Source organism: Salvelinus alpinus, chromosome 31 (assembly GCF_045679555.1).
Source record: "Salvelinus alpinus chromosome 31, SLU_Salpinus.1, whole genome shotgun sequence".
NCBI lineage: Eukaryota > Metazoa > Chordata > Actinopteri > Salmoniformes > Salmonidae > Salvelinus > Salvelinus alpinus.
Genome location: NC_092116.1, coordinates 11069601 through 11595811, shown reverse-complemented (window position 1 = coordinate 11595811; position 526211 = coordinate 11069601). Strand labels below are relative to the sequence as shown.

The 526211-nt window shown below is 42.4% G+C and overlaps 8 protein-coding genes across 15 annotated transcripts; 3 read left to right on the top strand and 5 right to left on the bottom strand.

Annotated features, from left to right (window-relative positions):
- Positions 1 to 4991: 4991 nt before the first annotated feature.
- LOC139561404 (myozenin-2-like) lies at positions 4992 to 17565 on the bottom strand. The gene is made up of 6 exons (XM_071378466.1): positions 17363 to 17565; positions 15558 to 15647; positions 13972 to 14138; positions 11423 to 11555; positions 5989 to 6175; positions 4992 to 5605 (listed from the first exon to the last, which is right to left on the bottom strand). The coding sequence occupies exons 2-6, from the start codon at positions 15637 to 15639 to the stop codon at positions 5365 to 5367; spliced, it is 810 nt and encodes a 269-aa protein (XP_071234567.1). The 5' UTR covers positions 15640 to 15647; positions 17363 to 17565; the 3' UTR covers positions 4992 to 5364.
- Positions 17566 to 36314: 18749 nt separating this feature from the next.
- LOC139561145 (synaptopodin-2-like) lies at positions 36315 to 37285 on the bottom strand. Its single transcript, XM_071378040.1, has one exon. The coding sequence runs from the start codon at positions 37145 to 37147 to the stop codon at positions 36455 to 36457; it is 693 nt and encodes a 230-aa protein (XP_071234141.1). The 5' UTR covers positions 37148 to 37285; the 3' UTR covers positions 36315 to 36454.
- A 9991-nt stretch (positions 37286 to 47276) lies between these two features.
- On the bottom strand, positions 47277 to 97352 carry LOC139561144 (synaptopodin-2-like). The gene is made up of 4 exons (XM_071378039.1): positions 97110 to 97352; positions 64400 to 64551; positions 53495 to 54261; positions 47277 to 51675 (listed from the first exon to the last, which is right to left on the bottom strand). Exons 1-4 carry the CDS (start codon positions 97215 to 97217, stop codon positions 47723 to 47725), a joined length of 4980 nt encoding a protein of 1659 aa, XP_071234140.1. The 5' UTR covers positions 97218 to 97352; the 3' UTR covers positions 47277 to 47722.
- A 1305-nt stretch (positions 97353 to 98657) lies between these two features.
- LOC139561774 (protein transport protein Sec24D-like) lies at positions 98658 to 129971 on the top strand. Its single transcript, XM_071379052.1, has 23 exons — positions 98658 to 99060; positions 100583 to 100782; positions 101156 to 101255; positions 101690 to 101808; positions 102109 to 102411; positions 102724 to 102854; positions 103362 to 103473; positions 104223 to 104350; positions 108412 to 108550; positions 108931 to 109046; positions 111512 to 111636; positions 114599 to 114790; positions 118937 to 119030; positions 121369 to 121485; positions 121651 to 121821; positions 122278 to 122374; positions 122621 to 122766; positions 123591 to 123729; positions 126141 to 126259; positions 126689 to 126868; positions 127804 to 127995; positions 128165 to 128254; positions 129225 to 129971. Exons 2-23 carry the CDS (start codon positions 100632 to 100634, stop codon positions 129363 to 129365), a joined length of 3102 nt encoding a protein of 1033 aa, XP_071235153.1. The 5' UTR covers positions 98658 to 99060; positions 100583 to 100631; the 3' UTR covers positions 129366 to 129971.
- An 11191-nt stretch (positions 129972 to 141162) lies between these two features.
- On the bottom strand, positions 141163 to 397856 carry LOC139561775 (Kv channel-interacting protein 4-like). Of its 6 annotated transcripts, none has more exons than XM_071379053.1 (8): positions 397640 to 397856; positions 159899 to 160023; positions 147002 to 147071; positions 145256 to 145326; positions 143069 to 143176; positions 142632 to 142736; positions 142310 to 142372; positions 141163 to 142174 (listed from the first exon to the last, which is right to left on the bottom strand). In XM_071379053.1, exons 1-8 carry the CDS (start codon positions 397710 to 397712, stop codon positions 142127 to 142129), a joined length of 663 nt encoding a protein of 220 aa, XP_071235154.1. In that variant the 5' UTR covers positions 397713 to 397856; the 3' UTR covers positions 141163 to 142126. The 6 variants fall into 6 exon arrangements, with proteins under 6 accessions (XP_071235154.1, XP_071235157.1, XP_071235158.1 ...); XM_071379056.1 differs by lacking the exon at positions 397640 to 397856 and adding an exon at positions 324337 to 324552; XM_071379057.1 differs by lacking the exon at positions 397640 to 397856 and adding an exon at positions 245715 to 245888.
- On the top strand, positions 372547 to 373310 carry LOC139561779 (ladderlectin-like). Its single transcript, XM_071379061.1, has one exon. It carries the CDS (start codon positions 372579 to 372581, stop codon positions 373308 to 373310), a length of 732 nt encoding a protein of 243 aa, XP_071235162.1. The 5' UTR covers positions 372547 to 372578.
- Positions 397857 to 411056: 13200 nt separating the features above from the next.
- LOC139561773 (adhesion G protein-coupled receptor A3-like) lies at positions 411057 to 465114 on the bottom strand. Its single transcript, XM_071379051.1, has 19 exons — positions 464759 to 465114; positions 446109 to 446180; positions 439441 to 439512; positions 434640 to 434711; positions 434138 to 434209; positions 433544 to 433704; positions 429225 to 429438; positions 428637 to 428801; positions 427493 to 427694; positions 427086 to 427235; positions 426236 to 426397; positions 425787 to 425990; positions 424842 to 425049; positions 424240 to 424448; positions 418699 to 418823; positions 416719 to 416842; positions 415788 to 415933; positions 414683 to 414778; positions 411057 to 412940 (listed from the first exon to the last, which is right to left on the bottom strand). Exons 1-19 carry the CDS (start codon positions 464980 to 464982, stop codon positions 411443 to 411445), a joined length of 4176 nt encoding a protein of 1391 aa, XP_071235152.1. The 5' UTR covers positions 464983 to 465114; the 3' UTR covers positions 411057 to 411442.
- Positions 465115 to 473823: 8709 nt separating this feature from the next.
- Positions 473824 to 481878, top strand: LOC139561295 (cytosolic beta-glucosidase). Of its 3 annotated transcripts, none has more exons than XM_071378286.1 (6): positions 473824 to 473966; positions 474209 to 474320; positions 476281 to 476508; positions 476802 to 477604; positions 480875 to 480998; positions 481409 to 481878. In XM_071378286.1, the coding sequence occupies exons 2-6, from the start codon at positions 474266 to 474268 to the stop codon at positions 481615 to 481617; spliced, it is 1419 nt and encodes a 472-aa protein (XP_071234387.1). In that variant the 5' UTR covers positions 473824 to 473966; positions 474209 to 474265; the 3' UTR covers positions 481618 to 481878. The 3 variants fall into 3 exon arrangements, with proteins under 3 accessions (XP_071234387.1, XP_071234385.1, XP_071234386.1); XM_071378284.1 differs by having other exon boundaries at positions 473837 to 473970; XM_071378285.1 differs by having other exon boundaries at positions 473940 to 474078.
- The last annotated feature ends 44333 nt before the right edge of the window (positions 481879 to 526211 follow it).

Here is a 526211-nt window from a genome sequence, read left to right as displayed (position 1 = left end):
GTCAGAACCGTCCAGAGTAGTGATGCTGGACGGGCGGGAAGGTGTGAGCAGCGATCGGTTGAATAGCAAGCATTTAGTTTTACTTGCATTGAAGAGCAATTGGAGGCCATTGAAGGAGAGTTGTATGACATTGAAGGTCATCTGGAGGTTAGTTAACACAGTGTCCAAAGAAGGGACAGAAGTATGCAGAATGGTGTCGTCTGCGTAGAGGTGCATCAGAGAATCACCAGCAACAAGAGCGACATCATTGATGTATACAGAGAAAAGAGTCGCCCCGAGAATTGAACCCTGTGGCACCCCCATAGAGATTGCCAGAGGTCCGGACAACAGGCCCTCCGATTTGACACACTGAACTCTATCAGAGTAGTTGGTGAAACAGGCGAGTCATTTGAGAAACCAAGGCTGTTGAGTCTGCCGATTAGAATGTGGTGATTGACAGAGTCGAAAGCCTTGGCCAGGTCGATGAATAAAGCTGCACAGTATTGTCTCTTATCGATGTCGGTTATGATATCGTTTAGGTCCTTGAGTGTGGCTGAGGTGCACCCTTGACCAGCTCGGAAACCAGATTGCATTGCGGAGAAGGTACGGTGGGATTCGAAATGGTCGGTGATCTGTTTGTTAACTTGGTTTTTGAAGAGATTAGAAAGGCAGGGTAGGATAGATATAGGTCTGTAGCAGATTGGGTCTAGAGTGTCTCCCCCTTTGAAGAGTGGGATGACCGCGGCAGCTTTCCAATCTTTGGGGATCTCAGATGATACGAAAGAGAGGTTCAACATGCTAGTAATAGGGGTTGCAACAATTTCAACGTATAATTTTAGAAAGAGAGGGTCCAGATTGTCTAGCCCGGCTGATTTGTAAGGGTCCAGATTTTTCAGCTCTTTCAGAACATCAGCTATCTGGATTTGGGTAAAGGAGAAATGGGGGAGGCTTGGGAAAGTTGCTGTGGGGATTGCAGGGCTGTTGACCGGGGTAACGGTAACCAGGTGGAAAGCATGGCCAGCCGTAGAAAAATGCTTATTGAAATTCTCAATTATTGTGGATTTATCGGTGGTGACAGTGTTTCCTAGCCTCAGTTCAGTGAGCAGCTGGGAGGAGGTGCTCTTATTCTCCATGGACTTTACAGTGTCCCAGAACTTTTTGGAGTTTGTGCTACAGGATGCAAATTTCTGTTTGAAAAAGCTAGCCTTTGCTTTCCTAACTGCCTGTGTATATTGGTTCCTAACTTCCCGGAAAAGTCGCATATCGCGGGGGCTATTTGATGCTAATGAAGTACGCCACATGATGTTTTTGTGCTGGTCAAGGGCAGTCATGTCTGGGCTATATCTGTTCCTGGTTCAAAAACATTTTTTATGGGGCATGCTTATTTAATATGGTGAGGAAAGCACTTTTAAAGAATAACCAGGCATCCTCTACTGATGGAATGAGGTCAATATCCTTCCAGGATACCCGGATCAGGTCGATTAGAAAGGCCTGCTCGCTGAAGTGTTTTAGGGAGCGTTTGACAGTGATGAGGGGTGGTCGTTTGACCGCAGACCCATTACGGACGCAGGCAAAGAGGCAGTGATTGCTGAGATCTTTGTTGAAGACAGCAGAGGTGTATTTGGAGGGCAGGTTGGTTAGGACGATATCTATGAGGGTGCCCGTATTTACGGATTTGGGGTTGTATCTGGTAGGTTCATTGATCATTTGTGTGAGATTGAGGGCATCAAGCTTAGATTGTAGGATGGCCGGGGTGTTAAGCATGTCCCAGTTTAGGTCACCTAACAGCACGAGCTCTGAAGATAGATGGGGGGCAATCAATTCACATATGGTGTCCAGGGCACAGCTGGAGGCAGAAGGTGGTCTATAGCAAGCGGCAACAGTGAGATACTTGTTTCTGGAAAGGTAGATTTTTAAAAGTAGAAGCTCAAATAGTTTGGGCACAGTCCTGGATAGTAAGACAGAGCTCTGCAGTCTATCTCTGCAGTAGTTTGCAACTCCGCTCCCTTTGGCAGTGCTCTCTTGTCGGAAAATGTTATAGTTAGGGATGGAAATTTCAGGGTTTTTGATTGCCTTCCTAAGCCAGGATTCAGACACGGCTAGGACATCCGGGTTGGCAGAGTGTGCTAAATCAGTGAATAAAACAAACTTAGGGAGGAGGCTTCTAATGTTAACATGCATGAAACCAAGGCTTTTATGGTTACAGAAGTCAACATACTAGGGTATGATAGGATGTGAATACAGTGGAGGTAAACCTGGGCATTGAGTGATGATGAGAGAGGTATTGTCTCTAGGTATTGTCTCTAGAGACACCATTTAAACCAGGTGAGGTCACCGCATGTGTAGGAGGTGGAACAAAAGGGTTAGCTAGGGCATATTGAGCAGGGCTGGAGGCTCTACAGTGAAATATGACAATAATCACTAACCAAAACAGCAATGAACATGGCATATTGACATTAGGGAGAGGCATGCGTAGCCGAGTGATCATAGGGTCCAGTGAGTAGCTAGGCGGGCTGGAGACACGGCGATTCAGACAGCTAGCGGGCCGGGGCTAGCAGGCTAGCAGAAGGGCCTTGGAGGGACGTCGCGATGGCAGAAGTTTGTTGTAGTCCACTCGTGAAGTTACGTCAGCAGACCAGTCGTGACGGATCACCAGGGCTCAGTGTAGTAAAAGGGTCCAGGCCAATTGACAAAATAGGTATAGTAGCCAAAGAAATTGGCTGATGGACCTCTTCAGCTAACAGTCCGATATGCTCTAGAGAGCTAGCGGGCCGCGGCTAGCAGATGGGCATTCAGGGCACGTCGCGACGGAGGAGCCTGTTGAAAAACCCCTCGGGCTGATTACATCGGTAGTCCAGTCGTGAAGAATCGGCGGGGCTCCATATCGGCAGTAAAAGGGGTTTAGGCCAATTGGCAAAATAGGTATTGTAGCCCAAGGAGTGGCTGATGGACCTCTTCAGCTAGAATAGGCTAGCTCTAGGCTAATTTGTGCTTGCTTTGGGACAGAGACTTTAGCCAGGAGTAGCCACTCAGATAGCAGATAGCTAACTGCGATGATCCAGGTGAAAAGGTTGGCAGGAGTTGTCCGGGCTAAATGTTAGCTGATGACCGCTAGCAGTGGCTAGCTGACTACTAGCTAGTAGCTCGTTAGCTGGCTAGCTTCTGTTGGGGGTTCCGGTTCTAAAGTAAAGAAAATAGCAGATCCATACCACATTGGGTGAGGCAGGTTGCCGTTGAGGTTAAGATTATTTATTTTTTTAATATATGCGTAGAAAAAGGATATAAAAAGATATATACATGGGACACGACAAGACGAAGACAAAGACGCCTTACTGCTACGCCATCTACGCCATCTTGGATTTATCACAATGTGTGCAGCCATTTGTCAGAACGGTGTCCTTCATCATCATGTCACTCTACGTCCTTACAATACTGCCCACATTATCACCTTCCTTGACACCCTGCATAATATCCTCATTCTCAATGACCAGAGGAATGGGCCAGAGCACTCGAGGTTAGTTGTTATCTGGGACAACGTAAGTTTCCACCTGGCTGCTCTGGTCCACCATTGGTTCATTGACCATCCGCAAGTTTTGATGCTCAACCTGCCAACATATTCCCTATTTCTAAACCCAATAGATGAGTTATTTTCGGCGTGGCGTTGGAAGGTATACGATTGCCAACCCCACCAATGCATACTCCTTCTCCAGGCGATAGAGGAGGCCTGTGTTGACATAGACGAGTGGGCATGCCAGGGCTGGATACGTCACTCCAGACGCTACTTACCCCGGTGTTTAGCCAGAGAAAACATTGCTTGTGATGTTGATGAGGTGCTGTGGCCAGACCCAAATAGGAGACCGGATGCACCCTAATTGTTTTTTTCTTTATAGTAACAAGCTTATTTGTTTATCTTCTGCTGCATTTTATTTTCCACCCTTGCATTTCTGTTTATAGTGTAAATATATATTGAATATGCATACATACTGTATATATTTGTGCATATACATGTACGTGTGAGTGCTATGACAAACTGCCGTAGACTCCACTGCACACTAAACATGCAAAAGACACAAGATAGTAGTGTTTTCCATTTGTCACATCTGTGTGTAGTTCGCGTGTATAAGAGCTAATCATGTGATGGTTTGTGTGTAGAGTTTTGATGCAAAAACACAATTTTGAAAAGAGTTAAAATAGTTTTGAATTATGTGTTTGGTTTTGCAAGAGATGTGTGACGTTTTGCATGTTGTGTGTGTGTGTGTTTTGGGGTTTTGTGTGTAGAGTCTAGAGAAAAGGAGCCCTAGTTTCAGAAATCCTGTGTAAGCAATTGTCAAAAACTGTAAATGAATAATACTTGTTTGTGCCGAAACAGGAAGAGCGCGAACGTACGGTGAGGGATTTTTATTTTTTATTTGCGCCAAGAAAGAAAAAGGGAATTAATGTTGTAAAAATAATGACTTGCTTATTTGAAGAAGTAATTAAGTAACTGATAACCTAAATTGAAAAACGAACCCGTTAAGTTTCTCGTTACCACAAAAAAAGTAATCTGAGTACTCCCAACATTGGTCACATCCTGTTCACGAATACCCTATATTATTTTGAGTGGGACAGCTGAAAGATGTAGCGACAGAGAGGAGTGGGTAGGAGACTGGCTGATATGATGCGAGTGGCCGCATTGTCGCCAAAAGGTGAGGGGCGCCATCTCGCTCGCCTCGGGGAAGCAGATTTGATTTATCAGCTCGGGCAGTGTAACCTTGAGGTGTGTTATAGAACTGTAACTTAGACTGACATAGGATGTGAGTGGTGATGGAAGACTACATAGAAGAGAACACAGGTGCAATGTCATGCGGCAATGGATCCTTCACTGTAGATCAAGTGCAGACACTTATTCAAGCGTTTCTCTGTGAATATGTTAAAGCAATTTGTGTCACTCAATCACAAGGAACGGGACAAATTCAGCAGGAAAAGCAGCAATGCAAGCATAAAATCATTAAAGGAAAACTGAAATAACAGCATTATGCTTTACATCATTTTATTTACCTCAAAAAACAACTAATACCAATAATCAAATGTCATCAGGCAAATACAATTTCACTCATACACATCAATGTATGTACAGCTCCTATACTGTATTTAGTAACTCTGGCAAGTGTGGTTGACTTATTTTAAGTGCAGTTTGAAGATGGGCAGAATACCTTGGGCATGGGCCAACCAGTTAATCAGAGAAACGTGTGTTTTCGCCACAAAGAAGTAGCTAACTTGCCCTAAGCGGAAAACCAAAATACCTCCTTCCCTCACTCTGACCCTATTCTGACTCTAACCCACCAAAAAGGACTTGTGGGTAGCAAACCAGGAAGCGTCTCGGGAGACACAGCAACAGCCAGAGTTTCAAAGGTCATCGGACTCCGGGATAAGCATGGGAACCAGCGGCACTGTGGGAAGGATAAGTGGGGCGCTGGTCCCCGCCCAGCCACAGGCCACCCTGTTGAATGTGGGCCTCTGCACTGCCGGCTCCGCCTGGAGCTCGGGGTACAGCTCCGGCATGGGGTTGTGTTCCACCTCGGGGGCCTTGAACATTGGGGCCGGTCTGGTGGACTTGCCTCCGAAGCCTCTGAACGGAGTAGCCACCCTGGAGATAGATAGAGGATTGACAATGTTAATGTTAACCTTGCACCACTAACAATGCAGAGGGAAGTGACAGATTTGCTCATCCCATCAAAGGTATGAGCCACTGTCTGGAGGACATGTTCTGTTGAAATGATAATGCATGGTATGTCTGTTGACTATGTTGTGACCCAGATAAAAGAAAGCATGTCAGTGGACTCCCTTCATCTACTACAAATGTGTAAAATCAAGTTGACATTTTAGTACATTTCGACATAGAAGACATTGAGTATGTTATGCTCATTACAAAATCACATGTTGACATATGTTTTCCGGAGTCAGGAGTGTTACACGCTGCGCAAGTACTATTTCAACCAAGGTGTGGTCCGGGTCCATCATCAGCTATACCTGTTGAAGCTCTTGTACCCTGGTCCTTCTGGCTTGGCCTCGGGCTCTTGCAGGCAGGTGACGAGGCTATCGGCCAGGGAGGGGTCGTGGTGGTAGATGGCCTGGTCCCAGGGGGAGTGGTAGGACTTCGGGAGGCATGTTCTGTTGAACTTCTCTGGTTCCATTTCTTTCAGAGGGCCACCATAACCTGGGCGAAAGAGAGGGAGAGAGAATCTGGTGAAAGGGCCCTGGGATTCCACATAACCTTTCTTTGGTACAGCTTGTGGTTCAAGAAGTAGAGTGAGTGAAAAAGAGGTGGGGAGGGAGAGAAAGACGGAGAGAGAGAATTAGTGAGAAACTGCATAACAGCAAAATGATGTAATAGACTATTAGAAATTATTCACAATGACCTTTGAGGCATCCATCAGGCCATATATATTATACTACCAACCTGATTTTTCCTAACACAAAGCTCAATATAAACCCCATGAAGCACCGCATGGGTCCTCCCTGTGTTGCCTCCAGGGGAAAATATGGTCAAGTTTCACAGTGAACCAACAAGAAGGACTTCTTACTGTGTGGTGTAAGGGTGACAGGGAAGGCCTATCCAAAGAACTATCCTTCAAAACGAGTGTTCTTCGCCAGGGGCAGCTTGCAAGCAGGTGTTACATAACGTGGGGTGTTGCGCTGTCACGTCCAACCCTCTTATAACAAACAATCCCTCTTCCTGAATTGATGGTTGCTCGAGAAGGAAATGGGAAAGACCAAACATTGGCCCCTCAGGGGAGTTCTGCTGTTTTTCACAAAACGCACACCACAAGAGATTTACACCGGCCACATAGAGTGCTCACGTGCATGGTTGCGCATTTAGTTGCTCCAATGTGTTGTGGGAAATGTACTGTGACTGCCGCACTTCAGGAAACACTGGGGGTTGGAGGAGATAAGAGGATGATTTGTGTATAAGTGACATGGTTGCCCCAAAGCTTGGTTAGTAACAGAATTGCGCTTTGACTAAGGTAATTTATTTATTTTTTTACTTTAAAATATATGCCAAACAGAAACCATTGATTTAAAAGTTTAACAAACCATACAACTCCATGCACAAGGACTACTTTTAAAAATGTCCACTGAAAAATGTACAAAAACAAATGTAGTGGAAGAACTGTACAGATGCAAACTTTGGTAATGGAATTACGGTAAAATCTCCCTCATGTTTTTATGCAACCAAAAAAAACGTAAGTATCTGCTCCGAATTAAGGTATAAAAAATATCTGCAAAAAGAATGGGGTGTCCGTTATGACATGGCACCTTGACTTTGAACTACAGTAAGTGAACTACAGTTTTGGTTATTGAACTACAGGAAATGAAGTGGATTTACACCCGGTAACGGAATTACATCATGGGTCCCTGATCTGTACTGCACAGACATGCATAATTATGGATATGAATATCATTCTCCTCATGTTTCACAATTTTTGACATCACAGCGCAACACAGCAGAACACAGTGAAGTACCGTGTAGTACAACACAGCAGAACACAGTGAAGTACCGTGTAGTACAATACAGCAGAGCATAGTAGAGTTCAGTACTGTATTGAGCTCCACTCACTGTACTGTGCTATCCAAACTCTATGATAGGTTCAAATTTGGTCCGGTCCGTCTTTGGACACCAAATTTCAACTACTTTTCAACATCCATGGACGGCCAGTGTCGGTCGGTGCTCAGTGGGTGAGGATGCTGGTTAAAGTAAATGGAAAGAGAGGGGGCATTAGGTGTCAGTAAGAGGTGTCAGTAAGAGCTGGGAGAGTTTCCATTCATTGGAAAGAGAGAGGAAGGGGTGTTCCAGACTGGTGATTAGACAACCAGATGAGAAAGAAAACACTTCTGATCTTAAGAAAACAGTTCTGATCTTATATGCTAAGACTTATATCCAGTCAAGAAACTAACCCTAGCCCCTTACTGCCTAGACAGGATTTTACTTGTATTAAGTAATATAGTCATAGCTCAACCTTGCCCTCTGATAGGCTAGGTAGGACTTTGTTACTAGGAACGCTTTCTCCTTTATTCACTCATGGTGCTGTATATGTATGGTCCAGCTGGATATAACAAACAATGAAATGCTTTGCTAAGGCTTCATAGGGGAAAGCATTTTATCCTTGTGTGGAATCTTCTGTCTCCTTCTCCTCCTCCTTGTTCTCCCTCTCCCTCTTTTTCTCTTTCAATGGATCCCCCCTAACTTTCTGTATCTATCCATCATTCTCCCTCTCTCTTTCCCCCCTTCCCCTCCCTCTCTTTTTACTGGAGACCATGGGCATAGTTTGATAACAGTCCAGATTCCCCACAGGAAATGTATAGAGTATTTCCTGTGTCCACTGCTCGCTGTCCCCTGATACCATCAGGGAGAGACTGGCTCTCAGATCATGCTCGCACTCCCGATCCAGCACCGTCAACATAATATGGACACCAGTTTAGCCGATGAGCACATGGAGACAGTACGTGTTGCTATTTCGGGAACTTACGACTACGCCACCACCTTGAGGGGGAGTCGGAGGAAAAGTCAGTGGATACAGCATGGAAAATTTTGGTTGGACCTTGTGTGCAATTGACCAATAACGTTGAAAAAAATGGGAAATCATAACAGTCACAAACCACAGTTGGGTCACCTGCTACTGTCCTCCGTTCCACTGGCATATTGTTACAGTGCCTTCGGAAATTATTCAGACCCCTTGACTTTTTCCACATTTTGTTACGTTACAGCCTTATTCTAAAATGTATTCAATATATTTATTTTGGTAATTTATAAAAAATAAAAAAACTGAAATATAACATTTACATAAGTATTCAGACCCTTTACTCAGTACTTTGTTGAAGCACCTTTGGCAGTGATTACAGCATTGCATCTTCTTGGGTATGACGCTACAAGCTTGGCACACCTGTATTGGGGAGCTTCACCCATTCTTCTCTGCAGATGCTCTCAAGCTCTCTCAGGTTGGATGGGGAGCGTTGCTGCACAGCTATTTTCAGGTCTCTCCAGAGATGTTCGATCAGGTTCAAGTCCGGGCTCTGGCTAGGCAACTTAAGGACATTTGGAGACTTGTCCCGATGCCACTCCTGCGTTGTCTTGATTGTGTGCTTAAGTTTGTTGTTCATGTTGGAAAGTGAACCTTTTCCCCAGTCTGAGGTCCTGAGCACTCTGGAGCAGGTTTTCATCAAGGATCTCTCTGTACTTTGCTCCGTTCATCTTTGCCTCGATCCTGACAAGTCTCCCAGTCCCTGCCGCTGAAAAACATCCCCACAGCATGATGCTTCCACCACCATGCTTCACCATAGGCATGGTTCCAAGGTTTCCTCTAGACGCGACGCTTGGTATTCATGCCAAAGAGTTCTTTAGGTGCCCTTAGGAAAAATGCAAGTGGGCTGTCATGCTTTTGACTGAGGAGTGGCTTCTGTCTGGCCACTCTACCATAAAAGCTTAATTGGTGGAGTGCTGCAGAGATGGTTGTCCTTCTAGAACAGGAGTGGGCAATTCCAGTCCTCGAGGGCCTGATTGGTGTCACAGTTTTTCCCCAGCCCCAGCTAACACCCCTGACTCCAATAATCACCTCATCTTGATCTTCAGTTTAGAATGCAATTTGATTAATCAGCTGTGTTTTCTAGGGTGTGACACCAATCAGGCCCCCGAGGACTGGAGTTGCCCACCCCTGTTCTAGAAGGTTCTCCCATCTCCACAGAAGAACTCTGGAGCTCTGTCAGAGTGACCATTCGGTTCTTGGTCACTTCCCTGACCAAGGCCTTCTCCCCCGATTGCTCAGTTTGTCTGGGCGGCCAGCTCTTTGAAGAGTCTTGGTGGTTCCAAACTTCTTCCATTTAAGAATGATGTGGGCCACTGTGTTATTGGGGACGCATGTTTTTATGGTACCCTTCCCCAGATCTGTGCCTCGACACAATCCTGTCTTGGAGCTTTACGGACAATTCCTTCGACCTCATGGATTGGTTTTTGCTCTGACATGCGCTGTCAACTTTGGGACCTTATATAGACAGGTGTGTGCCTTTCCAAATCATGTCCAATCAATGGAATTTACCACAGGTGGACTCCAATCAAGTTGTAGAAACATCTCAAGGATGATCAATGGAAACAGGACGCACCTGAGCTAAATTTAAAGTCTCAGAGCAAAAGATCTGAAAACTTATGTAAATAAGGTATTTGTTTTATTTGTTTATAGATTTTAAACATTTTCTAAAAAACAGTTTTTGCTTCAACATTATGGGGTATTGTGGGTAGATTGCTGAGAAAAAAAGTATATTTAATCAATTTTAGAATAAGTCTGTAACGTAACAGAATGTGGAAGAAGTCAAGGGGTCTGAATAATTTCCGAAGGCACTGAAACAATATGCCAGTGGAATGGAGGACAGTAGCAGGTGACCCAACTGTGGTTTGTGACTGTTATGATTTCCCATTTTAGCAAATCATTTTTTATTTGTTTTACTTTATTGGTCAATTGCACACAAGGTCCATCCAAAATTTTCCATGCTGTATCCACTGACTTTTCCTCCGACTCCCCCTCAAGGTGGTGGCGTAGTCGTAAGTTCCCAAAATAGCAACACGTACTGTCTCCATGTGCTCATCGGCTAAACTGGTGTCCATATTATGTTGACGGTGCTGGATCGGGAGTGCGAGCATGATCTGAGAGCCAGTCTCCCCCTGATGGTATCACGGGACAGCAAGCAGTGGACACAGGAAATACTCTATACATTTCCTGTGGGGAATCTGGACTGTTATCAAACTATGCCCATGGTCTCCAGTAAAAAGAGAGGGAGGGGAAGGGGGGAAAGAGAGAGGGAGAATGATGGATAGATACAGAAAGTTAGGGGGGATCCATTGAAAGAGAAAAAGAGGGAGAGGGAGAACAAGGAGGAGGAGAAGAAGAAAGATGGCTCATGGCCCTGAGCCAGAAGATTCCACACAAGGATAAAATGCTTTCCCCTATGAAGCCTTAGCAAAGCATTTCATTGTTTGTTATATCCAGCTGGACCATACATATACAGCACCATGAGTGAATAATGGAGAACGCGCTCCTAGTAACAAATTCCTACCTAGCCTATCAGAGGGCAAGGTTGAGCTATGACTGTATTACTTAATACAAGTAAAATCCTGTCTAGGCAGTAAGGGGCTAGGGTTAGTTCCTTGACTGGATATAAGTCTCAGTCTAAATTAGGCTTGCTATCAGGCCAGGCCAGGCTGCGCTACTTTTAATTTGGACCAAGGCTTTTTATTCTGTGTGCGATTCAGGTGATACAACACACATTTTCAACTGATCAAGGCTGACTCCAACTTCACTGGCTCACCCGGTTATAAATCATGCTAATGACTCCATTGACCTCCAGGCTACTGAGTCATAAGGGTCATGGGGTCATGAGTTTCGAGCAGAGGTTATTTCACAGTTGCAGCACCCACCTGGTGCGATGTTGTCTGGGTTAGGGGCTGTGCTCAGGTCAGACATGTTCTGGGGCGTTTTAGACAACTGCTGCTCCACACTTAAGCTGTTTTCTTTGGTTTCCTGACTCTCCGTTTGAAGAGTTACACCATTCTAAGGGGAGAGGGAGGGAAGGAGAGGGAGAAATACAGTTTAGAGCATGGGGTCAAAGAGATGGAGAGAAAGAGTGAGGGAGAGCGAGAGGGACAGAAAGAGGAGAGGGGGAGAGACATTGAGAGGTCAGTGAGTGTCTTATGCAGAGCCAGTAATATAAAGAGTATTGTTTTCTCATGCTTGAATATCCTGTGTTGTGGTCCACAGTGGGTAACTTTCATCTTCCCAGTGATATTTGGAATGATTTACGCCAGGACTTCCTCAGGAAATGTCGACAACTTGAAATAGCAGTTCCCCTTTGCCCCCAATGGTAAACAAACTGGGGGGAGATATTCTTTTTAAAGAATTTCATCATATTCAAATATATTGTAAATATATTCCAAACAACCTGTCATACTATGACGCCCTCTGGTGGCATTTTCTTAGCGACTTTCATTAGATACATTTAAAAACTATTTTAAAAATTAAAATGTCCTACAAACACATGCTTAGTACTGATAGAAACTTAATAACCGTGGCATTCTATTACAGGTGTACAGCAACAATGTGACTATTACAGAGCCAGAGAAACAGCAGGGGAAAAAATGCTATATAAAATAAATATTTTGTGGGGGGTTTTGGTTCCAAATTGTCCCCATGTTGGAGAATAAGAGAATTTAAAGTCTAGATTTGAAGTAAAATATGTCACCAATTACCATTCAGAAAAACATTGTCATATATCTTACCTGATGGTGGCGCTCTACACATTTGCAAATTCCCATAGGAACACAGCCATATTTTTTTAAACAGTTGAAACCAGATGCATCTGGTTTGATCTGGTTTGGGTAATACCTCACCTCAAGCCTGACATCCGATCACCCTAGTGATCGGGACTTTTGAGTTATTCTTTTTTGTTGTTGTAAATAACAGACAGACAGGCGAGGAAACCCTCAAACTTATTTTCCCATTCATATTTCTCATTGGAAACAAATGAGATGGATCAACAGATGCATTTGAGGCAATGTCATATTAAATGTGGATCAAAAAATAAATGCATTGCATTACGATGACTACCAGGGTCTACCCTTTCCACACATACAACATTTTTGCACTTTTGGTGACTTGACCTAAACTGCATACTCTATGAATATGACCATAGCTCATGGGGGCATTCTTATGACATCACCAGCAGTAAGATTTGAGCTCAATTTTCAAAAAGACAAGTGCTTTAGCTTTCAAATTATATGTCACTTTCTTAAGCTCCGGAGGCCCGGTACCGGGCCCAAAACAACACTCAGAGTTTAACAGGTATGACTGTGTGTGTACATTCCAAAGGCTCAAGCAACTATCAGAGGAAGTGTACTGCATGACATTACTGTTGTGTATGGTACGTCGTACTGTACGTTATGGTTTACAACAGTGTGCTGCTTTACGTATGAATGGGTTGTCAGAATGAGTGGCACATGTCATAAAACATCAGAGTGATGTACAATGTGAAACCGTGCAGATGTGCGTTCTTCTCCAGCTAAGCTAGATATAACAATTACTAAATGCAAAGTAACAGATTATTAGACCCTTGGCATTTGGACTTTCTGTTTTAAAAGCAATATGGGAAATGTCCCTATGTGGCCTAAGTAGTCTAGTAGCTTACTAGGGCCTAAAATAGACTATAGGGCCTATGTAGCCTATATTGCTGCGAAGACGATGACTTTGTACACTGCCCATCCAAACACAAAGCATGTAAACAGGACTTTGACGTATGCCCGTTGTAAGAATATCACACCTATTATGCAAGTCCAAGGCCTTGTCCAGAAACGACCCCTATGTCCTGCCCCCTATCCTCTATGACCTCATTATAAATCTTCATGTAGCAATATACGATAGCAAATCCACCTAGCCTATCAAAGGGCAGAGCTACTATAGATCTACTGTACTCTATACAAGTGCCTAGGAGGTAGGGTCAAGGGGTTGTTTCTGGAACGGGTCCAAGTCTTGAGCAGCAGTAGGGCTGCAGTCTGCAATGCATTTCAAGTGCCTATGCATTTTATTAGGAAATTAGATATTGTGTTCCTCAATTTCTTTTTTTTAGGACCATAGGCTGCTATAGGATTGGGGAGAATAAATCACTAGATGTACTAGCCGTGCAGAACAGTCTCCTACAGTTCAACAGCTGATAAGTTACTGATAATGTAGAAAATGCTTATTGATAATGGTCTGATTGAACCGTTTAATGGAAACTCTGAGCCTTATTTGCGTCTCTCATCACAATCACATAAAGTACCAAAACAACTGGTAACAGTCATCACCCTCATCGCTCAGTTCCCCTTAAATGTTCTTGTTGAAACAGCAACTTTGTTCCAGTGTTTTGATTGTCCTTGTAGTTAGTAGTTAGTGTTCACATTCAAGGGTGCACATGCAAGTGGTTTGTGTTGCTTACATTGATTTGTGTGTTGGTTACATTCTGGATGTTCTCGAAGGTGTATTTCTCGGAGCGCCTCTTGCGCTTTTCGAAGAGGAGGGAGCCCCTGTTGGAGGCCAGAGACAGCTCCTCCAGCATCACATCCTTAGGGACACTCATCTTCTTCCCCAGGTCCATCTCTGCATCTGGAAGAGACACAATAGCTCTGTGAAAGTGTGTGTGTGTGTGGGGGGGGGGGTTCTGGTGTGTGTGTATTGTGTCATACTGTACCTCACCTGTATATGCCCTTATTATGTGTAGTTGTCGGTTTATCTGTGTTTGGCTGAGCTAATGTCCCATACTCCATTACTTTTAAATGACCCTATTATGCAAATTCTGTCAAAATAGTTTCTCATTATACTGACAATATGCACATTTTGCTAATTACATTCTACTGATTACCTTTCAATGTAAAACACATTTTACACATTCCCAATACCCATCTCACTGACTTAATATACACTGAGTATACAAAACATTACATTGAGCAAGCTATGATCCCTTATTGATGACCCTTGTTAAATCCACTTCTATCAGTGTAGATGAAGGGGAGGAGACAGGTTAAAGAAGGATTTTTAAGTATTGAGACAATTGAGACATGGACTGTGTATGTGTGCCATTCAGAGGGTGAATGGGCAAGACAAAAGATTGAAGTGCTTTTGAACGGGATATGGTAGTACAGTAGGTACCAGGCACACCGGGTTGTGTCAAGAACTGCAACGCTGCTGGGTTTTTAACACTCAACAGTTTGCTGTGTGTATCAACTATGGTCCACCACCCAAAGGACATCCAGCCAACTTGACACAACTGTGGGAAGTATTGGAGTCAACATGGGCCAGCATCCCAGTGGAACACTTTCGAACACCTTGTAGTCTCTATAACCCGACAAATTGAGGTGTTCCTAATGTTTGATATACTTTGATATAGTGTATACTGTCAATATGAGTAATGATGAATCATTTTCTCGTGTCAGCCAGCCTCTCATGTTGGCCCCCTGGTTTGCGATTAATACCTAATGCATGCTGATCATGGAGGTGTCATAGGCCTATCAAATCAGCCAAAGCAATCTAGCCTGCCAGAATATGCTTCAGCTGTCAGTGACCCTCAGGCCCCCCCATCCCTCCCTCCCTACCGCGACAAGCCATGCAGTTGTCCACGCCCAGAAATAGCTTGTTCAAAGGACAACGACAAAGAGATTAGTTACTTTGAGCAAATAAAAATCTTATTTATATACAGGGCCTTAGATGGTGGCGAACTAGATGATACACCGCTACAAAGCGAGAGTGTTCAGTGTGTGTGTCAGAGGAGGCTGGTGGTGGGAGCTATGGAATTAATGGAATGGCAACAAACATGTGGTTTCCATATGATTGATACCGTTCTATTCATTCTATTCCAGCCATTACAATGAACCTTTCCTCCTATAGCGCCTCCCACCAGCCTCCTTTGGTGTGTGTGTGTACATACGCGTTTGTGTTTGTTCACAGGCACTCACGTGAGTGTATTTATGTCTGTGCAGTATGTACACTATGACTGCAGTTACATTTATTCAGAGAGTGAGAGAGTACCTTCAGGACCCTGTATCTCCCTACAGATGGCTGCTGCTTGCAGCTTCCTCTCATTGGTTGTCATGGTAGAGAACTGTGACATTGCTGCCGCTGGGGAAACACAATATCACAAGGGACAGCATGTTACGGCACACCTTGTTCAATGACAGCTAGCTTAACATCACCCCAAAGGAGGCAACACTGTGCAGCATGCTATTGATCGCTAACATTACACTCCCCCTGCAACACACAAACACGCGCCGGAGCCGGTTGCATTTATTGGAGGCGCTAAAAGGGCAAAGTTAGCACATCCCTTTAAATAACCTTGGCATCACTTTAAATAACCTTGGCATCCCTTTAAATAACCTTGGGCCATTAAACGCTGAGCACATACTCATCAGACATGGCAGGAGCGAACCACGGTAGAACAAGAATCAATATAATTGGAATTACCCATGTTGGTCGATAATGGACAGGGGTACAGGACAGGACACAACAAACAGATGTGACAGTTGAGAAGATGGGGCAGGCAACAGTCCACAGCAAAATACACATTTTGCCCAAGTCAAGCTTGCAATTTCCCAATTCTGGTCCTCGAGTACCCCAAACAGTACATGTTTTTGTTGTGGCCCCAGACAAGCAAACCTGATTCTACTTGTCAGCTAATTATCAACCCCTTGACAAGTTGAATCAGTAATTTTCTGTCCGGGGCTACAACAGAAATATGTGCTGTTGGGGGTACTCGAGGACCAGAGTTGGGAAACACTGTATGCACCATCTTGTTTTCATTCAAATCTGAATGAATATATATACTTGTATGTACAGTATTTTATGAATAGGTACTCATAAGTAAAGTAAAACAACTCAAAACTGATCTTGTCCACTAATTTGGCCTTAGAGCCAATCATAGCTATCTGACCAGTTGATTAAAGCATGCTCACATGTTCATTCATAGCTTTAGTGTCAACTCCAAGAAGTAAATCCACCTCCAAAGAACTTCTCAATGTTCATTCATACTCTGTTGTAAATTTAAAAATGTTAAGGGAATAGCACCAACAAAAGATGTATGGAGAATTAAGAAACAATGTGAAATTGCTCCACATTGTCATGCATAATTAAATTAATAAACATAGAGTAAGTAATTCCAGCCTGGTCTCATAGACTCAATGTCTAGCAACCCAAAGGTTGAGTTTTCAAATCTCATTACGGACAACTTTAATTAGCAACTTTGCAACTACTTACTACTTTTGAGCTACTTTGCAACTACAGTACTTAGCAGGTTAGCTAACCCTTTAACCTAACTCCTAACCTTAACCCTAAGTTAGCCACCTAGCTAATGTTAGAGTTGACCACCTAACTAACGTTAGCCACAACTAATTCGAAACATATCATACGCATTGCAAATTAGTAACATATTGTACAAATTGCAATTGGGAACATATCATACCAATTGTAATTCGTAACATATCATATGAAATGGATGATGGACATCCACAAATTAATACATATGTAACATATACTAAATGGTGGGAGACAGATTTACATATACTATGTTACGTCTACCCCTGAGTCCAGGTTGGTCATTCACATAATGCCAGGCTCTATTAAATCTTAGGGGGATCAGATGGACCTTACATATTAGCAAGACATTGGGATGCAAAGAACTTGTTAGATTGACAGTAGTGTGGAGGGCAGCTCTGTCGCAACGGTCTATTGAGTGTCCCCAACAAGCTTGACTTGAAACATCAATGTCACCCTGTACAATCACACAGCAAAACATATAGGCACAACACCTAAGAAGTGGCCCCATGGTTATGACACCTTACCTGTGTGTAGGTCCCTTTAGGGTGGTCTCAAGATATGTCTGTATCCTTACGGAAGCTAGGAAGGCGTGGGGCGAGGAGGTCAGACTGGGTAGTGCGGCCTAGACGGGTCCTTGCGCTCCCCAGCTCTGAAGATGTTGCGGGTGTGGGTGGGAAAGAGGGGGAGGGGATGGGGATCGGTGGCTGGCTGGGATGGGTGAGTGACTGGGTGGGTGTCAGTGTCTGTTGTCATTGGTATGTGGTTTGGCCAGCGTGGGAGGTGGCTAAATATAGCAGGCCTTGGCTACCACTTCACTTCCCGCTCTCTCGTGGACCGGTGTCTGTACAGTAGCTTAGATGGAGGTCACTACCAGACTAGCTCAGTCTTAGCCACTACTTCCCCCAACCCCTTTTTGATTCCATACCATCTCCCCCCTCCCCGTTTGACAAGCAAGGACCTGTGGGAATGTTGTAAATCTCCCTCCCCCCAGCTGAACCAAGTTTGCAAACCCTTATATTACTCCTCATATGTATTTATAGTGTAGATCTCAATGGTCTGCCCAGGGAGCAGAAACGATTGGATAAGTATGGACTCTACCTAAGCCGCTGATTGGAACTGTTTTGGTATTGGGCCCTAGGTGGCAGGAGAGGTCATTGAGAGGAGTTTTATATTTCCGGTGCACCAAATGCATCAATGACTATGGGACTACCAGTACGCTATGAAAATAATAAATTAATAAAAATATCCCTTATGAGCTTAGAACCTAAAATATAAGCTTGTTTTACTCGAATGTTTGTAGACATTTTAAATGTAACCAAATACTGTTTAGCCACATAACATGCTTAAAACTATTATTTAAATATATTGGATGGTCTGTCCATGCATCCATGGCTCGGTCTATGAATTTGAGAGTGGTTACATTTCTCCAGACCCATCGCTCAGAGCTTTACCAAAACCGAAGCGGGATTCCCGCTTTGTTATTGTGTCAATTGCAGATTGCACCTTTTAAATAACCAAGTTGTTACAACTGTTATGATATAATTGTTCAAACGTTTAGGAGACATGATCCGAAAATAAAACTGAAGGGGCGGTTACTTTCAAATACCCAAAGATTCAGGATGTTCAGGGTGTATTGAACAACATTCACAGTTCTTCAATACATCTATTCTAGTCTATCCAACTAAAAGGAAGCGATTCCCAAACCTTCCATAACAAAGCCATCACCTACAGGGAGATGAACCTGGAGAAGAGTCCCCTAAGCAAGCTGGTCCTGGAGCTCTGTTCACAAACACAAACAGACCCCACAGATCCCCAGGACAGCAACACAATTAGACCCAACCAAAAATATAATTTCTTGACACATTGGAAAGAATTAACAAAAAAACAGAGCAAAATACCTGACCACTGTGACTGACTCAAACTTAAGGAAAGCTGTAGGCAGACCTGACTCTCAAAAGAAGACAGGCTATGTGCACACTGCCCACAAAATGAGGTGGAAACTGAGAAGCACTTCCTAACCTCCCACCAAATCTATGACCAAATTAGAGACACATATTTCCCTCAGATTACACAGATCCACAAAGAATTTGAAAATAAACCCAATTTTGATAAACTCCCATATCTACCATGTGAAATACCACAGTGTGCCATCACAGCAGAAAGATTTGTGACCTGTTCCCAGAAGAAAAGGGCAACCAGTGATAAACAAACACCATTGTAAATACAACCCATATTTCTGTTTCTTTATTTTCCCTTTTGAACTTTAATTATTTGCACATCGTTACAACACTGTATAAAGACATAATATGACATTTGAAATGTCTTTATTCTTTTGGAACTTCTGTGAGTGTAAAGTTTATTGTTCATTTTTATTGTTTATTTCCCTTTTGTTTATTATCTACAGTTGAAGTCGAAGGTTTACATACACTTAGGTTGGAGTCATTAAAACTCGTTTTACAACCACTCCTCAAATTTCTTGTTAACAAACTATAGTTTTGACAAGTCGGTTAGGACATCTACTTTGTGCATGCCACAAGTAATTTTTCCAACAATTGTTTACAGACAGATTATTTCACTTATAATTCACTGTATTACAATTCCAGTGGGTCAGAAGTTTACATACACTAAGTTGACTGTGCCTTTAAACAGCTTGGAAAATTCCAGAAAATGATGTCATGGCTTTAGAAGCTTCTGATAGGCTAATTGACATAATTTGAGTCAATTGGAGGTGTACCTGTGGATGTATTTCAAGGCCTAAACTCAGTGCCGCTTTGCTTGACATCATGGGAAAACCAAAAGAAATCAGCCAAAACCAAATTGTAGACGTCCACAAGTCTGGTTCATCCTTGGGAGCAATTTCCAAACGCCTGAAGGTACCACGTTCATCTGTACAAACAATAGTATGCAAGCATAAACACCATGGGACCTCGCAGCTGTCATACCGCTCAGGAAGAAGACGCGTTCTGTCTCCCAGAGATGAACGTACTTTGGTGCGAAAAGTGCGAATCAATCCCAGAACAACAGCAAAGGATCTTGGGAAGTTGCTGGAGGAAACAGGCACAAAAGTATCTATATCCACGGTAAAACGAGTCCTATATCGACATAACCTGAAAGGCCGCACAGCAAGGAAGAAGCCACTGCTCCAAAACCGCCATAAAAAAAGCCAGACTACGGTTTGCAACTGCACATGGGGACAAAGATCGTACATTTAGGAGAATTGTTCTCTGGTCTGATGAAACAAAAATAGAACTGTTTGGCCATAATGACCATCGTTATGTTTGGAGGAAAAAGGGGGAGGCTTGCAAGCCGAAGAACACCATCCCAACCGTGAAGCACGGGGGTAGCAGCATCATGTTGTGGGGGTGCTTTGCTGCAGGAGGGTCTGGTGCACTTCACAAAATAGATGGCATCATGAGGGAGGAAAATTATGTGGATATATTGAAGCAACATCTCAAGACATCAGTCAGGAAGTTAAAGCTTGGTCGCAAATGGGTCTTCCAAATGGACAATGACCCCAAGCATACTTCCAAAGTTGTGGCAAAATGTCTTAAGGACAACAAAGTCAAGGTATTGGAGTGGTCATCACAAAGCTTTATCTTTATCATTTAGCTTTTGCTTTATCTCGGCCAGGTCGCAATGAGAACGTGTTCTCAATTTGCCTACCTGGTTAAATAAAGGTGAAATAAATAAAAAAATAAAAAAAGCCCTGACCTCAATCCTATATAACATTTTGTGGGCAGAACTGAAAACATGTGTGCGAGCAAGGAGGCCTACAAACCTGACTCAGTTACACCAGCTCTGTCAGGAGAAATGTGCCAAAATTCACCCAACTTATTGTGGGAAGCTTGTGGAAGGCTACCTGAAACGTTTGACCCAAGTTAAGCAATTTAAATGCAATGCTACCAAATACTAATTGATTGTATGTAAACGTCTGACCCACTGGGAATGTGATGAAAGAAATAAAAGCTGAAATAAATCATTCTTTCTCCTATTATTCTGACATTTCACATTCTTAAAATAAAGTGGTGATCCTAACTGACCTAAGACAGGGAATTTTTACTCTGATTAAATGTCAAGAATTGTGAAAAACTGAGTTTAAATGTATTTGGCTAAGGTGTATGTAAACTTACGACTTCAACTGTACTTCACTTGCTTTGGATATGTTCACATGTGTTTCCCATGCCAATAAAGCCCTTAAATTGAAATGGTTCCAATAATTTTTCCACCATAAATTTTTCCCATACAGGACTTTAGAAACACTTCAAATAAGGGCTGTGTTTCATGTAGGCTTACCCTGCCGTAACATTTTGATAACCGTGTAAATCTCTCTTGTAAATCTCTCCAAAAAAATGAAATGTTAATTAGCTGCTAATTTGGCCATCATACAGAACTAGAAATGCCTGTCTCAAGCTTCACGTCACTCGCCAAGGCCATGATTATCTGGACGAGACTGCCGAATCGAGGCAGTTATGAATCTCTCGATTAACTATCTAATGGTAGCTAAATTGAGTAAATAATAAATTGGCTAAATGTGTTTAAATTGACAATTATGTGAACTGTCTTGGGAAAGTTTAACATTTACACAACACCTGTTATCTAGCTAGCTAGCTCATGGTTAGCTATCTAGTTAGCAACATTAGCCTGGCTAGATGGCTACATGAGCTGTGTATTTGTCTATCCATTTAAATGCATGAAGAATTCATAACAACGAGTTTATCTTTCTTTGGCTTTTATAAACCAACTATCTAGCTTGCAAGTTAACTAGCTAGCTAACTTAGATGGTGAAGCTAGGCATCCCTTGATAATGTTTGTTTGTGTCTGTGGCTGAGGGGTGGGTAGCCTACTTCAAGTAGACTTCTCCAGTACTTGACTTGTAGCTAACCTAGCTAGCTGCATTATTTTGGTCTGGCTTTTTGAGATGTTTCAGAAATGGCCTGATTTAGTATCTCTTCAGTCAACAGTGTACTTACTTTACTGCAGGAAGACATTGATCTGCTTGCTGCTAGCCTCTGGACAGCAAATCATTAGTATGGCCACTAAGCAAGGTTTGTAACTGTATTTATTTCTATTTGCTATGGTGGGTTTTAATTGAATTGGTATTCACACATTTGTTTTTCCAGGTAGAATTACTGTCATGTTATTGATGCCTAATTGCAAACCTTATTTCTACCTTCTCTACTCCAGAAGCAATGGGTGTGCCTGAGTCTTATCACCTCTCAACTAGGTATGCTGTTTCAACCTTCACCAATACTCCTGCTTTGGTCTGTTTCAGTCATTGTAGGAAGTCCTGAAGAGCAGAAGTGTGTGAAGGGCTCCGCCCAGCTCTAACATCCAACTTAAATAATCAACATAACGAATCACGGCGATAGGCTATGATTTGTTATCAGGTAGGAGCTGGGCTGGAACAAAAGCTTATACACACTCCTGACATTCAGATCTGTAGATGTCCACCATTGTAAGGCATTATTCTGTACTATGGGTATAATTGGTGGGGGGGGGTTCATTTAGATGGTATTGATATATAACACATGCTTCACTCTTTCGTTGAAGTTTAATTTGTTGACTGATGCCAAGGCGGCGGCTGCTTAGAAGGGAGCAGCTGCAGACCAGAAGACTGCAGCCAAGGCAGCGCCGGTCCACGCCTGCCCTGTCTGTCGGGTGAGTAGTATTGGTTGGTACTGAATGTGTAGGCTATTGGACTGGCCTGTGTGATACAGTCTTTCATATGTGTAGTAGGTTGTTGCATCGTATTGCTTAGCTTATCATTTGTGTCAACTTTGAATTCAATATAAGCCACAGATGAACTTCCTCCAGTTTGTAATTGATCTTTACAGACGCAAACCCAAAAACATTCAAGCAGCACTTTGAAAGCAAGCATCCCAAGTCTCCAATGGTCCCAGTACTGGTTGATGTGCAGGCCTAAGTGACCAAACACACTCAAATGGACCTACAGCTGGGGTAAGACTATTCCATCATTCACACACAGTGGAAACCACCATGTTGTCAACAAAATACTGTTGTCATTGCTTACATTTTATTGTGTATGACTCAATTTATGGAAATGCTGTGATCACTCATCGTCTTTAAAGTTGTGATTCACAGACACACGATGACCACGATTTTAATGCTGCAACTGATAGGGAATGAATGTAGGAACACACGCTGAGACCCCGAGTATGACTGGACATGGAACGGATATTTGAGACAATAACCTAAAAGGGGTGCAGAAGCACACCAGCACCCCATGTTATGTTTAATCCATGACCAACCATCCCTCTAGCTACTCCTTATTCCACCCTAAATTTTATGTCCCGTGGTCCCTCAACTTTGGACACTTTGGAACCTACACTTATTTTCCCTATGCTGCTTCCTTCACTTTTGATCACTTCTAGACTGACTAACACATTTAAAAGTGTTGTGGTGTACTGTTTTTGCCACCTTCTTTTCACCTGTGTAATGATGTCCTCCTGCTGCATATTCTGGGGTTCAGACTGAATGCAGTGTTAAATGTGCTGCTCACAATTGACAGCAGCAACATGGGAGTTTTGAATTGACAAGAAGGATGTTGATATACAGTGCCTTGAGAAAGTAATTACACCCCTTGACCTTTTTCCACATATTGTGTTACAGCCTGAATTAAAATGGATTTTATTTAGATTTTTTTTGGTCACTGGCCTACACACAATACCCCATAACGTCAAAGTGGAATTATGTTTATCAAAATTGTATTCATTAAAAATAAAAAGCTGAAATGTCTTGAGTCAATAAGTATTCAACCCCTTTGTTAAGTCAAGCCTAAATCGATTCAGTTATAGATATTTGCTTAAGTCACATAAGAAGTTGAATGGACTTGAATGACTATCTCATCTCTGTACCCCACACATACAATTATCTGTAATGTCCCTCGGTCGAGCTTTGAGTTTCAACCACAGATTCAACCACAAAGACCAGGGACGTTTTCCAATGCCTCACAAAGAAGGGCACCTATTGGTAGATGGGTAAAAATAAAGAATAAAGCAGAATTTGAATATCCCTTTGAGCATGGTAAAGTTATTAGTTACACTTTGAATGGTGTATCAATACACCCAGTCACTATAAAGATACGAGCGTCCTTCCTAACTCATTTGCCGGAATTTAGTTTAGTTTATTAGGATCCACATTAGCTACTTGACATGCAGCAACTACTCTTCCTGGGGTCCACAAAAAGAGTACAAATACATGGCAAAGTACCCAACATCAATAGAAAATAACAACATAAGATATTACATGAAATTAATGAAATAAGTGTTATATATATGAAAGACACCAAGAGACATCAGAAATGCTATTTACACACTTCATATACAGTGCATTCGGAAAGTATTCAGAGACATTGACTTTTTCCGCATTTTGTTATGTTACAGCCTTATTATAAAATTGATGAGGATATATATTTTTTCATCCGTCTACAAACAATACCCCATAATGACGAAGCAAAAAATGGTTTTTAGAAATGATTGCAAATTGAAAAACTGAAATATTACATTTACATAAGTATTCAGACCCTTTCCTCTGTACTTTGTTGAAGCACCTTTGACAGCAATTACAGCCTCGAGTCTTCTTGGGTATGACACAACACGATTGGCACGCCTGTATTAGGGGAGCTTCTCCCATCTCTGCAGATCCTCTCAAGCTCTGTCAGGTTGGCTGGGGAGCATAGCTGCACAGCTATTTTCAGGTCACTACAGAGATGTTCAATCAGGTTCAAGTCCGTGCTCTGGCTGGGCCACCCAAGGACATTCAGAGACCTGACTAGTCTCCCAATCCCTGCCGCTGAAAACATCCCCACAGCATGATGCTGCCACCACCATGCTTCACCATAAAGATAGTGCCAGGTTTCCTCCGGACTTGACGCTTGGCATTCAGGCCAAAGAGTTCAATCTTGGTTTCATCAAGCCAGAGAATCTTGTTTCTCATAGTCTAAGCAGAGATGTTTGTCCTTCTGGAAATTTCTCCCATTTCCACAGAGGAACTCTGGACCTCTGTCAGAGTGACCATCGGATTCTTGGTCACCTCCCTGACCAAGGCCCATCTCCCGCGATTGCTCAGTTTGGTCAGGCGGCCAGCTCTAGGAAGAGTCTTGGTGGTTCTAAACTTCTTCCTTTTAAGAATGATGGAAGCCACTATATTCTTGGGGACCTTCAATGCTGCAGAAATGTTTTGGTACCCTTCCCCAGATCTGTGCCTCGACACAATCCTGTCTCAGAGCTCTATGGACAATTCCTTCAACCTCATGGCTTGGTTTTTTCTCTGACATGCGCTGTCAACTGTGGGACCTTATATAGACAGGTGTGTGCCTTTCCAAATCATGTCCAATCAATTGAATTTACCACAGGTAGAATCCAATCAAGTTGTAGAAACATTTTCAAGGATGGATCAATGGAAACAGTACGCACCTGAGCTCAAATTCGAGTCTCATGGCAAAGGGTCTGAATACTTATGTAAATTATGCATTTCTGCTAAAGCGGGCGGGTGTTAAGGAGCGCGGTTTGGCGGGTTATGTTTCGGAGGCCGTCTGATTCAATCTTCGCCTCTCCTGACCTCGTTGTGGAGTTGGATATGATGAAATTGGGGTAAAATACAATACAAAAAAAATATAAGAATACGGCTTTAACGTAACAAAATTTGGAAAAGGGAATGGTTCTGAATACTTTCTGAATGCACTGTATACATATATGAATATTGAGAGGAAGGAAACTGCTCAGTGATTTCACCATGAGGCCAATGGTGACATTAAAACAGTTAGAGTTTAATGACTGTGATAGGAGAAAACGGAGGATGGATCAACAACATATTAGTTACTCCACAATACTAACCTATACTGAACAATAATATAAACACAACATGTAAAGTTCTGGTTTCATGAGCTGAAATAAAAGATCCCAGATCTTTTCCATACAAACTAAAAGCTTATTTCTATCAAATATTAGAGAGAATTTCTCCTTTGCTAAGATTATCCAGCCACCTGACATGTGTGGCATATAAAGAAGCTGATTTAACAGCATGATCATTACACAGGTGCATCTAGTGCTGGGGACAATAAAAGGCCACTCAAAAATGTGCAGTTTTGTCACAACATAATGCCACAGATAAGTTTTGAGGGAGCGTGCAATTGGCATGCTGACTGCAGGAATGTCCACCAGATTGGTTTCCAGAGAGTTGAATGTTAATTTCTCTACCATACCATAAGCGTCCAACCATGTTTTTGAGAAATTGGCAGTACGTCCAACCGACCTCACAACCTGTGGGATCATCTGAGGAGGTGCTGAGTAGTATTTCTGTCTGTAATAAAGCCCTTTTGTGGGGAAAAACGCATTCTGATTGCCTGGCCCTGACTCCCCAGTGGGTGGGCCTGGCTCCCAAGTGGTGAACCTATGCCGCCTCAGGCCCACCTGCGTCCTTGCCCAGTCATGTGAAATCGATAGATTAGGACCTAATGAATTTATTTAAATTTACTGATTTCCTTTAATGAACAATAACTCAGTAAAATCTTTGAAATTGTTGCATGTTGCGTTTATATTTTTGTTCAGTATAATTGACAGCGTGAAAAGAAGGAAGCATGTACAGAATAAATATATTCCAAAACATGCATCCTGTTTGCAGCAAGGCACTAATGTAAAACTGCAAAATAAATGTGGCAAAGAAATTCACTTTTTGTACTGAATACAAGGTGTTATGTTTGGGGAAAGTACAATACAACACATTACTGAGTACCCCTCTCCATATGTTCAAGCATAGTGGTGATTGCATCATGTTATGGGTATGCTTGTAATTGGTAAGGACTGGGGAGTTTTTCAGGATAAAAAATACCTGATACCTTACTATAGCATTCTTTAAAAAAAAAATACTTTTACCCCTTTTTCTAGTTACAGTTTTGTCCCATCGCTGCAACTCCCCGAAGGACTCGGGCGAGGCGAAGGTCGAGAGCCATCCATCCTCCGAAACACGACCCTGCCAAGCCACACTGCTTCTTGACACACTGCTCGCTTAACCCGGAAGCCAGCCGCACCAATGTGTCGGAGGAAACACCGTCCAGCTGGCGACCGAAGCCAGCTTGCAGTCGCACGGCCCGCCACAAGGAGTCGCTAGAGCGCGATGGGACAAGAAAATCCCGACCGGCCAAACTCTCTCCTGACCCGGACGATGCTGGCCCAATTGTGCGCCACCTCATGGGTCTCCCGGGCACGGCCGGCTGTGACACAGCCTGGGATCGAACCCGGGTCTGAAGTGATACCTCAAGCATTGTAATGCATTGCCTTAGACCACTACACTGCTCGGGAGGCCGACTAGGTGCATTCTTGTCAAGTAAATATGCTTATTCATTCATGATTATGGATACATTCTGCAATTAGTTCATCTGGCTTTGAGTCTGCAACAGAACATGTCAACAATTTAGTTCTAAATTGCTTTAATACAGCAGTGCATTCGGATACCGTTAATTGAAATAGATTTAATCTCGTTCATATAGCTGGCAGAAGGGATTAAATATAGACCTACACCGGCTGAAGGAGAAGAGGAACTGGTACAATAAGGGTATGTTGCTAATATCATCTAGGTAGATAGCTAGCTTCTTTGCAAAAAACTTGCCTAGTATTCATGCCACTTTGTAAATAGCTAACTGCTACTAGGATATTATTTGGTAGAAGACCAAATGCATAAATAAGACAACAAATATTAGTTAAATAAAATATTGAACAGTAAACAAAAATGTTCAATATATATTTCATTTTGAGTCAAGGTAGCTAGCTAGCTGACAGCAAAGGTGTCAGCTAGAGATGACATGCCGGAGCTTGCACGGATGTGTAGTCGTGCATGTCTACTTTGATGCTAATTAGCATTTTCGAATCTGAGTAAATTTAACCAAATTTATTAAAAGTCATCTTGTCCGAGAGATTTACACGGTTATCAAAAAGTCACGCCAGGGAAAGCTTACATGAAACATAGTACTTGTTTGAAGTGGTTCTAAATTCCCCTATGGGAATAATGAAGGGTTTAAAAGTGATTGGAACCATTTCCGTGTTTGACCTCTAGGTTTTATGGGTATTATGACTTGTCCACTGTGGGGCTTTATGGATATATAGTGTATGACTTGAAGTGACTAAACATCAAGCACAGAGCTGCACACATACGTTAGCAACACATGGATTTATTCCATCTGACAAACAGAAGTCAAAGGGTTCGTTTGGGGGACACTCAGTCGGACTCTCTTTACTATAACATTGGGGTCCCACAAGGGTCAATATTAGGCCCCCTTCTGTTTGCAATCTATATAAATGATCTCCCACCTGCTTGCCCACAAGTTAACATGCAGACGATACAGTTCTGTATGTACACAAAAAAAATAGAAAACTAGTTGTTAACAAGTTAACTGAAGCTATGGTACATGTTTCTAAATGGATGCCTAATTCTTGCCTGCGTTTAAATATCGACAAGACAGTATGTACTTCCCTAAGAAATCCATTGATTCTTCCCAATGAGCTGTTCTTGTTAATGGAGAGGATCTGAAAGTTGTGTCTAACTTCATGTATCTCGGCATCATTTTGGACTCCAGCTTGACATTTAAGAAACATGTGAAGAAGGTGGTTAACACGGTCAAGTTTGGATTGTCCAACCTTAGGTTTGTAAGACCTTTCCTTCCTCTGGAGGCCACCAAACTATATATGCATGCTATGATTTTCTCACATCTGAGATATTGCCTCACATGCTGGTCACAAGCAGGAGCTACTATTCTGAAACCAATTGAATCACTCTACAAACAAACACTTAAGATTTTTGATAAATCAAACAGTTATCACCATTGTGATATCATTTACAAACATATTTTTAGTCTGAATAGCTTTAAGCAGTTTGTACAGTTGAAGTCGGAAGTTTACATACACCATAGCCAAATACATTTAAACTCTGTTTTCACAATTCCTGACATTTAACATTTAATTCCCTGTCTTTGGTCAGTTAGGATCACCACTTTATTTTAAGAATGTGAAATGTTAGAATAATAGTAGAGAGATTGATTTATTTCAGCTTTTATTTCTTTCATCACATTCCCAGCGGGTCAGAAGTTTACATACACTCAATTAGCATTTGGCAGCATTGCATTTAAATAGTTTAACTTAGGTCAAACGTTTCAGGTAGCCTTCCATAAGTTTCCCACAATAAGTTGGGTGAATTTTGGCCCATTCCTCCTGACAGAGCTGGTGTAACTGAGTCAGGTTTGTAGGCCTCCTTGCTCACACGCTTTTTCAGTTCTGCCCACAAATGTTCTATAGGATTGAGGGTTGGCCTTTGTGATGGCCACTCCAATACCTTAACTTTGTTGTCCTTAAGCCATTTTGCCACAACTTTGGAAGTATGCTTGGTGTCATTGTCCATTTTGAAGACCCATTTCCAACCAAGCTTTAACGTCCTGACTGATGTCTTGAGATGTTGCTTCAATATATTGTGGCAGACCAGGGGGTTTGGTCAAAACGTTTACACAGATCAGACACGGACAGAGTAGGATTAGCTCGGTTTCAAGGGTGTTTATTTGAATGACAAATCTTCCCCATGAGACCCTCTCTGGGATACCGTCTTCTGGCCTCCGGGTCTTGCTGTATCCTGTGGGGAACAAAAACTGAGCTTCCTCCTTTTATCTCTGGAACCGTACCCAACTATACAGGAGTTACCTTTCTTCATCCCTTCTCTGATGTGCTGCCCTTCTGGCAGCTTTATGGGACACGTACAGCTGGTGAGCAATCAGTCCTTGATTGACTCACCAACCACAATCAGCCCCAATTAGTCCTGGCCGGAGAGCCCATCGAGACATGGCACGTCCAGCAGAGGGAGCCATCACCTCGTGATGTAAACTCCATCTTTCACCAGGCCTCAACGAGTCTCCCCCTGGTGGCTGACCTACTGTATGCCACAATATCCACATTATTTTCCCTCCTCATGATGCCGTCTATTTTGTGAAGTGCACCAGTCCCTCCTGCAGCAAAGCACCCCCACAACATGATGCTGCCACTTTGTCCCTATGTGCAGTTGCAAACCGTAGTCTGGCTTTTTTATGGCGGTTTTGGAGCAGTGGCTTCTTCCTTGCTGAGCGGCCTTTCAGGTTATGTCAATATAGGAATCGTTTTACTGTGGATATATATACTTTTGTACCTGTTTCCTTCAGCATCTTCACAAGGTCCTTTGCTGTTGTTCTGGGATTGATTTGCACTTTTCACACCAAAGTACGTTCATCTCTAGGAGACAGAACGCGTCTCCTTCCTGAGCGGTATGATGGCTGCGTGGTCCCATGGTGTTTATACTTGTTTACTATTGTTTGTACAGATGAACGTGGTACCTTCAGGCGTTTGGAAATTGCTCCCAAGGATGAACCAGACTTGTGGGGGTCTACAATTTTTTTCTGACGTTTTGGCTGATTTCTTTTGGTTTTCCAATGATGTCAAGCAAAGAGGCACTGAGTTTGAAGGTAGACCTTGAAATACATCCACAGGTACACCTCAAATTGACTCAAATTATGTCAATTAGCCTATCAGAAGCCTCTAAAGCCATGACATAATTTTCTTGAATTTTCAAGCTGTTTAAAGGCACAGTCAACTTAGTGTATGTAAACTTCTGACCCACTGGAATTGTGATACAGTGAATTATAAGTGAAATAATCTATCTGTAAACAATTACTGGAAAAATGACTTGTGTCATGCACAAAGTAGATGTCCTAACCGACTTGCCAAAACTATAGTTTGTTAACAAGAAATTTGTGGAGTGGTTGAAAAACGGGTTTTAATGACTCCAACCTAAGTGTATGTAAACTTCCGACTTCAACTGTAGATGCAAGCCTTGTCTTTAAGATCCTACATGGTCTTGCCCCTCCACCCCTATGCCGGCACATCATGCTCAAGGAAAGCACCTCCAGGATAGCAAGGGCAGTAACTAGAGGGGATTGCGTTGTCCCTTTTCGACACAGTAAAATCGGTTAATCGGCCTTCTCTGTTAGAGCTACAATATACTGGAATGCAATGCCCATGGACTTCAGAAGCTGCACTGATTATTGTATTTTTACTTTTAAACTGAAAACATGGCTCAAATTTATCCAAACCTGTACACATGAGCTATCTGTGGTTCCTCATATGTAAGACGACAGTTGATGATAGTGTTGTTGTTGTTAGAATTATATTTTATTGGATGCAATGTTTTTGTATTTTGTATTGATTTAGTGAGTATTTGTATAGTGGTTGTGTAAAGGCCGTTACCTGCCCAGGGACACAGGGTGCGAATTAGCTTTTGGCTAACCCTGGCACATTGTCACGGATGTTGCATTTTTGTAATATTGATGTTGATTAATGTGCATTGTCCCCTATAAATATATAAATGGTCTACCAGTAGCACAAAAACAACGATGTAGTGACTACATTCAAATGTTTGATGATATCTAGATGACAACTGGAATTAATTGAAATAGAGTAACTTAGAAACCAATGTTGTCTCAGAACATTTTGTATTATTCTGTCTGTAAATCTGAGACACTCCATTTAGTATGATATGTAACATTTAATATGGTATGTATTAATTTGTGGATGTCCATCATCCATTTCATATGATATGTTATGGATTACAATTCGTAGAAAATATTTTCTGAATTTGCAACACGTACAATATGTTACGAATTTGCTAAACATATGATATGTTACGAATCCCAATTTGTTTTGGCTGATGTTAGCTAGGTGGCTAGTGCTAATGTTAGCTAGATCTAGGGGTTAGGGGAAGGGTTAGCTAACATACAAAGTAGCTAAAAGGTCATTTATTTTGAATAAATGTTTCTAAATGTTTTTATTCAACCTTTATTTAACTAGGCAAGTCAGTTAAGAACAAATTCTTATTTACAATGACGGCCTACACCGGCCAAACCCAGACGACGCTGGGCCAATTGTGCGCAGCCCTATGGGACTCCCAATCACAGCCGGTTGTGATACAGCTAATTAGTTGCTAATTAGATAAAATGCAAACGTTTTCTGTGATGATTCAAACACACAACCTTTGGGTTGCTAGATGTTATATGCCCACTGCGTTATACACCCACCCACCCATCCACCCCAACCAACCAGCCTCCTTTTGTTTTTGCCTTGTTAAGAAACCTCCTATCTCAGTTGCCACCAACCTTATCTGAGTCAAGATCACTTTAAGACAAAATGCAAGCAGAGATCTGCCGCTCAGATTTTTTTAAATATGACTTAGAAAACATAAGCCTATGCACTATTAACCAATTAAAAACAGTTCTGTAGCGATGAGGTTTGTGCAGTAGGCTATAGGCCCAATACATTATCACTGCATATTGTCTATGCTTGAATTGCCCTGCCAATTTTGTTCTTCTCATATCATTTTTTTATTATATATTTTTTTAAATGTAGGTATATGATCATAGATAATTTGTAGTATTACCTGTGAGGCACAGCTGAGTGAGCATAATAATTAGTTTAATTTGATGGCCTATATCTGATGGTTAGTCTGAGGGGAGGGAGGGGGCAGCAGTGAGGCTACCTCTCACCTGACTCATCGTCCCTCCGCTCTCCCTCCTCCCTGTACTGAGAAAAGAGGACACAGTCTTCCAGCTGATGTCAAAACTCAAAACTAAAATAGACACAATCCGTTAATAATAACGCAAGCTTATCGGCACACTTTGCTATAGTCATTCAGTGCAGCTGCAGTGTTGGTTGTAGCGTGAGTGGAAGGAGGGAGAACACACATTTTATGGCTTATAAAAGGGTTGAACAGTGTTGACAGTGCTGAATAAGAACTTAGTCATGAACTTACTCATAAAAACAGCAGCTCTTTGCTATATTCCTTGAGTATCTTTCTAGTCATGGTTTTGAAATCACACAGTATTAACTTTGCTGTGCGTTCTACCTTCAGACACATGAAATAGTCCTTCCCGGAGGTAGGGCTGCTGAATCAAGTGCACCTACCGCCAACAGTGCGAAACTAATATAATAAATAGGAACGCAAGGCTTTATCGTTGAGTTTTTTACAGAAATGTTTGGCGACCGGTTGGTGACCACTGTTCTATCTTATGTAAGCATATCAAAAGTAACATATCATACTAATTTGAGTGTCCCGGATTTGCGTTTAGTATGGTAAGTCTAGTCTATGAGACTAGTCTGCAGAAACATGTCAGTCCCACAACAACACAACAATACAAATAGTTAGTCAGTAGGCCAATGCTTTTTTATTATCCAAAATGCCTCATACAGCTCAGAATAGTAGCCTACTGAAATCAAATGAAGAAATCAAAATCAACGAAAAGTACACTTTGAACTTCAGGAATTATACAGTTCAAACAGACATTGGCTAATTGTTTGGACAGAAAGTGTTTGTGTAAAATAAACAAAAAAGAAAAACCACGAAAACTACACTCAAACATATCATTGCTGATGCCACAAATACAGTGGGCATCTAAAATCACATGATAGAGAGATATTAGTGTCCACTCTGTGAGACAAGAATTTCAAATCTTGCAATAATAAGAGATGATACATGAACATTCAGAATTTGATCCATCGAATTCACACATACAATTGGAAGGCCTGCTATGAACATGAATGAAAGAAATACGCAACACAGACAAACGCATGTGATGTATCTCACAATTTCAACTTCATACACATCCATGACCAAATAATTCAAATACAATCATTCATTTTCTACTCTATTCTACATGATCTATTTGCTTGAAGCCTATTTCTCACCAGCCACGGACAACAGCAAATATCAATGTCCAAGAACATCATTTCCATCCCTCACTCTATTCTCTCTAATGTACCTGGTGTTAACACTGTTACATACCTGGAGATTATTTTTCCAGGTACCCACAGTGTAATCACTTGGAAAAATATCTTGCAGGAGAAAGAATGTCCTGTTGGATAAAATGATGCTCTCCCCTTCATTCCCTATATCGTTCACTACTTTTGACCAGAGCCCCCGATCTACCCTGGTCAAATGTAGTGCACTAATAAGGGAATAGGGTGCCATTTGGGACACAACCCTTGTTCTCTGCCACATGTTCATGTAGTACATAAAAGGCAGCCAGTGAAAATAATGAATTAATCTCTCTAAGTGGAGAGCTTACTTAATAACCTGTCTTCCCAACTTGCTGAGTTATAGATGTATCAATTTCACAAGTTTTAAGCCTGGTTTAGACCCATAATGCATCAGCAGTTTTTCTTCTCACTATGCAGTAATTGTTGAAATCTTGGCCTTGATATATTTATGTAAAGTCTTCTAAAGGACTTACCTAAATATTTATGATTTATATGGATGTTTGAGATGTGATTAATATCCCAGATCAGTGTTCAGCCCTGTGTTCGTAGCTCCTTGCTCTGGATGTAAAACGGTTTACTTGGCTTTAATTGACTCCCTAAGCATTTCCCAGCATCATATTGACACATTTCGTTTGACAAGACATGCGAGTACACAAACACCACAAAAATCAGGATGCAAAGTAAATACATCCACAACTTCAACATCATAAAACCATCAAACCTGACCCTTTTGTATCTAACGCCACCAACCACTATCATAGCACCTGTGTTATGCTGTGTGTTTCTCACAGCTTTAGTGTCCTATCAACTAATGCTATCATACTAGGTTTTAGCTTGTCGACACACATTATTGTACTGCTCCGCAATTTCACACTGACCTTGTGTTGTGTTCATTGGTGAGAGTGGGTGATCTGTATGATGCACAGCAAACATAGCAGTTATACTTCCCACAGTATTCAAGGTCTTTGACACAAATATATACTTATCAAAAATACAAACGCAACATGCAACAACTTCAAAGATTTTACTGAGTAACAGTTCATATAAGGAATCAGTCAATTTAAATAAATTCATTAGGCCCTAATCTATGGATTTCACATGACTGGGAATACAAATATGAATCTGTTGGCCACTGACACAGTACCTTAAAAAAAGGTAGGGGCGTGGATCAGAAAACCACTCAGTATCTGGTGTGACCACCATTTGCCTTATGCAGCGCGACACATCTCCTTCGCATCAAGTTGATCAGTCTGTTGATTGTGGCCTGTGGAATATTGTACCACTCCACTTCAATGGCTGTGCAAAATTGCTGGATATTGGCAGGAATTGAAACACATCAATCCAGAGCATCCCAAACATGCTCAATGGGTGACATGTCTGGTGAGTATGCAGGCCATGGAAGAACTCAAATCTTCAGCATCTAGGAATTGTGTACCGATCCTTGTGACATGGGGCCGTGCATTATCATGCTGAAACATGAGGTGATGGCGGCGGATGAATGGCACAGCAATGGGCCTCAGGATCTCGTCACGGTATCTCTGTGCATTTACATTGCCATCGATAAAATGCAATTGTGTTCGTTGTCTGTAGCTTATGCCTGCCCATAACATAACCCCACCTCCACCATGGGGCACTCTGTTCACAATGTTGACATCAGCAAACCACTCGCCTACACAACGCCATACACGTGGTCTGCGGTTGTGAAGCCGGTTGGACATACTGACAAATTCTCTAAAACGATGTTGGAGGTGGCTTATGGTAGAGAGATTAAAATCAAATTATCTGGCAACAACTGTGATGGACATTCCTGCAGTCAGCATGCCAATTGCATGCTACATCAAAACTTGAGACATCTGTGGCATTGTGTTGTCTGACAAAACTGCACATTTTCGAGTGGCCTTTTATTGTCCCCAGCACAAGGTGCACCTGTGTAATAATCATGCTGTTTAATCAGCTTCTTGATATGCCACACCTGTCAGGTGGATGGATTATATTGGCAAAGGAGAAATGCTCACTAAAATTTGAGAGAAATAAGCTTTTTGTGCTTATGGAACATTTCTGGGATCTTTTATTTCAGCTCATTAAACATGGAACCAACACTTCACATGTTGCGTTTATATTTTTGTTCAGTGTACCTGTCCATTCATTACTCCTATCCGTTCATTTCTATACATGACAATTACACATTCTGCCTTACAACATACTTTATGCCCATTACGTCCTCTAAAGAAATACTATTGATTTCACTTACTTTGAATGCCACTATCGCCTCAGTGTTGGATGCAATGAAAGCCTCTGAAGCAAAAAGAAGGATGGAATTGCACTGTCAATCACTCATTGATTTCTGTCCAATGAAAACTTGATAAAGTTAAACTCAATAGTGGCCCATTTGCTAAAATAGAACCATCATTGACAGTGTCCCCAATACCAAAACATTAACTGGCTTAATCTGTCTGGCATTTATGCGTACTTGAATGCAGTGCAACAGTCTGCCTCTCTCAACTAAATTCTGGTGCGGTAATGTCATCATCTGTATACTCCTAGCAGTATTCTCAGTGAAACCGAATAAGCAGATCTAAAACAGACCTCCCTCTTAAACTCTCTCCTGTCCACATCCCAAACTTAATAACTAGCCCCTCACTCTCCTCAATCAATATGTTATCCCATTGTCCCAAGTTTTATTTAATGGTGATATATATGGCCACAATTACCAGCTTCATCTGAATATTCTGGAGTTACTTTTTGGTCTTGTTATGAAGTAACCATCATGTTTGTCTGCTTCTAGCGTCTCCAGCTCCAGTTAGTGTGGTACACAGATCTGTAGCTCGGCTGCTGCTGGCCCCCAGGGGGCCTTCCATACCCATGAATAGCCCCAGAGGGCCCGATGTTGGTCTCCGTCAGGGACCTCTGTGGCTGCCACTGTCTGGGCAGGGACCTGTAGCCAGTCGGACCGGCGGGGGCCGAGGCTATGCTCTTGGTCGGGGACAGGATCGGAGGAATAACTCTGCTGTAACTCCGACTCTGATCCTGGTTCTGACCCTGGCTCTGACTCTGGCTCTGACCCCAGCTCTGTCTCTTGTTCCATCTTTGGTTCGGGTTCCATACCTCAGTCTTCCTGGGAGGATCGTCAGACACCCTAGCCTTCCACTCGGCAGGGGGCTCAGGGAGTAGCTTGCGCTGGGCAGCCGAGCGCACGTTGAAGGCGATGGCCTGCTGGAGGTTCTGGAAGGCGAAGGCCTCGTCAACCAGGCCCATGGGGTGGTGGGCTGCGGCCTCCCAGGGGGAAGGAGGCTTGTGACTCCTGTCCAGCCATGACGTCTGCCTCCCCGGGGGGGCCTGAGCAGACGAGGCCTGTACCAGGGGTTTGTATGAGGGAAAGGGGGATCCAGACGATGACCGGAGGCCCAGCGATGGTGCTTTGGTGACGGGTGGGGACAGAGTGTAGCTCCGGCCAAACTCCTGGAAAAGGGACATTCAGACATGTTTACTTCAGACAGAGGCAGATTTTGAGATTCTTGTCTGACTACTAACAAATAGCAGAGTTTAACTTTGAAAATGGCTTTGACAAATTTTGAGAGCTTCCTTTGAGCATTTAAGACCCACATATAATCTCCAGTATGCTCTTCAGTCTCATGCAGCACAATCATGTTTAACTAAAAAACTTATGTTAGGTCATCTTTTAAGTAATATTTTTGATGTGGTATATTATTATTATTATTCGAGAATCTAACTAAAGCAATTAGATGTTTAGAACCCCCCCATCTCACATTTGTTATGTTATAAATCATTTGTTTGTGTTCTCTTGAGTAAATGGAAATAACACAGCATTAGTCCTACATCATGTGAGGAGTATTTTGGTAATCCGAATCTTTTAGGAGTTAACATTCATGCTGCAATGTTCTAAAGGAAGAAAACTACCACAATCATATGATGCAACTTGATAGAGGATGACTACTCAAGGAGGCTACTTTACCATTTTGTATTGTCACAATTCCAACACCTAGACGGTCTTTTGATTTCTCAGAACAATTGGCTCATGAGTATGTGTTTCCATTGAAAGTCACATTTAGCTTATTTAAATTGGATCTGACTGGCTTTGTGGATTACATGCTTCACTTTTAAGGTATCTCAATGAATCAGCAAATCTCCCCAAGGGCTGTTATCTTGTCCCTCTCGTTGTATCAAAGACCAGGGTCCTTTTAAGTCCCCATTAGAATGCCTGCACAGGCGGAGGTAATGTGTCGAGTGGGCAATGCTGGCAGCATCTCTTGTATGATCAAAACAGTCTTCCTGTAATTCAAACCGCTCAGAGGGGAGTGTGCTGCCATCTGGTGAATATGTGTAGAACAGCCAATAAGATCAGCTCCTATAGAAACTTGTGACTCATAGGACGGCAAGAGAGTGAAGTCAATTGCAGCAAAATTTGAGTAATTTTAGGGCAAAATTCAATGAATAACTTGTTTAGTCAAGATATCCTGTAAGCTGTAAGAGGAATCCAAGATCCAGCTGTCTTTGTGATCCAGCTGTCATTATTTGGACTGGGACACATATGAATGGGCTTAAATAGATTAGTAGACAATGTAAGCTCATATTTAATTATAAGAATTATGTTAAAGAGGATTTGTACGGCCTCCTGAGTGGCGCAGCGGTCTAAGGCACTGCAGTGCTTGAGGTGTCACTACAGAACCGGGTTCAATCCCAGGCTGTGACCGGGAGATCCATAAGACGGTGCACAATTGGCCCATTGTCGTCTGGGTTTGGCCGGCCGGAAGTTCCTTGTCCCATCGCATTCTAGCGACTCCTTGTGGAGGGCCAGGCACCTGCAAGCTGACTTCGGTCGCCAGCTGGAAGGTGTTTCCTCCAACACATTGGTGCGGCTGGCTTCTGGGTTGAGTGACCAGTGTGTCAATAAGCAGTGTGGCTTGGCAGGGTCGTGTTTCAGAGGATGCATGGCTCTTGACCTTTGCCTCTCCCGAGTCCGTAGGGGAGTTTCAGCGATGAGACAAGACTGTAACTATCAATTTGATATCACAAAATTGGGGAGGAAAAAAAGGTAAAAAAAAAATAAATAGGGGATTTGTACTTTTGTATTGATATTGCCTTTATTACATTTAGTATATTGTTGTTGGGTGTTGCACCTCAAAAAGCACAAGAAAGAAGATTGACAGCCACCATCTCAGATTGTTCTAATATCGTTTCTGTTGTTAGAAACAGATAAGATTAGCATTCCTGCAACATTCTTTTGTTGAAATATATTTTTATCTTTGAGAAATGAGGTTATCTGATGAATATAATATTCAATAAATATAGTACCTAACATTCGATTTGGACCAAACCTTTTTCTAATAATGAGTTAGACATGAGGAATCCAAAGAAATGGTAAAAAAAAAACACACGGACCTTCCACACCCCACACCAATCGCACCCCAACAACAATGATATACTATCAGTTCTCTATGTTTGACAAGTAGAATGGAGCTGCGGCTTTGAGGATTGTTTCTTCATCCTATGTAATGTATTCTCAATTAATTTTGTAATGATTTTTCCCACTGTTCAGAGAAATGAGTAATTGAAGTTGTTGGGTTTATGTTCATACTGATATTACCAGGTACTGACCACTAGATTGTGTTGATCCTGAAATTAGGTTATTCTTTTTTATAGTTCACCCAAATTACATATTGGTTTTCCTGTAAGCAGTCAATGTACCAGGTATGACAGCAACCCATGCTTTGGTTTTGTTTACATGGCCACTGTTTCAAATGCTAACTTTTTAGCATTTGTATCACAAATCCAATGCAACTCAATTGTACCTATATTTTCACACTTCCTGTATCAACAAATGTATTGTGTAACTCAATGAAGTTACTTATAGATGATTTGAAAATGAAGTGTGAAAATGCTAATATAGGTACTATTGACTTGAGTTGGATTTGTGCCACAAATGCTGAAAAGTTTGCTTTTGAAACAGTGGCCAGGTAAACAAAACCAAAGCATGGGTTGCTGTCATACTTTTTCCATCGACTGGTTAACGGGTAACCAATATGTGTTTTGTGATTTGAGTGAACTAACCCTTTAACAATAGGGGGGGTTCTTTAAAAATCACCTAATAGCAGGAACAGCACCATCTAGTGGTCAGAACCTGGCAATATCAGGATATAGGATAGGACATAAACCCAATAACTTCAATGACTAGTTTCTCTGAACAGGTAAAAAAACATCACCAAATTTACTGAGAATATATTGCTCAGAAGGAAGGAAGGCCCCAAAAAGACTCCAGTCACCCAAGTCATAGACAGTTCTCTCTGCTACCGCACGGCAAGCGGTACTGTAGCACCAAGTCTAGGTCCAAAAGGCTCCTTAACAGCTTCTAACCCCAAGCCATAAGACTGCTGAACTATTAATCAAATGGCCACCTGAACTATTTACATAGTTTATTTAGCTAATATTTTCTTAACTCTATTTCTTGAACTGCATTGTTGGTTAAGGGCTTTATAAGTAAGCATTTCACGGTTTGTATTTATTTATTCTATTTAACCTTTGTTTAACTAGGCAAGTCAGTTAAGAACAAATTCTTATTCACAATGACGGCCTACCAAAAGACAAAAGGCCTCCTGTGGGGACGGGGGCCTGGGATTAAAATAAACAAATAAAAACAATATAGACAAAACACACATCACAGCAGGAGAGACAAAACAACACTACAGAAAGAGAGACCTAAGACAACAACAAAGCAAGGCAGCAACACATGACTACACAGCATGGTAGCAACACAACATAACAACAACATGGTAGCAGCACAAAACATGGTGCAAACATTATTGGGCACAGTCAACAGCACAAAGGTCAAGAAGGTAGAGACAACAATGCATTACACAAAGCAGCCACAACTGTCAGTAAGTGTCCATGATTAAGAATGAATGAAGATGATTGAGATAAAACTGTCCAGTTTGAGTTTTATGTTGCAGCTCGTTCCAGTCGCTAGCTGCAGCGAACTGAAAATATGATCGACCCAGGGATGTGTGTGCTTTGGGGACACTTTCAATAAACAGGGCAAAATAGAAATAAGCCTATAACAGTTAGGATCAGCTTGATCTCCCCCTTTAAATAAAGGACGAACTGTGGCTGCCTTCCAAGCAATGAGAACCTCCCCAGAAAGGAGAGACAGATTAAAAAGGTTGGAGATAGGCTTGGCGATGATAGGGGCAGCAACCTTAAATAAGAAAGGATCTAAACCATCTGACCCAGATGTTTTTTTGGGGTCAAGTTTAAGGAGCTCCTTTAGCACCTCGGACTCAGTGACTGCCTGCAGGGAGAAACTTTGTAGCGGGACAGGGTAAAAAGAGGGATAACCTAAGGAATCCAAAGAAGTGGGCAAAAGCCATACACGGATCCCCACACCATTGTGAGAGCATTGGGCCAGTAACAGAAACAACCTGTTGTACTCGGCGCATGTCACAAATAAAATTTGATTTGATTTGATAGAAACAATACCCTAAGCCACGGCGCCATACTACCTTTCAAACTTAGAGAACTGATACTATATACTCGTTGTTTGGGTTGGATTGGTGTGGGGATCCGTGTATGGCTTTTGCCCACTTCTTTAGATTCCTCATGTCTTACTCAATAGCTAGGTTTCCATCCAATTGGCAACAGATTTTTATGTGAATATTCTAAAATCCGCATAAAGAAAATATGAGCATTTTCCCACCAGTGGTGTTTCCACCAAACGGACTCGTTGTGGATAAAAATCAGTGCCTGATGACATAGTGCACACAATATACTTTTTTGCTTAAGTTTTCATGTACTGAAAAAAAATCTAAAATTCAGTGCGCTTCCAAAGCATTTTCAACTCCACCGATAGTTTTTCCAGAAAAACTGTTGCATTAAATAGCAAATGTGCCTACTTTGGTCTTGGCATGTGTGCTCTAGCCAACAACTCGCAGATACAATGTGGGTAGGCTAGTCTACAGGATGAGATTATTATGGATTCTTATTTGTCAAACAGCAGTCAATCATCGATCATCATGTCACCAGAATCATACCCTCTATATTTATTGGAAAGGAGCATCAAGATCACTGTGCACTTCACCACCCTGTGAAGTTCATCATAAGTCATTTCATCTGTAGCCTAGTAAAGTGCATGGTTTCCTGGGTGATAGTGGGAGGACCACACACCATTTCATCGCATGACTCCAAGTTAACTTCGATATGATGGTTATTATACTGAACAAAAATGGGCCTCAGAATCTCGTCTCAGTGTTTTTGTGCCTTCAAATTGCCATTGATAAAATGCAATTGTGTTCATTGTCCGTAGCTTATGCCTGCCCATACTGCCAAATTCTCTAAAATGACATTGGAGGCGACTTATGGTAAAGAAATGAACATTTAATTCTCTGGCAACAGCTCAGCATGCCAATTGCACACTGCCTCAACGCTTGATACATCTGTGGCATTGTGTTGTGTGACAAAACTGCACATTAGGGGCAGCAGGTAGCCTAGTGGTTAGAGCATTGGGCCAGTAACCAAAACGTTGCTGGATTCAATCCCCGAGCTGACAAGGTAAAAATCTGTCATTCTGCCCCTGAACAAGCGTAACGTAGCGCGCTGAGAGTCAGGAAGCAAGTTCTGGGAGGGAGTGTTTTAATAAATAAATAAACACAACATAATACAAAATAAGAAACACGAACAACGCACAGACATAACACAGGAACAGAAACAATAGCGCCTGGGGAAGGAACCTGTGTAATGAGTGACAAATATAGGGAATGGAATCAGGGAGGTGATGGAATCCAGTTGGATGACGGGCAGGTGCGCATAACGATGGTGACAGGTGTGCGCCATAACTAGCAGCCTGGTGACCTAGAGCCCGGAGAGGGAGCACACGTGACAACAAGGCAGTTAAACCACTGTTCCTAGGCCGTCATTGTAAATATGAATTTGTTCTTAACTGACTTGCCTAGTTAAATAAAAAAATTCAAAAAATTCAAGAGTGGCCTTTTATTGTCACAGAAAAAGGTGCACCTGTGTAGTGATTATGCTGTTTAATCAGCTTCTTGATATGCCACACCGGTCAGGTAAATGGATTATCTTGGCAAAGGAGAAATGCTCACTAACAGGGATGTAAACAAATTTGTGCAAAATCTGAGATAAATACATTTTTTGTGCATATGGAACATTTCTGGGATTTTTTTTTTCAGCTCATGAAACATGGGACCAACACTTTACATGTTGCGTTTATATTTTGGTTCAGTGTATATCAATATTTGCGCATAAAGGCATTTCCACTGCTATTTCTCGCATGATTAATTATAACGACACAAAAAGATCCCACCATGTCAAATTAACAAATGATCTCCATCACAGCTGGTGATCTTTTTATACGGTATGACTTTACTCGCATAAAAACAGTGGTTAGAAACGTGGTTATTGTTACAATTTTTGTTGGGTCCAACTTGGATGTTAGGTACTATAGTTATTGAATATTACATGAATCCTATAAATTGAAATTGCCAATTTGGGCGCAATCAGTTAGCTTAATGTCTCAGAGATCAATTATATTTCAACAAAATATGGTTTCCGGAATGCCTATCTTATCCTATCTTAACGATTTCAGAACAATCCGAGATTATGGGTGTCATGGCGTGCTGAAATGACATGGAATGACCCAGTAGGAGATAGAGAGATTTTGAAAATGATTGGAAAAATGGAAAAATAAATAACTCACTGTTGTGGCGTGTTCCATTTTACTTTTCTATCTGTTTTCCATTGCTAACCCATAGCTTAAGTTTACTTATTCATAATGTATCGAACATTTAAGTCAACAGATAGACGGTTGTTAAATGTGGGTGGGATATGAATATATCAAATGAAATTGTATTTGTCACATTTGCCGAATGTGTGTGTGTGTGTGTGGGGGGGGGGGGGGTCGGCATGAACTAATCGCTGATTCCCAGCCACAGCCAGGGACGCTTGGGTGTCTGCCTGGGGTTGAAGGGGGTGACGGTAGGGGATGGAAGGTCAAACTTAGATGGGCACCATTGAGTCTGGCTCTACCACACCATTGGGGAGTCCAGTTAGCATTGTGTGTCACCGTTAGGAATTTGATGATGTCATGGCAGCTGGGGCCATTGAAGAGAGAATTTCCTGGTCTGTCGTGATAGTGCTACAAATGGATTTGATATTTTCTGTGTTTTCCACTCCTACGTCACTGGTTTATAAGCAAGCGCTGTCTGTTACTTACTACCTGTTGACTACCTCAGATGAAAAATACTGAGATGAGGGCATTTGTTGGCAAAGACATAATGTGTGAACAACATACACATTTTGGGGTCTTGTCTCATTTAATCTACCAGGAAACACGTTGTGCATCAATAAATGCATTTCTGTTCATTCTACAACTCTCCCATTCCTTAGCTATAAGCCAGCCAGTTTTAGTCTTGATTGCGATTTTCCTATAACTCATACAGAGGTTTATACATTAATTAAAATGGACAAGCATGTAGAACACATTTTACATGTCAAGTTTAGTCATTTAGCAGACAGTCTTATCCAGAGCGATTTACAGAAGCAATTGGGGTTAAGTGCCTTGCTCAAGGGCACAACGACAGATTGTTCACCTAGTCGTCACTGGGTTTCGAACCAGCGACTTTTCAACCAACACTCTTAACCACTAGACTACCTGCCATGCATCTAAATAAGTATTCCTTAGCATGCATAAAATACATACATCTACATGAGATTAAGAAGCAGGTGTAGCCAACAGGCCAGGACAGGACTCTTTTAGTCAGGTCATTCAAGTAGGGATCAAATTTCCACCCGATATAGCCTGTTCCTGCAGCCTGCTCTGGGCACCGATTGATATTAAGACTCCCTCTAAACAGATGACCTCCCCTTGACAACCCCTCTAACATGGATCCCAAAACGACGTGATGATGCAAGACTGACGGGTAAACATTTAGGTCAGAGCTTGCTCATCCTCCAATCTTATCCAATGAGGTCACTCCAAGCTCCAATTCGATGAGCTCGTCAAAGAACGAAATACCCTTGATGCAGAATCAGTGACCATGCGGTCAGGGATGATAATGTGCCTTTTGAGCACTTTCCTAGCATTCTAGAGAACTCTAGAGTTTGGGTGAGGAACATATCCGATTTCTAAGCAGGGGCAGCTGGCTGGTTACAAGGCTTTTATAGAAGGCGAGCAGTGAGCTATTATTGGAAAGTGGTTGGCTATCCATTGAATTTACAATAATAAAACACAGTGGTAACAGTCGTAGCTATATCCACTCTGACAGTACAAAATCATGTTGGCTATGCCAGTAAACATGTCAGTTGTTTAGAAGATGACATGGATTACCAGCACAAGTTTCTTCTCCTCTGTTCTAGTTAACTCTTCTCAAAGTCCCTTCGGCTGTGATTATTTCAAGTATGATTTGTATTTTGCTATGACTGAAAATAGTACAAGATGTGTTGCAGTTTTGTAAATCTAAACCTACAATCCATCCGTTGTCATATTTGAGTAAAGAAGTAACAAAACAATGAATGCATGTTTTAATTGTGTGGGTGTGGTCATTTTTTTTGTACAGAAAATATGGCGAAGTGGTGACAAAGTGGGAACAATGTTGTGCCAGGCAGAAAGAAGGTGTAGAGGAAAAGTAGAGAGTAACAAACGGAATGGGATCTAAAAAATGCAGAAGAGACCAACCAAGGAAACGCAAACAGAAGGATAAAATACATTTTAATTGCTCCGATGTGAATCTTACAGGAAGTGCACTATGAAGAAGAAACACACAAAAGACAATGAAAAAGAAACAACTTCAAGAACGAAAGGAAGCAACCCTATACGAAATTATACCTTAACATTACAGGGTGGTTCATCCTAACTCACCTTTTATTCTGTAACTGTGCTTATTTAAATATCCCTTTAATGATGTTTGTTTTTTGGCATTATGTAAAATCAAAGCAGGTGGACAGAAACATAGAAAAAGGATGCAAAGCTGAAATCAGAAAAGTGAGAAAGACAATCATTTGTAGGCCAAAGCTAGAGAGGTAGTGAGTGACTGCCATTCGTGTAGGTGAAATTCAAGCCTACTAACCCTCCCAAACCAACAGCTCTCACTACACACAAACATATAATCTGTGACATTGGACAGTTTAAATGTAGGAACCTAACATGACGCAACAGCTGGTAAAAAGTTTAAAATAAAACCAAACCATTCAAGTAGGGTCTTTGGAAGACGCTGAAGGAAATTGTACACGATCTACATCCTACATTCGTCCAAGTACATTCCACCTCTAAGAGATGGGGGCCTAAAAAACGCGCAATCGCACACGCACACGCACACGCAGACACACACACACACACACACACACACACCCTTTAAACCCCCTATGCTCCTTTGAGACCCCTCTTTCAAAGTCACTAAGATCTCTTCTAGCCATGGTAGCCAAAAGAATGGGCAACTGGACATTTTTTATACATGACCTTATGCATGATGAGATGAACATTTCTTAATTAACTTAGGAACCACACCTGTGTGGAAGCACCTGCTTTCAATATACTTTGTATCCCTCATTTACTCGTGTTTCCTTTATTTTGGCAGTTACCTATATACTTCCATAAAATACAATACATAAACTTTTTGCAATGTAATTTCTGAATATTTTTGTTAAAATTAAGTCGGCAGGTTTCCTATTCATTATAGCATATGAGCATTATATCCACCAAATCTAAACAATTTCACTATACATACAAAACATACATATCCTCCTAAGATCCAGGAATTCATTTTCGTCCTCTCTAATGGACATTGGTTTTTGGTCCGTATCTCTTAGGCCATACATGCCACTGTGGTAGATCCTGTTGTACCTTTGAGAGGACATTCTGGGCTTTTCAATGACAACATGTGTGGGGGTGTCACCTTGATCCTTTTTTTCTTTATGGTTCTTCAAAATGCCTACCATCACAATTAGCACATTTCATAGTAAGTGTGTGTAATTGTATAATTATAATTTTTGTGAGTTTGATGTTCAAATGGTTTCTAATAGGTAAATATCTCAGGAATAGTTTGGTGAGTTTTTGAACAATGTAATCATATGTGACATTAAATAAGAGCTAAACTATGTTCTTTACCTACTGCCCCCACTTACTGTAATTGTTCATATTTTTTCATATTTACTATCAACCCAGTCCCAATGGCCACTAACAGTGAACATCCTTTAACATGTTTTTTTCTTCACCCCAAAAACTTAATAAACGTAATAAAAAATGTATAAATTATCTAAAACTGGGTCTCAGGAGAATATGTCAAATAAAGCCAGACAGTTCTCAAACCTGTCTCTAAATATATTTCAACTGACCAGTCCTGGTCTCCCTTACCATGTTTTAAACGTCTTTAGTCGCTACTAATCAATTAGTCTTCTCTTTGTCATCAAGGTCAATTTTGACAAACAATTATTGCACATCTTAACAGCTAACAAATACACTGTTGATATTGCAGAAAAGATTCTCAAAATTAGCACTCGCTCACGCACCTCCTTAGTACTCATCACCAACATTTTCTTAAATCACCTTTCAATCTACTCTCATTTCCATTTTTTTCCCTCAGCAATAAACACTCACCTGTTCACATTCTGTCAATGCCTGCTCACAGACTCTGATGAATCAACACTGATTCACATCATAAGTCCATTGAATGCATTTCATGGCTTTCCTGAAAATCTACATTTTATAATTTTTTGTCTCAGGTAAGTAATAAGCTATACCAATATCATATATTTCATTTTCAATTTGTTTTGCATTGCATTAATGCTAAGAAACAAACTTTGAAAAGCTTTGCTTAGCTGGTGGAAAACTACACCCGAACCTTATGATATTTGACATTCTAAAATGTGTCATATTGTGACATCATTTAAAAAAAATATGTTGGCTGTAAAATATTGAGAAAAGGCATCTTAAAAGCCTTCTATGAATATATTGCATTTGTATGAATGTCTATTTTAACTAGATCTTATGTTGTTTCAAGCAAATATCACTTAGTCATCCTATCAAAATCACTCTTTCTCCACAGCTGCTGGCTTCCAGACCTGGGCTGAACTCTTTTTGGCCATGAACCTGGGCTTTGGAGCGGTGCTACCCCCAGAGATGGACTCAGGCTTTGCTGCTATCGGAAAGCTGGGGACCACATAGGTACTGGGAGGTAGTGGCTGGTAGGGAGCTTGGGGTGCTGCTTGGTAAGGGGGGCTATGGGCTGGCTGATATGGACCTTGGGGGGTCGGTTGGTAGGAAGGGTTTGGAGCTTGGGGCTGGGGATGGGGATGGTGCTGGGGTAGATAAGGGGCTGGAGGGGCTTGTTGGTAAAGGGGATTATATGGTTGTTGGTAAGGGCCAGCAGGAGCTTGCTGGTAGGGGTTGTTAGGTGGCTGGTAAGCATTAGGTGGGACTTGGTGGTAGGGACTATCGTGCATGTTTGGTTGAGGGGGCATCCCATAGGGCTGCTGAGGGTGCTGAGGCTGCTGTGGATAGGCAGCATTCATTGGTCCAGCCGGCTGGACAGGGGAAAGTTTCTCATATCTGATTGGTTGGTTTTGGTTTGGAGGGACTGGGGCAGGGGCTGGGGCAGGCTTTGGTGCAGCGGCCTTGGCAGCCTCGGCAGCCTCCACTGCTGGGCCATATGTGAAAAGGGAGGCATTGAGCTGATACGGCTGATGTTTCATGACATCTATAACAGCAAGGGGTTTGCAGGCAGGTTTGCCTTTCCCTTTCTTGGCTTTGGCCGCAGGGCTAGATGGAGGGGGTTGCTTAATGGCCCCTGGTGGGTAGGACGGGGACTGTATGGGGTTGTAATTTGATGTAGGGGGAGCTCTGCAATTGGGTGAATATTTCCACGAATGAGGTACGGAGGGAGAGGGCGATGTGGACCTTGCCTTGTTTTCCTGCACAGTGGCTGCTTGGGCTTGCTGGGCTGCCTGTGCAGTGGCTGCCAGCACAGTGTCCGAATCCACGACATACTTCTCCATACGAGACTGCCTCTTGGCGAACAAATCGGCTCCTTTCCCTGTAACAGCCGGCATCAACAAAGCTGAGCCCATGCCTCGCACTGGTACCAAGACGCTGGCCATTGGATTGATGAGGGGTGACGATGACCTTTCTCCAAGCGTGTAAGAATTCATTCGCTGTGGGCGAGGAGGAGGAATACAACGGGGAGCATTTTGTGGCGCATTCTCAGGTTTCGGAGAAGGTTGAGCCACTCTGTCCATCGGGGTCTGGGTATTTACTGGGGCTTGCTGTGGTTGTGGGGCCCAGGTACTTGTGTGTGTCTGAGGCTGTGCCTGAGCCGGGGCCCATGCATTCATAGGTGGCTGTGAGGGTGTCTGCTGTGGAGGTGGCTGTTGCCAGCTTTGCTGGGATGGGGATTGGGTTGGAGTTGTTTGGGCCCAATGTGACTGTGGCTGATCCTGATTCTGATCTGGGGTCCAGGCATTAATGGGTAGCTGTGCTTGAGCCTGAGCAGGTGCTTGGGCCCATGTATTCATATGGGGTTGGGGCTGAGCTGTAGGTTGGGGTTGGGCTGATTGGGCCCAAGGTGGCTGTGGTGGCTGGGCCTGGCTCTGTGGTGGTGTCCATGCATTCATTGGAGGCTGAGGTGATGACACCCAAGGTGGCTGAGGCTGGGCCTGGGCCTGGGGCCAAGCCTGTTGTGGAGGCTGAGGTTGTTGACCCCATGGTGGCTGGGGCTGTTGCTGTACATGTTCTTGAGGCTGAACCCAAGGTGGCTGGGGCTGTTGCTGAACTTGTTCTTGAGGCTGAGCCCATGGTGGCTGGGGCTGTTGCTGAACTTGTTCTTGAGGCTGAGCCCAAGGTGGCTGGGGCTGTTGCTGGACTTGTTCTTGAGGTTGAACCCATGGTGGCTGGGCCTGTGCTTGTTCTTGAGGCTGAGCCCATGGTGGCTGGGGCTGTTGCTGAACTTGTTCTTGAGGCTGAGCCCAAGGTGGCTGGGGCTGTTGCTGGACTTGTTCTTGAGGTTGAACCCATGGTGGCTGGGCCTGTGCTTGTTCTTGAGGCTGAGTCCATGGTGGCTGGGGCTGTTGCTGAACTTGTTCTTGAGGCTGAGCCCAAGGTGACTGGGGCTGTACTTGTTCTTGAGGCTGAACCCATGGTGGCTGGGCCTGTGCTTGCTCTTGAGGTTGAGCCCATTGGGGCTGGGCAGCCCAATAATTCATTGGTGGCTGAGGCTGAGCTTGAGGCTGAGGAGGAGGAGGTTGGGGAGTCACCCAAGGGAGCTGTGGTGGGGACTGACTTGGAGCTGGAGCCTGGGGCTTCATTTCAGCAGGTGTCCAAGTACTCACGTGTGGCTGCAGTTGTGGCTGCTGTTGTGCCTGTGTTTGTGGTGGAGCCTTAGAACTCACTTGAGGCTCGGGTTGTGAATGAGGCTGAGGTGGAGAAGGTCCATTTCTTCCCCAGGCTGGTGCTTGCTGGGGCTGCTGCTCTGCCTGGGACCCTGGGGGACTACATGTGTGTTTTTCTGGAGAAGGGGTGTTGGCAGGAACTTCCTGGGGTGCAAGAGGGGGGGAGGGTTCTGGGGTCGGTACAGGGGTTGGATCTAGTTCTGGAGCAGGGGCGGACTCAGGCTCAGAGGCTGTAGCAGGTGTGGGGACACTATTTTCAGCATGCAGTGGCAACTCCTGGTTGGCCAGCTCAGGCTGAGGGGACCAAGGCGGAGAGTTGGGATTAATGATGGGCTTGGGAGCGACTGGTGGAGGCGTCTTATGTTTGACCCTTGGTGACTGGAGAAAGTTGCAAGCCTCAGCCCCCAAGCTAAGGTAGTCCTCTTCCGTAGCTGACTCAAAATCCAACTTCTTGTCACTTCTGTTGAGGAGATTCATAAGCTCCGGGTTGGGTGGCACTTTGGGAGCCTGTTTGAAATTGAACATTGGCTTGCCCTTGAATCTGTTCCTTGTGTCCTGCAAGATCCCAGACTTAATAGCCGGCGTTGAAATGCGCTCGTCGCGCGAGGCAATCTGCTCCCCCTGAATCATCGCTTCTTGGTTGTTCCCACTCACTGGGGGAAGAATTGGGATGGGCACCTGGTTTTGTACCGAGAAGAGTTGGGGGTTTCGATTGCTCATGGAACTCTGCATTTCATTGCTTTGGTGGTTGGCGACGCCGTTCATGTTAGACGAGTACTGTTGAATTTGTTGCTGCTGGTGGTACTGCTGCTGTTGTTGATATTGTTGCTGCTGGTATTGCTGCTGCTGGTTGTATTTCTGCTGCTCGTACTGTTGTTGCTGCTGGTATTGCTGCTGCTGCTGGTATTGCTGCTGCTGCTGTTGCTGCTCGTAATACTGCTGCTCTTGGAACTGCTGATACTGTTGCTGCTGCTTCTGGTGCACGTTCACGTCCATGTAGGCCTGGCTCTCTGTGGTGGCCTGCATGTACGAGCGCTCCTCCATCTGCTGGTAGGCTGCATGCTTCTCCACCTCCTGCACTCCCTCCACAGGAATCCCCTGGCGCCTCATCTCCTCATGTTCGGCAGCGATCTCGTCCATGCGCTGGCGGCGCTGGGAAAACATTGTGGCCCCCTTGCCCGTAGTGTTGGGCAGTTGCTCCATCTCCTCTCCGGAATTGAGCTTGCGCTCGATCTTGAGTAGTCCCGTGTCCCAGTCGCAGGTTATCACTCTGCCTCCACCATGGGCATTAGTAATGAAGTCCTCGTCAAGCTCTGACTCGCTGGTTGTGGCTACGAGGGTAAATCTGATCGCTCGGGGGTCTTTTTCCTCGTAGTCTTCCTCCTCCTCGCTGTCGTCGTCGTACTCTGGTTCGCTCTCACCAGTGCCGTAGCTGACGAGTGTGTACTTCTTGGCCCTCTGTCGATGCCTCTTGAACATCAACACCCCCTTGTTGTTGGGGTTGGGAGCGTCAGCGTTCAGAAGAATAGCAATGCGCTTACATTTAGACTTGGCCTCCTTCACCTGCTTGTCTGACAGGCTCTCACTGCGCCTGAGCCCTGCAAAATAGAGCGAGGGAGAGAGATAGCGAGAGAGAGAGATAGGTGGAGGGAGGAAGAGAGAAAGGGTAGAGGGAGAGAGAAGAGGGATATTTCAAATGGTTGCTTCTTGTGGCCTATTTAATTGAACTGCATATAATGGTTATTAATAGCTTGGGTCTAATTGAGACGACCACAAATCATTCCATTTGGATGAACATGCATCGGAAAATGTTTGCCACACCAAGTTACACTGTTTTCAGATACCAGCAGGCCTGCAATGCAACCACATTTTCAAAAGTCTTTTGATAATCTTGAATACATCTTAACACTGCATGTCCACCCTAATGACATTGTGAAAACATATCTTAATACATGAAAGCAACCACTCACTAATTACTTTCACTGATATTTCACACATACAATCACTCTTTAAATGGCAGACATGAAAAATAGCAGAAATTCTGACAAACTGCTAACTTAAATCACACCATGCTATTAGATAGTAAATTAAAAGCAGCGTTAAATATCATAGCAAACAATTGTATTCACCCCATTATATTGAAAACCCGGGATCTTTTTTTCAAGCAAAAACACATTTGTAGAAATCCCTCAAATGACATAAATGCAAGCAATAACCTACACATTTCCATAAACATGCATAAGAGCTAAATCTAATCCATTCATTCACTCATTCATTCAATATGTCCCTGGTCCTGATCTTATACTTGGTTATCTATAGCCCAACAAAAAGTCCTTTAAAGCCCTTTACCTCAGTGCCGATACTTATCACAGATTTGATCATTCAATCTACAAAATCTCTATTAAATCAACACAAAAAGCAATTACCTAATTCTCTGACCAACTGTCTAATATCCTCCTAGTTTGTTCCCCGATAATACACGATATTAACAAAGCTGTGAAAGCCTATTCAAATGGGTGGTCCCCATAGTTTGAGCCAATGGCAGAGCATAGAAGAGATAAAATGAATTAAAAATAGTCTGTGGGACGGGAGTGCATTCACCAGCACCCAAGCACCTTTCCCACTCCTTATCTGTAAGTCCACTCTCGGATCTGTCACCTAAACCCGAGGCGACGACAGTCATGTCCACACACTCTTTAACAGCACCAACCCTACACACACATACACAAACATAAAAAGCTGTGATTTAAAAAAGTACCCATCCTTACATTTTTATTTCCCTCAGTACGACTAACCTCAAGGTGGAGGAAGACTGGGAGTAGTGGGCGAAGCTCGCTTTACGGCGCGGGCTAAGACATACGGTTTTAAAGGATCGGGTAACGGGCTAGTGCAGCACATGCTGGTGTCCGTCAAAGAGCACTTCTACAGGCATCATCAACGCGCTGGCATTCAATTAAATGTCATATTTATCGCCCTGAAAGACACATCCTCATCAAGCCCCTATTCTAAGCTAGAGGAAAACATTTATATATTTTTTAAAAACACAATCATTCTCTATCTCTACCCATTATATTGCCACAATCCTGCCCTCAGTGATCTTGGATACTACAAACTGGATACTATTCAGGCTTGAACTGGACCTCTCTGCTTCAATCCAAACAAAACCCCTCCCAAGTAAGAAAGAGCATCTACTATTTTTGGGGCCACATTTTTGTGTGCAACAGGGCACCGGGCTAAGGAATGCACACATGCCTCCCAGAGTTGAGTTGACAAATGCAGTTCACAGCAGTGCTACAGTATGTCAGTCTGCTATTAGGTCTGAGTCGGTGAACCCTATAAGACAACAGTAATTTGACCCTCATAAATACACACACAAAGCAGGACTAGTAACAGTGGAAACAGGCATAGAGTACTCACTGGCGTGCCTGGCCCGGTGCTTGTTGGGTTTCCCAAGGTCCTTCTCCGAATCCGAGTCTGGCTCCTCTGCCGGCTCGGCACCCTCTTTGGGAATTCCGAAGGAGACAGTGAAGGAGGCAGGAGCTCCCTGGCTTTGACCTGCTCCTTCCTCCCTGGGGGCTCCACCAACATTTCCACTGGCCCCACAGGCACCCTCCCCCTCTACCAGACATGGAGAACCCCTTCCGGCTGCGGGATGGTGCAGGGTGATCTCCACCACTCCATGCTGACTCAGGGGCTCCCTAGCTGGGCCACAGACGTAGAGCGAGTGGGTGGTGGTATGGAGGAGGGCCTTGTTCTGGAGGGCCTCTCTCGCCTGGATCTCCCCCTCTATTCCAAGAGCACTCCCCAGGGAGGTGCAGACAGGATCCTCCAGGGTGTGTTCAGAGAGGGACAACTGGAGCTCCACCATTGCCCCTCCCTGGGGTCCTGCTCGAACTCCGTCCCCTCCGAGTAACTGGGACTCTGGGCCGCTGCACTCCCCAGTAGCGGGCACGCAGAGCTGGGTACGGACCAGATGGGTCCCTCTGGCGGCCTCCGTGTCACTCTCTGTCTCCCCATAGTAGGCCTCATCCTGGGACTCAGCGATGTAGAGCGCTCTGGGTGGTTGGGACCTGCCAAGGGACAGGATGCGGAGGTTGGTGCTTTCCAAAGCCTCACCAGAGGACTCCCTTGTGCCAAAGTAGGTCTCCTCTGAATGAAATGCCTCAGGGGATAGTGCGCAGCATCTGTATGAGCAGGGGGGGGGGGGGGGGAGTAAGGAGCATAACACATCATACAATAGCTCAATGAAAATCACTTTGAATTTACAAGTGTTTAGACTGTGCATAATAAAAGTATGGTTTGGTATGGTCATTTGGTTTGAAATGGGATAGATAGATAGATAGATAGATAGATAGATAGATAGATAGATAGATAGATAGATAGATAGATAGATAGATAGATAGATAGATAGATAGATAGATAGATAGATAGATAGATAGATAGATAGATAGATAGATGATAGATAGATAGATAGATAGATAGATAGATAGATAATATGTCTCCGTTTCCTCTTCCCTTGAAGACGCAGGTAAAAGGTTATCTGGGGACTGGCATAAAACATATAATAAAAATAAAAAAACATGTCTTTTTGATCTCATGATTTGATTACCTGGATTTCCAATATGTAATATCGTTGAATATTGTGCTGCGCACCAGAGCACTTGACGTTTGTGTTAACTAAAGCCATCTCATCCACCACTGGCCCCTCAAGTGGTCACCATAATCAAGCAAACTCAATCTCCGTCCCTCATGTTAAATGACTGGAGTGAAGCACTGAAGTGGAAGGCAATCACATTTCAATTGGGCCCCACTTCATTTCCCCTTTCAGCGTCATAGAGAAATGCAGTATGTCGTTGTGTCACTACAATTATTGCATTGGAGTCAATTAGAACCTAGCAACCAAAAGGGAAGGGGGTGAGAGATGTGACCAAACATATTTAATTAAGTGATAATGCCCTCGAAGCCGGTGTTTGGAGGATATATTGGCATGTATTAATGACAAAATAATACACAAAACAGGCTCTGCCCCACCTGCCCTGAATATTTTAAATTTTAAATTTATTTCACCTTTATTTAACCAGGTAGGCTAGTTGAGAACAAGTTCTCATTTACAACTGCGACCTGGTCAAGATAAAGCAAAGCAGTGTGACACAAACAACAGCACAGAGTTACACATGGAATAAACAAACATACAGTCAATAATACAATAGAAAGAATCTATATACAGTGTGTGCAAATGAGGTAAGATAAGGGAGGTAAGGCAATAAATAGGCCATAGTGGCAAAATAATTACAATATAGCAATTAAACACTGGAGTGATAGATGTGCAGAAGATGAGTGTGCAAGTAGAGCTACTGGGGTGCAAAGGAGCAAAATAAATCAAATAAATAACAGTATGGGGATGAGGTAGTTGGATGGGCTATTTACAGATGGGCTTTGTACAGGTGCAGTGATCTGTGAGCTGCTCTGACAGCTGGTGCTTAAAATTAGTGAGGGAGATATGACCCTCCAGCTTCAGTGATTTTTGCAGTTCGTTCCAGTCATTGGCAGCAGAGAACTAGAAGAAAAAGTGCCAAAGGAGGAATTGGCTTTGGGGATGACCAGTGAAATATACCTGCTGGTGGGCGTGCTACAGGTGGGTGCTGCTGCTATGGTGACCAGTGAGCTGAGATAAGGCGGGGCTCTACCTAGCAAAGACTTATAGATGACCTGGAGCCAGTGGGTTTGTATATGGGTAGTATATGGGGTAGTATAAGGGACCTTGGTGACAAAACGGATGGCACTGTGATAGACTGCATCCAATTTGCTGAGTAGTGTTGGAGGCTATTTTGTAAATAACATCGCCGAAGTCAAGGATCGGCAGGATAGTCAGTTTTACGAGGTATGTTTGGCAGCATGAGTGAAGGATGCTTTGTTGCGAAATAGGAAGCTGATTCTAGATTTAATTTTGGATTGGAGATGCTTAATGTGTGTCTGGAAGGAGAGTTTACAGTCTAACCAGACACCTAGGTATTTGTAGTTGTCCACATATTCTAAGTCAGAACCGTCCAGAGTAGTGATGCTGGATGAGCGGGAAGGTGTTGGCAGCGATCGGTTGAATAGCATGCATTTAGTTTTACTTGTATTTAAGAGCAGTTGGAGGCCACGGAAGGAGAGTTGTATGACATTGAAGCTCGTCTGGAGGTTAGTTAAAACAGTGTCCAAAAAGGGGCCAGAAGTATGCAGAATGGTGTCGTCTGCGTAGAGGTGGATCAGAGAATCACCAGCAGCAAGAGCGACATCATTGATGTATACAGAGAAAATAGTCAGCTGAGAATTGAACCCTGTGGCACCCCCATAGAGACTGCCAGAGGTCCGAACAACAAGCCCTCCGATTTGACTCACTGAACTCTGTCTGAGAAGTAGTTGGTGAACCAGGCGAGGTAGTCATTTGAGAAACCAAGGCTGTTGAGTCTGCCGATAAGAATGTGGTGATTGACAGTCGAAAGACTTGGCCAGGTTGATGAATAAAGCTGCACAGTACTGTCTCTTATCGATGTCGGTTATGATATCGTTTAGGACCTTGAGCGTGGCTGAGGTGCACCCATGACCAGCTGGGAAACCAGATTGCATTGCGGAGAAGGTACGGTGGGATTCGAAATGGTCGGTGATCTGTTTGTTAACTTGGCTTTCGAAGACCTTAGAAAGGCAGGGTAGGATAGATATAGGTCTGTAGCAGTTTGGGTCTGGAGTGTCTCCCCCTTTGAAGAGGGGGATGACTGCGGCAGCTTTCCAATCTTTGGGGATCTCAGACGATACAAAAGAGAGGTTGAACAGGCTAGTAATAGGGGTCGCAACAATTTCGGCAGATCATTTTAGCAAGAGAGGGTCCAGATTGTTTAGGCTGGCAGATTTATAGGGGTCCAGATTTTGCAGCTCTTTCAGAACATCAGCTATCTGGATTTGGGTGAAGGAGAAATGGGGGAGGCTTGGGCAAGTTGCTGTGGGGGGTGCAGGGCTGTTGACCGGGGTAGGGGTAGCCAGCTGGAAAGCATGGCCAGCCGTAGAAAAATGCTTATTGAAATTCTCAATTATTGTGGATTCATCGGTGGTGACAGTGTTTCCTAGCCTCAGTGCAGTGGGCAGTTGGGATGAGGTGCTCTTATTCTTTATGGACTTTACAGTGTCCCAGAACTTTTTGGAGTGACGGGTCACCACTGGCTAGCAAGCAAAGGATAAGAACTTTGCCAGCCAGTATGGCAAAGGATATAGGATATGTGCCAATATATCCTCCAAACAGGGCATTATCACTTTTATGCAACGGGTTACCAACATGCTCAAATAATGATTGACATATTTGAATTCGTTATTTTTGATGAATTTATTCATACTGTTTCATCCTTCCACAAGATATAGTCCCGACACAAATCTACAGTTGCTACCCAAGCCGGCTGGTTGCTCGTTCTATCAGTTCGGTTGCCAGAGATGCGACCCAGTCGCTTAGTCTTTTTGTTCTGTATCTATGGACGCGAACCAGTCATTCGTTCTAAATAGTCCATTGCCATACTGGCTGGCAAAGTTCTTATCCCTTGAATGCTAGCCAATGGCGACCCGTCATTCAGAGCAGGTGGGGCAGAGCCTGTTTTGCATGTTATTTTGGCATTAATACGTGTCACAAATCACTTTGCAAACAATGTAAAAAATATATATAATGAATAAATCCGCATTCAAACATTTTTGTTTTCTTGAGTAAGGCAGCTCCAAAATGCAGGTATTTCAGCCTAGCTCAGTGCTTTCTGTGGTGGTGGGGCAAGCCAGCAGAAAATACGGAGTGTTGCGCCGTGATTGGCTCAGTGTTCTGTCACTCATGGGGACACTACGTCACCGCCAAGTCTAAGGGTAGAGCTAGAAAATTCTAGCCCCTTGGGTGCTGCCATAGATGTACATTAGAAGTGCCTATCCAAGAAGGCTCAAGGTCATTGGCCACAGATAAAATTACGTCAAATCACGTGATATGTACAGTAGCTTTGATTGGACTGATCATGTCAACATCCTACTTTCAAAATCTTAGCTAGCGGTCATCATCATGAATCTATTCGACAATCTACTGGCAAATCCTTTTTAATCCTTGTCATATGAAGAGAAATTATAGATAAAACATATCAGTGCTCATCGGCCATTGGACTTAACATTCCACAACAAGTTGGAAATCGCATTTACATTTAAGTCATTTAGCAGACGCTCTTATCCAGAGCGACTTACAAATTGGTGCATTCACCTTATGACATCCAGTGGAACGGCCACTTTACAATAGATATTCAACAATGAGTGGTTTGGAATGAATCAGTGACCGTGGCTAACTGCAAGTATTGCAAAGCAATCACTAGCCTACTATTCAGTAGAGTGGCTATGTGGTCCCAAATCTGGGATTAAGGGGCTCTTTTCCAAGTTTAAAATGATAAACATTCTTCATCGCCCATGCTGTCAATGAAGCCTGATTTGTGCCACACTCAAAACTGTTAACTCGGGAACTGCGAAAATTTGACTTCAGTGAGTTCAAGACAACTGGGAAGTCGGGAATAAACAAGCTCCGACTGGGAAAATACGTTTTGAACAGTCATCCAACTCGGAATTGTAAATCTGGCCTCTTTCTACAGCTACGACCTGAAGATCAATAACGTCATCATGATTCAATGTTGTTTTTTTCAGAGTTCCCAGTTGTTTTGAAAGCACCATAAATCCAGAGAATGCCAGACTTTGATGGCAACATTTGCCCATGAAGGACCGCCTCGCCACCTTCCTGTTCAAGTGAGCACAGCACAACAAGGTGAGTCCAAAAATGTATTGTATGCTGCTGCATACATGATGTAATATGCCAGGGAGATATGTATACTGTAGCTAATAAAATAATACTAGGTGTATGTTGTGTAGTAAGTAGCCCATGTGCCTCACCCTAATAATTTGGTCTTTTTACCCCTCTTAATTTATGCTACGGTTCTGACTTGGTGTACAGGGAGAACACTGTAAGAACGGCCCATGCTCTGAATTCTGTCGCTGTACATATCAAAAGTGCTAAACAAATAGTTATATTGACTACGTCCGTCCTAGCTCACTCATTAATTTAATCGAAATTACGGATAGCCTCTTATCCGCTTGTCGTCCCCTTATGCCATAGTTTGTACATCTCAATTGTCATTAGAAACCACATTTGTTTAAGCAAGTCAGCCATATCAGCTATGTTTTTTAAAAGGCAGTAAATGAGGTTGAATGAACTGTTTCGCTGCCAGACAAGGCTCCGCTGATAGCCAGGTGTAGCAGTCGTAAGATGTTGGGACAGCTTAATGTAGGCCAGTTTGTGGGCACCATTTGTCACCATTATAACGCAATTAATGTATTGTTTAGTGTTGTTTTTTTTACATGCTAAAATCACCACTGTTGCTAGTTAGCCAACTATGGCTAACTGACAGTCACGTCAAACAGTGCAGCCAGAATAACAAAAGTAGCTGCATTTGCATTTGTTTATGCTGTTTTCTAGTGACATTTATTTGGATACATACATAACAATGAGCTAATGAGGCACGATTTCACCTGGCATAGAAAATGTACTCTCTCTCGTCAGGACACTGTTGTTCAGAGGAGCTAGCCAACAAGACAGCTAACACAATCACTTCAAACTGAAGCTGGAAAGACTGCAAACAAGCTGCATTTCGTTTCATTTTGTTTTCTATTGATAGTTCTTTGTATAAATCCATAAAAATTATGCTAATTCATGATTTCGAATGGCTGAGAAACACTGCCTGGCTGTATGTCAACATGTTCATTACTATGGGACAGCTGGAGATTGAATTTGAATATTGAAACAATGTTGCAAATGTCGGTGAGACAGACAGCAAGATTTATACAAATGTCTGCTGTTGAAAACTAAATGTTAGTCTAAAAGAAAGGTGAGATAATGTCTAGATGCTTTTTATAGTGGAGATCAAGTTTATAAATTGCTTAGCTGGGCTGATGAGACAGTGGATTGTGCACTCAGATGGAACAGAGTAAATAGGCATTTTAACGTCATAGATTTATTTAGCTTTTGGTAACTTGTGGAATAGACACTGGTTGGAATGTGGTTAGAAAAAAATCTGCATTCTGGATTAGTACCACCCTTAAAGTGGCATAATTTTGGCACCCAGAACCAAATCTTGAATGTGAGCTGGTCTGTGTTTCATCTGTCACAAGAGACAATTGGCTAATTAGCTTTGCCACAATATTTATTTTCACCCATCTAGTCTGTTGACGTCAAAGAGTGCTTTGTAGATATGGGGATAAGAAATAAGAAAGCAGGCTACTATAGTGTAACAAAATCCACTTTCAAAGGGACTGTGTGCCTGCCGGCTGATTTACAGTGAGCTTCAAAAGTATTGCGAGAGTGACACATTTTTTGTTGTTGTTTCAGCTCTGTACTCCTTGAAATAATACTTTGACTATGAGGTTAAAGTGCAGACTATCCGCTTTAACTTGAGGGTATTTTCATCAATATCGAGTGAACCGTTTAGAAACTACAGCACTTTTTGTAAATAGTCTCCCCAATTTAGGGGACCAAACGTATTGGGACAAATTCACTTACAGTTGAAGTCTACATATACCTTAGCCAAATACATTTAAACTCGGTTTTTCACAATTCCTGACATTTAATCCTAGTAAATATTCCATATCTTAGGTCAGTTAGGATCACCACTTTATTTTAAGAATGTGAAATGTCAGAATAATAGTAGAGAGAATGATTTATTCAGCTTTTATTTCTTTCATCACATTCCCAGTGGGTCAGAAGTTTACATACAATCAATTAGTATTTGGTAGCATTGCCTTTAAACTGTTTAACTTGGGACAAATATTTCAGGTAGCCTTCCACAAGCTTCCCACAATACGTTGGGTGAATGTTGGCCCATTCCTCCTGACAGAGCTGGTGTAACTGAGTCAGGTTTGTAGGCCTCCTTGCTCGCACACACTTTTTCAGTTCTGCCAACAAATTTTCCATAGGATTTAGGTCAGGGCTTTGTGATGGCCACTCCAATACCTTAACTTTGTTGTCCTTAAGCCATTTTGCCACAACTTTGGAAGTATGCTTGGGGTCAATGTCCATTTGGAAGACCCATTTGCGACCAAGCTTTAACTTCCTGACTGATGTCATGAGATGTTGCTTCAATACATCCACATAATTTTCCCTTCCTCATGATGCCATCTATTTTGTGAAGTACACCAGTCCCTCCTGCAGCAAAGCATCCCCACGACATGATGCTGCCACCCCCGTGCTTTACGGTTGGGATGGTGTTCTTCGGCTTGCAAGCCTCTCCCTTTTTCCTCCAAACATAATGATGGTCATTATGGCCAAACAGTTCTATTTTTGTTTCATCAGATCAGAGGACATTTCTCCAAAAAGTACGATCTTTGTCCCCATGAGCATGAGTTGCTGAGCGGCCTTTCAGGTTATGTCGATATAGGACTCGTTTTACTGTGGATATATATATTTTTGTACCTGTTTCCTCCAGCATCTTCACAAGGTCCTTTGCTGTTGTTCTGGCATTGATTTGCACCAAAGTACGTTCATCTCTAGGTGAAAGAACACGTCTCCTTCCTGAGCGGTATAACGGCTGCGTGGTCCCATGGTGTTTATGCTTGCGTACAATTGTTTGTACAGATGAATGTGGTACCTTCAGGCGTTTGAAAATTGCTACAGGTCTACAATTTTTGGCTGATTTCTTTTGATTCTCCCATGATGTCAAGCAAAGAGGCACTGAGTTTGAAGGTAGGCCTTGAAATACATCCACAGGTACACCTCCAATTGACTCAAATTATGTCAATTAGCCTATCAAAAGCTTCTAAAGCCATGACATAATTTTCTGTAATTTTCCAAGCTGTTTAAAGGCACAGTCAACTTAGTGTATGTAAACTTCTGACCCACTGGAATTGTGATACAGTGAATTATAAGTGAAATAATCTATCTGTAAACAATTTATTGGAAAAATGACTTGTGTCATGCACAAAGTAGGTTATCCTAACCGACTTGCCAAAACTATAGTTTGTTAACAAGAAATTTGTGGAGTGGTTGAAAAACTAGTTTTAATGACTCCAACCTTAGTGAATGTAAACTTCCGACTTCAACTGTATGTGTATTAAAGTAGTAAAAGTTAAGTATTTGGTCCCATATTACTAGCACGCAATGACTACATTTAAGCTTGTGACTGTACAAACTTGTAGGATGCATTTGCTGTTTGCTTTGGTTGTGTTTCAGATTATATTGTGCCCAATATAAATAAATTAAGCAATAAGGCCTGAGGATGTGTGGTATATGACCAATATACCACGGCTAAGGGCTGTTCTTAAGCACGACGCAACAAGGAGTACTTCGACACAGCCCTTAGCCATGGTATATTGGCCATATATCACAAACCCCTTAGGTGCCTTATTGCTATTATAAATGGGTTCCAAACTTAATAATGGCGGTAAAAAATGTGATGTTTTGTCACACCAGTGGTATACGGTCTGATATACCACAGCTGTCAGCCAATCAGAATTCAGCGCTCGAACCACCCAGTTTATAATGGTAAAAAATGTATTGTGTCATTTTGGAGTCACTTGTATTGTAAATAAGAATAGACTATGTTTCTAAACACTTCTACATTAATGTGGATGCTAACATGATTACGGATATTCCTGAATGAATCGTGAAAAATTATGAGTGAGAAAGTTAGGGCAAAAAACTAAACGTGCACCCCTTGGGGTCCCGAGGACCGAGTAGTGGATTTAAAAAGGGATTATAGCTTTCACTTGGATTCACCTAATGTTTTGGACACTTGTGTAAGTGAATATGTCCCAATACTTTTGGTCCCCTAAAGTAAGGGGACTATGTACAAAAAGTGCTGTCATTTCTAAACGGTTCACCTGATATGAAAATACCCTCAAATGAAAGCTGACAGTTTGCACTTTGACTGCATTGTATCATTTCAAATCCAAAGTGCTGGAGTACAGAGCCAAAGCAACAACAAATGTGTCACTGTCCCAATACTTTTGGAGCTCACTGTATGTGTTCCCTTAAATATGGGCATCGGCACAAATATCCGATGGCACACCAGACGCGCAGGGTGTGTGACGCCAACTGAGTAACTGTTTAAAAGCTGCTTGTTGAGTGTGCACACAAATCTCCAACAGCTGGTTCGTCAGCAGCCAAGACACTCAAAGGTCAACGCACTTACCAATGAACCACTATCTGTCCGTCCGACCACCATGTTCCAGGCCACTCAACTGTGTACATGCAATTTTACAATGGTTGGGTCTAATCCTGAATGCTGATTGGTTAAAACTGCATTCCGGCCGGTGTCTATTCCACAAGTTGTCATTAAAATGCAATCCACTGTCTCATCATCCCAGCCAGGCAACTTATAAACTTGATCTCCACTATAAAAAGCATCTAGACATTAACTCACATTTCTTTTAGACTAACATCTAATTTTTCTTGTTGGCTAGCTCCTCTGAACAACAGTGGTCTGACGAGTGAGCACATTTTCTATGCCAGGCGAAATCATTGGCTCATTGTTATGGATGTGTCCAAATAAATGTCCCTAGAAAACAGCTTAAACAAATGCAAATGCAGCTACTTTGCTGTTATTCTGGCTGCACGTTTTGACGTGACTCTAAATTAGCCGTAGTTCTCTAGCTAGCAAGCAAGGTATAAGAACCTTGCCAGGCAATATGGCAATGGAACATTTAGAACGATCGACTGGATACAGAACTAGCAACCCTAGATTTGTGTCGGGACTATATCTTGTAGAAGGATGAAATAGTATAAATTAATTAATCAGAATAACGTTTTTAATGAAAATATGTCAATCGTTATTTTAATATGTTGGTAACCCATTATATAAAAGTGATAATGCTCTCGAAGCCGGTGTTTGGAGGATATATTGGCACGGTTTGCCGGCCCTCAAATTACTGTAGTCTCGGGCCTAACAACACCCGTGCCAATATATCCTCCAAATACCGGCTTCTCTGCCATTATCACTTAAATAGTTAACTAATTAACTAGTGCTTGTTGTGTTGTGTTGAACCATGCCTTGAAGTATATGGCCCAGTTTATCACACCAATGCAACAGTAAGTTATGAGAGCATTGACATAAACCTGGATAAACCTGTAGCACCCCAAGGTTGTGGTGTTAACTTGGCAGTCATTTTTTCCAAAAAAGAAAACTAATCAAAAGGCTAAGTACATTTTGGGGTATATAATTCTGGATATTATGTGCAGACCCTGGTTTGAGAAACCATGGTGTAGTTAATGAAAAATCCAGCCTTTGGGGTTACCTTTTGACCAGTAATTGCAGGCAGTCGACGCAGGCGTCAATGACAGCAATAGCTTCTGGGAGGGAAAGGTCACCGCAGGGTTCTCCATTCAGCGACACCACCTCATCCCCCTCACAAACCCCGGCCAGGGACGCACGACCCCCCTCTTCCACCTACGGAATGACAAGCAGTGGTGAGTCCCCAGGACATGCCTCACAATAAAAAAATCACCTACACCTATTATTCAGGTTAGTGTATTTACTGTATGTAACTGAGGTCGTTTTGGCCAACCACAGTTGTTTGATGAGTAACATTGCCTGAGATCTGAAGGCGTGTGTTAGCTCACCGAGTTAATGCCTAGGACTTTATCTCAGCAGGCTAACACAGCCGTTTGCCACGCAAGATACCCAGGTTCAAACTCCACATGACTGTAGGTAACATTTTCAATAGGACCTTTACATGGATAAAAGACAGAAAACATTCCCTATTGGACTATGAGGACAGTCATTCAAACAGTTTGAGTGTGTTTAACCAAGTGGATATCGGGTCATTGGCAAGACTTACGATGATGTTAGTGACGCATTAAGCCAACTATTTTGTGTCACTGGTCTACCCACTACCCCATAATGTCAAATAGGAATTATGTTGTTGGAAATGTTTACAAATTAATTTAAAATGAAAAGCTGAAATGTCTTAAGTCAATAAGTATTCAACCCCTTTGTTAAGGCAAGCCTAAATAAGTTCAGGAGTTTTTGAATGACTGCCTCATCTCTGTACCACACACATACAATTATCTTTAAGGTCCGTCAGTTGAGCAGTGAATTTTAACCACAGATTCAACCACAAAGAAGGGCACATTTTTTTGTTGTTGTTGAAAAAGCAGACATTGACTATCTCTTTGAGCAGAGTGAATTATTAATTACACTTTGGATGGTGTATCAATACCATCAGTCACAACAAAGATACAGGCGTCCTTCCTAACTCAGTTGCCGGAAAGGAAGAAAACCGCTCATGGATTTTACCATGAGGCCAATGGTGACTTTAAAACAGTTACCGAGTTTAATGGCTGTGATAGGAAAAAACTGAGGGCAGATCAATAACATTGTAGTTACTCCACAATACTAACATAAATGACAGAGTCAAAAGAAGGAAGCCTGTACATAACATGCATCCTGTTTGCAACAAGGCACTAACGTAATATTGCAAAAAATGTGGCAACGCAATTAACTTTTTGTCCTGAATATAAAGTGTTATGTTTTTGGCAAATCCAATACAACACATTACTGAGTACAACTCTCCATATTTTCAAGTATAGTGGTGGCTGCATCATGTCATGGGTATGCTTGTAATATTAAGGACTGGTTCAGTCTGCTTTCCACCAGACACTGGGAGATGAATTCCCCTTTCAGCAGGACAACCTAAAATACAAAGCCAAATCTACACTGGAGTTGCTTACCAAGAAGACAGTGAATGTTCCTTGAGTGGCCGAGTTAGGGTTTTGACATAAATCTGCTTGAAAATCTATGGCAAGACTTGAAAATGATTGCTAAGCAATGATCAACAACCAATTTCACAGAGCTTGAATAATATTTAAAAGAATAATTGGCAAATGTTGCACAATCCAGATGTGGAAAGCTCATGGACATGTCTATCCCCTCTCCTATGCGGAGACTGAGGGCATGGAGATCTACATACAGGAGAGCCTCCAGCAGGGTTTTATCTGCCCCTCTACATCACCAGCCTCCTCAAACTTATTTTTTGTTAAAAAGAAAGATGGGGGACTGCGCCCCTGCATTGATTATCAAACACTGAACAAAGCTACCATTAAGTTCAGCTATCCTTTACTCCTCATTTCAACCATCATCAAACAAATGCACGGGGTGCAGTACTTCACCAAACTGGACTTGAGGAGCGCTTACAATCTAGTATCTCATAATGCCCTGTGGCCTGTCTAATGCTCCTTCAGTCTTCCAGAATTTTATTACCAAAGTGTTTCGGGACATGCTTCGATGGGGCGTAGTTGTTTATATAGATTACATTTTGGTCTATTCTCCTGACCACGCCCAACATGTCCCGTTAGTCAGGTCTGTGCTGGGAAGACTGTTGAAGCATAATCTATATGTTATACAAGAGTGCTTAATCCAAGGTGGCTTAGCAGTTCAGACGTCTTTTTCTGTTCCGTATTGTTCGTGTCCTGTATATATATATATTTACACCTTTCTTCGCATATCTTTTATCTATTTTATTATCCAAGAACTCAACTACAAAAGCTTTCCTGCAAAAGCTTTCCTGCAACCCACTTCACCAATTACAAAAAGTATTACTTACCTCAATCTGAAAATCCATCGTGGAAGCTAGCCAGGGGCTAATTCAGAAGCTAGCCTGAAAGCTTAACCAGAAACTACTCCGATAGCTAGCCAGAAGCTAATCTGTAGCTGCCCCGAAATTAGCCGGTTTGCTGGCTAGCGTTGGTGTTTCAGCTGCCCACGTTTAGTGGTCATCAGCTATTCCTTTAGCTCGATAATCTACCGGCACTTTTGTGCAACGCGACTCGGACCGGAGCATTCCGGGACTCTTTTTTTTTTTTTTTTTCTCTCAGTTTCCCCGGATTCCAGCCGCAGGCTCTGGACACTTGTACCTTGATTTCGCAGCTAGCTAGCTGCAAACCGTGTGACTATTGGCTTACGTCGACCCCGGAGCAAACTCTAATCATTCTGGAGCTAGCCAGCTGAGGAGTTCCATCACCATCCGGACCCGTTTCTTTTGTTGCTGCTGCAGATACGGAACCCCACCGGGCCTTCACGACTGACTGCCGCGACTGACTGCCGACGTTATCTGCCCGAGGGATTTATCCAACTGGCACCTCGGTCCCGACGTTACCTGAACGCTCATCTGAGGCCCGCTAATCGTTAGCTGTCTTATCGGCTGCTATTTGAACAAGTATATTGGACAACTATTATTATTATTATTATTTATTTATTTTATTTTTTCCTAAATGTTTATTTTTCCACCGGTCCTTGTCCTTTTTGGGCTACCTCACATCCACGGAGGGAGTGGAGCAGCAACGTGTCAGCGCAGTCAGGTCATGGCCCATCCACAACTCCGTGAAAGCAGTCCAACGATTCCTGGGGTTTGCCACCTATTTCCAACGGTTCATCCGGGGCTTCAGCATGGTGGTCGCGCATCTTACCTCCCTGCTGAGAGGAGGTCCCCTGTGGCTTCGTTGGTCGGAGGCGGAGAGGGCATTCGAGACACTGAAGGCACGCTTCACCACTGCTCCCGTACTTACATCCCGAGCTCTCAATTCCCTTCATCGTCGAGGTGGATGCCGCCGAAGTAGGAGTCGGGGCAGCGCATAGAAAACCCCTCCCAAGCTGTGGCCCTGAGCCTTCTACTCCAAGCAGCTGAGCCCCGCCCAGAGGAACTACGACGTAGGGGACCTGGGAACTCTTGGTGGTCAAGAAGGCTCTGAAGGCAAGGAGGCACTGGTTGGAGGGGTCCAAACACCCTTTCCTGGTGTGGACGGACCACCGCAACCTGGAGTACATCAGGGCAACAAAGAGGCTAAACCCGAGACAGGCCAGGTGGGCTCTATTCTTCGCCAGGTTCCAATTCACGCTTTCCTATAGGCCAGGCTCGAAGAACGTGAAGGCGGACACCCTGTCTCACTTCTATGACACAGAGGAGAGGCAGGGAGAGGAGACCCCCATCATCCCTACGTCCCGTATCATCACGCCAGTGGTGTGGGACGTGGATAACGACATATGGCAGGACCTGCGCACGGAACCTGCGCACGGAACCCGCACCTGCACAGTGCCCGGAGAACCACGCCTACGTGCCCACGGGTGTGCGGGACCACCTCCTTATCTGGGCACACACGGTGCCTGTGTCGGTTCATCCTGTGATAAGCCGTACCATCGCCTGCCTGACTGAGAAGTACTGGTTGCCCACCTTGGCTAGGGATGCCCGAGTTTACGTAGCTCCTTTCCCTGCTAGTTCCACAATGACCCTGGTCTCACCTCTCGGTGGACTTTGTCACTGACCTTCCCCCCTCCCAGGGGAACACCACCGTTCTCGTCGTTGTGGACCGGTTTTCCAAAGCTTGTTGCCTCCTTCCTCTGCCTGAGCTCCCGACGGGCATGCAAACCGCGGAGGCTATTTTTACGCACGTCTTCCGGCACTATGGGATCCCGGAGGACATTGTGTCAGACCGTGGCCCTCAGTTCACCTCACGCGTATGGAAAGCGTTCATGGAACGCCTGGGGGTCACGGTCAGTCTCACCTCCGGGTACTGTCCTCAAGCTAATGGGCAGGTGGAGAGGGTCAAATCAGGAACTAGGCAGGTTCCTGTGTTACTGTCAGGACCGGCCGAGGGAGTGGGCCGAGTGGGCTGAGTACGCGCAGAATTCCCTCGAACACTCCTCCACTAACATAAATGGAACGCTGCCCACACTCGTCTCCAGCAGGCCATGCATCAGCACAAGGAACAGGCCGACCACCACCATAGTGAGGCGCCTGTCTTCTCTCCAGGCAACCAGGTCTGTCTCTCCACCCAGAACCTGCCCCTCCGCCTGCCCTGCCGGAAGCTGAGCCCGCGGTTTGTGGGGGTTATTGAGGGTTATTGAGGTAACGTACCGTTTGCAACTCCCTGCTGATTACCGCATTAACAGGACTTTTCATGTGTCTCTCCTCAGGCCAGTGGTGCCTGGTCTCCTCGCTGAGGCTGGACCCAATGATGCCCCGGCTCCTCCTCTGGACATCGAGGGAGGTCCGGCGTACTCGGTCCGTGAAGTCCTGGATTCGAGGCATCGGGCGGGGCGTCTCCAGTACCTCATCGACTGGGAGGGGTACGGCACAGAGGAGCGGTGCTGGGTTCCTGCGGTGGACATCCTGGACGCTTCTCTGACCAGGAATTTTCACAGTTGGTGCCCTGACCGAACCGCACCGTGTCCCTGTGGTCATACCCGAGGCCGGTGTCATCCCGCTGCTAGTGCAGCACGTCAGGGGAGGTACTGTCACGGATCCCCCCGGTACTGCTGCTCATTCCGTTCACCAGCTCCGGAGGTCTACGTCACCAGCCTTCTAGGCGTCACTGAACTGGATTCATTACCACCAACCCCGTACTGTCTTGTCTCATTATGTACGCCTGGTTCCCATTCCCCCTGATTAGTATGTGTATATAGATGCCCTCTGTTCCTCATTGTCCTTGTCAAATCAAACTTTATTTGTTACATGCGCCGAATACAACAAGAGTAGACCTTACCGTGAAATGCTTACTTACAAGCCCTTAACCAACAGTACAGTTCAAGAAGAGTTAAGAAATATTTACCAAATAAACTATTATAAAAAGAACACAATAACATAACAATAATGAGGCTATATACAGGGGGTACCGGTACCGAGTCAGTGTGTGGGGGTACAGGTTAGAGTTAATTTGTACATGTAGGTAGGGGTGAAGTGACTATGCATAGATAATTAACAGTTTTTACAAACATCCTCAAAAATTGAGGATCTGGGGAATCATGCCAAATCTTTTCAGTCTCCTGAGGGGCAAAAGGTTTTGTCGTGCCCTCTTCACGACTGTCTTGGTGTGTTTGGACCATGATAGATTGTTGGTGATGTGTACACCAAGGAACTTGAAACTCTTGACCCGCTCCACTACAGCCCTGTTGATGTTAATGGGGGCCTGTTTGCCACGCCTTTTCCTGTAGTCCACGATCAGCTCCTTTGTCTTGCTCACATTGAGGGAGAGGTTGTTATCCTGGCACCACACTGCCAGTTCTCTGACCTCCTCCCTATAGGCTGTCTCATCATTGTCGGTGATCAGGCCTACCACTGTTGTGTCATCAGCAAACTTAATGATTTTGTTGGAATCATGTTTTGCCACGCAGTCATGGGTGAACAGGAAGTACAGGAGGGGACTAAGTACACACCCCTGAGGGGCACTAGTGTTGAGGATCAGCGTGGCAGATGTGCTGTTGCCTACCCTTACCACCTGGGGGTGGCCTGTCAGGAAGTCCAGGATCCAGTTGCAGAGGGAGCTGTTTAGTCCCAGGGTCCTTAGCTTAGTGATGAGCTTCGTGGGCACTATGGTGTTGAACACTGAGCTGTAGTCAATGAACAGCATTCTCACATAGGTGTTGCTATTGTCCAGGTGGGAAAGGGCAGTGTGGTGTGCGATTGAGATTGCGTCATTTTGGATCCGTTGGGGCGGTATGCGGATTGGAGTGGGTCTAGGGTATCCGGGAGGATTCTGTTGATGTGAGCCATGACCAGCCTTTCAAAGGACGTCACGGCTATCGGCGGTAATCATTTAGGCAGGTTACCTTCGCTTCCTTGGGCACAGGGACTATGGTGGTCTGCTTGAAACATGTAGGTATTACAGACTTAGTCAGGGAGAGGTTGAAAACATCAGTGAAGACACCAGTTGGTCCGCACATGCTTTGAGTTCACGTCCTAGTAATCCATCTGGCCCCGCGGCTTTGTGAATGTTGACCTGTTTAAAGGTCTTGCTCACATCGGCTACCGAGAGCATTATCACACAGCCATCCAGAACAGCTGATGCTCTCGTGCATGCTTCAGTGTTGCTTGCCTCAAAGCGAGCATAAAAGGCCTTTAGCTTGTCTGGTAGGCTCACGTCACTGGCCAGCTCACGTCTGGGTTTCCCTTTGTAGTCCGTAATAGTTTTCAAGCCCTGCCACATCCGATGAGCGTCAGAGCCAGTGTAGTAGGATTTAATCTTAATCCTGTATTGACGCTTTGCTTGTTTGATTGTTCGTCTGAGGGCATAGCGAGATTTCTTATAGGCGTCCAGATTAGTGTCACGCCCCTTGAAAGCGGCAGCTCTAGCCGTTCGCTCGATGCAAATGTTGCTTGTAATCCATGGCTTCTGGTTGGGATATGTACGTACGGTCACTGTGAGGACTTCGTCGTTGATGCATTTATTGATGAAGCCGATGATTGAGGTTGTATACACCTCAATGCCATTGGATGAATCCAGGAACATATTTCAGTCTGTGCTATCAAAACAGTCCTGTGCGTAGCATCCGCGTCATCTGACCACTTCCGTATTGAGCGATTCACTGGTACTTCCTACTTTAATTTATGCTTGTAAGCAGGAATCTGGAGGATATAATTATGGTCAGATTTGCCAAATAGATGGCAGGGGAGAGCTTTGTATGCATCTCTGTGTGTGGAGTAAAGGTGGTCTAGAGTTTTTTTTCCCTCTGGTTGCACATGTAACATGCTGGTAAAAATTTGGTAAAACTGATTTAAGTTTGCCTGCATTAAAGTCCCCGGCCACTAGGAGCACCACTTCTGGGTGAGCATTTTCTTGTTTGCTTATGGCCTTATAGAGTTGGTTGAGTGCGGTCTTAGTGCCAGCATCCGCCTGTGGTGGTAAATAGACGGCTACAAATAATATAGATGAGAACTCTCTTGGTAGATAGAGTACCTTATGATAAGCTGTCGACCACACTACCTCAGGCGAGAAATACCTTGAGACTTCTTTAATATTAGACATCACTCACCAGCTGTTATTGACAAAATGACACACAGCCCCACCCCTCATCTTACCAGACGTAGCTTCTCTGTTCTGCCGGTGCATTGAAATCCCTCCAGCTCTATATTATCAGTGTCGTCGTTCAGCCACGACTCGGTGAAACAGAAGATATTACAGTTTTTAATGTCCCGTTGGTAGGATAATCGTAATCGTAGATCATCCATTTTATTTTCCAATGATTGCATGTTAGCAAGTAGAATTGATGGCAGTGGGAGTTTACTTGCTCGCTTACGGATTCTCAAAAGGTAGCCTGATCTGCGTCCTCTTTTCCTCCGTCATTTCTTCATGCAAATGACGGTGATCTGGGCCTGTTCCCGGGAGAGCAGTATATCTTTCTCATCGGACACGTTAAAGGAAAAAGCTTCTTCAAGTTCGCGGTGAGTAATCCCAGTTCTGATATCCAAAAGTTATTCTCTGTCATAAGAGATGATAGCAGCAACATTATGTACAAAATAAGTAAAGAAATAAGTAACAAACAACGCAAAAAAACAAACAGTATAGAACAATTGGTTTTGAGCATGTAAAATGTCATCCATCCTCTTCGACGCCATCTTGTCCCATGTCCATTGGTCCTGTGAGTACCTGTGCTATGTTGTATCGGCCTCCATGCTACGTGTTATTGTGCACTTGTTTTACTGGTCTCGTCCTGTGTATTATTTAGAGGGTTACACCTCGCTCTTTTGTTTGGGTGGAGAAATAAAAAAAACTATTACGTATTCCTGCGCTTGTCTCCTATCATTATACAGTGTGACACTTACACAGAAAGTGTCACCACCCCCCCCCCCCCCCGATGTCCAGAGGAGGTGGAGGAACCTCCTGCACATCAGACTCCTGAAGCGGGCCAGCCACCACCGGCCTGAGGAGAGACACATGGAACGAGGGGTTAATACGGTAATCGGGTGGAGATGGAGAGTGACCGCATTTCAACCGTGCGTTGGCCGACTCCCACCACGGTAAAGGAGGTGCAGCGGTTCTTAGGATTTGCCAACTGCTACCGGATAGGGATTTTCCTGGCCATGGACCAAAATAATCAATGTTTTGTTCCCCGAGCCACTTAGTTATCACTTTTGCCTTATGGCAAGGTGCTTCATCATGCTGGAAAAGGTACTGTTCGTCACCAAACTGTTCCTGGATGGTTGGGAGAAGTTGCTCTCGGAGGATGTGTTGGTACCATTCTTTATTCATGGCTGTGTTCTTAGGCAAAATTGTGAGTGAGCCCACTCCCTTGGCTGAGAAGCAACCCACACATGAATGGTCTCAGAATGCTTTACTGTTGGCATGACACAGGACTGATGGTAGCGCTCACCTTGTCTTCTCCGGACAAGCTTTTTTACGGATGCCCCAAACAATCGGAAAGGGGAATCATCAGAGAAAATGACTTTACCCCAGTCCTCAGCAGTCCAATCCCTGTACGTTTTGCAGAATATCAGTCTGTCCCTGATGTTTTTCCTGGAGAGAAGTGGCTTCTTTTCTGCCCTTCTTGACACCAGGCCATCCTCCAAAAGTCTTCGCCTCACTGTGCGTGCAGATGCACTCACACCTGCCTGCTGCCATTCCTGAGCAAGCTCTGGACTGGTGGTGCCCCGATCCCACAGCTGAATCAACTTTAGGAGATGGTACTGGCGCTTGCTGGACTTTCTTCGGCGCCCTGAAGCCTTCTCACAACAATTGAACCGCTCTCCTTGAAGTCCTTGATGATCCGATAAATGTTTGATTTAGGTGCAATCTTACTGGCAGCAATATCCTTGCCTGTGAAGCCCTTTTTGTGCAAAGCAATGATGATGGCACGTGTTTCCTTGCAGATAACCATGGTTGACAGAGGAAGAACAATGATTCCAAGCACCACCCTCCTTTGAAGCTTCCAGTCTGTTATTCGAACTCAATCAGCATGGCAGAGTGATCTCCAGCCTTCTCCTCGTCAACACTCACACCTGTGTTAACGAGAGAATCACTGACATGATGTCAGCTGGTCCTTTTGTGGCAGGGCTGAAATGCAGTGGAAACGTTCTTTTTGCGATTCAGTTCATTTGCATGGCAAATAGGGACTTGGCAATTATTTGCAATTCATCTGATCACTCTTCATAACATTCTGGAGTATATGCAAATTGCCATCATACAAACTGAGGCAGCAGACTTTGTGAAAATGTATTATTTGTGTCATTCTCAAAACCTTTGGCCACGACTGTAAACAAACCCGACAGGTCATTTCTCCACTGTCAGAGTTCTGTGACATCAGAGTGTACAGTGTCCACCAGTAAACATACCACAACAGGTGCTCGTCGTGTGACACAACAATGCATATTGCTGCTTCGTTCAGACCCGTAACCCAGGCATTAAGAATAGCCAAGGAGCTGGAGGGTGTTCAGGTGCAGGAGTTACCACTGACCTTCTCTGGCACTTTAGATATGGCAGTGATACTGTATCTACAGCAAGAATACAAGTCAGCTCCGTAATGCTGTCAGCTCCAAACCACGTCAACTCCATAACTCAATCATCAGGTGAGGTATAATATTAGATGCATGGACATACCTAAAGTAATAGGGACAACATAAGGTCTCAGCTGACACTGATACGTATTTTATTTAATATAACTGTGTCACTTGTGTATTGTTGGCACAGTAATATTAGGTTACTGTACTAATTGAAACTACATTCACCTCTAAAAATATTTGAGAAGTACAATGTGGTGGATACAATTACATCATGCACTGTAGATTAATATAACATACTACTGCAATAACTCTTCACATTATAAAGCTGTAGTGAATCAACTATAAATAGACTGCAGCTAGTTATGGAGTGATACAATTACCACTGTGCTGTGATAAAACAATATAGGGTAAAAGACACACAAACATGTGGTTATTAGTGGAGTTAGTAGGATTTGGAAAAAGTTATTCGTTAAAAGGCGCAATCTGTGATTGCTACATCAATTTTTTTTACTTTTAAAATAATGATATACGTATATCCATGAATTCTTGAAGAATATACCTTATAAATGCATCATGAGCTTCGTTCAACTGTCGTACCCCATTAGAACCCAAAGTACAAGACTGTTTTACTCCATTGTTTGTAAAGAATGTAATTATAAACAAACACTGTAAATATTTAAAACATGGTTAATTTTGCATACATAGCTGTGTCTATGAGAATGGTTACATTTCTCCAGCCTAATTCCTCAGCAGTTAATCGAAGAGTGGCAGAGTGGCGGCTTTGTTATTGTTTGAACTGCACTTTATTTGTTTCACAATAAAAAATATTTTGCATCTTCAAAGTGGTAGGCATGTTGTGGAAATCAAATGATACAAACCCCCCAAAAATCTATTTTAATTCCAGGTTGTAAGGCAACAAAATAGGAAAAATGCCAAGGGGGGTGAATACTTTCGCAAGCCACTGTAAGGTCCCACAGTTGACAGTGCATGTCAGAGCAAAAACCAAGCCATGAGGTCGAAGGAATTGTCCGTTGAGCTCCAGAGACAGGATTGTGTCGAGGCACAGCTCTGGGAAAGGTTACTAAAACATTTCTGCAGAACTGAAGGTCCCCAAGAACACAGTGGCCTCCATCATTTTTAAATGGAAGAAGTTTGGAACCACCAAGGCTCTTCCTACAGCTGGTCACCTGGCCAAACTGAGCAATCGGGGGAGAAGAGCCTCGGTCAGGGAGGTGACCAAGAACCCGATGGTCACGCTGACAGAGCTCTAGAGTTCCTCTTTGGAGAAGGGAGAACCTTCCAAAAGGACAACCATCTCTGCAACCATCTCTGCAGCACTCCACCAATTAGGCCTTTATGGTAGAGTGGCCAGACGGAAGACACTCCTCAGTAAAAGGCATATGACAGCCTGCTAGGAGACTCTCAGACCATGAGAAACAAGATTCTCTAGTCTGATGAAACCAAGATTGAACTCTTTGGCGTGAATGCCAAGCGCCACGTCTGGAGTAAACATTGCACCATCCCTACGGTGAAGCATGGCCCTACGGTGAAGCATGGCTCGCAAGGCTGCAGGCCCAGACGGCATTCCCAGCCGCGTCCTCAGAGCATGCGCAGACCAGCTGGCTGGTGTGTTTACGGACATATTCAATCAATCCTTATCCCAGTCTGCTGTTCCCACATGCTTCAAGAGGGCCACCATTGTTCCTGTTCCCAAGAAAGCTAAGGTAACTGAGCTAAACGACTACCGCCCCGTAGCACTCACTTCCGTCATCATGAAGTGCTTTGAGAGACTAGTCAAGGACCATATCACCTCCACCCTACCGGACACCCTAGACCCACTCCAATTTGCTTACCGACCCAATAGGTCCACAGACGACGCAATCGCAACCACACTGCACACTGCCCTAACCCATCTGGACAAGAGGAATACCCATGTGAGAATGCTGTTCATCGATTACAGCTCAGCATTTAACACCATAGTACCCTCCAAACTCGTCATCAAGCTCGAGACCCTGGGTCTCGACCCCGCCCTGTGCAACTGGGTCCTGGACTTCCTGACGGGCCGCCCCCAGGTGGTGAGGGTAGGTAACAACATCTCCACCCCGCTGATCCTCAACACTGGGGCCCCACAAGGGTGCGTTCTGAGCCCTCTCCTGTACTCCCTGTTCACCCACGACTGCGTGGCCATGCACGCCTCCAACTCAATCATCAAGTTTGCGGATGACACTACAGTGGTAGGCTTGATTACCAACAACGACGAGACGGCCTACAGGGAGGAGGTGAGGGCCCTCGGAGTGTGGTGTCAGGAAAATAACCTCACACTCAACGTCAACAAAACAAAGGAGATGATTGTGGACTTCAGGAAACAGCAGAGGGAGCACCCCCCTATCCACATCGACGGGTCAGTAGTGGAGAAGGTGGAAAGTTTTAAGTTCCTCGGTGTACACATCACGGACAAACTGAATTGGTCCACCCACACAGACAGCGTTGTGAAGAAGGCGCAGCAGCGCCTCTTCAACCTCAGGAGGCTGAAGAAATTCGGCTTGTCACCAAAAGCACTCACAAACTTCTACAGATGCACAATCGAGAGCATCCTGTCGGGCTGTATCACCGCCTGGTACGGCAACTGCTCCGCCCACAACCGTAAGGCTCTCCAGAGGGTAGTGAGGTCTGCAGAACGCATCACCGGGGGCAAACTACCTGCCCTCCAGGACACCTACACCACCCGATGTCACAGGAAGGCCATAAAGATCATCAAGGACAACAACCACCCAAGCCACTGCCTGTTCACCCCGCTATCATCCAGAAGGCGAGGTCAGTACAGGTGCATCAAAGCAGGGACCGAGAGACTGAAAAACAGCTTCTATCTCAAGGCCATCAGACTGTTAAACAGCCACCACTAACATTTAGCGGCCGCTGCCAACATACTGACTCAACTCCAGCCACTTTAAAAATGGGAATTGATGGAAATTATGTAAAAATGTACCACTAGCCACTTTAAACAATGCCACTTAATATAATGTTTACATACCCTACATTACCCATCTCATATGTATATACTGTACTCTATATCATCTACTGCATCTTGCCATCTTTATGTAATACATGTACCACTAGCCACTTTAAACTATGCCACTTTATGTTTACATACCCTACAGTACTCATCTCATATGTATATACCGTACTCTATACCATCTACTGCATCTTGCCATGCCGTTCTGTACCACCACTCATTCATATATCTTTATGTACATATTCTTTATCCCTTTACACTTGTGTGTGTGTATAAGGTAGTAGTTGTGGAATTGTTAGGTTAGATTACTTGTTGGTTATTACTGCATTGTCGGAACTAGAAGCACAAGCATTTCGCTACACTCGCATTAACATCTGCTAACCATGTGTATGTGACTAATAAAATTTGATTTGATTTGATTTGATTTGGTGGCATGGGATGATGGCAGCATCATGCTGTGGGGATATTTTTCAGTGGCAGGGACTGGGAGACTAGTCAGGATCGAGGAAAAGATGAACGGAGCAAAGTACAGAGAGATCCTTGGTGAAAACCTGCTCCAAAGCGCTAAGGACCTCAGACTGGGGCGAAGGTTCAGCTTCCAGCAGGACAACATCCCTAAGTACACAGCCAAGACAATGAACGAGTGGCTTCGGGACAAGTCTCTGAATGTCCTTGAGTGGCCCAGCCAGATCCCGGACTTGAACCCAATCGAACATCTCTGGAGAGACCTGAAAATAGCTGTGCAGCAACGCTCCCCATCCACCCTGACAGAGCTTGAGAGGATCTGCAGAGAAGAATGGAAGAAACTCCCCAAATATACACACACTACCGTTCAAAAGTTTAGGGTCACTTAGAAATGTCATTTTTTTCCATGAAAACATACATGAAATGAGTTTCAAAATGAATAGGAAATATAGTCAAGACGTTGACAAGGTTATAAATAATGATTTTCAATTGAAATAATAATTTTGTCATTCAAACTATGCTTTCGTCAAAGAATCCTCCATTTGCAGCAATTACAGCCTTGCAGACCTTTAGCATTCTGGTTGTCAATTTGATCAGTTAATCTGAAGAGATTTCACCCCATGCTTCCTGAAGCATCTCCCACAAGTTGGATTGGCTTGATGGACACTTCTTACGTACCATACGGTCAAACAGTTCAATAGGGTTGAGATCCAGTGACTGTGCCCGCCACTCCATTATAGACAGAATACCAGCTGAATGCTTCTTCTCTAAATAGTTCTTGCATATTTTGGAGCTGTGCTTCGGGTCATTTTCCTGTTGTAGGAGGAAATTGGCTCCAATTAAGCGCCGTCCACAGGGTATGGCATGGCGTTGCAAAATGGAGTGATAGCCTTCCTTCTTCAAGATCCCTTTTACCCTGTACAAATCTCCCACTTTACCACCACCAAAGCACCCCCAGACCCTCACATTGCCTCCACCATGCTTGACAGATGGCATCAAGCACTCCTCCAGCATCTTTTCATTTTTTCTGCGTCTCACGAATGTTCTTCTTTGTGATACGAACACCTCAAACTTCGACTGTCCATAACACTTTTTTCCAATCTTCCTCTGTCCAGTGTCTGTGTTCTTTTGCCCATCTTAATCTTTTCTTTTTATTGGCCAGTCTGAGATATGGCTTTTTCTTTGCAACTCTGCCTAGAAAGCCAGCATTCCGGAGTCGCCTCTTCACTGTTGACATTGAGACAGGTGTTATGCGGGTACTATTTAATGAAGCTGCCAGTTGAGGACTTGTGAGGCGTGTGTTTCTCAAACTAGACACTAATGTACTTGCTCTCTTACTCAGTTGTGCACCGGGTCCTCCCACTCCTCTTTCTATTCTGGTTAGAGACAGTTTGCTCTGTTCTGTGAAGGGAGTAATACACAGCGTTGTACGAGATCTTCAGTTTCTTGGCAATTTCTCACATTTCTCACAATTTCTCACGCCTTCATTTCCCAGAACAAGAATAGACTGACGAGTTTCAGTAGAAAGGTATTTGTTTCTGGCCATTTTGAGCCTGTCATCTAACCCACAAATGTGATTGCTCCAGATACTAAACTAGTCTAAAGAAGGCCAGTTTTATTGCTTCTTTAATCAGAACAACAGTTTTCAGCTATGCTAACATAATTGCAAAATGGTTTTCTAATGATCAATTAGATTTTTTAAATGATAAACTTGGATTAGCTAACACAACGTGCCATTGGAACACAGGAGTGATGGTTGCTGATAATGGGCATCTGTACACCTATGTAGATATTCCCCCAAAAATCTGCCGTTTCCAGCTACAATAGTTATTTACAACATTAACAATGTCTACACTGTATTTCTGATCAATTTGATATTATTTTAATGGACAAAAAATGTGTTTTTCTTTCAAAAACAAGGACATTTCTAAGTGACTCGAAACTTTTGAACAGTAGTGTAGGTGTGCCAAGCTTGTAGCGTCATACCCAAGAAGAGTCGATGCTGTAATCAGTGCCAAAGGTGCTTCAACAAAGTATTGACTAAAGGGTCTGAATACTTATGTAAATGTATTATTTCCATTATTTATTTATTTTATTAGCAAAAATATCAAAAAACCTGTTTTGACTTTGTCATTATGGGGTGTTGTGTATAGATTGATGAGAAAAAATAACAGTTTAATCAACTTTAGAATAAGGCTGTAACGTAACAAAATGTGGAAAAAGTCAAAGGGTCTGAATACTTTCAGAAGGCACTTTATGGCATCACTGACAGTTGTCTCTGAGTTCTGACAGTTCTCAGTTCTCTCTGACTACCATAGGTCATATCTTTAATGCCCCCTAGCTGCCATGATAGTAATCCATTCTGAGAGGTCCATTGGTAACCTAACACCATTTTCCAAAATAAGCTCTTCCATTTGCTATATTTATAGCCTAGTTACCCAGAGTGACCTCTGGCGACTGCTTTCCACAAAAATCATGTTCAGCTCTCCTTCCAAGCATAACATTTAGGCATTTATATACAGGCAATTACCAGGGACGATCCCCAAGGACTCTCTGACTATTTAAACAACACAGCTGTTTGGGGCTAACTGTAAATAACACTTTCCCATGCCTCGTAGGATTCTCACAACAGTCAGTCCAATGAATAAAAAAAGGAGAAATTAAAGTGTGACATTGGATTCATTGAATTGAGTGTGATGTTAAATGCTTATGGGACAAAACTGCTAAAGGTTCAACCTTTGTCAATTTTGCTTTGTTGCTCTGTCCCCAACTGCCCGAAAATGACACTCTCTTCACTTGTTATTGCTCTCAGATCACATTTTTTCCTTTGTACAATCAAATATAGTTTAAGGACACACAGCAATATTGTTACTTGTTATTTGCCATGGGATGTTAACCACTGACTAATCTCTCGTGGACAGCTCTGCAAGAGTTTTACTTCTGGGTAACCAAGATTAACCACTGACAACAAGCACACCAGTAAATCCTGTTTTAGATAATTGTTCACCTTTGGGTGGGTCACAACATCTCATCATTTACTAAGAGGTGAATAACAAAGTTGATGACAATGGAATTTAAAAAAAACGTTTTTTCAAGGGACACTAATTCGGACAAAAACATGTATTTCCCATATAGGAGTACTGCACATAGCCTTGTCTAGTCAGTCATAACCTCTTCCCCAGGCTATTGCACATTTGGGCGGAAACTGTCTGGGAATGAGATAAAGTCACTCACAACACTGATGTTTGTTCCTCTACTCTGGCACTAGAGGACAGTGTACAGCCAATGTAGGGGAGCACAGGTCATAAACAGCATGAATATAGATGTTTCTCCCAACAGTGACTAAAGCTGGGAAAAACCTAACGTACTAAAGTCCACAGTTCTGGGCCTGTATTCATAAAGTGTCTCAGAGTAAGAGCACTGATCTAGAATCAGTTTTGCCTTTTAGATAATAATGAATAAGATTACGTGGAGTGGAAAGGCCGTGATACGGGACCAGCACTCCTACTTTGAGACACTTTATGAATAAAGGCCCAGTTTTATTCCATGAAATTGTCTTTCTCTTACAGTGAAAATGCACAACTGCTTTCACAAATATAGTATGAACTGAATGAAATAGATGATTTTACATTGGCCCATTTGCTTCTTTCCCACTATGTTGTCTCTACTCCCTTTATAAAAAATAAATCATTGGCTATTGATTAAAGGTCCAATGCAGCTGTTTTTATTTCAATATCAAATAATTTATGGGTAACAATTAAGTACCTTACTGTGGTTGTTTAAATAAAATGCATTAAATTGTTTTAAAAAAAATAGCTATTTCCCAAGCAAGAATTTTCCTCAGACTGTCTAGAAGTGGTCTGAGTGGGGAGGGGGAAACTATCTGTTATTGGCAGAGAGGTTTGGAACTTTCTTGTTGGTCTATTAACTAATTTGCTACCTGGTGAGGCAGGCCAAAACTCCATCCCACCAAAATAGGATGAAATTGCAGTGTGTCTTTTCAAACAGCTCTTACACTAAAAGGGCATAATTCACAGAATTTTTCCAACCTAATAGTGTGGAATATATAACGTTTTGACTGCACTGGGCCTTTAAATGCCCACACAAGTAGAAATCCACTTTTTAGCTGGTCAGAGTTTACCCATGATGTTGCACAACGATGTAAGTCAATAAATCAAGTTTTAGTCAAAGTATGATATATTTTTGGCTTGAAGTGACAAATCCGAATGTGTGACTTTGGATGTTTCTGTGGGTCTTATGTGTCTTTTCCTATGATGTGACATGCAAATTCTTTTCAGCCTACGTTTCGTTTCAGAGCTGGGTTTTATTTAAATGTTACCACCCACCAGCATGGCAATGTTTATTAATCAGAAACACCTACAGCAAAGTTCTTCCTATTCGTGAGTCAGAGAGCCCAACAGCTTTTCTCTTTAGCCTACAGTTGGGTTTCCACTAGATAAAAAAGCCAACAAGTCCAAATGTGCTATATCATACAATTGAATTCAAACAAAAATTAGCGTTTTTTTGTCTAAATTTAAGGTTGGTAGCGTGGTACGGGTTAAGGTGGGGGTTAGGTTTAAAATCTGATTTTAAGAAGAACAATTTTAGAAATAGACGGGGTATATGACGTTTCGTCTGTGTTAAATAGTGACGACCCTACCCTTGAACGCCTTGCCATGGAGCAAATTCAAATAGCGGTTGCAAACTAACGTTTTTGCACCTCCCCTTTTTACCAGCTAATTATCTTTTTTAGCTAGTCTGCATTAAAAAAATATGACCATTTAATAAAGCTCCCCCCGTCGCCGCAAGATGAATGGTTTGGACCACTAACGTTTTATGCAAATTCGTTTAGCATGGCCTGAGGGTTTGCAGGGTTTGCTAATTTTCGAAAATTCCATTGATCCTAAAAAAAATCTCCATCCACCCGGGGCACAGGTCTATACAAAATGAACTCGCTCATTGATTTCATACAGGTTCCAAACCGTTCAATAGTTAGGCTATCCATATTACCGGAGTTTATATTCTTTATATTTCTATCGTGGATTTGCGGCCGCAATTTATACTGAACAAAAATATAAACGCAACATGTAACAATTTCAACGAGTTTACTGAGTTACAGGACATATAAGGATATCAGTCAATTGAAATAAATTCATTAGTCCCAAATATGGATTTCGCATGACTGGGCGAGGGGCAGCTGTGGGTGGGCCTGGGAGGGCATAGGCCCACCCACTTGGGAGCCAGGCCCAGCCAATCAGAATAAGTTTTCCCCCCAAAAAGGGCTTTATTACAGACAGAAATACTCCTCAGTTTCATCAGCTGTCTGGGTGGCTGGTCTCAAATGATCCCGCAGGTGAAGAAGCCGGATGTCGTGGTCTTGGGCTGGAAAGGTTACACGTGGTCTGCAGTTGTGAGGCCGGATGTGAGGCCAAATTCTCTAAAACGACGTTGGAGGCAGCTTATGGTAGAGAAATTAACAAAAAAATGATCTGGCAACAGCTCTGGTGGACATTCCTGTATTCAGTACGCCAATTGCACGCTCCCTCCCTCAAAACTTGACTTAACAGTCAGTATCTGGTGTGGCCACCAATTGCATTACATTTACATTTAAGTCATTTAGCAGACGCTCTTATCCAGAGCGACTTACAAATTGGAAAGTTCATACATATTCATCCTGGTCCCCCCGTGGGGAATGAACCCACAACCCTGGCGTTGCAAGCACCATGCTCTACCAACTGAGCCACACGAGCATTAAGTACTGCAGTGCATCTCCTCCTCATGGACTGCACCAGATTTGCCAGTTCTTGCTGTGAGATGTTACCCCACTCTTCCACCAAGGGACCTGCAAGTTCCCGGACATTTCTGGGGGGAATGCCCCTAGCCCTCACCCTCCAATCCAACAGGTCCCAGACGTGCTCAATGGGATTGAGATCCGGGCTCTTCACTGGCCATGGCAGAACACTGACATTCCTGTCTTGCAGGAAATCACGCACAGAACGAGCAGTATGGCTGGTGGCATTGTCATGCTGGAGGGACATGTCAGGATGAGCCTGCAGGAAGGGTATCACATGAGGGAGGAGGATGTCTTCCCTGTAATGCACAGCATTGAGATTGCCTCCAATGACAACAAGCTCAGTCCGATGAAGGTGTGACACACCGCCCCAGACCATGACGGACCCGCTCAAGAGTACAGGCCTCGGTGTAACGCTCATTCCTTCAACGATAAATGCAAATTCGACCATCACTCCTGGTGAGACAAAACCATGACTCGTCAGTGAAGAGCACTTTTTACCAGTCCTGTCTGGTCCAGCGACGGTGGGTTTGTGCCCATAAGCGATGTTGTTTCCGGTGATGTCTGGTGAGGACCTGCCTTACAACAGGCCTACAAGCCTTCAGTCCAGCCTCTCTCAGCCTATTGCAGACAGTCTGAGCACTGATGGAGGGATTGTGCGTTCGTGGTGTAACTCGTGCAGTTGTTGTTGCCATCCTGTACCTGTCCCGCAAGTGTGATGTTCGGATGTACCAATCCTGTGCAGGTGTTGTTACACGTGGTCTGCCACTGCGAAGACGATCAGCTGTCCATCCTGTCTCCCTGTAGCACTATCTTAGGTGTCTCACAGTACAGACATTGCAATTTATTGCCCTTGCCACATCTGCAGTCCTCATGCCTCCTTGCAGCATGCCTAAGGCACGTTCATGCAGATGAGCAGGGACTCTGGGCATCTTTCTTTTGGTGTTTTTCAGAGTCAGTAGAAAGGCCTCTTTAGTGTCCTAAGTTTTCATGACTGTGACCTTAATTGCCTACCGTCTGTAAGCTGTTAGTGTCTTAACGACCGTTCCACAGGTGCATGTTCATTAATTATTTACGGTTCATTGAACAAGCATGGGAAACAGTGTTTAAACCCTTTACAATGAAGATCTGTGAAGTCATTTGGATTTTTACGATATATCTTTGAAAGAGGGTCCTGAAAAAGGGAAGTTACTTTTTTTGCTGATTTTAGTTACATTTAATTTACATTTTGGTAATTCTGGGACGTTTTCCAACTGGTTTGACATTGGGAATGTTCTCAAATAGTTCAAAGAATGTTAAGAAACAACGTTCTTCTGTAGGAATGTCAGTACATCAGGATAACATTTCCTACAAGTTTCATCAAATCAAATTTTATTAGTCACATGTGCCGAATACAACAGGTATTGTTGTGAAATGAAATGCTTACTTACGAGCCCTTAACCAACAATGCAGTTTGAAAAAATACAGATAAGAAATAAAAGTAACACGTAATTAAAGAGCAGCAATAAAATAACAATAGCGAGACTATATACATGTATCATGGTTCTCTTTAAAGTAATGTTCTTAAATTGTTCCAAGAACATTAAGAAACAATGTTCTTTTGTGGGAATTTCAGTACTTCAGCATATTGTTTCCTACAGGTTTCCTCGTGGTTCTATTTAAAGTCATGTTCTCAAATTGTTCAGGGAATGTTAATAAAACTTTCCATAACAAAACATAAGAAACTTTTGTAACGTTCAGAGAATATACAAACGTATACATTCCATTCTCAGCATCAACAAACCTCTCTCTATCCTCTAAGTGTGTTCAGGTGTGTTTGCCGTGCCCACTAATTGGCCACACCTGACCTTAATGAGTGCTTGTTTCCTTTAAACTGGGGTCTGTTTGAATAGAATAAAATGAACAGCTTTGTATGTGTAAAAAACATGGCATGCTAGCTCCATCCTGGTGACGGAGGCAGGTGGCTAGTGCACTAATTCCGCGGATAGAGAACAGAAGATTATAGGTTTTAATTTCACTGATGCCGTGTCACAATAAAAAAAAAACGAATGTGTTTGCATGATTAATGCTTAAGGAAATACATTTCCATGTGTCTGATCTGTGCTTGGAGTTCAAAAAGGTTAACCCAAAATATGCTAGCTGTGTTATTAAGTCTTATTGAAACATTTAGTGAATGTTTTAAGGAAGTTATTCAAAAACCTCAAAATAACCTATCATTTCCGTTCTCAGAGAGTTAATAAAACCTCTCAGGTAAACTTCAAAAGAACCAGAGTAAAACATTCTCAGAACCTCCCTGCAACCTAAAAATAAATGTTCCCAGAATAGGCTAAATGTTCTCTTCTGTTCTCAGACTGTTTAAAAAAAACATCAGGAAACATATGGTTTTGTTCCCACAACCAATGTGAAACCAAAAACATACATTCCCACAACTTCCAAGGAACCAAATTTGCTAGCTAGGCTGTTTCTCCTAGCTGTCACTCATTCTGCTTACAACTGTAGCTCAGAATTTCATGTGCTGCCTTGCCTACATTATTTTCATCTCCATCCTAGCCACCTGCCTCTGCCAGAGTCAAACCAGAGTTACCACTCTGTCCAAAATAGTATCAACATGACACACATACGTATACCGTACCATAATAGTAATATACTTCTACTCCTACAAAAGTACAATTTACAGTAAGTACATCACACTATCAAACATTTCAGAGCATAAAGCTAAAAGGTGAAAAGGCCACTATGAAAAGGCCACTACCTGACAACCTGTGATAAAAACAAGACCTTGCTATATATATACAGATATGTTTTATGGGTTTCTTTTATGAGCTGGTAACCATCTGATAAAACAGTGTGACTCCAGCCTGGGTTTTAGGAGCAGTCTTTGTGCAAACAGGGCCGTATATGGAGGCCTCCTGTGAGCCTGTGTTTGGACTCTCTGTGGGAGGAAAGTCTGTCTGGACCACCACAGCACCACTCCTCCCTCCCTCCTCCAAAAAAGGAGGGGAAACCTTTCATTTCTTTCCCCTCCTGAGCCATAGAGATAGACACAGATGTCAGACAATGTTCTGGACTAGACTGCTTTGTCACTGTTAAATATCAGCCATAGATTGCTTATAAAATGTTCCTCAGAGTACTCTATATGTTCCGCTTAAATTGTTATTTCTTTTTTGCGCTTGGTATAGAAAGATCAACAAAGGAAACACTCAAAGGAAACACTCGCTTATTAGTGTTCATAAGAGTGTTCATAAGAGGTTTGAATCTGTCATTCAGATTACAAATCAAATCAAAGTTTATTTGTCACGTGCGCCGAATACAACAGGTGTAGGTAGACCTTACAGTGAAATGCTTACTTACATGATCTAACCAATAGTGCAAAAAGGGTATTAGGTGAACAATAGGTAAGTAAAGAACTAAAAACAACAGTAGAAAGACAGTGAAAAACAGTAGCGAGGCTATGTACAGACACCGGTTAGTCAGGCTGATTGAGGTAGTATGTACATGTAGATATGGTTAAAGTGACTATGCATATATGATGAACAGAGAGTAGCAGTAGCGTAAAGAGGGGTTGGCGGGTGGTGGGTGGCATGACACAATGCAGATAGCCCGGTTAGCCAATGTGCGGGAGCACTGGTTGGTCGGGCCAATTGAGGTAGTATGTACATATGTACATGAATGTATAGTTAAAGTGACTATGCATATATGATAAACAGAGAGTAGCAGCAGCGTAATAGAGGGCAGCTTTCAACACAATCTTGTGTGGTTACAATGTGGCATTTACCATACATAAAGATTTTAACGGTAAGACATTTTATATTGGCAGCTGTAGGGCTATAATTAGACGATTTATGCTCACGGCATGCTTGACTGCTCCTCTCCCAATTTTCCAACATAATTTTTAGTGTCTTAAACACAACACAAAACCACAGGAAATACAATACTGTGCATTGAACACAGAGCTTCAGGCAGTTCCTACTCCATGCAGCTTTAAGTAATTATGTTTTTAAATCTCAGGCAAACATTTTCCATCTGTCTTACAGGTAACTATGGAAGTGGGTTTTGCTGTATAGATGCATTTAATCAATAAGGCAATGAGTACAGTATAAAAAAAAACTCAACTTGACATCAAGCACCGATTGACCACCACAGTGAACTCCCGCAGTCACCACAAATTAATGGACAGAGCCATTTGTCTCTCTCTATAGCAACGCTACGACTGCAGGGAATGCTTGAGAAAAGAGTATTTGATAGTACAGCGTCTTTATCAAGCTCATGTGGTCTACCATTAGGACTAATGTACAAGTAACAAAAGGCCTCTATACTCTTAAGGCAGGTTTCCCAGACACAGATTAGGACTAGTCCTGGACTAATAGGATATTTCAAAGAGATTCTCTACTGAGCATGCTTTTTAGTCTAGAAAACCGGTCAAAAGAATGGGAAAACGGCTCTGATCCAGGAGCGATATTCCACAAAATATGGGGAATGACTTTACTGCCCTCTTCTGAAATTACTTCCGTGTGCCTCAAATTCAAAGACAGAGCTATGGATGCCAGGATTGGCCATCCATGATATCCAAAATAGAGTTTTAACCATGTTTTTAGGCTGTACAGTGTTTGTTTAGAAACATGGAGTAAAACAATTGTATATTTTCAGTTCTGATGGGGTACGACAGTTGAACTAATCTCACATACAAGTTATATTCTTCAAGAATCAATGAGTACATAGCATTAATTTATACATCCAATATGGATGTAGAAACTGCAGATTGCCCCTTTAACATTGACATGAAGGGAGTCAGAAGGTCTTTATATTAAGAAAACATTTACTCTGGTCTTTGGACGACGGGATTGACTTGATACGCAGTGACATACTGTATCTCAGTAATTGGACGGCCCAAATAACCCTATTCATTCACTTACTGCCATCTGTGTAGACTACATAGGACGGTAACTTGAGGGTGACTGTCAGGATTTCTGGATTCAGTATGGACACCGAGTCAGGTTAACTTACAGTTCTTATCTCATAGGATTTAATCATGTTGGAATAGCATCACTAGTGCTTTCAAAAGAGCTGTAGCGCCAATTGAATCCCAACTATATTATTTATATTGTCATAGCAATCCATACTAGCCAAGGCCAGAAAGTAGCCTTCATAGATGAATTGCCAGGGAGTTTTTCATCTCATGCATTTTCCCATGTCTGTCTGTCTGTCTGGAAACTGATACCATTTCAAGGGGCTGTAGAAATCAAAGGACTCCGTTTGCCACAACCCCCTGCACTGTGGCAGGAAATGCCACCTGACAGTAATTGATTAATCAACCATGTGTTTCAAGCACAGTGAATGTTACTCTTTAGGACTATGACCATGAGAGATAGGGAAAGGGAAACTGCAACATCCATGTGGAATGAAAGTGAGTTTGGTATTGTGCAAGTGTTGTAATGTTTCATTGTATGATTAATTCAGTAGCTACACTGAACCTGAAAGTATTAGTTTGGTCTCTTTATGCTTTTATCAGAGGTAGGCCTTTCCTTTGGAGTTACAGTCCCCTCCATATGTATTTGGACGGTGAAGCAAAATGTTAAATGTATCTCTATACTCCAGCATTTTGGATTTGATATCAAATGTTTCATATGAGGCGACAAGACAATGTCACCTTTCATTTGAGGGTATTTTCATACAAAGCTCCAGTGATGGACAAACAAACTGTGATAGCCACGCACAGACCTCTGTGTTTTAAGTCAGTAGGCCTAATAGATATTATTTTCCTGTAGGGGTTTTTGTCTATTTTTTCCAACGGCATAAGGACGAACACAGTGGTCAAATGGTAGAGTAAGTTCAAGTAACATTTATTCAACATGCTGACTTGTAAAGGGACTGTTCCGTCTTCATGAATCTATATGTTAGCAATGAGGGGAAAACTCATTGACTACGACGTCAAAAGTTGTCAGTCAGCATCGACGTAACATGTTTCACAAATCCAGTGTGGCAGGATGTGGAGACACCGAAGTGTTCAAGTATAATACAATTTCTTGATGCAAAATACTTATAAATTCAAAGTAATTCATGTGGGATTGTCTTTACAGTGAATCAGTTAAGGAAATTACATGAAAATAGACCATGAATAAAACCAACAAAGAAATATCCCCTACTTATTGAAATGTGGCTGCATTTCAGTCAGGCCAGAGTTTCTGCACTTTAAAAAAATGAAGTGGGTTGTGACTTCATCAAGTTTGTTCTCCCAAAATCTCAGATTAAAAAACAACTTCCCATATATGGACAACAGCTTCTTGAGTGTAAAGAGACCCCCTCGCACTGTGGGCCTACTGCATGTCAGTACATTCAACAGTCACTTTCTCTTTAGAGAGGGAGCCCTGCTCACACAATCCAACAGAAGCTTTGAATAACTCCAATTTATCAGATATGAAAGTGCCCTAACTCAGCCAGTGGAGTATTTCTCACAATCTTGGTATGTTAGCTTTTAAAACTTTTACTGACAGCTCTTCTCCCCACCCTCTGCTCCAACCCTCCTCAAAAAGTCTCAAGACAAGCTTAAAGTTATGTCTTCCAGATGACTTGCTGTTACCACGAGGTCACTCTTCAGATATCCTCGACTGAGGCATAGACTCGCAAGAGACGTCATCTATTGCCATTTCACACCGGTACAGGCAAATATTTGACAGTTAAGCCAAAGAAGACATTAACACAGGGCTTATATAACAATGTGCTCAAACTTTGGAAAGACCCTCTTTTGGAACTTAGCACCCTTGACCCTAAAATACTGCAGTTTAATCAAACTTTATTTGTTTGATAAATCCAAAAACGAGTTCAATGAGGATGTCATGTGCAAAACCCTTTTCTTGAGTGGTGGGTGTTTTCATTCCACTTCCCTACAAATTTTAATTCAACTTAATTCAACTTTAATTTAATTCCATTTGCCCCTATTCCTTATGCTACATTAGAAAGGCCTCATGCACAGCTGCCTTGCCTAAACAAGGCCTATTGTTGCTGTCTGATGTGAATTAAATAAGCCAAGTTTCTCTACATCAGTCTTTTTTGGAATGTCAACACACTCCCCAATTCTGCAAAGAGCAAGGTTTAAAACGAGACTATTTGTCTAAAAATGGAAATCCAGTCGTTTGACTTATTTATAGATGAACATTACTGGAGTGGCTGTGGCCGAGTGAGGCTTATCGTGGATGATATGATACAGCAGAATTGTAATACTGTCAATCAAAAAAATATAACTTGCTCTGCCCTTAAATAAATTAACTAAATCAATTGAATGTCAACATCAAGTAATAGATTCAAGGATGACTTTAGTTGAAATTGAATTACACAAAAAGCTAACGTTCTCTAAATAGCCACATGTCAGTGCAACGATGCAGGTCCAGAAATCTATGTATGTACTGTATTTATGTTCAGTTTTCAGTTCAAATAGAACAGGACCAAACTACAAAAACTCCCTCTGAAACACATATACCCAGAGGCTAGCATAGGTTTATAAAAGCAATGAAGTTACGGTAGCATAGTAACTGAGTGTTTGTCCAGAAAAACAAAGATATTCCCTTTGATCGTGCTCCATGACACTGAACAAGTGCCAGGCACTTAAAGCTCGGTGATAGGCGATTTCTCCCACTCTCTTTGAATACCAACCTGACTTCTATCAGATTCTTCTGACCTTTGTGTTAAACATTGCAATGCTGTTTTGTTGAAAGGCAACTGAGCATATGGGTAAATCAATAATTTAATAGTTTAGGATTGACCTCAATCAGTAGAACAAATTCAGAATGCCACTTAATATAATGTTTACATACACTACATTACTCATCTCATATGTATATACTGTACTCGATACCATCTACTGCATCGTGCCTATGCCGTTCTGTACCATCACTCATTCATATATCTTTATGTACAAATTCTTTATCCCTTTACACTTGTGTGTATAAGGTAGTTGTTGTGGAATTGTTAGGTTAGATTACTCGTTGGTTACTACTGCATTGTCGGAACTAGAAGCACAAGCATTTCGCTACACTCGCATTAACATCTGCTAACCATGTGTATGTGACAAATAAAATTTGATTTGATTTTTGACAAAGTCAAAAGGCTGAATTCAACTATTATAATATACAGTATATTATATATAGAGGTAACTGCCAAAATAAAGGAAACACTTGAGTAAATGAGGGTTCTGGTGGCTCTGTTATGGTGTGTGGTGCATTTTCCTGAGAGGTATCGTACAAAGCAGGTTTGAGGAGTTAGTGAGGTAACTTTGGTGGCTCACCTTCTAGCCAGGTAAATTTCTATGGCATCAAATCCTTCAGAACTAAGCTGCTCCAGGCCAGGCTAACTCACGGCTAACTCCACTCACCCAGAATGAAATGACTGAGGACCAATGAAATCCGATTCCCTCCCTCTTGCAAAGATTGCGTCATCCACAGGTGGCTGGTGTAATTGGGGAGGACGGGCTCATAGTAATGGCTGGAACTGAAAAATTGGAATGGTATCCCACACATCAAACAGCCATTATTAACTAGCGTCCTACCCTCAGCAGCCTCCTGTGGCATCATCATCACCTTCATTTGATGACGACTACTGATTAAATGTTTTATTAATCAAACTGTTTTTTTCTCTTAAATAACGCAAAAATTTAACACTTTTGTATGATAGGAGTGTTAAAATGTGCTTGTGCATTGATAAGCACACCAAAGACGGCATTAAAGATAAGTAATAAAATAAAGATGGCACTTCTAAAAGCCTATTTCACACCATAGCCTGATGAATTTGCAAAATAACATTTCATTTTTATTTCGGCACAAATTAAAACGTGGCACTGACTCGCCCATGGATTCATGTTTCAGCATTGTCTCAATTAAGAGTCTAGCGTTCGACTAGCCACGTGCAACATGCACAAGCAGTTATATGCCTGCTAGAGTTAGCGGCAGGAGGACAAGCAATATCCATCCTCGTAGTATGAATGAAGCCTGAGTTAGGAATGTGAAGCTAACTGAAGCTGGTTAGCTTTAGAAAACCCTGAGTAGATCTAGGTTGCTTCGTAGGATACCCCTGTGGTATGGTTTAGGTCCACTCAAGGTAAACACATAAATACACAGCCATTCTGAGTGAATCATCTCTATCCTGATAGGAAAATGCCCCCATTCACAGGGCTCGCGGTGGCCCAACGCCTTAAGACACTTTGTTGGTGTTTCCTTTATTTTGGCAGTTACATGCATATTATATGTTATAAAACATAAATGTCAGAGTTTGTAAAATATTAGATTTTCATCTATTGGGGGTATTTTTTGGCACACGTTTTTGATGTCACAGGAATGTATTTGTGTAAGAGGAATGGATTTACGCTCTCTCTATGGTTGAGAAGTTGTTGACAGATTTCCTTAAACAAGACCTGGGGAGTGTAACATTCCAACACCTGGAAGAGCAAATTTTGAATTGTTATATGAGCATTCTAGCTTCAAAGTCGGACAAAGTAATGGCAGTAGCCTTGTGGTTAGAGAGGCAGGTCAGTTACCACCCACTGGGCACAGATGTCAATTCAACACCTATTCCACGTTGGTTCAACGTAATTTAATAGAAATTACGTGAACAAAACATTGATTCAAACATTGTGTGCCCAGTGATCGGAGGGTTTTCAGTTCAAGTGAAGCAGTTTTGGCTATTTCGGTCAGGCTTGATGTAAATGCTTTTGTTGAGTTTATTTTATTTTTACAGGGACAGTGCACATTAATCAACGTTTCAGTAATTTTCAACCGCAGTCCCTGGGCATGTTATTAAAAACAATTACAATATAGACAATCATTGAGCAGTGAGCACACGCAGAGCAACATAGGACAAGCAAGACATAGCATACAGACAGAGCAACATAGAACAAATAGCAGCAAGACAAAATTCATAAAAGCAACAAAGTGTTTCCACACCTCACAAGCTACAACAGACAACATGGAAAGCGGCAATACACAGCTAGGGATTATGTTCACAAATCTGATTGACCTTTAGCCATGTCTTCATGCATTTTGTGAAAGTGTGATATGTGGTGCAATTATGTGTGTCTGATGGCAGTGTATTCCAGACATGGGAAGCTCTCACAGAGAAAGTGGATTTACTAAAGGTGCTTGTCCTTAAGGGAACTATACAGTCACCTCTCATGGCAGACCTTGTGGATCTGCTGCCATATGTTTGGGTTTTCTGTTTAACAGAAATACTGAGTGGAGGGGGAGCCAGGCCATTTAGGATCTTGAATACAAGACATGCGTCGGTGTATTGCACAAGATTTTCCCAACTCAGGAGCTCATGCTTTCTGAGGATGTAACCGTGATGATGGCTATTGGGCTTCCTATCAAGCACTTTGAGAGCCTGTTTGTAGACAGACTGAATAGGTTTTAATGTTGTACAGCAAGCTTGGGCCCAACTAGTCAAGCAGTATGTTAAGTGGGGGAGTATCATAGATTTGAAGTACAGTTTTGCTACCTCTGTAGTCAAACAATTTCGTCTAAATCGGAAATTAGCTAGGTTGAATTTGGCTATTTGAATTATCTATTTCACATGCTTTTTAAAAGAGAGGTTGGAATCAAGTATGATGCCAAGGTACTTAAAATCAGATACCACCTGGAGCTTCTCCCCTGACACATAGACATCTGGCTCAGTAGCATCTGTTGCCCTCTTTGTGAAGAACATGCAAACAGTTTTTTTCACATTGAGATGCAAACACGAGTCACTGAGCCACTTTGTAACCTGGACCATTACAGTAGTGAGTTCTTGTGCAGCTTGTTGTTTGCTCTTTGCATGCACATATATCACTGTATCATCTGCATACATTTGAACTTCAGACCCAGTACAGACAGAAGGCAGATCATTAATATACAGGCTGAACAGGAGGGGCCCCAGTATTGACCCTTGGGGCACGCACACATCATATCTAAGAGTGGGCGACAGCTCATTGCTCACTCTGACACACTGAGTTCTGCCTTCAAGGTATGATTTCATCCATCTCAAGGCATCAGGGGAAAAGTTGAACTTGGACAATTTTGTGATGAGAATCTCATGGTTAACAGTATCAAAAGCCTTCCTTAGGTCCAGAAACACAGCCCCAACAACGCCCCCTTTGTCCATCTTGGACTTCACATTTTCCAGAAGAAAGCAGTTGGCCGTTTCTGTGGAGTGTTTCGCTCTGAAGCCAAACTGCATGGAGTGTAATGTGAAGGGGCTGTTGTTGAGGTGGGCAATCAGTTGTTCTGTTACACACTTTTCAACAACCTTTGGCACCACAGTATCAGTGGTGATACAGTTTTCACATAGTATCATATGATTTACAAACAGTCTTTGTAAAAAAATTTTGGGGATAAGTAAATTACTAAATGTTTCACTTGAGGTTAAATAAATAATATTGGTGCTCAAAGGGAGCATTATGGATCTATGAAGTGGACAGCTCTCTTAATGTATTTACAACATTCTATAAGGAATTATGCCATCTATGAAATTATACTATCATGATGAGTACATTTCATGATGAGTACATTTGCCTGAGACCTGAACACTTGTGTTAGCTCCCTGAATAGTTCAGTGGGCTAACAGACTTGTGGCACACTTTGGGATGATTTCCAGGACACAGACTAAGCCTAGTCCTTGAATAAAAAGTAAGTTCAACAAAGCTTCTCCATTGAGCATTCTTTTCAGTCAGGGACTAGGTGAAATATGTGACTGGGAAACCACCCCTTAGTGCTTAGTACTTGGTGACATCATCAATCCTGTCAAAAAAGGACCTTTAAAATAGTTGAATTCTTCAAAAATGTAGTCCATATGTTTGGTCCATATGTTACCAAAGTCATTCCCTGGAGTTCCACAAAGCAAAACCAGGCTCTCCCTAAAACAAAGGATGTAATGACTAAAAGAGTCCTATAACCCAGTAAATGGCTACAAGTGAGGTTTGGGTCAGTGTTGTGGGTCCACTTAAAATTTCAATTAGGAGAGAGTACCCCCACAAAGCTTAGGAACCCTAAGTTATTTGGCCATTTGAGAGTTAGTATTTCATGATGAGGTATTAAAATATTTATTGGTTCAGCCTTTTTTATTGGGCTGCCTATTAGAACTTTTAGTGCAGGGGAAAGCATTGCTTGCGAGTTGTTCTCCTGGCCAGAACAAATCAATGCCTCAGAGTCCTAGACCCCCTCTAAGCTACACCTTGACCCCTTGCTGGGGGGCTGGATGTGGTTGATGGGGTACCAATCTACACCATCATTCACAAGCATAATCATTTTCACTTCCTTTACAATGCACTTGACATAGCCTAGTCACACTGATCCATCAACTGTCTTTGGCATTCCTACATAAAGCATCCCTGTGCTTTAAGGGTCCGTTTATCCTTATGTGATGCTTCTTAGGTAGCTCCATGTGTGGCCATCGAAGGAGCGGATTGCCTTTTGGTAAGTATCTCTGTCAAAATGGGCTTACTGTCCATTCTCTAATACAGTAGTGTACATACATAGTAATGTGTAGCCAAGTGGCCACTGTTCCTAAACATGAGGAGAATACAACTTGTTGGCCACAAATGCTCACCAAGAAAGTTATGCCATTGGGAAAGGCACCATTATTCCAGCTGGATACAATTACTAACATGTAGCAAGTAATAGGCTACAAATTAGGCCTGCATGGGATAGGTCTACTGTATGAATCAACATGTGGTTTGCTGCACAATTAGGCCTATAGGCTTCAATTAAACAAGATTTAACAAATCTACCATTTTCGATTGAGACTTATCTAAATAAAAGTTCCCATCCAGCAGCTTTCCATCTTCTCCTCTTTGTTTAGGTTTTTATCACTCCGTGACCCCTGAAGGCACGGTCTTCACAGCACGAGCATGTTTAGATTCTTGATGAAATCTTCACTTGTGATAACTGATAGATCGCTCTGCACAACACAGTCCTCGAGCCTTGACCATATAAGGGTCCCCAGGAATCATACCATAAAAAAAACCATCTCCGACACACCAGAAAAAAGGGGAATTCTGCCTGTCTCAAACACACGCTCTCTAAACTCTAAACTAAACTCTAAACTAAAAACATTTGCTCAAATAAAGTATTTTCAAAACAATTAATTCACCATATGAAATGTAGGCTACAACATCAACCCTAAAGATCAACATCATTAGGATACCTGTCTCATCTTCGCATCAAATAACCTACATGTCCAGCGTAGCTAATGGATTCATTTCCAAGTGGCCACTGTTCCTGAACATGAGGAGAAAAAAAAACTTGTTGGCCTAAAGCCGCATTGTATGACATGTAAATGCACGTTTTACATGGTTCAATAGAAACATAACACAAATAAACGCGAGACAAAACAAACTTGCAATGCGACAAATCATGATCTTGATGAAGGCTCCGTTGACCTATGTTATACAATGCAACGCCAAAAGCATAAACAATTAACAAAAAAATACTTCAAACTAATTATGTTTCTACCTGATAAACCTGCAAAGGTCGGTAGGCATCCCCCTCTCCTTGGCAGAGACTGAAGCCCCAGGGCGCGCCTCCGCGCACCGTTACACAGATATAATCCCCAGTGCCCATGCCACACGCAACAGGCTCCCACCAAAACCGCTATCATCAAATTGTCCGGAGTTGGACCAACAGGGCTCTAGGAAACCAAGAGCAGCACAGTGCAGTATAATTCCCATCATCTGCAAGTTATCCCGATTCCAGCCTTCTCGTCCAGCCCGCTCTGAAACGTCATTGCACATAGCCCCGCCTGCTCATCTAGTTGTGCGCTCTTGGGAATGTCTTGTAGCTGCATTTGTATGGGGCCACGGTCGGGGTTGAACTTCTCATACAGTGTAGCTACAATAATAATGAGCTTTGATATCTCAATTTAGTTTATGTATCGATTATGCCTGCTGTTTTCTAGTCAAATGTATGTGTTGGCCTATAGCCTATTGGTTGAAAGTGATTTAGGCCTAATTTTTATTGTGTATCCCTATAAATTAGTTGATTACTTGCATTGTAAATATAAAAAGAATATCTGATGACTAGACAAATAATGGACTATTGGAACCTAACTTTGCTCCTTATAGTCCAAGGACCTTACATGCTCTTTTAACCGGTGTGAAATGGCTAGCTAGTTAGCGGGGTGCACGCTAATAGCGTTTCATTCGGTGACGTCACTCGCTATGAGACCTTGAAGTAGTTGTTTCCCTTGCTCTAAAAGAGCCGGGGTTTTTGTAGAGCGATGGGTAAGGATGCTTCGAGGGAGGCAGTTGTCGTTGTGTGCAGTGGGTCCCTGGTTCGAGGCGAGAAGAGGGACAGTAGCAATACTGTTACACTCTTGTTAAGAGGCGAATTGGCTCTGGCAGCCAAATACTCCATCAATACACAGGTGTTTGGAGGTTCAGATATAGCTAATTAGCACAGGTGCTACCTCTGTCTTCAGTCTGTTTTCCATAAAGAAGCTCTGTAACATGGAAATGTGGCTTAATATGTGTAGTGTGTAGTAATTTAACCTTTTGTTTTTTGAAAATGATTTATCGCTGAGCGTTGGGGCTCTTAACAAAACTTCCCCAGGCAGAAGATAGGCCCATAGGCGCTAAATGTTGTTAACGTCTATGAATGGGTTGTCTAATGACGTTCTCAGTAAGTGGTGGCCCGCGGAAAATGTTCTTGAGTATGTGCATGTGAGGTACACAGGATATTGAGTGTACGGTTTTGCGTTTTGCAATAGGCCTACCTATACAATATAATAAAATACAATATAATATCCTATAGTAGAGAGACTAACTCGACATTGCTTTTATAGGGAACTTGTTTTGTGCATATGCGGGCCTACACAAACACAAGCAAGTGAATAAACACAATACAGTCACATGTAGTCTACAAATATGCAGAGATGCAAACCATTGAATTCAAGTGCTGATTGTATATTGAGACGCTTCATGTTTTCACATCAAATATAATCTGCACAACCTGGAGATGGTAGGACTACCCTGTTGGGACTTTAATTGTTATGATCTATTTGGCCTGGTCTCAATTACATAGACATTGTTGATAAGCCGTTTTAGATCACCTGATAGTGGATCTATTCGAATTGCTACTGCCTATTGAATGGAGAACGAAATCAAGTTTAGATAGGCCTACTGCCTAGTTTCATACTGCCTAGTTTGCATTATGAGCAGTTGATTGCCTGCTTGACAGATCAGAAATGCACAATTTTCTAGAGTTTTATGCTACGCAATCGGCGCAATAATATTTGTCTATGCTGACGTGTTGGGTTTCCCACAGGTTGGTGCATGCGCATTTACCACTGAGAATTACAGCGAGTTACGTACGGACCGGTGCTGTGTTGGAGTTTGACGTGGCACTCTACTTTGACTATCAGGAATTCGTAGAGAAGAGGACTCGGCAGGTACTCCCCAGAATACAGGTAAATAATTACATTTGACAGAGAAGCCGAATGCGTTTTATAAGAGGGTATTTCACTGTCTGTTGTAGGCCTATTAAAATACATTTTATACCAGAATGCTTTCATAGCTAGCTAACCCGTTAGCAATTTCCGTGTATGAACGACACATTTTGTTTATTTGTAACGTTAAATACACCGCGCACACACACTAAACACAATTGTGCTGCATAGATGGATATTGTTTCGGGTGGTGTAAACAACCGATATATTTTAATGCAGTTGATAAATATTGATGTCTGTCTGGTTGGAACTGAATGGTAGCTAGGCTACCTAGCCTAGGTCCTAGGTTGGTGAAGCTCAGCTTTTAAACCATCATAACGGTCTTTGACGTGGCAATTCTGGGTTGTGGCTGAGCTACTCGTCGTACATTAGCCTACGTTTGTTTTAGCCATGACTGTTTCTTTTGATAATTCTGTCTTTATTTATGGATTCCCCCCCTTTTTTATTTTAAGAACTTTGCATTTGATATATGTCGCAATGCAAGACAGCTGTTTGTGGCCTTAATTTAGCAATATTTGACAGCTGTTGTATAGACTTGTGGAAGTCCATCAGGTCAAGCTCAGGTTGTTCTAAAACTGGAAAAAAAATGCAACCTTACCGAGAGATTTAAGGACAGAATAGCTTACAAGGGAGACCAATAATTCGTTTTTTCCATTATTATTAATTGCCTATTTGGAGAAGGTGACTAACTTATTTAGGCCTACTGTATGTATTTATTTATAACCATTGGACTTACTGAGAGGCCTATTGCTCAATAATGATTTCACCAACACTGCACATGAGCTTGTGAAGTTAGGCCTGAATCAGTCATTTAATCATTTGAACCCCAATTAAGAGATACTGTATCTACCTACAATTTCTGCTTCAATATGTCATTAAGCAACCATTACACAGCCTTTCATCAACCAACAGTTGTAAGAAATTATATATATATAATAGTGTAATTACATTGTGTTATCGCATATATTCATCTTGAGAATATTATTATTATTTTAGGACCATTGTTGCAGGAAACTGACTGGCAACAGCAGTATAAATTAGTCACTTGTAGATTAGTCTATGTTATCAAAGATGGAACTCTCTTATCTCCCAATAGTCCAATGTTCTTGGGTCTTGTTACACGTGAGCCTTGACGTTGTTTTGAGGTCAAATATTGCTTGTTGGCTTTGCCTGGTGGAGAATACCACTTATTTACTTTGTACTGGAGGAAAGTACTGATGTTAGATATGAGGAAAATAGTGAAGACAACGAAGGATATTACATGTGCAGTCTATGAAAAATCTTCTCATGGGCAAGGTGACAGTTGCAGGTTGGTTTGTGAAATTCTGTGAATTAGAGCTTTTGTATTCTCATTATTAAACTCAAACTACTGTTTTGGCCCTTCAAGTCAAGACTACGAGAATGCTAGAACAATAGACATTTCCTTAAATGATCTGCCTCATCAGATAGCAAAATTCCTTACTCTGTGCTTCCATCTTTGCAGATTGTTGGATCTCTGCCATTTTGTAATGAGAAGACCTTAACAGCACAGGATGAGTCAGCAGGGTTATGTTGCCACACCTCCCTATTCCCAGGCCCAGCCTGGGATGGGAGGCTACCCAGCCGGGTTTGGGAGCGCGCCTGCCCAGCCCCTCTATAGACACTATGGGGGACCACCTCAATCATTCCCCGCCCCACCAACAGGTAAAGCCACGTGCCTTTGGTCTCCCATTCCTCCTGTGAAGTCTTCTGTTTAGCTTTTCATTTAACAGGTCTGATCTTGTCAGTTGGAAAGTGTCCAGTAGCAGTTGTTCATGAACAAGTTAAGCGATGCAGCTTCAATTAAAATGACAATATTTAAGACTACGGATATGTTTTTTTCTGCATGGCCATGCTATTTCCTAATCATTATTTTTTGCTCATGTGTATATTGTACTCTGTATGTAATGTGTGACCGTAATGTGTGATGCTTTGTGGATGGCCATACTATTGCCATAGCATTTTGATCAGATGTTTTGCTCAGGTGCATGATTTGTATATATCATGTGTAACCATAAGGGAATGCTTTACCCTCCAGGTATGATGAAGCCTGTGTCGTCCCCTTCCGGGATGCCTCCGCCACAGGTCCCCAGTCATTACGGCTCAAACGGCCAGCAGAACGGAGCTCACCCTCAAAGGTAACAGAGCTTCCTCCACCGAGCAGTCCATTTACTACAATAACATTGTTATGGTCAATTCTACCCTTCTCCCTGAAGTATGCACTTGATCTGTCCAACCTCATGGAATTTGATTTAAATTAAAATGAATGGACTGGTGCAATACATATGCTAGAAATGCCCTCTAGCCAATGTTAACACCAATTCATTGCTTTCAAACCCATGAGTGGAAGGGAGATAGTGCACACTTCAGGTAAAGAATTGTAAGGCAACCATCTGCATTCCAATACTCTTAGTACGTTCCTTCTTCCATTTTCTTCATGACAAATAGGTGAAAGGACTGAGTTGGTTTTCCTCTGTACTTTCAAATCATTAATGAAGGAAAATAAACAAGGAAGCTAATTGATACTATTGGAACAGACTAAATATTTAGCTCTTTGTTTACTTTCCTCCAGCTACCCTGCCCCTCCATATGGACAGCCACTTCAATCCCCCTACCACAGCATGGCCCACCAGGGCCCGCCCCCAGCACAGCAGCTCACCAATCAGATGGGTGCCATGAACCTCGGATATGGTAATTAACCACTGTTTGTAGAACTCAAGACTGTTGTTTTAAGGATGGTTAGGGCATCCACTTTAGCTGGTAAACAAGATGCAAACCAACTCCCAAACAAGTTAAAAAGTAAACTGCCTTGTTGCCCAAACAGTAAAATGGAAGCCTTTAGGTAGATCTACTTTTCTTACTAGTGTTAGTCTATATATATTCAACAGAGGCACCACAACTTAGGTACACTAGCATGCAGTATGTTATTGTTAAGGCTTCATTCATGCAGTGTGTTGAAAGTGGATCACCCTCCCCTTGCTTTTCCTGCAGGTCCAGGGCCCATGCAGAGCCCTCAGGCACCTCCCACCTCTCCCCTAACCCAGCAGCAATTCCAGACTGCCCCTCCCCCAGCTATGGGACACCCACCCCTGGGCCCCCACTCATCTCAGATGGCTCCCCCACAATCACCCCTAGCTGGTCCAACTATGGCAGGGCCCCAATCTATGGGTGGCCCCCCACCCATGGGAGGCATGGGTAGGCCCTTCCCTGGCCCACCCCCTCCAGGTGCTGGGGGCTTCCAGCAGCCTGGGCCTGGAGCTGCCGGACCACCAGGACATCCTCAGCAACTACAAGGTACCGATAGCACAGTAACCTGGAGCTCAACAGTGGCCATTTCAAAGCTTTATGGATTTGTAGGGCAATTTTCCTGGAGCCAGATTAAGCTTATTCCTGGAATAAATGTATGTTTTCAGTCCAGGGATAGGATTAATCTGGGTCCTTGGATATGGGAACTCACTGTGGAACGCAAGCTTATTGTATTGAATGTGGCGAGGAGTGTGCACAAATAGCTTTTGGACTGTACCGCTAAGTGTGTTCTTGCCAATAGGATTGCACCAAGTACAGGTCACCAGAGCCTTACACTGTGGAATTGTTTGTGTGTCACAGGTCAATTTGGGGGGCAGATGGCGGGACCCGGGATGGCGGGACCCGGGATGGCGGGACCCTTCCAAGGTGGGGCAGCCCAAATGGCCGGCCCACCTCAGAAAAAGCTGGATCCTGACTCCATCCCTAGCACAGTGAGTTCATATTTAATTCTCCTGTGACTTCACGTCTTTGCATACCAGAATGCCATTTCACATGTTTCCTAGCTACCTCCAGGCCAGTATTTCCTTTACAGACATTATAGCGTGGACCCACACTGTACTCTTTAGATTTGGCTACTTCACATACAGTATGCGCCCAGGATAGACATGTTAGCCTATCCCCCCCAATTACCCTGTTGATCATGTTGTTTTTGTCTTATTTGGGTGAAATACATGACTTACAAATGACGATATCAACCCTGTGTCCCGTAGTTAAAAACAAAATGTTTGATTGATTGTGGTTGGGTTGTTGCCAGGCAAACAGCAACAAAGCAACAGCAGCATGTGAATTTGTACAATACCAATCTGTGTCCTATACCACACGCAGCCAGCAAAAACAGAGCGGAACTGATTGAAATCTTTCACCCAGCCTGACTGTCAAGGAAATGGCTCACCACAGTAGAAGCTCTTTTACCTACAATGCAACCTCTTTTGGTTCAGACACAAGTCATCGAGGACGACCAAGCCAAACGAGGGGGACAGGTGTACACTACGAACCTCAGGGGCCAGGTGCCCCCGCTGGTCACCACTGACTATACAGTACAGGACCAAGGTAAGGCACAGGAATACCAGTGTACAGTACTACAAACCTGTCGGTGTCATTGAACAGAACTAAAGGACACAGCTTTACTTCAACACACTTCTGAAATCTGTTATTGCTTTATTTCCAGTCCATCACTAGCACACCTGACTCAACTAATCAAGGGCTTTGTGATTACTTGACTAGTTGAATCTGGTTTGTTTGTGCTGGAATGGAACAATAATGTGCTGTTGTGGGGTTCCCCAAGGAATGGATAAGTAAAACGTGACCGATGGCTTTGGAAAACACCGTAATAGCCTTAGTTCAATCATACACTTTTGAAAGATTTTTTTAATGGCAACATGGGGAACATGATAGGGGTGTATTCATTAGTGCACACCGTAGCAAACTAGCAAAACTTTTTCGCAAAGAAAATGAGTTTCTTATTGGACAAGTTCAGGTAGGTTCCTCCCCGTTTTGGACTGCTTGCTTCCGTTTAGGTCCAAGTGAATACACCCCTGCTCTACATCAAACAAATAACTCCGGAAGCTATTACTATTAACAGCTCTACTTCAGACACAAACAGTTATTTACAACCTGATGAATCTTTAAAGTTATGAGGGAAGAACTGAATGATATTGTGAAAATGCAAACCTGTTTTAAATTGTATTTATATTTTTTCTTGAAACAAACCAATATTATTACATTCTTTACCAACTTAATTAAAAAATATATATATTTGTTTTTTACTTGATCTGTTTCCATTTCTTCTTCCCCTTTAGGAAACGCCAGTCCAAGGTTCATGCGTTGCACCACCTACTCTTTCCCCTGCACGGCTGACCTGGCTAAGCAGTGCCAAGTTCCCCTGGCCACAATCATCAAACCCTTCGCCACAGTGCCAAAGAATGAGGTAGGCACTTGCCCTCTGTATGTTTGCAGAGATTATCCACATTGTTTTATGAAGTCGGACAACTAAGCCGCTTATGAATTCTGAAACCAACATGTTTAAACCCCAAACACTACATAAACCTCAGGTTCATAATTGTAGAAATGTTTGGGGAGGGAGACCATAGCACTTGTTTTCCTCAGAAGCTCAATGACTCAAACTTTTTCATTCCTTATAAAATTATACTTTGACCAAGTGCTGTAAAAGTTTGTGTCCCAAGGACAACCTCGATTTGGATCCTGTGTGGTCCCAGGAAACCTGCCTTAGATATTCTTCCCCTCGCCTTGTTATCGGCGCCAAAGGCCCTTTTTAGGTAATGTTAATGTAGCTATTTCTCTGTCTCATAGACGGCACTAATCAACTAATGTCAAGATCTGCAGGGACCACAGAAGATGAAAGCGGTTTAACAAAGCACTCATGTCAAGCGCATTGCCATCTCAGGTTAGCGCTCAGTGTCCAGACAGTGCTAGCACGATTCCCATAGTAGGAAGTTGACGTATGCTAAAGCCCTGCATGGATTCCAAATCAAACGGACTAGCATTTTATCAGCGTGTAGCATTATTGTTTGGTTGTTTGGAATTAATGACTTCACTGCACAAGCACTCGAGTGTTAACATTAAAATCTTGTATCGTACTTGTATTTATTATAAACAAATGTATAATAACTTCACGTCCTCTTTGGATGAACTGTTCTAATAATATAACTACTTGGCTGCATTGACGTCTGTCTGCAGTTTTATGGCCTTGGAGCCCATATGGAACACATACTGTTGTATGTAAAAGCCTCCCTTCAAGAAAGAGGAGAAACCAAGGTTTTTGGTTCTGTTCCCTGAACCGGTTCCTTCCTCTGGTTAAAAGTCTAATTGGAGTTTCTCCGGATAGATTTGGATTACATTTACGCCTAGTAGTGACCATCTTTTAGACAGTGTTTTGGTTGTTAGGCTACAATGTTTTGGATAGTATATCACTTCTGTGGTGCGAATAAATTGTCTGAACTCATTTGAATGAGGCTTGGCTCTAAGATTTTATGCCCTGAAATAAATATTCTAACTAAGGCTATATTTGAACTGTGTGTGTAACGTGCACAAAGTTGTTTGTTTTCGTTAGTAAATGTTTGTGAGTCTACAGACTGTGCATTTTTAGAGGCAATTTGTACCATATGTTCCCATGGGTTTGTTTGTGTGTGTTAGTGCTGAGCGATTAGTGCTTTTTGAGGTCGGTTTTCGATTATTGAAAAATACTCAGATTTCGATTATGTTTTTAGACATTAAATGCACTATACATTCCGTGGGTTGAATGCTGTAACACAGAATAAAACAATTAATAAACGTCCCATGATGGTAGTGACTACCCATTACTGCTTATCACTTATTAACCATAATTTATTCACATTACTTTAATAAATTATTTCAGGTTTAAATTACATTTGCTTAATTAGATGACTTTATTATTTATTTCCAAGTCATCTCTATAGAGCTGCTGCCTATGCTGTCAGAATATATATATTTTTCTTGTAGTTTTTCAAAGTAAATAAGACACTTTTATGACTGCTAAATACCAACGATCTATCACTTAGTTCATGTATTTTCAGGTAGAGATATCTCGCGAAGCAACTGCTCTCTATCCCTCTCGATTGTGTATTGTTCTGTCTCTTCTCTCTGTCTGCTCCACACTAACCTACCATAGCAGGTGTAAAAGAAACACACAGACTGGACAAGTAGGCGCGCAATGGACTATCGTCATTGTAGTTAATTACCACATTTTCTGCGCTAAACTATGTGGAATATTGGCCTGTTGGAAACTATAACTGCCTACTATATCGCACAGTTCGGGCTTGATCTGATTTATCTCCAGAGAAACTGCACATTAAACTCATAGAAAAAACCCAGAACTAAATGGAATTCAAATAATTGAACCAACGTTGGTCAATTAGTTGTTTAAAAACCAAGAAATAACCAACGTTTCAGTTAATCGCTCAGCACTACTGTGTGTGGGCTGGATAAGCTATAGGAGCACCTTTACCATCTTTATTCCTACACATCCCCACTCGGCAGGAGACATATTTCATCTTTACATTGAACAAAGCCTTATCTGGCAAGAAACATTCTGCAATAGACAAATGTAATGCGTTCAGTAGATGTACCATGCAGGTATTTACATGGCCCATGAGATTGAGACGTTTTCAAGGAGATAATCTGCTTTTTGTAGCATGTCGGCGTGTGTTGAGTTGCATGAGAATAACTGTTTTGAAGGTATAGATGAGATCACCGACATATTTAAGACTAAATGCTTTATGGCTGAGTGTGTGGGTCTACACAGGCAAATATATTGATAGAACTCACACTTGTTTAACATGGCAACAACTTCACACTTGAAGACTGTTGCACTGTGTTAAGTGTTTTTTTTCCCCACGAAGGCTCAGTTTAAAAAAATAAATAAAATGTAAGGTTTGAATGCAAAATTTAACAGTTAGAATAATTATCTAGTGTTGCAGAACCTAGGGATGAGGCATGAACTGAGGCCTGGGAAATTGGTCTGCCTTTTGTCCAAGGCAGTTACTACAGCCCAATTACTCAGGAGGACTGGCACACCTTTAAACATTCCTCCAATCTTTTGTAACACGCTGGCACAGGCACATGTCTTCATCACTGGAAAATATAAATGGTTGATATCATTTAAAAGTTTGACATCCCTGTTTGTAAGCTATCTTATTTCTGTAAAAATGTTTTTTTAATTATTATAATTTTTTCCCTTTTTAATGTAAATGATCGAAAAACAAGCTTATGCCCTATTTTACGTTATTTATTTATTTATTTATATCATTTAAGATGTATTATGTGTTGTGCCCACCATTGGTTGAGACAACATGCTCTTGAATACAGGGTAGCTGTCATGTTTTGGTTGATAAAAGTACTAAAATGAGAATAAAGTTGACATTTCAACTTCAAATGGTACCACAGAGATGGTTGGAGGTCCACACATCAGAGAATGTTGACTTGAATGGGAATTGTTTTTAAATTCTAATATCAATCCTCCATAAGAAACCTATTGAAAACATAAAAATATAGAAAATAAATGATCATTTTAAGTTGACATTTGTTGGTGGGTGGACCTGCGGTCATCTTTGTGATAGTAATTAGAAGTGAACATTAAAAATTTTGATGGTGTACCAGCTAAATTGCAGTGGTCTGAATGGATAGGTTCATTCTATTAATTATATTTCTATGATTGAAATGACTGTTTAAGAGCATGTTGTGTCTCAAACGATGGCAGGCAAAACACAAACGTCAGATAATGTGAAATGGGGTCTAAGCTACAACGTGAAGGGGAAATAATCAGAGTTAACACATTTTTATATAATTTACATTAAAGGTTTTAAAAAGGACAATTTGTATTAAAGAAGTTTGACAACACTTTTGTAAGCCTTTAAATGCTATCAAACTCAACCGTTTATCTTTTCCAGTGATGAAGACATGGATGTCTCATGATATGGTGGGGTATGCTAAATGGGTCAACTTTGAGCACCTTTTATCTCTTGAATGTTTTGGCATTCAAGTCCAAAAAGTTACTTTCTGAGCACTTCTACAATGGGAACATATGTATGGAAGGTTTTATTCAAATCAAAAGGGGTGCTGTCAAAGTGATTGAATTTAAATGGATTTACCCAGAGAGCACATGGGCACAGTGTTTTAAATCACTCTGTTTGACAAGGGTTAAGGGTTTTGACTGTAACCTTGCATCCTGGTCCTGTTTACTGATATATATTAATTTGGATGCTTCTGTTGGTGTATAGCCAGCTGGTGCTGCTCTATAAACTGGTGAAGATGAGGCCAATGAAATGCATTGTAATCATCATCACAACCTGAAGCCTGTCTATTTCACACAAACTACCAAATAAGGAATCATCTATCTGTACAGTTGACTATAGCCTACAGTTGACTCTAAAACAAACATGTGTGCGACTGCTGTCGTGTGTGTGTCCGCTGTCTTATGAGACTGCCTATCTCCTCTGTCGTCTGGCCCAGACTCCTATGTACGTCGTGAACCATGGTGAGACTGGCCCAATCCGCTGTAACCGCTGCAAGGCCTACATGTGTCCCTACATGCAGTTCATGGACGGCGGCCGCCGCTACCAGTGTGGCTTCTGCAACTGCGTCAACGAAGGTACGTCCACCCGTAATAAGGATGCCATGCAGGGCCTTACTGGGTCATAATGGTCTGTGGATAAAAATAAGCTAAGGATCTGACCAACCTTCTTTTCTTGAAGCTCAAAGCTAGAACAGGTTTCTTTAATTTGGGTAACCAATATCTGAATGATCGTTTTTTTTAGAGGGGTTATTCTTAATATTTCGGACTTAAGTTCCAACCAGTGCTGTGCTTTGGGTTAATTTTGAACCCCCTTTTCTGTAGAAACAAGTGCACTCTGTTAGGGGACACTGCCTGAGAAAGACAGTAAAGGGGGGTGGTTGCTAAGCGGAGACAATATTATGTTTGAGTTTGTTTTTGTCGCCACTGCTAAAAGACGTTATTTTGTTCTTTCATAGTGCCAGCATTTTATTTCCAACACCTGGACCACATGGGCAGAAGGGTGGACTTCTACGAGAGGCCAGAGCTGTCGCTGGGGTCCTACGAGTTCGCCGCCACCCTGGATTATTGCAAGGTACGCGAAGCCCTACTATTGCGTTTTATCTGTCTTTATAGTGAACCGTATGGATAATATTGCTATGTTTCATTTTATACAAATAGATAGGAATTGGTAGAATAACTAGTTTGAATGACTTTTGTATGGATGAAAGGTAAATTAAGTAGTGGTATATGTCACCAATAGACCTAATAGCCTACAATGTGAATTGACATGGGGGAAAGCTGTGACGATGCACGGATAAAACGTTCAAAGCTTGGCAAGAGTCTATCTCCTAAAAACTTATATGGACAGAAAGTGAAAGTTATTAGGATCTCCATTCCCAGTGGTCTTTCTGAGGGGGGGTCTATAAAGTGTTTGTGTGTGTGTAGGGAGGAAGTGCTCACCTCTTGGCAGACACTGCATTCATTCTTCATTTGGGACCAAATGATTAGAAGGAAGCACAGGCAAAAGCATGTTCAGTTCTGTTACATTGAGACCACTGCATTAAAGCCAAAAGAGATCAATATGTTCTCGATTTAGTTGCGCTCTGCGGGGTTGTCTTATCTTGTACATTATGGGTAGAGGTAGGTGGGGGCTAGCAACTTCATGTTTCGCTAATTAAGCCAACGTGTTACTTCAGTCTGTTTATTAATATTTAGAAATGTAGTCCTGGACAGCTTTTATCAAAAGCCTTGAAGGTAAGCTATGCCACAGACTGTTACCACGGAAACAAAACAATGGCGTGCTCATCCACATTCCTGACATGGAGGGCAGTTGGATGTTACATAGTCTTTCCTAACGGCTCCAAGATCCAAGCAAGCTGTAAGTTTAAACACAAAGAAAGTACTGAGTGTGGTGGAGGTATACACCGGGCAAAACGTGAGCAGAAGAGGGAGTATTTGCCCAAAATTCGAGTCCATTGACCAATGTAGTTTTGATAAGAGTAGCCTACAATTTCAAAGGTTAGGGGATAAGTGGCTTCAGTGTAAACACTTCTTATGGGAGAGTGAGAGTGAAAAAACATGAACGGAAAAGGAAAGGGTTTGACCTAAAATTGGGGTACATTAACGAATGAAAGGAGTACGATTTCAAAGGCTAGTGGGAAAGTGGCCTCCGATTCAACGTCTCTGGTGTGTTTGTTGTTATGTGTTTGACATTTACATTTTATCTTTAAGCAAAAAGGCCCAAGGGGGTGTGGTATATGGCCAATATACCACAGTTCTTATGTGCAACGCGGAGTGTCTAGATACAGCCTTTAGTGGTGGTTTATTCTCAATATACCACAAACCCCTGAGGTGCCTTATTGCTATTATAAACTGGTTACCAACATAATTAGAGCAGTAAATGTTTTGTCATACCCGTGGTATACGCTCTGACATACATTGGCTTTCAGCCAATCAGCATTCAGGGCTCGAACCACCCGGTTTATAATGACATTTTAGTCATTAAGCGACGCTCTTATCCAGAGCCAATTACAGTTAGTGCATTCATCTTAAGATAGCTAGATGAGACAACACATCACAATTGTATCAAGTACATTTTCACTCAAAGTATTTATCATCAGTCAATGCTAGTGGGAAAGGAAGTGCTGTTTTGGGGAGGGTGTCGGGGGCACCGTGACTTAAGACACTCTTCAAAGAGGTAGGGTTTCAGATGTTTTCAAAATATCCGCAGGGACTCCGCTGGCCTGACTTTAGGGGGTGCCGGGACAGAGAAGAGATTTGATTAGGCTGAGTGGGAGCTGCCCTCCTGTAGGGGTGGGAGGACCAAGAGACCAAAGGTGGCAGAATGGCGTGCTCGGGTTTGGGTGTAGGGTTTTAGCATAGCCTGTAAGGAGGGCCAGTTCCTCTTGCTGCTCTGTTTGGGAAGTACCAGGATCTTGAAGATGATGCAAGTTTAGACTGGAAGCCAGTAGCGTGTGCGGGTGACATGGGAGAACTTAAGAAGGTTAAACACCAGGTGGGCTGTCATTCTGGATAAGAGCCCAGGCAACAGAGAGTTGTAGCCTAGACGGGAACTGACAAGTGCCTGGATTAGGACCTGCGCCACTTCCTGTGTGAGGAAAGGTCATACTCTACGGATGTTGTAGAGCACGAACCTGCAGGAGTGAGTCACTGCTTTGACGTTTGCAGAGAATGACAGGGTGTTGTCCAGGGTCACGTTAAGGTTCTTTGCACTCTGGGAGGGGGACACCGTGGAGTTGTCAACCGTGATGGAGAGGTCTTGGAGCGGGCAGGCCTTCCCCAGGAGGAAGAGCCGACATCCGAGCTCTGATGTCTGCCAGGCACCTTTGGCTATTGGAGGCAAGGTCAATTGTGTTGATTTTATGGTATAATTGAACAATAGTTGTCTTTGTGTTTCAGGGTTTTAAAACTGTATTTAGACAGTCAAATACATTTGACATTTTAAATACCGCGAAATATGAGCAAATAAAATAAGGTGAAGTAACACTAGTTGAATTGAAGTTGTAATTCAAAATGTCCTCGCTCTTTCTCTATCAGAACAACAAGCCAGCCAGTCCTCCAGCGTACATCTTCATGATCGACGTGTCCTATGCCAACATCAAGAGCGGACTGGTCAGACTGGTGTGTGATGAGCTGAAGACCCTGCTAGACAACCTGCCCAGGTACACACACACACACACACACACACACGTAAGCACACACACTATCAAACACTGACCTCTCATAGTCAAGGAATGGAACCTTGAACCGCCTGCATTTAAGCACTTTCTAGAAACTGTCCCAGCATCTCTGCCTACAGCCTAGCTCCAAGGTCTTTTATATAAGATCTGCCAACTTGGAGTGATAGAGGTCTTTGAGACCCACTACATAGCCTTGGAGGTCACAGTAGGATTACGTAAGCGGTGGCCAAAATCAGAATCCTTCATACAATGCCGTGCCCTCCAAGGTAATTGGATACCATGCTAACTGGTGTCTCGAGGCAGAGAGAAATTACATTAGATTTATGGAAGTTTTGATTTTCCATACCCCCATCACCCATAATGTGTAGCTGGGTGGTTTGTTATTTGGGTGGTGGGCTGTGATACACTGCCAAATAAGGAGGTCCCACAAGTCCAAGGCAAAGAAAAAAGCATTAAGCCAAGTATTCAAGTATCTCATCGGTTGAAAATTGTTGCCTGAAGGTTGCTGGGTGTGAGATGGGGGAGATGCTAGGGGAAGGGAGATGCTAGGGGAAGGGAAAGGAGGAGGGTGGGCTAAAATGGAAAATGTTACTGTGCAGATTCCAACCTTGAATCCCGTCCAAAACACAAGAAGTCAGCTGCACAGATGGGTCTGATTTTGGCTGTTTTGTGTGGGTCGCCGGCGAGGAAAAAAGGTTTTGATTTACCACTGAGAAAAACAATGATATACTTCACCTGGACTTTCCTAAAATAACGTATTTGGAAACTTTCTCTCGTCCCTAGCCTGCAGCCTTATGGACATATTTGTACAGAACCCTTACATCACCCCTGAAACAGTTAGGTAGTGCTCTCTAAATAAGCCCTCTGTTTTTAAGTCAGACTTTTCTTCCCTGTTCTCTGTTTTGAAGCTTTTCTCTCTGCTGCATTTAAACTGATGGAAAACATGTTGGACACCCAACACTTATACAGATCAGCGATGCTGCTGAAATAGCCACATTGCTAGTGCAGAAACGGGGCTCGGAGAAAGCAAAAACAGGTGTAGACTAAATCCTGTGGTATTTCTCTGTCATCTTAATATGTCATCACTGATACTCGGAATGAAAACAAGCAATAACAAGCCTGCATTGCCGGACTAATTCTATCAGTTCTTATGAATGATGTAGATAGAAGTCTGCTCTATGGGACTTCACATTGAGTTGAGGTACATGTTCTGTATTGCTCTTGCAGTGCTCAGAAAGAAAGGGAGACAAACCCCAGTTGCCCCCTGTCAGATGGGAATGATTTTAGATACAGTTCAACAGACCTACTAGTCCCACAGGTCAATTCCAAATGCTCTGGTCTATGTCACACTTGGTCAGGTTCTCTTTCTGTGCTACTGCAGCTACTTTCCCTCTAGCCTCGTCAAAACAGAGGTGTATAAAGTAGATTTTGTTTTTTCTTCATCTCGACTGCGTAGAATTCTCCAGTCCATGAAAATTAAGGCGAGATCTGTAAAGGGAGGAAAACAGTCTTATATTTCCTTGACAGTTTCTTATTAATGTAATTGAACTTCTGTTGAGGTTGGAGAGGTGTGTGTGTGTGTGTGTGTGTGTGTGAGAAAGAGAAGGAAATTGTTGGTGTAGTTTAATGTGCGAGAAAGTGCGTGCTTAATTGAAAGCATACGAGACCCCTTGTTTCCTTCACCAATCAGCACTTTGCCCTGAAGGAAAACATCCCTACGCCTCTCTCTCCTTAGCCCCTCCAGCCTCTCTAAGCCTCAATACCCCACTACCCCTCCTAGAGAAAAAGCATAGTCAGGACCTTCTGAAGTGTAACTCTCCAACACACTTGTTCTCTTCTTCCCACTCTCCTCTGCCAATAAACAATCCCATATTCTGTTATTCCACCTTTCCGTAGATGTTTGTGTAAGTTTGTTAGGCGTGCCTGGGTAATGGCCCTTTTCATTTGCTGAGTGGTGGCTGCTGCAGTAGGTGCCCATCCCCATGAATTAGACTTCTTTTTTTTCTTTTTTCTTTTCTAAAAAAGCAATTCTGCCCCCAGGAATGTTTTTAGCGCATCGGTTGCCTACCCTAAAAATTCACTGTAATTTATTGGGCGGGAAGTTGTTTTGGTAGAGCAAATAAATATACAAAGGTCCTCGAACCAAGCATGAAATAGGGCCTCAGCTTTGATGTAAGGATCTCTGAGTGGTCCATGGAGAGTTGTGGGAAAGCCATTAGCTCTCTAATTTAACATGACCTCTGAAGCATCCATAACCAAAACATGGACCAAAAAGGACATGAGCAATTTCATAGGTCAACTTTGACTTAACTGTTTTCTATGTTGTAGTACTGTATGCATATTTAGCTGAAGCTAACATACCTGGGTTAAAATACTATTTGAAATTTTTCAAAGCAAACGCGCAATGGGCGGACTTTACACTTTTTGGAACTATTCTATTGTTTCCATTACGCCACGAACGTTCAATCAGCTGTAGTATTTTAAAGTGATCTCAAATAGTGTTTGAACCCATGTCTGGTAGCTACCGCTGCGTGCATACAGTGTGTATCCACATTGATTTGTGATCCGTTCATATCAGGAACACTGTCTTTTGAAAAATCATGTTTAGAGTAACACTTTAGAATAGGGGACTTATTTGCTGCTTATTGGCCATTATGTCGAAGTGGATAAACGACTACAACAACTAAGTTGTTCATATACGCTGTAACATAGTGCCCTCTAAGGACCAGCATGCTTAGTAAAAAAAGAAAAATCCCTTTTCTGACATACTAACTCTCCTCGTCACCTGGTCCCAAATCTGTGTGTTAGACAAATATGATCAATGACATGACTATAATTCATGACTCACGTCAGGCTATTCTCTTTTTCTTTCCATCTCTCTCTCTCCATTGACACACACATACACACACTCATCTGCCACTTTTCCTCTCTTCCTCCCCCACAGAGAGGATGGTGCTGAGAGCTCGATGTTGAAGGTGGGCTTCGTCACCTACAACAAGATCCTACATTTCTACAACGTGAAGAGTGCCCTGGCCCAGCCCCAGATGATGGTAGTATCCGACACGGCAGAGATGTTCGTCCCGCTGCTCGACGGCTTCCTTGTCAACTTCCAGGAGTCGCGGGCAGTCATCAACAAGTAAGAGAAAGGGCACATATCTTACATGAGTTGATTTGAATAGGGATCCTTGATGGCATATTTTCTCATATTTAGATATGTTAGTTAGTGTGTATGAATGGCCATAGGTAATGTGAGGAAACTAAAACTCTTGAAGAAGGCATTGCCACTCTTTAGCTTATGTAGCCCAATGGAAGCTCTTTGTTAAAAAAAAAAAAAAGATCTCTGCACACTGCAATCTATGCTCCAAAGTCAGACAACCTGATGAACACCAAAGGGTGAAAATCTTGTCTGGATGAATCTCACTTTGGAGCGCAGTGTGTTAGTAGTGGTCGTTTTCTTTTTGCTAAGCGTATACTTTGTCTTTATCTCCAGCTCCTTCTCAAAGCCCATGGATGTGCATCTACAGTTGAAGTCGGAAGTTTACATACACTTAGGTTGGAGTCATTAAAACCACTCCACACATTTCTTGTTAACAAACTATAGTTTTGGCAAGTCGGTTAGGACATCTACTTTGCGCATGACACAAGTAATTTTCCAACAATTGTTTACAGACAGATTATTTCACATATAATTCACTGTATCACAATTCAAGTGGGTCAGAAGTTTACATACACTAAGTTGACACTACCTTTAAACAGCTTGGGAAATTCCTGATAGGCTTCTGATAGGATAATTGACATCATTTTAGTCAATTGGAGGTGTACCTGTGGATGTATTTCAAGGCCTACCTTCAAACTCCGTGCCTCTTTGCTTGACATCATGGGAAAATCAAAAGAAATCAGCCAAGACCTCAGAAAAATAATTGTAGACCTCCAGAAGTCTGGTTCATCCTTGGGAGCAATTTCCAAACGCCTGAAGGTACCACGTTCATCTGTACAAACAATCGTACGCAAGTATAAACACCATGGGACCATGCAGCCGTCATACCGCTCAGGAAGGAGACGCGTTCTGTCTCCTAGAGATTAACGTACTTTGGTGTGAAAAGTGAAAATCAATCCCAGAACAACAGCAAAGGACCTTGTGACGATGCTGGAGGAAACGGGTACAAAAGTATCTACAGTGGGGCAAAAAAGTATTTAGTCAGCCACCAATTGTGCATGTTCTCCCACTTAAAAAGACGAGAGAGGCCTGTAATTTTCATCATAGGTACACTTCAACTATGACAGACAAAATGAGAAAAAAAATTCCAGAAAATCACATTGTAGGATTTTTTATGAATTTATTTGCAAATGATGGTGGAAAATAAGTATTTGGTCAATAACAAAAGTTTATCTCAATACTTTGTTATATACCCTTTGTTGGCAATGACAGAGGTCAAACGTTTTCTGTAAGTCTTCACAAGGTTTTCACACACTGTTGCTGGTATTTTGGCCCATTCCTCCATGCAGATCTCCTCTAGAGCAGTGATGTTTTGGGGCTGTTGCTGGGCAACACGGACTTTCAACTCCCTCCAAAGATTTTCTATGGGGTTGAGATCTGGAGACTGGCTAGGCCACTCCAGGACCTTGAAATGCTTCTTACGAAGCCACTCCTTCGTTGCCCGGGCGGTGTGTTTGGGATCATTGTCATGCTGAAAGACCCAGCCACGTTTCATATTCAATGCCCTTGCTGATGGAAAGAGGTTTTCACTCAAAATCTCACGATACATGGCCCCATTCATTCTTTCCTTTACACGGATCAGTCGTCCTGGTCCCTTTGCAGAAAAACAGCCCCAAAGCATGATGTTTCCACCCCCATGCTTCACAGTAGGTATGGTGTTCTTTGGATGCAACTCAGCATTCTTTGTCCTCCAAACACGACGAGTTGAGTTTTTACCAAAAAGTTATATTTTGGTTTCATCTGACCATATGACATTCTCCCAATCTTCTTCTGGATCATCCAAATGCTCTCTAGCAAACTTCAGACAGGCCTGGACATGTACTGGCTTAAGCAGGGGGACACGTCTTGCACTGCAGGATTTGAGTCCCTGGCGGCGTAGTGTGTTACTGATGGTAGGCTTTGTTACTTTGGTCCCAGCTCTCTGCAGGTCATTCACTAGGTCCCCCCGTGTGGTTCTGGGATTTTTGTTCACCGTTCTTGTGATCATTTTGACCCCACGGGGTGAGATCTTGCGTGGAGCCCCAGATCGAGGGAGATTATCAGTGGTCTTGTATGTCTTCCATTTCCTAATAATTGCTCCCACAGTTGATTTCTTCAAACCAAGCTGCTTACCTATTGCAGATTCAGACTTCCCAGCCTGGTGCAGGTCTACAATTTTGTTTCTGGTGTCCTTTGACAGCTCTTTGGTCTTGGCCATAGTGGAGTTTGGAGTGTGACTGTTTGAGGTTGTGGACAGGTGTCTTTTATACTGATAACAAGTTCAAACAGGTGCCATTAATACAGGTAACGAGTGGAGGACAGAGGAGCCTCTTAAAGAAGAAGTTACAGGTCTGTGAGAGCCAGAAATCTTGCTTGTTTGTAGGTGACCAAATACTTATTTTCCACCATTATGTTTGGAAGGAAACGGCTAGCAAGCCGAAGAACACCATCCCAACCGTGAAGCACGGGGGTGGCAACATCATGTTTGTGGGGGTGCTTTGCTGCAGAAGGAACTGGTGCACTTCACAAAATAGATGGCATCATGAGGTAGGATAATTATGTGGATATATTGAAGCAACATCTCAAGACTTCAGTCAGGAAGTTAAAGCTTGGTCGCAAATGGGTCTTCCAAATGGACAATGATCCCAAGCATACTTCCAAAGTTGTGGCAAAATGTCTTAAGTACAACAAAGTCAAGGTATTGGAGTGGCCATCACAAAGCCCTGACCTCAATCCTACTGAAAAAGCGTGTGCGCGCAAGGAGGCCTACAAACCTGACTCAGTTACACCAGCTCTGTCAGGAGGAATGGGCCAAAATTCACCTAACTTATTGTGGGAAGCTTGTGGAAGGCTACCCAAAATGTTTGAGCCAAGTTAATCAATTTTAAATGCAATCCTCCCAAATACTAATTGAGTGTATGTAAACTTCTGACCCACTGGGGATGTGATGAAAGAAATAAAAGCTGAAAGAAATCATTCTCTCTACTATTATTCTGACATTTCACATTCTTAAAATAAAGTGGTAATCCTAACTGACCTAACCAGGAATTTTTACTAGGATTGAATGTCAGGAATTGTGAAAAACTGAGTTTAAATGTATTTGGCTAAGGTGTATGTAAACTTCCGACTCCAACTGTATTTCTGTCGAAGCTGAGCTACATGTTACATGTGGTGAAAATAAATGTTGAATGACAGCATTTGATTATCTTCCCCATCAGGTTTCCAAACCCTAATTTTCTCTGCATCTCTAGTTTCAAATCAAATCAATTTTTATTTGTCACGTGCTGAATACAACAGGTGTAGGTAGACCTTACAGTGAAATGCTTACAAGACCTTAACCAACAATGCAGTTTTAAAAAAAACAATTGTTAACCAAAACATTTTATGAATTTTTTACTTTTCATCATAAACGCCAAGATGGAGTTGAAAAACAGTTACGTCCAGAGAATTCTTAGGAGGTTAAGTGGTCCCTGGAAGGATTTTATATTAAAAAGACCCATGAGGATTTATATGGAAAAATAGTCTTATCTTTGCAGTTGTGTATGGCACAGCACCAAAATGATTTATTACCACTTGATATTTTGATATGTCTATGCAGGCGTACAGAGTACATGGCGGTAGTCCATCTCAAACAGGGACTTTTGGCAAAATCTCTTACTCCCGATATAATTAAACAAATGTGAGTTGAGGCCTTGGTTTAGATCCAAATATGACTTTGGAAGAATTGAGTTGCTGCCTTGCAGGGTTTTTGTCTACTTGTATGACCTGTGAAATGGACTCTTCTGAACCCTACTTGTGCATCATAGTCCCCCAATGATCTGTGGAATTGTAAGGACATTGCCTTTGGAGCCAACCACTGGCTGTCCCAGTAATCTAAAATGACTTCCTTTCCTTATCCCTTGGAAACCACAGATGGGTGAAAGTACTACGGTCAATGTCCATCCAGTTAACTATCTGTTCAGATTAGCTGTCATAAAGGAGGCAATGAAACAAAGCTATTTAACACGTATATCTACCAAGTGTTGAGAACATTATACCAGTGGGGAATGATTGTGACACTGTCCTTTTCTCCTAACCCCTGTCCAGTCTCCTGGACCAGATCCCTGACATGTTTGCCGACACCAATGAGAGCGAGACGGTCTTTGCCCCCGTCATCCAGGCTGGGGTAGAGGCACTGAAGGTGAGAGGCTGGATGTCAACTCCCACTCACACACGAGGGAAGGGGAGATGGCAAGTCAACTGTTACTTTGTCCAGGCGGTGATGGACTCTAAAGTGCTGATTTCATTTGAATTGTTTATTTACATTAGGACAGATACAAAAACACTGGCACATTGAAATGAAAAGTCAACAGATTAAAAGACAACAGAAGCACATAAGTTGATACAGTGCATTGTGTAATCCTACTAGATGCTTATCAACCAAGCTTAAAACTAAAGGAAGTAGAATAGTCCAAACAAATCACAGCTGTAGAGGCCAACTGAACTTTTTGCAGTCACAGCCTCCTTACCGCCAACTCTTCTCTCCCCCCCCCCCCCCCCAAAAAAAGGGATTGTTTTCTTTTGTCGACAGACTGTTATACTGCGCTTCTGCAATTGGCATTGTGCAGTAAAGTTTCTCCAACCCAATGACTCTGCAACTTTCCTTTTCGCTTCCTAATAGAACTGTTTATTTAATTGGCTCCAACTGAATATTTCCCAACGACTTGCCTTCAGTTTGATTGAATGTGTGGTAGAGGTCAAATGGATTTGACATGCGAACAGACAGACTTGCAGAAAATGCTAGTACGTGAGCATAATGGTGAGTCTAACACCATAGTACCCTCCAAACTCGTCATCAAGCTCGAGACCCTGGGTCTCGACCCCGCCCTGTGCAACTGGGTCCTGGACTTCCTGACGGGCCGCCCCCAGGTGGTGAGGGTAGGTAACAACATCTCCACCCCGCTGATCCTCAACACTGGGGCCCCACAAGGGTGCGTTCTGAGCCCTCTCCTGTACTCCCTGTTCACCCACGACTGCGTGGCCATGCACGCCTCCAACTCAATCATCAAGTTTGCGGATGACACTACAGTGGTAGGCTTGATCACCAACAACGACGAGACGGCCTACAGGGAGGAGGTGAGGGCCCTCGGAGTGTGGTGTCAGGAAAATAACCTCATACTCAACGTCAACAAAACAAAGGAGATGATTGTGGACTTCAGGAAACAGCAGAGGGAGCACCCCCCTATCCACATCGACGGGTCAGTAGTGGAGAAGGTGGAAAGTTTTAAGTTCCTCGGTGTACACATCACGGACAAACTGAACTGGTCCACCCACACAGACAGCGTTGTGAAGAAGGCGCAGCAGCGCCTCTTCAACCTCAGGAGGCTGAAGAAATTCGGCTTGTCACCAAAAGCACTCACAAACTTCTACAGATGCACAATCGAGAGCATCCTGTCGGGCTGTATCACCGCCTGGTACGGCAACTGCTCCGCCCACAACCGTAAGGCTCTCCAGAGGGTAGTGAGGTCTGCAGAACGCATCACCAGGGGCAAACTACCTGCCCTCCAGGACACCTACACCACCCGATGTCACAGGAAGGCCATAAAGATCATCAAGGACAACAACCACCCAAGCCACTGCCTGTTCACCCCGCTATCATCCAGAAGGCGAGGTCAGTACAGGTGCATCAAAGCAGGGACCGAGAGACTGAAAAACAGCTTCTATCTCAAGGCCATCAGACTGTTAAACAGCCACCACTAACATTTAGCGGCCGCTGCCAACATACTGACTCAACTCCAGCCACTTTAAAAATGGGAATTGATGGAAATTATGTAAAAATGTACCACTAGCCACTTTAAGCAATGCCACTTAATACAATGTTTACATACCCTACATTACCCATCTCATATGTATATATACTGTACTCTATATCATCTACTGCATCTTGCCATCTTTATGCAATACATGTACCACTAGCCACTTTAAACTATGCCACTTTATGTTTACATACCCTACAGTACTCATCTCATATGTATATACCGTACTCTATACCATCTACTGCATCTGCCATGCCGTTCTGTACCACCACTCATCCATATATCTTTATGTACATATTCTTTATCCCTTACACTTGTGTGTGTGTATAAGGTAGTAGTGTGGAATTGTTAGGTTAGATTACTGTTGGTTATTACTGCATTGTCGGAACTAGAAGCACAAGCATTTCGCTACACTCGCATTAACATCTGCTAACCATGTGTATGTGACTAATAAAATTTGATTTGATTTGAGTCAGCAACTAATTTGGGGCGGTAAGACCGTTGACTCTATTGCCTTAGCAATCTGTTGACCTAAACTCCAACCATAGAATCCCTCACTGAAAATGAACACACAGAGACCCGTCCAGGTCAAATCAATGTTGTCTCCTTCATTGAAACAGTCCCACAACGAAATGCATGCATGTGCATGCATTCTTATATTAGCACACTTCTGTTATCTCTCTCGTCTCTGTCTCTAGTGTGATATTTATTTTTGTCCTCCAGGCAGCAGAATGCAGCGGCAAGCTGTTCATCTTCCACTCCTCCATCCCCACCGCCGAGGCCCCTGGGAAACTGAAGAACAGGGACGACAAGAAGTTGATTAACACAGAGAAAGAGAAGGTGAAGCAAAATTGGCAGTCTTTTTAAATTTGTATTGAAAATGCAGACTTTAAGTGCACCATATCATCGGCTATCACATTTTTTTTTGAGTGTGTGAGATATCCATAGCCTGCTTTCTAACGTGTGTGTGTGTGTGTCTTGTTTGGGTCCCCTGCGGGGTCCTAGACTCTGTTCCAGCCCCAGAAGGCTGTCTATGAGCAGCTGTCCAAGGACTGTGTGTCTCAGGGCTGCAGCGTGGACCTCTTCCTCTTCCCCAGCCAGTATGTGGACATCGCCACCATGGGAGACGTTGCCACACACACAGGAGGCTCCGTCTTCAAGTACAGCAACTTCCAGGTACTTACACATCACACACACAGCCGAGGACAGACACCACAACAAACATATAAATATTTTGTTACTGGGTGTACATTGGCAGCTAAGAGCTGAACTGCAGTGCACAGTCCATAAAGTAAAAGAAATCAATAAAGAAATCATGTGATAATGTCATTGTAAGGAGGGAGCAACTTAGTCACAGCCTCTGGAGCCTAGGTCTGAGTCAGGCACCACCACCAAACATGGCATGGTAAAACGGGATAGTTTCCCCAGATTGCTCATAGTATGCCACAGAACATTGGATTTTGTCCAAACTGCCATTTGAGTCCATCAGTTCTGTTATTGAACACATGTGATGTATCAAATTACCTTAAATGCATTAGAGCCTGAATCACATTGATCTTGGCCCTGGTACAATAGTCCATGGAGGGTAAATTGGGGAAACTCTGCCACCTTGTGGTTGTGGTTGTATTTCAGATGGAAAGGGATGGACAGCATTTCCTGAGTGACCTGAGGAAGGATGTGGAGAAGGCCATCGGGTTTGATGCCATCATGAGAGTCCGCACCAGCACAGGTAATTCAGACATCTAGTGTATTAAGTGTATGAGCTCATTTCATTGCCCTTGTATGTACTCAGGAACTGCAAAATATGTAGTCTCGATGTGTAGGATTTTTTTGTTGTTTCCAACAGTTTTACAACACCGCCAGATAATACATTATTAATTGATTCAAATTTGAGGTAAAATTGGTTTTAAAACTGCTGGACTGTAGTGCCACGCCAAGATACTTACTAATATGTTTCCCTCGTCTCTCCTTCCAGGCTTCAGGGCTACAGACTTCTTTGGTGCCATCCACATGAACAACACCACAGACGTGGAGATGGCCGCCGTGGACTGTGACAAGGCTGTGACGGTGGAGTTCAAACACGATGACACACTTAGCGAGGAGACGGGCGCTCTCATGCAGGTGTGTCTCTCGTACACCACTCAAAAAACTCAAAACGAACACTGAATCTGATTTTAGAGGGGTTACCACTAATAGATATTTAGGCTCACTGCAAAGTGGGTATTTGACTGCAACCAAAATAAAAATATGCATCCCATTTAATAACCAGTGGTGTAAAGTTGTTGAAGTACCACTTAAGTCGTTTTTGAAGGTATCTGTACGTTACTATTTAATTTGACAACTTTAACTCCACTACATTCCGAAAGAAAATATGTACTTTTTACTCCCATACATTTTCCTACACCAAAAAGTACACGTTACATTTCGAATGCTCAGGCAGGACAGCAATATGGTCCAATTCATGCACCTATCAATATAATATCTGGCGGACTAAACACACATACTGCATTTATAAATTGTGTTGGCGTGTGCCCCTGGCTATCCATAAATACAATTAATAATAATCAGGCTGTCTGGTTTGCTTAGTAAAAGGAATTTTATGTATAACATTTACTTTAACTTTTTACTTTTACTCAAGTATGACAATTAAGTACAGTGGTGGAAAAAGTACTCAAGTACATTTAAAACCAAATACTTTTAGACACTAAGTATTTTACTGGGTGACTTTTACTTGAGTAATTTTTTATTAAGGCATCTTAACTTTTACACATCTATGTACTTGTACAAGAGTACTTTTTCCAACACTGGCAATATATCCCTTTCACAATGTGTGTTTTCAGGCAAGGGTTCCACAAAGCCTTAAACATCTCACTCTGATATGTTAGATTAAAACCCTGGCAGTCTTTAGACACACTAATGGCTTCTGTGTGTGTTCTGTTTCCCAGTGTGCATTGCTGTACACGACCATCAGCGGCCAGCGGCGTCTGCGGATCCACAACCTCAGTCTGAACTGCAGCGCCCAGCTGTCTGAGCTCTACAAGAGCTGTGAGACGGACGCCCTCATCAACTTCTTCGCCAAGTCAGGTGACTACACACAGCAGAGTATTACTGTCTTTAGCCCTGTGTCAGTATGGTCCAAATGAGGGAAATATCCTATGTATATCAAAAGACATTATAAATGTGAGGTGCTGACTTGTTGCACCCTCGACAACTACTGTGATTATTATTATTTGACCATGCTGGTCATTTATGAACATTTGAACATCTTGGCCATGTTCTGTTATAATCTCCACCCGGCACAGCCAGGTTCCTCTAGGTTTCTTCCTAGGTTTTGGCCTTTCTAGGGAGTTTTTCCTAGCCACCGTGCTTCTACACCTGCATTGCTTGCTGTTTGGGGTTTTGGCTGTGTTTCTGTACAGCACTTTGAGATATCAGCTGATGTAAGAAGGGCTATATAAATTGATTTGATAAATCCACTTTAAAGGCATTATGTATGTTTGCCTCATAGAAGTTACCAAAAGGTTTGATTGCAGAAGATATGCCTCCTGGGCTTGTCCACTTGGAATGTTCATTTATGTTTCCTGTTTGAATATATTCGCTCCTTCCCATCTAGGCATATTGAATGAGATTCAGGTATAAATAATCAGTTAAATACCACTTAGTAGTAGAACATAGCTGGCTGATGTGTAATTCTGCATTATATACAGCATACTACTCTGGACGGTTCTGACTTAGAATATGTGGACAACTACAAATACCTAGGTGTCTGGTTAGACTGTAAACTCTCCTTCCAGACTCACATCAAACATCTCCAATCCAAAGTTAAATCTAGAATTGGCCTCCTATTTCGCAACAAAGCATCTTTCACTCATGCTGCCAAACATACCCTTGTAAAACTGACCATCCTACCGACTCTCGACTTCGGTGATGTCATTTACAAAATAGCTTCCAATACCCTACTCAATAAATTGGATGCAGTCTATCACAGTGCCATCCGTTTTGTCACCAAAGCCCCATATACTACCCACCACTGCGACCTGTACGCTCTCGTTGGCTGGCCCTCGCTTCAAACTCGTCGCCAAACCCACTGGCTCCAGGTCATCTACAAGACCCTGCTAGGTAAAGTCCCCCCTTATCTCAGCTCGCTGGTCACCATAGCAGCACCCACCTGTAGCACGCGCTCCAGCAGGTATATCTCTCTGGTCACCCCCAAAACCAATTCTTCCTTTGGCCGCCTCTCCTTCCAGTTCTCTGCTGCCAATGACTGGAACGAACTACAAAAATCTCAAACTGGAAACACTTATCTCCCTCACTAGCTTTAAGCACCAGCTGTCGGAGCAGCTCACAGATTACTGCACCTGTACATAGCCCATCTATAATTTAGCCCAAACAACTACCTCTCCCCTACTGTATTTATTTATTTTGCTCCTTTGCACCCCATTATTTCTCTCTACTTTGCACATTCTTCCACTGCATATCTACGATTCCAGTGTTTTACTTGCTATATTGTATTTACTTCTCCACCACGGCCTTTTCTACCCCTTTACCTCCCTTATCTCACCTCATTTGCTCACATTGTATATAGACTTATTTTTCTACTGTATTATTGACTGTATGTTTGTTTATTCCATGTGTAACTGTGTTGTTGTATGTGTCGAACTGCTTTGCTTTATCTTGGCCAGGTCGCAATTGTAAATGAGAACTTGTTCTCAACTTGCCTACCTGGTTAAATAAATAAAAATTCAAAAATACTCATACCCATATAGGGTACAGTGAGCTCAAAGTATTTGGACAGTGCCAATATTTGTTGTAATTTTGGCTCTGTACTCCAGCACTTTGGATTTGAAATTACAGCACTTTTTGTACATGGGGACCAAAAGTATTTGGACAAGTCACTTATGTGTTTTAAAGTAGCCAAAATATTATTTGGTCCAATATTCCAAGTATGCAATGATGACATTAAGCGTGTGACTGCAAATGCATCCAACTAGTTTGTAGATTGGTTGTGTATTGGATGATTTAGTGCCCAATAGAAATGAATAGTAAATGTATTGTCATTTTATTGTAAACAATAATAGAATATGATTCTAAACACTTCTACATTAATCATGGTAGCATTCACATTATAGATAAACATTAATGAATCGTGAATAATGATGAGAAAGTAACGGGCATAAATATCATACCCCCCCCCCAAAATGCTAGCCTCTCCTATTATTGGTCATGGTGAGAGGTTAGCATGTCTTGTGGGTATGATCTTTGTGCATAACTTTTCACTCATCATTATTCATGATTATCTGTAATTTTCAAAACACTTCATGCTTCACTTTAGCTACCTTGTATATGTAAATCACCTTAAGAAAACTAAGAGGTGAAGTAACCCATATACCTCCCATAAAGTATTAGTGACAAGCAAACCCCTTGTATGAGAGCACTTCAGACAGCTTTGGTGTGGGAACACAGTTACTGACCTTCAAATGCCCTCTTCCTCTCAGCATACCGTGCCATGCTGAACCAGCCCCTGAAGACGGTGAAGGAGATCCTGGTCAACCAGGCGGCCCACATGCTGGCCTGCTACAGGAAAAACTGTGCCAGTCCCTCCGCTGCCAGCCAGGTCAGTGGCATACAACACAGTTAACTTGAATAGAAAACTTTATTCTCAAGTTGTGACAAATTGTCTTTGTGTATGTAGGGTAATATGTGAAAGATTTCTACTAATCCGGCACTGAGTGAGGTGTGTAAGATTGTGGTGTGATTGACTCATAGGTCAGTGTGTGAATGCTAGAAACTGAACATGGAGCAACATGGTCTCTAGGGACATCTCAAGGATCTAGTTTCAAAGAAGTGTACTAACATCCAGAAACGTACAGGTGCAGAGTACCAAAGTAAACTGATAAGACAGATTCCGGCACGATTGATTCCAACTGCAGTTTTATGCTTGCTTTCGTCTTTTCAAGAATTGCAAACAAACAATATTACTGTGGCGTTAGGGAGTCCTGTGTGTATTAGGAGTGTTCTCACTAGCTCGTCTCTCCTCGTGTAGCTGATCCTGCCTGATGCCATGAAGGTGTTTCCGGTTTACTTAAACAGCCTGTTGAAGACTGGTCCCCTGGTGGGCAGCGCTGAGCTCTCTACAGATGACAGGGCTCACCAGAGACTCAGCACCACAGCCATGGGGGTGGAGGATACCCAGCTGCTGCTCTATCCACGCCTTATCCCACTGGTGAGACAACACACTAAGCACTCTCTCCTGCCTTATCCCACACCCACACACACACACATACTCTCTCGTCCTTTTTACCAACTGCAATTATGTCTTTTTAAATGAATGTTTCCTTTCTCATTGAGGCTAATGGACCTCTCTTAGTAGTTTTATATCACTCTTCCCAATCCCACTTCATGTACTCAAATCAGTGCTGAGTTCTGACTACAAGTGATACAATAAAGAAACAAAGATATTCTGTGTGGATCCCAGGCTAGCCGAAGGATTCTGAGGTAAAGAACCGTTTACAGATGAACAGCAGAGGGCAGCCTTTCAGTGCGCGTCTCCTATAAGCAACTACATTTACTAGTTATTTGGTATTGGCATCCCTAAGGTGTGACATCCTCTTATTTGATATGCCAACTAATTCCATAAATATGATGGCAGTGTATGAGGCTGTGTATTGCATGCCAGCACACAAACAATTACCCAGCACTTTATCAAAACCTGCCATTTTGTGGTAAGAAAAGCTCAGTAAATGGTGTCCATGAAAGACTTCTGAGAAGTGTGTTTGAGGTTAAATATATAAGTTTCCCTCAGAATAATTACATGCTTCGTAATTGTGACCAAATGTCTCAGACAATGGCAATTGTTCTCCTTCGCTTCAATTGCAGTGTTTGCTGGGACGTGGCCAGGCACTTGTAATTCATATTGTTTTAATTTGTGTGTCACCAAACACTGCAATTGTTTTTAAAGCAACACTGTAATATTGCATAATTAGGGGTGGAATGGTCCTCCTAATAATATGCTGCAAACTCTGGATTACCGCTCACTCTGACCTAAATGAAAAATGGATTTAACTTGTCAAGCTATCTTGATATTGGTAAAGCCTCCTCATTTCTCCAGCCTCATTCCTTCAATAAAGTACATTTATTAATCGATTCCTTTTCTTCCAGCACAACATGGACGTTGCCAGTGACGTGGTGCCAACTCCGGTGCGCTGCTCTGAAGAGCGCCTGACAGATGCAGGCATGTTCCTGCTGGAGAATGGGTGCTCCCTCTTCCTGTGGCTGGGTCAGGCCTGCCCCCCAGAGATGATCCAGAGCATCTTCAACGTGCCCTCCCTCGCCCATGTGCCCGTTGACCTGGTGAGGACAATAACTTCCTTAACCCCCCAAGCTCTACAGAATATGGTGTTTGGAAACACTGAAGTTAGTTAGATACCATTAGTTCAGATGGTTGAGATATTTGAAAAGTTAATTCTAGACTGTGTAGAAAGCACAGCATATCACTAATATTCATGTGTGTGCTTTCCAGAGGTCCCTACCAGAGCTGGATAACCCCCAGTCTAAGAAGCTGCGCTCCATCGTTGACTCCTTGCTTGACCAGAGGCCCAGCTCCATGAAGGTACAGTATTCAATGTTGGTTACTGTTACAATGCATACTTTCCCCTGGATGTCTAAACTACTTTGATATAATGAAAGAATGGTATTTATTTTTATTTACATTTATTTAGCTAGGCAAGTCGGTTAAGAACAAATTCTTATTTACAATGACGGCCTACCAAAAGGCAAAAGACCTGCGGGGATAGAGGCTGGGATTAAAAATATAAATAAAGGACAAAACACATATCACAACAAGAGACAACACAACACAAAGAGAGACTTAAGACCACAACATGACAGCAGCACAAAACAGGGTACACACATTGTTGGACACAGACAATGGCACAAAGGGCAAGAAGGTAGAGACAACAATACATCACGCAAAGCAGCCACAACTGTCAGTAAGAGTGTCCATGATTGAGTCTTTGAATGAGGAGATTGAGATAAAACTGTCCAGTTCGAGTGTTTGTTGCAGCTCGTTCGTCGCTAGCTGCAGCGAACTGAAAAGATGAGCGACCCAGGGATGTGTGAGCTTTGGGGACCTATAACAGAATGTGACTGGCAGAACAGGTGGAGGATGAGGGCTGCAGTAGATATCGCAGATGGGGGGGGGGGGGAGTGAGACCTAAGAGGGTTTTATAAATAAGCAAAAACCAGTGGGTCTTGCGACGGGTATACAGAGATGACCAGTTTACAGAATATCTGTTTGATGAATTGGGAAACAAACATGTAACAAAATTGACCACAACTGTCTTAAGCCCTGGACACTAACAGATCAAATTCAACAGGCTGCTCAAGCTTACCTGGTTTTGCCTGTAAGCAATTGTCAAATGTAAGGAGTAGTGAAATATTTTTGGTGTCTATTCTCACAATTTATCAATTAAGTGCCAGGGAGAAACAAGCAGCAGGACTCCAGTGCACAGTTTTATTCCTCAAGTTTGAGTGAAAGTCATAAGCTGACTATGTCCCCATTTTTACCCCCCCCCCCATAGCTCATGATTGTGAAGCAGAAGGACCAGTCTGAGATTATGTTCCGCCAGCACCTGGTAGAGGACAAGGGGCTCCACGGTGGAGCCTCTTACATGGACTTCCTGTGCTACGTCCACCGCGAGATCAGACAAGTCCTCACTTAACACCACCCACTGTGGATATCACCTAGCTGGGCTGGGCTAGGACCAAAACAGCCAGAGGACCACACCACCTCTGACTTCAGAGCTGCCTTTCCAAAACCCCTTTACCCCCCTCCCCTTTACTCCACACAAACCTACGGGGCGGGGCTACCGCTCGCTCTTTGTCAGTGTACCAGGATCTGTGCTCCAGTCTGCATTGTACGAGTCAGTCTGACTGCTTTGTCTGTTGAATTTATGTACATTAACAATTTAACTGATTTCTATGTAAATGGGCCAATGATGGTAAAGGGAATTTTGTGGGGTTCAGAACATCAGGACCACAGGGTTGGCTACATTTTGAAACAGACCATGTTCACTCTACGTTTCACTATTGACCAAACCAAATGTAAATTATTTTGTTTTTCTGGTGCGATTTAAATTGCCAACGTCTGTTTTAAGCACATGCATTCTTTCCAAAATTGTAGGTTTGTCACAATTTCTCATTATTAAGAAATAGTTTTGACAATGTCACAGCACCAAATGGTAATTTAGCTACATGGACTGGAATAAACATCTGGTTGTAATGACTGAACACTGGTGCCGTGGCTATTAAATGAATGATTCACTCCATTTGTGATTGGATCCATTATTTTTGCCATTCCCCTCAGGAATGAAGAGGATGTGCTAGCAAGATAATTCATACAAGGCTGATTCCAGTGACAACTCACTGCTGGGAAAAAAAGGGAGAAATTACCTAAATCTATTTATCTGTAAAGATGCAATTAAACATTCCACACTAAATTCATTCCAGTTATAGAACTATATGCCGTTTTGTTTTTATCAAGTTATTGCCGTTATTCATTTAATATTATGTCAAGTATTGTCATGTTTTGTCAAGTATTGTGCTCTGCAAACCAATGGTTGTGTTAGTATGCGACGTGGAGGTTTTGGGGGAAACTGTTCCTGTGCCAGTTAACCGTCTGCCTTAATTAAATTGTTTTTATGGTAGTAAATACTAGAGGCCATTATTCTATTCCAGTGTGATATAGATTGCATACAAACCAAATAGATTGAAAACATCTCAGGTAATTTGTGTACCTAACAATTGTGGTGCAGCGCTGGAAAACAGGGGCGTTACTCTTTTAACTGGAAAGACGGAAGTGTGGCTGGAATGGATGTGTTTGAGGGAAGGGCCTTGGAGTGGCGTGCCATGTACATTTTGATCTAAAAAATCTCTTGTTTTTGATTAAATTCCTGACTATATCAAGATTGAGAGGTTGTGTGTGTTTTTTAAACTTGATTCTTACTAACAATTTTGAGTTGGTTTAGTCTGGTGTAGAAGTTTAGTAACAAAATAATGTAATTCAACATTAAGTAGTATGGTATAGAATACTTCATCATAAACTGTATTTTGTCATTTTGTTAACCAAAGAACATTTCAGCACAACATAACTACACACACACATCTGAACACAGGGGCCCGTGAACATTCGGAGCCTTTAATTGAATCGCTGTGTAATTAGGTGAGCGCATTAAATGCCCAGTGAGCTCACTACTTGAAGTCCTTTAAATCTCTCTGCTAGGCCTCTACACTATTGATGGTAGCAGTTTCCAAGATGTAGCTAATGGCAGATTGTTGGGGTGTGAAAGAGGAACATAAATAGTTGATCTCTCTCTACATATATATATATATATACAGTACCAGTCAAAAGTTGACACCTACTCATTCAAGGGTTTTTCTTTATTTTTACTATTTTCTATGTTGTAGAATAATAGTGAAGACCTCTAAACTATGAAATAACACACAGAATCATGTAACCAAAAAAGTGTTAAACTCCTCAAAATATATTTTGGGTGATTGGAGAGGCCAGGTCATCTGTTGCAGGAATCCATCACTCTTCTTAGTCAAATAGCCCTTACATAGTCTGGAGGTGTGTTTTGGGTCATTGTCCTGTTGAAAAACAAATTATAGTCATTGTAAAGTGGCTGTTCCACTGGATGTCATAAGGTGAATGCACCAATTTGTAAGTCGCTCTGGATAAGAGCGTCTGCTAAATGACTTAAATGTAATGTAAATGTAGTCCTAAGCGCAAACCAGCCGAGTTGGCGTATAGTTGCAGAATGTCCTGGTTAAGTGTGCCTTGAATTCTAAATAAATCAGTGTCACCAGCAAACCTCCATGCATCACGGTGGGAACCACACATGCAGAGATCTGTTCACGTACTCTGCATCTCACAAAGACACGGCGGTTGGAACCAAAAATCTATAATTTGGACTAATCAGACCAAAGGACACATTTCCACCGATCTAATGTCCATTGCTTGTGTTTCTTAGCCCAAACAAGTCTCTTCTCATTGGTGTGGTTTCTTTGCAGCAGTTTGACCATGAAGACCTGATTCACAGTTTCCTCTGAACAGTTGAGATGTGTCTGTTACTTGAACTCTTATTTGGGCTGCAATCTGAGGTGCAGTTAACTCTAATGAACTTATCCTCTGCAGCAGTCTTCCTGTCCTGTGGCGGTCCTCATGAGAGACGTTTTTACGACTGCACTTGAAGAAAGTTCTTGACATTTTCCAGATTGACTGACCTTCATGTCTTAAAGTAATGATGGGCTGTTTCTCTTTGCTTATTTGAGCTGTTCTTGCCATAATATGGACTTGGTATTTTACCAAATAGGGCTATCTTCTGTATACCACCCCTACCTTGTCACAACACAACTGATTGGCTCAAAGAAATTTCACAAACAAAAGCACACCTGTTAATTAAAATGCATTCCAGGTGATTACCTCATGAAGCTGGTTGAGAGAATGCCAAGAATGTGCAAAGCTGTCATCAAGGCAAAGGGTGGCTTTGTTGAAGAATCTCAAAAATAAAATGTATTTTGATTTGCTTATATGAATAGTGGTAGCCTCAGAGTACCAGAAGGTGGCACCATTATATTGAACGTTATTTATAATAAGGGTTACATGGAGAAAATCTGGAATCTGAAATGAAAGTGATGGCCTTCCCTTCACCAAAATATATTTTAGCTAAATCCTCCCTTAACCCTTGAAAAAAAAGTGACCCTCCCCTATATGCAAAATAATAATTCAAACAAAGTGGATCAAGAACATGTCTACCGTTTACCCTCACTTCTTGGACAGACCAGCGGCTTAGATATGCAGTTGTAGAAACTGTTCTTCATCCTGTAAGCGTTACATGGCAATGCAGGAATTTTGATAGCACACAGGGCTGCGGGCCAGGTTGTGGGTTCGCAGACCACCGTCGACAAGAGTAGGGGTTGAAAGATATCCATTGTAAAAGCATTGCCTGAATCTATCATTGTATTTGCAGGTCCAAGAAAAATTGTCTTTTATAAACATTTCATGCAATTCTGCGTCAATTTACATATTAACAGAATATTTTAATACCACACAAATTACAGGCTAAGAATGGACAGAGATAGGCCTGTGTTCATCTTATCCTATTTCTCCAATACCAAATCAGTGTGCCTTGTTTGCAACAAAACTGTTCCTGTTTGCAAATAATTATATTTGAGATGTCATTATGAATCTGAGCATGGTACTTTCAAAAGTTAGGCCTACCGTTCCACCCCAGAGTAGACCTATGGAAAAAAAATGGAAGCTTTAACTGCTGGCTACTTTTCTTCCGTGGCTTAACCCAAAAAGAGAAGATCACAAGTGTTTCCCAAAAATCTGTCTAGGTTTAAACATCTATTGTACAGAAAGTGAATAGCTTAATCAATTGATAGTGACAGAATTCGATTGCTTCCCAAGCAAAGTACATTTTTTGTCTCCTTGGCTATAGACGGTTGTAACTCAGCCTCTGAATGTCATAGAAACTAAACAATGATATCCCCATATGCATCGCTGTCATGTCTTTCCCAGGTATTTTACAGCTTGTTTCGAGCATTGCGGACCAAAGCGCTGTTAAAAACTGAACAAAAACATAAAACGCAACAATTTCAACGATTTTACTGAGTTATAGTCCATATAAAGAAATCAGTCAATTTAAATGAATTCATTAGGTGCTAATCTAGGAATCTCACATGACTGGGCAGGGGCGCAGCCATAGGCCCACCCACTTGGAAGCCAGGCACAGCCAATCAGAATTACTTTCTCTATAAAAAGGGCTTTATTACAGACAGAAATACTCCTCAGTTTCATCAGCTGTCCGGGTAGCTGGTCTCAGATGATCCCGCAGGTAAAGAAGCCGGATGTGGAGGTCCTGGGCTGGCATAGTTATACGTGGTCTGCGGTTTTAAGGCCGGTTGGACGTACTGCAAATTCTCTAAAACGACATTGAAGGCAGCTTATGGTGGATAAATTAACATAAAATTATTTTTGTGGCCTTTTATTGTCCCCGGCACAAGGTGCACCTGTGTAATGAACATGCTGTTTATTCAGCTTCGGATCTGTTTTATTTTCTTCAAAATCTTAAGCCAAGGGGTCTGTACTTTTTACCATTTTCTTTAATAAAAGGGTAGGCCTATGGCATACCCTCTAATACCCCCTCAATTCAAGTCTTGGTTTTAAGTCAACAGCCCTTCACTGACACTGAGGTAGGCCATTTAAAAAGAGCATGGTGGGTAGAGGAATTGACTGGAAAATCTATGGATATAGCAGCCTATAGCCTATTTTCGTCTATCAAACATGTAGACCTACCTCTTTTCTTGAATAGGAAAATAAGAAGAAGACAGGCTCCAACACAAAGCCCTCGTTGATAGTAAATCTAATTAAAATGAATCCGGTTTCATGACCATAAGCTGTCCATTTCCGATTGATTGTGCCGCGGCTGCTTCTTCAAGTTTCAGCACCACAATATACAGTTGAAGTCGGAACTACATACACTTAGGTTGGAGTCATTAAAACTTGTTTTCAACCACTCCACAAATTTATTGTTAACAAACTATAGATTTGGCAAGGCGGTTAAGACATCTACTTTGTGCATGACAAGTAATCTTTCCAACAATTGTTTACAGACCGATTACTTCACTGTATCACAATTCCAGTGGGTCAGAAGTTTACATACACTAAGTTGACTATGCTTTTAAACAGCTTGGGAAATTCCCCGAAAATTATGTCATGGCTTTAGAAGCTTCTGATAGGCTAATTGACATCATTTGAGTCAATTGGAGGTGTACCTGTGGATGTATTTCAAGGCCTACCTTCTTTGCTTGACATCATGGGAAAATCAAAAGAAATCAGACAAGACCTCAGAAAAAAAATTGTAGACCTCCACAAGTCTGGTTCATCCTTGGGAGCAATTTCCAAACGCCTGAAGGTACCATATTCATCTGTACAAACAATAGTACGCAAGTATAAACACCATGGGACCACGCAGCCGTCATACCGCTTAGGAAGGAGACGCGTTCTGTCTCCTAGAGATGAACGCACTTTGGTGCGAAAAGTGCAACTCAATCGCAGAACAACATCAAAGGACCTTGTGAAGATGCTGGAGGAAACAGATACAAAAGTATCTATATCCACAGTAAAACGAGTCCTATATCGACATAACCTGAAAGGCCGCTCAGCAAGGAAGAAGCCACTGCTCCAAAACCGCCAAAAAAGCCAGACTACGGTTTGCAACTGCACATGGGGACAAAGATCGTACTTTTTGGAAAAATGTCCTCTGGTCTGATGAAACAAAAATAGAACTGTTTGGCCATAGTAAGGAAGTTAAAGCTTGGTCGCAATTGGGTCTTCCAAATGAACAATGACCCCAAGGACAACAAAGTCAAGGTATTGGAGTGTCCATCACAAAGCCCTGACCTCAATCCTATAGAAAATCTGTGGGTAGAACTGAAAAAGCGTGTGCAAGCAAGGAGGCCTACAAACCTGACTCAGTTACACCAGCTCTGTCAGGAGGAATGGGCCAAAATTCACCCAACTTATTGTGGGAAGCTTGTGGAAGACTACCCGAAACATTTGACCCAAGTTAAACAATTTAAAGGCAATGTTACCAAATACTAATTGAGTGTATGTAAACTTCTCTACTATTATTCTGACATTTCACATTCTTAAAATAAAGTGGTGATCCTAACTGACCTAAAACAGGGAATTTTTACTAGGATTAAATGTCAGGCATTGTGAAAAACTGAGTTTAAATGTATTTGGCTAAAGTGTAGGTAAACTTCCGACTTCAACTGTAAATTACTAAAATCTGTTTCATTCTGAGGTCAATAACTCTGATAAATACATCATGGGCAAGAAATATTGATTTTAATCAAATCTACTATAGTAGTAGCAAGTTACACTACATGACCAAAAGTATGTAAACATAAAATATCACATTTATATAGTGGCAAGAAAAAGTATGTGAACCCTTTGGAATTACCTGGATTTCTGCATAATTTTTTAATAAAATTTGATCTGATCTTCATCAGTCACAACAATAGTCACAACAAGACAAACACAGTCTGCTTCAACTAATAACACACTGTAAACATTCACAGTGCAGGGTGGGAAAAGTATGTGAACCCTTGGATTTAATAACTGGTTGACCCTCCTTTGGCAGCAATAACCTCAACCAAACGTTTTCTGTAGTTGCGGATCAGACCTGGACAACGGTCAGGAGGAATTTTGGACCATTCTTCTTTACAAAACTGTTTCAGTTCAGCAATATTCTTGGAATGTCTGGTGTGAACCGCTCGAGGTCAGGCCACAGCATCTCAAATCGGGTTGAGGTCAGGACTCTGTTTCTTCTGTTGAAGCCATTCTGTTGTTTATATACTTCTGTGTTTTGGGTTGCTGTCCTGTTGCATCATCCAACTTCTGTTGAGCTTCAATTGGAGGATAGCCTTACATTCTCCTGCAAAATGTCTTGATTCACTTGGGAAATCATTTTCCCGTCAGTGATAGCAAGCTGTCCAGGCCCTGAGGCAGCCTCAAACCATGATGCTCCCTCCACCATACAGTTGGGTTGAGGTTTTGATGTTGGTGTGCTGTGCTGTGCCTTTTTTTCTCCTCACAGTGTTGTGTGTTCCTTCCAAACAACTCAACTTCAGTTTAATCTGTCCATAGAATATTTTGCCAGTAGCGCCCTGGAACATCCTGGTGCACTTTTGCGAACTTCAGATGTGCAGAAATTGTTTTTTTTGTACAGGAGTGGCTTCTTCCGTGGTGTCCTCCCATGAACACCATTCTTGTGTAGTGTTTTACGCATCGTAGACTCAACAGAGATGTTAGCATGTTCCAGAGATTTCTGTAAGTCTTTAGCTGACACTCTAGGATTCTTCTTAAGCACTCTGCACTGTGCTCTTGCAGTCATCTTTGCAGGACGGCAACAGTGCTGAACTTTCTCCATTTATAGATCATTTGTCTTACCGTGGACTGATAAACGTCAAGGCTTTTAAAGATACTTTTGAAACCCTTTCCAGCTTTATGCAAGACAACAATTCTTAATTAGGTCCAGGTGCAATTAGGTCTTCTAAGATCTTTTTTGTTCAAGGCATGGTTCACTCAGGCAATGCTTCTTGTGAATAGCGTTTTTAAAAGGGCAGGGCAGCTCTAACCAACATCTCCAATCTCGTCTCATTGATTAGCCTAGGAAAATACAATAATGTGTGTTATTAGTTTAAGCACAATGTTTTGTCTACTGTTGTGACTTGATGAAGATCAGACACAATTGTTTGTCCAATTTATACAGAAATCCAGGTAATTCCAAAGGGTTCGCATACTTTTTCTTGCCACTAAGTATTCTGACCCTTAACTCGGTAATTTGGTGAAGCACCTTTGGCAGCAATTACAGCCTCGAGTCTTCTTGGGTATGACGCTACATGCTTGGCACACCTGTATTTGGGCAGTTACCCCCATTCTTCTGTGCAGATCCTCTCAAGCTCTGTCAGTTTGGATGGGGAGCATCGCTACACAGCTATTTCCACTGATGTTCGATCGGGTTAAAGTCCAGGCTCTGGCTGGACCAATCAAGGACATTCAGAGACTTGTCCCGAAGCCACTCCTGCATTGTCTTAACTGTGTGCTTAGGGTTGTTGTCCTGTTGGAAGGTGAACCTTCATCCTAGTCCGAGGTCCTGAGTGCTCTGGAGCAGGTTTTCATCAAGGATCCCTCTGTACTTTGCTCTGTTCATCTTTCCCTCATCTCCCAGTCCCTGCCGCTGAAAAACATCCCCACAGCGTGATGCTGCCACCACCATGCTTCACCATAGGGATGGTCTCAGGTTACCTCCAGACATGACGCTTGGCATTCAGGCCAAAGAGTTCAATCTTGGTTTCATCAGACCAGAGAATCTTGTTTCTCATGGTCAGAGTTCTTTAGGAGCCTTTTGGCAAACTCCAAGCGGGCTGTCATATGCCTTTTACTGAGGAGTGTTTTTTGTTTGGCCACTCTACCATAAAGGTCTAATTGGTGGAGTGCTGCTGAGATGGTTGTCCTTCTGGAAGGTTCTCCCATCTCCACAGAGGAACTGTAGAGCTCTGTCAGAGTGACCATCGGATTCTTGACCAATGCCCTTCTCCCCCGATTGCTCAGTTTGGCTGGGCGGCCAACTCTAGGAAGAGTCTTGGTGGTTCCAAACTTCTTCCATTTAAGAATGATGGAAGCGTCTGTTGTTGGGGACCTTCAATGCTGCAGAAATGTTTTGGTACCCTTCCCAGATATGTGCCTCGACACAATCCTGTCTCGGAGCTCTATGGACAATTCCTTTGACCTCTTGGCTTGGTTTTTGCTCTGACATGCACTGTCAACTGTGGAACCTTATTTAGACAGGTTTGTGCCTTTCCAAAATCATGTCCAAATCATGTCCAATCAATTTACATTTTCCACAGGTGGACTCCAATGAAGTTGTAGAAACATCTCAAAGATGATCAATGGAAACGGGATGCACCTGAGCTCAATTTCGAGTCTCATAGCAAAGGGTCTGAATACTTACGTAAATAATGTATGTTTAATTTTAAAATACATTTGCAAGAATTTCTAAAACCTGTTTTCGCTTTATCATTATGGGGTATTGTGTGTATTTTGATGAGAAAAATAATTTAATCACATTTAGAATAAGGCTGTAACATAACAAAATATGGAAAAAGTATTTTCCGAAGGCACTGTATACAGTACACAGCAATTGGTTAAGCAGCACACAAAAAAAGTTTTTGATCAGCAAGATCAGAGCAGGCCGGGGCTCATTGTTGGAATATCCATTACAGTGTGTACGTTTTATTTACACCATCCCAGCAGCTATCCTTGAAATATAACTTTGTTCTGTGCTTCTCCGAGCATGCACTTCATAGACAATAGGCTATGGATCATTTGATTGAGACCACACTTAATAGCCTATAGGCACACTTGATATTGCGCGCCCAGGATCAGAGGTGAGGGGCGGCAACGGGGACACATCGATATATAGCCTAATTAGCAACTCATTCTAAAATACTGAGAAATATAGACGTTTCATCAATTACAAATTACATGACCCACCCCTGCACTAGATTTAAAAAAATACTAAACCCTCCCCTTAACTGAAATTGAAAAAGCATGACCCTCCCCCCTTTTCCTCCAGATACCCATTCTGTACATTTCTATCCATCCCTAAGTGTCTGTCACGGCGCTAAAGGTATCATTTGGTAGGCACAAGTAAATTAACATTCAGTACAGAAGTGTTAAAAAAAAAACGTTTTTTTTTGTCAGTAGTAGTTGATTCATTTTAACAGGCTTTTTTCCGATGCATTCAAATTTTCCAAGATCAGAATTTGAGTGCATAAAATCAGAAATCATAGAACCCAATTACTAGCCTCATGCACCTCATGCTATAATGATCAATTTAAATACATTAGGATGTAAGGTTGAATAACAGATTGACATAAGTCACTTTTTTGCAACACTTTATCATTAGGGAACTTGTTTTCCAGAGACATATTCAGTATGGAGAAAATGTTTTGAGATGGAATGAAACGGGTACTACCTGAACTTGCCTAAATATCAGACTTACCATGGTTACGCCATGGATAATCTGTCTGAAAAAAGTCGCTGTTAAAAATATGTAATAGTCTCTACAAACTAGGTTACTTTACCGGTTGTCCGTGCTGTTGGTCCTTTTGTTGGAAGGTAGTGGAGATCAAATGTCCATAGGAAAGTATTGTTTACCCAACTTTTTGCTGCGTCGGTAGGTTCTGTCACTTGTATTTTCCATCTCGACGCATTTCACGTGATGCACATTATGTGAACAATAGCCAAATGTCACCGAACGTAGTCGACCAAAGCCTGTTCCCTGCAATCAGCTGGAAATACTTGTGAAATTTGTTTGGGACAACATTCAGTCTGTGCTTCGGTTAAGCTCGGCCATTGTTGACATATTGTGCAAGTCGCATGCGAATTGCGTCAACATTGAAAATACAAACCGATATAGACCAGAAAGTCGGGTTAATAATGCTACTCCGTGGATATTTTGTCTCAGATGACCTCCTACATAAAGGACAAAATCAGCAGACAACAGGTAAAGTACGTTCAAATTAAGTTTATTCAACATCCTGACTTGTGATGGGACTGTTCACAAAAAGCCAGCCTTCATGTTAGTGACGAGATAGGAGTCTTCCACTCTTGGATTTGTAGAGGCTATACCTGAACTTCTCTAAAAAATAACTTGTTTTTCATTGCAGGCTTTTCTGTGCCCTACTTAACTTGACCCATGTGTTTAGGAGATAATTAGCCAGCTGAACAAAATCATTGGTCAAATAAGATCAAGTGAGGTACACAAACAAGTTATTGTCCTAGACTTTGCTTAATCATATGGACATCAGAACATATCCCAATGGGTACATTTACATGGATACATACGTAATTGCCAATTAAGGCAAGAAAAATGATTTGCACAGAATACTGCAGATACTACCTTGCTCGTACCAATCTTTTAGATAGACGAAATAGTAGGGTTTTTGGAACCACCTGTAAGTGAGTGAGATTGGGGAGGGTGAGGCCCCATCTGCTGCCCAGTATGCTCTGTGCCTGCCCACATTTGGGGCCAATCAGGGCTATAATCAGAGACAGCCGCGGCCAATCAGTCTTCATTATGCAAAGAAACTGGACACATGCCCCAAACAAGAGGAAAGAAAACACAGACCCCATCCAGAAGCAACCTCTATCCAGAAACAACATCTAGACCCATAATACACTTGTAGGTGGTTTGATTCCTGGCCATTCGAATTGGGTTGAACGGTCAAATCTGATTTTCCCTCATGTGGTTTTTAGACTTAATTGGCATATATTGTTGCTTGCTAGCTTGTTGCCAGTTTGATAAGAACATGTAGTAGGTAACTAGTTTGTTTAAACACATTAGTGAAAGCTAAACAGCTACCACTTGTTTTGAAAGTTGGATCATCTTATCCTTAAATGTTTTTGAACATTCAAAGCAACTGGGAAACGTCCATGGCAGGCATTGTTGTCACCTTAGCTTGCCACATAACTTCTGAGAAGCACGAGCACTACCACCAATCAGCCTACACCACTGTGCACACACCCGTCATTACTATGACAACCAGCAAATGACTGCTGTCTGAACACACAAATCCGATTTGGTCACTTGTAATTTGCTGTTTAGACAGTCAGTATTCCAAAATGGATTTTAAAAACAAAACTGATTTGAGCAGTGTGAAGGTCTGCAGTGTGAACAAGGCTCGAGAGGATTGGATAGATACAAAGTGAAATAGGTTATAGCTCCACCTTGCCTTCTGACAGGCCGAGTGGAATTATCGCCATATTGCTTACACCTGTCCAATCCTCCCAGATCTCTGCAATCGCCTAGAAAGTTGGGGCTAGGGGTTGTTTCTGGACAGGGCAATATATTTACAAAACCAAAGGTGACAGAGATTAGATTTGCTTGTATAACTTCATCCCAGTGATCCTCTTTATAAGACAGTGATCAATATACATTACATACCCAAGAAGACCGTAAATTCACCCCAAGAGTTAGCTTCTGCTTAATACTGAACATCTGACTATCCCTTTGTACACTGACTACCATGTTATATAAATAAAATCAAACATACCAGTGTAAACTACAAAATAGTGCTTCGAAACATGAATGGAAACATGTCGACAGGAAACATCTCAAAACAGGGAAATACACACATGTAGGGTCACATAAAATACATTTAGAAGCAGCATAATCTTGTGACAAGATGGTCATTTCTCCTATGCGTAGACTCAAGGTAAGTAACACCAACCTGTGTGCTTCTAAGGATACTTTTCACTCTCCAGACTCATCAAATTCAATGTGGAGTGCATTGTCTCATTCTAGTTGGCAAGTAAACATGAACAAAGTTGAACAGTCCTCAGATAGTATATACATATATTGTTTTAAATGGTACAATGTTAAGTCTATATTTTATCCGGGTCCTGGGAGAGCAAAGGATGGACCACGGTGGGTGAACAACCTTGGAGTTTGTAGCCTACTTTAGCAACGCTTGCTTGTCACTATTCATCACAAACGCTCACCTTTCAAACTCATTGTTGTCCATCTGTTCAAAGGCAGTGGCAAAATCTAACACAGCTGGGTTTCCTGTACTGCAGATAAATACTGACTGCGGCACAGCTGTTAAGATCGAGGCATCTTTGTACATAGGTTTGAAGAGTTTAATTTACTCTATCAAACCACAAAACTCAAATTGAAAAGGTAAGATTGGAAACCTCAATGCTTTTTTGCAAAGTTATTCCAGAATGTTTCATACCGTTACATCTATACTGTATTTGTTGTGTGACAATACTTCCTTATGTTTGCCTGAACAGCGTACAGTTGATAGAATAGTCCGGTCCAGAGCTCTCCACGTCAGCCACAAGTTAAATGACGTTATCAAAGAGCTGCATCGATCTCATGATGTTCTCATCCTGGTGGACAAAGATACATTTTAAAGATATGTTGCTACTTCACTGACAACTCTTATGTGAATACCAGAGGTACTAAATACTGCATTATGCAAAACATATGATGCGATTGCAGAAAAGAAGGAAGAAATAACTCACATTTTGGCAGCAGTCAATAAACTCGTCTATGGTTACAACTCCATCCTTGTTTTTATCCATCTTCTGTTGGTCAGGAAGGGCAGAGATGTTGAGAATGCAACACAATATAATGTATAATGTAACATTATAGACAGAAATACATTGAAAAGATGGTCAATTGTTCATTTCATTCCACACAACAAATGTCACTTTACTTTAGGGTTATTTGTATCTAAATATGACAAGCATTGGACTATGGGTCCATACAATAAATGCTGCTAATGGTGAACATAATATGCACATTTTGGCAACAATGTACAGAACTTAAAAATAAAAAACATACCTGAAAAAATATCTCCACGTGTTGCCGAGGCGTATCGTCTTTGAGTAGGGGATATGTGCATTTCCCCATCATGTCATAGATGGCCTTCATGATGTCAAGCATTTCCTTTAAAAGGGAGAGTTAAGATAACATATGTTGACAAGTACATTATGCAATACCCGACTTTCAGGATATCATACTATGAAACATTGACAAAGTAGGGGATTGTTCTTTTTTTTTTACATATCATTAGACTGGTTGTCCAGTATTCAAAAGACGTCATGCTTTACATCTACATACAGTAGGTCATCACTCATACAACATGTTACAATTATTAGGTCAGTATTGTTATCCCTTCTATTCGTATTTAAAGAAATCTATATATGATTCACTCTGTTCAGTCATCTACCATATCAACATCATCGTTGACAGCAAGTTGTGACATTAACGGTAAGTACCTCCTTAGTAATATAGCCATCCTTATTAATATCATACAGATTAAAGGCCCAGTTGAGCTTCTCCTGGACTGAGCCTCGGAGCAGGATAGAGAGGCCCATTACAAAGTCCTGCAGTAGAAACACAACCCATTAGACCTTTGCACTTAAACAAACACAATACAATTGTACCAAGAATATCTCAAACATCAGCTAAACCTGAATGGATTGAAATGATACTGGTACATCCAACATACGCAAAAGTATATTCATGTGGAAAGAATGAACTTGAATTGAACTTAGTTTGATTACCATATCTAAGTGAATATCTTAAGTATCTAGTCTGAAAGACATAATGCATTCATCGGTATGATTCTTCCCAACAATATTCTTCCCAAAAAGCAACAATTGAACAAAGAGAACATTATATCCTTGAAGTGCTGAAACTTAAATAATAAAGAATGCATTAGATTTGAAGAGTTTTTTTTAGGATCCCTATGAAATAGGCTTGAGGGTTATCCAGTACTATGGGACAGAAGGTCCCAGTGTTTATTAACGCCAGATAACTAGGGTGTAAAGCAATGACAACATGTCTGTTGTAATATGTAAGCCTATACTCTTCATTAATGTTAATTATATGTATGCTGGGGGGGATTACCATATATATACACAGTTGAAGTCAGAAGTTACCATACACCTTAGCCAAATACATTTAAACTCAGTTTTTCACAATTCTTGACATTTAATCCTAGTAAAAATTCCGTCTTAGGTCAGTTAGGATCACCAATGATGCTGCCACCCCCATGCTTCACGGTTGGGATGGTGTTCTTCGGCTTGCAAGCAAACCCCTTTTTCCTCCAAACATAACGATGGTCATTATGGCCAAACAGTTCATTTTTGTTTCATCAGACATTTCTCCAAAAAGTATGATCTTTGTCCCCATGAGCAGTTGCAAACCGTAGACTGCATTTTTTATGGCGGTTTTGGAGCAGTGGCTTCTTCCTTGCTGAGTGGCCTTTCAGGTTATTTCAATACAGAACTCGTTTTACTGTGGATATAGATACTTTTGTACCTGTTTCCTCCAGCATCTTCACAGGGTACTTTGCTGTTGTTCTGGGATTGATTTGCACATTTCACACCAAAGTATGTTCATCTCTAGGAGACAGAACACGTCTCCTTCCTGAGCGATATGACGGCTGCGTGGTCCCATGGTGTTTATACTTGCGTACTATTGTTTGTACAGATGAACATGGTACCTTCAGGCGTTTGGAAATTGCTCCCAAGGATGAACCAGACTTGTGGAGGTCTACAATTTTCTTTCTGAGGTCTTGTCTGATTTCTTTTGATTTTCCCATGATGTCAAGCAAAGAGGCACTGAGTTTGAAGGTAGGCCTTGAACTACATCCACAGGTACACCTCCAATTGACTCAAATTATGTCAATTAGGCTATCAGAAGCTTCTAAAGCCATGACATCATTTTCTGGAATTTTCCAAGCTGTTTAAAGGCACTGTCAACTTAGTGTATGTAAACTTCTCACCCACTGGAATTGTGATACAGTGAATTATAATTGGAAAAATCTGTCTGTAAACAATTGTTGAAAAATTACTTGTGACATGCACAAAGTAGATGTCCTAACCGACTTGCCAAAACTATAGTTTGTTAACAGGACATTTGTGGAGTGGTTGAAAAACGAGTTTTAATGACTCCAACCTAAGTGTATGTAAACTTCCGACTTCAACTCTATATAGTTTCAGCATTATCTCGGGTCTTGTGGGTAAAGCTCAAGCTATGGAAAAGTTTTATCAACTCCCGTCAAATGCTCCTAGGGCAATGGGGTAGATAACTGGATTAGGACTGAGAAGACCAACTGAGTATCTCATCAGAGACTGATATACTGTATATAAGGAATCTCCACAACTGTATGTTCTATATTAAAACCTGTAATGTTAAAGAAATTGAGATATATAAATGGAACATTCCTGGTTAAATAAAAGTTAAACGAAAACAAAACAATTTATGGACTAGTGTCTGTCAATCCTTTTCCTGGAGACCTGCCGGGTGTTCAAGCTTTTGTTCTTGCCCAGCATTAACACACATGCATCAACTTTGACACTATAGAACCAAATCTCTAATGTAAAATGTATCAACGCCATTATACTTCAGAGAGCGACGTCAGTCAGTGATGAAAGGTCAAGTACACACTAGCTTACCTCAAAACTCACAGATCCATCTTTATCCGTGTCAAACGCGTTGAACAGAAAATGTGCATATGTCGAAGCGTCTGAAATGAGAGACACAGTCTCGGTCAAACATTGTGATGACAAGTCACAACCTTAATTTACACGTACAATACATGCTGACAGCGGTTCCAACTAGAAATGTTCAACTGTGGTGTTTTTTCTCCTTTGGTCAACATAAAAGCCATCATAAGTTTGTTTCCCAAAGCAGAGTAAGAATAAGAGATTTTAGAGTTGTTTTAATTTGATCGTTTTCCCAGTAGCAGGCCTTTAAGAAAGATGTGTTATCACTCCCTTTCAAAGTTGCATCTTCACATGTTTTAGTTGCAACTCTCAGGCAATCCTAAAATATTTTCAAGCAGCACAACAGAACTAAGTGTCTATGTGTGTGCCTGCGTGAGCTCTCAAATCTTGGCCTGTTTGCGACTGACTGACAGCGTGTGTGTTTGCTGTAAAGATGAGAGATAAAATAAAAATGTGCTGAGTTTTCTTTTGTTGAGCTGTATGGGCTAATGCAGATGACATTCCATCAAACGCAAGGAACCCAGGGGGACGAGCAGAAAAGGCTGCCCCAGTCAGTGTAACAAATAAACGGAGCACAAAAGAACAAGCGATATAACGACATTACAATGTAACATTGCTTCTTAAAAGGAAATCCATCATTGTACAGTGGACAATAAGACACATACTGTAGATCTATGACCTACAGTATGAAGACAATATTGCTTCATGTACTGGTTGAGGAGAACGTATCTGTGTGACTTTGGCTGCAATCCAGCACTGTCACATACAAACAGTTTATATAGAAAAGTTATATTTTTTATAGGTATCTATCGTACTATAGGCACCTGTACTTTATCATTGGGAAAGAAATGAAGATGTGTGTTTTGCAGAGGTAGACAAGTGCCCATATCCCTGGCGTTTACACAACGTTCGGTCTCTCTTGCTGTAATGCAAGAGACCTCCAGAGCCATATATTTTGAGCTATATTTAGCCACGGACACATCATATAAAAGTGACTTGGGGGACACATCCTCCAGTGTCTTTCGATAAACAGAAGAAATATGTTTTATTTATATTTGGGTGAGATATAGTGCCTTATAGGGGACTTTATAAAAACAATGTGTGAATTAGAAAATGGGAGAACTTCGAAGTAGAAGAACATTCCCTTTGGGCTTTGTGAGCTGAATTAACTGAATATCCATGTGCCACAGAAAGTTCAGGTGCTCAGATACTTATTTCCAAGAACCCAAACCCCTCTCTTTCCAGTTATACCAATTCCAATGACCCAATTCCACCGGATAATCAAAAGCAAAAGCACACCTTGGCCGTACACATTTTGTCCATCCAAATGCAAAAACCCAGAATAAAAATGGACTTAACATTTTACACTTGCTTTTTCAAGTCAGCATGAAAAGAAAACATAAATCTGTCTTCGTTTCCACTTTGCCTGTCATGTGATATTCATTCATTCTGCTCCCGAGGCAGTCCCCAACCAGGGTTGTGTTCAGTAGACAAAAAACAGAAAGCGTTTGAAACAGAAAAAAATGACCATACCTGTTGGACAAGTTTAAGCAGTAATTTTCAGTTTCAAAGTATTTTTGTGCCATTTTGTGCTTACTGAACACAACTCCGTGGTAAACATTTCAGCCTAAAGCAGCATGGTTCATGGGAGCCATTCATCAACCAGAACAATTCTCACCAGATGTGTCAACATACCTCCCTGTGGAAAGAACTGGGAGTAGATGTCTTTGAAGGTGTCTTCATTGACCACACCACTAGGGCACTCCTGCAAGGAAAAAAGAAAATCATTCCATAATTCATTAAAGGTTTCTCAATTAATACATGTTTTTGAGAAAGGCAAATTGATGTGATCACAGGGTCTTTGCTTCAGATTAATTTGACATGGCCAACCCCATGCTGCAAGACATGAAAAAAGCATGTCTTGTACTGCTTAGAAAAAGACCGCCGTAGCCTTTCAAGTTTTAAAGTGTATTCGTTACGTGTAAAACAGTACAATGAAATTCTTACCTTGCAGTGATAAAATAGAATAAAACATTTAAGACTAAAAAAACAACAAAAAGTATATACAGGTCAGTGCCAGTACTTATTCAATGTGCATGGGGTACTGGAGTGGTTGAGTTGGGTTTATACATAAAAAGTGACTGGTAGTAGGACATATACGTAAACAGCAGCATACCACCCTGCATCCCACTGTTGGCTTGCTTCTGAAGCTAAGCAGGGTTGGTCACTGGATGGGAGACCAGATGCTGCAGGAAGTGGTGTACGAGGGCCAGTAGGAGGCACCATTTCCCAAATCCCCAGGGCAGTGATTGGGGACATTGCCCTGTGTAGGGTGCTGTCTTTTGAGTGGAACATTAAACGGCTGTCCTGACTCTGTGGTCACTAAAAATCCCATGGCACTTAATGTAAGAGTAGGAGGTGTTAACCCCAGTGTCCTGGCTAAATTCTCAATCTGGCCCTAACACTGTCACCTAATCATCCCCATCTTACAATTGGCTCATTCATCCCTGTAACTATTCCCCAGGTCGTTGCTGTAAATGAGAATGTGTTCCAGTCAATTTACCTGGTACAAAAAGGGGCTGAAAGGTGCCTGGTAGTAGGATTATATACATACTAATGGTAATATATACACATGTGAACAGGAGTAAGTGTGACCAGTACCAGGATAAATGTTAATAGAAATCAATGGACAGTGGTGTAATAAATCTAATCAATGATAATTTTAGTAGGAGGGTGGTGTTCAATCCCAGGGTCCAGAGCTTGGTGAGAAACTTGGTAGGGCACTATGGTGTTGAACACTTAGCTGTAGTCGATAAACAGCTTTCTCTCATAGGTATTCCTCTTGTCCAGTTGGGAGAGAGCAGTGTGGATCTGTTGGGGTGGTATGCAAATTGGAGTGGGTGTCTGGGAGGATTGAGGTGTAGTGTTCCATGACCAGCCTTTCAAAGCACCTCATGATTACAGATGTTAGTGCTATGGGCCGATAGTCATTGTTGCAGGTAGCCGTACAGTTCTTAGGAACAGGAATGATGGTGGTCAGCTTGAGACTGGGGATTACAGACTGGGACAAGGAGAGGTTTAAAATGACCGTGAAGAGCATGCGCTGCTGGTCTGCACATGCTCTGAGAAAGCGCACTGGAATACCGTCTGGTCCCACGGCCTCGCGAGTGTTGACCAGATTAAAAATCTTACTCATGTCACATCAGTCCTCTGGGATGGCAAGGGGCCCTCAAGCACGGCTGGGTGTTGTTTTAAAGCGTGCATAAAATGCATTGAGTTCCTCTGGGAGACAGCATCGTCGGATAGATCACGGCTAGGTCTAGCTTTATAATCTGTATTGGTCTGTAGCCCCTGCCACATGCTTTGGAGCCGGTGTAATAGAATTTCCCCTTGTTCCTATATTGTCGTTTTGCCTGTTTGATGGCTCTGTGGAGGGAGGACTTATTGTACGCGGTCATGTCCAAACCCTCGGATTTGGCTCCGAAAGCCTTGTGTGCAGTAACTCTATCCTATAGCTTAGGGCGTACCTCTGTGTTAATACAGGGCTTGTAGGAGGACAATGTCGGCGATGCATTTCCTGATGAAGCCCAAGACGGAGGTGGTTAGCTAGTCGATGCTATCTCTGGAGTCCCAAATCATATTCCAGTCAGCGCTAGCAAAGCAGTCCTGCAACATAGCCTCTGACTCGGAAGGACCATTTCTCTACAGAGCGTGTCGCGGGTACTTCCTGGAAACAGGAGTATAGAGACATGATCTGATTTGCCAAAGGGGGGACGAGGGAGGGCCTTGTATGTTTAGTTGTGGGTTGAGTAACAGTGGTCTCTATCGCCCCTAGTGGCGACAGAGACGTGTTGATAAAAGTTGTGCCTCATGTGTCTTACTGACGCAGAAATAACTCAGTAAAATTGTTGAAATTGTTGCACGTTGTTTATATTTTTGTTCAGTATACTTGTAGTGTGGTTTTCTTGATTTACTGATAATAGGACTCAGTGCTAGAGGCGTCACTACCCTGGTTCGATTCCAGGCTGTATCACAACTGGCCGTGATTGGGAGTCCCATAGGGCGGCGCACAATTGGCCCAGCGTCGTCCAGGTTAGGGTTTGGCTGGGGTAGGCCGTCATTGTAAATAATAATTTGTTCTTAACTGACTTGCCTAGTTAAATAAAATTCAAAAAACAACTAGAGGGCTAACAGGATGTATTTCCAAAACCTTCCCATGGAACTGTGAAGAGCTTCAACCAGATACCACTTAGCCAGTCAAAACAGTGAGATGGGTACAATTAAACCATAAAACAGTAAGAGGCGTTCATGAGTGGAACTCATTAGGAAATGTGTTTCATGCAAATACACTGGCATTCAGTGGGGAGCGGTTTTCACCTAACAGCACAGAACTACAGTATATCAGATGCATTAGGCTGGCCATTATCAACCAAAAGAGTGTGGAGAAAAGTGTGTACAGTCCACAATCACCAAAAGGAAAAAGGGATATGAAAGGGTTTGTGGTGAATGGTGAAGTCCTTTTTGAGAAGAAAATAGGGTTTGTGATGCCTCTTATCAAATGTGCAGAGGGCGTCTTCCTCAAGTCCAGAGCTATACATGCATCTGCCCTTGTCAGCGCAATGGAAATCAGTAAAATTATATTATCATAAAGGTCTAACCTCTGGAGCTATTGTCGAGGCAATCTTGCTTGTTTCTTACAAGCTAGAAAAACCGTGATCAATTTCTGTTTAGATATCCACCAAGGATACCTTTTAAAAAGAGATCAATGCTTGACATGAATAACTGTTACCTTTCATCCTCGTCTGTAAACAATGAGCAGCAGCATACAATTAAACTTTTATCTCGTCTCTGTACAACAAGACAGAACTAGAATATCAATATTTTATTTACACACAAAATATCATTCTGATAATGTAAATATATTGTTTGTGTCTCATTTCGTAATCTAAAGGACATGAATGGATTCCCAGCTCAAGATGCCATATGCCTTTAACCCCTAGAGTTGATGTCGGCACCCCCGCGGAAATCCCATAAAAAAAGAGTCCGAACGATGATGAATACAATGGTGTTCTACGTTTTGCTCTACGACCCCCACAAGCGTTACGGGACTCGTCTGAAGTCGGTCCCGCCAATCTGCCAACTTCTGAATGTAGCATCCGAACAGATAGGGCTACACACTAATGACGCCTCTACGGAAAGATGACTCACGAACACGTACAGTTGAAGTCGGAAGTTTACATACACCTTAGCCAAATACATTTAAACTAATTTAAAGTAGATGGCCTAACCGACTTGCCAAAACTATAGTTTGTTAACAAGAAACTTGTGGAGTGGTTGAAAAACGAGTTTTAATTACTCCAACCTAAGTGTATGTAAACTTCCGACTTCAACTGTACATGTTGGTTGTTTTACAAGACTAGTCCGAAGGTAGCCCGGCACCAGTTAAACAGGTGAATGGAAGTATATATGGAAGAAGTTTAGTGCCTAAAAAAGGGGTTAAATACAGTATGTGTAAAAAATATATTCATAAGTTCCTGATCCTTCTTGTGTGTGTGAATATATATATATATATATATATTCACATCTCAGCAAAGAAATTGCCATCCTCTCACTGTCAACTGTGTTTATTTTATTTTCAGCAAACTTAACATTTGTAAGAACATAAGATTCAACAACAGACATAAACTGAACAAGTTCCACAGACATGTGACTAACAGAAATGGAATAATGTGTCCCTGAACAAAAGGGGGGGGGTCAAAATCAAAACTAACAGTCAGTATCTGGTGTGGCCACCAACTGCATTAAGTACTGCAGTGCATCTCCTCCTCATGGACTGCACCAGATTTGCCAGTTCCTGCTGTGAGATGTTACCCCACTCTTCCACCAAGGAACCTGCAAGTTCCCGGACATTTCTGGGGGGAATGGCCCTAGCCCTCACCCTCCAATCCAACAGGTCCCAGACGTGCTCAATGGGATTGAGATCCGGGCTCTTCGCTGGCAGAACACTGACATTCCTTGCAGGAAATCACGCACAGAACCAGTAGTATGGCTGGTGGCATTGCCATGCTGGAGGGTCATGTCAGGATGAGCCTGCAGGAAGGGTACCACATGAGGGAGGAAGATGTCTTCCCTGTAACGCACAGCATTGAGATTGCCTGCAATGACAACAAGCTCAGTCCGATCATGCTGTTACACACCGCCCCAGACCATGACGGTCCCTCCACCTCCAAATAGATCCCACTCCAGAGTACAGGCCTTGGTGTAACGCGAATCCGACCATCACCCCATGTGAAACAAAACCGCGACTCGTCAGTGAAGAGCACTTTTTGCCAGTCCTGTCTGGTCCAGCGACGGTGGGTTTGTGCCCATAGGCGACGTTGTTGCAGGTGATGTCTGGTGAGGACTTGCCTTACAACAGGCCGACAAGCCCTCAGTCCAGCCTCTCTCAGCCTATTGCGGACAGTCTGAGCACCGATGGAGGGATTGTGCGTTCCTGGTGTAACTCATGTACCTGTCCCGCAGGTGTGATGTACCAATCCTGTGCAGGTGTTATTACATGTGCTCTGCCACTACGAGGACGATCTGCTGTCCGTCCTGTCTCCCTGTAGCGCTGTCTTAGGCCTCTCACAGTACGGACATTGCAATTTATTGCCCTGGCCACATCTGCAGCCCTCATGCCTCCTTGCAGCATGCCTAAGGCACGTTCACGCAGCTGAGCAGGGACCCTGGGCATCTGTCTTTTGGTGTTTTTCAGAGTCAGTAGAAAGGCCTCTTTAGTGTCCTAAGTTTTCATAACTGTGACCTTAATTGCCTACCGTCTGTAAGCTATTAGTGTCTTAACGACCGTTCCACAGGTGCATGTTCATGAGTTGTTTATGGTTCATTGAACAAGCATGGGAAACCTTGTTTAAACCCTTTACAATGAAGATCTGTGAAGTTATTTGGATTTTTACGAATTATCTTAAAAAGACAGGGTCCTGAAAAAGGGACGTTTCTTTTTTTGCTGAGTTTATTTATCTCAGATATAGGATAGACTAGGCTTTGGCGTTATACCGTATATACCCTATAGTGACGTATTTGGAAAAAAGCCACAGGAAGGTTTTTCAATACTGTCAAAACCGTTAACTTGAAAATGTGAATAGCTACTTTTTATGTAAATACTTGCAGTCAACTTGTGCCATACGTAAGAAGCTAAAGAACATTGCATTCTTCATTTCACCTGTCACACTATTATGTAGCTTACGGTAGTCCAGTCAAGTGTGTTTACAAGCACACACAGCGACTCCGGAGCCTTGTGACTCACTGACTGTCATGCAGCATACTCCAGGTGATCTAGTTACAGTATGGAATTCCCAACTAAATGTTTGCCAGCTAGATATCTTAGAACTATTAAGTGAAGTGTCTAAAATGTGCTAAATACTTTGCTAATTTAGTAGCTAGTTAGCTATCTAGTTAAGTGGTGGGCTTCTTCCAAAATCAAGCATTAGCTTTGTAACAGCACAGAATCCCCTCCTGGATCAAGACCCTTGCAGGTTAATATTTGTTTTGTGCGTGTAACAAACTGTGTTGCGTTTTTAAGTTACTTCATTGATTAGGTCAGAAAATGTACAAATTGCTCTCAATGTGCTCATTAGCATTGAGTTAGCATTCTCTATGACGATTCCTTAGTACTTGTTAGCATTGTGTTAGCATTCTGGTAAGTGACGTTTTTTGGGCTTTGAATATTAGTACTTGACTGCAGGTATTTATAAGTAAACTTGTGCACTAGGTAATATATAAAATAGATCGCGTTCATAATTTCTCCAGTTCGATTTTTCATTATGAAACTTTTTCAATATGAAGCTTACCGGTACTCGCCACCCCTCATTTCCCAAAACAGCGGTTTAAGCCAGTCACGTGCGTTTGTTTACAAAGAAGCACAACAAGCAAAATGGGAGCTTCATAAGATGAGTCACTCCTGCAGCGCAATTTAAGTGAGGTGATCAAGTTACACTTGTATGAAATTCATTACTAATTATTAAGTTAACTATCTAAGATGTGCCAAGCTGAGTTGCTAATGTTATCTAAACTCGCAAGATCAAGCTTCTTAGTAATAGCTACAGAGACAATCCCTCCTGGATTAAGACACATTCTGCTTTTACAAAATGTTATGCTGTTTTCAAATGAAACACAATAACTTGCTTGTTAAAGCTCTTAGAATTGATTTGTTTGGAAACCCACAGTGTTATTTTATCGTTATGAATACTGAGGTAGCACCGGTCATTGCTACGGTGGCCATGAGGTGCAATACCCCAAAACAATAAGAAATTGGATAGAAATAAAATGAACTTGACAAACCAAATGAACGTGTCATAAACTGAATGAACTTGACGCGAACACAACTAAGTTGGCACAAACAAAATATAAATTGGCCACAACAGGTCACTTACAACATTTATAGAACTCACCCATGCATGCAAAACTGTATCAAATCTGAGGGAGACAGCGAAGGTTGGTAATTGTGTGGGCCACAGCTGCTGTTTCGATGTTTGTGGGTGAGGGCCAACTACATAAACAAGGCTGGTAGGTGGCACCCTCAGACTTTAATGGCTGCCTCGACTTGTCAAGTGGCAAATCACATCAACACCAGCAGGCATTCGATCAGCTGTGTGGCACATGAGTTTGTGTTTAGATCGTTGATTGTAGCTCCCATGTATAATGGCACTCTTAATAGTCCATGGGATACTCAAAAAAAGATGTCAAATGCAAAACCAAACCTTCCCACACATTAGATAAATGTGTTACCACACACAGATGTACAAGAGAGAGTACTAGAGAGCTTTTGTACCTAAACAAAAAGGTTTCTGCTCTACAGACAAAGTTTGACGTAGACAATATTTATTTTGGAGCCTTTGTTGTTCTGCAAAGCTACAGTACTGCTAATTAAAATTATGTTTTGTGTTCTTGTCAACCCCCCCCCCCCCCACCTCTTGTTCACGCTTCATGAGGCCATATCGAGCAATTACACTCAGAAGGGTTACAGTATGTTGAGACATTAAACCACTTCCCTTAGTTCACCACTATTGCCTGCTAGTCAAAATAGAGTGGAAATACAGTTTGTTCACACTATCCTCAAAAACCCAGGGACTGTTAGATGTCAACACTAATTGGACTTAGTGACTAAATGTGAAAGTAATGAAGAATTTGTTCCAAACCAAAAAATGTCCTACCTCTGTCCTTTATACAGTGCAGTAACTCGCCCGAGCACATTTGAGGAGACCATATAGGTGAAAGCATATACGCGATTCAATAACATTGCTTAATGTATCCAGTCAATCCAACATGATGACGGCAAGTGAACAAGGGCAGGGAGAATGTAGGAAGTTTTCAGTTTGGAATCCAGCCAACTGACCCAAATTAAAGCACCCGGACAATAACATCTTTACTTCAGATCACACAACATGCAACACTTTGCTGCATGAGTTGCTTTTCATGGCGAACATGCATCTAAAATGGTTAAGAGATACATTTAGAGGAGAGGGTTTGGATAAAGGCAGCGAAGACAGGTCAAGTGGGCAAGCCTGCTGAAAGAGACAACTAAAATATTTTCTATCGATTCCATCAAAAAGCTAGGCTCAAGAACCTGCAAAAAACTGCCAACTTCACTTTAGGCTCTTCTTCCATCTTTAAGTTTTTATTTCAAATCTATAAAAACAGCGTTTTGAAACGGAGTAGGACATTACCCTGTGCACTTCCCTATTACATTTCAGGAGGTGAGGTCTAGTTCATTTCTCTCCCGGGGACATATCTTCTGGGGAAATCTCATGGGGACACTTGTATTTCAGACTTTGATTCTCAGAGGTGTGCTACACTGTGTCCCTTGCTGCTTCTTATTTGTTGTTTAATAAACCCATTTTAATATCCTGTCAGGAGTAGCTGAGGTCAAGAAGTCCCTGAACTGAAAAGCAGGCTAGGAAACAAAGTTTGAACTAAGTCGGTCACAGGTTTTTATTTTGGCTGTTTCGTGACATGATTCGGTGAAAAGTGAAGTGTAAGGGAGCTGTGAAGGGTGTTGTGGGGTTAACCTCTAACCTCTCTGTGAATTGTCTTACTTGTGATAGAGAGTACTAGGTAAACACTGATTATACTGTCTACGTAAGCATGATCTATTCCTGGCTTTGAAAGTACTGTGGTGGAAATTCTTGGTCACACTTTGAGGTCACTAATAAATACAGCATATTTTACAAATGCATAATCATGGATATTACAGTAATTCTAATGTACCTCGGATATTTGGTCATTTGAAAATGCCAATCAATGAAAGTGCAATTTCAATGAGGGTTTTGCATAGTCATGATACTGTACCACAGGTCATCTGAGGCCATGGTCATTATTGTGGACACAGCACAGTGATTACAAACATGTTTCTATCAAATGCAAAACCAAACCCTCTCACACATTATATAATTTTGTTACCACACATTTCGAGAGATGTACAACAGAGAGAGTACTAGAGAGCTGAATCAACTTCAAACCTATTCCTTTTATACCTAAACAAATCAAGGTTTCTGCTGTACAGACACAAAGTTGGACATAGACAATTTTTCTTTGTTGTTCTGCAAAGCTACTGCTAATTAAAATGTTTGTGTTCTTGTCAACCCCCCCACTTCAGAGGAATTGCACTGAGAATGGTTACAGTACGTCGAGATATTATACCGCTTCCCTTATTTCACCTCTATTGTCTGCTAGTCAAAATACTGTATGTTTGTGATTCTTGCAGAGTGGAAATGCAGTGTGTTCACACCATCCTTGAAACCCCAGGGACTGTTGGGGAGATTACAGATGTCAACGCTAATAGTACACAGCGACTAAATGTGAAAGTAATGAAGAATGGCTGGGTTCCAAACCAAATAATGTCCTCCTCCTTTCCTTTATACAATGCAAAAATCCCCAGTTGCCCATTATTTTGGATACCACGGCTAGAAGAGATCTCACTGACCTTGAAAGAGGGGTCTCAAAGGAGCATAGGGAGTTTAAAGAGTGTGTGTCTCAGTCACCAGATCTCAACCCAATTGAACTATCAACACACACCTCGCCATAGTACAAAACTGAAAGCACGAACCACCGCATTTCACCATGGAAAGGTGACTGGGAATATGGCCGAATACAAACAGTGTAGTTATTCCCTCCGCAAGGCAATCAAACAAGTGAAATGAGTATAGAGAAAAAGTGTAGTCGCAAATCAACGGCTCAGACACAAGGCGTATGTAGGCGTACACATCACGGACAAACTGAAATGGTCCACCCACACAGACAGTGTGGTGAAGAAGGCGCAACACTGCATTTCCACTCTGCAATATTCAGACCCCTAGACTTTTTCCACATTTTGTTACGTTAGCCTTATTCTAAAATGGATGAAATAAAATATCCTCAACCTACAAACAATACCCCACAATGACAAGTTCTTAGAAATGTTTGCGCACTTGTTAAAAATAAAAAAAATAGATACCTTATTTACATAACTATTCAGACCCTTTGTTATGAGAATCGAAATTGAGCTCAGGTGCATCCTGTCTCCAGGATGCTCAGCGCCTCTTCAACCTCAGGAGGCTGAAGAAATTTGGCTTGTCACCTAAAACCATCACAAACTTTTACAGATGCACAATTGAGAGCATCCTGTCGGGCTGTATCACCGCCTAGTACGGCAACTGCACCGCCCATAACCGCAAGGCTCTCCAGAAGGTGGTGCGGTCTGCACAGCGCATCACCGGGGGCAAACTACCTGCCTTCCAGGACACCTACAGCACCCAATGTCACAGGAAGGTCAAAAAGATCATCAAGGACAACAACCATCTGAGCCACTGCATGTTCACTCCGCTATCATCCAGAAGGTGAGGTCAGTACAGGTGCATCAGAGCTGGGACCCAGAGACTGAAAAACAGCGTCTATCTCAAGGCCATCAGACTGTTAAACAGCCATCACTAACACAGAGATGCTGCTGCCTACATACAGACTTGAAATCATTGGCCACTTTAATAATGTTTACATATCTTGCATTACTCATCTCATATGTATATACTGTATTTATACCATCTATTTAATTTTGCCTATGTCATTGCCATTTTGCTGTTGCTGTCATTGCTCATCCATATATTTATATGTATATATTCTTATTCCATTCCTTTACTTAGATGTGTGTGTATTAGGTAGTTGTTGTGGAATTGTTAGATTACATGTTAGATATTTCGGCACTGTAGGAACTAGAAGCACAAGCATTTTGCTACACTTGCAATAACATCTGCTAACCACATGTATGTGACCAATAACATTTTATTTGAGTAGGGAGAATCGGCGTTCAACAAAACATGGTATTTCTTGTGGAAGAATGGTGTCGCATCTAGAGCTCCAGACACTTGTAGAATCTATGCCAATGCGCATTGAAGCTGTTCTGGTGGCTCATAGTGACCCAACGCCCTACTAAGACACTTTATGTTGGTGTTTTCTTTATTTTGGCAGTACATAGTCAGCAGCATTCACATTCACAGTTTGAACGGGTCCGAGGTGACTCAATGTATCTGTATTAATTTGATAAGCTTGTGAGATGAACTCATCCATGACAACAAAATCATAACTGTAATTTGTGGAATGCAAAAACCAGCCGCATGTGAAATTCGTTCCAATGACTCATCGCGGCAAGATTGGAAAGAAAATGTATGGGGAAAATAAGGTTATTGACAGAGGTTTGAACAGTGGCATCTCCACTGATGGAATTGAAAGTGTCACAATCTGAGATGGCAATCTTCTGCCCCATGCCGATGCCCTGGCTCTGAATTCCTGAGTAGCGCCGAAGAGTTTGTCAGACGTGATGACATCTAGGTTGCAATTACCAGGAGTCTGGCATTCAAAAAGACGATATTCTACCACCCGTGGACACTCACCCTGGAGCCATTTGATTCGCACCCAAGTCTGAGACGTCAAAGACACAGAGCCAAATTGCTCGTAATGGAGACTGAGCCAGACATTTGTCTGGCTAGTTTTAAATATTGCCTTTATTCTGCCCTTGTCACTGGGTTAGTGTGAACCATAGATCAGGTATTTGATTAGCACAAAGGCCGGCTGATGGCGATATTGAGTCGTTTCATCTTATCGTCCAAAGGGAATATATACATATGGCTAAACACTCGTGTCTCCCGAGTGTTATATATTTATATTTAATGCAGTTAATATTATATTTAACTGCATACTATATTTAATGCAGTTAAGAAGTTCGAGTTATAGCCTCGTTAATGGACCCAAGCAAATAAACGGCTGTGAGTTTTCCAAGTGTGACACACTGTCCTTATTGGAAAGGTACCCAACTACAGTAGCTGCCCGACTTTATAGTGATGGGTCTAGCTTCTGCTGAGAGATGCCACTATTATTGAACATGCAAGACCAAAAGCCACCAAGGTACTCAGCAAAACGACGTTGCCATGAGCAGCACCGCAGATATTGAAATGAGCGAGATGCAATACATTCTCTCACACAGGATCTGCGCATGTGCACGGGTTCCCCCACCAAACCACCGGAGAAGTTGATCCTTGCGCTTCAACAGCCTTAGTTGTTGCAGAAATTTACCCACTATACCGTTAACTTTCTGCATCTACGTCATATCGCTGAGCCTACCTTTAAAACCCTGGTCTTGGTTAAAGAGGAGATAAAACAAAAAGCTCTAGAGGTAGGAAAGCAGAAGGGGTCTAAAAAACCTTTTGATGGGAGATCTCATTGGGGAAAGGAGTCAGGGAGATTACAGGGTGCCAACAATTAACAGACGCCTCACTCATTAGACCACTTATCAACCCCTATTTCCAGTCTCCTGTGGTGAAGGGCTAATGGGTAGAGTTGACCTCCGTGCCTCCCAGGGTCTCGGGTTAGGGTCCATGGGGGCCAGGGCCACTCAGGATGCAGGTATCATAGGCCGTGGGCTCCCCTCTTCCATTTGTCACCAGACAATTTGGGTCAAATTCATTCTGGGTCATCTCATTACGGTTCACAACAGAGGTGACGATTTCAATTGTATACATACCTCTCTAAGGATCTTTGTGTGACCTGATTGTACGTTAGTCATAAACTAGAATGGAATATATTCTACGTATGACCTAATTGTTCCTTGAGTACTCTAGAATATTCTCGAGTGAGACATCTTCCAACTGTGATTACACTTGTGCCATTTGACAGAAGATCACACATAACATTTTTTGGTCCATTAAACCTATTGAATACTTTCAATGCCCCCGCTACAATTCCTTAGACAGAGTTGAAATGCCATGAACCCAAGGTCAGGGGACAAGTTTCCCCCTGCACTAACAAGAGCTCAATAAGGCATACGAAATTAAGTTCAATAGGTCAGGTCATCTTTAGAAAGGAAAAACAAGTGTAGCAAGTAGACTAAACATCTACAAAGTAGACTAAACATCTACACACCTGGCCATAGTAGGAAAAAATAAATAAATAGCTATCTAAGAATGGAGACGCGAATTCGACTGGATGGAGGAGGACCTTAGCGGAGAGACAAAAAAGACAATGCACGTTCTTTCAATGGCTTTGGATGCGTGGTGAAACTGGGCCACTTACGTTCTTGAAGCCTCGGTAGAGGATCTGCAGCTCCTTGCGGTTGAAGCGGGTCAAAGCCTCCAGTTGCTCCAGACCCTCGGGGCGATGGCGGACGGCCGACAGCTCCAACTCATCTTCCACGCTGTCTGGAGAGGAGAAAGAGGGAATCTGACTCATTCAGAACAATTCAACACAATTGGCTGCATTTCACCGATAAAAGAAAAGTGTGTCCTGTCCTGCTTCAGTAAGTTTTGCAGTGCCACACGGCGTTCTGGAGCCCACAAAGGTCTCACAGCACTGACTCGCCCTCTTAGAACAGAGATTAGCAGTGTAGTTTACACTAGCCACGTTAAACAAAGCATTTATACGAAACAATAATGCACTACCATATGCTAGTTTGTGTTAAAGCAGCAAGGTTAATGGCGTTAATGATATGAATGTCAAACACATTCTAAACATGATAATTCTGGATCCTTAAGTAAGCACAGCACTGCAGCTATTGTGAAACCAGTTACTTCACAGGCTATTGTTAGATAATTGTAGGCATAGCATACCATTACCATAGCAGCACCATAGTGAGCCAAAGGAGTCTATAGCCACTTTGAAATGTTTGATTATTATGGGAGGAGCAAATGAGGATACGAATAAGTATTGGAACCAGCCCACCTGTCGCTGTTGTCTGATATGATAATTTTTATCACCCATGTTGCTAATGCAATCCCATTGAAATGCCATTCACGCAAAGGCCACTGTAATGTCTTAAAGGCCTACAGCCAGGTGAATCTCAGCCACAGTCTCAAGAGGGGTAGAATATAGGCTAGTAGTGTACGTTCATTGTCAGTTTAGCCATACCCACTTGATGATCCCTACAATTTGATGTTATTTGATATTAAGGTTAAGGTTAAGCTTCAAGCACACTTCCAAAGCCAACCAATCGAGGAAGATCTTTTCACATCCTTGCTTGGTCCCTCAACTACAAAATCAGGCAAAACCCCCAAACGCTTGGCGGTGTCCCGATCTCTCCTCATGAAATATCACAGCAGAGGTAATTAGCGTTATCGAAACCCAGGAACAAGGGCCCTCTGGCGCTTTAATGGGCCTGTAATGATGGCAGCCGCCGTCTCGGGCCTGTCAATGCCAGCGGTTGTCCTCAGAGCCGAGCACTTGAAAAGTCTCCCTTGCACACACTCACCTGAGGTATGTCAGCGTCTCGCCACCCCTCATTAGCCCTGAGAGGAGTCTTGTGGACGGTGGCCAAAATGCTACGTCTCTTCTCAGTATTAGATTAACCTGCCGAAAAGCTGGTGTGTATGTGTGTGTCTACAAGCATCAATAGGATAGGGAAGACACTCTCATAGCTCATATGCTGCCAATTTCAGAGTTTCCCTTTGATGTTGGTGAAAACCCTATGCTCCCACTCCAAAAGAATACAGTATCTTGTGATCTGGTTTATTATGCTAATGACAAGGTGCTCGTCGTCCTCAGATTGCTATAATCAAATCCTGCCATCCCTCACACTTTCATTCACACTGTCAAGTCAATTAAACACACACAAAGGCCATGGTGAGTCTGTCCAGTCCACTGAGCGTGTTGGCACCACACGGTGAGGTAAGAAACTGCGTGACGGTGATTCTTCAATAGAGCTATGGAGGCTGACTCTACAGTGAGCTGGTTGGATGATGAATGGGACACACACAGGAACACACAGACAGTGACAATCAGACAACCCAGATTAACGATTCACCCGTTTCTACTGACTCAGTTATGATATAGTCATAGGGTTTCAATTCATGTTTGTGTTATTTAATAGACAAAGTACAATAAACAGGTGGGTTGTCTCAGACTTAGCTTAACACTTCGCCTTCAGTGTCTAACCCAGTTCATTGACATCTTCCATATTGGCATTTGCATGTCTTTTCCCATGCATCTTATTTCTCATGACATTAAGGAGCTCACTCAGTGAAGTTTAAAATTGATTTGAAACGGGAGGGATTAGACTTTGATATTAGGTCCCACATTTTGTGTAGAATCTAAAGTAAGGATTAGGTCTCTAAAAATGTTTCCTTGGTGGTGCCTCTGGCCAGTGGCCAGCCACATAAGGACACCAGAGAACAGACTGGAGAAGCAGTGACTGCTGGCCTGAGGTTCCTTTCAAAAACCTCACTGACTGTTCTACAACACCACAGAGTAAAGGGTGGGAGGTAGGATAATATTTAGGAGGAAAGAGAGGTAAAGGGGGGAAAGAAAGAAAAAGAGTGTGAGAGAGAAAGATGTTCTGAGAGAGAGAAAGATGTTCTGGGAGAGAGAAAGTCACTTGCTTTGGCTACTGGGAGATGACTTTTTGACGGCGGAGCACGGTAAGAGCTTCATTAGTCGAGCTTTGACGCCGCGCCTGTTGCCGTTCTGAGGGTAGACATAACCTAGGACAAACAGCATGGTGAGTGAAACAGTTACCCTGACAACCGACGGCTGCTGTGCATGCTGGGAGACAAACAGAATGGAGAGTGCAAGCTGTGGAGATGAGTTACTGTCACAAACGGCTCTCAAGACAACACTGGACAGGAGTGCATTACAGTGGGGCAAAAAAAGTATTTAGTCAGCCACCAATTGTGCAAGTTCTCCCACTTAAAAAGATGAGAGAGGCCTGTAATTCTCATCATAGGTACACTTCAACTATGACAGACAAAAAAAAATCCAGAAAATCACATTGTAGGATTTTTAATGAATTTATTTGCAAATTATGGTGGAAAATAAGTATTTGGTCACCTACAAACAAGCAAGATTTCTGGCTCTCACAGACCTGTAACTTCTTCTTTAAGAGGCTCCTCTGTCCTCCACTCGTTACCTGTATTAATGGCACCTGTTTGAACTTGTTATCAGTATAAAAGACACCTGTCCACAACCTCAAACAGTCACACTTCAAACTCCACTATGGCCAAGACCAAAGAGCTGTCAAAGGACACCAGAAACAAAATTGTAGACCTGCACCAGGCTGGGAAGACTGAATCTGCAATAGGTAAGCAGCTTGGTTTGAAGAAATCAACTGTGGGAGCAATTATTAGGAAATGGAAGACATACAAGACCACTGATAATCTCCCTCGATCTGGGGCTCCACGCAAGATCTCACCCCGTGGGGTCAAAATGATCACAAGAACGGTGAGCAAAAATCCCAGAACCACACGGGGGGACCTAGTGAATGACCTGCAGAGAGCTGGGACCGAAGTAACAAAGCCTACCATCAGTAACACACTACGCCGCCAGGGACTCAAATCCTGCAGTGCCAGACGTATCCCCCTGCTTAAGCCAGTACATGTCCAGGCCCGTCTGAAGTTTGCTAGAGAGCATTTGGATGATCCAGAAGAAGATTGGGAGAATGTCATATGGTCAGATGGAACCAAAATATAACTTTTTGGTAAGAACTCAACTCGTCGTGTTTGGAGGACAAAGAATGCTGAGTTGCATCCAAAGAACACCATACCTACTGTGAAGCATGGGGGTGGAAACATCATGCTTTGGGGCTGTTTTTCTGCAAAGGGACCAGGACGACTGATCCGTGTAAAGGAAAGAATGAATGGGGCCATGTATCGTGAGATTTTGAGTGAAACCCTTCTTCCATCAGCAAGGGCATTGAAGATGAAACGTGGCTGGGTCTTTCAGCATGACAATGATCCCAAACACACCGCCCGGGCAACGAAGGAGTGGCTTCGTAAGAAGCATTTCAAGGTCCTGGAGTGGCCTAGCCAGTCTCCAGATCTCAACCCCATAGAAAATCTTTGGAGGGAGTTGAAAGTCCGTGTTGCCCAGCAACAGCCCCCAAACATCACTGCTCTAGAGGAGATCTGCATAGAGGAATGGGCCAAAATACCAGCAACAGTGTGTGAAAACCTTGTGAAGACTTACAGAAAACGTTTGACCTCTGTCATTGCCAACAAAGGGTATATAACAAAGTATTGAGATAAACTTTTGTTATTGACCAAATACTTATTTTCCACCATAATTTGCAAATAAATTCATAAAAAATCCTACAATGTGATTTTCTGGATTTTGTTTCCTCATTTTGTCTGTCATAGTTGAAGTGTACCTATGATGAAAATTACAGGCCTCTCTCATCTTTTTAAGTGGGAGAACTTGCACAATTGGTGGCTGACTAAATACTTTTTTGCCCCACTGTATATTCCTCAAAGGAAAATGAAGCATCTCAAATCTGGGCACAAATTATCAAAGTGCATGCATCTCATGTCAATTCAGTGTGCAGATGCAGCCTTTAAGACCTTGTTTAAGCAGCTTGGGCTCACAATAATTCAGTCAAGTATTGAAAAATACTGCAATGCAGTAACTTTGCTATTACAACACTGGTACATCAAAGAATCTATCCACTTCAGTATGGCAATATTGTATATTTTTTCATTTTTAACTGTATTTATTTAACTAGGCATTTAACTAGGTATTTCCTCACTGTAAATCAGCTCCAGAGTTTTATGTTTACTGTATTTATATTATATAATCTGTGTATTGACTTCTGTCTGTATTCTGTTTGCACATTGTCATTTGCTGGCAGTAGAGATTCAACCCTTATCAGTCATTTTGATCTCCTATTGCAACGTCTGCTCCATGGAAACCAGTCAGTATGTTACATGACTTATTAATATACTGTAGTATTGTGGCACTAAGTCATCACTGTAAGAGTGGCTTTGAATACAATCTGTAGCACATGACCTCAGGTTGGACTTCAAATCTCTAAACTTTTTACACACACAGTCAAGCGTATCGCTTCACAAAACACACAGGGGTCCATATTGTACTTGCTACTGTGAGCAATATTATACATGACTGACAAATGGGTAATGTTGCACGTAATCCACTCTCGCAACAGCATAGTGTGTCAACACAATTTCTACCCACTCAAGGGGATCCACATGCTCAATCTTTATGATCGCTATAGCGTGTAATAAAAAACCCTACAAACCTTATCTACTTAGTGTTCTAATGGTGCCCAGCACTCAACATGAACGTCTTTAAATAACACGTTTAAGAGTCCTCTCTTACAAGCACTAAAGTTGTTTCTACCCTCTTGCCAGAGGCAGTGCCGAAAAATGTAGTCCAAGGCTTTAAGGTAAGCGTAGGCATGAGACAAGCTCTCAAATGACGTCGTTCACCACTCACTTCCAACACTTGTAATTCCAAGACAGCTTTGACGTTAGGTATAAAGAATAACAGCGGTGTTGCGTGTTTGTGAGGAACACACAGTGAGGACTCAGACACTGACACCCTGTAGATGGGAAATCTATAGTGGCGAAAGAGGCTTCACTTCATTTGGGACTTGTTCAGTAGGGGGCTACATTTAGCAGGTTGCAGATCGAAATACACTATGTAGAGCTTATAATGGTCTGACACAGCAGTATATGTGACAATGGTCAAACACAGCAGTATGTGTGACAATGGTCAAACACAGCAGTATGTGTGACAATGGTCAAACACAGCAGTATGTGTGAATTATGACATACAATGTATAGTTAGATTCTAGAATATACAGTGCATTCGGAAAGTATTCAGACCCCTTCCCTTTTTACAGTTTTTTTTACATTACAGCGTTATTCAAAAATGAATGCCAAAAAATAATCTCAATCTATACACAATACCCCATAACGAGGCGAAAACTGGTTTTTGGAAATGTTTGCAAATGTATTAAAAATAAAAAAACAGAAATACCATATTTACATGTGTATTCAGACCCTTTGCCATGAGACTCGAAATTGAGCCCAGGTGCATCCTGTTTCCATTGATCATCCTTAAGATGTTTCTACAACTTGATTGGAGTCCACCTGTGATAAATTCAATTGATTGGACATGATTTGAAAAAGGCACACAACTGTCTGTGTAAGGTCCCTCAGTTGACAGTGCATATCAGAGCAAAATCAAGCCATGAGGTCGAAGGAATTGACCTTAGAGCTCGGAGACAAGATTGTGTCGAGGCACAGATCTGGGGAAGGGTACTAAAACACTTCTGCAGCATTGAAGATCCCCAAGAACACAGTGGCCTCCATCATTATTAAATGGAAGAAGTTTGGAACCACCAAGACTCTTCCTAGAGCTGGCCACCTGGCCAAACTGAGCAATCGGAGGAGAAGGGCCTTGGTCAGGGAAGGCCTGAAGGCCAAGCTTCACGTCTGGAGGAAACCTGGCACCATCGCTACGATGAAGCAGGTGGTGGCAGCATCATGCTGTGGAGATGTTTTTCTGCGGCAGGGAGTGGGAGACGAGGGAAAGATGAACGGAGCAAAGTACAGAGAGATCCTTGATGAAAACTTGCTTCTTCAAAGTAGCCACCTTTTGCCTTGATGACAGCCTTGGACACTCTTGGCATTCTCTCATCCAGCTTCACCTGGAATGCTTTTCCAACAGTCTTGAAGGCACACTTAACCAGCATGGCTACCACAGCATTCTACAGCAATACACCATCCCATCTGGTTTGGGCTTAGTGGAACTATCATTTGTTTTTCAACAGGACAATGACCCAACACAACTCCAGGCAGTGTAAGGGCTATTTTACCAGGAGAGTGATGGAGTGCTGCATCAGATGACCTGGCCTCCACAATCCGCCGACCTCAACTAAGATGGGTTGGGATGAGTCGGACCGCAGAGTGAAGGAAAAGCAGCCAACAAGTGTTCAGCATATGTGGCAACTCCTTCAAGACTGTTGGAAAAGCATTCCAGGTGAAGCTGGTTGAGAGAATGCCAAGAGTGTGCAAAGCTGTCATCAAGGCAAAGGGCGGCTATTTGAAGAATCTCAAACATAAAATATATTTTGATTTGTTTAACACTTTTTGATTGCTACATGATTCCATATGTGTTATTTCATAGTTTTGATGTCTTCAGTATTATTCTACCATGTAGAAAATAGTAAAAATAAAGAAAAACCCTGGAATGGGTAGGTGTGTCCAAACTTTTGAATGGTACTGTATGTTTTTTATATTTAACAAATGTGCAAAATTTTTGCTTTTTCATTATAGGGTATTGTGTGTAGATTGATTAGGGGGAAAAAATAATTGTATCAATTCTAGAATAAGGCTGTAACGTAACAAAATGTGGAAAAAGTCCAGGGGTCTGAATACTTTCTGAATGCACTGTAAATATAGAAGCTGATTAATGACATTAATCTGGTTCGTTCTTCGAGACAATATCCATCCAGGCCAATAACTGTGTGAGCTATGTCGCAGACAATCTCGCAGACACAATTGCCTCCTCCTCTAGCATGATGTCAGACAATTTTATTGACCATACGGTCAGATGTCTTGCGTTTGTCATCCATTCTTGTTACCACACTGACACACACCCTTCTGCTGACTGGCAAGGAGAAGTCTGTGCGTCCTCGCTAAAGACAAAGCGTGTTGGCAGTTCTTTGGAGAGCAGACATTTATGTGGAATGATTAAGGTAGTGCAGTGACAAGCCTTTAGTAGCTTGGTGTTTCAACTAGAAATGTTTTAAGCAGTGGTGGCAAGGGTAAGGGGGTGCATTGCTACTAGCGTTAGCACAATGACATGCTAGCTGTTCTCATAGACTTCCAGTCATTGAGCCAACGACGATCCATTTAAAAGTGCGTCTAGGCAGAAATATATATATACTGCATATACAACGTGCTAAATGAATCTAGGGGAAACACTGAGTAGCTCCACTAATAGCTAAAGGGAATAAGTAAAGGGAGTAATGTGACTAGTGTGGCCAGTATTGACGACATTCAAAGATAAGGTTTTTGTCTGAAGTGAATGCGCTTATACGAACATATAATTGCATGTTTTGTTATTTTCTGGAGCTGTGCAGTAAGGGAATAAGTGTCTGACTTGAGAAATGGCAGACAACAGTGGAATTAATGTAGGGTCTGAGTGACGCGGCCCTTAATCAAGGAGGAAAAGAGCATGCAGCCAGTGTGTCTGGAGGAATACATGCCCTTTGTTCCTTTATTGACTAAATGGATGCGATATGTAATATGTAGGGGACAGCTTTGACTATGAGTTGGCAGGGGTCACAGTGACTGCTTCCTTACCACTGCTCCTGTGAATTGTCGTGCCAAGTTCGTAGTGTGACACAGTATTAATGATACGCAAAGGTCGAGTGTTGTTGTCCTAACCAAGACACTGTTGTAATATGGACAAACTGGGGACCCAGCATTTAAAATCATAACGCAGCATAAAAACACAACATGCACACTGCTGTCATTTCATACTTTTGCCTTCTGTGAAAAAGTGAACAAAACCTGGAACAGTTAGTTAACAAATAGATTGACACAGTGTTACAGGAATGGTAGGTTGTTAAGTGCAAAGCTCATCAAACTGTTGGAGCATTTTACTCTGAACCAGTCTCTCATCAATAAAGTGGTTGCCTTAAATATTTTGCCCTAGAGGCAAAATGAGGAATGAGTTCCGATCCCGTCAAGGGTTATAGGAAAGGCAATAAATGCCCCAGCAAAACAATTACCAGGGGATGCTATTACTTTGCGGCCTGACAAACACAAAGTATGCAGTTATGCTAAAAGAAAAAAAGGATGCCAGAATAGTGCTATTCCCTACAGACTGACTTCAGACACATCAAATCCCAACTGCTCAATTTCAGAAAAGTATGACATTCACAAGAGTCATTTGTCCTACAGTAGAGCTAATGGTTACAATTACACTCACTGCCATCAATATGATATATGGCCTGAAATACATGGTTTAATTATTTGATAGATTAATAGTATGTATAAACTCAATTGCCTTTGTTTCAGTAGACAAATAGTTAGACATAGTTGGAATACTTATAATCAATTCATAGTTTTTCTGCTGAAACAAACAATTTGATGATTTCTGCTGCTGTGCTTGTGTAGGTCCTATTGTTTTGTTAAAAGGTGAAGGGTAGGGTTACCATAGTTCTGAGGGGCCACGTGCTGACGTTATTCAGTACACATACAATTCATTATTTTGCTGACTGAAAGTTCCCGCACATACAGTAGATTATCTTATAAAGTATCAGCAGTTTATTTTTGCAGTTCATTTCTTACATTTAAGCAGACCATGTATTTTCCCTCAGATGACTTACAAGCTGAGATGCAGTATACCAAAAGCATGACAAAGTCCAGATCAGGGAATCGTCCTGAACCTTTCCACGATGAACAGTATTCTGGGTGAATGTCCTATTATCAGAACAGACAAAGTATCATGAAGAGGAAACATAATTCACTTCCAGCTTTTCAATCTTATCCCTCATGTAAAGCTCTGATCTTCTCATGACTTGCATCAAACCTCATAGGTTAGCCTCCCCTAACAACATCCCTTACAAATATCCCCCAATAGTCCAATATTACTGGATCATCAAACAGAGATAAACCTCAGTTAGGCCTTACAGTGCTCTGTTCAGGAAGCCTTTGTTTCTCATGCCTGTCAAGGTCTTACCCTGGCATGAGTTAGCATCAGATCCCAGACATTATGTTCGCTCTGTGGCGTCAGGAAGCAGGGATAAAAATAACAGGCCACCACTCAGAGGACCTACAACTTATCATCCGGCGACACACCTGCTAGTGTTACAGGCAATCACAATCGTGTGTCATAAGATCCTTTTCGTAGGTCTGTGGATCTCTTAACCGTGCCTGGAATGTCGTTCCATTACGGTAGATGACAGGTTCACCGTAATTACCGTAACCCGTGTTGACCTGAGGATATCCAGGCCTTGTTTGGTGATAATGCGGTCCGGTCGTTAACCAGAGGAAAGGAAATGAAACTCCTCTTGGGTGACGAGAAACCCAGTTGAATAATTGAGTAGAGTCATTAACAGGTGACCATACTATACCATATAGTGTCCACTCCAAACACAGAGGTAACATTAGCTAGCTGCTGGGAGGATGTCATGTCATTTGACAAGTGGAGGCATTTTTTCCCCCATATCGTTTTTCGTTGGCTACAGCTAGAGATGCGGGTGCTATTTGGTTAGCTAGCAAGAAATGTGAATAACTTTGCTAGGTAGCTATGCTGAACTTGAACAACTTATCCACAGTTAGCATATATCTTAGTTGTCAAACAAATTAATTTAGAATTGATAAAATGGACGGGCAGGCAGGCAAGTACCCACTCAGTTGACATAATGTGGGCTGGGACAAGCATGCATTGGCAGGCAAGCTGCAGAAGGGCGAGCAAGCTACCATTCCCCATTGTATATCAGTGCAATTTTGACGGCCAACTACAAGCTGAAAAAGTTTGAGGGTTTATCTACTGTTCCCTCGTTAGACTTTAGCTCATCTCACTCTGGCTAACATTAGTTGTTGATCTTGTTGTTGTTGATGTGCATAGGCAACTGAGGGAGAGAGCCTACCTCCATGGTTCTTTGATCAATAGGATTGTAAAGTTCCCAAAGGTAAGAGGACCCATGGTATTTACATATTTACAGAAATCCATTCAGGTGCATTTTGTGGCTTTTGGTTAATGCTTTCTAATGATCTGAAGTCGTGCTGTTGCTACTGCCTGTAAACACACATTCCAGTTCAAAGTGAATGATGGCAGGCCCATGTGGCAAATGGTTTATTTGCATATAGGCCGACTGTAGCTATGATTGGCTATGGCACACCGGTCTGTGTAAAGTACAGTCCTATGCAAGACAGGTGTTTTTATTAGTATTTATTTACTGCAGTGTCTATTAATTGTCCAAACACACAGCCGCTTTCCCACTCTATATTGCTATAATGTTTTCACAAATGACTTACTCCACGTCAGGGGTTCCCACATTTTTTCCCCTCAGGCCCATCTACCAGCATTGGGGAACATCCCGGCGCACCATGTCTATTTCTATGGGCACTGTTCATGAAACAAACTGTTCACACACTTGTTGGTTTAGACTTAGAGAATATTTTGTCATGAGCTGCAGATACATTTTTGCAGGTTTAAAGCTCATTATCTTACAACTCTATACATTTTGTCTTGTCTAATGTGTATTAATGTGATATGAGTGACTCTAGCATTACAACAACAAAAACATCGATAGGCTAACAAAACTTAGCTAAAGAAAAGTTTGCTGACGTGGGCTGGTTGATCTGGACATTTCTGACAAGTTATAAATAGCTCTCTAAGGTTTGCAATGACTGACATGACAAGAGGAAACTGATGATGTACTAGCCAATTTCAAAATTGCACCTTGTGCATTATACTATTACAGCTTTCAAGTCCTTGACGATGACAAGCATTCCCATAACATAATTTAGCCACCACCATGCTTGAAAATATGAAGAGTGGTACTCCGTGATGTGTTAGCACTAAACATAAATCTTTGTATTCAGGACATACATTTATTTTTGTTGCCAAATGTTTAACTTTTATTTTAGTGCGTTATGCCTTCCTTTTTTTCACCCTGTCATTTAGGTTAGTATTGTGGAGTAACTACAATGTTGTTGATACATCCTCAGTTTTCTGCCATCACAGCTATTAAACTCTGAAAATGTTTTAAAGTCACCATTGGCCTCATGGTGAAATCCCTGAGCGGTTTCCTTCCTCTACGGCAACGGAGTTAGGAAGAACACCTGTATCTTCGTAGTGAATGGGTGCATTGATACACCATCCAAAGTGTCATTAATAACTGCACCATGCACAAAGGGATATTCATTGTCTGCTTTTTTAGGTGCCCTTCTTTGCAAGGCATTGGAAAACATCCCTTGTCTTTGTGGTCCTTTTGTTATATTAAAAAATAATGTTAAACACTATTAATGCACACAGAGTCCATGCAACTTATTTTTTGACTTACGCAAATGTTTATGACTGAACTTATTTAAACTCGCCATAACAAAGTGGTTGAATAGTTAACTCAAGACATTTCAGGTTTTCATTATTAATTCATTTGTAAAAAATTCTAAAAACAGATTTCTACTTTGACATTATGGGGTATTGTGTGTAGACCAGTAACAACATCTAAATTGTATGTATTTTAAATTCAGGCTGTAACAACAAAATGTGGAAAAAGTCAAGAGGTGTGAATACTTTCTGAAGCCACTGTACATGAAGAGAACAAACGGTCATAGGGCTAACACGATTGGAACGGCAGGTCAGTATCAGTTCTTTCTACTTCCTGGTTGCTTGTGCACTAAGAGTGAAAAGGAAGCCTGGTCGGGACAAACCATGTGTTGTGATCTCACGACATACGACACACCACAGCACACTCTGGTTGACACACTGAATCCTGAACCAAACTCTAAACTGATCTTATCTCCACCTCAACCATCTCCTTATTTAGTCTCCATTGGGACCTGGCAAGACAACAGAAGACCGAAGCAAGAGTCTTGTATTCACAGTAGGCAAAGCAACATTCTGCCATTGTCCATTTCTAAGGAAATGTATAAAAGTGTATTGAAAAGTCACTCCACCTGTCAGTGGTGCGATATGTGACAGATTTCAATGAGTGTGAAAGTGTTCTACGGGCATTGAACATGTCAGGATGGCCAACATCACAACAGTCTGGGGAAGGTTATTGCCAGAGAGCGTTATTGGACCCGCACTCGCATGGTATTGATGTACGGTACCAGTCAAACATTTGGACACAGCTACTCATTCAAGAATTTTTCTATATTTTTACTATTTTTCTAAATTATAGAATAATACAAGACATAAAAACTATTAAATAACACATATGGAATCATGTAGTAAACAAAACACTTTTAAACAAATCAAAATATGATTTATATTTGAGATTCTTCAAAGTAGCCACCCTTTGCCTTGATGACAGCTTTGCACTCTCTTGGTATTCTCTCAACCAGCTTCATGAGGTAGTCACCTGGAATGCATTACAATTAACAGGTGTGCCTTGTTAAATGTTAATTTGTGGAATTTCCTTCTTAATGCGTTTGAGCCAATCAGTTGTGTTGTGACAAGGTAGGGGTGGTACACAGAAGATAGCCCTATTTGGTAAAAGACCAAGTCCATATTATGGCAAGAACATCTCAAATAAGCAAAGAGAAGCGACAGTCCATCATTACTTTAAGACATGGAGGTCAGTCAATGCGGAAAATGTCAAGAACTTTGAAAGTTTCTTCAAGTGCAGTCGCAAAAACCATCAAGCGCTATGATGAAACTGGCTCTCATGAGGACCGCCACAGGAAAGGAAGACCCAAAGTTACCTCTTCTGCAGAGGATAAGTTCATTAGAGTTACCAGCCTCAGAAATTGCAGCCCAAATAAATGCTTCACAGAGTTCAAGTAACAGACACATCTCAACATCAACTATTCAGAAGAGACTGCGTGAATCAGGCCTTCATAGTCAAATTGCTGCAAAGAAACCACTACTAAAGGACACCAATAATAAGAAGAGACTTGCTTGGGCCAAGAAACACGAGCAATGGACATTAGATCAGTGGAAATATATCCTTTTGTCTGATGAGTCCAAATTGTTATTTTTGGTTCCAACCGCAGTGTCTTTGTGAGAGTAGGTGAGTGGATGATCTCCGCATGTGTGGTTCCCACAGTGAAGCATGAAGAAGGAGGTGTGATGGTGCTCTGCTGGTGACACTGTCTGATTTATTGATTTAGAATTCAAGGCACACTTAACCAGCATGGCTACCACAGCATTTTGCAGCGATACGCAATACCATCTGGTTCGCGCTAAGCGGAGCCATCATTTGTTTTTCAACAGGACAATGACCCAACACACCCCCAGGCTGTGTAAGGGCTATTTCACCAAGAAGGAGAGTGATGAGAGCTGCATCAGATGACCTGGCCTCCACAATCATCCGACCTCAACCCAATTGAGATGGTTTGGGATGAGTTGGACCGCAGAGTGAAGGAAAAGCAGCCAACAAGTGCTCAGTATATGTGGGAACTCCTTCAAGACTGTTGGAAAGGCATTACAGGTGAAGCTGGTTGAGAGAATTCCAAGAGTATGCAAAGCTGTCATCAAGGCAAAGGGTGGCTACTTCGAAGAATCTCACATTTAAAATATATTTTGATTTGTTTAACACCCTGCAATGAGTAGGTGTGTCCAAACTTTTGACTGGTACTATATATGCATATATATGCATGTGTGACAGGGAGAACAATGTAACCCAAGTGAGAATGCAGGATGTACTATGGATTTCAAATTGCAACCCAAGTTCCAATATTGGCGGGAGCATATTTTCTTTAATTCTGCTTTCCAGGAGGCAGTCAGTAGGTGTCTGCTATAACACCAATCAATCCACATGTTCTTTCGGAGTTGAAATGAGGATGAACAGACTATTCCTTAGCAGATGGTAATGAACTGGAATTACACAGCGAGAGACAGAGTATGAATGCAAACGGGAGAGTCCTGCAGTCTGGGCAATGGTAGATTTAAAAGGTTTTGGTTCAGTCCTGTGGAAGAGGTTGACCAGCATGAGATCGGTTTGACCTGCTCTCCTGCCATTTTACCGACATCACTGGTGCACCTGCTTTTCCCAGCACATTCCTGAGATTTTGGAGAGCCGGATCTGATCGCCCCCAGATTGACAGTTAGTACAGCAGTTCTGGCGGCTTCATAATTAGCCACTCAGAAGCACATCTGCTCATGTTTGGGGATGAGCCTCACTAACTTTCCACTTTTTTTCCCTCCAGAATTTGAAAAGAGGCAAAATCATGTCAGGTAAGGCTTAGCTAATAATATCAAAATGATGGTGATTAGGCACGAAGCCAGATCTGGTGGAGAGGCTTGAAATTATTTTAACCCACATAGGCGCCAGGGGAAGTAGTGTTCAACTGTTGCACCCATAAATATTTCAACCACCTGCCTCTCAGTCAGATGGAGAAATGGTGCTGGTGAGCCCCAAGGGGATGGAGATCTGTCTTTCAGACTGACAGACAACTGAAGCTTTGGTTGGTGAGGTTTCGCGTTTGAAATTTGATACAATCCTCTGGCACCAGAATAACATTTCTGTTCATGTCCATCCGCCAAACTTCAACAAATGCCTCATCATTACAATCTGTGACGCGAAAGTGGACACACCTTCACTTATAACCTGGCCCAAGCACATTTTAGAGTCAAGACTATGAAGCTAGTTTCCAAATGTGATTATAAAGCAGCAACATCCAGGTACGGTCAGAGACAGAAATGTGTACACCCACCACAGGCAACACGTGCCATCATTTTTTATCAGGGAATATCAGAGCGCTGCGGTCAAAGGTGCTGCTCAACGAAGCAGGTGAGCGCAAACATAAACACGGACCTTGTGCCTTCAAGACCCCAAGCTGTTTTATCTGATGAGGCAAGAGGCATTAGTCTCTTTGCAGAGTAGCAGACAGCAACAATTCACACACATATACAATGAGACCCTTTCCTTATTGAATGTTGGAGCAGCACATACTGTATAAGGCCATAGACAGCTTAGTTGAGGCATGCCAAACTGACGACTCAAAAGGAGGCATTTGCTTTTACAGGCAGTGGAAAGGGGGAAATCTATTTGCCATTGTCTCCACTGTCAACCTGAATATTGACCTTTTTAAAGTCTAGCTTTTTGGAGACAGTGCCAGAAAAAAGCCACGTCCACTGACAACCACTGGATCTTGTGTACAAGATGGCTGTGTGTGTGTGTGTGTTTGTGTGCAATGTTGGCATTCCAAGGTCTAGTTTGTAGGAAGGGGGTGCGACCAAGTCGCACCTGTGGTGCCCTAGGGCTGTATTCCGATAGTCCGCCTGAGTTTACGTTTCCTGAGGAGTAATAGATTCCCCTTGGCCCTTTCACCGCCACAAATATTTGCAAATGATCCAACACAAATGCTAGACCAAACAATGGACAGCCGTCAAATTACTTCTCTGCATCGGTGTTGTGTCTGATGTACAAAGTCGATTGAAGATGGTACTTTCGACCACACTCTTGACTACCTAATGGGGAAGGCTCATTATCTCCCACATAGCCATGGAAAAGACGGGGGACGGTAGATACAAATAAATGCAGCCATTCTTTCCCATTTGCTACATCTCAAACACAAACTTGCCTTAAGATTGCAGTCTGGGAAAACAATATTACATAGCAGTTATCTAATAAATCATTAGCATCTATACTGCAACACGCAACAATTTCAAAGATTTTACTGAGTTGCAGTTCATATAAGGAAATCAGTCAATTGAAATAAATTCATGAGGCCCAAATCTATGGATTTCACATGACTGGGCAAGGGCGCAGCCATGGGTAGGCCTGGGAGTGCATATTCCTACCCACTTGGGTAGAAGCCGGGTGTGGAGGTCCTGGGCTGGCGTGGTTACACGTGGTCTGCGGTTGTGAGGCCAGTTGGACGTACTGCCAAATTCTCTAAAACAACTTGAGGCGGCTTAAGGTAGAGAAATGTAATTCTCTGGCGGACATTCCTGCAGTCAGCATGCCAATTGCAAGCAGCCTAAAAAAAAACTTCACATTTTAGAGTGGCCTTTTATTGTCCCCAGTACAAGGTGCACCTGCTTAATGACCATGGTGTTTAAGCAGCTTCTTTATGTGCCACACCTGTCAGGTGGATGGATTATCTTGGCAAATGAGAAATGTTTATTAACAGGGATATAACCAAATTTGTGCACGAAATTTGACAGAAATACGTTTTTTGTGCATATGGAAATTTCTGTGATATTTATTTCAGCTCTTTACATGTTGCGTTCATATTTTTGTTCAGTGCAGTTCCATGTTGCTGGCTCTGAGAACTGCAGTGGAATGGCTTCGGATAGGAAGGCTGGTCATTGTTTCTGTGAACCCCGTGAATCCACACACATCAAGAGAACATCCCTGGTCATCCCTACTGCCTCTTATCAGGCAGACTCACTAAACACCAATGCTTCTTTTGTAAACGATGTCTGAGTGTTGGAGTGTGACCCTGACTATCTGTAAATTAAAACAACAAGAAAATGGTGCTGTCTGGTTTGCTCAATATAAGCCATTTTAAATTATTTCTACTTTTTTTCTCATTTTGTCTGTCATAGTTGAAGTGTACCTATGATGAAAATGACAGGCCTCTCTCATATTTTTAAGTGGGAGAACTTGCACAATTGGTGGCTGACTAAATACTTTTTTGCCCCACTGTATGAAAATTGGGTACTTTTTCCACCACTGCTTTTCCCTGTAGCTGCTCCACCCACCAATTCACAGATATACAAAAATAAAGTTAATGAGAGGTGAGAGAAATCTCAGGATCCTGTGCAATTAAATCTCAACTTTTATTTCATGAAATGAAGAAGCTCTTGAGTTTCACAAAATCAACTTGCCAATAAGTTTTCTTTCATTGAGTGTGCATATGAACCAAATATTGGTTTTAGAAGTGACAAACACATTTTCACATTCATGTTGCAATAACACATACATAATTAGATAACATGAGCTTTAGATTTTAAAAAAAATGACGTGCATTATTAAAGAAGTTGGGGGGGGGATTATTAAGACCCCTTCCCTTTTTCCACATTTTGTTACGTTACAGCCTTGTTTGAAAAATTATTAAATAAAAAAATGTCCTCATCAATACCCCATAATGACAAAGCGAAAACAGGTTTTCCATTGATCATCCTTGAGATGTTTCAACGTTGAGAGTCCACCTGTGGTAAATTCAATTGATTGGACATGATTTGGAAAGGCACACACCTGTTTATATAAAGTCCCACAGTTGACAGTTTATCTCAGAGCAAAAACCAAGCCATGAGGTCAAAGGAATTGTCCGTAGAGCTCCAAGACCGGATTGTGTCGAGGCACAGATCTGGGGAAAGGTACCAAAAAATGTCTGCAGCATTGATGGTCCTCAAGAACACAGTGGCCTACATCATTCTTAAATGGAAGAAGCTTGGAACCAGCAAGACTCTTCCTAGAGTTGCTAGCTCCACAATGAAATAGGGTGCAGGACAGGCAGCAGGCTGTTAGCCAGCCTGCCAGCTTAGTGGAGTCTGCCATTAGCAAGTCAGTGTAGTCAGCTCAGCTATCCCCATTGAGACCATGTCTGTGCTCTCGACCTAGGTTGGGCAAAACTAAACATGGCGGTGTCCACCCTAGCAATCTCACTAGAATAAAGACCCTCCATTCCTGCCATTATTGAAAGAGATCGTGATAGCTCACAGCTCAAAATAGGGCTACTTAATGTTAGATTCCTCACTTCAAAGGCAGTTATAGTCAATGAACTAATCACTGATCATAATCTTGATATGATTGGCCTGACTGAAACATGGCTTAAGCCTGATGAATTTACTGTGTTAAATGAGGCCTCACCTCCTGGTTACACTAGTGACCATATCCCCCGTGCATCCCGCAAAGGTGGAGGTGTTGCTAACATTTACGATAGCAAATTTCAATTTACAACAAAAAAAACAACGTTTTCGTCTTTTGAGCTTCTCGTCATGAAATCTATGCGGCCTACTCAATCACTTTGTATAGCTACTGTTTACAGGCCTCCTGGGCCATATACAGCGTTCCTCACTGAGTTCCCTGAATTCCTATCGGACATTGTAGTCATAGCAGATAATATTCAAATTTTTGGTGACTTTAATATTCACATGGAAAAGTCCACAGACCCACTCCAAAAGGCTTTCGGAGCCATCATCGACTCAGTGGGTTTTGTCCAACATGTCTCTGGACCTACTCACTGCCACAGTCATACTCTGGACCTAGTTTGTCTCATGGAATAAATGTTGTGGATCTTAATGTTTTTCCTTATAATCCTGGACTATCGGACCACCATTTTATTAAGTTAGCAATCGCAACAAATAATCTGCTCAGACCACAACCAAGGAGCATCAAAAGTCGTGCTATAAATTCTCAGACAACCCAAAGATTCATTGATGCCCTTCCAGAATCCCTCTGCTTACCCAAGGACGTCAGAGGACAGAAATCAGTTAACCACCTAACTGAGGAACTCAATTTAACCTTGCGCAATACCCTAGATGCAGTTGCACCCCTAAAAACTAAAAACATTTGTCATAAGAAACTAGCTCCCTGGTATACAGAAAATACGCGAACTCTGAAGCAAGCTTCCAGAAAATTGGAACGGAAATGGCGCCACACCAAACTGGAAGTCTTCCGACTAGCTTGGAAAGACAGTACCGTGCAGTATCAAAGAGCCCTCACTTCTGCTCGATCATCCTATTTTTCCAACTTAATTGAGGAACATAAGAACAATCCAAAATGTATTTTTGATACTGTCGCAAAGCTACCTAAAAAGCAGCATTCACCAAGAGAGGATGGCTTTCACTTCAGCAGTAATAAATTCATGAACTTCTTTGAGGAAAAGATCATGATCATTAGAAAGCAAATTACGGACTCCTCTTTAAATCTGCGTATTCCTCAATTTTTTTTATTTTACCTCTTGGGGAAGTCATTAGAAAACATAATGTTAACTTTCACTGCTATGCGGATGACACACAGCTAGCTGTACATTTCAATGAAACAAAAATTCCCCTCGCTAGAAGCCTGTGTTTCAGACATAAGGAAGTGGATGGCTGCAGACTTTCTACTTTTAAACTTGGACAAAACAGAGATGCTTGTTCTAGGTCCCAAGAAACAAAGAGATCTTCTGTTGAATCTGACAATTAATCTTGATGGTTGTACAGTCGTCTCAAATAAAACTATGAAGGACATCGGCGTTACTCTGGACCCTGAGCTCTCTTTAGACGAACATTTCAAGACTGTTTCAAGGACAGCTTTTTTCCATCTATGTAACATTGCAAAAATCAGAAACTTTCTGTCCAAAAATGATGCAGAAAAATGTATCCATGCTTTTGTTACTTCTAGGTTAGACTACTGCAATGCTCTACTTTCCAGCTTACCCGGATAAAGCACTAAATAAACTTCAGTTAGTGCTAAATACGGCTGCTAGAATCCTGACTAGAACCAACAAATTTGATCATATTACTCAAGTGCTAGCCTCCATACACTGGCTTCCTGTTAAGGTAAGGGCTGATTTCAAGGTTTTACTGCTAACCTACAAAGCATTACATGGGCTTGCTCCTACCTATCTTTCCGATTTGGTCCTGCCGTACATACCTACACGTACGCTACGGTCACAAGACGCAGGCCTCCTAATTGTCCCTAGAATTTTAAGCAAACAGCTGGAGGCAGGGCTTTCTCCTATAGCGCTCCATCTTTATGGAATGGTCTGCCTACCCATGTGAGAGACGCAGACTCGGTCTCAACCATTAAGTATTTACTGAAGACTCATCTCTTCAGTAGGTCATATGATTGAGTGTAGTCTGGCCCAGGAGTGTGAAGGTGAACGGAAAGGCTCTGGAGCAACAAACCGCCCTTGCTGTCTCTGCCTGGCCGGTTCCCCTCTCTCCACTGGGATTCTCTGCCTCTAACCCTATTACAGGGGCTGAGTCAATGGCTTACTGGCGCTCTTCCATGCCGTCCCTAGGAGGGGTGCGTCACTTGAGTGGGTTGAGTCACTAACGTGGTCTTCCTGTCTGGGTTGGCGCCCGGACAGGAAGCCAACTGACATTTACTCTTGAGGTGCTGACTTGCTGCACCCTCGACAACTACTGTGATTATTATTTGACCATGCTGGTCATTTATGAACATTTGAACATCTTGACCATGTTCTTTTATAATCTCCACCCGGCACAGCCAGAAGAGGACTGGTCACCCCTCATAGCCTGGTTCCTCTCTAGGTTTCTTCCTAGGTTTTGGCCTTTCCAGGGAGTTTTTTTTCTTCTACACCTGCATTGCTTGCTGTTTGGGATTTTAGGCTGGGTTTCTGTACAGCACTTTGAGATATCAGCTGACGTAAGAGGGGCTATATAAATACATTTGATTTGACCAAACTGAGCAATCGGGGCAGAAGGGCCTTGGTCAGGGAGGTGATCAAGAACCCGATGGTCACTCTGACAGAGCTCCACAGTTCCTCTTTGGAGATGGAAAAACTTTCCAGAAGGACAACCATCTCTACAGCACTCCACCAATCAGGACTTTATGGTAGAGTGGCCAGACGGAAGACACTCCTCAGTAAAAGAAACATGACAGCCCGCTAGGAGTTTGCCAACAGGCACCTAAAGGACTCTCAGACCATGAGAAACAAGATTATCTGGTATGATTAAACCAAGATTGAACTCTTTGGCCTGAGTGCAAAGCGTCACATCTGGAGAAAACCAGGCACCGCTCATCACCTGGCCAATACCATCCCTACGGTGAAGCATGATGGTGGCAGCATCATGCTGTGGGGATGTTTTTCAGTATCAGGGACTGGGAGACTAGTCAGGATCGAGGGAAAGATGAACGGAGAAAAGTACAGAGAGATCCTTGAAGAAAACCTGCTCCAGAGCCCTCAAGACCTCAGACTGGGGCGAAGGTTCACCTTCCAACAGGACAACGACCCTAAGCACACAGCCAAGACAATGCAGGAGTGGCTTTGGGATAAATCTCTGAATGTCCTTGAGTGGGCCAGCCAGAGCCCAGATTTGAAACCAATCCAACTCTCGATCTCTGGAGAGACCTGAAAATAGCCGTGTAGCGATGCTTCCCATCCAACCTGACAAAGCTTGGGAGGATCCGCAGAGAAGAATGGGAGAAACTCCCCAAATACAGGTGTGCCAAACTTGTAGCATCATACCCAAGAAGACTTGAGGCTGTAATCGCTGCCAAAGGTCCTTCAACAAAGTACTGAGTAAAGGGTCTAAATACTTATGTAAATGTGATATTTCAGTTTTTGGTTTTTAATACATTTGCAAAGATTTCTAAAAACCTGTTTTCTTTGTCATTATGGGGTACTGTGTGTAGATTGATGAGGGGGAATAAAACAATTGAATCCATTTTAGAAAAAGGCTGTAACGTAACAAAATGTGGAAAAAGTCAAGAGGTCTGAATACTTTCCGAATGCACTGTATATCAGCCCTAAAATCTCACTGCCATGTGCCATGTGTTCAATGTTAGGAAACCGATGCAGAGTTGGGGTTCATTGAGTCTCACAACTTAAACTCAAGGAGCATGTCCATTACACATCAACAGCACTAAGTTACAATTGGTTTTGTGATGGATTACAGCGAGTGAAAGCACAGCAGAGGCTTTCACTTGCAATTCACATGAAAGGGTTCCCCCCGTTCATGCCGACGCCAGTGGTTGTGACAACATTATTTATATCCTGCAAACTTCAAAGCCACTGCAGAATTCTATGAAAAGGTGGTTCCATGTGGCTCAGTTGGTAGAGCATGACTCTTGTAACACCAGAGTTGTGGGTTCGATTCCCACAGGGGACCAGTAAAAAAATGAAAATGTATGCTGCACTACTGTACGTTTCTTGTGTTAAGAGTGTCTGCTAAATAACTAAATTGTAAAGAGATATCTCTAATTGGGAGCATTCCCATTTGCTGATACCACAAAGCTCCCTGGTATTGTTGTAGCCTGACTACGATGTGATGATGTATCCAATCCAATAAAACTGCAGATTCCTTTGTTACGGATGGTCCCTTTTATCAGTCTTATGGCAAATTACAAACCTGTCTGTGTGGCTGATAGTTTTCACTGTTTCATACATCAAGCAGTGGTACCCTGAGGCGGTGGCATCCCCTTTAATGAAGTGACTTTAGACCAGTCAGCACTTTCACAACTCAAACTAAAATGGCATGAACTCACTCACAACAACATTATGTGCAGACTTTAAAATGTATGGGTTAAAGACTTTCAAAGCCAGACAAAACACTCTGACATTCAGGGATATCCGTCTGGAAAACAAAACGAAAAAACTAATTCATAAATATCTGATCAACCTTTGCATAATGCATGAGAACACCTACCTCCTCTGCATAATTACGGAAAATATATTTTTTTACTTAGCCTGATAATTCACGTTATCAAAGTGCTGATTGAGAGTTTTCCCTGTATTGTCTTGATTGAATAATAAATAACGGATGGGTTACTTCAGGCCTCAGGCAGTCAGCTTCAAAGCTCCTCAAACAAAATGGAAACGTTTCAAGAGAAAACAAAAATAAGATAATACTTCATACATTTTTCACGACAACCTTAGTGTAATTTAATTTAATAAGTATTTTACAGTCTGTGATATGGGCCACAAAAGCATAACAACTGCAGAGGTTTTGAATTAATTAATGCATGGCAACACTGCGAAGCCCTTATGGTCTTGAATAAATTAGTCAATCTAACACCTCAAACATTGTGAGACTTACATGGTCACACTGAATTCAAATGGCATTATGGAGATACATTACTGTTTTCCCCATTGCTCTGAAACCGAGGTCATTTAACCACCTACAACTTGAAAATCTGTCTGTAGCCCAATCTGTTATTTGCCTTAGGCGTCACAATCATCCAAAACGACTTCACCTCATCACTGTCAATCTCCCCTGTCAGAATTGATTAACTGGGATACTTTTATCAGTATTGATCAGCAGGGTGCTACTTTTTTTGTCTCTACCACTGTAATCCTAATTGACGGACACTCCAGACCGTTTCAATAAGTTTCACTCCCACTGATGAGCGCTAAAGACAACTGAGGGGACCATGGGTCAGGACACCCTGGGAAAGGTCATGTCAATCACTCCAGCACTGTCTATAGGCATCTCTTTATTATCATCATCATCATCTTGCATGTAACAGATGTGCTGAGGTTTCCCCTTACAGACAAGTAGAGACTTTATGGCAGTAGAAAATAACGACATTTCTGTTTTATTAAGGACGGTGTCCAGACATGACAGAGTACGCCAGACGAGCCCGGTTGTAAAGTGAGACTTTAATGGACATTTGCAGATGTAAATAAACTTTAAGTGACTTGGTTGAGAGAGGGAGAGGATTTGCTAAGGTTTTTTTCTTACAGTCCAATACTCTCAGTCAGAGGAGGCAACATACTGACACTATGTGGTGTAATTTAAAAGGGACACTTCTTAAGGCAACAAAATGATACAAAGCTCACATGGTCACTTAACTTTGATAAACGTGTAAATCAACACAAAACTGCATGCCACATAAAAATTGAGTGCTGGTTGAGTCACACACACACACACACACACACACACACACACACACACACACACACACACACACACACACACACACACACACACACACACACACACACACACACACACACACACACACACACACACACACACACACACACCTATCCATACCAACTACACAGTAAACATTGCATTAAATTCAACCAAGAATACCCCTTGAATTCTCATAGTTTTAGAATGACCCTTGATAAAGATATTGTGTCATATGTACCATAACAGCAAACAAGTACCGGGAGGACAAGGAGCTGTAATTGCAAGTGTAAAAAGGTTACAGTGAAAACAAAAGGTTGACCAAACCAGGGCATTTGCACCACTAGCAAACTCTGCTGAAAGCCCAAGGGCAAAGCACCATCTCTGCCACAGACCCTTTTCAAAACCCAGCCTCTAAAACAAACCGCAGAGAGAACATTAACGTTATGTAAGACACCAAAGGACAAGGTTAGCAAAGAAATGAAAATGTCTGGAAGCCATGTTTCTTTTTTACTGGACGTTTGGTCATTTTGGCCGTGATGCTGAATGACAATGACATGAATAAGACTGTAAAATAATATAGTCTGCTGACTAAACGTCCCTGTGTGTGATGGACGTGGATTTTGGCTCGAGTGTAGAAATGAACGGTAAATCTTAGCTAAACAAGGTGTACCCACTATTCACACATTGTAGTAATTGGATGTTGGGAAATTCTGCCCAACTACATACAGATAGGCCTAGATGTGTATTTGTTTAAAATAAATACAAATGTATCCTGGCATAGTAAGTTAATTGAGAACCAATCTGCATGTGTTGCTATGTGTATATACTATTATTATAATAAACTGGGTGGTTCGAGCACTGAATGCTGATTGTCTAAAAGCCATGATATATCAGACTGTATACCACAGGTATGTCAAAACATTCTAATTGCATTTATAACCAGTTTATAATAGCAATAATGCACCTCGGGGGTTTGTGGTATATGGCCAATATACCACGACTAAGGGCTGTATCCAGACACCCCATGTTGTGCGAAAGAACAGCGCTTAGCCGTGGTATATTGGCCATATACCACACCCCCTCGTGCCTTATTGCTTATTATATTACTGTACATCAAAAGTCCTTGACAGCAACATTTTCAATTGAGTTAAAGGTGCTACACAGAAGTTTTTTACATTTTTGCTTTGTAATTTCAGAAAAGTTCCATAATACAGAATGTCTGCAGTAATAGTGGCTTGATAGTGTTTCACTGTATTACTTAACTGCCAGTGTTGTGATTGGCTGTGATATTTGCATATAGATTTTTCCACCGGAGCAGCATCTGTTGTTAACGTGTGAAATCTGTTCTGACTTTGTAGCTGTGTTATCTAATGGAAATCACTTACTGGTTGCTAAAATTCTACACTGTTCGCTCAGTGTAGAATGACTTCTGAAACTAACTTTCGGTTTTGGTTCACCAGCTTCAAACAGCTGTAAAAACAATATTTTTGGTTATTGAAAATATACAGAAAATTATCAAATGCAACATGCAACAATTTGTAAGTCGCTCTGGATAAGAGCGTCTGCTAAATGACTTAAATGTAAATGTAAAAATATAAACGAGTCATCCCGCAGTGTCTGTGATTGTACCCTGATGAAGACAGCTTGCCTGTCGAAACGTTGGTAAATTAAATATTTTTGCATCTGAGCTCCTAGAGTGTGCGGCTCTCCTTTATTTTTAAGTTTTCTACTCCGCTAGCCAGCACCTCGCCTAAATAGGTGTGCGTTTCTTTTTCTTCTAGATAGGTCATCTGTGGATGACAGATATAGGCCTACAGTACTATTACTGGACTGTGGCATAACTGATGTTCCTATAGGGCACTGTAATGGACAGCAATGAGAACTTCAGAGCACACTCCCAGTATGATTCCAAAGAGAATCAAGTACATATTCAGTTTGTTTAATAAATTTCAGGTTATAGTTGAGTCTGCGAGGCAAAGGAGAAGGGACAAGCATGTATCTTTCACCAAGGAGAGAAAGACAGTGTTCTTTGTACAACTGCACCTTGAACAAGAATTCTAAAATGAACAAAAGATATGGTGAATTTCTAAACTATAAGTCCATCACTTCTACCCCCAAATACCAGACATCTGCAAGACTGCCTAAACACCATTCCACTCCAAGACATGACTGGATTGGAGATGCAACACGTCAATGTAGTTATTGACCAACTGTCAGGCGGTCTAAAAGCTTTGCCACCAGACATCCTGTCAAGGTGATTATGCTGGGGTGAACTGATTCATGAGATAGTGATCACATCATCTGGTTTTCGCAGATTCACACACTGTGAAGGTTGATACAGTTTCTTTATCCAACCACCACAGCAACAGATCGATACAATGACCACTGCTGAAAAGCAGGACAATTGTCTTTCAAAGAAAGACTAAAGATTTACCTCCAGTATATCAACCTAATTTAGTGTCCCTTGTGATGTAAAAATTTTTTTTTTTATTATTAGACACACTTGAATCTGCTTGTAGAACTTCTTAGGAACAATAAAAGAGAGTAACTGAAAGCATGTTTGTATATGACCACAATTGATATTGATTAAGCAACGGCAATTGAGTCTCTCTCTCAAAGCTTTTAATGTACATATCTCTATTTCCTATGTACACGTGAATGAGAATACAAGGACCCACCAACATTTGATTCATAGTCTTAACTACGGTTTAAAGTGTGTTTACCAAACCATAGCCTGACGGATGGTCTTTAACTAAACTAAAAGTGCTTACTAAACATTTCTACTAGACAACTGTTCTGCCAAATTAAACCGTTTATTTAGTCATGCCACGTTCTGTGCTCAGTTCAACAGTCTGCCCTTACTTAGTAACATCTGAGTGGCAATGATGTCCCTTGTGTACACCAAATGAGATGTGTACAGAGCTTATAATAGTAATTCACACCTCCTATGATTAGCCAACACACTACAGCACAGAGAAGGGTGCTTTGTTGCGTATGTAAGCACAAAGCGCAATACAGCGATGATTACACAAGCGCATTTACAGTACACACGCACCAAGAAAAATGATCCCTCCCACTAACTTTTTCCTTGAAAACATCCAAATATTTTTATGAACCTAAAACGCAGAACGACTTAAAATCAAGAGGCACTCTTGACCTGTAGGCCAATATAAACCACAACTGGAGATGCATTACAGTATGTCTGAGTTGACTAAGCCTCCAGCACCCGTATCTTCCTCAGCTAATTCGGTATCTCTTAATGCTCTCTTTACACTACACTACTTTGAGACACATGCTAGTCCAAGGACATATACTTTTGTAGCATAAAGAGACAGATCTAGATTCAAATCTCTTTGAGAGTTGTTTCCCACACTACCTCCGGAGCAGGGTTTCCGTTAGCCGGTAATCCCAAATAAAATTGTTGCTGGCCAAATTGCCCAAGAGAATACACGGTGCTCAGAATGCAAAAATCACATTACGATTATGGTAATTAATCTTAACAGAACATGCAACTCCTGTAATGAAAGCAGCCAATAAAACATAATTTTCAAACATTTTCCAAAATTCAATTTTGCCCAAAACTCTAAACAGCGCACCTGATGAGAGCAGCTCCATGATAGATGAAAATCTCTGTTAGAAATTTAGAGGGGGAATCTAAAGATGCAACAACTAGGATGGGCTGCTAATATGACTATGATTGTGCATTTGGCTTCTGGACAATGAAAGAAAGTTCATATGAAAACAAATACAACAGGAGAGAAATGCATGGTTTCAATGGCATATGAGTAAGTATTTTTTTAATAATTGCCCCCATGTTTCTATGGTCAGATTATGCCTAGGCTTCTTTGAAGCAAGGTAAGACAGGCCTCATAATATGAAGTAAAATGTTTCAGATTTCAAACAATTAAGTCCATAATGCCTCCAGCTCACAATACAAAGACTGTTGGGGGATGCGCTGACAGCCTACCGTTGCCTATGCACTCGAATGGCGAATGGGAGGCGTGCTTCAATTACCAGTTGAGAAATAAAAATAGAAGCTCTTTTTAAATCGTGGCCATCAAAACTGTTTAACGTAGCACATTCCACTCCGGCAGAGGCGAGAAGCTGCAGCAACTCTAGCACCGTCTGACCAGTGATCCTCTGCTAAAAATAGGCTCTGTATGCTGTGATCAATAAGATACATGACGGACTAAAGAAAATACACACGCCCCAATTTAATTCCCCCAAATTTGGCTAAATAACCTATAGACCAATAAGAATGACAATCAAATGTTTATCCATTTATTTACATAAATGAATAAAAAGCATTCTGCAATTTGGATAGTTTTTTCTCCTAATCAATTTGTCTGGCAACTATTTTATTTTAATTCAATTACCGGCTAACGGAAACCCTGCTTCGGAGGTAGTGTGGGAGAAATCTAAACCACATACTCCTCTTAGTGGTACAGTGTAATGAAACTACACGTGTCCCACACCACATCCCTGCAAAGATGACCTTAAAACCAGAATACAGCATTTTTGCTCTGTTAGCATAACTGAAAATGAAAGGCTTCTAAAATATCCACACATTTGCGAATCGTTGCATTAATCAAGTGTGCAACATTATGTGCAATATGGTTTAGATTTTGTTTGTCTATATACTATTGTATTTACGGTATGCTAATAGTTGGCCACACCACATCCAAGGCTAAAGTAAGGATAGTGTAAACAGAAAAGTTGCAAATGATGTTGAACAGGGATAGTTCTCACTACGCATATATTACTCATGTAAATGTACCCTTACACAGTAGTTGACCACCCCGGTCTTATAGTGGCTGGCTACACCAGTTTAAGTTTCCCAAACTGCTCTCAGACACTCAACAACAAAATCAAACAAGCTTCATTGGCAAGAAAGGAGCAATATAATACAAAACATATTACATACCAAAATAACACATTATAATCAAGTTAGGAGAGCCACCAATGGACAAATATCTCTCGCGTATACTACAATTCGAAAGCCCCTCACTCTCTTTGTTTTCCATCTCTGTCTCTCTCATTTCTATCTATCTCTCTCTTACCCTCAGAGAAGTTGATGACCCCCAGCAGGTGCAGCAGTTTGAGCGAGGCACACACCAGCACCACGATGCCCACCGTCTGCAGCCCCTCAGTCTCCCACACCATGTTCAGCATGGCGCCGCCGCCACCACCATGCCCAGACCCTGCAGCCCCGACTTCGGACCCCGACCCGGCCTCCTCGCCCTCGGGAGCCCCGGCCGCGCCCTTGGCGCTCCAGTTCCCCCGCGCCCACTCCACCGCCGTCGCGCCCACACACACGGGCTGGGCGCCCCGAGGCACCCGCCTACCGCCCGCTCACTCCCCAAATCCAGACTGGGTGGGTTGGAAGTGGAACGGGTGGATAAGGAGTCTACCTTAGAGTCCCAGAAAGTCTGCTAGAGGCATACAGGAAATGTTAGTCTCGTTAAAAAGTAAGAGAGTAGAGGAAGAGTGATGAAGATAATAACGTGGCTCCTAAAGTCCTTTTAAAGAGTGCCTCTTTCTCTTCGACTCTCTTCTTGTCTACGTATGTGTCTCTCTCTGTAAAGGGAGAAGACTCTAAGAGCTATGGATGAGGAGTGAATGAACTGCTATGTTCCCTCTGACAGTCACTCTGGCTCAGATGTAGAGAGGGGAGGGAGGCAAAGGAGGGAGGGAGTCCGGGAGGGAGGCAGAGAAAGAGAGGAAGGGAGGCAGAGGGGAGAGAGGCAGAGGAAGGGACGAAGTCTATGTACAAGAGAGCGCAAGATAGCAAAAGAAAGCAAGAGAGAGAGAGAGGTAGAGAGAGGGAGGTAGAAAGGGAGGGTATATGAGAGAGAGGGAGAGAGAGGGGGATAGAGAGGGAGGTAGAGAGGGAGGTAGAAAGGGAAGGTATATGAGAGAGAGGGAGAGAGAGGGGGATAGAGAGGGAGGTAGAGAGGGAAGGTATATGAGAGAGAGGGAGGTAGAGAGAAAAAAGTATTAAATGTATGCACTCACTACTGTAAGTCGCTAAATTACTAAAATGTCAAAGTAAGGTAGAGAGGGGGCAGTAAAGAGATAGAGAGAGAGAGAGAGAGATGGTGAGAGCAAGAGAGAGAAGTAGAGAGTGGAAGGTAGAGAGGGAGTGTTCAAAGCTGTCATCAAGGCAAATGGTGGCTACTTTGAAGAATCTAAAATATATTTTGATTTGTTCAACACTTTTTTGGTTACTACATAAGTGTTATTTCATAGTTTATCTCTTCACTATTATTCTGCACTGTAGAAAATAGTAAAAACAAAGAAAAAACCCTTGAATGAGTAGGTGTGTCCAAACTTTTGTCTGGTACTGTACATATTAATTACCCCAAATAGGACAATCAACAATCAGGTCAATCTACAACAGACACTAGGCTAGTGGGACATATGAACATACAGTACAGTTCTCTAATATTATTACATGAAGAGGAGTAGGCTGAACCCTGTGAATACTGGTCTAAACTTGGTTAGAGTACAACTATTGGATACTGGGACAGTTGTTAATTTACATAAATGCATATTTACCGATTGGAGCATGTGATAATAATGAGATAATAATAAGAAACAGTCCATTTGAAGGGACAACAGCGCCATAGATTAACATACGCTCAGTTATAGCCAACAGTCAATTAGGAAAGTGGAAACGTCAATCTACTAATAGCAGTTTTCATTTCAGTGACTGATTGTAACATATATTAATGGTTGTTTATTAAGCCTCTGTCCAATTGAACTGTAGATTGCGAGGGTAACTTCATTTGAAACAGGAACCTTTTCCAACAAGAGCAAAAAGCAAATTGTTTACTCTAGCTCATTAAATGTGACTGATTACATTTAGGATCCATTTGATTCAACAGAAATCGATTGAAGTGGGTAGGAGGTAGAGGGGAAAAGCAATGTAGCTTTTCATATTCTAACTACCCTCTAGCGCTGTGTGTTTGTACTCGCTCCAGACAAAAAGCCAGTGATCATACCCCCACCTACAGGGCTGCTATAGAACTGTTCACAATACCACCGACTTTATTATGGTTTATGAACTCTTCTGAGCTGTTCTCCATCTACCCACTGAACCATCCTTTCAACTAACAGTTCAGTCACATGGAGGCAAAAAATAAGATAACTCGTGACTGACAGCACCTTTGTTACATCTAATACAGTAAGTCCCCTATGAAGACAAATCTATACCCGTTTTCATTAACATTTTGCTCAAATCTACTCAGCTCTTATACGGAATGCAAATTCAAGAACAAATTAAAACTATTTTCATCTTCTCGCATGAATCATTTCACATAGTGCCATTTTTTTTTATCCACCAAACATAGGCCACTGTATTTAATGAAAACGGTATTGTGAGTGCTCTTTGGCAGTATGTGTGTTTCATTCACAGTGCTAAGATGTCCTCGGTGACAATATTACTCTAAAAGGCCCCTGGGAGCAAGGGATCTCAAATGTCAGATTTGTGTTATTGCAGGAGAGGCACTAAGGACATACTCTATCAAGAGTAATCGTGATTGTCGTAGCTGAATCAGAATTAGTTAGGTAACATAGATAAATAAGATGTTTTATGTATTTTATACTTGTCATTAGAATGTCTTCTTTTGGACTATACTGTTGGCAGTTGCATTTTCCTTTCTCTCTAGGGAAAAGTCACTTGGGGCCCAGAGAGGGGAGAGGTCAGGCTTGTCTTTTACATGTCTGGTAATAGGCAGAATATCAGAAAGGGAGAAGTCAGGTTTGAACATTGTCTTCATAATGAATATATCTGTGAAACCATGTGAAGGGCTCCACTATGTTGCAAAATGGCTGAAGGACAACAAAGTCAAGGTATTGGAGTGGCCATCACAAAGTCCTGACCTCAAACCTAACCCTATAGAAAATCTGTGGGCAGAACTGAAAAAGTGTGTGCGAGCAAGGAGGCCTACAAACTGACTCAGTTACACCAGCTCTGTCAGAAGGAATGGGCCAAAATTCACCCAACTTATTGTGGGAAGCTTGTGGAAAGCTACCCGAAACATTTGACCCAAATTAAACAATTTAAAAGCAATGCTACCAAATACTAATTGAGTGTATGTAAACTTCTGACCCACTGGGGATGTGATGAAAGAAATAAAAGCTGAAAGAAATCATTCTCTCTACTATTATTCTGACATTTCACATTCTTACAATAAAGTGGTGATCCTAACTGACCTAAGACAGGGACTTTTTACTCTGATTAAATGTCAGGAATTGTGAAAAACTGAGTTTAAATCTATTTGGCTAAGGTGTATGTAAACGTCTGACTTCAACTGTACAAACTATCCTGACCTACTTGTTGTGTGTATGTACTGACATGCACAGTACCAGTCAAAATTTTGGACACATTTACTCATTCAAGGGTTTTTCTATATTTTTACTATTTTCTACATTGAAGAATAATAGTGAAGACATCAAAACTATAACTGATAGATTCACACACACTACATGTTAATGTTTTTAAATGTACACTACCCTTCAAAAGTTTGGGGTCACTTAGAAATGTCCTTGTTTTCCATGAAAACATACATGAAATGAGTTGCAAAATGAATAGAAAATGTAGTCAAGACGTTGACAAGGTTATAAATAATTATTTTTAATTGAAATAATAACTGTGTCCTTTAAACTTTGCTTTCGTCAAAGAATCCTCCATTTGCAGCAATTACAGCCTTGCAGACCTTTGGCATTCTAGTTGTCAGTTTGTTGAGGTAATCTGAAGAGATTTCACCCCATGCTTCCTGAAGCACCTCCCACAAGTTGGATTGGTACTTCTTACGTACCATACGGTCAAGCTGCTCCCACAACAGCTCAATAGGGTTGAGATCCGGTGACTGTGCTGGCCACTCCATTATAGACAGAATACCACTTGACTGCTTCTTCCCTAAATAATTATTGCATAGTTTGGAGCTGTGCTTTGGGTCATTGTCCTGTTGTAGGAGGAAATTGGCTCTAATTAAGCGCCGTCCAAAAGGTATGACACGGCATTGTAAAATGGCGTGATAGCCTTCCTTCTTCAAGATCCCTTTTACCCTGTACAAATCTCCCACTTTACCACCACCAAAGCACCATCAGACCCTCACATTGCCTCCACCATGCTTTTCAGATGGGGTCAAGCACTCCTCCAGCATCTTTTCATTTTCTCAGCGTCTCATGAATGTTCTTCTTTGTGATCCGAACACCTCAAACTTAAAATTAAGCACTTTTTTCCAATCTTCCTCTGTCCAGTGTCTGTGTTCTTTTGCACATCAGGAGATGTGGTTTCCAGTTTACACAAAGTCTAGTGTAGTTCCTTGAAGGCCGTTGTGGTATTGGCTTGAGGGGGAATATACATGGCTGTGACTATAACCAAATAAAATAATTTTGGGAGGAAATATGGTCTTGGATTTGATTGTATTCTAGGTCAGGTGAACAAAACCACTTAAGTTCATTTACCTTCACACCACCACAATCACACCATGAATAGTTAATGAAACATACACCGCCGCCTTTCTTCTTCGCGGAAAGTTCAGTATTCCTGTCAGCGTGATGTACTGAGAACCCAGCTGGCTGTATGGATGGGGACAGTATATCCTGAGAGAGCCATGATTGCTTTAAACAGTATGTTACAGTCTCTGATGTCTCTCTTGAAGGAGATCCTTGCCTTGAGCTTGTCTACCTTATTGTCCAGGGACTGAACATTAGCGAGTAATATAATCGGAAGCGGTGGATGGTGTGCATGCCTCCTCAGTCAGACTAGAAATCCACCCCGAATACCTTGCTCCGCCGGCGGCTTCTTGGAACAGCCTCCGGCATAAGTTCAATTGCCTTGAGGGCTACAAACAAAGGATCCAATTTGGGGAAATTATATTTCTGATCGGAATGCTGATGAGTTACCGCCGCTCTGATATCCAAACGTTTTTTTCTGGCTATATGTAATAACACAAAAAAACGTTCTGGGCTAATAATGTAAGAAATTACAACAACAACAAAAATACTGCAAAGTTGTTTAAGAGCTAGAAGCAGTGCTGCAATTTCTATCCTACAGTACAGTAGAGCAGTAAGTCATTCAGTCACCAACACGCATCTCTAGTCGCCTAACGGTGTCAATTCACGAAACCATAGCCAAAATGATAAACACTTGGGAGTTTCAGACCCTAATAGAGGGTAAGCGAGCACGAGAAAGATAGGAAGAGGGAGAGAGAGAAAGAGAGAGAGTGAGTGTTCTCCTTCCATCAATGTTACAGATTAACCTACCATTTGATTGATCGTTTAATTTTTATTCCAATGGAGGACATGGGTCAACTGACATAACAGGTAGTGTGTGTGAACCTGGTGAAACTTTTTTTGTTGGAATACAATCAAGTCCCCATATAGTCCCCATATTCCAGCAACATCTCTCTTCCAGTGCATCTATAGTAGCCAGTGTCTGAAAATGTCACTCGGCTTCGTCGATGGATAGTGCCTCTCCATTCCGAGACTGATTCCTTATCATGGAGCACATGTGCCACTGAAAAACCTGAGGCCTTTGTTCCTCTGTCTCTGCAGGCGAAGATATTGATTTTGGGGAAAGATTACATATTTTCTCTCTCATGGCTGTCTCTCGCTGCCCTCGTCCTGTCATATTCGCATGGGGGGGGATCTTATCACCAGGTGTCTGGACTGACCGGGGCCTGCAGGAAGAGGTAAAAGACAGTCCTCTACATCGACAGTGTGTTTCTGTTTGGAAGCTAGAGTTGCGTTTGCACAGGGAATGAAATCATGAAATTGCATCATGAATAGCCAGCAATCGATGAATAAGCACCGTACCCAGTGGGACGGTCTTTGTCAAATGGGCAAATTCATTTGCATCAGAACTTTAAAGTTTAGAGTAACTGATGTTTTTATGCCTTTTCATCCCAAAACCCATAACTCTGATGATTCCAGAATGACAAATCAAAAATGCTAATATAAAACACCACGGGGGAGATAGTAATTACATTTGCTGTCGTTGGAAAAAGTAACCTCATTCCTTGTTTATTAGCTCCCCCAATGCATACCTAGCCACTAGCCAGGCAAAAAAAAAAAAGGTAACTAATTTCCATAAATGTTTCGACAGCTGTTATCTTTCCTCAGGTGCCCAGCGTGGAATTTAAGCTGGTGTTAAACTACAGGATCAAGAGGAGACAGCAGTCATCAATCAAAATGCTGACAATCGTTGGATAGGCAAAAGGGCAAAGCCTAGATCTTCTGCACGTTTTCAGATCAGCTCAGGAGCGTGCTAGCATTGTAATTAGGCAACACCTGAAGCGGTCTGCTCAGGCATGCAGAGCAGCTTTGGTGTTTGGGCTGCTGTTGTATTTTGGGAGCGTGTTGAAATAAGTCCGTCATATTTACAGACGCATCGCCTGTGAAGGGGATGGCAATTATAAACTATGAACCGAGGAAACCCATAGAGGAGCTGCATATGCAATGAATGGTGGAGGGACTCTTACAATGCAGACATATTTCTTAAAGGCTATGCATGGTCTATCCGACCTCGGCAGTGGCCGTACAGCATTTACTGCAATGCGGCCTGCGCTAAAGTCAGATCAAACATAATTTTTGCGGTTCGCAGAGCTGTTGTCAAGGAAGTGAGTTAGTGTTTATACAGGACCTCCCACCCCCACCTACAGTCAACCAATCATGTCAATGTGGAGCGATACGGAGTCCTGCACATTGCTACAACATTTGCGTCACACCCTACATACAAAGCCTCGGACCACATTTTTGGATCAAGAATAAATGGGCTTTTAGTGGCCTCTTTGGATCTTGCAGACACACACAAAGGAGAATGTCACACAAGTACACATCTACAGATGCCGCGTGCTTGCATCAAAAGCACAAGACCCTTAGGTCTGACAATAGGCCTATCGCTCACTCCAAGGGGCTACATAGGCCTCCTTCATTTTGAATCACTTCAAGCCCCAGGACTCCTTGTGAGAATTGTTCATCTCGAACAGGTGACAGTGATATATTTTCACAACACTCAAGTTGCCAGTGTGCCCTGTGGCTATTTTTGGTGTCAAACGGCTTGCTCCACACCATCACACACAATAATCAGAAATCGCCTGACTTCAGGAGACACAGATGGCCTTAACCCCTCACTCATATGATATTGATTGACCCATTTGCACAATGAGTTGCTATTGGTTTTCAATACTCATGGCTCTATTGACAGATACAGGAGGTCAATGGGTCCAATCAGTTGTACAACCAATTGCTGCCAGCTGGACAGGCATTGTCTGCAGGTGGACAGTCACACAAAAGCCATGGGTTTGAACTCAGAAGAGTGTGCTGCTGCTGATAACATTGACTCGCTGTTCCATCTGTCTTAGCCTGGTCGCTAACATGGTCTAAAAGCCTTACTATGGACGTACTGCATGGAAGACAGAGGGCAAGAAGCCTTTTTGAAGGACTAGCTTTGTACTTCTGATTCACAGTATAGGCTAGGCTACCATCCTTCAGTGGCAAGGTACCACAAAAAACAACCATTGATTAAAGTTCGCTGAAGAATATGAGGTGGCTGAAAAACAGTGGGGAAAGACATGGGGCGCATTAAAAGGAAGTGGACATGGTGCTGGGTAATATGGCCATATAGATTTTTTTCAAACATATGGGTGATTCATCACACAGTACATCTTGATTTTTTGTATCTTTCCTCCAATTAAGCTTTGTTGTACAGTTAAAGGTCATATACACTGCATTTTAAACAGTCAGCAATAATATAATAAATTCAGGGCTTGTGAAATTATACCTAGGCCAAATTTAACCCTTCCACAACCATAAGAGCCACTAATAGGCTTTTTTGCAATAATCACTGATCTGGCTTTCAAGACTGTCTATGAAAATGCCTTTTCCATTACAAATTTAACCAGAACCATGCATAATGCACAATCACTAATAATGACTAACTTCATCTAGCAGGCATTATAGAACATTAATACAGGTCTCATAAACAATCTCTCAAGCACAAGCCCACGTGCTAGTGAGTAGCCAGCTAATCTTTATGAACTCAGCAAAAAAAGAAACGTCCCTTTTTCAAGACCCTGTCTTTCAAAGATAATTTGTAAAAATCCAAATAACTTCACAGAGCTTCATTGTAAAGGGTTTAAACACTGTTTCCCATGCATGTTCAACGAACCATAAACAATTTATGAACATGCACCTGTGGAACGGTCGTTAAGACACTAACAGCTTACAGACGGTAGGCAATTAAGGTCACAGTCATGAAAACTTAGGACACTAAAGCGGCCTTTCTACTGACTCTGAAAAACACCAAAAGAAAGATGCCCAGGGTCCCTGCTCATCTGCGTGAAGGTGCCTTAGACATAATGCAAGGAGGCATGAGGACTGCAGATGTGGCCAGGGCAATAAATTGCAATGTCCGTACTGTGAGAAGCCTAAGACAGCGCTACAGGGTGACAGGACGGACAGCTGATCGTCCTCGCAGTGGCAGATCACGTGTAAACACCTGCACAGGATCGGTACATCCGAACATCACACCTGCGTGACAGGTACAGGATGGCAACAACAACTGCCCCCGAGTTTCACCAGGAACGCGCAATCCCTCCATCAGTGCTCAGACTGTCCGCAATAGGCTGAGAGAGGCTGGACTGAGGGCTTGTAGGCCTGTTGTAAGGCAGGTCCTCACCAGACATCACCGGCAACAACGTCGCCTATGGGCACAAACCCACCGTCTCAGACAGGACTGGCAAAAAATGCTCTTCACTGACGAGTCGCAGTTTTGTCTCACCAGGGGTGATGGTTGGATTCACGTTTATCGTCGAAGGAATGAGCATTACACTGAGGCCTGTACTCTGGAGCGGGATCGATTTGGAGGTGGAGGGTCCGTCATGGTCAGGGGCGGTGTGTCACAGCTTCATCGGACTGAGCTTGTTGTCATTGCAGGCAATCTCAACGCTGTGCGTTACAGGGAAGACATCCTCCTCCCTCATGTGGTACCCTTCCTGCAGGCTCATCCTGACATGACCCTCCAGTATGACAATGCCACCAGCCATATTGCTCGTTATGTGCGTGATTTCCTGCAAGACAGGAATGTCAGTGTTCTGCCATGGCCAGCGAACAGCCTGGATCTCAATCCCATTGAGCATGTCTGGGAAAAGTTGGATCGGAGGGTGAGGGCTAGGGCCATTCCCCCCAGAAATGTCCGTGAATTTGAAGGTGCCTTGGTGGAAGAGTGGGGTAACATCTCACAGCAAGAAATGGCACATTTGGTGCAGTCCATGAGGAGATGCACTGCAATACTTAATGCAGCTGGTGGCCACACCAGATGCTGACTGTTACTTTTACTTTTGATCCCCCCTTTGTTCAGGGACACATTATTCGATTTCTGTTAGTCACATGTCTGTGGAAGTTGCTCAATTTATGTCTCAGTTGTTGAATCTTGTTATGTTCATACACATATTTACACATGTTAAGTTTGCAGAAAATAAATGCTGTTGACAGTGAGAGGACGTTTTTTTTTTTGCTGAGTTTATTTCAAGTGTAGGTAACTTGAAAGGTAGAACAGTTTAATTCTTATGAACACACACTTCTGTCAGTCTCCAACTGTTTGAACAGCATGCTTGCGCCCGCAACCGTCTGTCCAAACACAAGATATTGTAAGCAAGTCGTGGTTGCTGAGAGGAAATCAATTCAGGCAGTTATCTCTTGATGGGATCATGAAAATGGTGAAGAAATAGGAAAGGTAGAACGTGTGTCATCAGTGTTCAATCTAAGTGTCCTCGGTTCAAGTCAGGAGTCCGTAGCAAAGAAATGCAGTCAATGCTCATGGCTTGTCCTACTGACAAACTGTCAATGCTGTCTAGTCTCCAAAAACGTCAAAGCCGTATGGCTATTTCCTGTACACTGAACAAAAATATAAACGCAACGTGCAACAATTTCAAAGATTTTACTGAGTTACAGTTAATATAAAGAAATGTGTAAACTGAAATAAATTCATTAGGCCCTAATCTATGGATTTCACATGACTGGGAATACAGATATGCATCTTTAAAAAAAAGTAGGGGAGTGGATCAGAAAACCAGTCAGTATCTGGTGTGACCACCATTTGCCTGATGCAGCGCGACATCTCCTTCGCATAAAGCTGATCAGGCTGTTGATTGTGTCCTGTGAAATGTTGTCCCACTCCTCTTCAATGGCTGTGCAAAGTTGCTGGACAATGGCGGGAAATGAAACACGCTGTCGTACATGTTGATTCAGAGCATACCAAACATGTTCAGTGGGTGACATGTCAGGTGACTATGCAGGTCATGGAAGAACTGGGACATTTTCAGCTTCCAGGAATTGTGTACTGATCCTTGTGACATGGAACTGTGCATTATCATGCTGAAACATGAGGTGATGGCGGCGGATGAATGGCACGACAATGGGCCTCAGGAGCTCGTCATGTTCTCTTTGCATTCAAATTGCCATCGATAAAATGCAATTGTGTTCGTTGTCCGTAGGTTATGCCTGCCCATACCATAACCCCACCATGGGGCACTCTGTTCACAACATTAACAGCAAACCGCTCGCCCACACGATGCCATACAGCGTGTCTGCAATCTTCCCCGTACAGTTGAAACTGGGATTAATCGAGGAAGAGCATACTTCTCTAGTGTGCCAGTGGCCATCGAAGGTGAGCATTTGCCCACTGAAGTTGGATACAAAGACGAACTGCAGTCAGATCCAGACCCTGGTGAGGATGTCAAGCACGCAGATGAGCTTCCCTGAGACGGTTTCTGACAGTTTGTGCAGACATTCTGTGGTTGTGCAAACACACAGTTTCATCAGCTGTCCAGGTGGCTGGTCTCAGACCATCCTGCAGGTGAAGAAGCCGGATGTGGTTGTCCTGGGCTGGCGTGGATACATGTGGTCTGAGGAAGTGAGGCCTAATGGACGTACTGCCATATTCTCTAAAATGGTATTGGAGGCGGCTTATGGTAGAGAAATTAACATTAAATTATCTGGCAACAGCTCTGGTGGACATTCCTGCAGTCAGCATGCCAAACTGCTTGCTCCCTCAAAACTTGATACATCTGTGGCATTGTGTTGTGTGACAAACTGCACATTTTAGTGGCCTTTTGTCCCCAGCACAAGGTGCACCTGTGTAATGATAATGCTGTTTAATCAGCTTCTTGATATGCCACACCTGTCAGGTGGATGGATTACCTTGGCAAAGGACAAATGCTCACTAACAGGAATGTAAACACATTTCTGCACAACATTTGAGAGAAATAAGATTTTTGTGTGTAACATTTCTGGGATCTTTTATTTCAGCTCATGAAACATGCAACCAACAGTTTACATGTTGCGTTTATATTTTAGTTCAGTATATAAATAGCTTAGCCTTTGGAAAAAGTCAACAAAAAAAGTGGAGGAGCGCCCCACATGTCAAATTGATCGGTCCAAGCGCCACTAACATTTGAGACAAATATGTACGGCTTCCAAAGCTTTTACTCCAATCACAGTGGGTGAGTAACACTTTGACATCCCAGTACAACAATTGAAACGGGTCAATGGCAAACAAAAACTTTATTTTTAGTGATTTAATTACAGTGGGATCTGTAGTAATGTATTAAGGATCTGTTTGCTGAGAATGTGGAGGGAGAAAATGTCCACTGGTTACGAAGACTAACTGCAGTCAGATCCAGACCCTGGTGAGGACGACAAGCACGCAGGTGAGCTTCCATGAGACGGTTTCTGACAGTTTGCGCAGACATTCTTTGGTTGTGCAAACCCACAGTTTCATCAGCTGTCCAGGTGGCTGTTCTCAGACCATCCTGGTGATCAACCAGCGGTGGAAAAAGTACCCAATAGTCATACTTGAGTAAAGATCCCTTAATTAACATGACTCAAGTAAAAGTCAACCAGTAAAATACTACTTGAGTAAAAAAGTCTAAAACTATTTGGTTTTAAATAGACTTAAGTATCAAAAGTAAATGTAATTGCTCAAATATACAAATATACAAAAGTAAAAGTAGAAAATAATAGAAAAATCCTTATATTAAGCAAACCAGACGGCACCATTTAAGTGCGGATAGACAGGCACACACAACAACACTCAGACATTTACAAACAGTGAGTCCGCCAGATCAGAGGCTGTAGGGATGACCAGGGATGTCCTCTTGATAAGTGTGGTAATTGGACCATTTTCCTGTTCTGCTATGCATTTAAAATGTATCGAGTACTTCTGGGTGTCAGGGAAAATGTACATCATTTTCTTTAGGAATGTAGTAAAGTAAAATCACAGATGCCCCAAAAACCTACTGAAGTAGTATTTTAAAGTATTTTTACTGAAGAACTTTAGACCACTGTTGATCACTGTAAAACTTTTCAGATTTATGGTTTCAAGACCTAAATGGCTAGATGCTTTCAAGAAGGCATTAATAGTGGTCGGGTGCAAGTGATCGGGTAATGCTGAATGTGCAGATGTCCAACACTGACATGATGCACACACCAGTGTCTACAAACGGTGGGTATTATGTCCAGCCCAGGGATGGGCAGCTCATTGATTGCATCATTTCCTAGAACATTTAGGCCCAGAGCCAATATAAAGTGTCTTATTTTAATTACCGGGAATATTATAATAAATCCCCTACAGATTCTTGTTTCTAATTGGGTTGAGTAGAGAATTCACATCGGAAGTGAACATGAACCTTCATTCTTTTATCAAGTACTCTCCTCCATTTAACCTCCCAAGGGATACAGCCATCCCCAAAGGGAATATCTCTTTGGTTTTAATAATGTTCCACCACTCTATATTTCAGGATATTTTCTTTCTCGCATAATCCCAGTTAATTGTGTGGAGACATCCCTTGTCATAAAGCAGTTGATGCCGGCACAGCATTTTCAGGGGCCATCTGTGCAGATTTGCAAAATGGATCAGATATCGTCGGCAACAGACAGCACCCCCCCCCCCCCACACACACACAAAAAAACTGAGCACATCGAGTAGGTCGAAGAGTCCGAGAGAAATGGATAGTGACTGCCCGTAGATAATAAAAAAGGAACTTAAAGGGATAGCTAATACAGATAGAAGTCAGCACATGGGGTAAACTGATTTCCACTTATGACTCAAGGACTGGAGCGGAGGGAAATGTAAAAAGAACACTCAAACTGAAAAAGGTCCCGTCTTATTACAAACCAGACAAAGCACATTCATCAATAAAAATTGTTTTATAAAGCTAGGCTATTCTGCTGAAGAGGATGGAACATTTGCAGATTCTGTATTTCTTGTGATGGTAGAAATGTTGAAATTACACATTCAAGGCATGTTTTGGGGGGTGTTGAAAACATAAAACCAATTACGATAATACAACAGCCAGAAGTGAAGCACTTAGCTGCATAAAACATGCTGTGCGAGGCTACACACCAGCATACACTAAATTTCCAACATTGGGAGAGTCAATGTGTTCAAAGTCAATTAATTAAGCCCTTCTGATCATTAATCACCATGGAAACAACAGATCTGTAAATTACTGTATGTTTTTCATGCTTGTGACAAGATACACTGACTTTGCATGTTGTGTATTAGAATCTCTGACATTTATGAATAGCTTTTAAAGTGATGATAAAATATGGGAAAAATATGCGCACAGGCAAGAGCGCAAATGAAATATTTCAACGACCCATAGTTTGCAGGAATGTGAGGAATATACAGGAGTAATGATTTTAAAGATGTGAGACAGTAGAAGACAAGATGTCTCAGTTCAAGGACGACGGGCCCTTTCGAAGTCCGGTATGACCCATGACCTGCTCTAAAAGTGCTCTTTTAAAATGTGAAAGCGACTCCGTTCACGGAGCAGTGAACAGATCCAACTAATTGGGCTGAACAAAGAGATGTAAAATAGAGTATACCCCTTAGCCAAGTTTAAAAAAGAACGACTGTCATAAAATCATTCCTACACCGGGAGTGTGTCCGGGCCAATACAGACAGGAACAGATTATTAAACAAAGCCATTAAAAGTCAGCTCCATAAGCCTGTTTCACCTGGTGTAAAAAGGGATGACTTTGCAGAGACTTACTACCTCTGCAAAACTTCTGCCTCGTAAATCGTTTGGTAAGATCAAGACCGCCAAGTGCTCAAGGAGAAATTCAAAAGCTCAACCTACTTTTTTAAATTCAAGAGCTCAAAGTGGAAGTTTCAATCGGTTATTTTACATTGTCCTTTTTTTTGACTTCCTATTCGGGATATAGGTAATTAGCTTCATCATCAGCTGAAGTGTCAATCACTTGGGTGAGTACTATGTCTATTGAATAGTCACTGCTCTGTGTCTGCTCTGAAGCGGAATGGTTTTCTGAGTCGGGGGGATTTAATCTCATAGAAAAATGTGTTATGTGTTTCCAAAACACTAACATGGAGACTCCCATCTCCTCTATTAAAAAGGTGTATGTAAGCAACATAAAACAAATTACAGGAGAGCGAGTACGCGGATGAACAAATTGCATCGACTTAATGTGGCTCCCACTTGCACCGTGATGCATGGTCCTGTACAACTAATGCCTGTGGAAAGACTGCCTACTCAGGCATAATTCAATGTAGAGCTCCCTTTAGTGACAACACGCCTGCTATTCCACATCTGATATTCCAAGCCATTAGAAATATGATAAATTGTACAGTTTGTAGATTTGCCTTTGGTCTGTATTCAGCTATACCCAGTTAATTCAATCAGAATGTAATAAAAAGGTGCAGAGGAGAACTTTAATATGAATAATATACTGACAAATAACTTAACGCTAGATCATAAGCAGAATGTAATGCTTGTTTTTTTATTTTCGCAAAACAATATAGGTTTTGAAATACAGTTCCATGAGTTGAATACTCATTAAAAAGCGGTAATTTGTTCTAAAGCTGTTTTAAGAGCTTGGAAATGTTGTATAGAATAGTACATTTAAGCACACAGAAGGCTGCAAAAAAATATGAAACTCATGAATAAAGCAACAAAACCTCTCACTCACATATGCTTTTGGATGGTTATTTATTGATACGCTAATTTATCCACTCGGAAGTATTTATTTTTCAAATGTTTTTCAGTAATGGCTATAACATAAAAACACTGAGCAGAGGTTGTCTAGTGGTTGCCATTGTGTTTGCCTTTCCTCTTCAAAAGGCCCAGACTGCAGCAGTTCATATTCCATCAGCAAAATCTATGACAGGTCCGTCAAGGGGTAAAAAACAGACTATGGCTCCCTCCTGTGGCAGATCTTAGAATTAATCCATATTCTTTCTGCACAACAAGAATGTTATCACTTTTCATGGAAACCAGGGGTGTATTCACGACAAGAGCACAACCTTTTTCAACGGAAACGAGAGTTACTGTAGGACAAACATTTTGTTATTTTTAGTTCCATTTGGTTCCTAGTGAATACACTCCAAGTTATCACGTTTTGACTAGGCCCATCATATAGTGCCTGAGGTTTGTTTTTATATCCAAATGGGTTCGTCCTTAAAAATAAACGATCAATCATATACTTCAGAGCAAACACAAGCAATGTAAGCAATGGACTCTGGCACTCCATGCAGGTTAAATCGTATGGCTTACGTATTTGAAAGAAATACTATACCGATGTCTGCTTTCATATGATAATGACAGCTTGCCATTGTGCTACCATGATGACAATGACGTCAGAGAATAGTGAAGGGCTGTGAATGGCGCTGCCATGGTGATTAGTGAATCACTGCAGAGTGAAAAGTTTCTCCGGTAACAACTTTCAGTCACAAAACAAGAACATCACACAATGTCACTAGTCGCTATGACTAAGCAAGCGGTCTGCAATTAGAATGCCATTTTAGGTTTAAGGCTAATTGATTTAGTGACAACTTAAAAACGCATGTCATCTTGGCTGCACCCCTCACATTGTTTACTTGCGTTATTAAAAATTAATAATCAAGTTTGTTGAGCTCAGGATAGATGGTCAGATAGACAGATGGTTTGTTACAAAACTAAATGATGAACTGTAAAATTTGCACTTCCTTTAAAATCTTTTTAGAGTAGGACCAGACTACCTGTCAGATCTACTCTCCCCCTATGAACCTCCCCACAGCCTACGTTCAAGCCACGCCAAACTGATCAAACTGCTCCATGCCCCAAGGACCACGCTCCACACAATGGGGGATCGTGCCTTTTCTTCCCATGTACCACGCCTATGAAACTCCCTGATAATCTCAGGGCTGTTCAGACTGTTGGGGCTTTTAAAGCTGGCCTTAAGACTCAACTCTATCGGCTGGCCTACCATTATGGCCTTCCTCATAGATGTTATTGTTGCTTTCGTGATATATACACAATATATACAAAAGTATGTGGACACTTTAAATGAGTGAAATCAACTATTTCAGCCACACCCGTTGCTGACAAGTGTATAAAATCGTGCACACCGCCATGCAATCTCCATAGACAAACATTGTCAGTAGAATGGCTTTACAGAAGAGCTGAGTGACTTTCAACTTGGCACCGTCATAGGATGCCACCTTTCCAACAAGTCAGTTTCTCAAATTTCTGCCCTGCTAGAGCTGCCCTGGTCAACTGTATCAGCTGTTATTATGAAGTGGAAACGTCTAGGAGCAACAACGGCTCAGCCATGAAGTGATGAATCACACATCACCATCTGGCAGGCCGACGGACGAATCTGGGTTTGGCGGATGTCAGGAGAACGCTACCTTCCCGAATGCACAGTGCCAACTGTAGGTTTGGTTGGAGGAGGAATATTGGTCTGGGGCTGATTTTCATGGTAGTTCCAATGAAGGGAAATCTTAAAGCTACAGCATACAACGATATTCTAGACAATTATGAACTTCCAACTTGGTGCCAACAGTTTGGGGAAAGCCCTTTCCTGTTTCAGCATGACAATCAAATAAAATATAATTGTATTTGTCACATGCGCTGAATACAACAGGTGTAGGTAGACCTTACCATGAAATGCTTACTTAAAAACCCTTGACTGTATTTTCTAAAAAATGCATTGTTGGTTAAGAAAATATTTACTAAATAAACTAAAGTACAAAAAAATAAGTAAAACAAAATAACAATGCCCCCGTGCACAAAGCAAAGTCCATACAGAAATGGTTTGTCAAGATCGATGTGGAAGCACTAACCTCAACCCCATCGAACACCTTTGGAATGAATTGGAAAGCTACCTGCGAGCCAGGCCTAAACGCCCAATGCGTTCTGTCTCCTAGAGATGAACGTACTTTGGTGCGAAAAGTGAAAATCAATCCCAGAACAACAGCAAATGACCTTGTGAAGATGCTGGAGGAAACGGGTACAAAAGTATCTATATCCACAGTAAAACAAGTCCTATATCGACATAACCTGAAAGGCCGCTCAGCAAGGAAGAAGCCACTGCTCCAAAACCGCCAGGAAAAAGCCAGACTACGGTTTGCAACTGCACATGGGGATGAAGATCGTACTTTTTGGAGAAATGTCCAACAAAAATAGAACTGTTTGGCCATAATGACCATCGTTATGTTTGGAGGAAAAAGGGGGAGACTTGCAAGCCGAAGAACACCATCCCAACTGTGAAGCGCGGGGGTGGCAGAATCATGTTGTGGGGGTGCTTTGCTGCAGGAGGGACTGGTGCACTTCACAAAATAGATAGCATCATGAGGGAGGAAAATGATGTGGATACATTGAAGCAACATCTCAAGACATCAGTCAGGAAGTTAAAGCTTGGTAGCAAATGGGGCGCGAACCAGGGACCCTCTGCACACATCAACAACAGTCACCCACGAAGCATCGTTACCCATCGCTCCACAAAAGCCGCGGCCCTTGCAGAGCAAGGGGAACCACTACTTCAAGGTCTCAAAGCGAGTGACGTCACCGATTGAAACGCTATTAGCGCGCACCACCGCTAACTAGCTAGCCATTTCACATCGGTTACACAATGACCCCAAGCATACTTCCAAAGTTGTGGCAAAATGGCTTAAGGACAATAAAGTCAAGGTATTAGAGTGGCCATCACAAATCCCTGACCTCAATCCTGTAGAAAATTTGTGGGCAGAACTGAAAAAGTGTGTGCGAGCAAGGAGGCCTACAAACCTGACTCAGTTACACCAGCTCTGTCAGAAGGAATGGGCCAAAAGTCACCCAACTTATTGTGGGAGGCTACCCGAAACGTTTGACCCAAGTTAAACGATTTAAAGGCAATGCTACCAAATACTAATTGAGTGTATGTAAACTTCTGACCCACCGGGAATGTGATGAAAGAAATGAAAGCTTTAATAAATTATTCTCTACTATTATTCTGACATTTCACATTCTTAAAATAAAGTGATGATCCTAACTGACCTAAGACAGGGAATGTTTACTAGGATTACATGTCAGGAATTGTGAAAAACTGAGTTTAAATGTATTTGGCTAAGGTGTATGTAAACTTCCGACTTCAACTGTACGTATTCAGACCCTTTGCTATGAAACTCAAAATTGAGCTCAGGTGCATCCTGTTTCCATTGAATAGATATATCTATCTATCTATATATAGTTGAAGTCGGAAGTTTACAGCCACGTTTCATCTTCAATGCAAGGGCATTGAAGATGAAACGTGGCTGGGTCTTTCAGCATGACAATGATCCCAAACACACCGCCCGGGCAACGAAGGAGTGGCTTCGTAAGAAGCATTTCAAGGTCCTGGAGTGGCCTAGCCAGTCTCCAGATCTCAACCCCATAGAAAATCTTTGGAGGGAGTTGAAAGTCCGTGTTGCCCAGCAACAGCCCCAAAACATCACTGCTCTAGAGGAGATCTGCATGGAGGAATGGGCCAAAATACCAGCAACAGTGTGTGAAAAGATAAACTTTTGCAAATAAATTCATTAAAAATCCTACAATGTGATTTTCTGGATTTTTTTTCTCTCATTTTGTCTGTCATAGTTGAAGTGTACCTATGATGAAAATTACAGGCCTCTCTCATCTTTTTAAGTGGAAGAACTTGCACAATTGGTGGCTGACTAAATAATTTTTTGCCCCACTGTATGTACAGCATACACATGGTATACACCGTCCAAAGAAATGCTTACTTACAGGTTCCTTCTGGACAATGCAACAATAAGAAACAACAATAAAGAAAACAAAAAGTAAATGGTTCAGTAGAATAAACATTGTAGCATAAGTATAATACAGAAAGGCACAATCTATAGTCGAATATTTACACGTGCTTTGGGAAGGGGGGATTGGGGGGGCAAGTGTTTAAATTGTGCAGTATTTAGCATTAATAAGAGTATTTTAGCAGAAGCTGTGATGCGTGTGTAGCATGAATGTATGTGTGTGTGGACATGTTTAACTATACTTGCCCCCACAAGAATAGTAAACAAACTAAAATTTGACCAACTGAGGACATTTTGAGCTTGTTGTCATTGCAGGAAATCTCAACGCTGTGCGTTACAGGGCAGACATCCTGCAAGACAGGAATGTCAGTGTTCTGCCATGGCTAGCAAAGAGCCCGGATCTCTATCCCATTGAGCACGTCTGGGACCTGTTGGATCGGAAGGTGAGGGCTAGGACCATTCCCCCCAGAAATGTCCGGGAACGTGCAGGTGCCTTGGTGGAAGAGTGGGGTAACATCTCACAGCAAGAACTGGCAAATCTGGTGCAGTCCATGAGGAGGAGATACACTGCAGTACTTAATGCAGCTGGTGGCCACACCAGACACTGACTGTTACTTTTGATTTTGACCCCTCCCCCCTTTGTTCAGGGACACATTATTCCATTTCTGTTAGTCACATGTCTGTGGAACTTGTTCAGTTTATGTCTCAGTTGTTGAATCTTGTTGTTCATACAAATATTTACACGTTAAGTTTGCTGAAAATAAACGCAGTTGACAGTGAGAGGACGTTTCTTTTTTTGCTGAGTTTACAAACGTCTGCGTCTCTTCAGAATGGCTGCGGACAGAGAGACTTTTGTACTCCCAGGTAAGGCCCTTGCTTTTGGTACACTGAAGGCCCCATTATTCAGTCAAGCAGCTTGAAGAAGATGTATCATCATTCAGGCCCATGTCACAGCATGCATTGTCCTGATAGTGTACATGATACAATTGTTATCTCCCTAACGTTCAAAAGTTAGAAATTTGAACGAAAAACACATTTTCTGTCCATGAAAATAACATTGATCAAAAATACAGTATAGACATCGTTAATGTTGTAAATGACTATTGTAGCTGGAAACGGCAGATTTTTTTTTATCTAGGCCAGCATCCCGGAGTCGCCTCTTCACTGTTGACGTTGAGACTGGTGTTTTGCGGGTACTATTTAACGAAGCTGCCAGTTGAGGACTTGTGAGGCATCTGTTTCTCAAACTAGACACTCTAATGTACTTGTCCTCTTGCGCAGTTGTGCACCGGGGCCTCCCACTTTTCTATTCTGGTTAGAGACAGTTTGCGCTGTTCTTTGAAGGGAATAGTACACAGCGTTGTATGAGATCTTCAGTTTCTTGCCAATTTCTCACATGGAATAGTCTTCATTTCAGAAGAAAGTTCTTTGTTTCTGGCCATTTTGAGCCTGTAATCGAACCCACAAATGCTGATGCTCCAGATACTCAACTTGTCTAAAGAAGGCCCGTTTTATTGCTTCTTTAATCAGAATAACAGTTTTCAGCTGTGCTAACATAATTGCAAAATTGTTTTCTAATGATCAATTAGCCTTTTAAAATTATAAACTTGGATTAGCTAACACAACGTGCCATTAGAACACAGGAATGATGGTTGCTGATAATGAGACTCTGTACGCCTTTGTAGATAATCAAACTTTTTTATTTTTTATTTTTATCAGACGTTTCCAGCTACAATAGTAATTTACAACATTAACAATGTCTTTCTGATCAATTTGATGTTACTTTAATGGACAAAAAAAATTGCTTTTCTTTCAAAAACAAGGACATTTCTAAGTGACCCCAAACTTTTGAACGGTAGTGTACCTTTCATCACCAAAGCCATGTTAGCATTCACTGCACATGTTGCTTAACTATTCAACCCTTTTGTTAGTGTCATATTGATATTTGGAAATTCACATACAATATTCAGTTAATAAGCATTGACTGTAATACCTCCAGGGTCCTGTGGTGAAACAACTGCGGTGCAAGGTATTGGGCAACAGCTTTCTCCACGGCCCCATATACACAAAACGTATTCAGAGTAGGAATAGTGATCTCGGACCAGCTCCCCTTGTCAAGGTAATCATATTCTTTGTTATCTAAAAAGGTAAAAATTATCCTAAAATCAGTACTCCTACTCTGAGATGCTTTGTGAATATGGGCCGCAAAAACACCAACAACATAAGAATTAGCCTAGTCAGTAACTTAGCAAACTAATGAAACACTCACGTAAATGTGCACAGGCCTATGCAGCCAAATTATACAAAAAATCAAGAGCAGCATTTTTCTTGCGTTGGTGACTGAAAAAGTTGGCATCATTAAAAGGGAGGGGAACGAAGTAGCTTGACAAAGAGTGTTTAATAGTAAGTAACTAGCCTTTCGTTAGCAAATATACACAGTGTACAAAACATTAGGAACACCTTTATAATATTGAGTTGCACCCCCTTTTGCACTCAGAACAGCCTCAATTCATCGGGGCAGGGACTCTACAAGGTGTTGAAAGCGTTCCAAAGGGATGCTGGCCCATGTTGACTCCAATGCTTTCCACAGTTGTGTCAAGTTGGCTGGACTTCCTTTGGGTGGTGGACCATTCTTGATACACACGGAAACGGTTGAGCTTGAAAAACCCAGCAGCGTTGCAGTTCCTGACACATTCAAACCGGTGCACCTGGCACCTACTACCATACCCTGTTCAAAGGCACTTAAATATTTTGTCTTGCCCATTCACCCTCTGAATGGTACACTTACACAATCCATGTCTCAATTGTCTTAAGGCTTATAAATCCTTATTTAAAACTCTCTCATCCCCGTCATCAAGACCGACTGAAGTGGATTTAACAAAGTGACATCAATAAGGGATCATAGCTTTCACCTGGATTCACCTGGTCAGTCTCATGGAAAGAGCATGTGTTCCTAATGTTTTGTACACACAGTGTAGTTATTTTTGAGAACCCTGGCTATAGTCCACTTAGCTAGCTAGGGTGAACTCAGACTGATGGTTTGAGTTAGGTAACGTTAGCTTTCAATCCAGCTTGCTTGCTAATGGCATTTTTTTTTAAATCAACTTTATCAATCAAATGGATAGCAAGCAAATATATGTTTCCACCCAACTCTCCCTGATACAGCTTGCCAGGTGCTAGTAAAGTAGGATGAGTAATTCAGAAGCCAGCTAGCAATGTCAAGTTCATGCCTTTTACCCAAATAAATCATTTACACATATAAAAGAGACAATTTAGGGAGGGTTTGGCCGGTAGGGATATCCTTGTCTCATCGCGCTCCAGCGACTCCTGTGGCGGGCCGGGCGCAGTGCGCGCTAACCAAGGGGGCCAGGTGCACGGTGTTTCCTCCGACACATTGGTGCGGCTGACTTCCGGGTTGGAGGCGTGCTGTGTTAAGAAGCAGTGCGGCTTGGTTGGGTTGTGCTTCGGAGGACGCATGGCTTTCGACCTTCGTCTCTCCCGAGCCCGTACGGGAGTTGTAGCGATGAGACAAGATAGTAATTACTAGCGATTGGATACCACAAAAATTGGGGAGAAAAGGGGATCAAATTTATTTAAAAAAATAATAAAATATAAAATAAAATAAAAGAGACAATTACCTTCAAGCCGATAATTTGTTTTATTCTCGTACTTCAGGCCGAGAAGTAATGGCTACTTGTTTCTGGAAATGGCTTTTTCTCCAGATGTTGTCCCCAGTCAGCTCCAGTATTCACTTGAACTGATGTCATAGGCTGTGTCAAGCACTTGAGGGAGCATTGTTTACTAGCGCACGTGCTTCACAAATTGGTTTCTCTAGCAGCCCGGAGGATATCTTTTGGCATTGAAATGACTTTGGAACTGTGCACACTTTGGAGAGGTGTGTGGCCTCTTGGAGACTCCAGTTAGTCCCCTACCTCAAACCCTTGTCATTTGTTTTTGTCTTATGTTGCACGTAGAATATTACCAACATTTAAATGAAATGTAACCATGTTTGACATTTTAGGAAACAGTACGTTAAAGCAATCAAATACCAAGAAAATTGTTTTTTTTGTCAAGTTCCTTAAATGTGCTGAGAATGTTCCAAAGCCAAGCAACTATTCTGCACCACTCCCAGAAAGTTGTGGGAAGGTTGTATGCAAAATAACCACTCTCTTCCCAACCTCTAAGACACATATGGTCCTCAGAACATTATGTGCTAGCTGGGCATTGTTTTGACCCTCTTGCCAATCACCATCTCGGTTCACCTGTTGTTGCATATTACAACTATCTATTTCTCACCCTCTCACAGTTTGACTACTTCGTACTGGATATGTGAATGGCTAGAAAAATAATATAAATCTTAGTGTAACACTTACGGAGTGTGGTCATAGAAAATGAAATAGCTAAGAGAGCACAGTCATGGCCAAAAGGCATTTGCCGCAGAGGGAACTACAGATTCAAATATGTTAACAAGATGAATGCCTGACCTGTTGACTATTTCTTAGGATGCATAAAAAGTACATAAATAGCTATGAAAACACAATTCTAGTCTGCAACAGGAGCTATACTCAACTTTAAATCAAGATATCAATAAGGAACCAGACAAGTCCACAATTAAGTTGAATAGTTTGTAGTTTGAGTAGTGAAAGAGCTAAATAAATCAGTTTCTACAAACTGTGGAATATCAAATACAAAGTTACATTCAACCAGGTCAGACAAACTGACAACCTTTGTTCAAAAAAGTCCTCAAAACTACTTTAGTGCTCTGACAAAACAACAAAGTCTTGGTTCTATCTTACCGTCGTTACCCGCCTCTAAAAGTCCAAACTGCTCCAGAACCTTGACAAGTAGGACCACCACCACTAATACCGCGATCATCTCCAGCCCCTCCAGGTTCATGGTGATCAAGTCTGTCGGGTCACGGGCTGCCCATGCCACGGTCACAATCACAGAGCTCACTGCCCGTTTACAGGCCAGTTACCTCCACTTAGAGAGCCAGCATCTCAGACTTGACGAGACACCGGAGAGAGAGAGACAGACAGAGAGACAGACAGAGGCAGAGAGAGACAGAGAGAGAGACAGAGACAGAGAGAGAGACAGACAGACAGAGAGAGGTGTGTGAGGTTAAGGGAATAAGGAGAAAGGAGAAAGAGCAATGAGAAGAAAACAGGAGAGCGGGTGAAGAAACTAACAAAAATAGAGGAAGAGGGGGAGAGAGAGAGCAAGGGAAATGGAGCGACACAAAGACAAAGAGCGAGAGAAAATGAAAGGGAGAGAGAGAGAGAACCAGTTGCCAGGGGCTGTAGGGAATACCAAACCCCTTGTTGTCTTTTCCCCACAGTGGGACACACCAATGCTGCAGAATGGACTGCAAATCACATCCCAGCATAGGAGGGTCACATAGGAGCCACTCCCCAAACCTCCTGTTCCCCCCTCCATAGTACCTGGACTCTCCCATGACCCCATGGATTCGGGAAAGTCCAAAAGGCAGCTCTCTAGGAATAACGCACTTCTCAATACAGTACATTCAATAATGGTCCAGTACGAACAGAAGGAAGCATTCAGAATAGCCTGTTGCTATGGTGACGGTAAACATGTATGGAACTATAGAGATATTTGAGCAGCTGTGTACGTTTACCAAAGCACATGGTACAGTAATGGGGGAAAAGTGTTTGAGGTGAAACATTGTGTCCACTTGATAATTTTCTGTACTCATCTACATTTAACAGCTTTACAAGTCGGAAACAAAAACACCTGGGACCAATTATATTTTTCTGTGTTAAAGGGAATTTCCTTCTAAATGCATAACTAGGTAACCGTGTAACACTGAAACCAGCAAAGTATGGTAGGTTACATAAGAAGACAGTGATAAACCCGCAATTAAGTATGTAGTAAAAAATAAAATCTTTAAATATCCTGTTCTGCAATTTACTACCCAGAATTCACTACACAGTTTCAAACGATTCTAAAGAATTGGAAGAAACTTCATTTTTACTTTTATTTAAATTTGTGTTTTTTCCCATTGCAGTGCCTATGCAAGTCACATGGCCACTTATATGGGTCTCTTTCCTCCTCTTTAACTGTTGTAATAATGACATTAAGCATTAGGCTTGATTGCGATGATATAGCCTCTCAGGTTGCCCTTTGATTAGAGTTTGGCCTAATTTAATTAACATGTTTGCCTGCGCTGCGCTGCCCTCAAACATTAGCAAGGTAAATGCATTAGCCCAACTTGATTTATGAATCCACTTCGATAAAAAGGGGTCTAAATAAGTATATAAACATGGTTTGTTCTCATGGGAGAGAGTTTAATTGAAAGCCTGGTTATTTTTGTACTGGCGTTTCATGGAGATATGAATTGTAATATTTACGAAAGTAGTCATTCAATCGTTCTTAAAACATGCACTCTTGACTGGAAGCCTTCATTAGCATATATTTCCTCTTAGCAGGCCAAGCATGCACTAAGGAAGCTAACTGTCCAAAATTTGGCTGTTTTAAAAAACAATGGACCAAGTGAAACTCATGAAGCGGAGTATGGGCATCTCACCTTTTCGATATTGCAAAAGAGGCAAAACTTAGTAACACTTTACTTGACACCTAGTTTTATAACACAGTCATAACCATGTCATAATGTCATAACAGCTGACATAATATGGTCAATACACAGTCATGACCTATATATTTTAACCTGTTGTGACATATATTACATTTTTGTATGGCTGGTTATTATACCTACGTAGTGTGAAAACCATATTGAAACGAGTTTTTTCCCTGCCAATTAGTTACCTTTCGTTTTGAAAGTTAATTTCTTAAATCCTTGTCTGTTGTTGTAATGAATTCTTTAGTCATTTTTCTCATCATATTTTAAATTACTTGTAGAAAAACATTATGACCATCCTATGTCACTTTACTTGGACTAAGAAAATACACTTTATAACACTGTCAAGAAGCATTATGACCATCATAATCATAAGGCAGATAGGCCTATCACGCACATGCCCTTATATCAGTCATCAGTCAAAAAGTGGGTGTCTTGTCCTGCTCCTGAAATGTGCACCTGCATTCATCCCAGTCATCAGCAAGAGCATTGGGATGGGTGCATGTCTGACATCAATGTATGCACAATTACAATGATAATTGAATATGGTCAACAACAACAAAAAAGTATATATATATATATAAATAAACAAACATACTGTTGACACGTAGGCTATGGTGTAATGGTATGTTTTGCCTTGTGTGGTAGATTTTGTGGGTTTTTATACTATTATGTATGTGTCATAACCAGCCACAACGTAGCGCAATGCACACTAAATACACAAGAGTATGTGGACACCCCTTCAAATTAGTAGATTTGGCTATTTCAGCCACACCCATTGCTGACGTTTATAAAATCAAGCACACAGGCATGCAATCTCCCTAGACAAACATTGGCAGTAAGATGACCTTACTCAACAGCTCAGTGACTTTCAACGTGGCACCGTCATAGGATGCCACCTTTACATCAGTTTGTCAAATTCCTGCCCTGATAGAGCTGCCCTGGTCAACTGTACGTGCTGTTATTGTGAAGTGGAAACGTCTACGAGCAACAACGGCACAGCCGCGAAGTGGTAGGCCACACAAGCTCACAGAACGGGACCGCCGAGTGCTGAAGCCCGTAAAAATCGTCTGTCCTCGGTCGCGACACTCACTACCGAGTTCCAAACGGTCTCTGGAAGTAACATCAGCACAAAAACTGTTTGTTGGGAGCTTCATGAAATGGGTTTCCATGACCGAGCAGCCACACACCAGCCCAAGATCACCATGCTCAATGCCAGGTGTCGGCTGGAGCGCTGTAAAGCTCACCGCAATTGGACTCTGCAGCAGTGGAAACGCGTTTTCTGGAGTCTGACGGACGATAAGGCAGTCCGACGGACGAATCTGGGTTTGGCGGATTCCAGGAGAACGCTACCTGCCCCAATACATGGTGCCAACTGTAAAGTTTGGTGGCGGAAGAATAATGGTCTGGGGGGGGGGTGTCTTTCATGGTTCAGGCTAGGCCCCTTAGTTCCAGTGAAGGGAAATCTTAATGCTAGAGTTTACAATGACATTCTAGACGATTTCGTGGGATTCCAACTTTGTGGCAACAGTTTGGGTAAAGGCCCTTTCCTGTTTCAGCATGACAATGCCCCCGTGCAGAAAGCGAGGTCCGTACAGAAATGGTTTGTCGAGAAAGGTGTGGAAAAACTTGACTGGCCTGCACAAAGCCATCACTTCAACCCTATCGACCACCTTTGGGATGAATTGGAACACCGACTACGAGCCAGGCCTAATCGCCCAACATCAGTGCCGGACCGCACTAATTCTCGTGGCTGAATGGAAGCAACTCTCAACAGCAATGTTCCAACATCTAGTGGAAAGCTTCCCCAGAAGAGTGAAGGCTGTTATAGCAGCAAAGGGGGGGGGGGGGGGGGGGCTCCATATTAATACCTATGATAATTGAATGACATGTTAGACGAGCAGGTGTCCACATACTTTTGGTCGTGTAGTGTATCTGTGACCGCACACCGCATCGATTATATGTGACGCAGGACAGGCTAGATAAACTAGTAATATCATCAACCATGTGTAGTTAACTAGTGATTATGATTGATTGTTTTTTATAAGATAAGTTTAATGCTAGCTAGCAACTTACCTTGCCGTCTTACTGCATTCGCGTAACAGGCAGGCTCCTCGTGGAGTGCAATGAGAGGCAGGTGCGTTGGACTAGTTAACCATAAAGTTGCAAGATTGAATCCCCGAGCTGACAAGGTAAAAATCTGTCGTTCTGCCCCTGAACAAGGCAGTTAACCCACCGTTCCTAGGCCGTCATTGAAAATAAGAATGTGTTCTTAACTGACTTGCCTAGTTAAATAAAGGTGTAAAAAAAAAATAATAATAATAATAATTGTTATGAAAACTTGAAATCGGCACTAATTAATCGGCCATTCCGATTAATCGGTCGACCTCTAACACAGACCCACTCCAAAAGGCTTTCGAAGCCATCATCGACTCCGTGGGTTTTGTCCAACATGTCTCCGGACATACTCACTGCCATAGTCATACTCTGGACCTAGTTTTGTCCCATGGAATAAATGTTGTGGATCTTAATGTTTTTACACATAATCCTGGACTATAGGACCACCATTTTATTACGTTTGCAATCACAACAAATAATCTGCTCAGACCCAAACCAAGGAGCATCAAAAGTCGTGCTATAAATTCTCAGACAACCCAAAGATTCCTTGATGCCCTTCCAGACTCCCTCTGCCTACCCAAGGACGTCAAAGGACAAAAATCAGTTAACCACCTAACTGAGGAACTCAATTTAACCTTGCGCAATACCATAGATGCAGTCGCACCCCTAAAAACAAAAAACATTTGTCATAAGAAACTAGCTCCCTGGTATACAGAAAATATCCGAGCTCTGAAGCAAGCTTCCAGAAAATTGGAACGGAAATGGCGCCACACCAAACTGGAAGTCTTCCGACTAGCTTTTTGTAAGTCGCTCTGGATAAGAGCGTCTGCTAAATGACTTAAAAATGTAAATGTAGCTTGGAAAGACAGTACCGTGCAGTATCAAAGAGCCCTCACTGCTGCTCGATCATCCTATTTTTCCAACTTAATTGAGGAAAATAAGAACAATCCGAAATTTATTTTTGATACGGTCGCAAAGCTAACTAAAAAAGCAGCATTCCCCAAGAGAGGATGGCTTTCACTTCAGCAGTAATAAATTCATGAACTTCTTTGAGGAAAAGATCATGATCATTACATTTACATTTACATTTAAGTCATTTAGCAGACGCTCTTATCCAGAGCGACTTACAAATTGGTGCATTCACCTTATGATATCCAGTGGAACAACCACTTTACAATAGTGCATCTAACTCTTTTAAGGGGGGGGGGGGGTTAGAAGGATTACTTTATCCTATCCTAGGTATTCCTTAAAGAGGTGGGGTTTCAGGTGTCTCCGGAAGGTGGTGATTGACTCCGCTGACCTGGCGTCGTGAGGGAGTTTGTTCCACCATTGGGGTGCCAGAGCAGCGAACAGTTTTGACTGGGCTGAGCGGGAACTGTACTTCCTCAGAGGTAGGGAGGCGAGCAGGCCAGAGGTGGATGAACGCAGTGCCCTTGTTTGGGTGTAGGGCCTGATCAGAGCCTGAAGGTACGGAGGTGCCGTTCCCCTCACAGCTCCGTAGGCAAGCACCATGGTCTTGTAGCGGATGCGAGCTTCAACTGGAAGCCAGTGGAGAGAGCGGAGGAGCGGGGTGACGTGAGAGAACTAGAAAGCAAATTACGGACTCCTTTCATTAGAAAGGAGTTTTAATGCTTTAAAACTTTTAATTAACTTTTAATGCTTTAAAACTCAAATTGCTTTCATTAGAAAGCAAATTACGGACTCCTCTTTAAATCTGCGTATTCCTCCAAAGCTCAGTTGTCCTGAGTCTGCCCAACTCTGCCAGGACCTAGGATCAAGGGAGACACTCAAGTTTTTTAATACTATATCTCTAGACACATTAATGAAAATAGTCATGGCCTCTAAACCTTCAAGCTGCATACTGGACCCTATTCCAACTAAACTACTGAAAGAGCTGCTTCCTGTGCTTGGCCCTCCTATGTTGAACATAATAAACAGCTCTCTATCCACCGGATGTGTACCAAACTCTCTAAAAGTGGCAGTAATAAAGCCTCTTGAAAAAGCCAAACCTTGACCCAGAAAATATAAAAAACGAATCGGCCTATATTGAATCTCCCATTCCTCTCAAAAATTTGGGAAAAATCAGTTGCGCTGCAACTCACTGCCTTCCTGAAGACAAACAATGTATACGAAATGCTTCAGTCTGGTTTTGAACCCCATCATAGCACTGAGAGTGCACTTGTGAAGGTGGTAAATTACCTTTTAATGGCATCAGACCGAGGCTCTGCATCTGTCCTTGTGCTCCTAGACCTTAGTGCTGCTTTTGATACCATCTATCACCACATTCTTTTGGAGAGATTGGAAACCCAAATTGGTCAACACGGACAAGTTCTGGCCTGGTTTAGATCTTATCTGTCAGAAAGATATCAGTTTGTCTCTGTGGATGTTTTGTCCTCTGACAAATCAACTATAAATTTCGGTGTTCCTCAAGGCTCCGTTTTAGGACCACTATTGTTTTCACTATATATTTTACCTCTTGGGGATGTCATTCGAAAACATAATGTTAACTTCACTGCTATGCGGATGACACACAGCTGTACATTTCAATGAAACATGGTGAAGCCCCAAAATTGCCCTTCCTGGAAGCCTGTGTTTCAGACATAAGGAAGTGGATGGCTGCAAACGTTATACTTTTAAACTCGAACAAAACAGAGGTGCTTGTTCTAGGTCCCAACATCAAAGAGATCTTCTGTTGAATCTGACAATTAATCTTGATGGTTGTACAGTCGTCTCAAATAAAACTGTGAAGGACCTCGGCGTTACTCTGGACCCTGATCTCTATTTTGACTAACATTTCAAAACTGTTTCAAGGACAGCTTTTTTCCATCTACGTAACATTGCAAAAATCAGAAACTTTCTGTCCAAAAATGATGCAGAAAAATGTATCCATGCTTTTGTTACTTCTAGGTTAGACTACTGCAATGCTCTACTTTCCGGCTACCCGGATAAAGCACTAAATAAACTTCAGTTAGTGCTAAATATGGCTGCTAGAATCCTGACTAGAATCAAATAATTTGATCATATTACTCCAGTGCTAGCCTCCCTACATTGGCATAAGGCAAGGGCTGATTTCAAGGTTTTACTGTTAACCTACAAAGCATTACATGGGCTTGCTCCTACCTATCTTCCCGATTTGGTCCTGCCGTACATGCCTACACGTACGCTACGGTCACAAGACGCAGGCCTCCTATTTGTCCCTAGAATGTCTAAGCAAACAGCTGGAGGCAGGGCTTTCTCCTATAGAGTTAAATTTTTATGGAATTGTCTGCCTACCCATGTGAGAGACGCAGACTCGGTCTCAACCTTTACGTCTTTGTTGAAGACTCATCTCTTCAGAAAGTCCTATGATTGAGTGTAGTCTGGCCCAGGAGTTTGAAGGTGAACGGAAAGGCACTGGAGCAACGAACCGCCCTGGCTGTCTCTGCCTGGCCGGTTCCCCTCTCTCCACTGGGATCCTCTGGCCTCTAACCCTATTACAGGGGCTGAGTCACTGGCTTACTGGTGCTCTTCTATGCCGTCCCTAGGAGGGGTGCGTCACTTGAGTAGGTTGAGTCACTGACGTGGTCTTCCTGTCTGGGTTGGCGCCCCCCCTTGGGTTGTGCCGTGGCGGAGATCTTTGTGGGCTATACTCAGCCTTGTCTCAGGATGGTAAGTTGGTGGTTGAAGATATCCCTCTAGTGGTGTGGGGGCTGCGCTTTGGCAAAGTGGGTGGGGTTATATCCTGCCTGTTTGGCCCTGTCTGGGGGTATCATCGGATGTGTCTCCTGACCCCTCCCGTCTCAGCCTCCAGTATTTATGCTGCAGTAGTTTATGTGTCGGGGGGCTAGGGCCAGTCTGTTATATCTGGAGTATTTCTCCTGTCTTATCCGGTGTCCTGTGTGAATTTAAGTATGCTCTCTCTAATTCTCTCTTTCTTTCTCTCTCTCGGAGGACCTGAGCCCTAAGACCATGCCTCAGGACTACCTGGCATGATGACTCCTTGCTGTCCCCAGTCCACCTGGCCGTGCTGCTGCTCCAGTTTCAACTGTTCTGCCTGCGGCTATGGAACCCTGACCTGTTCACCGGACATGCTACCTGTCCCAGACCTGCTGTTTTCAACTCTCTAGAGACAGCAGGAGCGGTAGAGATACTCTCAATGATCGGCTATGAAAAGCCAACTGACATTTACTCCTGAGGTGCTGACCTGTTGCACCCTCGACAACTACTGTGATTATTATTATTTGACCCTGCTGGTCATTTATGAACATTTGAGCATCTTGGCCATGTTCTGCTATAATCCCCACCCGGCACAGGCAGAAGAAGACTGGCCACCCCTCATAGCCTGGTTCCTCTCTAGGTTTCTTCCTAGGTTTTGGCCTTTCTATGGAGTTTTTTCTAGCCACGTGCTTCTACACCTGCATTGCTTGCTGTTTGGGGTTTTAGGCTGGGTTTCTGTACAGCACTTTGAGATATCAGCTGATCTAAGAAGGGCTATATAAATACATTTGATTTGACCGATGTCCCCTAATCAGAGACGCACGTCCATTTTATGTCTGGTATGTCTTCTTTTGTTAAACACGCTCGTACATGAATATCAATGAACTATGGCCAGATGTCATAAAAATACATGTAACAGGCCATTAAGAACCACAGTTCCTTGCATTAATATGGATGACTTCTTCGCCCTTCAACATCCATAGACAACGCTCACCGTTTAACTTTGCCGAGGGAGTGTAAGACTCCTTTCGACAAAGTGCTCAAATTAAGCACCGGCTGAGCTCAATATTGATATATGCAATGCATAATTCAGATACACTACACATTTCTGCCAGTGAAGTTACTCATGCATGATTTATGATCGCAAACATGGAAACACAACAACCTAGTTGATGCATACAGTACGTGCCATGTTTGATCCGTTTCTAGGAACATGCCCTAAACATGCTGTATAAGGTTGTGACTGGTTTTTAAAAATGGGGCATATGACCAAATGGCGTACATTGATAAATAAGTCTCCAAAATGTTTTTGTTAACAGCTACATTTAGAATTACTTTGATGTAGCCTTCACGTTCCATTTAATGTAGGGAGATGTTTGAGTAATTTATTGTATTGATTTGTCAGCCATGACTAATAAATTACATTACATTGTTGTCTGATTAACTGATCGTTCTATTATCTGAAGTGCAGCATATCGCCTGGAAGTCCTCCACTTAGTCTTTGTTGATTTAAGGTTTTCAAATAGCATTGTGTAGAGTACTAGAAGAATTGTAAGGAAATGTTTGTTCAAATTGACAGTCAAATTGACACAACTTCAGCATCTTGTCAGTCACATCTGGGGTTGCAGGGGAGGACACTTGAACAGTGCACAGCATGGTTGGTAACATTTGGCACAAATGAAGATGCAGCCCAAGCCAAGATCAAACCTCAAAAGTGATCTAATGTTTGACACTACGTCCCACACCATCTGTTGTGTAGACCCAACCGGAGGTATACACTGTATATCAAGATGTAGGCCCGACAAAACAGATGGCATGAATATTGGCCTAATCGCCCAACATCAATGCCCAACCTCACTAATGCTCTTGTGGCTTAATGGAAGCAAGTCCCCACAGCAATGTTCCAACATTTAGTGGAAAGCCTTCCCAGAAGAGTGGAGGCTGTTATGGCAGCATAGGGGGGTACCAACTCCACATAAAATCATTTTGGAATGAGATGTTCGACAAGCAGCTGTCCACATACTTTTGGTCATGTGTGTGTTACAACAGGTGTGTTGTATGTTGTGTTACAACAGGTCTAACTGTGTCATGACAGTGTTAGGACCATATTATAACAGGTTATGATGACAAGCTATGTTAGCTGTTTTGACATTATGACATGGTTATGAGTGTCAAGTAAAGTAGTGAGAGTTTATTTCTAGAAATATAAATAGTTCTAGTCTCTCATTTTCAACCTATTTTCCATGAAAAACAAATTTAGTGTCAAGTTTGATAAGGGTGACATATCGATAGTCACCTTTTTCAGTGACGACAACAAGAGCTTGTCTTTCGCCTTCCATCTTGTTGCAAAATGGCTATATACAAAGTGCAACTTAAGGTGGAACCGACAGCATTTTAACAACATGAAATCTTATTCAAATCTGTTCATATAAACACCCAGGAAGAATGACACCTTATTTGTATTTCCTGACAAGACTACACTTAGATATGGTCATTTTCATAAATTCATAGAATGTTTGGGAATGATGTATAGTAGGGTTGGGCGGTATCCAGATTTCCATACCTTCACACCGTGCCTGAGCCATCCAGGGATACGCAGTATTAAACACAAAAGAGCACCCTTTTTCACCCGAATGTAAAAAAAGCCTAAAAAACATGACTTGCCAGATTGCTAAGAAGTACTAAGGAATTCTCATAGCAGATGCTTGGTAAATGCTAACGCGCGCATACAAACATTTACTACTAGGATAGACAACCCAGCTTGCAGCACACACAAAACAAATCTAATTTCAGGAGGGGATTGTCTATGCTGCTGTTACCAAGAAGCTTAATGTTGCAAGCTAACATTAGCCACTTAGCTAACATTGGCAAGTTTGCAAAACCCAGCTGGAGAATTTATTTGGCACATGTTAGATCGTTAACTTGGACACATGCACGTCGAACATCTCATTCCAAAATCATGGGCATTTATATGGAGTTGGTCCCCCATTTGGTGCTATAACAGCCTCCACTCTTCTGGGAAGGCTTTCCACTAGATGTTGGAACATTGCTGCGGGGACATGCTTCCATTCAGCCACAAGAACATTAGTGAGGTTGGGCATTGATGTTGGGCGATTAGGCCTGGCACGCAATTGGCGTTCCAATTCCTCCCAAAGGTGTTCGATGGGGTTGAGGTCAGGGCACTGTATATGGACCTCACTTTGTGCATGGGGGCATTGTCATGCTGAAACAGGAAAGGGCCTGAATCATCTAGAATGACATTGTGTGCTGTAGCGTTAAGATTTCCCTTCACTGGAACTAAGCGGCCTAGCCCGAACCATGAAAAACCATTATTCCTCCTCCACCAAACTTTACAGTTGGCACTATGCATTGGGGAAGGTAGCTTTCACCTGGTGTCCGCCAAACCCAGATTTGTCCGTCGGACTGCCAGATGGTGGGACAACCTTTGGAGGGAGTTGAAAGTCCGTGTTGCCCGGCAACAGCCCCAAAACATCACTGCTCTAGAGGAGATCTGCATGGAGGAATGGGCCAAAATACCAGCAACAGTGTGTGAAAACCTTGTGAAGACTTACAGAAAACGTTTGACCTCTGTCATTGCCAACAAAGGGTATATAACAAAGTATTGAGATAAACTTTTGTTATTGACCAAATACTTATTTTCCACCATAATTTGCAAATAAATTCATTAAAAATCCTACAATGTGATTTTCTGGATTTTTGTTTCTCATTTTGTCTGTCATAGTTGAAGTGTACCTATGATGAAAATTACAGGCCTCTCTCATCTTTTTAAGTGGGAGAACTTGCACAATTGGTGGCTGACTAAATACTTTTTTGCCCCACTGTATATATATATATATATATATATATATATTTGCATTGCCCAAAAGCCACAAAATACACCTGAATGGATTTCTGCAAATATATAAATACCATGGGAGTTCTCTTACATTTCCTAACTTCACGGTCCTATTGATCAAACAACCATGAAAAGGTAAGCGCTTTCTAAGTTATGCACATCAACAAAAACAAGATCAACAACTAATGCTAGCCAGAGCGAGATGAGCTAAAATCTAAATGTGGGAACATTAGATAAACCCTCTACCTTTTTCAGTTAGTTGGCCGTCAAAATTGAACTGATAACCGATGGGGAGTAGTAGCCTGCTCGTCGTTCTGCAGCTTGCCTACCAATGCATGCTTGTCCCATCCCATGTTTTGACAACTAAATGGGAACATCACTGCCTGCCCACCCATTTGATCGATGCCAAAATACATTTGACTGAACACTAAGGGTGCAGTTGTAAATTGCCTCCAGTGTGTGGTCTGGAGTCCAAATTTGAGATTTTTGGTTCCAACTGGATCATCTCACCATGTGTATTTCCCACCGTAAAGCATGGAGGAGGTGGTGTGATGGTGCTTTGCTGGTGACACTGTCTGTGATTTATTTAGAATTCAAGGCACACTTAACCAGCATGACTACCACAGCATTCTGCAGCGATACGCCTTCCCATCTGGTTTGGGCTTAGTGGGACTATAATTTGTTTTTCAACAGGACAATGACCCAACACACCTCCAGGCTGTGTAAGCGCTATTTGACCAAGAAGGAGAGTGATGAGTGCTGCATCAGATGACCTGGCCTCCACAATCCCCCGACCTCAACCACACTGAGATGGTTTGGAACGAGTCGGACCACAGAGTGAAGGGAAGTGCTCAGCATATGTGGGAACTCCTTCAAGACTGTTGGAAAAGCATTCCAGGTGAAGCTGGTTGAGAGAATGCAAAGCTGTCATCAAGCAAAGGGTGGCTTTTTGAAGAAACTCAAATATAAAATATATTTTGATATGTTTAACACTTTTTGGGTTACTACATGATTCCATATGTGTTATTTCATAGTTTTCATGTCTTCACTATTATTCTACAATGTAGAAAAAAGTTAAAATAAAGAAAAACCCTTGAATGAGTAGGTGTTCTAAAACTTTTGATCGGTAGTGTACGTATATGAGAAATTCAACGAACCAAAGGTGACAATATGGGCTATAATTGCAAAGCGCTACAACAATTAGGATGCCCACAGAGACTGTCATTAATGGCACCCATACCACGTTTCTCTCAATGTTGCTCTAGGGAGGGACTCTTAGGAAATATTGGTGATTTACCAAGGCAACTACCTCGGTCGGCGTTAACGCTTTTAACCAGCTCATTTACGGTGCTATCTGTTACTTTTTTTTGTAGCAGCTGGGCACACTAAATATAGCTCTCAGGCCCTGTTGGTAGGTTTTTTTGTGTTGGTAGCTGGTGTGATTTTTGGAGATGTCAGGACAGGCTGGACTGAGTGGCTGAGAAAGAACTGACAGTGTATAGAGGCTTAGGGAAAATGCTGGAGTCCATGGAGTTTGTTCCATATTCTATCAATTCTCAAATCACACAAATTGAAGTCAAAAATAATTATAGTCCCTGGGAAATGGAAATGAACGCAATCAAGACCTGGGCGCTGGATGACACACGTCACTACCGCACACAGTTTGGCACATCCAGCAGATGGGTGATGGCAATTATGGGAGCTACTGTACAGCTGAGTCGTCTCAAATGGCACTCATTAAGCATGATCAGTGGGTATTGCGGAACTATGAAATCAGAAACTGCCCTTACCAGCAGCCCCAGAAATCCCTAAAACAGATCTACAAAGACATCTCCACAATGGTCATTCTTCAACAGGGATTACATGGGCATGTTACATGTTTCAATTAGAAATCAAGCTATTCAGAATAGTTCAAAGGGCAAGAAGAAAAGGTGTAGGCAAAGATTCTTCTGCACCCTTAATCTTAATCTCACTGAGCTCCACCCACATAGAAATGTATGCCAATCCAAGGTCTTCCCCAATGAAAGGAAGCCAGATAACTTTGGCAAACTTCATAACATGCTCAAACACAACAAAAAACCAGTGGATGCTCAGATGGCGTTTGCCTCATATTCTTGTGCAAACATCCAACAGCACATTCAACAAGATTAGCTCTCATTACACCAGCTCTTGGCACGTTCTCACAGTAGACAAACAAACAGAGGGACTATGGCTTCCTGGAGTGCATTGAAATCGAGTTACCATTGAATTCTTAACTCCTGACAAATACTTCTGGAAGCGTTAAAACAAATTGTTTTCCATTTGTTGCTGGAATTACATGAGACAAGCCCTACTGGCCTGTAGCCTTTCAAGCAATAAGCTTAACTGCAAATGTATTTGATTTTGCTCTCAGTAGCTTCCAAGTAATGGAATGGGGTACAATGACAAAAGAACATTTCATCCTGTACGGCTTTCTTCCATATACTGATAATATAGCTAGGGCTTGCAAACACACTGACAGGAAATTCACACAAAGAAAGCAATTGTCTAACCCACCCATTTTGTTTTAGGGATACTTAGGAATGTTGACAATGAGCCCCTTTATCTACTTCCCCAGTCAGAATAACTTGTGGATACTATTTGTATGTCTCTGTGTCCAGTATGAAAGAAGTTAAAGGTGGTTTTGCGAGCCAATGCAAACTAGTGATCCTTGATGAAAACCTGCTCCAGAGTGCTCAGGACCTCAGACTGGGGCCAAGGTTCACCTTCCAATAAGACAACGACCCTAAGTACACAGCCAAGACAATGCATGAGTGGCTTCGGGACAAGTCTCTGAATGTCCTTGTGTGGCCCAGCCAGAGCCCGGACTTGAACCCGATCGAACATCTCTGGAGAGACCTGAAAATAGCCGTGCAGCAACGCTCCCCATCCAACCTGACAGAGCTTTAGAGGATCTGCAGAGAGGAATGGGAGAAACTCCAAATACAGGTGTGCCAAGCTTGTAGCGTCATACCCAAGAAGACTTGTGGCTGTAATCGCTGCCAAAGGTGCTTCAACAAAGTACTGAGTAGAGGGTCTGAATACTTATGTCATATATATATATATATATATATATATTTTTTTTTTACAAATCTGTAAAAATGTATTAAAAGGTTTTTTGCTTTGTAATTATGGGGCATTGTGTGTAGATTGATGAGGGAAAAAACAAAATAATCAATTTTAGAATAAGGCTGCAACGTAACAATGTGGAAAAAGTCAAGGGGTCTGAATACAGTACTTTCCGAATGCACTGTTTATCTGTTCCAGAGCTTGTAATAGATAACAAGAAAATGGGACAGGGAAGGGTTGACCACCTTGACCAGCTGAGGAGCTATTACAATGTTTGACGCGCAGGCTGAAAATGGTGGAAGTATGTGTGTTTGGGGATGCTCAACATTGCTATCACAAAGGCGTACATTGTGTGGGGGCCCCTTTCCAGAAACCGCAAGCGCTGGTCCAAGAAGGCATTCAAAATGCAGCTTGTGCATTCACTTTGTGATATGGCTACAGTGCCAGGAAGAGGAGAGCCAAGAGTGTGGCACCAGGGCATGTGGACTGAGTTTAAACTCATAATTTGAAAGCAGGTGAAGTTTGAAGGTCTTTGTGATTTGTTTCTTCTCTCTATCTATTATTTGTTGCATTCACTGAATTTTTGTCAAAGTAGGCTACTATTTCTACATTTTGTGTCAGGCCTGGTCTGTACTAAACCTTATTGAGAGAGGTTATTTACATGTTGAAATAGTCACTGAATAGTTGTTTGCATTTTTACAGACGTAAAAAGCGTCAAATAGCCTAATTTCTGAAAATTGTTCCCTCTCATATTTCGGAATTTTAAAAAATATATACAGTACCAGTCAAAAGTTGGACACCTACTCATTCAAAGGTTTTTCGTTAATTTTACTATTTTGTACATTGTAAACCCTTTGTCAATATGACAGCTTTGCACACTCTTGGCATTCTCTCAATCAGCTTCATGAGGAATGCTTTTCCAACAGTCTTTAAGGAGTTCCCGCATATGCTGAGCACTTGTTGGCTGCTTTTCCTTCACTCTGCAGTCCAACTCATTCCAAACCATCTCAATTGGGTTGAGGTCGGGTCATCTGATACAGCACCATCACTCTCCTTGGTAAAATATCCCTTACACAGCCTGGAGCTGTGTTTTGGGTCATTGTCTTGTTGAAAAAATAAATGATAGTCCCACTAAGCGCAAACCAGAAGGGATGGCGTTTCGCTGAAGAATGCTGTGGTAGCCATGCTGGTTAATTGTGCCTTGAATTCTAAATAAATCACTGACAGCGTCACCAGCAAAGCACCCCCACACCATCACACCTCCTCCATGCTTCACGGTGGGAAACACACATGCGGAGATCATCCGTTCACCTATTCTGCGTCTCACAAAGACACGGTGGTTGGAACCAAAAATCACAAATTTGGACTAAGACCAAAAGGACAGATATCCATCGGTCTAATGTCTATTGCTCGTGTTTCTTGGCCCAAGCAAGTCTCTTCTTCTTATTGGTGTCCTTTAGTAGTGGTATCCTTGCAACAATTTGACCACGAAGGCCTGATTCACGCAGTCTCCTCTGAACAGCTGAAGTTGAAATATGTCTGTTTCTTGAACTCTGTGAAGCATTTAATTTGGGCTGCAATTTCTGAAGCTGGTAACTCTAATGAACTTATCATCTGCAGCAGAGGTAACTCTGCGTCTTCCTTTCCTGTAGTGGTCCTCATGAGAGCCAGTTTCATCATAGCGCTGATGGTTTTAGCGACTGCACTTGAAGAAACTTTCAAAGTTGTGGAAATATTCCGGATTGACTGACCTTCATGTCTTAAAGTAATGATGGACTGTCGTTTCTCTTTGTTTATTTGAGCTGTTCTTGCCATAATATGGACCAATAGGGCTATATTCTGTATACCAACCCTACCTTGTCACAACATAACTGATTAGCTCAAACGCTTTAAGGAAAGAAATTCCACAAATTAACTTTTAACAAGGCACACCTGTTAATTGAAATGCATTCCAGGTGACTACCTCATGAAGAAGCTGGTTGAGAGAATGCCAAGAGTGTTCAAAGCTGTCATCCTGGCTTTGAAGAATCTCAAATATTAAATATTTTGCTTTGTTTAACACTTTTTTGGTTACTTTATGATTCCATGTGTGTTATTTCATAGTTTTGATGTCTTCGCTATTATTCGACAATGTAGAAAATAGTAAAAAAAAAAAAAAAAAAACTTGAATGAGTAGATGTGTCCAAACTTTTGACTGGTACTGTAAGACACAAAATGTTAAGTACTTACCCTGCAATTCTGAGTTCTCTATACAAAAAAACTCTTGACAGCTAGATCCAGGGTTCAAGTTCAATGTCTAATTTAACTGATTAATGCTTAATACAAGATATAACACCAACTTACACTGCCATAAATGCAAGGACAGAAAAGTAATATTTTATGTCACAAGATTTAGGACATATCCGTTAAGACACGAACCACAATAAAGGGTTAAACATAGGTTTTAAATCAACTCCTGAAGGACACAATTACAGTACAAGCAGAGTGAAAAAGGCTATAACTGAATGACTTCCAGTACATGGTTGCACTGCATGATTTTATTTCATACATCTAACCACACACAATACTCACTACCAATCATGCATTCGGACACAACTGACAAGTCTATAACAATATGACCTTATAACGAGGCATGTATTCCACCACATTGCCATCGATTGCCTTTTAGCAGTGTAAAAGGCAGTGTGCATATCTAAAAAGATGGCCCTTTCTTTTCATCTCCTCAGGTTGTTGTATTGTTTAGGTTTCAGACAGCAATCAACATACAGTACTGTGTTTGTGACTTTGCTGCCATCAAAAGGCCACTGACAGAAACAGCCTGGTTAGACAGTTCGCCACTATGAATCAATGTAGAGGCCACTATTCATTCAAATACTACCCATTACTCATTCCATTGATAAATTATGCAACAGAACAAAGACACTCCACAGTGAGATATACACTCCCAAGTGCATTTACTGAAACCACATTGACCCTACAGGTCTTCATCAGGTCACTAGAGGGGAAATTGCCTGAGCAATGAGCAATTTGAGGAGTTGAATTAAGACAAATACACTTAAAACTATTGAAAATAACCAAGGGGTCAGATGGATTATGCAATTTGCGCCATCATGATTTAGCTTAAGTTTCAGATACTGTTAGTGATGCAACAGTCAGAGTGCCCCCAAGAAAGGGTAATTAAAACTGACCAAAAAGGCAATGGAATATGCAATTCTTAAAGGCCCAGTGCAGTCAACAATGGGATTTCCTGTGTTTTATATACATTTCCACTATGAGGTTGGAATATTACTGTGAAATTATGATAATGCCCTTTTTGCATTAGAGCTGTTTGAAGAGAACACCTGAGATTTCAGCCATTTTGGGTGGGAGTTTTTGCCTTCCATGGTGACATCACCAAGGGGGAAATTAGTGAATAGACCAATAAAAAAAGAATGTTCCAAACTTCTGCCAATAACAGCTAATTTTCAGTTTTCCACTCCGACAGTCCTAGCTACAGTTTTGCTTGAGAAATTGCTCTTTGCTAAGAAGCTATTTGTTCCTTTTATACATATATTTTTTACTGAAAATCACAGTAAAGTACTTAATTGTTACTCTGAAATGACTTGATATTGATTTAAAAACAGCTGCATTGGTCCTTAAACATTTTTAAGTTAATCAACTCACAATCATTAAAATGATTAAATATAAGGCGTGTTGAACTTTGCAACATTGGGTCTCACAGGGTTAAAGTTTCTCAAGAAAGCTAATTTGTTGTTGGAAAACAGGAAGGGAACCAGGACTCCTCATTGGGGCCAGTATAACCAACTGCTGCCCCATGATGTGTCATGGTCCATTCAGTGGGAATAGGCCAGTTTGTGCATGGCTAAGATAACTTCTTAACTGCATTTACATTTGAGTAATTTAGCTGATGCTCTTATCCAGGGTGACTTACAGTAGTGAGCAGGGGCTAGAACCAGTTCAGGGAAAACAACCACAGTTTTGTTTTGAGGAATAGAAATATAACCGGAACTTAAGTGATCTAAACTTTTCCAGAACGGAACCATTATTAGTTAATAGACCAATGTTAACTAATACGCCTGGGAACTGGTTAAAATAAAAGTTTTTACTTTCCAGGCATTTTTTTCAGACCCATAAAGAAACTCAAAAAGCCAAGCCCTCACTGTCACTCAGAAACTGATTTCCAGTGTCTGCCTGCCAACTGAAAATCATGGCCAGTGTGTGCGTGTGTAGGCAACCTCCCCCCCGAAGCTTAGGCTACTGTAGCCTACTGACATTACAAGCGTGATTTACAAATTAGATACATTTTTAATTCGAGAAGAATTGTGACCGACCGGCTCAAATCGGTCTTGTGTTGCAAAATTTGAAATTGTGTTTTTTACATTGGATAAAAGTAGAGACTCAGAGCTACAAAATGGTAAATCATACAGTACAGTTGAGGAAAAATGGGAAAGTAATTTTGCTTTGAAAGTTGATCAACTTGTAAACTCACTTTTGAGAAAATGGCCTTTAAATGTTTTGGAACTACTATTGGAGATTCCTTTGTCTACACCCATTCAGAATTGTTCACACCCTCTTAAGCTTTAGCCCCACCCATCTCTTTAAGGGTTGATCCCAGCTTTCTGTACTAACAATAGTCAAGCACCAATGCTAACTTGCTAGCTACTTCCAGACACAAATGACAGAACAGCTCACTGAACATTACTCGCCCTAGCAGAGCTGGTTAGGCTGTTATGTTATCCAGAGCTTTGGTGACTGCAACTGTGCCATCAGATTGTCTGTTTGTAAATTCAAAAAGTGTCACTCTCGGAGTGTTCAGAACGCACACCGGAAGCTCTGGCCGATGAGTATAGTTGATCCGAACATTCTGACCACACAACAGCAGTCAAGCACCAAAGCTAACTGCTGGACGTTTACTGACACCGGCCATATTCAACGGTGTTGAGCGTTCTTAAATCCATCAGTTATTCTGCGCTTTGGCACACAGAGAGTGCTCTGAAATTGGAGTAGATAACAATTTACGAACGCACCCGAAATGGTTAACGTAAACTCACCCCATTCAAACGAGGCTGCAATGAAAACTAATGGAACTGTAGTGACTGTGTTGGCATCAAAATCCGGGGTGTGAACTAGATTTTGATTCAGCGTTGACATGGTAATGGACTAACAGTATTGGAGAAAAGATGAAAAAAACGGATCCCTCTGACACTGTACGTTACATCGTGACGTGTCAGTACGTAACGTACAGCGTACATTTGCAACTCATTTTGTGCCATACAGCCTCTTTCCACCAGGGGTAGCCCTTCTCTCGCAGATTAAAATCATGCTTAACCATATACACTTGTAAGAAAACTTCATTATTCATGATTTTTGTCTAAAATAATATAATTATTGCTAATATTAAACTAATATTTCATGGGTGCCAATTGCATTTTTTTGCACGTCATTACTGCGAGCCATCATGACACTCAAAAGCCGGAACAGCTGCAGTTCACTTGTGAGGCTAACGTTAGCGCAGCCCTAAATCCCTCTTCAAATTCGACACAAACCTTCAAACAGGTATGTGATGAAACATTACATAAACTCTTTGTTTTATTTACATTTTAAAGTTGATTAGTTGGAGAAACATATTTCACCCTTTCAAGATCACTTCCCACCCGCCATTTTTAAAAAAGACCCGACGAAGCTCATTGCCTTCTTGAATTATGCAGAGATGGGCATCATGAAGGTCTCGTCATTAATTTTGTTGGAAAGGAGAGAAATTGTGCTTTACATTGGTATTGATATTACAGTTGATCTGGAAGTATTAAATTTTTTGGCCGCAAAAATAAGGTCAATTGTACGGACCAAGGCGATGTACAAAAGTGAGTGAGTTTACGTTACTTGCATAGTGGAGTCTTTTGTTAAGACATGTAGCTAGCATCCCAACTCATGATGCTACTACCCTGCAGGTAGCTAACAAATCAGGTTCAATGTTAGCTAACTAACATTAGGCTATAGCTAGCCAAACAAATGTCTCTTTCTGTCAAAATTTAAAAATGTGTAATATCTGGAAATGTAGCTAGCTATCATACCCGTATACATCATTCATTCATTTAAGGGCTCCTGAGTGGCGCAGCGGTCTAAGGCATTGCATCTCAGTGCAACAGGCATCACTACAGTCCCTGGTTCGAATCCAGGCTGTATTACATCCAGCCTTGATTGAGAGTCCCATAGGGCGGCGCACAATTGGCCAAGAGTCATCCAGGTTTGGCCGCGGTAGGCCGTCATTGTAAATAGGAATTTGTTCTTAACTTACTTGCTTAGTTAAATAAATCACGGATGGACGCGTCAGATGCCGTGGTTGCCCTTAGTTTGAAGATATAATCCAGAGGCAGGTGTTTTCTCCAGCTATCATACTCAACTGCCACTGATTACAATACATTTTTGAAAAAGCCGCGGTAAACAGGATTACCTAGACATACTGACCAGCTCAAAGACAGAAGCGTGCTATATGGCAGACCAATTCAAACTCATCTCTCGGCATGTCCAGCACACTCATTATCTCAGCCAATCATGGCTAGCGGGGAAAGTTCCTGACTTTTTCTTTGGCTAAACCAACTAGGCTCGTAATTTAACAATTTAATTCATATTTACTTATGTCATACAACTTTATTTAGGCACATGAAAGTTCACATTATCGAGAAGGCATTTCTGCCACAAAAAAAACACATTTAGATTTAAAAAAAAAAAAACGTTTACTTTCAAATGGCGCTTCTGTGAAGTAGTGACCAGCTACATATGCCTAGTTTCCTGAAATGGGTCACAATTGATTCACTTTTTCAATGCTATTATGGATACTATAGTTATCGCGTTTTACATTGGATTTACTAACTACAAAACTATTACACGTTTTCAATTCTGGTGGCACACACAAGCTTGCCAAATAGCTACTGTAGCTACCGTCCAACTTTTAGCCAACTCTTGGAAGTTCAAAGACATTCAATGTTCCTCCATAGAAGCTGCTCCTCTGTAGGTATAATTACTTGGGCCTAATTCGGATAATGCATGTCATAACAATTCCCAGCGCTTCAAGCCAAGCCTCCTCCTCCTCCACCCTCTCACCCCACCCACAAAATTTCAGTCATATCTCACATATAAACAAGTATAGCCTAGGCAGCCGATAGCACCCATGCACTATCGGCTGCCTAGGCAAAAATAACTATAGCTTGCCTGCTCCATAGCAAGTTCGGTGAAGTAATTTAATATCGAGCTAAATGTAAAAAATAATAATAATAATAATAATAATAAAATAAAATAAATACTATGAGAGGTTTAAAAAGGAACAGAAAGGAACTTTATAAATGGTTACTTTTTGGGGGTTTGAACCGGTCAGAACTCCATTTAGCAGGTTGGAACAGTGGAACGGAATGAAGGAAAAAAAGGATTCTGTTCAGAACCAAACGATTGGAAAATAATTTAGGTTCCAACCTCTGGTGAGTGCATACATTTCTACTTTTTCGTACCGGTCACCCGCGGGTTCGGAACTCACAAAGCTTATGCTGCAAGTGCCATGCTATACCAACTCAGCCACACAACATCTTCCAGACCCCCTAAGAGGGATGCTAGTCATTAATCACAGGCCCGCATAGAATGTACGATCTTAGCTGTCCATACAAAATTTCCACATCGTGGGCAAATTCTTAGGTCGTAAAGTATTGTTGGACGTCATCTCGTTCAGTGTGACAGGGTCTAGGTCTGCCGATTAAGTACTACTACGTTAAATGTTGAGCTTTTATCGTGTAATACGCTGTTGTAGCAAGCTGATCCCAGTGACTGATCAATAGGAACATATTGTGAATAGTCCGATTATTATTACAGTTTGATTTAAACGTTTGCATGCGTTGCAAGAAGAGATATTTCCCTAATAATCTTGTTTACATGACACATCCGAAATCAGGCTACCTGATTGATATTTTGATAAATGCACAAAGTAGGCAATCAAAATCAACGTTGTACCACAGCAATCATGTTATTTTTGGGAAGCCAATTTGATTCCGAGTTCAGACAAAGTTGGTATGTGAAAACTATTTCTAAGATGTATACTTTCTTTTTCCTAACTCAATCTCACGCATAAGAATAAAGGGAGGCTTGCGCTGCTGGTGCTGGCACATACTTAGATCAAAGACACCGCTGCAGTTGACGTAGCTTTCGTTGGCTGACGTAGCCTCGCAAGCCAATCGCAGAATGTGACGACAAAACTGAAGCAAATTGTAAAATCGGGCCATATTGATATCAAGATTTTAATTTGGTAAAAATCGCACTGTGTGACACGGAATTGTTGTAAAAGACTGAATCTGACGTACAGTGTGGGAAGGCCTTTAGGAAGCCTTCCTAATATTGGTCAGTGTGTACCCTAAGGAGACCAGTGATTAATTACAGGAGCAAGCGATCGTGTCGAGAGCCACACAACGTTTGAAGAAAAAACAAGATTATGGCAACAAGTACCCCCTAAAAACCAACCTCTGTGACCCCACCGTTTCAATCTGTGTGTCAACAAAGCAATGCTTCAAAAGTGACATTGAAAAATAAGTCAAATCTCATACGGTTCTTAGGGATGGAAGTTTGGATAGCGCATACTGTTAGTATTAGCATTTGCAATCTTACGCATCCTTCAAAGGATAAAGAGTTAACTTCACACTAATGAATGAGATCTGGTGAGTTGTTGAATCAACCAACATCTCTTGGGCCATTACTTTTCTCAATACTTACAAATGATTTGCCACTTGTCTTACAAGAAGCTAGAATGCCTATATGCGCTGATGGTTCCACACTATACAGGTCAGCACCCACAGTCACCGAGACTGGACCCCAGAAACAGTAGCTGAGCAAATTTCAGATCTGCTGAGCGCAACTTGAACATAGTGAAAATTCCAGCACCCGTTTACCATGAACTCTGATGCTGTACCAGCTAAGTTACAGTTTTAATAGTGGCCAAGTAGGCTACTGGGGCTATTTGATCATAATGTAGGCCTACCAGAGGGACCTACCATTAAAAACAATGGAGAAATATGTATACCATAACATTTTAAAATGGAAATAGCTGTTCTATCATTCAGCCTATAGCAGCAGCAAATGTGTGGTGTTCAATGTAGGTCTACATTCCATGAGACTTTTGAAAAAAAACATGAAGGACTTGACATTAACCTGTTTATCCACTTGTCCTTCAGACAAGGTGGTGACTGAACATGTTGTTTGATGCAAGAAACCACCATTATTCCCAAACCATTATCAGACAAATGATGCGACCCTCTGCCTATTAGGAACTTATCTTTTTCAAGACAGTCTCAAAATATCTTTATCTGACTTTCTTTTCAAAGATGGCTAGAAACGCACACACGATGTGCTCTTGTAAGAAGCAACCACTCCCCCATCGTTGACTAGAAATGAGCTATAACTGGGCTAATAACTCACTGACTAGCAAATAATATGAACAAGTGGCTACATGATCTCAAAACAAGAGCATCTTCTCATGACCGCTCATGCTGTCCAGTTCAAAGTGAAGGGCACAGCTCCATATATGGCAATAGCTATTTGCATGTTGGCCTACTGCAGCTCTGATTGGTTATGGCGCACCGATCTGTGTATACAAGCCTGAGGTGTGCATGTCAATGCAATAGAATCCTACTCCAAGGCGCTCTGCCTACAAGAAAATCTCTTGCACAGTTAGTTTTGCATAGTAATTTTGTTTCGGTATGTTACATTGAAAGTGGCTAATATAGGGTTGATTCGAGCACAATTCCCACAGCAGAGCGAAACAGTGTTTTATTTTTAATTACATTTTATTTAACTAGGCAATTCAGTTGAGAACAAATTCTTATTTACAATGACGGCCTACCCTGGCCAAACCCTAACCCTGGACGACGCTGGGCCAATTGTGCACCACCCTATGGGACTCCCAGTTAACTAAAGGGGAAAACTCTAGAAAGTTGAGTGAAGTTCAATCTTGTGCTTCTCTACGCGGGCTGATATTTAATCTGCATGGCAGTCCGAGAGGAACATTGCTGATAACTCCATTATACAGTATGAGCATGTAGAGTAATGAATACAATATTCAAGTGTGTGGCTATGAACACTGAAGCAATATCAACAGTAAAGTCCTGCACATGCATTCATTTTAAGCCCAAGCTCTTCCCATTGCCAGCAGCATACCACCCTGCATCCCACTGCTGGCTTGCCTCTGAAGCTAAGCAGGGTTGGTCCCTGGATGGGAGAAAGTGGTGTTGGAGGGACAGTAGGAGGAACTGTTTTATCTGGTCTAAAAAAAATATCACAATTCCACAGGACAGTGATTGGGGACATTTCCCTGTGTATCGTGCAGTCTTTCGGACGGGACGTTAAACGGGTGTCCTGACTCTTAATAGTCACTAAAGATCCCATGGCACTTATTGTAAGAGTAGGGGTGTTAACCCCGGTGTCCCAGCTAAATCATGGCCAACTAATCATCCCCAGCTTCCAATGGGCTCATTCATCCCCCCCTCCTCTCTCTTGAAACTATTCCCCATGGTGTTGCTATAAGTTCTAGAATGGCGCCGACAGAGATGGTCGCCTCGCTTCGCATTCTTAGGAAACTGTGCAGTATTTTGTTTTTTTAATGTATTATTTCTTACATTGCTACCCCAGGAAATGTCAAGTCTTATTACATACAGCCGGGAAGAACTATTGGATATAAGAGCAACATCAACTTATCAACATTACGACTAGGAATACAACTTTCCCGAAGCGGATCCTCTGTTTGGACCACCACCCAGGACAATGGATCGGATCCCAGTAGGCGATCCAAAACAACGACGCCGCAGAAGGGGCAGACGGAGTGGTCTTCTGCTTCATAGACAGGCTCATCGCTCACCACTCCCAAGTATACTACTCGCCAATGTCCAGTCTCTTGACAACAAGGTAGACGAAATTCGAGCAAGGGTTGCCTTCCAGAGAGACATCAGAGATCGTAACATTCTCTGTGTCACGGAAACATGGCTCACTCCGGATATTTTATCAGAGTTGGTATAGCCACCCGTTTTTTTCACACATCGCGCCGACAGAAACAAACATCTCCCTGGTAAGAAGAAGGGCGGGGGTGTATGCCTTATAACGAGTCGTGGTGTGATCATAACAACATACAGGAACTCAAGTCCTTTTGTTCACCTGACATAGAATTCCTTACAATCAAATGCCGACCGCATTAGCTACCAAGAGAATTCCCTTTGATTATAATCACAGCCGTGTATACCCCCCCAAGCAGACACCTCGACTGCCGTGAAAGAACATCATTGGACTCTATGTAAACTGGAAACCATATATCCTGAGGCTGTATTTATTGTAGCTGGGGATTTTAACAAAGCTAATCTTAAAACAAGGCTCCCTAAATTTTATCAGCATATCGAATGCGCGACAGGGGCTGGCAACATTCTGGATCATTGCTATTCTAACTTCCGCAAAGGCATACAAAGCCCTCCCTCGCCCTCCTTTCGGCAAATCTGACCACGACTCCACTTTGTTGCTCCCAGCCTATAGACAGAAACTAAAACAGGAAACGCCCGTGCTCAGGTCTGTTCAACGCTGGTCCGACCAATCCGATTCCACGCTTCAAGATTGTTTCGATCACGTGGACTGGGATATGTTCCGGATAGCCTCAGACAATAACATTGATGTCTACGCTGATTCGGTGAGGGAGTTTATTAGCAAGTGATTCGGTGATGTACCCACGGTGACTATTAAAACCTTCCCCAACCAGAAACCGTGGATTTATGGCAGCATTCGCGCAAAACTGAAAGCGCAAACCACTGCTTTTCAAATCAAATCAAATTTTATTTGTCACATACACATGGTTAGCAGATGTTAATGCGAGTGTAGCGAAATGCTTGTGCTTCTAGTTCCGACAATGCAGTAATAACCAACAAGTAATCTAACCTAACAATTCCACAACTACTACCTTATACACACAAAAGGGATAAGGGATAAAGGGATAAAGAATATGTACATAAAGATATATGAATGAGTGATGGTACAGAACGGCATAGGCAAGATGCAGTAGATGGTATAGAGTACAGTATATACATATGAGATGAGTAATGTAGGGTATATAAACATAAAGTGGCATAGTTTAAAGTGGCTAGTGATACATGTATTACATAAAGATGGCAAGATGCAGTAGATGATATAGAGTACAGTATATACATATACATATGAGATAATATAATGTTTACATACCCTACATTACTCAAGTGGCATTGTTTAAAGTGGCTAGTGACACATTTTTACATAATTTTCATCAATTCCCATTATTAAAGTGGCTGGAGTTGAGTCAGTATGTTGGCAGCGGCCACTAAATGTTAGTGGTGGCTGTTTAACAGTCTGATGGCCTTGAGATAGAAGCTGTTTTTCAGTCTCTCGGTCCCTGCTTTGATGCACCTGTACTGACCTCGCCTTCTGGATGATAGCGGGGTGAACAGGCAGTGGTTGTTGTCCTTGATGATCTTTATGGCCTTCCTGTGACATCGGATGGTGTAGGTGTCCTGGAGGGCAGGTAGTTTGCCCCCGGTGATGCGTTGTGCAGACCTCACTACCCCCTCATGGCAAGGCGACTGGAAACATGACCGAACACAAACAGTGTAGCTATTCCCTTCGCAAGGCAATCAAACAAGCTAAGCGTCAGTATAGAAACAAAGTAGAGTTGCAATTCAACGGCTCAGACACGAGACGTATGTGGCAGGGTCTACAGTCGATCACGGATTACAAAAAGAAAAGCAGCCCCGTCGCGGACACCGACGTCTTGCTCCCAGACAAACTAAACAACTTCTTTGCTCGCTTTGAGGACAATACAGTGCCACTGACACGGCCCGCGACCAAAACCTGCGGGCTCTCCTTCACCGCGGCCAACGTGAGTAAAACATTTAAACGTGTTAACCCTCGCAAGGCTGCCTGCCCAGATGGCATCCCTAGCCGCGTCCTCAGAGCATGCGCAGACCAGCTGGCTGGCATGTTGACGGACATATTCAATCAATCCCTATCCCAGTCTGCTGTTCCCCCATGCTTCAAGAGGGCCACCATTGTTCCTGTTCCCGAGAAAGCTAAGGTAACTGAGCTAAACGACGATCGCCCCGTAGCACTCACTTCCGTCATCATGAAGTGCTTTGAGAGACTACCCAAGGATCATATCACCTCCACCCTACCTGACACCCTAGACCCACTCCAATTTGCTTACCGCCGCAATAGGTCCACAGACGACGCAATCGCAATCACACTGCACACTGCCCTAACCCATCTGGACAAGAGGAATACCTATATAAGAATGCTGTTCATCAATTACAGCTCAGCATTTAACACCATAGTACCCTCCAAACTCGTCATTAAGCTCGAGACCCTGGGTCTCAATCCCGCCCTGTGCAACTGGGTCCTGGGCTTTGACGGGCCGCCCCCAGGTGATGGGGGTAGAAAACAATATCTCGACCCCGCTGATCCTCAACACTGGGGCCCCACAAGGGTGCGTTCTCAGCCCTATCCTGTACTCCCTGTTCACCCATGACTGCGTGGCCATGCACGCCTCCATCTCAATCATCAAGTTTGCAGACGACACTACAGTGGTAGGCTTGATTACCAACAACGAAGAGACGAACTACAGGGAGGAGGTGAGGGCCCACAGAGTGTATTGTCAGGAAAATAACCCTCACACTCAACGTCAACAAAACAAAAGAGATGATCGTGGACTTCAGGAAACAGCAGAAGGAACACCCCCCTATCCACATTGACTGGACAGTAGTGGAGAGGGTAGAAAGTTTTAAGTTCCTCGGCATACACATCACGGACAAACTTAAATGGCGCACCCACACAGACAGCGTGGTGAAGAAGGCGCAACAGCGCATCTTCAATCTCAGGAGGCTGAAGAAATTTGGCTTGTCACCGAAAACACTCAAACTTTTACTGATGCACAATCGAGAGCATCCTGTCAGGCTGTATCAACGCCTGGTACGGCAACTGCTCCGCCCACAACCGTAAGGCTCTCCAACGGGTAGTGGGGTCTGCACAACGCATCACCGGGGGCAAACTACCTGCCCTCCAGGACACCTACACCACCCGATGTCACAGGAAGGCCATAAAGATCATCAAGGACAACAACCACCCGAGCCACTGCCTGTTCACCCCGCTATCATCCAGAAGGCGAGGTCAGTACAGGTGCATCAAAGCTGAGACTGAAAAACAGCTTCTATCTCAAGGCCATCAGACTGTTAAACAGCCATCACTAACTGTGATGTGGCTGCTGCCAACATACTGACTCAAATCTCTAGCCACTTTAATAATTGGATGTAATAAAAGTATCACTAGTCACTTTAGATGATGCCACTTTATATAATGTTTACATACCCTACATTACTCATCTCATATGTATATACTGTACTCTATACCATCTACTGCATCTTGCCTATGCCGCTCGGCCATCGCTCATCCATATATTTATATGTACATTTTCTTATTCATTCCTTTACACTTGTGTGTATAAGGTAGTTGTTGTAAAATTGTTAGATTACTTGTTAGATTTTACTGCACGGTTGGAACTAGAAGAACAAGCATTTCGCTACACTCGCATTAACATCTGCTAACCATGTGTATGTGACCAATAACATTTGATTTGATAAGTGAGAATGTGTTCTCAGTCAACTTACCTGGTAAAACAAGAGTTAAATATATTGCCTGCAACGTTCAGGCCTTACCCTACCCATTGCTTCTGCCAAATTCAAGAAACAACTTCCTCTGTTAGTAAATCCATTAGCTGCACCTCAATGTCTGTCACTCACGCTCTGCTCATGACAGCTCTGGGTCTGTGAGTATCCATAGCAACAGTTTTGCTTGGGCTGCGCTGCTCAATGACGAGACTACTTTCTCTTTTTACTCTAAACTCAGACAAAACAAGGCACATTTTCTGTGAAATAATCTCTCCTGTCTTATATTTGATGAGGTTGAAGCACTTCTGACACCATGTTATGATCTTAGTCGGATATGACTATTGCGCAGCAGAGCACGAGAAAATGGCTCAGCTTCAAAATGTTACAGAATAATTTGGTGATACCCGAGCATTACCCGTACCCTAGTTATTGATGGAAACTGTTTCGGGGGCCCATCTGGCTCGGGTCGGGTAGCAGAGCTCGGCAGTAATATGCTTTTTTAAAAACGTTCAACTAACCCAGTGTGGTCTCAGGAACGAAAAGTAAGTGCTATGGATTTGCTCTGTAAATACGTGCGTTTGGAAAGCAATAGAGTTGTGCCCTTTTCAAAAGGGAACAACCCTCTTGTGATAAATGCCATGAATCTTTAGTGATCAAAAAGAATCCGGACCTTTGTTTTAAAGTTGAATTTTATGGACAGTAGCAATACACAGTGTGGTATAAAGGCATGCTATAAAGCTACTTCATGCACTGTATGTGTTGCTTAGTAGGGTGGCCATGAACTGTGGGATTTAGTAGCACTGAGTGAATGGCAACCATGTAATTGGAATGCGATGACAACTTATACAACTTGGGATCCGTAACAAAGTTCACGCTCAAACAGACATACAACACAACATATAAACACGTAGTGAATGTGTGCATGTGGCACATCCGCCGTGTGAGCATAGTGGAAAATGGGCTGATCATGGCTGAGCAGTACTATGGGTGTAGTGGCAGCTGCTCTTCCTGCGGATGTTACAAGTCTCTTGTAGTTCTGTAAACACCAGAAGTCCTGTACCAGGGCCCGGCCAGCAACACGATCCACTCGGTACCCCCCCCCCCACCGAAACAGAGGGAGATCACAACAATCAATTAACAAAACATACTGGAATTGCCGTAAAAAAAAAAAGTGCATGTGTGACCAACTGGGTTCAAACCCAGGTCTTCTTCATGCTACAAGACCGTGTTGGTCTCTTGAGCTAAAGCCTACGCATTAGATCAGAAAGCTCATCCATGTAGCAGGCAAGGACACACATCACTCGAGTGTGGTACATGATGGTAGAGTTGAAATTAGCTTTTTCTGCCTGATACATTACATGATTTTAACATGAAACTTAAACTAAATGAACAGTGCAGAGGGAGGGGTGGAAAGCATTTAGTGCTTGCTTATACAACCATTCACCTTCATATGACAGATTAGAAAAGTACAAAACAGACATCCATTTACCCGCTAAGGGGTTGAGTCACTTGATGTTTTGCCGTTTCTATCTGAGAGGTAATGCATCAGTGCAGCACTCCTACGCCAACCCCACTCACAAACAAACCCTGAAAAGATCGAGTCACAGCAGATTACGTCGACAACAAGCCCACTACACCCAGACCTACAATTATAATAAAACCACCATAACTACAATGTTACATCATTTCACATTGGAATACTTCAGTAGCTCAAAAACCCACTCGGACCAACGCTGAACAAAATAGTCGTAGATCTAGACCTACCCATAGAATTACATATTTAACTCTATAGATACTGATTGCTATGATTTTGGTGGAGCATATACTCTCGTATCTTTTCACCTTGAGACACTTCAAAAGAATGGGTCTGAATGGAGTAGAAGAGAGAGGAGTTAGAGGGTACGGTTGGCTAGGCGCTAACTAAAACAGTGGCTCTTCACATGTAGGTGAGAGCAGCTTTGGTAATTAATGTGGAACACCGAGTGGGTAGTGGAGAGGCACTCAGGGCTTCTGGCCCCATGTGTTAACCATGCAACGAATCAGCCCAATTCATAAATCGCTTCCATCCACTGTGATGGTCCCAGGAGCTCAGTCTGGGTTTGAACTCAACTTCAAATCTCATACATATGCATACACACACACACACACACACACACACACACACGCACACACGCACACACGCACACACACACACACACACACACACACACACACACACACACACACACACACACACACACACACACACAGTCTTCATGGCGAAATGCTAAATAATTTAGAACAGAATAATAAGAGCTCATTACAATGCTGCGCACAGTGAGTGAGTAGTCATCCAATTTGGAGGTTTTCAAATCTTGATTTCAGCTTAAATTGAAATTTAACAAATGTTCAACTTCATATTAAATCATCTCCAGCACCACCCCAACATCAACATGTGAAAATAGTTTAAAAAAATACAAAAAATCTACAAAAAATCGAGAAAAGGAGAAGATAAGTGTTTCCAATGACATTGGTGTGCATTGTGATTTTAAGCAATTCTGAATAGTAGGCACTGGAAACACTCATCTTCATTTAACTTTTTTTCCACAAAACAGAAACGTGCTATTTTCACATATGTTGATGTTGGGGTGGTGCTGGAGATGATGAATATGAAGTTGAACATTTTAGAAATGTACCTTTAAGAGTTTATGGAGGGGAATTGTGCCTGCCTGGTCCACATGTTCTCCTATCTGAGTTCTGGTGAAATGTGCTTACAGTGCACAGACAGAGCTGTCAAAACTGATCTATTACCTAAGAATGGCTCCCCCATTAATTTTGCTCTCAGCTTGTTTCACAATACTTCAATGAAATATGGCTTAAGATAAGAGTGATCCATCAGTGATCAGTCTCTCTTACAGCACCAAATGACTAAATATAACTTTTGACAACTTACAACCCCCACCACTACCACCATGACTGACCACCTGTTAAATATTTCATTGTCCTTAAATGGATGGTCTTACACTCTGTTTTAAGCTGCAATATGTAACTTTTTGGGCGACCCAACCAACTTCTCATAAAAATGTGACTTATAGATCTGTCGTTCTCATTGAAAGCAAGTCTAAGGAGCGGTAGATCTGCTCTATGAGCGTTATTTCTATGCTTCCCGTTCTTAAGTTTAGTTTTTACTTTTGGTTTTGTACACCAGCTTCAAACAGCTGAAAATACAATATTGTTGGTTATGGAAAATATATTTCACAACGGTTTATATGGTACAATAATTCTCTACACTATACTTGCTTGTTTTGTCACAAACTGAAATTACAAACACAAGTTTATATTTTGGGCTCGTATGCCAGTTGAACTAAACTCGCGAGGCATTTAGCTTTAAGTGATATTCTTCAAAAACCAATGGCTATATGTCATTCATTTAAAAGTTCAAACATGTATGTATCAATCCCAGATTACCTATTTAAATTGTGAAAGGTGGCATTCTAAAGTTCAAGGGGTAAATTATGTGGAGTCAATTTCATGGACTGGTGGTCTGGCACATTAATTCATACAGGAGTATAATGAACCCAACACATTACTAGTGGAAAAGTCTGTAGGGGATTGAAGAAAACAAACACCCTAAAACATGTTGCAGATAGACAGAAAATGCATATTAGAGAATGAAAAGATAAAGATCTCATTCAGGTCTGGGCTTTGAAAGTAATTAAGAATTGAGCACATTATCTCAATGTCTTCAGTAGTTTGAGTAATCTAGTTTAGTGAATACGACCACCATCCTGCATACCACCCCCCCACACGCACACACCCTGGCCTACCTGTCCTCTTGCGCCTCTGATCTTTCTGAAGAGAAAAGATGACCATCAAAGCACCCATGTTACCCCCCTGTCCCGGTCTTGCTCAGTGATCCAGAAGTCCTGCTAGTTTTGACAACGCTACAGCTTTACACTTTGCTGGCTTCTGAGTAGAGCTGACGAGCTGCAACTATAAGAGTCTCCGGTCTGTGCTTCCTAGCTTCCCTTTTCTCCACCCAGGCTTGGTGAGCTGGGTGCGCAACGAGGGTGTGGAGTGGGAGTCGAGCGCCGGTGCCACCCTTTTTCAGTTTAGAATTTTGACGCGTTTCAGTCTCTGGCCCCCCTCCTTTTTTCGCTGAAGTGGGCACTTCGGAGCAGAGTGCTGCTGCACTGCCTGGCTACTTTGTACCAGTTGAGCACCTAGATTAATTGAGCTCTCTCAGCAGGAGCCAGGAACTCGCTGTGGGTAATAGTAGCGCCACTCAAGATACCCCCTTACAGAGGGAGAGAACGAGGGAGGAAAGGGAGGGAGCTCAAAGATAAATATTATTGCTTGTGAATAGGTATCTTTTAACTAAAGCCCCCATGCTGTGAGAATGGGAAAACCATGCCATATCTATGACATTGACTAAAAGAACGTTGGCAGCCTGTGTAGATATTTCGATTGCAAGCGGGTCAACCACTTGACGACAACAAGGTCCATCTGCACCATATCAATTCTGAAAAAGGTGGAACCAATTTAAAGGCAGATGAATGTGTCAAGAGACATCCCTCATCATGCTGTGTATAACACCTATTTTGTTGATTCTACCAGCATATTCTAATTCTTTATGCAACATAGACATGTTTTTCAAAGGATGAGATCCTGGAAATTACTATGGAAGGGCATGCCTTGCTGCAAATTTCATTCAATACATTAATCAAGGTTTTCACCTCCCTATATAAATTTGATTGAAATCAATCACAGTCGTTGAGTCCTCTAATTACAATCCTGCAATCACAAAATTCATAATACAAAGGAACAGCAATGGGATGCTTGTAATCAAAAACACCACAAAAGACAGAATATTTTGATTGTTTTCCCTCCAAATGCATTGATATGCAGAGTGCATAGACTACTAGTGCATCGAGCATCAACAGGTTGCACAGGGAGAGAGTGGTGTTTGAAAAGGTAGACAATTCCAAATCATTGAATGTCTGTCAACACATTCAAAGTCTCACTCTACCACACCAAAGCCTTTTCTTAACCTACCCATACAACCCTCAAAATGTAACGGCGAGTTTTTAAAGGAGACCCTTCACCTTCCTATTTGTGTTGGACACAAAAGGATTTTTGTTTGATGGACCTTGAGGGACCATCCCCCAGGTGACTACTGAAGATCTACAGAACGGTGGCCCGTTTTCTACAGACATGGTCTCCTACTTTAAAATGTATTGTCACTGGCACTCGACTTTTCTCTTTCACACAACAAAAATAAAAAATCATTCCGTTCCCACTGCCACCCCTGCAGAACCCTTAGCAGTCTTTTCAAAGAACATCTACGTCAGCGGTCCAATTTACAACACGACCGCCCGCAATCAAGTACCAATTTTCCCACACCATTATCCCGCTTCCTGCCTCTACGGTGTGCCGGTCGCCCTTCTGGGGCCTCCTACGGATAAAAGTCTAAGGAAGAAACTAGTAAGTGGGGCTGGGGATGATGAAAACATCTTCAGCATGGAATGAGCAAGGCTTTAGAGAGCGGGATAGAGGGGCTAACGTAGACATTACCAGGAAGTGTGTCATCATGACCATCCTGAAGGTAAAAGGCCCTTTGTGTCACCCGCTGCACTGGATCTACATTGTAATTGCGTTTCTCTCAAGGAGTCCGAGTCCAGTCTACAAGAAGCAATCACACCTGCCTGACAACTAAATTACAACCAGAACCACTCTGACCAGTTCAATAAAATACATGGCTTTGTTGTGGTAGGATCCGGGAATAGGGCTACTGTCACTTGTTACAAATATGTTTTTCTGCCTACAGTGGTGCTTTCAAAGCATAGGTCACAACGGGAGAGAAATTGCAATTTGCTGGCCAATATCTTGGTTAGTCCCTCAGCTATAAAGATCTACTTCAATACAATTATGGAACGTTTGCATTGCAAATGGATTAGGCTTGGTACAACATCTGATGAATGTACAATACGTCAGAGAATTTTACTGGGGGATGTCGGTTAATGTATTTATGTGCACAAAAACAAAACACCACATTTATAATTTTAGTCCTGTGCGAATGTGCCATGTCAGTAATTTTTTATATAGCGGGGCACATTCTGATAATATTCATCCCATACCCGACATCCCTGTGTTTCCAAGAGGTTAGAGTTTGACAGGTGCTGCTTGCAGTTTGAGCAAGAAAACTGATAAATTGATGCTTATAACTAAGTGCTGCGCATATATTTCCTCAGAATGGCCTACATTTATCAACTTCCACAGTGAATACTTTTATTTAGGCTGTGTTTTGTGCCAATGAATTTCAACATCGCCAAAACTCTGAATATTGTCCAATAAAAGTATTGTGCCAAGGCCAATTTAAATGAAACCCTGGCTGTAAAAGTAGGTAATATATCGCAAAGCAGGTCATCCACAATTCCTCACTGAGCTAAACTTTTGTTTAAATCGTTCACTTTCTCATATTATTTAGACATCTTCATGCCTAGAATAAAAACCTCCAGAATTCCCAAAAAATTACATTGACATTACATCAGTGTTTCTGCTGCAGTCATTTAGCTGTGGCGCTGCATCACCGCAATATTATTGCAGCCACGGCAAAAAAAATATGTAACATGAAAAAATATTACTGCCGATGCACACATTGAAGACGCTAGAACAGTCCACATTTGCTTTTCCTCTGCAAACAAAACGAGTATTGAATAGAAAAATCTGACAACCCCATTGTAGAATGGTTTAGCGATTTACCTAACTTCATTGGAGTCCACCTGCGGCAAATTCAATTGATTGGACATGATTTGGAAAGGCACACACCTGTCTATATAAAAGGTCCCACAGCTGACAGTGCATGTCAGAGCAAAATCCAAGCCATGAGGTCGAAGGAATTTTCCGTAGAGCTCTGAGACAGGATTGTGTCCAGTCACAAATCTGGGGAAGGGTACCAAAAATATTCTACAGCATTGAAGATCCACAAGAACAGAGTGGTCTACATCATTCTTAAATGGAAGACGTTTGGAACCACCAAAACTTTTTGTAGAGCTCGCCGCCTGGCCAAACTGAGCAATCGGGGGAGAAGGGCCTTGGTCAGGGAGGTGACCTAGAACCCGATGGTCACTCTGACAGAGTTCCAGAGTTCTTCTGTGGAGATGGGAGAAACTTCCAGAAGGACAACCATCTTTGCAGCACTCCACCATTCAGGCCTTTATGGTATAGTGGCCAGACGGAAGACACTCCTCAGTAAAAGGCACTTGACAGGCAACTTGGAGGACTCTCAGACCATGAGAAACAAGATTCTCTGGTTTGATGAAACCAAGATTGAACTCTTTGGCCTAAATGCCAAGCGTCACTCACATCTGGAGGAAACCAAGCACCAGTCTTCACCTGGCCAATACCATCCCTACGGTGAAGCATGGTCGTGGCAGCATCATGCCGTGGGAATGTTTTTCCGTGGCAGGGACTGGGAGAGTAGTCAGGATCGAGGGAAAGATGAACAGAGCAAAGTACAGAGAGATCCTTGATGAATACCTGCTTCAGAGCGCTCAGGACCTCAGACTGGGGCGAAGGTTCACCTTCCAGGAGGACAACAACCCTAAGCACACAGCCAAGACAACGCAGGAGTGGCATCGGGACAAGTCTCAATGTCCTTGAGTGGCCCAGCCAGAGCCCGGACTTGAACCCGATCGAACATCTCTGGAGAGAGCTGACGCTCCCCATCCAACCTGACAGAGCTTGATAGATTCTGCAGAGAAGAATCGGAGAAACTCCCCAAGTACAGATGTGCCAAGCTTATGGTGTCATACCCAAGAAGACTCAAGGCTGTAATTGCTGCCAAAGGTGTTTCAACAAAGTACTGAGTAAAGGGTCTGAATACTTACAGTACCAGTCAAAAGATTGGACACACCTACTCAAGGGTTTTTCTTTATCTTTACTATATTGTAGAATAATAGTGAAGACATCAAAACTATGAAATAACACATATGGAATCATGTAGTAACCAAAAAAGTGTTAAACAAATCAAAATATATTTTAGATTCTTCAAAGTAGCCACATTTTGCCTTGATGACAGCTTTGCACACTCTTGGCATTCCCTCAACCAGCGTCACCTGTAATGCTTTTCCAACAGTCTTGAAAGAGTTCCCACATATGCTGAGCACTTGTTGGCTGCTTTTCCTTCAGTCTACGGCCCAACTCATCCCAAACCATCTCAATTGGTTTGAGGTCGGGTGATTGTGGAGGCCAGGTCATCTGATGTAGCACTCAATCACCCTGCTTCTTGGTCAAATAGCCTTTACACAGGCTGGAGGTGTGCTGGGTCATAGTCCTGTTGAAAAACAAATGACAGTCCCACTAAGCGCAAACCAGATGGGATGGCATATCGCTGCAGAATGCTGTGGTAGCCATGCTGGTTAAGAATGCCTTGAATTCTAAATAAATCACTGACAGTGTCACCAGCAAAGCACCCCCACACCATCACATCACCTCTTCCATGCTTCACGGTGGGAACCCCACACGCGGAGATCTTTCGTTCAACTTCTCTGCGTCTCACAAAGACACGGCAGTTGGAACCAAAAACCTCAAATTTGGACTCCAGGACAGATTTCTACTGGTCTAATGTCCATTGCTCGTGTTTCTTGGCCCAAGCAAGTCTCTTATTCTCATTGGAGTCCTTTAGTAGTGGTTTCTTTGCAGAAATTCAACCAAGAAGGCCTGATTCAACCAGTCTCCTCTGAACAGTCTGGATCTTCCTTTTCCTGTGGTGGTCCTCATAAGAGCCAGTTTCATCATAGCGCTTGATGGTTTTTGCGACTGCACTTGAGGAAACTTTCAAAGTTCTTGAAATGTTCCAGATTGACTGACCTTCATGTCTTAAAGTAATGGACTGTTGTTTCTCTTTGATTATTTGAGCTGTTCTAGCCATAATATGGACTTGGTCTTTTACCAAATATGTCAATCTTCTGTATACCACCCCTACCTTGTCACAACACAACTGATTGGCTCAAACGCATCAAGAAGGAAATAAATTCCACAAATTAACTTTTTTTAACTTCTTATGGCTGGGGGCAGTATTGAGTAGCTTGGATGAATAAGGTGCCCAGAGTACATGCCTGCTACTCAGGCCCAGATGCTAAGATATGCATATAATTAGTAGATTTAGATAGAAAACAAACTGAAGTTTCTAAAACTGTTTGAATGATGTCTGTGAGTATAACAGAACTCATATGGCAGGCAAAAACCTGAGAAAAAAATCCAACCAGGAAGTGGGAAATCTGAGGTTTGTAGGTTTTCAAGTCTTTGCCTATCCAATATACAGTGTCTATGGGGTCATATATACACTTCCTAAGGCTTCCATTAGATGTCAACAGTCTTTAGAACCTTGTTTGATGCCTCTACTGTGAAGGAGGGGGGAATGAGAGCTGTTTGAGTCAGGGGTCTGGCAGAGTGCCACGAGCTCAGTCTCGCGCACTCCCGTGAGAGTTAGCTGCGTTCCATTGCATTTCTACAGATAAAGAAATTCTCCGGTTGAAACATTATTGAAGATTTATGAGAAAAACATCCTAAAGATTGATTCTGTACTTCGTTTGACATGTTTCTACGAACTGTAATATGACTTTTCGTCTGAACTTTTGCCTGGACTTGCCCGTGCCTCCTGAGTTTGGATTTGTGTACTAAATGCGCGAACAAAAAGGAGGTATTTGGACATAAATGATGGACTTTATCGAACAAAACAAACATTTATTGTGGAACTGGGATTCCTGGGAGTGCATTCTGATGAAGATCATCAAAGGTAAGTGAATATTTATAATGCTATTTCTGACTTCTGTTGACTCCACAACATGGCGGGTACCTGTATGGCTCGTTTTTGTGTCTGAGCGCCGTACTCAGATTATTGCATGGTGTGCTTTTTCCGTAAAGTTTTTTTGATATCTGACACAGCGGTTGCATTAAGGAGAAGTGTATCTAAAGTTCCATGTAAAACACTTGTATCTTTTATCAATGTTTATTATGATTATTTCTGTAAATTGATGTGGCTCTCTGCAAAATCACTGGATGTTTTGGAGGCAAAACATTATTGAACATAACGCGCCAATGTAAACTTAGATTTTTGGATATAAATATGAACTTTATCGAACAAAACATCTATGTATTGTGTAACATGAAGTCCTATGAGTGTCATCTGATGAAGATCATCAAAGGTTAGTGATTCATTTTATCTCTATTTCTGCTTTTTGTGCCTCCTCTCTTTGGCTGGAAAAATGGCTGTGTTTTTCTGTGACTAGGTACTGACCTAACATAATCAGATGGTGTGCTTTCGTCGTAAAGCCTTTTTGAAATCGGACACTGTGGTGGGATTAACAACAAGTTTATCTTTAAAATGGTGTAAAATACTTGTATGTTTGAGGAATTTTAATTATGAGATTTCTGTTTGAATTTGGCGCCCTGCACTTTCACTGGCTGTTGTCAAGTCGATCCCGTTAACAGGATCTCAGCCGATCTCAGCCGTAAGTAGTTAACAAGGCACACCTGTTAATTGAAATGCATTCCAGAGAATGCCAAGACTGTGTAAAGCTGTCATCAAGGCAAAGGGTGGCTACTTTGAAGAATCTCAAATATATTTTGATATGTTTAACACTTTTTTGGTTACTACATGATTCCATATGTGTTATTTCATAGTTTTGATGTCTTCACTACTATTTTACAAAGTTGAAAATAGTAAAAATAAAGAAAACCTCTTGAATGTGTAGGTGTGTCCAAACTTTTGACTGGTACTTTATATAAAATGTGATATTTCAGTTTTATATTTTTAATAACTTAACAGAAAAATGTAAAAAACTTTTTTTGCCTTGTCATTATTTGGTATTGTGTGTAGATGATATTGTAAAAATGTTTAATCCATTTTAGAATAAGGCTGTAACGTATAAAATGTTGAAAAAGAGAAGGGATCAGAATACTTTCTGAATGGACTTTATAAACTAGATGACTGGTAGGGCGCGCTGTGTTGAAGACACCGTGTCGCCATTTTGACACTCACCCACCATTGTAAAACATGTTGGAAGCTATAGAATACATAGTATCAGTAATCCAGGGTTTACAGTGCCCTCAGAAAATATTCACACGCCTTGACTTTTTCCACATTTGTTGCGTTACATGAAAAAATACTAATATTTCTTCATTATATAAGTAGTCAACCCCCTGAGTCAATACATGTTAGAATCATCTTGGCAGAGATTACAGATGTGGGTCTTTCTTGGTAAGTCTCTAAGAGCTTTCCGCACCTGGATTGTGCAACATTTGCCCAATATTGTTTTCAAATTTCTTCAAACTTTGTCTAATTGGTTGTTTATCACTGCTAGACATCCATTTAAGGTCTTGCCATAGATTAAAGTCAAAACTGTTACTTGGCCACTAAAAGGCTCTGAATGGTCAATCAGACTTCTGCAGTGGCCATACAGAATTGAATGCGATGCGGCCTCAGCAGAATTCAGAGCATTCATACTTCTTGCGCTTTGGAGAGCTGTCATAGGCATGCAATAAATTTGTCTGCACTGCACCACTCATAGTGATTAAGAGCTAATCTCTATAGCCATCCAGCTAATTACAAGCAACTGGCTAAACGAAAATACCTTCCCTCTTCTGAGATGTTGGAGTCCGTTTCCTGGTGCTGGACATAGGAGCTCAGTCAAGTAGAATGAAGTAAGAAGGCTGCACCATTTTCCCACCTGCATCTCCACCCCGAATCGCCCCAGCAAAAATTGCCAACATTTAGGCTATTGTTTATATACTGAACAAAAATATAAAATGCAACATGTAAGGTGTTGGTCCCATGTTTCTTGAGCTGAAATGTTCCTTATGCACAGAAAGCTTATTTCTCTCAAATGTTGTGCAGAAATGTGTTTACATCCCTGTTAGTGAGCATTTCTCCTTTGCCAAGACAATCCATCCAGCTCACAGGTGTGGCATATCAAGAAGCTGATTAAACAGCATGATCATTACACAGGTGCACCTTGTGCTGGGGACAAAAGGCCATTCTATAATGTGCAGTTTTGTCACACAACACAATGCCACAGATGTCTCAAGTTTTGAGGGAGCATGTAATTGGCATGCCGACTGCAGGAATGTTCACCAGAGCTGTTGCCAGATAATTGAATGTTCATTTCTCATTTCTCTGCATGGTCCAATATGTTTTTGAGCTCATTTCGGTAGGTGGAAGTTATATTTAGATGGTGTCAGCATAATTGTATTTTAATTCATTTTGGAGTAGAATGCCCTTAAAAAGGTCACAAGAACTTATCTCAGCTCCTCACTGTCTCGATCCACAGATGGCTACTAACTGCTCAGAACTACTAAATAGTGAAATCCATTAATATAAATAACCTCACTGCAACTAGGCTGACTCTATAACCCCAAACTGCAGGAAATACAATAATCACACAGGCAGGATGAAAGGATAGACAAATCCTCACAGTGGCAGAGAAGTATTGGGCCAGAAATACTTTAAAATGGTATACCCTGTTTCAAAGTTCTTTCCTGTGGCCTGCTGGCACAGATCTGGATTTAGATGACCTTCCCTAAACCTAATAATCAGGGGGTAAAAACAAAAAACTGGCCTTAGATCAGTGTCTTGGGGCAACCTTACCCTACTCCTATCTTGACTGCAGCTACCTCTTTAGCTGCATTAGCTCTGGCAACACTTCAAGCACCCTGCCAGCCACTGAGCCTGTGGATTTAAAAAGCTGTGAGACTAGCAGTGTAAAATTGCATATCCATTGAGTCTGCCCTCAAGTTACAATACCCCAGCAAGGATCAGTCCCAAACGCAAAGTCATTATTTTGACACTTTCATGCCTTCCATCATTAAAAGTGATTAGATACATCCCTTATTCTTCGAACCATCATTTCATCTGCAGTAAGACTTCCATCTGTGTGCAGAGATACCATGTAAGAATCATGCCCCATGTGTTTTAACTGGCAAACATCTCAAATGGCATTCTGTCACAAGCTGCTGTCCCTACTTGTAATGCAACCTACATTTTGCAAGAGCATAACAATTATTGACTGTTTATCACTGTCCTTTGTAAGACAAATGAATTGGTTATTTGTTTTTAACACAGTCTGGAACTCAATTTAGACAGTGGGAAAATCACCTTCTCCTTTCTCCTATAAATGTTTTTAAGTAGCGTGATGTGATTTCTTGAGGAAACTAAACCAAACCGATTTCGATATCAAGGAAAGAACATACACATCATAGTACCAACGTGAATTCTGTTTTGATTGAATTTGGCCCTACTGTCAGACAAAAGCAAGGCGGTGGGTTTAAACCGAGTTCACTCCACAGACAACTCAGTCAGTCGGCGCCTCACGTACTTGATTTACAGAGACGTTTGTCAGAAACACCCATTCCAATCTATCACCGTTTCCAATGTACAAGCAGGGAATGGAAAGCTGGCTCATGTCATCATGCTCAATGAGCTGACTGACTCAATGCGTGGCTTCTCTGTATCTCACAATGTTCATTTTACAGTCGCAGATATGTGTGTGTCTCAAATGGCATATATATAGTGCACTACTTTTGACAAGGGCACATGTGGAATACAGTGTGTCAAATAAACAAAAATGATTCAATTAAACTCATTCATCTAACCCTTCTTATCAGAAATGACTAATCTTATGTCAAATGGAGCGACAGGTAGCCTAGTGGTTAGAGCGTTGGACTAGTAACCGAAAGGTTGCAAGATTGAAACCCCGAGCTGACAAGGTAAGACTCTGTCGTTCTGCCCCTGAACAAGGCAGTTAACCCACTGTTCCTAGGGCGTCATTGAAAATAAGAATTTGTTCTTAACTGACTTGCCTAGTTAAATAAAAGGTAAAATGTTAATGAAACCAATTTAAATTGATTGCTTCTTGCTCACAGATAAAATTGAAGAAATGAAAAATGTACTAAGAGTACTAAGTGCAGCCTGTGTTGCACTGGAAGTGTTGACAAAAGACTGGAAGAGAAGAGTATAGAATAACTAGTATAAATGGCTGTTATAGGACATTATTTAGACCAAAACTTTGTCAATCGCTGTTATAAAGGAAATCTGTTGTTAGGGGGTTGGTAAGGACATTAGAAGTAAGGAGTGTGGGTGGAATTAAGTCAAAGAATGTGTCAGTGAGCCTTCATGTGTGAGTGTGAAAGAGAGACAGCGACAGTGAGAGAGAAAAAGCGAGAGAGCGGGACAGTGAGAGAGAAAGAGAGAGAGAGAAAGAGAGCGAGAGAGAGAGAGAAAGAGAGCGAGAGAGAGAGAGAGAGCGAGAAAGACAGCGAGAGAGAGAGAAAGACAGAGAGAGAGAGAGAGAGAGAGAGAGAGAGAGAGAGAGAGAGAGAGAGAGAGAGAGAGAGAGAGAGAGAGAGAGAGAGAGAGAGAGAGAGAGAGAGAGAGAGAGAGAGCGAGAGAGAGAGAGAAAGACAGCGAGAGAGAGAGAGAAAGACAGCGAGAGAGAGAGAGAAAGACAGCGAGAGAGAGAGAGAAAGACAGCGAGAGAGAGAGAAAGACAGCGAGAGAGAGAGAAAGACAGCGAGAGAGAGAGAAAGACAGCGAGAGAGCGAGAAAGACAGCGAGAGAGCGAGAGAGAGAAAGACAGCGAGAGAGAGAAAGACAGCGAGAGAGCGAGAGAGAGAAAGACAGCGAGAGAGCGAGAGAGAGAAAGACAGCGAGAGAGAGAAAGACAGCGAGAGAGCGAGAGAGAGAAAGACAGCGAGAGAGAGAGAGAAAGACAGCGAGAGAGAGAGAGAAAGACAGCGAGAGAGAGAGAGAGAGAGAGACAGCGAGAGAGAGAGAGAGAGAGAGAGAAAGACAGCGAGAGAGAGAGAGAGAGAGAGAGAGAGAGAGAGAGAGAGAGAGAGAGACAGAGAGAGAGAGAGAGAGAAAGACAGCGAGAGAGAGAGAGAGAGAGAGAGAGAGAGAGAGAGAGAGAGAGAGAGAGAGAGAGAGAGAGAGAGAGAGAGAGAGAGAAAGACAGCGAGAGAGAGAGAGAGAAAGACAGCGAGAGAGAGAGAGACAGCGAGAGAGAGAAAGACAGCGAGAGAGAGAGAGAGAGAGAGAGAGAGAGAGAGAGAGAGAGAGAGAGAGAGAGAAAGACAGCGAGAGAGAGAGAGAGAAAGACAGCGAGAGAGAGAAAGACAGCGAGAGCGAGAGAGAGAGAAAGACAGCGAGAGAGCGAGAGAGAGAAAGACAGCGAGAGAGAGACAGCGAAAGACAGCGAAAGAGAGAAAGACAGCGAGAGAAAGATGCTGACACATACAGACTTAAACATACACACACACACAACTGATGTCGCTCTCTTCTCTTCGCTTCTCTCACTCTCTCTATATTGTAGAGAACTGTTTTATAATTTCATATGTTTCTTGTTTGTCTATCTTTTTTATGCATTTGTCTACAAGTTTATATATGTTTACAACAAGCAAGGGGAAGATATCAGAATAGGGGCATTGGGGAATAATAACATATTGTATGGAATGAGTAAAATTTGTCATAGTGAAGCTGTCTCTAGAGTAATGGAAGGTCTCTTTCATGATCATGTGAAACGTCAATTGCTATGGAAATGCTGTGATGTGTTTTTCAATGATGTTAAAGGTAATTATGATGCAACTATAACAGTGATACGCTATGGATTACAATTATCATCATGAATATGAAGGCTTTACGCACTACATGTTACACACATAGACACTCAACCATGCAAATTGGCGGAATTATTATTTATTTGGACAGCATACATTATAGTCTTACTCTTATACAGAAATCGTACACACTCTCACTAAATCACATCCATTATCATACACATCAACCTACTCAGATTTACTAAGCACATAATATCTTGTCTCAATTTTCTAACATCTGTGGCATTGGCTCACAGGCAAACAGGCAAGGGAATAAAACAAATATTGCTAGAACCTATTTCTTGAATTCTAAATATCAGACATTTGAAAGAACTAATTTTGACCGTCATAATACCTCTGATGGCAGTAACTTTACAAGCACAAATTATGGTCAATTTAGACTGAGAATAGTATCTAGTTATGGTAAGGGGTGAAATAAGTATAGCCAGTTATAATTGTAACGGTTTAGCAGATTATAAAAAAAGAGGATCAGTCTTTACGTGGCTAAAAGAAAAGGAATATAACATATACTGTTTACAGGAAACTCACTCTACATCCTTAGATGAAGTTGCGTGGAAAAAGGAATGGGGTGGTGAAAAATGTTTCTGTCATGGACAAAGGAACTCAAAAGGTGTGATGATATTAATTAACAAAAATTTCGAACTGAATGTGCAAATAGTCAGGAACGATTCGCAAGGAATAGACTTAATCAAGCTAGTCGTCTTGACTACTTTCTTGTCTCTTTCTCTCTTACATCAAAGGTTAAAAAAGTTTTAATAGGAGACAGAATGCGATCGGATTATCATCTAATTGGCATTCACATAACTCTTATAGATGTTCCTCGTGGACGGGGATATTGGAAATTGTATCAAAGTTATTTTTAACTAAGACAAAATAATTTATAACAGAATTTTTCCAGTATAATATAGGTTCAGCAAATCCCCTTATTGTTTGGGATACCTTTTAAATGTACCTTCAGAGTTCATTCAATTCAATATTCATCAATAATAAAAAAGCAGTTTCTGGCTAAAGATACAAGACTAACAAGGGAAATCCATGAACTAATAGTACAGGTAGATAGCAATAAAAACAACACTACAGAGATAGAAAATAAGTTAGAGAAAAAACAAAAAGAACTTGACGAACTTTATCAAGAATGATCTAATGTAATCTATTACAAAAATAAAGCAAACTGGATGGAATATGGAGGAAAAAAAAGTCTGCACAAAAGTCTTACGGAATCTCCAATACAGGAACGCTAACAAAAATAATTTGAAGACGGAGTCATCTATGATTCTCCTAATGATATTTTAAAAGATTAAGCTAATTATTTTAGGCAGATGTTCTCTTTTCCATCCCATCCTCTCCCACTGAATGAAGATTACGGTAAGGAATTCTTTCCAAATAATATAAAAAATGGAAAATTAGCAAATGTACAGAAAGATCAGTGCGAAGGCCAAATTACAGAGGAAGAACTTTGAGGCTATTAAATCCTTTCAGTCTGGAAAAACCCCAGGGCTTGATGGCATAACTGTAGAGGTATATCAAGCCTTTTTTGATATAATAAAAGCTCCATTGTTAGATTGTTTTAACTACTCCTATAGAAATTGTAGTCTGTCAGGTACTCAGCAGGAAGGTCTGATTTCTCTATTATTAAAACAAGACCCAGATGGCAAATATAAAGACCCAGTCTATCTAAAAAAACTGGAGGCCCCTTACACTTCAATGTTGTGATGCAAAAATACTAGCAAAATGTATAGCACTCAGATTTAAAAAGGTTTTACCAGTTATTGTTCATCCTGATCATCCTGATCAGACAGGTTTTTTACATAGACGATACATTGGAGATACTATACAAAAACTACTAGAAATAATAGAACATCATGAAACATCTAAGAAGCCAGGCCTGGTATTTATAGCGGATTTTGAAAAGGCATTTGATAAAGTAAGACTAGATTTTATTTAGAAATGCCTGGATTTTTTCAATTTCGGTGATTCTCTTATAAAATGGGTAAAAATAATGTTATAGCAACCCCAGGTGTAAGATAGTAAATAATGGCTACTTCTCAGAGAGTTTTGAATTGTCAAAAGGAGTTAAACAAAGGTGTCTGCTGTCACCATATCTATTCGTTATGGCCATCGAAATGCAAGTTATTAAAATCAGATCCAATAACAACATTAGAGGATTAGAAATTAGAAAAGGTTTAAAAACAATAGGTGTGTATGCCGATGTCTTAGGTTTTATATTAATTCCGCAAGCTAGATCCCTGCAATGTCTCATTGAAGATCTACATAACTTTTCTGTACTCTCTGGACTAAAACCTAATTATGATAAGTGTACAATATTACGTTTTGGATCTTTAAAAAATACAACTTTAACATTACCCTGCAGTTTACCTATAAAATGGGCTGATGGTGAAGTAGACATACTTGGTATTCATATCACAAAATATATAATTAAGCTCCCCACAATTAATTATTAAAAGATTATTATTAAAGATTATTAAATATAAAAGCACTAAACCTAGATTACTAGATTACTATTTTTTTTAAATTGCCTTTTTGCCTTTGTAAAGATTGCCATGTCTCATTTTCGATTAATCGAAAATGATACTTTTTTCAAATTATCTCTCTTTTTCAAACAAGCATTGCAGAGCTGGCTACAATTTCAATTTCATCCCCCTGAAAAGATAGAACAAATATTAGAACAAATATTATGGCTGAACTCAAATGTGCTGGTTGATAAAATACCTGTATTTATGGGAAAGATGTTTGAAAAGGGTATTTTGTTCTTAAATGATATTGTAAATTGTAATGGTAGAGTTATGTCCTTCATGGAGTTATCATAATTGTACGGGAAGATCTGCTCAATCCAAGAGTACAACCAATTGATTACAGCATTACCCCAAAAATGGAGGAGGCAGGTGGCAGCGTGAGGAGGTAGGGAATTGGTCTGTCTACCCAATATAAAGGATCAAAACTTGCGGAGGAATAAAAATAGTATAAACAGGATGTTGACAACTGTGCCATACAGATTGCAAAATAGTTGGTTAGAGATTTTTAATGTACCGATTCCATGAGTATGAGTTGATATATAAAACAACGCAAGATTCAAGACTTCGTGCTTTTCAGCTAAAATTATATAGAATTCTTGCCACCAACAAAATGTTGAATGTTGGGGGCATAAAATCATTGAAGCTCTGCAGATTTTGTGGTGAGGATACAGAATCAATAGACCATTTATTTTGGTATTGCCCTCAGGTAGCCTGTTTCTGGTCTCAGGTTCAGGAATGGCTGAAATTGCATAGCATTGATCTAAAATTGACCCTTGTTAGTGTTACTGTTAGGAGATCTGGAGAGATCGGGTCAGTCAATTACGAATATTCGAATAGTCTGAGCAAAAGTATTTTTCTTCAACTCGCAATCTGTGGATTCTATTCGATAGATTGAAATTGTACATTAAACATCACAGCATAGTTGAAAGATATACAGTGGGGCAAAAAAGTATTTAGTCAGCCACCAATTGTGCAAGTTCTCCCACTTAAAAAGATGAGAGAGGCCTGTAATTTTCATCATAGGTACACTTCAACTATGACAGACAAAATGAGAAGAAAAGAAATCCAGAAAATCACATTGTAGGATTTTTAATGAATTTATTTGCAAATTATGGTGGAAAATAAGTATTTGGTCAATAACAAAAGTTTATCTCAATACTTTGTTATATACCCTTTGTTGGCAATGACAGAGGTCAAACGTTTTCTGTAAGTCTTCACACACTGTTGCTGGTATTTTGTCGCATTCCTCCATGCAGATCTCCTCTAGAGCAGTGATGTTTTGGGGCTGTTGCTGGGCAACACGGACTTTCAACTCCCTCCAAAGATTTTCTATGGGGTTGAGATCTGGAGACTGGCTAGGCCACTCCAGGACCTTGAAATGCTTCTTACGAAGCCACTCCTTCGTTGCCCGGGCGGTGTGTTTGGGATCATTGTCATGCTGAAAGACCCAGCCACGTTTCATCTTCAATGCCCTTGCTGATGGAAAGAGGTTTTCACTCAAAATCTCACGATACATGGCCCCATTCATTCTTTCCTTTACACGGATCAGTCGTCCTGGTCCCTTTGCAGAAAAACAGCCCCAAAGCATGATATTTCCACCCCCATGCTTCACAGTAGGTATGGTGTTCTTTGGATGCAACTCAGCATTCTTTGTCCTCCAAACACGACGAGTTGAGTTATTACCAAAAAGTTCTATTTTGGTTTCATCTGACCATATGACATTCTCCCAATCTTCTTCTGGATCATCCAAATGCTCTCTAGCAAACTTCAGACGGGCCTGGACATGTACTGGCTTAAGCAGGGGGACACGTCTGGCACTGCAGGATTTGAGTCCCTGGCGGCGTAGTGTGTTACTGATGGTAGGCTTTGTTACTTCGGTCACAGCTCTCTGCAGGTCATTCACTAGGTCCCTCCGTGTGGTTCTGGGATTTTTGCTCACCGTTCTTGTGATCATTTTGACCCCACGGGGTGAGATCTGCGTGGAGCCCCAGATCGAGGGAGATTATCAGTGGTCTTGTATGTCTTCCATTTCCTAATAATTGCTCCCACAGTTGATTTCTTCAAACCAAGCTGCTTACCTATTGCAGATTCAGTCTTCCCAGCCTGGTGCAGGTCTACAATTTTGTTTCTGGTGTCCTTTGACAGCTCTTTGGTCTTGGCCATAGTGGAGTTCGGAGTGTGACTGTTTGAGGTTGTGGACAGGTGTCTTTTATACTGATAACAAGTTCAAACAGGTGCCATTAATACAGGTAACGAGTGGAGGACAGAGGAGCCTCTTAAAGAAGAAGTTACAGGTCTGTGAGAGCCAGAAATCTTGCTTGTTTGTAGGTGACCAAATACTTATTTTCCACCATAATTTGCAAATAAATTCATTAAAAATCCTACAATGTGATTTTCTGGATTTTTTCCCCTCATTTTGTCTGTCATAGTTGAAGTGTACCTATGATGAAATTTACAGGCCTCTCTCATCTTTTTAAGTGGGAGAACTTGCACAATTGGTGGCTGACTAAAAACTTTTTTGCCCCACTGTATGTTGCATAGAAATCCGAAGAGGGTGGCCAGCAGAGAGAGGTGGGATGGGCTGAGGGAAGCTGACGGTTGGGATGTGGAATTGGAGACAAGTGGGAGTGGAGTTGCTGTGCGGGAGATAGAATGATGGTCAAAGATAAGTCAAAAATAAAGTCAAAATAAAACAGAATAAAAAGTATGTTTGAATGACACTGAGGGGCAGTGTTTTTACAGCTAATGCCAGTTTGCCTGAGGCTGATGCCATGCATATACACACATTGAAATAAGCGCATACAAGAACACACACATACATGTAATAGTGCCAGACATGCACACAAACATATACAGTTTGCATTGCTGTTATGATTTAGTTGTCCTTAGTTTTTCTTTTTTCTCTTTAGTTCATTCTCTTGTTTGGAATTAATTGTATTTTAATTTGTATTCCTGGGGGGGGACTGTGGAAGGGGTCTCGAATGGTTGAGGGACAGCTATTGGGGAACTGTGGGGGGGGGATCTTGGATGGTTCGGGTTCACGTTTTTTGACCTGGTGGGAGATCTGTCAATGTGCCCTTGAGCAGGGCGTTGACCCTGGATGCTTCTGTGTGTCGCTCTGAATGGGAGTCTGTTGGATGACTGGTATGGTGTAGTTGTTGAGTGGCTTCACTGCAAGCATATTGTATGTTTCGGATATTCAATAAAAATAAAAATAAAATAAAGAAAAAAAGTTCTGGCCAATGAGCTTCAGCCCCTCACCATTTGAGTGACAGCTAGCAAGATACACACACAGCAGAGAGAGAGCGCAATGACGTGGTGAACATATCTGCATGTATGTGACGTAGAACGGAATAGTCGGGGATCACTTTAGGTTTGTGAGTGCTACTTTCATAACTACTGGATAAAAAGTATGCAAAGGTACCAGAGAATCTCTTTAATGTGGAACACGGCCATTAGGTAATATTCCCCATCTTTGTTGATGTCCAGAGAGGGATCCGCCTGAGGTACAATAGCACCAGTGATGTGGTGCTGATGTTTGAACAGCAGAGGGCGCTACAGGCTTCTAGAAGAGTAAGACCACACAAACCCTCTCAGCTAAACCTGTTTCCCCATTGTCAGTATGGCCTATGGTCTCAGGGTGTACACCATCAGCTTGTGCACTTCATTCTGCAAGATTAACTCTTCACTATATTACGCCACGTGATAATCTTCTTGTGAGAAGAGATCTGACTCATCATCCGAGTCATGAAATACAATTTCTTAGTGTCGTTGAATAAGAACAACTAGAACATAAATGTACCTTATCATCTATCGATGAAAACATTACCACCGTCTAACACCCACAACATGCCTTTAAAGACTGCTTCGCTCTCCTCAAAATCAGAGGAAAATGTTCATTCTCCAATAACATTGAACAGTGTCCGGGGATCAAACCCCCAACCTTCCAATCTTGTGTTGAGATTGGAAGCCTGAGATTTTGAAAGCAAAAATAGGACCCGATGCCGCTCTGCTTAGCACTCAGCATTATGGAGATGAATAGGGGCTAAGGCCCTGTGACAACCTAGCATTCTGTCCAGGGGGTGTACTTGTATATCATGCCAATTTGTAAGTCGCTCTGGATAAGAGCGTCTGCTAAATGACTTAAATGTAAATGTAAGCTGCCTCACAACACAGAAACAGGAGACGGTCTCCTGCCCTATGGGCTGCTCTGGTTCAGACAAGGGAGGCTTACTTGTCCAAGGCTTACCTACTTGCTTTTACTACACTTAGCTTAGGGCCTAGAAGGATATAAAACAGAATATAAATAGTGGAGAAGAGACTCAGTAAAAGGGTTATCATAAGGACAGCAACAGATCAGTCTCCCCTACAAACTATAGGCCTACAATCCTGACTGTCTATTCTTAACATTAAAAGTTTGGCTCAAGATAGAACTCCAACCACCTAGTATACAGGTCAGTTACATGGCTAACACAGCCTTGTACTTTTTTTAAACGGTGGCTTTGTGTTTAGGCCATTTGGGGAAACTACTGGCCTCTTTGGATAACAGAGGCAGCATTGTGAATCAGTGATTGAGAGGATAGTAGAACACCACTGTAGCCAAAGGGATTTTTGCAAACTGCAAGCAGAGCCGTCCCACTGTCAGAGGAAGCCAAGTGGAAGTGCCTCAGGAATACTAATTTAGTGTTTTCAGCAGTATGACAGGGAGGTTTAAGAAAATTGCAGAGTAAAATCGAGGAATAACAAATAGTGTCTTTTTTTCGACAGGCAAATAGTCAGAGGGGGGCCGGGGGGTAGAGGAGGGAGAGCAACAACCCAAGAAATACGAATTTTACAAAAGGACTGAACAGACACAGATTAGAAACCACATTATGAGTCCCAAACACAAGAATCAGTGGTGCCTTCTTAATAAGTAATGCCACCTCTGCTCCATCTTACCCAACTTCGTGGTGTGAAGACAAGCTATCAACTGATCCAGGGAAGACTTGTCTGTCTTACCCATGTTTGGGAAGATCAGGACCGGTGTACTGGTGTAAGGAGAACTGATCTAGAATCAGTTGTTGAGAATAACCAGAGCATCCAAGTAGGCTACAGCGCTTACATGAGCAGCAGTTGGTAAGAGCATGCAGGCCCCTAGAATGCCATGGCGCAGATGCACATTTACAGACGAGTCTGCAACCTGCTGTTTTTAATTAGAGCCCAATTAAGACAACAGCCTTCTGAGGACAAGGGAGGCACCGGGTGCGGGCAAGCGATAGAGTTGTGTTTGCGTTGTCATGGAAGAGAGCAGACGGCGCCGATTAGAGGGTGCTCATCTCTGTGTGTGATTGAGTGAAAGTGAGTAAGAGAGAGAGAGATTGAAGGTCTGTACTGTATGCTTTGTGTCTGTATGTAACTAGTGCGTGTGTGTGCGTGTGTGAAGGAGAATTGGCGTATTACAGAAGGTTGCCAATCCTGCCATGTCCTCCTGTCCTTCTCCCATATTTTTTAACAACCACACATTACTAAAGATGTGACATCACAAGACAAAAAGGGCACTTTTCCAGATGGTACACTTGTGGAATCCATCAGTGGGCATGGGGCCACACGATGTGTGACATTTGACATCATCAATCACTGACAAACATGACCCAATGCAAGCGCTTTGCTCCTTCCAAAGGGTAGTACAGTACAGAGTCATTAGAGTGTGAATGACAACTTAACCACCTATGGGCCTCCTGTAGCTTCAATACCCCACTCATTGAAATGCAATATAAAGGTAGAGGACACTGGATTAGTTAGCACCATAGGGATGGAAGCCTTTATCATTTCCCACTGTTTAAAGAAAGACATGTCTGTCAGGCCAGGCAACAGCTCAGGTCCATGGGGAGTAGGTAGCAGTTGGCCTTAAACACATCCGTTTTTAACTCAAGAGTAAGAGAGAGTGTAACAATTAAAGGACCTTACTATGATTGTTTTCAATTTAAAATGGTCAAAAATAAACAAAAACTAGCTTCTTAGCAAAGAGCAATTTCTCAAGCAAGAATTTTACTATGTCTGGAAGTGGTCAGAGTTGGGAAGGGAAAACTGAAAACTAGCTGTTATTGGCATAGAGATTTGGAACTCTTTCTTATTGGTCTATTAACTAATTTACCCCATGGTGACGTCACCATGGAAGGCCAAAACTTCCTCCCACCAAAATGGGCTGAAATTTCAAGCGGCCTTTTCAAACAGCTCTTACACTAAAAGGGCATTATCATAATTTTCTCAATTTCACAGTATTATTCCACACAAAGTGTGGAAATATATAAAAAAACACAGGAAAATTATGCTTTTGACTGCACTGTGCCTTTAACTACTGGACCAGGGTCAAATATCGTTTAACCCCACTAATATTCAATGTTATGATTGGGTATAGGGTAACCTGATCCTAGATGTGCAGTGAACGTCCATCTCAAGCAGTTTATTTGACCCAATTTCCCCATCATGGACCAGTGGTTATGTGGGACTGGGTAGCGTGGAAAGGCCAGGCAGCAGGACCGGTTGGGCGCCCAGCCCAGTAGCACCTGCTCCAGTCTATATGTACTGTAGCTGATTAGCACAACCCCACCTGCTGCCACTCTGGCCCCTGGAGTCACAGCCTTTGTCAGTTTCTGTTATCACACTAAGTCATGCTGCCAAGGGCTGACAGAGAGCCCACCAATAAGGGTCATCATGTTACAACACAACAAGCTCTAAAAAGACACAACTCCAAAAGTGTGATATTCATGACAATACAGACTACTATAATACAGGAAATGTAGAGCTGAAATATGAGTAGGTTTGGCACAGTCTAAATTCACACCGTCTTGTCCAACGGACCTCAAATCATGGCAAAAAATGATCATTTATGACACATCTGCAGTTGATAACTAACTGCGTAGCATACTGAATCATTTGGCTCTAGGTATAACCATGAGGTATAATCTTTGAAAATGAGGGCAATAACATTCCACCAGTAAATCCAATCAAAGTTATTTGGGAACACAAATACAGCTACACCCAAGTGAAATATCAAAACGCTAGCAGGAAACACAATTTATCGGAATTTTGCATAAAAGAGCAGTCCTAATCTCCAAGGAAATATATATTTCCACTATCTTACTCTTTCATTCCATACATCTCTACTGTACAATCTAATATGTTTAACCGAATACAAATGCTGACCCCAAATGCTTTGCATGAAGGAGGTGAGAGTTGGTGGTATATTTGAATTAAGTCCCCACACTGAAATCCCCTTTGGCTCTGGAGATGGTTCTTGGCAAGAGAGTATCTTTGCATGTTTAAAGTGCTCAGAGATGTTGAGATTACGTCAGTGATACATCTCTACTTCATTTCACGTGCTCCTGCATACCATTACCTAAGCAGGGTGAAGATGAGATTAAGAGCTTTGGGATGAGGATTTATACAAATTAAAATCTCAGCAGATTTAACATTATTGAATTATGGGCATTCATTATTTTATTTCTCAAAACTAGAGAGCTCACCAGAGCCCAGATGGGCGACGGTATCGTCGCTCATGTTGCGTTGCCATGGCGATGATTCATCTGGTGCGCTTTTGAGCATATTACTTAAATCCTTCTGCGGTGTGTCAGACTCCAAACTGATTTACTGTCTCCTCTTGGCTCATTCTTTACATTATATGTATCTAATATTCTTAAAAACACTGGTTCTGAATACAGGTGCTGTCAGCGGTTTGCAGGGCTTTTAAACTGTCACAGTGTGGGTTCGCTTTTTGGGTGGTCCTCATCAATGAATGTGGGTGAGTAGTACGTGTGTGTGTGTGTGTGTGTGTGTGTGTGTGTGTGTGTGTGTGTGTACATGTTTCAGAGGGATTCAACCCCTCCAAGACACCAGCTTACAGAGAAGTGAGTAACACACCCAGAGACACCAACATATTGCTTGAATTGCACAAACCAACTCCCAACAGTAGCAGTGTGTGGATCACACGTTGGCGACCACACCCAAAGAGCGGAATTTTATTAACCATATCTGTGGGGAACCATCTGAGAACCAAATAACAAACTGCAATACCTGCTCAGTGCTCACACCACTGAAATAACCATATTAAGTATACTTGAAATACAGAACATAGGGATGTCCCCCCTAATCTTGGTCAACTGAGAGTTGTCTGTTCTTTCGACCAATCAATTGGTCAACATTTTAAATGTCTATTTTTACATAGTGTATTCGGAAAGTATTCAGACCCCTTGAATTTCTCCACATTTTGTTACATTATAGCCTCATTCTAAAATTGCTTAAATAAAAAAACTATCCTCATCAATGGCCAATGGTGCTGGAGGGGACTGCGGCCGTTTGTGCTATAACTGTGCTATTTTGTGCGTTTTTTCACATTGTAACTTATTTTGGACATAATGTTGCTGCTACCATCTCTTATGACCAAAAATAGCTTCTGGACATCAGAACAGCGATTACTCTCCTCGAACTGGACAAAGATATTTTCTTTAATAACCTCTACGGGATCGGTGTCCCTATACCAGGACATAGACAAGTCATATATGTGCAGAAATCTTAAATTCTTGTTAATCTAACTACACTGTCCAATTTACAGTAGCTATTACAGTGAAAAAAATACCATGCTATTGTTTGAGGAGAGTGCACAACAAAACACTTTTATCATGGCATTGGTTTGATACATTCACCTCTGTAGGTAAATAATCTTCTTCAATTCAGTAATTTTACTCTGATTTGTTATCCTCAGGATCCCAAAGATAAAATGTTTAGTAGTTTTGTTCAATAAAATCCATTTTTATATTAAAATGTAGGAAATGGGTTCTTAAGTTGGAACCCCTGCTGTTTCTGGAGGTAGCTATCAACCAGGTTCAATGTTAGCTAGCTATCATTAGGCTATAACTAGCCAAGCAAATGGCTCTGAGATACGAATAATGAGATCATACACAAGGTTAGCTAGCGAGCCAGTCAGCTAACATTTTAACTTGAAATTAAAACGACTGTCAAAATTAGAAACGTGTAATATCTGAAAATGTAGCTAGCTAGACTATCTTACCCATATAACGTAAACTCACCCCATTCCGTACAAATGTGCGCAACCGCGACATTCAAACGAGGCTGCGATGATAACGAATGAGACTGTAGTGACTGTGTTGGCATCAAAATCCGAGGTGTGAACTAGATTTTGATTCAGCGTTGATTGACATGGTAATGGACTAACAGTATTGGAGAAAAGATTTTTAAAACTGACCCCTCTGACGCTGTACGTTACATCGTGACGTGTCACTATGTAACGTACAGCGCACATTTGCAACTAATTTTGTGCCGTACAGCCTCTTTCCACCAGGGGTAGCCCTTCTCTCGCAGATTAAAATCAGGCTTAACCATATACACTTGTAAGAAAACTTCATTATTCATGATTTTTGTCTAAAATGTGTTGGAGTGTGCCCCTTGGTTATCCGTAAATTTGAAAAAGAAAGAACATTTCTGCCGTCTGGTTTGCTTAATATAAGGAATTTTAAATGATCTGTACTTTTACTTTTGATACTTACAGTAAGTATATTTGAGCAATTACATTTACCTTTGATAATTAAGTATATTTAAAACAAAATCCTTTTAGACTTACTCAAATAGTATTTTTCTAGGTGACTTTCACTTGGGTAGGACAATTGGATACTTTTTCCATCACTGCACAAGGCTACTACTATAAGAAGCCTACTAATGATAATGACATAACTTTTTATAATGATGATCATAATAATAATTGTAATAATAAGGAGATCAAGAAAACAGAGGATATAGGACCGAGAGCTGCGTGCATATTGTGTGTGACAAGAGCTGCGTGCATATTGTGTGTTAGATTACAGTATTTTTTTTCCTGACTGTTTGGAACAGTGTAAACACAAAGATCTTTTTTTTTTTAAACCAGAGTCTGTTCTAAAGAAGAAAAAATGTAAAGCCTTTATTACAGCATAGCAAAAATAAAAGTCAAATTTGTGAAATTGTTTTATCCAACTTTTTGCGGTTGCGTGAGGCTTGGTGCTCCCGGAGAAAATGCAGGTTATAAAATAGTATATTTATTAGTGTTGAACCATTATTCTTACATCAAATAAGTATAAGTATGTCTTATAGTGATGGACTGTCATCCAGTGGCCTCTGCAATGGATTAGTCCACTGACACAGGTGCAAATCAGACAAGTGTCTTGTGCACCATGAAAAAATAGATATATTTGCGACTGCTCGACTAAAGAAATCTCGGTTGACCAACAACCTATTGACCATACCACTGGACTAAATGGTGTCAGCCCTAGAACACAGTGCTTGTTTTTGAATTAAGAACACCTTGCTAATATTAAGTTGCACCACGCCCCCTTTGGCCCTCAGAACAGCCTCAATTTGTCGGGGCATGGACTCTACAAGATGTCGAAAGCGTTCCACAGGGATACAGGCCATTGTTGACCCCAATGCTTCCCACAGTTGTGTCAAGTTGGCTGGATGTCCTTTGGGTGGTGGACCTTTCTTGATGCACACGTTGCAGTTCTTGACAAACCGATATGCCTGGCACCTACTACCATACCCTGTTCAAAGGCACTTCAAATCTTTTGTATTGCTCCTTCACCTTCTTGAACGGCACACACACAATCCATGGCTCAATTGTCTCAAGGCTTAAAAATAATTGTTTAACCTGCCCTTTACATCCCCTTTATCTACACTGATTGAAGTGGATTTAACAAGTGATATCAATAAGGGATCATAGCTTTCACCTGGTCAGTCTGTCATGGAAAGAATAGGTGTTCATAATGTTTTGTACACTATAGCCATCATGAAAAAAGGTATAGACTGTCATCTATGAGTAGTACTTCAGACCATGTTCTGTCAGTCACATTGCAAAGCCATTACCGCCACTCTGTCAGAAAGTCAACAACACTGACAGGTGAAACGTTAGCTGTCATCAATATTAACATTAGCGGTAACGTTGTGGTACCTGTCAATGTGAAGACTATTTCCCTATTCATAGTCAGCTGCTACTTGAGTGTATAAGGGAAACCCTTTCCCTGAGATGGCTTACCTGCTGAAAACAACCCCCAACCGGACCTGAGGACTGTAACAGAGCTAGCAATGCTATCTCGCATGTAACAGAGCACAAACATTTTCTCACCATGCCCACGGTTTTCCACATGACTGTAGTGTGGTGTGCATTACATCACATTGTTCCATCAGTCACTTTCTGGGTTTAAAGTGGAAGTGGATGGTGTGATTGCCAAGTGATCAACAGTGTCAGTTCCCTTTGATAGTGATTGGTACTGATTCACCCATAGATGCTAGGCAGGGCACTTATTTACCAAAAACTGACTGCCTTTCTTGCTATTTGTCTTTACTCTTTTGTGAGAAACACAAATCGGTTTATATGAGCTACTCAGAGTTAATACAAGATGGCTCAAGACCATTTCCATTGGACACCACCTTCGGCACCTGCAAGATTCGCTGACGAACAATTGCGATGCAAAAGCTACACTAAACCAAATTAGTTAAGATGTCCATTCAGAGGGTGACCGGGATTTAAAGTGTTTTTTGGCCAAGGTTTGGCAGCAGTTGGTGCTGTGTTCTTTTCCGCTGTCAGCCTAATTCAGTTACAAACACTACAACGTAGACACTTGGGGACAAAAGGATGATTAATGGCACTGGTGGCTTCACGACGATGAAACAGCAGACATGTTTTAGTCGATTGGCCCTGTGAAAACCTGCTATAAAATGTCACAAACAGAGGATGTGGGATTGAGCAGTAAACCAAGATGGATCTTTGTCACCAAGTACTGTAGTTAGGTCTGATTGGGTCTTGATGGTAAATGAGATAGTTCAGTCTGTCATACATTTACAGACATCAGAAGTGGTCGACTAATGTCGAGATGAGTCAATATTCCATGTCATCTGTTGCGTTGGGCCTGCATCTTGATATACACCTCAGGTTTGCTCTACACAACAGAAACAGATGGCGTGGGACATACTGTCAAACAATAGATCACCTTTGAGGTTTGATGATCTTGGCTTGCATCTTCATTTGTGCCAAATGTTACCAACCATGCTGTGCTGTTTCAAGTGTCCTCCCCTGCTACCCCAGATGTGACTGACATGATGCTGAAGTTGTGTCAATTTGACTGTCAATTTGAACAAACATTTCCTTACAATTCTTCTAGTACCCTACACAATGCTATTTGAAAACCTTAAATCAACAAAGACTAAGTGGAGGACTTCCAGGCGATATGGTGCACTTCAGATAATAGAACAATCAGTTAATCAGACCACAATGTAATGTAATTTATTAGTCATGGCTGACAAATCAATACAATAAATTACTCAAGCATCTCCCTACATTAAATGGAATGGGAAGGCTACATCAAAGTAATTATAAACGTAGCTGTTTAACAAATACATTTTTGGGGGACTTATCAATGTACGCCATTGGGTCATATGCCCTATTTAATAAAAACCATTCAGAACCTTATACAGTACAATATACAGCATGTATAGGGCATGTTTCTAGAAACGGATCAAACATGGCACGTACCGTACTGTACATCAACTAGGTTGTTGTGTTTCCACGTTTACGATCATAAATCATGCATGGGTATCTTGACTGACAGAAATGTGTACTGTACCTGAATTATGCATTGCATATATCAATATTGAGCTCAGCCGGTGCTTCATTTCATTTCAGCACTTTGTCGAGACGATTCCGCTCAATTTAATCACGAGTCTAACACTCCCTCGGGAAGCAAAGTTAAACGGTAAGCATTGTCTATGGGTGTTGAAGGGCAAAGAAATCATCCATATTAATGCAGTGAAGTAGGGTTCTTAATGGCCTGTCATGTATTTTTATGACATCTATCCATGGTTCATTGATATATTTTATTTTTTCTTTCTTTATTTAACCTTTAACTTGGCAAGTCAGTTAAGAACAAATTCATATTTACAATGACGGCCTACCAAAAGGCCTCCTGCTGGGACGGGGGCTGGGATTAAAAATACAAATAAATTAAATTAAAATATAGGCCAAAAACACACATCACAACAAGAGAGACAACACAACACTACGTAAAGAGAGAAATAAGACAACATAGCATGGCAGCAACACATGACAACACAATATTCATGTATGAGCATGTTTAACAATAAATTACATGATAGACATCACAAAAATTGTACATGGGTCAATGATTAGGGGACATCGGTCAAGCATGTAGATAACTTGACCCATATGCTGTGGATGTCATGTCAAAATGTACCTCCATGTTGAGGACAGTTACTTCACAGCTGTTTTTTTTCCCTGCTATAAAGTGCTTCAGACAAACACACCAACTAAAACACACAACACTGTTCACAGCCTACCTGGGATTCTAACCCGTGACATCGCTACCAAAGTCAGAAGCGACAGTACTTCAGGTCGGCATTGGCAAAGCTAACTTCGCCATATGCTACACACGTACTCATGTACACAGCCCCATCACCCACTACACACACACACTGAGGAAGCTACGGCGTTCACGTTTCTCAGTGCTCCACGGCTACTCTTTTAATTCACTCTGTGACTGCTGTGGAGTGCCATCCGTATCAGGGTGACGCATGGTCAGCTCATCACCTCTCAGCCTCTGCCAAGGCCCTACCATCATCACTGCTCTCTGGGAATAGACACCCCCATGGAGGGCTGACCAGAAATTAGGAACCACTGGAAATAATATATTTTAACATTTGCTTGAATTATAGACCACTTTAGATTTTTAATTGGGTTATTTATGGAAGACACTGTTCACTTTCTGCAACACAAGTACAGTAATATACACTTCACATCATCCAGATCAATCTAATCACCAAAATGATATCCTCATTGCCCTTCATCATAAACTCATAAGTCACTCTCCTACCACCATGTTAGTGCTGTATACAGTGAGATCAAATACAGCAGACACCAGGAGCCACCATTCAGTCTATTCTACTGAGGAGCACTGAGTGTGTCATAATGAAATCTCTCATTATGAGGCCATACGACTCATACTCTATCTCTGTGGCTGGGGGTCAATACCAGAAATCAATGGAATTCATTTCCTGGCTTCATAGTTCAGGAGCTGAAATTGACCAGGCTCATTGGAGACACCATTAGAATTTGATTAGAATCTAATCAAGGGGAAATGGCCCCAGATATGAGGCAAATATGTGTTAAGAATAGCCTGCCTCCAATGCGTAAAACTTAGTTAGCAACAGAATATAATGCACACAAACACTAAACTTTTGAATAGTACATGTACACTGAACAAAAATATAAAACGCAACATGAAACAATTTCAAAGATTTGACTGAGTTACAGTTAATTTTAGGAAACCAGTCAATTGAAATAAATGTATCATCTAATCTACGGATTTCACAACTGGGAATACAGATATGCATCTGTTGATCACAGACAGTTTAAAAAAGGTAGGGGCAGGGATCAGAAAACCAGTCAGTATCTGGTGTGACCACCATTTGCCTCACGCAGCGCAACATCTCCTTCGGATAGAATTCATCAGGCTGTTGATTGTGGTCTGTGAAATGTTGTCCCACTCTTCAATGGCTGTGCGAAGTTGCTGGATATTGGCAGGAACTGGAACACGCTGTCGTATACGTCGATCCAGAGCATCCCAAACATGCTAAATGGGTGACATGTCTGGTGAGTACACAGGCCAAGGAAGAACTGGGACCTTTTCAGCTTCCAGGAATTGTGTACAGATCCTTGTGAAATGGGGCCGGGCATTATCATGCTGAAAAATGAGGCGATTGCGGCAGATGAATGGCACGACAATGGGCCTCAAGATCTCGTCATGGTATCTGTGGAATCAAATTGCCATCGATAAAATGCAATTATGTTCATTGTCTGTAGCTTATGCCTGCCCATGCCATAACCCCACCGCCACCATGGAGCACTCTGTTCACAACGTCGACATCAGCAAACCGCTCAGGCCCCACGATGCCATATACGTGGTCTGTGGATGTGAGGCCGGTTGGACGTACTGACAAATTCTCTAAAACAACGTTGGAGGCGGCTTATGCTAGAGAAATGAACATTCAATTCTCTGGCAACAGCTCTGGTGGACATTCCTTGCCAATTGCGCACTCCCTCAAACCTTGACATTTGTGGCATTGTGTTGTGAGGCAAAACACATTGTATTGTCCCCAGCACAAGGTGCACCTGTGTAATGATCATGCTGTTTAATCAGCTTCTTGATATGCTACACCTGTCAGGTGGATGGATTATCTTGGCAAAGGAGAAATGCTCACTAACAGGGATATGAACAAATTTCTGCGCAAAAATTGAGAAATAAGCTTTTTGTTTTTATGGGCAATTTCTGGGATCTTTTATTTCAGCTCATGAAATAAACATTACATGTTGTGTTTATATTTTTGTTCAGTGTAGTTCACATTAAGTTCAATTATTGGGAGAGATCCATTTTCCATCCAGTGTTCTTTCATATAATTAGATAGTGCTCTTCAGTTGAAGAAAATGTAATTTCTCTCAGTCCCTACAAAACATGCCCCAGTATGCTTTAACTGTGCTATTAACCTGGATCCAGAACATACAGTAATATTCACAACCTGATATGTACTGAATTAATAATGTGAAAGAAGCCGAGTGCCTTTCAGACATACATCGAAACCCTCCTCATGTATGTTGACATTACATTGCCCTCAAGTTATAAAAAGCCTGGGGCTGAAATAACCATGAGAATAAAGATGTGAATACAGTAGTGTTTACAGTGAAGTTGATGGGTGTTTCTATGCACACATCAAAACATAGGCTCTGAACAAGACATTAGTGTCACGTTCTGACCTTTATTTCCTTTGTTTTGTCTTTATTTAGTATGGTCAGGGCGTGAGTTGGGGTGGGCTGTCTATGTGTGTTTTTCTATGTTGGGGTTTTGTGTTCGGCCTGGTATGATTCTCAATCAGAGGCAGCTGTCAATCGTTGTCCCTGATTGAGAATCATACTTAGGCAGCCTGGGTTTCACTTTTGGTTTGTGGGTGTTTGTTGCCGTGTCAGTGTTTGTTCGCCACACGGTACGGTTTCGTTCGTTATTCTTCGTTTATTGTTTTGTTCAAGTGTTCCGTGTTGCTTATTAAAAAGACATGAACACTTGCTGCGCTTTGGTCCTCCTCTCTTCCACCTAACGACGAGCGTTACAATTAGTTAGCGGCACTTCCAATTGGAGAAAGTTGAACATTTTTCCTAAACTTGAAAATCATAGTGAATATGAATATTTAAAAGTAGAAAATATCTGAGTAGAGATTAGCACGGTTAAGAATGTTCAATATTAAGTGAATAAAATGAAAACTACAGTGTACTCATTGAAATGTAAAAATCTAGATTTAAAATGTAGACATTGTTTCCCAAACATGAATGCCAAAACTTTGGCTGCTGTAGCTCAAGAGTAACTCATAGAATATGGGCAGCAGTCTAGCCAACAACTGAAGCAATTCTATCAATTAGTCATCATGGCAGAAGTTTAAATGATGCATTTCGGCCACAAAGCCTGTCAACACTATTGTCAAAACACAAGTGGCCCTGTCAACATGATACAAATCTACGTACCAGCCCTTTTATCACAATGACCGGTACCACATCACATTGATATGGCAACCAGTGTGACCATCTGCTATGGAAACAACTTCTCAGACTCACACCGCTTCTTGATGTTAGTATGAGGTGAGTGCACGCACCCCCTCTGACGTACACGCAGACAAACACGTGGCTACAAATGAGCTAATACAGCTTCTACCACCAGGTCATCAGACTGTTGAACAACTTACCCTAGCCATCCACCTGCTCAGACCAGCATCTTAGAGACTATTTGCACCTCAGACTGTCGGTAAAAGACTCTCCACACACAAACCCACACACAGTCAACTCTGCCGTTCTATAATTAAGCAATAAGGCCCGAGGGGGTGTGGTATATGGCCAATATACCATGGCTAAGGGCTGTTCTTATGCACGATGCATAAGAACAGCCCTTAGCGGTGGTTTATTGGCCATATACCACAAATCCCCGAGGTGCCTTATTGCTATTATAAACTGGTTACCAATGTAATTAGCGCAGTAAAAAAAAAATGTTTTGTCATACCCATTGTATATGGTCTGATATAGCATGGCTGTCAGCCAATCAGCATTCAGGGCTCGAGCCAGCCAGTTTATAATATACTATGAATTCAACTGCGCGACCAAGACACTATCAACTTTATATTTGTAACAGTTAACGTGTCATAGCACATACATCATTTATACAGTATATCCTATTGTGTACATAGTTTCATTACAATGCATACTACCTTTCCTCTAAATATATATATCTTTTTTTTTTACTTGATTATTATTGATATTGTGCTGTAAACTGTACATGACTAATACAATTTCATGCACAAAACAGACACACACAAAAACACATGGCTACAAAAGGTGCTATGACACACACACACACACACACCACCCCCATCTCCTCCTTCACTTTGATTGCCTATTATGTCACGCAGATGAAGTTCTCCGACTTTTAAAGCAGAGACCTGCTGCATCACCATGGGTTATTATGCCAATACAGGGGTCATAAAACTCTTGTGGAAGGCAATTAAAGAGGCCAACACGTGAGGTGCCTGCATATAGAGCGATCAAGGCCAAACGTAAGCGTCTGTCGTGTCTTTACTATCCTTAATGTGATGGCATGCTATTTTATCAAATCGATTACCTAACATTTAATTGATTACGTGTTTGAATTAAACTATGCAACAATTAAACCATTAATAACCTGGGGCACCACGGCAGCATTCATTTATATAGAGCGGTTATCTCCCAAATCCACTCTCTTAAAGATCTGAAGATCTTTTATATCAATAGCAGTCAATTATTAATTACCTTCCATCAGTCTCATCTGAACGTCTTAAAATTAGTTATCTGCACAAACCCTAGTTTCCATAACGAATCAGCGATATACAAATTGGCTTAAATATTTATTTACTAACTAAATAATAACAGAAATACAAACAGTAGATATTTAAAAAAAAAAATCTCTCTTTTTTTTTCATTTTCATTTATTTATTTTTTATTTTTTTTGGGGGGGTGGATCAGCTTAATCTTGCGGAAAGAATGTTGCTTCCAATGTAATTGTCTGCATCATTTCCAATCCCCCATATTTTTTTGGGTAAATATATACAGTGGGGAGAACAAGTATTTGATACACTGCCGATTTTGCAGGTTTTCCTACTTACAAAGCATGTAGAGGTCTGTCATTTTTATCATAGGTACACTTCAACTGTGAGAGACGGAATCTAAAACAAAAATCCAGAAAATCACATTGTATGATTTTTAAGTAATTAATTTGCATTTTATTGCATGACATAAGTATTTGATCACCTACCAACCAGTAAGAATTCCGGCTCTCACAGACCTGTTCGTTTTTCTTTAAGAAGCCCTCCTGTTCTCCACTCATTACCTGTATTAACTGCACCTGTTTGAACTCGTTACCTGTATAAAAGACACCTGTCCACACACTCAATCAAACAGACTCCAACCTCTCCACAATGGCCAAGACCAGAGAGCTGTGTAAGGACATCAGGGATAAATTGTAGACCTGTACAAGGCTGGGATGGGCTACAGGACAATAGCCAAGCAGCTTGGTGAGAAGGCAACAACTGTTGGCACAATTATTAGAAAATGGAAGAAGTTCAAGATGACGGTCAATCACCCTCGGTCTGGGGCTCCATGCAAGATCTCACCTCGTGGGGCATCAATGATCATGAGGAATGTGAGGGATCAGCCCAGAACTACACGGCAGGACCTGGTCAATGACCTGAAGAGAGCTGGGACCACAGTCTCAAAGAAAACCATTAGTAACACACTACGCCGTCATGGATTAAAATCCTGCAGCGCACGCAAGGTCCCCCTGCTCAAGCCAGCGCATGTCCAGGCCCGTCTGAAGTTTGCCAATGACCATCTGGATGATCCAGAGGAGGAATGGGAGAAGGTCATGTGGTCTGATGAGACAAAAATAGAGCTTTTTGCTCTAAACTCCACTCGCCGTGTTTGGAGGAATAGAAGGATGAGTACAACCCCAAGAACACCATCCCAACCGTGAAGCATGGAGGTGGAAACATCATTCTTTGGGGATGCTTTTCTGCAAAGGGGACAGGACGACTGCACCGTATTGAGGGGAGGATGGATGGGGCCATGTATCGCGAGATCTTGACCAACAACCTCCTTCCCTCAGTAAGAGCATTGAAGATGGGTCGTGGCTGGGTCTTCCAGCATGACAACGACCCGAAACACACAGCCAGGGCAACTAAGGAGTGGCTCCGTAAGAAGCATCTCAAGGTCCTGGAGTGGCCTAGCCAGTCTCCAGACCTGAACCCAATAGAAAATCTTTGGAGGGAGCCGAAAGTCCGTATTGCCCAGCGACAGCCCCGAAACCTGAAGGATCTGGAGAAGGTCTGTATGGAGGAGTGGGCCAAAATCCCTGCTGCAGTGTGTGCAAACCTGGTCAAGAACTACAGGAAACGTATGATCTCTGTAATTGCAAACTAAGGTTTCTGTACCAAATATTCAGTTCTGCTTTTCTGATGTATCAAATACTTATGTCATGCAATAAAATGCAAATTAATTACTTAAAAATCATACAATGTGATTTTCTGGATTTTTGTTTTAGATTCCTTCTCTCACAGTTGAAGTGTACCTATGATAAAAATTACAGACCTCTACATGCTTTGTAAGTAGGAAAACCTGCAAAATTGTCAGTGTATCAAATACTTGTTCTCCCCACTGTATATCCATACACGCATGCATACATATACACATATATACATACACATACCTATATAGACATACATACTTTTCTAAAGAATATACCTTTATTATTATTCCCCGCACCCTACCACCGATCCCCAATTGGAGTAAACTAATAAACACTTCTGCTTTTACCTTCAATTTATACATCTTATACCCATCTTACAGACACAGTCCACTTTACAATAGTTCTCTCTTATTTGTTCTTAGTCCTTCCTCTATTTCTGTTGTCCATCCAATTTTATTTCCACTTGTAACTGTGCTATTTCACAAAAGCTCCGCACCTATACACATTTCACAGATCCCGTATGCCCTACATTGTTTATCTTGTTATTAGTCCCACCCTTCAGTTCCACTCAACCCCTCCCATCTATCTTCCAACATCATCCATTTTGGATTTTTATTTGCCATATATTTTTCAACTGTGCTGTGATGCTTCACAAAAGACTTGAACCTTCCTATTCTCATAGCTTCTATAGATTGTAAATTAAAAATAAACATTTTTGCTAAAATAATTATTATATTATTGATTGATTGACTATGGCTTTTCAAATCCCCTAGTATTGCTATCTGTAGCGTTAGTTTTAGGCAAATGTTGCAATTCTTCAGCCATTCCTGGACCTGTGACCAAAAACGAGCTACATATGGACAATACCAAAATAAATGATCTAATGACTCTGCCTCCTCACAACAGAATCTGCAGAGCTGGGAAGATTGTATACCCCATATATATAACATTCTATTAGTTGCAAGAATTTTGTACAGTAATTTAAATTGAAAAATTCGAAGTTTTGAATCCGGCGTTGTTTTGCGTATCAATTCATAAACCATGTGCCATGGAATGGGTACATCGAAAATCTCTTCCCAACTATTTTGCAATGTATATGGCACAGCTGTCAGTTTTTTGGTCCTTAAATGAAATTGGTATATGTTTTTATTCATCACACTTTTCTTTAACCATTTATGTTCTTTAATACAGGGCCGACATACAAGTTCCTTACTTTTTCCCCTTCTACTTGCCTCTTCCATTTTTGTGGTAATGCTGCAATTAATTGGTTGTAATTTTGGGTAGAGCAGACATTTCCATATGTCTGTGTTAGCTGCATGTGTGACATAACTCCACCAGTCCTATTTATGACATCATTCACAAAAATTATACCTTTTTTAAACATTTCTTCTTTCTTCAAACAGTAGATATTGGTTACTAACAATGATAGGAAAATCCCTAGTGGGCTAAGTCGATATAACAGCTTGGTAGACAAAAGGAAAGGGGTGGGACTGAGAGAGCGGGAAAGACAAATGGATTCATTACACACACACACACACACACACACACACACACACACACACACACACACACACACACACACACAGTCTATAATTATTTTAATTGAAATGCTAATCCTTTGCACATGAACGGACGCTCATTTGAGAATAATTGCACTGTATATATATTTATGTATGTCGTTGTTGTCTTTTCTGTTGGAATCCTCGATCGTCCTGTAGGGTTCATCAGAGTCTCTGGTTAACTTTCATTGAAGTCAAAGTATTGTGGTTGTAGGTGGTTTGAATAGATATTTCAGAGAACCATTCAGAAATGTTCTCATAAAATAAATGCTTCGGCGTTTGTTGGTATTCTCGTCCTAGGTTTACGTAATTTCTAGCTGCAGTCAAGTAATTTGTGTCGTCTAGAATTTCTCACTTATTCTGTAGTGAATCGATAGTCTCAGAGTTGAACCATTTCCAGCCGTGTAGCCAATGCTCCATGTGGAATAGTCTTGTCCTTTAGTAGAGCCGTAGTTTAAACCACTTCACACACCAGCGTCACACGGCATGTTTTGGTCTTAGAAATGCAACCAGTTGCAACCTTAGCTTACACCGGGGTTTGCGTGGTCTGGTGTGAATTTCATCAGGAGTGGGTTTTATACGTTTCAGTAGTAGAGGGCGGTCCATGACGCCTAATGTGATGTCTGGGATCACGGGGGTGTGGAAATCCATGAAAATCCATACTCTCATTTAGAAGGTTAATATCACATTAAACATAAAACTATTTGTGAAAAGATGGCTTCACATAAGTTTCACAATACTTAGATGTAAACCTGACAGCTGGGAGATACCGTTGTGTTTCCTGTCTTTCATGAGATCGCCAAATGAAACACACTCGTCATAACTGTCCCTTAAGTGTCCACGGACTATTCCCACATCTCAAAAGTAGCAATATGGTTTAATTCTCCCATTTTGGGGATTTAGGAGTTTGGCCAAGTAAAGTCCTTTGTTCTCTCTCTGTGCTCTCTCCCTCTCTTTCTGCATGACCAGGGGAGAGAGTCTCTGCCAAGAATTTATGACCTGAGAAAACAAACCTGGGTTTAGGAGAAAGAGTGAGAGAGGGGGGAACCCTAAATAGGTTTTAGAATTTTTTTGCAAATGTATTACAACTAAAAATCTTAAATATCACATTTACATCAGTACTTTGTTGAAGCACCTTTGGCAGCGATTACAGCTTCAAGTTTTATTCAGTATGATGCTACAAGCTTGGCACACCAGTATTTGGGGAGTTTCATTACTTTTTGAAGATCCTCTCAAGCTCGGTCAGGTTGGTTGGGGAGCGTCGCTACACAGCTAATTTCAGGTTTCTCCAGTGATTTTCAATTGGGTTCAGGTCCAGGCTCTGGCTGGGCCACTCAAGGAGATTCAGAAACTTGTCCCAAAGCCACTCCTGCATTGTCTTGGCTGTGTGCTTAGGGTCATTGTCCTGTTGAAAGGTGAACCTCGGTCCCAGTCTGAGGTCCTGAGCGCTCTGCAGCAGGTTTTCATCAAGGATCCCTCTGTACTTTGCTCCCTTCATCTTTCCCTCGATCCTGACAAGTCTCCCAGTCACTGCCGCTGAAAAACATCCCCACAGCATGATACTGCCACCCCCACCATGCTTCACCATAGGGATGGTGTCAGGTTTCTTCCAGACGTGAATCTTCGCATTCAGGCCAGAGTTCAATCTTGGTTTCATCAGACCAGAGAATCTTGTTTCTCATGTTCAGAGTCCTTTAGGTGCCTTTTGGCAAACTCTAAGCGGACTGTCGTGCCTTTTACTGAGTGGCTTCCGTCACCTCCCTGACCAAGACCTTTCACCCCCGATTGCTTAGTTTGGCCAGCTCTAGGAAGAGTCTTGGTGGTTCCAAACTTCTTCCATTTAAGAATGATGGAGGCCACTGTTCTTGGTGACCTTTAATGCTGCAGAAATGTTTTGATACCATTCCCCAGATCTGTGCCTCGACACAATCCTGTCTCAGAGCACTACGGACAACTCCTTTGACCTGACCTTCTCAAATAGCAGTCAAGTACCCCTGGTTTATTGCCTTCTAAAGCCAGAGTGTGATGACATCCGAATATGTACACCGTAGGAGTGACTTTCCTTCTTAGGGAATAAAGCCGTCCTAATATAGACACCGTAGCAGTGACTATCAAAGGGATTAATAATATGGACACTGTACCAGACTTTTGTCTATATCAGAAATTGGTCACACATAGCCTAGTGGTTAAGAGCGTTGGGCCAGTAACTGAAAGGTCGCTGGTTCGAATCCCTAAGCCGACTATGTGAAAAATCTTTCCGTGTGCTCGAGCAAGGCACTTAATCCCAATTTCTCCTGTAAAACGCTCTGGATAAAGCTTCTGCCAAAATGACTAAAATGTAAATAGTCTGGACAGTTCATGTGTAGGTGCTGAACAGATAGTTTGTTAATAGTATGACCGACCATCTGTTGATAAGCAACTGCTTCCTCAGGTTAGGTTTAGAATAATGGCTAGGGTTAAGATAAGGGTTAGGGCTAGGGTTAAGTAGATAGTCGAAATGTTACTTATAATCTGTAGTTTGTCAAGCATCTACAGATGGACTATCCAAATAAAGTGTTGCCTTGAGCCTATTTTATTAGGCCCGTTTTGGCGCCACTGTCCTGGGAGTTCGCTGCGAAAGATCGGCCCATCTTTGCCAAGCAGATCGATCACTTTGTTAAGGGACAAGTAATTCACAAATAATTCTCAATTTACCTATGGGCTGCTTCAAGAGCAATTTGTCTGGGCATCACTCGGCCTGGGGGCTCCAGCATAGAGGGGGAAGACTGAGGGGGGATGTGGATGGGTAATGTGATCTCCTCATGATGTGTAGTGAGCTCTGACTGGTCTCCCTCCTTGTCTGTCTGTTTTGGGTGTACTGGGAAACGCAACACTGACGATCGATTAGGAGCCTAGCACTCTGGTCGAGGGTAAGTGAGGAAGGCAGCTCGAGGTCTTGGGTACTTAGTATTGCTGATCCACTTTCTCTCCCCAGTTTAACAGTGGCGAGTTAAGCTTGGTTTTCTGATGCTAACATTCAAGAGGAGCTTGTAGCCATTTAATTTGCTGTCATGAGATGCTTTAGCCTAGGCTAGTGCTCCACGGTATACCGACACTTTGGTACTATTTTGATACTAGAACATGAAAAACTGTTCAGTACTACAATTTTTGTTACTTTCGGTACTTTATCAAGTGTCTCACTTCGTCGACTGCTTGAGAGAGGATCAAGTCTGTATCAATGCAGCTGATGTCCCATTCTAGCATGAGAGCACCGTGCTCTCATGGCTAGCTCTAGCCTGTCCTAAGGAACCACTGCACTGGGATTCTGGGCTGCATCACGTTAGCTCCCCACTCACGCTGCACAATTAACACACTTGAAAAATGCAACACGGCATGTAGAAACAGTGCAACTGTAATTACTGTTCGCAAAAATGTCCATTACAGGCTAGAACACTTTACAATGCAAGAAGATACGAATCCCCGAGCTGACAAGGTACAAAATCTGTCGTTCTGCCCCTGAACAAGGCAGTTAACCCATTGTTCCGAGGCCGTCATTGAAAATAAGAATTTGTTCTTAACTGACTTGCCTAGTTAAATAAAGTAAAAAAAATAAAAAACTAGTTGATTCCAGCTTTGTAGGCTGTTTCCTTAGCTTACAGCTGAAGCTAACATCAATTCACTACCAAAGTAATGTGATACCATAATGCAAAATATGCTGATTGTTACCAAAAAACAGTCATTGCCAAAAACTTTTCATTCACTTTGTCTCCCTCTCTCTCACTGTGTGTATGACATTCATAGATCTTAAAATAGATAGTTTCTTCTATGCAAATGTCGATCAGTACAATAGAATAAGTCCCATAGGATCAGCCAAAACAAGCTCAATAACAATGCATGCACACACTCGTATTGAATATGCATTCAACTGTATTCGTATTGAATATGCATTCAACTGTATTCGTATTGAATATGCATTCAACTGTATTCGTATTGAATATGCATTCAACTGTATTCGTATTGAATATGCATTCAACTGTATTCGTATTGAATATGCATTCAACTGTATTGTGAATAGGCCAAGGCTACATCTTGATTTACCCAGTTCATCAAGAGATTACCATTCAAATAAATTATTCTGAACATTATGTTATATAGTTAGATTGGTAAATACACAGTTAAATTGAATGTATACTGAACAAAAATAAAACGCAACATGCAACAATTTCAAAGATTTTATTGAGTTACAGTTCATGAGGAAATCAAGTCAATTTAAATAAATGAATTAGGCCCTAATCTATGGATTTCACATGACTGGGAATACAGATGCATCTGTTGGTCACAGATACCTCACAATGGGCCTCATCACTGTATTTTTGTACTTTCAAAATGCCAATCAATAAAATGAAATTGTGTTAGTTGTCCATAGCTTACTCCTGCCCATACAATAACCCCACCGCACACCATGGGACAGTCTGTTCACAACGTTGACATCAGCAAACCGCTCAGCCCCCACGACGCCATACACGTGGTCTGCGGTTGTGTCGCTGGTTGAACGTACTGCCAAATTCTCAAAAACAACGTTGGAGGTGACTTATGGTAGAGAAATGAGCATTACATTCTCTGGCAAGTCATTATGCCAATTGCACGCTCCCTCAAAACTTGACACCTGTGGCATTGTGTTGTGTAACAAAACTGCACATTTTAGAATGGCCTTTTATTGACCCCTGCACAAGGTGCACCTGTGTAATGATCCTGCTGTTTAATCAGCTTCTTGATATGCCACACTTGTCAGCTGGATGGATTCTATTGGCAAAGGAGAAATGCTCACTAACAAATCCAATTTTATTAGTCACATGCGCCAAATACAACATGTGTAGACCTTACAGTGAAATGGTTAATTACAAGCCCAAAACCAACAATGCAGTTAAAAAAAAAATACAGATAAGAATAAGAAATAAAAGTAACAAGTAACTAAAGAGCAGCAGTAAAATAACAATAGCGAGACTATATACAGGGGGTACCGGTACAGAGTCAATGTGCGGGGGCACCGGTTAGTTGAGGTAATATGTACATGAAGGTAGAGTTAAAGTGACTATGCATAGATGATAACAACAGAGTAGCAGGGGTGTAGAAGAGGAGGAGAGGGCAATGCAAATAGTCTGGGTAGCCATTTCATTAGGTGTTCAGGAGTCTTATGGCTTGGGGGTAGAAGCTGTTAAGAAGCCTCTTTCTCTCTAACAGGGATGTAAAGAAATTTGTGCACAACATTTTAGAGAAATAAGCTTTTTGTGTGTATGGTGCATTTCTGGGATCTTTTATTTCAGCTCTTGAAACATGGGACCAACACTTTACATGTGGCGTTCATATTTTTGTCCAGCGTATAATTGATTCATACGTGGCTGTTTCTGAAAAATGTACAACAATGATATTGAACTCAAAACATCTGTCAGGATCAAGTCCCATTTTGTGACCTTCACTAATATGCCTTTTTTGCTTTGGTATCGTTTCTATATTGAGTATCGTGATAGTATCGAGTATTGTGTTACTAAACCTGGTATCGAAGTCAAAATTCTGGTATCGCTACAACAATAGCCTAGCGAACAGCCTAAAACAACAGACACCTGTACAACTCGAGCTATGCAGTGCCAAGTAAACGCAACATTAGAAAGGTGCAGCTTCTACAAACAAAATGGTGCCACTTCCTGACAAGTGTCCCTTTCAACTAGGAGAGCACCCTATGAACATGTCTGCTGGCACTTCGCTTGACTAAAGTCCATGTAGTCAAGCACTTGGCCCTCCAAATGACATCAAAATGAATGTGCCAGTACCATCCTCTCCTATTTGAATTTTTGATGGGTAGACTACATAAACCAGAATAGCGAGGCCTTCTGTGCAGATAACGGCACCGCTTAGCAGTCACATACTATTGATAGCCATCTCACTAAAACAAAATATACACATCGTTAATGTATTCTCTGGTGTTTGTTCGTCATCTGTGGACTGAAAGCTATCCTCATCCCATAGAAGTGCATCAAACGCATATCCAATACCGCATTCAGTCAGATTACCTTCATCATCGCTCATGTGAGTATCATCCCTCTTTATGGAGTTTCATTGTGGTGCTGTGGGCTCTAGATTTAGCCACCCATTATCATGCAAGGGACATTTTTCATGTCTAATGGTTTCCTTCATTAAAGAGGAACCTGGAGGTATGGTAATTTAGCCTGCTGTCATTAAGCCGAGACCAAAAGATGCTTCTGGAGATATGCTCTTTGAGCTCAGTGTCTCGTGATAAAAAGGTTCAAGATGGGAAAAATATACTTTATCTGAAAGGTTAGATAGGATAAATAGACTTCAACTGAAATGTTATCCATAAAATACACTTTTTCATGGCCTCTCAGACCCATTGTTAAAAGAGGATTGGGTGGAATTAGGATGTTAAGCAGGGATGGGCAACTTTTTTTTCATTCAGTCAGGGTCTCAATTTATTGTTGAGAGTTAGAATAGTAGAATACACAAGGTGCATTTGGTTGTGCATCAGCAGTTTCTCTTGTCAGTCACTGACAGTCACTCAGTGGAAATTGATCATGTCTGCTAATATTTTTTAGATTGGTAAATTAATCTAGCCAGCTCAGTGGCGATTTCAGCATGTAAAAAAACTAAAAACAAGTGGGATGCATGGCAGCAATGGCAGCAAGGCCACTACACAACACTACACAACACTAAACAATACATTAATTGCACTAAAACAGTGACCACACACTGTTAGGGCCTACATAACGCTGTCCCAACAGCAGAGTCCCAACAGCAGTCCCAACACCTTACCACTGCTACACCTGTGTCGTGTCTTTGGCATCGTTAAAGGTGAAGACGTAATTTATCAAATCAATTCTCTGTAATTATTATTACGTGATTAAACTAATCATGTAAATGTAATTAACTAGGAAGTCAGGGCACCAAGGAAAATCTTCAGATTACAAAGTTATAATTTTCCGAATATAACGCTTCAGATATTTTAATATCTGATCAATTAGTCTTCTATTAATGAATTATTCTTTACCTCACGTCAATCTCATTCTAAACGTCGTAAATTGTTGGTTATCTGCACAAACCCAGCCTAAACTATGAATCATCCATACACCAATTGGCTTAATAATTTATTTACTAACTAACTAAATAATCACAGAAATGGATAAACAAACAAACAGTAGATATTGGTTACTAACAATGACAGGGATGATCTTCTAGTGTGCTAAACAAAACAGTTTGGTTATAACACTAAAGATTCAGAGAAGAGAAGGGGTTTTGGAAGGAAGGCTAAGGAACATTGGTCTTTATCGGACCTGGGAAGCTATTCTCACAAATACATATGCCAGTAACGATCGCTCATTTGGAAAAGCAATGCATTGTATTTACGTGAAGCTGGTTATGTGAGGCCCTGGTTTGTCCTGTCCTTTGTGGAATCTTCCGGGTCGTCGTGTCGTCACGTGGTCTGAGAGGCTCATCTCACTCTGGAGATTGGTCCACGTCGATCAGTGTTCTCCTACTAGATTTGCTACCTTTCCAGCTGCAGTCTGTTAGGCTGTCATCTAGGACTCACTTCTTCTTGGGTGATCAATAGTTCAGAGTTCATACCATTTCACGTGTAGCGCAAGCTCTCACGTTTCCTGGCCTGTAGGGTTGAAATTAGAATTAGCCCTTTTAAAACGTGAGGACAAGACCTCCCCTTATTTGGAACTTAGGTGACTTTGGGTCACGGGGGCTTTTATAGAAATGTAGAAAAGGTGTTGGTTCATAATCTCCAACCAATGCCTATTCACTTGGGCGTGGCTCCTGACAGTTAAACTTTACAATGAAGGCCAATTCTCTAATTTTAAAAGGTTAACATCACATCATTTCGCAAATAGTTCTCTACTCATTAATTTTATACAAGAATTAGATGCAAGCCTCATGACTGAGGAACCTGTATAAACAGAGTTAGGATGATGTGGCTGTATTGTCTTTCATGAGGTCACAAACATGAAACAAAACGGACCGGGTCGTAGCTGGCTTCTCCACCCACCGTTTACACGTTCTCCAAAATAAGGATATTGTTCAATTCTCAAACTCTGGAATGTAGTAGAATTTGGTGGGAGTTCCTTTGTTCTACTGTGAAACCCTCTCTCTCTCTCCATACTGCATGGCCAGGGAGAGTCTCTTTACATAATTTACAACGTGGGGGTTAAGTTGTAAAACTGCCCCCCTCCATAATAGGAGAGGGAGGTTGTTCACATCTCTGCTAGCCAATTCACTGTTAGGGCTAGCGTCATGACACCTGGCTTTCAGCGGAGCCTTGTCTGGCAGCGAAACAGTTCATTCAGCCTCATTTACTGCCCTTTAAAATAACATGTCTGACTTGCTTAAACAAATGTGGTTTCTACTGACAATTGAGATGTTCAAACTATGGCATAAGGGACAACAAGCAGATAAGAGGCAATTCGTAATTTTGATTAAGACAATAAGCAAGCGACGACGGACGTAGTCAATATAACTATTTGTTCAGCACTTTTGAAGTACAGCGACAGAATTCAAAACATGGGCCGTTCTTATAGTGTACTCCCTGTACAACAAGTCAGAACTGTAGGATAAATAAAGGGGGCATATAGACAGACAATGAAAGCGCTTACAATATTTGATGATTACATTTGTCTAAAAACAGGTTATAGGCTACATGTGCACAACAGTAGGCAAAATTAAGAGGTGAAAATAGACCAAATGTCACGATCTTCTTTGGGAGAAAGAGAGGAGGACCAAAACGCAGCGTGATGTGAATCCATTCTTCTATTTATTAAACGAAGAACACTTAAGCAAACTATACAAACTAAACAAAATAACAAACGACCGTGACGCTAATGAAACCGAGTGCAGACATGCAGACATGCAACATCAACTAACATAGACAATCACCCACAAAACACAACAACAAAACAGGCTACCTAAATATGGTTCCCAATCAGAGACAATGACTACCACCTGCCTCTGATTGAGAACCATATCAGGCCAAACGACAAACCCAACATAGAAACACAAAACATAGAATACCCACCCAACTCACGCCCTGACCATACTAAAACAAAGAAAATACAAAAGAACTATGGTCAGAACATGACACCAAATTATTAGGGTGAGGCACAATGAACGCCGTTAGGGTCTTTGCTTGTCAAAAAGACGCACGTCTTAGACCACTATTTGATGCGTCAAATAATACCATTCTATTATAGAATGTTGTGTGTGCTGAATTTGCACGTGCAAGCCAAGCGCCACTACTACCATCAGTAGCACTGTCAAAGCTTAACAAAACAAGCCTACACCAGCCACGAACTGTGTGTACAATACCGCATTGGTGAAAATAGACCAAATTATTAGGGTGAGGCACATGGGCTACTAACAGCTTACTACACAACATACACCTAGTATTACACACAGCCACACCATTGAATAGCAGGCTAACGTTACTGGTTGCTTTGCAATGCTTGCAGTTAGCCACTGATTCCTTCCAAACGACTCATTGTTGAATTTGCGATTTCCAACTTGTTGTGTAAACTTCATGTCCAATTGCCGATGAGCACCGATACGTTTTATCTATTATTTCTCTGCATATGACAATGATTGAAAAAGATTTTCTAGTAGATTGTCGACTTGATTCATGATCATGACTAAGCTAAGCCTTTGAAAGTAAGATGTTGACATGATCAGTCCAATCAAAGTTACTGTACATAAGTGATTAGACGTCATTTTATCTGCGGCCAATGACCTTCAGCCTTCATGGAAGGGCACTTGTAATATAACTATGGCAGGTCCCAAAGGGCTGAAATGTTGGATGTCTACCTATACTAAGGACTTACTAAAGTGACAGAACACTGAGCCAATCAAGGTGCAATGCTCCTATTTTCTGCTGGCTCGCCCCACCATCACAGAAAGCACTGAGCTAGGATGAAACACCTGCATTTTGGAGCTGCCTTACTCAAGAAAACAAAAAATAGACCATGTGTGTATGCTGCTTTATTAACTGAATTACATTTTTTTTATTTTTTTATTTTTTTTTTACATTGCTTGCAAAATGATATGTGACACATATTAATGCCAAAATAACATGCAAAACAGGCAAGCCCCCCAAAAAATGTGGGGCTCAAAACACCTGAATGACGGGACGTCACTGAACCAGCGATCTAAACTTATAGTAAATCATGGACGAATTACCGACCGGGGGGGCCCCCATTGATTTTGTTAATCACTCACTTAAACATTAAAAACTGTAAAGATCTCTCTCCACTCTATGGCAAAATTTATAGAATTGCAGGAAATTAGCTGTAAAACTGCACATTTCTCTCTCCACCCCATGGCAAAATGACTAGAATTGCATAAAATGAATTATAAATTGCAACATTTCTTCACCACATGGCAAAATGTGTAGAATTGCAGGAAATTAACTCTAAAACATACATTTTTCTCTCTGCTGTCAAGAGGTGGGCTGCTAAAATGTTTTGATCGCAAGGTGGGGTACCCCCCCAACTAAATTTAACTTAGGGTCGGATCTGACTGCATGTGTGGGTCAGGATGTGGATATGCAGACCCGCAAGCCACTGCAGCACCACATGATGAGTTCAGATTTTTATGACCCTCACCTCCATCAAAGTTTCCCATCCTCGATTTAAAGTATAGGCCTATGTGTTGGCTAATTTATACTACTGATTATGATATACTGCTTGTACACGGTGTAAAAAAAAATAACTCTTCATAATTTCTAGCATTAGAACTGCTTATTGATAAAATGGCAATTTCACTGATCTTGGTCGAAATGTCAATCAATACTTTGAAAAGGGTTGACAAGAACCGTGCTTCAGGCATCCCTTTTGGACTATCCATAGGCTCAAAGCTTGTCACACAGTGAAGTCAACCAAGCTGATCACAAAGGAAGGACCTTAAAGGGGAGCACCTTGTCACCAAACCAATTAACGTAAAGCCATGTCAACTTAAATCATACGACCAAAAAGTAGAGAAGGTCCCCTGGTTTAGATAGATATGCTCTGGTGTAGTATATTCTCTTAATTTCATTAGTCAACAATGAAGAATAAGCCATACTTTCAGATTTTAATCAGGTTGTTAATATGAATTATAAAGGACAAGCCATTTCATGATAGTTCCTGATAACTGCCACAGCCTACATATAGGCTGTGCAGTTATCAGGAAATTAAAACATGGAAATATCCGTCGTTGTACTTATCAGAAGTCAGAAGCAGTCTGCAAAACATTACCAAAGGAAAGGCATTAAGGTGAAACAAGGTTCTTGTACGTAGTATCTTAACACCGTCTGGAAAACCATTACAGGTTACAGCGTTTGTACCAAATGTGCTGCAGGAATATGCTTTTCCTCCTAGTTTGAAACTTCACACCACACATCCTGTGGAATTGACTACCAGTTTACTATCCTCACATAAAAAAACCTTGGGGTTGATACAACTGTCCTTTCCAACATTCTTAAATTGCAGTCAGGGAGCTCAGTTTGACGCACTCACTCATTGTCCTGTGGCTTTGGAGTCTCAACTCCTCTCCCAGCTATACTGGAGGAGATAGATTTAAATTGAAACTCAAATAGAAATGTAAAAAGTGGACGATCCAAAGGCAAAAAGAGTCTATGTCAACGTCACTAACACGTTGGTGAAACGACTTTGTACATAAACCTGCCACCCCTCATTAAGTTATAACAGAGCTATTGTAGCCTATAGTCCATTAAAGCGGATCTCAACCTGACATGCAGAGAATGGCCATGAACCAATTAAATACTACCATTCACACATTCACGAACATATGTTACATAATCCAGTCATGAAATTTTACCTCTGACAAAATGTTCTTAAATATGGTACACATATCACACATACAGTACCGGTCAAAAGTTTGGACACACCTACTCATTCAAGGGGTTTTCTTTATTATTATTATTATTTTTTTTTTACATTGTAGAATTATAGTGAAGACATCAAAACTATGAACAACACATATGGAATCATGTAGTAACCAAAAAAGTGTTAAATCAAAATATATTTTAGATTCTTCAAAGTAGCCACCCTTTGCCTTGATGACAGCTTTGCACACTCTTGGCATTCTCTCAACCAGCTTCAGCTGGAATGCTTTTCCAACAGTCTTGAAGGAGTTCCAACATAAACTGAGCACTTGTTGGCTGCTTTTCCTTCACTCTGCGGTCCAACACATCCCAAACCATCTCAATTGGGTTGAGGTCGGGTGATTGTGGAGGCTAGATCATCATCTGATGCAGCACTCCATCTTGGTCAAATAGCCCTTACACATCCTGGAGGTGTGTTGGGTCATTGTCCTGTTGAAAAACAAATGATCGTCCCAATAAGCACAAACCAGATGGGATGGCGTATCGCTCCAGAATGATATGGTAACCATGCTGGTTAAGTGTGCCTTGAATTCTAAATAAATCACTGACAGTGTCACCAGGAAAGCACCATCACACCTCCTCCTCCATGCTTCACGGTGGGAACCACACATGCGGAGATCATCCGTTTACCTACTCTGCGTCTCACAAAGACACGGCGGTTGGAACCAAAAATCTCTAATTTGGACTCATCAGACCAAAGGACAGATTTCCACCGGTCTAATGTCCATTGCTCGTGTTTCTTTATTTGGGCTGCAATCTGAGGTGCAGTTAATTCTCATTAACTTATCCTCTGCAGAAAAGGTAACTCTGGGTCTTCCTTTCCTGTGGCGGTCCTCAGAAGAGCCAGTTACATTATAATGCTTGATGGTTTTTGCGACTGCACTTGAAGAAACATTCAAAGATCTTAACATTTTCCAGATTGACTGACCATGTCTTAAAATGATGGACTGTTGTTTCTCTTTGCTTCATTGAGCTGTTCTTACCATAATATGGATTGTCTTTTACCAAATAGGGATATCTTCTGTATACCACCTCTACCTTGTCACCATACAACTGATTGGCTCAAACTCATTGAGAAAATAAATTCCACAAATTAACTTTTAAGAAGGCACAAATGTTAATTGAAATGTATTCCAGGTGAGTACCCCATGAAGCTGGTTGAGAGAATGTCAAGAATGTGCAATTCTGTCATCAAGACAAAGAGTGGCTACTTTGAAGAATCTCAAATATAAAATATATTTGGATTTGTTTAACACTGTTTTGGTTACTACATGATTCCATATGTGTCATTTCATAGTTTTAATGTCTTCACTAATATTCTACAATTTAGAAAATAGTAAAAATAAAGAAAAACCCTGGAATGAGTAGTTGTGTCCAAACTTTTGACTGGTACTGTAAATGAAATGTAACCTCAAGGACAGAGAACTGTATTCTTGCAATAATTAGCATACTACAGAAGAACCCCCTCATACTGTGAAAGGGAGGGTAATGAGAAGTGCACCAGTGCTGATAAAAGCATTTAGCTTCTACTTAGTTTGAAGTCCCTTGACTGGAGCTCCGTTCAAATGTATTTTTAATAGCCCCTTTAATGGCAGCGCGTTAAGTAGCGGACGCCATGCTGCTCACTCAGAGTTGAAGCTGCAGCAACTCCCTCTCTCTTTGTTACATATACACAGTGTACAAAACAGGTGAAAGCTATGATCCCTTATTGATGTCAATTGTTAAATCATCTTCAGTGCAGAAGGGGAGGAGACAGGTTAAAGAAGGATTTTTAAGCATGGAGACAATTGAGACAAAAATTGTGTATGTGCCATTCAGAGGGTGAATAGGCAAGAAAAAATATTTAAAATGCCTTTGAACGGGGTACAGTAGTAGGTGCCAGGTACACCGGTTTGTGTCAAGAACTGCAACGCTGATGTTTTTTTCTTTCTTGTTCATGTGTATCCAGAATGGTCCAAAGGACATCCAGCCAACTTGACACGACTGTGGGAAGCATTGGAGTCAACATGGGCCAGCATCCCTGTGGAACGCTTGACACCTTGTAGAGTGCTTGCCCCTACAAATTGGAGGCTGTTCTGAGGGAAAAAGGGGGTGCAACTTAATATTAGGTGGCCTTAATGTTTGGTTTACTCAGTGTATACTAATGAGCACACATATACAAATAAATCTGTGCACCGCCAAATGTGCATGAAGCACAGCAGACAGACATAAATGTTCCACTACACATGTGACATTAACCTGGGTAAGGTTTCTCTGGACACAGACAGTGATGGGTCTTCGGCAGAAATACGATACGCATATTCCATTGACAAATGCAATAAATCAGGATGAACCCGGATATTAGCAGTCACGCCACACAGAACAACCACCATTTTCCCCCATAGAGAAACATTTAGGATACAAATATTACATGCATAGAAAAACAGATGCCAAAGTCACTCAGTTTTGTCTCTAGTGGGACAGTCACGTTTATTTCATGTGTGGCTTTTGGCGAGACTCTCTCATCCCTTCGCTAACAGGCACTGAAAGTTAGGATGGGAGAGGGAGGAGAGATAAAGAAATCCCATTTGGAGGGCTCTATATGCTGTTCTGCATCTGTCATGGAGATCTATGGCTGTAATTCTCATTATTAAGCCGTCAAGCAGGGGCACCGATCGCCTGCCTGCGCCGAATGCCGCTGATCGCCACAGTGATTTATTCCCGCCGATCCCCGGAGATAGATTCCGGTGTGTCAACGCTAGGGGTGATAATGATGTTTCGCCCCCTGTTGATGTTTCATTTGTGGCTTGTAAGATTCAGCGGGTCTGAGGACAGGGCCTGGTTCAAACCGGGTCTGGCTCGCTTTCATCTGTATGTTGCAAGGTGCATTTTTAACATTAGGGTAAAAAACATTTGCTTCGTATGTCTCGATCTCAAACACACACGCACACAGTTACTTATGAACCTGTAGCCTACACAGTGGGTATCTCCGGTAGTACTGTTCCACTGATAAAGGAAGGGCCTCTGGTGGTGATGTATGACACCTCCAGCAGTAACAACAGACAACCCTGTCAAGTGCCATTAGTCAATAGCCTGAGCTACACAACAAGAAGAAAAAAAGAAAATAAACATTTCATTCATTAGTTCACTGGATGGAGGACAAAGAAGAAGACAGGGAACACCATCATATGTTCCATGTCACTGCACATCAAGATGAGATGTTCTGTGTTGAGCTCTGGTGTAAAAACCCTGCATTTCCTCAGGACATAGTTTAATCACAGACAACTAAAGCAAAAACAGGATGGACAGACCTTAGAGTAGTTATAAGAGAAGGGGGTGATCTATCCTTATTACGTACAAATCTAAATGTATTAAGTCACAGACCGCACTGAATTTTTTGCTATACAGTGTAGCGTAAGAGATACAGTTGAAGTCGGAAGTTTACATACACTTAGCTTGGACTCATTTTTCAACCACTCCACAAATTTCCTGTTAACAAACTATACATCTACTTTGTGCATGACAAGTGATTTTTCCAACAATTGTTTACAGACCGATTATTTCACTTATAATTCACTGTATTACAATTCCAGTGGGTCAGAAGTTTACTACACTAGTTTACTACACTAAGTTGACTGTGCCTTTAAACAGCTTGGAAAATTCCAGAAAATGATGGCATGGCTTTAGAAGCTTCTGATAGGCTAATTGACATAATCTGAGGTGTACCTGTGGATTTATTTCAAGGCCTACCTTCAAACTCAATGCCTCTATGCTTGACATCATGGGAAAATCAAAAGAAATCAGCCAAGACATCAGAAAATAAATTGTAGACCTCCAAAATCTGCTTCATCCTTGGGAGCAATTTCCAAATGCTTGAAGGTACCACGTTCATCTGTACAAACAATAGTAGGCAAGTATAAACACCATGGGACCACGCAGCCATCATACCACTCAGGAAGGAGACGCGTTCTGTCTCCTAGAGATGAACGTACTTTGGTGCAAAAAGTGCAAATCAATCCCAAAACAACAGCAAAGGACCCTGTGAAGATGCTGGAGGAAACAGGTACAAAAGTATGTATATCCACAGTAAAACGAGTCATATATCAACATAAACTGAAAGCCCGCTCAGCAAGGAAGAAGCCACTGCTCCAAAACCACCATAAAAAAGCCAGACTACAGTTTGCAACTGCACAGGGAGAAATGTCCTCTGGTCTGATGAAACAAAAATAGAACTGTTTGGCAATAATGACCATCATGTTTAGAGGAAAAAGGGGGAGTCTTGCAAGCCAAAGAACACCATCCCAACCGTGAAGCACGGGGGTGGCAGCATCATGTTGTGGGGGTGCTTTGCTGCAGGAGGGACTGGTGCACTTCACAAAATAGATAGCTTCATGAGGAAGGAACATTCTGTGGATATATTGAAGCAACATCTCAAAACATCAGTCAGGAAGTTAAAGCTTGGTTGCAAATGGGTCTTCCAAATGGACAATGACCCCAAGCATACTTCCAAAGTTCTGGCAAAATGGCTTAAGGACAACAAAGTCAAGGTATTGGAGTGGCCATCACAAAGCCCTGACCTCAATCCTATAGAAAATGTGTGGGCAGAACTGAAAAAGCGTGTGCGAGCAAGGAGGCCTACAAACCTGACTCAGTTACACAAGCTCTGTCAGGAGGAATGGGCCAAAATTCACCCAACTTATTGTGGGAAGCTTGTGGAAGGCTACCCGAAACGTTTGACCCAAGTTAAACAATTTAAAGACAATCCTACCAAATACTAATTGAGTGTGTAAACTTCTGACCCACTGGGAATGTAATGAAAATAAATAAAAGCTGAAATAAATAATTCTCTCTATTATTCTGACATTTCACTTTCTTAAAATAAAGTGGTGATCCTAACTGACCTAAGACAGGACATTTTTACAAGGATTAAAATTCAGGAATTGTGAAAAACTGAGTTTAAATATATTTGGCTAAGGTGTATGTAAACTTCTGACTTCAACTATACCTACTCCGGATGGCCCAGCTCATTGATTGCAGCGGACCAAACCAACCCTTAAAACGGGATTGCAGCCATAAGAAGTTAACGGGATGATATGACAACAGCCAGTGAAAGTGCAGGGCACCAAATTCAAACAACAGAAATTTCATAATTAAAAATCCTCTAACATACATGAATCTTATACCATTTTAATGGTAATCTTGTTGTTAATCCCACCAAAGTGTCCGATTTCAAATAGGCTTTACAGCGAAAGCACCACAAACGATTATGTTAGGTCACCGCAAAATCACAGACAAACACAGTCATTTTTCCAGGCAAGACAGGAGTCACAAAAAGCAGAAAGAGATAAAATGAATCACTAATCTTTGATGATCTTCATCAGATGACACTCATAGGACTTCATGTTACACAATACATATCTGTTTTGTTCGATTAAGTTCATATTTATATCCAGAAACCTCAGTTTACATTGGCGCCATGTTCAGAAATGCCTCCAAAATATCCGGAGAAATTGCAGAGAGCTAAGTCAAATAACATAAATACTCATCATAAACTTTGATGAAAGATACATGTTTTACATAGAATTAAAGATACACACTTGTTCTTAATGCAACCGCTGTGTCAGATTTCAAAAAGCTTTACGGCAAAAGCACAATATTCAATAATCTGAGAACAGGGTTCAGCCACAAAAGGAAGCCATACAGTTACCCGCCAAATTGTGCAGTCAACAAAACTCATAAAAAGCATTCGAAATCTTCACTTACCTTTGCTGATCTTCGTCGGAATGCACTCCCAGGACTCCTACTTCCACAAGAAATGTTCGTTTTGTTCGGTAATGTCCATAATTTATGTCCAAATAGCTATTTTGTTAGCGTGTTTGGTAAACAAATCCAAAGTCAGGAAGCGCGTTCACTAAAAGCAGGCGAAATGTCAAAAAGTTCCGTAACAGTCAGTAGAAACATGTCAAACGATGTATTGAATCAATCTTTAGAATGTTTTTAACATAAATCTTCAGTATCGTTCCAACCGGAGAATTACATTGACTTCAGATGTGCGATGGAACAGAGCTCCCTCTCATGTGATGGTCAGGTCATGATAGACCTTACTCAATCCCCTCTCATTCGGTCCCCCTTCACAGTCGAGGCATCAGACAAGGTTCTACAGACTGTTGACATCTAGTGGAAGCCGTAGGAAGTGCAAACTCATCATATCCCACTGTGTATTCAATAGGGTCTTGGTTGAAAATCGACCAACCTCAGAATTCCCACTTCCTGTTTGGATTTTTCTCAGGTTTTTGCCTGCCATATGAGTTCTGTTATACTCACAGACATCATTCAAACAGTTTTAGAAACGTCAGAGTGTTTTCTATCCAATACGAATAATAATATGCATATATTAGCAACTTGGACTGAGCAGCAGGCAGTTTACTGTGGGCACCTCTGTGCACCTTTCATCCAAGCTACTCAATACTGCCCCTGCAGCCATAAGAAGTTAACACTTTTTATTTTTTTTGTGTTGCTTTGCATTTAAATAGAATTTTAAGCAGTCGCAATGGTCCGTGGAAAGAAGAATTTCCTAAATGTTCCCGGGTCCTTGAGGCCAATGTCCTACATCTTTCCTCCCAACTGCTCTACAGTGCGTACACACACACACAAACAACTGTGTGGTCCATACCCACTGCACAGAACATGACAGGACAAGTCAGTCAAACTATGGCACATCCCTAACACATTCATTAACCCAGTTTCAGACGTAACCACGTCATGAATGCGTCTGGGGGGGGGGGGGGGGATCTAGGTGTGATCCTGTTTTCAGCTGCCTTGTTCATACACTGAGCCATGAAAGTAATGGGTCAGGAGCTCGCTGGCTGTCTGCCTCCTGAAGGGTGGAGAAGGTGCTCTATTTTCCGCATGACGATCCATGACAGGATCCACGAGAGAGAGTGGCGGATCGTCTGGATTTAGAGGGGTTTCTGGCTAGGATTACTTGTGTCAGAGCGGTAACTAAGTCCCCGTTGACTACTAGGCTGAGAGAAGACCACACATGGGCCCACTTCTCCCAAATGAAGTAAATAACATCCCTAAACTAGGTTAATTTACACAGCCCGATTTCTGGAGCAGCTGTGCCACTTGAACAGAATGCGTCTGCTCAGATCCAAGAGTAGAAAATGCACACAAAAAAATGAGGAATATTCCTATGTTAATCTATTACCTTCTCAGATGGGACTTCATCCTCGACCTGTTGATATTTATACCCTACTGGCCTTCCGTAAATTAAAACATTAAATAAAATGTTGTACAACATTTGGCAACATACATTTTATCACACTCCCAATCTATTCGTTTAAGGCTATAATCAAAACTGTATGGTGCAGACGTTATGATTGAGATAAGGTCATATATTTCTCGTCAAGATCAGGTTAAAAAGGGGTTGTGGGCATTAGGGCCATCTTCTCTATTTACTCACTATTCGCAATAGCAAAACATAGGAAGGCTAAAAGGTTTTGGCAACAGGCAGACTGAACATCCATTGCCTTGAATTCACAGCGGGTTTCTCTCAAACACTTGCCAAGGCTGGTGGATTTTGTCATGATAATGTCATTGGATTGTAAAGTCTCAAGGGCGAGGTGACTAAAGGGGTTCACATGCTTCCCAGCTAAAACAGTTCGGTAGAGTTGGTGAAATATGACATATGTTGTGATGTTTTTATTTGTTTTGGACTTGGGTTTTTCCCAGCTGTTCAGGCACACAAAAACATTTCTGGAGGCAAGCCAAAGTTAGGAGCAGAAGTCTACAGCCCTTCAGTGATTGGTCAACAGTAGGGATTCTTCAATACAATCTGTTATTATACTAGAGATTAGTGGTTTTCAGGCAATTTTTTTATTTGAAAAATAATGCAAACATCTTTGATGTAAAATTGCGCAATTAAGATATCTTCTGCAAAAACATCAAAATGAATGACAGATTTCTTGAGTGATAAGTAACTATTTTGAGGAAGTGTATACTGGCTATCGAATCTCAAAATGGGCAAAGAGTACTATTGCCGCTTTCTTCATCATTTTTCAAGCGAATGTCTTTTAAGGGAGTATGCCAGTAAATTTGTTTGGTTCATCTAGGTGCCAGCAGAACTGAAGCACACTGAGGCCTTTAGACTAGAGGGGGAATTCTATCTGCACCTGAAGGCAATACTAAGATGTGCACAGCAGGTCTGGCTGGGTGTATTTAGCTGGATGTTATAGAAAGCTAACCTATAACTACACTGAACAAAAATATAAACGCAACATGTAAAGTGTTGGTCCCATGTTTTGTGAGCTGAAAAAATAAATTACTAAGAAATATCCATATGTACAAAAAGAGTATTACTCTCCAATTTTGTGGACAAATTTGTTTACATCCCTGTTAGTGAGCATTTTTCCTTTGCCAAGAAAGTCCATCCACTTGACAGGTGTGGCATATCAAGAAGCTGGTTAAACAGCATGATAATTGCACAGGTGCACCTTGTGCTTGGGACAATAAAAGACCACTCTAAAAATGCCACAGATGTCTCAAGTTTTGAGGGAGTACGCAATTGGCATGTTGACTGCAGGAATGTTCACCAGAGCTGTGCCAGATGAATGTTAATTTCCCCATCATAAAGCACCTCCGGTTCTCGAGAATATGGCAGTATGTCAAACCGGCCTCAACTGCCGACCATGTATAACCATGCCAGTCCAGGACCTTCACATCCGGCTTCTTCACCTGCGGGTGGCTCCCGGGAAAGCTGATGAAACTGTGGGTTTACACAATGAAAGAATTTCTGCACAAACTGTCAGAAATCGTCTCAGGGAAGCTCCTCTGTGTGCTCGTCCTCCTCAACAGGGTCTCGACCTGAATGTGGTTTGCCGTTGTAATCAACGTCAGTGGGCAAATGCTCCCTTTCGATGGCCACTGGCACAATGGAGAAATGTGCTCTTCACGGATGAATCACAGTTTCAACTGTACCGGTCAGTTGGCAGACTGTGTATGGCGTTGTGTGGGCGAGCGGTTTGCTGCTGTCAAAGTTGTGAACAGAGTGCCCCATGGTGGCGGTAGGGTTATCATTATCATGTTTCAGCATGATAATGCATGGCCCCATGTCGCAAGGATCTGTACACAATTCCTAGAAGCTGAAAATGTCTCAGTTCTTCCATGGCCTGCATACTCACCAGACATGTCACACATTGAGCATGTTTGGGATGCTCTGGATCAACGTGTACGACAGCGTGTTCCAGTTCCCACCAATATCCAGCAATTTTGCACAGCCATTGAAGAGGAGTGGTACAACATTCCACAGGCCACAATCAACAGCCTGATCAACTCTATGCGAAGGAGATGTGTCGCGCTGCGTGAGGCAAATGGTGGTCACACCAGATACTGACTGGTTTTCTGACCCCTGCCCCTACCTTTTTTTTAAGGTATCTGTGACCAACAGATGCATATCTGTAAACCCAGTCAAGGGACAGCCATAGATTAGGGACTAATGAATGTATTTCCATTGACAGATTTCTACATATAACTACTGTAACTCAGTAAAATCTTTGAAATGGTTGCACATTGCGTTTATATTTTTGTTCAGTGTAGATAAGCCTTTAGCCACGCCAAGGACCGTAAAAACAGATTTCTTTTAAATTTTCCTCTTCATAAATCTGTGTGTGTGTGTATATGTATATGTTTGTGGACGGCATTTGAAGCCAGCTGGGGATGAATCTTGCTCAATGACGCACCAAATGAGAAAAAAGAACATTAGACTGATAGACAATTACAAAGGTAACAGAGGGTGTAATTACAAAACAACAGTGTTTCAACATTTATGCTTACCCTCATGTTTCCCAGAGTACAGTGCACACCATAACAAGGATCACTGAAATTTAAAAAACTACAACTGAGATTACATAGTCTCTGCATACAATTACTGCTGTGCCATCTCAAACAGCGGCTGGCCATACGATAATGATTCTGCATATGTTGCCTACAGATGGACATTAACCCTTCAGATGAACCTGGCACAGTTGATTGATGGGCTTTGTCCCTGACAAGTAAATCAAATTAAATACAAATGAGAAAGTTAGCGCAGTCACATATTAATCCAGAAAGGAGAGTTAAGTCTCATTCAATATTGAATGGCAGCTCTTCTATAAGCACATGAAGATTCCACCGCTGTCACCGACGGTGAAGTAAAGCAGACTAACAGAACCCTCCAAGATATGACGGCACAGGTGCAATAGGAAATATGTACAGTGAAGCCTCCTGATCATGCTCTCCATGTTAGTCAGAGTTGATACGGGAGGAGAATTGAACCCAGGTCACACGCATGACAGTGGTGATGTTAAAGAGTCATGTCTCAAAAAGAGTAATGTCTCAGAAAGGAACATACAAATGTCACTCAATACATACAAATGTCACTCAATGGCAGTGGAATTCCACAGGGCATGCATTCATTTGACATATTAGTCATTTAGCAGACGCTCTTATCCACAGCGAATTACTGTATTGAGTGCATACATTTTTGTATTGGTTCCCTGTGGGAATTGAACACACAACACAGGCGTGGCATTGCAAGCACCGTGCTCTACTAACCGAGCCACACGGGACCACACTCAAACAGGGCTCTTCCATCCTGTACATCTCTCCATTGCCCATTTATTTAACATCCTGGACGTCGTCATCCATATTTTATGGATTTAAATGAATAGGGTCGTTCCATTACAGAATACAATTTAGCGCAAATCTAAGACTTGAAGGCATTTCCAGGAAATGGCTACATTCAATCAGTGAAAAGGGGTGTTGCTTTTTGGGTTTCTCAAACACAGGCCAAACAAATGCAACATTAAAAATAAAGAACTTAAACTTAAATAATAAGGAACTATACATGAGAAAGTGCCTCAAAGCATGCCACGTTCATCGCATATAGACTTTGCATTCCCAGCATTGCAATGCAATTACTCAGACTTTCACATTACTGAAACCCCATTCCTACCCAACCCAGCGTATATAACTCATGAAAACTCCTGATGAATCATTCCATTATCTTAAGGCCTTAGTGGTATACTAAAGTTCTTCCAGTTTCCAAGGGACTCTGTTCCATTCTCTCTCCAATCAGGGTATATTGATTCCCCTTTGTTGCAGGAAGAGCAGAGGACTTCAGTGCTGGTAATTGGGAGTTAACCGTGCAGGGAGGACAACGTCTCTCCTGTCACAAGCCGTCCTGGGCAAGAGGATTCATTTCTGGAACACCAACCACGTTTCCATCCACAGTTCTCATGCGAGTAAAGTCATATGTATAAAACAGAATTTGTTAATTCAACATGGTGGGATCCTTGTGTGTCAGAAAAATGTTTTTATGCGCAAACATTGATATAATAGGGAGTTCCGGTTTAGCATGTGAATGGAGATGAAGCTCGTGGATGAGGCTCCTACGGATTAGTTAATTTTATCAAATTTGTACTTTGCATTCCGCTTTCTTACATAACATATTTGATTGGTGAGTTTGTAAACTACCTTTTGATTCAAATGTCACACAACCTGAGGAGCAGAAGACCTGTAATTAACGTTTCAACCGCAATGGCAAACGTGAATGGTAATGGTGCTGACTCCAGTCCAACTGTTACAGAGCCTCATGCTGTTAAACTCCCCACAGATCTTCAGAACCTCAGTATGGTTCTGGTCTCGGGAAATTACAGCTATCATTGCCACTCAGCTCGAAACTGCCATCGATGCTGCTCTGGCCCCCTTCTCTGCCGTACTGTATGGTGTCCGAGCCGCTGAGGATGAACAAGGCCGCCGAATTGACGGCTTTGAACATGACCTGTGTGACTACAGTGATCGCATAGTAGCACTTGAGGAAACGGTCACCCATCTGAGGTCTGGAAAACAGAAGCTGATTGACAAGACCGATTACCTGGAATCCCATTCTCGCCGTTGCAATCTTTGTGTTGTTGGTATACCAGAGAAACGTGAAGGAGGGGACTCCGTTAAGTTCATGTCAGAATTCTTTGCGTATGTGCTGGGTCCGGCCATCGTTCCATCATCCCTGAAATGCAAACTTCATGAGAATTCACTCCGCTTCCCTGCTCGTCTGCACACTGAACATGCCGGAGGAAAGCTACAGCTCGACTCCCACGAGGACGCCCAGCGTTGGTTCGACAGTCACTTCTGAGCCGTGTCTTGGATCTATGACCTACTCCTTTGCCAGGTAGCATGCATATAGCCTAGCCTCTAAGTTGAAGGTATGTTTGACTTTTACGGCAGGGCATTTTTTCCCGTTGCCATTCCTTTTCTACTCGGCAGAAACACTAACGTTATTGGACTCTGATAAATTAAAAAAATACTGTCTTGTGTGGTTGTCATTTAAGCTACACATTTGGGAAGTCCTTTTAATTTGGTTAGATGGCTAGCGTAGTAATGCATGGCTACAATTCCAGGCTTTCGCAGAGCTTTTCTATGTTGTTTTTTCTTTTTCTTTTCATTTAGATACTTAATGAAGGTAATTTCACCACTTTATTACACCCTATTGATCATTCGTACATGTACAGACACTCGGACCCTTTTCTTTTTTTGTATCAGGGTAACATACTGTGGGACACTTATTTTGCCATCCTTAGACACATTGTACGTGTTGCACTGATTGAAGAATCTCTGAGTCAGGAAAGTTCAGTTTCACTGTTATGAAATACATTTGAAAAGGCATTCACCTACTTCACCGTTTTGTGAATGCCTTTTCAAATGTATTTCACCACCGAGTTAGGACAGCAAGGTTCTCTGTTTATATGCACCGAAGCCGCGCAAACTTCAACCTGCTGTCTCCATTCGCTGGGGAAGGAGAAGCAGTGACCTTCTCCGGTCCTATTTGTTATTTTTTGCTTTTTTCATCAGTTCTCTTTTATCTTTGCAAATGATAATAATAGTATTATGGGAATAGGTAGGCCTAATCTTATAAAGGTTTCTATCTTGGAATACTAAGGCAAAGAACAATCCTGTCAAGAGGTCTAGGATCTTCTCTCATTTGAAAAAGCTAAAAGTAGATGGGTCTCTTGTAAAAAAAAAAAAATTGCACATTTACGCATTAAAGATCACTCAAGGCTACAAAACTCCAGATTTAGTCAGGTTTTCCATTCAGACTTTTTATTTTTATTTTACCTTTATTTAACCAGGTAGGCTAGTTGAGAACAAGTTCTCATTTGCAACTGCGACCTGGCCAAGATAAAGCATAGCAGTGTGAACAGACAACACAGAGTTACACATGGAGTAAACAATAAACAAGTCAATAACATGGTAGAAAAAAAAGAGAATCTATATACAATGTGTGCAAAAGGCATGAGGTAGGCAATAAATCGAATAATTACAATTTAGCAGATTAACACTGGAGTGATAAATCATCAGATGATCATGTGCAAGAAGAGATACTGGTGTGCAAAAGAGCAGAAAAGTAAATAAATAAAAGCAGTATGGGGGGTGAGGTAGGTAAATTGGGTGGGTAGTTTACAGATGGACTATGTACAGCTGCAGCGATCGGTTAGCTGCTCGGATAGCAGATTTTTAAAGTTGTTGAGGGAGATAAAAGTCTCCAACTTCAGAGATTTTTGCAATTCGTTCCAGTCGCAGGCAGCAGAGAACTGGAAGGAAAGGCGTCCAAATGAGGTTTTGGCTTTAGGGATGATCAGTGAGATACACCTGCTGGAGCGCGTGTTGCGGGTGGGTGTAGCCATCGTGACCAGTGAACTGAGATAAGGCGGCACTTTACCTAGCATAGCCTTGTAGATGACCTGGAGCCAGTGGGTCTGACGACGAACATGTAGCGAGGGCCAGCCGACTAGGGCATACAGGTCGCAGTGGTGGGTCGTATAAGGTGCTTTAGTAATAAAACGAATGGCACTGTGATAAACTGCATCCAGTTTGCTGAGTAGAGTATTGGAAGCTATTTTGTAGATGACATCGCCAAAGTCGAGGATCGGTAGGATAGTCAGTTTTACTAGGGTAAGTTTGGCGGCGTGAGTGAAGGAGGCTTTGTTGCGGAATAGAAAGCCGATTCTTGCTTTGATTTTGGATTGGAGATGTTTGATATGAGTCTGGAAGGAGAGTTTGCAGTCTAGCCAGACACCTAGGTACTTATAGATGTCCACATATTCTAGGTCGGAACCGTCCAGGGTGGTGATGCTAGTCGGGCGTGCGGGTGCAGGCAGCGAACGGTTGAAAAGCATGCATTTGGTTTTACTAGCGTTTAAGAGCAGTTGGAGGCCACGGAAGGAGTGTTGTATGGCATTGAAGCTCGTTTGGAGGTTAGATAGCACAGTGTCCAAGGAAGGGCCGGAAGTATATAGAATGGTGTCGTCTGCGTAGAGGTGGATCAGGGAATCGCCCGCAGCAAGAGCAACATCATTGATGTATACAGAGAAAAGAGTCGGCCCGAGAATTGAACCCTGTGGTACCCCCATAGAGACTGCCAGAGGACCGGACAACATGCCCTCCGATTTGACACACTGAACTCTGTCTGCAAAGTAGTTGGTGAACCAGGCAAGGCAGTCATTAGAAAAACCGAGGCTACTGAGTCTGCCGATAAGAATATGGTGATTGACAGAGTCGAAAGCCTTGGCCAGGTCGATGAAGACGGCTGCACAGTAATGTCTTTTATCGATGGCGGTTATGATATCGTTTAGTACCTTGAGCGTGGCTGAGGTGCACCCGTGACCGGCTCGGAAACCGGATTGCACAGCGGAGAAGGTACGGTGGGATTCGAGATGGTCAGTGATCTGTTTGTTGACTTGGCTTTCGAAGACCTTAGATAGGCAGGGCAGGATGGATATAGGTCTGTAACAGTTTGGGTCCAGGGTGTCTCCCCCTTTGAAGAGGGGGATGACCGCGGCAGCTTTCCAATCCTTGGGGATCTCAGATGTTACGAAGGAGAGGTTGAACAGGCTGGTGATAGGGGGTGTGACAATGGCGGCGGACAGTTTCAGAAATAGGGGGTCCAGATTGTCAAGCCCAGCTGATTTGTATGGGTCCAGGTTTTCCAGCTCTTTCAGAACATCTGCTATCTGGATTTGGGTAAAGGAGAAGCTGGGGAGGCTTGGGCGAGTAGCAGCGGGGGGGGGCGGGGCTGTTGGCCAAGGTTGGAGTCGCCAGGAGGAAGGCATGGCCAGCCATTGAGAAATGCTTGTTGAAGTCTTCGATTATCACGGATTTATTAGAGCTACAGGATGCAAATTTCTGCTTGAAAAAGCTGGCCTTTGCTTTCCTGACTGACTGCGTGTATTGGTTCCTGACTTCCCTGAACAGTTGCATATCGCGGGGGCTCTTCGATGCTATTGCAGTTCGCCACAGGATGTTTTTGTGCTGGTCGAGGGCAGTCAGGTCTTAACTCCCAAGCCAGAGGGGTTGCAATTTTGGTTAGTAAAATTATACATTTCTCTACTACTAATGTTATTTCAGACAGTAATGGGAAATATTTCATCATAACTGGCACCATTTGGCACACACCTGTAGTATTGGTCAGTGTATATGCTCCCAGTTATGATGTTGAATTTGCCAATGGGTTGCTGGGGAAAATCCCTTCTCTGAACACCCATCTTTTAATATTTGGCGGGGATCTGAATTGTGCTATTAGCCCGGCTTTAGACCGCTTCAACCCCAGAATTATGTCTCCTTCTGTTATGTCAAAGTCCTTCTCAGATTTTATGGTTCAGAACAGGAGATTTCAGAATCTCCAGGCGAGAGAGAATTCTTTCTTTTCACATGTACACCATTCTTTTTCTCGTCTTGACTATTTCTTTATTGAACATAAGCTACTTCCAAAATGTCACCTCTTCTGAATATTTACCCAGTGTAATTTCTGACCATGGACCTTTAGCCCTCGCCATAGTCCTATCAGGACAAATCTTAGAAGAATAAGAAATCATTTCTCCTCTCATTTAAACAAAACTCAGAAAGCTAAACTAGAAGAACTGACTAAAGTCATCCTTGACTTAAACCATCAACATGCCCCGATTCCATCCCCAGAGCTATATAAGCAACGCTTGAACTTACAATCTGATTTCAATTTCTTGTCCACTACAGATGCAGAACGTTTACTATTGCATTCACGTGGTAACTACTATGAACATGGTGACAGGGCAAGTCGTCTGCTCGCACATCAATTAAAACGCAGTGCTGCTACCCGTCTGATTCCCCAAATTAAAGATTCCTCTCAGATTGAGTTCTGACCCTACGGGGATCAATGACACCTTAATCTTTCTATTCGTCTGAATTTCCATCAGATACTGCCAATATGACAACATTTTTGGGTGAACTGGAGACTCCCACAGTTGAGGCTGAAACTGCAGATGACCTTGATTCTCCTCTCAGCCTTGAAGAAGTTACTCAGTCTATCAAGTCAATGCAGAGCAGCAAGGCTCCAAGGCCTGATGGATTTCCAACTGAGGTCTTTAAGAAATTCTATACCAAGTTAGCCCCTTAACTTTTATCTATGTATAACGAATCCCTTGAACGTGGCTTGTTGCCACCTACCCTAACACAGGCTTCAAATGGGCTTCTCCTTAAGAAGGGTAAAGACTCTACTTCCTGTTCTTCATTTAGGCCCCTAAGTCTCCTTAATGTGGATGTAAAGGTGCTGGCGAAGGTGATAGCGGGGCGTCTGGAAGAAGTCTTACCTGGAATCATATCACAGGAACAAACCGGCTTTATAAAGGACAGATATTCATTTAAACATTCAGACGCTGTTTAACATTATTTATTCTAAACAATTCTCCAACTCCCCTGAGGTGGTAATCTCCCTAGACGCAGAGAAGGCATTCGACAGAATTGAGTGGGAGTACCGCTGCATCTACTATGAGTCCAATTGATAAGAATCACTTATTCCCCGCTTCTCTAATAGATAACACTTTCTCTTACTGGACAAGGAAAGGTACTAAGTCCTTCCAAGACTTATATGTAAATATAATTATTTTCTAGTTTTCCCAACCTGACCTCTAAAATACTCGTTGCCTCCATTTCACTTTTTTCGTTAACTTAAAATTAGACATTGTGTCTCCTCCCAATTCTCTGGCTTCCCTGCAATCTTCTTTACACTCTCTTTGGATAATTAATTCCAATCATTTTAAAGTTAACAGCAGGTATTTTGCATGTAAGTTTAATTGAATTTATTACCTCAACAGAAAGCAGTCATTTCTCAGATCTGTGTATTTTGTCATTGGACAAACACTCCACCAACAAAATTAAATCTGCTTGGGAATTTACACAGGAGTGGTGGGATGAGGCGATTGATAGAGTACATCTTGTGTTCGTCTTAGTCTCAGTCTCATACAATAAAGGTTTTACATAGGGTGCATCATTTATCCAAATCCAGATTGTCTGACATATATCCAAATGTAAATGAGTATGATAGTCACATGTTAATTCAATGCTCTAAACTACTAAATGACTGGGATTCTACTTTTAAAACATTATCTGAGGTGCTTGAGATGAACCTGCAGCCTTGTCCCTTAATAGCGGTTATCAGTATTCCAGAAGACTTGTTCTCCTTGGACCCCAAACATGCCCATATTGTTGCTTTTACATCCTTATTAGCTCGACGTAGAGCTCTTCTCCAGTGTTAGTCTGCTCAGCCCCCCCCCCCCCCACCCCACTTGAGAAAATTAATTATTCTTTGGGGTTCCAACGATACATTTGTCAGAAAATGGCAACCATTTATATCATACTTTAATGGCTTGCAGAGGCTCACCTCTGATGAGATGCTTTAAGGTTTCCCAGTAGGCATTACCAGTAGTCATTACATAATAGGTACAGTCATCAATATAATGCTATCCAGCCCAAGCAAGTTTGTCTAAGGTTTACTGATAATTTATTTATTTCTGTTTGTATTTTGAATCTGTATTGAGTTAGTATATATCTGTAGAATGTGATATCTCTGTAGAATGTGTTTTCTAGGACCGAATTGAGGGAGGGTGTGGGATGGGTTGGCTATATGGGGTGATCAGGGTGGGTGGTTGGGAGGGAGGGAATCGAGGAGGGTGGACTGAGGTAGGGAAGGGACTAGGGGGGGGTTGGGTGGATGTGTTGTATGGAGGGAGGGTGGTTGGAATATGGTAAAATCTTTGTAATTACCTTGATGTACATTCTGTAAAACTTGAAAAAATATATATACTACCGTTCAAAAGTTTGGGGTCACTTAGAAATGTCCTTGTTTTTGAAAGAAAAGCAATTTTTTGGTCCAATAAAATATCAAATTGATCAGAAATACAGTGTAGACATTGATCATTAGAAAACCCTTTTGCAATTGTTAGCACAGCTGAAAACTGTTGTGTTCATTAATGAAGCAATAAAACTGGCTTTCTTTAGACTAGTTGAGTATCTGGAACGTCAGCATTTGTGGGTTTGATTAGAGGCTCAAAATGGCCAGAAACAAATAACTTTATTCTGAAACTCGTCAGTCTATTCTTGTTCTGAGAAATGAAGGATATTCCATGCGAGAAATTACCAAGAAACTGAAGATCTCGTACAACACTGTGTCCTACTCCCTTCACAGATCAGCACAAACTGGCTCTAACCAGAATAGAAAGAGGAGTGGGAGGCCCCGGTGCACAACTGAGCAAGAGGACAAGTACATTAGAGTGTCTAGTTTGAGAAACAGACACCTCACAAGTCCTCAACTGGCAGCTTCATTAAATATTACCCGCAAAACACCAGTCTCATCGTCAACAGTGAAGAGGCGACTCCGGGATGCTGGACTTCTATGCAGAGCTCCTCTGTCCAGTGTCTGTGTTATTTTGCCCATCTTAATCTTTTATTTTTATTGGTCAGTCTGAGAAGGCTTTTCCTTTGCAACTCTGCCTAGAAAGCCAGCATCCAGGAGTCACCTCTTCACTGTTGACGTTGAGACTGGTGTTATCCATAATAATCTCATCCTGTAGACTACCTACCCACACTACCTGCGAGCTGTTGGCTAGAGCACGTGCCAAGACCAGAGTAGGCACATTTGCCATTCAACGCAACAGTTTGTGACAAAACTATCAATAGGGTTGAAAATGCGATTGAAAGTTTAACCTCTATGGATTCGGTGTCAGACTGTTGTGCTAACGTAGGCTAATGTGATTAGCATGGGGTTGTAAGTAACAAGAACATTTCCCAGGACATAGACATATCTGATATGGGCAGAAATCTTAAATTCTTGTTAATCTAACTGCTCTGTTCAATTTACAATAGCTATTACAGTGAAATAATACCATGCTATTGTTTGATGAGAGTGCACAGTTATGAACTTGAAAATGTATTAATAAACCAATTAGGCACATTTGGGCAGTCTTCATACAACATTTTGAACAGAAATACAATGGTTCATTGAATTAGTCTAAAACTTCGCACATACAATGCTGCCATCTAGTGGTCAAAATCTAAATTTCGCCTAATCTGGAATATTACATTTTGGCCTTTCCCTTGCATTTCAAAAATTATGGTACAAAAAAAAAAAATCTTTGTATTATCTTTTACCAGGACTAAAGTGTTATATTCACCTACATTCATTTCACATTTCCACAAACTTCAAAGTGTTTCCTTTGAAATGGTATCAAGAATATGCATATCCTTGCTTCAGGTCCTGAGCTACAGGCAGTTCGATTTGGGTGATGTCATTTTAGGTGAAAATTGAAAAAGGGTCCGATCCTTAAGAGTTTTTAAGCATTACTGTGGACTTAGAACATCCAAATGTTATTTTTCTATTAAAAAAGTTCGATTGAGATCAAACACCTGGGAAAACAAAACCTTTAATTTATTTTTCATGATAATTTGTGCTATTTTCAGTTTTAATATAATGTATATTTTGAAGAACAAACATCATTGTGGCAATTCATATCATGCAGTAAAACTGCAAGTAACACTTTCATCTCGAAGACCGGTTAAAGGTTTAATGTTCTCTTACTTAGAAAATAGTCCTGAATCGTATAGGCCTAGACAATACCCAAAACAGCTAACAATACACTGAATTCATACATTTTCAGTCATTGAAATTGTAAAGTAATTTTTCCAATCTGGGAGGTAAACTCTATAAATTATTAAATAATTTTGCTGTATATTTCAGATGGAATCGAGGCATTAAAATTTACCAGAGGCCATCCAAAATAGATGTCCTTGGAAGCCTGGCTGGCTACTGTCTCTATTTGGCTGGCTACTCTATGTACTTGTGGAAACCACTTTCTTGGGCTCTAAGTTCCACCTCTGTCCTTTTCTGTCGATCTTGTCAGTAGCTAGGTTTCCATCTAATTCCCGACAGATTTTCATGTGAATATTCTAAAATCCACAAATATGAGCATTTTCCCTCCAGTCGTGTTTCCCCCAAACTGACTTGGCGGAAACACCACCGCTGAAAAATCGTCGAGTGACGACACAGTGCACACACAATAAGTTTTCGCTCAAGTTTTAATGTACCGGCAAAAAATAGAAACACATTAATTAAACCACGTTTGAGGTCCGGGAAACATCTGAGAAATGTAGATTGAGGTGTACTTACCCTTCAATTAAAGTGTGCACCTTACAAGAGGCTGTTTAGCTGTGCTTTTGTAGCACACGTGATGGTAGAGTTTGCGAAACAAATACCCACTGGAATGATGAAAATATTCATAATATCATTCTGCCAGGTAAGCATAGGCTACTTTAAAGTTAACCTCAATTTAATGTTTTTGGGAAAGACTATCTACCAGAGGACCGTTTTCATTAGCATTATCGCTAACAGCTAAACAAAGTGGTAGACGTGCGCATCACACACACAGAGACAGGGCATTCTCGTTGCCTCTTCAGAAAGTTGCAGGAAAGACGATTCACTGATGCATTCCGTTCATGTCTTAAGATAAACTTGGGCAAATTACATTTTCAATACATTTACAGTAGTTGATTGCTGACTAAGGTCAATAATTTATATATTTTGAATTCAGTTTTACTGCCTTGATTCCGTGAGGACACTAATTATCATATTTCCTCTCCCAATTGTTCCTGCAGTGATGATTCACCATATAGGAAATTATTATTTAGGGATGCACCGATATTACATTTTTGTCCGATACCGATATCCAATATTTCCCTTGACAAAAAAATTATAATAAAAAAAAATAGATTTAGCAGTCTTAAGCATTCTAGTACAGTTAAATAGTTGAAACACACACACCAAAAAGTTATTTTCGTTGGCATTTACGTATGTCTCCATTACCAGTAAAACATAATCAAAACCTATTTCTTTCACTTACTTGCTGTGCTGTTTCGTTGTTCATTCTTTTCATTCTCAACCAGGATTTCATCATACATGTCAAGCAGTGAAGTTTCAGCTCTGTCTGTCCATGGCCTCTCTTCCTCGGTGCGCACCGTCACTGTGTCCGTTTCCATCTTGTCCAGCTGTGTCTAACATTTCACGTAAGCCCTGTTTCTTGTCTGCATCAAAGTAGCGGTCCTTGTACCTAGCATCCAGCATGGTGGCGACCCAGTAAAGAGGCTCAGAGAGAATGCCACCAAATCGCTTGTTCACAGCGTCTAGTAGAGTACTTTTGCAAGTTTAACCCCACGGTCTGTGTCGGCAGTTTTGTTGAGCAGGCGTTTCAATGCCTTGACAAAGGGTATCACGTCTGCTGCAGACGCAGTTGATGAGCTTATTTCTCGAGTCAGTTGTTCGAATGGAGCTAGGAGTGTGTTCATGTTGCCAAGTTTCAAAAATGTTCTCAAATGCTATTGAAATGGCAGCAGCGGTATGAGAACCAGCACATTCTTGAGCATGCAATACAGCTTTCCTCAGTACGAAATCCTTGTCAACCCAATGTGCTGTCAGACTCAGCATGCTTATGGGGCTGACGTCGCTGGTCCAAATGTCAGTCTTGAAGCTAATAGCAGTGTAGCTCATAGCAAGTAGCTCATGGATGTGCGTTTCAACATTACTGTGTAACTCCGGTAGGGCTACATCTGAAAAAATAGCACCTACTTGGTAGTGTGTACCGGGGCTCGTGGTTCTCGACCAGTCGGCGAAAGCCAACATCATCCATGACAGAGAAGGGTTGATTGTCAAGGGCAATGAATTCCATTAATGGATTTCGTCCTTGAGCGGAAATTTTAGCTGAAATGTTCTTACTCTTTCAAATGGCTGCTCGACTTGAACTTGTTTAGTTGTTGGAAGTGTGCACTTAGAACAAAAGCAGGGGAAAAAACTAAAGTAGTCAAACGTCTGGGGGTGATGCACTTTCAAATTAGTAATTAGGTTGTGGTAAGGAACTATTTCACTTTCTTTCCTCTGGAAAGAGCAGCACAAACGTTGCATACAGCGTTTTTGTTATCTTCCTTTGAAACGTCAAAATAGATCCACACAGTAGTCATTGTGGGCAAGGTTAGGAATGCTGTGTTGCACGTGCAGCGCGGTATTTTTTGTGGCTTCATTACATCATCTACCTATGTTATATAGGAATGCAAGTCAGCTTTTACATCGGTTTTGCACATCTGCGTTAAACTAGACATTGGGCCGATGCCGGCATTTTTAGCTAATATCGGCCGATTCCGATATGCTTACCGATATCCTGCATCCCTATTATTATTACAATTTTTAGACCACTGCTCCACTCGGGAGGCCCGCAAATGTAAACTTTTAATTGAAAAGTAGCCTAGTTAATATGAGGTGGAAAATGTAGCCGGCTGAAAATGATTAGCAGACAGCCGACGCTAACGTAAAACACTGAAGAAAGAGTGGGAGGAAAAGAGAAAGATGATAGAGAACAAGATGGATTGAGTGCGCAAGCAACAGGGCGGGGAGAAGGGGGGGGTGGAGAATTTAGTAATCTAAATTTAAATCTAAGTTTACAACAGTAATGATGACTTGAGGGAGCACCAAAACACAAAAAGGTGCTGAGGTATTGGAATGAGTCGCTGAGGTGATAAAACACGAGGAACCAATAACACAAATCAACACCAAACAAATGAAGATCCCTGTGTTGATCTAAAAGGGCAAAGCCTTTGTTGGCTGTTCAATGTCCTTCGGCTCCGGTCCGACGGCCCTGCCTCTTCTTCACATCATTATCTAATAATGAAGCAGGTCCATAATCGCTGCAGGTTTTCAATTTGGCTCCACTCCTGCAGCAGCAGCTCTACCCAGGCATCTGTGGTCTGTGGGTCCCCAGGAGGCATCAAAGTACAGAGGTATCCAATACACAGAGCTCAGCGCTCTACCATGCCCTCCAACGCTGCTGCTAAAAATACCCTGGCCATTCTTTCTAGTGAAAGGGACTCTCATTTACAAACATTAGTGCAAAATGGGAAAACTGATTACATTTTCTATAGGGGCTAGATTGGAATGGACTGCAGGCTAGGATCACTAGGAGCAGTAGGCCAATGTACATCGCAGAAAAACAATGACTTCTCGGTATCCAGAGGGACTGGTGAATTCTCTGATTGTATTGCAGTCGCCACGGGCACAGACTACTAAAAAACAACCTAAGCAAATGTAAATGTCACTGACTTTTGGCGTGTTTCCTTTAATGAAAATATTTTATTTATTCAGGGAAAACCCATCGAGATCAGGGTGCCCTGATCACAGTAATACAACAATCAAATACAATAACACAAAACAGAAAATCAATACAAAACACACAGTAAGAAAGAAAGTTACTCCACAGCTACTACGTCCTCAATCAACACCATAAACTGCCCGAGCTGCACCAGAACATCCAACCGTAATATGTAAACATCAATTCTCCAGTTTGTGAAAAATTCATGAATCTAAAACAATTCCAAAGTCAACCCTAGGGTGTCGGTCATTCAAAAGTTCTTACTTGATCAAACTTGTTTCATATAAATAACAAAATCTTAATGCTGCCGACATACAAGACAGATCATACTAATTTGTTTAAGAATACAGCGCATGTATACAGTGAATTAAATATGTACACATTAACAAAGGAGTAACTAGAATTAAGGTCCGAGGGGGTGTGGTATATGGCCAATATACCACGGCTAAGGGCTGTTCTTAAGCACGATGCAACGCGGAGTGCCTGGATACAGCCCTTAGTCGTGGTATATTGGCCATATACCAAAACGCCCCGAGGTGGCTTATTGCTATTATAAACTGGTTACCATCGTAATTAGAGCAGTACAAATAAATGTTTTGTCATACCCGTGGTATACGCTCTGACATACCACGGCTGTCAGCCAATCAGCATTAAGGGCTCGAACCACCCAGTTTATAAACTGGTAGACCAGGGGTGTGGGGGCGTATACACAATAACTCCAGCTCTAGTCCCTGGATACAGGGTGCTGTAATCACTTCTCTCAACCCTGAGGGTGACATTAATTTGACAAGCTCATCATTATCTAATTACTCATTGTAAGTCCAATTAATAATGGGCTACTCAACGATGGGGTTTCTAGCTCTACAGCGACTACTAGAAGGCTGAGCCATCCATATCCACTGGTGTGTATGTGAGCTATGTGCTCACATCATAACGCACTCGTGAGTTTTTTTTGGAGAAGTTGGCGCCAAACACACATAATCAAAGTCAGAATAACAGCTGGTTGCCTTAACTTCTGATTTATAACGGGGTGGAGGATTGCTGAAGCCAAGAATCTTTTTCTTTTTTTACCAGCATAATTACTTTTTGGCTTAGAAACTTGGCGGAAGACAACCGAGTAGCCAAATGAAAGAAATTGATCATGCCCATCCTCTCCCTCCTCTCTTTAAGATAAGAGTGAGCTGGATTGCTTTACTACATCCATCCCAGCCCGAGGGATAAGTTGTTTGGACTGTGGAGTCCGATATCCCTCGCTTTGTGTCCGCGGGCAAGCAGTGCCAACTTGGGTCCAGGAAGCCATGCCAGTCTGACAGCAACAAAGCAGCGGTACCTCTGGGGACAAGGGGCCAGTGAATCAGACGTGGTAAGAGAGCTGACCTCTTCCTGGTCCGTGCTAAAAGGTAGTGAACTGTGGGAAAGGGGTCGCCATGAAAGGTCAATATTCATTGGACATGGGCCGACATGCTACGGAGATGGATACCGTCTTGAGATTTTGCCATTTTTGTTCAATTATGTGTAGAACAGCTTGATAAGACGTTACTAATGCCCTTGTCAGACACTCCATGTCTTATGTCACCTGGTGTCATGTCAACTGGGCCTGGTTACCTGTCTAAATGAAGGATGAATTAAACAAAATGCCTTTGATCTCTAAGATCAGCTGAAGGAGGTTTGGGGACGTTCGGTCACAGAGGTAGAATAAATAGCTCTCACCTCTGATAGCGGTAATTCTATTGTCCTACTTTACTTTCTTGGCTCCGTCTGCAGCTAGGGGTTGTCTGAACATTTTCAGTCTAAATTAAATCTAATTATGATGCTGCTTGTACTGTGTAGCTGCTTTGTGATATGTTGGCCTCAGAATGTCTCAGCATGAGCCAGGCTCCATGGACTGCAAATTCAAGAAAGACAATTGCAGAGTCATTGCTGTATCATTATGAGACAAACATAAGCATGCTGCAAGCAACAGAATATCCTAGAGAGACTTAATGGGCCAGTTCCCCTGTAATAGAACGACTAGGCTTAATCTGTCGAGACTTTAGGGTTTTGGGCTGGGTTACAGAAAGCACTATACGCACCAAGTACGTTTTCACTATAGAATATGGACCAACAATTATCTTGAGAAGAGTAGCTCTATCGGAAATAATTAGCAAATTTGCAAAGTAACGAGTCACATCAGATCTTGATTCTCTACACACAACTCGTATATTGGTAAAAGGGTGCGTCTCAGGTTCTAAAGCAGATGCCATATCAGTTCACTGGAGGTGAAAGGCAACATTATGAAACGTTCGTCAACCATCGGTCATTGCTGTATCTAAATGAAATGTGGAGTTGGGCCGCATGGACTGTATACAACAAAAACTCGTGTGTATCGGTTCAATCAATATTGTCATTGCGTCGCTTTTCCTTCCGATAGGCTGGGTGGAATTTTAGCCACATTGCTTAGACGTATACAATTGTTTCAGATCTACAGTGCCTAGCAGGTAAAGACTAGGGGTTGATTTGGGTTTCACACAGAGTTCAACAGTGAGCCTTCTCTGGTTACAGAACAGGTAGACTACGTACTGTGAGGGCCAACAACATGCCAACCCAATCTGCAATTCGGTATTAAATATTCAGTGTTTGGTCCGGGACTACAGGCTTTGAGAGTGCAGTTTCCAGAGGACAGGTGGAACATAAAGCGAGGGAAAGAAGTACAACCTGTCATCACGGGGCAGGGAAAGCCTTCACAAGCTCAGTCACATGTGCATGCCCCAGTCACAGACACGCTTGAGGGCACATCCACACAAAGACAAAAAATAGACATACTAGGAAAATGGTGACGGTCCCGTGAATGCACACCTTTGCTCATATCTAAACACACACTGATGCACACTCAAACACAAACAACCTCCAAACAGACCCTACTTGGTAACAGACATGAGACGACGAGTGGGTCTCAGTAATGTCCTAAGCTTAGGGCTGGATCCAAACACTTGCAATGTTTATGCAAATCCCTCCCTACAAGCAACTTCCCATGAACACATCTTCTGCTGAATCGACAGAATTAAGCCCCGACGGTACAACATTTCTCAATAAGGAAGCGCAAGGACGGGAAAATATTAGTCTCGACAGAATTCAAAGTAATTTCGTTGACAAGCGAAATGAAATAACTTAATCAATGAGGGACCACTGAACCGCTTCCAAGAGAATCTAGAAGCCTGTACACCTCTACTTTGACAGGGAGGGAGAGAAGTTGTTGCAGTCCGTTGTATGGAAACTTTCCCCAGGTAAGTGATTCAAAAACAAACAAAACAGGAGGGAAATAGGAGGTAATGTTCCAGAATGAGCACCAGGTATCTGAGCCTGTCCGGCTGAAAATGATGTATTACAGGAGCCGCCGCCGGGTGAAAGCTGAATGCTAAGGTGGCCATCCGACCGGAGAGGGGAAAAATAAAATAGAAAGGAAAATATCTGCCTCTGATCTGGAGCAAATGGCAGATTTACCGCACGCTGTCTGTAGCGCAGGCAGGGGCACCAGCGGCATAGAAAAGAAGAGGCATGCCTAATGTACAGGGGAGACTTGGAAAACTTGTGCAGAGTGTTTGCGCAAAGTCTGAGGGGATATTGACAAGCAAGGATTGACTCTGAAATTAGGCCGCTTAGGCGTAAACACGGAATACGTACTGGTTTACAACTTCTAATAGACTTGATTAATACTTCGGTGAATAGTCCTTCTTTCTTCCCCCCTCTCAATCAGTGAAAATGACTACTTAAAAGGGAAATGTGTTTCCCTCAGTGCTCAGATAATAGGGATGTTTTGTTTTATGGCTTAAGAACCTATACAATTTTGATTTGCCTATATTATCCCCCAATTTGTAAAATGAAAAGCCAGAATAATGCTACCTTGAAAAAACAATATCTATGTTTCAATGAACAAATGCATAAACATGTTCTGATCAAGCAAGGGAGGACGACAATTGCTGATGTGTAACCTGCCCACAATCTCCTGTAGGTATGGAAACCAACATCTCATTTGGTGGAGAGATGGTGCTCTCCTTGCTCCGTACCGCCAACGGTGATCACATCAACGATTGGTGTAATTGAGTGGAAAAGACCCTCCTACACTCTGCCCCATTGGTGGAGCAATCGTGACATCTCACTGCAAGGCTGCCCATTGGTGGAGGACATCCATCATGACACATCTCCCCAAGACCACCAAGGACGAGCCTGTGGACTGTTGTTGTTACCATGTTGACCATGGCTACAACCAGATATCGTATCCAACAAAATCCAGTCAGGTACTGAACCGCTAACTTCCCCAATGCTGAGATGTCCTCTACAGTGCATTCGAAAAGTATTCACACCCCTTCCCACATTTTGTTACGTTACAGCCTTATTCTAAAATGGATTAAATATCATGTATTCATCCTCGATCTACACACAATACCCCATAATGACAAAGTGAACAGGTTTTTGGAAATGTATTATAAATATAAAACAAATAACTTATTTACATTAGTATTCAGACCCTTTGCTATGAGACTCGAAATTGAGCTCGGGTGCATCCTTTCTCCATTGATCATCCTTGAGATGTTTCTACAACTTGGAGTCCACCTGTGGTAAATTCAATTGATTGGACATGATTTGGAGAGGCACACACCTGTCTATGAGGTCCCAGAGTTTACAATGCATGTCTTAGCAAAACCAAGCCATGAGGTCAAAGGAATTGTCTGTAGAGCGCAGAGACCGGATTGTGTTGAGGCACAGATCTGGGGAAGGGTACCAAAACATTTCTGCAGCATTGAAGCTCCTCAAGAACACAGTGGCCTCCAACATACTTAAATGGAAATAGTTTGGAACCACCAAGACTCGTCTTAGAGCTAACCTCTGGTCAAACTGAGCAATCAGGGAGAAGGGCCTTGGTCAGGGAGGTGACCAAGAACCCAATGGTCACTGACAGAGCTCCAGAGTTCCTCTGTGGAGATGGGAGAAACTTCCAGAAGGACAATCATCTCTGCAGCACTCCACCAATTAGGCCTTTATGGTAGAGTGGCTAGACGGAAGCCACTCCTCAGTAAAAGGCATATGACAGCCCGCTTGGAGTTTGCCAAAAGGCACCTAAAGGACACTCAGACAATAAGAAACAAGATTCTCTGGTTTGATGAAACCAAGATTAACTCTTCAGCCTGAATGCCAAGCGTCACATCTGGAGGAAACCTCACGCCGCTCATCACCTTGCCAATACCATCCCTACAGTGAAGCATGGTGGTGACAGCATCATGCTGTGGGGATGTTTTTCAGCAGCAGGGACAGGGAGAGTAGTCAGGATTGAGGGAAAGATGAACGGAGCAAAGTACAGAGAGATCCTTGATGAAAACCTGCTCCAGAGCACTCAGGAGCTCAGACTGGGGTGAAGGTTCACCTTCCAACAGGACAACAACCCTAAGCAAACAGCCAAGACAATGTAGGAGTGGCTTCGGGACAAGTCTCTGAATGTCCTTGAGTGGCCCAACCAGAGTCCGGACTTGAACCCGATCGAACAACTCTGGAGAGACCTGAACATAGCTGTGCAGCGACACTCCCCATCCAATCTGACAGAGCTTGAGAGAATCTGCGGAGATGGGAGAAACTCCCCAAATACAGGTGTGCCAAGCTTCCAGCGTCATACCTGAGAAGACACAGGGCTGTAATCGCTGCCAAAGGTGCTTCAACAAAGTACTGAGTAATTTACAGAATACTTATGTAAATGATCAGTTTTGAATACATTTGCAAAAAACCCCACATAAAAAAACTGTTTTTGCTTTGTCATTATGCAGTAGTGTGTGTAGATTGATGAGAGGAAAAATGCACTGTACATGTGTTACAGGGTTTCCACTAGTTACCACAGCCACAAAGTCAAAATTGGCTATAATCGTTAACTTCATGAAAACAAATGTTTTTTGATCTTAATTTAAGATTAGGCATAAGGTTAGCAGTGCGGTTAGGATAACGATTTTAAGAAGAGAAATTGTAGAAATAGGCAGGGTTTTTGACTTTGTGGCAGGGACCGTATTATAGGCATGCGTGCATTAATTAATGTCCATATGCAATGAGTATGGAGCAGCTATTCATGAAGTACATTCAGTCCCACATACCACTTCATAAAGGTGCACATTTGCCTCTGTCAGTCATTAGCATTTTCATTTAGCACCTCAGAGGCTTAGGGCCACCTCATACACATAGGGAGATAATCAACCAGCCCTTCTGCTAGACAGCCAAATGAATGTACTAACAAGACAGGGACATGATGTCTACTAGCCTAAGGAGACCACAGAGATGACAATGAACTCTGGTGATGACAAAAGCCAGTGTCCTCATAATACATGAACATCATCTGAATGAGCGAGAAGGACAAGCAAACACTGATTAAATGAATAATGTATATATGTAGGTTATATAACTACTGCATGCATACAGTATCTATAGAACATGTTCTCCCCACCTTCTACTATAAGTAACCTTTGTTCTGCATTGAACGTAATCAAATATGTAATCTGGTTCAATCTCATTTGTTCATTATCAGTCCCATCGCCAAAGCTCAGACGTGGGAGTTCAGCTGGTGCTGAAGTTACAATACATCTCTTAATATAGGCGTACTTGGGATGAGTTTTACAACGACACCTAAATCATGCAAACAAGACAGTCACTGTAGGAATTATTTTAGATATACGCACATTTTTCCGATGCAGTATAAGGCTGTATAATTTACCTGTCAAGAAGTTCGCTGAGGAGCAAGCAACACGCTGGCCGAGGTAACTTTGCCAATTGATTGATATATTTACTGAATGAAACTTTGTCACTTTCGATGACAAAGACCACACTTTGTCCATGAATACACTGGAACCAACAGCATTATGAATTCCTGAAAGTAAATGTTCAGGAAACTGATTTGTTTATAACCTTAAACATAAAATATACTGCATATGAAGTAAAATGCAGTATTCTATAAATCAATTGTGGCCAGGTATGAAAGTCTGTTGGATTGTCAGCCATAATGATTCTCAGATTGATCTATGACAAAACCATAAAATATTATGGGCTTCTTTGATGAAGCTGTGTAAATGGTTCTCAGTGACTACGTCACATTTTGTGTAGTGTAGCTCAGGCATGCTGGAAGGGTTGTACACTACTAGCGATCAGTGACAGATATTCAGGCACCTGTCCAAGGTGGAGATAACCTATTTTTCAGTCCCTCCCACACTCCTCCTTACCAATCTCTCACTCTGACACACACACACACACATACATATACGCAATGATCTGGCGCATGTAATAAAGCACACTCCAACTCCGGTATTTTTCACTGTACTCCAACTTGGCCTAGAGTCATGACCGTATACATGAGCTAGACACCACAAGTATTAAAGTGTGCTAGCTCTGAGTGGAAGTTTTATGCTTCTGTGGAAGCTCTGCTCTGCACCGTGAAGCAAGTGACCATAAATGAACACGTTTAGGAGCAGCTTCCAAAAGTACGACAACTTAACTTCCAAGATTACAACTGTTAGGCTACAGCCCATCTCAGCAGGACTGAAAGCAAGATAGTTACTGTACACACAAAACACAGCAGAAGACAAGGGATGGCACAAAGCCCCTCAGAAACTTTACCTGCATGAAGCGTGCCCGTGACGAGTCTATACAGGTACTGAGCGAACTTAAACATCTCCCTCTTGCACCTCTTCCTGCAGCTGCTCATGTTGGCACAGGGGGTCAGGGGTCGCGAGGGGAATGGGGACTCTTCTTCGGGGTGTAATCCTTCTTGTTCCTCTCTCCGGGTTCTCCTCTAGTCCACTGTGTGGCTACGTTCCCCGGCGTGGCCCTGGTGTAAGTGTGAGAGTGGTTGTGGTGGAGGCGGGAGCGGGAGCGGGAGCGCTTTGTGGAGAGCACCCCGGGGCTGCTCTTAATGTGACACCTCTCTCAGGGCTTCTCCGGCGCCTAGGCTCCGATCCCCAGTGGGACGCTACACAGTGAGCGCTGTAAGGGTCATTAATATTTCCTCACCGGCAGTTTACCTCAGGGTCCCCACGGTTCTGCTCTGCATCACTTGCACTCCCTCTTTTTCTCTGTACAGTGACCCTCCCTCGCTTTCTCTCCCTCTCACTGTAGCTTATTTTTACAGAAGAGGCTATTCTCTCTCCACCCTTCTCTTTTCTTCCCTGTACAGTGGCTCTCCACCTCTCGCTCCCCTACTACGCCAGCTGCTTACTCTACTCAGCACCATCTGAGAATGTTTTGCCCTCGATGACTGTTATCAAGGGGGGAGGGGCCTGTTTGGCCCTAGGGAGGAGGAGAGATAGAGCAAAAGGAGGAGGGAAGGAAACAAGGGGAAAGTAGTAGAGGGAAAGTGTCTAACTCAATGAATCAGCAATGATCGCAGATTACGGGCCTGTCACATCACGCTGCTCTATAGACCATGACTGACAGTGATAATGCAATGGAATCAGTTTCCCAGGAGAGAAAGCAAGAGGTAAGATTGAACAGGTATTTCAGGATTGAAAAAAATAATAATAATATTTACCTAGGCAAGTCAGTTAAGAACAAATTCTTATTTACAATGACAGCCTAGGAACAGTAGATTAACTGCCTTGTTAAGTGGCAGAACGACAGATTTTTACCTTGTCAGTTCGGGGATTCGATCTAGCAACCTTCCGGTTACTGGCCCAACGCTCTAACCACTAGGCTACATGCCACCCTATGAATATGAACTGAATGAATATTGTATTTCATTTAAGAATAATCTTTCAGTTTGATTTAACATTCAAGTTCAATATTTATATATTCAGTTTCAATAGTGTAGATATGTCATACATTGTCTATCAAGTTTGCAAACTATAATTTAAAGTTGATCAAAGTTTCATATATCCAACTTCTCAAATGCATTCAGATTCAGTTTTCAAAAACACTGTTCCCCAAATTCAGATTCAAAACCAGACAACATCCTTGTAGTTTGCCAGGCATGAAAGTTAGAGAACAGATAATCAAATTCTCACTGTGGTAAACTAAAGCTTCTGGTAGTTTCTGAAGCCAATGTGGCATGTTTCAATTAATTTGGCTCTAGCATTTGAATCATTTTGGCTATGCAATATTATGTCCCCATCCCTGAAAGCTAAGACTCGAGCAAGGATGTGCCTTCTGTTCCCAGTCTATGATGATCACAGGCCTCGTTAGAAGGGAGAGTCATAAAAGCCGCTATTTAGCCACCATAAAAATGTTAAACAGCTCCGTCACAGCCCTTTTATGGATTGCCTTTCTACTCCCCATTTAATCTTGCTCTTGTGGCTGGCGTGGATAAACGTGGTCTGCGGTTGTGAGGCCGGTTGGACGTACTGCCACATTCGCTAAAATGACATTGGAGGCAGCTTATGGTAGAGAAATTAACATTAAATTCTCTGGCAACAGCTCAGATGAGACATCTGTGGCATTGTGTTGTGTGCCAAAACTGCACATTTTAAAAGTGGCCTTTATTGTCCCCAGCACAAGGTGCACCTGAATAATGATCATGCCGTTTAATCAGCTTCTTGATCTGCCACACTGGTCAGGTGGATGGATTATCTTGGCAAAGGAGAAATGGTCACTAACAGGGATGTAAACATTTGTGCACATCATGAGAGAAATAAGCTTTTGTGCTTATAACTGACAGGGTTCAAAATCAGGCCATCTGCACAACAAGAATGTTGCAGATCGAAGCAGAAGGATCTGTGCACCCCATTTAATGAGAGTGCAACAGAGGTGGCGATTGTGGACTACAGGAAACGGAGGGCAGAGCACACCCCACATTCACGTCGACGGGCTGTAATGGAGCAGGTCGAGAGCTTCAAGTTTCTCGGTGTCCACATCACTAAGGACCAATCATGATCCAAACAGTGGTGAAGATGGCACAAAAACACCTCTTCCTCCTCAGGAGGCTGAAAAGATTTTGCATGGGCTCTCGGTTCATCAAAAAGTTGTACAGCTGCACCACTGAGAGCATCTTGACTAACCGCTTGGTATGGCAACTGCTTAGCATCTGACCATAAGGCACTAGTGTTTACGGCCCAGTAAATCACTGAGGCCAAGCTCCCAACCATCCAGAACCCCTTCATGCTGTTGTCTGTGCCCAATAATGTTTGTACCATGTTTTGTACTGGTGCCAAGTTATGTTGCTACCATGCTGTGTTATGTGTTGCTTCCTTGCTATGTTGTCATCTTAGGTCTCTCTTTATGTAGTGTTGTGTTGTCTCTCGTCATGTGTTTTGTCCTATATTTTTTAATCCCAGCCCCCAGTCCCAGCAGAAGTCCTTTTGATACACCGTCAGTGTAAATACGAATGTGTTAACTGACTTGCCTAGTTAAAGGTTAAATAAATAAAATACCAGGCGGTGTCAGAAGGAGGCCCTAAAAATGATTAGACTCCAACCATCCAAGTATAGACTGATCTCTACTACCGTATGGCAGCGATACTAGAGCGCCAAGTCTGGGACCAAAAAAGCTCCTGAACAGCTTCTACCCCCAAGCCATAAGATTGCTGAACAATTAATCAAATGGCTACCCTGACTATTTGCATTGGCGCTCTTGCACCGGCTCTATGTACACTCACTGGACTCTACCCACAGACTCACACATACTACACTGACACTAACTACAGTGGTTGCTCCACTAAAAGTTTGGCGATTATGCTACGGGACTTAAGGTAATGTGTGGTTTAGTACGGTACCCTGCGTCACTACTTCATTACTCCAGACTAGCGCAAGGGGAAGTTAAAGCACTGATTATGCTTTTGGGTCCCAAGGAGCTACTGTGTCTCTGTAGTACTGTAGCCTACTCCCGACCAGTCATGTTGTACAGCGCCTTTGTGGCGCAGTGGACAGCTTGCAGTGCAAGCTCTGTTGCTACAGATGCCGATTCAATACCCGTACCGGCCTTGACTGTGAGATCCATGAGATGACTGTAGGTTTTTGGTTTCTCTCCCTATAAAAACAAATAATTCTAAATAACAAACTGGCTTTATTTACAAATTTGTAACAATGTCCCACCCCATGTTCAAGAATGGCCTTCTTCCTCGCTAATTTTACGTTATTTGAAAACAAAATATATATATTTTTAAACAAAGCGATTATTATTATTATTATTATTATTATATAAAAGCCCCTTGGATATTCTCACAGATATATTATTAACCCTGTTATTAGCAGGACAATATATATTGGTCATACTGGTTATGGCTCCCGAGTGGCGCACAATTGGATTGCCTTGCAGTTCTCCAGCTGTATCCACTGAAATAGCTGGGGTGGGGTGGACCCGGGTAGCACAGAGCAACACTAACTTCTTACGGCTGAAATCCCGTTAACGGGATCGATTTGACAACAGCCAGTGAAAGTGCAGGGCGCCAAATTCAAACAGAAATCTTATAATTGAAATTCCTCAAACATACAAGTATTAAGTATGACTCTGAGGTCATTAAAGATCCCATGGCACTTATCGTAAGAGTAGGGGTGTTAACCCCGGTGTCCTGGCTAAATTCCCAATCTGGCCCTCAACCATCACGGTCACCTAATAATCCCCAGTTTACAATTGGCTCATTCATCCCCCTCCTCTCCCCTGTAACTATTCCCCAGGTCGTTGCTGCAAATGAGAACGTGTTCTCAGTCAACTTACCTGGTAAAATAACGGTAAAATAAAATAAATAAAAATTATACACCATTTTAAAGATAAACTTGTTAATCCCACCACAGTGTCCGATTTCAAAAAGGCTTTACGACGAAAGCATACCATGCAATTATGTTAGGTCAGCGCCTAGTAACAGAAAAACAAAGCCATTTTCCAGCCAAAGAGAGGAGTCACAAAAAGCTGAAATAGAGATAGAATTAATCACTAACCTTTGATGATCTTCATCAGATGACACTCATAGGACTTCATGTTACACAATACATATCTGTTTTGTTCGATTAAGTTCATATTTATATCCAAAAATCTTAGTTTACATTGGCACGTTATATTCAGTAATGTTTTGCCTCTAAAACATCCTGTGATTTTGCAGAGAGCCACATCAATTTACAGGAATACTGAAAGATACAAGTGTTATGCATAGAATTACAGATATACTTCTCCTTAATGCAACCTCTGTGTCAGATTTCAAAAAAGCTTTACGGCAAAGCACACCATGCAATAATCTGAGTACAGCGCTCAGCCACCATACAGATACCCGCCATGTTGTGGAGTCAGCAAAAGTCAGAAATAGCATTATACATATTCACTTACCTTTGATGATCTTCATCGGAATGCACTCCCAGGAATCCCAGTTCCACAATAAAATGTTATTTTTGTTCGATAAAGTCCATCATTTATGTCCAAATACCTCCTTTTTGTTTATGCGTTTAGTTCAGTAATCCAAAATGCACAAGGCGCGAGCACTAAGTCCAGACGAAAAGTCAAAAAAGTTCTATTACAGTTCGTAGAAACATGTCAAATGATGTATACAGTAGAAGCCTGAAACAACGTTCTAAAGACTGTTGACATCTAGTGGAAGCCTTAGGAAGTGCAATCGGAACAAATTTTACACTGTATATTGGATAGGCAATCACTTGAAAACTACAAACCTCAGATTTCCCACCTCCTGGTTGGATTTCTCTCAGGTTTTCGCCTGCCATATGAGTTCTGTTATACTCACAGACATCATTCAAAGTTTTAGAAACTTCAGAGTGGTTTCTATCCAAATCTTAGCTTTTGGGCCTGAGTAGCAGGCAGTTTACTCTGGGCATGCTTTTCATCCGAACGTGAAAATAGCGCCCACAGCCATAAAAAGTTAAGGGGCATTGCACTAATAATGGCGCTGACTACGGAAACGTTCCAGCTGTTCTTCGTGCCAGTCTGCACGATGAACTAAAACATTGTAACTAATAATGGCGCAAAAAATGCCCCTTAGATATGAATTCGGAGGGCAGATATTACTAAACATTAAAGCATTAGACCTCTCACTAAAGGCGTCACTCAAGTTACTTATATCCGAACTGGATTTAACGAAAAATGACATGAAAAGCACACATTTGTAAATCTCAAACTCTAAAAGTAATTAGAAAGGTAGATACAAATGATTTGTGATAGTGGTTACAATAAAGAACGTAAACAAGATCCTGTGTTTTTATTTACAGTAGTGATGGACAGCTGATGGCATTTTGAAAACAGGTTGTAAAACACTTGTAGCCAGATTAGCAGGACAATAGACTCTTTATAGCCCAGGTACTGTAGGTGTGAAAGTCACACCTTTCCAGTTCTCCTCACCCCGCCCCAAACTCCACCCGTAATACAGTTACCATTCAAAAATTAGCTGTTAATGTAAAAATAAAATAAAAATGACATTGCGGCCAAAAAGAACAGACGAAATTGACATTGTTTTCATCAAGCCAGCTTCTTTCTATGGTGCTACCCGTTCCAGGATTAGGACCATAACCACGAGAGGACTTGAAAATGAGCTAGAGCTGAGAGGATCACCAAAACTAAAAAGCTTTTTTGGTTTCAGTGCATTTAAAAAAAAAAAAGAATTATATAGCCTATCAATGTCTAGGCATACTGTGTAATAACATCGATAATGGAATAAAGGTTAAATAAAAATGTAATAAATCAAAATGAATGTGTTTTTGCAGCGCATACAACCATGCCGACAACCATCCGTGAAGATCAGTGGACAAAGGGTGGACAACGGGCCGCAACGATTGCTAGATTCTTAAAATGTGTACGCAGCATGTGTTGGAGTCATATTAAGAATATCTACCGTTTCTATCATAGGCCACTGTAATCGATGGGCGCTCTGGGCGGTACCATTCTGCTCATCAGATGAAGGTGCACATGAATCAGATTCAAACTTTGAAGACTGAGAATGCGTCATTGACGGCAGACCAGCAGAAAGATTAACATTATCTGAGGGCAGCGATACGAGCGACAGCTGATGCATTGGTCCAGAGCCAGGCGGCATTGGCGGAGAGTCAGGCAGAGAATGACGCGTTGAAGAGGGCGAGGAACGAGATGGAATCACAATCCATGCCAGGCACACCTGTGAGCTCTGGAACTCCACCTCCGACAGGCAGTCAACATACCTGGTGGGTTCAGGTCGTGCTTTCGTTAATAAAATTATACAAATGTTTATTTAGTTATCAAAGATGCATCAAAGATGCCCTCTGGAGGTCAAAATAGCACTAACTTGCATTAAATGGTCAACATGGCTGACAATTAATTAACGTGCCATAGAATTCTGCAGCAGCCCGCAAGGTGAGCTGGAGTATAACAACTTTTAAAGGAGTAACACACAAAACACACACTGCTGCTACTCTGTTTATTATCTATCCTGATTGCCAAGTTACTTTTACCCCTACCTACATGTACATTTTACCTCAACTACCTTGTACCCCTGCACATTGACTAGGTACCAGTACTCACAGTTTACAATTGGCTCATTCATCCCCCTCCTCTCCCCTGTAACTATTCCCCAGGTCGTTGCTGCAAATGAGAACGTGTTCTCAGTCAACTTACCTGGTAAAATAACGGATAAAATAAATAAAAAATAAAAAAATATATAGTCTCATTATTATTATTATGTTATTGTGTTAATAGTTCCTCTTGTACACATTTTCCATACTTTTTAACTCCGCATTTTTGGTAAACGTTTTCACTGATGTATTTGTTTTTTTGGGGGGGGCGGGGTGTGATCCATCCATAGCCTCGTAATTACCACACTGATTACCGCGTGTAGCGAACCATTCGTGTCAGCTGGCGGGGTCAGGCCACTCGCAACGCTATGTGATGCGCAACCTTGTCAGAGACATGTTAATTTGACTGATAGGGTTCTAACCCAGGTGTCCTGTGGATCGAACAATGCAACTTCCTCAAGTTACTCATCAAACCAGCGTGGTCACCGAACACTTCAGCACCCCTTTAAAAAAAAGTTGCCCCTCCATGTCACAGGACCTATGCCTAGGCTTTAGCTCAACAGGCTAACAGTCTTAATCCAGTCGGTCATGTTATCCTTATAATGACTACTCTTGCCGGAGACTTGAAACCAGGGGCGGAATGGGACCAAAAATCAGCGATGGCAATTCTTTTCAACCAGGCTCTCTCACAGCAGCCCATTATTTTCCTTGAGGCCCCCATTAGTAGCCAGATTATAATTTTGTACAAAAGACAAGGTAGACAGGCCACCTGGGCTAACAATGACCCATCCCATCTGGCATTTGTCTGAAATGCCAGTCCGTCCATGCATGAAACTAGACCATGTCAAACACAAACTAACACATCAAACTAGCATGTCTTCCGGTCTCAGGCAAGGTTCTCATCAGACAAGCATGGACCACCAAACCATGTGAGTAACCTTGCTGGATCTTGTAGACTTGTATTAGTGTAGTACATGGGGATCTGCTAAACTCACTCATCAGCCTGAATTGTTGCCCCATGCACATTTGAAGGCCTTTTTTAATAGCACGATGGTTTGAAAGTCTTCAGGAGGGCGGTCACCTGTTTGAGGCAGAAGTCCTGAGTTTGAGTCTCCATATGAACTGAATCCTTTGCAATTTTGCTACTGGACTCAGATCTACAGTTGTGCTGGTTCAACCACTGGGGTCGCTGTGAAGTGAGTTAAGGGGGTTAATGTAGAAGTTGGGGATCTATGAATCTCACTCATGAGCCTGAAGTATCGCTTTTTGTGCAATTTAAGGCTTTTTTTAATATCATGATGGGTTGGAAAGCTTCAGGCGGGCGGTCACCTGTGTTTGCGAAGCAGATGTCCTGAGTTCGAGTCTCGGTATGAGCTGAATCAGGGGGAAGAGGTACTCGTTAAGCAAGCAGCATGTCATCCTTCACCTAAAAATTCCTGAACTTATCCCTACAGGCTTTAGCTAAGTGGGCTAACAGTCTTGTGACATGCAGGAGACCTGGTTTGAACCCAATCAGTTACAAGAGCAAGATTAAATAGGGAGTGGAAGGGCTATGATGTGGCATTTCAACTATATTCTTATGGGGGAAATTATGAATTATTTCGGACATTCCCTTTTAAAACACATCCTGTGATCATCAGATGGGAACAGAAAGCGCATCCATGCCCCAGTCTTAGCTTTCAGGAATTATATAATAGCAATAGCCAAAGAGGTTCACAAGCTAGAGCCAAATTCATAAGAAAATACATTCAACATGCCACATGGGCTTCAGAAACTGCCAGAATCTTCCTTTTACCACAGAGCGCGTTTAATTCTTTCTCCCCTACCTTTCTCGGCTGGCAAAGTACCAGGATGTGGTATCACATTTTGAATCACAAAACCAGAGAACTGAATTTGAATGCATTGAATATGAACTCAGCAAAAAAGAAACATCCTCTCACTGTCAACTGCGTTTATTTTCAGCAAACTTAACATGTGTAAATATTGTAAGAACATAAAATTCAACAGACATGTGACTAACAGAAATGGAATAATGTGTCCCTGAACAAAGGGGGGGGGGGGTAAAATCAAAGTAACAGTCGGTATCTGGTGTGGCCACCAGCTGCATTGAGTACTGCAGTGCATCTCCTCATGGACTGCACCAGATTTGCCAGTTCTTGCTGTGAGATGTTACCCCAGTCTTCCACCAAGGCACCTGCAAGTTCCCGGATATTTCTGGGGGGAATGGCCCTAGCACTCACCCTCCGATCCAACAGGTCCCAGACGTGCTCAATGGGATTGAGAGCCGGGCTCTTCGCTGGTCTGCCACTACGAGGATGATCAGCTGTCTGCCCTGTCTCCCTGTAGCGCTGTCTTAGGCCTCTCACAGTACGGACATTGCAATTTATTTCCCTAGCCACATCTGCAGTCCTCATGCCTCCTTGCAGCATGCCTAATGCACGTTCACGCAGATGAGCAGGGACCCGTGGCATCTTTCTTTTGGTGTTTTTCAGAGTCAGTAGAAAGGCCTCTTTAGTGTCCTAAGTTTTCATAACTGTGACCTTAATTGCCTACCCTCTGTAAGCTGTTAGTGTCTTAACGACCGTTCCACAGATGCATGTTCATTAATTGTTTATGGTTCATTGAACAAGCATGGGAAACAGTGTTTAAACCCTTTACAATGAAGATCTGTTAAGTTATTTGGATTTTTAGGAATTATCTATGAAGGACAGAGTCTTGAAAAAGGGACATTTCTTTTTTTTGCTGTGTTTATGAAACATTGATCATTAACTTGAGACAATGAATGCATTATCTACCATATTGAAATAATATAGACATGTTGAATTTGAATATTCAATTAAATACATATTTTATTTTAAAACAGAATGCAACATTCATTCAATTCAGCTTCAAATCATGAAATACAAGTTCAATTTATGAATTCAATGATTCAATTTGCGCATTAAACATTAAAATATATTAAATTCAATATCCTAATACAAAATTAAAACGCAATATGCTTGCACTGAAATGGCACAATCCCATGATTCCCCCGTCAAAAGATATTGTGGTTAACACAAACCCCCATCAACTCAGTCTATTATCTCCCATGCCACGCCATCAATTTTAAAAACCATCACTTTTCAGTGGTATTACTTATAAGATAATAAGGTGGGTGCTTACAATTGACCCGAGACACCTTCTGAGAGTGGGGTCAGAGCCAGGGATCAGCCATTAGGGTTAAATGCCTTGCTCAAGTGCACAGGCAAGATTTTCACCTAGTCGGCTCAGAGATTTGAACCAGCAACCTTTTGGTTAATGGCACAATGTTCCTAAACGCTAGGCTACCTGCTGTCCCATGGATAGTCTAGGTACTGTGAGGCCTAGTATTTGATTGATCGTACATTTTTCGTCTGACTAACATGGGCGGCTGGAGCTTTCAGGTATGAAATGAGATGGCTGAAACCAACTGTGAAATGAGGCTAGTGTTCCATAGGTCATTCTGTGCATACGAAGCAGGCAGGCCTATTTTAGGAATGTCTGCAAGTGCGGTTGTCGTCTGAGGATTCTGACCTCTCTGCTCTCGCCGGGGCGTGACCGACGTATATGGTTTTAGGATAGAGTTGAGAAGCACGGGGACCACGTAGAAAAGAGTGTTTGAACAAATTGTAGACATCCTTTGTGTCAAAACCTAAAGCTGTGGATAATATTCACACCGTTGGTTAAAGTTAAGAATTAGTCTCTCCAATAAGTATAAAAATAATGCAAAATTTAACAGGCCCGGGGGGTGTGGCCAATATACCATAGCTAATGGCAGTTCTTCCTGGACACAGCCCTTATCCGAGGTATATTGGCCATATACCACAATCCCAGAGGTCCCTTATTGCTATTATAAACAGGTTACCAACGTAATTGGACCAGTAAACTTGCATTTTTGCATCATACCCATGGTATATTGTCTGATATACCACGGCTTTCAGCCAAATCAGAATCCAGGAGCCAAACTACCTGGATTATAATATGCCATAATGAAGGACAACTTTCGCATGTCTAATATAGAACATTTAGCACCACTGATCAAACATTATCACCACTAGTGCCATACAAGGCTTCAAAGTAATTTTTTCCTACGGCTAATCAATCGATGTGTCGTGTCAGCTTATTGTTCACTTTGTTTTCTTGTAAAATAAAATAGACAAAACACATTGGAGTCCAGACATGGACACACACTAACGTCAGCTTGAAATTCAGAAAAAGCGAAAAGAAACTAGCTCTGTAACGGCTGTTCTACCCGCTCAAGAATCCACGTCCCAGGCTCCCAGTCAATACCTGAAGTATTGCAGCCCTACTCAGGCATGTTCAATAGAGAGTCATTTCAATCAGAAAAGTCTGAAAAAGTACATGGACAGACATTAGGAAGGAAGGTGTACTGTATTTTACTCAAAGACTGCACCATTTAACCAAGGGAGAATTCCAGCCGTGTTTAAAAGTCTACAACCAATTCCCTCGCAGTTGTGATTCAATGCTGTTATGCTGGGGTATTTTAAGGACAGTCCATAGTGACGACGCTTCAAGCTGCATGAGGACAATGGAGTTCTCTGGCCTATATTAGACAACACAGAGAGATAGTGGTTCCCTTCACACAAGCCTGAGCCAATTTGAAAGAAAATAACACCAACTAGTGTACACAACAATATCTTTCAACTATAGTGTTCTAGAAACTGCAATCGCTCATCTTCGATCAGACGCGCAAGTAACGGTTTTCATAGATCAGTAAATTAGCATCTCCTGTTCCACAAAATGTATATGACACTTGACCATCACATTCCAAGCCCATACATGTACCATCAGCTCCCTCAAGACCAGGCACGTTTGCCTTAATGGAAATGACCATGACTACAACAGTGCTGATAACTCACATCATTACAGGAGCTAGTGTGGAATGTGCCTTCTTGGAAGCCCTGCTGATGTCATGGGATGTTTGCAGTGAGGCTAGATTATGTATTAGGCAGCTTCTGTACTGGTACTAGTATTCCAAATAGGATTATGTCAGAACACAACCTTTTGAAAAACATCTCCTTTCGGGGTTTTTTTAAATTCTGTTAAGATACCTAATGCTGCAATTGCTGAATGACTTTGTATAAATTAGGCTAATACTGTATTGTCTCTTGCCAAGGCCCGCTCATCACTTTCAGTCCACCAGCAGCAAACGTTGAGCAGACTGCTTCTTTCCCCCCAGACACGCTCTCCTCCCTTATGCCCTTGAACGTATTGGAGGGGATTGGTGTCTGAAGCACGGCCTCGTTTCAACCATCTTCAGCAGAGATAGGAAACGAGAACCTAGTGGGCTATAGACCTGGTGAGGTCTGTTGCTGAAATATACACATGCTGACCTAGCAGGCACCTGTATCCTGACAGACTGACTCCACATGTTCTGCCATGAGGTAGAGGAGAGAGGTAGAGAGAAAACGTGAGGCTGGGGTAGGAGAGTGTGTGAAGGAATCAAAAACAATTCAAGATCGTATTAGTCAAAAGCGCCGAATACAACAGGTGTAGACCTTACAGTGAAATGCTTACTTACGAGCCCCTAACCAACAACGCAGTTTAAATTTTTTATTTTATATTCTTATCCATAACAAGTAATTAACGAGCAGCAGTAAAATAACAATAGCGAGACTATATACAGGGGGGTACCGGTACAGAGTTCATGTGCAGGGGCACCGATAATAAGTACATGTAGGTAGAGTTATTCAAGTGAATATGCATAGATGATAACAACAGAGTAGCAGCGGTGAAGAGGGGGAATAGTCTGGGTAGACATTTGATTAGATGTTCAGGAGTCTTATGGCTTGGGGGAAGAAGCTGTTTAGAAGCCTCTTGGACCTAGACTTGGCGCTCCGGTACCGCTTGCCGTGCAGTAGTAGAGAGAACAGTCTATGACTAGGGTGGCTGGGGTATGACAATTTTTAGGACTTTCCTCTGACACCTGGTATAGAGGTCCTGGATGGAAGGAAGCTTGGCCCCAGTGATGTACTGGGCCATTCGCACTACCCTCTGTAGTGCCTTGCGGTCAGAGGCCAAGCAGTTGTCATACCAGGCAGTGATGCAACCAGTCAGGATGCTCTCGATGGTGCAGCTGCAGAACCTTTTGAGGATCTGAGGACCCATGCGAAACCTTTTCAGTCTCCTGAGGGTTCTGTCGTGCACTCTTTACGACTGTCTTGGAGAGGAGAGAGAACTACTAACAAAGCAAAGACAAAAATACCTTTCCAATGCGTTACCCCTCTTCAACCAAAACAAACCTTCAAAAACTTTCCATAACAGTTTGAATGAGTTTCCTTTTTTGTTTGATGTTTTATACAGGTGGAACGGGAACTTTGACATTTAGCCTTCTGGCAATGGGGACAATGTGAGGTGACCGCCATTCTCTGATATGTTGGCAGGTGTATTGATGCTGAAAACAATGGAAGGCAGCACCTGGGGAGAGATTGCGACCATCGCCACTGAGGCATAGCGTTGATTTCACTCTTTGAAAACTGATCTAGATCCAAATAAAATGCCGTTCCAATAAAAAAATGTTTTATCTGAAAGGTATTCCTTGAAATTCAAATCAAAGAAACTTGAGTGAAATAAAAGCAATGAACTAACCATTTAAGAACAGTGACAGATTCAAAACATGACAAGTCTATTATAATGATCCATTCCTCGATATCCAAGTCAATCAGGTAAAGGGAAAGACATTATTTAACATTAGCAAAGGTGTCATTGTAGAACTAGATCATTAATGTCAAACTGAGGGTCAATAACAAGTTCAACTCATTCCAATTTTCCATGGCGCACACACACCCACAACAAATGTGAATGCATCTGAAAGATACTGCATTGAAAAGGCTAACGTATGTCGACCTTGACTACAACTCCAATTTCACACTTGCTTTTTACAGGAGCAAATCCACAGAGACATGAGGCTGAACAAATACCGCTTTGCAGTGGATTTGAAAAGTATGAGGAGAAACTACTGGAAACAATAGTGATAGACTCTGGGTTGATGTAGTCATTTTCAGATAATACAGTACTGGGCTCTCTGCCCAGAAACGCTTACTGAGAGCACAATTTCATCAGCCTCAAACAGCGAAAGGTAATATGATGTATCGTCGCCAAATGTGCACAGTGACATGAAATGGGAAATCCTTGCTGTGGAAAAAGACACTTAAATCGCAGACAAGTTCATGACAAGTGCCTCTGCAGAAAAGAGTCGAGCCATGCAAGACTTATTTAAACTTCCCAAAATACTATGAGTCCTTTTAAAAGTTCATTCGCAACTGGAAAAAAAAATGAAAAAAATGGAAGAAAAAAAAAATCACAGAACACTAACACTAATTTGGTGAAATTGCACAATTAACTACACTAATCAAAAAAACACGACATGTAAAGTGCATCTACCCCACCACTCAGCATCCTACATAAGTACTGTAGTTCCCGGCTGCGCCTCACAAAAATGACAGTTTGAAATGCAGCAATTAAGATTGGAATTTTAATTACAACGTGCGCATACTGTAGGCTGTAGTTACTTTAACAGAATAGCCTGAAATATTTTTTTATTCTTTTAGCTTGTCACGAGGCATAGGCCAATGCAGCGTAGGCCTAGTTACATTTTACATTACATTTAAGTCATTTAGCAGACGTTCTTATCCAGAGCGACTTACAAATTGGTGCATTCACCTTATGATATCCAGTGGAACAACCACTTTACAATAGTGCATCTAACTCTTTTAAGGGGGGGGGGTTAGAAGGATTACTTTATCCTATCCTAGGTATTCCTTAAAGAGGTGGGGTTTCAGGTGTCTCCGGAAGGTGGTGATTGACTCCGCTGACCTGGCGTCGTGAGGGAGTTTGTTCCACCATTGGGGTGCCAGAGCAGCGAACAGTTTTGACTGGGCTGAGCGGGAACTGTACTTCCTCAGAGGTAGGGAGGCGAGCAGGCCAGAGGTGGATGAACGCAGTGCCCTTGTTTGGGTGTAGGGCCTGATCAGAGCCTGAAGGTACGGAGGTGCCTAGTGTTTATGTTTTTTTTTTTATATGTACTCATTCGGGTTCAGTGTGGACCGAACCGAGGTCCCTGTACCGAACAGTTCAATACAAATGCATGTACCGTTACACCCCCATCAGCTATCATTTTTTAAATTGGTAGGTTAGTCTAGCCGTCTATCTGAAATTGTAGTAATCATGGTTGAATTACCGACCGGGGGCCCCCCATTGATTTTGTTAGTCACTCAGATACTGTGTCATATTAAAAAGTGAAAACTTCTTAGCTCTGTCAAGGTGGCCCACTAAATAGTTTTGCTGGCAAGGTGGGGGGGACCAACAACTACATTTTGCTTAGGGCCCCCAACAATCTAGGACCGGCTCTAACTGCATGTGTCGGTATGATGTGGGTACACAGACCTGCGAGCCAATGCGGCCCCTCATGATGTATCCAGATTGATGGAGGTAGGGGCGCCAAGTTGCCCATCAAGGTGCTTGAAACAGAAATGTGATACAGAAAAAGTAATACTGAAATAGTATAGAATCAACTATAAACATCAGCGGCTCTTAACTGTATAAAGCCACAGGAAACGTAAGAATGAACATCATTCCTTCAAAAGGCCCAAGGCTATACAGCCTGCTATGGTAACCTTTGAGGATAATAGACCATACTGATGTGGTTATTAAGGCAGAGGACAGATCAATATTTGAGTGTATGGAAAAAGACCCAACAATAGCCTTTCTTAAGAGGGACCGTCACTAGCATGGGCTATCAATGATAAACACCCCCAAAAACCACGGTAAGTAATGATGTTTCTGCTCTTAGCGGAACAAGACCGCATTCTCTGAATTAGCGAGGTGATTGAACGCTGGTCAAAGTAAAAGAAGATTCAACGATCAGTTGGGGCTCAGCTCAACGTTCAAACCATACAAACCCATTAAGGTTAGACCACGTATCAATGTACAGTGATATCACCCACCAGCTACGCCACGCTTGGGGACGAGAGCGCTTTAAAAGGAAACATGGCTTCTTTTGTCTGAAATGCATAAGTAGAGGGTTGTTTGAAGGACAATTATTTTTAATGTTAGCCCGAAACTAAAAGAGCATAATTTTCCATCAGTGCACTGGTTTATATTCCACTATTATGAAATGAAGTGCCAACTTTCACAATTAAACATTGATGGAACAGAGCCAAGCTTTTGAGTTGAATTATTAACTGTAGCGTGTGAAGCTGAAGCTCTCGTTTAAGCTATGCTATTCTCTTTCCACATGTTTTTACATTCCTTCAAACCACAACTACAAAGTAGCCGAATCCACTAACTTGGAGTGTCCACATACTTATGTATATATAGTGTACACACACACACACACACACAAATGGAACATGCAACAATTTCTAAAGCGTTTACAGAGCTACAGTTCATAAGGAAATCAGTCAATTGAAATAAATTAATTAGGCCCTAATCTATGGATTTCACATGACTGGGAATACAGATATGCATTTGTTGGTCACAGATACAATACCTTAAAAACAGGGTAGGGGCGTGGATCAGAAAACCAGTCAGTATCTGGTGTGACCGCCATTTGCCTCATGCAGCGCGACACATCTCCTTCACAAAGAGTTGAACTGGCTGTTGATTGTGGCCTGTGGAATGTTGTCCCATTCCTCGTCAATGGCTGTGTAAAGTTGCTGGATATTGGCAGGAACTGGAACACTCTGTCGTACACGTCGATCCAGGGAATCCCAAACATGCTCGATGGGTGACATTGGTGAGTATGCAGGCCATGGAAGAACTGGGACATTTCCAGCTTCCAGGAATTGTGTACAGATCCTTGCAACATGGGGCCGCGCATTATCACGCTGAAACATGTGATGGCGGTGGATGAATGGCACGACAATGGGCCTCAGGATCTCGTCACGGTATCTCTGTGCATTCAAATTGCTATTGATAAAATGCAATTGTGTGTGTTGTCCACAGCTTATGCCTGCCCATAACATAACCCCACCATGGGGCACTCTGTTCAAAGTTGACATCAGCAAACCACATGAAGCAAATGGTGGTCACACCAGATAATGACTGGTTTTCTGATCCACGCCCCTACCTTTCTTGTTAAGGTATCTGTGAACAACAGATGAATATCTGTATTTTCAGTTATGTGAAATCCATAGATTAGGGCTTAATTTAATTTTCTCAATTGACAAATTTCTTCTTATGAACTGTAACTCCGTAACATCTATGAAATTGTTGCATGTTGCCTTTATATTTTTGTTCAGTAACCGTTATTCCTTGCCATAAAGGTTGACAATTTGTAACTTTCACTTGCTTGACACTAACATACCTTTGGTTGGTTGGTTGCATTTCACTACACTCACATTAACATCTGCTAACCATGTGTATGGGACCAATAACATTTGATTTGTAGTGCATAAGTCTCCGGTTCTCCCATTAATGAGTCCCAGTCATCTTGTCATTCTTCAGCACTGTTGCATCGGCTGTGCAGGTGCCTTATTTTTCACAGAGGGAAGGGAGCTCCCATCTCACTTTGTTCATGGTGCCGGGCCAGACATGTTTTCCTTGCTGGGAACTTGTTTGCCAACTACAGTGAAATTGTCCATGGTGACATTTCACCCCTTGCTAACCTAAGGTTTCACAAGTCTCATCCCCACATTCTCCGACACTCGCTTACCTGCTGCCCAGATGTGGATATTTTCACAGATATTGAAAACCGTTCAGGATATACAATTACGCACGTGTTCACTGTGTAGGCTACTTCAAGTATGCCAGAGTAGACTGCTTTGATTCGGTGGACTGATATAGGGTACATACCATTTTATGATAATTAGAGTGGATCAATAGAATAGTCCGCCCTGTTCATTCACAATTGTCAATAACATAATTAGGCATTGTTCTCTTCCACTTGCTCATCAACTCACCCAATTCTCCCTTATCGTACTTTACTTATTTCATCTACTATGTGTGTGAAATTTGTTTCAGTATAGTTTAGGTCCAGTTGAGGCAATTATCAATTTGATTATCAGCTGGACACCACTTTCAACTGCCCGAAGGAGGAGTGGAGCAGGCCCTACTGTTGGATTAAGGAGGAGCAACGGGGGAAACCATAAAAAAAACATGCCCTCCTAAAACTGGTTATAACGCCAGTTCTGTTTGTGATATTAAGATTCTAAACACTGACAGTGTGTCATTTAGACTTATTTAGGAAAAGTCAAGAATGGAGGGAGGCATGACTCCCAGACAACCCGAGCTAAATTCTTGTTTTAGAAATTACCCTTTGCTAAGTAGCTATTGTTTTTTTATGACCATTTTAATTGAAAACAATCACAGTAAGGTACTTCATTGTTCCACAGAAATGATTTGATAGAGATTTTTTAAAAGCTGATTGGACCTTCAAGCTCCCAACTTGTTGTAATTCACGCCTTTTTTGTCCAATTCTAAAACCAAAATAACATTGAAGAGAACAAACGTTACACTTGGGTACACTTTAAAGGTGTCCCATCTCTATACTGTAGGTGTTAAAGTCATAAGGCCATAAAACCCAGTGTCAAATGTAACAGATGTGAAATGGCTAGCTAGTTAGCGGTGGTGCGCGCTAATACTTGCTCCGAGACCTTGAAGTAGTGGTTCCCCTTGCTCTGCAAGGGCCGCGGCTTTTGTGGAGCGATGGGTAACGATGCTTCGTGGGTGACTGTTGTTGAATTTGTGCAGAGGGTCCCTGGTTCGCGCCCGGGTCGGTGGGACGGACTAAAGTTATACTGTTACACAAACATGCCTTTCCAACCAATAAACAGAGTCCATTAGAGCAGATTTCATCAAAAGGGTAACAATCACGGCACCATTACACTCGGAGCAGATCATTCAACTTCACCTGAGGTATCATTCATTATGGCGTGGCTTTAACCCCCTACACTCCACAACCCCTGGGGCGTGCTGCTATGGGTAAGGGGAAGGAAAAAAATCTAAATTAAACATTTTCAGAGACTGAAACAATAAAAAGAGCACATCAAACTGTCTTGGAAGGAGAGCTGTTGGGCTACGGTGGCTCAGAAGGTAACAAAATTAACGCCGAGCTCAAGGCAGAACGGTGTCATCAGTGATAGTTGGAGTTTAATGCACTGAGCCTTTTCAGAAATGAGCCAGGGTTAGTATCCTCCTAGTGCGCTAAACTGCTATGACATCAGTGTGCTAATGTTAGCTCTCCTGCTCCCTTAGGGCATTGAGGAGAAGGCATATGGTGTGCATCCTTGTGCTAATTTGAATTTGGGATGGTTCTGTATCCACTCAAGGATTTGACACTGTGTCGACCTAAAACTATAGGCAATACTGAACCATATGGATGATCATTTGAATTAAGTGCCAGAGCAATATGATACTCTAGGTATTATTTTATATATGTGTTTGGCATGAAAGGAAGGGCATTTAATTTGAACATATTGCAGCTGACATGTACAGTACCAGTCAAGTTTGGACACACCTACTCATTCAAGGGTTTCTCTTTATTTTTACTATTTTCTACATTGTAGAATAATAGTGAAGACAGAAAAACTATGAAATAACACATATGGAATTATGAAGTAAACAAAAAAAAGTGTTATACAAATCAATATATCATTTTATATTTGAGATTCTTCAAAGTAGCCACAAAGTAGCCACCCAAAGCATGCCACATTTGGATCGGTTTGGGGTCCATTGACTCTTCTCTCTGCGTGTGAATCATTGTTGTTTACCCTGTACTGTCTATAATGCGGGCCTTCACCTCGGACAGGGTATCAGAGTCTCCGCTTTCCACCTTCTCCCATTTAGCCCACTGATTACGGGCAAGGTCGCCTGCTCAGGCCAATCAAATTGGAGCCTTGTGTTCAAATGTAGAGAACGCACCGAAGGCAGGAAACCATATAATGCACGGCCATATGTGGGTGTGGCAAATCTGTGGGCTTTAAAGTATAGTGTGAGGCGTCTGAAGCTTGACAATGGAAACATAAGAAGGGCACTTAAGTTTCCAATGTGAATAAATGTGTAGATTTACAGGTAGGGTTCTTGTAATTGCAAGGTAGTGAACTATACCTTCAGCCGTGCCACAATAGAGCAGGATTATGATTGTGGTCTAAATAAGCACACTTTGTTAGGTCTATTCATACTACTTGCTTAGAGGTGACTCAAGAGAGTAAGCGCTGATAGAATCTACAATGACTCATGCCACATGGTTAAGCAAAACTTAAAAGGGCCGCTGAATGAAGGAATAATGCATTATCATATCAACCTCAGTGGTGAACAATGACTCACTACTGGAGGCAGGTAGTCTACCGGTTAGAGCGTTTGGCCAGTAACTGAAATGCCGCTGGTTTCGAATACCTGAGCTGACAAAGTAAAAACATTTTGATATGTCCTAGAGCAACGCACTTAACCATAATTTGCTCCGGGGCAGCGTACTACTATGCCTGACCCTGTAAAGCAACAAATTTCACTGCACCTATCTGGTGTGTGACAATGCAACAATTATTATGCTTACCATTGTAGACATCTGTAACACGAGACACTTCTAAACCACTGCATTCTTAAGCAGGGAGGAGTGCCATCAAAGCAGATGTCTCAAATGTGCTCTACATGCTGAGCTACAGCTGCCTAAAAACATCCCAAAGGCCAAAACTCGCTTTAGTTACTGTCCACCGAGCAGTCAGCCTGCCAAATTACACAGAGGTACAGACAGAGGAGAAGCAAAAGTTAAATCTAGAGCCAGTCTGAAATACTTTGAAGAGACTGATAATTCCTCATATGAACCCATCTCTTCTAGACCTTGTTCTAGTGTGGGAAGCTGCAAAGGGAAAAACAAGTTGGAATAATGACATCACTGGTGACGACTGTCTCCTAGGTCCGACTGACAAAAGAGTTAAGGAGCAGTCAGAGGGTCCAGGTGTAAGAGACACGGAGGGTGAAAGAGAAGTGAAGGAGACAAAGACAAATGGAGAGCAATGAAGACCTCAGAGATGGGGAAAATAATGATGACCATCCCTCCATCTATCTATCACTCTTTGATGGAGTGAGAGCTCAATTCTCATTTTGCCTGAGCAAAAACTAAAACTTCCATGGAGTCTGAAGGCCCCCCAATCTCCTTCCCCTACAATCCCTCAGGCCAGCAAAATCTTTAAATATGATGCCCCTCTACGCTCATAAAGTATACCATCCATCTCACTCTATGGTGGAGGAAGTAGACATTAGCAGGATAAGGCAGGTAGCCTAGTGGTTAGAGCGCTGGGCCAGTAACCGAAAGGTTGCTAGATCGAATCCCTGAGGTGCCAAGGAAAAAATCTGTTGTTCTGCCCCTGAACTAGGCAGTTAACCCACGGTTCCTAGGCTGTCATTGTAAATAAGAATTTGATCTTAACTGACTTGCCTAGTTAAATAAAAGGTACTTTTTTTTATTTTAAAGACAGTGGGTTTCAGGGAGAGTAGGACCTTGGTAATGGACGTGCTGGACCAATTATATTCCATGGACATACTCTGTATTCAAAAACTATTACACAAGGAACCAGTTAAACATTGAATTTATCTGTAATAGGCCTAAATCATGTCATTTTCAGAGACTTTTAGAGAGTAAGCCTGAACAGACCATGAGTCAGTCTGAAGCACTGTCCTAAATCTGGGTCTAAACTAAACAGAACATCCAGTACAGGGTATTTAACCAAGGTCACTTTCGGTTTCCTGACAAATAGTGCCACAGAGGCGAACCCTAAGAGGTAGGGTAATTACTTTCCAGTTAACTTTCTCTGCCCACTGAGAGGATATATACGGGGGATAAATCAGATGAAGGAAATTCCTCTGCAAAGCTATTTACATTTTTTATTTAACTAGGCAAATCAGTTAAGAACAAATTCTTATTTACAATGATGGCCTAGGAACAGTGGGATAACTGCCTTGTTCAGGGGCAGAATGACAGATGTGTACCTTGTCAGCTCGGGGATTCGATCTTGCAAGCTTTCGGTTACTAGTCCAACGCTCTAACCACTAGGCTACGCTGCCGCCCCAGATTTACTGTAGTACAACTGTTTCTACTATGGTGGGTTACAGGATGGTGCGGTACACCACAAATTACTGAACAGATACCACACCAATGGTGTCCAGGTGGAGACTAAGATGAGACAATTAACTGTCAAGACTGAACAAATATGATTGACTTCAGGTGGCTAGTTTAGCCAACGTTAAACCGTCCCATCGGTAGCACAATATAAATGCCCATTGAATATGTAGTATAAATATATAAAAAATAGGATTGTTCGACACCAATGGTTATCTATATTAAATATTCAGTTTTCCCATGTCTTGTGACAAATCTTACATTTGCTTGAGTCATTTTGCAGTTGCTCTTATCCAACGCGATTTTCAATAAGTGCGTTCAACTATGGGAGGGGTGAAACAACCACATGGGGCTTTCGAGAGAGATGTCAATAAGGGTTCCAATCCACAGTGTTTCATTGAGCATTCAATTTCGAGACAAATGTGGAGTATTCATTTCCATACCCTCGAAGTGCAATGTCATGAGATGTGCTTATTTGGAAGTCCTTTATGAGTGGGAATGACTAATAGTGTGGGATATTGAATTAGTACAACTGAAGAGATAGAGGTCACAAGAGGTGATAGCAACGTAAGAGACCTGTTTCAGTATTCAGAAAACACATTCTACCAATGTTAAAGATGCAGTCAGTAATGTGAGAAGATGAGATTCATTACTTAGCAACAGCCTAAAAATTCCAATAAAACGATCCAGGTTGAAGTTCACTTTCCTTGTTTTGTCTTACACTATCATGAATTTCGCAAAAAAAGTAGTGGGTCATAGTGCTGTATGTATTTAGTTTCATAGCACAAAAGTTTGTTCTCACAATATTTCTCACACTGGCTTTAGCCACCGAGGGAGCAGGCCTGCCCTGGCAAGTGCAGTGGGGTTGCTGAGCAACATGTGCCTCAGAGGGAGTCAACGTCTGCATTACGTGACAAATTCCTATGATTTGTGAATCTATTCAGACTGAACAGCTAGCGTAAGAGCTAACATGGCTTTGAAAAAAAGATGATTTCCACTAATAGGGAGAAGCATCTAACAAAATAAATATACTGAACAAAAATAACCCGCAACAATATTAAATATTTTACTGAAATACACTTCATAAGGAAATCAGTCAATTTAAATATACACTAAAGAAAAATAGAAATGCAACATGGAAAGTTTTGGTCCCAAGTTTCATGAGCTAAACTTCATGAGTTAAACTAATTTGTGTACCACATTTAAGAGAACCTTTGTGCGTACGGAACATTTATGGGATCTTTTATTTCTCCCTCTCTAACTAAGCATCAGCTGTCAGAACAGTTTACCGATCACTGTACCTGTACACAGCCAATCTGTAAATAGCACACCCAACTACCTCATCCCCATATTGTTATTTATCTTCTTGCTCTTTTGCACCCCAGTATCTCTACTTGCACATCATCATCTGCACATCTATCACTCGTGGTAATGCTAAATTGTAATTATTTCACGTCTATGGCCTATTTATTGCCTACCTCCCTACTCTTCTACATTTGCATACAGATTTTTCTATTGTGTTATTGACTGTACGTTTGTAACTCTGTTGTTTTTGTTGCACTGCTTTGCTTCATCTTGGCCAGGTCGCAGTTGTAAATGAGAACTTGTTCTCAACTGGCCTACCTGGTTAATTAGGTGAAGAAAAAAAATATATATATATATATAATAAATAATGAAACATTGGACCAAAACTACATGTTGCATTTCTATTTTTCAACACTTTACATGTTGCTTTATATTTTACTTAATTGTACATTATGGCATTCACAAATTAAACTACTTACATGTAATACAAATGCCTGTACTTTGACAAAATGATCACTCAACCTTGAAGTACATTTGGACATGCCAATTGAATTACCTTAATTGTGCAATGAATAAATGCAGACTAGGTCTCGTAAAACATTGAGAAATTCGTTCCTCAGAAATTGGCCACCTACACACACCTCCAAACTATTCAAATCACTGCTGACAGTCACCATTTAATGACTAGGCCAGTTACCGTGGTAGATTTGTCCATTCCATTCTCGAGGTCTGGGGAAGCGCCATCAGGATTTAGTGATTTATTAAATGCATTGTCCAGCAGCTCTAGTCAAGCTGTCAGGGGCTATATAGATGCTACTCACACCTGACAAGTGAGGGAATCACACTAATTACAATAAGCGGACACGCGCCACAACCTGCAGCCATCTTCGACACATTGCCTCCGACGTGGTCTGACTCAATTGTTTAATGGATTCAATTTGCGTTATATGACATCTAAGTGCCGAATGTGGCGATGCCAAAGTGTCACGAGGGAAACAAAGTAAATTAGCATTTGAAATGAAATGGCTACTGGCTGATAAACACTCATTTACTTTGCATTTCACACAACCTTCAGCAGTTCATACCAAACTAGTTATTACCTTAAAGTCTGCAGTTTGCCAACTATGATAAAGCAATTAAGTTGAGACATGGGTCCACGTACAAAAGCCATTTACTGAATGGCAGAGATATATTTGATACAGCCATCGGAATCGGACAAATTACTACAACCACCACCAACTAGCAGTACAGCACAATGATCATTAGCAATGCAACGACTGTGAATGTGAACCCATTGTGTTTGAAATTCATGAGTGAAAGTAGATTGCCAGTAAGCATTAAAGCATGGAGGAAAGCATTACTCAGGGGATTATGTAGCAACTAATGTCCTCCCAGTTTACAAATACACTACTCCCTTGACCAGGGGTTGCTGGAAAAGTCTGACACAGCCACATTGATCACCCATGTCTGGCATTGTGTTTGGCCAATAGGGCTCTGGTAGTATTCATATTATTAGGATTTCATCAAAGGAGACCACTTTTCATAATGAGGCCCAAGTGTTTCGCTGGTACAATGAACGTTTAACATTCGATTGTTTCGTTTTTTGCTTTGTCCCTCAAATGTGCATTATCATACACCCTACTCGTTTATAAACTAAGGTGTTATCCTTTTGCTGGTTCAAGAGGTTCAAGTAAACACACTGCGAGCGCTTATGAAGAATATGTTGGCAAAGAACTGTTAGTGTTCGGATGGAGTTCTGTCATAACAGAGCGTATATTTTACCACGCTAAAAAGGTCTGCGGGCCAGCTGAAGCATTTAATTTTTTTCCATTACCTCATTTGTTTAGTTGAACTCTAAAGGACTGTAGTTCTCCGACCTATATTCTATCCAATTCGCCGGAGTCGTCTTGAAGACTGAACCCACACAGAAAGCCAGGGGAGAGATGGTACTCCTCAGGGATGGAACTCCCATTTTGTCTTCAAGCATTTTGCAAATGAGATGTCCCATTTCTACTCCACCACACCGAGGCTGACCTTAATGTGTAGTTGGGAAGCGAGATAGCTAGGGGAAGGGATCACTGGCGCTGTGTGGGTGAAGAATTACCAACCTAGTTCTGGGGTGACCTAACGGTGCCATGTCAGAGACTGGGTTAATTCACCAAGGGACTAATAAGCATCCATCTATCTCTCTCTCTTTTGCAGCCCTCCTGGGGGGCCTTCATTATCACACAAAGGTTATGTGGTTGGGTTTTTCTTGGAAGCTCTATGACAACACTGACGGGGAGGGAAAATGCCCTTTGCCAAGAACCGCATAACCCAGGTCAATTAAAATTCCCTGGCACATAGTTTGCAATGAATTGAGCAGATGTTTGAAAGCAGATTTTTGAAAATCCAATCATGCTGTGGATTGTCGTGCTCAGTGAGAGCAAGCTACCCACAGATAAGTTAGCACAACTTTTTACCTTCTCTCCCCGCTACCCTCCATCTCGCCCCAAAACCCACTGCCTTACCCTCTCTGCCTACCCTTTGTTACCACCTTGACTCTGTCTATTAATCCCTCTCTCATTCTACACCTTTCTCTCCCAGTCCATCAATCTTTCACTCTATCCATCTTTTTACCAAGTCACTCTGCCCCCCTCTCTCTACATATGTTTCCTGCTTTCCATCATCCCAACCTTGCTCTTTCTTTTACACACATCTTTTTCCCACCACCGTCTGTCTCCCTGTATTCCTCATCTCCCCATCGCGTCTCCATTTCTACCACTTTCCCTTTTCTCTCCAGCTCTCCTCCCTCAATATCCCCCTCTCCCTCCAGTCTCTTGCTCTACCTCCACTCTCACAGAAGTCCCTCTCGGTCGTGTGCATTGCTGGTAGTGACAGGCCGTCTAACATGGCCTCCTGTTGTAAGCTTTGGCAAAGCCGGTTCCCTAGAATCACTGCCACTATACCTGGGTCTTGTTCAGGAGGGCGCAACATACTGGACTTGAAGATAAAAATATCAATGTAGAACTGACATAATTAATTGCTCTACATTTCAGATGCATGTCTACACATTCTGTTCTACACAACACATTTCTATCAACAACCTAGAGCGTTGTGCCCGGATGAACGTGGCATATGCACCTCGTAGACCTTCACTCTCATTAATATTACATTTCCATTCAGACTGGGTGAGATGGCTGCCATCTCGTCCATTAGCCCAAGTGATAATGACGAGGGTCTCGTAATCAAAGTGTAAACAAAGGTGACATTGCCTCAATTATTCATGGCGGTGCACCTGGCGCCAAACAAATATGAAGGATTAAATATCAAGCCGCCAGTCATTAAGGGGGGCTACAATCAGAGAGCTGTGTGGAGGACTTGGAGGGCAAAGTCAGAAAGTGTACTTAAACTGGGACGTTACAAAGACATGATCTGGGTACTAAACAAACTGTCAATGGGTCAGTGTGAATCTATTTAGAGTTGCTTTGGGGCAATAAAATCCAATTAGGCTTTTAAAGCAATGGTGCAGAAGTTGCATTCAGGCTATAGGTGGTTTAATAACAGGCTGTAAATGAGTTCTGCTCTGCTGCTATGAAAAGATAAGCTACTTCATCTCATCTCTGTATTGACAAAAAGTTACATTTGCCGCTAGCACCACCTTGAGAAGTCAAGCTAATGTTCAAATGCCAAATGTATTTGCAGAGGGATGGGGTATAAAGTAAATGTCGCCCCCTCCCTACTCAATCACTATCAATCAAACGTATTTATAAAGCCCTTTTTTCACATCAGCAGATATCACAAAGTGCTTCTACAGAAACCCAGCCTAAAACCCCAAAGAACAAGCAATGCAGAGGCACAGTGGCAAGCAAAAACACCTTAGAAAGTCAGGAACCTAAGAAGAAAGCTTGACAGGAACCATGCTCCAAGGAGTGGCCTGTCCTCTTCTGGCTGTGCTGGGTGGAGATTATAACAGTACATGGGCATTTAAGGCAAGATCGTTCTTCAAAATGTTCAAATATGACCAGCAGAGTCAAATACCAACAGTGGCTATAGAGGGTGCAACAGATCAGCACCTCGGGAGTAAATGTCAGTTTGCTTTTCATAGCCGAGCATTCAGAGGTAGAGACAGCAGAGATATACAGTTGAAGTCAGAAGTTAACATACACTTAGGTTGGAGTCATTAAAACTTGTTTTTCAACCACTCCACAAATTTCTTGTTAAACAACTATAGTTTTGGCAAGTCGGTTAGGACATCTACTTTGCACAGGACAAGTCATTTTTCCCAACAAAAAAAATTCAGACAGATTGTTTCACTTAAATCACAATTCCAGTGGGTCAGAAGTTTACATACACTAAGGTGACTGTGCCTTTAAATAGCTTGGAAAATTCAAAAAAATGATGTCATGGCTTTAGAAGCTTCTGATAGGCTAATTGACATAATTTTCTAAATGCCTGAAGGTACCATGTTCATCTGTACAAACAATAGTACGCAAGTATAAACACCATGGGACCAAGAAGCCGTCATACCGCTCAGGAAGGAGACGCACTCTGTCTCCTAGAGATGAACGTACTTTGGTGCGAAGGTGCAAATCAATCCCAGAACAACAAAGGATCTTGTGAAGATGCTGGAGGAAACGGGTACAAAAGTATCTATAGCCACAGTAAAAACGAGTCCTATATCGACATAACCTGAAAAGGCGCTAAGCAAGGAAGAAGCCACTGCTCCAAAACCGCCATAAAAAAGCCAGACTACGGTTTGCAACTGCACATAGGGACAAAGATCGTACTTTTTGGAGAAATGTCCTCTGGTCTGATGAAACAAAAATACAACTGCTTGGCCATAATGACCATCGTTATGTTTGGAGAAAAAAGGGGGAAGCTTGCAAGCCAAAGAACACCATCCCAACCATGAAGCACAGGAGTGGCCGCATCATGTTGTGGGGGTGCTTTGCTGCAGGAGGGACTGGTGCACTTCACAAAATAGATGGCATCATCAGGAAGGAACATTATGTGGATTTAATGAAGCAAAATCTCAACACATCAGTCAGGAAGTTAAAGCTTGGTCGCAAATGGGTCTTCCAAATGGACAATGACCCCAAGCATACTTCCAAAGTTGTGGCAAAATGGCTGAAGGACAACAAAGTCAAGGTATTGGAGTGGCCATCACAAAGCCCTGACCTCAATCCTATAGAAAATTTGTGGGCAGAACTGAAAAAGCGTGTGCGAACAAGGAGGCCTACAAACCTGACTCAGTTACACCAGCTCTGTCAGGAGGAATGGGCCAAAATTCACCCAACGTATTGTGGGAAGCTTGTGGAAGACTATCCAAAACGTTTGACCCAAGTTAAACAATTTAAAGGCAATGCTACCAAATACAAATTGAGATTATGTGCATTTCTGACCCACTGGGAATGTGATGAAAAAAATAAAAGCTGAAATAAATCACTCCTATTATTCTGATATTTCACATTCTTAAAATAAAGTGGTGATCCTAACTGACCTAAGACAGGGAAGTTTTACTATGATTAAATGTCAGGAATTGTGAACAACTGAGTTTAAATATATTTGGCAAAGATGTATGTAAACTTCCGACTTCAACTGTATGTATGTATGTATGTATGTATGTATGTATGTATGTATGTATGTATAAATTAATAAATAGTGAGTGAGTGTGTGTGTGTGTGAGAGATCGGAAGAGCAGGTCCAGGATAAGGTAGCACATCCGGTGAACAGGTCAGGGTCAGCAGAAACTTGATCAGCAGCATGACCAGGTGGACTGGGACAGCCAGGAGTCATCAGGCTAGGTAGTCCTGAGGTATGGTCCTAGGGATCAGGTCCTCCAGGAGGGGAGAGAGAGAGATGGGAGAGTTCGAAAGTGAAAAATGAGACGATAAAAGCTTGAAAATTGCAAGTGCATCTGGGACTACATTAGCAATGGAAAGTCAACATGTTTAATTCAGGACCATTCCTTCCATTAGAGATTTGTCATGCTGTGAAATGTCCATTAAGCAACATTTTCCCTGATTGCAACCTATTAACAGAGGTTCAACCTCTTGTAGCTTAATTATGAACTGGAAGTCTACCTTCAGTTACAGGTAATTCTCCAGAACATTCTCAGTTTAAATATATCTATATACACTACCGTTCAAAAGTTTGTGGTCACTTAGAAATGTCCTTGTTTTTTAAAGTGAAGCACATTTTTTGTCCATTAAAATAACATACATTTGATCAGAAATACAGTGTAGACATTGTTAATGTTGTAAATGACTACAGTAGCTGGAAACGGCTGATTTTTTATGGAATATCTACACAGGAGTACAGAGGCCCATTATCAGCAACCATCACTCCTGTGTTCCAATGGCACGTTGTGTTAGCCTTTTAAAGTGATAAACTTGGATTAGCTAATTGATCATTAGAAAACCCTTTTGCAATTATGTTAGCACAGCTGTAACTATTGTCCTAATTAAAGAAGCAATAAATCTGGCCTTCTTTAGACTAGTTGAGTATCTGGAGCATCAGCATTTGTGGGTTCGATCACAGGCTCAAAATGACCAGAAACTAAGCACTTCCTTCTGAAACTCGTCAGTCTATTCTTGTTCTTAGAAATGAAGGCTATTCCATGCGAGAAATTTCCAAGAAACTGAAGCTCTCGTACAACGCTGTGTCCTACTCCCTTCACAGAACAGCGCAAATGTCTCTAACCAGAATAGAAAGAGGAGTGGGAGGCCCTGGTGCACAACTGAGCAAAAGGACAAGTACATTAGTGTCTAGTTTGAGAAACAGACGCCTCAAGTCCTCAACTGGCAGCTTAATTTAATAGTACCCGCAATACACCAGTCTCAACATGAACAGTGAAGAGGAGCCTCCGGGATGCTGGCCTTCTAGGCAGAGTAGCAAAGAAAAAGCCATACCTCAGACTAGCCAATAAAAATAAAATATTAAGATGGGCAAAACAGACACAGGACAGAGGAACTCTGCCTAGAAGGCCAGCATCCCGGTGTCATCTCCTCACTGTTGACATTGAGACTGGTGTATCCCATGTCATCTTCATAGTGACAGCTTTTTGATCCAAGCCACCTTCGCCAATGGCAGGTTGACAGAACCACCTGTCTGGGCATTCACACCACGGATCAACACATGCCATGTGGTGAAAGGTTGGGACATGGGGAAGCATTACATACAGTCGGCTGCATGACATTGCAATCCGTGTACTGACGTAGGCATCTATCAGATTCCGATTGGCATTATGCTGCATTCCAAATGAATGCAAGTAACCATGTGGACAGTGTAAACATATACCAGCAATACAATTACACAGTTTTAAAGGAACGCTAATAATACTGGGGTCCCTGGTTTAAATGTAGTGTATAGAAAGTGTATAAAAAAATACAGTTCAAATCTTGACAACTTTGTGTGTGCAATAATGTGCTTATGTGGAACTCCAAGGTCATCTCTAAACACCTTCTGTTGCTTATCTCGCTCGCTCAGCTGCGGCAACGCACCTCTGTCATGTGCTCAACGTCATTTGACAGAGGCAATAAATTGGCGCCGGGACAGGTGTAAAAGCAGAGACAAACCATGCTTCCATCCACAGAGTAAAGTCATGGCGTAAAAAAAAGAAAAGGCGATGGAAAGTGTCGAGACAATTTTATAAACGTTAACAAAACATTCGACATGCAAATTTTAGTAGTCACATGAAAATCTTTTGCCAATTGTAATGGAACGTAGCTACAGATGCATATAATGTCATTTCTGGCCACGGGAGCAGACTTTCACTGTTCCTAGTATCAATCACAGGGGCTATTTTTAGCACAGCCAGGCTGTCATGTAAAAATATTCCCAGCGTGAAATAGTTCAGTCGTTCTGATTGTGACATCATGCTGCAAAATGCGTGAAAATGTTCCCAGTTCAATAACTGCATGCACATCTCTTTATGTGGATGGCTGAGCTAAGGCGGATGTTTCGCACACTCTCCCTCGACCTCAAAACTTCTGTTGATAGTACACGTATTTGCGTCACACATCTGCCAATCAAATGGTGGCTAGGATATTGACTCTGACCAATCCGTTGAAGTGCTGCGATTTTTTGAGATTGCAAAGACTTGGGCACAACGTTTTCGATTGACAATGCATATAATTGTTTGATAGTTAGCTATACAAACAAGTTAAAACTGCACACCTCTGAGAACAAGCCATCTCGACCAATTCACAGCTAATAATGCTATTTAGCTGGATAAATCAAGGCGGGGAGGGGGGGGGGGGGGTGAAACATCTGCACGAACTCAGCAATCCACACAGACGTGCATGCAATTATTGACTTGGGAAAAGGTTTACAACATGACGTCACAATCACAACACAATCAGAACGAATAGGAACTACTTCACGCTGGGAAGATTTTTAAGTGACCTCTGGAATACAAACACAGCTGAAGCATGTTCGTCTACAGAGAGCGATACATATTATCTACGGCGGCCATCTTGGAAATACAGTAACAGCTGATTGATGACAAAGCAGAGATTTGCTAATGGCAGAGATGCATTTAAAGACCTACGAATAACCACAATGAAGGAAGGTTTTCATTTGAAAGTGAAATTGCCTCCACTCTCTAAAAGGCTGACGGAATGTTGCATATCTTGGATTAATTCTCAGTGAATTAGAGTTTGTGGCGGCCCTTGGAACAGCCTGACAATTACCTATATCAAATATGAAAATTACTGAGATACTACTGAGTACCATTGGCAAATTTCAGTAGTTTTCATATAGGTAATTGTCAGACAGTCCCCTGAACCTACATAGTAAAATACACTGCTACAGAGAATGAATGGAAAACAATGTATGTGGTTACAGATGCAGCTTTAATGATGGAGGCGTATAGAATGAACACCACATACAGAAAGGACAGACTAGCACGGCGGGGCAAACCAACGAGTGTCACGTGCTCGCGTGGCATCTCAGTTGACGTATCCCATGACAGTTACGAGTCCTATTGTATATCACCGGGTAACTTTGAGCCGTTTTGCAGCGGGCTTCGTTAGCAGGGGGTCGACCATTCTGAACGAAGCACTGGCTGTTAGCCACATTTAGATGCTAATCCTGTTTATCATCACACAGTGTAGGGTTCTGTTGAGACAGGCTCCAGCCAAGTGGGGTAAAGGACTGCCAGTCTCATTATGGATGAAACATTTGTAACTAATACTCAAGTGTGCGTTTTTGACCTTTTTGCACAACAACTACTCACACCATTGAGTAATAAAACTAATTGCGTCACCCAATGTCATCATAGGGGCCTTCTGGGCCACCATTATCAACGGGAAATGAATGGTGCTAACTGCTAAAACAGCTCGTAGTTCGCCTGATCAAGTAAGAAACTGAGTGTGGCCTTTTCATTTAAATCGACACAGATGGAAAAAGTAAAGGGGTCATGACTAATATTCACTGCAAGCCAGGTGAATAATGACTGAAATAAAATCTATCAAAAATAATAACTCTAATTTTTGTCCAGCCATCAGCATGATAATTGTACAATTGATTTGAAACGTAAGTCTTCGGGCACATGTGGCAAGTGTTCTCCTCTCTAGCAATTTCTAGCCATGCGACAGTGGTCCGAGGTGATGTAGAGGCAACCCCACTATGTGCTTCCAAGCTTCGCAAATGACACATTACAAAAGATGAATCAACAAGATGAAAAAGGAAAGGGGCAAGGGACACGCAGGCACTTTTTGGGCAATTACTCGTCCTCCCCTTTCCCCAAACAGTAACTCTGCTGCTGCAAGTTTCACTTTAATCCATCAAGGCCGACAGAGGACTCCCACTTTGGCAAAGTGGGAAGGATGAAAACAAGTCTTTAAACCAATGAAGCGTGATCCAGTATGTACTCAACGACAGTAACTGATCCATAGGGGAAAAGCTGTATTTGATGTAATACATCAGAAACTCAGCTGTCTTGTCTGTACTTGGTCTGCCCATTAACATTGCCATTGGCAGTAATAAACTGTGAAATGCTTGCAAGTCTGACAAACATTTTCACTAGTACTTAATAAAAAAAATGATAACAGAGGGGATGACAGGCATTAATCCTTTAATCCTCATTTCAGCAGCATCACTCAGCACTACGTCAAAACCGCTAGGCCTACATCTCGTTCTGCGACTGCTCTTTTCCTCCAGCAATAAACTCAATAACAGTGCAAGTCAGACCGAATGAGTTCACCAAAGAATAGCAAAACCAAAAAATCCAATTGAGAAAATGCTTCCTTTTCATGCTCATGTTACAAGAAACTGTTTCCGAGTGCTTGCCTTGCTACCCAGGGGAATTGGAGGATACGACCCTGACATGTAATCTCATGGTGAGGGACTCTGCATCTGATGGATGGGATAGGCAGAGCCGTGGAGAGCATTGGTGCCCCCTGTGAGGGGGAAAAGCATGCAGTAAAACCTGTAGCATAGAAGTTGAATTGGAACAACGCTTTCACTCAATTAAGGTGGAAAACCTGGAGAGGTTGTGTTTTTTGTTCTGTGATTCTTAATTTAATTCGAAATTATAAAGCCAATTTAAATGAAGTGGAATTCTGTGTGTTTTCATGTGGCATTTAAGGAATTTCATGGATCTTCGAGCCAACTGAGCATAACAAGTGAGTCAATATCCCAGCATTCCCCAAAACTATGACGGTATTCCATTCTAATTACTTCTTTTGAGCACACGCAATGTTGAGGCTGAAAAATTGAACAATTTGCGAGTGCTTAAGCTCACTCGAGTGCCATATCATCAGATGAATACTAATTAGCTTCATGTCACGACTGGCCACTAATGACAGTGATATGCCACAATCTATCCATATTTATGCCAGCATTATTTTATTATTCAAGTGCGGCCAAACTTCTTCAGAAAACAGAGTTTATTGCATCAAGTGTGTCTGGGAACAAAACAATCAAGACTGCATGACAATGAGGATACTTGCCAACTCTAGCAAATATCTACTCAGTCTAGAGTGACTTTAGCATGTACGCTAATTGCCTAGATAGAGATTCAAGTGTAGAAAATGTGTAGTATTGCAACATGAAGCATGCTACTGACAACCTATTAGCCAGCTTGGATAGTTGTCTAATCTTATGCAAATCCATAGTGACAATAAAAGGCCTAAGCTGCTATATATTCAAACTGAAAGCTATTCAAGATCAAATAATCGTACAATTATCACATACAAAACTGCCAATTTGACCTGAATATTAAAACCCTGCTGCTAACACAGGCAATGTGTAGGCCATGGCTGAGATCAAGCGAGCGACAGCCTGTGAAAGCAAGTAAATGGTGCTACACATTCAACAACAGTAGCTGTTAATGACAAGTTATTTAACCTGCACAGCCTATGGATACACGTGGCGTCCAATTTCATCTTCGACACATACGCCTGCAATATGACACTTTGAAACATCTGAGGATGATCAAATCAAACAGTACTTGCAGAGGTAAAGACAAGTTGTGGTTAAAGCAGAGATCATAATAAATATTGTAGAAATCCAACACCTTTCAAGAGCCTAACCCTGCGTTACTATGTAAATTGAGTTTGGAAATATCATATAGGAGATGGCCTATAGGCTTCATAATTATACAATATGTAACAAAGTACAGTATAACCGATACCAGATGTACAATACATTAATCATATTTTTTTCTGGCTAGATCACCAAAATCAAGTTGGCCTATTCCAATGAACAAAATAATTTTTCAAAAAGATCAAATACATGAGCAGCTAGTACAGAGGATCAATAAGGAAACATCACAGAACCTCATTAACTCGGAATTCTAAGAGCAATTAAAAACAGTAAAACTGTTTGCATTGTGCACTATAAACTGAAGATATCCACATTATTAGTTGGTATTAATTCACTTACAAATGGTATTGCATACAGGACAAAAACACTGGTAATGATACATATCTTGTGCTCTTGCCCCCTCTATCGTCCAAATGTAATATTATGCTTGCTTATGCATAGTTTGGAGTCGTCCTGTTCTGTGAACAACATCACTGAAGCACATAGAGGATTCTGATACAATTGTCAAAATAATACTTTAATAAAATATCAGTCACCTACAAATAACAAAACTAGGTAGGCCTATATGGACAGAAGGCCTGCCATTCAATTAAATCCAATAACCCAAAACCTCAACACATTTGACAAATCCAAAGCAGCCTAAATCACAGTATACAACCCATCATGGTGTGCAGCCCTCTCAAAGATATATTGACTAGCCCTCGAGCTCTGACTCAGGGCATGCGTATTTATTTATGCCCGATTTAGCAAGCTTGCTCATTTGCCAGCAACTGCTCCTTGGTCCTGAAGGGCTTTTTGGCACCTGGCAGGGCTGTAGTGTGATTATCTAAGTAATGAAGAAGCAGTCTGTTCTCAGACTGGGGTAATACGCTTTGAGACAAATTGCAGGAGGAAGGAGGGATGGCGAGAACAAACAAATGTTCTGTCTTGGTGGGGCGAGACACCTGACAGGAACACCTGACGCTGGCCTGGCCTCAGCAAGGGGGCCGTAGCTCACTGATTACAAGGTAGAGGGCTCCATAACAACTGAAGGCAGACAAAAACACACATTTATATTCAAAGACAGACCGACACTAACAACTCCATTGGAGGTGTTACAATGGGATCCTAATGATAGAGTCATCTACAGACTGCATGTGCCACACTGAGGCAAACTCCATCTGAAGAAACAAAATGCAAATGAAGAGAACAGTGATATGACATGCATACATAGTGGCACAAGGTCAGCAGGCAGCTGGAAATACAATGAAGGGTAAATAAAAATGTGTTTTCATCAGTCCTAGGGTTAAGTGACAGTGACTTCTGTATGCTTGTGTCCTGACTGAAATATAATTTGAATGCAAAATGTCATTCATGAGTGATATAGCACGTGTCACTTGCTAAAAGGTTATGCTTTAAGAGGTAACTTGGCAGATGCAGCTGGGCAATTTCACTGTAATAGTGATGCTGAGACTCAGCCTCCCGAGTAGCGCAGAGGTCGAAGGCGCCACTATAGTATTGGTTGGATCCAAGGCTGTGTCACAGCAGGCCATGACCGGGAGCTCCATGGGGCGGCGCACAATTGGCTCAGGGTTGTCCGCATTAGGGGAGGGTTTGGATGAGGGGGAGGATTTCCTTGTCTCATTGTGCTCTAGCGACTCGTGGAGGGCCGGGAGCCAGCACGCTAACTTCTGTCGTCAGTTGGACGGTGTTTCCTCCGACACATTTGTGCGGCTGGCTTCCAGATTAAGCGAGCGGAGTGTCAAGAAGCATGGCGGCTTGGAAAGTCATGTTTCAGAGGACGCGTGGCTCTCGACCAACACCTCTCCTGAGTCTGTTGGAGCAATGAGACTACAAATTGGACATCACAAAATTGTGATGAAAAAGGGGGTAAAATATATATGTCAAACAAGTTTAAATAACCATACAGCTATGAACTCTCAAATGTTCAGTGGAAATTGTTAAAAGTAGTCCTTGTGCATAGAGTTGTATGTTTTGGGGGGAAAAACTCCATACCACCTTCACTCCACACACACAGACTGCACACACTAAGCTCTCCCTTCATTTGGAAAATATAATTATTTTCCTATCCTCCTGATTCCTACTTACAAGCAAAAACTAAAGCAGGAAGTACCAGTGACTCAGATGGCGCGGATGCTACGCTAAAGGATTGTTTTGCTAGCACAGACTGGAATATGTTCTGGGATTCATCCAATGGCATTGAGGAGTATACCACCTCAGTCACAGGCTTCATCAATAAGTGCATCAACAACAACGTCCCCACAGTGACCATACATACATATCCCAACCAGAAGCCATGGATTACAAGCAACATCCGCATCGAGCTAAAGGCTAGAGCTGCAGCTTTCAAGGAGCGGGACACTAATAATAAATCCCTCTATGCCCTCAGACGAACCATCAAAGAGATAAAGCTTCAATACAGGACTAAGACTGAATCCTACTACAACAGCTCTGATGCTTGTCAGGTGTGGCAGGGCTTGCAAACTATTACGGACTACAAAGGGAAACCCAGCCGTGAGCTGCCCAGTGACGCAAGCCTACCCGAGGGGCTAAAAGCCTTTTATGCTCGCACCAGCTGTTCTGGACGACTGTGTGATCACGCTCTCGGTAGCTGATGTGAGCAAGCCCTTTAAACAGGTCAACATTCACAAGGCCGTGAGGCCAGACCGATTAGCAGGACGTGTACTCACCGCATTCGCAGACCAGCTAGCAAGTGTCTTCCCTGACATTTTCAACATCTCCCTGACCGAGCCTGCAATACCTACATTTTTCAAGCAGACCACCATAGTCTCTGTGCCCAAGAAAGCGAAGGTAACCTGACTAAATGACTACGGCCCGTAGCACTCACGTCAGTAGCAATGACATGCTTTGAATGGCTGGTCATGGCTCACATCAACGCCATTATGCCGGAAACCCTAGACCCACTCCAATTGACATACCCTCCCAACAGATCCACAGATGACGCAATCTCAAATCGCACTCCACACTGCCCTTTCCCACCTGGACAAAAAAACAACACTTATGTGAGAATGCTGTTCATTGACAACAGCTCAGCGTTCAACACCATAGTGCCCACAAAGCTTATCACTAAACTAAGAACCCTGGGACTAAACACCTCCCTCTGTAACAGGATCCTGGACTCCCTGACGGGCTACCGCCAGGTGGTAAGGGTAGGCAACACATCTGCCACGCTGATCCTCAACACGGGGGTCCCTCAGGGGTGCATGCTTAGTCCCTTCCTGTTCATCCACGACTGCATGGCCAAGCACAACACCATCATTAAGTTTGCTGACGACAACCGTGGCAGGCCTGATAACCGACAACGATGAGACAGCCTGACCGGTTGCATCACCGCCTGGTATGGCAAATGCTCGGCATCTGACCGTAATGCGCTACAGAAGGTAGTGCAAACAGCCCAGTAAATCACTGGGGACCAAGCTTCCTGCCATCCAGGACCTATATACTAGGCGGTGTCAGAGGAAGGCCCAAAGAAATTGTTGAAGACTCCAGTCACCCAAGCCACAGACTGTTGTCTCTGCTACCGCACGGCAAGCAGTAACAGAGCGCCAAGTCTAGATCCAAAAGGCTCCTTAACAGCTTCTACCCCCAAGCCATAAGACTGCTGAACAATTAATCAAATGGCCACCCGGAATATTTGCATTAACACCCCCCCACCCCTGTGTTTTTAAACTGCTGCTACTCGCTGATTTTATCTATGCATAGTCACTTTACCCCTACCTACATGTATAAATCATCTCAACTAACCTGTACCCCCAGGACATTGACTCGGCACCAGAACCCCCTGTATATAGCCTCATTATTGTAATTTTATTGTGTTAACTTTTAATAAATCGTTTTTATTTTTCACTTTATTTAGTAAATATTTTCAGAACTCTTTCTTAACTGCATTGATTAAGGGCTTGTAAGTAAGCATTTCATGGTAAGGTCTACACCTATTCAGCGCATGTGACATACAATTTGACTGGATTTAATTTGTTTAACTTTGAAAAATCTGTGGTTTTTGCTTGACATACATTTTAGAGTGAAGAATCTGAGTCTCAGCATCACTCTTACTGTGGAATTGCCCTGCTGTAATGCATCAATGTGTCATTAGACAAAGAGATTGGCAGGTTCCTCAACAGCTACTAGCAGGTTGATTTCCCCTGTCAACATAACGCTTATCTTTTTTCAGCATGTCTTTGTTTTGGTGGTAGCGTCACTAGTACTCCAGGGACTCCAGCTGTGTAATGAGCGTATGGTGTTGCACTTTGTGGTTTGATGACAGCCGACGATATATACCCATGGATGGCCCGGTCATTTTCCCACATTTAAAAATTGATGTGCAGCAAAGAGCTGGTTCCTAATTAGAGATTTTTTTTTAATGATCAAGATGCACCGGTGAGTTAAAAAAAGAAAAAGTATTTTATTTAATCCTTGATATTTTGGGCAGGAATATTTGTCTAATGATTTGGTCTGTCTACTGTTAATTTGTAATCAATCACAAGTCCCAGAAATATGCTTTACCTTGTTCACTGATTCATATCAGGCCGTCTCGCTGTATGTGGGGCAAAAAACATCTCATGCTTCCAAGACTATTAAAACACTAATGTGATATCGATCAGCCCTGTCCTCACCTTTTGTAGGAACGGCACAATTTATGGTCCAGTCAGAATGAAAAATGATCGGCGCTCATCGCACCGTATGCTGAAGCTGACAGCGGTAGATAAATGTATTTTCAGTGTAACGGCAGTGTTATTGATTACTCAGTGGGCTGTATATGTACATTGGTCATAGGGCATTTTGGAATAGCATTTGCTATAGGAGAGCTCCCTCCAATTGGATCAGAAGACATTGGCCATAAACTGATAGATGGTAGAGAAACAGTTAGGTGACTTTGGTTAGGGGCTGTGTATCAGATTTACTTGCTTTACTGCCAATGAGTTCTGCATTTCCTGTGGTCTTAGTATATGTCTCCAGAGTCGGTATTCCGGACACAAATTAAGCCTGGTGTTGGACTATTGTATAAAAAGCATTCTCTATGGAGAATTGTCAATGAAATAACTTTTTGGACCAGGCTTAATGCCTGTCCAGAAAACTTGCCTTAAAAGTAAACATTTGGAATTTCTATATTCTGTCAATATACAATACAGCCTTGTATGGAAATATGGCTTGGACATTATCCGCACCAATATAATTTTAAATTGGCAGGGGTATATTTTAGTCTTAGAAATCTTCCAAGGACATATCCTCAAAAGAGAACGAGCAGGACCAGTGGGAATTATTATCATGTAGATTTAACCATTGGGTGGAAAAAGTAATGAAATAGTCTTGGCTATCTAACTGAGATCAATTTGTCCTAAAGGCTTTGTCTTTCAGTTTGGATTATTCTGAGATTTCCCTTTTTCTTAGATTTTCATGGCTTGGGTTCGGAGCATCTGGGTTTTTTGTTACCTAGTATAGTATAAAACTCAATTTTATGTTTTTGTTACCTAGTATAGTATAAAACTCAATTTTATGTTTTTGTTACCTAGTATAGTATAAAACTCAATTTTATGTTTTTGTTACCTAGTATAGTATAAAACTCAATTTTATGTTTTTGTTACCTAGTATAGTATAAAACTCAATTTTATGTTTTTGTTACCTAGTATAGTATAAAACTCAATTTTATGTTTTTGTTACCTAGTATAGTATAAAACTCAATTTTATGTTTTTGTTACCTAGTATAGTATAAAACTCAATTTTATGTTTTTGTTTTGCATTAAAATGGCATCTGAGACTGTGCTACTGTGGCCTGGAGGAAAATGTTGTTCAATGAGCAGTTGTAATTCAGAATTCTGGTTCGGTCTTCCCTAGTGTTACTCATGTTCCACAATGCAACAATTTCATTCATTTTACTGAGTTACAGTTCATATGAGGAAATCTGATTTAAAATAAATTCATTCGGCATCTGTTGATCACAGATAGCTTTTTTTAATTTTTTTATATAAAATCAAAAAATGGGCCTTACAATGTTCCTCAGGATCTCGTCACTGTATTTGTGCATTCAAATTGCCATTGACAAAATACAATTGTGTTTGTCGTCCGTAGCTTATGCCTGCCCATACCATAATCCCACCATGTGGCACTCTGTTCACAACGTTGACATCAGCAAACCGCTCGCCCACACTTCGCCATGCACGTGGTCTGCGGTTGTGAGGCCGGTTGGATGTACTGCCAAATTCGCCAAAACTTAATTGAGACAGCTTATGGTAGAGAAACTAAAACTCAATTCTCTGGCAGCAGTTCTGGTGGACATTCCTACAGTCAGCATGCCAATTGCAAGCTCCCTCAAAATGCGAGACATCTGTAGTATTGTGTTTAGTGACAAAACTGAACATTTTGGGGCCTTTTAAAGACCCCAACACAAGGTGGACCTGTGTAATGCTCTGCTGTTTAAATCAGCTTCTTGATATGCCACAGGGATGTAAATGCAAATTACTTAAAAATCATACAATATGATTTTCTGGATTTTTGTTTTAGATTCCGTCTCTCACAGTTGAAGTGTACCTATGATAAAAATGTACAGACCTCTACATGCTTTGTAAGTAGGAAAACCTGCAAAATCGGCAGTGTATCAAATACTTGTTCTCCCCACTGTATCTGACATTGCATAATTTCACCACAATGACATGCAATAGCAGATACCATGATCAAGACCCAGCGCTTGTGTATACAAATCAACGTTCTGCTCTGATCGGATAACATGTTCTCTGACTACTACAAAGCTGATCATTGTATCCAATACACTATATAGCAAACCACCGATCATTTCAATCCTGAGTCTTCAGGTCTCAGGGCAACGTGACGTCACTTTAACAACCATTGTTAGCATAGCTAGCGGCTAAGCTACATTACCAACCCACTCAAGTGGAGTTCCCTGTACCAGGCGATGATGCGTTGGACCAGGCAGCAGTTGAGCAGCACCTTCTTGGAGATGCCGTATTCCCTGCGGAAGTTCTGCAGTTCTTCCCGCCACTGGGTTCTCTTGGTTGGGGCCGACATGCTTGTCACGCACTGCTGTGGAACACGTACACGTGTTAAAATCTTGTTTGTTCTGTCAAATTTTAGCCTTTATTTAACTTAGCAAGTCAGTTAAGGACAAATTGTAAATAACTGTGACGGCATACCCCGGCCAAACCCCAACAACTCTGGGCCAATTGTGCGCTGCCTTACGGGACTCCCAATCACAACCGGTTTTGATTCAGCATGGAATCGAACCAGGGTTTATAGTGACGCCTCTAGCACTGAAATGCAGTGCCTTACACCGCAGCACCATTCGGGAGTCCAAAATGTGGGATTATGAGGACAGTCACAGCTTGACACGAGAACATGGTCTCTGAGGAAATGCAACACTAAGCAAGGTCTTTGTTATCCTCAACATGGTGACACTGATACAAACTGCTTGTCAAACTGAAAAATAGAACACCTTTCCTATACTTCTATAAACAGAAAGACTAAAAACGGCAACAAGTTGCTCTTGCTACAATCGGTATAATTTAACAGGGAGTCACTGCACAGGATAAGATTTTGCGAAATACAATTTATTGGAAACAATTAATTTGTTGTGAGAAACCACATTAGTAAAGCACTTGCTTACCCTCTCCTGATAATCTTACTGGAGTACAATACACAAGATTGCATGCTTCTAAATACAAAATGGCATTCTGCTTAGCTACATACTATGGTTTCAGTCCCCTGAGGCGCCCCCTTCAGGAGCTGAAGTTTGAGACAACACATCTATAACCATTTCCACTCACTTAAATACCTTTTAAAATGTATTTTATTAGGCAAGCCAGTTAAGAACAAATTCTTACAATCTATAATGACGGCCTAGGAGCAGTGGGTTAACTGCCTTGTCCAGGGCCAGAACGACAGATTTTTACCTTGTCAGCTCGGGGATTGGATCCAGCAACCTTTCAGTTACTGGCCCAATGCTCTAACCACTAGGCTACCTGCCACCACATACATATGCCATTGTTAATTTAAGTAGTTGCAGAAAAGTTTATACCAGACAGAGGCCATTTGCTATCATTTGTCTTTTCAGGCACTGCCTTACCTTGTAGGCTAAGGCACGATGTGTGATCTCTCCCTCGACTCAGAGCAAGCCGCAGGTTTCACAAGCGCTTTCCCTTCTCTGAGCCAATCAAGTGTGTGAAAGGGGGCGGGAGGAGGGAAACGGGAAGGAAGGAGCAAGGAGATCTTGTGTGAGTGTGATCATGTGACTTTCCCTGACCAGGCTTATCAGCCACCTTTGTTTCAGTGCCGAGGGCACAGTGTGTGTACGAGTGGTGTATGGGGTGTGTGAGTCTTCATATGCACAACACACACAAAAGCACAGAAACCCACCTGCTGATTACATGCTAGAATTAGAACTACCCAGACCCCCCCAAGACACTCTCTCCATCATCAAGCCAACAACTGGCAAGATGTGGCCAAACAAGATAGTAACTTAACACATTTGAAATGGCTACAAAAAGTTAATCAAGTACCAAAATTGTTTTCAGAAATGTGATAAAAGCGGAGGCCAGATGCTCAATTAAATGTCACTGACAGTGCAAGGTTGCACTTTCTAACAAAGATGATATCAAATCTGAACAATACTTCATATTAGACATGAATTTATAATTATCCGTTTGGAATAGGCCTATGTAAAATGTGGCTAATTCCTGTCCTCTTATGCAAGTTATGGTATAATTTATAAGCCCCATAAACATACCTCAAATTGATTTTTTTTTAAATCTAAATGCACAGCGTTAATTACTGAGCAGCAGTGATAGATGGGTAGCCTGACTGGTGATTCAGAGACTAGCTTTGAATTACTTCTTATGATATAAAGCAGATAATGTAGCTATAAAGACAGAGGGGGTGTCTGACTAAACAGAACTGGAAATACGTCCACTTCCTCCCAGCAGGACAACGCACACACACACCACACCTGGAGCAAGTGCTCCGATGGGTCTCCAAGAGATGGTATAATATGCAGTCAAAATAAACATTTTCTACATAAGGGAACAGGTCCCACAGTTTACGTGAAAGTGACAAACAAGGTGGAACAGCTTATCAGAGCCCTGAGAGATGCCAAAACACCCATGGGGGTTATTGGTCGTGTGTAATGACACGCTCTGGGTGGAACTGGTGGTTCTGCTATGCTTGATTGAGTTACACTCCCGAGACAGTCAAACTTGTAGAGCAGAATGAAATGACGAAGGAAAAGTGTGTTCGAGCCAAAGACAAACTTGGCCACTACAGAAAAGGTCTTCAAAAGCAAAGCATTGAATAAACCTGTTTAGAACACCATTTTTTTATGAATACTATTAAAAAAATATTCTATACAGGATTATTCAATAATGTTTATGATTTAGCCTCACCCCGTTGACTGAAAGCCAAAATGTATTGCCTAATTCCTATACTATCACTGCTGTGTGGGCGCTAAGCCTGCCGTGTGTTATGTTGGTTTGGGTGAAATATAGCAGAGTTTGTTGATGGATGGCTGAGAGTTGCAACCTCATTGTTCCTTGATTACATATGCATATTGATCTCCAGTTAGAAGGGAATGCCTTAACGCATTCACAAAATCAATAGGCCTATAGGCTGCGCTTAACTTCACTTTTCTATCTCGTGTTACAATGGATGACTATGATTGGCTGCCAATACTGCCTAAACAAGTAATTGTGTCACTCACACTGTATTTCACAAGATAGTTAACCAAATTAAATGGTCTTAGATGTCATGGGCTGACACCATATCCAAACTAAATATTCAACATATTAGATGAATAATATTAGGAAATTCAGCAAAGTCCCCCTTACAAATAACCCCTTCCCCTGGCTTTCCCTGCTGTGAGGGTACGTTAAAAAGTATATGAACATACCACAATCCCACACTTAATGATGGAATACACACACTCAAAACAATATGCTCATCTACACCCAAGCTCTGAATCTCCATATAGCCATGTGAGGATAATGCTAGAACCTATTAGGGAGGCCATTACTGAGCGCCAAGGAGGTTGCTATTCAAAGAGCATAGGCTTGATGACATTAGACCAGGACTTGGCTCAGGTGCTCAAAACTCCATGACCCGTATCACTTTATATGAACACTTCCTAGGTTTGTGACGCATTATTTGTGTTAATGGTGCCGGAAGAAATGGCAGCAGCTTTACGGGCGCCCAACCAATTATGCCATTGTTTTTTTTCGCGTTATTTGTAATTTATTTTGTACATAATGTTTCTGCAACCATATCTTACGGCAAAAAAATTGCTTCTGGATATCAGGACAGCGATCACAAAACTCGGATTAGACGAAGATTTTTTCTTCAACAAGCAGGAAGCACAGGACATTCTCCAAACACCTGACAGGGCCAACATCCCCATTATTTGCAAGAGGAGACGCAGGTAGAGGACACAGAGCGGGATGCCTCGTGAGGACCAGCAGGAGGCGAGTGGGAAAGCTGCCGTTACCGTCACTATTACCCGCCAACGTGCAATCATTGGACAATAAATTAGACGAGGTACGATCACAAATATCCTACCAACAAGACATCAAAAACTGTAATATCCTATGTTTCACGGAATCGTGGCTGAATTACGACACGGATATTCAGCTAGCGGGATATACGCTGCACCAGCAAAATAGAACAGAACACTCCGGTAAGACGAGGGGGGGTGGTCTGTGCATATTTGTCAACAGCTGGTGCACAAAATCTAAGGAAGTCACTAGATTTTCCTCACCTGAAGTAGAGTATATTGTGATAAATTGTAGGCCACACTACTTGCCTAGAGAGTTTTCAGCTTTTCGTGGCTGTTTATTTACAGCTCAGCGTTCAACACCATAGTACCCTCAAAGCTCATCACTAAGCTAAGGATTCTGGGACAGAACACCTCCCTCTGCAACTGTATCCTGGACTTCCTGACGGGCCGCTTCCCAGGTGGTTAGGGTAGGTAGCAACACATCTGCCATGCTGATCCTCAACACTGGAGCCCCCCAGGGGTGCGTGCTCAGTCCCCTCCTGTACTCCCTGTTCACCCACGACTGCATGGCCAGGCACGACTCCAACATCAACCTTTAAATTTGCAGACGACACAACAGTGGTAGGCCTGATCACCGACAACGACGAGACAGCCTATAGGGAGGAGGTCAGAGACCTGGCCGGGTGGTGCCAGAATAACAACCTATCCCTCAACGTAACCAAGACTAAGGAGATGATTGTGGACTACAGGAAAAGGAGGACTGAACACACCCCCATTCTCATCAACATGGCTGTAGTGGAGCAGGTTGAGAGCTTCAAGTTCCTTGGTGTCCACATCACCAACAAACTAGAATGGTCACACCAAGACGGACGTGAAGAGGGCACGACAAAGCCTATTCCCCCACAGGAAACTAAAAAGATTTGGCATGGGTCCTGAGATCATCAAAAGGTTCTACAGCTGCAACATCGAGAGCATCCTGACTGGTTGCATCACTGCCTGGTACGGCAATTGCTCGGCCTCCGACCGCAAGGCACTGCAGAGGGTAGTGCATACGGCACAGTACATCACTGGGGCTAAGCTGCCTGCCATCCAGGACCTCTGCACCAGGCGGTGTCAGAGGAAGGCCCTAAAAATTGTCAAAGACCCCAGCCACCCCAGTCATAGACTGTTCGGTAGGGGTACCGAAGTGCCAAGTCTAGGACAAAAAGGCTTCTCAACAGTTTTTACCCCCAAGCCATAAGACTCCTGAACAGGTAATCAAATGGCTACCCGGACTATTTGCATTGTGTGCCCACAAGCCCTCTTTTACGCTGCTGCTACTCTATGTTTATCATATGCATAGTCAGTTAAACTATACATTCATGTACATACTACCTCAATTGGCCCAACCAACCAGTGCTCCCACACATTGGCTAACCGGGCTATCTGCATTGTGTCCCGCCACCCACTAACCCCTCTTTTACGCTACTGCTACTCTCTGTCCATCATATATGCAGTCACTTTAACCATATGTACATACTACCTCAATCAGCCTGACTAACCGGTGTCTGTATGTAGCCTCGCTACTTTTATGGCCTTGCTACCGTATATAGCCTCGCTACTGTCATTTTTCACTGTCTTTTTACTGTTTTTTTTTCTTTACTTACCCATTGCTCACCTATTACCTTTTTTGCACTGTTGGTTAGAGCCTGTAAGCAAGCATTTCACCGTTGTATTCGGTGCACGTGGCAAATAAACTTTGATTTGATACAGGCCATTACATTGCCACAACCTGTTATAGAAGCTTACATTAATTTTAAAGCATGATGGGGGATAATACACTATTCATATGTGGTTCATAGAACGTCACCAGAGTTGTCTCCAAGAAGAGGACAGTCGCATACTTAGAATTTCCTGACCCTCTCCTACTTTCCTAGATAGTAATCCAAACTACTAGAAGCTATGTGCATCCCCTGAACGTGGAGGTGACCTTCACACATCCTTGACACAATAGCCTACTGAGGAAGAGATTATCATTCTAATCGTCTCACTTAAAAATGTGTCTACTTTCTGTCCCAACAACTATGCACAACGGAACTGATCCAATGTATGTTTTTATCAACAAATTCTTGGCTTTGATAATCCTTTATCTAGAAATTCCTGTACTGAGTGTGTACATGCCATCCTGCCCAGTACCACAATGTCATTGTGGTCAGAAGCTTTGTGGTTTCATGACAACAAGTCAATGAGTAACCACAGCAGGGCCAGACAGCAGAAGAACACTGCATCACACACACACACACACCAGGGCTATAAACTGGTCCTCCATCAAAAACAGCAGAAGGGGCATAGCAAATTGTCTCCTTAACAAAATCCCCTGCGGCATTTAATGTAGAGGTTTTGAGCCCTCCAGGCACTGGATTTAGTACACCAACTGAGCTGGCCCTGTCTTTTTACAACAAAAGTCATTAATTTGGCAATAAATGTGTATATTGTGCCATTTGAAAAACAGAACACTTCACTGTTAGGAGCATCGTGAATTGTTCGGCTTTTACTCAGACACTACCACAAGAAATTGATACAATGACCTCGTTGACCATATCAAGTAATATGATATACCATGGGGGAAATCCTAAGACAACACAAAGCCCAGAACAAGGAAGCCAATGTCGAGTACAGGTTAAAAACAGCTATGAAACATAAAACTGCTGTGAGTGAATTCATAATGCAGTCGACTGCCTTTAACTTTGTTTTAATTTTATTTATTTTTTTAAACATGGATGGTATCAAGAAACATGCACGTTCCTTGTTTACAATAAATCCCTGCGCTCACGTGGAGGCATTCATCAATAAGGAAACAGATACTTGTTTTTTTGTACTTTGATCAATTGCTACAGGAATCACTCGTAAACATTCTTATATCAGCATGACTAGTTAACCATTGTTAGGAATTACTTTTGTGGCCTGTACTGTATAAAAGGTGCATCTCTTTCTCCAGATGAACAGAACCCTCTAATATGAGACTAGTGCCATGGCGAAGTTGACCATCCTCCTACTTGTCAGTGCCGTCTTGGAGCTTAGCAACAAAATGCCCTTAATGGAGGCCCAACTTCTTCCTCTTGAGCGTTCACAAGAGGCAAACCCAGAGCTCCCTACTTTTGAAATCTTACAGAATATTGACGCCGGACATGTTCCTCCTATGGAGGACATGGGTGCCGAGGGAAAGTACTTTGAACAGAACCTATCTCTCGAGGTGTTGGAGGAAACAGACGCCGAACAGGGTCTCTCTCTCAAGCCATCAGAGGAGCTTGGTGTAGAGCAGTCCATGTCTCTGGAGGAGGAGCAGGTGAAGACAGAAAGCAGTAGCGTATGCCCCACAGGCTGGTTCAAACATGGACACCGCTGTTTCACATACATCCGCACCGAACGGACATGGGCCGAGTCGGAGCAGTACTGCGCGTTTCAGGGGGCCAACCTGGCATCCATCCACAGCACAGAAGAGAACCACTTCATTCAGGAGATGATCCGCAGACAGACGCACAACTTCCCAAGAGCCTGGATCGGCGGACAGGACGCTACCCAGGAGGGCCTTTGGCTGTGGAGTGACGGGTTCAGGTTCTACTACCGCGACTGGAGCAATGTACAGCCTGATAACGCCAGGGGAAATGAGAACTGTATGCATATAAACTATGGAGAAGAAAAACACTGGAATGATTGTGTCTGCAGTATGGCGTTACCTTCTGTATGTTCCATGAAACTATAAGCTCTGACGTCACCTTAAATCAAGATGTCTATTTTGTTTAGTTTTCCTATGTATTTTCATGACTATTAGCAAATGAGTAGGATTAAATAAATTGCTACTTAACATGAATAACACGAAAAACCGCACTCCATTATGTGCATCATCGTTTCTATTTTTATCTCTGCATTTGCTAGTAACAGCCATCTTGTCAAGACCAAAATAAGGGAAGTTTGATCATGTTTGTCAAATGTAAATAAAGGATTAGTTCTGTATATATTCAAAAGGCTACGCATGTTATTGTAAGGACACAACCTCTAAACTGGTTTGTAGGGTGACACAATTCTTAGACTAAGTTGTATTCCTTACAGATACATAAAGGAAAAAAGGACTTATCCCAATCATTGAATAGAATTACATGCCAATACAGAATTTTCATTCTACAGTAATAATTATACACAGATTGTAATTATTTCCCAAATGAGAATTGTGCAGTTTTTTTTAAAACAGGAATCGTCAATACTCTAGGGAAGAGCCAACTTCGCATAATTGTAATGAATTGTGAGAGCGGCGTAGTCCATGTTTGCTTGATCTCCGTCTCCCCCCATAGCAGCCTTTTCACCTGACATTAACGGCCTGAGTAGCAAGCCACTTTATAGACACATGAGTCACGACACACACGCACAAAGGAACCTTAAACCCATCTTTTCTCAAGAGATGTGCCATACTCTGATGGGTTGGAATGTCTCAATAAATTATTATTTAGCAATGCGGTGCCTGCTATACACAGATAACAAGTGGCTCTTTACCAGTCAGCGTGTTCCAAAGACACTGTAGAGCTGCACACTTAACAAGCCACCTGGGATTCAGGCCTCTGTCCGTGAAGGGCTGCGTGTCATTGTTGCAAAGGAGCACAATACAAAAGTACTGTATCCTACATACTAGAGGTCAATATTTTTCTCAGCTCACTAGCAAGAGGCTATTTGGGGTGAGACTAAAGTTACACCAACAGCAACAAAATGTACATCAGGAATGAATGAAGGCAGCGTGTGACAGCACTGTTTTGCCCCACCATATGCTAGGCTATCTGTTGTAAATCTTTAAAATAAATAAATGTTTTGACAGATTTTGCAATCAACAGTGCTGAGCTTAGCTAAAATCCATTAGCATTCTGGCTGAAATACAATACCTATTTGGTAGGGGTGTAATGTAGGGCTGGTCAATATGGCCAAAATACCATATTACGGTATTTTTTTAAAGTGACAGTATGATGGTATTTTATGCTCTAAATTTGCATACGGTGTAATGATTGACCCTAGGGTGGGAACACATACATTAAGTTATTTCAAAATGGGTCTTTCTCCATTCTGATTATTTGAACAGTATAAAACAAACTACATTTCTCATCAATTTCCACATTTCCTGCACTCATTTTGTTTTAATCCACACTGCCACGTAGGACTGCACGATATCTAGGCCTTTACCAAATTTTGTTAATTGCGATTTGACTTGCGATGTAGATCAAAACACTTGGGTGAACTGTTGGAATCATGGAAAAATAATTATTCTATAGTTAGAATATAATAGTGGGCACTTTGAATACAGTGTGACATGACAATGAATGAAAATGCCAGGGAGGAGTTATTTTGACAGGGTAGGAACCAAAGTGTTGGTCAGTGTTTCCTATGGGACCCTATAATCTTTGGTTACGTTAAATGTTCTCTTTACTTCATGTAGCCAACATAGTGGCTGCAGTCCAAACACGTTATTTTTACCCCCTCAGCCCTTGCGCTATCCACTTTCCCTCGGGGGAATCCCCATCGAAAACAGATGCAGTTTGATTGGCATCTTAAGCGGAGGTCCAATTCATTAACTTTGCCTCCTCGGCCCTCAATTTAGCATGAGTGAGCGAGTGAACAAGTTTGGTCACTTGCGGGGTTGATATAACCCACAATTCAATGCAAACTTTAGTCGCATGTCAAACTCTGGTGGCTGTGAAGTATAAAATATAAATCACAAGACTGCATTTTCAGCATGTCAGAAAAAAGTATGAAGCTAGCCTGGATTTTTTTTTATATATACACATACATACATACACACATATTATATACACTGATTTTAAAGTTGGCAAATTGGCTTAGTCACGTAGTGAGGAGCCTATAAAACATTGATAGGCATCCTTGCTCGCACATGCTTTTTCAGTTCTGCCCACAAATTTTCTATAGGATTGAGGTCAGGGCTTAGTGAATGCCAATCCAATACCTTGACATTGTTGTCCTTAAGCCATTTTGCCACAACTTTGGAAGTATGCTTGGGGTCATTGTCCATTTGGAAGACCCATTTGCGACCAAGCTTTAACTTCCTGACTGATGTCTTGAGATGTTGCTTCAATACATCCACATAATTTTCCTCCCTCATGATGCCATCTATTTTGTGAAGTGTACCAGTTCCTCCTGCAGCAAATCACCTCCACAACATGATACTGCCACCCCCGTGCTTCACGGTTGGGATGGTGTTCAATCGGCTTGCAAGACTCCCCCTTTTTCCGCCGAACATAACGACATTTCTCCAAAAAGTACGATCTTTGTTCCCATGTGCCGTAGCAAACCTTTTTGTACCCGTTTCCTCCAGCATCTTCACAAGGTCATTTGCTGTTGTTCTGGTGTTGACTTGCACTTTTCGCACCAAAGTACATTCATCTCTAAGAGACAGAACGCATCTCCTTCCTGAGCGGTATGATGGCTGTGTGGTCCCATGGTGTTTATACTTGCGTATTATTGTTTGTACAGATGAACATGGTACCTTCAGGCGCTTGGAAATTGCTTCCAAGGACGAACCAGACTTGTGGAGGTCTACAATTTTTTTCTGAGGTCTTGGCTGATTTCTTTTGATTTTCCCATGATGTCAAGCAAAGAGGCACAGAGTTTGAAGGTAGGCCTTGAAATACATCCACAGGTACACGTCCAATAGACTCAAATTATGTCAATTAGCCTATCAGAAGCTTCTAAAGCCATGACATCATTCTCTGGAATTTTCCAAGCTGTTTAAAGGCACAGTCAACTTAGTGTATGTAAACTTCTGACCCACTGGAATTGTAATACAGTGAATTATAAGTGAAATAATCTGTAAACAATTTTTGGAAAATTACAGGTCATGCAAAGTAGATGTCCTAACCGACTTGCAAAAACAATAGTTTGTTAACAAGAAATTTGTGGAGTGGTTGAAAAACGAGTTAATGACTCCAACCTAAGTATGTAAACTTCCGACTTCAACTGTATGTTCTGGGTCATTATCTTGATGTAGGATGAACCCCTGAAAAACTAGACGTATACCAGAGGGTATTGCATAGAACTGCAAAATGCTGTGGTTGCCGTTTTGGTTCAGGGTGCCACTCACTCCGTGAAAGTCGCCTACACTGGATCCAGCAAAAGAGCCCCAGACCATCATGCTTCCTCCATGTTTGACAGTTGGTGTCACACACTGAGGAACCATCCTGTCGCCTAATCGATAGCGTACAAAAATATTACGTGATGAACCGAAGACTTAAAATCGGTCCATAAGACCTTCTTCCAGTCTTCAGTAGTCCAATGGCGGTGCTTCATGGCTCAGGAAAGCCTCTTATTTTCCCATCTTAGCAATGGCTTGCTTACTGCCACTCGACCTGTCAAACCTGCAGCTCGAAGTCTTCTCTTCACAGTTGAAACTGAGACTTGCTTACTTCGACCAGTGTTAAGCTGTGCTTGAAGCTGTTGTCCTGTGAGCCGCCTATCACGCAAGCTGTTGACTCTCAGAAACTTGTCTTCTGATTCTGTTGTGGCTTTGGGTCTGCCCGACCTCCTCCTGTCAGAGTTTCCTTCAGTTTCCAAGTGCCTTTTGATGGTGTAGGAAACTGTACTCACTGACACCTTGGCTTTCTTTGCAATTTCTCTAGATCTTTCCTTTTACACTTTTAAGGGAAATAATGGTCTGTCTTCCTTCCTTTGTTAATTGCCTTTATCCTTCAAATTGTAAATAATCAAAAGTTGGGACACTCTGAAATGTACATTAATTCCGTTTTACGTAACCTAAACTTTTACATTTATTTTTACCTCTGGCAGTTTACCGCTTGCCTTTGTACAATCAGGTTATTCACTGGACTTGAACTGCTTAAATTTCAAGATTTTTTTAAAATTAAAATGGGGGTGTTCTAAAACTTTTGACCGGTAGTGTAAGTATTCAGACCCTTTACTCAGTACTTTGTTGAAGCGCCGTAGGCAGCGATTACAGCCTTGATTCTTTTTGGGTATGACGCTACAAGCTTGGCACACCTGTATTTGGGGAGTTTCTCCCATCTCTGCAGATCCTCTCAAGCTCTGTTAGGTTGGATGGGGAGTGTCACTGCATAGCTATTTTCCAGGTCTCTCCAGAGATGTTTGATCAGGTTCAAGTCCGGGCCACTCAAGGACATTCAGGGACTTGTCCCGAAGCCACTCCTGCATTGTCTTGACTGTGTGCTTAGGGTCATTGTCCTGTTGGAAGGTCAACCTTCGCCCCAGTCTGAGGTCCCGAGCGCTCTGGAGCAGGATTTCATCAAGGATCTGTACTTTGCTTCATTCATCTTTCCCTCGATCCTGACTACACTCCCAGTCCCTGCTGCTGAAAAACATCCCCACAGTATGATGCTGTCACCACCATGCTTCACCCTAGGGATGGTGCTTGGTTTCCTCCAGACGTGACGTTTGGCATTCAGGCCAAAGAGTTCAATCTTGGTTTCATCAGACAAGAGAATCTTGGTCTGAGAGTCTTTAGGTGCTTTTTGGCAAACTCCAAGCGGGCTGTCATATGCATTTTACTGAGGAGTGGCTTCCGTCTGACCACTCTACCATGCAGGCCTGATTCATTGGTGGAGTGCTACAGATATGGTTGTCCTTGTGGAAGGTTCTCCCATCTCCACAGAGGAACTCTGGAGCTCTGTCAGAGTGACCATCAGGTTCTTGGTCACCTGTTTCCAAACTTCTTCCATTTAAGAATGATGGAAGTGTCTGTTTTTGGGGACCTTCAATGCTGCCGAAATGTTTTTGTACCCTTCCCCAGATCTGTGCCTCAACACAATCCGGTCTTGGAGCTCTATGGACAATTCCTTCAACCTATGGCTTGGTTTCTGCTCTGACATGCACTGTCAACTCTGGGACCTCATATAGACAGGTGTGTGCCTTTTCAAATCAGGTCCAATCAATTGAATTTACCACAGGTGGACTCCAAACAAGTTATAGAAACATAAAAGATGATCAATGGAAATAGGATACACCTGAGCTCAATTTCAAGTCTCATAGCAAACGGTCTGAATACTTATGTAAATAAGGTATTCGTTTATTTAACACATTTTCAAAGTCTAAAAACCTGTTTTCACTTTGTCATTATGGGGTATTGTGTGTAGATTGATGCGAATGTTTATATTTAATCCATATTTGAATAAGGCTGTAACGTAACAACCTGTTGTCTGGGACCTGTTGGATCGGAGGGTGAGGGCTAGGGCCATTCCCCCCAGAAATGTCTGGGAACTTGCAGGTGCCTTGGTGGAAGAGTGGGGTAACATCTCACAGCAAGAACGGTCAAATCTGGTGCAGTCCATGAGGAGGAGATGCACTGCAGTACTTAATGCAGCTGGTGGCCACACCAGATACTGACTTTTGATGTTGACCCCCCCCCACCCTTTGTTCAGGGACACATGTCTGTGGAACTTGTTCAGTTTGTCTCCGTTGTTAAAGCTTATGTTCATACAAATATTTACACATGTTAAATTTGCTGAAAATAAACAGTTGACAGTGAGAGGACTTTTCTTTTTTTGCTGAGTTACAGCAAATCTCATTAGGCCAACTGTTTGCAAATGGATGAGAGCAAAGCAAACTGTCAGTACATAAGACTGGAGCCGTGTCTCTAGCATCTTTCCCACGTAAAACCTTTAATAATATTTCCTCAGTCTGTAGAAATAGTGCAGTTTCACTGTACTACCAATGGATGTCAGCCTTGCACACCATTACTGCTGTTGTACCAAATAGTGTTTTCTGGGAATGGATATGCCATCCAGCTGTCCATTTCAGATATGTAACAGAAGAGATCTCTTCTTTTTCCTCAGAGATATATTTGTTTGACATTTGTTAATGTCTGTTTGATTTCTGAAAGGGGTGAAGGGTTTACAAGAAAGACACAGCATAATGTGGGTTATTGCACACATCATAGTTGTGTACATTGTGGGATAGTAGGAGCAGCACGACGTTGTCCCACGACACTCTAGGGTCAGTATCGCTTGCCATCTAATGATTAAAATGGCACTCCAGTCTCCTTTTCCCCTCATTTATAACCTGATTTATTTAACAAAGGCACATCAATAGGTGGTCCACGTATGACATGGCACAAGTGGGGAGGTGGGCCTTTTCTCTTTTGTCCTCCATTGCTTCTGCAATCGTGTATATTACTGTATTTATACGTCTATTATTTTTCAACACGAAAGTTCAAGAATAGCTGAGTGTCTCTAAGGTTAGGATTTGGTAAGGATAAGCTGATCCTAACTTCTACCCAAAGCGGAGTTGTTTGGGTGCAGAAGTGGGCAGGATTATGGGCGGACTCTGAGGACATGGACAGGGCCAGACCGGCCACTTCAGCTGGTCATGTTCCTCCCATATAGAGTCATGACTCCTCAGTAAAGATGCAAGCCCACCCCCACACATGGCCCACAATGCCCAGCTCCGATGCGAACACATCCAGTTCACCTGTCTAACAGAGAGCACACTAAATGTCACAGAGGTATTGAAGAACTCAATGGATTCATATCAAATTCTGTCACATGGCCGAATACAACAGTGAAATGCCTACTTACAAGCCCTTAACCAACAATGCAGTTATGAAAATACATTTTTTTAAATGAGATAACAAATAATTAATGAGCAGCAGTAAATAACAATAGCGGGGCTATATACCAGGGGGTACCGGTACAGAGATAATATGTACATGTAGGTAGAGTTAAAGTGACTATGCATAGATAATAACAGAGTGGTAGGAGCGTAGCGGGGGGGGGGGCATGCAAATAGTCTGGGTAGCCATTTGATTAGTTGTTCAGGGGTCTTATGGCTTGGGGGTAGAAGGTGTTAAAAAGCCTCTTGGACCTAGACTTGGGGCTCCGGTACCGCTTGCCGTGCAGTAGCAGAGAGAAAACTATGACTATCGTGGCTGGAGTCTGACAATTCTTAGGGCCTTCCTCAGATAGCGTCTGGTATAGAGGTCCTGGATGGCAGGAAGCTTGGCTGATGGGGAATAGGTTTTTTCGTGCCCTCTTCACGACTGTCTTGGTGTGCTTGCACCATGATAGTTTGTTGGTGATGTGGACACCAAGGAACTTTAAGCTCTCAACCTGCTCCACTACAGCCCCGTCGATCAGAATGGGGGCGTGCTCGGTCCTCCTTTTCCTGTAGTCCACAATCATCTCCTTTGTCTTGATCACATTGAGGGAGAGGTTGTCCTTGCACGACACGGTCAGGTCTCAGCCTACAGGGAGGTCAGGCCTGATCAACGACGGGACTACCACTGTAGAGTACCATTGTGTCATCAGCTAACTTGATGGTGTTGGAGTCGTGCCTGGCCGTGCAGTCATGAGTGAACAGGGAGTACAGGAGGGGACTGAGCACACACCTGAGGGGCCCCTGTGTTGAGGAGCAGAATGGTGGATGTGTTGTTACCCACCTTTACAACCTGGGGGCGGCCCGTAAGGAAGTCCAGGATCCTGTTGCAGAGGGAGGTGTTTAGTCCCAGGGTCCTTAGCTTAGTGATGAGCTTCGAGGGCACTACGGTGTTGAACGCTGAGATATTAGTCAATGAATAGCATTCTCACGTAGGTGTTCCTTTTGTCCAGGTGTGAAAGGGCAGTGTGGAGTGCAATAGAGATTGTGTCATCTATGGATCCGTTGGTGCGGTATGCAAATTGGAGTGGGACTAGGGTTTCTGGGATAATGGTGTTGATGTGAGCCATGACCAGCCTTTCAAAGAATTTCATGGCTGCAGACGTGAGTGCTACAGGTCAGTAGTCATTTAGGCAGGTTACCATAGTGTTCTTGGGCACTGTGACTATGGTGGTCTGCTTGAAACATGTTGGTATTACAAACTCAATCAGGGACAGGTTGAAAATGTCAGGGTAGACACTTGCCAGTTGGTCAGTGCATGCTTGGAGTACACGTTCTGGTAATCCGTCTGGCCCTGCGGCCTTGTGAATGTTGACCTGTTTAAAAGGGCTTACTCCCAACGGCTGTGGAGAGTGTGATCACACAGTCGTCCGGAACAGCTGAAGCTCTCATGCATGCCTCAGTTTTGCTTGCCTCGAAGCGAGCATAGAAGTTATTTAGCTCATCTGGTAGGCTTGTGTCACTGGGCAGGTCACGGCTGTGCTTCCCTTTGTAGTCTAATAGTTTGCAAGCCCTGCTACATCCGACGAGTGTCGGAGCCGGTGTAGTACGATTCGATCTTAGTCCTGTATTGACACTTTGCCTGTTTGATGGTTCGTCGGAGGGCATAGTGGGATTTCTTATAAGCTTCCGGGTTAGAGTCCTGCTCCTTGAAAGCGGCAGATCGACCCTTTAGCTCAGTGCAAATGTTGCCTGTAATCTATGGCTTCTGGTTGGGGTATGTACGTACGTACAGTCACTGTGAGGACGACGTCCTCGACTCACTTATTGATAAAGCCAGTGACTGATGTGGTGTACTCATCAATGCCATCGGAAGAATCCCGGAAAATGTTCCAGTCTGTGATAGCAAAACCTTCCAGTAGTTAACATCTGCATAATCTTACCACTTTTTTAAAGACTGAGTAACTGGTGCTTCCTGCTTAAATTTTTGCTTGTAAGCGGGAATCAGGAGGATAGAATTATGGTTAGATTTGCCAAATGGAGGGCAAGGGAGAGCTTTGTATGCTTCTCTGTATATGGAGTAAAGGTGGTCTAGTTATTTTTTCCCTCTGGTTGCACATTTAACATGCTTATAGAAATTAGGTTAACCTGATTTTAGTTTCCCTGCATTAAAGTCCCCGGCCACTAGGAGTGCCGCCTCTGGATGAGTGTTTTCCTGTTTGCTTATGGCGGTATACAGCTCATTGAGTGCGGTTTTAGTGCCAGCGTCGGTCTACGGTGGTATGTAGACCGCTATGAAAAATACAGATAAACTCTAGGTAGATAGAGTATCATGATAAGCTGTAGACCACACTACCTCAGGAGATCAAAACCTAGAGACTTCCTTAGATATCGTGCACCAGCTGTTTACATATATGCATAGGCCCCCGCCCTGTCTTACCAGAGGCTGCCGTTCTAGCCTTCCGATAGTGTATAACCCACCAGCTCTATGATCTTAATGTCGTCGTTCAGCCATGACTCTGTGAAACATAAGATATTACAGTTAATGTCCCGCTGGTAGGATAGACGTTCTTTCAGTTTGTCCAATTTATTTTCCAGCGATTGAACTTTAGCTAGCAGGATGGAAGGCAAAGGCAGATTAGCCACTTGTCTCCTGATCCTCACAAGGCACCATGATCTTTTTCCACAAAATCAGTTTCCTTCTCCAGCCAATGAGGGGGATTTGGGCCTGGTCGGGTGTCTGTAGTATCTCCTTCATTGAATATAAACTCTGTCTAATCTGAGGTGAGTAATCGCAGGTCTGATGTTCAGAATCTCTTTTCGGTCATGAGATGTTAGCAGCAACATTATCTACAAAACAAGTTACGAACAACGCGAAAAAACTAAATAGCATGGTTGGTTAACTTCTCTAGGGTAGGGGGCAGCATTCGGAATTTTGGATGAAAAGCATGCCCAAATTAAACTGCCAGCTACTCATCCCCAGAAGATAAGATATGCATATTATTAGTAGATTTGGATAGAAAACACTGAAGTTTCTAAAACTGTTTGAATCATGTCTGAGTATAACAGAACTTATTTAGCCCGCGAAACCCCGAGGACAAACCATTTAGAAATATTTTTTTTTAGGTCACTCTTTTCAATGGATTTTCATTGGGAATCCAGATTTCTAAGGGACCTTCTTGCAGTTCCTACCGCTTCCACTGGATGTCAACAGTCTTTAGAAATTGGTTGAGGTTATTCCTTTGTGTAATGAACTACGGCCATCTTGAACGAGGGTCACTCGAAGTGTCCTGTTTGTTAGAGGCGCGTGACCAGAAAGCATGCTACAGATTGTTTTAATCCTGTATTGAACACAGATCATCCAGTCTTCAATTTTATCGATTATTTATGTAAAAAAATACCTAAAGTTGTATTACAAAAGTAGTTTGAAATGTTTTGGCAAAGTTTACAGGTAACCTTTGAGATATTTTGTAGTCACGGCACAAGTTGGAACCGGTGTTTTTCTGGATCAAACGCACCAAATAAAATGACATTTTGGATATATATATAGACGGAATTAAATCGAACAAAAAGGACCATTTGTGATGTTTATGGGACATATTGGAGTGCCAACAGAAGCTCGTCAAAGGTAAGGCATGAATTATATTTTATTTCTGCGTTTTGTGTCGCGCCTGCAGGGTTGAAATATGCTTCCCTCTCTTTGTTTACTATGGTGCTATCCTCAGATAATAGCATCGTTTGCTTTCCCCGAAAAGCCTATTTGAATTCTGACATGTTGGCTGGATTAACAACCAGTGTAGCTTTTATTTGGTATCTTTCATGTGTGATTTAATGAAAGCTTGATTTTTATAGTAATTTATTTGAATTTGGCGCTCTGCATTTTCTCTGGCTTTTGGCCAAGTGAGACAGTAGCGTCCTGCCTAAACTCAGATTTTTGGATATAAATATGAACTTTACCGAACAAAACATACATGTATTGTGTAACATGAAGTCCTATGAGTGTCATCTGATCAAAGGTTAGTGATAAATGTTCTCTATTTCTGCTTTTTGTTACTCCTCTCTTTGGCTGGAAAAATGGCTGTCTTTTTCTGTGACTTGGCTCTGACCTAACAATCGTTTGGTGTGCTTTCGTTGTAAAACCTTTCTGAAATCAGACACTATGGCTGGATTTACAACAAGTGTATCTTTAAAATGGTGTAAAATACTTGTATGTTTTAGGAATTTAAATTATGGGATTTCTGTTGTTTTGAATTTGGCGCCCTGCAGTTTCACTGGCTGTGACGCTAGCGTCCCACATACCCTAGAGAAGTTAAGAGCCAATAAGACAGCAGCCATCCCCTCCGGCGCCATCTTCCGATTCCTATGCAAAACAATGCCTACTGTAACATATCATCCTACTTCAGGGGAAAGTAGTCTTCCAAAGATATCAAAGTGACTGGCCTATAGTATAGAGCAACAGAAAATGGAAGGCAAGAGTCACTTAAATTAAGTTGCTTGTGGCACAAACTTGTCAGCCTGGGTTCATGGTTCAACCGGCAATGTCAACATTACCAAATAAGCCTGATAGAAGAAAATATTTTTGAGACATAACCCAGTATTCCCATTACATCGGATTTTACAGTGTATTATTCTTGAATGAGCAAGTTGAAAGACATTACTTACCATTGTGTTTGTGTCTGCATACAAGTAACAGTCACTAGTCCGATGTAATACAAAATCTGACTGCAACTACAGACAGACAAGGAATGCCAACTGAGCAATATTGTGAGAATAGAACGATTAGAATGTTTTAGATTCCACTACATTCTAGTCCAAACTGAAAGAGCAACAATTTTAACACAGTTGGGTGTTAGAGAGGAAACACTGAGTACTATACACAGGTGGTAAGAAAGGGTTTCTACTTTCCCCTTATTCCGATCGATGTGTCGCTTATTCTAATGAACTTGGAGAAATAAGACAAAGCTAGAGCTGCCAGACTGCTTTATTGGGGAGCTTTAATAGACTGTGGGTATAAATCAATGGACTTTATTTTCTGGCAGTATATCAAAAACGTCAAATCATTAACGTGCCAAACCTTTGTCTGCTTCAACAGTGTGGCAAAATAGTTCAAATGCACTTCCATCTGCACTGCACCCAAAAACAATGACAACATTCATTGGTAAAATTAGTTATATCAAAGCACTTGATCACTACACGTTGGGACTGAGTCCATTTGTGCAAATCATTTAAACCTAAAAAGCAAGAGTTGAAACCGAAATAAATATTACAATTGTTATGTTCTGAACAGAATCATTGTTGTTTTCGTTCTGTTCCACTAATTAGTCCACAAAAATCAACGTTTTGAACATGTTCAAATCTCCAAAAAGTTAAGGTTGATCTCATTCCTTTCTGTTCAATTTTAAACCTTGGAAAACAAATATTATATTCAGCTCAACATTACATCACCAATGGATAGAGAAGCTTGCTATGGAGCGGGCAAGCTATGTACATGCACTGGACAGACAAGTGTAGCGTTGGCAGGATTTAACTGAAATTTCACAGGTGAGGAGGGTGCTGGGCATCTTGTTGTTATGACATGCATTATCTGAATTAGGCCCACAGAATTCTACCTACGGGGGAGCGGCTTCTATGAACGAACTTTGAACTTCAGAGAGTTGGCTTAACTAGCGTTGGATCAGAGATAGCACCCTTGATCATGACTCTGTTTCACTACATTACACATAATGCCGCCTAGAGTTTGGGAGCTAGACCAGAGCTAGCTAGCTATGTAGCTAACAAGCTTGTGAGTGCAGAGCAGCACCCGAATGTAAATAAACATCTAACCTTTGTAGTTAATAAATCCAAAGTGAAACTTGATACTATAGTATCCTTAACCCTCAATGAAAAAGTTTATCCATTCATCTAATAAAAAAAAAATCTCCCCCTAATTACTGAATCATGCTTGTAATGTTAGTCGCTACGATAGACTATGCTTCAGAGGGTGGGGGAGGTAGCCTACACACAGGGAAAAATGTATAGCTGGCAGGCAGACACTGGAATAAGTTTGAGTGACAAAGTGAGGGCTTTGCATAGGCACTGTTGCGTTAGCAGGACTGGGAAAAAATGTCATGAACGTAAAATAACGTTATTAACGGTTCTGTTCCGGAACAGTATACGGTACCAGTCAAAAGTTGGCACATACCTACTCATTCAAGGGTTTTTCTTTATTTTTAATATTTTCTACAATGTAGAATAGTGAAGACCTCAAAACTAAGAAATAACACGTGGAATCATGTAGTAACCAAAAAAAGGTGTTAAACAAATTAAAATAGATTCTTCAAAGTAGCCACCGTTTGCCTTGACAGCTTTGCACATTCTTGGCATTCTCTCAACCAGCTTCATGAGGTAGTCACCTGGAATGCATTGCAATTAACAGGTGTGCCTTGTTAAAAGTTAAATAGTGGAATTTCTTTCTTTCTTAATGCATTTGGGGCCAATCAGTTGTGTTGTGCCAAGGTAGGGGGGGGTGGGGGTATACAGAAGATAGCCCTATTTGGTAAAAGACAAGTCCATATTAGTGCAAGAACAGCTCAAATAACCAAAGAGAAATGAAAGTCCATCCTTACTTTAAGACATGAAGGTCAGTCAATGCAGAACATTAAGAACTTTGAAAGTTTCAAGTGCAGTCACAAAACCATCAAGCGCTATGATGAAACTGGCTCTCATGAGGACCGCCACAGGAAATGAAGACCCATAGTTCATTAGAGTCACCAGCCTCAGAAAATGCAGCCCAAACAAATGCTTCAGAGTTCAAGTAACAGACACATCTCAATATCAACTGTTCAGAGACTACTTGAAATCAGGCCTTCACGGTCAAATTGCTGCAAAGAAACCACTATTAAAGGACATCAATAATAAGAAGAGACTTGCTTGGGCCAAGAAACACAAATAGTGGACATTAGACCGGTTGCAATCTGTCCTTTGGTATGATTAGTCAAAATTTGAGATTTTGGTTCCAACTGCAGTGTCTGATATGCAGAGTAGGTGAACGGATGATCTCTGCGTGTGTGGTTCCTACCGTGAAGCACGGAGGAGGAGGTGTGATGGTGGTTTGCTGGTGACACTGTCAGTGATTTATTTAGAACTATAGGCACACTAAACCACAGCGTTCTGCAGCGATACACCATCCCATCTGGTTTGCACTTAGTGGGACTATCACAATGAACCAACACACCTCCAGGCTGTGTAAGGGCCATTTGACTGAGAAGGAGAGTGATGGAGTGCTGCATCAGATGATCTGGCCGCCACAATCACCTGACCTCAACCCAATTGAGATGGTTTGGGATGAGTTGGACCGCAGAGTGAAGGAAAAGCAGCCAACAAGTGCTCAGCTTATGTGGGAACTCCTTCAAGACTGTTGGAAAAGCATTCCAGGTGAAGCTGGTTGAGAGAATGCCAAGAGTGTGCAAAGCTGTCAAGGCAAAGGGTGGCTACTTTGAAGAATCTCTAATAGAAAATATATTTTGATTTGTATAACACTTTCTTGGTTACTACATGATTCCATATGTGTTATTTCATAGTTTTGATGTCTTCACTATTCATATTGTGTACGGGCAGTAGGGGTGTGCCGACATGGCCATATTCCTAATCATATCCATAAATTGAAAGATGATAGTCGGATCGGATGATACTAGTGATCGGAAAAAACTAAAATGTTTTAATATGCCTAAGTAGATGTTGGCAAAATAGGTTACCAAACTCTCTTCACGTTTATAGACCAAACAAGCTGCAGATTAGGAGCCGGGAGGGAGGGGGTGTGTGTGTGTGAGACGTGTCTGTGTCCTCAACTTGCAGAGGACAGACAAGTTGACTATCAATCAGAATGTGCGTCGGCGTGTCATCTTTTTTCCCTACCCTCGCCCCGCTTTAGATATGATGCACAATGATAGATTGACAGCAAACATCCTTGCCATTTGTCATAATAGCAGGCTAACGAGAGGCAGCAGCAGTCTGAATGATCAGACTTAAAACAGAAGAGAAAATGGGGTGAAATTATGAAGTGAGTGGACAGAGAAATACAACGTTACTCTATCCAAACAGAGCAGCAGGATCAATGTACAGCCCACCCTTCTCTTGAAACAGGCAAACAAGCCCGTTGAGTTATGTAGACCACATAGCACCTCACTTAACTGACATGAGAAAAAATGCGTGCTGGCACCCGGAAATTACACCCCCCCCCCCATCACGGATAATTACGTAAAATACTCGGATCATCCAGAAAATTTCCCATTTCGGCTACGATACCAGTTTTGTCCGACTACTCCGCTCACCTCTACTGGGCAGTATGAGATTTGCTTTTCTCTTATTGAATGAGATTGTGAACGTAACAATTTGAATGATCTATCATATGTTCCAAATGGCAATAAGGTTCCAAAAAACAAGAACTCTCCTATAAAATCAATACATAGAACTGTATATGACGTCGTCAGAGGATGACAATAGAGTACCACAGTAGGAGTCATAATACCCATAAAACCTAGCAGTCAAACAAGGAAAATAGTTCCTATCGTTTTTCCACCATAGGGGATTTTAGAAACACTTAAAATAAGGTCTGTTTTGTGTAGACTTACCCTGGTGTGACTTTTAATAACCATGTAAATCTCTCTAGGACACTATTTTTACCATCCAAAAATGAAATGTTAATTAGCTGCTAATGTGACTATCATAAAGAACTACAAATGTCATGATCTGGACGAGACTGACGAATCAAGGCAAAGGTAAGAATCTCTGGATGAACTATGAATACATTTAAACATTTATTTAAAATTGACAATTCGGTTCAAGTTTTAAATTGACAATACTTATTTCGCAAAGCTGTCAACCAAAGATGATGTGCAGGCGCATGCAGCGATTTGTAGTCTTGCATGATGTTTACTTTGATGCTAATTAGCATGTTCGAATCAGAGTAAATAGAGACGAATACATTAATAAAAGTCACCTTGACCGAGAGAGATTTACATGTTTATCAAAACGTCACGCCAGGGTAAGCCTCCACAAAACACAGCCCTTATTTTAAGTGTTTCTAAAATTCCCTATGGTGGAATGACTATTGGAACCATCTGTTTGACCGCTAGGTTTTATGGGTATTATGACTGTGGTAGTCTATAATGTGTGGATCTGGGATCTCAGCCAGCAAGACTCATGGGCTGAATGGTTTTCAAACCGAGCTCCTTTGCTTAACATCAGATTTATTTTCCACAATCCAATTCGCACCATTTCCAATACTGTTAGATAAAAAGAAAGAGATGGGTATTATGACAACTCTGCAGGGCTCCATTAGCCTATTATCATCTTTATCCATCAACCTCTACATCTGTCCAATCAAAGCACTCAGAACGTAAAGAAGCCAATTGGACAGGCCATTCCATTGTACATGTGATGATTTCACTTAATTGCATGTTATGCTCTTACATCATATATATGAAACATTAACCATGACCTCTATCCCACACCAATTAACATATGGATAGGCAGTTGGGAATATTATCATTTTATGAAATGTCCTTCTTTCAAATCTTTCAGACAGGACATAAATGAAGAGCGCGGGGGACGATGAGCATGAAACAGAACATTTATCATTGACATGGGGGACTGATGGATGTAGATGTAGCGTTCCAGATCAGTACTTCAGGATATGGGCAGGCAGCATGAACTTTCAGATGACCTCTATGACAATTGTGCAACTCTGTACATTATAAGGCTTGACTACATTCTCTGAAATGTTACCCTAGTTCAAACACCGCTCAAAAAAACTAAAAACATCTCACTCTTTGGAAGAGCGGGAATAGAGTGCTGTCTGAAACATTGTAGTACGCCTCCTCGGACTTGACTTTTGATGATAGGGGCAAAGGCTGCCGAACTCTTCTGGCACGGTGCGGGTGAATCACGGCTCCGTTTCATGCAGCGCGCCAGAGCAGTTCTTCCACTGTCGGGAGAAATGGTAATCCACATTAATTGCGTCGCTACCATACCCACAACGGAAGCACAATCACGGCCTCGGATTTGCAGGTGGTCATACGAACAGACCCAGGGTCTGTTTGTGGTGGCAGAAACACTATGGCTCATGGTTAGTGTAGTTTTGGTGCCCTTGGAAAGCAGGAAATAACAGTAAAACATGATTTTCCAACAGGAGCACTACATCAACGTACAAATTGTTTTGCAATCTGAGGAGAAAATGTGTCTACATTGCACAGTAGGCTTAATATTGCTAACAGATCTCATGGTATATGTCTTATGGATGAGACTTTGTGATTCCTTAGTAAAAAGGGAGTTATGGAATCTGAAGACCTGTTCCATTAACCGAGACAAATTAAACCAATCACATGAATTGTTTAAAACATTAAATTCCGCAATGCACAGGTGTGTGAATCGTGAAAACCAATGAGCAAGTCTGGAGTGTTGAGAGGTTGTATGAAACCAAGCAAAGCGCTCAACCATGCCAGCCCGCTTAGAATTTCTATTCAGTTAGACTCGCTTATGGCGTCTGAACTGCACGTAAGTAGCATACAGCACACTACAGTGAGGGAGCTGACTGGCACTCACTCGGTGGCACAACCTGTTTGGTATACCCAACCAAGGAAGTCAAATGGAGTAGAATGTGTGGCATAAACAAGCCTAGGGGTTGACTATCTAAACAGTCCAGTCTCCTTCTGGCCTCCAGCAATCACAAACACCTTCTGTTCCCTCTTCCCTGCGCTGTTTATTTCTGCCACCACCGCACACCACAACTTCCACTCCCCATCTGCCTCGATCCATCTCTCCCTCCCTCTGCTTCTCTCGCACTCTGGCCCGAGTCTGATGGCCATCCTAGCAGATGCTTCCCACCCCGGCACCCCTATGGAAAAAAATAAAAGCTGGCTCCAAAGCAAACAGAACCTGGTGGAGAGCGCCAGAGAGACAAACGGGGAAGTTCTCCTCCGCAATTAATCCTCCTTTTCAGAGGGATGCTTTTTTTAGGTGAAATCAACTTGTTAAAACTAGCTAGTCTTACTAAGTAAGACGGCTGGCATGGTCTCACCTTTCAAAACACTTTCAGGGACCAATTTGTTTATAATGCATCCTTCCTTCCTACCTCAGTTCTCTATTGGTTTGAAAGTCAATGGGTGAATTTGAAAGCCATGGGGTGGAACCAAGCCTTCACTTTCCCAATTCAATACAGAACAGTGGTCTGCTCTTTCTCCAATTCATATAATAGTCAGCATTACTGATTAAAACACTGTAGACACACCGACAGATCACTCAGCAAGCCGTAAACCAGTGTGCCAATTCTGGAATGGCTTTCCGCTTTTTCAGAGTCCTGCATTCTGATGATCAAGTAATCTGAGAGAAATATTTTAAACAGGCACATTGTCATCGTTTTAAAGACACAGCCCCCTACTGTGTCTTTATAATATGTGCTAGTGTTTGACATTACTTTGTACATAGAACACACACATCCTTCGCAGTCTGTAGTCACCAGAAACATCTGATCATTGATCTAGTGTTAAGAAACAATGTCCTCTGAAACACAAAGATGTACTTCTCTATTTTCGGAGATTGAGGGCAGCCTGTTCAATCAGTCGAAACTCTGCTGTGAGCTCGGGAATGTTGGCTGACAAACACAGATGTTTCAAAGATGGCCGTATACGCTCTCACGTGGTCAGCTCTCCTCAATCTAGCTGAACTCAATGCTCCCATCTACTAGGAGATGATTAAAGCCAATAGCAGGAATGAAGAGAAGGAACACTGCGACTCCTTGTTATTAGACTAGGTTTAATAGCCGAGTGCTAAAAAAGTTGCATGGTTCTCACAATAAAAGGTCCCACAACCCTATTACAGAGGCTGAGTCACTGGCTTACTGGTGCTCCTCCATGCCGTCCCTAGGAGGGGTGCGTCACTTGAGTGGGTTGAGTCACTGACGTGATCTTCCTGTACGTGTTGCCCCCCCCCCCCCCCCCGGGTTGTGCCGTGGCGGAGATCTTCGTGGGCTATACTTAGACTTGTCTCAGGATGGTAAGTTGGTGGTTGAAGATATCCCTCGTGGTGTGGGGGCTGTGTTTTGGCAAAGTGGGTGGGGTTATATCCTGCCTGTTTGGCCCTGTCCAGGGGTATCATCGGACGGGGCCACAGTGTCTCCCGACCCCTCCTGTCTCAGCCTCCAGTATTTATGCTGCAGTAGTGTGTGTCAGGGGGCTAGGGTCAGTCTGTTATATCTGGAGTATTTCTCCTGTCTTATCCAATGTCCTGTGTGAATTTAAGTATGCTCTCTCTAATTCTCTTTCTTTCTCGGAGGCCCTGAGCCCTAGGACCATGCCTCAGGACTACCTGGCCTGATGACTCCTTGCCTTCCCCAGTCCACCTGGCCGTGCTGCTGCTCCAGTTTCAACTGTTCAACCTGCGGCTATGGAACCCTGACCTGTTCACCGGACGTGCTACCTGCCCCAGACCTGCTGTTTTCAACTCTCTAGAGACAGCAGGAGTGGTAGAGATACTCTGAATGATCTGCTATGAAAAGCCAACTGACATTTACTCCTGAGGTGCTGTCCTGTTGCACCCTCTACAACCACTGTGATTATTAGTGTCTGACCCTACTGGTCATCTATGAACGTTTGAAAATCTGTTCTGTTATAATCTCCACCCGGCACAGCCAGAAGAGGACTGGCCACCCCTCATAGCCTGGTTCCTCTCTAGGTTTCTTCCTAGGTTTTGGCCTTTCTATGGAGTTTTTCCTAGCCACCGTGCTTCTACACCTGCATTGCTTGCTGTTTGGGGTTTTAGGCTGGGTTTCTGTACAGCACTTTGTGACATCAGCTGATGTAAGGGCACATTACAATAGAGGCATTACACATAAGTTAGGTCCAAATGTCAGAGGAAACAAATGGAAGCTATAGAATGTTATCATAGAGATAAAATAATTAACTATAATTTAGTCATGTTTTAGTCATGTTATTATGTTTTGTCAAATCAAAATAAGATCTGGGGGAAATATTGCATGGTGAGGTCAGGTGCAGGCTGCATACAAAGAGTTAGAGTTCCATACAAATCTATTTACAGTAGTAGTAAAGAAGGTAAATTGAGTGTTACAGGCTGGTTCAAGGGTGGAAAAAGCATATAACTTAGTGGGAAAAGTAAAGGAAAGGGGGATACCTAGTCAAGTTGTACAACTGAATGCATTCCAACTGAAACTTCCCCATCTAACCCAACCCCTCAATCAGAGAGGTGCGGGGGGCTCCCAAATGGCTAAATTAGCAAAAACCCAGCCGGTGTGAATCTGAATAATACCAATGCACCTATATCTAATTATTGATTAATGCAGAAGTGTTTATTTTATTTATATACCATCTACCTGCAGTGAAACCACTCAACAATTACAAGTGTTTATCTTAAAGCCAATTTGTAAAGTGATGCATATGTATATTTGTTCTGAGACAAACCAAATAAAGGTGATTTTTTTTTTTTTTTAACTGCTAGCAGAGAGAATGTGCTATTATGTAGAGAATGCACCTGACTCCAAAAGCAAAACTATAAAATGTTTGCACTTGGACAATGTCAACGCAAACCAGGGCCCAGCTAAGTTCATTGTTAGAACCTTCGTACGAGCATTGTTAAATCTGAGCAGTTTCCCAAAACAATCGTTATTATCGTTCGTAATCGAACGCCTGCCTCAGACTACTAGTAGAAAAGCTTAGTGTGTCATTAGATGTTTTGCCCTCCCGCATCACTTTATACACAGAAGATCTCAGCTAAACATAGAATCACATGGTTTATCGGTCTCTGTGACCACCGCCGATAACTTCAGAACAAAGTTGACTACAAATAAAGTTTCCAATGTCTTTGCAATTGATACAAACAAGCGACATAAAAAAAAATTGCTTCAAATGAAAACCAAAATGACAGCATAAAAATATAGATATACATTAGGCCTATTCCAATCATATTGAAATACATTTCATGTTCAATAAATTTAGTTCAATGTTGCTACGGTCTAATTTGTTTCAATATATTTAATGTGTAGCCCAACAAACATGTGGCCATTTTTATTTGGGTAGGCATTAGAATAAGCCACCTGCTGTAGCCGTAGGTGGTTATCTCTAGGAGCTGATCCGTCAGTATGCTGAAATAATTCACGTTAAGCTAAGATTTGAATTGCGAAAACTGATCCAAGAGCTACACTGCCTTTCTGACCTATCAGCAGCGACATGCTCCAACGACGCATTCAGCTAACTTTCTGCGTGGTGTTTTAGGAAACGCATTTTAAATCTTCAGCTGTTGTAGAAAAACACTCCTAAGCCTAAGGTCGATCGCTATCGGGAAACCGGGCCCAGGTCCCGTTAGTGCATACTGGTGCCAGCCAAGGTGCTGAAATGGATTGCTGCGTTAAAAAAAACACTACTACATATCTGATAAACCAGACCAAAAGATCCCATTTCCTTCTGCCTATTGTGACTAGGCATGTGACTTGTCATCTGACAGATGGTTGAGGAAAACCCTACCGTGGTTTGTTGTATTAATATGGCTGCCAAATTACAGAATCGCAAGAGAAAACAATAGGGAGAAATAGCAGCCGATCCTACAGAATGCATCTTCCTCCACTGTAAACGCTCAGTGGTATTCTACTAGGAGGATGAATGAGGCAGTGATGCCAGTCATCATTGCCCCCACAGTACCCCAAACTGGGTGGCTGGTTTTTCACAAGGGACAATTCCATTCCAAGAAAAGTTAAGGGGGGGGGGGGGGATTAGTATCAAGTCCTGGTAGACTCAACCATTATGCGCTGCCACTTGAGTGACATGAAAAGCTTGATTTGCGGTTGCCAACGCTGATCAACAACTGAAAGGGTGACTGGCCACTCATCAGTTTGTTGATGCAATGTAGTGAAATAGCCAAGCCTAGGCAGATATATACACACACAATAACATGCAGAGTACCCCTGCCTATTTACACAGCACACGGATTGGAGGCAGGATCCTTACATTGCATCATGGGTGGCCAAGTCACCTAGAGAGCTACCGGGCTGTTGTCTTTTGTTCCAGCCCTGCTCAAACCACCTAAATCAGCTCATCAATGTCCTGGTAAATAGCAGGTTAGAGCAGGGCTGGAGCAAAGGCCTGAATGTACCGAGTAGCACCACAGGAGGAGATTTGGCCACCCCTGTATTACAGAATATGTTTCTAACAGTTAGGGTTGATTCACTGTCTTTCTATAAGAGACAGTGCAAAACGGTAGTATGTACAAACACTGCACAGTGTCACTTGTCATTGTACAACATATTTAGCCAACATGTTTAAATTAGGCAACCACTTAGATTATACAGCTACGGAATCTAAAACTGACCACCCATGGCCCGAATGTAAAGAGAAGACAATCTGAGCATATATATATATATATATATATTAAGCACCATGCAAGGTTAAAAAAAAAGGTAATAGAAATTACAAAGCAGCTAAATGCATTGAATATGCAAATTAAAGCAATTAAACTAATCTTGCCAGAGTCTGAGAGCATTTCTTGCAATACCACAAGAACATCAAATGATTGCATGGTTAATCTGCCTTGTCAGTAGAGTTGGTTTAAGGAGGTACAGAATTACCCAGTCAGAATAAATCAGTTTCATATCTCACATCTGAGAACACATTGGGAAAATGTGAAAAGCACTTAAATTACATACACTTTCTACCTCTGCAGAGGTCAGCACACTTCCATCAACTCAGTTGGGATTCCTTGAAATCCTTTGATTCAAACTCCTATGCAGGCATAACAAGGACCCAATCAAGGATACAAACAGCCAAAAAAACATTGACCTGTGTGAGGGATAATTATCTGTTAACTGCTGTTCAACTGCTTTGTGAGAAGCGATGAGCTGCCTGCGGGAAACCCATCAACTATAACAGAGTGATAATCTGTCTGGAAGGCAGCCAAATTCTCTGATTAGAGAAGCAGCCAGGATTAGAATGCAGGTGTTCTGCAACCTGTGGTCAGTTCTACTGTAAAACAAACTGGATTGTCCATGACCTCGAATGATCGAGCTCCCTTCTTGTCAAAACGGACAAATTATGTAGTTGCATGGACTGAGGATCTAAAAGTGCATTTTTGTTTTTAAGAGCGCTTGGTACTACAGAGGAAAAATGTACTTACGACAGTCAATTGTGTAACATTGTATTAAATGATTTGCTTTCAAGTTGCATTGAAATTAAGTTGAGCAGATAAGAGCAAACAATGTTCATGGAGAGAATGTCAGTTATATGGTTTACGTTTTTACATTACACAAATGGTGATTAAGACATTAGCTAGGCCTAGTAAAACAGTCTACACAGTTCGGTCCTGACTGCATTAATGCAAATCATGGGTATTTATTAGCCATTATAACATGGGTTGGTAATCAGTTTACAATAGTAGTAAGGCACCTGAGAGGTTTGTGACACTGTATATGGCCAATAAAACACGGCTAAGGGCTGTGTCCAGGCACTCTGCTTCACATCATCTACGAAAGCGTCATTGCATTTTGGTACACCAGAATTACATTCATTCCAAATGAAACGCTGCGTTTGCCTTGCAGTATTGCGTTGCGGGGAACCCACGTTCTTTGTGGTGCATACGTTGGATTTATCGAACGTATGCGTCAAACTGTATGCGTGGAGGGCTTGACAGAAATGGTAGCAGAATGTGAATGTTGAACTTTTGTTGCATACATATCAAGATGATGCATACCATTTTGCACAAATACGCTGTTCGACGCATTAGCCTTGGTCACACCGATGGTGTTTTTGCGCAAAATAGTATGCAGCTTCATCTGGATGTGTGTGCAACAAAAGTTCAACATTCACCTTCTGCTACCATTTCTGTCAAGCCATGTACGTATAGTTTGACGCATACGTTCGATAAATCCAACGTATGCATCACACAGAACGTACCCCAACTGCAAAGCTGCACAGGAAACGCAGCATTCCATTGAAAATAAATGTACTTCTGGTGTACCAAAACGCAATGACACTGTGATCGAGGCGTTATCCGTGGTATATTGGCCGTATAGCACACCACCTCGGACAATATTGCTTTATTATATTGGTGTCAGCTACATATGTATTTAATAATCTGACAAACGTGTTGTCCAAGATCCCTACACAAATGTTGGGACAGTAATGCTAAACAATTGTGCTACAATACAAAACGATGCGACGCAAAGGACGCTGCCTCATTCAGGTGTTGTTAATCAAAAACAGCTGTTCAAATTGACGAGAGAGTGTGCCAAGTAGTATAATGTAGACCAAATAAGGTAGGGATGAATTTCATTCCTATAATATCGGAGAAGACAAAAGTACAAACATGACTCCTTAAAAAAAGTAGCATTTAGCAAAAGTCTCCATGCAAACACTTCGAGGGAAAAATAACATGCTTGTTGCTCCAACTGCACCCGAAATTTTGATACATTACAAATCATTTGCAAACATGCAAATACTGTCCTACCAGTTGAAGACCCAGCAGCATCCACTCGGGCAGAAATGCTTTCCACTCTATTCGTCTTTGAATCCATGGTCATATAAGTTGCCGTTAAGTTTGAGTTCCGACGGTGAGTGTTTGGAGCGCTGGATAGTTTGTTGTATTTATGCTCACTTGCAACTTGTGCCGGAGTTATTGCAGAAATCTCGCGCGCATGACATTCTCCATGGGCGCGCACAAACAACGTGGTATAATTGCAGACCGCAATTCGGGGCGTTTCGCCCATCGATATCTGCCTTTGGGCGGATCCGATTATGCTGAATCGCGGGGCACCAAAAGCGTTGAGGTCATGTTGACGCTGCTTGGTCATGTTGTCAACAAGGCAGCATGGTGCATCGTCCAGAAACATGCATCTTTTTCCCATAAAATATTATGTTTTAATTTTCAAACAAATTTTCAATGGGAAGGCAGATAAAGCGTTTTTTTATTTTTTTTAATGAAAATCAATCACTTTTGCATGTGAAAACAGAATCTTACTCATTACTCCTCGTGCTTAATTATGTCACTTTTCTTTTGCGCCAACTTCGCCCAGGGCTTTGAACGAGCATCTGGCTCATGCCTGTGAGGCAACTAGGTTCTAAAATGAATGCAATCAACTTTCACCCTGTGTAAAACACTCCTACCAGGCACCTGGGCCAAATTAAACGAATCCCCTTATTGGTTCGTTCTGGTGTTATGAGACTGATGGTTTCTTGACAGATGATTTGTTTACACAGCAGGTTACCTAATGTGGCAGGTTAGGTGAATTAGTGTGGCAGGTTAGGAGACTGAGGTTAAGGTTAGGAAAATAGTTAGGGTTAGCTACAAAGCTACAGTTGTCCCCAACTGCCACCGACCAGAAACTGGCACAGACCAATGGCGAACATCAATGGGTGTAACTTGATATCAAGAAAGGCCTAAATCAGAAAACACCGCTAATTCGGTCTGCAATTACACCCTTTTTATTCCAAAATGTGAATAAAATCAGGTAAATGTCTCACTGTGCAGCCATTTAAATTCTAGTCTGCACCATATAGGGATGTGAAAAGGTCACTCAAGGACATATACAAGTTCTTCCTATTGACACAATATATTGACTATATATAATTCTGAAGTCATGCAGGAGTATGGTACTGTGGGTAGCTAATATTCCAGCTGTGCATGCACGTGCGCACATGAACATGCACACACACACACACTTCGTCTTGGTTTTACCATACAGACTCTAATGCTTTCAATTCTGAGATCAAAAGACCACCCAGATTCATCCGGATTGCATGTCAGCAAATGTAGACAACAAAATCTGACGTTTCACAGAAAATGGTTCCTTTCTGCTTTTTACAAACTGCATCAAGTGCCTGTCAGTGTCAAATCAAAGGAGTTTGCAAATGAGTGTAAAAAGTTATACTCGGCACCAATGGGAATAGACATTTTCTCTCTATTTTGGACACTGTCAGTTACCTAAAGCACGACGGACAGCTTTGGGGTAATCATTGGTGTGAAACAGGAGGCAATTTACTCAGTTGATTGCAGAATTTGCTGACAATATGTAGAAGGGATGCACTCCATTATAGTCCTTGTTAAATTAATAACTATGCTGTGAATGATGTATTAAACCACACATTCACATCAAAGATGCAGTTGTCCTGCTGAGCTGTGCTGCAGGACAGGAAGGAAACTGCTTAGGGATGTCACTATGAGGTCATTGGTGATTTTAAAACTACAGAGCAATGGCTGTGATGGGAGACAAATTAGGATGGATCAACATTGTGACTCCACAATAATCACCTAAATGGCTAAAAATATATATTTTTTAAAATACAAGTATTCCAAAACATGCATATGTTAGGAACAATAACAAAAAGCCAACGCTAAGGAATACACTTAAATGCAAAGCCTTATGTTGGGGCAAATCCAATAACACATCGCTGAGTAACTGCTTCATTGGTACGGCAAAGACTGGGGAGTTTATCAGGATGAAAAGAAACGGGATAGAGCTAAGCACAGGCAAAATCCTAGTGGGAAAACCTGTTTCAGTCTGCTTTACACCAGACACTGGGAGAGGAATTCACCTTTCAGCAGGACAATAACCTACAACATAACCAAATCTAAACTGGAGTTGCTTACCAAGAAGACAGTAAAAGTCCTTGAGTGGCCAAGTTAAAGTTTTGACTTAAATCTGCTTGACAATCTATAGCAAGACTCGAAAATTGCCATGCAGCAATGATCCCCAACACCTGGATAAAGCTTGAAGAATTTTGAAAAGAATAAATGGGCAAATATTATACAATACAGGTGTGCACAGCTCTAATGAGACTTACCCAAGAAGTCTCACAGCTGTAATCGCTCGTGTTTCTAACATATATTGACTCAGGGGGGTGAATACGTATCTAATCAAGGTATATAAACTCAGCAAAATAAGAAACGCCACTTTTTCAGGACCCTGTCTTTCAAAGATAATTCGTAAAAATACAAATAACTTCACAAAATCTTTATTGTAAAGGGTTTAAACACTGTTTCCCATGCTTGTTCAATGAACCATAAACAATTAATGAACAAGCACCCGTAGAACGGTTGTTAAGACACTAACAGCTTACAGACGGTAAGCAATTAAGGTCACAGTTATGAAAACTTAGCACACTAGAGGCCTTTCTACTGCTCTGAAAAACACCAAAAGAAAGATGCCCAGGGTCCCTGCTAATCTGTGTGAACGTGCATTAGGCATGCTGCAAGGAGGCATGAGGACTGCAGATATGGCCAGGACAACTTATTGTAATGTCTGTACTGTGAGACACCTAAGACAGCGTTACAGGGAGACAGGATGGACAGCTGATCATCCTCGCAGTGGCAGACAACGTGTAACAACACCTGCACAGGATCGGTACATCGGAACATCACACCTGGGGACAGGTACAGGATGGCAACAACTGCCCGAGGTAGACCAGGAACGCACAATCCCTCCATCAGTGCTCAGACAGAGAGCCTGTACTGAGGGCTTGTAGCCCTGTTGTAAGCCAGGTCCTCACCAGACATCACCGGCAACAACATCGCCTATGGGCACAAACCCACCGTCGCTGGACCAGACAAGACTGGCAAAAAGTGCTCTTCACTGACGAGTCGCGGTTTTGTGTCACCAAGGGTGATGGTCGGATTCGCATTTATGGTTGAAGGAATGGGCGTTACACCGAGGCCTGTATTCTGGAGCGGGATCAATTTGGAGGTGGAGGGTCCGTCATGGTCAGGGGCGGTGTGTCACAGCATCATCGGACTGAGCTTGTTGTCATTGCAGGCAATCTCAACGCTGTGCATTACAGGGAAGACATCCTCCTCCCTCATGTGGTACCCTTTCTGCAGGCTCATCCTGACATGACCCTCCAGCATGACAATGCCACCAGCCATACTGCTCGTTCTGTGCGTGATTTCCTGCAAGACAGGAATGTCAGTGTTCTGCCATGGCCAGCGAAGAGCCCGGATCTCAATCCCATTGAGCATGCCTGGGATCTGCCCCCCCCCCCTTTGTTCAGGGACACATTATTCCATTTCTGTTAGTCACATGTCTGTGGAACTTGTTCAGTTTATGTCTCAGTTGTTGAATCTTATGTTCATACAAATATTTACACATGTTAAGTTTGCTGAAAATAAACGCATTTGACAGAGGACGTTTCTTTTTTGCTGAGTTTATATATACAGTGAGGGAAAAAAGTATTCAATCCCCTGCTGATTTTGTACGTTTGCCCACTGACAAAGAAATGATCAGTGTAAAATTTTAATGGTAGGTTTATTTGAACAGTGAGAGACAGAACAACAACAAAAAAATCCAGAAAAACGCATGTAAAAAATGTTATGAATTGATTTGCATTTTAAATGAGGGATATAAGTATTTGACCCCCTCTCAATCAGAAAGATTTCTGGCTCCCAGGTGTTTTATACTGATAACAAGTTCAAACAGGTGCCATTAATACAGGTAACGAGTGGAGGACAGAGGAGCCTCTTAAAGAAGAAGTTACAGGTCTGTGAGAGCCAGAAATCTTGCTTGTTTGTAGGTGACCAAATACTTATTTTCCACCATAATTTGCAAATAAATTCATAAAAAATCCTACAATGTGATTTTGTGGAATCTCATTTTGTCTGTCATAGTTGAAGTGTACCTATGATGAAAATTACAGGCCTCTCTCATCTTTTTAAGTGGGAGAACTTGCACAATTGGTGGCTGACTAAATACTTTTTTGCCCCACTGTATACATGCCCGTCTGAAGTTTGCCAATGAACATCTGAATGATTCAGAGGACAACTGGGTGAAACTGTTGTGGTCAGATGAGACCAAAATGGAGCTCTTTGGCATGAACTCAACTCGCCGTGTTTGAAGGAGGAGGAATGCTGCCTATGACCCCAAGAACACCATCCCCACCGTCAAACATGGAGGTGGAAACATGCTTTGGGGATGTTTATCTGCTAAGGGGACAGGGCAACTTCACCGCATCAAAGGGACAATGGACGGGGCCATGTACCGTCAAATCTTGGGTGAGAACCTACTTCCCTCAGCCAGGGCATTGAAAATGGGTTGTGGATGGGTATTCCAGCATGACAATGACCCACAACACATGGCCAAGGCAACAAAGGAGTGGCTCAAGAAGAAGCACATTAAGGTCCTGGAGTGGCCTAGCCAGTCTCCAGACCTTAATCCCATAGAAAATCTGTGGAGGGAGCTGAAGGTTCGAGTTGCCAAACGTCAACCTCGAAACCTTAATGACTTGGAGAAGATCTGCAAAGAGGAGTGGGACAAAATCCCTCCTGAGATGTGTGCAAACCTGGTGGCCAACTACAAGAAAAGTCTGACCTCTGTGATTGCCAACAAGGGTTTTGCCACCAAGTACTAAGTCATGTTTTGCAGAGGGGTCAAATACTTATTTCCCTCATTAAAATGCAAATCAATTTATAACATTTTTGACGTGTTTTTCTGGATTTTTTTGTTGTTATTCTGTCTCTCACTGTTCAAATAAACCTACCATTAAAATTATACACTGATCATTTCTTAGTCAGTGGGCAAACGTACAAAATCAGCAGGGGATCAAATACTTTTTCCCCCTCACTGTATATTTTTTTTAAACATCTTTAAACAATGATAGAATGTTTCTTCCACTTTGACAGAGTATTGTATAGTGTAGAACCCTGACAAAAAGTGACAATTAGGAACTCCGAGTGGCGCAGTGGTCTAAGGCACAGCATCGCAGTGCTAGCTCTAGCTGCCACTAGAGATTCTGGGTTTGAGTCCAGGCTCTCTTTTTCACAATTCCTGACATTTAATCCTAGTAAAAATTCCCTGTCTTTAGGTCAGTTAGGATCAGCACTTTATTTTAAGAATGTGAAATGTCAGAATAATAGTAGAGAGAATGATTTATTTCAGTTTTTATTTAATTCATCACATTCCCAGTGGGTCAGAAGTTTACATACACTCAATTAGTATTTGGTAGCATTGCCTTTAAATTGTTTAACTTGGGTCAAACGTTTCAGGTAGCCTTCCACAAGCTTCCCACAATAAGTTGGGTGAATTCTGGCCCATTCCTCCTGACAGAGCTGGTGTAACTGAGTCAGGTTTGTAGGCTTCCTTGCTTGCACACGCTTTTTCAGTTCTGCCCACACATTTTCTATGGGATTGAGGTCAGGGCTTTGTGATGTCCACTCCAATACCTTGACATTGTTGTCCTTAAGCCATTCTGCCACAACTCTGGAAGTATGCTTGGGGTCATTGTCCATTTGGAAGACCCATTTGCGACCAAGCTTTAACTTCCTGACTGATGTCTTGAGATGTTGCTTCAATATTTCCACATCATTTTCCTCCGTCATGAAGCCATCTATTTTGTGAAGTGAACCAGTCCCTCCTGCAGCAAAGCACCCCCACAACATGATTCTGCCATCCCGTGCTTCACGGTTGGGATGGTATTCTTCGGCTTGCAAGAATCCCCCTTTTTCCTCCAAACATAACGATGGTCATTATGGCCAAACAGTTCTATTTTGTTTCATCAGACCAGAGGACATTTCTCCAAAAAGTACAACCTTTGTCCCCATGTGCAGTTTGAAACCGTAGTCTGGCTTTTTTATGGCGGTTTTGGAGCAGTGGCTTCTTCCTTGCTGAGCGGCCTTTCAGGATATGTCGATATTGGAATCATTTTACTGTGGATATAGATAATTTTGTAGCCGTTTCCTCCAGAATCCTCACAAGGTCCTTTGCTGTTGTTCTGAGATTGATTGGCACTTTTTGCACAAAAGTACACTCATCTCTAGGAGACAAAACGTGTCTCCTTCCTGAGCGGTATGATGGCTGTGGTGGTCCCATGGTGTTTATACTTGAGTACTATTGTTTGTACAGATGAACGTGGTACTTTCAGGCATTTGGAATTTGCTACCAAGGATGAACCAGACTTGTGGAAGTCTACAATTTGTTTTCTGAGGTCTTGGCTGATTTCTTTTGATTTTCCCATGATGTCAAGCAATGGGGCACGGAGGTTGAAGGTAGGCCTTGAAATATATTGACAGGTACACCTCCAATTGACTCAAATGATGTCAATTAGCCCATCAGAATCTTCTAAAGCCATGACATAATTTTCTGGAATTTCCCAAGCTGTTTAAGGGCACAGTCAACTTAGTGTATGCAAACTTCTGATCCACTGCAATTGTGATACGGTGAATTATAAGTGAAATAATCTGTCTGTAAACAATTGTTGGAAAAATTACTTGTTTCATGCACAAAGTAGATGTCCTTATCCTTGCCAAAACTATAGTTTGTTAATTAACAAGAAATTTGTGGAGTGGTTGAAAAACAAGTTTTAATGACTCCAAGCTAAGTGTATGTAAATTTCCGACTTCAACTGTACATATAAATATATGGATGAGCGATGGCCGAGCGGCATAGGCAAGGTGCAATAGATGGTATAAAATACAGTATATACATATGAAATGAGTAATGTAACATATGTAAACATTATTAAAGTGGCATTGTTTAAAGTGACTAGTGATCAATTTATTAAAGTGGCCAGTGATTGGGTCTCAATGTAGGCAGCAGCCTCTCTGAGTTAGTGATTACTGTTTAGCAGTCTGATGGTTTTGAAATAGAAGCTGTTTTTCAGTCTCTCGGTCCCAGCTTTGATGCACCTGTTCTGACCTCGCCTTCTGGATGGTAGTAGTTTGCCCCCGGTGATGCGTTGTGCAGACCTCACTACCCTTTGGAGAGCCTTGCGGTTGAGGGCGGTGCAGTTGCCGTACCAGGCTGTGATACAGCCCGTCAGGATGCGCTCAGTTGTGCATCTGTAAAGGTTTGTCAAGGTTTTTGGTGACAAGCCAAATTTCTTCAGCCTCCTGAGGTTGAAGAGGCGCTGTTGCACCTTCACCACGCTGTCTATGTGGGTGGACCATTTCAGTTTGTCTGTGATGTATACGCAGAGGAACTTAAAACATTCCACTGCTTCTCCACTGCTGTCCCTTCGATGTGGATAGGAGGGGTGCTCCCTCTGCTGTTTGCTGAAGTCCACGATAATCTCCTTTGTTTTGATGATGTTGAGTGAGAGCTTGTTTTTGTGACACCTCCTCCCTGTAGGCTGTCTCGTCATTGTTGGTAATCAAGCCTACCACTGTAGTGTCGTCTGCAAACGTGATGATTGAGTTGGAGGTGGGCATGGCCACGCAGTCGTGGGTGAACAGGGAGTACAGGAGGGGGCTGAGCACGCACCCTTGTGGGGCCCCAGTGTTGAGGATCAGCAAAGTGGAGACGTTGTTTCCTACCTTCACCACCTGGGGGCGGCCCGTCAGAAAGTCCAGGATCCAATTGCTCAGGGCAGGGTTGAGACCCAGGGCCTCCAGCTTGATGATGAGCTTGGAGGGTACCATGGTGTTGAATGCTGAGCTTTAGTCAATGAACAGCATTCCTACATAGGTATTCCTCTTGTCCAGATGGGATAGGGCAGTGTGCAGTGTGATGGCGATTGCATCGTCTGTGGACCTGTTGGGGCGGTATGCAAACTGAAGTGGGTCTAGGGTGGCCGGTAAGGTGGAGGTGATATGATCCTTGTCTAGTCTCTCAAAGCACTTCATGATGACAGAAGTGAGTGCTACGGGGTGGTAGTCATTTAGTTCAGTTATCTTTGCCTTCTTGGGTACTGGAACAATGGTAGCCATCTTGAAGCATGTGGGGACAGCAGTCTGGGATAGGGAGCGATTGAATATATCCGTAAACACACCAGCCAGCTGGTCTGCGCATTGCTCTGAAGATGCGGCTAGGCATGCAGTCTGGGCCAGCAGCCTTGCCAGGGTTAACACGTTTAAAATGTTTTACTCAGGTCGGCTACGGAGAAGGAGTCCTTGTTAGCGGGCTGTGACGGTGGCACTGTTTTATCCTCAAAGCGGGCAAAGAAGGTGTTTAGTTTGTCTGGAAGCGTGATGTTATTGTCTGAAGTGGCTGGTTTTCTTTTTGTAGTCCGTGATTTCCTGTAGACTCATACATCTTGTGTCTGAGCCGTTAAATTGCGACTCTCCTTTGTCCCTGTACCGGCATTTTGCTTGTTTGATTGCCTTCCGGAGGGAATAACTACACTGTTTATATTCAGCCATATTCCCAGACCACGTTCCATGGTTAAATGCGGTGGTTTGCGCTTTCAATTTTGTGCAAATGCCTCCATCCATCCATGGTTTCTGGTTAGGGTAGGTTTTAATAGTCACAGTGGGTCAACATCTCTAATGCACTTCCTTGTAAACTCACTCACAGAGTCAGCGTATAGATCAATGTTGTTCTCTGAGGATGACCGGAACATGTCCGCATGATCAAAACAATGTCGAAGCGTGGATTCCGATTGGTCAGACCAGCGTTGAATGGTTCTAGTCACTGGTACATTCTGTTTGAGTTTCTGCCTATAAGACAGTAGGAGCAAGATGGCGTCATGGTCGGATTTGCCAAAGGGAGGGCGGGGGAGGGCTTTGTGTGCATCGTGGAAGTTAGAGTAGCGGTGATCTAGTGTATTACTCCCGCATGTAGTGCAATCAATATGCTGATAGAATTTAGGTAGTCTTGTTCTCAAATTTGCTTTGTTAAAATCCCCAGCTAATAAATGCAGCCTCAGGATATATAGTTTCCAGTTTATATAGAGTCCAGTGAAGTTCCTTGAGGGCCGTCTTGGTGTCTGCTTGAGGGGGAATGCACACAGCTGTGACGATAACTGACAATAATTATTTTGGGAGGTCATATGGCCGGCATTTGATTGTAAGGAATTCTAGGTCGGGTGAGCAGAAGGACTTGAGTTCCCGTATGTTGTTATGATTACACCATGAGTCGTTAATCATGAAGCATACACCTCCACCCTTCCTCTTCCCAGAGGTGTTTATCTCTGTCGGCGCGATATATGGAGAAGCCCCGTGGCTGAACCGATTCCGACAACATATCCCGAGAGAGCCATGTTTCCGTGAAACAGAGAATGTTACAATCTCTGATGGCTCTCTGGAAGGCAACCCTTGTTCGAATTTCGTCTACCTTTTTGTCAAGAGACTGGACCTTTTTGGCGAGTAGTATACTCAGGAGCGGTGGGCGATGTGCGGAGCCTGACCAGGAGGCCGCTCCGTCTTGCCCGACCAGGAGGCCGCTCCGTCTTGCCCTTATGCGGCGCTGTTGTTTTGGGTCGGCTTCTGGGATAAGATCCATTGTCCTGGTTGGTGGTCCAAACAGAGGATCCGCTTCGGGAAAGTCGTATTCCTGGTCGTAATGTTGGTAAGTTGACGTCGCTCTTATATCCAATAGTTCTTCCTGGCAGTATTTAATAAAACTTAAGATTTCCTGGGGTAACAATGTAAGAAATAATATATGCAAAAACAAAATACTGCACAGTTTCCTAAGGACTCGAAGCATCTCTGGCGGCGCCATCTTGCTAATGAATAGTGTTAACATGACTTCCTATCCTGATTGCGAGTGAGAATGTCTGTTCTACACAACACATTTCTATGTGAACTTTCTACTGTGTACCATTATACATTATGGTTGCACATTTCGAGTAACTTCCCCAAAATTCCCAGTTTTTCTGAAACCTGGTTGAAAAATTCCCTGACGCCAGGATAGAATAAGCAGGAAATCCGTAAATCCTCCAATCAGGATTTCTAGAAAAACTGGGAATTTTGGGAAAGTTACTGGAATTGTGCAACCCTAATTGCATACAAGCATAGTAGGGTATACTATAGAAAATGTGTCCCACTTGGATGTTTGTAAATACCACTGCCAGCACATTCACTTAACTTGAATGGCCTATGAATATGTGCAAATGCCCTAGAGTTGCATTGTAGTACATGAAATAAGCTAGTTTACCCAAAAAGCTAGTGGCTCAGTCACAGTAGCTTCCCCTTCAGATGCAATTTGGAGTGATTCTCACAACCTCCTGAATCTACTATGCAGTTGACGGGTCGCACTAGAACTGAGTGTGGCCTGGGGGTGATGAGGCTAACACAGTCTTATGTGTGATGGGTTTATGTAACTCCAGTCTAAAGTCACCACTTTCTGGGCTATATGGTACACAAAAGCAGGTCCCTGGATTTGGATATTACAAATACCTTTGTGTGGATTATCCTAATGCTCTGAGGTATCGTGTGTAGTCATAGCCTAAAATGCATGCCTTCCGGTGGAAATGTAAGTGAAAATCATGAACGTGGCAATTAATATATATATTTTAATGAGTCAAAAGATTTCAGATTATTTTGAACGAATCAATCAATAGTGAAATATTGTGGCTCTCTTGTAAACCTGTAACCTATTGCAATGTTTCAACTAACCAACATATTGACTCCAACCCCTGCAGGTTTAGTGCAGGGCTGTAACAAAACTGAGCACTCTGGGAGTCCTCCAGGAACGGAATGAAAAAACAAAGGAACCTCTCCCTTCTCTTCCTCAACTTCTACCTTCTCTCTTCCTTTTCCTCAACCTCTCCCTTTCCTCTTCCTCCATCTCACTTTACCTCAACTTCTACCTTCTCTCTCGCTCTCCCTCCCTCCCTCTTCCTTCGCCCTCAAGCTCGAACGCTCCTTCAATCTACCGCCAGTCGCCCTCTTCTCAATCTCTCCCTCTATCTTCATTCTCTCTCCTTCTACCTTCCCTCTCCCTTCGCTCTTCCTCAATTTCAACCTTCTCTCTTGCTCTACCTTCTCTGCATCAACCTGGCCTGCTCCCTCAACCTGACCTGCTCCCTCAACCTGACCTGCTCCCTCAACCTGACCTGCTCCCTCAACCTGACCCGCTACCTCAACCTGACCCACTACCTCAATCTGACCCACTACCTCAATCTGACCCTCGATCTCAGTCTACCTCCACACACCCTCTACCACCACTCCTCCTCACCTCAATCTCTCCATCTCTACCTCTTCGTCACTTAGCTGAATCTGGACCTCTGCCCATTGCCTTAAAAAAATGGCACCCAGCCATCTGCATAGTCAAGAATCCATTTGGATGAGCCTGAAAAGACCATGAGATCCCACTTTCCCATACTGACATCCTAAGTGACTATACCTATAGACCTGCAAAAGTTGGATTCAGGACAAGCAAGCCAAACAATTACTTACTTTGACTTCAGCATAGGCCATTGATGAATGTCCTCCATTTCACTCGGTTCAAGGCAAGTTCTTCCACTCGCTCAGTCATCTCCACCTGGTCTTCTCTCCCCCAGGTGTGACTGCAAACAATGCGTTCAGATAAAAGCACACGACTACTCATCATTTTTAGCTGAAAATACTAAGAATACAGAATAATTAAAGCTCCATCAAAAGGGACGGCATGGTCTTCCACATCAGTCCAAATGGCCTCCATGTGCAGGAGCACACCAAACAATCAACTCTCACCACCACACGGATTCCTGATTTCATATTTCACTACATGTAATAAGACAATGGCTTGACACTGCCATAATCATTAGAAACGCTGGTTGCTCATTTATATTTGAACTATATTTCAGGCCTCTAAAGTTGTAAGTAATTAGGACGCTCCAGGTAATATATTTATTTTCCTCTAGACAGTTCGAGCCAGCTAATTGTGACTACCACAGATGGCATGAATTTGTAGAATGTATCAATCTTAATTCCCATGGCAAGTTTCCACAACAAAGCCAGATGCTTCTTCCAGGCGAGGTAGGCAGTAATCGGAAAATGTAAAAGATGCATTACTCGTCTGACCTTTACCGTCCTTCGCCTCCCATAAGAACGTGGTTGGTCACGCTCTCTTAGGCATTCATAGTTGATGACAAAAACCACCATTTGAAGTTTCTCAACTACTTTTTTTAAATTTATTTTTTACAGTCAAGTCCTGGAAGCATTGGATATCCTTTGCCGAGTTCTAAACACACATTTGGGGAAGCAATTGACTATTAATATCGGATCTTTCATTTATACATTTTTGCACGAGGTGTCTGCGTGATTTCAAAGCAGATTGTATCAGCCTGTTGGTTGACTTGATTAGCTCAAGAAAGAAAACAGAGAAGTGTCAACCTCAAGTTAACTTCCTAACAGATGGGATCAACTCCTTGAAACCTCTGTCATTATTTGAAGCTCACTCTCCTGACTGGAGGGAATCACTGAAGCAAACACTAATCAAGCCATAACTGCTCAATACATTATTCAAAGGCCGTATTTCAGATTGTCACTTTCAAGATGGCTGGGTAATACATCTCTGCCTGCCTGAAATATGCTTTGTATTGCATCATTAGCATCATTAGCATCAACATTCAAGTGATGTCTTTACTTTCTTTGCTGTGTCCTTTGTGACTTCGAAAGTTAGTCAGTCTTTTTTTAATGAATCACATCTGGACTTTCTTTTTACATGACCTTCACACAAAAGTTGAATAAAATGACAGGTTGATTCGTAATAGGTGCAGTATGTCAAACAAATGACTGTCAAACGTATTGTGAACATTTAGGGCAGATCCTCTAGCATGGATTGCCCCCAGGCCCTATACGGGGATGACTAATCAATGGATTAAGACCAGTACATGATAACTGACAATGGGATGCATCTAGCAGACTAAATGATGGCAATCCATCCCTCTCCAATACATTGTGCGGTAAAGTACAGCTCAGTCGTCACCCCTCCCCACTCTTTCCTAACAGATATATCCAGCAGTAAAAAGCACGGATGGTCTGCTACAGAGAGGGGAGCGGTATAGAGGTGAAGATGCACTGCACTAATTATCCTCTCCTCTCATTGCCGACAGTGACTCTTGTCAAATCACTGCAGGCGTTGCAAGCCAGTGGACCCCTTGAGCAAGCCAGTGGTTCCTTGAGCTTGTCAAGTTCTCAACTTTTGAGAACCAAGATGCTTTGACTCACCTTCGCACTCTTGAAATATGCCGGAGTCAAGGTTAACCGAGAACAGGGGAATGAGAGACTTTCAATTAGGTGAATGGAAATAGAAACTGTTGGTTTATTGCGTTGAAACAAACTAGAAAATACAAAAGAACCAGCCCAATGGATATGCATGGTACAGTAACGGTACAGACCATGCAGTTTCACATACAAAACTCAAGAACAGTGTAACCAATCGGGATGAAATGATATAAAAATAGACCATTTATAAAATGTCTACTACAGAAACAGACGAGTGGCATCCAAAACACACACTTTCACAAACTCAAAATAGTGGGACTATTTTTCCCGATACATAAAAAAAAATATATATATTCCTGTACACAAATCTAAAAGGCAACAATAGTAGAAAATAAAATTTCATTTCACAGTTGAAGGGTAGAGCACGTGATATGCAGTCTTTGGTGCAGAAAACATTCCCTACACGGTAGTTTCGTGTTTCCATAGGCCAGTCTTTATGTTGGCCGAGCTCGAGCTCTCTGTGTTGATTAAAGGCATGTTCTGCCCGTTGTCTTTGAGCGTGCCGTTTTGTGTAGCCAGGTTGAGCCCGTACGATTTGGGCTGGCCCTCCACCAGTTCTGTGTTATTGGGCTGCTTTACGCGACTACTGCTTTTACTCGTAACGGAAGCAGCAGTCCCAACCCCCTCACTTTCTCCACCTGATCCTACTATTGTTCCTACACTTCCACTTCCAACTCCTCTGACAGCCCCGTTGCCCAGGGTGCTAGTGCTGCCCCCTCCCTTGTCGGCGTAGCGCGAGCGTCGGGGCAGGGACGTGCTGGCGTCGCTGCTGTCCTGTTGCATCTGGCTCTGGAGGCGCTCTCTGTAGGCCATGTAGGCTGCCCGTCGGCTGCTCCGTGCCTGCTGACTGTCGTGGTGTTCGTGGCGATGCCGCCTGTGGGGGGCGCTCTGCACGCTGCTGTCCACGCTGGTGGGCACGTCATAGGAGTACTCGCGCAGCACCGTGAGTCGGCTGGCCCGGTGGGCCCGCGCCCTGTTCTTGTGGTGCCGACCCGCGTGTCCGTTGGTGGCGACGGTGGGATTGTTGTTGTTGTTGACGGGCCGGAACTGCACCTCCACAGGCGCCACGTGCATCTTGATCTCGTTGTCCACAGAGTGCTCAGTGAGGCTGTTGTCAAGCAAGGCTGCGCCATTGGCCGGCGCGGGCAGGGGTAGTAGGGGCAGGGACTTGTTCTGTGCCGCCTCTGCATGCAGATTGGTCAGTTTACTTCCCTGGGCGGAGTTTCGCATGCTGGGGACACTCTTATTGGTGCAGGATGACTCAGCACTGCTGTGGGCACACTTGACTGCATCGCCGTTGCCCCTACCAACCGACCCAGCCGCGGAGGCCGTGGATGTCCCCGGCAGCGGCAGCAGGGCGTCCTCTTGCGCAGAGTAGGCCCGTCTCCCAGGGCAACAGGCCTGAGCCCAGTGGCGCCTCATGTCCTGGCGGTTGACGCAGTGGTGCGCCATTAGAAAGCCACCTAGGGCCAGCGCCGTCACGCCAAACAGGCAGGAGAACACCAGGTCGGCCGGCCTCTCCTGGGACACGGCCATGGCACCAAACACCCATAGCGCAGCGTAGAGCCCAAGAGCCGCGGCCGCGCCCAGGAGCTGCACCGCAAACGTATGCTCGTTCTCCAAGGCCAACAGGGACACGGCGTGAGGAGCCGAAACTGTGGAGGACGAGGCGTCGTGGGGGTGGAGGTGGAGGAGGGTGGCTGGGACATCTCCGGCCTCGCTGCCTGCTACCGCCAGTCGACGCTGCTCCTCTGCGGGCTCTTTGAGTTCGTAGCGGCGCTCAGGATGGCGTTGCAGCTGGAGGAGGATGCTAAGGAAATACATGCAGTCCACGAAGACGATGAAGCTGACAGGGCCGTAGAAGGCCCCCAGGCTGGGCTCCCACGCCATCCAGCAACTGAGAGACACACAGAGGGGGAAGGCATCAGTACAAACAGTAAATATTTATGTAAATGTGGTACACACGCACGTTATCATTCACACAAATGTAGTATGCAGTGGTGTTGATATGTCAGCAAAAACATATGTTGGCAATGGAGCCATATGACATGTTTTAGGTGTCGTGCCACAAAGAGTGCCTTTGATATTTTAAGTAGAAATTATGCACCAATACTGAATGTTAAAAGCTTGTTATATTAAATTAATTGTCCTTTAAAATATACCTAATTGTTAATTCAATAAATAAGATTTTTTTATATATATAAAGACTTGCTCAAGTGCCAAAATTCTGAATTTTTACATGTCCCTCCATCAATCAACTGTCACTTCTTGGAAGATTAACCCCAACATTTCACCAAGTTTCACCATCATTGTAAAGCCCTAGTTATTTTGTTGCTTTACAAAGTCATTTCTGAGATAATCATTTATTTCATGTGATGAGTGATTCATTTACATCTGTCCCTCATTTTAAAGGTCAACCCTGTTACGTGAACTGAAATCTTGTGTTAATGGTGAAACTATTCCTTTTTGTTATTATTGCAAAAGAAACATTAAACATTTAATAGTCAAATAATAATGTTAAAGCAGGTGAGCTGGTTCTCTTTTGGGGCATTTTCTGATGTTTTGTGGCGGAAAACTAAGCATAACACGTCAACCCTGTAGATCGGCAAGAAATGTTTTCACAATTTCATTTTGCCACAACAAGCTTCCCATGTCACAAGGGGATTTATGGCCGATTTAAGGTGAAATAATCAACCCGATTAGTCATATGTTACTTTATTTAGCATTTAATAGGCACTTACTATAGTATTTTTCTCTCTTTATGACAGAATGTTTAAATGAGATGAAATCAAAAAGTTACACTTTTCAAAAGGCACCATGACGACCCATGACAAATCATAATGAGTCACTGGATGAGTCAAGTGCCAACCATTCAAGTGGTCCAACCTTTAAAAAATATATATAATAACGTCATCATTTCAAGTTTGACTCAACCCCTTATCTCATTAAATCAGGTAAAGACACACGTGCACGCATTGAGTCTCTTTGTATTAAACATCCTGCTCTTTCTATTCTCAGAGAATCTGTTCCAGAAAATTCCACAGGGCGGTTTCCATTTGTCTCGGTAGCTGTGAATTAATTAAACTCCAAAGACTTCCAGGTCCAGATTTCCAAATTACTCAGTGTGCTTATGCAACCCAAACAGCTGCCACCATAAAAGAGAAAGGGGGGAGCGAGGGAGTGAGCAAGAACAAGAGAGAGAACATGAGAATGAGAGAAAAAGAGGACAAAAGAGAAGAAGGGAACGATAGATTAGGAAAATGGCAGAAGATTCGAGAGAAAAGAGAGCGAGAAGAGTGAAAGCGAAAGACAGAACACGAGATCGAAAGAAAAAGGAGTGAAACTGGCAGCAGACGTGAGGTGCCGAAACACTATAAATAGCGCTCCCTAATCGGGTTCTCAGAACTTCACAGGGACTCAGAACTTTTCCTATCCCCGCTAAATATTTGTTATTTACATAAATCCACACACGTATTCTGGTCAGTCAAAAACAAAAAGCAATTTCTCTTGGGTATAGTTTTGTCTATACACACACAAAGCCTTCTGGCGAGATAACATTTAACAGAATTTCCATAAACACACAGTATAGTAGAAGGACTAATTGGTTTCCATACAATGTGACAGACTGGCACTACTTACTATGCCGCGTTGGCCCGACTACCGTAGTTCTTGATGTTGGCGGCTGCGGTTATGCCACAGACTATGATCGGTATCCCTCCGCCTATTAGGTAGAACCTGGTAGGAAAAGGTATTGGAAGAATAACTTATGAGGACCTGCTTTCTTGTGAAAGAGATCAAATTGGTGGTAGAGATGGTATGTATGCTTTAGGCCTCTATAGTAACACCCTGTGATGGAATTTAAATCAACAACACAAACCAACCTTTCTCCCTCCACAAGTCACAGAGATAAGAGAAACCTTTCTAGAATATATTTCAATAGTATTAGCAGCTCCTTGTAAAGGGAGAGAAAAACATTAAAGAAAAACATTCAAATGTGAATGTACAGCATTCCAACTACAGTGCACACACTTGTCGGACTCGCTAGATGCCATGAAAGTGGTACTTCCTGGTTCCTCGTTTTGTAAGCCAAGAATTGGCTTGAAATTTACACCGTCAAATTCATGAAAACGTGGTCATATAAACATGTATAAGTGTTTCCGAGTGGATTTACTTACCATATGCCGGTTTTCAATGTATTTGACGGCCAAGACGAAGCATGAAGCCGAAAAATCATAAGAACTACAACTCCCACCAGCTGTATATATATATAAACACACAGTGTCACTTTCAACAGCTTGCCGGTCTTCAAAAAAAAAAGTGTGTTGTATTTCTTTTAAGTGCTGGCTGGCATTGTTCAGTAAAAAAGACACAGCGTAATCTAATATAAAACACATCAAATGGACTGTAACTAAAGGGTTTTTACCATCCTGTGAGTCCTCAACTAAGCACGCTCCAGCATGCTAACTAGACTACAAGAGTTGTAGTTCAAATGAGACTAACTTTCGCCGATCTGTCTTACATATTAAGCATAAAATATTTTGATGAAATGCATCATGCATAAATATGAATATAATTTTATATATATATATCTTATATGACTGCGTTTTCATGAATTTGATGATATAAGCTTGAAGCCCATTCAAAAACTGTACAGGACTAGAATCAGGAAGTAGGCAGGGCTTTCATAGGGTATAATGACCAAGCAGTTTCATAACAGTGCATTGTGGGAAGTGTGGTATTTTACCTCAGCATGGGCCGTGGAGGGGGCGGGGGCTCGTCCAGCTCTTCATAGCGCTTGGCCTTGCGAGTCACCTGCTTGTAGATGTTGCGTGCCGTCACGCCCACCCACAGAGCCGTGGCCAGGGTAGAGTAGTGCAGAATGATGCCCACCTAAAAAAAATGCAACAATCTCAGTCCAACTTCAAACAAAAACCTTAGCTGTGAAAAGGTTCAGTGCCCCAAACTGTACAAGTGTACCAAGTTTCATGCTTTTATGAAAAAGTGAAAGATTTTTTCCATATATTTTGCCTGGACTATATGAAGGCTTTATAGAGCATTCATACATTCTACATAGGCGCTATATGTAAGCAAAATACTAGGCAATTTCTGAAAATGTACTTCATGAAATGTTATTGTACTAATTGTCAGTTGTTTCAATTCCTTGACAAAGTAGAGCCTAGCTGTCGGATATCCTTAATTCCTGGTGGAAAACCAGTATTTTCCCATATGTTCTTTACCAGCCGGGCCCTTTGTATGAGGGACAATTCATTAATAAAAGAACCCAGTGAAGATCAGCAGGGACTGCCTTCAGCTGAAATATAAATACTTGAGAGACAGACTGGGAGAAGGATGGAGAATCGGGACTCAAAGTGTGCACTTGCACACATCTCATCGTGGATTTAACAAATGGTGTAAACTCCCTCGAGCCAATCCAATGCATTTCAATCTATGACGGCAAGTGCACACTTTGGGAGAAGGGTGGAGAGTCGGGACTCAGCCACAAGTGCAGAATCATAGAATGTTGCCAAAGGCACATCTTTCTCCACAACATCTTGAGATCCCCATATAATTGTGAGATGCTTTGGGCACGGGAAGGCAGGCTGGCAGTCTGCATGGTGGGCAGATAGGCTTGCACACCAGGGGGGGTATGGTGGGTAGTAGGGGGGAATACTCACGGCTTGGCACACGCTGGCGTAGCGTGTCTGGTTGATTCCACCCACAAAGACGCCACAGGTGAGGAAGATGTGGAGGCAGAGGTTGACCAGCATGTGCCAATACTTACGGCTGATCCGGACAGACCTGGACACGCAAACACACAGAACTGACATGGTAAGATTCAGCAAATAAATGCTGAGCTCAGGGAATAAAATATGCCAAATGTCAAAAAAAGAAAAAGCTATTCGTACGTTTGACTAATTAAAAATCTTTGTTGTAATTTTGAATGAGTGTGGAATGGTATAGATACGCTTGTGGAGTGGTGAACATATTACTGGAGCCTGGACAGTATTGGTTCCCAAACTTCTTTGCATTGTGACCCAACCAATAAGAAACCTTCCGGCCACAAATCTTATGCTGCGACCCGAAAGCGAGTCACAGTCCACCATTTGGTTTATATACACTGTATTAGATACCGTACTACTACTAAGACGGGTACTTGGTATTGTCATAAATACCTTTCCCCCTTTTCTCTCTCTACTCTACAGATTAGACTCTTAGAAAGCCCTTTGTTAACATAGAGAGAGTCTGGTAACATCAAAAGGTTGGGAACGGAACCATATTTCGGTAATCCAACCAGTTGAAAATATCCGTTGGTATATAAAGAATATGATGTCAGATCAGTTGTCGTCTGAGACATTATTACTGATGATAGGATGACAAACTGTCACATCCTAGTTATCAGATTCACATGGAATTGTTGTGCAATTTAAATGCTTAAATATTAAACTATTTGTGAAAAGATCAAATGTAATTTTAGCTTCTAAATGAAATAATTATTTTCATAAGTGAACTATGCTCACTCAGTGGCCCCGCCCAAGTGAACAGACATTGGTTGTGAACTATGCAACACGCCCTTCTTTCCCCCACTACAAAAGCCCATTGACAAAAGTCAACCTTGTGTTCCCAATGACGTGAGGACTGCTGCCCATACGTTTAAAAGGGCTATATCAACTACAGAACTAAGCCAACCTCAGCGTGAGCTCTCGTTGCGAATGGTTGAACGGCAACTTGGTATGAACTTTGAACTCTTATTCAATAAAGAAGTGACATCCTAGACGTCGAGTTAGCAGCAGCAGCTGTAAAGGTGGGCTAGGAAAGGACGGACAATCTCTTCAGAAAGACAGGGTACTACAACGTATTCGTTCTACCACACAACGACGGTACTACAACGTACCCGTTCTACCGCAAGACATATTCTTCAAAGGACAAGGGAGATCTCTGCTGGGCAACCCAGTCTTCCATCTGCGATCAATCTATCGAAGCGCAGTTCAGAGTAAATATTTCTTGCATTTTCCATTTCCAAATGGGCGGTTATTTAGAATGCATAAGATTCTATATTTACGATAGCATAGCTTCATAAGGTCCGATAGAGACCCAATCCTTTTGTTCCTCAGTCTTCCCGCGCTTTCATTCAAACCCCCTTTCTTTGTGTAACCAGCCGTCATATCGGTTCCGTCCGCTAGGGACATTTTCTTGTATGACATAATTAGTAATCAATGTATGATCCATCCTGTGTATATGTAATTCTGTGTGATTATTTAGGTATTTAGTAAATAAATAAACCAAATTTTGTATTGCTGATTCAACTTGTTAGCCAGTTTCGTGAAGATAACCAAGAATTTTACAACGTTCAGATGAGACTGAATAAGGTGACGATTAATAATTGACTGCTATTGATATAAAAGATTACCAGGTCTTTAAGAGTCTATTCGGAAGACAACAGCTCTATAAACATTCTTCCGTGGTACCCCAACTTTCTAGTTAATTACATTTACATGATCAGTTTGATCAGGTAATATTAATTACAGAAAAATTATTTTATAAAATATCATGTCATATCACTTAATCCGGCATAGCAAAGACACGACAGTATCTTATATATCTGGTATACACTGTATTAGTTTCTAACAGGACGAGTATGCAGGTAGAGCTGTTACCTGTGGTGGTATATGTAGCTGATGATGATGATCAGTAGACAGAGCAGGAGGACGATAGCCGTGGCGTAGATGACTGGGTGGAGAGGCTCGATGCTGGGAGAGAAATACTCCACCCCAGCAAGATCCTGTGGGATCAAAACAAATCTTTATTTGTCATATGCGCCGAATACAAAAGGTGTAAGTAGACCTTACCGTGAAAAACGTACTTAGAAGCCCAATGCAGTTCAATAAATAAGAGTTAAGAAAAGATTTACAAAATAAACGAAAAAAATTAAAAGTAACACAATAAAATAGCAATGAGGCTATATACAGGGGGTACCGGTACCAATGTGTCAATGTGCGGGGGTACAGGTTAGTCGAGGTAATTTCTATATGTAGGTAGAAAATGGTCAGACTCCAGAAAAATGGTCAGACTGCCAAAAATGGTCAGACTCCAGTCACCGAAGTGCATAGACAATAAACAGTGAGTAGCAACAGTGCAACAGTGCAAAAACAAAGGGGGGGGGGGGGGGGTCAATGTAAATTGTCTTGGGGGGGCATTTGATTAATTGTTCAGCAGTCTTATGGCTTGGGGGTAGGAGCCTTTTGGACCTAGACTTGGCGCTCCGGTACTGCTTGCCGTGCGGTAGCAGAAAGAACAGTCTATGACTTCGGTGACTGGAGTCTGACCATTTTTGGGGCCTTCCTCTGACACCGCCTAGTATATAGGTCCTGGATGGAAGGAGGCTTGGCCCCCAGTGATGGACTGGGCCGCACGCGCTATCCTCTGAAGCGCCTTTTTTTTTAACCTCTATTTAACTAGGCAATTCCGTTAAGAACAAATTCTTATTTTCAATGACGGCCTAGGAACAGTGGATTAACTGCCTTGTTCAGAACGACAGATTTTAACCTTGTCAGCTCGGGGATTTGATCTTGCAACCTTTCAGTTACTAGTCCAACGCTCTAACCACTAGGCTACCTAGCAGTTGACGAGCAGTTGCCATACCAGGCGGTGATGCAACCGGTCAGGATGCTCTCGATGGTGCAGCTGTAGAACTTTGAGGATCTGGGGACCCATGCCAAATCTTTTCAGCCTCCTGAGGAGGAAAAGGTGTTGTTGTGCCCTCTTCACGACTGTCTTGGTGTGTTTGGACCATGATCGTTTGGTGATGTGGACACCAAGGAACTTGAAACTCTCAACCTGCTCCACTACAGCCCTGTTGATGTTAATGGGGACCGGTTTGGTCCTCCTTTCCTGTAGTCCACGATCAGCTCCTTTATCTTGCTCACATTAAGGGAGAGGTTGTTGTCCTGGCACCACACTGCCAAGTCTCTGACCTCCTCCCTATAGGCTGTCTCATCGTTGTTGGTGATCAGGCCTGCCACGGTTCTGTCATTAGAAAATTAAATGATGGTGTTGGAGTTGTGCCTGGCCACACAGTGAACAGGAAGTACAGGAGGGGACAAAGCAGGCACCCCTGAGGGGCCCCAGTGTTGAGGATCAGTGTGGCAGATGTGTTGTTGCCTACCCTTACCACCTTGGGACAGCCCGTCAGGAAGTCCAGGATCCAGATGCAGAAGGATGTGTTTAGTCCCAGGGCCCTTAGCTTAGTGATGAGCTTTGTGGGCACTACGGTGTTGAACGCTGAGCTGTAGTCAATGAACAGCATTCTCACATAGGTGTTCCTTTTTTCCAGGTGGGAAAGGGCAGTGTAGAGTGTGATTGAGACTGCGTCATCTGTGGATCTGTTGAGGCGGTATGTGAATTGGAGTGGGTCTAGGGCACAGGTGTCAAACTCATTCCACGGGGGGCCGAGTGTCTGCGGGTTTTCGCTCCTCCCTTGTACTTGATTGATGAATTAACATCACTAATTAGTTAGGAACTCCCCACACCTGGTTGTCTAGGGCTTTATTGAAAGGAAAAACCAAAAACCTGCAGACACTAGGCCCTCCGTGGAATGAGTTTGACACCCCTGGTCTAGGGTTTCTGGGATGATGGTGTTGATGTGAGCCAGGACCAGCCTTTCAAAACACTTCATGGCTACCGATGTGAGTGCTACGGGTCAGTAGTCATTTAGGCAGGTTACCTTCATTTTCTTGGGCACAGAGACTATGGTGGTCTGCTTGAAACATGTAGATATTACAGACTCTGCCTTGTTAATGTTGACCTGTTTAAAGGTCTTGCTCACATCGGCTACGGAGAGCGTGATAACACAGTCGCACGGACCAGCTGGTGCTCTCATGCATGCTTCAGTGTTGCTTGCCTTGAAGAGAGCATAAAAAGGCATTTAGCTCTTCTGGTAGACTCGCGTCACTGGGCAGCTCACGGTTGGGTTTCCCTTTGTAGTCCGTAACAGTTTGCAGGCCCTGCCACATCCGACGCGCGTCAGAGCCGGTGTAGTAGGATTTAATCTTAGTCCTGTATTGACGCTTTGCCTGTTTGATGGTTTCGTCGGAGGGCATAGCACGATTTCTTATAAGCATCCAGATTAGTGTCCTGCTCCTAGAAAGCGGCAGTTCTAGCCTTTGGCTCGGTGCAGATGTTGCATGTAATCTATTGCTTCTGGTTGTGATATATACTGTTGAAGTCGGAAGTTTACATACACTTATGTTGGAGTCATTATAACAAATTTTTCAACCAATCCACAAATGTATTATTAACAAACTATAGTTTTAGCAAGTCAGTTAGGACATCTATTTTGTGCATAACAAGTAATTTTTCCAACAATTGTTTACAGACAGATTATTTCACTGAATCACAATTCTAGTGGGTCAGAAGTTTACATACACTAAGTTGACTGTGCCTTTAAACAGCTTGGGGAATTCCAGAAAAGGATGGCATGGCTTTAGAAGCTTCTGATAGGCTAATTGACATCATTTGAGTCAATTGGAGGTGTACCTGTGGATGTATTTCAAGGCCTACCTTCAAACTCAGTGCCTCTGCTTGACATCATGTGAAAATCTAAGACCTCAGAAAAAAATAGTAGACCTCCACAAGTCTGGTTCATCCTTGGGAGCAATTTCCAAACGCCTGAAGGTACCACGTTCATCTGTACAAACAATAGTATGCAAGTATAAACACCATGGGACCACGCAGCCGTCAAACTGCTCAGGAAGGAGACGCGTTCTGTCTCCTAGAGATGAACGTACTTTTGTGCGAAGTGCAAATTAGTCGCAGAACAACAACAAAAGGACCTTGTGAACTTGCTGGAGGAAACAGGTACAAAAGTATCTAAATCCACAGTAAAACAAGTCCTATATCGACATAACCTGAAAGGCCGCTCAGCAAGGAAGAAGCCACTGCTCCAAAATCGCCATAAAAAAGCCAGACTACGGTTCGCAACTGCACATTGGGACAAAGATCATACTTTTTGGTGAAATGTCCTCTGGTCTGATGAAACAAAAATAGAACTGTTTGGCCATAATGACCATCGTTATGTTTGGAGGAAAAAGGAGGAGGCTTGCAAGCCGAAGAAAGTTGGGGTGCTTTGCTGCAGGAGGGACTGGTGCACTTCACAAAATAGATGGCATCATGAGGCAGGAAGATTATGTGGATATATTGAAGCAACATCTCAAGACATCAGTCAGGAAGTTAAAGCCTGGTCGCAAATGGGTCTTCCAAATGGACAACGACCCCAAGCCTACTTCCAAAGTTGTGGCAAAATGGCTTAAGGGCAACAAAGTCAAGGTATTGGAGTGGCCATCACAGAGCACTGACCTCAATCCTATAGAAAATTTGTGGGCAGAACTGAAAAAGCGTGTACGAGCAAGGAGGCCTACAAACCTGACTCAGTTGCACCAGCTCTGTCAGGAGCTTGTTTAAAGGCACAGTCAACTTAGTGTCTGTAAACTTCTGACCCACTGGAATTGTGATACAGTGAATTATAAGTGAAATAATCTGTCTGTAAACAGTTGTTGGAAAAATTACTTGTGTCATGCAAAAAGTAGATGTCCTAACCGACTTGCCAAAACTATAGTTTGTTAACAAGAATTTTGTGAAGTGGTTGAAAAACAAGTTAATGACTCCAACCTAAGTGTATGTAAACTTCCTTCAACTGTACGTACGGTCACTGTGGGGATGACGTCGTCGATTCACTTATTGATGAAGCCGAGGACTGAGGTGGAATACTCCTCAATGTCATTGGAAGAATCCCGGAACATATTCCTGTCTGTGCTAGAAAAACAGTCCTGTATCGTAGCATCCGCGTCATCTGACCACTTCTGTATTGAGCGAGACACTGGTACTTCCTGCTTTAGTTTTTTCTTGTAAGCAGGAGGATAGAATTAGGATTGAATCAGATTTGCCAAATGGAGGGCGAGGGAGAGCTTTGTATGCGTCTCTGTGTATGGAGTAAAGGTGGGTCTAGATTTTTCCCCCTCTGGTTGCACATTTTACATGTTTATAGAAATTAGGTCAAACTGATTTCAGTTTGTCTGCATTAAAGTCCCCGGCCACTAGAAGCGCCGCTTCTGGAAGATAATTTTCTTGTTTGCTTATAGCCTTATACAGCTCGTTGAGTACGGTCCTAGTGCCAGCATCGGTTTGTGGTGGTAAATAGACAGCCACAAATAATATAGATGAGAACTCTCTCGGTAGAGTGTGGTCCATAGTTTATCATAAAGTACTCTACCTCAGGGGAGCAATACCTCGAGACTTCTTTAATATTAGACATCACGCACCAGACAAATAGACACACACCCCCGCCCCTCGTCTTACCAGACGTAGCTGCTCTGTCCTGCCGATGCAGGGAAAACCCAGCCAGCTATATATTATCCATGTTGTCGTTCAGCCATGACTCGGTGAAACAAGATACGTTTTTTAATGTCCTGTTGGTAGGATAGTCTTGATCGTAGATCATCCAGTTTATTTTCCAGTGATTGCACGTTGGCTAATAGAACTGATTGTAGTGGCGGTTTACCCACTTGCCAAAGAAATCTCACAAGACCCCCCAACCTCCGCCTCCGGTATCTTTGTATTTTCTTCATGCGAATGACGGGGATTTGAGCCTGGTCTCGGGAATGCAGTATCGGACTCGGACTCATTAAAGAAAAAGTCTTCGTCCAGTTCGAGTTGAAGCTCTTTTCGGTAGCAGCAACATTATGCACAAAATAAGTTACAAACAATGCGAAAAAAACTAACAGAATAGAACAGTTGGATTGGAGCCTGGAAAACGGCAGCCATCCCCTCCCGCGCAATTATTAAAATATACCCATAGCATGTTAAAATGGCATCACTTAAGACAATGTATCATAGAATAACAAATTAACCCTGACGAAATTCCAATTTCGCCAACTCAGGAGATTGTCATGTGGTTGGGCCAAAACTAAACAGGAAGTGTATATAGAATGTGTGAACCCAAACAGATGGGGGAAAGGCTAATGTCTCGAAAATAGTAAGGATGTCACGATATCACTATCCTAATACTCAGAAGTATCATGGCAAGAAAACACAAGAAGCTGACAAGATTTCCTGAGGAAAATAGCCCTCGTTGGGAACAAACAACCTTATGTTGTCACATTTGTTTATTAAGTTTAAAGGCCAGGAACCCCCTGGCCACTCACCATGAGCACGGCATAGTTGCTGAGCGAGTCACAGGAGAGCGTGGTGAAGTTGTTGTGGTGGCCCAGGAGACGGCAGCCCTCGCTTTGCCAACCGCCCTGCCCACCCAACAGGCTGAAGTTCCAGCAGGCGGGCATGGCGTCAGTGCCGCGGGCAAACCTCCGCAGCGTGGCGTTCACTGGCATCCGCAGGCCGCGCAGTGGGAAACCCTCTGACCAGAGAGAGAGGCGTTAGTCTTGAAGGTCAAAACATGTCATGGTTCTTATCTTTATGAATCTATCACTCTTTTTGCGCAACATTTTCAAAAACCTGCTGTAACAAAAAACATATTGCCATCTCACACGTAATTAATAGAGAATAAAATGGCCTCACACACTTTCACTATATACAACTAAATGTTTTTTTAGCTTTTTCGTACACTATAAAATGTCAAATTACAGACGGATCCTAAATCAAGTCTTTGCAAGCTTTAATCAACATCTACTCATTCTAATAACATTTGTTGCCCATACCATAAAATTCACTATTAAAACAAGTCACAACATCCTCTTGAACAAAACCATCTAATACTATTGTGATACAGTGAGGTCCATGCCAGACTCACCTATCTTGGCCAGGAGCACAGGGGTGGCCACATTTCTCCTCTTTCCCCCGTCGGCCAGCAGGGTGGAGTTGCCCGTGGAGGGGAAGAGCTTGCCGTTGCGGAAGGCCAGCAGGTGGAACTTGTAGACGTTGTCACCGGCCTGGCCCGGGACAGAGTACTGTGAGAACAGAGAGGGGGGGAGCTGCAGGGACGCCTCCACTATGGTGTTCTAGGGAGAGAAAGAGGTGATTTGTTTCTGAATTGTATTTATACTTTATTTCTACAGGTGAATCCCATTGAGATGAAAATGATGGAGTGTACAGTATAACTGTGGAATTCTAGGTAACGCTTTATTCTACAGTTCATCGTTTTAATATGTGTTATGGGTGAACGTCACATGACAATGCACCTCATTAAAGACGTCCTCATGTTTCCCATCCGAAACTGTTCTTGGATATTATGACAACATTTTGTGACAATTTGGTCTTCGGTATGTTTTTTTTTTTTTGGGCTGTTCGTGCACACAACACAGCCAAAGTCTACACCCCAAGGGATTCTTCAATTAGTTGTGTTTTGTCATTCAACAAGAGTTGACTCTTTTTCCTGCACATATTTTTCACTGGAGAAATACTGCACCAAACAGATTGGTTTGATGTAAAATTGCACGACTAAGCAAAAAAATCTACATTTATGACAGATTTCTTAAATTATCTTAGACTAATTCTGACTGTTTTGAGGAAGTGTATAATGGCTACAGCGTCTCAAGCTGGACAAGCGAAGGTCTTAAGGGAGTTCACGTCGCCTAGCCGAGTTCTGCTAGGAGCAAGCCGAACCAAGTATTCAGACGGCTTAAGGAGGCCTGTTTCAATTAACATGACTGCTGCTGCTCGCTCTTTGCGGTCTAGACTTGGTTACTTTATAAGCACTTTGTGATTGACTCCCGTATGGACATTCCTGTGTACTGACCTTAAGAGCAAGGCTGGACAGGGTGCTGGTGATGTTACACTTGAAGCTGAGCTGGCGGTCAGGGTTGCCGTCTAGGTCGATGCGTGGGCCCAGGTCTCTGATCCCAACACGTTCAGGCATCAGCTTCTGAAACAGTGTGCAGGTCATGCCGTTGAAGCTGCTCGCCTTGATGGCGTGGGCCTCCAGAGCAATGTTATGGGAATTCTGGGAACAAATCATGGGAATTAGAGAAAGAATAATACACGAGGCGAAATGAAGAACAATAAGATCAGACGGGCTTTTAAATTCAAATAGTGGGAAACACACACTTCTACAGACAGTAGTCCCAACTTCATGTGCGGCTCCCAATGGCATCAATGCATTTATGCCTCAATGCTGCTTAGGATTTGGTCCGTAGAGTTGTAATAGGACATTATATACTGTGATCTCATGATTTACTGTGATCTTACGGTGGAGTAGGTCTGGGCTGTGCTGGCTAGGCGGTGTACAGCGATCCTCTGGAGACACTCCACGATGCGGGAGCAGGCCCTGGCCTCGCGCTGAGCCATCCACAGCAACCGCTCATCAGCCAGCATCAGGTTACTGGAGATGTCCACCATCACATCCCCCAACTGAGACAGACAGAACAGGGTTAACACACACGCCAGGAAACAACATAAGTACACTCTAACAGTTACCTGCGTATGTGCAGGGCCACAGACAGGCACATGCATACAGCAGCCATATCAATCGGAACAATAACACAATGTTATTATCAACCAGGTGTGACATTCAACTCTAATGAGCTCCAATGGAAACCCAACAGGCAAAGAAACCTGACCCGGCCTTGCTCTGCAATCCCCCACAGCTCAAATCCCACACAGGAAACATCCCTCATTCCAGATCCTATCTTATCCGCTCTCATTCCGATTCCTCTGGATTTAAACAGGACAGGGTTGCTTTGTCTCAACTACGAGGAACGTAGTGATAAAGTCAAGGGAAGACGCCCCAAATATCAGCAGTAAGATGGAAAGGCCTACAGTAAGTTGTATATTCACACTGTCACTTGCACTCAGAAGCAATGTGGCAGCATTCACCTGAACACAGTGAACGCACACTGACAAACTATTACCTAGAGTAGCTCGACTTAAAGTGACCCCATTTCTTCTCATTACACCTATGCCTGAAGGTTCACCTCATCGTGTATGGTGTTCCTATCCTCCGTTTGTGCTTCTGTGTGTCTTTATATGCAAGTGCGTGCATCTTATTCATGCCTAAATGAGATGCAAGGTGGGACTGTGAGATGGAAGCGGGACTCACCTCCTTGTATTTCTCGGCAAACTTGCCAAACTTCTCGATCATCTCGGCCACGAAGATGACGTCCATCTTATCGGAGAAGTTGGCGGCCTCAATTGTGTAGACGAGCAGCTGGCGGGCCGTGATCACTGCGTTGGTCATGTTCAGAGGCATCTAGAAGACACACACACAGATTTAGGGTGAAAGCGTCAAGAAGGAATTTGAGTGTCGGAGGGGACAAATAATAATAAAAACACTGTCAGAAGAAAGAGATGAAAATAACAGACCAAGAGTAAAGACTTGAAAGATGAAAACAAAAGGAAGATGAGGAAAAAGACTAAGCTATAGAAAGAGAACGATGGACGTAGAGAGACAACACAGACAGACAAAGCGGGCAAATCAAACATGGGCAGACAGAGTGCCATGGTCACCTGGTTGATGATGTAGAGGATACGGGTGACGTCCTTCTGGTACTGGCAGCGGGAGTAGTTGTCCTCGGCCCACAGGCCCCCACGGTCACAGTGCCGCCATGCCCGCAGCTCATCACCCACTGTGCCCGAGTAGATTCCCGCGCCCGACGCCAACTTGTTGCAGGGCATGTAGGCTGTGATGCCCGCCATGGTACGAGGCCATCTGAGAGATGGGGGAGGGTGAGAGGAAGAGACAGAGAGGGGGAGAAAGAGAGAGAGACAGAGAGGGGGAGAAAGAGAGAGAGACAGACGGAGGGGAGAGAGAGAGAGACAGACGGAGGGGAGAGAGAGAGACAGACGGAGGGGAGAGAGAGAGACAGACGGAGGGGAGAGAGAGAGACAGACGGAGGGGAGAGAGAGAGAGACGGACAGAATTTGTTCAGCTAGCAAAATGCCAGAATCCCCCTAAGATTGATGAAGTGCTTAATAGATGTGCCAGGTTCACGTTTATTGTCATGCGTCTTCCTCCCAGCAAACCAGTTAAAGAGAGAGAGAGTTCGTTACGAAAAAGAAGGGTGGGTATGCCAGAGTGTGGTTAGCATGAGTCACGTGGTGTGTTCCAGGAACATCATGTGATTATTTAGCCACAGCAGCTGCCACTTACTGGTGCTCAACTTCATCATCTAAAACTGTGGAAAGCTTTTATTCCAGCCCTGTTCTACGATTCACTCAATGGATTAGACGCTTTTAGACAATTACAATTTTACAAATTGAAAACATTCAGCAATCAAAACGAGCATTTCTTATCAGACAAGTTCACGTTAGTCCTTCCCTGGTTCAGTCAGTTTTCTTCCATTTGGTGCCTAGTGAATACAACCTAGATATTACTACAATTAAAAGTCTGATATTCAGCCACTAGAAGGTGCCACAGTGCCGAGCTTGTTCCACAAACAACTGACACACTTGAACAAGTCCATTCAAATTACACAAGTCAGTATATACATACCTGCTTACATAAAACATTAGATGAGATTAAACCACATGGCGGAGACTAGATTAAACCAATAGATGAATAAAAGTACAACACTTACCTGAAAACATTTATCTGACACATTACTGACTGACATCAACCTAGTCTGTGACAATGAACATATCCCCCGCTCACCTGAAGTCACCCTTGTTGTTGGACACCCTGTCAGGTGGGCAGTACTTGGCAGAGCTCTCCAGAACCATGATGTGGACGGTACGTGTGGTGTTCCCACGGCTGGTCCTCACACGACACTCCCAGTTTCCCGTAGAGCCAGGCTGGATGTTGGAGATGGTCAACGCACTGATAGAACAGAGGGGACAGTGACATAATATATTACTGCCAAACAGTAGCTAGTTTCAACCATGATTGCTGACAGGGGCCATTTGCATCAAATTAAAGTTTAAAAAAAGGTAACGTTCATTGCCATTTCTGGCTTTGGCCTTTTACTGTAACATAGGAGTCATGCACAGGATTTCCTCAGGGCTGAGCGCATTGCTTTTTTACAAATGCATATACCGTGGTTTCATACACTGCCGTGGTAAAGCGGCCGCTTCAACTTCACGGTATCAATCAAATTTTGTTTACGCTGCCCTTTTTTCCCCCAACAGCATTTGTCACAAAGTGCAAACAGCAGCACAGTGAGCAGATAGCAGAAGCACAGTGGTAAGAAGAAAGTCCCTGGAAGGAGGAAACAGACAGGAAGCAGATGGTCTTCCATCTTACCTGGCGATGAGGGAGCAGTTCTGCACCATGCTCCTCTCGATGAAGATGCCCTGGGCTGCGTCGGGTTCCACCATGCGGCCGTCCTGGTACCACAGTACCTGCATGTCCTCCGCCACGAACGAGGCCTGGCACTGGAAGGGCAGGCTGTCGCCCTGGAACACGACCTGATGCTGGGATGGCGTCAGTTGGAAGGAGGGCAGCTCCAGGGGTGCGTCTGGGGAGGACAGGGTTACATTTAGGGCATTTGTTTCAGGTGTGTTTTATTTTAGAGTTTGGCCTTTTTTTACTTTTACATTTACATTACATTTAAGTCATTTAGCAGACGCTCTTATCCAGAGCGACTTACAAATTGGTGCATTCACCTTATGATATCCAGTGGAACAACCACTTTACAATAGTGCATCTAACTCTTTTAAGGGGGGGGGTTAGAAGGATTACTTTATCCTATCCTAGGTATTCCTTAAAGAGGTGGGGTTTCAGGTGTCTCCGGAAGGTGGTGATTGACTCCGCTGACCTGGCGTCGTGAGGGAGTTTGTTCCACCATTGGGGTGCCAGAGCAGCGAACAGTTTTGACTGGGCTGAGCGGGAACTGTACTTCCTCAGAGGTAGGGAGGCGAGCAGGCCAGAGGTGGATGAACGCAGTGCCCTTGTTTGGGTGTAGGGCCTGATCAGAGCCTGAAGGTACGGAGGTGCCGTTCCCCTCACAGCTCCGTAGGCAAGCACCATGGTCTTGTAGCGGATGCGAGCTTCAACTGGAAGCCAGTGGAGAGAGCGGAGGAGCGGGGTGACGTGAGAGAACTTGGGAAAGTTGAACACCAGACGGGCTGCGGCGTTCTGGATGAGTTGTAGGGGTTTAATGGCACAGGCAGGGAGCCCAGCCAACAGCGAGTTGCAGTAATCCAGACGGGAGATGACAAGTGCCTGGATTAGGACCTGCGCCGCTTCCTGCGTGAGGCAGGGTCGTACTCTGCGAATGTTGTAGAGCATGAACCTACAGGAACGGGTCACCGCCTTGATGTTAGTTGAGAACGACAGGGTGTTGTCCAGGATCACGCCAAGGTTCTTAGCACTCTGGGAGGAGGACACAATGGAGTTGTCAACCGTGATGGCGAGATCATGGAACGGGCAGTCCTTCCCCGGGAGGAAGAGCAGCTCCGTCTTGCCGAGGTTCAGCTTGAGGTGGTGATCCGTCATCCACACTGATATGTCTGCCAGACATGCAGAGATGCGATTCACCACCTGGTTATCAGAGGGGGGAAAGGAGAAGATTAATTGTGTGTCGTCTGCATAGCAATGATAGGAGAGACCATGTGAGGATATGACAGAGCCAAGTGACTTGGTGTATAGCGAGAATAGGAGAGGGCCTAGAACAGAGCCCTGGGGGACACCAGTGGTGAGAGCACGTGGTGCAAACGAGGATCGGATGTCGTCGACCTTCTTTTCAAAATGGTTGACGAAGTCATCAGCAGAGAGGGAGGAGGGGGGAGGAGGATTCAGGAGGGAGGAGAAGGTGGCAAAGAGCTTCCTAGGGTTAGAGGCAGATGCTTGGAATTTAGAGTGGTAGAAATTGGCTTTAGCAGCAGAGACAGAAGAGGAGAATGTAGAGAGGAGGGAGTGAAAGGATGCCAGGTCCGCAGGGAGGCGAGTTTTCCTCCATTTCCGCTCGGCTGCCCGGAGCCCTGTTCTGTGAGCTCGCAATGAGTCGTCAAGCCACGGAGCAGGAGGGGAGGACCGAGCCGGCCTGGAGGATAGGGGACATAGAGAGTCAAAGGATGCAGAAAGGGAGGAGAGGAGGGTTGAGGAGGCAGAATCAGGAGATAGGTTGGAGAAGGTTTGAGCAGAGGGAAGAGATGATAGGATGGAAGAGGAGAGAGTAGCGGGGGAGAGAGAGCGAAGGTTGGGACGGCGCGATACCATCCGAGTAGGGGCAGTGTGGGAAGTGTTGGATGAGAGCGAGAGGGAAAAGGATACAAGGTAGTGGTCGGAGACTTGGAGGGGAGTTGCAATGAGATTAGTGGAAGAACAGCATCTAGTAAAGATGAGGTCAAGCGTATTGCCTGCCTTGTGAGTAGGGGGGGAAGGTGAGAGGGTGAGGTCAAAAGAGGAGAGGAGTGGAAAGAAGGAGGCAGAGAGGAATGAGTCAAAGGTAGACGTGGGGAGGTTAAAGTCACCCAGAACTGTGAGAGGTGAGCCATCCTCAGGAAAGGAACTTATCAGGGCGTCAAGCTCATTGATGAACTCTCCAAGGGAACCTGGAGGGCGATAAATGATAAGGATGTTAAGCTTGAAAGGGCTGGTAACTGTGACAGCATGGAATTCAAAGGAGGCGATAGACAGATGGGTCAGGGGAGAAAGAGAGAATGTCCACTTGGGAGAGATGAGGATCCCAGTGCCACCACCCCGCTGACCAGAAGCTCTCGGGGTGTGCGAGAACACGTGGGCAGACGAGGAGAGAGCAGTAGGAGTAGCAGTGTTATCAGTGGTAATCCATGTTTCCGTCAGTGCCAAGAAGTCGAGGGACTGGAGGGAAGCATAGGCTGAGATGAACTCTGCCTTGTTGGCCGCAGATCGGCAGTTCCAGAGGCTGCCTGAGACCTGGAACTCCACGTGGGTCGTGCGCGCTGGGACCACCAGGTTAGAGTAGCAGCGGCCACGCGGTGTGAAGCGTTTGTATGGTCTGTGCAGAGAGGAGAGAACAGGGATAGACAGACACATAGTTGACAGGCTACAGAAGAGGCTACGCTAATGCAAAGGAGATTGGAATGACAAGTGGACTACACGTCTCGAATGTTCAGAAAGTTAAGCTTACGTTGCAAAAAATCTTATTGACTAAAATGATATAGTACTGCTGACTGGTGAAATAGGCTAGCTAGCAGTGGCTGCGTTGTTGACTTTGTTTGAAAGTGTAGCTGGCTAGGTAACCTCTAACTGGCTAGGTAACCTCGACAATTACTCTAGACTACACAATTATCTTGGATACAAAGACGGCTATGTAGCCAGCTAAGATCAAACAAATCAAACTGTTGTACTGTAATGAAATGAAATGTAATACTACCTGTAATACTACCTGTGGAGCAAAGCGGAATGCAACTACTCGCTCCAAACCAAACCGGAAGTGCGTATCGTAGAGGGAGAGGCAATAGAAGTGTTGTTTCTTGTATTATTGTCTTTTGTGTCTTTAGAGGACTGCTTCACCTTAATGTCCCCTTTCCCTTTTCTTCTGTCCTTATTTTGTCCCACTTTGTCCCTTCTTTGTCCCTTCTTCTCTTCTGCCAACTAGACACTCCTTGTTAGCTAGCTAGCTTCTTTCAGGAATGTCCCTAGCAACTGCCTAGCAACAGGTAAACAACTTAGCTAGCTAAGAAAACGGTATAATTTTATGAAAAATTGTTACTTTTTCAAAAGCCTTTCTTCTTTGTTTGCTGCTTGTTTGGTCTCCTATTCAGTTTGCAGTTTTCTTTTGATTTTTTTTTCGATGTACTTTACTCTAAAAAACATTTAAATTTCAATATTTGTAGGAGCTCATCTTTTCAGCTGCTGCTGCTGCTGCTTAATTTGGAACTCCAAACTCCATGCTCCATACTTGGTGATGTATGTGTGTGTGTGTGTGTGTGTGTGTGTTCACATAACCATAAGTGAGTGTGTCTCTCTAGGGGACATGTCTGAGTAGGATGGGGTTAATTCAATGCATTTCAAAACAACTTCATTAATCTCCTGCTGGGATCCCCTCAATAGTCAAATGTTGGTCCTATTCATCACTCAGGTCATGTGTGTCTACTTGTGAAAGCTGTGCCACGTATTTCCTAACCCGTGCAGTGAAGAGTGCCAAACTGATAAGACAGGGCAAGCACAAACAAACGCTGCACTGCGACGTACTGCTGGCCCTTTCCTTATCGCCTGTGCCATTGGACAACTCCCATTCCCAAAAATACCAGCAACACAAAACCGACTACGGAGCCAAACTAACCACTATGGAGTGGAGAGACAGAGGTTTTACGTACATCTATACTGTATATCTGTCCTGTCTGAGAATGCGTCTTGGGAGGGCAGCGTGCCAAAGACTGCTTGCGAGAGTGTGTTCATCAAGAGTTAGCCTCTTACTGGGAGCTCTGGTTTGAGCAAGGTGATGTATGGTGTAGGAGAGGGAGTAGCACGTGTGTGTTTTGGTGATTGTGTTCTGACAAAACTTAGGTTTGATGAAGGTAAGTGAGTGTGTAGTGGTGCGTGCCTATGTCTAGGGTTCTCTCTGTGTGTGTATACGTACGTGGAGCTTAAGGGCTGATGACTAAGTGTAGGACCAGGTGTGTGTGTGTCCTTACCACAGGTGAACAGCTCAGGCTTGGTGGAGGTGATGAGCTGGCCCTGCAGGGAGCGGGGGTAGGAGCAGCTGGTGTCCTTCACCCCCACGTTGTTGTCATTGATCCAGTGCAGCAGCCACAGCAGGTTGCAGTCGCACAGCAGGTATGGCGTCTGGAACTCCCTGAGGTAACATGGAGACAGACACCGAGTTAAAGGGGCAGTTCAACACTCCCGATGACATTGTGGAGAGTCATTTTCTTATCTTTTTGACTGCAGAACATATGAAATCACCGTTTTACACATCTGTAGAGATAATAAATATGAGGTTAAAAAGTGGTAAAGTGCCCCTTTAAGTTTAATTTCCAGTCAAAAGTGCTAGCCCTATGAAGCAGTCTGGAAACAGAGGTTGAAGGGTTTTGGCAGAACCATTTGATTGTATGTTTTGTAATGTGTTTGTAGAACCTTGAGTTGCCAACTGGGAAATGAAAGTTACAGATTCCACCTTTAAGTGGCTGCCTGAAGGTGTAGCCCTACCATTTGTAAATAACCCAGTAAAAACACTGTAAACTCCTACAGAGACGCATTTCTTTCCGTAAACCCTAAATCATACTTACAATGTCTTCAACGACACCAAGCTGCCGAACGTCCCTTGGGCTAGCGATGAAAATATATTTCCTGAAAGGTTTCTGAAAAGACAAGACGAAGGCTATCAATCACCTATAACAAATTCATTAAATATGCCAACCTGTCACATCACACCATCAGGACCCAAACACAAACTGTCATTGGTTACTCTACTGAGAAATCCAGGAATATCTTAATCCTCACCTTTGTATTGTGGGAAGAGGACATGGAATAATGTGTTGCAGCTGTTGCAATGAAACTCGTGGGGGAACCCTGGGTAGTATGCTAATATCTCAGCACCTGGCTGCCACCATTTTCTGGTGTTCTAAGAAGGGCAAATACTATTGGGGCGCTGGAGCCAAATATGTAACTTTCCCGTGAATGTACTTATCAAGGACTTATGGCGTTATTTTGAAAGTCATTTTTAAAGATGGATAGAGAAAAAAAAAAGTGAACGGTTTTCAAAGCAAATGGAAAATAACTATTACTTACAGTCGAACCAGACTTATGAGGCCCTTGAATATGTCCACGTTGAGGCAGCCAATGCGGTTGTTGGACAGGTCTCTGTAGAAAGCCAAACCAATGGAGATTCTGGTTATATTCTGTCCTGATTTGCTCATGTCAAACAGCAGCCATATTTTTGAAACATCATAGGCCATCGCAAATTGTACAAACATGAAATGCATAGACTATAGTTAATTGACATGTGGTGACTCAACGAATTCTAATAAATCCACGTTTTAGGTCAACAAATCAAAATCAGAGAAAAACTGTCAACTAGACTGGTGTTGTCATTCTCTGAGAGACAGGTTGGGGCAGAGGCAGGGATAAAAAAAAAAGTTTTAATTCAGGTGTCAGTTGTACAACTTTTCAAGGTGATTTGAGATGGCTGTGTTCCCCCAGAGGGGGTTTCCACATCAAAGCTTGTGTAACACACTAAACTACTCAAGATGAACCTCTATTGATGCATGTCATACACAAAGTGTGTCTTTCTCGCCAGGACGTCATTATCTATTGCCCGGAGGTCCTTTGTGAAGAAACCATGTTTGGGCAAAGATTTTTCTTTGACAACATTCTGAAAATATGATTTTCTTTAACTCAAAGATACAGTAGGTCAAACTAGAAGAAATTAGGTAGGCAGGGAATTCAAAACAGCCACTCCAAAAACATGCCCCCATGTATAAAAGTAACGCTGTGGGTGTATTAAAAATAAATCTAGGTTGTAGGTGTATATGCAAGCAGTTACAGCTGGATAAAATAGCATCTGCTTAATGACTCAAACTAAAACCAATGACTAAAGTGTTACGAGCATGATAGTGTCGATAACATCCGTACGATGGCATCGTCCATATAAGGTTAACCCACATTTACATTATCAAGGTCTCACAATGCAATACAAAACCCTAACCCAAGGCAGTAGCATTGCTACAACCCTAACCCAAGGCCCAATGCCAGGGCAGCAGCATTGCTACAACCCTAACCCAAGGCCCAATGCCAGGGCAGCAGCATTGCTACAACCCTAACCCAATGCCCAATGCCAGGGCAGCAGCATTGCTACAACCCTAACCCAAGGCCCAATGCCAGGGCAGCAGCATTGCTACAACACTAACCCAATGCCCAATGCCAGGGCAGCAGCATTGCTACAACCCTAACCCAAGGCCCAATGCCAGGGCAGCAGCATTGCTACAACCCTAACCCAAGGCCCAATGCCAGGGCAGCAGCATTGCTACAACCCTAACCCAATGCCCAATGCCAGGGCAGCAGCATTGCTACAACCCTAACCCAAGGCCCAATGCCAGGGCAGCAGCATTGCTACAACCCTAACCCAAGGCCCAATGCCAGGGCAGCAGCATTGCTACAACCCTAACCCAAGGCCCAATGCCAGGGCAGCAGCATTGCTACAACCCTAACCCAAGGCCCAATGCCAGGGCAGCAGCATTGCACTAGCAAACATCACAGCACTAGCAACACTTTTTTTCAAATAATTGTGGAGCGCATCCCGTAAACATCCTGGTGTTGGTCTAATTATTGATGTGGGTCCTAGGGAGGGTGGCAGCTGGGGAATTTACTGTCTGAGGTGGTTAGTTCCGCCTGCCCCGGAACCCGGAAAAACCTTTCGGGGGCTGCCAAGAAGTCGTGCTGGCATCCTGTGTCTGAGGAGGATCACCTAGTGGGGGGGGTACTTCCTTAGCTAAAGGGATAAACTCCTGTCCTGCCACTGCTGCCATGCCATATCACTAGACATGGTGCAGTGCTCTCGCAGTTGGGAAAATGTAGTGTGATGTCAAAGCAGCCCACATAAGGAGGAAACCATCTGCAATGCCTCTCACAAATGACATTGTTGTTGCTTGTGTCATCATCAGCAATGATCATAGCAACATCATGTCCAATGAATTTCACACAATATTTTAAAATGACAATTGCATTGACTATCTCCTTGTCAGCCCCCCCCCCCCCCACACACACAAACTATAACTTCGCTTTAGGGCTGTGTGTCAAAGTCACAACGATCTTGGTTTTACAGTACTTCAAATCATAAAACCTGCCCATGAACGTGTAGTCTGTCCATGAAAGTAGCAGCAGAGCTCAACATTACAGCCAGGCAGACCCAGAGCAAGCTGTCTTTTGTGATATGAGCAGATGTTAAAATAGCCTGGTGTGTAAGTAACAAGGCAGGGTCAGTGACTGTTCAGCTGTTGGTGGAATGTTGAGGCTGCTGCTAGGTGGCAAGGCCCTGGAGAGGCCAGTACGGCAGAGGGGTTGTAGGGTGAAGTTTCCCCCAGACGCTGATCTTTGGTCAGTTTTGCATTTTCCCCACTATGGGTTAATATCAGGGGAGGGGGAAGTTGATCCTACATCTGTACTTAGCGGTAACTTCACCCTGGAGTGACTTGAATAGGTGGCACTAAAACGCATCCAGTGACTCACGCAGCACAAACGAGCATTGTCATTTCATAGGTGTCATGTGACTATATTGCCAACGTATGCATTTTGCTGAATGCAGATGATATATCGACACAGTACTGAGTCTACTACTTGCTCCTCACCAGGACCTTGACTAGATGTATCAGGTGTTACAACAGGGTTGGAACTAGCCTTCCCTGGGGGCTCTCTCCTCCCAGGGTCTCTACTCCCCCACCTCTAGCCAGCCCACCCCTAACAGCTGAGACCAGGCACCGTCTGACTGACACCAGACGTTTGTCCCGTGAAGAGTCCAGGCGCCAACCTAAAAGCAAAGCTAAGGCAACGTTGCGGTCATGTTGTGTTAGCTCTGCTTTTTATTTACTACAGTGGGAGTGGATCACTTGCATATCTGTTGTGCTGTAAGAGCCCTGGTTTGACTTTTATTTGAATTATTTAACCTTTATTTAACTAGGCAAGTCAGTTAAGATCAAATTCATATTTACAATGACGGCCTACCCTGGGCCAAACACGGATGACGCTGGGCCAATTGTGCGTCACCCTATGGGACTCCCAATTACGGCCGGTTGTGATACAGCCTGAAATCGAACCAGGGTCTGTAGTGACGCCTCTAGCACTTAGATGCAGTGCCTTAGAACGCTGCGCCACTCGGGAGCCAATCAATAGGCTACAACATTTCCTAACAATGTACACTGGAATGGAAAGAGGACTTTGACCAAACTAAGTTTTGATTACAAATGATGACAATGAAAGGGGTGAAGTAATGCATTGTAGCGTGCATTGAACATGTCTGTTTCTTCATGAGAACATGTCAAGTCTGACTTCCCTCTCCTCTCTCTGACAAGACGGGTAAAAGAGGCAGGCAGCCTCGGTTTGGCCTAGCCGCTAGCGAGTGGCATGTCTCAAAAACAAGCAAAAATCTAATTAGGGTCTTTGGAAAGAGGTATAAGGACAGATGGGAGAAACTTAAGATTGGCTGAGGCTGAGGCTGTGTGTGTGTGTGTGTGTGTGTGTGTGTGTGTGTGTGTGTGTGTGTGTGTGTGTGTGTGTGTGTGTGTGAACTGCAAGTCTTTGTCAGGAGCCTTTGCTACCGACTGCATTAGAAGAGAGGGAGCGTGTATTTTCATGTCCTCCGTGTCAATTAAGTCTATCACCTTTTTCCAAAAGCCCAGCAGAGGGCAGGTGAAAGGGTAGGAGTTCAAGACTTTTTACCTCAGCTACTCTTTTCGCACTTTCGTTAGCTGTGGAATAGGTTGAAGTGCAAGCGATATATTGGAGACGCAGCCAGTTACCAATCAAATGCATGATTTAACGACCTGACAAGCTGTCTGCAATATATTTCCACTGCCAAACATGTTAATTTTGTGAAAAGACTGCTGTGTCGTTCTGAACAGAAACGCATTATATTGATGAATGTACACCAATGGATATACATTGTTTCTGATCTATTAATTTCATTCTGACCCAACGTTGGCATTGTGTTATATAGTTGAAATATAGATGAAATAGCTGTTGGCTGAATGATATAGGTTAGATAAGGGAAATACAGCTATAGGTTTAGAGAATATAGTTATACTGTTGGTTGTAAAATGGCCGCGGCTTGACAAGGGGAAATGAAGCTCTGTCCAAGCCAAGGAGATGACAACCTTCCCGTCTCACTCACTGCTCTGCACCAGCAGCCAAACTCTAGTTTATGTTGGCAAGGTCCGGCCAGTGTGAGATGACAATACACACGCACTCATACAGGCGCACGCTCGCACACACAGACACACACGCTCGCACACACAGACACACACGCTCGCACACACGCTCGCACACACACACAAACGCTCGCACACACACACACACAGTCGTACACTCTCTCTCCCGAACACACACACACACACACATACCCAAGCACACACCCATCCCCCCTTTCCCTGTATGTGTGAAAGTAGATAGGGCCTCATGCAGTCTCGAGCAGTCCCTGGCAAGGGCCCAAGTGGACTGGAGAACTGAATAGAAAGCTGCTTTACAGCAGTCGCTTATAGACTGGATACACTAGAGACAGAGTTGGCAATAGCCTCTATACGAGATACGACAGACAGGGCCAACATGAGTCAACAGTATTGATGAAACCTGACAAAAACCTATCGGTCAAAATGTTGCGATGTGGGAACATATACAACAGTGTGTAGGTATTTCTCTTATCATCATACCCATCTCTTTCTCTTCTCTAACAGTCTAACAGACACAGGTTTGAAACCGTTCAGCCCATCACTCTTGCTGGCTGCCGTCCAAGAGCTACACATTAAAGCATCTGCCAAGAAATTGACAAATGTTATTAAAATTAAAATGACTTAATGCTGATGGTAATACTGATAATGCTCACAGTCTTTTGAGTGCGAGCAGTCCAAGAAAAGCCCCCGGTTCGATACGGCTGATGATGTTGTTCCGCATGTCCCTGTGAAAGACAAAAAGAAGGTAAGACACAAGAAAATAAAGACAAACTAAACATCAAGTACACAACAATTAACACAAGTACACAACAATTAATACTTGTAGTCTTGTTCAGATATTACGAATACTTGCAACCGACTTCAGTAAAAATGAGTAAAAATCATATTCTACCCATCTTATTACACACATTAGAAAGGGTTGATTCATATTCCCTGATTGACTGCTCTACTGTTAATATAAGTGTGTTGTACATTCAGGGACCACATGAGGGCAACGAGACTAAAGGTGTTCGCATGCTTCCCAGCTGAAACAGTTCGGAAGAGTTTGTGCGTTTTTGTTAGTTTTGGACTTCAGTTAGCGTTATTTTTTTTCTTCTTCTAGAGGCAAGCCATCTACATCCCTTCGTCTGCGATTGGTCAACAGCAGGGATTCTTAAATAAAGTCTGTTGTCGTCATTCAAAGAGAGGCAACTCGTTTTGATGCACATTTCTTTACTGCACCAAACATCTTCTTTAGACGTATAATTGTGCTACAAAGATCTCCATGGCAAAAATGTAATCATGTCTTGAGTGATTTTGGATTAATTCTGACTATTTTGAGGAAGCGTATACTGGCTAAGGCATCTCAAAATGGACAAACAGTACTAATGACGCTTTTTTTCGTATTTCAATAGAAGGTATTTTAAGGGAGTACGCAAGAACACTAGTTCGGTTTGGCTAGCCAAGTTCGGCTAGGCGCCAACCGAACTGAAGTATGCTGACGCCTTAAGGCCTTCACCCATGAGCCAGCTTTAAGCTAAAAATTCAGAAGAATGCAATGACTGAAATCCCACTGCTGCTCACCCCATTAACCCCTGGTTCTATGGTACCTCCCATATCCTGTAGGACTCTCACCCACCTGTGGCAAGGGCACGAGACCCCCCCCCCCCCCCCCCCACATCAATCAGGCCTCCTCAGCACAATCGCTGACAGCCGTGGGTCCACACACACTAAGGACACCGCCACGCTTCGTTCTGGACCAAGTTCAAAGGCTGCGCGGTCACAGATACCTGCTAGCGCCTAGCGCTCACCCGCGCCGCCACTGCCGAGTCACTCATTACGATCCATGTTTCAAAAGATCTCGTGGGTCGCCACCTGAGCCCCCACACAAAGGCCGCTGGGTAACTGTGACTGGGCTGTTTGATGATGAAGAGCTGTCATCTGGTTGGAGGGGAATGGTGGAGGGGATTGGGAGGCAGGGCTACACGTGGATCATAGGAGTCTATTGCGTTTGATGTGAACTGGCAGAATTGGCTTTCCTGTAGAGGGGTGTTGAAAGAAAGATGGAAAAGGGGGAGGACGAAAAAAAATATTCCCTTTGAAATGCAAGGCACAAATAGAGCACAGAGTGCCTTCGACCACCTGCAAGAGGCTAGGAAGTGAGGATCTTTGTACTTGCTTTGTGCCAAAATTGTACTTTTTCCCTACTAATTTCTCTATAGCCAATTCTGTTCTCCCCTCTAAAAACCTTCCAAAAGTTTCACTTTGAAATGCTGGTGTTGCCATCCCCAACCCTAGCTGTGGTTTTTACCCAACTGTGTTATGTTGCTGACCATAGTAAATCAACAGAGAGGGGCAAAATATCACAAGTGGTAGAATAGCAGTCCAGACTCTGGGGGAGGGTGTTCAACAAGCAAAAGGTGGGTTTTACATTTATCCATGTCTTGATCAGGCTTAATCGTGCCATGGTGGTGCCGGTGCCAGTCAAATGGCCGGTGTCAAAACATCAGTGGGGGCAGTTTAGCACCAAAGCCAATCCCAATCTAATGAGCCTTTCATTTCCTCAAAGAGTAGTGTTGGAATGCTGGCAAAAGGTGAAACAGTCCAACAATTGTTCTGGACTCGTTTCGAACTCCAGTTTGCCTGCGATTGCCTTTCCTAAGTTCGTTCAATGGTTTTCCCAAAAAAATGACAGCTTGAAGTGATCAGTTCTGGGCTTCTTGGAAGGGGGTAAAGAATGGTCTTTGTTTGGTGGATTACTTGAGGCGAGTCACAGAAAGGTACCGTTTCCAATCTGTTTGCAATTCAACGGAGTGTGTCAGTTGTTTAAAGATGGAATTTGAATTAGGGGAAACAGTGCCACTGGTCGCCCCCCCACCGCCTTTGTTATTGTTTGAACAAGGTGAGGAGCGTCACCGTGTGGTAAAGACGATTTGCAGTACACATTCTTCTGTTCTATCGCGAGTCCAGTATTCGTTGTTGGAAGTGACTTCTTTGTTGTTGTAATATCCCTGACGGACGTGGCCGTTTCACCATTACGGATTCCAGCTTTAAGAAGCTGGTTGATCTATATTTTTGATTCATTGACGCTTGGGTGAAGTACAATCTGCAGTACCCCACTGTCAAGTCGTCACTGCTATCACTAAGATACAATTTGAGGGGTGGCATCGACGTATTGCAAAGTAAAATCTTACAAGCCCAACACTACCACCTTTGCATCTGCAATCTACTGGCAGAAATAGGAGTAAAAGTGCAGAATATAAAACCATTTGAAGTTTCCTTTTTAGAGAAGCTTGTGGATAACATGAGGGAGGAGTTGGGTTAATGGTGGGGGTTGCATTTGGAGGTACACCGTGCACAACCTATCCCAACTCAAATTCTATAAAGTCTCTTTGCAAGAACACACTAGGCCTGCTTGCCATGCTAAAATGGAAATTACTGGATAATGGAGTCGGAATTAATTTACCTCAAAGTGCTTTAGGGGGTTCCAGAATTATCCTCATGTTCGGTCTAGTTTAAACTAAAGATTATGAGAAACCTATGCAGCCATTTTGGAAAGGTGTAGAAACATAGCCAAATGCGCTGTTCAATGTAAGAGCACGGTAGCTACTGACAAACATTATGACCGTGTCATTCTGAAGGTGGAAAAGAAAGTCTCTTCAATTTCCATTTGCCACAAGCAATATTAAAGCCAGATTGTCTCTTTGGCAGGTTTCTAAAAATATACTCTACCAAATCTGTCACAAGGCTGCATTTTCAAGATGAACATTCATGTTGCAACGAAGAGACATTGCCGATGTTAAACAAGGCTGTCTGCTGAAACAAATTTATGGATGATTCCTTGTTAGCAGATCACAAGATCACACGCGTCGATCAAATAAGGCTTCTCTCAACGTTGAGATTTTTCACTCCACCTCAGTCCGGTTAAGTGAGAAACACAAATGTCTCACCCCATAATATACTTTTTCTGTAATTGCTTTGTTATCTTATGCAATGTTGAGAACCTACAGTCACACAATATGTACAGTTCTCTTACATGCATACAGTTCCAGACTAGCATTCCTCATAGACAGTTATTCCCCATAATAATGCTTCCTCCTGAAACTCAATACCTCTCCAGTCTTTCCAAATAACAAGAGATTAGTTCTGCTTCATTCGTAATAACCCTTCGCTCTGTATTGAATTTGTGGCAGCTTGGAGAGAGAATAACCGTGCGACAGGGGCTAGCTTGGGTTCATATTACTGTGTAGGAGGGCAATAATGGGGATTCAGTGGGCCTCATCTCCATGCTAGGACACCTTTGGCCCTAACAAAACACTGCTGTCGCCACAGTTACTCTGCCATTTCACGGCTGGGGCTGGAAAGGGCTAATCAATTTACCCCCTGCCTGCCACTCACAATCAGCTCCAATCACAGAGCGCACCACTGCACACAGACTTACCCAAGCAGAGAATCCCTATTTTTGTTGGCTGTGATCTGGGAAAGGAGGGAAGGAAGGAAGCAGGGGAGGAAGGAATGAAGCAGGGGAGGAAGGAGGGATGACAGAGCTCGTCACTGCATGCAAACAGACCAGGGCACAGAATTTGTATTTTGTTGTTGTCGACTGTAGTCAGAGGAGAGAGAGGAGGGAGTTGGAGGGAAGAAAAGCAGGGGCCACTTCAGCATGCAACCGGGCTGGCTTTGTGTGTGTGTGTGTGTGTATCATTCTGCCGACACCTCTGGTCTTGGCTTCATTAGAATGACAAAGCAAAGAGCTTCTCTGGATGAGGGGGTGGGATGAAAGGGGGTTGGAGAGGAGGGGAAGCACAATGGGAGCTGCTTTGAGGTACATGTGCCACTGGCTGCACACTTCTTCCACCCAGAGATTTAACTCGCCAGCCAAAGCGACTGGCCGTACACTGTGCATTAAGATGAAGCAAAGAGCATTAAAGGCTTCCTCAGCGTGGGGGATCAAAGGAGCTTACACTCACAGCCAGAAAGCACTTTCAGTTTATTTTACGGCAGGGCTGCCCAACCCTCTTCCTGGAGATCTACCGTCCTGTGGGTTTTCAGTCCAACCCTAATTTAACACCTGATTCTACTAGTTAGCTGCTCAACAAGACCTTAACTAGCTGAATCGGATATGCTAAATTAGGGTTGGACTGAAAACCTACAGGACAGTAGATCTCCAGGAAGAGGGTTGGGCAGCCCTGTCTTACGGCCTTCCACTCCGAAATTCTAAAATCTGACCCACTTATAAAAACCAGGAAGGAAGCTCGCCCCAAATAATCTGGGAGCGGATGTCTTATTAATACGGCAAGGTAGTCGGGGTGAGGTCAGGCATGTGGCTGGTCCAAACAGAACTCAAAACAACTACAGTGTACGACACGCATCCGTTTCAGTGCAGTGATATTCTAAAGCAAATCACTGCCTAGGTACATCCCTGGCCGTGACTCCACTCTCCAAGGGCGTCTTAGGGGGAGTTGGGACATTTACATTTCACACTCGTACAGGTTACCCACTTGTACATGCAGTGAAACAAAGATAAATATAAGCACCCCCAATTTGACCTTTGATGTCATTCTGGTCTTCTCATTGGTTCAAGATGCATTAGCATGGATCCACTAGTCAATAGCATCATAACATATTCAGATGAGGGATAGGTATGGTGGGGGTGAAAGACAAACGGAGGGTAAACATGTTAACAGACTGGAGCTAAACATGTAGCCTCACACACTGAGAGGAACCTCAACAGGTGGGAATGTTACTAGGTAGAACTCAAACTTCCACTGAGCACGGTTACATGCACACAATAATGTGATTATTGTGGACAGACAGGTTAATATAATAGTTTGTTTAAATGTTTACATGCTTTGCAAGAAGAACGATTTCCCGAATAATCCTGTTTACATGGACACAACTGAAAGCAGGCTACTAATGGGACTTTTAATAAATGCAGAAAATCACCAATCAGAATAAAACAGTCTACCACAGTGACCATGTTATTCTTGCGAATACTTTTTGTTAAAGTTAAAACTATAAAGTTTGTATGTGAAAACTATTTATAAGGATGCATACTCAATTCACTCGTACATAAGAGGGAGGCTTGCGCTACCCGGTGCTGGCACATGTGCAGATCAAATACACTGCTGGAACTTCTGATTAAGCGGTTTACATGTCCTAATCATTTGAAAGATTGCTCAGAAATCCAGGTGTTTTAATCGGCGTATGCTTAATTCGATTATGACCGTACGCCGATTAAGATAAGCAGAGTAAGGTGTTTTACGTGACTAATGCCATACTCGACCATCTGCCATAATTAGTTTAATATCGAATTATTAGTGTGCATGTAAACGTACTGTGACCCAACATTAGGGGATACGTTTGTTCTACTCAACCTCCAACCGCCTGGCTATGGTTTCTAGACCAATACCAGATAGCTAACTGCGGCCAAAAAAGGCTTCACATACCTCCCACAGAGACTCCTGTACCTTTTAACAAGACCTTGGAAAATATTCCCTTAAAATTCCCCATTGATGCGGTCATCGGTTATTGTAGCCTTGGGTAACAACGTGGCTATTAATGGTCTGGTTATTTTATCTGCATGAAGCCATTGCTAAGCAATAAATCATCAGAGGTCCATAACACGCGGGCCGAGGGCATTTCCTCTGTGTCTCGGGGGAAACCGCGCCCGATAGGATTCCAAAACAAGACTCTTTGCGTTGTGGCAGGAACGACGAATTTCCGCGTGCTCACTCAATCGTTCCGAACCATATTCAATATTGACAGAGCAGAGTAGACCTCAATAAATGTCTTCGCTGCCAATTGACACGGAGGCAGAGAAAGTACAATAGGCCTCATCCTCTCTGTATTGCTCCCCTCTAGCTTTCGCTCTTATTCTCTGCCTCATTTATCTTTAAAACATTTTTTTATCTTGTTCTCTTTCTAACACTAATAGCTTATTGCATAATGTATACTTCCCTTACAAACACTAGATATTGTTCTGAAATGACACACTAAGAAATATCTGGTGTGTGAAACAAGCTCGGATTGGATTCTGTCATAACTGCCCCTAGAAAAGCTTTGCAAGCCTGTAATAAATAAAAGCACATTTCTGTCTAACATAGCACTTCCCCAAGCTTTACTATGGTATATATAGTAAGAGCAATGGGTTTGGTTTAGGAATCATCTCACACATTATACTGAAAGGTAGATGTCTTGTCAAAAAGTATGTGTAAAGTGAAACGTGATTCTAGATATTGATTGACACAAGATGAAAGGCATAAATTACACTTAGTATTCATTCTCCCATGGTCAGAGCTTGTAGGAAATATCAGAATATTATGAAAATGTTAAGACTCACAATCTTTCCAAAGTAGACAGCCCGATGAAGGATCCATTCTTCAGTTCCTGAATTTTGTTGTTGCTTAAAATCCTGAAGGAAAAAAAGATGTCAACTTAATTTAAAGAATTCCTACAAATGTACAGCAGCTTCCAGCAGTAATTAGTATTAGCAGAATTTTAACTCAACGAAACTACATTTCACATACTAAAACGTGCTCATCACCTAACAAGAATGAGTCTACTTTGGACATTTGAAATTCCTTCAACACTGAAGAAAAGCCCAGCTCTAGTAATCCCATCCTATTGTCCCTCAACCCTCCATTCATGGAATGTTCTCTAGTGCCAGAAAGAGGCCAGGGGAAAAACAACTTTATCTTCTGCCCACCATGGTTTTCATGATGCTAAACTGGTAGCATGTGTCTCTACAGGGTACAATTCACCCAGGTTGGTGAGATGTGAGAAAGTCGGTGGTTGCATACTTTCCGTCAACCCTCTTCCGCTTTGATGGTTAAAGGTATGATCCTTTGATCCAAAGCGGCGGTGACTCACTTTGAGATTGTTTCCAGAGTGCCACAAGAAGTCATTTGATGTAATGCTATACGCTTGATCGTAGACACCGGCAGTTCAGGTGTCTTGTCTTGACCTTCGATAATGATAGACGCGTTGGCAACCAGGCATTATCTTTTTATTAGGGGCTAGATCCACATGTCACTGGTATTGCTAAATCTAGGTTCAGACTAGTCCTGGTCGGGGCAACAATGACTCAACGAAAGTATGCAGAACTTGTCTGAGAGAAATCTGATCTCTACATATGGTAAGATGCATCACCTCTATACACTATCAATCAGATAACAGAGAAAGCATTGTACAAAGTGCTTAAGTATTGTACTTATTTACCCCTTATGAATTTGAGAGAAGATGCTATCAGGTAATCAACTTTGTGAGGGCCAAATACATCACCAGGAGCACACTGCCTGCCCTCTCGGACATTTACAGCACCCGGTGTCACAGGAAGGCCAAGAAGATCATCAAGGACCTCAGCCACGACCTGTTCACCCAGCTATAAGGCGGAGACTGTACAGGTGCATCAAATCTGACACCGAGAGACTGAATCACAGCGTCTATCTCCAGGCCATCAGACTGTTAAATAGTCACCACTAGCCTGGCCTCCGCCCAGTACCCTGCCTTGAACCTTAGTCACTGTTACTAGCCAGTTACCACCCAGTACTCTACTCTGCACCTTAGACTGTTGCCCTATGTATATATTCATCGAACAATGGTCACTTTAATAATGTTTGGATACAGCTTTACACATTTCATACACTACCGTTCAAAAGTTTGTGGTCACTTAGAAATGTCCTTGTTTTTGAATAAAAAGCCCCAAAAAATTGTCCATTAAAATAACATCAAATTGACCAGAAATACAGTGTAGACACTGTTAATGTTGTAAATTACTATTGTAGCTGGAAATGGCTGATTTTTAATGGTATATCTATATAGGCGTACAGAGGCTCATTAACAGCAACCATCACTCCTGTGTTCCAATAGCACGTTGTGTTAGCTAATCCAAGTTTATCATTTTAAAAAGGATAATTGATCATTAGAAAACCCTTTTGCAATTATGTTAGCACAGCTGAAAACTGTTGTGCTGAGTAAAGAAGCAATACAACTGGCCTTCTTTAGACTAGTTGAGCATCTGGAGCATCATCATTTGTGGTTTCGATTACAGGCTCAAAATGACCAGAAACAAAGCACTTTCTGCTGAAACTCGTCAGTCTATTCTTGTTCTGAGAAATGAAGGCTATTCCATACGAGAAATTGTCAAGAAACTGAAGATCTCATATGCTGTGTACTACTCCCTTCATAGAACAGCGCAAACTGGCTCTAACCAGACTAGAAAGAGGAGTGGGAGGCCCCAGGGCACAACTGAGCAAGAGGACAAGTACATTAGAGTGTCTAGTTTGAGAAACAGACCCCTCAAGTCCTCAACTGGCAGCTTCGTTCAATAGTACCCGCAAAACACCAGTCTCAACATCAACAGTGAAGAGGCGACTCCGGGATGCTGGCCTGGATGTCCTTTGGGTGGTGGACCCTTTTTGATACACACAGGAAACTGTTGAGCGTGAAAAACCCAGCAGCGTTGTAGTTCTTGAACACACTCAAACCGGTGCACCTGGCACCTACTACCATACCCCATTAAAAGGCATATTTTGTCTTGTCCATTCACCCTCTGAATGGCACACACACACACAATCCATGTCTCAATTGTCTCAAGCCTTTAAAAAAATGTAAGCCGTCTCCTCCCCTTCATCTATAGTGATTGAAGTGGATTCAACAAGTGACATCAAGGGGCCTCCCGGGTGGCGCAGTGGTCTAGGGCACTGCATCGCAGTGCTATGCTGCGCCACCAGAGTCTGGGTTCGCGCCCAGGCTCTGTCGCAGCCGGCCGCGACCGGGAGGTCCGTGGGGCGACGCACAATTGGCTTAGCGTCGTCCGGGTTAGGGAGGGTTTGGCCGGTAGGGATATCCTTGTCTCATCGCGCTCCAGCGACTCCTGTGGCGGGCCGGGCGCAGTGCGCGCTAACTGAGGGGGGCGGGTGCACGGTGTTTCCTCCGACACATTGGTGCGGCTGGCTTCCGGGTTGGAGGCGCGCTGTGTTAAGAAGCAGTGCGGCTGGTTGGGTTGTGCTTCGGAGGACGCATGACTTTCGACCTTCGTCTCTCCCGAGCCCGTACGGGAGTTGTAGCGATGAGACAAGATAGTAATTACTAGCGATTGGATACCACGAAAAATTGGGGAGAAAAGGGGATAAAATTTAAAAAAAAAAAAAAAAACAAGTGACATCAATAACAGATCATAGCCTTCACCTGGTCAGTCTTTGTCATAGAAAGAGCAGGTGTTCCTAATGTTTTGCATACTCAGTGTACATAGACTAATTCAACATCTTTCATTGAATCAGATGGTTAATTTATCACAAAACCCTTTTGTATTGACAATCACAAAGTAGGCAAACTTAGGAATGAAATGCCAACAACAAACTGTGAACCTTTTTTTGGGGGCGGCAGGTAGCCTAGTGGTTAGCGTGTTGGGCCAGTAACCGAAAGGTTGCTAGGTCAAATCCCTGAGCTGACAAGGTAAAAATCTGTCGTTCTGCCCCTGAACAAGGCAGTTAACCCACTCTTCCTAGGCCTTCATTCATTTAAATAAAATACCTAATAAATGAATGAAAATAATTGTAATTTTGAATTCTGTAAAGTTAGTGTGGGTGAGGTAGAAAATTGTTGTCCATCAATAATGAGAAACCACCTGGTATTGACAACTTAGATGGAAAGCTACTGAAGATGGTAGGCCACTATATTGGCACTCCTATAGGTCTTTTTTTCCCCTCAGACCTGGAGGGAAGTCAAAGTCATTCCAATACCCAACAATGGTAAAGCACCCCTTACTTGTTCTAAACAGCCGACCAATCAGTTTGCTGCCGACTTTTAGCAACATTTTGCAGAAATGTTATTTGACCGGATACTAATTTATCTGGAAACAAATTAAAAGACTTTCAGCATGATTATAGAGAAGGGCACACAGCATGCAATGTACTGACACAAATGACTGATGAATGGTTGAAAGAAATGTATAAGAAGAAGATTGTGGAAGCTGTACTGTCATTATTGACCTTAACCTGTTGCTGAAAAAATGTGTGTTATGGCTTTTCAACCTCAGATTGCCATATTGTGGATTCAGAGCTATATAATAGAACAGAGGGTTTTCTTTAATGGAAGCTTCTCTAATGTTAAACATGTAAAGTGTGGTTCTCTTGGCCCTCTACTCTTTTCTATTTTTACTAATAACCTGCCGCTGGCATTAAACAAAGACTGTATCTATGTAGGCTGATGATTCAACCCTATGCGCATCAGCAATCACAGCTAGTGAAACTGCAAACAAGGAGTTGCAGTCAGTTTTAGAATGGGTGGCGTGTTATAAACTACTCCTGAACATCTCTAAAACTAAAAGCCTTGTATTTGGTATAAATCATTCCCTAAGTTCTAGACCTCAGATGAATAATATAATGTAGCTATTGAGCAAGTTGAGGAGACTAAATTACTTGGTGTTGCCTTGGACTGTAAACATTCATGGTCAAAACATATTGATTCAAAGGTTGTAAAGATGGGGAGAGGTATGTCCGTGAGGAAGAGATTCGACACCACAATCCACAGAGCAAGTCCTCCAGGCTTTAGATTAATCTTATCTTGATTGCCTAGTCTTATGGTCAGGTGCTGCGAAGAAGGACCTAGTTAAGCTGCAGCTGGCTGAGAACAGAGCGGTAGGTGTTGCTCTTCACTGTAATCAGAGGGCTAATACTATGCATGCCAGTCTCTCTTGGTTAAAAGTAGAGGAGAGGGGCCTCCCGGGTGGCGCAGTGGTCTAGGGCACTGCATCGCAGTGCTAACTGCGCCACCAGAGTCTCTGGGTTCGCGCCCAGGCTCTGTCGCAGCCGGCCGCGACCGGGAGGTCCGTGGGGCGACGCACAATTGGGCTAGCGTCGTCCGGGTTAGGGAGGGTTTGGCCGGTAGGGATATCCTTGTCTCATCGCGCTCCAGCGACTCCTGTGGCGGGCCGGGCGCAGTGCGCGCTAACCAAGGGGGCCAGGTACACGGTGTTTCCTCCGACACATTGGTGCGGCTGGCTTCCGGGTTGGAGGCGCGCTGTGTTAAGAAGCAGTGCGGCTTGGTTGGGTTGTGCTTCGGAGGACGCATGGCTTTCGACCTTCGTCTCTCCCGAGCCCGTACGGGAGTTGTAGCGATGAGACAAGATAGTAATTACTAGCGATTGGATACCACAAGAAGGGGGGAGAAAATGGGATAAAAATTATAAAAAATAAAAATAAAATAAAAAGTAGAGGAGAGACTTACTGCATCACTTCTTTTTATAAGAAACATTGTTTTGAAAATTCCAAATTGTTTGCACAATCAATTTACACACAGCTCTGACACACACACTTACTCCACCAGACATCCAGCCTTGTGTCTTTTCAGTCCCCAAATCCAGAACAAATTCAAGAAAACTTACAGTATTATATAGAGCCATGATTGCACAGAACTCCCTTCCATTTCATATTGCTCAAGTGAACAGCTAATAAACAGATAAAGCAACACCTCACGGCACAATGCCACTCCCCTATTTGACCTAGATATTTTGTGTGTTTATGTACTGATATGTGCAGGTGTGAAAGTAGAATTAATTTCTTCCTGGAACAGGACCCACTAAAAATTGTATGGGCCTAATCATAGAATTGCTATTAATTCAATAGGATCTCTGTGGGCCTAGTCGTAAAATATTTGTCATTTAACTTTAAAAACCTATTACCTTTTTTGTGGCATAAACAGAACCAGTCATGATGTTCTCATCTGATTGTCAAACAATCACTTCAAAACGGGCTCCTTTACTATGCTACCCCCCAGCACGTTCATCCACTTGAAATATTTTTCCAGCCTCAAAACAGTTGTGAATGGACTAGTCTAGGATACCAGTCTAGTTACACAAAACACCAAAAAGTATAATGACATTTGGAGATTGTTATTCAGCCAGAATTAATGCATCCACTGCTGTCCACACGTGTCTTTGTGTCGGCCACTCATCTCTGCCTTGGCAAAATGTCTGTGTTCTCATCGAACCACATCGCATTTTGGAGCGTAGGCTATACCACCCGTTTTCAAGTCCATTCGCTTTTCCATTCCTCTGACATGCGGTAATGATCAAAGGTGGTGTAATGATCAAAAGTGGTGTAATGATCAAAAGTGGTGTAATGATCAAAAGTGGTGTAATGATCAAAAGTGGTGTAATAGCCTACAGTTTTTGACATTTTGTTTTTATTATTGTGATTGACTCATGTACCGGACCGCCTTTACCCCTGGCTATGTGTGACGTTTTCATTTTAAGTAGTTCTTCCATTGAGCTGCTCTTGTCTATTAATGTTCTGCATTATGTCACGTTTCATGTTTGTGTGGACCCCGGGAAGAATAGCTGCTAATGGGGATCCTAATAAAATACAATACAAAAAAAAAAAAAAAAGTGATACATTTAATGAAAGTCTCATATTTAAGGGCGAAAAACCCTTGAATGCTAAAACGGGAGAAGCATCGCAGAAACCATACAATAGGGGAATTTAGGGTTTCAAATACCAAAGTTTTTTTAAATGGTGGCTTCAGCCAAAAGCATCAATTAATAGGGTGTCCAATTAACAACAAAAACTGTTTTGACCAATGGGTAAAATAATGGTGTAGATAATCCTCTAAGAAAACCAATGGTCCAAACCGCTTGTCTCTATCACAATCCGTTCAAAAGTTGAGTTTTTACCCTTGCAGGATGGCCGGAATTAGGGTGACTAAATCAGAGGCCAGAGGGAAAAAAAGAGTGGTCAAAAATCCAACCTGGTCTCAGAACATTTCGTATTATTCCATTTAGTATGATATGTTACATTTGCTATGGTTACATAAAACAGATGGTTACTTAAGGCAAAAACAAAAAGGTGGTGGTTGGTCGGGGTGGATGGGTGGGCGTATAACATCGAGTTCGAATCTCATCACGGACAACTTTAGCAACTTTTCCAACTACTTACTTCTACTTAGCATGTAAGCGAACCCTTCCCCTAACCTTAACCCCTAACCTAGACACCTAGCTAGAATTTGTAACATACGTTTAGCAAACTCATAACATAATTCAAATTGTAATTCTTAACATATCACACCAAATGAGTGATGGACATCCACAAATTAATAGATACCATATGAAACGTAACATACTGTATCATACTAAAATGGAGTGTTTCACATTTACGTACAGAATAGTAAAAAAAGCTCTGAGACCAGGTAAAAAATTTTAAAGGAAAATTGCAGTGTCAGCTAGGCTGGATTCTGTGCAAGAATTAAGGCTACTGGCTACCTGACAGGCTCACTTTCCCGTTAAACTCGAATCCGCAGGAAATATAACGATAGAGGTAAGACAGATATCAATTGAGACATGACATGTAGTATTTTCATACTTTATTATACGCTTCTCATATCAATTACAAATTCCTGTTCTTTAGAAGAAGATTTCTCACAAAATCAAGCGTCTCTCTGGAATGTCAACGGAGCACTGAGCGTAATTCTTATTTTCAAAGCCTTTCAAATTTAATTCAGCTCATGTCACGCAAATTTTGCAACCCGCTGAAACAACTTTGAAGACAAACACAAAATGTAAAATCCTCAAAACAAAACTGGACCGCTATGTCAACAGAGCTTGGGGCTTATTATCGGATGTATTAGGTTAAGATTTCCAACTTTTTTGAAAATATGTTTATATTGTTAGAGAATGACCCCACTGAATGATTCAGAACATTAATAATTATATTTGTCTTGGTAAAAATGTATTTTATAGCATAAGGAAGTGAATTTATATCACCAAAGTGCTTTTTCACCCAAACTGGGTAAACTGGACACCTTACAATTAACAGTCATTGGTTTACTCTGAAAAACATTGGTCAGGGAAAATGTCCTGTGACAGAAGCAGTGTCATACATGTCAGAAGAAAAGCAAAGAGCAGGAAAAATGTTGGCCCCAAAATACACTTTCTTCCCCTTTCTTCAGATTTTTAATCATGCTAGTCACCTTTCACATTATAGTATGTTATTCAATAGTATGTTAACATCACTATTCAATTACTATGCCTTTGGAGGAAGAGGGTGTGAGAAGAGGGGGGAGGGGGGACACAACTGGCTTGTGGTCGCCCTATTTTTTGGCCTTCTGGAGGGGATGTGGTGGGTCACACACACACACAACCAGTACCCACAACCCCCGGCCAGATTGGAGTCATTAAAGGGTGTTGAGGGCTAGCTTTATTACAGGGCTGGCCGGTGGAGACTCATTCGATATTTTCTCTTCCCTGCTAAAAACCCCTCAGAGAGGGAACACAAACAGTTCCTGTGTTTCATGGCTGGCCCGTGCAGACTTTCCTCTGTGCTGTAACTCCAGATGTCGGGGCTTGCTGAGGAACGAGACTGCAAAGTCTATCACAGCTCTCGACACGTACTGATGATACAGGCAGAGCCACAGGGGCCTCGCATAAAGTGCTCGGGTCGAGAAAATCTCATTTGCATTGAGGAATAACTGGTTTGACTGATTTATACAGCCTATTGGATTGCTATATTATATGGTTTAGGGAGGGATGGTCTAAAAATGTAATTCCATTGTGAATAAATAATAAGTAAAGTACATTAATGGTTTTGCACTGATGATAATGAGCACAAAGATGAAAGCAAGCAATGCTCCAAATGAATTACGTTTGTATATTTGTGGGGGGGGGGGGAAACTGTGCATACATTTATAATTTTCGGATACACAAGTTCAATATATTCTCTCTCACAGGACCTGAGTGACATGTAGGCACATCCAAATCCAATTACAGCTTTGTTTATCCACAAATATCCCTGCTAGTTTCTTAGAAAACTGCATAAATTAGGTATACACTGGATTCAGAATAAAAAATCGGCACAGCTATATTACAAATACACACACACTGTTCGGAATTCTTCAAGTCCGTCTAGATAAATATGCACTGCTAACCTTGTGACTCTCTGACTGTCAAAATAAATCTGTGTAAGAGAATTCTCCTGAGTCATGAGCTCTGTTCTCGCTCTTTTCCTTCGTCTCTCCCATGACTGGTGTGTGACCTCCGTGAAGGGAGCTGCTAAGTTCCCAGGACTGCAGAATAACTTGCATATAGTTTACCATAAACAACTTCCTCTAAACAGCGGGTGTTTATAGTTCTGTTGACCACTCATAATATTCACATCTTAATTGGGACAAGGGTTCTGCATTGTAGATGAATAGAGAAGCCTACGATGAAGAACAGATAGTCAACCTGTGCTGTAGAATCGATTTTGAAAAGTACGTCAAAGTAGGTCTATAGACTGTGCTGTTTCATACGTGAAAGCACTGTTGAAGTCGAAAGTTTACATACACCTTAGACAAGTCCAGGCTCTCTTTTTCAGAATTCCTGACATTTAATCCTTATAAAAATTCCCTGTCTTATGTCAGTTAGGATCACCACTTTATTTTAAGAATGTGAAATGTCAGAATAATAGTAGAGAGAATGATTTATTTCATCTTTTATTTCTTTCATCACATTCCCAGTGGGTCAGAAGTTTACATACACTCAATTAGTATTTGGTAGCATTGCCTTTAAATTGTTTAACTTGGGTCAAACGTTTTGGGTAGCCTTCCACAAGCTTCCCACAATAAGTTAGGTGAATTTTGGCCCGTTCCTCCTGACAGAGCTGGTTTAACTGAGTCAGATTTGTAGGCCTCCTTGCTCGCACACGCTTTTGCAGTTCTGCCCACACATTTTCAATAGGATTGAGGTCAGGGCTTTGTGATGCTTTGCCACTCCAATACCTTGACTTTGTTGTCCTTAACTTAAGCCATTTTGCCACAACTTTGGAAGTATGCTTGGGGTCATTGTCCATTTGGAAGACCCATTTGCGACCAAGCTTTACCTTCCTGACTGATGTCTTGAGATGTTGCTTCAATATATCCATATAATTTTCCCTCCTCATGATGCCATCTATGTTGGGAAGTGCACCAGTCCCTCCTGCAGCAAAGTACCCCCATGTTTGATACTGCCACCCCGTAATTCACAGTTGGGATGGTGTTCTTCGGCTTGAAAGCCTACCCCTTTTCCTCCAAACATAACGATGGCCATTATGCCCAAACAGTTCTATGTTTGTTTCATCAGACCAGAGGACACTTCTCCAAAAAGTACGATCTTTGTCCCCATGTGCAGTTGCAAACCATAATCTGGCTTTTTTAATGGCGGTTTTGGAGCCGTGGCTTCTTCCTTGCTGAGCGGCCTTTCAGGTTATGTCGATATAGAACTCGTTTTACTGTGGATATAGATACATTTGTACATGTTTCCTCCAGCATCTTCACAAGGTCCTTTGCTGCTGTTCTGGGATTGATTTGCACTTTTCGCACCAAAGTAAGTTCATCTCTAGGAGACAGAACGCGTCTCCTTCCTGAGCGGTATGATGGCTGCATGGTCCCATGGTGTTTACACTTGCGTACTATTGTTTGTACAAATGAACGTGGTACCTGCAGGCGTTTGGAAATTGCTCCCAAGGATGAACCAGACTTGTGGAGGTCTACAAGTTTTTCAGTCTCTCGGTCCCAGCTTTGATGCACCTGTACTGACCTCGCCGTCTGGATGATAGCGGGGTGAACAGGCAGTGGCTCGGGTGGATGTTGTTCTTGATGATCTTTTTGGCCTTCCTGTGACATTGGGTGGTGTAGGTGTCCTGAAGGGCAGGTAGTTTGCCCCCGGTGATGCGTTGTGCAGACCTCACTACCCTTTGGAGAGCCTTATGGTTGTGGGCAGAGCAGTTGCCGTACCAGGCGGTGATACAGCCCGACAGGATGCTCTCGATTGTGCATCTGTAAAAGTTTGTGAGTGTTTTTGGTGACGGCCTAGGAACGGTGGGTTAACTGCCTTGTTCAGGGGCAGAATGACAGATTTTTACCTTGTCAGCTCGGGGATTCGTCCCCAAATGGGCAAATTTATAGGCCTTCATTTGCGCACAGCCCGGGTAGCCCAGGCATGCATTTATATGCGCAATCAGGTGTGCGTCTTCATTCAACATTGACAGGAGTGCTCCAAAAAAAGACAACGAATAAATTGACAAAACTCGCAAATGGAATGAAATAAACCAAAATGTTGTTCCTCACAAGTGTTGCATAGGTTGTGAGCTCTGCAAACAACGTGTCCACTCCAACAATGAGGATGGTAACCGACTGTAATAATTATAATAATAAATAGAATACATTAACAGAAATTACCGTAACCAAACAAGCATTGTAGAGCCTACATTATGGGAATTAACGGTAAATGAACTACTGGTGACCTACAGAATGTAATGGGGAATTGAGAGACACTAACAATCAAAGGGCAAACAGTTCACACAATGAAGTTACGAAACAATGAATGTGCACTGGCGGGAGGAAGCACATTCTGGAGAGAAGTGCCTTGTGCATCTTAGCTAAACTCCCTTTCTGCTTGGACCGTTCCATCCCTGCGGCCTCCGCAATTGATTATTCCACTGACACGAATCAGACAGCCGTCTTGTGTGCCATGAAAAATATATATATATATATTTGCGACTGCTCAACTAAAAAAAAGAATCTCAGTCGACCAACAGCCTATCGACCAAACAATCAACTAAATGGGGTCAGCCCTAAGAGAGATCCACACAAATCTCTCGTAATATGCTCTAATGTAATAGGGACTGTAAATCACAAGAAATGTAGCCTCTATCATACAAACCGTGCATGTCGTCAAGCCTAACTGACTGAACTCTCTCTCTGTGGTTTCACCACCATTCCACCAAATCCATTGCGATAATTCCTCAGCAATAAATGTAAAAAAACTCATAACATAACAAAACAGGCAAACTAATGTTCTGTTCTCCCTGTGCTCTTCAAGTGAAGCAAAGATCTCAAATGATAAAACACACCACCTACAATACGGCTATTCTTTCCCAGAATGGGCCTATCAGTCTCGAAGGTAAGGTTGCACTCTTTTCACAACAGAACATCCAGCCATTTGAAGTACATCGGCCCCAGGTTATTAGCACTAAAGTTAACCAGGGATTGAGTAAAAAAGAAAAAAGGTCAGCCACTATACAACCCCCCCAAAGGCAGTAGGCAACAAAAAAAAAAGCCTCGCAACACTTTCTTTATGCTTAGAAGGCTTAACAAAGGACGGCCTGAAGGAGAGCTGGAGCCCTCTAGAAACACAGGGGTAACAATGTTTCTGACGGCAATTGAGCTCATAAAAAAAGAAAAACCCTGCTAAAGAGACTCCACCATTCACTAAGCTCACACAGAGCGAGGGGATGGGTTGTGGTGGTGAAAGAAAAGGCGGGCTCAATAGCTGTGGTGCTGCTGAGCTTCAGGAGGAGCCTTACTTTAAGCCCTTTACCTCTTGCCAGTCCATATTAAAAGGGGAAACTATGAACATTCATCAAAAGTATCTGATTGAGATAGGAGGGTAGGCATCATATTACTTAATTACATCTGATGAAATGGCGGTTAAAGGTGACCCTGGCACTTTCTCTCCTCTCCCTGAAACTGTGGTAACAACCAGAACGCTTGGGAGACCATAAGGAAACTCCTCAGAAATTCCCATAGATTATTCTTTAACTAAGTTATGAATTGGCAGCATGCGTATTCCGCAAAATGAAGGCCTGAATACTGTCTCGCATTTGGAAGGCAAATGCCTCGTCTTTAAAATAATTCACTGAGGTCACTTGTCATACAAGAACAGACTATGCCGTGTCACTCTCCCGCAGCTATAAGCCGGACAATATCTCCTTTTAATTCCAATGAGCTACGTTAAAGCATGTATAGAAAACAGTCACCTTACAGCTCCTTTACGTGCAAGGCAGAGGTCGACCGATTATGATATTTCAACGCCGATACCGATTATTGGAGGATCAAAAAAAGCCGATACTGATTAATCAGCCGTATATATATATATATATATATATAAACACATACACATTTATTTTGTAATAATGACAATTACAACAATGCTGAATGAACAATGAACACTTATTTTAACTTAATATAATACATTAAAAATCTCTTTAGTCTCATATAAATAATGAAACATGCTCAATTTGGTTTAAATAATGCAAAAACAGTGTTGGAGAAGAAAGTAAAAGTGCAATACGTGCCATGTAAAAAAGCTAACGTTTAAGTTCCTTGCTCAGAACATGAGAACATATGAAAGCTGGTGGTTCAATATTCCCAGTTCTTCCATATTCCCAGTTAAGAAGTTTTAGGTTGTAGTTAGGAATTGTGACGCGTCGACTATTTCTCTCTATACCATTTGTATTTCACATACCTTTGACTATTGGATGTTCTAATAGACACGTTAGTATTGCCAGCCTAAACTCAGGAGTTGATAGGCTTGAAGTCATAAACAGAGTGTGAATCAAGCATTGCTAAGAGGTGCTGGCAAACGCAGTAAAGTTTGAATGAATGCTTACAAGCCTGCTGCCGCCTACCACCGCTCAGTCAGACTGCTCTATCAAATCATAGACTTAATATTATAAACACAGAAATATGAGCCTTAGGTCATTAATATGGTCAAATCCGGAAACTATCATCTCGAAAACAAAACGTATATTCTTTCCGTGAAATACGGAACCGTTCCGTATGTTATCGAACGGGTGGCAACCCTAAGTCTAAATATTTCTGTTACATTGCACAACCTTCAATGTTCTGTCATAATTACGTAAAAGTCTGGCAAATTAGTTCGCAACAAGCCAGGCGGCCCAAACTGTTGCATATGCCAAATGCAGGGCTAACAGACAAATGAATAGAAACCAAGAACTGGAGCCTTTCAGATAGACAAACAAGAAGGCCCACGTCCTTGTACAGAAATTCAGGTGCACATAAGACCAAGCCCAAATGAATAGCCTAGCCTTTGAACTTGAGGCCCAAGTATGGTCTGGCAAACCAAATGCTCAACAGGTCTGAGTGTGCAAGGAGAGACTGTGAGCCGCCTGGCTGTGAACAGTCAGCCGCCAGTCATTGCCTCGCCTTCGGGATTTGGTTCTCCTCTCCAAACATCACACAACAGCATTGGGAAACACAGGGGGCGTTGCGTTAACCCAAATGCGTGCCTGAAAAGCAAAAAAAAACTTTCTAGCCACCGGATATGCATGACAGCGTACTCTTGGGTACTAGTTACACAAGCACATCAAAAGGCTGCCGGCCTGCCAACTTCACCTTTTCATGTAGGAGCAGCTAAATAAATCAAGCGAACAGAAAGGATTCTACCTTCAAATGCCACAACTAAATTCAGCTCACTCATAATGTAAACAACGATGTCAAATATAGTGGCGAGAGAACGTAGGCTTATAACTTACTCGTCTTTGTCATGCATTTAAAACATTTTATAAATGTAAAATGTAAATGTTATTTACCGCAAGTTTCAAGTCAATCTATTATGGAGTTAGCTACTCCATTCTAAAAACATGGTCCACTGGCATTCACTGCAGGTTAAGTATTCAGGAAACTGGACGCATACCGGGCCATCCCCCATGATTCCCTGCTGCTGTGAACCTTGTGTTTACTGCTCCTAACTGTGTCGTGAAATTACACTTGCTTTTTTTTACACGTGCTGACATCAGTTCCACACTCTTCGGTGGACTCCAGGTGTGCTCTGGGCCGCATAGTCAAGCCCAGGTGCCTGCTGGGAAGGACCCCAGAGGGGCTGCTCTAATGTAGGGTGAAACATGAACAGGTACAGCCTCACACACATGCGGTTGCGCATATGCTCTTCAAACGACACACCTGAAATTAGCACACTGTGCGGAGGAGAGAAGCAAAGGTTATGCTAGCACGAGGCCTCATTTCACAAAACACTTTTCTGACAAGAGAACAAGCTGGTTGTGTCAATGAGTTTGTGTCATTACTCTCAGATTCCTTTGGCATGCAGTATCAGTTGGAGTCTCCAAATGCTGGGAATGCAGCACTCATCCTTTCTCCACAGAAACATTCAGCAGCCTGAACTCAGAGAGCCACGCCGGATAAATGGATGCATTCCACAACAGGGTCCCCAAATACTTTCCCTATGAACCTAATGAGTTTGACTTTTAAACCAATCAAGGTTTTCCAGCCATTTTGATTACAAACTATGTCCAACTAACATTTTTCTAAATCATAGTCCTTAGTTACTCTGACTAAAATGTCTAGATGAATTTCGTTGATGATTCAAGAAAGTTTTAAACTTGTCTTTGTTATTCGCTTTAAAGCGGCAATATGCTGAAATTGCTTCACCATTTACTGGTTGCTTAATTATTTTTTTAAAAGTCTGTCTTATTTCAATTTATGTGACAAAACAAGCAGTCTGGATAGAGTTTTATTGTACCATCTAAACCACTGTGAAATATGTTTTCTATAACCAAAAATATTGTATTTTCAGCTGTTTGAAGCTCGTGTACAAAACCAAAAGAAGCAACAACGAAAAAAAAAAACTCAGAGCGGGAAGCATAGAAATATTGCACATAGAATAGATCTACTGCTTCTCAGACTTGCTTTCAATGAAAATGAGAGACCTATAACTCACATTTCTGTGAATTTAGTCAGTTTGCCCAAAAAGTTACATATTGTAGCTTTAACTGAGAGCTGCTCAGTTTGGCTAAAGGTCAGATGATCCCTCCAGACAGGAAACAGGAAGTGTGCGGGTCAAAGAGAGGGAAGGTATGATTAATGGGTCTCTAATTACACCCAACATGAATCACTGCATCGGACCAAGTCTTTAATTTACTGACAAGCAAGTCTGTCAATAGACCATTTCAAATCTCCCAAATAACAAGTCTGGAAAGGGACTGGTAACGATGCACCAAATCAACACATATAGAACATGTTATGGTGGTTTCGCAGACCCTAGACCAGTGGTTAAGGCTGGATACGATTGTGTGAACTCTGTCCAGAAACATCCATTATCTGCACAAGTCAGAGGTAGCTCTAGATAAGCCATTCCCTGAGATAATGGCGTGGTAATCCAAACTAAACCAGATAGAAAGGTTTATTTACCCACAATGGTGGGTCTGACAAAGGTCATCTTGACATAGAAATTTCACTGGGGAAAAGTTGTAACTTTTGCATACCACGGACTTAAAGATGAAATGCCCACAAAACAATCAATGTATGTGGTGTGCTTAACCAGAAGTTAAGGACTATCTTATTGGCAGTCCATTTTTCAAAATAAATCAAAAGTGCCATCCAAATTTCCTTACACTATCAATTTAGTTTTTTGCACTTTCTCTCCTCCCAACTTTAGCTTTTGGGGTCAAAAGGCAGGGTGAACTTCTTGGCCCCACAGAACAAGAGCGAGAGGTAGTAGGGCATGACTGGGACCTACGGTGTCCAGGCAGGGGGAAGTGATTGATTTTCAGGGTCAGGGAAGGTCGGGTGGAGCAGCAGGGACCCTGCCTGGGATCAGGTCAGTCCAGGTCCAGACCGCTGTTAACCCCTCTGACAGGACACAGAGAGGTCGTAAACCAGCCCCTTAACCACTAGGCATGCTGATCTTACAAGCCATAAACAAACACCCCTAAAATGTAGCAGCCAAAAAGAGAGCACGGTTTCATGGAAAGCGGTCACTTTCATCTGGACAGAGTTGCAGTGAGTCTATTTGACGGAAACCTTGAAATCCTAAAGACCTACCGCCATTATTCCTGAAAACTGTTGACAAACACTTAAAGAGACCCGTGGGGAAGTTTAGTGGGAAACCCGTAGGAATGCCGGAGAACTTTGCAAGGTGTGCAATCTCATTAGCGCTCTTGTTCTGCGGTGACCAACTCTCAGACCTTGAATCACGGAGCTTGGTTCAATGCTCAAGACAGGAATATGTTTCCACTCCCAATCAATCACTGTCGGGCGGAACAAAATGATGGCCCTCCATGCAGTTGAGCTCATTGTAAGGAAAAAAGAAAGATTGCATAACATGACGGGGGTAATAACATCTAAATCAGTCACTGACTTCATGCCTAGTCAGAGTAGAAAAAATAATCCTTGAGGAACTACAAGCTTCTTTAGAGGAACTTAAAAAACGAAGAAGAAAAAGCAACAATCCACACCTACATCCTCCGTTTTAACGTTATAGAGGCCCACGTACAACCACTAAGCCTAATTCCTTGCATTCTTTCCTCCTATTTTTGGAAGAGGCCACTAGAAGAGAGACAACTGTACCAATGAGGCTTTGATACATGCTTGACGTAGCCCCTTGAAAAGACATCCCATCACGTGGTTTGTCATTAATTTAGCTCCGTACAAAAAAAAGGCACCCGACACAACATAGATCAAATTAGGCAAAGGCTCAACCTTTCATCAACCAAGTCACAATAAAAGGCCTTTTCCATCTCTTGGGCCATTCAAATGAGGTATTAGTGTAGAGTACTAGTATAACGAACTGATGCTCTTGGCTGGTGTAGACTCAAAAACACTTCAGTCTTCTCTCCATCGGGGTAACTGCATGTGCAATATGCTGTGGTGGTTTAATGGTACACACAGTGTAGTTGCATTACACAAATAGCTGTGTTGTGGCAATGAAAATGATTACCAACCACACACTAGATGTGTTCAACAATCTCAGTATATGTGTCTGCTCAGCCTATATAAATACCCTTGGGATGCCATACAGTTATACACTGCATTTACCATATTAAAACTGTATTCTGGTCACTGACATTTCCATCATACAGGAGTAGATTATAGTGAGACATGACAATGACATCTGTTAGAAAGGATACTATTATTGTTATGCAGCTGACAAGGGATGGACGTGATGCAGTAAAGCTACACATTAAATAGTGACCTCTGTATCCTTGACACAAGAAGGAAATAAATGTGGAAATTGAGCAAATAGAGATGACTAAACTGCTTGGAGTAACCCTGGATTGTAAACTGTCATGGTCAAAACATATTGATACAACAGTAGCTAAGATGGGGAGAAGTCTGTCCGTAATAAAGCGCTGCTCTGCCTTCTTAACAGCACTATCAACAAGGCAGGTACTACAGGCCCTAGTTTTGTCGCACCTCGACTACTGTTCAGTCGTGTCGTCAGGTGCCACAAAAAGAGACTTAGGAAAATTGCAATTGGCTCAGAACTGGGCAGCACGTCTGGCTCTTGGATGAACACTGAGAATTTATATTAATCATATGCATGTCAATCTCTCCTGGCTCAAAGTGGAGGAGAGATTGACTTCATCACTACTTGTATTTATGAGAGGTATTGACATGTTGAATGCACCTAGCTGTCTTTTTGAATTATTGGTACACCGCTCAGACACCATTGCATACCCCACAAGACGTCTCTTCACAGTCCCCAAGTCCAGAACAGACTATGGGAGGTGCACAGTACTACATAGAGCCATGACTACATGGAACTCTATTCCACATCAAGTAACTGATGCCCGCAGTAAAATTAGATTGACAAAACAGATAAAAACACTATGGAACTGCAGGGACGGTGAAGCAACACAAACATAGGCACATGTATACACCCACACGATAACATACGCACTATACACATGCATGGATTTAGTACTGTAGATATGTGGTAGTGGTTGAGTAGGGGCCTGAGGGCACACAGTGTGCTGTGAAACCTGTGAATGTATTGTAATGTTTTTAAAATTGTATAAACTGCCTTAATTTTGCTGGACCCCAGGAAGAGTATCTGCTGCCTTGGCAGGAACTAATGGGGATCCATAATAAATAACATTTGTAAGGGCAGGATCATTTTATTTGAGCTGTAATGTACAGTATGTGTATGTCAGTCGTTGAATTCATCAGCAGAACTTAGTGATTAACCTAAACATACCCAAACCAGGTCAGTGTAAAACTAACAAGATATAGCTGGCTATTAGCTAATTGAAGAATTCTGCAGTTGGGATGTTATGCCAGTTGTGTTGGCCTGAAAGTTGAATAGTAGTTGGCCTCAACAGAAAGAATAAAGTGCAGGTAATAAACAAGACAAACATTTGGCGGTTTGGTTATTTCTGTGTGCCCAAGCTGTTCCAAACAAGGGGACAGCATAATTATTTTGTTGCTGCGATTTATACTTACAACGTGACTGTTCTGTTGGGGAAGGAGTCCAGGGGTAACACCTGATGGAGTTCCATATTACTACAGACCACTTTCCTATCCGCGGTGGCCACCGACTGTGTGCTTTTCCCTGCGCTTTTTGAACGTTCATCATATGATTTACAATCATATGATAGCGCAGATCCATCGCCACTGAGTAGCAAAACAAGTAACAATTGCAACAAATCCACCGCGTTTACCCTCATTTTAAATGAGATGTTAAGATAATTAGGCTACTGAAGCATATGTAGAGACAAGTATATATTAATATCAAGTCGCGTGGAAGGCAGGGATTTATGGTCGTACTATGAAATGGTCTGGCACAAATAGGGTACTGTTAAAATGGTAAGCCAAAACGTCCTTCAGAATATTCTGAGGTTCAGTCATGTTGCAAACATATTGTCCACCATAATGTGGATTTCCCCCTCCATTTTTTGCAAAGGTTTCGATTTGTGTTCGGCGTCAATTAATCCGAGAGAGGGTCTATACATCCTTTGTTTGCCAAAATACACGATTTATAATTCAATTTCTTTATCGGGTCTTTGCTGCCTTCCGGAAGAAAAAAACATTCACTTGTAATTGTACCGATTTTTCTAGGCTACACAATTTGACTTAAACGATTGAGAAAATATTTTCTTTGTCGCCAATAGCGCGGATCCAAGTGAGAATTTTGCCTACTCCACCAAGAGACAGCTGCAGTCATCCAAAGATAACACACTAACTTAATGAAATCTGATCACGCCTAAACTTTAAAAACGTTCTCCCTAAAATAACTGATCCCGAGAGGCGTAAACTGCCACACATTTAAATAGCCTTACAACTAACTAAAACATCTGTAAGCAACTTTTCACTTTAGGCGTCCATCGAGTCCAGTTGTTGGTGCAAAGGGAAATCATAGCACTCCTAAAAAACGAAAGAAAGAAACATATTCCCACTCGAGTTAGTCAGTAATGTGAAGAAATTCTTCCAAGTTTAAATAGATATCCATAATTGCTGTCCTCGTCTCTCTCTTTGAAAGTATTTATTGGCTTCATTTCCGTTGAGAACTCTTCTCCCACAGTCTTGACCCGGGCTCCATGTTGCATGCGTTTACAGCCACTGACGTCACTCTACAGGCAATACAGACTGCCTCTTGTCTCCCATTCTATCTGCTGCTCAGGTTTACATTTTACGTGCCGGTGAAGAAAAAGATGAAACACAATAAAAGGTAAACAAAGCAAAATTGTGCACCCATCAATTATAGAGAAAACAACCCTATTTTCTTTAATTGAATGGAAAATAGATATGCCTAGCCATATTGACCATGAAAAATATCCAGTATTGGTCCTTGAACTTTTGAGCATTCCCGAGTGACAAATATATATTCTTGAATATTCCTAGAAAATAATTTAATGTTGTTAAGCTTTAGGCTACACCACAAAACAGGGAATGTCAGTTAATAACATGTATTGCCCCTCTCCTTGATAGACCGAACAAACTGTTTTTTTTATTTAAAAAAATATTTAACCTTTATTTAACCAGGTAGGCCAGTTGAGAACAAGTTCTCATTTACAACTGCGACCTGGCCAAGATAAAGCAAAGCAGTACGACAAAAACAACAACACAGAGTTACAGTCAATAACACAAAAGAAAAATAGAAAAATCTATGTATCATGTGTGCAAATGTAGAAGAGTAGGGAGGTAGGCTATAAATAGGCCCTAGAGGTGAAAATAATTACAATTTAGCATTAATACTGAAGTGATAGATGTGCAGATGATGATGTGCAAGTAGAGATACTGGGGTGCAAAAGAGCAAGAGGGTAAGTAATAATATGGGGATGAGGTAGTCGGGTGTGCTATTTACAGATTGGCTGTGTACAGGTACAGTGATCGGTAAGCTGCTCTGACAGCTGATGCTTAAAGTTAGAGAGGGAGATATAAGACTCCAGCTTCAGAGATTTTTGCAATTCCTTCCAGTCATTGGCAGCAGAGAACTGGAAGGAAAGGCGGCCAAAGCAAGTGTTGGCTTTGGGGATGACCAGTGCAATATACCTGCTGGAGCGTGTGCTACGGGTGGGTGTTGCTATGGTGACCAGTGAGCTAAGATAAGGCGGGGCTTTACCTAGCAAAGACTTATAGATGACTTGGAGCCAGTGGGTTTGGCGACGAATATGTAGTGAGGGCCAGCCAACGAGAGCATACAGGTCGCAGGGGTGGGTAGTATATGGGGCTTTGGTGACAAAACGGATGGCACTGTGATAGACTATATCCAGTTTGCTGAGTAGAGTGTTGGGGGCTATTTTGTAAATTACCTCGCCGAAGTCAAGGATCGGTAGTATAGTCAGTTTTACGAGGGTATGTTTGGCGGCATGAATGAAGGAGGCTTTGTTGCGAAATAGGAAGCCGATTCTAGATTTAATTTTGGATTGGAGATGTGAGTCTGGAAGGAGAGTTTACAGTCTAACCAGACACCTAGGTATTTGTAGTTGTCCACATATTCTAGGTCAAAACCGTCCAGAGTAGTGATGCTATGGGTGGGTGTTGATTTGGATATGTAGCCTATTTGGTGGTCTACCAGATTTGTTGACAGATAAATCCTTTCTCATCCTTGGGTAGAATGTATTTGGTAACACTTTACATACTCTTGGTGCTATATGCGTAGTAATACTGCAATGACTACAGTAACAACATTGTTGTTACATAGCAATTTAATTTGTGTAATCAAATGCAATTTTTTAAATGGTATGTAACAACATAACAATACTTCATTGTTGTTACTAGTGTTATAATAGCATGAGTACCCGTCTACCTACACATGTCTACCTTGATAACAATGCAGCCAAGACAATTAAACAATGCCTTCCTTTTCAAATGTAATAAAAGCAGTTCTTTGCGATGCACCCCCTCTCTCTTTTAGTTCATCCAGCATTGTATCTCCTCTCTTTTTGTGTTCCTTCACACAAAGCTTCTCAAACAAGTTCAGACTAGCTTTTCAATGGGCAATAGCCATGGAAAGCCAGAGTCAGTCAGAGAGGAAAACACCATATAAGAATTCACATGTGCAGTACTACAATACCCTTGTGTAACACTCATACAGAGCCAACCTGTCTTCACTCATCTTTTCTATGATGGGGTAAATTGAGCATCTTGGTTTTAGAAGAGCGACAGACGGACAGACAGACAGAGAAAGAGAAACAGAGAGACAGAAAGACAGACAGACAAAGTAACACAATTATCTCAGGAAACCTCATACCCCTGGGCTACGCAGCTTTTACTTCCATTAGTCTTGTTTGTTTTCAGGCTCACACAGGACTTTGACGTCCACTGAAAGAAGGCTGTCTGCAAACATACGGACAACAGCTATTGTAGTAACAGATTTTCCTGGAGACAAAGCAAGGAGTGCTTCAGGATGACACAATTAAATGTATTGATGAGGCGGTGGCCTTCAATATTTACTAACAAGAGACCAACATAAGGTAACATAACAAGACAATTATTTGAAATAATGTAATATGAGTAATGTAAAATGACTGTAATTTATCTATTTCTCCAGATGCAGGACTTACTCCTCTTATATTACCCATAAACTATGCAAATTGTCACTATGGTCCAAAGAATGTCTGTTATGGATAGTATGCAATGACTGGTAATTTGATTACTAGATTGTGCTATCCCTATAGAGGACAGAGGACTAGTCACATGCCTGATCATGAATGATTCAGGAGGTCATCTCACTCTCTGGGTTATTTTTTAAATCAATGGACTCCTGGGACAACTGTTGTGAGGTAGCCTATAACTAATGCATTTATGAATATATATATATTTTAAATCAAATTCAGCCAGGGTACAGGACAGGTAACAAGTGATTAATTAGCAATGCGCGGATTCACAGATAAATAGAGTGCCTTCAGGAAGTATTCATACCCCTTGACTTATTCCACATTTTGTTGAGTTACAGCCTAAATTCAAAATGGATTTAATAGATTTTTCTCTCTCACACATCTACAAACAATACCTCATAATTACAAAGCAAAAACATGTTTTTAGAAATGTTTCCAAATTGATTGAAAATAAAATACAGAAATATCAAATTTGTATAATTATTCACACACCATGAGCAAATACATGTTAGAATCACCTTTGGCAGCGATTACAGCTTTGAGTCTTTCTCTGTAAGTCTCTAAGAGCTTTGCACATCTGGATTGTACAATATTTACACATTATTGTTTTTCAAATTCTTCAAGCTCTGTCAAGTTGATTGTTGATCATTGCTGACTGCAATTTTCAAGTCTTGCACTAGATTTTCAAGCCGATTTAATTCAAAACTGTAACCAGTCCACTCAGGAACATTCAATGTCATCTTGCTAAGAAACTCCAATGTATATTTGGCCTTGTGGTTTAGGATATTGTCCTGCTGAAAGGTGAATTTCTCTCTCCCAGTGTCTGTTGTAAAGCAGGCTGAACCAGGTTTTCTTCTAGGATTTTGTCTGTGCTAAACTCTATTTTGTTTCTTTTTATCCTAAAAATCTCCCTTGCCGATGACAAGCATATCCATACCATGATGCAGCCACCACTATGCTTGAAAATATGAAGAGTGGTACTCAGTGATGTGTTGGATTTGCCCCAATATAACACTTTGTGTGTCACGATCGTCATTACGTGAAAGAGAGGAGGACCAAGGCGCAGCGTGAAATGAACACATATTTAATCAACGAAGACGAAGAACACTTACAAACTAAACAAAACAACAAACGTGAAGCTATATAATGACAAGTGCAGACACAGGCAACTTACACATAGACATAGACAATCACCCACAAACTACCTAATGACTATGGTTGCCTAAATATGGCTCCCAATCAGAGACAACGATAGACAGCTGTCTCTAATTGAGAACCAATCTAGGCAACCATAGACATACATACACCTAGACTAAACATTGCCCCATAAACATACAAAAAACCCTAGACAATACAAAACACATACATCCCCCATGTCACACCCTGACCTAACTAAAATAATAAAGAACACAAAGATAACTAAGGCCAGGGCGTGACATTGTGTTCGGGACATAAAGTGAATTTCTTTGTCATATTCTTTGCAGTTTTACATTACTGCCTTATTGCAAACAATATGCATGTTTTGGAATATTTATTTTTCTGTACAGGCATTCTTTGTTTCACTCTGTCAAATAGGTTAGTATGGACGTCCTGCTTAGGCGAGAAAAAGCAATCTTTTGAACGAGGGAGTTAATAAAAATGGATGGTATAAAAGGGCTACGATTTGGGGGACAGAAATAACTCTCTTTGAGCTTGCTAGAAGATTTTTGCTCATCATTTGATTTGTGATATTGATCTGTGATTGATAGATCTAGGATTTTTTTTATGCCTGTTTCTGGAATTTTAAATAAACTTGCTTTATTGTTCTGAAACCCTGTCATCAAACAGTCATACAAGTATATGTCATTTTACTCTGGGTCTCTGAAAAATGCTTGATTAATTGAGGATCTCTAGCTAATTTTCCTGGTTAAAGGAATCTAACCTGAAAGCCAACTATAGGTATTGTATAAGGCCACAAGTAAACAAGAAAATGCTCATCCAGAGAAGGGGCTCCTAGTGGCCGGGGACTTAAATGCAGGGAAACTTAAATCCATTTTACCTCATTTCTACCAGCATGTTACATATGCATCCAGAGAAAAAAAAAAAACTCTAGACCACCTTTACTCCACACACAGAGACGCATAAAAATCTCTCCCTCGCCTTCCATTTGCCAAATCCGACCATAACACTATCCTCCTGATTTCTGCTTACGAGCAAACACTAAAGCAGGAAGTACCAGTGACTTGTTCAATACGGAAGTGGTCAGATGACGCAGATGCTAAGCTACAGGACTGTTTTGCTAGCACAGACTGGAATATGTTCCAGGACTCGGTTAGGCCGTCATTGTAAATAAGAATTTGTTCCTAACTGACTTGCCTAGTTAAATAAAGGTTGTATACAAAATAAGAAAAGTATCTTCACTGACATTTTCAACCTGTCCCTGACCGAGTCGGTAATACCTACATGTTTCAAGCAGACCACCATAGTCCCTGTGCCCAAGAACACCAAGGTAACCTGCCTAAATGACTACCGACCCATAGTACTCACGTCTGTAGCCATGAAGTGCTTTGAAAGGCTGATCATGATTCACAACAACACCATTATCGCAGAAATCGTAGAACCACTCCAATTTGCATACCGCCCCAACAGATCCACAGATTACGCAATCTCTACTGCACTCCACACTGCCCTTTCCCACCTGGACAAAAGGAACACCTACTTGAGAATGTTATTCATTGACTAATATCTCAGCGTTCAACACCATAGTGCCCTCGAAGCTCATCACTAAGCTTAGGACCTTGGGACTTAACACCTCCCTCTGTAACGCGATCCTGGACTTCCTGACAGGCCGCCCCCAGGTGGTAAGGGTAGGTAACAACACATCTGCCATTCTGATCCTCAACACGGGGGCCCCTCAGGGGTGCGTGCTCAGTCCCCTCCTGCACTTCCTGTTCACCCATGCCTGCATGGCGAAGCCCGACTCCAACACCATCATTAAGTTTGCTGACGACACAACAGTGGCAGGCCTGATCACTGACAATGATGAGACTGCCTATAGGGAGGAGGTCAGAGACCTGGCAGTGTGGTGCCAGGATAACAATCTCTCCCTCAATGTGATCAAGACAAAGGAGATGATCGTGAACTTAAGGAAAAGGAGGGCCGAACACACCCACATTCACATCGACGGGCTGTAGTGGAGCAGGTTGAGAGCCAATGAACTATCATGGTCCAAACACACCAAGACAGTCTTAAAGAGGGCACGACAACACCTATTCCCTCTCAGGAGACTGAAAAGATTTGGTATGGGTCCTCAGATATCAAAAAGTTCTACAGCTGCACTCTCGAGAGAATCCTGACTGGTTGCATCACCGCCTGGTATGGCAACTGCTTGGCCTCTGACCGCAAGGCACTACAGAGGGTAGTGCTTATGGCCCAGTACATGACCGGGGCCAAGCTTTCTGCCATCCAGGACCTCTATACCAGGCGGTGTCAGAGGAAGACTAAAAATTGCTAAAGACTCCAGCCACCATAGTCATAGCCTGTTCTCTCTGCTACCGTAGGACAAGCGGTACTGGAGTGCCAAGTCTAGGTCCAAGAGGCTTCTTAACAGCTTCTACCCCCAAGCCATAAGAGTCCTGAACAGCTAACCAAGTGGCCACCCGGACTATTTGCATTTATCCCCCCACTTTACCAACATGTACATGTTACCTCAATTACCTTAACTAACCTGTGCCCTCGCACATTGACTCTGTACCAGTACCCCTGCACATAGCCTGTTATTTTATTGTTGCTCTTTAATTATTAGTTATTTTTCTATTTTCTTATTTTAATTGTTGGTATAATTTTTTTTTTTTTTTTTTTTTAGTAAATACTTTTTTACATATTTTTCTTAAAACTGCATTGTTGGTTAAGGGCTTGTAAGGAAGCATTTCACTGTAAGGTCTACACCTGTTGTATTCGGTGCATGTGACAAATACAATTTGACTTGATTTGAGTGCATTGGTAGGAGTCGTAGGAGGGGAGATTCTGGGCTAAGCCAACCCGGGAGGGAGCCTCTCATAGTGCTCTAAGGTTGAAGCTCTGGCCTGGACGACCCTGCCAGGATGCAGGGTGAAAGAGCACAGGCAATCGACTTTGGGGATAGCCCACTCTACTGTAAGGCCCTTACTGTTGAGTCTGAGGGACAGTCCCTAGCTGTACACTAACCCAGTGGTAAAGCAGAGTGGCATCTATCAGATCTTTGGGGATTATGGGCAAGAGATAACGGAACTGCCATTGGGTAGACAGGGCCTAGTTGAGTCAGTTAATCCTGCAGGAGTGGTATTTTAGCTTTGACAACAGCTATTAAACTCTGTAACTGTTTTAAAGTCACCATTGGCCTCATGGTGAAATCCCTGAGCAATTTCCTTCTGCTCTGGCAACTGAGTTAGGAAGGACGCCTGTATCTTTGTAGTGACTGGGTGTATTGATACACCATCCAAAGAGCAATTAATAACTTCACAACGCTCAAAGGGATATTCAGTGTCTGCTTTTTTTTACCCATTGTAAAACCTCCCTGGTCTTGATGGTTGAATCTGTGTTTGAAATTCACTGCTCGACTGAGGGACCTTACAGATACTTGTATGTGTGGGGTACAGAGATGAGGTAGTCATTCAAAAATTATGTTTAACACTATTATTGCACACAGAGTGAGTCCATGCAACTTTTTTTGTGACTTGTTAAGCACATTTTTACTCCTGAACTTATTTAGGCTTGCCATAAAGATGGGGTTGTATACTTATTGATTCAAGACATTTCAGCTTTTCATTTTTTATTCATTAGTAAAAATGTCTAATGTCCGACCCCTCTTTTAAGCTGCTGCTACTCTCTGTTTATCATTGATGCATAGTCACTTTAACCATATCTACATGTACAGACTACCTCAATCAGCCTGACTAACCGGTGCCTGTATGTAGCCTTCCTACTGTTATAGCCTCGCTACTGTATATAGCCTCACTACTGTTATTTTTCACTGTCTTTTTACTGTTGTTTTATTTCTTTACGTACCTATTGTTCACCTAATACCTTTTTTGCACTGTTGGTTAGAGCCTGTAAGTATGCATTTCGATGTAAGGTCTACACCTGTTGTCTTTGGCGCACGTGACAAAAAACTGTGATTTGAATTACACTTTGACACTATGGGGTATTGTGTGTAGGCCAGTGACACAAAATCAAAATTTTATTTTTAATTCAGGCTGTAACAAAGTGCGGAAAAGGTCTAGGGGTGTGAATACTTTCTGTAGCCAGATAGATCCTCATCTTCCAGCTATGTTTTTTTTTACTCCATCCTTTTTGTAGCCTACAAACAGAATTTGCGCAGCGCGAGTTCACAACAACGCTTGCGAACAAGCCCTAGTGATGTAACGCATCAGAGTCTACGTAACTAAAAGCCAATTTATGCTTTATTCTAAATATGGTTGGAGGCTATGTGTGGAGGGTGTGACGCAATAGCCCAGCCTCCAGAGGCATCCAGAGACCAAATTGAGTTCTGTACCGCACCGCCGTGCACTTCCCAAATGTTGTAACAATGCGGAGGGCTCCGTATAGCTCCGAATCGACATTGATGGTTGACAGTAGGTAATGGCTGGAGGTCCTATATAAACACAAACTCACTTCCTTGAAAACTTCCTTCACAATAGCACTGCTCAACAGTTCTGCGATGCTCCACGTAGCATTAATGCGACGGTAAATGCTGCATGGCTTTCGCAGAGGACAGATTGACTATGTAGCTCCTTTAACTCTAACTCTTGCTTGCTTGACAACACAATATTTCACAACAAGAGGGTTGTTGACTTTTTTATCTTTTTATATGTAGGCAAATATAACCAACAGGCCTGAATGGAATTGTATCCATACGAACGATTCTGAAACCATGTTCCCGACTAACTTTGCATGGGGCGCGGCTACATCCGCTTATCAAATCGAAGGTACGTAATAAGAATTTGTTTGGCGCCGGCAGTCAAACTGTACAAGTGTTTTTTGTGTGTGTGCATTTGTAGATACAGTATTTTGATTAGGAAAGGTAATGCGCGTCCCCGAGACGACTTTCCATGGCCAAGCGCGAGAAGTAGACTAACCTACACACAACTGCTTGCAACCTATAGGTCTACCTGTAGGCTGCAGTTGGATCTCTAATGCAAAAGGGGGACTAACTCAAGAGTTTCTCTCAACCACTGTATCATGTATTGATAGTAGCCTAAAAGTTGAAACAATGTAGTTATGTATACATTTAACAACGACAGCATGAGCTATATACATTCAGAATGAGCAACCATAGACTCACAGTAGCCCATTGACAGTGCATTCAGAAAGTATTCAGACCCCTTCACTTTTTCCACATTTTGTTACATTACAACCTTATTCTAAAATTGATTAAATAGTTTTCCCCCTCATCAATCTACACACAAAACCCCATAATGACAAATCAAAACGTTTTTTTTTTTGTTTCTTTGCAAATGTATAAAAAATACAATTCATACTTTTTACTCAGTACTTTGTTGAAGCAACTTTGGCAGCGATTACAGCTTTGAGTCTTCTTTGGTATGACGCTACAAGCTTGGCACATTTCTATTTGGGGAGTTTCTCCCATTTCTCTGCATATCCTCTCAAGCTCTGTCAGGTTGGATAGGGAGCGTTGCTGCACAGCTATTTTCAGGTCTCTCCAGAGTTGTTAGATCGGGTTCAAGTCCGGGCTGTGGCTGTGCCACTCAAGGACATTCATAGATTTGTCCAGAAGCCACTCCTGTGTTGCCTTGGTTGTGTGCTTAGTGTCGTTGTCCCGTTGGAACCTTCCAATAGGATAACGAGAGCAGGTTTTCATCAAGGATCTCTCTGTACTTTGCTCCGTTCATCTTTCCCTCGATCCTGACTAGTCTACCAGTCCCTGCTGCTGAAAAACATCCCCACAGCATGATGCTGCCACCACTATACTGCACCGTAGGGAGGGTATTGGCCAGGTGATGAGTGGTGCCTGGTTTCCACCAGATGTGACGCTTGGCATTCAGGCCAAAGGTTTCTCATGGTCAGAGTCCTTTTAGATGCCTTTTGGAAAACTCCAAGTGGGCTGTCATGTGCCTTTTACTGAAGAGTGGCTTCCATCTAGCCACTCTACCATAAAGGCCTGGAGCTCTCTCAGAGTGACCATCGGGTTGTTGTTCACCTCCCTGACCAAGGCCCTTCTCCCTCTATTGCTCAGTTTGGCCGGGCGGCCAGCTCTTGGAAGAGTCTTGGTGGTTCCAATCTTCTTCCATTTAAGTATGATGGAGGCCACTGTGTTCTTGGGGACCTTCAATGTTGCAGAAATGTTTTGGTACCCTTCCCCAGATCTGTGCCTCGACACAATCCTGTCTCTGAGCTCTATGGACAATTCCTTTGACCTCATGGCTTGGTTTTTGCTCTGACATTCACTGTCAACTGTGGGACCTATAGACAGGTGTGTGCCTTTCCAAATCATGTCCAATCAATTGAATTTTCCACAGTTGGACTCCAATCAAGTTGTAGAAACATGTCAAGGATGATCAATGGAAACAGGATGCACCTGAGCTCAATGTAGAGTCTCATAGCAAAGAGTCTAAATACTAATGTAAATAAGGTATTTTTTTATATATTTTTATGTACATTTACAAACATTTCTAAAAGCCTGTTTTTGCTTAGTCATTATGGGGTATTGTGTGTAGATTGATGAGGAAAACAATGAATACATTTTAACGTAACAAAATGTGGAAAAAGTGAAGGGGTCTGAGTACTTACAGAATGCACTGTATATAGGCTACAGTACAATAGCTATTTTTAGGAATTGTAGGCACATTTTTCTTTCAAATTTTTTGTTGTTGATATTCAAACAGTGCGTTATGAATGATCAATACTGCTATGAAATTAACCTTGCAGGAGGCTGGGATGTGGATGACAAGGGACCGAGCATTTGGGACACGTTCTGTCACGAGGGGGGCAGACTAGTGTTCGAGGGCCAGAGTGGAGATGTCACCTGTAACAGCTATGAGCTCTGGGAAGAGGACCTCCGGTGTATCCGACAGCTAGGCCTGACCCACTACCGCCTGTCTCTGTCCTGGTCCCGCCTGCTACCGGAGGGGATAACACGGCATGTCAATCAAAAAGGTAGCCGAACTCTGAGACTGTGCTACTTACGATAAGATTCCTCCAGTATTTATTTGTGGTGAATGCCTATGGCATATGATATGCTAAAAAAAAGAAATATCATACATTATTGTGTTACGACCAGGCTTTTGTTTATGTAAACAATGCAGTGCCACAAACTCTGTCAAGGGGTCTGGACCCTTTTGCCACAGTTTGTTGTGTGCTTCTCTTATAAGTGCAGCGTCCCTGATTGAAGCCTAATTTAGCCTTGATACCCATGATTTACTACTAAGCTATGCGTCTCTGTCCTGCAGGTTTGCGATACTACAACAAAGTGATCAATGATTTGCTGGCTAGTGACGTGTTGCCCATGGTTACTCTGTACCACTTTGACCTGCCACAAACTCTCCAGGACCAGGGAGGTTGGAAATCACCTGAGATTGCGGCCATCTTTGACAGCTACGCCTGCTTCTGCTTTGAATCTTTCGGAGATCGTGTGAAACTGTGGATCACGTTGAATGAGCCGTACGTGTGCGCTAAACTGGGCCACGAGGATGGCATCTTTGCCCCGGGGGTAAAAGAACCAGGGATGGCTGCCTACCTGGTGGGCCACAACATGCTACGTGGCCACGCCAGGGCCTGGCACAGCTACAATGTCCTCTACAGGGCAAAACAGGGTGGCTCGGTGTCCTTAGCGATTAATAGCGACTGGGCAGAACCGTTGGACCCGGCCAGTCCTGATGACACGGCGGCCACTGAACGCTACCTGGCCTTTACACTAGGGTGGTTTGCCTGGCCCCTGTTTGTCACTGGAGACTACCCAGAAGTGATGAGGTCTAGTATTGAGGTCAGAAGCAAAGAACTGGGTTACCAAGAAGGTTCTAGACTGCCCAGGTTCTCCAAAGACGAGCCTAGTCTTCTCGGCACGGCTGACTTTTTTGCGTTGAACTACTATACGTCTCGGAGGGTGAAGCCAGGTGAATGTTGTCCAGGGCTGTTGGGGTTGAAGAGTGACCGGGATGCAGAAGGGGTGGTGGACCCATCCTGGCCGGTATGTGGGGTGTCATGGCTGGCTGTGGTTCCTGACGGCTTGAGGAAACTGCTGAAGTACATTAAGGTAAAGAGGACCAGGGTCCTGTTCCAATACTTACAAAAATAAAACAACGTTTTAAAAGTTCCACTTCTACCAATCCACATCATGTCAGATCAGTGATTACATTAAGGAAAGTACACATTTTTTTAAGTATCCGAACAGCGCCCAGGTTAACAGGGTCGGCTCCATTCGAAAGCAGTCAATTCAGAGGATTCATTTTTATTTTTTTATTTTATTTATTTCACCTTTATTTAACTAGGTAGGCAAGTTGAGAACAAGTTCTCATTTACAATTGCGACCTGGCCAAGATAAAGCAAAGCAGTTCGTCACATATAACAACACAGAGTTACACATGGAGTAAAACAAACTCAAAGTCAATAATACAGTAGAAAAAATAAGTATATACAATGTGAGCAAATGAGGTGAGATAAGGGAGGTAAAGGCAAAAACAGGCCATGGTGGCGAAGTAAATACAGTATAGCAAGTAAAACACTGGAATGGTAGATTTGCAGTGGAAGAATGTGCAAAGTAAAGATAGAAATAATGGGGTGCAAAGGAGCAAAATAAATAAATAAATACAGTAGGGGGAGAGGTAGTTGTTTGGGATAAATTATAGATGGGCTATGTACAGGTGCAGTAATCTGTGAGCTGCTCTGATAGCTGGTGCTTAAAGCTAGTGAGGGAGATAAGTGTTTCCAGTTTCAGAGATTTTTGTAGTTCATTCCAGTCATTGGCAGCAGAGAACTGGAAGGAGAGGCGGCCAAAGGAAGAATTGGTTTTGGGGGTGACCAGAGAGATATACCTGCTGGAGCGCGTGCTACAGGTGGGTGCTGCTATGGTGACCAGCGAGCTGAGATAAGGGGGGACTTTACCTAGCAGGGTCTTGTAGATGACCTGGAGCCAGTGGGTTTGGCGACGAGTATGAAGCGAGGGCCAGCCAACGAGAGCGTACAGGTCGCAGTGGTGGGTAGTATATGGGGCTTTGGTGACAAAACGGATGGCACTGTGATAGACTGCATCCAATTTATTGAGTAGGGTATTGGAGGCTATTTTGTAAATGACATCGCCGAAGTCGAGGATCGGTAGGATGGTCAGTTTTATAAGGGTATGTTTGGCAGCATGAGTGAAGGATGCTTTGTTGGGAAATAGGAAGCCAATTCTAGATTTAACTTTGGATTGGAGATGTTTGATGTGAGTCTGGAAGGAGAGTTTACAGTCTAACCAGACACCTAGGTATTTGTAGTTGTCCACATATTCTAAGTCAGAACCGTCCAGAGTAGTGATGTTGGACAGGCGGGCAGGTGCAGGCAGCGATCGGTTGAAGAGCATACATTTAGTTTTACTTGTATTTAAGAGCAATTGGTGGCCACGGAAGGAGAGTTGTATGGCATTAAAGCTCATCTGGAGGGTTGTTAACATAGTGTCCAAAGAAGGGCCAGAAGTATACAGAATGGTGTCGTCTGCGTAGAGGTGGATCAGAGACTCACCAGCAGCAAGAGCGACATCATTAGTGTATACAGAGAAGAATTGAACCCTGTGGCACCCCCATAGAGACTGCCAGAGGCCCGGACAACAGGCCCTCCGATTTGACACACTGAATTCTATCAGAGAAGTAGTTGGTGAACCAGGCGAGGCAATCATTTGAGAACCAAGGCTATCGAGTCTGCCGATGAGGATGTGGTGATTGACAGAGTCGAAAGTCTTGGCCAGGTCAATGAATACGGCTGCACAGTATTGTTTCTTATGGATGGCGGTTAGGATATCGTTTAGGACCTTGAGCGTGGCTGAGGTGTACCCATGACCAGCTCTGAAACCAGATTGCATAGCGGAGAAGGTATGGTGGGATTTGAAATGGTTGGTAATCTGTTTATTGACTTGACTTTCGAAGACCTTAGAAAGGCAGGGTAGGATAGATATAGGTCTGTAGCAGTTTGGGTCAAGAGTATCCCCCCCCCCCCCCCCTTTGAAGAGGGGGATGACCGCAGCTGCTTTCCAATCTTTGGGAATCTCAGACGACACGAAAGAGAGGTTGAACAGGCTAGTAATAGGGGTTGCAACAATTTCGGCAGATAATTTTAGAAAGAAAGGGTCCAGATTGTCTAGCCCGGCTGATTTGTAGGGGTCCAGATTTTGCAGCTCTTTCAGAACATCAGCTGATTGGATTTGGGAGAAGGAGAAATGGGGAAGGCTTGGGCGAGTTGCTGTGGGGGGTGCAGTGCTGTTGACCGGGGTAGGGGTAGCCAGGTAGAAAGCATGGCCAGCCGTAGAAAAATGCTTATTGAAATTCTCAATTATAGTGGATTTATCGGTGGTGACAGTGTTTCCTGTCCTCAGTGCAGTGGGAAGCTGGGAGGAGGTGTTCTTATTCTCCATGGACTTTACAGTGTCCCAGAACTTTTTTGAGTTTGTGATGCAGGAAGCAAATTTCTGCTTGAAAAAGCTAACCTTTTCTAACTGCCTGTGTATATTGGTTTCTAGCTTCCCTGAAAAGTTGTATATCACGGGGGCTGTTCGATGCTAATGCAGAACGCCATAGGATGTTTTTGTGTTGGTTAAGGGCAGTCAGGTCTGGAGAGAACCAAGGGGGAAGTTTTAGAATACATTTTTTCCGATGATTTTACATTTAAGGATTATTCAATTCATGAATTGAGTCCCCTGCCTTGAGCCAATCAAATTGAGCCAAACCTTTAGTGAGGAGAACATTTAACATTAATAGAGTTGATCGCTATTGATTGTTTTTTTGCACAGTAAACAGATTGAGGAGCCATTACAGTTGTCACATTGAATTGTGTCACATTGATTGCTTCAGGTGAAAACAGTTTTTTGAGAATGAGAAATATCCTGCTGTCGCTGTTTGTCACCGGGGTAAATCCATTTGAATGCAATTTAGCTAGTATACCATTGAAATTTAATTGAAAATGTAACTTCTAATACCGCAAAGATGACCGGTCCACCCACCGTTGAATGTCAACTTAAATGGTAATGTCTATTCTATTATCTATATTTCTATGATTTTCCTATGGGGGATTGACAGTATAATTTAAAACAACATATTCCCATTCAAGTCAACATTCTCTGATGTGTGGACCTCCAGCCATCTTTGTGGTACCATTTGAAAGTTTAAACCAACAAAATCCAGAACACACACACACACACACACACACACACACACACACACACACACACACACACACACACACACACTGTACTTTAAAGCCTTCCACTGTATTGTTTGACTGTCATTATTGAACTCATGTTTTGTTGGACAATGATAGCAACCAATCTCTTTGACAGGACACATTCAACAACCCTGCGGTCTACATCACAGAAAATGGCTTCTCCCAGGTGGGGCCAGTGGACATGGAAGATGTCCAGCGCTGTGGGTTTTACCATGACATCATCCAGGAAGTAGCCAGAGGTATATACCAGAAAGTGGCCACCATAAAGCTGCCGTATATTATGGAGAATCTATCATTATTTAATGTGAATTTCTGAAATTCAATCCAGTCACTAGTTATACTATTTAAACCTCTGAGGGGCTGCTTCTCACATAAAATCGTAGTATTTATACATGATCCAGAAACTAAGTTACAGGGGGCTGAGTGACTTGAATCCTTCGTTGATGAACCTGTTCTTTTGAATTAGTGACAGTATTTATCTAATTTCAGGTCAATGGAGAAGGTTAAGAGAGAGACTATGGCAATCATAATACAATGGGATCTTGTCCTTTTGTAATGTGTGAACAAAGTATTTTCACATTACCTCTTAATGCGCACTGTCACATCTATTTAAAAAAAAATACCATGTATGTTTGTCTCTTTGTTCTAGCTCTCCGAGAGGATGGTGTTGACGTGCGAGGCTATTTCGCCTGGTCTCTCCTGGATAACTTTGAATGGGCCGACGGGTTCAGCGTACGTTTTGGCCTGTTCCACGTGGACTTCTCTCGACCGAAGCGACCACGGACTGCGTACCGCTCTGGAAGGGAGTATGCCGGCATCATTTCCAAGTACAGATCTCAGACCATGGTAAATATCTAAACAGCCAATGGGCACAGTGTTAATCAGCCAATAAGAGCTATTTTTTTGCTCAATGTTCTGTTCTAATCGACTGCAACCAAGCTTGGTCCATTGCAATGTTCCTACAGGCAATTTTGAATTGAAGCCCATCTGAAACAGATTGTAGCTGTGAAGTCTTTAAGACATTCTTTTCTCCACTTTTCTCTGTCAACCCTGAAAATGTTTTGTTAAACAGTGCTAAGCTTATTCTGCTTCCTTCGCAATAAAGTGATTTTTGTCTGATTTCTTCCCTGACTTTGGCATAGAATTGCAAGGACCCAACCAAAGAGTGTTACATTTATTCAAGTGAATGGAAAATGTATTCTATCCTGCCCAATTCCCATTCAATTTGTACAAAGGGTTTATGTTGCCAGGCCAAGCTGTTGTGGCCAATGCAGGGCTTGGTGAGGGGCACAAGTCTACAGAGGTGTGTGTGTGTGATCTCATATCTCAACCCGAAAGGCCCCTGTATGGCTCAGATGATAAAAAACAACAATCCTATACAGCCCTCATGTTGAAACAAAATACACAATGCAAGTCACTGTGCCCGGTGGAGAGTTGGGGTTGAGTGAGAGCTTGATTTAACACTAAGAGTAAAAACATAAAAAATGACACCAGGCAGGAGCCCATGCCCAGGTAAGTAGGATCACATAGTCTAAAACACAGGTTTGTATTTACAAACAGAATTGGAGATAATACACAGGGAGGGGCCACTTGGATGTCAGTACATTATGAGGGAAGTTACGGACATTCAAATGTCCAGGATGAGAACAAACATGGAAAAACATTTACCAGCCGAACGTTAGCAAATGTCAACATTGTTACTGGTGCTCAAGGTTTGCTGCTCATTGTGCTATTCATTGGCAGGAGAAGCCTTCGAAACAGCCAATTCGTCAGGGCATGGACTCTACAAGGTGTCGAAAGCGTTCCACAGGAATGCTGGACCATGTTGCTTCCAATGTATCCCAACTGTTAAGCGTGAGAAACCCAGTAGCGTTGCAGTTCTTGACACAAACTGGTGCCCCTAACACCTACTACCATACCCTGTTCAAAGGCACTTACATTTTTTGTCTTGCCCATTCACTCTCTGAATGGCACACATAGTACTCGTGCTTCTACACCTGCATTGCTTGCTGTTTGGGGTTTTAGGCTGGGTTTCTGTACAGCACTTTGAGATATCAGCTGATGTAAGAAGGGCTTTATAAATACATTTGATTTGACATACACAATCCATGTCTCAATTGTCTCAAGATTAAAAAATCCTTATTTTAATCTTTGGATTTAACAAGTGATATCAATAAGGGTCAGTCTATGTCATGGAAAGAGCAGATGTTCTTAATGTTTTGTATACTCAGTGAATACAGTACTGTACATACTATAAAAGGGAAACCGTCCTTTTCATCATCAAGGGAGAAAAGGCATCCGTCAGATGTGTTTTTAGTTTAAAGGGTAAAGGGTCCGCCCATTGGGGGCTGAGGTACAGACAACATATTGCTCTGGATATGGATCCAAACACCAGGGGGATTATGATACTTCCTGTGTATGAGACCCTAGTCGAATGGAATAGTGCTGTGGCATAAAGACTCATGGACAGGAGTACTGAGTACTGAGAACTCCAAAACAGCAAATGCATCCAACAAATGTATACAGTCACAAGCTTGATGTAGTCATTGAATGCTATGAATATGGGACCAAATACTTAACTTTTTACTACTATAACCCACATATTCACTTTTACGTCCCAATACTTTTGGTCTCCTAAAATGGGGGGACTATGTACAAAAAGTGCTGTAGTTTCTAAACGGTTCCCCTGATATGGATGAAACTACCTGAAAATGAAAGCTGACAGTCTGCACTTTAACCAATTTTAAATCCAAACTTTTGGAGTATACAGACAAAATAAGAAAAAATGCTACACTCTCCCAATAATTACGGAGGGCACTGAATGGAACATCCTGTTTGTGTTTCCCTGAATCTGAACCCTTTTCATACAAATGTTCCTTTGTGAACTACAGTGTGTACTGTACAACAGCCTTGACCTGTAGTTTTGGTAGTACCTCTGTTTTGCCATCTCGTCTTTCCATTCATTGAATTCCAAGCCACCAATTACATTCAATAAAAGGTATTAAAAAGATACAAATACATTTATTGCATTATGAGCCTGTCAGCATGGATAAAACTCATTGGAACACCTCTGATCGGAATGCCATGCTGAACAACAGATGTCATCATGCCACCAGAAAACCAGGGTGGCATTTGTGTACTGCTCTGGCTGCTCCCGCAGCTGTGAGAAACTACCCAGGGAACAAGGTGAAAATCCTCCCTCAAGTTCTGTGTTTACTTGATGTACATACTGTGGTTAATTCTGGTTTCATTTTACATAGACTGTCAAACAATGGACTGCAAATCTGGTTCCATTTTACATAGACTGTCAAACAATGGACTGCAAATCTGGTTCCATTTTACATAGACTGTCAAACAATGGACTGCAAATCTGGTTCCATTTTACATAGACTGTCAAACAATGGACTGCAAATCTGGTTCCATTTTACATAGACTGTCAAACAATGGACTGCAAAACCCATGCACCCAAATATTTTGAGGGGGGACTTAAGGGATGACCAAATTGAATGTATTTGAACTAATACAGTGTAGAATTAACTACATCTTGTATGTTTTATCTGACAAATGAATGAAATTGCTTCCTTAGTTTCAGTGGGCATTGACGATTGAACAGCCTCAATTGAGGGTGAAAATGTTAAAATAAAATTATAAATGTATTTGTTGTTAGAGAAAAAATATATTCCTTTTACTCGAATACACGTGAACAACATGTTGGTTATTTTTGTTGGCTTACACTGCCGCTGTGTGGTACTAAATGGAACTACAGCTTTAGTGCAAAAGTAAATGATCATGGACACAACGTGGCATCACACAATAAAGTGTTTTGAACCAATACAATGTATCACAAACAATCTATCTATCCACAAGTCCCTAAACCATATCTGTCGTTATGATATATTTCACATTAAATATTAATATATCTGCACCAGTAGGATAGAAAGCATAATTTATATTATGTATTATGTGATTTTGTTGTTTGCATTAATAAGGATATTGTGGCATGACGTAGCGTCGACTATGCAGATTGTTTTCAACAGATGTGAAAAATGCCTCCGTGGCCCTCCTCTATCTAAGTCAAGCAGAATGAATTTGTCTTTTGTCTTATGATGAATAACAACCTATTGTGCGGCCATCAATAATGTCTTTGAAGTCGGCAGTGAATATTTCTATGCAGATTTTGTTTTATATGTATGTGTGATTTAACAACCTTTCACACCACTTCTCTAACCTGTCTTGAAAACCTTTGGACCAGATAATACATGCTTTAAAGTGCTTTCACCAAAGTTCGCCTCCTATTTTACAGAGGGAATAACAACATTAACAGCAGAATATAAGTTATTCATTAAAGGGGCATTTCACCACATTTAAACACCATATTTATTCTCTCCAGCACCATACCAATGTCTTTATCGCTGAAAACAGCGATAAAGACAAAAACAAGCCTGGAAACCAGTACATTAACACACTACTAATCATTTTACACAACATATCAATAATCCTACTCAATTTGAATCATACAAAACATTGCATGTTATAGTTCTACCAGCTTCCAAACTATAAGGCTACATTTAGAACACATGACAAGCCCATATTCAATTAGGTAAGCACAATAACTAAGTGTTTCTTTTTAGCATCAAATTGGGGGTAAAATAAGAGATCTTGAGTTATTTCCATATGACCTTTGATTGTCAAGGTATGTAATTTTCCCTCTAAATTCTAGCCTGGACTGGGTGAGTAATTTCCCAGCCTGTCTGTCATTATTGATAGATTCATCTTTCCATGTGACTAACTAGGGACTAGTATGTGTGAGAGAACTACTTCGGAATTGATTGCCTGAAATATGAGGAGAAGTTAGCATTGCCCCTAACGAGCGGCAAGATTGGTCTTTTATGATAGTTAGGATGTAATAATATGTGCCTACTGCAGGTTGGAATGCTGAAACATTAATTAAAATTCTCTGTTACAGCCTCTTTTAATCAGCCCCACAAATATTAAACTTTAATTCTTTATGTAGGGAATTAATTCATATTAGGCTGTGATGTAGAAAGTCACTAAGCAAGCCATTTCCGAACCTGCTTTCCAATTAAGCCACAAATGTATAACGTATAATACATTAATAATACATTATTATTGTCATTATTATTTTGTATTTGGACAAACTTAACTTGTTATATTTGACAGGCCCTATAAAATATTCAATGGCTAGGGAACTCATTTTCTTAATATAAGTTATCTGAATAATGTAGCTGCAAATTAACGAGTATCTCCATAACAAATTACAGTGCATTGGGAAAGTATTCAGACCCTTTGACTTTTTCCACATTTAGTTACGTTACAGCCTTATTCTAAAAGGTATTAAATATTTTTTCCCCCTCATCATTCAATCAAACAATACCCCACAATGGCAAAGCGAAAAAAAGGTTTTTAGAATTTTTGCAAATTTATAAAAAATAAAATATTTTCTTTTATTTTTTAATAAAATAAACTGGCTCTTCTGAGGACCGCCACAGGAAATGAAGACCCAGAGTTCCCTCTGTTGCACAGGATAAGTTCATTAGAGTTACCAGCCTCAGAAATTGCAGCCCAAATAAATGCTTCACAGAGTTCAAGTAACAAACACATCTCAACATCAACTGTTCAGAGGAGACTGCGTGAATCAGGCCTTCATGGTCGAATTGCTGCAAAGAAAACATTACTAAAGGACACCAATAAGAAGAGACTTGCTTGGTCCAAGAAACATGAGCAACGGAACTAGATTTTTGGTTCCACTAGATTTTTGGTTCCAGTGTCTTTTTGAGAAGCAGAGTAGGTGAACAGATGATCTCTGCATGTGTGGTTCCTACTGTGAACCATGGAGGAGAAGGTGTGGTGGTGTTGGTGTGCTTTGCTGGTGACACTGTCAGTGATTTATTTCGAATTCAAGAAACACTTAACCAGCATGGCTACCACAGCATTCTGCAGTGATACGCCATCCCATTTGTTTTGCGCTTAGTGGGACTATCATTAGTTTTTCAACAGGACAATGACCCAACACACCTCCAGGCTGTGTAAGGGCTATTTAACCAAGAAGGAGATTGATGGAGTGCTGCATCAGATGACCTGGCCTCCACAGTCACCCGACCTCAACCCAATTGAGATGGTTTGGGATGAGTTGAACCGCAGAGTGAAGGAAAAGCAGCCAACAAGTGTGCAGCCAATATGTTTGTACAACTTTATTGGAGTCCACCTGTGGTAAATTCAATTGATTGGACATGATTTGGAAAGGCACACACCTGTCCATATAAGGTCCCACAGATTACAGTGCATGTCAGAGCAAATACCAAGCCATGAGGTCGAAGGAATTGTCCGTAGAGCTCCGAGACAGGATTGTGTCAAGGCAGCATTGAAGTTTCCCAAGAACACAGTGGCCACCATCATTCTTAAATGGAAGAAGTTTGGAACCACCAAGACTCTTCCTAGAATTGGCCACCTGGCCAAACTGAGCAATCGGGGGAGAAGGGCCTTGGTCAGGGAGGTGACCAAGAACCCGATGGTCATTCTGACAGAGCTCCAGTGTTTCTCTATGGAGATGGGAAAACCTTCCAGAAGACAACCATCTCTGCAGCATTCCACCAATCAGGCCTTTATGTTAGAGTGGCCAGACCGAAGCCACTCTTCAGTGAAAGGCACATGACAACACGCTTAGAGTTTGCCAACAGGCACTTAAAGGACTCTCCGACCATGACAAACAAGATTCTCTGGTCTGATGAAACCAAGATTGAACAATTTGGCCTGAATGCCAAGCGTCACGTCTGGAGGAAACCTGGCACCATCCCTACATGGTGGTAGCAGCATCATGCTGTGGGGATGTTTTTCAGCGGCAGGGGCTGGAAGACTAGTCAGGATCGAAGGAAAGATAAACTGAGAAAATTACAGAGAGATCCTTGATGAAAATCTGCTCCAGAGCGCTCAGGGCTGGGGCAAAGGTTCACCTTCTAACAGGACAACGACTCTAAGCACACAGCCAAGACAAGGCAGGAGTGGCTTCGGGATAAGTCTCTGAATGTCCTTGAATGGCCCAGCCAGAGACCGGACTTGACCCGATCGAATGTCTCTGCAGAGGCCTGAAAATAGCTGTGCTCCCAATCCAACTTAACAGAGCTTGGGAGGATCTGCAGAGAAGAATGGGGGAAACTTCCCAAATACAGGTGTGCCAAGCTTCTAGCGTCATACCCAAGAAGACTTGAGGCTGTAATCGCTGCCAAACGTGCTTCAACAAGGTACTGAGTAAAGGTTCTGAATACTTATGTAAATGTTATATTTCAGTTTTTTATTTTTATAAATTAGCAAAAAAATTAAAAAATAACTACTTTGGTTTGTCATTATCAAATCAAATCAAATATGATTTGTCACATGCGCCAAATAAAATAGGTGTAGACCTTGCAGTGAAATGCTTACTTACAAGCCCTTAACCAACAATGCAGTTTTAAGAAAATACCCCCCAAAAAGTAAGAGATAAGAATAACAAATAATTAAAGAGCAGCAGTAAATAACAATAGCGGGGCTATATACAGGGGTACCTGTACAGAGTCAATGTGAGGGGGCACCAGTGTCGAGGTAATTGAGGTAATATGTACATGTAGGTAGAGTTATTAAAATGACTATGCATAGATAATAACAGAGAGTAGCAGCAGCGTAGAAGGGTGGGGGTGGGGGGGGGGGGGGGGCAATGCAAATAGTCTGGGTAGCCATTTGATTAGCTGTTCAGGAGTCTTATGGCTTGGGGGTAGAAGCTGTTTAGAAGCCTCTTGGACCTAGACTTGGCGCTCCGGTACTGCTTAACCGTGCAGTAGCAGAGAGAACAGTCTATGACTATGGTAGCTGGAGTCTTTGACAATTTTTAGGACCTTCCTCTGACACCGCCTGGTATAGAGGTCCTGGATGGCAGAAAGCTTGGCCCCGGTGATGTACTGGGCCTTACGCACTGCCCTCTGTAGCGCCTTGTGGTTGAAGGGATTTTATGGGTTAGTGTGTGTAGATTGATGAGAAGGAAAAAAACAATTAAATCCATTTTAGAACAATGCTGTAACGTAACAAAATGTGGAAAAAGGTAAGGGGTCTGAATACTTTCCGAATGCACTGTATATAAAAACTCCTGAGTCTTAGGTCTTGACATATACAGGTACAGATACCTTTTCTATTTACCCTCAATACATATTCCTGGGAGAAATGGTGCACTGAAATTGTTAATTTATTATCACGACAAAGAGATGTGCCCTTTGTGTACTGAAATGATAGCTTTCATGTATTTCACCATCTCTTCCTCTCTCACATTCCTAAACTCTCTATCTCGTTCTCTCTCGGCCAATCAGAAAGGGACAGAGGAGAGGTCTATACAGATCTCTGTATCTCTTTCTCTCTCTCGCCCTCTCTCCGTTTCTCTCACATCTACAGTATATGCGCGCCTCTGTCTATCTTCCCCATCCCTCTTTCTCTTTCACCCTCTCTCTCTATTTTCCTCCTCTCTCTTCCTCTCTCTCACCCTCTCTCCTCTCTCTTTCTCTACAGAGCTCATCTCCTTCCCTCCTTCTAATCGCATTGCTGCTCAGTCTCCATTGACAAGAGAGGAGAAGAAAGAAAAAAAACAGCCCAAACTTTCTAAATCCCATTGACCTACTTCACCAGACATTTTGCTGGGAATTCACATTAATGCGAAACACTGAAAAAGAAACGTAGAAAAAATGTGTTCTCTTTTTTATTTTTTTCTCATCACAACCTCAATATCCCCCTCTTCTTTGAGCTAGAAGCCATTTCCAGCACATCACATTCTGAGGGTAGGGTGGGGGGGATAAATGCTTTTGCGTGGCATAACTCGCTCTTTCTGAGCTTTTGTCCATCTCGTAAGAAGTGTGACATCGGAGTTAAAAAGCGATTGGACAGCCTCGACATTGATTCTTGAATTTGGGGATGAGACAAGATTGAGGGATGAATGCTTCGGCCTCGGAGACAGGAACTGACATAGCAGGAGCGATGCCGAGGACTAAAGCACACAGAAATTAAGAAAAAAAGAATAAACTATTCAAAGTTTTTCTTTGTGGTCCCACTGAGAGAGAGGAAATGACCTCACTGACGACTGTTCAAGCCCAACTTCTCCGGCGTACGACAGCTCTCCGTGATGGGAGTTCACATACCCCTTGAAAAATCAAACGCTTGTGGAATATTCAGCTGCTTCTGAGAGCACAGTGGGTGAGGTGTGAGGAGATTGGTATTCAGGGTGTGTGTGCGGTAGGTAGGTCTAGCGGGGGTGGGAGAGAGACCCCCTGTGTGTGTTGAGGTGACCAATGAGCCAAGTTCCGCCGCCTCTATCTCATGGCGGAAACCGCGGGAGAGAGATAGAGTGAGTGTGTGTGTGTGTTTGTGTGTGTGTGTGTATGTGTGTATCACACCGGGACACCTGCAGCAGCTCGAAAATCAGAAGTCAGTAGTTAGGAGCCAAGCAGAGAGAGAAAGAGATAATATATCAAATATAGACACTCTTGTGACCACTGTCATTATTATTTGACCCTGCTCGTCATCTATGAATGTTTGAACATCTTGAAGAACAATCTGGCCTAATTGGCCATGTACTCATATTATCTCCACCCACACAGCAAGAAGAGGACTGGCCACACCTCAGAGCCTGGTTCCTCTTAAGGTTTCTTCGTAGGTTCCTGCCTTTCTAGGGTGTCTTTCCTAACCACTGTGCTTCTACATCTGCATTGCTTGCTGTTTGGGGTTTTAGGCTGGGTTTCCATATATGCACTTGGAGACATCTGCTGATGTAAAAAGGGCTTTATAAATACATTTGATTTGATTTGATATTTATGTGGTCGTATGCAAACCGACTCCCATTAAAAATGTCAACAAAGACCAAGACGAAATCTGAAACACCCTTGAATCTTGTCAAACGTCATTGAAACTCACCAATGTAACAACCACAACACCCCAAAACGATACCTAACTATTTCCACAAAAACATCATCAGTGATCCCTACCAAGGTGATCAATAAAACCCCATAATCATCCGATAATCACCCTATTTTTGCGTGAAGGATTATGGTTCCAGCAATCGCTGTCGACTGCCGCCTCTAGCCTTACACCAAAAGGTATCAGTGCTAGATAAAGGGAGATGCCTCCGTCCACTGTCCTCTCGCTAGTGACAGAGCATGGAGGTGAGGGGGTGTTGGGGAGCAACAGTGTGCTACTGCCTTGCTAACCAGTGGTGGAAAAAGTACCCAATTGTCATACTTGAGTAAAAGAAAGTGAAGATACCTTAATAGAAAATGACTCAAGTAAAAATGAAAGTCACCCAGTAAAATACTACTTGAGTAAAAGTCGTAAACTATTTGGTTTTAAGTATCAAAAGGAGTATCAAAAGTAAATGTAATTGCTAAAATATACTTAAGTATCAAATGTAAAAGTGAAACTATAAATCATTTCAAATTCCTTATATTAAGTAAACAAGATGTCACTATTTTCTTGGTTTTATTTTATTTACGGATAGCAAGGGGCACGCTCCAACAAACAACGCATGTGTGTTTAGTGAGTCCGCCAGATCAGAGGCGGTAGTGATGACCAGGGATGCTCTCTTGATAAGTGTGTGAACTGGACCATTTTCCTGTCCTGCTAAGCATTCAATGTGTAATGAGTATGTAATGAGTATGTAATGTAATGGTTGTCAGGGGAAATTTTATGGAGTAAATATTTTCTTTAGGAATGTAGTGAAGTAAAAGTTGTCCAAAATATAAATAGTAAAGTACAGATACTCCAAAAAACGATTTAAGTAGTAATTTAAAGTATTTTTACTTAAGGGCTTTACACCACTGTCGCTAACACTAATGAGCTCTAAGTGTTGTACGACATGCTCCCTCTCACCCGCGTTGTCACTCAGGGTTGAAGTGTGGCTATTGAGTGAGTAATCTAGGCCCCAGCCCTGGTGATAATGCATTCAAATGAACACCGCTGACCTGACCTATGGGATGGCTTTTTAATCTCACCACTTAATACCAATCAGACTGCTCGCTCGGCGCTCGTTAGCATAGCTTCCTTTTTTTTCTGCCCAGCCGCTGTCCATTTTCGGCATTGATCAAATAGGTGTGCTAATTGTGTATAGTTTCTCTGTGATTTCTCTACACATGGATCGTCAGGTGTTTTGGAGCGAGGGGGGTGAAGTGGCACACGCACACTTGAGTCCTGAGACAAAGTGACATGGGTGTGTGTTAGGGTGTGTAAACCCCTTATCGTGGGTATACAGTCAAGGATTAGGGAGGTTAATAAGGTCACGAGTTTACAGCGGAATTCCGCGACGTGCAAAAGAGCTTTTGCTTTGTTTGGATTAACATAATCATTATCGGCTGGCGCCAAAACCCAACACTGGATTGTTGTACACACATTGTTTTCCAACGCAATACAAACCTTCCAAAGGGTTGCCGGGGAAACTTTATAATAATTACCTGGGTGATATTAGTAATTTAAGTGTTCACACTTTAGCTAATAAGCTTGACATTTTTAAATTGGATAAAGGTTGTTGTTGTGGAGGGAGGGAATGTGTGTCTGTATCGCTTTCTGCCTCTCAGCCAGACAGCATTGAACTTCAGCAAAATGAGGAATAACTCCCTTCAGGTGTTTGGATGTTGGTGTTTTTGTTTTTCCAAGTCATACCGGTAATAAATAGCGGATCAGGCAGAGTTCAAGGCTGCGCACAAATGCGCTTATGAGTTGGCTGGCTTTTTGGGGGCTTTTATCGTTATGAATCTCTTTGGTGTTTGGGCGTGCGTCTGTGTGTGTGTCTATGTGTGTCTTTCCGTCTGTGAATGTGTGTGTGTCTGTGTGTGTCTGTTGGGGGGAGGGCATTAGCAGTGTTTTAACTCGTGAGCAGGGCTATGAAGGTAAATCAAACACTCTTGGCCCTCAGACGTCACAGGGAGCGGAGAGGATGGAGAGAAAAGAAAACAGAAAGAAAAAGAGAAAAAGCAAACTCACACCTACACACACTCTGGAGTGACTTACCCAGAAGGCCCTCCACTCCCCAAACTCACTTCTTTATATTGTGTACAAGAAATTTGAATCGAACTGAATAGAGTGCAATTAAGAGGGATTTAACAGGATTTGCTAAGAGGGTCACTCCGGGGAGATCAAGGCCTATACCTTGGATAGCCAATTCGGTCCGGAATGTATATTTCCAGTTCAATTTAAAAACGCAACAATGGCCACTCGAAGACAACTGTCATCTTATGGGAGTTGCTACGCCACCCCGGAACCTCAATAATGACGGGATTAGATGCATGGCAATTGTTATTCCAGCCCTTTTGTTTAGACAAGAGCTTTTTGTTAGTGCATCGCTCTGAAACATACTTCCCCTCTCCCCTGTCACTCTGATGGGCGCAGAAAACTTCACCAGCGAGTGGACTTGAAACGTGTTGGATACTGTGTAAGTGTAGTCATTCTTATATAATTATACAGTGAGGGAAAAAAGTATTTGATCCCCTGCTGATTTTGTACATTTGCCCACTGACAAAGAAATGATCAGTCTATAATTTTAATGGTAGGTTTATTTGAACAGTGAGAGACAGAATAACAACAAAGAAATCCAGAAAAACGCATGTCAAAAATGTTATAAATTGATTTGCATTTTAATGAGGGAAAATAAGTATTTCAAACACAAGATTAGTAGTCATCATGATAACCAAATTTCAACATAGTCCTTTTATCAATTCGATTTCCTCACCTCCTGCATCTTCTCTCCTCCGTCCTCTCTCACCTCCTGAAAAATGTCAAAGGTTATCGAGAACCGGCGAGAAGAGAGCGTGGATGGAAATGCGCTTGCTTGAAATGAGACGGTCCTTCTCCACTTGAGCGTCATTAGGCTAATGACGTTTACAGGGTGGAATCACTAAGTAGATGTTTAAAGGGATCAAAACAAATGTAGATAGTTGTGTAAGACATTTTATAGATAAAAGGATATGTAACATATTGTTTTGAAATGTTTTCATGCTTTTCTCCTTTGAGAAAACAATAGCTGATTCAAAGGGGGTGTGGCAGATTTCAAAGCTCTTCCGCAAAGGACTCAGGTAGGATCCACTTGTGCTTCCATGGCAAAAAAAGGCTATTGAGGAGGACTTCTTCCATTTGCCTACTAACGAATTGACGCACTCCTTGACCACTCGACCACTTATCGGTTACCTGGTCACGAGGAGAGAGGACGAGGGCGACAGGACAGACGACAGACTTTTGCCAAAACAAGAAAACCCCGTAGACAAACCTTGTATAACATATGTTGAATTTGTACTTTTAAAACCACAGCAGACTTTCAACATTATATCCACTATCATAAAAAAAAACAATAGGCTGGGCAGCACCTCCTACAGAAGAGTTCATCTATCTACAGTTACCCTTTAGTCTCCCATCCAAGATTTGGACCAATCCCAGTTTATCTACGATATTTGTCACTGACTATTACCGATGAGAATGATTGTTGAGAGATCTCTTCTTCCAAAACTAAATAGATTCACTGTTGCTATCGAAGTCATTCCAAATGGTAGGCTTACCAGAGCAAATGAAATGTGAGCCTACTTTATCAATCATCAATGATGCTATTTAGGCCTAAATAACATTTGAAACCCAGAATTCAACTTAAAATAGACAAAACAATGGGCTTAGGGTTTGAAGCTCTGGGTGATTTCAAATGTAATACTATTTAATGATATTGAATTGTGTCCGGTTGTCTATGCAATCAAATATCAACATTTGAAGGAGATGTATCTTCTGCTTGGATAGTTCCATCTGTCCCACTGACTAAGTCTGCCTTTAATTCCAGTTTGTCAACCAAAAATCTATGTTAAAGAAGAAGACTAAATCAAATCAAACTTAAAACTTAAAATTCCCTTGAAATAAAGTTTGGTTTGATTGTCCTATTCTTTCATTTAGATTTTTGTTTGAGATGGAGACGTGAACGCAACATATAAATGATTCATTTTTAGACAAACTGGAATTAAAGCTAGACTAAGTTAGTGGGACAGATGGAACTATCCAAGCAGAAGATAAATCTTCTTCAAATGTTGATGTTTGGTCACGTTGACAACCAAACACATTCAATATCACTTTTGAAATACAATAAATAGCCTATTAACTTGTCAACAAGTTGACAAATTATATGTTGGACTCATGTCTCCAACTCAACCTAAAATAAAAGTTAAAGAATGGGATTAAGCCAGTTGCTCAGATGGAACTATTTGAGCAGTAGATAGATCTCCTTTAAATTATGATATTTAATTGCGTTGTCAAGCAAAACAAAATCTATGTTACTTTTGTAATATAGTAAATAGCTTAAAGTTAAGGCTATCTTACAAACTAATGTAACATTCAACCTTAAAATGAGTAACAGATCCTTGGCCACATTTTGAGGTTTCGGTAATTGTACATTTCTTCTTATGTAATCATATAAAGTGTGCATGTTCAAGATAACATGCATAGGTCATCCCAGGTCTGTGAGACCTTCACAATTGCTGTGATAATCTGCACAGAATCTCAAATGGCATTGATCACTTGCACCATGTACTTTTAATGTAATCTTAACTGCAATCCAGCTCATTTGGTTCTGCTATTTGATGATATCAAATTAATCTGGTTGTATAAATTAATCTGTTGTATAAATAAACAACATATCTGACATTGTATTCCCATTGGAACTGCTGTTTGGTTTGAAAGCACAGTGATAGACATTTGGGTGACAACTAAAGCAAAAATCATTGGAATTTGGCTATGCTTTTAGGTTGGTATAGCATAGTGATAACACAATTGGAAATTCAACTAACTTGTGACGTTGATCAATGAGAATCACAACATATATTCACCATATATGTTGTGATTCTCATTGATCAACGTCTCAACTAAATATGACCTAATTATCCACGTTGAAATGTCGTAGTGTGCCCAGTGGGTAGCCTCTTCTTGAAAGCCATGAGAGTGTTCTATATGGCCTATGGGAGGCAGATTCATCCCTCTATCTATCGCGGCGAGGCCCACTGTCATCCAGTGCCTCAGGTAAAGAGCCCAATCGTCACTTAATCCCGTGACGGCAGACGCTATCTACCCTGACGGTGACTGATGACAGGGGTGCCTGAGAGTGTGTGTGTCTGTGTGTCATTTCCGAGGGGGGTCTGGTGGATGGAGGCTGCGTATATGGGAAAGATGGATGCCACCCTGGCTAGGTGCTCTGTTGGAGGCCGGTGGGCAATGCCACGCCGTGCAGCCATGCCCATGACAGAGGAGGGGGGCGGACGGACAACCAAGGGCGACCACTGTCGCCAAGATGGATCAGTTGTCAAATGGTCATTTGTTGGTGTGACCTTATTGGAGTACTGTATTCCTGGGGGGGGGGGGGCCCTCAGAGGGTGCACATTTTTGTCCTAGCCCAGCACTAACACATCTCATCCAACTAACCAAAGGCTTGGTCATTAATTGATTAGTTGAATCAGGTGTGGGTTAGGTGCTGATCAATGAGACAGACCCAGTGAGTCACAATCACCAGCCTGGCCGAAGTGCATGAAGCCGTCTAGTGGACACAGGGGTATGTAACTCAATGTGACCATGTGTCATTACTGGACCTAGGTGCTGAGGTGTGAGGTGCTCGAATCACCACAATGAACTCTGGGTGCTGAGTGTGTCTGTGTGTGTGTGGACTGAGGCTGAAGGTGATGTGCATGTGTACGTGTGTGTGTTCTCACGCAGCCTTCCCTGAGAAGATCAATGTGTCCCCATGGAACATTGTCCTGACTCCAGTGAGTAGAGACTAACGGGTTGTAGGGGAGGAGGGGGAGAAAGAACAGCACACTATGGATGTGATGCAAATGGCACCCGAGGACATCAGAATCAATTTACCTTATTGAAACAAATGGGGAGAGCAGCTCAGCCAGGCGGGATACATTTTCTTTGGCAGCCCCCATTGTTATTGTAATTAACCCTCCCAACCCAAATCCGTGACCCCCCCTCTTAACTCTCCCCCTGCACCCCACTCCCGGCGACCCCATTGCCGGGTCCTGCCTCAGATCCCTTTTACCTTAATGAAAAGCCCTGACGTTCTCAGGTAACATGTAAATGCAGTAATTGTGATTCATAGTCCCGGGTGACATGCTAAAAGGCATATGAGATTTTACATTTACATAAAAAATAAAAATAAATGTGGAGACTTAGAAGAAACACTCTCTTATCTAGAGTGCACACATTTCTAAACTTGTCCCCTGTGAGAATCGAACCCACAACCCTGGCGTTGTAAGCGTCACACTGGATCCCAGACCTGCTGTGGAAATCATTTACCAAGACTATTCCATGTAGGCTGTAGCACCCATTATCAGCACCCCTCTGAGATGGTTACGGTCATTCCCCAGAACGCTCTCATGTTGATCAACTCAGCCACATTCATGAAATCCCAAATACACAAAATGGACCCCCTTCGGCAAAATGACCTCGCGAGACACCGAAGTGGCCACTCCAGCACAACGATTATTTCAGTGATGTGTGTCCTATTGAGTATTTGCCATTGTTGTTTTTTTTCTTTGGCTGGCCATATTGACGTCTGTGGTGTCAGCGGCTGTTCCTGAGCGCGACGGGGCAATGTGATGGGGTCACAGTGGTGATCAATGCCTCCATGTAAATGATCTAGAGCCGCCGCAAGATTGGCCGCTTGACACCTGAGACTGACTTTTCGCCAAATGCCCTCCATACAGAAATGCCACGATGGCGGGGCGAGGGCAGGTCTACGGATGCCGCGGATCCATAACAAAAAGAGGCTATATGCAAACTAACCCAGCACCCGGGAAAGTGCCACCAGTGTAGCGCCCACAGTTTACCCTGTACTACCTAAACACAAACACATGCACCTGAGAATGTAAATTAGCTTGTGCATAGTGCATGTGCCCCCTCTTGTGGCTTGCGTTTAACAGGCAAATTGGGATTAATTTGGGAAATGGCAGGCGTGGAGGTGACACCGTGTCGTTCCGCCCCGAAGAAAGGGGGTTTTCCGTGGAGAATGTGGAGCGGCAGGCGACATTGATTGTTCCCCCATTACCCGAGTGCCATTTTGCATAAGCGCCGCTTGGCTGTGATGAAAACAAGTGGCGGTTGGTTTCAGGTGTGAGGCAGACACACAGACAATTAGTTTGTCTTTTTTCTCTTCTCGGCCCTTTCCACCACAGCATAATTCAGGGAAGCCATCTTGTGGAAATGTCAGCGTATGATGGGGCCGCAGAGCAGCCGGCGTGACAAAACGTGACACCTCCCAGGCTGCCGGGCCCTGAGACGGGCTAAGCGGAATGAACGCCGCTGCACACCTGACCTTGTGGCTGGTGATGTATGCGGCCGCATCTGCGTCAGAAAAACAGAAAACGGATGCCTCTGTCTTGGGCAATTCCAAGCCAGGACAGCTACAAAATATTTTGCCTTTCTCAGATTGTTCTGGCAGTTGTCACGCAAGGCTGTAATTGCTGAAAATGGAGGATTCTTTGACGAAAGCAAAGTTTGAAGGACACAATTATTATTTCAATTAAAAATCATTATTTATAACCTTGTCAACATATTGACTATATTTCCTACTCACTTTGAAACTAATTTCATGTATGTTTTCATGGAAAACAAGGACATTTCTAAGTGACCCCAAACTTTTGAACGGTAGTGTACATAGACAACAACTACTATGGTTGGCGAGTCCGAGCGAACCAAGCTAGTTGGTGATGTTAATAGTCATGTTTCCGTTGATGGCACAAGGTGGAAGAACTGTCCATGGTCCTGGTACTGGTTGGTGACAGACAGTACTTGCCTCTTCTTTGGTGGAGAATGGGACTTCCCACTCACACCGTTGCCAGCTAAAACAGCACTCCAGTGCTTTTTGTTCACCATTTTAGGAGCTGCTGATAACAATTGAGTGAGCTCTCACACCGATGGCCACTTACAGCCATTATTTCCCTTGCCTCCAGGCCCGCATCTGGTACCTTTTGCATTCTGAAGTTGATACCCAAGCGACTGTTTTGACCCAGTCTTTAATTCTAATAATTCTATTCATTCGACGTTGCTATGCTAAACAAATCATTGGCATGTAGCTAACTAGCAGATAGTCAATGATTATGAGAGACAAGAACCTCAATAAAGAATTGTTTAATAAATACCCAATAGGCTTACATAGGCCGCAACGCGCTGCTTCATAAATCACTGGAATTCTGAGTGTTTACAGTTTCCATGATGAATGATTCGTTTCACGTGCATTCTTGGGCTAGCCAGCCTACTGGCATGGGAGAGATCGCATTTGTAAAATGATGCATTGTTGCACAGGTCGTAGAGGCAGAGAGGTAGGTTTATACAACCCCCAACAGGGCGGCAGGTAGCCGAGTGGTCAGAGCATTGGACTAGTAACGGAAATGTTGCAAGATCGAATCCCCGAGCTGACAAGGTACAAATATGTCGTTCCTAGGCCGTCATTGAAAATAGGAGTTTCTTCGTAACTGACTTGCATAGTTAAATAAAGGTACAAAAACAGTTGCAAACCTGCCATTTTTAAAAAGACCCGACGCAGCTCATTTCCTTCTTCAATCATGCAGAGACGGGCAGCATGAATATTTCGTCATTGATTTAGCTGGAAAGGGTAGAAATTGTGCTTTACAATGGTATTCATATTACAGTTGACCTGGAAGTATTACGTTTTTTGGGCATTAAAGTCAGGTCAATTGTATGTGACAAAGCGAAGCACAAAAGTGTGTTTGCTAACTATACAGGTCTCAAAAGCATATAAAATGGCCACATTCATCATGATTTCCTTAAAAAGAAAATGTGATACAAATGTCAAAAGCATGTCAAACATCCTTCCTCCCAATTAAGTTCATATGTGAGAATTGCCAGGACAATTTGAGATACCCCAAAATATTTCCAGACTGTCCCAGCTCCTGGTGGCAGGTTGACATTTATTGGGATGAATCTTATCCTGCCGGCAAAGCTAATTTCTACTAGATGGGCCAGCTGTAAACATGCATGACAAAAATGATCTATTTTGTCTTAATCTAAGGTTAGGGTTAGGCATAATGTTAGACGTGTGGTTAAAAGGAGATCTGATGACTTTGTCAGCTAGTGGCTACGCTGCAGTGCAGGAGTCACCCCAAATGTACATTTAAGTGATTTAGCTCTTATGTAGAGCGACTTACAGTAGTGAGTGCATACACATTCATAGGAAGGAATTGAACCCACAACCCTGGCATTGCATGCACCACACTCTACCAACAGAGCCACACAGGACCAAAACAGTCCAACCTGCGTCCTGGCGTGGAATCTTGGTGGGGTTTTGTCACCGTGAGTGAGAGTGCTCCTTTCATGGAGAGGTTGCACGTCTTTCAAAAAGAGGGTGTTACGTTTTTATTTTCCAGAGGAACATTTTTTTCCTTCTCCTTTTTTTAATAGAGGTCAATTATCTACCTCACTAATCTTTTTTTGTGCCCCCCAATTTTTGCCGTAGCTATTGGCACATCCGTAAACCATCCACTGTTCTATCACAACCAGCTCCACCCCCCACTTCCTACCTTGAGAACAACAGCAAAGGTACCATCACCATTTCTGCCACCTTCTCTCTCCTTTAGAGACCTGATTACAAATGGTCAACTTGAAAATAGAGTCGAATGTCCTCCAAGGCCGCTTGCTTGTCACTTTGAAAAGGCACAAGGACGAGTAAGTCGCCCGTGTCCTCATCTTGATATTCCGAGGCGAGAGAGATAGAGAGAGAGGGAGGGAAAGAGAGAAAGAGAGAGATAGATAGAAAGAACATAACAAATTCTCCCTGTTCAGCAGGCGAGGCGATGGTAGGTGATGTGGATGCGAGCGAGGAAGAAGCAGAGGCAGAGGCGGCGGGGGGAACAGGGGATCTTGAACATCTAGCCCTCAGCATTTATATCAGAAGTCTCCACAAAGCCGCAATGGATCACTCCAGTCAGCTGGTGTTCGCGGTATCAGGAAAACCATGGGACTTTCATAATTTACCACAGACAGGCCCTACCCTTTTCTCCCTCAGCCTCACTCAAATGCAGACGCAAGGCTTTGAGGATAATATCTTCTCAAATCCCTCTTCACCATGCTGAGAGAGAAGGCTGTATATATATATTTATTTCATTCTCTCACTATCTTTCCATCTCCCGCTTGTTTGTTTTCACCGTCTCTCTCTCTCTCTCTCTCTCTCTCTCTCTCTCTCTCTCTCTCTCTCTCTCTCTCTCTCTCTCTCTCTCTCTCTCTCTCTCTCTCTCTCTCTCTCTCTCTCTCTCTCTCTCTCTCTCTCTCTCTCTCTCTCTCTCTCTCTCTCTCTCTCTCTCTCTCTCTCTCTCTCTCTCTCTCTCTCTCTCTCTCTCTCTCTCTCTCTCTCTCTCTCTCTCTCTCTCTCTCTCTCTCTCTCTCTCTCTCTCAATTCAATTCAATTCAATTCAATTCAATTCAATTCAATTGACTTTATTGACATGGCAAGTTATTATTACTTACATTGTCAAAGTATACATATCGAAAAATTTAAATAAAATATATATGTATATATATACACAAAATATATATATATTTATATATAAATAAATGGTGGGATTAACAGCAATAATAATAGTAGTAGTGGACATGGGATTACCATTAATAACAGCTACAACAACAATATTAATCAGAACAACAATACATTAAAGCAACAGTAGTAGACCAGTGTCAACATGACTGAGAAGACACATGACCTGGTACGAAAGACAAAACAAAACTAAGCTAAATGGGAAATATTATCAACATTACTTTGCATTTTTCACTGGCTGTCCCTCAGGCTGTGGCAGGAGGACACATATTTGGCTGCCAAAACTGCACATTTTGGCTTTTCACCCAATAAATATTTGAATTTTTCTTCATCTTTTATAGTTTCAAATTCTTTGTATTGAATTATAATTTTGGGAAAGAAATATGCTCTTAGGTCTGAGTATTTGTCACAGTGTAGTAGGAAATGCACTTCTGTCTCTACCTCTCCCCTGGAGCAGAGTGAGCACAGCCTGTCCTCCCTGGGCAGCCAGGTTTGTCTTTGACGACCGGTCTCTATAGCCAGACTGTGCTCACTGAGTCTGTACCTAGTCAATGTTTTCCTCAGTTTTCTATCAGTCACAGTGGTCAGATAGTCTGCCACCATGTACTGTCTGTTTAGAGCCAAATAGCATTGAAGTTTACTTTGATTTTTTGTGGTGTCTTTCCAATAGGTTATATATTTTTCTTTTTGTTTTGTGATGATTTGGTTGGGCCAGATTTTCTGAGGGCTGTCCCGAGGCTCTATGGGGTTGGTTTGGGTTGGTGAACTGAGCCTCAGAACCAGCTGGCTGAGGGGACTCTTCTCTGGTTTCATCTCTTGACATTGTAGAGCTGTGTGATGGAATGTTTTAGGGTCACTTGTTTTTAGATGGTTGTAAAATTTGATGGCTCTTTTTTCTATTCGAATGAGGAGGGGATATTGGCCCAATTCTGCCCTACATGCGTTATTTGGAGTTTTTCTTTGTACTTGCAATACAGTCTTGCAAAACTCTGCATGCAATACTTCAATTGGATGTTTGTCCCATTTAGTAAATTCATTATTAGACAGCGGACCCCATACTTCACTGCCATATAGAGCAATTGGTTCTATAACTGATTGAAAAATTTTGAGCCAGATTCTAATTGGAATTTCAATTTTGATGTTCCTTTTAATGGCATAGAATGCTCTTCTTGCTTTGTCTCTCAGCTCATTCACAGCCATGTGAAAGCTACCTGTGTTGCTGATATTTAGTCCTAGATATGTGTAGTTTTTGGTGTGTTCTAATAGAACTGTGTCCAAATAGAATTTATATTTGTCATCCTTATTTCCGGACCTTTTTTGGAATATCATTATATTTGTTTTTTTTAGGTTAACGGTCAGAGCCCAAGTCTGACAGAACCTGTGAAGATGATCTAGGTGTTGCTGTAACCCCTCTTTAGTGGGAGACAGCAGCACCAGGTCATCTGCGTACAGCAGACACTTGATTTCAGTGTTGTGTAGGGTGATACCAGGTGCTGCCGATTCTTCTAATGTTTTTGCCAATTCATTAATGTAGATGTTAAATAATGTTGGACTTATTGGGCAGCCCTGTTTCACTCCCCGCCCCTGAGAGAAGAAGTCTGTTTGCTTGTTGCCAATTTTAACCGCACATTTGTTTTTAGTGTACATTGATTTAATAAAATCATATGTTTTCCCTCCAATACCACTTTCTATTAGTTTATAAAAAAGACCTTCGTGCCAAATTGAATCAAATGCTTTCTTGAAATCTACAAAACACGAGTATATTTTGCCTTTGTTTTGGTTAACTTGTTTATCAATTAGAGTGTGGAGGGTGTAAATGTGGTCTGTTGTACGATAATTTTTTAGAAATCCAATCTGGCTTCTGCTCAGGACGTTGTGTTCGTCAAGGAAATGATGTAGTCTGCTATTTATAATACTGCAGAGAATTTTCCCCAAGTTGCTGTTAACGCATATTCCTCTGTAATTATTTGGGTCAAATTTGTCTCCATTTTTATAGATTGGTGTGATCAATCCCTGGTTCCAAATATCGGGGAAAATACCTGCAGTGAGGATAATGTTGAAGAGTTTGAGTATAGCCAATTTGAATTTGTGGTCTGTATATTTGATCATTTCATTTAAAATCCCATCAGCACCACAGGCCTTTTTGGGTTGGAGATTGCATATTTTTTCCAATAATTCTTCTTCTGTAATTTGGGTATCCACAGGATTCTGATAGTCTTTGACTGCTAATTCAAGGATTTGTAATTTATCTTGTATATCTTTTTGTTCTGGGCTCTTTGTTATATTGCTGTAGAGGTTTGCAAAGTGATTTCTCCACATATCCCCATTTTGGATAGCCAACTCCTCATGATGAGGTTTGTTTAATTTATTCCAATTCTCCCAGAAGTGGTTTGATTCTATGGATTCCTCAATTCCATCCAGCTGATTTCTAATGTGCTGTTCCTTTTTTGTTCTTAGGGTGCGTTTGTATTGCTTCAGTGTTTCCCCATATTGAAGGCGTATATTTTTGTTGTCTGGTTCTCTGTGTTTTTGATTAGATATATTTCTCAATGACTTTCTTAGATTTTTGCAATCATTATCAAACCATTTTTCATTATCTGTTATTTTTGGTTTGCTCTTATGCTTCTTTAGATTAGCCAAGGAGGCTAATTTGTCAAATATAAAGTTTATGTTCCTAACGGCCAAATTTACACCTTCATTGCTGAAGGAGAATGTTAAGGCTAAAAAGTTGTCCAGGAGAGATTGTATTTTTTGGCTACTAATTGCTTTTTGGTAGATGTCTGTACTGTTTGCACTCCATCTATAGGCTTGTTTAGTACCATGTAATTTATTGGGCCATGATGCTTCATGGTTGGGTTCTGCTCTTCTCAGATACACTGTGATTTTACTGTGGTCTGAGAGAGGTGTTAGTGGGCTGACTGTGAAGGCTCTGAGAGACTCTGGGTTTAGGTCGGTGAGGAAGTAGTCTACAGTGCTGCTGCCAAGGGATGAGCTGTAGGTGTACCTACCAAAAGAGTCTCCTCTCAGCCTGCCATTGACTATGTACAGACCCAGTGTTCGACAGAGCCTCAGGAGCTGTAATCCATTTTTGTTTTTCACTTTGTCATAGTTGTTTCTGTGGGGGTATGTGGGGAGGGAAAGGTTATTGCTTCCTGGTAGGTGTTTATCCCCATGACTGTTAATAGTGTCTTGTTCTTCTGCTATTCTAGCATTCAGGTCTCCACAGACCAGTACGTTGCCTTGGGCCTGAAAGTGACTAATCTCTCCCTCTAGAATGGAGAAGCTCTCTTCGTTGAAGTAGGGTGACTCTGAGGGGGGAATGTATGTGGCACAGAGGAAGACATTTTTATCTGTCAAGATAGCTTCCTTGTTGATTTTTAACCAGATAAAGAATTCTCCTGTTTTGATCAATTCGATTGAATGAATTAGTTCAGATTTATACCATATTAGCATTCCCCCTGAGTCTCTGCCCTGTTTGATTCCTTTTAATTTAGTGGATGGTATGATTATCTCCCTATAACCTAGTGGACAGCCAGTGGAAACATCACCTCTGCACCATGTTTCCTGTAGTACTAAAATATCAACATCATCAATTTCTTTCAGGAAGTCTGGGTTTCTGCTCTTTAGCCCAAAAGCAGAGGACTTCAATCCTTGTATATTCCAACATGCAACGTAAAAAGACTTCATAACTTTTTTTTTTCTCTTTTCTTTACCTTTCAAAATGAGACAAACACTCACAATCCAAGAAGAACCATTAAAATAGGATTTTTCAATTTAAGTAAACTCTTATTTTGCAAATGTGATTTGTTTATCATTTAGATAGAATTTGTGTCATGCCACTTGGGTGGATGTAGTGTGAGAATGGTGGAGTTCTTGTGCTCATCTTACCATGACCCTCGGCCCATCACATGTGAGCATAGTAGACTCAGCATTTGTTTAATGTCACTCATTTGGTTGGTGGGGGCTGGGCCAGTTGCTCCTCTCACAGCCTGTGCGTAGCTCTGCCTGCTGGGCTGTGGCTCCTCCAGGTGTGGGTCTGCGGTGGGGAGGAGGGGGGTGGTAGGCCTCATCTGGGTGGCTCTGAAGCTGGGCTGGGGTGGTCTGTGCTGCGCTGGCTGTGGTGGGCATTGAGGTTGGTGGTGCTGTGGTCGTGGCTGGGGGGTCCAGGGTGCTGGTCCGGGATGTTGTCTCGGTGATCTCGGCGGGGTGGAGATTGCTCCGCTGTTCCTGGGTGGAGAGTTCGGGCTGCGGTTTAAAGCGACGTCCTTGAGAGTCTTGGCAAGGATGGGGACTGTCTCCCTGTACAGGTGAACATGGTCATAGAGACAGTCCAGATCGAGGGTGGGATGGTGGGCCAGGTGTACATTGGGTCGCAGGGCACAGTCCCGGGATAGGCTGGCGTTTATTCTTTGGATTGTGGCAGGGTGGAAGTCCCTCCTCTGTAGAAGGGTTGACACTATGATTCTTGAGTTGGGGAAGATTGCGGAGGCCTTCTCAATCACTCCCCGTAGTGAAGTCGCCACCCTCTCCTGCTGAGCACGCAGGTCGTTGCTTCCGGTATGTATGATTATGTGGCTTGGCGACCCGAGATGGTTCTTATCAAGCAGCTCCATGGCACTTTGCGTTGTTGGGCACCACACCTTTCTCGTTTTGTGTCTAGGGAAAAGTTTCTTCTCCTGAACATACTTCCCATTTGAGTCCATTAACAGGACGATGTCAGCCAGTGTTTCTTCTGGACTGGGGGGGGCAGAGGGGGGGCTGGTGGGTGTTGGAGCTGGGGTGTGGCTGGTCTGTGTGGGTGCCACTGTCAGTGGGAGGCTGTTCTGTGGGTTGGGGAGGAGGGGTGCAGCAGCCAGGGCTGGGGAAGTCTGGCTGGTTGAGCTGGGCTCCTCTGCTGTGTGAGGGCAGGTCATAGGGTGGTGATCTATCTGCTCCTGCAGCCTGTCCTCTGCTCTCTTTCTCTCCTGCAGCTCCTCTCTTAGTGCGGTCAGCTCCTTATTGCTGCTCTGCCTGTCTTTTTGGAGCTCTCTCACCTCCTTTGTTAGATCAGCCAGCTCTCTCTTGAGTCCGTCTCTCTCTTGCTGAACCTCTTTCAGCTGTGTTGCAAGGCTGCTGTCCTGCTCTGTCCTCACCTTGGTTAGGAGCTCCTCTAAGGTGTGGTTGTCTGGTTGCTGTTTGCTCACGCTCTCCCTGAGCAGGACCACCTCCCCCTCCAGTTTGGTGAACTCATCCCTCATGGCAGCCATGGTGGTGAGGAGGGCCTGAGCCTGCTCTGCACTGAGGGGGTCGCTCTCCTCTTGGGGCGTGTCCTCCACTATGGTGGGAAGAGAGGTGCTGGATGTGCCTTGTTGGGTGGGGAGGGTAAGGGTGAGGGTGGTGCTGGGGGAGTTTGTCTTGTGGGAGGGCATGTCACTGGTGGTGTCCTTCTCTCTCTCCGCTCTCTCCTTAATGGTCTGAAAGTCTGTTTCAAACAGCCTGATGTTACCTTGCACCATGACAGTCCCAGTCTTGTAGAGGTTGATTGTTATCATGGTGCTGTCAGGGTCGTCTGTCTCTTTGATTTTCAGCTTCCACCCATTACAGATTCCCTCTTTCTTTATGCATGGGTAGTGAGAGCAGACTGCTGAGCGCCATGCATTTGGCTGGTCAGTGAGGAAGATGAGATTACTCACGTCACCGTTTTTGTAGAGGTCTGCAAAAAGGGTTTCTGGCCTCTCCTCTAGTAGTTTCTGTTTGAAAGCTTTCCTCATTGTGTCATTTTTGACCTTTTTTGGGTAGAGAATGGATTCTGCGCTGAGGGGGAGTGGGGACATGGTGTCTGTGCGCTCTGCTACTACCGCTACTGCTGCGCTGTTCTGCTGCCCCGTTGCCATGGCAACCGATTTGTTCGTCTGCTGTTCGCGCTACTTTCAAAAATCAGCAAATATAGTGAAAAATCCTCACACAAAAGACTGAAGATATGTTTACAGTTAGTCCGTGCTCCTTTTTGGTTTACTCACTCAGTTTGGTCGTTTGATGTAGTTGTATTAACTGACCTTGTTAGGTTTGTTCTAGCTCGTTTCTTATGGCTAGCTTGTTAGTCTGCTGGCTGGGTCTTTGTTGTGTAGCTAGCTAGCTAGACTCAAGACTTCTTAACTTGAGGCGCAAAGTAACTTTTTTTTTCTATTCTGAATGTATAGAGTTGTTGTTCATCACTTCTTGTCTGGAATTCTTCTTCGATTAGAGTGTTTATCTCATTCTAAAAACCTAAAAAATCAAATATATCAGGAGCTCATGTTGAGCATGACTCTCTCTCTCTCTCTCTCTCTCTCTCTCTCTATCCCCAATCTCTTTCTCTCCTGGCCTATGACTTTACTGCTTGTGACTGCTGGAGGAATTGCTCCAAAGTTAGTCGCGGAGTGGTCTTTTGGAGTTGTATATATATTACCAATGTATACAGTCCCCATTCAAGTATTTTCACAGCGGTAATTTAACAGTAAGTACCACAAGTCGAAAATATTAGGCAGCGAAGCCCCAAAAACATTTAATCTGAAACAAACCTGTGACGGTGATGATTAGCTGTGGCACTTGCTCTCCTAATAATTTATCACACAAATTTCACCCATCCTCTGTCCATAGAAATACTAAGGCCATTGTAATGCTACAAACCAACGCTATGAGAGATGTCATCTAGGCATCTGCTGTGATTTTTTCGCATTCATGATGGCCCGCTCTCTGATTAATCATAGCTATGATGGAGAGTGCCCTTTGAAACACTCCAGATGCCGACTGCACCGCAACTCTTCGAAGATGGCTTGTAATCAGATGGGATACACGCTCCCCCCCCCCCCTCGCTGTTTTCCCCCACTCTCCCCGGAATACATTATGGAGGAATATGAGCGACGGAATGGTCTTTGATATGGCGAGGTGAATTGAAGAGGTCATGCTTGTGTCGTACTCAAACAGTTGAATGGTAATAGATAGTAGAAGACATATTTTGTTTTATGTGAGCCCGGAGCTCACCAGGATAGCAGCAGGCTGTGTAGGTACACTGCCCACGACTCTTACAGATAAAAGGGAATATTACCATAAATCACTCCATTGGGCCATTACCATGCGGGTGCTTATCACTGACTGTTCCAAAACTGCAACATCACCCTAAATGTATGTATCCTGTGAACTTTCCCCTCACTTTGCATGACAGGGGCTGTGTTTCATATTGAATGCCGAGCTAGCCTTTGATACCTATTGGCCAAAACAAAGCTAGAAAGGAGTGGAAAATGTACAGTATAGCTTTTCCCTTTAGGCTCAATGACATCTTTAGGGTTGTGACCAGAAACACACCTGGTAGAATATACTAGGTGGGCTAAATGTATTCCTTTTGTTTCGCCCTGATGAAGGCATTTCCCCAGAAGGTGTTGGTTTTACCAATAAAGCATTGGTTTTAGAAGGTGTTGGTTGTCCTAACTATTGTCCTACCAAGAGTTGCTGAATATCTTTTCATCTAAGATGAGCAGCCTTATAAACTGCCAGGTTCTCCATCAAGCTAATAAGACTATGCTACTGTTATTACTGCAGACACCTATAGGCTACTAGATAAACAAGGCCGCATCGAGCTAATTCTTTTTATTTTCTCTCCTCTACTCCTCCTGACAGTTGTTTTTTGCACACGAAGGCACATTTGAAGTTGTTGTCTATTATTCTTTATCTAATTCCCTCTAACTACAGTTAAAAAACAACTTTCCTATCTTCCACTTCTCCACTAAGCCGGGTCTTAGTGCGGCCCTCTGCTTACGGGGTTGGGGAGGGATGGAGGGTAAGAAATGCTTGGGTTAGCAGAGTAAGGATTCCTTCTTTTCCAGGTAGTCCCCCCTTTAGCTGAGACGAGTTCTAACCCTGACCTTTATTATTATTATTATTATCAGCAAACAAGTATTTTTGACGATGATAAGTAATAGCGGAATCCGTATGTGTAGGATGAAAATCTCGTTGGAATAGCAAAAGCGATGTGGCCATTTTTCTTTTCAGTTCAGTATCTAACATTTACTGGGAAAATGGAGTGTGTGTGGGTGCTTATGATTTGTTGTTTTTGCTATTCTCAATTGGCGGCAATGAAGGCAAACTGCTGAGAGTGAGTAGGCCTAATGACACAGACCAGGTGTGGCCACCAAGGGTTTGGTATACTACAACAGCTTTATTAGCTGAGAGTTAAACCAATGAAGAGAGAGTCAGATTTGTTCAAGGGATGAAATGGCACATTATTTAGTCTTGAATTCCATGCACGCACGCACGGACTCACACAAACACACACACACACACACACACACACACACACACACACACACACACAAACACACACATGCATACACACGCATGTACGCACACGCACGCATGCACACGCACACAATGTGGATAATACCCCATGATCAATATGTCAAAATGCACTAGCGAAGGAAAGCTGCAAGCAGAAACTTTGCACTTGCAAAAGCAATCTATAATCTCTTTATGGTAGCAGTAGCACAAATGTCAACTCAATGTGAATAATGCATAGAAAAAAGTTTAGGCCCATTTATGTATTAGCATACAATGCTGAATTCTCAGCTGCAACTAAAACCCACAGAAAAGGTCAGAAAGTTCCTCTGCAAACCATGCATTAGTTAACTAACCCAAACCCTAACCCTAACCGTAGGCATAATGTGCATATTGCTTGGTTTGAGAAGGAAGGTGGGCTTCAAAATCAGGTCTATTCCTCCTGACAGAGGTTTTGCATCTCGCTGAGGATGGGAGGATGGTGAGGAGGATGAAAAAGAGGCATGGACAGGAGGAAGATATATGCTAACCAAGTGGACACAAATAAACAGTGTCTCAGGGCCTCTAATCCTAGAGACATGCTCGGCAGTGCCCTGTCAAACTGCACGTCGACAATTTGAATGCACAGCGGGAACTCCCCACTCATCAATTTTGAGGGATCTTGTTCATTTGCAATCCCTCTCTCTCCACATCACCAAAAAAAAAAAACATACCCCTACAAAAAAAGTGTATTATTTGTTTGTGTGCAATTGCTGTTTGACATTGGGGAATAGGGGGAGGATAAGTTGACCGAAGACGAAGGATTTGGATATTTCAGTAATTGGGAAAGTAAAGGTGTTGGCCTTGTGGACAGAGCGTTCAGTCTGTTGTTGAATCGTCAGCTATGAAGTCTTGAAGGCCTTCAGGTCCCTTGTCAAGGATGCCATTCACCGGCAGTGGAATTCGAAGCGTGTGTCCAGACCAATATATCAACAGGGCTGTGGCCCCGCCAACGGAACGTCACACTGGGAGGTGAGACTGAGGCTAGGCTGGAGGGTTGTGGGGAGGAGAAAGGGTAAAGAGAGTTGCCTCATACATTTGGTCTTTAAAGCATACTGTTGTCTGTGGTAAGGACACTTCCCAAATGCGACAGGCCGTTGATTTGTGGTTGCAGTCCCACTCCTTACGGATTTTGCCATGTTTATTGAATAGAGAGGTGAAAGGTAGGGGAGAGTGTGCTGAAAGAGCACTGGGCTGGATTTGAATCCATGCTGACAGTGGTACATCGTACATGTGCTTTAGAGGCAGCTGCTTTGACCACTAGACCACCCCAGGCCAAAGGATCTAATGTTTAAAAAAATCCTGTTGTTAGGGCTAACAAGCTTGGTAGATTACAACATCCTGCTAGTCAAAGCTATAACACTGGTTAAGTAATGGCATAGAAGGGTAGAAGGGCCAACAATTTGAATGCAAATTACAGTACGTTTCCTCAGACTTCACACTGAAGTTTGGCTTCCTATAAAGTTAGAGAAACAAGCTGAGGAACAAGTAACTAAACAAAACATTTTTTATTATCACCTGAAAAAACATGTTTCTCCTGTCTTTAATGAACATTGCATATTTTGCAATCTCCCAAAATTTTATTTCACCTTTATTTTTTATTTCACCTTTATTTAACCAGGTAGGCTAGTTGAGAACAAGTTCTCATTTGCAACTGCGACCTGGCCAAGATAAAGCATAGCAGTGTGAACAGACAACACAGAGTTACACATGGAGTAAACAATAAACAAGTCAATAACATGGTAGAAAAAAAGAGAATCTATATACAATGTGTGCAAAAGGCATGAGGTAGGCAATAAATCGAATAATTACAATTTAGCAGATTAACACTGGAGTGATAAATCATCAGATGATCATGTGCAAGAAGAGACACTGGTGTGCAAAAGAGCAGAAAAGTAAATAAATAAAAGCAGTATGGGGGGTGAGGTAGGTAAATTGGGTGGGTAGTTTACAGATGGACTATGTACAGCTGCAGCGATCGGTTAGCTGCTCGGATAGCAGATTTTTAAAAATAAATGCGAGCTCTGATGAGGTCTCCTCCATCTTGCGTTACAAACACTGCACTTGTCCAACCAGCAGCAGAATAAGATTGCATGAAAAGGACATATGGCCGAAGGGCGGTAGGTAGCCTAGTGGTTAAGAGTTTTAGACCAAGAACTGAAAGGTTGCCGGTTTGAATCCCTGAGCTGACTATGTGAAAATTGTGAAAATGTGAAAATTGTGAAAATTGTGAAAATATGTGAAAATTCTGTTGTTGTCCCCTTGAGCAAGGCACTCCTCCTGTAAGTTGCTCTGGATAAGAGTGTCTGATAAATGACTTAAATGTAATTCTGTCTGGTTGTGATTAGGGAATAACACACACACTAATGCCTGTTGGGTTGCCTGACAAGTAATGCCTTGCAATGTACATGAAGTAATGCCTTGCGATGTACATGTATCACACCTCCATGTTCCTGTTTGAATATGTTGTACATGGCACAGTCTCTCTCTTGTGTGAGTAGCCTATAAAGGGAAGGTGCTTGGAAAGAATAGGCCTTGTTCTATTAATAGGAGTTGTCATTTCCATATATGCCCAGGCTGCACATGTACTGTAACTGAGTTACTCCATCATGAATACAAATCAGAATAGTTAGATTGATGCCAGGCTAGTTCATAAACCACGGGGTCTGCCTGGTAGTAAGGCTGTTTTGCCACTTTAAGGCCTCAGAGTGGGAGTGGGAGTGGGGGGGGTGGTCATAAAGTTATCCCTGCAAAGGGAATTGTGGGACAGTGCCACACATCGCGCCACTCGCATTTTTTCCTTCATCTTTGTCTTCCTCAAGAGTTCCGGCAAGGTGTTAATTGTGCACGGCTGTAATTAATCCGTGTCAGGTCAAAAACAGGCTAAAGTATGATTGCCACGTATTGTCTCGCATTGACAGGGAAATGTAGGAGCCCAGAGGAGCTCTAGCTGAGTCCTCTTCTTCTACAGTGCTTTCATGTTTTTAATGCCTGCTAAAGCCTCACGTGGCTGACAGCAAATAGTACACATTCACTGCTATAGGATACAGCTTGGGGTTAGAAGTGACAGTGGACTTATGAAACGGAAATGGCCATTCAATGGACACCATGGAACTAATGTACATGTGGCCACTGCCTAACCCGGATTTCTGGTCCAATCACCAATTCAAAAGAGCATGTTGATGTAATTCTTATGAAAAATATGTTCCCCAAAGAGGATGAAAGTATACCATGGTTCCAGGATAGATTGGGTTAGGAGTAATATGCCTGTCCTCCCAGCAGGAAGCCACGGGGCACAGACATCAGTTCAACGTCTAGTTTTGATGTATTCAAAGTGAAATCAACCAAAAATGTCACCCTGTCATTGGATTTAGGTTAAAAGTTGGGTGAAAATAAAACAAAATTCCCTTACGTTGATAACTTTTTGCAAATCCAATCCGTTTTCCACGTTGATTCAAGGTCATCACATTTCATGTTTTGGTTGGAATTACGCGAAAACAACGTTCATTCAACCAGTTTTTTCCCAATGGGGAAGTCCAGCCAACATGCCTGGAAAAGGCCCCGGGTGATGATGCACCATATCATCGGAATTTAGCTAGCAGTGTAAAGCTACAGTAGTTACAGTAACTTTACACTGTACCAGAACTCACACCGGTTGAAAACCCCCCCCGAAAACATCTACTCTAGCACTCCTGGAAGCCCTTGCCACCCGTCCCGACAGGTGCCATGAGGGTTCTGACATCGACTGCTTGGATGAATCACTTGCAGCAAAAGGAGTTCAAATTCGATCGATCTGGACGAACAAAGAGCATGAAAACCCAGGTAGTTTTTAACAAGTACGTCACAGGGGATAGAACATGAATGTAAACATGAGGTTGAAGAACGGGAGGAGGCCCGGACCACTTTCCGAGTTCACACACATGCGCACACGCACATCTCGAAACACTCTGAATACACCTTGAAATGTCCAAATATATCAAGCGCACTCAGAGGCAATCGAGAAGGTCCCACATGCCCTTGCCCCACATTCTACTCTCTTAAACATCTGTGAGTATCTAACTGTTTGGCCCAATGCATAATATAGAGCTGCTCTATAGAAACAAAGCTTCAGGTGAAGGGGTGAAAAAGATCCATACCAAATTTGGACCACTGAGCAAAACCTCCCATGAGTCTCTTGGCTCAAAGATGAGAGCTAGGGTAAAGAACTCTAAAGGGATCTGTTGTTTTTTAACTTTATTTAAAGTTTTGTTTTTTTACACAGGTTCATAAGTTTGCTTCATTATCAGGTCTGATTAACATTTCTTAAATGAAAAGTCAGACGAACCAGCGATGAGAGGGAGAGAGAGAGAGAGAGAGAGAGAGAGAGAGAGAGAGAGAGAGAGAGAGAGAGAGAGAGAGAGAGAGAGAGAGAGAGAGAGAGAGAGAGAGAGAGAGAGAGAGAGAGAGAGAGAGAGAGAGAGAGAGAGAGAGAGAGAGAGAGAGAGAGAGAGAGAGAGAGAGAGAGAGAGAGAGAGAGAGAGAGAGAGGGAGGACTTGGGATTTTAGGTGCGATGAGGGAGACGAGGAGCCGAAGAATTGCAGCATAAAAAACTTTTTTTTGAACAGATAATGAACAGATAATGTGTTTCTCCCAGGACTCCCTCAAAGGATGAGCGATTTTGGTTTTCACTCCTGCCCCGGCGCTCATTTAGACCCTATTAATCTAATTACTCGGCCAATTGTACATATTTAACATTTGCAGGGTTCTCTCCCACTTGACGATATCAAGACATGCCGCGAACCAAGGTGCTTTACAACACTATAAAAGAAATTGCTGAAGCTCGCAGATAAAAAAGCTAAATGGCCGCAATTCATCAAGCGATTACACCAATTATGTTCCTGGATTTGGATGGAACCTCCGGATCACGAACCTCTCCGTCTGCAGTTCCTGCCACCGCATCCCAACACCGGCCCATCCATCTACCTTTGGGAATACCGGACCCGAATGTCAGAGTTCCGGTGCATAGATATTAATGTCCGGCTATAATTCCCGACATCTCTCTGCCTGGTCGGTGACACAAGCAGTTTATATATATGTTATTAATAGCCTATAAATATTCACTAGATGTTTAGTAGGACTTTGTGGTGAGAGATTAGCTGAAGTCATTCTCATGGCGTGGCAAGGAAGAGAGGGAATTTTTTATGTTTTGACGTGACAAAGTGCAATGCTGTGGCTAACCTTGGGGATCAGATGATGGGGGAATAGACCTTGGTTTGAAGCGCCACTTTTATTCTCGCGCTTTTCATGACTAGCCAGGCAGAAAATGAGCGGCTGCATGCTCCAGACGACTCGCTCTCATAGCCTTCAATCCCAGACCCCCAAAATACAAAAGAATCCAGTACACCAGGCAAGTGTGACTGTCTGGGATTCAAACCCAGGTCTCCAGCATGACTGTGTTAGCCCGCTCAGCTAAAGGTTCGTTTTCAGATCTGAGGCAAGATTACTCATCAAGCCACCTCTGTTAAATAAGGCAATAAGGAGATGCCTTCACTTGCTCAAATAACACCGCCAATTCAACCCAGTCTTCAATCCACTTCAATTTTCTACAAATACACCTTAATAACTGAGCCGACACCTCTCATTGCATAAACCTTTTTCTAGACAACACACAAAGTGGGGAGAAAAACACAGAGAAAATGCATGTGTATTGTGAGAAAATTTTCCGGTTGACTCCCTCAGAATATTTCACCACAGGTGAAGAGAACCAGATCCACACGAATACCAAATACAACCAGATATCTTGCTGGAACAAGCACACACCGCTATGTACACCTCAGCTCACAGAGAAACAAATTGCCATCGACAAAGTCTTGTCGCACTTTCTCCTACGCTGAGCATGATCTAAATTGTATTCATACAGACTATTTTGAGAGAGAGAGAGAGAGAGAGAGAGAGAGAGAGAGAGAGAGAGGGGGGGGGAAGAGAGAGAGAGAGAGAGAGACAAAGACAGAGACAGAGATAAAGAGAGAGATAATAGACAGATGCACACAGATAGAGGCACAGAGAAAGGAAGATGAGAGTGCGAGAAAGAGGAAGAGTCTCACTGTCTCACTGTCTCTTTGAGTCTGGCTAGGTTTGGCTCACTCTAATTCATGGAGACAGGATAGGGGATAGATTGCTAGCCTTGGGTGTTTAAGGACAGGCCCATTCTCCCAGAGAGATGGATTAGGAGAGGGAGGGGAAATTAATGATCATGGGTTTTAATGGCCTTATGGCTTTCCTACGCCACACCTTCATACCATTTCTGGTTGGGGGACTTTTGCGATTATAACATTTTCGCATATAGAGCATCACCCATTGCAGTTTGACACCACTACAACCTGACTATATTATGTGATTGAGAGGTCTCACAGACAAAATGGGCAAATGGTAACAGCTAAAGTATATATAAAGGATTACGACTGAACCACTGCAGGTTGACAAAGTACTGAGGCAGAAACGGACTGGCCATGGCGCAGATTGGCCAGTGGGCATGTCTAAATTGTGGAGTTTTTTTTAAACACAATGATCATTATTTAGCTAATATTGTGGAAGATATAGGCTGGTGAATTGGAAATGCCCAGGATGTCTGGTCACACTCCGTCCATGTGCCTCGGTGTTCGCATGTCCTATAAGTCTCTAGAATGGACGTATGCATCCAGCAAGGTTTCTTGGCTAACTCAAACGGTGCCACCTCAAAAGGTTCTTCACAGACGAGCAACGACGTGCACAACCCCAGATAAACCTTATTCGCCCCAAGTTGCCCCCCATAGCACACATTGTAACCTAACTCTGTATGGGTCAACCATTGCCCCCTGCAGGGGTTGGAAGGTTAGATCTACTTGGCCGGGAAACCAGCTGCCAAGCTCTCTATCTACACGGCACTACTGTCTACGTGAGCAGAAGTGATAAGAGGAAAGAACATGAGAGCCATAAATATTAGCCCGGTCAACGCTATCTCAAAATACAGCACATCATAAATCTTTTTATGCACAAGGCACATAGAAGTCTCTAATAGTTGAATAATACACTGTGCCATTACTTTATATGGAAATGTGGCCTTAGGTCTTGGAATAACGAATGGGGCTAGCTCTTAATTTCTGTTATGATAAGTTCTCTTCGTGATTGCCTTCCATAAGGCAAAGATCTATCTTCATAAGGCTCTGTGAGGGTTGTGAGGACTATTAGCGCTGATAATCCATTGGTTTGATTTATTTCTATTACAATACGCCGGGTTACATCTTTTACATTTTTTTTTATGTGAGCGAGAGAGGGATGGAAGAGATAACTAAAGAGCCGGACAATGAAAAGGAATCTGGGAATGAAAGACTTCAAATGTTCGTGCATGTTTGAATTAACTTTTTCTCCATTCAACTTTCAACTTTTTTTTATTGACAAAGGAGAAGGCGTGGTAACATTTTGGAGGTCATCTTTTAGAATTTCTGTGTTTTTTATCTTCTGCAGGGCCTTTATATTTTGTATTTCACCTTGGTTTTGAATCTGATCAATCTTTAAAGACTTAAAGGGATACTCTGGGATTTTGGCAATGATGACCTTTATCTTCTTCCCCAGAGTCAGATGAACTTGTGGATACCATTTTAATGTCTCTGTGTCCAGTATGAAGGAAGTTAGAGGTAGTTTTGTGAGCAAATGCTAACTAGCGTCAGCGCAATGACTGGAAGTCTATGGGTATCTGCTAGCATGCTATATAAAAATGGTATCCATGGGTTAATCTGACTCTGTGGAAGTATATACAGGGCTGCATTACCAAAATCCTGAAGTATCCCTTTAATAACAAGACACCAACAAAAAATGGACAAAATTAAACAGAACTGAATATTACAACGCACCAGAGTCCAAATAAGAACTTGAATCCCCATTTTATTATACATGTCCATTTGAGGCTGTGACCATGGAAGATGAGAAGAGCACAAAGTCAATTCATCACGCTGTCTCTCTGTGTCTCTCTCTTTCCATCTCTCTCTCTCTCTCTCTCTCTGCCCCTCCCCTCTCTCTCTCTCTCTCTCTCTGCCCCCCCCCCTCTCTTTCTCTCCCCCCTCCCTCCCTCCCTCACCTTTGACCTGGCCAAGGTCGAAGGGATTAACAGCCCGGTTTAGGGCAGAGACTGGAATGAGTTTGGGGGGCTTCGGCCCTGTCTGTCCAGCCCCGGGAATCCGTCACCGCCACACCGACCATACCGGCCCCCATTCTGGAATCGGTGGGAAAGGGGGATCGGAAGAGGGAAGGATAAAGATGGATGGGTAAGGGGCTTGTGCTCCTCTATCATAATTTCACAGCTCTGGGACAGCTACACCTCACACTGGGAATCATCCCTAACTGTGCTGAAGGATGGAGGATGGAGGGATCGAGAGAGGGATGGAGGGAGGAAAATAGGTTGGAGAGAGTGGGACCAATATACTGAACATCAAGCCTGTGTGGTTTGTCACTTACAAAGAACAGCTACACCTATTTGCGGTCAGACATTGAATTGACAGACTGATTGAAATCCAATTTAAACTGATGTGACAATAGATTGTTTATGGGCCACTTGATGAAAAGGTCCATCAAATACTACCTTGTAAGAAATTCGATCACTCTTTTCAATTCATCCAATGTGTTTGACACCTCTGTGCATAATCACGAAGGGAAGGGAACTTAGTGAAGCCATATGCAGTAGGCACACAGCCATACAAACATGTATCCTCACATAAAGACTTCACCCCCCCCATACAGATTAGGCCACTGCTGGGACTGAGGAAAATAGGTTTAGGGGACCCAGGGCTGCGTCTGTGGTTCCCCGTCTGGGCTTAGACACAGCCTGTCGATAACTAATCCTGACCTTTCCCCAGCCGCAAAATTGAAAATAAGAATAAGAAAAATAACATAGATGGTGGATGCTATCAAGAGGCGTGTGGCTCCAGCGGAGGATATGGTAGAGCTAATGGATTCAGCGCAGGGGTAAGGGGGAAATTGGACAGGCGTTCAGTTGGACGGCCCTATCAGTCCGGGGGCGAGGCCACACAGCACAGGGACTAATTCCTGTCTCCTTGTTCCGACCCAACAGCACAATCCCATCCAGGAGAGGAGCGGCAGTCACGGAGTGGCCGATTGCAGTGGGGATAGAGGGCAAACAGAATGGGAAATGTGCGTGTCGGTCTTCTGGATAGATAGAGATCTAGAAATTGACACCTGAAATGGCACCTTCAGGTAATTGGTGACCTATACAGATTGTAATATATGTGCAAAGCACTCTTCCGGCTCACGTCCCCCTGGTTCACACTGTGCAGGGAGTAGGGACTATATCTGTGGCCTCACCTATCATTTAGCATCCCTTTCCTTACACACACACACAAATACAAACACACATGGCGGCATGATCACACACACACACACACACACACACTCACTCTGTCATACCTGTTAGAGCTCTAAATGACCTTCCCCATCGCCATGGCGAGGGTTGCCATGCATCTCAGTGTAGCGCATACATTTGGTTCCATTACCTAGCCACCCATGGAGCTGGGGGAAGTAAGTACTGGGCTAACTCTCCCCAGGATCAAAAAGCAATTCATGCAAAAACATCATTTCGTCATCTGCAGATGGTAGCCATGTCATTGTGTGAACACTAGATACATTAACTAAAATAGTGTCAACTATCTGCTTCAGACAAGTCACTCATTACTACATGTCACTCGCTCAATGTCACTCATTTTCACTGGTTGACAGGTGCGGCTGTGTCGCCTTTCCACACAACGCGACAACTTCTTAATTAGGTTGATCATTTAGCAGGCTGTGAAACCTTTCGCTATTTAATTCCGAAGCATGATACATAAGAGAGCTGAAACTAGGAGCATCTGCCAGTGGTGTTAACGGCTGAGCTGAGCTCTCCAAAACCAGGCGACTAAAAACCTGTAGAAGATCCTGGCCAGCTCTCCTAAACAAAATCCAACAAGGCCCAATCTCATTTAAATGTACAAACAGCCGTGTAGTTACAGCCACCCTGTCCAACTGGAACTAGGCTCCTGGGTATACATTCATACGGCGAGCCTTGGCACGGAATGGCCACTTTCACACACAAAGGATAAAGAAACACATACACACACAGAGCTATACACACAAGGGCAGGCACGCACGCACACACAGATGCACACACAAGCACACAGAGACACAACACACACACAACACACACACACACACACACACACACACACACACACACACACACACACACACACACACACACACACACACACACACACACACACACACACACACACACACACACACACACACAAATCAAAGTGCCAGGCTGATGTACTACTGGGGGCCACTAGGGGGAGCTATTCCCTCTTTCCCTATCGGACAAGTGCAAAGGCAGTCAGTCTGTCCAGTCAGGTCTGTTTAATCTCTTCTATGCTGCGCTGGTGTTGTGATTTAGCTCTAGCTCATATATAGCCCTCACTCCAGGTCACCAGAGGGATTTCAGGTCAGTCGGTTTGCAGCTCCTAATTCCCTGCCTGTTGGTGGTTGGGATAATAAGGTGCGAGGATCTCGGCTGGGTCATTAGGCAAACCTAATCCGGTTTGAACAAGTCGACTGTACACACAGAGACAGAGAGGAGGAAGAAGAGAGATAGAGAAAGCGAGGGAGAGACAGACGGAGAAGGGAGGGGGAGAGAGCGCGAGAGAGAGAGAGAGAGAGAGCAAGAGACAGACTGAGGATGAGGTGAGGAAGAGAGAGAGAGAGAGAGAGAGAGAGAGAGGAGAGAGAGAGAGAAGAGAGAGCAAGCGAGAGAGAGAGAGAGAGAGAGAGAGAGAGAGAGAGAGAGAGAGAGAGAGAGAGAGAGAGAGAGAGAGAGAGAGAGAGAGAGAGAGAGAGAGAGAGAGAGAGAGAGAGAGAGGAAAGAAAGAAACAGACACAAACCTGTACACGTACTGTTTACACACACACTCACTCACTAAAATGATTGGTTTCGCAGACGTTCGGGCATGTGGCTACGAGAATGAGAACGGTATAATCTCCCTCCCTCCCAACCTCCCTCCCTCTCTCTCTCTCTTTCTGTTGGCAGATCAACAGGCCATACCTGTAACTGCTTCTTCCTGGGCGCTGGCACGTCTCCGCTGCTGAAAATGCGCCATGCCTTTTGATGCAAATAATACACATTTGTAAGACTCATTAGTTGCTCAGTGGGTAATGGTGCCAGGCAGAAGCAGAGGCCCGGCTAAACAAAAGGAGATAGCATTTTAACAGCCGCCCAACACAGTATCCTTCCCAGAATTTTCATTGTATTGTTCGTTCCTGCCCAGATAACCAGAGTGAAAGAACATGGAGGTAGCGTAGGGGAGAGACCTACAGAGGTGTATTTTTTTACTCTTCTGGGTAAATCGAAATATGGTTTCTCTTTTTTTCAAGGGAAACCAAAGGCAGCTCCACGTTTGACTTAAAATGGTAGAAATAGTATCGGTGGATGTGGGTTTATGGACATGTTGAAATACTCCTTTCCTGCCCCCTTCCTTCAAAGTTACCAACAATCTGACATGACTGGAAATGTAAAAGCTAGGCAGCCAAAGCTAACACATCCTAAATGTATGTCTATGCCATTTTATGGCAGGTAGAGCTACGGCAGGTAGAGCCCCTTGTAGAGCTACGGCGGGTAGAGCCCCTTGTAGAGCTACTGGCAGTGCAGAGTTATTCTCCAGCCCTTCATCAACACACCTGATTCAGCCAATCACAGTCCTGAAGAGCAACTCATTTGAATCAGCCGAGTCAGGTGTGTTCAAGCATGGCTGGAACAATATGCTGCATATCCACTGGCTCTGCAGGAAGGTTGGCCACCCCTGATTTAGACTATGGTTGCATCTATAATGGCACCCTGTTCACTGGTCAAAATAAATGCACTATATAGGGAATAGGCTGTCATTTGGGATGCATCCTATTCCTCCTTGTCTGTGAAGGTCAATGGAGTGGCGCCCCCTAGTGGAGAGTGTCCTGTTTCTGCATACAGAGTTGTTTTTTTAATGGAGCGTTTGCCTCCAGCTATCCACAGCATGGCTAATTAGCTGGAGTAATTATTTGCTTAGGCAGACAAAGTGAGCGTTTTGTCTGCGTTCGGCACTTTCAAGAGAGGGAACATTGTGTCCGGATGAGGACACAGTCAATAGATGGGAGTAGCCGTGGGTGAGAAACTGACAACAATGGTCACGACGTGCCACCGTGAGTCGTGACCTGTCCGAAGAAGAGATACGGAGTGTTTGATTTTTAATTGAATAATAACAATTGGGATCAATCACGTTTTGGATCAGATATTCATATTTGTAGCGTCGCATGTGTTTGATCGTGTGCGAATGTTTTGAATCATGGCAGTGAGAGGTGTATGATGGCTCTCTTCATTCAGTCATGAGGAAATGAATTGACATTCAATTCATGACCTTCATAACATCATCTGAAATGGACGATGTCTGTGCAGATATAGGTTTGCGTCCCAAATGGCACTCTTTTCCCTATGTAGTGCACTACTAACATATGGGCCCTGGTCAAAGGTAGTGCACTATAAAGGGAATAGGGTGCCATTTGTCACCTGCACCATAAATGAACATCAAACCACAGAGTTACTGAGAAAAATGCTAAATTGGGCTTTGGTAGAATATAATACTGTAACTTCATAAACAGAAGATAGACAAGAGCCTAATGCGTTGGTGTTGTTTAAGCTGTCACGTCATGGGCAGTGGTCTGTGAGAGACTTACTGTATAGAGGGACTACAGAATGAACCTAGTCCCTTACACACACACACACACACACACACACACACACACACACACACACACACACACACACACACACACACACACACACACACACACACACACACACACACACACAGTGTGATAAAACAAAGCACTTAAGAAATCAAAGTGAGAACGGCAGGGGCTGGGAGTGAAGGACACCGATCGGGGCTGGGGGTGGTGGGGGGAGCCACTCCCACACACACACACACACACACACACATCTGCACACACACAGACATAAGCCCAAGCTGTGGCTTATGATGCTGTATGCATTCATATGATGCCATTTTCTGTTCTCTCTGCTGCCGCACGGCAAGCGGTACCGATGCACCAAGTCTGGAACCAACAGACCCTGAACAGCTTCTACCCCCCCAAGCCATAAGACTGCTAAATAGTTAGTTAAATAGTTAGTTAAATAGCTACCCGGATTATCTACATTGACCCTCTTTTGCACCAACTTTCTTGACTCATCACATATGCTGCTGTTACTGTTTATTATCCATCTCGTTGCCTAATCACTTTATCCCTACCTATATGTACATATCTACCTCAATTACCCCGTACTCCTGCATATTGACTCTGTACTGGTAGCCCGTGTATATAGCCAAGTTATCATTACTCATTGTGTATTTATTCCTTGTGCTATTATTTTTCTATATTTTTGCATTGTTGGGAAGGGTTCGTAAGTAAGCTTTTCAATTGTGATATCATCATATTCAAATGTAAGTGTTTTCTTATGACTAGAATCCCCATGGCAAAGAAATAGAATGGGTTTCAAATCAACACTGTTTCTCTTATCACCCAAACATTCTAAATTCAAACATTTGCTTGATTTTGCGGTTATGTTTAAAAAAATTGATTTTGCCATGACAATGAAAAATAGTGACATTAAGGGCATCACATACGCACGCACGCACACACACACAAACACACACTTCCCCTTACATAATATATAAAAATAATATCTGCCGTTTAGCGGATGGCTTTATCCAAAGCGACACAGTCATTTGTGCATACATTTTACGTATGGGGCGGTCCCAGGAATCGTACTCTCAATCCTGGCGTTGCAAGCGCCATGCACTACCAACTGAGCTACAGAAGACCAGCATGATCGCAAACATACATGTTCGCAAATAGATCGTTATAGAAACATTCGAACATGCAGGAACATACCGGTGAACAGCTAAACAGCACATTCACAGACAGGCAAAGCAATTCCGCATAGAAAGAAATCCCTAACAACGCAAGACCCCCTTCCCCCTCCACCCCCATCGCCTCCCATCCCTCTCCTAGGTGTATTGAACAGCCGAGTCGAGCACCTTAAATCTGTTAATCTGTCAAAGCCGTCAGAGTCTATGCGTCATCCTGAGTCCTCGGCGCAGTGGGGTAACAAACACAAGTGCCGTCCCAAATGGCACCCTTTGCCCTACACAGTGCACTACTTTTGACCGGAGCATATGGGGCTCTGCTCAAAAGTAGTGTACTATGTAGGGAATATGCCATTATCTCTCTGAGAAGCCAGAAGAAGGAGGTTTACCATATTTGAAATAGAACCAGAGCGGTGCCAAGTAATGAAATCCTATTCCGTCATAGCTAGTTCTGTACGAATTAGACGTCATTATAAACTGGCAAATTGTATAAGTATGGATTATCCATTGTGAACTACAGCATTTTATTGAGCATAGTATAGGATGCTCATCTCAAGGATTTTATTCCAGAGGCACGAGAGCAATGTACAGCCAATTCCTCCTTGACTAGCTTACTTACAACACAGCCACTGTACACACATAAGGACAATGAAATCATAGTCATATCATCAGACACACACACACACACGCACGCACACAGACACACATTCAAACACAATGACACACACCCACAAACAAATGACTTCCATTTGCTCTTTAGGGATCTGCTTACATCAGCATGCTGAACTCACATCCCCTGGCACTAACACAGGGGGCACCAGGGAGGTGTATTTGGGCACTGAGGTGTGTTCAGATTCTACATGCTCCAGGGCTTCAATGACCTTTGAGAGTGAATGTGTGCGTGCGCGTGCGTGTGTGTGTGTGTGTGTGTGTAGCTGTCTGTGTGTTTGAGTGTATGTGTGTGTGAGTGTGTGTGTGAGTGTATGTGTGTGTGAGTGTGTGTGTGTGGATGTACAGCTGCTTGCACTCCTTAGCATTCCTGCCAGGTACCTTTCCAGGGGGACGTTCGGTGCCATCGCGGACCGGTATACAAGCGCCACCTGAGCACTGCAATCTCTCTAATTGATTGCGGGTGTTGTCGCTATGCCGCACCGTATCCTGACTCAAGAGGCCTCCGTATCTCCCGCTGACATGCCTCACCTTGTTCCCAGCGAACATGGGGTTTCAAGGCGTGCGGTCGCACCATTGTTTCAAGGCGTGCGGTCACACCATTGTAAGACGTGCGTTTGTCGAATTCAATACAAAGGAGAATATTTTTCGACTCAAGCTCGGATGACGTTGAGTCTAAGGTGTGAAGGTGGACAGTAGTATTGGAAAACCGGTCTGTGAATACGACAATTCAAAGTTTGGCCCAAACGCTCTTAGTCACTAGTACTCATATCACCTCTTCTGAAGACATTCCTCTATATTTGTAGCCCTCTCTATCTACCTTACTCTCTCTTCCTATAGACCCTCCCTTAAGGTCACTCTCCCTTTCACTCTCCTTCAATTTTTCTCTCTCTCTTTCTCTCTCTGTCATTTACAGTTTTCCTCTCACCCTCTCCCACCATCTCTCCTGTGAGCAGTGAGATGAGAGTGTGTGTTTGACGCGGTAGGGGAGGAGGTGTGGTGGTTTAATGTCAGACCGTGCCATGATCCGCTCTGAGGAGTTGATTTGCTCCGGCTCAGCGCCCAAGAGGCCGATTAGCATTCTGTCGCTAACCCCATCTCCCACATACTGTACCCGTATGCACGGCACCATACGTCTGCTGCCACCGCCATCCCTTCACCCGCTCAACCATTTCCTCCTCCCTTCTTCTTACTTAGTCGTTCCCACCACCCACGCTAATAGCGAGGCCTACAACTACATTCTTTGAAAAAAAGTTGCTATGTAGAAACTAAAAGGGTTCTTCGGCTGTCCCCATAGGAGAACCCTTTGAAGAAACCTTTTTGGTTCCAGGTAGAATCATCTGTTGAAAGGAGGGGGACAGCCGAATAACCCTTTTTCTAAGAGTGTATGACTGCCACATCCATTCCCAGCTATCCTGGAGTTAGTTCTTATAGATTCAGAAAAGTACTTGTGAGTATAGGAGTAATTATCCAAGCAGGAAATAGACCAATTTCTTTCCCACCCTGTAGGAGTTTTACCTATTGTGATGATGCTGTACGTGTTCAGACCAACACTCAGACAGAGGCCTACGCCTTGGGCTCTTAAACGACTTGCCAGTCTCATTGGCATTGAGACACAGTTACGGCAGGTTGGAGTTTGTGGGCCCGTTCCTTCACACAGTGGTAATGAGACTAGTACCGATGCCGGTGGGGAGACAATGATCGATCTGAAATAACCAGATTACTGGTTGTTGGGTTTGGAACTCCGGATAAGCTCCCCGCTCCCCTTAAAACTGCATGTCCCCTCCAATTGAATGTTCAGAATGAAATGTATTTTGTTTTGATAACCCAAATAAGCAATGTAATAATACTCTCTAAGATACAATGTTGGTAAAGCCGAATAAGACATTTAAATGTGTGCTGATATGCCAATAGCTAT

Coding starts and splice junctions, on each gene's coding strand:
- LOC139561775 (XM_071379059.1), bottom strand. CDS start 162,313: ATGCTGTTTGTCCTAGGTTATGTCTACCCTCAGAACGGCAACAGGCGC. Junction 160,024..162,195: donor GTCATCTCCCAGTAGCCAAA/GCAAGTGACTTT, acceptor TCTCCTCTCCAG/ACAGCGTGGAAGATGAGTTG. Junction 142,373..142,631: donor ACGTGGAGATATTTTTTCAG/GTATGTTTTTTA, acceptor CCTGACCAACAG/AAGATGGATAAAAACAAGGA.
- LOC139561774 (XM_071379052.1), top strand. CDS start 100,632: ATGAGTCAGCAGGGTTATGTTGCCACACCTCCCTATTCCCAGGCCCAG. Junction 101,256..101,689: donor AACGGAGCTCACCCTCAAAG/GTAACAGAGCTT, acceptor ACTTTCCTCCAG/CTACCCTGCCCCTCCATATG. Junction 102,855..103,361: donor CTGACTCCATCCCTAGCACA/GTGAGTTCATAT, acceptor CTTTTGGTTCAG/ACACAAGTCATCGAGGACGA.
- LOC139561145 (XM_071378040.1), bottom strand. CDS start 37,147: ATGTCCCTTTTCCAGGAGTTTGGCCGGAGCTACACTCTGTCCCCACCC.
- LOC139561144 (XM_071378039.1), bottom strand. CDS start 97,217: ATGGGCACTGGGGATTATATCTGTGTAACGGTGCGCGGAGGCGCGCCC. Junction 64,552..97,109: donor GACCTTTGCAGGTTTATCAG/GTAGAAACATAA, acceptor GTCATTCCGTAG/GTGGAAGAGGGGGGTCGTGC. Junction 51,676..53,494: donor GCACCGGGCCAGGCACGCCA/GTGAGTACTCTA, acceptor TCTATTTTGCAG/GGCTCAGGCGCAGTGAGAGC.
- LOC139561295 (XM_071378286.1), top strand. CDS start 474,266: ATGTTCCCGACTAACTTTGCATGGGGCGCGGCTACATCCGCTTATCAA. Junction 474,321..476,280: donor ATCCGCTTATCAAATCGAAG/GTACGTAATAAG, acceptor TTAACCTTGCAG/GAGGCTGGGATGTGGATGAC. Junction 477,605..480,874: donor AACTGCTGAAGTACATTAAG/GTAAAGAGGACC, acceptor TCTCTTTGACAG/GACACATTCAACAACCCTGC.
- LOC139561773 (XM_071379051.1), bottom strand. CDS start 464,982: ATGAGGGTAAACGCGGTGGATTTGTTGCAATTGTTACTTGTTTTGCTA. Junction 434,210..434,639: donor CTCATAAGTCTGGTTCGACT/GTAAGTAATAGT, acceptor TTGTCTTTTCAG/AAACCTTTCAGGAAATATAT. Junction 414,779..415,787: donor CCTCCACGGCCCATGCTGAG/GTAAAATACCAC, acceptor TTTTCCTACCAG/GTTCTACCTAATAGGCGGAG.
- LOC139561779 (XM_071379061.1), top strand. CDS start 372,579: ATGGCGAAGTTGACCATCCTCCTACTTGTCAGTGCCGTCTTGGAGCTT.
- LOC139561404 (XM_071378466.1), bottom strand. CDS start 15,639: ATGTCACAGTTCTCTACCATGACAACCAATGAGAGGAAGCTGCAAGCA. Junction 6,176..11,422: donor CCCAGACAACATCGCACCAG/GTGGGTGCTGCA, acceptor TCTTTCGCCCAG/GTTATGGTGGCCCTCTGAAA. Junction 5,606..5,988: donor GGGTACAAGAGCTTCAACAG/GTATAGCTGATG, acceptor ATCTATCTCCAG/GGTGGCTACTCCGTTCAGAG.